The sequence below is a fragment of the Lissotriton helveticus genome, chromosome 5_1 (assembly GCF_964261635.1).
Source record: "Lissotriton helveticus chromosome 5_1, aLisHel1.1, whole genome shotgun sequence".
NCBI lineage: Eukaryota > Metazoa > Chordata > Amphibia > Caudata > Salamandridae > Lissotriton > Lissotriton helveticus.
Genome location: NC_136065.1, coordinates 1,786,431,424 through 1,787,008,139, shown reverse-complemented (window position 1 = coordinate 1,787,008,139; position 576,716 = coordinate 1,786,431,424). Strand labels below are relative to the sequence as shown.

Sequence of the window (576,716 nt, the reverse complement as noted above, 5' to 3'; positions counted from 1 at the left end):
CCGGTCCAGGAAAGACATGACTTGGCAGTTCGGGCTGGACTGTTCCCATGAGGCTCAGGGTCAAGGCTGATTTGCATATGGCCATGTCTGACCTGGGGTGGTGTGGAGTGCAAAAATCGATGGATTTAGGCCCAGATCTCTGTACTGGGGTGAATGTATGACATTGTCTGCATTCTGTTCATCAATTGTTGTTTTTGCAATGTAACTTTTTGAGCGCACGAATATCTTGGCTCTGAAACTAAAGTAAGCCCAAAAATATCCTAAACTAGTTCTGGAATAACCAGGTTTTAACACTCTTTCTGAATGAGGCTAGTGAACTTGCTGACCTATTATGCACTGGAAGCATATTCCATAGTTTGGCCGTGCCATAACCAATGCTTCGGCTCCCCCAACTGGAGGTGCAAATCCTAGGAACCATCATAAGCCTAGTACCCCTAGAATGTAACCGTCTACCAGGATGATACCAATAGAAAATATTTTTTAGGAACACAGGTCCCATATTATTCAAGGCTTTATAGGCTAAGCATAGTGTCTTAAAGTTGACGCTACTTGCTGCAGGGAGGCAGTGGACTCTCCGAATTTCCTTAGAGACTGACTCGTATTTCAACAGATTTAATAAGTCTTGCGGCTGCATTTTGTACCATCTGCAGTTTTTTTAGATGTGGTTTCTGCATATTCTGATACAGTCCATTGCAGTAATCTAGTTTTGATAGCACAAGTGCAGTTACAACCATCCTCCTAGAATCGATAGGAATGTACAGAAGAACCTTCTTCAGTTTCTTAATCAAAATAATAGGTGGTGGAAAAAATTGTGTTGGTTTGCTGTGAGCATGCTAGTTTGTTATCAATCAGTACCCCAAGATTGTTTGCTTTTTCTACTGGTTTTGGCAGTTCTCCCATCTCATCAGGCCCTCAAAATCCATCCCATCTAGGTTGGAGATTACCAAAGATCACTATCTCAGTTTTCTCCTAATTAAGTTTAATACAGTGCTTGCCCATCCAACTATTCATTTCCAACATACAATTTTGGAACTGAGATACAGGGGAGGCTTGATCTTTATAAGCAGCGTCCACAATCTCGGTGTCGTCGGCATAGGAGGTTAAGCTGAAGCCAAATTGCTGGATCAAAGGAGCCAGTTCCGACACATAGATATAAAAAGGGAAGAGCTAAGCGACAAACTCTGCGGAACCCCACAAGGCAAGACATAAGGGGTCGATTTAATATGATCCAGGGGTCACTGTTTGTCTTCTTTGCATCAAAAAAGACGATAGCAAGGAAAGTGCTAACCTTTTAACCCCTAGTTTTTCCAGGGGTTGTAGCAGATTATGGTCAACAGTATTGAAAGCTGCTAACAGATCTAGGAGAATTAGGGAAGCAGCACCACCTCTATCCATCACTATCCTAATCTCCTCAGTGGCCTTGATCAAGGCAGTCTCCGTACTGTGTTCTGGACAAAAGCCTAAATGGGAGGAATCATTCTCTTGGACAAATTGAACTAACTGTTGATTCATGATTTTCTCCACTATTTTAGCTGGAAAAGGCAGCCTGGAGATGGGGCGATATTTGCTTGGATTAGATGCGTCCCAATTTGGGCTTTTTTTATCAATGGAAGGATCGATGCATCCTTCCATAAGGCAGGGAAAATTCCCGAAGTGAACATGGCGTTAAAGATTTCCTTGAAAATAGGACTCAGCTTAGTTAGCTATACCTCTTAGTACTACGGGAAGACAAGGGTCCAAAGGGGACCCAGATTTAATTTCTTTGATACGATTTTACACTAACTCACAAGATACCTGGGAAGCACATTTTCGCCAGGGTCAATCTTAGGGGTTTCCTCAGTTAGCTCTTGAGAGAGGACGGCCTCAAAGGAATCATAGATATTATTGATTTTATTCCTAAAGGTATTAGCAATATCATTGCAGAAGCGTTGATTGCTCCATGTGGCCTTTTTACCGGACAGGGGGGTGAGCTTCTTAACTACCCCATACAGTTCTTTAGTTGAGTTATTGACTCTTTCAATCTGCTTGGTGAAAAAGGCTCCTTTTTCAGTGTTCAGCATGATTTTATAGTTAACCAGTGCAGACTTATAGTTGCTTTTTTCCAATCCATTGTATTGTACTCTCCAGCGTCTTTCTAGTCTGCGGCACTTTTGTTTTTCTTGTCGCAGTGCCTCTGTGAACCAAGGAGCAGAGGGTAATTTGCGATTACCTGAAGTGGTACCGTAACATTAAAAGGGTCACTGGGCCAGTCTGTATATTCGCTAGCCGCCAACTCTGGATTTGCACTTAACGTAGGCAGAGATAAACCCAGCTGAGTCTGAAGCGTACCCTCATCAATTTTGTTCCAGGCTTTAGAAACAGTTTAGTGTGCTCTAGCAGATGCTACCACTGGTGCTTTTGGGATGGTATGATTAGATAGAATTATAGAATGATCTGTCCAAGTGAGGAGGTACAGTCAGGGTCGATGCTGAAGTCAATATATCAGCCAATGTGTGTCCTGCCTCATGTGTTGGTTTATGCACCTTCTGTGGGAGTCCTAGAGTCTCTAAGGTATCTAAAAGAGTGACTGTGTCTTTATCCAACATTATCTTCTAGGTAGACATTAAAATCGCCCAAAATTGTAAGCTCATTTGTTCTGAAAATAGATTCAAGAAGGGAATCAAAGTTGCTAATAAAATTGTCTCTTGAGCATAGGGGTGAGGGGGTGATATAAAAGAATGCCTCTGAAGGTCTTGTTCGGATTTAATTCTAGGGCAAAATGAAGTGCTTTACATTGGGGTTGGGAGCTGAGGAAAAGGTGACTCCAAATTTCTCACAATATATTATAGCTAGCCCACCTCCCCTCTTAATGGGTCTGTCCACCCTAAAGGATAAAAATCCATGGGGTGCTGCTATCACGAAGTCTGGGTCCGACGCTGCGTCAGCCCAAATATCAGTGAGGAATAGCACATCCAGATTATAATGAGAGATGAGGTCTGCTGTTTCATATTTATGTTTGGCTAGAGATCTAACATTAATAATACCGCAAAACTGAGGTCTCTAGGCAGTTCACATTAGACTTCGTGCCTGTTGTCTGATATGCCCTGACCATCTGTTCTGGCGGAAGACAAAATCCACACGCACAGCTCCGACTCTCTTGTGGGAGATCATTGCCCAGAGTGAAGCGGCAGCAACCAAAGGTCGGAATCTTATGAGCAAGGTCTAGTAGTTTCTTACCTGAATACCTTTCGGGTCCTGACTCAGTCGAGCCAGGTTTTCTGGCCCTGGGCTTGGTCTGAGCGCAGATGGACGCAGACGGGCTTGCCTTTAGCGCGTCTGCTGTGCATCCACTTCAGCATGAGTTAAATAGTGTGGTGGCGATAAAGACTAGACCGCGCACCAACATAAGTACCAAGTGCAAGGCCAGAAGTAATTGAGGGAGCCTGAAGGACGTTGCAACACCTGCCGCGCAAACGGCACACAGCTGCAGTGGAACGGGAGGGAGCCTCTCAGGGCAGAAAAAACACCAGAAGGAGCAGAAGCGCTGGCGGTAGTAAGCAATAGAATAAACACACTACTATCACAATAATGGCTAATAAAAAGCACAGGCTAACAAATTGCACAATAATCTATAAGTTAAAAACAGAGTGTAGGAGCAGATAAAAAAGTGTCACCTAACAACCGTTTGAAAGCGATTAAAACGTTTCAAAGGTCACATTTAAGTGGACAGGCAGGAGGGTTTACTTATGTCCCCTGAGCGTCTGCTTCAGCATGAGTTTTTTAGGAGGAGTTTTAGTGACGTGTAATCTGTCAAACATAAAAGACAACATTATAGTTTTAGATAACTTCATTATTTAGACTTTATTTTTATTTTGCTATATAAAAAATATACCTACTATTTTTAGTTGATGTAGTTTCTTTATTTGATGTTGTTTTGTTGACTTCTGTAGAAACTGTTAAGTATTTGTTAGCTATGTTTTGCTTTTCTATTACATTTATTAGTCCTTTATTTTATTTGTTGTTTAAGTCATATACTTACTTTTATATACATTTTAGGTAATGTTGATTTTATTGTTGTTGTGGACGTAAATCTTTGGATTGAATATTCTAAGGGGATTTTTTGTGAAGTTTAATCTGTGACATATAAAGGAAAACATGTTATAGTTTTAGTGACATTTTTTAAAGCTAATTTTAATTATTTAGTTACAACGTTTTGTTCTTACCTTTAATGAGAGATTTTCAGAATAGCTGTTGGTGTAGTTAGTTTTTGTTCTGTTTTCTGTCTCATAAAGGTTCGTTCTTCTTCTGTGTTTGTCCGTTATACAATAAATGTTGTCTTAATTGTTTTTATAGTGTTTATTTAATTAGTTAGAGTTTTCTATTGGTTTGTGTTGGTGTAGTTTAAATGTATTGGTCGAGATAGCTTTTTTGAATTTTTAGCAGTTACCTTTTAATTTTTTTAATATTTATTGTTTATTTATGGTTTGTTTTTATTTTGTTTATTATTATCATCTAAATGTATGTGTAGATAAATGTGATATATTTTTTATATATGATATATATTTATGTTTGTTTATTTTTGGTAGTTGATTTTTTTTATGTTGTATTGTTTGTTTATTTGTTTTTGGATTTTTAGTGTGTTTGTCCTACTCATTTATTTATTTGCAGAGTTTTATATAGTGCTGGCTAGACCCAGAGATATCGGAGCGCTTTACATGAGGTTTAACGAGTTACAGGTTACAAAAAGACATCAGTTACAGGAGCCAGGTATAAACCAGGAGAAAAAACAGTGATTACACAAAAACATGAGTTATTAGTGCTTAGCATAGCCAAGAAACACTTCTAATGGGGAATGGAAGGTAGAGGGGGAAAGGTAAAAAAGGGGTTAGGAATGCAGATAGTGTCAGACAGAGCGGCAAGCGGAAAAGTACTTAAAGGGGACAAAGAAGTCAAAGTGAAAGACTGACAAACCGGCTGGGGACCAACAATCCAAAACATCCTGTGTATCGGTGGGACTAGATGATGGGAGGGTTGAGGGAGACCTAAGGGGGGGTAGACTAGAGGAAAAGGTCAATTAGGCAAACAAGGAGCAGTCCAGCAGCGAAGAGGATCGGCCAAAACTGCAAGATATAGGACCCAAGGGAGCCGACAGCATTATCCCAAAATGGCGGGATATACAAAAATCAATCCAAAAACCATAAAGGTAGCTGACTCCACGGTTCCATGCAGGGCTGGAAACGGGGAGGCAGCCACAGGATCACCGAGGGAGGAGAAGGAGGAGGGAAAAGAGACATAATGGAGAGACAAGGAAAAACTATGTCCAATGTCCTGCTGGGTAGGTGAGGCCGAGGGGGTGAACCAGAGCCAAACTCCTCTATAGCTGCCTAAACAGCTCCACTGGGCTTCGGTCATGTTAATGTTATTCATTTTGTAATTTTTTTGTGTATGTTTAAAATGTTTGGAATATGCTATGTTATTATATTATTGAAAATAGTTTATTTTTATGTTTAAATGTGATTTTCAGTATAGTTTATATGTATTTTATCGATGTTTGTGTTGTTGATATTATTTATATCGATGTTTTTGTTGTGTTTCATTTTATTTTAATGTTATCACTATTTTTGTGTTCTTTATTTTTGCTGTCGATATTTTTGTAATCGATATTTTTTTAATTATTTAGTTTATTGATGTTTGTTATTTCTGTTTTCTGTATTGATTGTCAATTTTTTTATACGATATTGTTGACTCGATATTTTTGTAGTTCGATGTTATAGGAGTCAATGTTGCATCAGTGATCTAGCTCTCCTGTGTGCAGCTTAGTAAACTAAATTAGAAGCTTTTGCTTGGTTGAATGAATATATGTATACCAAAATTTAAAACCTTGCTTTTGAGACGAAAATGTGTTTGTTTTCAAAACTCATAAGCTGTAGTGTTCAGAAAAATGGTTGAATTTCCAAAATATATTTGAAGCTGATATTCAAGTGAGAAATATCAAATGGTGTTGGGGGTATTGTTTACTAATATTATTAACTTGGGGGCAGGGCATTGCACATATGGCTGTTAAGTATTACCAATGTAGAGGCATTCCATATTGACAAAGCATTTTCACATTACTGCTAGCAACCGTGCCTAATGCACTGAGGTGATTGCTACTGGTAAACTTGCATAACATGTCCACTAATGTAATCTTGTCTGATGTGGTCCATTACATCTCAAATAATATTGGTAGCTTAGGAGAATTTTCATTGATCATAAATAGCTCTTATTACAAAAAGGGTTGGAGACCCCTGATCTACAGCAACATGGGCTATGAAGACAAAGGGCCAGATGTAGGTAAATCCGATTTACCGACTCTTAAATACCGACTCATACCGAATCTGTATTTAAGAGTCGGTTAATTGGAAGGAGGCAGATGTAGGTAAAAAATTACCGAATCTATAAGAGTCGGTATTTACTGATTCGGTAAATACCAATTCTGTATTTCCCATTGATTCCTATGGGCCTTGAAGCCCATAGGATTCAATGGGAAATACAGAATCTGTATTTACAGAATCGGTAAATACCGAATCCTGCAAGGGTGCAGGGGGTGTCACTTTGACACCCCCTAGCACCCCAAGTACAGGCTAGTGTGACATGTGGCACACATACATGCCCTAAGGGCATGTCTGTGTGTCACATTGCACAGGTGTGCATGCACAGATGTGCATGCATACCTGAATTCGGTATTTTACCACCCAATAGGATTGGGTGGTAAAATACTGACTCTTAAGGGCCTGTGGCACTCTTAGGAGTGTCACCTACATATGGATTTACAGAATCGGTATGTTTACCGATTCGGTAAAATACCGAAGTGGTAAATTTACCGAATCGGTAAATATACCGATTCTGTAAATAACTACCCACCTACATCTCAAAAGCCAAATACCGGTCGGTAACGGCCGAATTCGGCCGTTACCGACCGGTATTTGGCTACCTACATCTGGCCCAATATGTTACTTATGTTGTAAACATCTGTTTGTAGTGTTGTAGAGTCACATGTTCCCACCCTCCTCTCTGGAAGCATGTGGCTCTGATACAGATCTCGTCTCTTTTCTACTTACCTCCTTTTGCAATTCTCCCCTCCATGTTTCTCTCACCTGCTGTGCGGAAAACACACAATCTAACATGGAGGCGGTTCCCATGCACATTGCCAGCTAAGGGACTGACTGAAAAATGTCTGTGAAGAAATACAGCTTGCAAACATCTGAGCCCAACAATAGATGGCAGGTGTATGGAGAGCATGTGAATCTACAACATTACACTCTATGAATAGATACAAGGTAAATAAAAAAATTATTCTTGGAAAAACAACTTGTAAAATGTGCGCCCAACACTAAGTGCCAGGTCTGTGTTAAATAACTGATTAGACAGGACTACAAGCTGCAAACCAATTGTTACAGATAATTAACATTTTCATTATGACAAGTGTCCCAGGACTACAATACTGAAGCTCTTTAAACTGGATGTCATGGAGAATCCATTGAGCACTTGACTCTTAGATAGCAAGGATGTGATTTCAGGACTTGCTTCAGAAGATGGAAGGAACACAAATGTCCATCCATTACCTAACTTTGGAAACGAAATGGACTTTTATTAATAGATAGGTAAATAGTATGCTTAAATTAAGATAAACAACAAAATTCAGAAGGTGCTTACACTTACGGGACTGCGATAAAACCCCAAACCTTTCTATGTCTTGCACGTTAAGCACTAGCTTTTATTTAACTTTATGTGCCTACAGCCAGTGTTATCCCAAGGGGGATGGGTTTTAGTCAACTTGAAGGAATGGTAGGTGGTGCACAGCTGTGGTTGAATAGATTCAAAGTTCAGTTAAACGATGTGGTGGGTGCACAGGTGGGTGGTGTCTCCGACTGAAACACTACAGAAAATGACGAAGTTGTGTATGCATAAGGATATGCAGATACATCCCCACTATGGCACACCAGTTGGACAAAAGATGCCTTTCAATGGTTGATCATTCAAAGTGTAGAAATGTATTGAAACAACTTATTTTTTCATCGGAAGGTCGATATTTCATTCATATCAATCCAATGTTATTGGGTAATTTCCAGAATGAGGAACATTCAAAGTGCATTACTCCGATGCATTTCGGGCGGTGCCCTTTCTCAAGGAGTACTAGGAAGAAGACAAAGAAGTGTAAGGATTGGAGGGTGAGGGGCGCGGTAATGAACTAAATAATTTAAGGTGTCTATCAATGAGTGGGGACATTTTGGCTTGTACAAAAACGGGGGGGCGAGTGAAAGGTGGTGCCAGCTATTGACTACAACGGAGTGTGAATTTAACGATATCAGGACGTGAATGACGGGTATTAAAACGTGGCGGACTAAGAATCGGCAAATGACTTACTTGAAATTCGATGTAACGCGGAGCGTTACTGACAGGTTCTACAAAGGGTGAAAACGCTGGACGCGAGCAGGGTGGCGGTAGGGGGTCTGGATTATTCAAGGATTGTGTAAGGAAGTCTAAACAAAATTTAAATAAACAGGCAAACATTTATTTGCAGGTTAAGTTAAGTTAAGTGGTTTAGGAAAACACTATAGTTACTTCACAACTTCATTTAACCTGCAAATAAATGCTTGCCCGTAAATTGAATTTTTTTTCTGAGTATTAGTGCTCAGCAAGTAAACAGCAGCTGTGCTGCTGTTCACCAGAGGGCCCCCATGTAAAGGTCAAGAGGGCTGCAAGCGATCCCAGGCCATACTTAAGTATCACTGATCTAGAACATACAATGTATGCGCACACGTGAGAGATATGCGTGATAGAGATAGTTAAATTGAGTATACTTCAACCAAAGGTTTCTGGATACTTTTTGTACCAGTTCAAGTGCTGTGGACCATTCTTTAACTGTGAGTTCTCAGCCCATTGCATTGACCCATTTGTCTTTAAGATTGGCAAAGGTAGTGGTGTGGGTGTCCAATAGAGCTCCATAGAGTACTGTAACAGCTCGTTGGGCATTTCCCCGAGTGAGCAGGTCCTGCAATGACTGAGAGGAGTCAGGTTCTGGCTGCTCAGGACCCCACAGAAGTCCTACTGCGTTTGAAAGCACATTTTGGGACAGCAATTGTCCTGTGTCTTAATTGCATTGTTCTTGAAGTTCTTGGAAGGTCAGGAAAGTTTTATATGCACAGAGATCGCCCAACTCAGTGAGGCCATGGTCTGACGGTATGGTGTACCGCCACTCTGCGAAGGGTTGGCAGCACCCAGAGCGGTAAATACTGCAAGTAGGGCATTAGGTGGCATCTCAGTTGGACAATCATGTGCCAGCAATGCTTGGCAGTCGTGGTCAAAACAGCAATGAAGTATGGAGGTCTGCTGAGGATCCCTCAGCCATTTCATTATCAGGTCTCTCTTCACAATTGCTTGCTTTGTGCCAGGATTGTCTGAAAGCAAGCGCATCAGACACTGCATCCGGGCTGATGCATAATCAGTGGCGGCTCCTCCGCTAAGGTGGAGAAGCGTCGCCGCACAGCTCACTGAGTGAGCAATTAAAAACAGAAAAATAAAATTATAATAACTTAACGGTATTATAATTTTATTTAAATGTATTGGGTCCATGGCGCTCAGACCAATCACAACGCTGCGTTGCAGCATTGTGATTTGCTATGGGGAGCCTGGATACTTACTAGTCACAATGCTGCATTGCAGCATTGTGATTGTCTCAGGGGAGTCTGAGTACCCCTTGCATCCACAGAAGCCAGGAAGAGGACAGAAGAAAGGCGGCAGCTGGCCGGATCCAGGTAAGTGTGGTTTTTTAAATGTATTTTTAAATCCCTCCCCTCATCCACACCACGCCCGTTCGATAGTCACCGCTACTACGCATAATAGAACACATAACTCAGAGCATTAAACCCGCTACACTCCAGGAGGCATACAACTTACTAAGCGCCACACTCTGGTGACCAGACCCACAAATCAGGTATGAAATTATAGAGTCCAACACTTTAAAGAAGTGCCTGGGGAGGCTGACTAGAAGGGCAGAGAAGTTATATATTAGTGATATACTAGGCAAGGCAAGAAGTTTGGCAATTGCCACCGTGCCCATCGGTGACAATGGAGGGGAACACCAGAATGCCAAGGAGCACCGTATGCCAGCCACAGCTGCACCCAGGTTCCCCTGCAATAGATCATCGTCAGCGTGATAGATGTTCACACCCAGGTATCGGAAGGTGTCAGGCCACCATTCCATCGCCATGTTAGTTAATGCCTCACACTCCAACAGAGTGAGCTTCCGCAGGGGAAATAGGCCAGGTTTTGCCCAATTCAGTCGCTGGCCTGATATCCTTCCAAAGTCATCTAGCACCTCCATTAAGTGTAGGCGGTCCCTACACACAATTTTGAGATACACCGGTGCATCATCTGAATAAAGCAAGGTGGCTTCCCAGGGATTACCACTCATGATCCCCCACTACACGCCACATGGGTGGAAAAGACCCGCAAGGGGCTCCATAGCCAGAGCAAAAATGATCAGTGACAGTGGGCATTCTTGCCTGGTGGCCCTGTGTATCTTGACCGTGGCAGAGATCTCGCTACCCATTCGCACCCATGCCACTGGAAAGGTGTAGAGCAGCACATCCTGCGCAATAACTCCTGGGCCGATGCCATGCTCAGCAGCACCTCCATCAGGTAGGGCCACCCCAAAGTGTCAAAGGCCTTCTGGATGTCAAGAGAAAGGGCTGTGCACGGTGGCATCGCCTATAGGTTTTTTTCAATTACTTAGAATTAGCGCCTTGCATTTAGGAATGTATTTCAACCTAGAATTAAACCATTCTGGTCCAGGTATAGATATAAATCAGGAGTGTAAGGATATGATGGGCTATCTGACCAAAGCCATTGATCAGATCGCACCCGAGAAGCTCCAAAGAGCGAATAGTGGCAGAAAGGGAGCCCCCTGGTTCACATCTGCCCTGAGGGAGCATAGAAAGACCCTACGAAACATGGAGAGAAACTGGAGGAAGCAAAAAGATGTCAAGACTTGTGAACAATACAAGAAATCGTTCCGTACCTATAAAAAATGCATTCAGGACACCAAAGCCACATTCTATGAAAACTGCATAAATAAGGCGGGCAATGTCCAGAAAGAAACATTTAAAATTCTCACAGAATTAACCAAAAGAACTCAAGATACGGAAACCAATATTAGCTGCGACACCTTCCAGAAATATTTTCTGGAAAAGGTCGACATCATCCTACAAGAAATAAAAAGTACGGTGGTCGATCCCATTGAGCAACAAGCTGTCATAAAGCCGACAGGAATTCTCATGTCAAATTTCCCCCCGATTGACCCATTAATTCTTGAATCCCTGATGAGAAAGACAAAGTCTGGCTCCCCAGCAGATCCATGCCCCCCAAGTGTGTTTCGCTTAGCCCGCCCCAGTCTAGAGGATCACATACTGACAATATTAAATAAATCATTAGATACCGGACGGCTTCCCACGAGCTTCAAAGAAGCACGAGTGAAACCACTACTAAAAAAAGCCGGGGCAGACACCAAAGTTCTGAAAAACTACAGACCCATTTCCCAGCTCCCGTTCCTGTCAAAAGTGCTTGAGCAACATGTGCTGAAATCCCTGGCATCATTCTTGGAATCTAATCATCTTCCCCATGAGATGCAGGCAGGTTTCCGTGCACATCATAGCACCGAGTTAGTCATGCTCTCGGTGCTAGATGAGCTCCGAGGGATGGCTGACAGGAAAAAACCGAGCGCCCTGATATTATTAGATCTTTCAGCGGCGTTCGATACTGTCAGCCATACCCTACTTCTGGACAGGTTGTCCGGTTTTGGGGTTCGAGACTCAGCTTACCGATGGTTGGAATCTTTTCTAACCGGGAGAACACAGAGGATTCAGTTGGGAGATAGGATTTCAGGAGTGGGAGACCAGACATGGGGAGTCCCCCAGGGCTCAGCATTGTCCCCACTCCTGTTCAACCTATATCTCCAACCTCTGATAAACACACTAGCTGAGATGGGCTGCCGTGTGTTTAACTATGCCGACGACACACAGCTGTTGTTGAGCATAGACAACACTATACAGGCCCAGCTACACGCACAGGAGGTGCTTAGATACACAGTCCACTGGATGTCTACGAACCTCCTAAAAATAAACCCCGAAAAAACTGAGGTGCTGATAGTTTCTTCAAATTGCTCGCCTTGGAGTGACCTGTACTGGCCTCAGGAATTGGGCCCGACCCCTAAGCCAGCTGACGCGGTCAAAAGTCTAGGCATTAAGATAGACAGCGCCCTTTCAATGGTCAGCCAGATCTCCACTGTGGTTGGAACCTGCACCGGTCTCATAAGACTGCTGCGCAGATTAGTTCCACTCCTCTCCCAGTCAATGCTTCGTTCGGTAGTCTCTGCCACCATACTATCGAGGCTTGATTACGGAAATGCGCTCTACCTGGGCCTACCTAAAACTTTAATCAACAGACTGCAGGTGGTCTTAAATGACGCGGCTAGACTCGTCTTCAAACTCCCAAGAAGAGCACATGCCTCCCCGTTATTACGTAACCTTCATTGGCTGCCAGTTGGGCAAAGGTCTGTCTTCAAAAGCCTCTGTATAGCTCACAAATCCATTTATGGACAAGCCCCGGCGTATATTAAGGAACGACTAGAGATGTACAGACCGGAAAGAAGTCTCAGATCCTCCGACGCCCAATTACTGGTATGTCCCCGATTCAGACTGGCCACAAAGGGCGGGAGATCTTTCTCCGTCCTACTACCCAAGCTCTGGAACGATTTGCCTGAGGCCCTCCGCAAGGATGGCAATTTACTCCGTTTCAGGAAAGCCCTAAAAACAATTCTATTCAGAGCAACGCTTAGCCCAGCTTAGCCTTACCCAGTTCCTTCGCTCCTTTTCGGCTGACTCGGTTGTTGTGCTTTGCGGTCAAAGCGCCCTGAGACCTGCAGGTGAATTGGCGCTATACAAAACAACAATAACAATAACAATAACAACAATAACAATAACAATAACAGGTGGACCAGTGTGAGAAGGCATGATTGCAGTTGGTTTTCAATTACCTTCCTCAAAATCTTGTTGTCCGTATTCAGAGGTTATAGTGGTCTATACGACAGCACCTCCAATGGGTCTTTGCTCAGTTTGGATAGGACTACAATCATCATTTCCCGCAGGAATGCAGGGAGAATGCCCTCATCTCTTGCTCATTGGTACATCTGATGCAATTTTGGATCGAGGGTCGCGCTATGTGTGAAGTAGAATTCCACTGGGTCCATCCCAGGGGTTTTATTACGATCTATTAGGCTGATCTACAGATGGATTTCTGAGGGGGCATATTTTGTCTTTGGAAGCTGCATCAGTTCACGCCTGTACCTCCGCTGCATGTATGGCTAGTTTGAGGGCCTACGTCCATAGTGTGTGTTTCACCTCGTATGATTTGATACACAGGCCCAGTGTGACAACCTTAAAGGCATCCCATTTGATCCCCATTCCACTGGCGGTCCCTTAGTTGTCAATGAAGTAATTAGAAATGTGTGCACTTAGGGTATTGCTAAAAGCCCTGTCTTGTAGTGCAGTTACATATAGTCTCCGGATGGGCACCAAAGCCTGCATTCTACCCCACTGCAACATCATCTTAGGGGGGCTGTGGGTGCAGCCGAGACATTCAGTGGCCACCACCTGGGATGCCATGTGAGAGTTGCAAAAAATCGGTCTATTCTGATGTGTAGATGGTGAACTGGGGGAAAAAACGAGTACTCTCTTGACCTGATGCATGGAGCACTATATATCCTACATGTGTCTGGATATAATCCAAGCTCTAAGGGCATGTGCTGTCCTAGACTCTAATGTACCTGCCTGGGGGGATGACGTGTCCAGGGTTATATAGGGCACAACATTGAAATCCCCACCCCATATGCTAGGTGACATCAGGTCTTGTATCCGCACAGGGTGAGACTTGCTAGGAACTGTTGTTGATTGTTGTTGGGTGCATAGAGCACCGTAAGGCAATCAGAACCACTTCCAGCGTCCCCTCCAGCGACTCGTCAGCGGTACCCGAGGAGCCAACCAGATAAGAACCCCCCTGGCATTGTCGTATGGTTTATGGGCCTCTTTTGCGTGTATGTTAAGTTAGCATGGCTTATTCGAAGTTTAAACACCATTTTTCCCCTTTGCTGCTTTTGCACACAACACTGCTTAGCTGTTTTTGCTGACTTAGCTCGGATGAAGGTCTATACATGGGAAACTGGTTGTTTTTCGACATCTTTAGACATACATCGTATCCCAAGTCTGTACAGTAAGTACTAAGCCTCCAAGGTTATCATAACGTGAGCCTGTTTATTGGCTTGTCCGTGTAACACATTCTAGACACAACAATTTGGCAGCTGCAAGCCGAGTAGGATTCTGGCACCTTTATCATAGCACACTTGCCAGAATTGCACACACTTGGAAGATTCCAGGCATGCCGAGAGACTAACCGATCCTGATGTAATTTACACTTTCTGAGCGGACAGGTAAATGGGGTCCCCCTAAGATAACTCCAGAGACCTTCTATAGTTTTATAATACATAGTTCCTAGATAGGGAGGGTGTTTTTATCACCTGTTTTCACTATCATTATAACATGATTCCTCCTTTTGTATTTTATGGAATTGTAACCATGCTGTCCGTATTATTATTATCCATATGTATGCTGATGTTGATTAAAATACTGCGCTTGAGATCACGTTGTTAAAATAAACATTTTAACCTTACTGTGTCTCCATTTTACTCCTGTTGTGGACTGGTATGAGCGTATAACAAAAGAGTGTTCTCACTTCCCACTATTCCTGAGATGGTTCTAGGTCGCATGTTCTAGGTTGTCTAATCATTGGTTTCTTTGCTATAGGAGCTAATGTGACACTGATTGCTAGTCTGGTAGGGGATTTTGGGTACATAAGTGAGTTTTGGCACAACCTAATTCACTGAGGTTCTAAGTCTCTGTGCACAGTTCTTTCTTTGCGCAGAATCCCTGTTACATGGCGCCGCCAACGAGTGTGGTCTTATTGTGAGACACTTGAGTCTACAGCCCCCTCACTATCGTTTCCGGTTAACGGTAGTGACGGATTAAAAACCTACCTATATTTTCATAGGTTGATACAAGCTTGTTCATTTTCAAAGTTTACTTTTTTGAATTACAACCCAGTTGTGCGTTCTAGTATTGTCTAGTATTTCTTATTGCTGTTTTGATATGGCTGCGGTTGATATCCCAGCTCACAGTCGTGTAGCTGTGCGTAATCACTTGCAAGAATACCTCATTGCTCTTGAGGGACAGGCAGTGATTTTAGTAGTCTCTGCTGACGTGGCGTACCCGTTTGAGTTGTATTACTCTAGGGTCACATTTCCCGCAGTGAATGCTGTTTCTGGTGTTTATCACTCGTATACTCCCGCTGATGCTCCTGCAGTGTACGCTCCATATCGGACAGTAGAAATTCCGATTTCTGTTTGGCAGCATTCTGTTTGGTTCAATGGCGCCCTCCCACACATTCTTACAGGGGTCAGACAAGGACAAGTGTCCATTCCAGGCACTACTTGGCCTGTGTTGGCTGCTTACACTCCGCATCCCCAGGCTGGTGCTTTGACAGCCCAACAGCTCCCACCCCTGTATGTCTCTTCGGTAGCAGTTATTAGGGGTCTGGTTCGCTACATTTCTCGCAACCTCCCAGGTGGGGCCCCGGCTGGTGCAGCGCATCCAGTTGGCGGTGGCGGACTCAAACTTAGTCCAGTCATGGTTAATGCAATCATGGGCAAGGTCCCCAAGATAAGGAAGACATGCCTTTTTGGCTTGCTGAGAAATTTGACCAACTGGAAGCAGAGTTCCCAAATATGAGTCCTGTTGAGAAGCACAGGATTCTTTCCATGAACTTGCAAAAAGACTTAGTGCCTGACGTAACTGAGTGTACAACTTGGGGGGTGATTTTTGCAGCAGTCTACACTCTGTGCTTTGGCACCCCGTCAATTACTGTTTTGCCCACTGTGATCAAGCATGTTCAAGAAGAGCACGGACCAGAGGCTGCAGTGGGGTTGGGAATGCGCCTCATGGGAACGTTTGATATGGTACGTGATCTCGTCCTTGGTAATGTCAAGGGAGGTGCTGTAAGTTTCCAAGTCTCTAATGCTCTGCGCGAGTTACCCGACGCCGACAAACCCCGACAGTTGATGAAAGTGATTACGGAGGCTTAATAGTTTAGGTGTTAAGCCTTTGGCAAAGAAAGAAAAGCAGCAAGCTCAGCAAGGATAAGGATGACTGCCCAAAAGTTCAGAAACAAAATTGGAGTAAGAACAAAAAACAGGGGAAGCAGCAGCAGCAGAAACAGGGTTCCTCTTCAAGCTTCACCTACGCCTGCCCCTGTTGAGCGTAAATATGATTTGCGCGACCGCAGTACTATTAAGTCGCCTGATAGGTTTCAAGTTCCTGAGCAACATTCTCCTCGCTCTTTGCAGGACACATCTGTTGCAACCACCGGTGGAGGAGGCGGAGGCAGAGGTCAAGGTGCCCAACAAAGCGGTGAGCAGCCTCGTAAGGCTGACGGAAAAGGCAAGCAGGATGAGACACCGCGTCAGAGACCCCAGTTTCAGAAGAAGAAAGCTGCTGCTGTAACAGCGAGATATGCCACAGATAGTGAGAACGCAGCTTCGGAATCTCACATGGGCTCTGACCCTGCTGGACAGCGTGGCGGAGATTACCATCATTCGAGAGGCTCTGCGTCCACTACTGAAGGTGACAGCGACTGACACCTTTGTCATTGTTGAGACAGCAGACACCAGAGTGGCTCCCCCTGACAGGCATTATGAAATAGTCCTTGTGATTGAAGGTGACATAGAACGTACCATTGATAGAGCGTGCAGGTCACCCGACTATAAATTTACCATATACGTATTGGGCCCATAAAAATTCAATTTACCATATTTATTAATCGGGTAACCTTACACTCTACTACCAGTAACCCTGTTCCTTCCTGTTGTATTTTCTAATGTACCTGACTTACCATTCCACTGCTACGGGTACCTAATGACCACAATGGATCAGGGAGCTAGCTGTAAAAGAAAGGCAAACACAAAAAATACAACCACTTGCTCAATTTGTACTCATGTAATAACCACAAACTCGGGAAGTTTTGAAAACCTTTATCTAAAATTCGTCAGTTTCATTAAGCATTAGGTTTACAACCAATAAACTGTCAATAACTACAATTATAAAGAGCACATATCCATATAGGAAATAAATCAGGCCAACCATTTAGAATTCTAAAGGAAGGTAAAAACAGGGAACATGCTAGTAAGAATTTTCAGGAATTTTAGACTAGACGTGGAGTGACTAAAGGACGGGAAAGATAAGGAACATGCTAGAATATACACCCTCCAAAAGTGGGCACAGTACGAGAATTTAGTCAGTTTATGGAAACTCGAAAAGTAACATGTAACTATAGGGAAGGTAAGAGTGGAACACGCTAATATTTCAAAGCAAACACTTCATTTAGCTAAAGGAGGTTAAAGAAAAGGAACATCTATATATTTCATGAACTGTGTTTAGAAACGTACTTAAAGGATAGGGAAAAATTGGAACATGCTAGAATAACAACGATAATATATGACCTTTTCATTTAGCAGTGCAAAGAAAACATGGAAAATCAATATGCAAGAATACGTCTTTATTAAAGCAAGGAAGGGAATGAAAGATGCAGAATAGATTTCCCAGCACTATATTTACCTAGAACAGTGTGAAGACCAACCCTGGCCACGGGTCAGTTATGGACAGGAGAAACCCCAAGGAAAGGCAGTCGCCAGTAGGCCAGCAGGTGCAGAATGGACACCCCAGGACAGGACAGGTAAACCAGATCAGGATCAGGACAGGACCACCAAGGAAAGACCAGCACCCGCAGTTCGGTAGCAACGCCTGCGCTACACCCTCTCTGCAGCTATCAGTCAGAACCCCGATTGGGTTATCGAATTCTCCAGCAAAGTGCTCCGCCAGCACTTAAGGTTCTCAAAACCCCCGCTTGGGTCTGTGAAAATTACGGACAGAGTGCTCCGCAGCTCTCTGTATCAGTCACCTATTGAGTGCGTTGGGTCAGTGACAGGTCAGCTATTCGGACAAGTCGGACAATTTCTCTAGCTAAACCTAGGCTAGTTATACTGTTTTCGGGTCAGTGTACCACCCCCCAAATGTTGCAAGTGTATGAATCCCCAATTTCGATTGGTCCTCAAGTAGGACAGGTCAACACACCAACCAGGGCAAACTTTCACAAGTCCCAATTTGTATCTTTTGGGACCACCTATTGAATTTGGGGTTCCCAGGGTATGTGCTCTTCTCCTGACAATGAACAGTACAATTTAGTATACAAATGTTTCCATTGCGGTACAGTTCAGATTCGTCCTGCTAGGTCGCAGGTCACTTCTCATGAGCATCTTGACTGTGGCTGCCAGCTGGCTGAGTTCCACTGGTACAAGGTTTTCTTCCCTCTGCCAGGATGACATGCGCAGTAGGGACTTCTAAGATGGGGTTTCGAATCCCTCCCAGGCCCAAGGGTTACGATACATGAAAAGTAAAGGAAAACAATTTAGAACATAGAAATAAATGAATACACTGTATACCAGGAATCCCTATATGACTCCCCTTACTTCTTACTAATTCATGGCATTAAAATTAGTGCAAACGAACGGAAATGCAGAAAGCAATAGTGCAAGCTTCGGCATGTGAGAACACACAGCAGCCATCTTAAGTCCAGTGCGCAAGCGCAAAGATTCCCACCAGAACTGCGAGTACGTCACGTCATGTGATTGTGACCAACGCATGTTTTTTTAGAAAAGGGACATTAAAGCAAACAAATGTGTATATATCCAGCCCTAAGTTTTGGTTATAGATATTCGACACTCAAAACAGCGACATCTTGTTAACTACAGAAAAAATAATTTATGTATAACCACACTTGACACAAAATTGATTTTGGGCAATATATACCTCGTTATCTTTATTTTGTTATATTCGTTTTCCTTTTTTCCTTATTTGAAATATTTTTTGGGTTATTTTTCCAATTCATTCGTATTTATACAAAACTTTTGATATATTATTCACAGATCAATACATATAAAACAATATACAAACATGTGCAAAAATATGTACATCACAAACAAAAAAGAGAGAGAAAAAATAGTGTACTACGAATTATTCAGTCGATGTATAATTGAGATAGGCAAAAGCGGAAGAATGGAACTACGCGCGTTTCAGCCTGTGGCCTTCGTCAGGTGACCGTCATTCGCATTTGACAAGACAAACCATTGTGACACATAAATCTAAAGGAGAAAAAACATAAAAGTATATATATAAGTCGCTTACATATTTATACATTTAATTATAAATAGTACCTAAACCAAACCAGGTCTGTGTTCTAGGTCATAGAATTTAGTTTCTTTGAAAGGCAGTTCGGTATTTGTAGTATACAAGACTTGGTCTAAAAAGATTTTGTATGTTCCATATCTGTTTTATACATTTCAGCATCTTCATTTTAATTCATTATTTATATGTAAGTTGATCATTGTGTACATTGCTACTCAGCCCTGACATGTTTTCCTATATGTCCCATATGCGCTAATCTCTCAATTTTGGGGATGTGGTAGAATTATACACTGCATCCTCCAAATTTTTGGACACATATATTTTTTATTGATAAAGGCTAAACATAATTCAATATGTGATACGTTTCTTCAATCCAAAAAGAAGCATAGGATCATAATTAAGTGAAAAAAGAAGGGGAGAGAGAAGACAAATTAAAAAAGCAATATAAGAATGATAGGAATTATAGAATACTGGTTAGGTAAATGGTGATGGGCGATTTTAACTAAACAGAGAGAGCTTAAACTAAAAGAAGAAGGGATATTCTGTATTCTTATACCCTAAGTAAGTATCTCATGTTGTTTAGTTTTACGTTGAAAAAGATTTTTACTTCAGAAAAGAGCTAGGAGGGATATGTGGGCGAATCATCTAGGTCAATGTACACAAGACTAACAGAACACAAGTCTGCAATTCGGACCAACAAAATGCATGCTCCTATTGTGGCTCACTGTGTTGAATTTAATCATCAACCAGGAGATATCCGGTGGATAATTCTGGAAAAAACTGCCCCTAAAACAGGAATATGCATCGACAAAATCCGTCGAAAACGTGAAGTTTTCTGGATTTTTTCCCTTGACACAGTGAAATTTGGACTAAATTCAGAAATACCCTGGGAACAAGCAATCATATAGGCACAAACCACATATATCATTTATTCATACATAACTGGTTTGTTTGTATTACCACTTATTAAGTGAGATAATGTGGTTACCTAGTCTAAATGATTATATGGAGTGCTCGGGAGTCATTAATATTACTGTAAACATAGAGAGACTGCAATATTCTGCCCAAGTAATATGTCCGTTTTCTATCTCTATGCCCCATTAATGCTCTAAATTTGATCCAAAGATAGTCAAGAACTCGGTGACGTGTACACGTCGGTGAAATAGTGAACTGTTTGCCTTTCTAATATAAACACCATAAACATAATAGTTCGTCTCTTCATTATATGTTTGAATTAATATAACTTAAATCTTTTTCCCACCTTTAATATGCCTTTGGAAACTACTCTTATATTTACATTGTCCGTTTTCTACCTCCATGCTCGCTAGAGTGCATCGTTACTATTTCCGTCATCACAGTGCGCCTCCCAGAAGCAAAACACCTATTCCCCATTAAATGATTTCGGCGGGCGAGACAGCCTCTATGTATAAAAATGGAGGACACATAGCACGACCACTCTGCATTTAAACTACTGGCGTTTAGGCAGGCGTTACACCAGACCCCCAACATTTGAGAGACTTCGCTGCATAAACAAGGTATGTTATGGTCAGCTTCCGAGCAACACAAAAAATGCGTATGCTCGGCTCCTCTCAGCATTATTATCCCATTTTTAATAGCTAAGGGCTAAATATATTCCTTTACCGTTTCAGAATAATTTGAAGCTCATGTTTAAGTAACTAGATGCCCACTATTCTGGATGAGTCGATATTTTCAGGTAAAGCGTAGTTTTTTCATACCTCGGTTTGGTCTCTACTATTAGCTCAACATGACTGCATATTTATCATGCAAGGCTCAAAAATACTTCCGTTTGTGCCCTTTTCAGACAAATAATATATACCTCCCAGAAGATATCGGTCCAATCCTTGCATTAATCCATCTCAAATCACAGGTAACTGGTTAATAATAGATTCACTCGTGCCTTTTTCTAGACTGCAAAATAACTGGATCTCTAACAGACTTTTTTTATTGTCGTCAGAGAATAGATGGGCCAACCATAACGCCACGCAGTGTCAATTATAAAGCAACCATTATTTATCGCCATCAACTGGATAAACTGTAATACACAAACAGCCATAAATAAGGTAATATCCTGTACCCCCTTTTGTTCTTGAAAACTAAATAACATGTTTTGCTTCTGCATTATTGTGTAAATGAACATAAATTTTCATTCTTTTACCCCTAGACCAATTTTAATAAACCAGAATCATGATTTCTTACCACCCTCTAAATGAATGAAAATTCCACAAGAATCCATACTGTGATAAATTTCACACATGGTAAGAATACATTTAAAGATACATAATAATTACCAATTTAAATCAAATTTCTCTCTGCTTAGTGAGGAAGTTGATATTATTTAGAGCTGAACTTCCATCAAATACAACCTTCATTAATATTCCTGCACTTCCTATCTACCTGCCCCTCACCTTAGGTATTGCAGAGTGCAGTTAAAGCATCCACGTTTTAATATTTGATGAGAACACTGTCCGGTAACAGTGCTTTGAGAGCATTTCCACCCACGTAGGATATTATCTTTGAAGGTACAAGATACACAGTGTTTTTGAGTAATTATAACTGTAATATCGGTAGAATTGGTCGAGTTTAGTCCCCTAGCTCTATAAACTCCTAGCTCTATTCTGAAGTAAAAATCTTTTTCAACGTAAAACTAAACAACATGAGATACCTACTTAAGGTATAAGAATACAGAATATCCCTTCTTCTTTTAGTTTAAGCTCTCTCTGTTTAGTTAAAATCGCCCATCACCATTTACCTAACCAGTATTCTATAATTCCTATCACTCTTACATTGCTTTTTTAATTTTTCCTCTCTCTTCTCTCTCCCCTTCTTTTTTCACTTGATTATGATCCTATGCTTCTTTTTGAATTGAACAAACGTATCACATATTGAATTATGTTTAGCCTTTATCAATAAAAAATATATGTGTCCAAAAATTTGGAGGATGCAGTGTATAATTCTACCACATCCCCAAAATTGAGAGATTAGCGCATATGGGACATATAGGAAAACATGTCATGGCTGAGTAGCAATGTACACAATGATCAACTTACATATAAATAATGAATTAAAATGAAGATGCTGAAATGTATAAAACAGATATGGAACATACAAAATCTTTTTAGACCAAGTCTTGTATACTACAAATACCGAACTGCCTTTCAAAGAAACTAAATTCTATGACCTAGAACACAGACCTGGTTTGGTTTAGGCACTATTTATAATTAAATGTATGAATATGTAAGCAACTTATATATATACTTTTATGTTTTTTCTCCTTTAGATTTATGTGTCACAATGGTTTGTCTTGTCAAATGCGAATGACGGTCACCTGACGAAGGCAACAGGCCGAAACGCGCGTAGTTCCATTCTTCCGCTTTTGCCTATCTCAATTATACATCGACTGAATAATTCATAGTACACTATTTTTTCTGTCTCTCTTTTTTGTTTGTGATGTACATATTTTTGCACATGTTTGTATATTGTTTTATATGTATTGATTTGTTGTGAATAATATATCAAATGTTTTGTATAAATACAAATGAATTGAAAAAATAACCAAAAAAATATTTCAAATAAGGAAAAAAGGAAAACGAATATAACAAAATAAAGATAACGAGGTATATATTGCCCAAAACCAATTTTGTGTCAAGTGTGGTTATACATAAAAAAAAAATTCTGTAGTTAACAAGATGTCGCTGTTTTGAGTGTCGAATATCTATAACCAAAACTTAGGGCTGGATATATACACATTTGTTTGCTTTAATGTCCCTTTTCTAAAAAACCATAGCTTTTCCCTATGATTAGCAAACGCATTAATTTATAGGGGTCCCCTGTTTTACAAAATTTGTGACCAATGCATGCGCAGAAGAAAACCCCGCCAAGCAGCGGCCATTTTAGTGGCAAGTGTATTAAGGTTAATAAACACATAGGCAAGCATCACTAGGATACCCAAAATGTCAGAATAAATGGGAAATTAGTAAGACAAACATGTTGGTTATATTTTATTAATGTTATTCGAGGTTCTTGAATACAAGCAAGACGCTTTACTTGCGAATTCTTGCTCCATCAATCCCCTCTTTGATGATATTTTATATCATCACAAACCATTAGAACCAGATGCCAACTTTTTTCACTGTTTGCCCAATTCAATTTCTTCAAACATTCGGTTCAATTTATCTTTTGTTTCTTTATTAGGGTGAGAACTTTTCACCCTTTTATAAATCTGATTGTTCATTTCTTCTAATTCAAGTTCATCCACATTTCTCTTTACCCCTCTCTGGTTCACAGTATACTTCTTCTGATGCTTTCGACATTTACAACAGGCGAATATGATGAACACTACTAAACCTATTCCTGCTATTGGCATTAGTACTTTAATCAGAAAACTTTTACCTAAATTAGCAAACCAATGACCTATGGCGGAAAGACCATCAGTAAGTCTCTTCCAGGCACTGTCAACCTCCAGTCGTTTAAGTTCTTTTGCCAAATTAGTAATGTTCCTTACATACCTTTGGATTTCTACACTTTTGTCAGGTATGTAAGTGCAACAATGTTGCGCTTTCAACATTCTGCAGACTCCGCCCTCTTTTGCTAATAGAGTATCAAGGGCAAGTCTGTTCTGTAAAACCATTGATCTGACTGCAACCATTTCGGTATTGACCATCAGGAAACCTCCAGCAGTGTCAATAGATAACCGATCTACTACTGTTGACAATTTGTGAGTTCAGAATCACTCCCACTGCAGGTATCAGTGCACTAAAAATATCTCCTACAATTTCACCAGCACTTTCTCTTTTAGTGCGTACTAATTAGTTAGTTTCTTCATTGCTTCCAGTTATTTTCCCCACATGGTATATCTTTGGGAAGACAATACCAAAATAACAACTCCCGTACCAATGGTCGGGCAATTTGAAGTAAGCCTTGTTCCCACAAATAAAGTAAATTCCAGGAAACACAGGCTCTGTCCCATCTTTGAACCCCCAACCTCCAATTACCTTGTAATTATGTTCGCATTCACTGGAACCAATGAAAATATTGTTATAATAACTAGTCATTTCTCTTTTAAGACAGAGTTTCCCCTTCTTTTCAAAATCCAGAAGCATCGCAGCATTAGCTCCACCATTAGAGGTGCTCCCTATACTCTCTGCCCATTTAGGAACTTTATGGTTCTTGTCTTTGGCTTTCTTTTGGAAACTCTCTCTTCTCTTCTCTACCATGTCCAGAAATTCTTTTTCCTTTTCATGTAAGGAACAGGTCAGGTTATTTTTATGTGCATCATGTATATTAATTTTTCCTACAGTTAGAAAATAATCACTCATGGACTTAGCTACATCTCTAGTCGTATGTACAGGATTCAGGTTTCTTCGAACAGGAAGTTCCGAAAATGTCATGTCAGAGTTTGAATAGTAATACTGTAAAGGTCCTCTTTTGTAAAACAAACTAGTTAGTATACTACAGGAAATTCCATAGGTTAAGGGCAGGTGATGATAAGTCACGCCTTCTGCCACAGAAGTAGGTAGCTTCATACAGACATAACAGTGGTCTATTTCCATAGTTTCTACATGATGCAATAACAGGTTTGCAAAAACATTTAAATTAGTTTTGTTCTTAATCTTGTTAAAGTGTAATCCTTCCTCATCTGGTGCTTCTAAGTCTAATTGTCTCCGTTCAGGCTAAGTGGTTCGTCCAATGAGTCTACTCTTCGTGGTGTCTTTCTAGTTTGTGATCCTACAGTGTCGTCAGGTAAATTATTATTTGGGTACAAACTTGGGTTTTTGCTCATCATAGAAGGGAGGGTTATTGTTAGTCCTATCCAGAGGATCAGTACTATTGCTACACTACATAAACATACTTGGCAGCATGTTTTACAACAACTTCGTCTCGGTCTCCCATTCTCAGAAGAATCAGACATTTCGGCTGAAAAGAAGCTTCAACCCCTCTTTGTAACTCTGCACAATTTGCTTACTCGAGTAACTTTTTTCAGGGTGGTTCTGCTTCGTCTTCGCTCTGTTCAGCAATCAATTCTCCGTCACTTTCAGTACTTGCGGGACTTATTTTCAGATTCTCAAATTCCTCCAGTACATAATAAGTCCATTCAGGGCTCGAATACTTGTCATTCAGCTTTTTAATGCGAGCACTTCTTCTCCTTTGCTTTGTCACCACTGGGTCAGTTTGACTCGAAACCTCATTTATTTGGATAGGTTCTTTGTTTAGGGTCTTCAAACGCAATCTCAGCCTTTTTACAAATCGAGGAACTGAGTCACCTTTTCTGAGTCTTTTAACTGGCACTGTGTCTTGGCATTTTCCAAACACTCTTTTGTTTTCGTTCAGTTGTGGCACACTTGGATCAAGTTCATCTCCTGTATTGTTCCCTAACTGACTAGGTCCAGGTCTTTCATCTGTTTCTTCTGCCTGGTCCCTAAACTGGCCTTGTTCAGGTGTTTGCTGAGCTTGGCTTTGATCTGTTTCGGTCTCTTCTTCCTGAACACAATTGCCTAACCCTACCTGTTCCTGTTCAAGCTCTTCGAACTCTTGATTTTCTTCCGCATGAACTTCCGCCCTAATTTCTATCTGTCCCTCTTCTGGTGCGGGTGTTTTTGGAGGAGTGTCTATTACCTGCTCTTTCCCTACCTGCCCTTCTCAGTATCAGATTTTACATGTATTTTGATGATCTGAGTAGCTTCTTCTTCACCTGTCTCGTCCTCACTATCCCAATGTCTATCTAACTGAGCTTGACTCCTAGTTCGTATAGGGTCGATGGTCAGATCGATAATTGGAACCAAATCTTCTTGACTGGAGCTCGGTTGTTCTTCAGCTACTACAGGACCGATGTCATGGGATCCTTCAGCTGCGCAACCTTCAGCTTCAGTTAGGTCTGGTTCAGTCACTTTCTTCGTGTGGCTGGCATGGATCCAGCGAGGTACTCCTGCACACTTTACAGCTGTGGTGGTTACCAGGATCACCTGTCGTGGCTTTCCCCACCTGGGTTCAAGGCAACTTTTCCGAGTGTGCTTCTTTATTGCGACCCAGTCAACTGGATTCAGGTTATGTGCTGGAGTCGTTGGTCTGGCGACGTCTTCTCCCCCAACCTGGCGAGAAATAGAACGCACTTGGTCAGCCAGTTCTTTACAGTATTCCAGTACCAAATCATCAGATATGCTTATTAATTTGTACCGAGGCACCCACTCTTGCCGCATTGCTCTTCCCATCAGGATTTCATGGGGACTCAAGCCCGTGTTCCGATCTGGAATACTTCTGAGTCCCATCAAAACAAGAGGCAGAGCATCTGGCCATTCCAGTTGAGTATATTCACATATCTTTCCCAATCTCGATTTGATTGTGCCATTTATCTGTTCTACCACTCCAGAAGCCTCTGGACGATATGCACAGTGCAGATGTTGCGTGATTTTGAATGCTTCACAGATTTGTTTTATTATTTCATTCTGAAAATGTCTTCCTCTGTCCGATTCAATTAAGGCTGGGAAACCGTAACGAGGTATTAGTTCCCTAAGTAACAATTTTGCCACTGTGATACTGTCATTTCTTCGTGCAGGGAAAGCTTCCACCCATTTTGAAAACAGGCAGACAATGACAAGTAGGTATTTCATTCCTCGACAAGGGGGCAACTGAATAAAGTCAAGTTGTAATCTAATAAAAGGGCCTTCTGCCTTTCCAATTTTTCCTGGTAATACTATGGTTTTCTTTCCAGGGTTAAATTGTTGGCAGGTCAAACACCTCTGGCAGAGTGCTTCTGCTACGCTTCTGAATTTCGAGTTGAACCATGTTTGGCGGAACATGCGAATCATCGCATCTCTGCCTACATAGGTGTCTCCATGGATCAGCCTAGCCATAGGAGCAAGCATACAGTCTGGCAACACAGGCATATCATCAAGGTACACAATGACACCATCTTCATGCCTCCTACGACAACCAACGTTTCTCCATCTTTGCCTCTCCTGTGGGTCTGCTGCTTCCTGTAAGTCTCTCAATTCCTCCCATGTATTCACTCCCTCTAGCATCAAAAGTTGGCAGCTGCTTCCATTTCCCCCAACCTTTATGTTGATTGCCATTTTGTATTTTGCACAATGTTTGGCTTACTGGTCTGCATAACAATTACCTGCTGTCACATCGTCATTGCCAGATTTGTGAGCAGCACACTTGACCACAGCTAATTCTTTTGGTAACTGGATTGCTTCCAGTAAATCCTGCACGTATTTTCCATTTTGGATAGGGGGATAGGGGGAAGAAGTCAGGAACTCCCTCTGTAGCCACAATTGGCCAAAGTAATGCGCAACCCCATAACCGTACTGGCTATCAGTATATACGGTTATTCTCAAATTTCTCCCAAATATACAAGCTTTTGTCAATGCAATCAATTCGGCTATTTGTGCAGACTTTACTCCATGTAAATAGGATGTTTCCACTGGTCGCTCTAGAGTGCATACTGAGTAGGCGGCGCTCAGGCCCCCATCCTCATGTCTCATGCATGAGCCGTCTACAAACAGTTCACAATCTTCACTATACAGAGGGTTTTCTTTGATATCTGGGCGTGGTTTGGTACTGAACTCAGTCAAATCAATGCAATTATGTGCAAATTCCTCCCTCACTTCCTCTGCAAATGAGCTGGGCAGTAAGGTAGCTGGATTCAAAATGTTAAATCGTTCGATGGTTACATTTCCTGCACCTACAAGGATCCTCTCGTACTTAGTCAGCCGACTAGGTGTGAGGTACTGGGTTTTTGTCCTTGTCAGTAAAATTACGACAGAATGTGGAACATACACAGTTACTGGATGTCCCATAACAATGGACTCACTCTGTTCAAGACTCATGCAAGTTGAAGCTACAGCTTTCAGACATCCAGGTAATCCAGCTGCTACTGGGTCCAATGTGGAAGAAAAGTATGCCACTGGACGTCGAGTCAAACCATGAATTTGGGTCAGGACTGAAAGTGCACAATTATCTCGTGTGTCACAGAACAGTGCAAAGTCTTTTGAGTAATCGGGTATTCCTAAGGCAGGAGCAGTACAGAGACAGTCTCGTAATTTTGTGAAAGCTGTTATGCTTTCGTCATCCCAATCCACAGGGTCACTTGCTCCTTTCTTTGTCATTTTTATTAATGGTTTTGCTAGGACTGCAAATCCCACCATCCACTGCCTGCAGTACCCTACAACTCCAAGGAACATTCTTATTTCCTTCTGGGTATTTGGTAATTCCATGTTTCGTATTATCCTGATTCTTTCTGGGGTGACTTTTCTGATACCTCTCTCTATCTGGTGCCCCAGATATTTCACTGATGTGGTACAGAATTGCAATTTTTCAGGCGATACTTTATGTCCACCTTCACCTAAGTGGTTCAGCAAGGCAATTGTGTCAGTTACACAGTCTCTTCGACTTTTAGACGCCACCAAGAGGTCGTCTATGTATCGCACCAAAACTGACTTTCCGGGCAAAATTAGGGTCTCAAGGCACTTTTTCAAAATCTGATTAAAGATTGAGGGGTTCTCTGTATACCCCTGAGGGACGCGATTCCAGGCGTACACGTGACTGTCGAATTCAAATGAGAAAATAAATTTGCTGTCTGGATGCAATGGAATTGAAAAGAATGCATGACATAGGTCAATGACGGTAAACCATCCAGCATTCCATGGAATTTGGTATAGAATCACTGCAGGGTTTGGCACGACAGGACAAGAAGGGACCACAATTTTGTTAACCTTGCGCAGGTCCTGTACTACCCTGTACTTTCCACTAGGTTTCTTGATTCCAATTATCGGCAAATTACATGGGCTGCTCATTACTTCTTGTATGAGTTTGCTTCTAACAATCTTTTTATTTCAATGGCAACTCCTGCTTTTACTTCTGCACTCATTTTGTACTGTTTAATATTTGGGTATGTTGCATTTTCCTTTATGGCTATTTTAATTGGGTCAACATTTTCCATTAATCCTACATCCTTTCCAGTAAAATCCCATACTTCCGGTTTCACTGTTCCCTGGAGCTCTTCAGGCAAGTCTTGCATTGTCAGTCTTTTAATTTCAGAGTCGGGTCTTGCTAACATTAATTTGTAAATTCCATCTTCGTCAGGGGTTTGAATTTCGACGCCATTTGGTGTGCAAAAGATAGTACAGTTCATTTTGCACAGCAAATCTTGTCCCAATAGGTTTACAGGACTGGAGTCACAGACAACAAATCTATGCATCTCTTTAAAATTTCCAATTTTAATCTCCATGGGTTTTGTAACTGGGGTACTAATTAACTGATTAGAAACGCCCACTACTTGGATCGCTTCTCCTGAGAGGGGTAGGTTTGGAACGTCTGCTGTCTCACAGTAGAACGGGTAGCACCAGTGTCCAACAGGAAGGTGATGTCATTTCCTTCAGCCTTTCCTTCAATGTATGGCCCTGACTGGTCCACCGGCAAGGAGGTGCCAAGCACGCACTCCTCGTCCTCCCCCCTCAGGCACCGTCAGTAGGTGTCATCACAGAGAAACGTGTCATTTAACAGAAATTGTGAGGTTGCTGCATTCTTATTTTCCCTTACTTCCCACAATTCGGTGTCTTCACCCTGCTGTGCTTTGCTCCTAAAATTCTGTCTAGGTGCACAAGGCAACTGATTTTGTTTTACCTGTTGCTGGGTCTTTCTTGGTTTCTCATTCTGCGTCTGTGGATTTAAATCAGTGATTTGGACATTACCATTCTGTACATGTGGACACTCGTCTCTCCAGTGCCCTATCTGTCCGCACCCGTGACAGGGGAACTTCTTTTTGGCCTCTTCTCTGCTCATTTTTACTCTGGGCTTCCCTCCACCCCCGGGGCCTTGATTCTGATTACTGGTCAACTTATTTAGCTGTTGTTCCTGCTGTTCTGCCAACTTTACCTGTGCCCACATGACCTTTTCTTTCAGTGCCTTTCGTTTGTCTGCCATCTCATCCTCACAATATTTGGCATACTTCAGGACTTCATCAATTGGTTTAGACTGCCAACAGATTTTATTGTCTTTAATCCATTGTGAAATCTCGGGTCTCAACCCTAGCACAAATCTATAAATAAAGTGGGTCATGTCCTTCATCTCAATGTTGTCTAAACCACTGTACGTTTTGGATACCTGTAACAGTCGTTCATAATAGGAATGCACAGTTTCATCTCTATTCTGGGTAGTTCTATCTATTCGGGTCCAATCAGTTTCCTTTGCAGGCACTTTTCCCTTCAGATGCAACATTACCTGGTTGTACTTTTTCATTACCTCGGGTGAAGGAGCCCCTGTGTTGGTGTCTCTCGGGAATTCCTCACTAGGCCAATCAATAGCAATTTTGCATTCTGTCCACAAATCTACAGGAACTACAATGTCAAAGAAACCATCCAAGTCTTTCCAAAGGCACTTCTGAACCTTCACAAACCATTCTACCTGTCGGTACCAATCTACAGGTTTTTCTCGTAATTTCGGGAAGTCATTGGTAAAGGACACAATATCCTGTCGGGACCATGGAACATGCACATATTTTCCACCTGGCACTTCTCGCATAGGATATAATTTTTCTGCCTTGCCTGCTTCTTTTAAGACATACTCTGCAGCCATCTGTTTTGATCTAATCTCCTCCTTTTTCTTTGCCCACCTGGCTTTCCATTTTTCTAATTCTCCCCATTTTTGCAACAGGTTCAACAATTCTCTGATCTGTACCTTTTTCCCTGACACATTCATGTTTTCTAAATCTTTGTCTGAGAACTCTGCTCTGTAGGGTTTTTGCAACACTTTAGATTTCCCAATATCTATTCCCATACTAGCCGCGGTGTCCATTAATTTCTCATGGAACACCCTGGTATTACGGGTGATACTCTTGCAGATAAACAGCATTTCTTTCTCGGAAAAAGTATTTAGTCTGTCTAACCCCACATTTCCAGCCATCAGTTCTTCCAATTCTATTCTCAATTTGTAAATATCTAATGGTTTCGACTGAGGATTCGGTTTCTCTAATTCTCGACTCCATCTCTCGATTTCTTCGGGAGTCACTACGGTGGCACTTCTAGTACCAGAAGCTGACTCAATCTGCACTTCTCCTGAATTGAAAGGAGTGTTCTTCCTCCTTGAACCCCTTTCTGGTTCTCTTATTTGTAAATCCATCAAGGAAATTACAGACTCGCATTCACTTGCCTGGTCATCTACAATTATGGGTTCTTTTCTCGGCTGCACTACAGCTGGGGTAATAATCGGAGTCTTTGGACACCCCTGTTAATCCCCGTACAAAGGAACAACTGGTCCAATAGTCACTGGTATTGTCAAGGCTTCAGGACTTGTATTAAGTTGGGAGATATTGTGAATTTATTCTGTTCTCTGTTTAGCTATAGCCTCTCGCTCTTTCTCCTGCAGTACTCTTTCCAGGCTTGGTTCATGTAGTATTTGCGGAGTCAGGGTTGGGGCATAAGTCGGGGCAGTTGGATGCGTCATACTTGGTCCCTCACCATAATTAGGTTTCAGGAATGGATTCCCTGTGCTTAAGGTTCTCGGCACCTCCTGATAAGGAGGTATTTGACAGCCGTCTCTTACACTTACAGGTCTAGATCCCTCCTGGTAAGGAGGTCTTAGGCAAGCATCCCCTACGCTTGAGGATATGGGTCCTTCATTATAAGGAGGTGGATTCTTCATTAACAATTCCTCCAAATAATCATCATCTGAATCCCCACTGGTCATCAAATGTTTTGTTTTTTCTGTCCTTTTCTCTCCCATTGGGGCTTCTAGGGCAATTACAGGGTACAATCCTTCTGTTATCATGGTCTGTCTCCACTGCTTCATTTTTTTCTCTTTGGCTTCTCCATGCATTTTCGGGTACCATTTACTTATTCCCTTGTCAATTCTAGGTCTATCTCGTTCAAAAGCCTCTATCTCCCATTCATCTAAGGCCTCATATTGCGTTAGTCTGGGTCTGGGATGTAAATCATTCATGCGGGTTCTTAAATTGAACAAAATCCGGCTATTAAATGTACCATCTAATGGAAATGCCAAAATTCCATCATTTTTAGTATATTCCACCCAATTTTCCAACCATACACATGTGTGATACCCTTTGTCAAATAACATGAATGACGCGGGAGTATTAGGTGGTGGAATAACTATTCCTTCTCTAGTTTTGATGGGTTTATCCTTCTTGAAATAATTTTTAACTTTGTCTACTAAAGTCATTTTTCTCTTGCTTCCGTGCATATTATAAAGTCTGCCTTTTAGCATCTGTTCTTTAGCGAACCCTAAGTATTTCGGATCAGGTAAAAATTCTGGATACCACATATACTTTGCAACCCTAGATCGTGCGCAAATGCGTTCTTCTGTTTACTATTTTCTTCCAATGCTAACACGTCTTTCAATTTTTTCTCAAACCAATCAATTGCGCGATTTCAAAATAATTCAACCAATGGGTGCGCCGCGTTTCTCGCATACGAGTTCTCACGCTCCTGTGCTCACCCCTCCTTTACAATTCCGCCTCAGCTACACACCCGCTGTTTCAACCAATACCAGCGCGGCACTGAGTGACGTCAGCGCAGCTCCGCAACTGACTCCCTCCTTCACAAGGTAAGAAACACTTCGAATTCTACCTTTTAAAGTGCAAGTGCTTAGTTAAATTTACAACGAAAACACTTTCGCCACTGTACTCGAGTGTCTAGAAAGGAAAGATTTGTTTCACTGCAAGTAAACTTCCTTTGTTTACTTTTCAAATACTATGAGTAGATCTCTTCTGCCTACCCTTCACACAGGCATTAGTGAACCTGCTACTCCTTCGACTCATCCACCTTGGGATATATACTAAGCCAAAAGTTTCACTAGTGAACTCCTTTGCTACCAATCAAGCTTAGCGAACCTGCTACTCCTTCCGTGTGACCCTTACTAGGTTATATCACAATAGAAGTTTTGCCAGCAAACTCTTTGCTATCATTTATTCAAACATTTATTCAGAAAACCCTAATTAGTGCTTCCAGTTCTGCCTAACCTGCACCAATTTTCCTCTAGTAAGTGACCTCACTTGCGACGTGGATTCTCCTCACCACCCGCTATTCTGCCCCCGGGGATTCCAAACAAACATATAACAATCACTAACGCGGTTTGTTAGAACATATATCAATATAGCAGCAATAAAAACAATTTAAAACATTTCATAATTTCTTAAAGCAATAAAACATCAATTATACATTCGATCAATTAGCAGAAAAATGTTCACATTCCGCAGCAAATAACCTACCTACCTAACTAGTCCTACCTATCTTTAACTAGTCCCTAACCATACCTCTGCTACCAGAAAAATTACTGATAGAGCGCGCAGGTCACCCGACTATAAATTTACCATATACGTATTGGGCCCTTAAAAATTCTATTTACCATATTTATTAATCGGGTAACCTTACACTCTACCACCAGTAACCCTGTTCCTTCCTATTGTATTTTCTAATGTACCCGACTTACCATTCCACTGCTACGGGTACCTAATGACCACAATGGATCAGGGAGCTAGCTGTAAAAGAAAGGCAAACACAAAAAATACAACCACTTGCCCAATTTGTACTCATGTAATAACCACAAACTCGGGAAGTTTTGAAAACCTTTATCTAAAATTTGTCAGTTTCATTAAGCATTAGGTTTACAACCAATAAACTGTCAATAACTAAAATTATAAAGAGCACATATCTATATAGGAAATAAATCAGGCCAACCATTTAGAATTTTAAAGGAAGGTAAAAACAGGGAACATGCTAGTAAGAATTTTCAGGAATTTTAGACTAGACGTGGTGTGACTAAAGGACGGGAAAGATCAGGAACATGCTAGAGTGTACACCCTCCAAAAGTGGGCACAGTACGAGAATTTAGTCAGTTTATGGAAACTCGAAAAGTAACATGTAACTATAGGGAAGGTAAGAGTGGAACACGCTAATAATTCAAAGCAAAGGTAAAGAAAAGGAACATCTATATTTCATGAACTGTGTGCAGGAACGTACTTAAAGGATAGGGAAAAATTGGAACATGCTAGAATAACAACGATAATATATGACCTTTTCATTTAGCAGTGCAAAGAAAACATGGAAAATCAATATGCAAGAATATGTCTTTATTAAAGCAAGGAAGGGAATGAAAGATGCAGAATAGATTTCCCAGCACTATATTTACCTAGAACGGTGAGAAGACCAACCCTGGCCACAAGTCAGTTAAGGACAGGAGACACCCCAAGGAAAGGACAGTCGCCAGTAGGCCAGCAGGTGCAGAATGGACACCCCAGGACAGGACAGGTAAACCAGATTAGGATCAGGACAGGACCACCAAGGAAAGACCAGCACCCGCAGTTCGGTAGCAACACCTGCGCTACACCCTCTCTGCAGCTATCAGCCAGAACCCCGATTGGGTTATCGAATTCTCCAGCAAAGTGCTCCGCCAGCATTTAAGGTTCTCAAAATCCCCGCTTTGGTCTGTGAAAATTACGGACAGAGTGCTCCGCAGCTCTCTGTATCAGTCACCTATTGAGTGCGTTGGGTCAGTGACAGGTCAGATATTCGGACAAGTCGGACAATTTCTCTAGCTAAACCTAGGCTAGTTATACTGTTTTCGGGTCAGTGTACCACCCCCCAAATGTTGCAAGTGTAAGAATCCCCAATTTCAATTGGTCCTCAAGTAGGACAGGTCAACACACCAACCAGGGCAAACTTCTACAAGTCCCAATTTGCATCTTTTCGGACCGCCTATTGAATTTGGGGTTCCCAGGGTATGTGCTCTTCTCCTGACAATGAACAGTACAATTTAGTATACAAATGTTTCCATTGCGGTACAGTTCAGATTCGTCCTGCTAGGTCGCAGGTCACTTCTCATGAGCATCTTGACAGTGGCTGCCAGCTGGCTGAGTTCCACTGGTACAAGGTTTTCTTCCCTCTGCCAGGATGACATGCGCAGTAGGGACTTCTAAGATGGGGTTTCGAATCCCTCCCAGGCCCAAGGGTTATGATACATGAAAAGTAAAGGAAAACAATTTAGAACATAGAAATAAATGAATACACTGTATACCAGGAATCCCTATATGACTCCCCTTACTTCTTACTAATTCATGGCATTAAAATTAGTGCAAACGAACGGAAATGCAGAAAGCGATAGTGCAAGCTTCGGCATGTGAGAACACACAGCAGCCATCTTAAGTCCAGTGCGCAAGCGCAAAGATTCCCACCAGAACTGCGAGTACGTCACGTCACGTGATTGTGACCAACGCATGCGCAGACGAAAACCCCGCCAAGCAGCGGCCATTTTAGTGGCAAGTGTATTAAGGTTAATAAACACATAGGCAAGCATCACTAGGATACCCAAAATGTCGGAATAAATGGGAAATTAGTAAGACAAACATGTTGGTTATATTTTATTAATGTTATTCGAGGTTCTTGAATACAAGCAAGACGCTTTACGTGCGAATTCTTGCTCCATCGCCACAAAAGGGGCCTTTTGGGAAAATCTTACGACTGCTTATGACATTTTGTTGGCGGAGGTCGACTGGCCCCCACCGTATGTTTTGGGCGCTCCGCAACGGGAGGAGGTGATCCTCCCCGCTTTCGCGCACACTGTGCCGAAGGAGCAGGCGTTGCAGTTTGCAGAAGATTGGGCTAAGGTGCTTGCGCCGTATTCATTGTGGATGGGACAAATTAGCCCCTCGACATGAGATCCCTTTACGGTCCATGCCACAGCCACAACCCCAATACCCCATACGGCGTAAGGCGAAAGCCTCTGTGGCCGAAATCCTTGAACAATTGGTGTCATTGAAACGTCTGTGTCTCCGATGAATAACACACTTTTTACTGTGATCAAGCCCGATGGCTCGTACCGTTTGGTATTGGATTACCGCCACTTAAACTCACATTGTCGTACGTGTGCGGAGCAGAATACTCACAGCTCTGCTTTAGTGGATAGTCTTGTGCGGAAAAGGTTCAAATCCACACTTAACATTTCCAATGGCTTTTTTCCCCATAACTTGTACCCTTTTAGTAGTGAGTGGACGAGTTTTAACTGTGGCGGAAAACAACGCCAATTTCTTCGTTTGCCCATGGGCTACAGGAACAGTCCAGGCGTTTTTGCTGCCCGTGTAGTCTCTCTTCTTGAGAGGCTCGACGCAGATGCATGTTCGTATGTGGATGACGTTTATCTCACAGACGACAAATTATGGCCGCATCTGTGCCGTGTTGACCGCATAATTTGCCGTTTTGCGGACTTTGGCTATAAATGCAAAATCGCACATTGCAGAATACACAGTGTTGTTCCTGGGTTACGAGCTCAACAACAAAGGTAGATGCTTGGCTCCTCACTTCTTGGAAAAATGCGCTCTTTCGCGTGCTCCGTCAATGCTGAAAAAATTGCAATCCTTACTGGGCTTTTTGAATTTCGGTTGTACATACATTCCCGGAATATGCCCAGCGTATCAAGCCACTCTATGCGTTGATACAACCTACTTTCTCCAAATCGTGCTGGTTGCCAGAACATTCAGCCGTCTTGCAATTTTTGCAGGCTGACTTACTTGAATCTAAATTCTTGTTGACTCATGATAACCACACGAACCTGGTGATAAGAATCGTGCCAGGGGCGGTGGGTTTCACGTACCTCACTTTTAATGAGGGAGACATATAGCCTGATTCATCAAGCCGAAATCGGCTCGCAAAGGGCCAGATTCTGAGAATCTGGCCCTTTGCGAGCGCTATTTTTGCATTTGGGATTCATCATCCCAAATGCAAAAATCGGTAATAGTGATTTCGCTATTTTGCGAGGAATTACATTTAAGGAATCTCTATTTGAGATTCCTTAAATGCAATTCATCATCCATTTAAAAATTGCGAATTTGCAATTTCGGTCCGCTATTTACCGCGAGGTCAAACCTCGTGGTAAATAGCGAAAACATAGAAAAATGCTTTTAAAAGCATTTTTCTAAGTTGCATGTTGCACACACACATGTCCTTTGGACATGTGTGTGCGCAACACCTGTTTCAATTTGCATTTAAGGGGTGCTACAGGGTGTCCTTTGGACACCCCTGGCACCCTTTAAATCGCTATCTTATTTGCGATTAGCTAATTGCTAATCGCAAATAAGGAATACTCCCCATTCATTCCTATGGGCCTTTTGGCCCATAGGAATGAATGGGGAGTTATTCCTTATTTGCGATTAGCAATTTGCTAATCGCAAATAAGGAATGTGTAGGAATCGCAATTCTTTTTGCAATTCCTACATGAATCCCGTTTTGCGAGTCTGTAATAGCGATTCCTTATGAATCGCTATTATAGACTCGCAAAACGGGTCTTTGATGAATCAGGCTGATAGTTCCTATTGCTTACAAGTCACACCTGTGCACTTCGTCCGAGTTGCGGTTTTCCACTGTGGAAAAAGTTTTGACAGCAGTGCAAATGGCGATTCTTAAGGAATGTGTACTGTCGCAGGGAAAGCGCATTGTGGTTGTTACTCTGTATCCTGCCTTGGAGGCAGTGACGAAGGTCAGTGTACCATATTCCAAGGGTTTGCACCCTCGGTGGATACAATGGGCTACATCCTTGACATCTCCGGATGTAACGTTCGTGTTTGATTCCTTTTTGCAGACTCATGAGTTTTTGCAGTATGAGTTTGTTCATCCTGCTCCTCTGACTATGCGCCCACTGGAGGATTTTCGTTGTATCATTTACACTGATGGAAGTGCTCAAGCGGCTACGGGTTCTAGACACGCATATTCCGCGGCCTGTGCAATTGTGGTTGGTACAATGGTGGATGGTGAATTCAAGTCCGATGTTGTGCACACACAGACATTAGGGGACTGTACCGCCCAATTAGCAGAACTATGTGTTCTGATGCTTGCATTGGAGTACGTGGACCCCAGTGTGACTACTCTTGTTGTAAGTGATTCCTACTACTGTGTACAGTCTTTCAATGACAATCTACCCTTTTGGACTCAAAATAATTATCGTGACTCCAAAGGTCGCACAATAAAAAATAAAATGATCTGGGTTCGTGTGGCGGAACTTAAAGAACATCTCCCACTCGTTTTTGTAATTCATACTCTGGGTCATCAGCGCGTGGGGGTTTATGCTGTTGGCAACTGTCTCGCAGACAAAGCTGCGAAGACAGCAGTAGCAATATTTGCAGTGGCAGCGGTTACACGTTCCAAAAGTAAGATTGATGATGATATCTTGGCAGCTATTGCCGCGACTTAGAAGGGAGGTAATTATCCTAAGGGTTTCCCTTCAAAGTACCCTCATCACTTAAGTCCCGATAAAGTTCTTTATGTGAACATTAACGTTGTTGGTGACAGACTGATTCCCAACGCGGACCACAGACAGGCTTTGATTACAGCAGCCCATGCGGGTTTAGCTCCGGCGCATGCCGGCGTGTCAGCTACTGTATCTCTCCTTCAACAACGATATTGGTGGTGGGGTTTGTATAAACAGACACGTGATTTTGTCCTTAAATGTGGCATTTACTCAGCAAATTAAGCCTTCTTCTTTCTAGGAGGAGTTACGATAGCAACCAAGATGGCCGCGTGAGTTCCCAGCTCCACCGACCTCCGTCTCCTGCCAGTAGATCCTGTCATATATCCTGAATTTGCGCCCTGCCTTCTTGTGTCTGAACTGGTCTGGATCGAAATGGTGCAATCCTGAGATTTCTGCCATTCCGGTGCAAAAAGATACATCGTGTGGCACTTTGCGGCCTACACCAGCCTGAAAGCCGGGGTCTCGACTACTGGCCCGGCCGGGCTGAAGTTGAACAACATCGGCCGTGGTTGTGTGACAGGGTCTGGTCAGCTGAGGTGGCAAGTTTTCTTTTGACCCGCTTTTTGACGGCGATTGGTGTGCTTGGTATACATTGAAAGAGTAGTGACGACACATAATTGCAGCAGCGGACCGGGGTTCCTGGCCCGGTGGCCCCGTTTTGGGAGCGGCCGGTGCTCGCCGGGTGGGGTTCTCCGCCTGCGGTAGCTGCGTCCGGACTATCATTGTCGCCAACGGAGTGTCCCCCTCTGCACTCTTCCGTTCCGCATCCACTTGTTTTCCCCTCCGGGGGACCGGGCTCTCCGAAGCCGACACTATGATTGAGACCGAATGCAGTGTCGTGGAAGGAACCGGTAGTGTCCCGTCACTCCTAACTGTGTTGGCGGCCATAGGGTCATTCCATGAGTGTATTGATGCACACCTACGCACAATGATAACTTGCTTGACCTGGAATTGAGCGGACCGGACCCTGTTCCACTGCGGGAAGCGGAACTACTCGAGATGCCCTTGATGGCCACTTCGACGGGGGATCCAGACCCTGTGCTGTGTGAGGTGTTGGAGCCTTTGAACGGTGCTGTGTGTGAACGGAGAGAACACAAAGTGGTGACTGGATCCTGTGGCCTAAGACTACTGCTGATTATGGATGGACTACCTGCTGCTCCCCTTCCGGAACCCAACGCTGGGAACTGTTGTCGGCCTGGGCCTGCGTTACTCCTCTGTGTGTCTAGGCCGCTAAGATGGCGGCCGCAACAACGCTGTGCATCCGTGAGGGTTAGGGGAGTCTCGGACCCTGGTGGAGTTATCGGCACTCTCCACCCGGTGCTACATCCTGGTTTTGACTCTGTTCCGATCTTTTTATGTTTTGACTATCCTGCTGAAGCGGCTATTCGTCCGGAAGGGGTTCGGGTGTCTGCTTGAAAGGGAAAAGGTTGAGATTGAGAGACTGAGTTTCACATCGAGTCTCGCTGGACACGGGGTTTGTGATGGTTCTATCTATGGAAGGCAGGGCGGTGTTTGAAGTTTCCCCTGTTACGCCACAAATTTACAGCTTACTATGTTTTTGATTTACTTCAGGGGATTCTTGGTTCGGGTGGGGGGAGGGGGGCCGGGGATATGATAGACAATGCCCTCCTCCGTTTCTTCCTTCTTTTAGGGCTTAGTTAGCAGGGGCGACAGGCACGCTGCTAGTGGGTTGGGCTGTAGCCATCTGCAGGGGTGCAGGGTGGGGGGATGTTTTTTTTAAATTTTGTTTCTATGGCCTTTTCTTCTTTTCTTTCTTTCTTCTACGAGATGTGGGTGGATTATCCTGAGCTGCTCTGTTTCTCATATTCGGGTGTCATGTGTTCTGGCTATAATCATCCTGTTTTTGCGGGTGGACGGGCCCTGAAGGTTTCAGCCTAGCCGGGTTGTGGATTGTTATGTCCTTATTCCTGCTACGTATTTGCTAGTGTTGACGTCTCAATCATCGTTTAATTGATATGTTCCCCTTTAGTCTATTTGCCTGTTCACCTCCGCAATGTGCTCTGTTGTACGGTACCCGATGTACGTACTCACTCTCTTGTTTTTCTTCAAATAATAAAAATATATATAAAAAAAAATTAAGCCTTCTTCTGCTGCACGCCCGCCCCAAACTCAGTTGTACATATCTAATAAGCCACTTGTGTGTGTTTATTTAGATCACTGCGGCCCTTTTTCCTCTGATACTGCATATAAGTACATCTTAGTAGCAGTTGACTCTTGCACACGCTTTGTGTGGCTGTGGCCTCAAAGGAGCACTGATGCCAGAACTGTCATAAGAGATTTGCGTGTCTTTGTGGGAATTTTTGCATGTGGCACCTTCCATTCGGACCAGGGTCCGGCGATCGCCTCTAAGGCGTACAAGGATGCCATGGATTAATTGGGGGTCCAAGTCAAATTTTCGTCTCCATACAGGCCTGAGGGCAATAGTGTTGCGGAGCGGATGAACCGTGACTTAAAGCAATCATTGACAGCGAAGGTGTTAGGTGCTGGCAGAGAATGGCTCACCCACTTGTATAGCGTACAAAGTGCAATCTCCCTAGAAGGTCTATGGGTGGGCGGACCCCATACAAAATGCTCCTTGGCATCAAGATGTTTGTTCCGGACCTGGACGGTCTACACATGGCGGCGGGACCCGCATCCTTTGACGTAGACAAACATTTTAATGTTTTGCAGAATCTACAAAAGACAAGAGACAGTCTTGCAAAGGAACACTTACCGTCTACGTCTAAAGCTGCATTGCAGATTCCCGTAGTCAGCTGACTACCCCAGGTTGGAAGAACAGATCCGAGAGAAGATCGACAACAAAAAAGAGTTTGGTCCTTCCTATCGAGCTCCAGTTGCCATGCTTGGTGGGCAGGGTACAAGAACAGTCATTTTACCTCCTCTTCCTGGACGAAAGGGGAACAGGTAAATTTCAATTGACCATGTCAAACCACACAGGGTGGCCGATACTGTATAGTATGACGCCTGCGGTTCCGTGCCCAGCAATGGTGCGACACTCTGTTTTGGCCCCGGATCCTGCCATCGGGCCTGATGTTGCCATTGAAATGAGTCCACTTACGAATCCTTTAGTGAATCTACCTGCTGGTGATCTTCTTAATGACACTGAATATACTTATCCAACTGGCTTGTCTATGCCTGATTTGGAGACCTGTGTGGCTAATCAATCCCGTTTTTCATTTGACACTGGCTCATCCACATCGAAGACCCCTTCGAAAGTTTAAATTTTTGTTACCTGGTTTAAAAAATATTTTTTAGTCCCACCTTGGATTTACATTTGGCTGGTGCTGATTGCATTTTTTTTGTTCATGTCCATAGGATTTGTGATATATTTTTTTCGTTTTATCAATGGACACTATGTTGAAGAAAGAACGTCAATTCGAGTGATTGATGGAACTTTGGCTCCCCACTCCTCTTCGCACATCATGAAGAGGGACCAGACTTATGTTAATATAACTGCTTGGTCCGTTTTAGATGGGATTGTATGGGATGCTGTAAAGTTCCAGATTCATGGTCCCACAGAGGTTATTAATGTTCCCAATGTACTCTGTGTTTCTATGGGGGATGTGGTTAAACAGAATATTCGCTCTGATGATTGGGATATTAAAGCGGTTGAAGCTTTATTTACTGATTGGAAAAATGATGCTGCCTTTGATGCTGAATATTTATATTTAGAATCTGCAAATTATGGTGATTTGTACTGTTACCAACATTTTGGGAATCACTTTCTGTATAAGACTGGTTCCTTCAGAAGCATGGTTAATTTCACACAGTGGGAACATTGTCCCGCACCAGTGGAAGGCAGCTTCAAAACGTTTTTGAAAATGTTTTCCTATTTTACTGATTTTGATCAATCCAACCCTAATGCATTTTATTTTAAATTGACTGGAGAGTCATTTTCCAAGGTTAGACTTACCCACACCAAATTACTTTATTCAAAGTCCTTTATAGACCAGTTGGCTGTTGGGGGCTATGAAATGTGGAGAGATACTACTGATCTTAAATCTGTTCGGGGTTCTAAAAGTTGGCAAGTGCAAGGCACTGAAGCTTTGCATTGTGCTTGTCTCATCCCGAACCATATGTTGTTTCTGAATTACACTATTTCACAAAATGCTTTCGATTGGCTACTTCTAAAAAATTAAATACTCCTTCCTTTCCTGATTTCTGATTTCCTGATTTGGGTGCATACCCCCATTGGAATACTTTTACCAGTACACCCCTAAGTGAAATACAGGCACTGCTTAGTAATTCTTCTTTTAATGTTTCCAGCATTGATCCTGAAGGCTGGTTGCTATGGCAAAAAAGTGCGGATTCCTGCCAGCACCGCTTTCTGGGTCTGACCCCTGACTATACGGCGGTTAGAGTTGATCTCCGTTTCCCAACTCACCATTCAGTCACCACCTATTCTGTTGGTAAGTTGTGCCAGAGTTGGCTCAGACATTCATCCTTAGCGTCTGTCAAGTCGCATTTGTCGAAACTCACTGAATCTGTTGATTCAAATGATTTTGTTAAGGGCCCTGCAGGTGGCAGATCGAAAAGATGGATATATGCTGCTTACAATGAAGTTTGGAAACTGTCTCAGATTGAAGCTGCTTCTAGGCTTAGAGCTATAGATCAAGCTAATTTAGAAAAAGTGCTAGCTGTGGTAGACAATAGCATTAACACCCTTTCTTCCCTAATTTACACTTTAGATAATATTGTGTCGTCTGTGGTCGATATTGGACAAGAAGATGTTACAATGCTGTATCATGGGCAAAATCGTTTGCGTTCTGTCATGCAGTTTGCTTGGACTTTGCAAACCCTTAAGAATGGTCGCGTTCCATGGGATTACATGAACACGAGCTTGTTATTTCTGCCTTTTAATTTGACTTTTAAACAGCAATTTATGTCAATGAAAGATTCCATATTTTCGGGGGGCGGAGCTAGCCGGCGTCAATGGTGGACGCTTAAGAGCGGAGCTCCGAGCCAGCGCCGACAACTATCCGGCATAGATCCTCGCACAGTGGTGCAAACTACGCAACAACAGCGGATATCGCCGCCCCTGCCCTTAACGAATCTCCGGCTGCAGTTTGGGCGGAAAACGGGCTGCGGAAACCTCACTTTGCCCGACTACCCTGCGGACGCCGGACCAGGCCCCAATCACCGGTCTTTCCTAGCTGGCGACGCCGGGCGACGTCACCCGACGTGCGGCAGCGACGAGCGGTCGCCTGGGGGTCTGACGGAGACCGGCGGAGGCTGACCCCCCAGCTGTCCCACGCGGTGGAATCACGCACTGGGGGTGCTACACGACTCATGAGAGCTGCGGAGGGCTGCGGGGGAGACACCGGCACAACAACGGAGCCGATTGCGATCCACGTGGCTATGGCGGAGCACCCCCGAAGGTAGGATCGGCCTGGGCGCCTGATAGACGGGCACGTCTGAGGCGAGAGGGGCTTTGACGTGGTGGCGAGTAAACACCGGAGGGCGGAGGATACTCCCCACGTGCACGGACATCCGTTACCGTCCTAGGCCGATCCGGGGGGTCTGGAGGGTGAATTACCGGGCATACCCAAAGGAGCCTGTGGACCCAAGTGGTGTCGACGGACCCTAGCAGGACACACGCACTACGTTGCCCCGTCTACAGCACCCCTGAAGTCACTTGCAGCCAGAGCGAGTGCACGCGCGGTGCTTCGGTCTCCTGTGGGGCCTCCGCCGGGGCAGGACACAGCCTCCCCCGAGAAGATTGTTCAAAATGGGCAAGGGGGACCGCACACAGCCGAAGCTGACGTTCGAGCAGCGAAGGAATAAGGACTCGGAGCAACAGGCTGCCCAGTCTTCCAGCACGGCTACTGACCCGGGTCCCTCCCTGTGTGCCGAAATCAAGGAAATGCTTAACACCATGGAGAAAGGCCTTCAGGAGGGCATGTCGGCCATTGGAACCAAGATTGATGCGTTGTCCTATCGGATGGATCGTATGTCAGAAAGGGTGGACAAGCACTCGGAAAGGCTGGATATGGCGGAACGCAGACTGACAGAGGCGGAGGAGGCGCAGACTGAATGGGACACTGACCGTAAACAATTTGGTAGACTGCTTCAGGTAATCCAGGAGAAGTCGGAGGACTTGGAGGCGCGGTCCCGGCGATCCAACATCCGCGTCACGGGTGTGGCCGAGTCAACCCAAACAGGCAAGATGGAACTGTTTATTGAGAAGCTCCTGAAGACGATGCTGGGGGATGACACCTTCTCGCCAATGTTTATAGTGGAACGCGCTCACCGCACCCTCGGACCAAGACCTCCCCCGGGCGCTAACCCTAGACCGATTATAGCGAAATTGTTAAATTACAGGGATAGGGACGCAGCCCTCAGAGTAGCCCGTGAGAAGGGCAAACTGCAGTACGAGGGAATGGACATATCGCTATACCCTGATTTCACGTCGAAAGTCCAGGAGGAGAGACGAAGATTTGTCCCGTACAAACAGCAACTTAGAACCCTGGGCCTGGACTATGCCATGTTATACCCAGCGAGGCTACGCGTCAACAGGCAGGGACACTCGCATTTCTTCACTGATCCCAAAGAACTGCAAAAATCCCTAAAGGTCTGGATGAAAGATTCCCGGGGAAGTCCAGCACCAAACACGGAGGAGCGGACCAGTAACGGGGACCTAGAGGAACAAGACTGAGGAGTAGAGGGCGGAATGCAGGACTCTAGGGACCTTTGTTCGCTTCAGCGCCACCGAATCCCCTCATTGGACTGAAGGGGAATGGCCTCTCGGAGTATCCTGCCACAGGCCCTGGGCTATTATAAGCGGAACTGTGGGTGAGATCTGTATGTTTTTGAATTAGGGCCGCTGGGGAGTTGCGCTTTCACTCCTGGAAATCCCCTAGGCGAGTCTTGGCTCTCAACTGCACGTTATGGGAGAGGACTACAGAAATTGAGGGCGGGGGAGTGGAGGGGTGAGACCTCACACACAAAGGTGAACTATTGCGTTTAGCGGACACTGCTGCATTCTATAAACGGGGCGCTGGCGTAGGGGCAAGCTAAAGGACACTGTTTGGTAGTCCCAGAAGGGAAGTGGTCGGCTAAAGGATTACACAGGCTACCTCTGCCCCAGCGCTCACTGCGGCTTTGGCTCGGATAGAGCTGGTATGGGGAATTGTTGCATGGGTTTAAATGTGGGTGGGAGGGAGGGCCACGGGGACTTCGGTCATACCAGGTTGGGGTTGGTTGACTGTGGGAGGCGGGGGGAAGTGGGAGTTTGGGGTTCCGATATGTTTGAGGGGGGGTTCTTAGCGTGCTCCACAATGTTACTACCCACTGTGATGTTTGGCAGTTGCTGTTTGCGACGAGAGGCAGGGAATACATTTGCTACGCATATGCAATGTTGCTGCACTACATATGGCAGACTCACCACATGATGATTCACTGACTGACACAGAGACACTGAGGGCCCTGACATGGAATGTGAGGGGCTTAAACGACTATCGGAAACTCCGCAAGGTGTTACACTATCTCCAAAGGCATCATATAGACCTAGCGCTGCTGCAAGAAACTCACTTACCCAACAACAGCAGGATGCTCACGCATAGGGGCCTTCAGGGCAATTCTACTTATGCTGGCTTCACCACACACGCAAGGGGGGTGCTCACTTGGGTCAACCCAAAGTCTAAATTGTCCCTCACACTGTTGAGAGCTGACCCGGAAGGGAGGTTCGTACTCAGCAAGTGTGCGGGTAAGGGGCATACTCTGCTGGTCATGAACGTGTACGGCCCGAATTACGACTCCCCGGACTTCTACGCAGCACTCGCGGGACACTGCACTGAGTGGCCCTCAGATAGACTGCTGTGGGGGGGAGACTTTAACTTTGTTTTTAGCCCGGAGCTGGATAGGTCGGCGGGGCCGCCTCGTCGTCCGGCCGCAGCTGCGCAGCAAATGCAAGCTGAAATGATGAGACTGGGGCTGGTGGATGTCTGGAGGGATAGACACCGAGATAGAGGGGGATACACACATTACTCTGCATACCATGACATACACACCAGAATAGATTATTGGTTGTCCACTCCCCCGTTGCTGGCGCAGGTGAAGGGCTGTAAGGTGCTCCCCCGTACGCTATCGGACCACTCCCCTATATTGTTGGAGTTTAGCACTCCCAGGCGGAGGATACCCCCGTTCACGTGGCGCTTCCCACCTTATTCCTTGCTGGATGACACGTTCAGGGCCGAGCTCGGGGAGGAAATAGATGTGTTCTTCGATACTAACCTAGGCACGGTAGACGTCTTCGGGACGATATGGGAGACTTTTAAGGTGTATGTCAGGGGGATAGTCATGGCTAAGCACTCTAGTGTCCTGAAGGACATCAGGCGCAGGCTGACACATCTGGAGGGGCAATTGGCAGAGTGCGAGCGACAACAGCTGACGGGTCAGACCCCCACAGGGGACGGGACACTGCAGGAACTCCTGAAAGAGTACCACGAGGAAGCAGACAGAGAAGTTAAGCACCTAGGAAAGTATGCGGCGGCGCGCGCTTATGGTGAGGGAGATCGACCGGGCTCGCTGTTAGCTAGAATAATGAAGGGCGCCAGGCGTAAGCAGGTGATTACAGAGTTGCAATCAGCGGAGGGAACGCTGCTGACGGCGGAGGAGGACATTCTAGCGGAATTCAGGGGCTTTTACGAGGAGCTGTACACTAACAAGGTTTCCGGGGTAGAGGATCGAATTGACGACTATTTAAGCTATATTAAAATGCCGTTTCTCGAGAACTGGCAGCGGGACTTCTTGATGTCTCCCATCCTCCGGGAGGAGATATCGGACGCCCTGGATGACATGAGGTCTGAGAGCGCCCCCGGGACAGATGGGTTGACTGTGACCTTTTACAAGGCATACAAAGAGAAGTTATTGCCCTACCTCTCCACCCTATTTGATGAAATTGGTGAGACTGGCGCAATGCCGCCTTCTCTGAGAGAGGCCCTCATCGTTACGATATTGAAGCCGGGCAAACCACATGATCTTCCAGGCTCGTACCGCCCTCTGTCCCTTCTCAATGTGGACGCCAAGCTCTATGCTAAGGTGCTGGCGACCAGGTTGGCACTCGTGGCCCCTGAATTGGTGGCCCCAGAGCAAGCGGGATTTATTCCTGCTCGGAACCTCACGTACAACATTCGCACAGTGATGGGAGCCATCCAGCACACCAAACATGACACCAAGGCTATAGCAGTCTTTCTAGACATGGAGAAGGCGTTCGACTCTGTGGAGTGGGCATTCATGCGTAGGGTGCTTGTGAAGATGGGACTAGGAGACCCCTTTCTCCAGCTCCTGAGTGCGCTTTACCACAAACCCACTGCACGAGTTAGGCTGGGCGATGCAGTTTCGGAGCCGTTTTTCATCAGCAGAGGCACGAGACAGGGATGCCCCCTCTCGCCGCTACTCTACGCTCTTGTTGCGGAGCCTCTGGCGTGCGCGATCCGGGAGTATCACTCTTATGAGGCCATCAATTACCCCACGTACAAGATCGGCATCTCCACATATGCAGACGACACTCTGCTGTATGTCAGGGATCCCGGTAACAACCTTGCGTCGGTGCTGAGGGAGGTGGTCCGTTTTGGAGCGCTCTCGGGGTTGAAAGTCAACTGGTCCAAGTCGGTGGCCTTTCCCCTGACCCCTGTTACCGGACCCTTCGAGATGGAGTATCCGCTTCAATGGTCCACGGAGCCGATACGGTATCTGGGCATTTGGATCCATACGGATCCCGAAACTCTGCTGAGGGAGAATTACGGTACTGCCTATAGCAAACTCGCAGATGATGTGGAACTCTGGATTAAGCTCCCGCTGTCATTGATGGGACGAATTGCTTTGATAAAAATGGTGGTTCTGCCGAGGTTTTTGTTCCTCTTTAATAATATCCCGATTGTCCTCTCCAGAACCTTCTTTAAAACCTTAGACAAGCTTCTAGTGCGTCTGGCCTGGGCCGGGAAGCAACCTAGAGTGCAGTGGAAGGTCCTCCAGCTGCCGTACGAGCAAGGGGGGCTGGCGGCGCCAGATATGGAGCGCTATTACAGGATAGCGCAGGCCTCGCATCTCCACACTTGGATTCATGGAAAACAGGATATACCGCATGTGATACTGGAGAGGTTATTTGCTGACCCCACCCCGCTCCCAGCGACGATCTGCGGCCCTAGGGACCGTAGGGTGGGAACACTGGACTCCCTACTGTCTACTAACCATGCCTGGCACTCCATAATGCAGAGGCAAGATAAAGAGCTGATGTACGCACCTAATATGCCGATACATTGGGCGCTGTGGCTCCCCACGCTGGCGGAACCAGGCGTTCACAGGGCCCTTAGTGAACTGGGCGCACATACTCTGGGGGACCTCTTCCAGGATGGCGCGGTTAAGACATGGGATCAACTGTCACAAGGGAGAGAGAATCTCTCGTTACTACAGCGCTTTCAGTATCATAGGGTGCGTAGCGCCTTTCTAGACCTTCTGGGCCCCGATATGGCAGAACCCCCTGAGATCCCAGAACTGGTATATGTAATCGCCACCGAGGCGCCGCAGAAAATGGTATCTAAACTTCATAAGATAGGGCACGGACACACGGCGCTACAATACACGAGGGCACGCTTGGCCTGGCAAACCGACCTGGATACCCACATAGATGACGATATGTGGGCATACTGCTGTGCGGCCTCACGGCGGATATCGCTGAACGGGCGACACCGCCTGGTCCACTTTAAATTTTTACAGCGAGTGTATTATACGCCGGAAAGGCTACACAGGTACGGTCTTCGAGATACGCCGGGCTGCGAAAGGTGCCGCGCCCCAGTGGCTGACTTCTTACATTTAGCATGGTTGTGCCCGGGCATTCAAAGATTTTGGTCCGGGATCTTTGCGGAAATGAGCACTATTGTGGAAATGGACCTAACCATGGACCCGGCACTCGCCCTGCTAGGATACACAAAGAAGGTGCCGGTGTCAGTGAGAAAAATGGTCAGCATGGGCATGTTACTTGCCAAACGTGTAATAGCATGTTGCTGGATGAGGGGCCCCCTCCCGACATTGCAGCGTTGGGTGCATAGCATGACATTTTGCAACACACAAGCAGAGATTTATAGTGAGCTGCTACCGCCCCGGAGTCGACCCAAGAACTTCTGGGGACTGTACCAAATTTACTTGACTTCTAGGACGGTCAATGATGACCCGACAGAGGAGGGTGGGGAGGAGCAGGGGCGCGACCCGCACTTAGACCCGGGGTGAGGCAGTCAGGGTAGTCACTTACACAGCAGCGCGTCTTAGCCAGGTGGGAGGAGCGGTATCCCTGGGTGAGTGGGGACCTGGGAGGGATCACTTGAAGCCATGAAAGGTAGCACGCAACGAACGCCACAACACCCCCTTAGCCTATACACTGCCACACTTGAGGAGCACTGATTGGGGAACTGTTGGGGAGGAGTGGGGAGTTTCGGGAAGGGGGGTAGGTTGGGAGAAAAAGTTAAAATTGTTTAAAAATTGTCCATGTATCAGTAACGCACGACACACTGTCGAAAGTATTGGCTAGCCGGAAAGGGCCTGACCCTGGTTGGACACCTGGTTGATATGCCGTCGGATTTATTCTGTTGTTCTTGGCCAGGATTCGCTGATGAGATACTTTGTACTACTGCCGGCCCGAGAAGGGATGTAGGCGAATGGCTGTTTACGATATGTACTTTGCTGTTTTGTGGTAAATAAAATAAAAAAAAAAAAAAAAACAAGTCCTTCCAAGGGAACAACCCATCAAAGAAGAACATGTCTACTAAAGACCTCGCCACAGAGAAACAACATTCAAGTTGCCTACATAGCACAATTCGTAGCATTACATTTTTAAATGTAATTTATTCTTCGCTTCCTCTATAGTCCTCACTTTCTGTAGAATAAAAACCTTCGTGCCGAAAAAAAAAAAAAAAAAAAAAAAAAAAAAAGAAAGATTCCATATTTTCCCTGATACTGAAAAATTATAACCATTGCCTTTTTCGGTAGCAGAAGCAAATTCGGCTGTTTGGCTTATTCACAGGTTAATAACCTTACTGTTCTCTCTTTTTAAATTCGAGAATTGCATGAAACACTCTGCTACAGGCAGATTTGAGCCCCTGGGTGGAGCATTCCTTCATGAAGTTTGGAACCTCCCGTTCACTTACAGATGTTTAAGGGTTGGTAAGGAAGTGTTTTTAAATGGTGAAGATTGTGTCTCTACGCCCGATCATTCATTGACATGCAGAAATCTTCAATTGCACGGCTCTTGTAATGTACTTGCACCAAATTTAGCATGTGTTTTAAAAGGCACCCCAGTCCCAGCCATTACACCAACATTCATACTGCTTGCTAATGGTAGTTATTTGTTACTAAATAATGAAGAGTGTTGTGGGTTAGCCGCCGGTATTGCTTATATTGTTACCGTTTCCCAACGTGTTACTTGTTGCAAGAATGTGCTGTTCCCTCCTCCGCATGGCAGGCTTGATGCTTCCATCTGGCCCTCGATTCCGACCTGAAAGCAGAGTTCAACAAGATGAGCAGAATAAGAGCTCTATTGTCCCAAAAGGAAGTTCCCCTTACATCTGCGCGTGAGACATTCGTCCTTCACGTTGCTAATACTCGTACAGAAGTAAATGCTTTATTAAACACGGACCTGCCCTTGCACTTCGGTGCTTTGATCCACACAATCCTGAATGCCTCGTGGACTACTGGCTTGGCTCATTTTTTTAAAGTAGTGTGCTCTGGCCTTGTTACCTCGTTTCAGACTATATTTGGTGTGATCCCTGCATTTTTTCATTCGATTTTTTTGAGCGTCTTTGGAGGTTTCCCCTTGCTCTTGGCTCTGGGCACCAGCATTCTGCTTTTGTTTTGTTTATTGCAAAATGGATGCACTGTTTTTCCACCTAGACATTCAGTCCCGGCTGCTCCACATGCTTGACCGGATGCTAGAATACTATGGAGCCCTGCCTTTGGCGACTCTAAGTGTAGAATATGGTTTATCCTTCCGGTTCTCTTTCTTCACTTGCGTGCAGCCTGTTTTTCATTGCCTAGATTGTGAATTCGAATGGGCCTTGGATTTGTGTCTCTGCAACACGGTGTCTCCTGATCTGGATTTTGATCTACTAATGAGTCCCTTAATTGCTCATGAAATAGACTGTCTGGTACCGGGATTATGGCCTGCGCAGCGGCACATCGGGTTCTAGGCAATTGGAACATTTGGACTGTGGCCAATGACTTTTTGGATCGCAGTTTTCTTGATGTAAGCCCGAGTTGTCCTCTGATGATGCTAGAGGCTCCGGCATTCGAGGAACATTTATGTTCTTTCCCTTTCCTTGATTAGATGGCTGAAATGTTCACGGATGAGAACAACAACTTCTTGTTGAACAGTTGCAACATTTGGTGCTTACACGTTGTCGGACTGAAGTATTGATTATTTTTTTACTTCATAGACACGTGCTGGACTCGTGAATATTTTACATTTTTATTTTGCTTTTTCCTTATAAGGCTGAGGTGTTTTCCCACTGATTTGAATATATTTTGGATTTTCACTCCTAAATTTCAAATTTGGAAAGCTTTCTCAACTTGGTTCTGTCCTCCTTGAACTTGAACTCTGCGTTCTAGCTTGTTTGCCCTGAGTGCTGTGTGTTCCCCGAACATGGGGGGTGTCATATGGTTTATGGGACTCTTTTGCGTGTATGATAAGTTAGCATGGCTTATTCGAAGTTTAAACGCCATTTTCCCCTTTAGTGCTTTTGCACACGACACTGCTTAGCTGTTTTTGCTGACTTAGCTTGGATGAAGGTCTATACATGGGAAACTGGTTGTTTTTCGACATCTCTAGACATACATCGTATCCCCAGTCTGTACAGTGAGTGCTAAGCCTCCAAGGTTATCATAACGTGAGCCTGTTTATTGGCTTGTCTGTGTAACACATTCTAGACACAACAATTTGGCAGCTGCAAGCCGAGTAGGATTCTGGCACCTTTATCATAGCACACTTGCCAGAATTACACACACTTGGAAGATTCCAGGCATGCCGAGAGACTAACCGATCCTGATGTAATTTACACTTACTGAGCGGACAGGTAAATGGGGTCCCCCTAAGATAACTTCAGAGACCTATAGTTTTATAATACATAGTTCTAAGATAGGGAGGGTGATTTTAAATAGGCGCTTTTATCACCTGTTTGCACTATCATTATAACATGATTCCTCCTTTTGTATTTTATGGAATTGTAACCATGCTGTCCGTATTATTATTAACCATGTGTATGCTGATGTTGATTAAAATACTGCGCTTGAGATCACGTTGTTAAAATAAACATTTTAACCTTACCGTGTCTCCATTTTTACTCCTGTTGTGGACTGGTATGAGCGTATAACAAAAGAGGGTTCTCACTTCCCACTATTCCTGAGATGGTCTAGGTCGCATGTTCTAGGTTGTCTAATCATTGGTTTCTTTGCTATAGGAGCTAATGTGACACTGATTACTAGTCTGGTAGGGGATTTTGGGTACTTAGGTGAGTTTTGGCACACCCTAATTCACGGAGGTCCTAAGTCTCTGTGCACAGTTCTGTGTTTGCGCAGAATCCCTGTTACAGCATATTCAGAGTAGGAAATGCCATTAATTTGGCCTCTCCATTGTCTCTGTAATTTATGGAGTTGTTGCGGTCAAGTGTGCTTCCAAATTCCTGCAAGTAAGAGAGGTGGGCCTGTCTGCTCCTCAGGTAGGAGTAGCGCAAGTGACATCACCAGAGTGTAGCTATTCCCTGGACATTCCTAGTGACAACATTATATGTAGGCTAGGTTGCAAGCAGACGCTCTACCTCAGCACGTCTCCCCTCCAACCGACATCCCACCCACTTACATGCTCCCTCCATTCGAGTTGCACAACATAATGTTCCGGTGACCCAGAAATTAAACATAACACTAATTCCCCAGCTTTCTCTCCCTGGTCAGGGCAGCAACCAGCCCCAGACCAAGCGTTAACCACATCTATAACTTAAGTAACAAGTTCTGTCTGGATTCGGGGATGGGGGTCCCTCCACAGATTAGTAAATTATTAATGCATAAAGACCAAACCCAGTTACACTCGTGATGTGTGCCTTCCCTCTTGCTAGGTAAGGAGGGCCCCGACCCTCTGCTCGTCAAGAGACATGGACCCTAAAAATCCTTGTACTGTACAAAAGTTTAGATCACTTGATCCGCCGCCATCCGGGTGAGATCGGACTGAACACAGCTCCTCCGGGTTGCTGCTGAGGTCAAGGGCACGTTCTGAGGAATCAACTCCGAGTTAATAGACAAGGGCCGTGGTTCCCAAACTGTGCGCCGTAGCACCCCGGTGCGCCGTAATGAGGTGCCAGGGGCGCCGCGCACAGTCTAGGGTGACCAAAACCGTCCGTAAATTTCATGGACCGTACGCCTTTTGTCTGTAATTTTGGCCATTACAGGGAGCAGCGCTGCTCCCTGTGAGAGGCCTCACCCCCCCTGATGGGGCGCCTCGCACTCCTACTGGGGCACAAGAACAGCTCCTCCCGCCCATTGTCATTCTGTATGGGGCTGATTGCCACAGACAGAATGACAATGGGGCAGTCTGGAGTGTGGCAGCATGTGGAGGCCTCCTCCTTGCTCAGGATACAGCAGGGCATTATGTTAGAAAAAAAGTAAAACGCCCAAGCTGCAACGTTAGAGAACATTTCATTTAAAGAAGCCTGTGAAACAAGTTAATAAAAAGAACGGGTTATCGTTCTTTCTCTGTCTCATCATTTTAGAACTGAAGTATTTTTAATATTATATTCAACAAAGCCATGGTTGCTGCTTTTTTATTTTAAGGAACTAGCAACCATTGACAAAGCCAATAGTCCTGGCTTATTGTTGGTGTAATGATACTTGCTGTATTATATATCTGGATGCAATCACAGAAATAACATAATACGAGTCAGGCACAACACTATGCTAAGAGCAGATTTTTAGCCTAGGTGTTTTAAACTACGCTCTTAATTACATCCAACACCCCCTTTGAAGAGACCCCCTAGTTTTTTTACACCACTTAAAGCCCTGGAAACAACACCATGTTACAGTCACCTCACATCCTGGCACTGTGCATCATGTGTGACTCATGACTTCTACGTTTTCAGTCTGCCTATGAGCAGGAGTATAGTGAACCCTCCCCCTCCCCCCCCGATCCCCCCCACCCCTTGCTGTAGTTCGTTCATGATAGGCCTCTTCTGTTAGCAACTCTGCAGACAAAGGCTCAGCTCATGTGAAAAGGTGGGTGAGTAAATAAGTGAACGAATGTCTGAATGGCTGGATGGATTACTGAAAGGATGAATGGATGAATGAAAGGGGGAATGGATTGATAATGAAAGAAAGGATGGATGAGCGAATGAGTGGAAGTATGGATGAGAGATAAGGTAAATAGATGTATGGATCGAAGGGTGGATGATGGGTAAAAGGGTGGATGGGTGTGTGAAAGGATGGATGGATGAGTGAAAGGGCAGCTGATGGGCGAGTAAATTGGTGGATGGGTGTGTGAAAGGATGGATGGATGGATGAATGAAAGGGTAGATGATGGGCAAGTGAATTGATAAGTGAAATGGTGAATGGATTAATGAGTGAAAGGGCGGATGTAAGGATTGATGAGTGAGTGAAAGGGGGTTTTATGGACAAAAGGATGGATAGATGCGTGAAGTGAAAGATGAGATTAATAATTCAAGCATTCCAACCATTATAATACCTTAATTGTGTCCCAATTACTTTAAAGAAGACAACAGGAAGTATATACCCCCCACCCACCCACCGGTAAAAAAATGGTGGGGAGCCACGGCCAACTGCCGGTTAGGTCAAGGGAGCCACAGGTCAAAAAAGTTTGGGAACCACTGGACTAGGGTGTGGGGTGCAATAACCACCGACCTGGTGTGCAGAGTTCGGGAGAATTGCCCGCCTCGATCTGTGCATTCTGCAAGCAGCTGAGGCCCAAGTGTACTACTGCTGGCAGGGATTTGGACAGCACCCCAACCCACCACACCCCCCTGCTGTGCAGCTCCAGTCCACTAGGGCCCTGCTGAGCCTATCACAGCTGGGCTCCAATGTGCAGTAATCTTCCAGTGGATGGCTGCCTGCCCCCGCCATCCGGGCGTCCTCCGTGTGGGCCTTGGCCATGCATCATCGCAGATAAAGCAGCCCCTGCAGTGCCTCGCCAGTCTGAGCCAGGCCAGTGTAATCCACTGCTACCGCCTTCACCCCTTGAGCATAGGGAGGGCTAACAGGATTAGTTTGGATTCGTTTGTTTGAAGGGCCGTGTCTAGTTCCCTGTAATAAAGGTGTTGTGAGGGCCATTTCTGAAGAAACAAGTTGAGGACAGTGAAGCAATAGCTGGCGTGTTCTGGCTAAATTTGGCGCAATGTTGGTGCTTGTGCTTTTTTACAGGTCAGTTCCCTTAAAGTGTGTGTTTGAAGGGAGACGGCTGTGTCCCTCTGCTCCTCTGTAACGGGGCCTTCCTGGCTGGTGCTTCCGGTTCTGCCGTTTCTCAGAAATCAGTGGTTATTTTCCACCATCTGCTGTGTTCTTCTGACCTTGGGTCCCCTTTTGTGTTTGGCCTGCAATGAATGCTAAAGGTAGGCTGACGTACAATGTGAACATTGGGGGGCTGAAGACCTGAAGTTATCACGGTACACGTTCTGCTAAAAGGGACATCTGTTTGATCAAAGGATATCCCATAAGTCTCAGTGAATTATAGGGTTTTCATTTTAAAGCATGTGCCTTTTCCAACCTTGTTTCTTTCGTGTCATGCCATTAGGGCCATATATGTGTGTGGCTCCTGCATTTGGTCCTGTGCACGCTTAAATATCTACTCCTGCACAAGGGCTTCCAACACTGCTTCAACCTGCTGCCCTGCCTGATCACACAGGCCATCCTGCTCTGTGGCTCCGATCCGTTGTTTTTGTTTCCGTTCTGTGACGTGCTTGTTTTGCTCTGCGTTGCCGACTTTGGGGTCAGCCTTAGGTGGGACACTTGCTGTTTAAAATACACGTGGCTGGGTCCTCCTTTGTTGGCGGAGGGGTGCGGGGAGTTCCTCTGCTGCTGGTGGGGTGCGTGGTTGGGTGGGGGCCCCTGCTGGTAGTCCTGTTGGCCCTCGATTTTTGATTCGTTTGCTGCAGATAATTCAAAGTTGCTCCTCAGGTCCTTCTTAGATTTAATCTATAGTAGTTTTGGTGTGTCCTGTGGTCTACTTTTGGTTTCTTGTTGGAGTTGTTTCAGCTTTCCATTTCTGTGCTTTTCTTGCTTGGTGCGATCTTCGTTAATTCCTAATTGCTTTTTGGTTTTCTACAGGTCGTTGCCTTAGCTTGTTGGCTTACTTGTGGGGGGCGGGGCGGGTTAGTGGCCTCGGTCACATTGCTCATTTTTACTCACTGCTGGGTTCGGATTTATTGCTTGGTTTTCTCGACCTCTGCTTTGATAGGGACAGTGTAGGTCATTTCATTGGTTGGTTTGGTACCTAACCATACAGAGAGTTTTTTGTTGTTTGGTTGCTTTCCCTTCTTCTCTGGGTGGGTATGGCCTCTGCCTTTCCAGGAACAGCTTTGCTCAGCTCAGCTTTGCTTTGTTTCAGATGTTTATTCAGAAATTCGTCTCAGCTCTTGATCAGGTGCTGTGGTTGCTCTCTGGTTCTGATATTGTTCTGATTTTGTGGGTCGGCTTCACGTGGTATGCTTTCAGTCGTTCTGGTTATGCGGTCCAGATGTGGTTGCCTATTGTGTTCCACTCCTGAGGGCTCTCCTTCTCCATGTGGGGCCCTTTTGTGTTAACTTTCTCATGGCCTGTACAATTTTATGCTAGTGCATCAGAGGACCAGCATAGTCATTATTTCTACAGTGAATCAGGATTGGGACCGGTACGACAGACATGGAGGTAATGGCCCAATCACTAACTGGTAATCTTCATTTCTCCCAGTCCAGGTATTCCTCGTCCAAGTCTTAACCCCTTCCATTTGCTGCCCTGCTTTCATGTCTTATCTCTACTGCTATTGTGAGGACTTAGAAGGGGCAGGTAGCTTATGTACCCATATGGGACAGAGCACCTTATGTACCCATAGGTGGGCAGAGACATTTGTTCCTGGGATATGAACGTAGTTAGTGCCCATCTCCAGTGAAGACTCACCCTCATAGAGTAAGGACCAGGATACGGAAGACATGGATCAGTCCAGCTACGGGACTGAATGCTAAGGGTCTTTGTATATAGGCAAACAAGTTACTTACCTTGGAAGCGCTTTTTCTGGTAGAGATTCTATCTAGCCGCAGATGTCTCATCTCTTGAATATTCTCCAGGTCTCAGACTGGATCTGGAAACTTTCCCATAGTGTCTCTGCATGCCAGAAGGTGATGCTATGCGGTTACTCACTGACGCCATTCGCTCCGCAACTGTCATGCAGGGCTTATATAGGGGCCACTCCAGTGTACTGATATCAATTGCTTTAGTGACTGTCCCCACACCAAAACACTGAACTGCAAAAGCATATTGATAGACCACGGTACATATTCCTAGACTTGGGATCTTATTAATGGGTAGAGTCCAATCAGAGAACAGAGAGGATGGTAGGGTTGGTGAGGAATACGCGGCTAGTGTCTACCAGAAAGAACGTTGCCGAAGGTAAGCAACTTATTCTTCTGATGGAGACTTCTAGCCACAGATTCCTTACCTTTTGAATAGATACCAAAGCAGTACCTATATGTAGGTTGACCTGGGAATGGATTCAAACCAGAACGTCCTGCAGGACCAAGTGGGAAAATGCTTCTCTCTGCAAACTTGACTATCCAGACAATAGTGCTTTGTAACTGTATGGAGGGAAGCCCATGTAGCGACCTGGCAGATGTCTAGAACTGGGACTCCGAATGCTAATGCTGTGGTTCTGATGTAATGGGCATGCAGTCTTTTCCTAGGGTGTTTCTGTGCCAATGTATAGCAGATCTTAATGCAGAGTATGATCCAGACTAAAATGGTATGTTTCTGCACATCCTTGCCTTTCTTCGATCCTGTGAGCCCAACAAAGAGCTGATCATCCACCCAGTGGTCTTTAGGGCGATCGATGTAGAAGCTGAGCGCTCTTTCGGAGTCCAAGAGATGGAGTCTCTCCACCTCCTTAGAGAGGAAAGACAGAGCATAGAATGCTGGTAGGGTGATGTTTTGAACGACGTTCAACGGTGTAACAACTTTTGGTAGAAAGGATGCCTTAGTTCACATAACCAGCTTATCAGGGAAGAAGGTGGTGAATATAGGATGATCACACAGACCCTGAAGCTCACTCACACGCCATGCTGATATGAGGGCAACTAGAAACACAGTTTTAATGGTGACAAGCTGCAAAGCAAAGAACAACTGTGGAGCAACTTGAATGGAGTACACATTTAGTAGGGAAAGACTAGATTGAGGTACCATTGGGGCATCACAAACAGAGACGGGGAGTATATGTGTTGCAGCCCTTTCAAAGAGTGGAATACAACTGGTGAATTGCCAATCATCGAGGTAGGGGAAGATTGGTAGCCCTAATCTCTGAAGGTGAGCTGCTGTCACCGCCATCACTATCATGAACACCAGAGGCGCGCCAGTGAGACAAAAAGGGAGCACAACAGACTGAAAATGCTCCTCTCCCACCACAAATTACCGGTAGTGCCTATGGGCCGGCAGCATGGGAATATGGAAATAGGCATCCTGCAGGTCCAATTCCACTATCCAGTAACTAGGGTTGAGGGCAGACAAGACCCAGGCCAGGAGGAGCATTTAGAATTTCTCCTTCCAGAACAAGAGATTGAGAGGGTGCAGATCTACAATAGACCGAAGTCCTCCGTCCTTCTTGGGAACCAGAAAGTATTGGGAATAACAACCACATCCTGCTTCTGGCTCTGGCACCCTCTCACTAGCCCTTTGGCCAAAAGAGCTTACACTTTCTGCTGCAAAACGGAGAAATGGTCTTCCATCAGTCATTGGGTGGATGGTGGAAGGCGCTGTGGGGAAGAAAGGAAGGGTAAGGCATAGCGTTTGTGAACAGTTTGGGGCACCCACCTGTTCAATGTGATCCCTTGCCAACCCAGATAGAATCAGTTGATTCTGCCTTCAATTGGGTGGCTGCGACCCTGTAGGGGAACACTAAAGAGGTTTGGCAAGTAGGCCTGGGAGGTGGGTAGGGGTGGTGGACTGAAAAGCATGCTGAGGCCACAGGGGCAGTTGGCGCCATGGCTTCTCCTGCGAAACTGCTGGGTGGGGCAGGCTGGCAGTAAGGAATGCCTCATCCATATCCACAAAAGGAATGCTGGAATTGTTGCTGGTGAGTCTGAGTAGAAAGGCCCAGAGAGCGAGCTGTAGCTCTTCTCTCCTTGAAATGCTTAAGGGAAGAGTCAGCCATGTCCCTAAACAAGCGAGTACCAGCAAACAGCTTATCAATCAGGGAGAATTGGATGTCGCTCAAGGACCCAGTTGATCGCAGCCACACGTAGAAATGAATGGCACCACTGATGCCTCTAGCCCACCAAACGGAGTCAGTGGTGTCCAGGCCACAATGAATTGTGAACTGGGCCACATCATGACTAACCTGAATAGCTAGTGAAAGAACAAGGTGAAGGTGTTCTGCAACACCAGGAAGGACGTGTGTCACAGAGTCCCAAAGGGCACGAGTATAGCAGCCCAGCAAACAGGAGGCATTGATCTGCAGAGCCATACTGGCTGAGGAGAATAACCATTTCCCAACAGTCTCCATTCTCTTTGATTCCCTGTCAGGGGGAGAGGTAGGAAAAGTGTTGTGGTTGTTCTGGCTAGTGGAAGCTTCCACCACAAGGGTCTCTGCAGTGGGGTGCTGTGACAAAAAAGACCTTATAACAAAAGAAGATGCCAGTACTGATAATTATTCAATTTTGAATTGTCTCAAAAAATGTATACCTCATACACATTTGAAAGCTCATTAGTAGCTTTTATTCAAAATAAATTATTTAAAATGGACAGTCATCTCGAAAGTTGAAAGAGACCCGAGAGGTGCCAACTTAGACTTCAAATTGGCAAAAAGAGAGGCTCTACTAATTGTAAAATTTCACACGGCCGTGTCAGGTTTAAATGAGATTTCAGAGATCTATAAACTATAATTCCATGGCTGCAGGGCGATATATCCCCCTTACATCACATGAGGAGAATTCTACCAGAGACAATTATGTATATCATTTTCCAGCAAGTAGTGTCCCATTGTGGATCTACCCTCCATACCACCGTACGACCTTCTTTGCCCAGAACCTCTCCGCCTCATTGACCATTTTTTTTGGGCAACTGAATATGAGAACTGTGGAGTTCCAACTAAGAGACTGCACCCCATCACGCTATTTTACTAGGTATAATAGCTATACTATAATATACATCTCAATGGAGAAATGTACTGACCGAATTATAGCATGCAAACCTACAATTACCGATTAAATAGCAGGTCCACCGAACTCCATTTCCCAGAAGGTATCTGAACGGGCATTTTGTCAACAACTGCCGGTGTTCATGATTATTTACAACTCATCCTTTTATTTTACATTATCATTCATGGATGTGAGGCCCCCCAAGTCGTTTAGGCCACCCGTGGGTGTGGAAATTAAACAAGTACATAAGAAAAACTTGCCCGCGGTTGTATCATCATGCGCATGCGCGGACCAGCCGTACAGACGAGGGGGCAGATTTACAATTACTGGCGCATCCCTGCATATCGGCAGGGATGCGCCAGTAATTGTGCGCCGCAGCTCCGCCACCCATGATGCGCCGCATTTACAATGCGGTGCACCATGGGGCAAAAACAGCACAGATGTGTCACGCATCTGTGCCGTAAAAGCGGCGCATTGCTGGAGTAGCATCGTAAGCACGACGCAGCTCCCGCAATGATCAGGGGGGCCCTATATGCACAATGCTGCGTCAATCCTTACGCCTGCTTCAAGCAGGTGCAGGGTTTTGACGCAGCATGGGCCCAAAAGTGACTCGGTGAAATCTTGTAGATTTCACTCAGCCACTTTTGTGAGGCGTTCCTGCGCCGGAACGCCTCCCCCTGCGATGGTACGCCTCTTCTGGCGCAGGGCTTTACAACATGATGCATCTGGGAGATGCGTCATGTTGTAAATACCCCGCACCATGGCGCATCTTTTGTGCCGCCGCTGCATCACAAAAGTGACGCAACGGCGGCGTAAAAGCGGCGCAAGGGGCTTGTAAATCTGCCCCTACATTTCCCAGCAGTGGACCGGGGAGTCTAAACAATGTCATTTTTTGGCGCCTGAGATTGCAACGGAGAACGCCGCAAAGCCAAGTGAGCTCCGCTCCGAGATCAGATTTGATTCATACCCGGTAAGGACCCCTGTTTGGAACTCGCTTCATTTTGTGCGACGTGGACCACCGCCATCTAGCTATCTACGATGCTCATTAAAGGGGGTGAAGGCGCTGATACACTGCGCTTTATTTTCCAGGGCGGTGACACACTAACAACCGCTCCAAGTAGGAGGATCCCCGCTTTAAAGACTCCTCGCCAACAGGCGCTAGGATGTAAGAGGCTTATTGCCTTCCCTACTGGTGATTAAACGCAGAGTTTGTTTGTATTGCATATATATGATTAGGGTTGATACAAATTACCCACTCGTTTGGTTAATAGGTGTGGAGCCTGCAGTTGGAAAATTCTGAACATATCTTCAAGCTCCGACTTGTGCAATATAGTGGGCAAGTTCGTTGTAAGTAAGATTTTTCAATGATAAAAGCAGACTGAGGAGGATACAGTCAGCATTTTGTTGATGCCATAATTGTAAGGATTTTCACTAGTCCTGTTACTATATATTTTTCTTCTTCTTTATTCTTCCTCTTGTTCACAGACCTTTCGGGGACAGATGACAGGAATAAATACGCCCCATGGTTTTTATGATACTGGTAAGCGAAAGCTGGAGAACAGTGGTAGTGCTTGGTTTTTGAGAAAATAGGATACCATTTGTGTTCTTTTTATTTTTACAGATATCTATGGTCTTGAAGAGAATCCCAGCGACTACAGGGATTCAAACGCGTATACTGTCGGTGCTGCCAAAATATTTTGTGTTATAAAGAATTGGTCTTTGCTACATTGAATTTTCATATAAAGGAGAAAGATGTATTCAAAATTGCGTATTTAGAGATATTTAACATCTGTGATCTCTCTAACAGAAAGTATCGCATTGACTTTTTGGTTGGCAGACCGTGTACTACCCCATAGGTTCATTCCTATTTCTTGTGGTGTGTGTGTGGAATTTGCTGATTGAGTGTGTGAAGTATGTGAAACGGTGATTGGATGTGAGAGTGATTGTGTGATTATTTATCAATCCCCTTGTCCCCCAAATCTTTTTTTGTCTTTTTATTGTGTCGTTTCTTAGAAATCTAATTGTGTATGAAATTTTGTTATAAGATATTTCAAAAAATCATGAATAAAAGCTACTAATGAACTTTCAAATGTGTATGAGGTATACATTTTTGAGACAATTCAAAATTGAATAATTATCAGTACTGGCATCTTCTTTTGTTATAAGGTTGTATTGGGCTCAGCCTTACTGGGCCACTCCCATTTTTGGTATTAGTGACAAAAAAACAGCATCTCCCAGAGCAGGACAGTGATGACTGGTAATTTGCTGGTTACCTGGAGAGCTAGTACAAGAATTAGCAAAAGCCCCTAGGAGGGTATCCATCAAGGCCTCATTGAAAGGGAGGAGAAGCTCAGAGGCAGGCTGGCCACGTTGCAGGACTTGTCACAACCTTTGTTTTCACCTCCATGCTGCAGAGGTGGAGGTAAAGACTATGGCCGACCTATACATAACTATGGCATAGGTTGCAGATTCTTCCGTGGCTGAGCCAATAGGAGAGAAAAGAGCTATCTCCAGGACATGGAGTGGTCAAGGGCACCAGGGGTGCTGTTGGTACTTGAGCCAAGGGTAGAAGTGACTCAGAGCGTCCAGCTGGTGCCAGTGGTAAAATTGGTTCTGCGTTTGGCCAACTAAGGGAGTGGGAACAAGGCTGCTGGTGCCGCCCAAGCGCTTCAGCAGGAAGGTGGGAATGGTGCAAAGAAATGGGACTCCACTTTGACTCTTTGTGCTTGGCTGAGGATTCGGAGCGCGAATAAGACCGGCCTATAGAGAAGATCCATTGACTCCAGGAATGGGACTGTAATCGAGCTTTTTAGTTTGAGAGGGACTTGGAGTGGTCCCGGCTCTGATTCTTGTTGTGCTTGGCGACAAAGATTTGCCTTTGCATTTCCTAATTTGGATATTTGGAGTAAATATCAATTAAGCAGTCTCTGAGAGACTAGAGAAGAGTCGGATCCGCGCCTAGAGTCGCAGAAAGAATGGAACTGACATCAGCATGCAGAAGTTGTAGTCGCGGCTCGCAGTTCTCGTGGGTGGGGGGGTTGGGGGTCGCGGGTAAAATAAAAATAAAATGTACCTGGCCCGTCCCGTGCCACCTCAGCTCCTGGGCTAGGTCAAATGTTTTCCTGCTCCTGAACAGGAACATGCATGCTCCCTCCCCTCCTGTGAGCCAATCACAATGCTGCGATGTCAGTGTTGTTATTGGTGCGGGGTCCCGGACAGTGCCCAGCCGGGAACCTGTAGGGAGGCCATTTTCTCTATGTAGGCTGCATGCAGTCTACTACATAAAGAAAATGTAGAGTGCCCAGAAGGACGACCAAACAGTCAGGGTACTCAGAGTGGTGCAAGCCACTTATCCCCGACTTGCCCATCCCCAACCAGGCATATCCTCCCGCCCGCTCCCAACCACGCATACCCCTGCCTTCTGCTTTCTCGCAGTGCGAGAAGCAGAAAATAAAATGGTATTTAAAATACCGTTTTATTTTCTGCTTCTCGCACAGCGAGAAAGCAGTGGGGCGGCGCTCCTCCGCCCTAATGGAGGAGCTGCCCCTGAGAAGTTATGCATATACTAGCCCTGCACGTCAGTTCCGGACGGTGTCCTAGGGTAGCTGCACAGCACCAACTTCTGGGTCACAGAAATACAAAGTAAAAGTTTCCAGATCCAGTCGGACACCTGGAGAATATTAAAAAATAATCTTCTGTTAGAAGTCCCTATCAGAAAGAGCATTTGTGTAATTTCCTATCTGGCCTTTGAGAGTTGCTGCCCATAGGCAGCAAACCTCAGACAAGCGCCAATATCAAGTCAAGGCACTAAACGAGATATTACTAGGCGACATTTACACAAGTCTTTAAAAGCATTCTTTTTTATGACACCTGTGTAAACTTCTTTAGTATGCTTTACAGCTTCTATTTGCATTTATTATTAGTTCGTACGCTCCAGTGCAGGAGATGGCCGTGGAATCAGGTGTTGGCCTGCTTTCATGCTGTTGTCGGATAAAGCGGAAGATAAAACAGGCGGCCCATTGTTCTCTGTTCTTCACTTTTTAAGGCGGTTCTTTGTGTTCAGGCCACATGAAAGTGCTCAGCTCGGCTCTTACTGAAAGGGATGCGTCTGTGCCGGAGGCAGGTGTCCTGCACATCTGCATACAGCTGTTGTGTAGGAAGGCAGAGGAATGTGTAAGGAGGGATGATGGGGGTCAGATGAGGGGCAACTCGGTTTGTGAACCTCGCGGCTGCGAACCGCAGTGTCTTCCCAGTGTGTTCTTGTGGTCTGAGAGTTTGCCATTTATTGCAGTATTATCCTTCTACCTGTGTTTGGGACTCATGTGTATTATGCACCCGTCACTTTCTCTTGCAACACACTGTTTTCTACCTCTTAAATTTGTTGGTTTTCGATACCTGCACAAGTGCCACCAGTGCCTACGTAACGTTTGTTCTTGTGCTTGAGTGTCCTCCATGTATTGCAGTATTATACCTCTATGTTTACTTTGTACGCTTTTGTAACCTGGACACGTCACTTTTTCCTCCTGTAATGCACCGTTTGCTACCTCTTGTATTTTGTTGGCTCACGATTGTCGTTTTTGCGTCATTTAATGTAACGTTTGCTTTTGTATTTTGCTCACTTGTAATGTTCTCATGTATCAGTTCTGTTCCTATTGTGAAGCGCTCTGACACCTTCGGGTAAAGTCCGCGCTATATAAAAACGCATAAATAAATAAATACATAAATAAAGGGCGGCAGGGTCAGAAACAAACAGTTTGGGACTCATTCGGAGGGCCCCCCAGATCACGATTTGGGGGGGCAACGCCTGTTTGCGTATGATTCATTTGGCAGCAAGTGCGCAATTGTACAAATTCGAGTTGCCACCTCGCAGTAGAGGAAATTGCTCTCTACTGGCACGTTATCCCCAACTCCGAGTAATTGCACACCAGACCAGTAAATACCACACCTGCTGCACCAGTACTTACCGGATGAGCGTTTTTTACCTAGGTTTATGGGGCACTGGCAACGTGGCCCTTAGTGAGACAAAAGGAAGGTTACAAGCTGAAACTGACCTGACACAAGGCGAACTCCATCTCACTGCTGCTGCCGGAACACTAGTTGACAAGTAATTGTCACGCGTGACAACTTTTGTCTGTCTTGGCTTTGTAGTCAACATTGCTTTGCATGCTGGGATATTTGTGTTCACATTTACAACAATCAAAACAACAGTGCCCAAAGGAAAGTGATTTTGGTTAAAAAAGGTAGGACTGGCCACTCCCCTTTATGGAGCTGACACTTGGCTCCTATTTTGTCAGAACAAAATGGCCTAGATTCACTACACTTTCACGCAGTGCAACACACGAAGCAACCTTGGTGCTCTGCGTTGCGTGAAAGTGAGAGCGGAAATCTGCCAGAATTACTAAAATGTAAACTTACTTCTGCTCTCTCCTTGCGCTGACGCACTTGTGGCAGTCTAGTACCAACGCAGTGCAGCATTGCAGCATGATACATGGTGTCTGCATTGTGATCAAGATAGTTTTTATGCAGGAGGGAATAACTTCTTGCACTAAATCTATCCTTAGAAGTTGTGCTTTAAATGGGCAGGTGCTGTCCAGGACTGAGTCCTGAACTTCTTTCATTTGAAAGGGAGAGTACCTGCACTTCTCAGAACAGCTGCAATGCATTTAATGGGAGAGTACCTGCACTTCTGAGGAGCAAACCGGTACTGAAAGGAGTGAGTACCCACACTTCTACATTTCCATTTAAAGCACTGCATTGAGGTGTATTGCTCATAGCATGTGTGCTGCATTCTGCAGCACACATTCAAAGAGGAACTAACAAGGAAAAATATGAATATTTCTCCTAGTTACGCCTTTTGGGTAGGCACACCATTTGAGCGCAACCGCATGTTTACTTAATTTAGTAAATCTGGATTCAAAATACATTGGTGAATACAACCTGTTACGCCTCTCCGACGCAGGATAATGAAAGGCAGCTCAAGGCGCTGTGTTGCTTTGCAGGTGAAAAGTGACACAAGTCCACACAAATAAAGATTTGTGTTTGTTTGTAAATGTCACTTAAGCATTTGCGTGACACAAGGACAATTCAAGTGCTTAGTAAATCTGTCCCGATTTTTCCACACCTCTGCTCATTTGTTCCAAATCATTGGTATCAGGTATGTATGTCCAACTGGTAGCAGAGACAAGTTTTTGTAGGAGAAAATGTACTACCCACATATTCCCTGTCGCATTTCCTCCTACCCAAGGCTATACATGGATGCGAACACCCCTCTCCTATTAACTACGAACAATAATAAATTAGGTAAAGTCCATGCAGACTTCCTAGCTCGTTACATGCAAACATATCTCAGCAGTGCCACTCCACATGCCCAAAGAATGAAGTTTGCTTAGAGCACATATGCACTGTTATGTTTTTACCACTTATATTTCAATCTCAGGAAGCTGATGTCAGGGGTACATTTAAAAAGTGGCATCATATGAGGTTTGTGATCATGCTATATTGTTATTGGCACTCTTAAAAAGCCTCCTAAGTGCTGTATAAAAGCTATAAAAGCAATGAATCCAATCCATACTATCACACACAAATGTGAATAGCTATAATTTGTTAACCTACCGTAAATCACGTAATAGGACACCCAAGCCTGGAAATCACTTAAAGTGAAAGCATTTTAAAATAAATAGATTACATTTGTTAGCACATGCAAAATGTGAGTTTTCACTAACATTAGGTAAGTGGAATATGCTTCTTCTATTTTTAGGTCTCGCCTGAGTCAGCGCATGCACTGATCTGGTGAGACTTTTAGTAAGGGGTCTTCAGAAAATGCTACCATAGCCTAGAGCTTGCAGTTAAGCGCACGCGGGCCTCGTGCCTTACAGCGCCATCGACTTTCCACCCTTACACGCGCAGCGGCTTTTAATTTTGCCACCACGCGTGCGCTTGCACCACTTATGGTTTTTATATTTCACAGCGTTCACTCTTTAACTTTTCTTTCAGTGCCTGTTTTAATTAGCAGCTTGCCGCGCGTGCGCGCGCACCACTCACGTTTTTTTTTATTTCACAGCGCGTACTCTTTAACTTTTCTTTCAGCGCCTGTTTTAATTAGCAGCTTGTTCTCCCCTGCACCCAAACTCTCAGTTTCCTGGGGCCTGGTATCTGTCTCATATTGCCCTTCTGCCATTTGCTCTTTCCCTCTTCCTTTGTCTCTCTACTATCGCTGTTTCCTTCTAGCCGTCACCTTTTGCCTTTCCTGGTTTCTCTCTCCTTGCCAGGGTTGTTGTGCTGATTCTTTTCTCATGACTCCCAGGTCATATGATCATGAGAGAGCCCGGAGTCCCCTGGGTCTGCCGGCGTTAGTCATGCTGCAGGTGAAGGGCTAAGTCACTGCAGCTCGGCGTGCTTGGTGATAATATTTACCAACACAGCTCAGCGAGGCTCTATTTCTAGTCATAAATGCATTGAGGAGCCTCCCTTATAAAAAAGATAACCAGGTGCATTGGCATTGTTTTATTAAACAATGTCTCCAGCCGGGCACATTAATGCGCATTCATGTTATCCCCCTGCTCACATTTGGTGGCGTCTCCTAGGGTAATAAATACTCTATAATTACCATTCCTAAGCTCCTCTCAGGTACGAGCTGTCAGAGAGTGTTCCAAGTAAAGCGCTGTCTCTCTCCCTCACACCCGCTTTCTCTCCGGGTACCCAGTGCAAATGTTCATTATTAAACGAGGGAAGCCATGCCTTTGCTGTAACCTTTAACTAGTTTCCAAGTCATGCGCCATGCTCCCTGTTTACTTAGTATATTTGCAGAAATTATGTAGATGCAAGATTTGAAGCTGAAGCGTAGTTCCCTGTTGCAGAGGTGTCAAGAGTCTTAATTAGTTATGGAACAAACCAAACGACTGTCTTTTGGGGGCGCTTTGCACAACCGTGTACATAGCGGGTGGGGGGTCCGAACAGTAAATATTCAAACATTAAATCTTGACGTAACAGGTCTATATTTCTGACAAGGCATTCACGACTGGAGGAACTCACTCTGCCGCGCCCACACAATTGGGAAAAACATTTAACAATTCAGCTACTATGTCAGCTGTTACACACTGGCTTGAGTTTTCCAAATCCTGGCATACAAAGTAGGAGGCATTTTATCATCTGGTTAACGGTGAAAGAATTACAGTATTTCGTATTAATACTTTAAATGAGTTTTAAGTCAAACAAAGTTTCCAATGAAAACCATGGAAGAAAATGCTCCCGCTTTCATTTTCATTAATATTGGATATTAAAAAAATGAGGCGAGGATGTCAACACCATCCCCAAGAGAAAAGAAGTGGCTCAAATACAATATTCAGGACTGGACTATATTTAGCTTCAGCTGTGTATTGTTCTTATTGAAAGATGTATAGTGTACAACAGCATGCATAGCATAAGCCCACTGCTTATGTCTATGTTGCTCGCCACCTATTCATTGCCTTTCCTTCCTCAGCTTGTTTTTGTCCCTACCCTGGAGTGGAGATGTTTTACAATGTTTTGGACTAGATGAGTTCAATAGTTTAATGCTACATCAGGAACTACTTTCTTCTTTTCCTTTCATCATTTGACGAAGTTACATGGGGTTTCTTTCTCTTCCTCTCCCACATGCCTCGTTCCCATACCGTCAACCCATGCACTCTATGCTGCCCCATACTCCTCCCTGTTCTGCCATGTTGCTTAGCGCCCCCACTGTTCCGATGACTCCCACGCTTCCCCATCCCTTTGTATTTTGGGGGCACAGCAGCCGCAATTTACTACTGTGCTGCTCCCTTCTCTAGATTATGCTTCCATGCACATTTTTTTTTCATTTTAAAAATCCAATGTGGCAAGTTTACCATAAACCTTTAGTCTTCTGTGTTTCTTATTTACTCCCCCCTTCATTCACACTCCCCGTTCTAACTTCCAGTCCTCATTATAGAGTATCGCCTCTTTTTAACACTTCCCCTCTTGAGAAAGTAAACTGCAGCTTCAGCAGAAATGTTGATCTACTTTCTTTTGTGCCTACTTGGGGCCATATTATCAAGAAAGGGCGATACATTATCGCCGCTTTTATCGGCAGGAAACTGCTGCTAAAGCGGCGATAATGGGCTTGATATTATGCCCTTGTGAATTCATTCCCATAGAAGCCCAGGTTAACACCAGAACCAGGGCTTCTATGGGAATTCACAAGGGCATATTATCAAGCCCATTATCGCCGCTTTAGCGGCAGTTTCCTGCCGATAAAAGCGGCGATAATGTATCGCCCTTTCTTGATAATATGGCCATTAGTTTTTTTTAATTCATTGTGTTCACACGCCTTTTATGAATCCACTGTAAGCAGAATATGTTTGCTAGGACGGACTGTGCATGCATTTAAAGCCTCTACCTCTTTACATCCTCGGGTTCTTGTGAATTCAGTCCCACGAAGTGCATCTGATCTAACTGCAATGCCCTGCTCTCATTTATGTTTTTATTTTTTATCGATCGCAATTCCCCTTTCTAATAAATTCAAGAACAATTCCCATCTGTGGAAAACTACTGATAGAGCAAAAATGTACATAAAACATATCTCCACGATGAAATCTTTTAGTTCCGAAATGAGCAGGGGGAGTGGGGGGCAAACTTGAGGCAAAGAACGCACCGTTCATTTGGAGAATCGCACCAAGCTCGCAACAGCACAGCCTCTGTCCATTTGTCTTAAACAATATTCGAATGTGAAACATATATCTACCCAAAATCCTTCACAACTAAACCCCTCTTCATTTACCTCCCCGTTTCACCCACTTATACTTTATGTGGTCAACACCCCTCAAACCCCACTGATGCTATGTATTCTTGGGTCTCAAAGCCTTTATTCCAACCTCACCCCAACTTTCACATGTTTGACTGCATGATCATGTCCTACTCACACCAGTCACCACGGGCAGCAAAGAGCAAGAGGTTCAGGTTCCATGTTATTTTACATTCAGTCATTTGTCATTTATGTACTACATATAAAACCAGGATAATAAAACGTAAAACTAGATAATGAAATGAAACTCGTTTTCTGTTCCAGTTGTCCATACCCTCTGATTCCACAGCTATGCCTTAGTGTGATGATGTTTATACCACCAGAAAGAACCCTCACCAAATGATGCTAAATTCTGTGCCCACTCTCAGGAATGCACCCTCTTTCAGCAAGCATTGGCATAGCCAATAGGTCTCGCCTTTGGGACCTTATAAGTGGTTGGCCATGCAACAGTTGATGTTGTTGCACCAAGGATATTGTGCTGCATAACTAAATAAATAAGGTCCAAAAAGCGAGACCTATCGGCTATGACAATGCTTGTTTTTTGTTTAAAAGGATAGGGATTTAGTGTTGGGAGTGTGCAATGGCTATGAATCACAGCTATATACGTATGGTAACAGTAGCCTTTAGCTGTAATAAACAAGTTACTTACCTTCGGTAACGCCTTTTCTGTTACAGTCTCTACCTAACCCCAGATTCCTCACCTTTTGAATACCTCCAGGCAACAGACTGGCTCCGAAAACCTTTGAAACAGCAATATCCGCCAGCATCGACAGGTGGCGTCGTAAGAAATCGAGGTAAGTCACACTGCTATCTTTTGTTCAGACATGACATCCGGTCCCATATATATGTATCACCTACGTACGCTGGAACCAGTTCCTTTTTTCAAAGCCAGTTTAAGTAGATCCTGAGCTTTAACTGTTGTTCGACAGTTTTTCCTAAATTTGTACTAGAAATTGTGCTTGTGTTCAGAATATCACACAAACCATTGGGTTTATATATGTCCGACGCCTGGAAGCATTTAAAAGATGAGGAATCTTCGGTTAGAAGTCTCTATCAGAAAATCACCCTATTTAACATCTTCATCATGTCTATATGGATACCCTACTGAGGCATGTGGACATGCATCACATTTTCTCCAGTGAGCAACAGATAGTGAATGCAGAGAAGGCAAATCTCTATGCTACTGTAACGGGAAGAGACAAATATTTTACCCAACTTCCTCCAGTCTACCGAAGTCTAAGGGACTAAATTAACTGGATCTGTAAAATGAAGCACACTGTACAGACAAATGGACTTGGTACACTAATACTGCTGTTACTACCCTCTTAATACAGCAGGATGCTGCTGCACAGCAACACCACTGGCCTTTCAATGGGTTATCTGCGAAGTCCACCGTCATCATACTGCATTTCAAGAACAACATATTTCTATGTAAGATGGATTATTGTGACACCTAAATGTAGAGCCCATGTATCTGAATTGCATTTCAAGGCATCCAACTGTTCCTCAGAAGTAAACTTACCCAAGCACCACTGGAGCAGCTTCAAACACATGTGAAGAAATGTCATGTACCACAACAGGGCACAATTGGTGTGACAAAACTCATCTAGGTGGAAATACTATCCCCTGCTCTGAGGCAGATGGCTACACAGGCTGAATGTTCTAGTACTAAATTGCATGTTACACTCAGCAGTCGGAGACTCTCACAACTTCTGTAAGGACAGATGTCATGCTTTATGAGGTTAGTGTACACATGTACACCTTTCAATAGAAGACTGTGGTCGACCTGAATGCAATCTGGCAACTACCTAATTTAATTGGATACAGGTTCTTCATACAGTACTAGTGAATCTGGATATCCACTCCTGCCTTGGTTATTGGCTCCCTATAGGCTACCAACCACACCCTAAGAGCAAATTTACAACTAGGGACACTTTTCTGCAAGCACCATAATGGAACTTGACTTTGGGCTGCCTAATCGTTCCACTCCTTACATTAGATGGGCGGCAACCATTATATGAACTAGAACTAGATATAATGTGCCATATGGTTATCATATGCTTCATGCTAACCATCATGCAAGTAGGTTGGCAGTACCTATGCTGGGTGTACATTAGATTGGAGCTTCCAGTGATGTCGAGGACAACACGGAAAAAGTTTCAAAGCAGGAGACATTATCCATGAGGACATTATCAGCAAGTACTTCGGATGTCTGTGGCTGGAACTGATCATGTTAATTGATACAACCAACATGCAAGAAGGTTGACAGTATCCATAGTGGGTGAAGATGTTGTTGGTGCCCTTAGTGAAGTAGAGGACCACATGGAACATGTTTCATAGCAGTAGGGTGCAGATGTGAATGTTATTGATGTCGACATCAGGAATTACTTCTGATGCTGGATGGCTGGAGCAGATCATGTTCATTAATACAACCAGGTGACAATGTCTTTCCTAAGATTAGTATTTAGGGGCATGTTTATTAAATATTCATCCAACACAGCGAGCCACCTTGCTGCGCTTTGTGAAAGCAAGAGGTCAGGAATGCACTATTTGGCGAATTCCTACTCTCTGCCTGTATTGGCACACAATGTGCTGCCCAGCGCCAATGAAGACACCCTTGCGCCATGGTGCAAGAGTGCTCCCGCTGTAGGCAGAATTGTTTTTGTGCACGGAGGTACACCTTCATGCACAAAAACAATCCTCAGAGGCATTTCCCTTCTTTTTTTGCTCAAAACCTATTTATTAACTTTTTTGAAAAACACCACAACACTGTGCAGTTAAAAAAACAATCAATATGAATTGGCATAGCATTAGCAATTCACAGAAGAAAATATGCTAGTAATGCATTGAAGCTGTCCCAAGCCCCTGGGAAGGGGGGTATCCCATGGTTTACTGAATGTATTCCCAGTGAAGAGACCAGGAGAGTCAGTGGAGAGAACAGGGCGTGCTGTTTTTATATCAGTGCATGCCTGGTAGAAGAATGAAATTAACAAGCAAACTGGGACAAGGAAGGTCTTAGGGGCAGATTTATGATAACTGGCGCATCCCCAGGGATGCGCCAGTTATTTTGCGCCGCTGCTCCGCCACCCATGGTGCGCCGCATTTACAATGCGGCGCACCATGGGGCAAAAACGGCACAGATGCGTGACGCATCTGTGCCGTAAAGGTGGCGCATTGCTGGAGTTGCGTCGCAAGCGCGGCGCAGCTCCAGCAAGTCTCGGGGGTGCCCCATCTTTACAATGCTGCGTCAACACCTATGCCTGCTTCAAGCAGGCGCAGGGTTTTGACGCAGCATTGGCCTGAAAGTGACTGAGTGAAATCTTATAGATTTCACTCAGCCACTTTTGCGAGGCGCACCTGCCCCGGAACGCCCACCCTGCGCCGGAACGCCCAGAAGTGGCGCAGGGCTTTACAACGTGACGCATCTGCCTAGATGCGTCACGTTGTAAATGGGTCGTAGGGATGCGCCACGTTTACGCCGCAGTTGCGTGACGCAAACGTGGCGCATTCCCAACATAAATCTGCCCCAAAGTGTCTAGCTTATCTCCATTGGATGCAGAAGAAGGGAGGGAGCGCCAATTGCTGTATAATTTTACGCTACTAGGTCCCAAACGAGAGGTAGGAGGGAACCCCACTTTACACTGGTGTGTCAAATATGTGAAGAGCACGCAGTCTGGGGGGTCGGAATAATAAGTATTCTAAGCGGGACGTAGTCAATAAGAGGCGTCCAGAGGCGCAGGAAACTTTTATCTGTGTGAGGCAGTTTGTGTGCAATCTGCTCCATAGAAATGGTGTGCCAAAGTTGTGTAAACCATGACGCTGTTGCGGGGTCAGGGGAGACATCCAGGCGTGAGCTATAAACTGCCTAGCCACGCCCGTAATATGACTTATGAGATACCGGTCTGCTTGAGTCATTGCGGTCAGTGATGTGGGGCGGGTACCCAAAATGATTGTGTGCTAACCTGCTGGTATAGGATAGCCCAAGGTGCCCTTGATGTGACTCAAGATCTTCCAAAAGATAGAAAGAGAAGAGGATGCCCACCATATGTGGCGACAAACTATCCCCCTTTTTTTTCTACATCGCCAACACGCGGTAGAGGTCGCAGGAAACGGAGCGGAGACTGGCTGTGGTCTAGTGCCAATGGAGCATTACCTTATAGGCTATCTCTTGCTGAGAGTTGCTTCTATGTGTATGCGTGATCTATTTCTAGAGCAGCTCCCACTGTAATATTTTAGTTAGGGTGAGGAGGGAGCGTTCCGCCTTGTTGACCTGATGTGCCCGAAGCTTGGCATAGCCAGTTGTTGCTTAGTCTTCAGAGTTGGTTGCTGCTTATTTGTGTGTCGTCTGTGGGCTTTGCTTCGAATCGGCGTGCCTCTCAAGCCCTAGCTAAGGAGATAGCGCATGCGCAGTGTTACCCCGGGAGTTGCCCGGTCTACGCCCTAAACTCCATTTACCCACTAAAGGAGGGCCCTTACTCTGCGCCGGTGGCGTCATGAGTCCACGCGCGCGGGGTGGCTACCAGCCTAAGGAAAGCGTGAACTACTCCTACCCGCGCTCCTTTGCATATTACCTTGCCCCTGGAGTACTGGGAGTGGCCCGCAGGCCCCTCCCCCCGGGCGGGAACCTCCATAGGATGATGCCCGCCCCCTCAGACCTCAAATATGTGCTCACCGATAATGACCTTACCGCATGCCCCATACCTAATAAATACGACGACCTATGGAAAAATTCTAAAGGACAACTACACTGGCTAATAAATAACAGTATCCACGCATAGCTAAAAAGGGAAAAAGGCCTAACGACACATGGCATAAAATTACAATTCGGTTCACTCATGTTACTCAAAATCACAATATCAACGTATAGCTACAAAGGGAAAAAAGGCCTAAAGACACATATCTTCAAATACAGTTCACTTCACACATCACTTTTCTACAAAGGGGAAAAAGTCCTAACAACAGATCACAAAATACAACAACAGCCTACTCTCTCCCGCGGTCCATACCTTTGAAACTTACCATTAAACCGGACATAACGCTGCTTAAACTTTGTACCAAGGGATGGTGGGTGGGAAACAAAGAAGCCCCGAACGCGGGGCACAACGTTCAGCGAGGGAGCGTCCAGGGACAAGGGGGTCTCCTGGGCGCTCCCTACCTCTTATTCCCGAGGGGCCGGGTGGCCCCTCCTATCGCCCGCCCCCCCCGACCCGGAACCACTCCATTGCATCCGGGTCAGGAGGGGCGCCGGCCAATCGGCGGTGGGCCGCGCCCCCAGGGCACGCCCCCACCGTCGAAGGACACGAGGGGAAAGTGGGTGAGACGGTCGCCGCGCCGCCATGCGTGCGGGGGGGCCGAGGGCCCCCCCTTTTCACATGGTCAGCGACTAGCTGCCGCCTCCCCCCCAATCCGGCACCCAACACCCAGGAACGTGGACACGAGACGTGTTTTACTTTTTGGAAGGCGGGCGCTAGTCGCCCGGCCGTATTTATTAAAGTATGAAATTAAAAAGGTTTTAATTGCATAATCAACAATGAATACAAAAATCAGCAGGACATTCAGTTATACAATTGTTATCAACAAGTTTGAGAGCCTGACCTTAACAAAACTCTAATACAAGTTGTTCCTAGCTTAAACTAAACATCCTACACTTGATTTTTGTACATTTCTGGCCATATGGCAGGGTCACTACCGGTGTCAGGTCCTACAAGCTGCGCCTTCCCCCTAGAAGTGCGCATGCGCAGTGTTACCCCGGGAGTTGCCCGGTCTACGCCCTAAACTCCATTTACCCACTAAAGGAGGGCCCTTACTCTGCGCCGGTGGCGTCATGAGTCCACGCGCGCGGGGTGGCTACCAGCCTAAGGAAAGCGTGAACTACTCCTACCCGCGCTCCTTTGCATATTACCTTGCCCCTGGAGTACTGGGAGTGGCCCGCAGGCCCCTCCCCCCGGGCGGGAACCTCCATAGGATGATGCCCGCCCCCTCAGACCTCAAATATGTGCTCACCGATAATGACCTTACCGCCACAGGCCAGTATTGTTAACCGACGATCTGGCCTCCCCCTCTAGCCCCTGCCTAAGGACACACCCCTCCTTTCCCAGCCCTCTAGCCAAGCCCAGATATTGTCAGACCATAGGACATTACCCTCTTCTGTCAAATGAACCCCATCCTTCAAGTAATACTTGTGACCCCAGATGCACCCATGAGGTATTGACTGTAACACGGGGGTTCGAAACAACCTATCCAACCGTGTGTTGATCCTCTTTACCGAGTGATTCAACGCCCTGACCGAATGACCCCCCCGCCACTGAAGTCGAGGTATGAGTTGTGACCATACTAGTGTGCACCCGGGGCAGGTCCTAGCTATCCAACCCGCTGTTGAGATAATCTCCTCAATCAAGATGCGCCTGCCCAGTGTTGCCAAGTCGTTCTCCCCAAGGTGAAGTATCACCACTGACGGTGGAGACTGCTGGCGTGCTAACAGCCCTTGGAAGAATCCCCTAAACTCGTGAAGACACAACCCTCCTCTGCCAAAGAACGTGATATTCAACCCTAGTTGTGCCGCCCTTTCCTTCTTGTCACCTGACAGGAAGACACATTCCGCTCGCTTCACATATGAATGACCGACAATCCAGACATTGTTCTTTGTTGCTTCCTGTTCGCCGCTCCGTGCCGATGAATGTTGGCGGTGCCCGACGACAAATTCCTCCCCTGCGTGACAGGTCTGAGAAACTGTAAGAGAGCGGAAAGAGACCAAGCGTGAGTGACAAGTAATCATAGCATGTCAATCCGAACATAACGTTTATAGCAGTCTGACGACCACCTCCCAATTGTCTTCACTCTTTCCACCGGGAGGCCCCCCGCCACCGCCTCAGTTGCTGCCCCAATCCTGAAGGAATGAGATCCAAAATCTCTAGGATCAAGACCCGCTTTTGTAACCCCTATTTCGAACACTCTCCTGAACTGATACCTGGTCAAGGGGCTCCCGTCGGCGTGACAGAGCAACGCCCTGCCTGCTGAACCGACCAATAGTCCCATGAGTGATTCTACGTGCCTCACCGGGCAGCACGGGTTGGCGGGGGCCCGTTGCAGAACTATGGTGTGACCCCTAGCTTCCTGATCGGTCTTTGATTTCTGGATAATCACCCACATGGTGTCACCCCTTATCGTCACCCCAGCCTTCTGCAAGCCACCTAGTAGGTCAGACTTGGATCCCGCCACAAGTTCACTGATTCTCAGTGCCCCATAAAATGCCAGGGAGAATGCCGCCTTAAAAAGAAGCACTTCCCACTCCGAGTTACAAACAATCTCCAGCATGCCCAGTAAGGCTGTTAGCCGGGCCAACCCCATGGGCTTCCTCTTATCCTTCTGGTGTCCCTGAATACGGCGCCATCCCCTTAAAGCCTTGCGTATCATAAAGGTATTAGTGGGATCCCGGAAGCCCCTAGCTTGAGCGAAGAATGACACTGCTGCCCTATGTCTGGTCGCCGCTGCCACTGAGCGCCCCTCTTTGTGCATCCATTCTAAATAGGCTGCAAACCCATCCTCCTTCGCCCAAAGCACTTCCCACTGTGGCCCCAAGAAAGAACAATAAGACAGAAACGCCCCTTCGTAAGCCGTCTTGGTCCTGGGGGCTAGGCTAGCGACCACGAGGTCCTGTAATCTGGGGCACCAATCTGCCAAAGTACTGCTGGGAAGTGTGCTGGCGAGGGGTCTGCTGTGGGGAGATGTTCCCTGAAAACCTGCATTTTGAAGCGAGAAAGGGAGTCAGCCGCATTGTTTAAAACACCAGGGACATGTTTGGCTCTAAAATTAGCATTCAGTTGAAGGCACCGCAGAACAATTTCTTTGATCAGACGAAGTATGAAAGGACACCGCGCCCCCTGCTGATTGATACATTCCACCACTGTCATGTTATCTGACCAAAACACCACTGATTGGTTACATAGGTGTTCGGGCCAAACCATCAGTGCCACCCATATTGGAAAAAGTTCCAGGAAGCCAATGTTGCTGAGCAAACCCCATGTGTTCCATTCTTCTGGCCATTGTTGAGCGACCCACCTATTCCCTAGGATGGCACCAAAGCCCACACTACCGGCCGCATCAGTCCATAGTCCCAACTCCGCCGATGTCGTGAGCGGGCCGGGCCAGACCACCCTACCGTTAAAATCCTCCAGGAATGCCATCCAAATAAGCATATCCTGGCGAATTTCAGACGATAGGCGCGTGCGGTGGTGCTTTTCCCTCAGCCCCCTCATCGCGTGCGCGATGGAGCGAGAGAAGGGGCGAGCCATTGGGATGATTCTTAGTGCGAAATTCAATTGCCCTACCACCTCCTGTAATTGCTGCAAAGTGACCTTCTCCTTCCGGAGGCATAACTGTAGCGATGCCTTGAATTTGCACACCTTGTCCTTAGGTAGTCTAAAACATCTCTCCATTGAGTCAATCTCGATGCCCAGAAATTCCAAGCAGGTGGTCGGCCCCACCGTCTTCCCAGGCGCAAGCGGGACCCCAAAAGCCCGCATGAGCACGCAAAATTCCTGCAATGCCAGTGCGCACTCCTGAGAACGCGCTGTACCGAGGAAGAGGAAATCATCTAAGTAATGCATGACCCTTTGATGGCCCGTCACTTGTCTCATGGCCCATTCAAGAAATGAACTAAACATCTCAAAGTAGGCGCAAGAAATAGAACAACCCATAGGCATGCATTTGTCCATGTAGAACCTATCCCTAAAGGTGAAACCTAAAAGGTGCTGGTCCGCCGGGTGGACTGGGAGGAGGCGGAAGGCGGATTCTATGTCTGATTTCGCCATCAGCGCCCCGGGTCCAGCGGCCTGCAATAAGGTAACAGCCTGATCAAAAGAGGCGTACTTAACACTACAGATACCTTCGTCAATGGCATCATTCAGTGATGCCCCCTTTGGCGCTGACAGGTTATGAATTAATCTGAATTGCCCCTTCTCTTTCTTGGGGACAACTCCCAGTGGGGAACACACAAAATTGGGTACTGGCACTGCAGGAAAAGGGCCAGTTATCCTGCCTAATGAAAGCTCCTTGTCAATTTTGGCGGCCACAACAGCCGGATTGTGTTTGACTGATAATTGATTTCTACAGTGCGCACTGCCTGTGTATCCCCCGGCCGGGATCCTAAAACCTTTAGAAAAACCTTCCTGGAGTAGGGTGGCCGCTTTGTGGTCAGGGTATCTGTTCAACAATGGAATCATTGCCACAACATCCACTGGAGTGGGGGGGCGTAACCTGTCTGACTTATAATGGCTTTCCCCTACCCCTCTGTCCTGTGTTACCTTGCTTGGACCTACAGGTAGTTTCTGGGTGAGAGGGGTGCCCACAGGAGGAACATGCATGCCTGAACTTACACGCGGCCCTTGTGCAGGTGCGCCTATTAAAATCCCAGCACACCCCTTTTTTCTCTGGCCCACCTGCCCTAAATTTCCCAGGTACCTCACTCGTTTGGGGGGGCCGAAAGGGCTGCTGCGGTCTAGTGAACACCTTGACCGCACCGAACTGAGGGGGGAGGTGCAGTGTCAGAGAACTGTTTGTGCCAAGCCATGGAATCTACCGAGTCCCATGGCAACGATCTATTGAATTCCAATGCCTTCCTAAAATTGACATCATAACCCTTCCAGGCTTCCCCAGAATACTGTTGACTCCACCCCACAATCCTGCTCGAGTAGCAAGCCAATGCAGCCTGTAGATCTGGAGGACGCTCAGCCTTAATTGCAGTGAAAACAGCCCATGCTTGCATCCAATTATTGAGATTTTCCTCAACCCTGAATCTAGTACACTGCGCCCTCCATTCACTTGGGAGCATCCACTCTTTTAGTGCTTTTGCCTGCTCCATTTCCCTATTATCCAACAATAACGAATAAATGTACACGTATTTATCAGCCCAAATCATTTCTTTCACAGCTAATGACACATGCTGAGCTAGATTTTCGCTCCTGGAAGGTATCACACCGTCCCCCAAGAGCGGCAATGCCACTTCCTTACCAGTCGTGGGCACCGAGGGCGGCTGCCCATTAACTCCGTCCAGCTGGGGAACACTTGTACCTGCAAGGGGAGAAGATATTGGCAATACAACACTGTCGGTGACCGGTGCCGATCTGATTTTTTCTACAAACCTTGCCGCCTCTGCCGCATGGTCTGCAGAATTCGGGAAGGCTCCCCCTTTTTGGAGCCATGGCATCATGGCCGTTAACTGAGATACCAATTCGGGTGGCATCGAATCTACATTACCCCCCGGGACAACAGGTACCACTGGGGTTAAGCCCGGTGGCCCTGGCACAGGTGGCAAGGCGGGCGCCGGGTGAGGCCAGCCTGTCCCCGGGATTGTGGGCACCGGTGCGGGAGCAGACCCAGCGTCTACTGGTTGACCTGCCGGCACCGGCACCACAGGGGCAATGGGTGTAGGCACATGCGGGGGTGGGACCACCGCGGGCGGTGCGGCTGGTAACGGATCCACTGGGCCTAGGGTGGGGACCGCCTCCTTGGGTCTTTTGGACCTAGGTTTCCCTTGCGGGGTGACAAATTCCCCTCTTGGCACTGGTGCCACCCTCTTGCGGATCGGTCTCCCGGACGGGCCCGGTACCTCGCCCTCTCTGTCCTCTAACCGAGCTTCCCGCTCCTTAATTTGTCCTAGCTGTTGCTTAATGTCGCTCATCTCCCGCATCATAGCCCGCATCATAGCCTCCATGTTGGACCCCCTTTTTCCACCCCTTGGACCTGGCATGATGCTTACCCCAAAAAACACCCGCTGCCTACTTAGTTCCCAACAGGTCAACTGTGTGTACCTTTCAGATGGAGGGTCACCAGGGGGCTTTCAGCACCATGCAACGGCGACCGCAACACTAGCGGCTTGTCCGCTTATGTAAGGGGGTGAGTAAACCTAATGTAGACCCACCCGGCGGCCACCAGGAGCGATGAATGCTAGCCCCCCGTACCCCTCTTACCGACCAGTCACTTGTCCTCGCCTGCGATAATGGTCTGCGGCCCCTGCTCACACCACGTTGCGTGCTGGATGCTCTTACGTCCTGTCCGCTAGTGAATGGCCCCAATAATGTCGTTAAATTGCCTGGAATTAAAAACTTGTGTTATCACCGTGTATAAGCGACATTCAAAATAACACTCCTTCCAAGGCCAGGACAATTCTGGACCCGTATCTGCACTTATTCCCCAGAACTGTAAGGATATGACAATAAATCACTTAATAATCAAAATTACAACAATACATTAGTGAAAACCTTTCAAAAATGTCACCTCGTTTTCAAAAAAATTGCACACTTTGTGTTAAATCCAGTAACATGAATTATAAATAAACACTGCAGTGTAGCGTGAAAAACAATTACATAGATACACTTTGTGCAATGACATTAATAATAAATCACTTAATAACTAAAGTAATAACCTTGTAAGAAATGGCCCCTTGTTTCACCATACAATTGTACACTTTGTGTCACTTCATGAACAACAAATTACCTAATCATTAATGTAATGCAGCCGTGAAAAACAGTTTCTTTCCTACAATTGTAAACTTTCACCAGGGGTCTCCCATCCAGGTGCTGCCCTGGTCGACCCTGCTTAGCTTCAAGCGTGACGCTTGTGTTCCGCTGGAACAACCTCTCCGCTCTGTCTCACCGAGGCGGGAAAACCCTTCTTTGTACCGCGTTACCTATGCGGTTTAAATGACGCCGCTAACGTATCAAAGACCGTCGCTCAACCTGCCCGCGGCTTTACTTATTCTGTACCGCGTTATCTGGCCTCCCCGGTTTGTTCTATTGCCGGTATGGTACTCTAAACACAAAGCCGCTCAATACCAAGGCTCCCCCCCGCCGCCTTACCCCGGCCCTCGTGGAGTCCCGGAGCACACCTCCGACGTGCGCTGGCCCGCTGCTCGTCCCTGCCCTACCCGCGCCAACAAATACCGCCTTTTCCTCGTCCCTCGGAGCGAGTTCCACGTCCTGGGACCTCTGCTGCCGCCTCGCGTCCTCCGCCGACGACCCTGGACAGAAAAGGGGAAAAATCCACAACTGCCGCCTCACGTCCCAGGCCGATGCCGATCCAGGCAATCCCACGACGGCTCGGCTGGCTCCACGAACCGCTTCGTTATACCTGCAAAATAAAGCGGGAAAATTACCAAACAAAGAAGCCCCGAACGCGGGGCACAACGTTCAGCGAGGGAGCGTCCAGGGACAAGGGGGTCTCCTGGGCGCTCCCTACCTCTTATTCCCGAGGGGCCGGGTGGCCCCTCCTATCGCCCGCCCCCCCCGACCCGGAACCACTCCATTGCATCCGGGTCAGGAGGGGCGCCGGCCAATCGGCGGTGGGCCGCGCCCCCAGGGCACGCCCCCACCGTCGAAGGACACGAGGGGAAAGTGGGTGAGACGGTCGCCGCGCCGCCATGCGTGCGGGGGGGCCGAGGGCCCCCCCTTTTCAGGAGATAGAGGACATCACTCCAAGAACAGTGGCTGTAAACCCATTCCGACAGACGTGGAGGGAGGTGTCGGGCAAGATGTTGAGCACAAAATATTCAGTGATAGCATATTTTATAGCTGACCTGCCAATAGGGTCTCAAGAGCTGAGGGGGACGTTCCATTGCGGGGGAGCGCTAGGAGATCCAAAATGCGTGTCCATGTAAGCTCAACATGCGTGTGGTCTGAAATGGAAATATCAGATATCTGTGCAGATTTGAGGGCATTCAGTAGGAAAGAGGTGACAAACACGTATTTGATACAGAAGTACGATAAGTGTACACATGAGTAAAAGGCGAAGTCCTTTGTTGCCGGGTGTAAGTATGGCCAGGCATCAATGAAACTTGCATCCCGAAGGTCCTACCTGAATATCCCAGACTTCGCTCCTGAGCCTTGTACATGTGCTATGTTTTTATTGAGCTCAGGTTCTCAGATTAGGTTGATGTCACGCCTAACAAAATATTGCCTCCAACAGTCCATAGTTGTTGAGAGAGGGTCTGTTGTATGAATGGTATGTAACCTTTACCACGCATTTTTTACAACAAAATACCATTACCACGCATTTTTTACAACGCAAAAACTTTTACAACGCATACTTTTACAACGGATACTATTACAACGCAAGTACTTTTACAACGCATGTACTTTACAACGCATTTTTTGGGTACAGGGGTATTTTAAGGGTTAAGGGCTAGGTTTGGGTTTTTGGGTAAAGGGATATTTTTAGGGTTCAGGGCTAGGTTTGGGTTTTTGGGTAAAGGGGTATTTTTAGGGTTCAGGGCTAGGTTTGGGTTTTTGGGTAAAGGGGTATTTTTAGGGTTCAGGGCTAGGTTTGGGTTTTTGGGTAAAGGGGTATTTTTAGGGTTCAGGGCTAGGTTTGGGTTTTTGGGTAAAGGGGTATTTTTAGGGTTCAGGGCTAGGTTTGGGTTTTTGGGTAAAGGGGTATTTTTAGGGTTCAGGGCTAGGTTTGGGTTTTTGAGTAAAGGGGTATTTTTAGGGTTCAGGGCTAGGTTTGGGTTTTTGGGTAAAGGGGTATTTTTAGGGTTCAGGGCTAGGTTTGGGTTTTTAGGTGAAGGGGTATTTTTAGGGTTCATGGCTAGGTTTGGGTTTTTAGGTAAAGGTGTATTTTTAGGGTTCAGGGCTAGGTTTGGGTTTTTGGGTAAAGTGGTATTTTTAGGGTTCAGGGCTAGGTTTAGGTTTTTAGGTAAAGGGGTATTTTTAGGGTTCAGGGCTAGGTTTGGGTTTTTGGGTAAAGGGGTATTTTTAGGGTTCAGGGCTAGGTTTGGGTTTTTGGGTAAAGGGGTATTTTTAGGGTTCAGGGCTAGGTTTGGGTTTTTGGGTACAGGGGTATTTTTAGGGTTCAGGGCTAGGTTTGGGTTTTTGGGTAAAGGGGTATTTTTAGGGTTCAGGGTTAGGTTTGGGTTTTTGGGTAAAGGGGTATTTTTAGGGTTCAGGGTTAAGTTTGGGTTTTGGGGTACAGGGGTACAAGGTAAAAATAAATTAAAATTAAAAATAAATTAAAATAAATTTTATTAATTTTAATTAAGAGGTACAGGGTAAAAATAAATTAAAATTAAAATTAAAATAAAATACATTATATTAATTTTAATTAATTACATTTTTAAAAATATATTATATACTTACCAATACTTACGTTGTAATGGGATGCGTTGTAAAGGTATATGCGATGTAAAAAATGCATTGTAATAGTTCTTCGTTGTAATGGATCCTGCGTTGTAAAAATTACGTGGTAAAGGTAGGCGTTGTAAAAGGATGCGTGGTAACGTCATACATCCGTATGAATGCATCCTCCACTTGGTCCGGGGCATCAAGATTAAGGACGGTAGTGTGTCCCTGCTCCATTCCACAAGTAAATTTAACAGCTTTGGTGTAAAAGTCCCTTTTACAAAGAATAGATGCACCTAGGATCTTTGAATCAGTGTACTCCCAGTGTTGGAGCGGGTATTTGGGGTGAGCCATGCGGTGGCAGTCAGTTCGAAGCAGGTGTGTCTCTTGCAAGAGAATAACATCGGGGTTGTGTTGTACGAGATAGCACCAAACCTTGATCCTGTTGCTAGGGGATTTGAGCCTGCGGACATTAAGGGAGAGCAGTTTCAGATCATGTGTGGTACACATGCAAAGGGTGGGGCTATCACCGCAGTTCTTGGGAGGTTGGCAATCATCTTGTGCATGTTGTGTGATGGAGGGCCACCCTTCCCCCTGCACATCCAAAACACAGTAAAGGCTGCAAAAGTAATGTAGAGACCAAACAGAGAGGGCATAGATGGAGGAGTGTGCAGGGGGTAACTAAAGGGTCCAACAGGGCCCAATCTTGCAAACTCTCCCTTAAGGGTCAGGAGAAGATGTCCAGACCCTATCGAAGTGTCACCCTCAAAGGAGGAAATGTTAGTGTAGGGGGCAGTAGGCCAGGAGCAACTCAAGAGAGCAAACTGCATGACTAGACAAACCTGTCATGAAAAGGAAGGAAAGTGGAAAATACAACAGGTAGGTATTCGGAGTCCGAGTAAGTGGGCTGATGTCCGGTGGGCCAGTGAGTGTCAAAAGCAGTTCAGGCAAGAGACATAGACATACTTTGCTTATATCAATGTTCCTCAGCAGAAGAGAGGGCGGACTACGTTTTCACCTTTTGGAAATGCACAATAATGTCTGCCTTCGCCGAGTGTGTGTCTTGCACAGATTTGTTGCTGCAGTAGCACCCGCATAGCTGGACTGTATGACATTTGGGTCGCCAGGAATCTGGACATGTAGAACGTAAGGGGGAGGTGACTCTGCTAGGAGAAGCCCCAGGGAGGCTGAGAAGCGCCTTAGCCTCCGTGAGGGAGCAGACCATACGTTGCTATCCAGTCCAGGAGACAAGCAAAACAAAGCGATGGGTCCATTGGTGTTTGATCCATGGTGTGCAAGTACTCTGTCACTGGCTTAAAGTCCAGTCGCTTCTTCAGAGTCAGAGGGGAGATATTGTGGTAGATCTGCACAATGTAGCCATGAAACACATTATCCACCTTACCCCTTGCTGCTCGGATTATGACTTCTTTGTCTTGGAAAAAGTGAACCCTGGTGAGAATGTCCAGGGGTGTATCTGGTTTATTAGGAGCAGCTGCGACCTGATGTTTTATGTTAAGAACCAGGTGAGGTCCCTCCAATTCACCCAGATGGCTGCCAGCAGGTCTCTCGTAAGGGACATGATGTCGTCACCCTCTGCTTCGTGGGGAATGTCTCTGATTCGCAGGTTGTTGCGTCGCCCGGGTTCTTCAGGTTTTCCTGTTTAGCCTGCAATTCGATATGTTGTGCTGTCAAGGCATTGGCCCTTGTCCAGCGGTCTTCCTGATCCTCCGCCCGGGAGTCGACGTGTGTTTCAGGTCATCAACCCATTCCCCTAATGTTGCTATGTCCATGCGCAAATCGTTGAGGCACCTTTTAAACTCCGTCTTTAAAGAGACAATCTTCTGACGGATGTCTGCTAGGTATTTCTCCAAGTAGTAATGCGTGATGGCGAGGGTGGGGGCAGGTGTCTGTGTGGACGGGTCCTTCTTGCCGCTCATTTCGGAGGTAGTCATTTTAATCCTAAGGGATGCCACAGAGCTAACCCTGGTGGACTTGTGTGTGGGTATGGCAGGCTGGACTGCCTCTGACTTCTAGGGTGCTAAACAAAAGGCCACAAGGTGCGATTCACCATTGAGTGCAAGTAGTGGCTAATGGAGCCGGGGAGCCTCACAATTAGTGGTGTGGGAAGTAGATGGTCTCAGCAAAGATCCATAATCATGGAAATCAGATAGTGCAGTCCGTGTCCCCAGCATCTGAGCTCAGGAAGGCAGTAAAGTTGCGTGGGCTGTCGGGCCCTCTGTAGCACTCAGCTCTCCCAAGGCATGCAGTGTCAAGGGAGCTGTGTCAGGGGGCCTGTGTCAGGGGCCCCGCATGACCCCCCCCAAAGAGCGACAAACACCCACAGGGCATTCACTTCCACTGCAATGCTTAAGGGGGGCTCACAATGCCCCCAGGAGAGAAGGAAGGACCAGGAAGGGGACTACACGGAGGTCCCCACAACAGAGGCAACAACCCCCAAAGACAAGGTCCAGCTAGGAAGGAAAGATCAAGGGCCAGGCAGGGTGCAACTGGCCGGCCAGTCCAAAGGCAATTGGTGTGTCCCCCCACTCCCACTCAGCGATAGAAGTTCCGGGCCATATCGACCCTCAAGCTCCGTAGTCCCCCGCCTCTCTCCAGTGACCTCCCAGGCCTGGTGAGTTCAGCGGAGGTCGCGTTGAATCAAAGCTGTGGACCCTCAAGGCGCCAGGGCAGGGTAGACCTCCTCAGGAGAAGGGGGGCAAGGACATCCACAGTGGGGTTGGCGCTGACAGGACAAGTAGGGGCCCCTAAGGCCGGGCCAGGCAGTGTCTGCTTCTCACTCGCAGGGAAAGGGACGCTCCCTAGGAATCCACAACGGCCAGGCAGCTGCAATATGTACCCCCACTGTGCCGGCAGGCAGTGAGGCTCCAGAGGGCTAGCAAGCGGCCAGGTGCTGCAGTCAGTGCTGTGGTGTTGTTCTCAAGTGCAGAGGCTGCGCTCAGAGCAACTGAAAACAGCATGCAGGCCTCCAGCGGGATACCACCCCCAGAAAAACAGGGACCCGGCAAGGCCTCCAGCAGCGGCAGAAAGGGAGGCAAGCAAACTCCACGTGAGAGACGAAGACGGGCACGTCCCAGGGCGGCAGGAACAAGCTAAGAGTGGTAACACCCCAAGGTGAGAACCTACCGCCAAAGAAAGGGAAAAGAAAGGCATAGGGACAGAACGACTCACCAGTGTGACATTACCCAGCTAGACGCATCCTACAGGACAAGCTAGGGCCCTGGCGGAGCAGGCGCTGCACAGCGAATTGGACACCTTGGACCCTGAACAAGACCAAACGCACCACAGAGGCGCAAGTGCGCCAGGCAGTCCCAGAGGCGCAGAAGCAATAGAGGAAAGGCGCGCAGAAATGTGTGCTCAGACGTCGTCGCTCACGACACCAATTCCATTCCTGCCCAAATCGAGTGAGCTTTTGATGAAATGGGAGGATTGGAGAGAATATTTCATGAATTATTTGGAAGCTCTGGAAGATGAAAGCGGGGAAGCATTCCCCAACAAGAGGAGGAAGAGAATATTACTGCACAACTTAGGCCCGGAAGGAATTAGGGTCTTCCAGAACTTAGTTCCCGGGCAGCGCCAAGCCGCAGATGATGATGTGTTCCGACACGCGATAGAGGACTTAACCACTATAGACCGGCGGTGTGCACGTCCATAGACAGATACAATATCCAACAAAGGAAGCAAGCAGCGGGCGAGTCCATAGACGACTATGTCGCGGCATTTAAGAAATTGGCGATCACATGTAAATTTGGCGCCTTGCATGATGAATTTATTAAAGATCAAATAGTCATGCACACTACAAACACAGCGATCCGGGACAAACTATGGGTAAATGGGAGGCTACCTTGAAAGAAGTCATAGCCATGGTAAAAAAGGCAGAATTATCCAAAAGATGTGCACACGTGGCGAAGAGAGAAGCCACCGCAAAACCCATGGTTAACAGAGTCTCTGAAGCGGAACCGCCAGAGAGAGGCAAAACAACGGCAACGGAAGGGAAGGCGCAAACCAAATGGGTTCCACGACCAGCACAAGCGAAGAAATCGAACAAGGTGGGCACAAACACGTGCTACAGGTGTGTCAGCGCGTCTCAAGCAGCGTATGACAAACATTGCCCAGCCTTCCGAGCCAAATGTATGTACTGCGGGATCGTGGAACACTTCGAAAAAGTGTGCCGCCGCAAGCTGAAAAGACCGACAGTCAAGTACATAGCACAAGAGATGGGAGCGGAAGAAGGCGGCGGCGAGGAAGAGGAAGACAATGTTCTGTTATCGAAGAACAGGTGCTAGGCATTGACTGCAAACGCTCCAAGAAACCACAATGCGATATGATAGTAGGAGGAGTACCGATCAAGATGTTTGCAGACTCTGGATCCCCGTATACCATCATACAACATACGGTGTGGCATGGAAGCTTCAGACCTAGCCTGGGATCACACCTTGAACCTCCAGACATACGCCAGGTCACATTCATGGGAGACCCATCCCAATGTTCGGATACCGCATCCTGAAATTCAAATTCAAAGATTGCAGTGCAGAGTGCAAACTATATGTAGCAGAAAGGGGACCCTCTGTCCTAGGATGGATGGACTTAGGAGACTTGGGCATACAACTGAACCCAGGAGGAGATACGCAAGTCCTGATGACCAGCACAGACCGTCAGCCAGACTTTCCTAGAATGAAAGAAGAATTCCCCACAGTGTTTGGGGGGAGAGTGGGGAAGTCAACAAAATTCACACACAGGATTGACTTTAAGGGGGATGCCATGCCGGTGTCCCACAAAGTGAGAAACGTACCACTGGCGATCAGAGAAGCAGTACAGCAAGAGCTGCAGAGATTAGAAGACAATGGGATAATAGAACCGATAAATAGCTCTGAGTGGCTGGCCCCATTGGTGGTGGCGAAGAAACCCAACGGTAAGGTTTGTTTGTGTATGGACCTGAGAGAACTGAACAAGTGCATAATAGTGGAGAAATTCCCATTGCCGAGGATTGATGAGATGCTAGCAAAGACCAAAGGGATAAAATGGTTTTCCACCATTGATCTCGCCTCGGCCTACCATCAGATAGCCCTGCATCACACGAGCCACAAGCTGACATCCTTCATAACACCATTTGGGTGCTACCAGTTCCGCCGGATGCCGTTTGGACTAGCATCAGCAGCAGCTGATTTCCAAAAACTGATGCACAAACTGGTCAAGGATGTAGAGGGAGTACAATACTTCCAAGATGACATCTTAGTGATGGGCAAGGACCGAGCTGAGCACGACAGAAGGCTAGCCACCGTCTTACATGTGCTAGAAAGAAATGGTCTGACAGCGGAGTGGGAGAAATGCTGATTCGGAATGACATCAGTCACCTACTTAGGCCATGAGCTTAGTGATCAAGGCATCACGCCCAAACATGCCAATGTTAAAGCGATATGTGAGGCACCTGCACCGAAGAGCAAGGAGGAAGTAAGATCATTCTTGGGGATGGCTGAGTATTACAGCAAGTTTGTGCAGCATTTCGCCACTAAGACCCATCATCTGCGATTACTCGTACGGGACATGTCAATCTTCGAGTGGACAGAAGAAGCCCAAAAAGAGTTTCAAGGAATCAAAGAGTACATAAGTGAAGCAGTTCCTCTGCAGGGTTATGATCCACAGGGAAAATCCATAATGACAACAGATGCGAGCGAGAAGGGACTAAGAGCAGTCCTTATGCAAGAAAAGAGGAATGGAGAGACGGCAACAATCAGCTTTGCGTCCAGGTCATTATCACCAACAGAACAGAAATTCAGTGTGATAGAAAAAGAGATGCTGGCTGTAGTATGGGCCATGGGGAAATTCCGCCAATTCTTATGGGGCACAAGGTTCCAACTAAAGACAGACCACAAACCACTAGTCAAAGTACTCACGTCCTGTGGCCACAAGAGTGCTACTCCACGCATTGCAAAAATGACTCTTAAATTGCTAGAATACAGGTATGATGTTGAGTATATCCCGGGAGCGAAGAATGAGATAGCAGATTATCTCAGCTGAGCTTCAGCTATGGAGGAGTGCCCGACACATGCTGATGAGGATGAAGTCCAGGTGGCATTCACTGAAGATCATGAGAGAGTAATAAGTGGGCATCAGTGGAAAAAGGCATATGACGATGACCCAGTGATTAAAGAAGTCAAGTGCTGCCTGCTGCAAGGGTGGCCGGAGAAAAGACTCCTGAAAGCGGCGCTCAGAAGATTCTTCGAAGTGCGCGAAGAATTATCCATAGGAAACCAGGGAATATTTTTATTCAGAGGGGATAAAGTTGTCCCTCCAGCATCATTAATACCTCACTTGCTAGCCGTGCTGCATGAAGGGCACTTGGGTATAGTCAAGACAAAAATGAGAGCCAAGCAGATGTACTGGTGGCAGGTGATGGATAACGTAATTGAGAGACATGTGCAGGAATGTGACCAGTGCCAAAGAGTGGATAAATCACTAACCTTACTACGTCCGTCATTAGGGAAGTTCGACAACCGTGCCAACCCGTGGGAGGAAGTTTCGATAGACATTCTTGGTCCGGTGCTAGATTCACATGAAACCCAGAAATACGTGGTAGTTCTCATAGATCGATATTCGAAATGGCCAGAAATTAATATACAGGAGGAGATGGACACGGACACAGTTCTCAAATTCCTCACGCCCACATACCTTAGAGAAGGAATTCCTCACTCCATTCTGAGCGATAACGGACCTCAATTCACCTCGGAAAAATCGAACAACTACATGGAGCGAAATGGCATCAAAGTCAAACCCACTTCTGTATACCACCCGGCCGGCAATGGGCTAGCCGAGAGGTTTAACAGAGTTATTATGGGCTCCATACAATCCGCCATCGGAGTGGGGGAAAGACTGTGAAAAAGAAGTGAGGAGTACGCTGTGGGCCTACCGAATCACACCCACGGGCACAGGATACAGCCCATTCCAAATCTTGAGAGGTCGTGACCCATTTACCAAGGACAATTTGGCATGGAAGGAGAGGACGGTCACGAGTAAGTGGTCTCCAGCCGTTGTACACCACAACTTAGAGAAAGCACAGAGAATATATACTGAGCACTACAACAAGAGACGCAACGTCAAGGAGACATTGTTGGAAAGAGGGGAATGGGTCAGAGTCAAACTTGCTCAATTAAGAAGGAAAGGGGACAGTAAGTACAGTGCACCCCTGCAAGTGAAAGAAGTGTATGACAGAGCAGCCTTACTTAGCGTTGGAAACATCTGGTCGCAAGATCTCATGTCAAAGTGCAGTAAGATACTGCAGTGGACCAGAGAGGAAGAATCGAGGACACAAGAGGATCAGAGTTCAAACACAAGTAGCGGCGTACCACGTGAAGGAGAAATGGACTCAGAAGCAGATGGAAGAGGAGCAGAGATTGAAGGGGAAGACCATCTGAGTGCAGTGGAATATTGGGGAAGTAATGATGAGACTCCTGACAGGGAGAGCCCCAAGAGAAGCGAAAGGAGAGGGGCTGGCGTGACCGAGGACAGTGCGGAGGCTCACACCTCTACTCCGGTAAGGCATACGTGTACTGGGAGAACAGTGGTAAGGCTTGCCAAATACATAGACTATGAACTGGGAGAGGTGAAGTAACCTGCTTTCACAAGGACTCTGAGACTTTCTATATTTGTTGATGTATATAAAGAAGGGAGATATGTAGTGTCGCGCTCTAGTCGTCACGCACCCGCATGATGACTTAGAGCGCGGCCGCCATTTTGGGCGCAATTCGAGCGCCGCATTCCGAGAGCTACAGACATTCCCGGCGCTCTCCTGCAGATATATATAATAAAGTAATTTGCTCAAATACGCATCGTTCTCCTTTACTGAGGGAAACCAGTATCATTACAGCCTCCAGCTGGCCCAAGCCTCACCCCCACAGGAGTGCCGGCCCAGAGTGTCCAGTGGCACGATGGAGCTGCCACTCTGCATGGCTCAAGGGACGGCTGCAGCTCAGCTGGTCAGCGAGAGCAGGGGGCACCGAGCATGCTCCAGCAGCAGCAATGGATCTCTGCTTTTCTAGGGGGCCCCCAGTCAGTCCACTCTGCCCCCCAGCTAGCACGCAAGCCCGAAGCAGCTGGGGCAAGATGGCGCTGCCTCTCCATGCAACATCAGCTGTGAATGCTGGTTCGACAGGTATGGGGTGTGGCGACAGCGGGCTAGTGGTTACTGCAGGCGCGTGCCGGATGGTCCCACCCCTGAGCGAGTCTAAATAAATAACGAGTATACTGTGTGCACGTGTGTTTATTTGCTCGCCATCAAGGCTCGCCTGGGTGCATCCCGGGACGGTGGGTCCGCCCCCCCACCCTGTGGATGCAACATGGGGGATACCGACCATGTCCCAGTTGCAGTCATTCGACTTGGGAGGTCTTCTGCACCATCGAGTTTAGTTTCAAGTGAGTAGTTAAGCTTTAGGAGGCTTTAGGTCCCAAGGGCCTTAGGAGCTCTAACAATGCCCATCCTATGCCATTCCTGGCCACGCCACCCCCAATTTTCCTCTTTCTAAGCGAGCACACATAGAAAGAGCAAACAAAGAGAAGAAATAAAAATATTTCTCGTCATTGCTCCTCTGGTGGGAAGGCGTACAATTCTGATGCATTCCCAGGCCTACCAGTGTTGGTAAATCCGGGAATGCATCAGAATAGATGGATGGATGTGGGGAACACCCACGTGCCACCCATTAAACACCTCCCTGGGGCAAAGTAACACAAGGCAGCGACTAGCACTGCCTTGCGTTACTCCATATTTACAAGCACTGCAGAGCCACGCAATGTGGCCTTGCATGGCTAGGTCAATCTCATATAAGTTTTGCGTTGCCCTTGCATTAGGGTGCAAGGGTGACGGAAAACTTTTATAAATATGGCCCCTAATTTTCCAACCCCATCTACAGCCCAACACCTCTCGGAAACAAACCTTAACCCTAACGGCACAATTCAACCCCTCCCTTAACCTAACTTACCTATAAAGCAAATTAGTGCAGCATAAACCAACCCACTCCCTTAACACAATAGTCCCTGAAGTATATGCCCCTATTACATAACCCAACCCCAAACCCTTGAGTAGTTCTTACATGGGCATCTTTTTTTTCAAAGAACAGTATAAACTGAAAGCCTTGGGTAAAGAGATGTTAGCAATGTGCACTCAGTGCCTCCTGGGCTGGGGAGATGGGAGATAGAAAGTTAGGAGGCAATGCGATCCTCAGGACAAAAATGTCATCTATAGAATGTTCTCTCTGACATTGTAGGAGATATGTAAGTGGGTCCTGTGACCTGCCTAAAAGTTGCTAGACTCTGAAAGTGGTCAGCTGAGAGTGAACAGCGTTCATTCTGACTGAGGGCTATATTCTGGTACCTTGAATCCTCATTACACCTTTCTAATTCAGCCTTTAACACTGGTTTTGTCTAAATCATGTAGGACGAGTGCCCCCTCCTGATCTCTTTAGTATTCCAACAGAGCCTGCTGGTTAGCCTCAACGTTATCTATGTAGTGGGTCATTATTACCAATGGTGTCGTACCAGGTAAGGTGAGCGGCCTCCTGATGTGTATCAATGTGTCCAAAGTGTGCAGATGGACCAGAGAGCATCAGACGTCACTGCCTCATGCCATTCAGCGCCAGCATAATCAGTTACTCAACACACTATTTCAACTTGTGCTGTCTTTCATCTGCTGGGCCTGGCAGGATGTCCAGATGCTACACATGGCCTAGGTTCTAAATTACCAATTTCTCTGTAATGTACTAACTTACATCATATATATATGTGTGCAGGTATTACAATTACATGTAGTGAGATGTTTATCACCTGAAGCCTGCCAAAATTTACAGATGGAAAAGACAGAGTTAATACCGGAACATGCAAATTTTTTTACTTTCCGCACCAAATTTGACTGTTACGCCCCATTTTGCAGTTCTTTACCTGTAGCAGGCGATCTTTATTTCTCCTGGTAAATTCCGATTCCCAAGAACAGCGTCTTGCTTTGGTGACACAATTTGTTGCAAAATGCACATGGGGCAACCACCAGCTTCTGTTGACAGGAAATTACCCCCTAAAACATTCAGTGTATTTTACTCATAGTGCCGCCTTCTCATGCACGGGCCATTGCGAAACATGATTTAAACAGTGTATTTCAGTCGAGCGCTAAAACCAGGCAGTTTTTATTTCACGTACTAAATCCACTAGCGTTTATCACATGCTGACAATGAGAACCATGTTAAATTACCTAGGAAGGTCCCACAAAATGTCAGCTCTAACACATTAGCCCAAGCTGCAAAAATTGACCAGTTCTTCGGTGCATTGAAGGCGGGTGAACATTTATTGAGTTGAGGTAGGTGGGGGAAGGGTAGGGGAGAAATGTTGAAGCCTAGTGTTACCTCTGGGGCAGTACCGGCCACTCGTAATGTGAAGTGGTGGGGCAGGGGCGGAGATGTGGGGGAACACACAAATAAAAAAGTATAAATAAAATAAAACTTACCTGCAGCCACCTTGCTCCCGATCCTCACATCCTTGTCAAGAGCCTGCTGCACACTGCGCAGGCTCCCAGCTGCCAATCCCAGCACTGCTCACATGCTGCGAATAGCATTCTCAGCATGTGAGCAGTGCTGGGATTGGTCTGAGCGCCTCGGTTCGGTGCTCAGACATACACCGGGAGCCTGTGTTGGTTTCTCCACCTAGTTGTACAACACAGCTTGGTGGAGAAAGGCTAAGTGCGCATGAAGGTTTGGCCGCCCTCACCCCTCCTCCCTGGTGCTGCAGCTGCAGTGTCAGTATGGGAGTCTACGCCCCCCCTCAGATCGCAGCATGCATGGCTAAAAATAAAATAAGAAAAATGTTTTATCATCATTTTATTTTTATCCTTTGCCTCTGCTGGCTTTCAGCAGGGGGGAGAAGCTCCTCCACCATATTGGAGGAGCCGCCCCCGCTCTGGGGCTTATTTACAAGCCCATTGCTCAGCAATGCGGTACTTTTAAAAAAAACGAATTTCATGATTGTTTTTGTGCAGAAAGGTTTGCATTCCTGCACAAAAACAATCATCACCGCAGCGCAGGCACCCTTGCAAAATGACCCAAGTGTTCCTGCGCTGGCTCATGGCAGCCAATTGTGCGCCAGCGCAGGGGAAAGCACAGGGATGCGTTGTATTGTTGTTAATACAACGCATCCCTGTGCTTTGAATATGACGAAGCTCGGCGCAGCAAAATGACTTGCAGCGCTGCACTGCGTCATTTTCTTGTAGATGACGCCCTCTGTGTTTAGGTTGAATGGCGAACACAGCAACAGCAGAGGTATTAAAGCTTCCAGGAACAACTGCTTGAAGGGGCACCCGAGGAGCTTAAGTCTCGTCGGAAGATGCTGTGAGAGTGGGCAGGACTGTGCATTGTGGGTAACGGTGGTAGCATCTAAAACAACAAACGTAAAGCACAAAGATGGAACTTTTTAACTGCCCACCACGGTAATGCAGATGAATACACTTAGGTCAAAAGACACTTTTCAATTGCTGACAACATGAAGAGCTAAGCAGAATGTGTCGCCTCGAGGCTGCAGCCAGAAATTGATTACATTCTAGCGCAATTACAGGGAAGTGAGTTATGACTATAGGGTTTGCAAGAAACTAATAATTTTATTACTTGGAAGAAAAATAGTCACTTTGTCATTAGCACAAATAAACTGCTAGAAATCTCTGTGGATGACAGCAGAAACCTGATTTTGTTGATCAATAGATGCCTATTTCCGCTGATTCGTAAGCTGGTTTTACATTTTTATAGTGTTAGTTTAGTTTTGTTACAACAGAAACACTGAAGAAACCCACAAACTGTAAGCAAGATAATATATGATCTTTTCGATTTCTATTGACAACCTCATAAAATATCAAGAAATCAATTAAATGGATTTAATAAATCGCAAGAGCCCCCCCCCCCCCCGCAGTCTTTGGCCCCACACTGCATGCACTGCTGGTTTGTCCACCAATTTTGATCAGCTCTATGATATGCATATTTATTTAACTGCCTTATTCTACATGGCCCTCAACAGGAGAGCCACGCCCACTGGAGGTATACATGGCAAAAGCATTAGCCTTCAGGCTCACACAGAATGTTTTGAATTAACACGATCAAAAGGAATCTTGTCCTCCTGTCTTGAATGAGGGTGTCTACTGGATGAATCTCTTCTCAGGCAGTGCTGCTGGGGCTGGTTTGTTCGCTCTCCTCTCCGCTGTCTCCTGATTCTGCATCTGTAAATTGGAACAGAACTGTTAGACCTTAGCTTCCAGCATCTTACACAACCTATTACTGCCTCAGTCTATTCGGCTATTGCTTGCTCCTTAGGGTATATCCACTCAAAATATGACTCCTTCCTAAAAATCTATTCAACGTTTGCTCTGTTTACTAAACTCAGTCTGCGTTTATCCACTAAAAGATGTTATTAGGATTATCCAGGATGGCACAAATGATTTGGTTACAATCTTTTACATCGGAATTAGTAAATGTTACAAACGCACAGCATAACCAGCAATTTTACATATGAGGCAAGCACAATATTAACACTGTACCTTAAAATCGGAATAAACTGAACAAAGCTCTTGAGTAAGAAAAACACAGCTGGAGGGGAAATATGACCAGGACATTCAGATCATAGACATATTTGAACAACACACTGTAACCCTCATGCCCCTTCAGAGAACTGAAGGGTTGTGTGATAGACCCTAGACTATGAACACTGCCATACTCATGTAAATGTAAATGTAGGTGTACTTATATAGCGCAAACCTGTCACCCAAAGGGCATCCTGGCGCTTGCTTGGGGAACCCGTCCTGGTATTCCCCTGTGAGAAACCCCGGCAGGGTGTCCACAAGGTGAAAGCCAGGCATCCCGCCGCGAGGGGCCTAGTGGAGATTAAGCAAGCTATTGCCCAGAGTTGCAGAGTGTGACCCCGTGATTCGAGTAGGCGCCGGAGCGAGAATTGTCGAGTCCGTGGAATTTTTGAGCCCGAGACCCGCCGAGGCGGGGAATCGAACCCTGGTCCACGGACGATCTCAGCTTCCGGGTCTGCCGCCTCTAACCACTGAGCCACGCTTCTCCACGTGACATCATGTATAGTCTATGGTGAAAGTGTGACATCAATCAGTTACCTCTGAATAAGGTTCCTTGTGAACAGTCCACCAGCAACATTTAGGTCTTCCAACTCAACCCATCTCTTTCCACCAAAATGTGTCTTTTGAATAATCCAGGAGAATACAATGGCCAAATAGAGGGGCCTATTCATAAGGGTACATTTACACATAACTAAACTGCATGTACAAGTTTACTCACATGCTTTTCAGTAACTTTACTACTTTAAGATATTCACCATTTACAACTGTAAATTACCAAAAAGGGTAGACTTATATGTCCTTACCCTATGAATCGTAACTTTGCAGAGGTAGGAGGAGATCTCTTCCACCAGGGCTGGGATCTCCATATTGCATAGGTATTGGGAAAAGTTAAAAAAGTTTATTCAAGTTTATAAAAAAAACAGAAAAATATTTTGGGGTTAAATATTAATGTTATTTGATTTTACATGTCTGTTTTAAATGTAGACTATTATAAATTATTTCCAGCATTTTATTTAATTTTAAATAATTTTTTTTAAAATAAATTAAACATAAAATAAAATTATTGTTCTGAAGCTGATTAAAAAACTTCCCACCTATGAGAATGCTTTCATTGTGTATTCATACATATTAAAAGTTGTGTAGAATTTACAGTTATTTAATTATTTTTAATACATATTAATGTCCCATTAATTCTTATATTTAAAACATATCTATACAATATGTTAAAATACATTGATAATAATTTTTTTAATTCTAAATAATTAAATAAAATATTATTGTATTTTTAAACAGTTTAAATAATGTAATTAATTTTAACATTAATTCCTTTGGGGTTTTATTGTAGGCCCCTACCGTCATTACTTTCTATGGGAGTATGTTGCAGTACCTGTGAGAGACCATGGGTGGTGCTGAACTTAGTCCACCTCTGAGCTGGAGTGCACTTATGGCTGTTTTGGGTCCTTTTTCGAAGTAGTAACTATAGATGGGTATTTTGTGTATAGGAAGTGGCTTATCCTTTTGTGGGTGAGTTCGTGTCCCTCTCTAAACCTCTACTTAATCCACCCTTAACCCCTTCTTTACTCTTCATTTACACCCTACTCTTTAGTAGTAAGTACTCCCCATTTTGCAGCCCCCTCCCTCCAACATTCACTATTAAAATGTGTATTTACATGTGTGGAGATCTCTGCAGTTGAGGAGGAGATCTCTGCACATAAAAGATAGGAAATTTAGAAACGGAGGTTTTTTAATAGTATTTTGTAGTACGTTTATAGTACCATTAAAGTACTTATAAACGTACTACAAAACGCTGTGTGTGAATAGTACCCACGTAGTGTTTGAATTAATAGTCTATGATCCCTCTGCTAGTTAAATAGCTATTGATAATTAAAATATTCACAGAGGATTTGGGACGGTATATGCCTGTGTCAAATGCCCAGTAGTAGAACCTAATGCCTTTGCATAGTTTTCTTGATCATGCCCTACTAGCTGCCCACAGTGCGCCAATAATTTCTGCCGACATGGGAGCGAGAAGTGGGGGATATGGATGAAGTGGACTGGGGGATGGTGTTGATGCATCCCAGGGAGGTAGCGGTTAAATCTCGACTGCGGTTGATTCAATTTAATGTCCTCCATAGGACCTATTTTGATAGGGCACGACTATACAAGATAGGGAGGATACCAAACCTGAGTTGTTTGAGATGTAACACGGGGATAGGGGACTTCTATCATACCATATATACAACTCTTTTGGGGGGCGGTCCTGGCAGAGTTGGCGGAAGTGTTAGGGACCATCATACCCTTAGATCCCAAAATGGTGCTACTAGGAATGACGAACGATGTGGATCTGGCTAGACCATTGCTGATCTTTCTGGTATTGGCCTTAGTGGTGGCTAAGAGGGATGTGGCCAGGAAGTGGGGGGCACCAGACACGCCTCAACTAGATGAATGGAGGAGGGGGATGGACCTCTATATGGCTGCTGTGAGAACTACGTATAAGGCGAGTGGATGTCCCAAGAAATTTGGCAGGGTATGGGGTAAATGGAGGACCTATCATGGGCTGGATGGAGGGTTGTGAGTCGCATGCAGGGGGTGGCCTTTTTACCGCCATGGACCTAACTGAAACAGAGGGGTCGGGGTCGTTCGATGGAGGGCACAGAATGGGATGCTACATTGAATTATTGGACATTATGACCTTCAGACTACAGCAGGAGACAAGGAAAGCGGATTGGGGGCGGGGGGATGGGTGTGTTGCTCGACAATGACATGCTTCATGTTTGATTTGTTGTTGAAAAATGCCAATAAAAATGTTTTTTAAAACAAATAATCATTTCTGCCGACATGTCCAGATGAGCTTCTAAATAACCAGTCACTCAAGTTCTGCAATAACAAGAGGAGGTGAAAAATCAGCACCTTACCGAATTACACGATTGAGAACCTGAAGAAGCATTAGGGAGTTATTGTGAAAGGAGCAAGAATTTGCAGAACCATGTCTGGCTGAGCCAAATTGGGTCAATCAGTATTAAATTAAAGTTCAGGAATTTCCCAAAAGTTTGATAAATTAGTCAAAGTAAAGGCATAACCAAACTTTCCTGATCCCTCTATCTGGAGAACATCTCTGCTCCCAGACATGTTACAAGCTTCAGACATGTAAAACTGATCTGATTATAAGATCTGTCTGTGGATAGCCATGGAGCTGAAAATGGTCAGAAGCACCTAACAACTGACCTCTCACGTGTGAAAAGTGTGATGGAGTCTGCAAAAAGATGTGGGTATATAGTTTAGTTGCATTTTCGAGGCTAGTCCCAAATCTGAACAGTCAAATAGTTCTAGACCGAGTTCCTCCATTCTGTTTTAACTAAAAAAGAAGCCATCATTGTTGTCTGTCAAGACCTGTATAACTTTTTCACAGAGGATTGGAAATAAGGAATCCAGGCCTAGCAAAATGGGTTTGAACTACAAATGTCTGATGTGAATATTTCTATCCTGCAGAGTCCAGATTATCATGACAATGAGTGCCACTAGCTGTAGTGGGATGACTCTGTGCTCATCCTATGTGAGATGTTAAAGACTGCAATGAAGCACCTGCACCGCGCAAATTGGAATCATATTCTTTTTAGACTAAAAGGCGATTTTACTAACAATCTGTGCCAGGTTTTGGTTTGCATCACAAATGTGCGCTAACTGTCGGTTTAGTTTCCAGCTTAACACTTTATTTGCGCTGGAAAGTAGCCCTAAGAAACAGAAAGGAGCACTAACACAGCTCTGTGTTTTGTTTCACAGGGCCATTCCCATGCACCACTCACTTTGATGCAAAGCCTAACTAGTATAAGTTATAGATGGGGCTTTGTGCCAAAAGATAATGCCTCTTTGAGACTGGTGATAACTTGGACAAATGCTTTGATTTACCCACACGTTTCCAACTTTGCATGTGTGTTATTGCTTACATAAAAACTGGCAAATGTGTTAAACTATGTCTAAACACATTGTTGTGTACAGGTAGGGTACTCTTCCAGTATTAAAAATTTTCTTGACATCAAACACATACGCTTGAACTAAGGTACAAGGGTTTGTAAGTTGGCGAATGGCAGTCTTAAGTATGCCAGCGCAAGGATAGACAAAAGCAGTACCATATTATAGTAGATATGGTGCTCTTTTGCTCTCCCTTTCACACAATGCAGCACTTCAAATCTGGTTGCTGCAATGCGTGAAAACAGAAATGTAACTTATCTGTAACTCTGGCTCTGCAGCATTGGTATCTTACTTAGATTCACATGCTTGAACCCTTTCCTGTCATCAGACTGGGAACTTTCGGGAACTTTACAAACAGCAGTACACATATATACGCTCATTAACATTGTACATCAATGAAACCTTTTCTTTCCCATCTACCTCATTATATATGGTCCAAACTAAAGCCAATCGGAACCCACCACATCCAGCAGTTCACTTGACTGAAGCGTCCAACTGTCAGATTGTCTAAACCGTAAGATCTCAAATGTGAAAGCTTCATTACAAGGGGAGGTGGGTGGGCCACATATGAATCTATGAAAGATACCAATGCTGGAGAACTGACGTTAGTTGTAAGAATCTTATTTCCTTCACCAATACTGGATCTTTCATAGATTAACATGCTTGAATCCAGACTAACATAGCAGTACTATCTTTCAATATGTGGAAGACGGGAATGAGGCTTACATTATGCAAACAGATTCCTGAGAACCGCTTGACCTATCACAGCTATTTGCGTACATACATGTAGATACAATAATGCTTTGCAAAATCATGTGCTGTTCTCCATGTCGCAGCCATACAATTACAATCCAATGATATTCCTGCAAAGAAAAGCTGCTGTCATTGCCATTGCTCCTGTCGAATTCACTTTCACTTTTCCTGCCCATGGCCTTTTCCTCACACCATAAGCTGTATTAATACGTGCTACAATCCATCTTGCAATAGTGTGCCTAAACACTGCATTTCCTTTACTTCCCAAAACTACAAAGAGTAGATGTGTTTTACGTATCTCCTTTGTTGTATATAGATAAAATTCAGACATCTCTTTATGTCTAATGAATGCAATGTCCATTCAGCTGAAGTTCCTGTATTTGCAAAACAACATTGGGTACATAAACCTGGGCTTTAAATGATATATGGTTGGCATCTTTGGATTAAATTTGGATTTGTCATCATCGTCACTTTATCCTTTGAAAGAAATCAGATACAGCTCTTTAGAACATAAAGGCTGCAGTTCAGTAACTGTCCTTGCTGACGTGATTGTCACTACAAAAGCAGTTTTCCCGGTAAAATGCTCCAGTGTTGCTTTAAGGATCAGTTCAAACAGCGCCTTCGTCAAACTGCCAAGATAGTGGGGGCGTGGCTTGGCCAGCAACAATGGCGGTCGTGCTTTAGGCTAGCTCCGACCAGCCTGCATTTATCCTGTTAAATATCCTGCCCTGGGCGCCTGGACGTGTGATCTGTTTAACGGAGGTGTCGCTGCACAGCCGTGTGACCCTCTGGTAACGCTTGTGGCCCGTGAAGTGCGGTAGAACAGCCTGAGGTGAAGGGGCGGCCTGCTGGGTGACGACGGCGCCGGGACCTCGCGTGGAGAGCTCTGCAGGCGGTGTGGTTCCTGAGGCCGGCGCGCCAAGGGTGCTGTGGCGGTGGAGCGTGGTGCTCCCTGTATTCGAGCGCCGGGGGTAGCCCGCATCCCTACGGCGCCCTATGCCAAGAATTGTGCTGCACGACGCTGCTGGCGAGCCCTGAGACGGGCGGATTTGGCACGGCTAGTCGGACGGCCCTTTGGAGAGCGGCGGGCATATTGGTGCCCTGGGCCTGCGTTGGTGCGACCTTCTTACCTGACATCAGAGGTGGCCTGCTCCTCCCCTGTGAGAGTGGCACAGGGGGAGTCGAGTGACGCCGCTGGAGGGCAAAGAGTGAGGCGGCCGGCCGACTGGGTCAGCCTGTGTGGGCCCGGAGGCCTTGAGTGACCCGGCGGCCGTTGGGCTCCAGCTTGCGCCAGATCGCGGTGGGTCCCTGTCACTGGCACCGGGGCCGACCTACTCCTTCCCTGCCGCCGCGGCGCGGGGGGCTGCAGAGCGCCGCCGCCTGGAGGCACACTGATGAGTGGATTGGAGGCGGCTACCAGCGGAGACGATTTTCCTGGACTGGGTGCCCTGGGTGACGCAGAGGCGGTCTTCCTGGCCTGGGCCCGCAGTGGTGAGTCCACTTAATCCTGGTGTGGGGCTGTGGGCGGGGGGAGCCGCGGTGGTGAAGGCTCCCTCCCCCTTTACCCCCCCGCCCCCACTCCCTGGACAAGAACTCTTGGGCGGCGGCGTCTTCGGATATGGTGTGCTCGGCGGTCCTGTCGGGCCGCAGCGGAGGCGGGGGTCGCAAGCATACAATCCTGGTGTCCCTACGTCTGGCCCTGGTGGTGTCCCCTGGATGGAGGTGATTTTACAGCTACAATAAGAAGGGCCACCTGTGCGAGTCGGTGGTCGGTGCGGGCCACGGAGTGGACGGGAGGGGTGTTGCCCCCCGGCTGTGAGGTGGGATTGCCCTTCCAGCAGTCTGCGATCCTAGAGATAATTGCAGCCATCTCGTCGGATTGTCACGTATAGCTGAGTGGATGCAGAGGCATCTCTTCAAGCTAAACGGTGACAAGACCAAGATCGTCATTCTGGGGAAGAATAAAGATCTTTGGGGCCCGCAACACTGGCCCAGCGACATGGGACCCCTCAGCCGGCCTCTGTAGTTTGCAACCTCGGATTTCTTATAGACGATAAACTCTCTATGAGGCAGCAGGCCACTAAGGTGGCCGCCATCTGTTTTACTATCTTGAGATGGCTCCAGAAAATCCTATGGATGCTGCCCCATGATACCAGGAGAACCGTTGTCCAGGCGTTAGTAACTTCTCGTCTGGACTATGGAAATGTCCTTTATCTCGGTGCCGACGCCTCTACCATCAACAAACTCCAGGTAGTACAAAATTCGTCGGCCCGACTTCTATGTAACATTCCGAGGAGATCTTCGGCCTCACAGGCGCTTCGTGATCTACACTGGCTTAGGGTCCCAAGCCGTATTAAATTTAAAGCCCTGTGTTATCTTTTTAAAATTAAGCAGGGCTCGGCCCCAAAATATCTACAGAGTCTTGTTCAACCCTACATACCTAGTCGCTCATTAAGATCTTCTGCTAATGGCGATTTTGTTGTCCCAAGATACAAACTTGTAAAGATGGGGGGTGGGTCTTTTTCCCATCTAGGCCCCAAAGCTTGGAACGCGTTACCTACCGCCCTGAAATCTGAGACAGACTTATTCTGTTTTCGGAAAAAAGTTAAGACCCTACTTTTCCAATAGATTTATCCTGTCGCTCTAGCTGGTTCACGGTATTGTTGCTGTATCTTCTTTTTCTACCTTTGTCTATCCCTGGCGCCGAGAAACCCACTGCGGGTAGCTGTTGCGCACTACAAGTTCAAATAAATAAATAAATCTCGGGGTCCACGAGGGGGAAACAGTAGTTTTGGTAGACACCCTGCTTCATCCTTGTCGTACTGTGTACGAGTGACCCGCTGGACTGGTGACCCCTGCACTAGTTGGAACGCGACTATTCGAGATGACTCGCGATAAGAGAGGTGGTGGTGGCGCCAAACAGGGCATCCTTGACAAGTATACCGGTGCGGGAGCCGCTTCTGGGACTGCGAGATCACAGGGTCAGGTGCCTGACAACGCTGCGCTCATGGCGGCCCTTACTCAATCCCGTGACATGCTGGATGCCAAGATTGGGGCTGTTGGGTCCGATGTTACCCTGCTGCGACAAGACCTGGGGAACGCCGTGGAGCGCATTACTGAAACAGAGACTCGGGTATCGGAGATGGAGGACGACGTCTCAGCCTTGAAGAAGAAAGTTGCAGCTATGGAAAAGGTCCAAAAGGGTCTGGCCCTGCGGGTTGAGGATGCTGAAGGGCGCGCCAGGCGGAACAATCTATGTTTTGTAGGATTTCCGGAGGGATGCGAGGGTGATAGCGTGGACCGCTTTTTGACCCGGTGGCTGGAGGGCTGGCTCCCATCTGATGTGCTCTCCCGTTGCTTTGTTGTAGAGCGGGCCCACCCCGCCCTCATGCAGAAGCCTCCGGTGGGTGCTCGCCCAAGGCCAATAACAGCTAAGTTCCTTAATTATATGGATCGGGACACTATCCTACAACAGGCCAGAGCTAAGTCCTCCCTCACCCATGACAATGCCTCTGTACTAATTTTTCCGGACTACACTCGCATGGTGCAACAGCAGCGACAGTCTTTTCTGGCGGCCAAAGCGCGACTTCGAGACCTTAAGCTCCAATATGCGTTGCTGTACCCCGCCAGGCTGAGGGTCATTTATCGGTCCCGCACATGTTCTTCGACTCCCCGGAGGAGGTTTTCAAATGGACCGACGAGACTGTGCGGATAGGTCCCCATATGCCACTGGGCGTTGACTCGGAATCCTCATCCAGTGATGCAGCCCGTGGGGGGTCCCGGGGCCAGAGGGGCGGCAAAAGAAGGTCCTGCTCCAGGTGTCGTTCCAGGTCCGGTTCTGTCCTCCGTCAGAAGGGTGCATCGCCGGAGAAGCCGCAACTGGTGGAATGACTCTAGGACAATATTATCTAGGCATTCAGATGGACCTGTTTAGTTCGGGCTGGATACCGCTCACGTAGTCGTGGACGGGACGGGGTGGGGTGTTCTCCCCTGAAAGTTGTGGGTGTTTCTTTGGGGATCCATTGGAGGGGATGGTGCTTGTACCCCTGTTGGGGACTAGACCTTGCTCCGACCGCGACAAGTACTTCTGTCGCAGGGTTTCTGTTCTCACACAGAACTGTGCACAGAGGAGTGGAACCTCGGCGAATTAGCGTGACCCAAAACACACCTTAGTACCCAACTCACCCCTTACCGAGCTAGCTACAGTGTCTCATTGGACATATCAAACTCCCAATGTTTAGACAAACCAGAACATGAACTTACAGTACCTCAGGGTACGTGGAACTTATTGAACACTCTTTCGTTATATTATCATTACAAACCAGAACATGGAGTAAAGAAGACACATGTGCATTTGAAATGTTTATTTACTAATGCCGTCTTCTCAGGCGCAGTATCTTAGATAATACAAGTATACTTATTATCAGTAGCAAAATTACCAGCATAGTTACTAAGACATAAAAGGCGAATGGTGACAGCATGTCAACATACTGTAATGAATAAGAGTTAACAACACTTATATCTCACCCTCCCTAACACATATATTATATTATTAGCTAAGAAGGTCTCTTTGGGTTGTTTTAGGGCGGGCCCATACCTTAGTGTCCTAGCATGAAGGAATCACATCAGCATACACCAGCTCTCTCTGCATGTGCACGGCATCAAGTGTGTTCTATGTGCCTCGTGCAAAGCAATATCAATCCCGCCTGAAGCCAGAGTTGGCAAAGGCTGCACTTGTGTTATGACTATGAAGGCGTGGAGATCAGACCTCATAACAATTCCATATCGTGTTGTTCCTGAAACTTCAGCACTCTTCGTGCAGACATAGTTTATTAAGCAAAGCTGATATCAGAGCAATAACATATTATTCTCACATACACCACGGCAAACTACTAGGTTGAAAGCTAAGTCAACAATTAAGTGTCGTGTGCAGAAGTTGCAAGAAAGAAAAATGGCGTTTAAACCTCAAATGTACCTATGCTAACTTAACACGATATAAGGATATACAGGAGCTATATGACACCCCCCCATGATCCGAGAACGGACTAAATATGATAACAGAAGTGCCATCACATGAGAGCAGAACTCAACAGTAAACGAGCATGAATCGAAACTTAAACTTTAAAAAGTAATGCTAAAAAATAGCCCAAAAATATAACGTGGCTCAAGCCAATAGGCAAGTAAAAAATAAAAAAATTCTCGACAAATAAGTCAATAAATTCAATGAAATGCTAGTGATCAGCATATCAATCCGAGACAGTGTCTATGACAAAACTGTATATGCAAAGTAAGTAGCAACAGCCTCCAATAGGAAATCACTGTCCTCATCCGAAAACAGTTCAGCCATCCAATTTAAAAGGTGAAAAGAACATACATGTTCTCCCAGCACCGGATCCTCTATAACCATCAGAGGACAGCTCGGTGGGTTTTCAAGAAAACTTAGTTCCAAGAAATTCCGTGCTGCAGCCAATACATCCCAGGGACCAATTAGTCCATGTGCCACTGCTAAGGCCATAATCCTCTCGTCAGAACAAACCAACTCGTGAGCAATGATAGGACTCATCAGCTGATTAAAATCGACGTCAGGAGAAACCGGTCCGCAGAGACACAAATCAATGGCCCAATGGAAATCACAGGTCAGGCAGTGAAATACAGGCTGGACACAGGTGAAATAGGAGAATCGAAAAGATAATCCATATGCCGTGCTCAATGTCGCCAACGGCAGTGTGCCATAGTATTCAAGCATGCGGTTGCGAAACTGCGTCAGTAGCTGCTGCGCTGGGTCTCGCACAGGAAGGACATCCATATTTAAAAAGACAGAAAACCACTAGAGCGCCAGCCGCTAATGCAAGTAAAAATGGGAACCCTCCAAACAAGGATGAAAAAATAGAATGGAAGAAAGCAGGGATGACTCCAAAAATCTTTTCAAATGAAGTCACGAGACCACTGCTAACAACTTTAAAAAAATGTGCCAGGCCTTTTGTGGAGGATGCGTTAAAGATAGTTCGAACCATCGCTCCGAAATGTAAAGGCAAATCAGTGTTCAAAAGAGCCTGAACCTCTGTACGGGTGTTTGCAATGTGAAGCACGAAAGTTTCACGGGCCGAGCTCAAGGCCACCTCTTTCTGGGACAAAAGAGCCCTTATTCTTGCCATGCCGCTGAATTCTGCTCCCAAGGTTGGTATCTGTGGCCAGATGGAAGACTCCCTATGTTCACGTGTGGGAGGATAAAGCACATTTCTGCAGCAAATAACCCGCTCACTTACTGTGACTATGAAAGCTATACCTTTAATTAATCAACAACAGTTTTCATTATTGAGCATTAAATAACTACCATTCTCCAATAATTTAAACGTGGGGATGATAGCAGGAACTGGCGTTCCATGCAAAACGCAAGCCATATTCGGTCGGTCCTTGTTGCATGAACCGTGTAACTGTATGTGTCTACACATTAAAGAATGATCTGGCGTCTCAGTGCACTCCTCCCCTGTCAGATAAACTTCCTGGTCATCCTTAAAACATCTGTATGTGTATGGGAGTGACCAGACTTCATGAAGGAAACCGCTACCTAAAGGTTCATAACGACCTATGGGCACATATTTCATACAATTTGAAAACTTATACAAAGCAAAAGGCAGCGTTATTAAACCGTGGATAAGCCACGTTGCAGCAGTGGCTTCAGCCACGGAAAAAGGTAAAGATTCTAACCTTTCAATATGTAACATAGAAAAGGAAGCATCACGCATTGAAAGTAAGCGTTGTTTGTCAGTCAAATTAAACGGTGCAAATAAAGAAGAAACGTTCATGTACCCCCAGGGAACTTTACCCATTTTTAGAGTTTGAAGGGTCCATGCAAACTGCATGATTGATCGTAATTGATTTTGACCATGGTATAATACTGACACTTCATCATGTACAATATCGACGACTGACGACACAATGTTATCCAACGTGTAAATTCTAGAGGAAAGCACATTAATGCTATTGTCGACAACTGCAAGCACTTTCTCAAGATTTGCTTGATCAATAGCCCTAAGGCGTGTAGCAGCCTCAATCTGTGATAACTTCCAAATTTCATTGTAAACCCCATATAACCACCTTTTCGACCTGCCACTAGCCGGGCCTTTAATGAAATCATTCAAGTCCACGTCTGCATTTAGTTTAGAAAGGTGATTCTTAACCGCAGGTAAAGTTGAATGTTTCAGCCAGTTTTGACACAATTTGCCTACAGAATACGAGGTGACAGTATGACCTAAGTCAAAACGGGGATCAGATCTAACAGTTTTAAAACCGTCAGTTAAATTCAAAAATCTATGTTGGCAAGAATCAGCACTACGGTGCCAAAGCAGCCAACCCTTAGGATTCACACTGGAAATGTTAAAGGAGGAATTAAGAAGTAGAGTCTGTAATTCTCTAATGGACAACTGAGTAAAATTACTCCAACCATCATATTCCTCCAACTCCGGGAAAGAAGGAGCGTTTAATTTTTTAGAAGTAGCCAATCCAAAGCATGTGGTCTGGGAAATTGTTTCATTCAGAAACAGCATATGATTCGGGATGAGACATGCACGGTGCAAGGCCTCAGTGCCTTGTACCTGCCAGGCATTTGAACCCCAAACTGATTTAAGGTCTATTGTATCCTTCCATAACTCATAGCCTCCAGTAACTAATTGATCAAGGAAGGACTTCGAATACAACAATTTAGTATCAGTAAGTCTAACCTTGGACATTGGCATTTTTCGAAACTTAAAATAAAAGGACTCGGGATTGGACTGATTAAAGTCAGTGAAGTAAGTATACTTTCTCAGAAATGTTTCAGAACTCCCCTGATGAGGCGCTGGGCAATGTTCCCACTGAGTAAAGTTAACAGTATCCCTTCTGGATGATGTTTTGTGTAAGAAGTGATTGCCATAATGTTGGTAACAGAATAATTCACCATAATTAGCAGATTCTAAATATAAATCCTCAGCATCAAATGCAGCATAGTACTGCAAATCAGAAAATAAACTTTCTACAGCATTGACATCCCAGTCATCAGAACGAATGTTTTGTTCCACCACATCCCCCATATTCACTCTAAGTACATTAGGGACATTAACGACTTCCGTTGGGCCATGAATCTGAAACCGAACTGCATCCCACACGATTCCATCAAGGACAGGCCATGCTGTGATGTTAACTAAAGTCAAGTCTCTTTTAAACCGGTGTGTAGAATGGGACGAGGACAGCGGGGCCAAAGTTCCATTCAGATGAGTAATGCAAGTTCTCTCCTCGACATAGTGTCCATTCATGATTCGAAAAAAATAAAACACAAAACCAATTGACATAAAAAGGTAAACTGAAAAAAGGACCAGCCAAATGTATGTCCAAGGGGGTATCAAAAAATGTTTTTTAAACAGGCTAGCATAAACTGCAATTCGAGAGGGTTTCTTCGAGGCAAGGGAAGCAGAGTCAAATGAAAATCTGGATTCAGTGGCTAAACGTGCTTGCAGGTCAGGCATGGACAAATCAGTGGGGTAGGTATAGTCCATCTCATCAATGTTAGTTCCGGGTAAATAATGTAATAATGGACTGGAAACAGCAGGTAACTCGATGGCCACTTCAGGTTCAATATTAGAAGCAGTGGGCATAACTGAATTTCTCACAATTGAAGGACAGGAAACAGCCGGTGTCATGCTAAGAAGAATCGGCCACTCTGTGTATCTTGACATTGTCAATTGAAATAAACCTGTTTTCCTTACGACCAGGAAGTGGTGGTAAAATGACTGTTCTCGTGCCCTTCACTCCAAGGACAGGAACCGGAGCTCGATAGGAAGGACCAAATTCTTTCTTGTTATCGATCTCCTCTCGAACTAGTTCGCCAACTTGGGGTAGCCAGCCAACTACCGGGATCTGCAACGCATCATCCGACGTGGAAGGCAAATGTTCCTTTGCAAGACTGTCTCTGGTCTTTTGTAGATTCTGTAAAACATTGCAATGTTCATCTGCGTCAAAGCTAGTGGCGCGAACCACACAGTCTAGACCGTCAAGGTCAGGGACGTACATCTTGATGCCAAAGAGCATTTCGTATGGGGTCTGCCCACCCAGAGACCTTCTAGGGAGATTATTAAGAGCACGCTGCACGCCATAGAGGTGAGCCAGCCAGTTTCTGCCAGTGCCTATAACTCGGGCTGTCAAAGATTGCTTTAAATCACGGTTCATTCGCTCAACTACACTGTTACCCTCAGGTCTGTAGGGAGACGAAAACTTGACTTGGACCCCCAACGAAGACATGGCATCCTTATACGCCTTAGAGGCGAAAGCCGGACCCTGATCCGAATGGAAGGTACCACAGGCAAAAATCCCTATAAAGATACGCAAATCTCTAATGACAGTCCGTGAATCAGCGCTGCGATGTGGCCATACCCACACAAAGCGTGTGCATGAGTCAACTGCTACTAAGATGTACTTATACGCAGTATCAGATGAAAAAGGACCGCAGTGATTTAAATAAACACAACCTCGTGGTTTATTAGAAATGTACAACTGAGTCTGTGGTGGACGCGTAGCAGTTGAAGGTTTAATCTGCTGGCATATGTCACAAAGAAGGACATAATCACGCGTCTGTTTGTACAGTCCCCGCCACCAGAAACGTTGTTGTAATTGAGCTACAGTGGCCGAGACGCCCGCATGCGCAGACGCCACACCTTCATGTGCCGCTGTAATCAAGTCTGCTCTGCGATCCGAGTTGGGAATCAGCCGTTCCCCAACGTCAGGAATTGTCACAAAAGGAAACTTTTCGGGACTTAAGTGGTATTTGTACTTCGAAGGGAATCCCGCAGGATGTTTACTTCCCTTCTCAGAGGCAGCAACTGCCGCCAAGATGTCGCTATCAATCTTGGTTTTTGATCTAGTAACCGCTGCAACTAAGTATGTAGATACTGCTGATTTCGCTGCTTCATCAGCAAGCGAATTGCCAACAGCGTGTACTCCCACGCGCTGATGACCGAGAGTATGAATCACATAAACGAGTGGCAACATAGCCTTAAGCTCTGCCACTCGAACCCAGATCATTTTATGTTTTATTGTGCTACCCTTGGAATCATGAAAATCATTTTGAATCCAAAAGAACAAGTTCTCATTGAAGACTGGACACAGTAGTAAGAATCACTTACAATCAGAGTAGTAACACTTGGATCTGCGTACTCCAACGCTAGTAAAAGAGCACGAAGCTCAGCCAATTGTGCAGTGCAATCGCCAAGGGGCAACGTGTGTACTTCCCTGGAAGTGAACTCATCGTTCAACATAGCACCAACCACAATAGCGCATGCGGAAACGTAGGCATGTTTAGAGCCATGCGCAACCTGCGCCGACCCATCAGTGTAAATGATGCAATGGAAGTCCTCCAAAGGTCGCATAGCCAGAGGAGCAGGATGAACGAACTCATACTGCAAGTACTCTTGCGACCGTAAGGAAGCGTAAAAAATAAACGTGACATCCGTGGATGTCAATGACGCAGCCCACTGAATCCACCGAGGGTGCAAAGCTTTTGAATTCGGTACACTCGCTTTTGTGACTGCCTCCAAATGAGGACAGGGTGTTACCACTAATATGCGCTTCCCCTGTGACAGAGCTCGTTCTTTAAGAATCGCCATCTGTACAGCAGTTAAAACTTTCTCCACAGTGGGAAACCGCAATTCAGCCGAAGTGTACAAGTGTGACTTGTAAGCAATAGGTACTGTGTCACCTTCATTAAAAGTCAGGTACGTGAAACCCACTGCCCCTGGAATTATTCTTATCACCAGGTTGGTGTGGTTATCACGAGTCAGTAAGTATTTAGAAGCGAGCAGATCGGCCTGCAAAGATTGCAAAATGGCCGAATGCTCAGGCAGCCAGCATGATATTGAAAAAGTTGGTTGTATCAAAGCATACAAAGGCTTGATACGCTGGGCATATTCCGGAACATAAGTTCTGCCGAAATTCAAGAAGCCCAGCAAAGACTGTAATTGTTTCAGTGTTGTAGGAGCGCGCAACTGTGCGCATTTCTCCAGGAAGTGAGGAGCCAATTCTCGACCTTCATTGTTCAGCTCATAGCCGAGGAACAACACTGTGTGTTCTGCAATGTGCGATTTTGCAAAATTAAACTTGTAACCCATATCTGCAAAGTTACAAATTATTGAATTCACTCGACACAGATGCATCCAAATTTCGTCGTCTGTGAGATATATGTCATCCACATAAGAACATGCATCTGGATCGATACTCTCCAATAGAGTGACTATTCTTGAGGTGAAGACTCCAGGACTATTTTTGTAGCCCATCGGGAGTCGCCGGAAGCGTTTTTGCACACCAGCGGACGTAAAACTTGTCCATTGGGAGCTGAAGCTATCCAGTCTGTGGGCATAAAAACCGTTGGATATGTCAAGCGTTGTCTTGAAACGCTTACGCACTAGACTATCCACTAGCGCAGAGCCGTGAGTATTCTGTACTGCACAGTTACGGCAATGCGAGTTCAAATGCCGGTAATCCAATACCAAACGATATGACCCGTCAGGCTTGGTCACAGTAAAAAGGGGATTATTCATCGGTGACACACACGTTTCAATAACTCCCTGATATTCCAATTGTTCAAGGATTTCTGCGACGGCAGTTTTAGCTTCACGCCGTATGGGATATTGAGGCTGAGGCTGCGGCTCAGACCGCAAAGGAATTTCGTGGCAAGGAGACAATTTATCCCAACCACATTGGTTGCGGTACAGAGCCGGCGCAAGAGCCCGAGCCCACTCTTCTGCAAAATGCTGCGCATGCTCAGTTGAGACAGTGTGCGCGAAACCGGGAAGGATTACTTCCTCCCCTCGCGGCGCTGCGAGCACAAAAGGTGGGGGCCAGTCAGCCTCAGAAAGCAAAATGTCGTACGTAGACGAAAGGTTCTCCCAAAATACCCCTCTGACAGTACGCTGTATTTCACCTTCAATTAACAGGACAATTTCAAAAAGTCTTTCAGGGGGAGCTAGTCTTGTATCGGCTGTTTCTATCACAACGAACACTTCAGTCGCTGTCACCCTCAGTAGTGGACGGAGCGCCTCTCTGACTATGGTTATCTCCGCCGCGCTGTCCAGCAAGGTCAGAGCCCACGTCAGATTCCGAAGCCGCGTTCTCACTATCTGTGGCATATCGATGCGCCGTTAAGGCTGCGACTTTCTTTTTCGCAAACTGCGGTTTCTTTGGCGTAGAATCCCCCTGCTTCCATGCGCCTTCTGTCTGGCGGGGCTGGCCACGTCCCTGTTGGCCACCACGTCCCCGTCCGCCTCCTCCTCCACCGGTCTGCCGGGCCGATGAGTCCTGAAAGGAACGAGGAGAGCGTTGATCAGAAACCTGAAATCGATCAGGTGATTTAATCATCGCGCGATCGCGCAAATCATAAACTTTCTCAGCTGGCGCAGGGACTTGTGTTGTAGGATAAGATTCCTGCGTTTGCTGCTGTTGCTTCCCCTGTTTCTGTTTCTGAGGCCAATTTTGTTTTTTGGACTTTGGTTGTACATCTGCCGTAGCAGATTGCACTTGTGGTTGTTTCTTCTCCTTAACCGCGAAGTACTTCAAACCCTTACTTGTGCGACCGATAGTTTTATAAGCGGCCACCACAATCTTCGCCAACTGGCGGGGCTTTTCGGCATCGGGTAACGCTGCCAGTGCATTAAAAACCTGGAAGTTCACAGCATCTCCCTTGATGTTGGAGAGTATGAGATCACTTACAATCTCAAAAGAACCACACAGGCGCATACCCAATTCAACCGCTGCCTCAGGACCGTGATCATCCTGAACACGTTTTATGATCGTAGGCAGTACAGCCATAGATGGGGTGCCGAAACACCTCGCATAAACAGCCGCAAAAGTCTTACCCCAGCTTTCACAGTCAACGAGCTCGGGAGTGATATCCTTAGGTAAAGTAATCGTCAACATTCTATGTTTGTCAGCAGGAGAAGAATTGGGAAACACGGCTTCCAGTTGGTCAAATTTCTCGGCCAGCCAAAAAGGAAAATCATCTTTATTATCAGGGCGTTGACCAAAAACCGAATTTACCATAACTGGATTGAGCCGTAAACCACCACGTTCCGTCTGAGCGGCCGTACCCCCCGGGGGACCACCCGGGAGATGACGACCTATGTATTGCACTAGTGCTCGAATCACGGAAATAGATACAACATGTAACCTGCGAATTTCCTGAAGGGTACAAGCGCCGTGATTCGGGTGCGGGGTAAAACCACCCAACGCAGGCCAGTTAGTACCTGGAATCGAGAGTGGACCTAACCTCGCAGCGGACAAAGAGTGGGGGAGGGCGCCATCAAACCCTTGTTTGGGAGGTATGGGGTGGTGGTGGTGGGGTGGTGTGGGGGGGGGGGTTGGGGAGGTTGGGTGCTGGGGGGGTTTGTTTGATTGCGTATTTGTGCTGTCTGTTCGTAAATTTCAGGTGCGCTGGGGCCGGGGAGGCACTGGCGGGAGGGACCGGTACTTCTTATTATGTCTGACACTGGGGGTGGAGGGCGGGTAGTTCCGGGTTCCCTGCGCGTAGTAAGTTGGAATGTGCGAGGCGCGCTGGACAAAGTGAAGAGAGGGGCCATTCTGTGATTTGCTAAAAGAGCTGGGGCTGATATCCTGTTGCTTCAGGAAACACACCTACTGGGCACGAAGGCTCTTTGTCTACAGTGGCTTGGATTTAATCAGGTCTACCACTCCGGGTTCACAAGGGGCTCACGGGGTGCTGCAATTTTGATTAATCGCAGGGTTTCCTACGCACATGAGAAGACATGGACAGATACCCAAGGCAGATATGTGTTATCCAGGGCAAGTTTGGGGATGCCCCTTTGATGATTAGCAGTGTGTATGCTCCGCCGCCACTACAGTGGTCTTTGGTGGAGCGGGTATTGTCGCTGTGGGGAACTATGCCGGATACCCTGTCCATAGTAGGTGGGGATTGGAATGATGTGAGGGAGCCTGGGCTTGATAGGTGGAGGAGTGGGGGGATTCCCATAGAGGGAGGTTCTTCTACTAAACTTCAATCCATGGTGCTGGGGCTCGATTGGGTGGATGTGTGGCGTCATATGCACGGACCTGGTAGGGAGTACACTTAATTTTCCGCAGAGCACGAGTCCTTCTCTAGGCTGGACTATATCTTTGTTCCCAGGGGACTTGCGTATAGGGTAGTGTTGGCTACTATATTGCCCTGGGCCCTGTCCGATCACTCGCCTGGGCCCGGGGCGGCAGCCGCTTCGGTGGCGTATGTCGGGGTGGCGCCTCCAGGGAGAGGAATACAGGGAGCACCTGACTAAGGCCATAGCAGACTATTTCATAGCTAATACTGGGTCTGTGGACTCTCCTGCAATTGTTTGGGAGGCTTTGAAGCCGATGTTGCGGGGGTTGATATCTCTTGGTGAGTGGCGGCGAGGTGGGAGCGGCAGAGAGATTTGGTGCGGCGGGAGGCCGACATTGAGGCGTTAGATCGTAGGGGTCGGGAGGCCGATGGAGGCTTGGCAAGGAGGCAGTTAATATTGGCCCAACAGCAGTACTCTGCGATTTTGGTGGACGAGGCGCGTCAGGCCTGGCTGGCCTGGCTGGCTACACGTAGTCGAGTGTATCAATGGGGGAACAAATCCAGTAAGATGCTCCATCGCCTATGTCAGGGCTTCCTACATGCCCAGCCGCTGCCTCGGATTCATGACCCAGAGGGGACGCCTGTTTTTGAGACCTCCGCTATCGCTGCGAGCTTCGCGGCATATTATGAGAGTCTTTATGCACCCCGGGAGTATCTTCCGACAGAGACTATTCAAAGGTTCATAGACGATATTCCCCGTCGTGTGGAATCGGACGAGGTGCGGGAGAGGTTGGATCAGCCCCTGTCTGACGACGAATCAAATACGGCCTTGGGGGAGCTGCGCCCGGGGAAGGCGCCGGGTCCCAGCGGCTTCCCGAGTGAATTCTTTAAACGCTTCTCAGTGCAGTTGAGCCCATATTTTCGACCGGTAATTGAGGAGGCACAGGAGAGTGGCTTGCTCCCTTCAGATTGGAGGCATGCGGAGGTGGTGGTCTTTCTCAAGCCGGGGAGGCCTCCAGAGCGACATGAGTCCTATCGCCCTATCTCCCTCCTAAATATTGAGGCTAAGGTGCTGGCTACGGCTTTGGCCAATAGGCTCAAGCCATATATTACAGACCTGGTGCATCCGGACCAGGCTGGATTCATGCCCGGTATAATATGAGACGAGCACATGTTGCAATCTCGGCGTGTAGGCAGCTCGGAGGCCAGCGGATTTACTTTTAGGGGATATGGATAGGGCGTTTGATTCCCTGAGTTGGGTATACTTGTTTGCACTGTTGCGCCGTCTTAATTTGGACCCACGCTTCTTGGCCTACCTGCGGTTGCTCTATACGGATCTTACAGCATCGGTGCGGGCGATATCTCACTCCTTTAAGATCCAACGGGGCACGTGTCAGGAGTGCCCCCTCTCCCCCTATCTATTCGCGCTTGCCATGGAACCGCTGGTGGCGTGGGTACGTATCGATGCTCAGCTTAAGGGTTTCAGATGGACCCCTGGTGTTGTTGATAAAATAGCGCTATATGCCGACTACGTCCTCTTCTTCCTCACTGATATCGATAGGTCGGGACCACGCTTACTGCAAATCCTACAGATCTTTGGCGAGACCTCGGAACTCTATATGAACCTGGGCAAATCTACGCTATGGGTTCTAGACGATCACTATATGGTGGGGGATTGGGCCTCCGACTTGCAGCCTGCATGTGGGGGACTGAAGTATCTAGGAGTATATCTTTCGGCTTCGCCAATTGTCTCTAGAGAATGGAACTTGGCCTTGCTGTGGGAGCGTACGCGAGACGATCTTAAGGTGTGGTCTCGCATGCCCCTCACAATTTACGGTAGATCGGCTATTTTTAAAATGGTTGCGCTCCCTCGTCTACTATACCAACTTCAGAATCACCCCTATTTGATTACGCCGCGTTGGTTCCAGCATGTAAACTCGGCCTTGGGCGGGTTTCTGTGGGAGGTGGGGGCAGTTCGCGTGGCTCTACCCACGTGCTTCCTGTCTACATACACTGGGGGGCTGGCGACATCTGAGGTCCTCTCCTACTATCAGGCGGCACACCTGTTGTGCTTAACGAATGGTGGTACGGAGATAGGGGAGATTCGGCGTATGTGGTGGAGCGATATTTGATGGGCTCTAGGTCATTACACACGCTGCTCTACTCAGCGCCTTTGAGACGGGGCCTCCCCTCGGCCACGAAGGTGGTATTTCATATCTGGCGGAGGACGTTGCACAGGATGGGGTGGTGGAATGTATTGACCCGCGAGACGCCTTTGTGGAGTAATGGGCGGCTGCCTCAGCTGGGGGCGCTGCGAGGTTTTCGGGTCTGGGACTCCATAGGGATCTCGTCCCGGGCGACGTGATGACTGATCTGACACTCAAGTACTTTCAGGAGCTCCGCAAAGAGCATGGCATACCGTGGTCTCAATTATTTCAGTATTTACAGTTCAGGCACGCACTGTCACCCCATTTAGTGGGGTTAGAGTCCCTTCCTGAATTTAGCCCCATAGAGGCAAAGGTGTTTATGGGTGAGTTGCCGGACAGGAAGATCTCACGCATATACCAGACTTTGGTGCATCACTGCTCTACTGATCTTCAGCGCCTCCGAATGGCATGGGTGGGGAATGTGGGTGACCTCAAAGAAGAAGACTGGACGGAGGCCCCGGGGAGTCAGCGTGGGGCCGCAATTTCCACATGCCTGCGTTTCGTACAATTTAAGTATCTACATCGTGTATATTTCACCAGAGTGCGACTGTGGAGGGCGGGGATGATAGGCTCCCCTGAGTGTCTACGATGTGGGACGCATGAGGGCACACTTCTACACACGGTTTGGGACTGTCTAGTACTACACAGATTATGGAGGGGGGTATTCTCCTGTTTGTCGGAGGTGTTGGACTGGGAGCTTCCATACTCGCCGAGACTGGCGTTGTTGCATGTGCTGGAGGGTATACGGGGCAATAGATACAAGCATCACCTACTACTACTGGGCCTTACACTAGCAAAGAGGGATATAGCCAGGGCTTGGAAGGCGACTCGGGCTCCGCCGCTGGCTGCCAGGCGATCTGGGATGGACTTCTGCATGGGGCTTGAGCAGCCAATCTTTCTGGCTGGAGGGTACCCCCGTAAACATTTTAAAATTTGGAAAAGGTGGGCAGACTATAGGGGTCTGGAGCTTGACCCGCCGCCAGATGAGGCATCTATTGTACCGGTTTGATTGGGATGATGGCAGTAATTGGTAGGGTGCTAGACGGACTCAGTGTACTATATTGGTCAGGTAATAAATTAGCTGGGATGGCCTATACGCAATCGGGGGGTGGAGGGGTTAGGGGTTGTTTGTTGATATAAAAGTCTACGGCATTATTGTAAATTCATTGATGTGTGCTGCAGTTTCCGGGTTACGGAGCTATGCAATATATGTGACCTGTGACAAATAAAATTTGTTTAAAAAAACAAACCTGCCAAGAAAGTATTTAGCTCCAATTCTGGTGCCATCCTCTGAGCTGGTAAACATTTTCTGAATAATCCTTTCATAAATCCCTTCATCACTATCTGTGAATATAATGTCAGCTGGTTTGGTGAACTGGGAAATATTGATATTTCTGCTAGGTGCACCTTTATTGACACATAGGACAGACATGACTGCTAAATACAGTATATATGGTAAACACTAATGTGGCTCCATAGTAATTGGGGCCAATCCTGTTCTATGTGTCCAGAGGACAAATCACCTCCATTTCAGATTGTATTTTTTTATTGTTCACAATGCTCTTTCTTGCTTTTCATAGAACTTCTCAACATTCCTCTGAAATGTCCAAACTCAAAGTCCTGACGAGCCATGCTGTCAGGTGAAATTACTGTGGGCTATGGTATAGCATTTTTCCCTTGTTCATTGATAATAGCTGAACATCCGTCTTGAGCTTTACTGGCATTTCTATGCACAATCCCACAGGTATGCATAACAATGCAGATGCTACTAAAATTACGTTGTTCCTCTCTCTCTCTCCCCATCCTGCATATTACCTTGGCAATTAATGGTACTGGAGGGAATGCACAAACAAACTTCTCTGTCCAGTCTATTGCAAATCATTGCCTTGTATTCCTGGGCAAAACCATCGGCCTGCAAACTCCTTGCATTTGAAAGTTTGACCTGTTACAAACATGTCTCAATCTGTCTATTTCAACGTTCAAAAATGAATGTCAATTTTCTGGAGTCTATCTCCCACTCATGTGTATCTACATTTCACCTGCTCAACTGATCTGCCTCCTCATTGTCCAATCCTAAAATGTGCTTTGCCATCAATGAAACATTGTTGGTGATTGGGCATCTCCAAATTATCAGGGCTTCCTTTGAAAGTAGAATTAATATTGTTCCTCATTGCTTCTGAATATAATACATTGTTTTGGTATTGTCTGTCTGATCATTGCATGACAGTCCCTCACTGAAGGCAGAAAGGCTTTCAGCGCTAGCCCGACTGCTCTCAGCTCAAATACATTTATGAGTTACCGCTGCTCCTCCTTTGTCCACACACCATGTACATTAATATTGCATTGACGAGCTCCCCATCCTTCCATAGAAGCATCTGTAGTCAGGTAAACTTGCGTCTTTTCCAGCTGCAGCACCTGACCTTTGAACACATTTTCGAGATGCATCCACCAATGAAGAGCCTGCCTCATGATCGATGTTAGTTGGGCTATATATTAAGCACCTTGAGACCCTCACAGGTGAGTAGCGCGCTTACAATTCCCTGATTGATTGATATATCGTTCGATCCACCACTTATTTGCTGTAATCGCCCTCTTAACTTCTCCTAAATAAATCTCATCCGAAGTCGACAATGAGGAATCAACAGAATGCATGAAGACATAGTCCCTAGAATCTCCTTGAGCATCTTCACTAATACTCATTCTTTTCCTTTTAAAATAGACACTTGTTCATGAACTTTTTGCCTCTTTCCTGTGATGGAACAAACACCTGGGAACGAACGAACCCCCATGAGATGGTCATATGGGTGACCCCCATTTCACCATCGACCACCTGTGTTTGGCACAGCATAACCGAGCAACAACTTGTCTCTATCTCCACCTCTTTTTTCCTTTCACCCTCTTCTCTTCATCTCTTTATTTTTGTACAAGGGTGCAACAAGACTCAACAGCATGCATATACAATCGATCGAGTGATATACGCCCACCATGTGATGTTATTATTCTCCCACCTTAAAAATACCAAATCCCTGTTTGGTTCTAGATGTGATTTTTTGATTGCAAGACCCAACTTCAAAAGCACTTCCTTTGTAAAACTGGTCATATTCTTAACCTTCTGCAGTTTGCTTGATTTTATAAGCCAGTTGTCCAGGTAAGGATATACCATACCTCCCGTTCTCCTTATACACGCTATCGAAGCCATGCACTTTGTAAAGACACAAGGTGCTGATCTTAGACAAAATGTATGGTTTAGAATTGGTAGTGCTGATAGTCTATGATTTTTTGTGAATGGGTATATTGAAATATGCATCCTCCGACTCTATTGAACTCGGAAGATTCATTTTCCTTATAAATAGAAGAATCTCCTGTATTATGACCTTGCGAAAACTCTGTATCTTTGTGAACGTGTTCAACTCCGCAAATAATTATTGGATGCTACTTTCCTGATTTTTTCAAAATGAGAAAGAACCTCGAGTAGAAGCCCTTGAAATCCTCCACCAATGGCACCCTCTCAATAACTTTCTTTCTCATTACCTTTATCTCCTTCTTCAGCTTCCTCAAATGTCTGTGCCTCTCCATTTCTGGTGGAAATGATAGTGGCTTCTCCAGAAGTTGTAAACATAACCTTGTCTCACAATGTCAACATACATTTGTCTGATGTTATTTGCTGCCAACTTCTCACACAAAACTGCATTATTCCTCCGACTGGCAGCTGAACATGACAGGAAATACTGACCAGAAAGTCATGAATGTCATCCTTTTCCCTCAGATTTTGAAGGTTGACTCCCTCTGTATACTCTTCCTTGTCCCTGCCTATATCCCTGTCCTCTCTATGGCATTTGGTGTCCGTATGTACTGAACTGCCCATATAAACCATACTGCCTGTAGGGATGAAAAAACATTCCTTGTTGCCCCTGACGTTGCAGTAAGAATTTCCTTCTAAATCCTCGGTGAGTCTGTTAATTTTGCAGCATCCCCTGAGAGGGAGCTGTCTCCGTATCTGCCTTTAGAACCTGTACAACCTCATACACCTTTTCATGGAAAATATTATTTCCCTCAAATGGCATGCTCATCACACGTGACTGGAATTCTGGTGGAAACAATGTGGTTTTCAACCAGCCTTATCTCCTCGTAACATTAACATTTCCAATCTGCCTAAATGCGCATGTTGAGGCATCCATTGCCACATCTATCAATGAAGGGGATGCTTGTTCCCCAACTCCTAAAACTGCCTTTGCCATTTCTATATCTTCTACCGGCAACTCTTCTAGGAAAGGTACCAAATTGCTCCACAACTGCCTATCACATCTTGCCACAATCGCTGATATATTAGCATTTTTAACTCCATTAGATGCCAACTCAATAAGTCTCTTCTTCGTAGAGTTTCATTTACTGCCTTCTTTATCTATTGGTGCTGGCGACGGGGATGAAGGATTCCTTGCCCTCCATTGTGCCTCTGCTGATATCCCTGAATCAGTACGTGCCTGGTTCAAAGAACAACCTGCTGCATCGTCTGTTGCTTTGTATTTTATTTCTATTCATTGAGGCAAAAGCGGGATTCTGGATCATCGCTAGATCCTCTTCCCACAGATCTAGAACAGTTATAGAGAGTGTGCTTTTGTGAGCTTTTTCCTTGAAATCAAAAAGATATAGATTTAGATGTCCACTACGACCTGCAAATGTCAGTGTCCAGCAGAGTACAAGGTAAGATAGGTGATATTATCAGTCTCTATATTGTCTCTTATCAAATTCTCTTTTTCCTGTTTCACCTATTGGCCAGCATACCTTGCAGGGAGGGGGCCAAAGTACAAGGTTAGTGCTTTCTGACACTTAAGTCCCCTTCCTTTGTGTGGGGTCTCCTTCGGTACAGATTCCTTCATGGACATCGAATAAAGATAACCTCGGGTGAATTCCACTGTAAAATGGACAGGCATTTTAGCCAATAAGAAATGAAAAAGCAAAAATAAACCTGCACCTCCCTGGGATGAATAGTTTGACAGCTCTCCTCTGTACAAGAACTAAAAGCATCCCAGGCAGCTGGATCTCCAGCAACCTGATCACCTCTCAATCTCTTCATGGAAGAAACTATCTTGTCCACTAAACCACCCACCCTTGACCCTAAACCACCTAACTTGATCGCCCCTCATCACGCCCTTCATGGAAGAAACTATCTTCTCCACTAAACCACTTATCCCTAAACCGCATAACTTAGTGATAGCTGGCAGTTGCTTTCCCCTCTTACTCCGGAAAAGTACCAAACATGCCCCTCGACCTGGGCGCAGTTCACCCATCCTTAAACAAAGACATATTAAAACTCACCTTGGAAAAAATCAAAGCAGAAAAGTAAAAGAAAAGATTGTTGAAAGAAGCAGAATGTGTAAGGGGTGAATGGTGATGAAAGGATGTGCAGGCTTGATTGAGTAGTCAACCCGCTCACATGGAGCTCTTTGTGCGTGCAATTCCCATGCTGAGGAGGTAGAGCAGAATGATAAAGTTCTTACAAAGTTAATCAGAAGAAAGTCCTCCCCTAGGGGCACCCATACTGGTGGGCATCCTTGATTTTTCCAAACTAGTGACCACACGTCATACCCCATGGTGACTACCGCCTACTGATGAGTCCTGTACCTATGCCATAAGCCTGAACTCTCTATTTCACCATAATGGTGAGCTGACTACTTACCACTATACAGAGAAGCCAATTATCAGCTTCATACTAGGCAGAACATTACTCACCAGCAATTCTGAGGTTTGTAACAAACCCCATAACTGCGCCCCTTCAAACTGCCTCAAAATAGTAAGATCTCCAACTACTGTCATTACCCTGCGTGTCCCAGAGCGAACCTTCTACTTGTACCAAATTACTTACTACTCAACTTGCCCTGCAACTTTGAGAGCTGTATCTGCTTCAAAACCGCTGAGTCCTGTACCTACGCCAAACTGGCAACATCTTTAGTTCTTGCATTCAGGTTAACTTTGCACCATGCCCACTAATTATGCATCTGTCCCCATACTGAAGCGCGCTCTACCTGCATCGAGTTGCTGCATTCAACCAAAAGTTATCAAGGTTTTCAAAAAAATGGAATCCACCAAAACATAATTTAATAACAAACATTAGCACATTCCTTGTAAATGACAGTTGTCTGCATGTGTTAAAGCCAACCTACTTTCATTCGCCTCTGCTCTAAGTTGGCGGTAGTTTCTGAAGAGCTAGAGAAAAGGAGACATCGGTTAATGAATACAGCAAAAACAATCCTTAAGAGAGTTGTTTGAGGCACATCAAAAAGGTTGTGGATTGCTGACAGGTCTGGTGAGGATTATCGTGGGCATTATTTAGTTACTCCCCAACATCAGATAGCTATTCCCCTAACAGCAGAAATTACACCTATGAGGTTAATCATTCAAATGCTTGCTTTGGTAATTCAATGCATGGGCGTCAACTGTTTATATTTATGACATATTCATGTGTGGGTTTTGTTGTGCTTGTAGAGTGTCCAGTGCAAGACATAGCTGACATCTCCTGTCATAGCATCATTTGGAATGTCAAAGCTGGTGTTGAGTGGTAAGAGAACAATGCTGGCCAGTTAGGAGCCAGGACCTGAAGAGATAAAGGGTAGAGACCAGAAGCTGTATCTGTTTCAGTGACCCTGAAGATGCTCCTGTGGTAGTTATTAATATAGAGCACTGCCTGAGGCCTCACCCAGGCCCCCACCCTGGTGGAGGTATCTGGATCCCGTAACCTCACTCTGAGGGCTGCGGTTTGACAGGTGGATCCTGTGATAACTAGTACTCAGCCGAACCATCAGGTTTTCAAATTAGCAGCACTGAGGTAAAACTCCTTAACCTGATCAGTACACAAGTTAGACTAAGAGAAAGTGAAGAAGAGAGCGGTGTGGGATTATGTTTGTGTGTAGTCAGAGACGTGCTCATCCTATTAAACAGAGAAGGTAGGAAGGTACTGATTATTTAAAGAGACAACTTACTGCCCTAAAGGTGCTTAGTTCAGCCACAGGGATGTATTCACTGGAGTTCTAAGGGGAACAAATATAAAACATGGAGTGAGGCTTTCTAACAGTGATCTCCTGAATATTTTTATTATATTAGACAGCTGAGCATTTACAGTGCTTTACAAGGCTAACCTTTCACAAGAAGGTGTGTGCTATTTTGAACGTACCCAATCCAGGTTTCCAAGAGGTGATATGACCTCAAACATGAAAGAAAAGCTTGTCAGAGACGTATCTTCCATTCTTATAAGCAAATAAATTAATATACCAGCCCAAACAAGTATTTGACCTATGTGGCATATATTTTTACCTGTTGGAAGTTAAAAATGTTTTATTTACACCAATATCTGACGTGGAGAGGAGGATAAAGATCATTGCGCTTAGGTCTCTGTCATTCACAACAAGACTTATTTTGAAGTTATAGGCCAGCGTGTGGTACTTGAATGTAAACTGATGTTTGACCCCGGGAATTAATATTCAAAGTTCCCTATCTCCCCTAAATGGATACACAGAAATTCAAAATGCAGGTCAGCTTAAAGACACGTAGGCTTGATCCTCCGTTTACCTTACAGCGCCACAGGGTAAATGGGAATGCTTTTCATGTTGTATTGTTCACTGAATAGATTGGGGATAGTCCCATATTGCATACATATCATAAAGTAGCAAACATAACAATCAAAACATGGCACTCATCAATACACAATGCATGTATTAGGGCGGCTTCAAGAAATCTTGACACAATTTATTAAGAAGAAGTAGCGCTCTTATGGAGGAGGGCAGTATCCATCATAAAAAAGAAGGGTAGGTGCTAAGTTACTATGATTTACGGACACAACATCTCTTTAAAACAGTGGTCTCCAAACTTTTCTGTAATAAGAGCTACTTATGTTCAATGAAAATCATCCAGAGCTAGTGATGTTAGTGATGTTAGTGAGCACCTCATCCAAAACTGTCAGCAGTTATCACATCAGTGCATTAGGCAGGGTTGCCTGCCATAAAGTAGAACAGAATTATCCATTTTGAGCATCAAAAAAATATGAATAATAAATCTCTCCAACTCAAAAAATATCTTTAAATTGATTTTGAGAATTAACCATTTTTCGCCAATAGTCATCTTATGAGGTCTGAAAATATACACGTCTTACTGCTCCCCAACAAACTGTGTCCATGCTAAGTGAGATAGATTGATGGTTTCCTCCGCCCTTCCAGCATAGTATGCTGGCTGCCCCAACAGATGGCACCAGCACATATTCCACCCCACTCTAACAGTGAATCCTCTAACTGAGATAGGATCCCCTGACAGCACCCAGGCCCGGTCAAACCAATAATTCAATCCTTCAGCCCCAAATGCTACTATGAATATCAACATACTCCAAACATTGCGCACCATTTCTTTATTATCTTGGAACATCGCTGGGTTGAGGAATAGGGGTGACATTCCTGACTGGAGTAATTTCATAGGAAAATTTGATATATATGCTTTCCAGGAAACCTGGTCAATAGAGACACTCTACCATCCGTGATACCCAATTTATTATATTCCAGCCACCCAAGGTGTTGGGCACGGCCTTACAATCTGGGTTAGACAAGATATAGGTCTCCAGATCCAGGTGCTACCCCCAAATTGCAGTGACATCCTTGCAATCAAGGTGGCCCCTGGGCCACATGGAGCTTCCACCGTTATAAATGTATATGCTAGAGGCATGAGTGGGGGACGGGGATCTGAAACCATCAGCGCTTTAGGCGGGCTCTTAGATACCCTCTCAGGGGAAGGAGCTTTAGTTGCTGGGAATCTAAATACCACATTTGAACCGCTTGATAGCGAGGACAACGATCTAGCGAGGGAGGAGGGTGAACATTGGGGTGTCCCACTCTTGCAATTCCCCACGATTAAACGGTGGACTGTGGCCGCTATCCAATTAAAAGCTTTCTGTCTGGAACATGGTTAAGAGCTGCCAACGGTAGTTCCACCTCCGGCAGACTAGGCTCAAATACATTTAACAACGGTTACCCTTCTAGCCGCATTGACTATTTGCTAATCAGTTTGTCGCTATCGCACACTCTTGAAGACATGGCCGTTCAGGCATGCTTAGAGAGCGATCATGACCCACTCTGCTCACAGTTCACATTTAAGGACCGTAGTGAATCAGTACAACCGGCTAGCTTACCCATTACTAGTGACCTTCTAGTCTCAAATAATATGTGCCGAGTTAAATGGCCTAGGATCCTAGCATGTCCAGAAACACTATCCATCATAAGTAGTGAGCTTGAGTGTACAGTAAGTCTGATGGAGACATGCCTAACCTCCCTTGAATCGGCCTACGAACTCAAACAGCTGCACAATTCACTGTTCTCAAAAATCCGAGGGCATTTCCTAAAACAGTGTAAGCCCAGGGAGAAATTTATCCCGCTCAACCATCATTGGTACAACTACGAATGCAGGCGTGCCCGTAAAGCACTTGGGGAAGCAATTAAGGAGGGTGCTGTGGCTAGAGTGCATACTGCCAGGGCCACCTACAAAAATGTTATCCACTGCTCCAAAAAATCTTGGGATGAGAGCAGATGGCAGGGATAAAAATGTGCTTGCGATAGCAATAACTTCAAGTGGTTTTAGAATGTGGTCAAATGGGGTAGGGGTGGAATAGCACAGCCACCAGAAAATTACGTTGACCCTGATGTATGGGTTAGCCATTTTTCCACTCAATACGCTGAAGATGAAGCAGATGAGAAATTACCATTCCCGATCCATCCCATTCCCGCTGGTGGGGTATTTGATGAGGCAGATGTCAGTGGAGCACTCAGTGCCCTGACAGGTGGTAGAGCCCCAGGGCTATATTGTATCCCTGCAGAGATTTTCCTGTATGATAGACAAAAACGGTCCAACTACATATTATTACTTGCTAACGCCATAGCCCAAGGTACACCTATTCCGGTAACCAGGCGGGGGCGGAGATAATTCCCATATACAAACAAGCATTGAAAATGCAATAGGTCTCGCCTTTGATTAAGTTAAAGCCATGTGCTTTGCTAATGGTATTGTACAGCAAGGAAAATGGCTTTAACTTACTAAAAGGCGAGACGCATTGTGTTTTCAATGCTTGATCTATCTGTCTCGGGAAGGTGAAAGGCTGAGATGGCTGACAGCGTTTCGAAGCGCAACCTGCTAGTTTTACAGATTCAAATGTGTGACCTGCAGGACCCCCACCCCCTTCCCCACGTACCTCTCTGTGGCCCCTCTGCCTCCCCTCTCACTCACCACAATTCAAACTACTCTTTCTATTTGCCTCGGAAAGATGAAAGGCTGAGTTGGCTGTACAGCGATTCGAAGCGCAACCTGCTAGTTATACACAGACCTCTATAGCAGGCTTGCAAATCCCGGAGCTGCCATGCTGTGTCACACTGGCATCTGGCCCTTACAAAACAAAATACTTTTTTTTTTTAAACGTACAAGCGTACCTACAGGATCGATCTCTGTAGGACTGGATGCAGACCAGTCACAAACGGATTTAAATGTGTGAACTGCACGACTCCCCTCCCCCATCCATCCACCACGTACTTCTCCGTGGTCCCTTTGACTCCCCTTTGCGCTCACTCACTCACCACGATGCTGCTCCCACCTGTCGTTAGGTATTATTGAGCACTATACGGCGTTGTGTAGGGTCTGAGGAGAGAACATCATACACAAACTTGTAGGCTGTGATCCATTATTCTCAGAGATGTCGTCACCTAGGTGGGGGTCAGCTGTAGGCACACTCGCCTGTGAACAGAGATTACAAGCCACAACGGAAGTAGAGCGGTAACGGTAGCTCCTTCTCAAGTAGTGGAACCATACCAGAGAGTGTAAGAAACATTTAATGATTGATTTCCTGTTAAATGAACACACGATTACAAATAACAGCCACATGTGCACACAAACACTCATCCAAACACTGACACATTTTTAAGCACAAATGCACGCACGCACACACTCACCCTTCCTGCCTCTCGGACACTCACAAGCATAAACATACCACACAAATACAAAAACAGAAAGGAACAGACAGGTTCAGTATTTATGTATACACAAGGATGCATACAAGCATTCACACATGTCAATGGTTTTATAAACACACAATAAACCAGTTTTACACAAATGCGCGATCACATGGATACACGCATACATACTATAGTTAAACACGTCACCACACACACTGAATGGTAAGGAATTGCTCCGGAAGGAAAAATACTTTCCTACGTTGAGAAAAAAACTAAGAAGTTCACTTGCTAAATATGAAGGGATTTTTGCAAGCATGATTATAACCTATCTACAATTATTACTCAAAACTTTTGCAGGTTTCCAAGAGTACTCTGGAAATCTGAATTCCCAAAATTTGTAGATTTGTACCTATGTGAGAAGTTAAACAGATGGTAGAACCGTCTGTAAGTTCGCAGTCGTCTTAGAAGGAGTATAGGAAATGCCAGAACCTTCACATAACTCCGTGCCATCCGCTAAATTGAAGTTGCGTTTGAAAAAGCATTGATTTGCGGTTTGAGGATGGATACAATCTCCCCCCCACTCCCTTCATGCTCAGCTACTTTCTCCTGGCGGTACGAGCAGTGGTTTAGATGGACACTGTCAACAGGTAGCGCACCAACCTTTATGAAGAGAGAAAAAAATCACCAACACACATTTGTGCGCTTCAAAATATTCACTGCAACTTCACCTTTAGAAATGACGAGCTAAAACGTTTGACAGTAATGTCACGCATAGGTTTTTCTACCTCTCGTACCGCATGACTGGAATGTCTGAACGTTCTGTCTAGGGTCAGACTGCTTCGTTTCAAAGGAGGGTTCGGTCGCGATGCTTGCTTTTTCTCTGAGGTGGTCATAGCCTGGCCTGCCGGTTGTGACTAACAGTGACAGCGCATTCGTGAAACTGGAGACAGCCAAGAGAGCTTTACTTTCACAGCACTTTGCCACAGGCCAGTTTCTTCCAGGCAGACATGCAGATTTCTGAGAACACCTCTCCTCGGTGTCTCCACATTATCTTAAAGGGATATTAACAGCACAACAAAACAGGCTGCACAAAGATACGATCCACACGGTTTCAGAAGACCAAAATGAACAAGCACAGTCCGCTTTCATTTTCGTCCATAGCAAAACGTTTTCTTGTCTTTATGGGGCCATGTGTTTGAAACACATGGCCCCATAAAGATAAGAAACCTTTCACGGCAGAAGGAAGGCAGATGAGCCCGTCCAAGTGGGACGTCTGTAAAAGAGAAAAGTCCACGTCACAAAAAGTTCTTTCCCAAATGGCTGGCCAGCATTTAGAATAAACAGTGAAGCCGGCCAATGGGAAAGAGGGGCAGGGCTTAAAGCCCTTTACAGAAAGCCCTCTAAATCATTAAGTCTCGCCACGAGACTGCGCATGTGCGCAGCCATGCCAGCCGAGACCTAAAAAGATGACAGATCTATTCCTGGTAACTATAGGCCGATAAGCCTTATAGACTCCATACAGAAAGTGATGGCTAGGCTTGTTATGGCCAAGGTCCAGGACTGGATCGAGGCCAATTCCATCCTCACCCCTCTCCAGGCAGGATTCAGGGTCCATTTTAGCACAATCGACCAGGTCTTCCACATTGTTCTTTTATACTGACGGACAATTATTCTCTGCAAGGGCACCATGTATGCTGCCTTTGTCGACCTTAAATCCGCCTTCGACTTGGTCTCATGGAATAAACTGTGGGTGGTCTTGAAGGAGATGGGGATGCCATTTGATTTACTCTCCCTGATTGTCCGTCTCCACAAGGATAATTACACACAAATATGTTGTGGGCGGCTGGAAACAAGCCAGATCCTTTTCCAGATCCTTTTCAGTGCCACCAAGGATGCATGCTGGCTCCTACATTGTTCTCTCTTTTTATAAATGGAGTCGCAAACTTCCTTGATGCCACCCACACTAATACTCCTGTCTTAGCTGGAAGAAAAATCCCCATTCTAATGTTCACGGACGACACGCTGATAATCTCCAGGTGGATTGCAGCGTGCCCTCCAGTGCTTTGAAGAGTTCTGCCTCCTGCGAGGCCTCTAAATCAATACCGCTAAGGCAAAGTTCATGGCATTCAATCAGCACAGATCGTTTAGAGGGAAAATGATGATGGTTGGGTTACCCCTGGAGCAGGTCGAAGCTTTCGTCTATCTGGGCATCAAACTGCAGAAGGACATGAGGTGGAAGCCACATATTAAAGTCATGGCACTAAAGCATCGGCAGTTACCTGGAAATGTTAGAAAATCATTTAAAACCTCTCTGACAAAAACCCTAAGCCCGGCAGTCCAATTTTACACCAAAGTAGTGAGCTCAGTCCTTTAGTGGGCTGAGCTGTGGGGCATAGAAAACTTGGCCCAGTTAACAACAGCTGAGAATGCGTTTTTGCGCGCAATCACTAGCATGCCTCAGAGTACACCCTCCCTCCCTCTAAGAAATGATCTAGGCAGGAAAGCCCTGGGGGACCTAGACAAATTATGGCCAATTCTATTCTGGCGCAGAATATGGTGCACGCAGGAACTGGTAGTGTATACAGAGGGCTTAAAGAACATCATAAACCCAGATCGCTTTCATAAAATTAGTTGGTTGTACGATCTGAGAAGTCAGATCAACAAAATGGGGCAATCACACCTATGGGACTCCCCTTCCATTGAAGATTTCCCAACAAAAAACAGCCTCAAAGAAACTTACTGGAAATGATTGCACAGGATGAGTTTAGGCGCATTGACCCGACTTCCCTTTCGGGGCACTTCCTCCAGATTAAACCATGCCCGAGTCTCGAGCCATACTGGGATATTATTAAAAAAAAACTTGAATCAAAAACTTTAGTTTCTTTAGATGAGGCGGTTTGCCCCTGAAGTGTTTTTCATCCAAATGGCCTCCCACTGGGGACAACAAATGTCATGCATGCGCCAAATACATAGAATCATATGCGCATGTGCTTTTTGCCTGTCCTGCTTACGCTGGCCGGCGAAAAGCTTGGCTAACTCTGCTCTGTAAGAACTTGGGTACAAGATCACACAATATAGCCCTGCGGATCTTTCGCGCTGATCCATCTCCTAGGTACGCAATCCCGGTGGCTAAATTCTAGAGGTGGATGTGGCACATACGCTCCAAACAAATCAGGGCTGGAAAATGATCACGATGAAATCCCTCTCTATTGTGCACAACAAGTCCTGCGGTGTCCATAACGCCTGCCAAGGTGCTTGAGATTGTCTGGCACTTGTTGCTTTTAATATTGTTTTTCTTAACTCTGTCTTACAACCATGTGTAATATAATTATGGCTCTGATTGCTTCTTTGCACAAATGTTTTAACTTAGATTTTATCCTTTTGTAATTCTGATTTTTAATCATTTTATCTGTAATGCTTTTATGACTTGCTCAGTGGAATAAAGCTTCTTTGAACTGAAAAAAAGAACTGTTAAGCACACTCAATACATTCCTATCAATGTTGAGGGTGCCATTTTCAGTTTACATGCAAATAAATGGAGTGCTCATTAGAAAAGTGTTCTTTTTACTATTTAGAACTAGTAAAACATGTAGTGGATTTAGTAATATGTCATCCATTCATTGCTATCTCACTAAAGCCAAATACAGACTATTACTCTTCCTTTCTTGAAACAGCTGACTGAAAATGCTTCTGATCTCTTCTGGCCTCAGAAATTAACGGCCAATATCACTGTTGTTCCTTTTTAACTGACACTTGTCCCTCAGGTTAAAAAGTTCTCTTATACATGTTTTCCTCTTCTCATGGACATTCTCTCCTTCATAGATTTTACTGGAAAAAAGCTGGTGGAAGAGGCAGTTTTTCATCGTAATTGGAATACTGATACTCCTTACATTTAGGCTTTGTTACACAATTATTGAACTGACTGCTGTTGGTTCAAAACTCTATAGTGCTCCTAAGAACCATCTGTCTGGGGGGGTTCCAAGGGTTGAGAAAAGTCATAATATATATGTATAACTATAACTGGAGTCCCCACCATGAACATTCTCATCAATGATATTATTTCAAATGTTGCAGTCATATTATCAATGATGTTATAGAACATGTCATGAGAAATTAAATAAGTATGGTAATTAACTGTGTATGGTAATGGCGCGATGTATAGTTACTCTAGGGAACAAGTTAGTTACTACAGATGACTAGAACTGGTGGCTTTAAGTGGTTTTTAGAGTTTAAAATTATACATTGTCACTAAAATGTTCACCTAACTACATCACGTTGACCTTTGTTTTTATCAGTAAATTTCACATTTTTAACTGAAAGTAATATTTTATTACCATACGTAAAGCCAGTGCCCTGCTGTGCACTGCCTCAGAGACAACCCGCGACCCTGCGTCCAATCCTGTGGGAAGCCAACCCCCTCACAAGCACTGCAAAAGGCTTGTGTGGGGGTGTGTTGGCATAGGGCCTCGCCAGTGTCCAGGCCGTGCCGCCAACCCCTCCCCTGACCCCTACGGGTAGCCAACCCTCCTGAGTGCAGTCAGCGACCCACGGACAGCAAACTCCCGGTAAACGGTGTGAGGTTGGCCGCACGACATGGTCTGCGAGCAGCCAACCCTACACTGGGCACAGCCTTCTGGCATGCGCTTCGTCCCACAGGACCTCACTCCACTCATTCAGACTTACTGACTTTGTCACAGATTCACCAAAATATGAAAAAAGTGAGCATACTGGCTTTATCAAGGAGTGAGCATATCAATATATGTAACGCTGATATATCATCTTCTCTCTAAATCACCAATATTTTTAATCAAGTGTATACTTCAGTAATTCAAATAATGCAATGTTAATTAATATTGATTATTATAAAAATGTTTAATAACGTTTTAATTTAAAAAAACATGTCTGAGACTCATTCTTTTACTTAGCTTTTATTATTTCATTTTGTGGGTAACAAATGTGAAAATGAGTAGTCAGAGACATTTTGATTTTTCTTTTATTTTTTTACAGTAAAACATATTTCTGAGTCTTTCTTTTAACATTAATCAGCCCAAAAAAATGCAGCCATAGACAGAGAGCCTAAATTCTTCTCAGTGGAGAAAGCACATCAGATACCTGGCAGCCCGCCCCCTCTGGGAGCCCCACCCTGGCCCATCATTCCCCAACTTCTCTATTATCGGGACCGCGACTTGGTGCTGCAACAGTTTTAGGTGAATGGCCCCTGGCAATATGAGAACGCTGTGATCACAGCGTATCCTGATTTTACAGCAGAAGTGCAGCGTCTTCGTGGATCCTAAGTGAGAGTCAAACCACGCCTCCGGAAGTTGAAACTTAAATGAGCACTTTTATTTTCAGCGAACTGAGGGTGGTCGACTGTGACACAACCCATGTTTCTCCACTTCAGAGGATGTGTGGACCTGGCTACACGCCAGGGGACTGGCTTGGACTCTTCCTGAAGACTTGCCACTGGGGACTTGTTGGTGCCCCGTCCTTGGCAATTTAATCGGAGATCCATAACAATAATATTAAGGATATTTATCAAGCGCCTGTTTACGTCTAATGGCATGTCCCAGCGCTGCGAGAGAGGGACCAGAGAGGATTATCAAGTAATATGTCTATCTACTTGATGAAGCTGACACACAGCGGAATAGCCATGTTTTTAGTCTCCCTTGGAACAATAGCTCCGATGGTTCCATCTTCAGATGGAGAGGCAGGGAATTCCATGCCTGAGCTACTAGAAAGGTGAAGGAACGGCCACCCCATCTAGGTTTCCTTACCTGAGGGATAACTACCTGGTTAATTCCTGAGGATCTGAGATTATGGTTTGGTTTGTGACAACTCACCAAAGAGGTGAGGTAACCTTGACCTCTATCCTTTAAAATTTGGCGGCAGAAGCACATGGCTTTAAATAAAATTCTCTTTTTGAGTGGCAGCCAGTGCAGACTAGTTAGTGCAGGCCTGATAGCAGCACGCATTGGAAGATTCAGTACAAGGTGGGCCGCAGCATTTTGCACTCAGTAGTTTCTGCAATCTCGTTTTAGTAGTTCCTAGGTATACTACATTACAGTAGTCAAACTGGGAGGTGACTGATGCCTGTACGATGATAATTCTAGCCGAGAGAGGAATGACATCAAGGATCTTATCTTTCAAGTCCATCAAAAGATCCATCAAAACTCCAACCACTCAGGACTAGGCGGCGACAGAACAGACAAGAGCTGTGAAAGAGGCCTCGCAGCACAGCACGAATCCCTTTGGCCTTTTACAAACAGGACAGCCATCAGAGTCTGGCTCGGACACAGGTGGCCCTGGTTCCTCGACGGCTGGTGTCCACCAAGACCCGAAAATTACTCCACGATCAGCAGATGACTTGTAGTACATACCCGTCTGGGTCCCATGGAGGCAACCCCACAGGCTTGGACTACTAGAGCAACAGGGCACTACCAAGTAAGCTACCGAGATTTTGGCAGGCTGAATGATGACTCCTCCGAATTGGGCTCACGCCATGGAGACATTGGGCACTAGCATTTCCACACCCCACAGAAATTCCAAAGAGGACATGTTTCGCCCATTGAACAGTTTACTTAGTTCTTGGTTACTTGTTGAGGGCGTGAGGCCAGGATTTTGTATATCACCTGATTTGTGGGGGGTGGGGATCAAGAGGGGAAGCATTTGTTATGTTGTTTTAGGTTTGTTTTATGCAGTTGGGCTTATTTGGTGTGCATGTCAGTGGTGGGAGGGTTACGATGCACAATTGTGAGCAGTGTTGGACATGGGGTACATGACGACTTGTGGCATAAGTTTGTTGCCTGGAACACACATTACCATTAGACGTCATGGGAACACGTACAGACAGTCTTACCCCACAATACAATGTGATAACATGGAATGTGCGTGGTATGGCAACTCCTGCAAAACAATACCGAATGTATGCCTACCTCAAGTGCTGTCGTACGCATATTACCATGCTGCAGAAAACGCACCTCACAACCACAGTATTCCAAAAGGTCCGCATGAAGCGGCATGGACAGGTCAATGGCACATCCTCATTGGCATATGCCTGAGGAGTGCTTATAGGATTGCTCCAGGGGTCCCTACCGGGTGCAGATATGTGATAACAGAGGGACATTTAGACAGGGCTCAGCTGACATTAATGGTGGTCTATGCATCTAACTCCAATCAGTCGTACTTCTTTTACACACTTACCCCTGCGCTTTTCCAGGATCCACTTGCGCCAGCCCTTTGGGGTGGGGACTTCAATCGTGTGAAGCTGTGGACTGGGACCATTCTCTCCCTTTTTTAACAAAGAAGAGGGACAAGGCGGGCTATTCAAGAGGGTCCAGCGTACGTGCCCGAAGTAGTGAGAACAAAGAAGGGTACGAATTTTCCATGGGGGAAAAGGACGGGAGAGGAAGGTATGTACTGAGAGACCAAGCTAGATCGAGGGTACCCAGAGAGCAACCAAGGAGTTACCTAGGGAGAACAGGAGGAGTACTCCCTTTCGGGACCTAAAACCCTCACACACCCAGCAAGCTAGGTGTCATGCTTCATCATATGGGTTTTTGCTCCTCGTCAAGCTGGCGGTGCAATGCCTTACGGGCACCCAGATGGGGCTCTTTATCGGAGATCTTTTGTCCCTGCCAGTTGGTGAATGCGGGTATGGGGGCCTCGTGTGAAAGGGTGTAGATGTGTGCAAGTGATGGTGGTGCAGAGTTAAAAAAGGTTAATTAATCCACAGGGATTTTAATTAGCGTGGTTATCTACCTTAATAAAAATAATCTGGCGAGATAGACTTCCTGGTGCAATGATCCAGGACAGTGTACTCTACCATGTGATTAATTGGTGTTTGGTCAACATGTTTCTTGCGGTCGTCCTTAGGGATACAGCGCAATTCGTCAGGACCTATAAAATTACACTATCTACACAATGTGGACGGCGAACCATTTACCTACTCCACATGGGGTCAACTGGTAGGCTGGTGGTCCTACCACGTCTTAGTGCAATCCTAGTGTAAGGTATATATTGCTTCAGCGATCTCCTCCAGTCGTGTCTTGACGATACAATGATTGTTTGCCTTCTCTCGCCGCGTGTTGCGTCTGTCAACCTACCCGGGTGAGAGGCAGACAAGAGGAGCCTGATAGAGATGGGTTGCCTATTGAGTACTAAGCCACATTTTCTTCCCTGATAACCCAGCACCTCCTAGATGTGTTTAATGAAGCCAAGTCGAATGGCCAGCTTCCAGACTCGCTGTGCGAAGCGTTGATCATGGTCTTCCGCAAACCGGGACACAAACCCTTAGACGTACATTCACACTGCCCGTTATCTCTCCTTAACATTGAATGTAAAGTCCTGGGGAAGGTGCTCGCAAACAGATTGCTTCCTACAGTCAGCAGTTTGATGCATGCTGATCAGTCGGGATTCATACCTGGGCATAGAACCTTCCCCAATATCTGGCATTTCCTGAGGCTTATCCATGGCACCCCGTCAGGAGCACATGGCAGAGTGTCGGTGTCCCTCAACATTGAAAAAGCTTTTGATACCCTGAGCTGGGAATTTTTGTTGATGACCCTGGAGAACATGGGGAGTTTATGGCTGGATTTGCACACTGTATTTGAACCCACTTAATTTGGACTGGTTAGTTGATTTCGTACAGCTTCCCCATCCAATGGAGCACTAGGCAGGGGTGCCCATTATAACCATTGCTTTTCGTGATAGCCATGGAACCACTGGCTTACTGGGGATCCCAAAGTTGTCACTTTATGCTGAGGATGGCCTGGTCTTTTTACATGAGGTCAGGAACAACCTTCCGCGCTTGATGCACTCATTTAGAGGACTTCGGAGTTGTGTCTGAGCCAGTGGCGACTCCTCCGCGAAGGAGCATCACCCCACTAAACAAAAGGAAAAATAAAATGATAATAACTATTGTTATTATCATTTTAGTTTTCCTATAGATGTCAGTGGCTCTTGGGCAGGGTGGGGCTGGCCAGAGCAGGGGGAGGAGTGATTTGCACTCCCTAAGTGAGCACGACTGCTTGGCCGCCCACTTGGGCCGGCCAAACAGTCATGTGCACTTTGCATCTTTCCCACCAGGCTGCATTACACAGCCTGGTGAGGAACATGCAAAGCCTCCGTGTCCCCATCTGAGCGTTGATCCACGGCGATCAGACCAATCACAACGCTGCATTGCAGCGTTGTGATTAGCTGAGGGGATCCTGGGAGCCCAGGTGCTTTGCGCTGCTGGCCAGGACTGCAGGAAGAAGGAAGACAACAGAGAGGCGGCGGCCGGCCCTTCCAGTTACATCCCCCCTCATTTTTTAGCCACCCCCCCCACCACCCAGGTCCGGTAGCAGCTGCTGCTGCTCTGGGCTCTAGGTCAGTTTACCTAAATCCTGCTTGTTCCCTCTTGCTCCATTCCATCTCCAGTGCCCCACAGAGGTATTTCGCCGGAACACTGGCTCAAATGGTGTCATGATACGTTTAAATACACTAAGATCTGTTTGGGCTCCCTCTCCTTTCGGCACTCATTACCCCTCTCACCGTTGGGGTGAGTGTCAATAGGTGAGATGCTTGTGCTGCCCAGACTTTTTTTGCAGCACTTCCGCTAGTGCTCTCCAAGTGTTTTTTCCGGGAGTTGAGTGGTCTCCTTCCAGAACTAATAACGGGAAGTGGTACACTGTTGAGTGGTTCTTGCCATTGTAGAACGACCCATGCTTGAGGTAGGGCTTGGTACGCCAATCTTTGAAATGTATTACACGGCAGCACAGCTACAATGGCCGCTGCGCTGACTAAGCGTGACTCCTAGTCCTGAGCGTGCTGTCGTTTGAAAGGTACTGGGTGAGACGAGCATTTATACCTGGTTGACAGCTTGTGATTGTCAAACGCAATGGGGATCAAGCCAGAGATGGCGATGGCGTGGGTGTGCTGGCGTCGGTTTTTCTATTGTAAGACCCCCACATTCTTTATTTGCCGTCAATAGTACTAGGGGAATTGCTGGGCATTCGGGAATTGGTTGGGAGATATGACTTGGCACCATGGAGTGCGGAAGGGATCAACAGATTAGGGGATTACATTCATGAGGGAGTCATTATAGCCTTCCAGGACATAATGGACATGTATAATGTGGGTGCAGACCACTTTTTGGGGTTCCACGCCATCCAGCCAATGGGGCAGGCTATATGGGAGGCGGAACCGTCCCCTTTACCCATTTTACATACTCTCCTCATGTATGGTTGCACACGATAAGCTATCTTCACGTTGTATTTAGCACTGACGTCTGGCGTACTAGAGGACATGGGGAAGGCGCCTGTTAGACTGAATAGAGTCCTATCACAATGCCTGACTGACAAGGCTTGGGCATGTGCGCCTCCGCATGTGAAAGAGGTGTCCAGGACTTTCAGATTCCATTTTATACAGTTTAATTACATACACCACACATATCTTCATTTTCATTTCATTTTATAAATTTGTAAAGCGCACAATTGCCAGAGGCATTTTAGCGCTAAGCGTTCCTGTTGGAAAAGCTAAAAGGATCAGCTAATAATGAACTGAAAAAAGCCAAGTCTTTAACATTTTTCTAAAAGTAAAAATATTGGATTGAGACCTTAAAGCAATGGGTAAAGAGTTCCACAAAGTGGACGCTAAAAGCATCTACCTCCCCATTTGGACCTCTTAATTTTGGGGACTACTGATAGCTTAGCAGTGCTAAATCATAGGTTACAATTCGGTACATGCCATGAGATGTGCTGCTGAAAATACGCAGAACCAGTAGATTACAGGGCTTTGTGAACAATACAGAGGGCTCTGAATTTAACCCTTTCAATGACTGGTAAAAAATGAAGGTCACAAATGCCCTTAGAGAATGAACTAAACTTAGGGATTTTTAGAATCAGGTGAGCAGCCTGGTACTTCTTTTGGATGCTTAAATAGAGAGTGTTGCAATAGTCTGTCCTAGACAGAACCAATGCCACAAATCTAATGGGATAAAAGGGAACACCTTCCTCAGAACCATGAGGAGATGAAAGCAAGAAGATGTTATCTTATTTATGTGATCTGAGAAACAAAGTTGGTTGCCAAACCATACTCCAGGGTTCTTTACTTTCTGAACTGGACAAGGAAGGTTGCCAAAAGATGGAGGCCACCAGGAAGAATTCCAAAAGGACAGATCAGAACAAAAAAAATAACCTCTGTTTTATCAGAGTTAAGCTTTAGATAGTTTTCATGCACCCAAGTGTCTGTGTTAATCATGTATTCTCTAAAGTTTGGCATCAGAGGAGATGGACCCTATAATTTCAGTGTCATCTGCATATGACACAGTTGCAAAGCCAAAGGATCTGATGAGTATGGCCAGTGGTGCCACATAAATGTTGAAAAGGGTAGGATATAAAGATGATGCCTGGGGGACTCCGCAAGGCAGACAGAACGAATCTGGATGGAGAGGGCTAGGCCTTTAACCCCGATCCTCTCAAGCCTGTTAATTAACACAGAATGGTTTACCGTATCGAAAGAGCAAGAGAGGTCGAGGAGAATCGGCGCAGCCCGTCCACCAAAGTCTACTTTTCTATGAATCTCCTCTGTCGCAACCAACAAGGCTGATTCAGTACTGTGGGAAGGCCTGAAACCATGCTGTGTAGTATCCAAGATTTTCTGAGAATCAACAAACTTAATTAATTCCAAATTTAGCGCCTATTCCAGGATTTTTACAGGTAGTGGTAATCTGGATATTGGTCGATAACTTTTCATATGATTGGGGTCCAGAGTGTTTTTTTTAACAGTGGGCATATTAGAAGCTTGCTACCACTTTGTAGTGAAAGTGCCCAATATCAGCACTTGATGAAGAAGAACAGTAAGCTGCTCAGCTACTGATACTAAATGCAAAATATTTGGAGGAAATGGATCAAATGGGGACCCTGATTTAATAGATTCGATGATACCCTGAGTCCTTTCTTGAGAAAATGGTGTAAAATGCTCCAATTGTAGGAGCTAGATTAAATATCTTCAGTGGAGGAATATGGGTCAGTTACCTTCTTTACACACGGCCTATTGGAAGTATGAGAAACTTCATCATAAATCCCAGAGACCTTGGATTGAAAATATTCGGCCAGTTTATGGCAAAGCTCCTGAGAGGGAATGATGGACTGAGCATTATTGTAATTTGCAAGTGATGTGATGGTTCGAAACAATTATTTAGTACAATCTTTAGCCAAGCATATTTTCTCTGTAAAATATTTAGATTTTTCAACCATAATCAATTTTTTATAGTTGGCTAATTCTAATGTATATTGTGCTTTATTTTCCTCTTTAAATCCAGATCTCCATTTTCTTTTAGTGCCCTACATTTTTGTTTGAGTCTTTTTAGTTCTTCGGAATACCATGGAGCAGTGGGGGTTTTCCGAAAAGATCTAATGATTTTTGGTGGAGCCAGCTCGGTGGCTGACGAGTCTAGCCAGTTGTTAATATTTTCTGCAGCATCCTCAACATTACCAAAAAGGTCATGTTTAGTTGGGTCAGTTTCTGGTCTAACACTGTGCCATCCAGTTTACACCAGAGACGTTTGTGAATAGTCTTAGGAGCATTAACGAGGTAAATGTCTTTATTAGAGATATTCATATTAAAACAGACCACAAGGTGATCGGTCCAGATCAGGGGAATTACTTTTTCAAACTATAACTCAGGACTATTCGTGAAAATACCATCAAGAGTGTGGTTAGCTATATGTGTGTGTTGATTAACCAATTGATTGAAATAAACAAACTTGATACAATCAAGCAACTGAGCTTTATCTAAACATTTAGGATGTTCTAAGTGAAAGTTAAAATCTACTAATATGGTAAAAGTGGTGAACTCAATGCAAAACTCCATAAAATTCCACAGATCTGAGATAAACTTTCGCGAGGGCATGGTGGATGATCGAGTAATGCCCCATTAAAAGTGGAGGCTTGTTAAGACTAAGCATACATAGCAAGGCTTCCTTGCACAGTAGAAGGGCCGGACTAAAGGAGATACAAAAATAGTTATGCTACACTAATGCAATTCCTATCTCTCCCCCCCACTGCATTATAGTGCATGTTTCCTGCTTCCACATCTGAGTGTCTAGGGTGGAAGTTGGCGGAGGCCAATTTTTACCACATGTTATGGGAGTGCCCGCTACAACAAATGACATGGGTGGAGGTAACTGCTACCACGGCGGCACAGGCGGAACATACTTTAGTGCCCACTCCGGAGACCTGCCTCTTTGGCCTTCTCCTTAAAGACAAGGGGAATAAGCACTTAAATAAGTTTATAGACCTTGCCTTTATGCTCTTCAAACGACAAATTGCAGCGACGCTGAACGCGTCCTCTGTCTCGGATAGACAGAGGTGGCTACTCATGCTGCTGCAATGGGAACGCACGAAGGCGAATGCACTACACTCACTGCACGCTAGAGGAGCTGGCAGGGTCAGGGGAGGGAACTGGGACATTTGCATTGCAAATATTGAAGCCAAGAATGACACCCACTCACCATGAAGGGAACACCCCAGAGTTCCTATGGTCTAACCATATGTTGGTGACATGATTACATGCTTATTGCATTCCTCTACTGTATGGTGGTCCCCATGCTCTCTTGTGACAGCGAGTGGCTGCATGGCGTTGACACCAGTGCCAATTACCGATGAACTATTGTTAGGGCAGAGGTGCTCACAGGTATTAATGTTCAGATCACTACCTGTTCATTGCTCCTAGATTGCACATTGCGGACTCCACACTACCCCCACCGCTCCGTAGCTGTCCTTTTCTTGTCCACCTTTTGTTCCTAACTGGATGCTATTGCTTATGATATAATGACGAGATGTAATATAATGTAGTACCGAAAGTACAGGATTGTTTGTTAGTTAGAGAACAAGAAGATTTTGTGCTGTTTTCTGAAAGGACCGTGAGGGGAGATCAATTTTAGGAGAGGAGGCAATTATTCCTTGGGCAAGGAGCAAAGGTGGAAAAGTATATGTCAACTAAGGAAAATTTCTTGAAGCCAACAGTAGGATTAAAGAGGCATTTCAAAGATTGCGTTATGAAGTGTATTTACTCAGTTTGGATTTCAGGGAATCAGGAGCAGATCCATAGAAGCATTTACCAACAAGGTACAAGACTTTAAATGTAATTCTTTTGTGAATGGGCCAAAATAGGAGAGGCAAAAAAAAGATGTACCTGGATTTATATATCTGGCAGCATGATTTTGAATAGTCTGTAGTCTATGCATTTGATTAATGGAGCTGCCTTGGTAAAGGGCATTACAGCAATCCAGCCTGGAGTAAATGACAGGAAAAGAAACACCAACAATTTGGTGAGCAGAAGAGGTGATGTAGGGGATGTTTTTATATAAAATTTTAGTAGGCACAGGGCTTAAGATTGACCCAGATTTACATTCCCTAATTATTTTTAAAAGGGGATAGAACTGTGGTATTTTTAGATATTCTAGCCTGCCTGCGGAAATATTTACCTCTGCTTTATCAAAGTCAGAATTTGTCAAATACTTCCCATCTGTGGAATAATGAAAAAGGGTAATCTTGTAAATGAAAAATATTGATATTTGGTTGGAAGCAAAGGGGATAGGGTTGGTGTAACTGGAAAGTTTGTTTATAATGTTAAAGATTTTTTTCTTTCTATTACAAGATGATTGCTGTAATACTCTTTGCGGGTCAATAATATGGCTTTTTTGATAACCATTAGTTTTGTTTTGATACAGAAGCTTGTCATCTGGTGAGGAGTGTAATTGACATTTTTGTTCTGCATTTTTTGCTTTTAGCTTTGCGATATGGAGAGATTCGGTAAATCAAGGAGATCATTTTGATTATCATTCCCTTGGAAAAGGAAATAAAGAGCTATAGTATCTGCAATAAATGTGTACGTATCAAAGTCTATCAAAGTGCAGATGGGCATGGGGGGGAAGAGAAATAAATCCAAATGTTTTCAGTCTCAATCTGATGGAATAGTCTAGATGTAGTGGGGAGTAAGGCAAGAAGTCTCCCTTGGTAAGATTGTTTTTAATTAAGGGTAATATGGAAATTATCCGTCAAAATTAAACGTGTAATCGGAAAGAATTGAATACTATTGAATGTGGTCCAGATTGCATCATGAGAGTGTCCCGCAATGTGTGTCGGTGAATAGATTAGTCATTACAGTGTGCTTGTAGAGGGTAGTGATGGAATTGTCCTGTTTCTCTAGATAAACATTGAGATCCCCCATAGTAAAGCATTGTTCAGAATCAGTGGTGAAAGCCGATGGGGAGACCTCCACTGGCTCCCTATAAAAAAGAGAGTGACTTTCAAGCTGCTCACTCACGCCTAAAAATCCCTCCCCAACACTGGACCCCAATACCTTAACTACAGAATCTCTTTCTACGCACCCAAGAGAAACCTCCGCTCCGCCGACCTCGCCCTCGCGGAAATCCCTGGCATCCGCAGAGCCAGAATGGGAGGAAGAGCCTTCTCCTACATCGTGTCCAAGACCGGGAAGGAACTCCCCCTCTGCATCAGACAAACCCACAGACTGCCCGCATTCAGGAAGGGCCTCAAGACCTTGCTCTTCAAATGAGATGGAGCGGCTTGAAACACCTCTGCCCCTCAGCGCCTTGAGACCCTGACGGGTGACTGTGCACTTCACAAATCCCTGAGTGATTGATTGATTGAAAGCTGTGAACTGAACGTCTCCAAAAAGTCTTAGAGGAAAGCAGAGGTTGAAGAAGGAGGATGGATGGTTAACAAAAGGACACTGTTCAGGCTGATGGAAATTCGGGAAGGCATACAATAGAGACTCTATGATGTCTGTTTTAGCACTTTTCCTGTCGAAAGAAGAACATTTTACAAAAACAGAAAGCATTCTTTAAAGAAAAAAAAATCTGTCAGAAAAAGAACACCTGAGCCTCAAAAGATGTTGAGCGAAGCTGTTTTGGTAAGGGTTTAGAAAGATTTTCTAAGCAAAAAAGGACAATCTTAGTGTTCCAGGGTCTTGTCACCAAGAGCTAGAAAAAAAGAAGGGGTTCATCTGGCAATGATACATGATGGGATACTGGTGGTATGCTATTCCGTAAAGGAACAGCAGCAGTTTTTCCATCCTTTCAGACATTAGTCTATTAGGCTACACTGTCTCTATTCCCATACACTCTTGCGTTAAAAAACGTTTTGTGAATCTGGATATGTTGCATTTTACTAAAATGAAACTAATGCATTTGGGTTGAACTGTTGTAGGTGCATTGTTATACTCTGTGATGTAACATTGTTCATGTATACCCATAAGTAAAGATGTAGTCCGTCGGACGACAAGATCACAGATTTAAAACAAAATTTGTTTTGGGGGAAAAAAATTGTGAAATTTTTCCAGTCATAATTTTATTTTTAAGAACTCTTTTTCTGCAATCAAAATGTATTCCTTTTTTAGAGAAACTAAGCTAAAATTGGACAATAAATACTTTTCATAGGCTGTTAACAAGACTTTTTTGAATTGCCTTTTCAAAAGAAAAGTGCAATAAATATACATTTTTGTAAAAAGTGCCCCAGGATTCCACATGTGTCATACAAACTCAGTGCCTACGACTAATAATGAAAATCCCCTAGAAGAGACAAGGATCTATTTCATATAGGAAGCTTGGATCCCTGCTTACAGAGAGAGCATAACCTATCTTACTGAGGAAGGGCAGAACTGTCTTAAAATAGGATTGGACATAGATGTAATTTAGAAGTCACAGCTCCGACCCCTGGCTTACCCCTTGCGACCACTGGCCCCAAATGGTGGCAAAATCAGAGGCAAGAACATGGGGTAGCTGGTCCTAATGAGCGTCTCCTTGTTTTCTGCCAATTGTTATGACATTATTAGTGAATAATCAGCTAAAGTAAGTAAAAAAAATGCTTTTAAATGCATATTGTATACGTGCTTCGGGTGAAAGTGTATTTATGTGAGAGAGCGTGTGTATGTGAGAATGTGTATGTGAAGCATGTTTGTGTAAGTGAAAGTGAGTGAGAGCAAAAGGCAGGTAGTGAGTGATAATGTGTGAAATTGAGTGTCCGTAAGTATGTGTGTTACACCGAGTGAGAGTATGAGTAACTGCAAGTGAGTGATTGATAATGAATGAGTGTGAAGGAGCGTTAGAGAGGCCGAGAATCAAAATGAGTTTGAATGAGTGAGAGTGACAGTGAGTAAATGGGAAAAAATTATTTGTGAGTATAAGAGTGAGTGTAACTGAGAAAGTAGGATTGAGTCAGATTAAGAGCAAATTTGAGTTGAGTGAGTGTAAATGGGTGAATCAGAGTGAGTGATAACAAGTGAGAGTTAGTGAGAATTAGGGAGTGAGAGTGAGAGAATGAGTGACAATGAAATGAGTGAGTGCAAGTTAGTGAAAACGAATAAGCAATAGTGAGAAAAAGTGTGAGTGAGAGAGTGTAAGTGAGCGTGAGTAGGAATGTGCAACAATACTAGTGAGTCTGCCATTGGCCCTAGCAAAGTGAAGGTAAATCTTGTGTTATAGACCTGGCAATCTTTAGCATGACAGGCACCTGTGACAAAATACTGGCAGACTGGAGGTAATGGTCAAACACTGGTACTGGCACACTGGAGGTAAATCTTGGCACATAGGACACCCATGGAAAAATGCTGCAGCGATCATACTCGAGGAAACTCTGACCATTGAGGCACCAGTGGTAAAATGGCACTAGCACACTGGATGTAATTATTGTCATGAGGGAGGACAACCGTAGCATACGAGAGCGAGGCAACCATGACAAAATGCTTACCTTGACATGCTGAGGCAACTTTTGACATTAGGGTTACACATTCTATGTGGAAGGTATACATGACAAAATTATGGCTCTGGCACATGTTATTTTGTTTTTGTTCGACAGCCCTAACAAAATGCTGGCCCTGGCTCAATGAAGGTCATTTTTGACATGTGAGCACCCATACAATATTTTGAAAAAATGCGGTCAACTTCTAGGGAGTGTCCGTTTTCATTGGCTTGGCACACCGTGAAAGGACTTGAATACTTAAGGAGATTCCCTTCAGAGCCTATGTGTTTTTAACAAATTCATATACAAGTTGTGCTTCAAAATGAACTATTTGATCCCATTTGTTTCAAATTTTTCTCTGGGGCAGGAACCCTCTGAACCCTCTTGGAAGAGGTCTGGCTCACTTGCTTCATTCACTTCCTTACTACAAAGCAGGGCTACAATTATGCCCAGAACTTCCAAAGATCGTGTCATCATCATAATACAGATGGTATCTAAAATAGACGTGTATGTGAGGTGGTGTTGTATTAATCATGCAGTTATTATGGAACGTCAGGTCTGTCAGTAACTGTGATGTCATCAGGGTTAAGGTCATGTGCAATAACCTCCTGGGAAACCTACGGTCAAAAGTCATATGATGTAACTACCTGTGACGTCATTAAGGTCAAAGGGTGTGTGATGTCACTAGCGCTACCCGAGGCATTTTCATTAATCAAGCAGGACATGTGCATGAGTCGTGAACAGACTTCTATCTCCCCAGAGCCTACTGTCTACTATCACATTGCGTTACAGCTCCACTTCTACCCAGTCGACGATGTAAGCGCTACAGAAAGGAGACCTCCTCTTCACTCAACCTATTGGGTCATATAACAGATTCCAACCTCTCCGTTCTCACCTCGCCATTGAGTAATACAGTCAGATACCGCTCTTACTCTCCCCCACCTCTTTCAGTCTTACAGGGGACGCCCCAGTTACCCACCCGTCCACGGTGTGAATATTGTAGCAAAAACACACACACATTTACTTTTCCACCCATAGACTTAGACCATGGAGCAGTAGCGTTGCAAGGGTGCAATGAGCATAATGCTAGTAAATAATGGAGACCCCCTTTCCCCTCATTTACAGGCATTACTGGAATGTAGTGGTCTGTTCGCACTCCTGGGCCTCACTCTTAGTCTGAATGATGACGTTTTCTCCTCCACACCTGTGAGTACACACTTTCCTCATGCCGCAGATTGCGCCTAAAGGGATACATACATCCAAATAAAATTTCATTTTAGGAGTATAATGGTTGTAAACAGCTCCCTGTAAGCTCAAAGGCCGCTGGATCAATGCGCGTGACCTTTCAGAATTGACACCACTATATTTGTCACTCACAAGAGAGCTGGAGGCGGAGCACGGTGCCTCGTGAAAACCATAGCTCAAGGTGATCTATCAGAATCTGAGGAGAGCTGGGACCCTGCTCCGTCCCTGAGGCAACGCCGCTCCAGCCTGTGAGTGTACTGGAAGCAGCTCCAGGGGTTACTGCGGAATTAAAGAGAGGCAGAGCAGAGCGGCTCTGAGGAATGAGAGGGGAAAGGAAAGGGGGGGCCGCTCGGCCCCCACGCACGTATGGCAGGACCCGGCCCCCCCTTCCCTGTACCCTCGGCGATGGGGGCGTGCCCACACCCCAGGGCGGGTCGCGGCTCAATGACGCCCATCGCCGATTGGTGCTGGCCCCCGCCGTTGGCCCGGAAGCGGTTAGTGCTTCCGGGTTTGGGGGGGAGCTGGATGAGTTTAAAGGGCCTGGGGAGCCCAACACACTACCCGGGTGCTGCACGGCACAATCCCGACATCCTGGACATAGTTGCCATGGAGAACCTATCACAATCTATGGAGCTTGAAACTTTGACAGCGCTGACATCTGATCACAACCCAGTATTGATCACAGTTGGAGATGTGATTGAAAACCAACAACAGGGCACCAGGCACAACTACAAGAAGGCGGACTGGAATCTCTACAAGAGAAGCCTGGAGGAGACACTGACCCCTGGCGGTCCACCACTTCACAGCTACAGTCCATACTGCTATCGAACGCAGCATCCCCCAGCAAAAGCCCAAACGCTGCTCCATCTACGACCTTCCGAATGGCATCAAGAAGTCAATAGCTGTCAAAAACAAAACCCGGAGTGGCAAAAGTACCGCACCCCTGACCTGCTGAAAAAATACAACGAACTGACAAGACAGCTGAAGATGCAAATAAGCCAGCACACAGGTGAGAAATGGGAAGCAGCAACAGCCAACCTGAAGGACTCGGACAACTCTCTATGGAGAATGACCCGACGCTTGACTGGAAAGAAAGAACAAAACCCACCCATACAAGGAAAGACACACCTGGCATGCAGCAACAGGGACAAGGCTGAGGTCCTTGCCGAGACACTGGAGGCATCCTTCAGGCCCAACCAGGCAAGCAAAATAGCAGCAGAAGTCGAACAAGAGGTCACAAAGCACCACCTGGAGCACCCGCCAGAAACCGAAGCTTCAACCATGGAGGAATGCTCAACAGGTGAAGTCCTAGCCCTAATAAAGAAACTAAAAAATGGCAAGGCTCCAGGAAAGGATGGAATAACAAACCAAGCCATCAAGATGCTCCCAGATGCTGCAGTGGATCAACTTACAGAGATATTCAATGCGTGTATTCAGCAGCAGTACTTCCCCAAAGCCTGGAAAGAGGCAAGAGTCATTGTTTTCCCTAAAGCTGGAAAACCACTACGAGACCCTGCAAACTACCGACCCATAAGTCTGCTATCGGGCCTATCAAAGCTCTTTGAAAAAGTTATTCTCGCTCGTCTAACGGACTTTGCCTCAAGTGAAAATCTCCTCTCCAAAGAACAGTTTGGGTTCCGGAAAGACCACTCAAAAAATCACCAACTTCTACGAGTTGTGGACATCATCAGCCATGGATTCAACATCCACAAGTCTACAGGAGTAGTCTTCTTGGATGTAGCCAAAGCATTCGACCGAGTATGGCACAAGGGACTGCTTTACAAACTCATCAAACTCAAGTTCCCAAGCTACCTGGTTAAACTGCTCTCTAACTACTTGTCAGGACGGACCTTCCACGTGACGGTACGGGAGGAATGCTCATCAACACGCCCTATCCTCGCTGAAGTGCCTCAGGGATCAATTCTCTGACCTTTTCCCTTTAATATATTTACCAACGATATCCCCACAGACTTAAAGAAGACTGATCTGGCTCTTTACGTTGATGATGTTGCAGTCATCTCCCAATCCTTCAGCGAAATAGAAGTGGCTAAGAACCTTGAGGCATCACTCAACAGTCTCTCTGAATGGTACAACGACTGGCAGATCACCCTGAACACAAGCAAAACCACAGCAACATTATTCACCAGGAAGCTGAACAGGAAACATCCACAGATCCTCCTCAATGGGGATGAGATCAAATGGGAAACCAGCAGCTCCTACCTGGGGGTGACTCTGGACTCTAAACTCAGCTGGAGAAACCACATACAGAAGACCTGCCAGAAAGCAGCAGCCAAACTGGCTGCATTATACCCACTCCTGAAGACCAAGTCGATGCCCATGCAGAGCAAGGTGCGAGCATTCACCGCAATAATTCGACCAACTATGACATAGGCTTCACCAGTTTGGAGTGGCTGCCGCCCGCAGCTTCGGGAAGACCTACAGAGACTACAGAGCAAGGCCTTACGGATTGCAGCAGGTGCACCTATGTTCACACGAACAGCAGACCTCCACAGAGACCTGGGCATTGAGATGTTGGACGACCATCTCCTCAAACCCAACAGGAAATTCTACAAAAGGATTAGATCAAAAGGAAAACCCACTGATCAGGAAACTCTCAGACATCTCTACAAACCCATTTGACCGATACCCGCGTCCCATTGAAGCGCTAAACTTGCGAAACTGAAACAGCAACTCAACATCCAAAATCTCATCACTGCCTGAAGGCAAACGCCGGCAGATACGCAAAACTCACCGCTGCCAGATGGCATAATCGCCTCGGCAAGCAACCAAAACCCTTTCACTGTCTGATGGCATAATCGCCGCGGCAGGCACCCAAAACTCAACACTATCAGGAGGTACTTGATAGACAAAGACGAGACTCTCTGAGGAAACATGCTGACAATTCTGCAAACTCAATTGACCGCTACCCGCAGCCCATCACTGAGCTGACCATGTGATACAACTTCAACTGTGACAAAGCGTCACACATCAATAAGACAACCTAAACAGCGACTAAAAAATTCGAAATGAATGTGGAGTAATGAGGCTGCTGCCTCAGTATCCAAAAACTCACCACTGTCAGAAGGAATCTGACAGACGAAAACAAGACAGAGCTTGGGAGGCGCCCTCTTTTTATTTATTTAGTCATTTGTAAAGCGCATACAGCTACCCCCAACGGGGGTGTCCCGGCGCTGACAGCATGTGAAGTCCCAAAGGGTATAGCAGAAAGTTCCTGCAGGCTAAATCTGAGAGAAAAACCAGGTTTTGAGTTTCCTGCGAAAAATAACCTCAGAAGAGAGGAGTCTGAGTTCTACTGGAAGAGCATTCCATAATCTAGAAGTGGTCACAACGAATGCTCTACCGCCTGTTCGGGTCAGACGAAAGCGAGGGCAAAACATGAGTCCAAGATGGTTGGCTCTTAGATCCCTCGTAGCAAGAGATCGTCTGATTCTATGCCTTAAAAATGCTGGGCCACGGTCATTAAGAGCTCTAAAGGCAAGGACTAGGGCCTTGAACTGAATGCGATATCTCACAGGTAGCCAGTGTAGTTTGGCTAAGTAGGGTGAAATCGAATGGCGATAAGGGATGTTACATATCAGCCGAGCTGCTGAATTCTGCACAAGTTGCAGCTGATTAATGAGATATGCAGGGGCACCAACATATAGGCTATTGGAGTAATCCAGGTGGGATGTAATTAGATCATGTACAACTGCTCTACGGGACTCGAGAGGTATGAAAGGAATGATTTTTTTAATCATTCGGAGTTTACCAAAACAGGCTGATGAAACCTTAGTGATTTGGGTTTTACAGGACAATGCTGTGTCAAATTGGAAACCCAAGTTACGAGCAGCTTGCACAGGTACAGGGGGGGGATTGAGTTGAGAGGGCCACCAAATGTTAGAGGGGATAGGAGATTTTTGATTAAAAAATAGCACCTCAGTTTTATCGGTGTTCAATTTTAAATTGTTGATGGACATCCATGAGGCGATGTTAACCAGGCAGTGGCGGAAGTGAGACATGGTGCTGTCAGAGCGATCCCTAAAAGAGAACACAAGCTGAGTATCATCAGCATAGGAGATCACTCTGACGCCCCATGCCTCAACTAACTCCGCCAATGGCCTCAGGTATACATTAAATAAAAGGGGACTGAGGGCAGATCCCTGCGGTACCCCCCATCTCAATGGTTTCTTGGAGGAGACAAAAGGTCCCAAGGAGACCTGTTGAAATCTGTCAGACAAGAAAGATTTCACCCATGCCAGGGGAGTTCCTCCTATGCCCACCTCCTGTAGACGAATCAGTAGAGTGTCATGTGAGATGGTGTCGAATGCTGCGGATAGGTCGAGGAGGACCAACATGGCCTCCTCGCCCCTATCCACACACTCGCGGATAGATTCAGACACTTCCAGCAATGCTGATTCTGTGCTGAAATCGGGCCTAAATCCTGACTGTGTATCATGGAGGAGATGGTTAACTTCCAGATATTCAGACAGCTGCTCCTGTACCGCTTTCTCCAGCACTTTTGCGGGCTTGGGGAGCAGTGAAATGGGGCGGTAGTTGTTGAAGCAAAGTGGGTCGGCGCCTGTTTTTTTTAGAATAGGTATCAACAGCGCCTGTTTCCATAGAGAGGGAAAAAGGCCCAACTGCAGAGAGGAGTTCCAAATATCTAACAAGGGCTTGATCAGTATTGGTGCTAAGTCACTCAAGACAAGGGCAGGGGCAGGGTCCAAGGGAGAGCCAGATTTACATTTCAGATACAGAGACAGAGCATGGTCTTCCATGAGTGGCTGAAATGAAGTAAACACTGCCGCACGGTTACTGACCTGAGCTGGCAATATAGCGTGGGAAATATGCTGGAAGTTTACGGTGATGTTATTAATCTTTTCATTAAAAAAATCAGATAGTCCTTCACTGAGTGAAGGAGTTGGAGTAATTGGGGATTCTAGTGCCGAGGGATTAGCGAATTCCTTAACAATATTAAAGAGGGCCTTGGTAGAATTTTCCGCACTTTTAATTTTGTCTGCAAAGTACTCTTTGCACCCGCGCCCCCCAGGCTTGCTCCTCGCCCCTCTGCCGGGGGCTGAATAATTTTTCTTTTGTTTCCTCTACAGGTTTGCCGCCGTGAGGTGTGGAGCCGGCAAGGGAAACGGCCACTACAACGAAGCCGTTTCCACGAAATCCTTAACCACTCATGCAGTACCACGCATGCGTGGTTACCACGAAAGCCTTTACCACGCATACCTTTACTACGAGGTTTGTAGTAAAGATATATGTGGTAAAGGTAAAAAGTAAAAAAAGGGGGGATTGGGGGGGTCTCCCCCCCCAAAAAAATCTCACCTGAAGTCACGTCGGGTTATGTATTTAATCAGCGTCGTTTAAGAGAAATCGGAAAATAAACTTCCGTTTTCTCTTAACGACGTGTGACGTCACCACGCAAGCATTCGAGGTAAAGTTTATGCGTGGATAACGAATTCCGTTGTAACGCATGCGTGGTAAAGGCAAGCGTTGCAACGGAATTCGTTGTAACGTCATACATTCAGCAGGCAACTGGTCTCGGCAGCGTGGATTGGCGGAGGAGCCTTGGGGACGTGAGCGGACAACAGAGATTTCCAGCTGGAAGCACCGGGCATGGTGGGCAGCCTTGTCCACGGGGGAGCACCGTTCATCGCTACGTTCGTGGCACACCAATTTTCCCTGCTGAAGGTGCTGTGGGCGCAGGGCCAAGGGGCAGTTCGTAGGTTTTTTCCCCCCCGGCATGTGATGTTCGCTGCCTATTATGATGCACCCCGAAAAATGATGATACTCCGATCGTTCCGATGTTTCAGCTGTCAACGCTAGGGAACGTAGCTCTATGGTAGAGCGTGCCCAGCGCATGTGTTAGGCCTGGGTTCAATTCCCGACCTCTCCACATATTTAAAATGGAGCATACTGTTCTCAGTGCGCAATACTAAACTTTGTGGAGGCTTGTGTCTTTTTTGAGAGTGTTAGCAATGTAAATAACTGCTGGCCCCTTATCTACTTTTGGGTGCTTGTCTATTAATCAATCATTAAAAGAGTTCTTGTAAAGCGAGACTTGTCGCGCTTGGGATCTCCAAGCGCTACGTCCTGACGTCCGTAGTCTAAGAGCCATGTCTTGAGCTTCTTCCTGAATTCTTCAAGTGAAGGACAGGGGCGTAGGTGAAGGCGTAGGCGTCTATCTGTGCCATGACTTATCTAGCATTCCATACACTGCCATTGTCCCTATATAAGGCATCTCAGTCAAATGCAGTCATGCTGCACATGCTAAATGGATACATGAATTCCCTTAGCTTGGTTAAGCACGCCAGATTCGAAGCTTTTTCTCCGAATGAAGCTTCAATGCCAATTTAGAATGCAGTTCAAGCATGGATGCACCTTACACAGGATTGCACTTTCGTTTTGAATTCGCCCCAGAAACATACACTCCGGTTTCTTCTTTGCTTCATGGTGCAATTTTCTGTTGCCTTTTAAGACGTCTGGAGCAAAACTGCAAGCATTCTATTTTTTCCTCTGTAGCTAGAACCAGGTGTACGTTCCAGGCACTCCCTCATAATTAATATTTGCATTTTATTTGTGTCTGATTTGGGGCATAAGCTGTGTTGCCTAATGTCCTTAAAACAGTTGTAACTTTAGTGAGTCTGTTGGCTCGATGTGCAGATGCTTCATAACATGAATCTTGCGACAGCGGGTTCGAGTCCCGGTAGGCCAACACTGCCTTTCCATTTAGGCACTTGTTGATTTTAAGGTGACAGAAATGTGCCGGAAGAAAAAAAAAAAGAAAATGGGTTGTTACGTCCCTCCTAACACATTCAGTGTTTGGCAAAAGCCTGCTCTCCAACAATAGGGTGGGAAGGTAGCCTTACGGCTAGAGCGGTCGCCCTCGAAGCTGCGGATCCGGATTCGAGTCTTAGCAACGACGCTCAACGTCCTGTGATTCTGGGCAAATCACGTAATCTCCCGTGCCTAACCAAAAACAGGTATTTAACAAAGCCATGTCTCATTGTGCTTGTGAGCAGAGTCAGCCCTGCCGGTCGATTTTATATACAAGAAAGAGTCTGCGCTGATAAATGAAAAGGGGGGGCCCTCGGCCCCCCCGCACGCATGGCGGCGCGGCGACCGCCTCACCTCCTCTCTCCCTCGGGTCCTTCGACGGTGGGGGCGTGCCCTGGGGCGCGGCCCACCGCCGATTGGCCGGCGCCCCTCCTGACCCGGATTCAATGGACTGGTTCCGGGTCGGGGGGGGCGGGCGATAGGAGGGGCCACCCGGCCCCTCGGGAATAAGAAGTGGGGAGCGCCCAGGAGACCCCCTTGTCCCTGGACGCTCCCTCGCTGAACGCTGTGCCCCGCGTTCGGGGCTTCTTTGTTTAATAATCCTTTTGGGTTTTATTTTTCAGGTTTTTGTCTGTGAGCAGGCGCAGGAACCATCGGAGCCCCGCGAAGGATCAGCAGCGTCGGAAGGCAGGGAGCGGCCTCGTGAAGGCGGAGAGCGTCTGTGGCCGTTTTCTTGATCGACTTCGTCAATCGGCCTCGTGGGAGTCAGGCGCGGAGCATTTCTTCGCCGGTTTACAGTTACCGGGTTACCAAGGAGTTTTGGTGCGGCGGTCCGTATCACAGGGCCCGCGAGGTATTGTGTGGGGGCGGGAATATCCGGCACCAAAACAAAGGCGGAGGTTGCCCGGGAGAAAACGCGGGAAGCACCGGCAGTGATAGACTGTTGTCCCCTAGATGCCAGAGGAGCATCGGTTTGTGGCTTCGTGAGGGGGTGAATTTTGGCGCGAAGGTTAAAGCGGCAAGACAGGGACGTTAGGCGGATCTAGCTCGGGCAAAGCAAAGCAGGGTCGACCAGGGCAGCACCTGGATGGGAGACCCTTAGTGAGAGGTTGTAATTGTAGGAAAGGAATTGTTTTCACGGCTGTTACAACGTTAGTGATCGTGTAATTATTGTGCATGAAGTGACACAAAGTATATAATAGTATGCTAAAACAAAGGGACATTTCCTACATAGATCTTTGAATACTGCTTGATCTGCATTATTGACACTGTTTTTTAATTGCAAGCCTCCATTGTTTTGGAGAAACGAGGGTTCTGTTTTCCCTACAACCAACCCACCTCTTTATTACATGCTGATGATACGTAGCTATATTGCAGACATTTAACGACATTAATGGTGCAATAGGTCTTTTTTAGGTGGGATATTGTGGTGATTTGGGCTGATTGTGCTGATATTATTCAAAGGAGTGTGATTTTCAATATCGCATCTACACGGTGATAACATACTTTTTAATTCCAGGCAATTTAACGATTTGGGCCACTCACTAGCGGACAGGACGTAAGAGCATCCAGCACGCAAAGGGGGTGTGGACCAGAGCCGTGGACTGCTATCGCAGGCGAGGACAAGGGACTGGTCGGTAAGAGGGGTACGGGGGGCTAGCACTCATCGCTCCTGGTGGCCGCCGGGTGGGTCTACATTAGGTTTACTCACCCCTTACATAAGCGGACAAGCCGCTAGTGTTGCGGTCGCCGTTGCATGGTGCTGAAAGCCCCCTGGTGACCCTCCATCTGAAAGGTACACACGGTTGACCTATTGGGAACTAAGTAGGCAGCGGGTGTTTTTGGGGTAAGCATCATGCCAGGTCCAAGGGGTGGAAAGAGGGGGTCCAACATGGAGGCTATGATGCGGGCTATGATGCGGGAGATGAGCGACATTAAGCAACAGCTAGGACAAATTAAGGAGCGGGAAGCTCGGTTGGAGGATAGAGAGGGCGAGGCACCGGGCCCGTCCGGGAGACCGATCCGCAAGAGGGTGGCACCAGTGCCAAGAGGGGAATTTGTCACCCCGCAAGGGAAACCTAGGTCCAAACGGCCCAAGGAGGCGGTCCCCACCCCAGGCCCAGTGGATCCGTTGCCAGCCGCACCGCCCGCGGTAGTCCCACCCCCGCATGTGCCTACACCCATTGCCCCTGTGGTGCCGGTGCCGGCAGGTCAACCAGTAGACGCTGGGTCTGCTCCCGCACCGGTGCCCACAATCCCGGGTACAGGCGGGCCACACCCGGCGCCCGCCCTGCCAGCTGTGCCAGGACCACTGGGCATAACCCCAGTGGTACCTGTTGTCCCGGGGGGTAATGTAGATTCAATGCCACCCGAATTGTTGACTCAGTTAACGGCCATGATGCCATGGCTCCAAAAAGGGGGAGCCTTCCCGAATTCTGCAGACCATGCGGCAGAGGCGGCAAGGTTTGTAGAAAAAATCAGATCGGCACCGGTCGCCGACAGTGTTGCATTGCCAATTTCTTCTCCCCTTGCAGGCCCAGGTGTTCCCCAGCTGGACGGAGTAAAAGGGCAGCCGCCCCCGGTGCCCGCACTTGGTAAGGAAGTGGCATTGCCGCTCTTGGGGGATGGTGTGATACCTTCCAGGAGCGAAAATCTAGCTCAACATGTGTCTTTAGCTGTGAAAGAAATGATTTGGGCTGATAAATACGTGTACATTTACTCTTTATTGTTGGATAATAGGGAAATGGAGCAGGCAAAAGCACTGAAAGAGTGGATGCTCCCAAGTGAATGGAGGGCGCAGTGTACTAGATTCAGGGTTGAGGAAAATCTCAATAATTGGATGCAAGCATGGGCTGTTTTCACTGCAGTTAAGGCAGAGCGTCCTCCAGATCTGCAGGCTGCATTGGCTTGCTACTCGAGCAGGATTGTGGGGTGGAGTCAACAGTATTCTGGGGAAGCATGGAAGGGTTATGATGTCAACTTTAGGAAGGCATTGGAATTCAATAGATCATTGCCATGGGACTCGGTAGATTCCATGGCTTGGCACAAGCAGTTCTCTGACACTGCACCGCCCCCTTAGTTCGGTGCGGTCAAGGCGTTCACTAGACCGCAGCAGCCCTTTCGGCCCCCCCAAACGAGTGAAATACCTGGGAAATTTAGGGCAGGTGGGCCAGAGAAAAAAGGGGTGTGCTGGGATTTTAATAGGCGTACCTGCGCAAGGGCCGCGTGTAAGTTTAGGCATGCATGTTCCTCCTGTGGGCACCCCTCTCATCCAGAAACTACCTGTAGGTCCAAGCAAGGTAACACAGGACAGAGGGGTAGGGGAAAGCCACTATAAGTCAGACAGGTTACGCCCCCCCACTCCAGTGGATGTGGTGGCAATGATTCCATTGTTGAACAGATACCCTGACCACAAAGCGGCCACCCTACTCCAGGAAGGTTTTTCTAAAGGTTTTAGGATCCCGGCCGGGGGATACGCAGGCAGTGCGCACTGTAGAAATCAATTATCAGTCAAACACAATCCGGCTGTTGTGGCCGCCAAAATTGACAAAGAGCTTTCCTTAGGCAGGATAGCTGGCCCTTTTCCCGCAGTGCCAGTACCCAATTTTGTGTGTTCCCCACTGGGAGTTGTCCCCAAGAAAGAGAAGGGGCAATTCAGATTGATTCATAACCTGTCAGCGCCAAAGGGGGCGTCACTGAATGATGCCATTGACGAAGGTATCTGTAGTGTTAAGTACGCCTCTTTTGATCAGGCTGTTACCTTATTGCAGGCCACTGGACCCGGGGCGCTGCTGGCGAAATCAGACATAGAATCCGCCTTCCGCCTCCTCCCAGTCCACCCAGCGGACCAGCAGCTTTTAGGTTTCACCTTTAGGGATAGGTTCTACATGGACAAATGCATGCCTATGGGTTGTTCTATTTCTTGCGCCTACTTTGAGATGTTTAGTTCATTTCTTGAATGGGCCATGAGACAAGTGACGGGCCATCAAAGGGTCATGCATTACTTAGATGATTTCCTCTTCCTCGGTACAGCGGGTTCTCAGGAGTGCGCACTGGCATTGCAGGAATTTTGCGTGCTCATGCGGGCTTTTGGGGTCCCGCTTGCGCCTGGGAAGACGGTGGGCCCGACCACCTGCTTGGAATTTCTGGGCATCGAGATTGACTCAATGGAGAGATGTTTTAGACTACCCAGGGACAAGGTGTGCAAATTCAAGGCATCGCTACAGTTATGCCTCCGGAAGGAGAAGGTCACTTTGCAGCAATTACAGGAGGTGGTAGGGCAATTGAATTTCGCACTAAGAATCATCCCAATGGCTCGCCCCTTCTCTCGCTCCATCGCGCATGCGATGAGGGGGCTGAAGGAAAAGCACCACCGCACGCGCCTATCGTCTGAAATTCGCCAGGATATGCTCATTTGGATGGCATTCCTGGAGGATTTTAACGGTAGGGTGGTCTGGCCCGGCCCGCTCACGACATCGGCGGAGTTGGGATTATGGACTGATGCGGCCGGTAGTGTGGGCTTTGGTGCCATCCTAGGGAATAGGTGGGTCGCTCAACAATGGCCAGAAGAATGGAACACATGGGGCTTGCTCAGCAACATTGGCTTCCTGGAACTTTTTCCAATATGGGTGGCACTGATGGTTTGGCCCGAACACCTATGTAACCAGTCAGTGGTGTTTTGGTCAGATAACATGACAGTGGTGGAATGTATCAATCAGCAGGGGGCGCGGTGTCCTTTCATACTTCGTCTGATCAAAGAAATTGTTCTGCGGTGCCTTAAACTGAATGCTAATTTTAGAGCCAAACATGTCCCTGGTGTCTTAAACAATGCTGCTGACTCCCTTTCTCGCTTCAAAATGCAGGTTTTCAGGGAACATCTCCCCACAGCAGACCCCTCGCCAGCACACTTCCCAGCAGTACTTTGGCAGATTGGTGCCCCAGATTACAGGACCTCGTGGTCGCTAGCCTAGCCCCCAGGACCAAGACGGCTTACGAAGGGGCGTTTCTGTCTTATTGTTCTTTCTTGGGGCCACAGTGGGAAGTGCTTTGGGCGAAGGAGGATGGGTTTGCAGCCTATTTAGAATGGATGCACAAAGAGGGGCGCTCAGTGGCAGCGGCGACCAGACATAGGGCAGCAGTGTCATTCTTCGCTCAAGCTAGGGGCTTCAGGGATCCCACTAATACCTTTATGATACGCAAGGCTTTAAGGGGATGGCGCCGTATTCAGGGACACCAGAAGGATAAGAGGAAGCCCATGGGGTTGGCCCGGCTAACAGCCTTACTGGGCACGCTGGAGATTGTTTGTAACTCGGAGTGGGAAGTGCTTCTTTTTAAGGCGGCATTCTCCTTAGCATTTTATGGGGCGCTGAGAATTAGTGAACTTGTGGCAGGATCCAAGTCTGACATATTAGGTGGCTTGCAGAAGGCTGGGGTGACGATAAGGGGTGACACCATGTGGGTGATTATCCAGAAATCAAAGACCGATCAAGAAGCTAGGGGTCACACCATAGTTCTGCAACGGGCACCCGCCAACCCGTGCTGCCCGGTGAGGCACGTAGAAGCACTCATGGGACGGATGGTCGGTTCAGCAGGCAGGGCGTTGCTCTGTCACGCCGACGGGAGCCCCTTGACCAGGTATCAATTCAGGAGAGTGTTCGAAATAGGGGTTACAAAAGCAGGTCTTGATCCTAGAGATTTTGGATCTCATTCCTTCAGGATTGGGGCAGCAACTGAGGCGGTGGCGGGGGGCCTCCCGGTGGAAAGAGTGAAGACAATTGGAAGGTGGTCATCAGACTGCTATAAACGTTATGTTCGGATTGACATGCTATGATTACTTGTCACTCACGCTTGGTCTCTTTCCGCTCTCTTACAGTTTCTCAGACCTGTTACGCAGGGGAGGAATTTGTCGTCGGGCACCGCCAAGATTCATCGGCACGGAGCGGCGAACAGGAAACAACAAAGAACAATGTCTGGATTGTCGGTCATTCATATGTGAAGCGAGCGGAATGTGTATTCCTGTCAGGTGATAAGAAAGAAAGGGCGGCACAACTAGGGTTGAATATCACGTTCTTTGGCAGAGGTGGGTTGTGTCTTCACGAGTTTAGGGGTTTCTTCCAAGGGCTGTTAGCACGCCAGCGGTCTCCACCGTCAGTGGTGATACTTCACCTTGGGGAGAACGACTTGGCAACACTGGGCAGGCGCATCTTGATTGAAGAGATTATCTCAACAGCGGGTTGGATAGCTAGGACCTGCCCCGGGTGCACGCTAGTGTGGTCACAACTCATACCTCGACTTCAGTGGCGGGGGGGTCATTCGGTCAGGGCGTTGAATCACTCGGTAAAGAGGATCAACACACGGTTGGATAGGTTGTTTCGAACCCCCGTGTTACAGTCAATACCTCATGGGTGCATCTGGGGTCACAAGTATTACTTGAAGGACGGGGTGCATTTGACAGAAGAGGGTAATGTCCTATGGTCCGACAATATCTGGGCTTGGCTAGAGGGCTGGGATAGGAGGAGTGTGTCCTTAGGCAGGGGATAGAGGGGGAGGCCAGATCGTCGGTTAACAATACTGGCCTGTGGCGGTAAGGTCATTATCGGTGAGCACATATTTGAGGTCTGAGGGGGCGGGCATCATCCTATGGAGGTTCCCGCCCGGGGGGAGGGGCCTGCGGGCCACTCCCAGTACTCCAGGGGCAAGGTAATATGCAAAGGAGCGCGGGTAGGAGTAGTTCACGCTTTCCTTAGGCTGGTAGCCACCCCGCGCGCGTGGACTCATGACGCCACCGGCGCAGAGTAAGGGCCCTCCTTTAGTGGGTAAATGGAGTTTGGGGCGTAGACCGGGCAATTCCCGGGGTAACACTGCGCATGCGCACTTCTAGGGGGAAGGCGCAGCTTGTAGGACCTGACACCGGTAGTGACCCTGCCATATGGCCAGAAATGTACAAAAATCAAGGTAGGATGTTTAGTTTAAGCTAGGAACAACTTGTATTAGAGTTTTGTTAAGGTCAGGCTCTCAAACTTGTTGATAACAATTGTATAACTGAATGTCCTGCTGATTTTTGTATTCATTGTTGATTATGCAATTAAATCCTTTTTTAATTTCATACTTTAATAAATACGGCCGGGCGACTAGCGCCCGCCTTCCAAAAAGTAAAACACGTCTCGTGTCCACGTTCCTGGGTGTTGGGTGCCGGATTGGGGGGGAGGCGGCAGCTAGTCGCTGACCATGTGAAAAGGGGGGGCCCTCGGCCCCCCCGCACGCATGGCGGCGCGGCGACCGCCTCACCTCCTCTCTCCCTCGGGTCCTTCGACGGTGGGGGCGTGCCCTGGGGCGCGGCCCACCGCCGATTGGCCGGCGCCCCTCCTGACCCGGATTCAATGGACTGGTTCCGGGTCGGGGGGGGCGGGCGATAGGAGGGGCCACCCGGCCCCTCGGGAATAAGAAGTGGGGAGCGCCCAGGAGACCCCCTTGTCCCTGGACGCTCCCTCGCTGAACGCTGTGCCCCGCGTTCGGGGCTTCTTTGTTTCCCACCCACCATCCCTTGGTACAAAGTTTAGGCAGCGTTATGTCCGGTTTAATGGTAAGTTTCAAAGGTATGGACCGCAGGAGAGAGTAGGCTGTTGTTGTATTTTGTGATCTGTTGTTAGGACTTTTTCCCCCTTCGTAGAAAAATGATGTGTGAAGTGAACTGTATTTGATGATATGTGTCTTTAGGCCTTTTTTCCCTTGGTAGCTATACGTTGATATTGTAATTTTGAGTAACATGAGTGAATCAAACTGTAATGTTATGCCATGTGTCGTTAGGCCTTTTTTCCCCTTTTAGCTATGCGTGGATACTGTTATTTATTAGCCAGTGTAGTTGTCCTTTAGAATTTTTCCATAGGTCGTCGTATTTATTAGGTATGGGACATGCGGTAAGGTCATTATCGGTGAGCACATATTTGAGGTCTGAGGGGGCGGGCATCATCCTATGGAGGTTCCCGCCCGGGGGGAGGGGCCTGCGGGCCACTCCCAGTACTCCAGGGGCAAGGTAATATGCAAAGGAGCGCGGGTAGGAGTAGTTCACGCTTTCCTTAGGCTGGTAGCCACCCCGCGCGCGTGGACTCATGACGCCACCGGCGCAGAGTAAGGGCCCTCCTTTAGTGGGTAAATGGAGTTTGGGGCGTAGACCGGGCAATTCCCGGGGTAACACTGCGCATGCGCACTTCTAGGGGGAAGGCGCAGCTTGTAGGACCTGACACCGGTAGTGACCCTGCCATATGGCCAGAAATGTACAAAAATCAAGGTAGGATGTTTAGTTTAAGCTAGGAACAACTTGTATTAGAGTTTTGTTAAGGTCAGGCTCTCAAACTTGTTGATAACAATTGTATAACTGAATGTCCTGCTGATTTTTGTATTCATTGTTGATTATGCAATTAAATCCTTTTTTAATTTCATACTTTAATAAATACGGCCGGGCGACTAGCGCCCGCCTTCCAAAAAGTAAAACACGTCTCGTGTCCACGTTCCTGGGTGTTGGGTGCCGGATTGGGGGGGAGGCGGCAGCTAGTCGCTGACCATGTTACCTCGTGTCACTGCAATTTATTCCATGATGCTCCACTACGGAGGCCGGTTGGATTGCAAACACAAACAGGCCTGTATTTACGACACTAACACATTCGAATTACACTATTTCAGATAAGTACGGGTGGAGCCCCTTCACATTGCTGCCGTTGGGTGCCCAAGCAGACGCGATATGCCACGCCATGGCGAGCTTCTGATGCATTGCCATAGCACAACACACTTGCAGATGTTAAACAGTGACACCATGCAGTATTGCTTGTAGCATGGTATGTTTCACCGTTGGGTCATTTCATGAATTAGCACGATGTGTGCTGCTTACTAGTCTCATGCTGCTGTGGTATAATATTGCTTTCAGGCCACTTGTAAGGTTAGCGCTAGGCATCCATACAACAACTACGGGCGTAACCCAGGGCGGCGGGGTGTATAGTAGGATCGATCGGGATATCCAGAACTAACACACGCAGGCAATGTCGAGATTAAATCACATGCTTCTGAAATACCAGGAGTACCTTGGGAGGGAAAATTAAATATGGTTCCCGGCATAATCCAAATATAGATTATGTCTTTGGGAACTTTAGCACTTGGTTCATGGAGGCTCTCGGGTGCACGATATAATTAACGCAAATATGTTCATTAGGGTCACCACCATCCCGTTAACGTCTTTCTTCAGGGAGGGTGCGTTGGTATTTAAGTGGGTCATGTGTTGCAGCACGAGCTGATCTGTACAACAGTTTTATCACAATATGACGTGCTGCGAATGACATCTGTGATAAGAGCCTCATGCTTTTCTCACTGACAGATGTTTAAGGGACCTGCTGCAGGAGCGGTCAGCCAGAATATCAGGTGGGCACATAGCAGACACCGGTGGTCCCATCCGTGCTAGGGGCCCAACATTATTCTGATGGCCCTAAGTTTTGGTATATTATTGTTTGGCTGCACAGAGTTGTGAGCTCTAGCAGTTAATACCGTTTGCAGTTGTTATCTGACCTCACCTGGGGTGCTGACCCAAGCAATGGTGATGTCAGGGTCTTCGGTTCAAGCGATCAACAGGGCTCCTAATATTCCAGGGATCTCTGATTTTGGGGGAGCCCAGTATTCACTTACTGCAGAACAAATGCGTGCGGGCAGCGTTTATAACAGTTTAATTTGGATAAGACTCAGGACAAATATGCCTAACAAATGAGAATGTGTCCTCGTATAAGGGGATAAGGCTATCCCAGGTGCTCCCAACGCCATGTCTAATTTTGAGGGGTGCTATGGGTCAAATACGTCCCGAGTCCCTCAGCTGTGGGTCAGCCAGCCCTGAAAGGAGCTGACATACTCTTATACTATTATTAACACAGAGGGTAATTACTAACGAAAACATGGAAGTTAGAACCCGCCCGGCCAGATGGCTGTTGTAAACCATTGGTGATACTGCTAACAAACTAGGGGTCCCTTAGCTTCCGGTCCACCAGTCCTAAAAAGGAGCCGTTGCATTATTACATTCATGGCGAGCGCTCTCGTGGGGAAGTTACTCAAGTAAAGGAAATAGCACTTGACTCGGTGGAGGGCCGTGGGGGGGGGGGGCGGAGGGGGGGAATCTTTCAAAAGGGACAGAAAGAGCTCCAATGTATACTCTATACCTTCCTTAAGTATCCAGGAAGGCGCTAGTGATTCATTATAAATACGCCATGTGCCTTGGTGGGCAGTATAACAATAAATAGGTTTACAGTGTTGTTTTCTGGAGGTATAAGTGGGGTGCCATGGCCTGTAAGCCAGGTGCTGGTAGTGCGCTTTCACCATCGGGTAGGGCCACCCGGGGGGGTACCGGTGAGATGTCGTCAGCTCACGTAGCTGGTGAATTACAAAATCTGGCCCACATTTTGTTTTCTTTACATGTAGGTTACGGCTGGACCGGGCTACAGGTTTCAACAGGGGATCTGTACATACTAAGGGAGGTGTGCTCAGCATATTACAACAAGTTTCTTAACATGGGGGGAGGCCAGGCCTACGTGGAATGGCCTCAGTGAAGGTTCACCCAGGTACACTCTCAGCATGGTTTTCAAAACACGCAGTCGTGGAGGTACATTGGAATACGGGGCCTGTGTCTAAAACCATAGGCACCAAAGGGTGACGCACGTAAGCGTTGTGGGGATGCCGTGTCACACCATGATACGTGCATACACGTATGTGTGGTCAGACTTTGGAAATGCCACTAGCATTGGCCTGGCAGGAAATGTGCTGGGCTGCAGCATACCTTTTTAGCGACTATGAAAGCGCTATTTCACGGCATTTCACCCTAAGTACTGTCCTTAACTAATCATGGATGGGCTATTTGCATTCACTGTTGACTACAGATCTATTCTTTCATGAAGGTCATATACCAGGCACCCTCATTGTAGCACTAATTTCAAAGCTCTGCATGTGACGCCAACGGATGCTATGTTAGACACTTGCAGTTGCAGGTTTGATGGAGATGTATCTGGTGCTGATCTTAGTTAAAGCTTAGCATACGACAGCAACAAATACGGGCATGTGTACTGGATCTGTTGTCAGGAAACAAGAAACACTAATCGTTGGTGTTTGTTTTTCATTTATGTATGACCGGACCCATGGTTGATAGCTGGGAAGTGCTCCACAACACAACAACTGCAAGAAGTGGACAGCCAAGGGGACTGGGACACCTGGAGCGGGAGTGTCAAGCAAAGGCCTCAATTCTGAAAGGCTGTCAATTCAACGGCTCAAGCGGCGCCAGCAGGAGAAGGGGGTACCCATGCATTACAGGTGAAGTGTGTAATTGTCACCCATTTGTGTTGCCAGTGGGAGAAACGGGCAGGGCAATGCGTTCCAAGTTTTACCGTCACAGTTTGACAAGGAGCACAAATATTATGGAGGAGGCGTCACAGCAACACCCTTGTTGTGGAACGGTTAATGCTATGGCGGCGCCTGTGCTCACAGGCGCCTTTCATAAGAACACTGCGTGGTGTTAGGAGGCTCCATGGTAGGAAGGTAGGCCGGCACAGGGCTTAGCCTTACAAGGTTATGGTTGCACACCGTGTGGCCGGTGGAGGAAAAAGGGCACGGCACTGCTTTTCATGTGTATAACGTCACATTAGCATTGACGTGGGAGGTGTGAAGATCCGACGCACCGTGGTACTGATGACAGGGGCCAGGTAGGGGCGCCAAGAGGGGGTGTCAGGTGCCTATGAGTAGGCCAGCCCCACCTTTAGACCCTGCAACTTGAACAGGATACGGAAGTAGGTTGGGTTTATACGTCTAGGGCCGAGATACGCCCGGTCACAGCAACCACAGGGATTCCAAAATGGTGTCTGGCCATCCAGAGCAGGAAGTGAGGATTACTTGATAGGCACACCACACCGCCCTCATTCATTATCCTACGTGTGGCTGGCAACACTTCGGTTAAACTGGGCAGGAGGGTCCTGATGGCAGAGATAATACCAGCAGTGAACTAGTTAGCAAAAGTACGCCCAGGCTGCACCATAGTGTGGTCTCAGTGGATACCTAGGCTGCAGTGGAGGGGGGGGGAATTCTATTAGGGCGTGGAATCACGCGGTAAAGACGATCAATAACAAGATTGAGAAATTATTTCGAACACCTCAATTCCAGAATATTGCACATGGGTGCACCTGGGGGACCATTTCTACTTGCAGGATGGGGTCCACCGGACTGAGGCAGGCAATAAGCTACTGACAAGGAACATTTGGGCATGGTTAGAGGGTTTCGCGAGGTAGGGATGACCTTTCGGAGTAGGAGGTTGGGGGGGGGGGGGGCAGATAGTCGGTCAACTATGCTGGCCTGTGGCGGTAAGGTCATGATCGGTGAGCAGCAATTTAAGGTCCTTAGGGGGCGGCACCATTCTCGAATTTGGTCGCCCAGGGGGAGGGGCCAATGGTCTCTCCTAGAACTTCAGGGGCAGGATATCCGCTTGGTCGGAAGGGTGCGGGGGAGGGAGTAACGCTTTCCTTGGGCTGATAGCCACCCCACACATTCACTATGACATCTTAAAGTGGCGCAAGTGAAAGGGCCCTCCTTGTTGGTTTAATGGAGTTCACGGAGCGTACGGGGTAACCAGGAGAGGGACGTACTCTCCCGGTAACCGGGCCCTGTTGCGCATGCGCACTCATACGTGAAGGCGTAGCTGGTAATAAGGATCTGACACCGGTCAACGACCTTGCCGTAGGCCCAAAATTTGTTAGGATGCAAAATTCATACGTAAGATGTTAGATTCGGTTAGGAACAAACTGTATTAGACATTTGTTAAGGTTAGCCCTTCATACCTGTCTACGTTGATGTAAATCTAATGTCAGAATTTTGCATATTAATGATTGTGTAAATAATGTTTTATTTTAACAATTTTAATTTGTTTTCATATTTTAATAAATACGGCTGGGGGGTCCCGAGACCCCCCGCCTTCCAAAGAAACTCTTCGCCTGCCTGAGTTACTTAGCGTACTGTTGTGGTGGTTGCTTGGCGGGAGGGGGGTGGTCGGTAGTCCCAGACCATAATCTGAGAGGGTTCAAGGCTGATGCTGCTGTCGAATACACACGCCCATTATATCAAGACAGGGCAACGTCAATTACCCCGTGTATAGCTCGCAATGCCGCAGCTATTCTGCATGCAAGCAGGCTCCCGCGTGAAGTCATTGTACAGCATCGCTCTGGCACCGCCCATCACTAAGCGAAGAACAATGCCCAACCCTTGTCATCGACCCTGGAGTACTCCACTGGCATCTCTACCATCCCTTAAATGTGTTCACTACGCAGGATCCCTCCCAGCCCCATGCCCACCAGCCCCCACCCCCCACTTAGATGCCATGCTGAAGTCAAACGGTCCTGTTTTGCTGCATCTCAAACTTGCTTCTGTTTAGCGAATGATACCTTAATTCCAGTTACGGTCAATACAATCGCTATATTCCCCACCCTACTAACATTACGGCCCACATTCAAGACAGTGACAGGAAGGGGACAGGCCCTTTATTTCCAAACAGCTCATCTGTGGCTCGCTGGCTTTACCTTCAACATCAAAAACATATGCCAAAAACCCAACCGTCATCCTGAACCCACAGAACCACTGGCCTTTTATCTCATCACAGCCTGGAGCCTCTGTAAGACCGTGTCTTTTAAGACCCAGAGCCGCTGCGGGAGCCTCTGTCACTTAAACGCAGCAGGCGCAATGGGAAGCGGAAGCAAAGGGAAAGTTAAGGGGGAAAGACAGAACGGCAAAGTGTTTTAGCCATGTTTTACACCAGCGTGGCTGCTGTTCTGCATAGAGGAGAGTGGCGTGGAGTGGCGTAGAGTGGAATGGCAAAGAGTGGATTACAGTGTGGTAAAGTATAGTGACATATAGTGTTCTGTAATGGAGTGGCATACAGTTGAGTCGCGTAGATTGGGGAACAGCGGAGTGGCGTTGAGTAGCGTGGACTGGTGTAGAGTGCATTATTGCATAGAGTCTTACAAAGTGCAGCGGCGTAGAGTGCAGCGGCATAGAGTTCAGCAGTGTACAATACTGCATCGTAGAATGCAGTGTTGTAGATTAAAGTGTTGCATAGTAGAGTGGAGTGGTGCAGAGTAGATCAGAGTGGAGTAGAGTACAGTGCTGTACAGGCAGTGGCGTAAAGTAGTACACAGTAGAGTGGCACAGAGCAGTGTATTGCCATAGATTGCAGTGGCGTGGAGTGCAGTGTTGCAGAGTGGAGCTGTGCAGAATAGAGTTGAGTGGCCTAGACTGGAGTGCTGTAGAGTGCAGTGTTGTAAAGTAGAATTGCACAGAGTGCAATGACATAGAGTACAGTAGAGTGGCGTAGAGTGAGTGGAGTAGAGTACAATGGTGCTGAGTGCAGTGATGTGGTTTGGAGTGGTTTGGAGTGGAGTGCATCTGCGAGGAGTGGTGCAGTGTGGAGTGCATCTGTGAGGAGTGGTGCAGAGTGGAGTGGTGTAGAATGCAGTATGCATCGTTTGGTGGCACACTGCCATTTCAGAAATTACCAATACATTTGCACATACATACAGTATTACTAATAAAACTTACAGCGCACAAACAATAATGAGTGGAAATGGCATAACCAAATGTATTGATTTGTTTTGATCATGTTAAAGTATATTTTCTCACACACTTCCGAATTAACAGAAATGTGCTTCATTTGTGCTTTACTAATTCTGATATTTTCTGAACTACTTGCACAGTTAATTTAAATGTTGTTGTGTGCCAGAAAAAAACCCTTTCCTCCTACACCGCCCTGGTATCCAGCAAGATTGTCACATATAAGCACCAAGCTCCCTCCAAAGACAGATGCTGACATTTGAAATCTGTCTTTGAATGCAAAGTAAATGTGACAAGATAAGAACGAGATTTACAGGCCTGTTTACTGAAAGGAGAACTCATGGGAGAATACAAGGAGAGGTAGTGTGAAAAGGCTTTGCTCCTTGAGAGGGACAAAATCAAGCTGTGTGATCTGCCTGTTACATGATGTACTCTGCAGCAGGCACAATAAACCTCTATGCTACTTTATGTGATCGGACAAAACACAGAACTCTCTCAGAACAGCATAAACCACCAGAATTCTTTTACTGGTATTAAAATCCCCTCAAAGTTGCTGGGAACACAACGCTCTCTTCAGCAGGTAGCTTAATCCTGTATTTTTAAAAAGAAATGCTGCCTCTTCATGACCAATTAGGTAAGCTAGAATAGTTTTCCTATTAAGTCAAGATAAACTTTATTCGGCCAGAGGCCATAAAAGTGCAAAAAATATTTATAGAAATAAGGTATATAAAAATACAGAGCACTGAGCCAGATAAAATCTAAGATATTCAGTACAATTCATAACATTGTATGAAAGTAAAGCTTTGCTGGTACCAGATTCATACAGGAACGGCATCATTTATGGTTCATAACCAAGTTTCATGACCCCCTCCTAATATGAAATGCTGATTTTATACAGCAAACGTCAAGGGAACCCAGTGCCTGCATTAATAGTAGCCCTTCCTTGTACTGTCTCACATTGGCCTTCCGTAAAAGGGGGGCCCAGAAAGGAAGTCTTGGCTCCAGGTGCAAGTGGCAAAACAAAAATAAGTGGCTGATACTTTGAGTTGAACTACTGTCGCACCTGTAGGAGGGTAGGTCTTGGGGCCTCGCACCCATTGCAGGAGAGACATATTTCTAGTCACATTTGTCCTTGTGGCAAATTTCTTTGCAGTAGATTAAAAGAAATGTATAGGTTGACTGTCAGACTCTGCTTTTCAAGCTCTGCCCCTCATGGCTCACCCCTTTCCTTTGTAACACGTTGACACCTAATTTATGTTTTCCTAGGGTACATGTTTTCATTCCAGCACTGGTGGGGAGAGATCACAGACAGGAGAGGAGGGACACAGAATATGGATGGATGAAAGGAAGAGAGAGAAAGAGTGGAGAAGAAGGGAACAGGGTATGTTTGAACACTTTTGCCAGGGACTTTTTTGTATTTCATATCTGGCCCTCACAACTCTACATTGTCATTTCAAGAACTTAGTCAAACATTTTTACAATTGTGTACATATTTTTAAACATATTCAATACGTTTCTGAAAGACTTTTCATTTTAAGATTTCTCGGGTATTAACAGGGGGTTACGGTTTACGTAGTAGGATAGGGTTGGGGCATGAGGTGAAGGAAGCACCCTAATGAACGTAATGAATTTTCAGGTTTTGTGGCACGATGCACTGTTAACATGTTAGTCAAATTCAACTCCACATCAACTTTATTTTTTTAGTAAGTTTCATTGGTTTGCTAGTGCTTTTTTGATACTGGGTGTTAGCCAAATGTTTTTATACAAGTGGATCCCGACCGAAACAAGAAGAACGGCGACACAGGCCCTCGTCAGCAGCAGACAGGACTACGGCAACGCACTCTACGCAGGAATCTCAGCCAAACACGTACGATGACTACAACGCATCCAAAACGCCTCCGTCCGACTGATCGTCAATGTCCCCCGCCGCATCCACATCACCCCCAACCTGAGAGACCCACATTGGCTCCCCGTCGACAAGAGGATCACCTTCAAGCTCCTCATCCACGCACACAAATCACTCCACAACGCCGGACCAGCCTACCTGAACAGCAGACTCAGCTTCCACCGCCCACCCGCCAGCTCCGCTGCGCCAGCCTCGCCCTCGCCGCTGTCCCCCGCTTCCAACAAACGATCTCCGACGGCAGATCCTTCTCGTACCTCGCCGCCAAGACCTGGAACACCCTCCCTACCCACATACGGCAGACCCAAGACCTACTCGCCTTCAGAAGACTCCTCGAGACCAGGCTCTTCGAGCAGTAGCAGCACCCCCCCCCCTCCCTTCAGCGCTTTGAGACCCTCACGGGTAAGTAGCGCGCTTTACAAGTACTCTGATTGATTGGTTGCATGGATGTACGATATAAGGTATGTTGTCATACGATAGATGGTGTGGTGGCATATGATGTTGACTGGGGATGTATGATGGAGTGTGTGTGTGTATTGGTCTATTGTACTGGGTGTAGTGGTGATAATGTTGCTTTTAATTGGGGTGGTATGGTGTGGCCGATGGTATGAATAGGGTAGTGGTACTGGAGTTGATGGTAATGATGGTGGTGTAATGGTGTTTGTGGTGGTAATGATGCTGGTAATGGAGGTTGTATTGTTATTTAGGATAATGCTAAAGGTGGTAGTAATGGTTGTGTTGTTGGTAATGATAATAATATTAATGGTGGTGTTGGGTAATGTGAATGGCGTCAGCATTGGGGGCAATAGTGGTAGTGAGAATGGTGGAGGGTGCCAGCTGATCCACTTTGGCTGCCATGGAGTATTGTGGAGCCACAGAAGAGTGGATAAGCAGGCAAACGCTCCTGCGTCCTGTTCACAATTGATAGTATGGTACTTTCGGGACTTAGCTTGACAGCAGCAAAGTATATTTAAGTATTACATTCTGAGATAAGAAAGGTCTTTATTTGCTGAAGAACCAGCAAAAAAACAGTAACCCAAAGCCCCCACCAGGGCCGGCCTAAGGCATGTGCAAGCTGTGCACCAGCACAGGGCCGCCAAACCCCAGGGGCCGCCACCAGTATATATATCTTTAGATACATATTTGCATGGCGGCCCCTGGCAGGGAGTTGGCGGCCTCGGGCCCCCTACCTACACTCCCTGCTCAGGGCCTCCGTGAGCCTAAAACCGGCCCTGCCCCCACCCCACTTTCCGGCCCGCCTCTCACTCCCCATTCAGCATGTTATCACTCACAATGAGGTGTGAGGCGTCTCGGGGAAACGGATGCTGTTAAATATCTGTCTGATCTGAGCAACAGGCACTGCAGAGATTAATGAATTATTGGTTGCTCACCGGGCTGGCTCGGAACTTTCAGTTTTGGGATCTAAAGTCTTGTGCAGTCCGCCCGCATACCCGACTTCAGTGCTTTTGTAATAGCCTGTTACACATCTAAGGGACAGAAACCCTCTTCATTGAATTTCATGTTTTTTTTTTTTTAACGTGCTTCTTTTTTAGGTTTCGGCTACCGTCCCACTGCTTAAGCAGTGGGCGGAGCCGAAATCTTTTGTTAGTAGTATGGGGGCCTGAACACGCCCCTCTTCTCCATTGGCTGGCCTCGTAAATGCTGGCCAGCCATTGGAGAAGAGGAGCGTCACTCAGTTCAGGGCCCACCTTGACGTGATTCGGGGGCGTTTCTGGGTCTTTTTTTAAGTCCCGCCCTCTCCTCTTCCCATTGGCTGGAATTTTACCTTCCAGCCAATGGGAAGGGGAGAGCACGCCCCCGAATCCCTACAGGACGCTGTGCTTTCCGAGCAGCGTCTACCGAGGCCATGAGGTAAGCCTCTGCCCCCCTGTTTGTGCCGTTGTTTTTTGTTTACATTGCTGTTAAAGACATAATGATAATAGTCCGTTTTTAATTACTACGGGTTCGAGACCCGGGGCGACCAGGTCCACTCAGAGCCCTGGATAGCATTGTGCATCGCGCAGCCCCCCGTAAGCATTGGGTCCGAGTTGGAGACCCTCTCGCCATAGCTTCAAGAGCGACTCCTCTGTAGTTTTGAAAGCTGCACCGCTCATGTAAGAGGGTAGATTTCCTTTTTCAGTGGGGGATGCTTTTTTGGCGGACACGTTACAGTCAAACAGCTTCCGTCAATAGTGCATTTATTCTTTTTAACATTTCTTTTCTGACCCGGTGAATTATTGTTGTCGTTGATAAACTCGAATGAAACCTCCTGTAGTTTTGCTCGCCTCGTCCGAGCCGATGGCCGTGCAGGCGGGATGGCCGTGCAGGCGCGCTCCATGTATGGCGGTGTCTCGTGGCTCGCTGGCGCTGACCTGTTTTGTGTTAGTGTACACAATAGATGCCTTCATAAAGCCTACTGTGTGCCTCGGTATCAGCTTCGGCCGCTGTGCAAACAAGTGTTTGGGCTTCCCAGACGTCTGGGCCCAGTGAGTCAGCGTGCAGGTGCAGCCACAGCTGTGAGCAGTGACAGCAGCGCGTGTGAATCACCGCCTCCCTTTCCCGCCTTTCCTTCGTTTCTTCGTAACCTCTTGACCCAATATCCCAGATGTGTTTGGTTTAGGATTTACGTTCGGTTTGTATTTTCCAGACGCGTTAGAGTTGACAGGGTTGTATGGAATGGGATGGGAAAGCAGGTCTCGTGGGCTCGTGTTTATCTGAAAATGCTGCAGCAAATAGGGGGCGGATGGGGGCGCAGGGGCGAGGGGAAAGCGCAAGCCGTTTTTTTGTTGGTTTTTTTGGTTTCAGTTTTAGCGCTAACTCGTCCCGAATGTTTTGGAGCGCTTTATTTACATGAGCACCAGTTACGTTACGCAAAGACATCTTCATTTTTGGAAGGCAGGAGTAGTTCCGGTTGCACCGGTTGCACAAGGGGTTTGTAAATAGGGCCGTAAGTGTTTTGCTCAGAATCACAGGATGTTGAACCGACGCTCGAACCTGATTACCAAGCTTCAAAGTCGGTAGCTTTTGCTGTAATGCCACAACCCCCCGCCCCCCTTTTGAATTTAGAAGGATAGTGGTCTTGTAACAACAGCCCGAATAACTACACGTCACTGACAAATACATTTTGCACTACTTCCAGTGCAGACTCACCGCACCGGAAGTAGTCCTGCCTTGTACATGCAGAATTATCAGCGAATACATTTAGCAATGCTTACCCTGAAGGCTCACCATACCTGCCTTGTACTTGCAGAAGTACCAGCGTGGATGTCAATTCGGGCACCACTATAGTACCTAGCTCCCTGGCGCTGCTCCTGCTTAGGCTATTCTTGGGGGTCTTGAAGGTGAATATCAGCCAATACACAGTGGTAGCCGCCACCATAGTTATAGTTAGGGCAGAGTTTCCATAGGGAGAGTGTTTTTGTTTTGCCAATAACTTTGGTGAATCTGCACAAAACTGTCCAAACAAAGTTCATTCATATTAGCTCCTTCCTGGAAAGGTTTGTGCCGATCCACCATTCGGGGGCCAAGAAAAAGTGTTTTTCTATCTTAACTCCCAAGGGAAAATGTTCTCTCAAGTACAGAAAAAAAAGCTGAACGGAACAACACTAAATTTGTCAGAAAGTTAGAACTTTAGTCAGAAAGCGTTCTTTTCGTACTTTGGTGTATATCCATTCAGCTATTTTCGAGTGAGCTAAAATTTCAAAAGGTGCTTGGGGTGGTCTTAAATAGGTTAAACAATAGGTATATCTGGACTGTTGTTCCAGCGGTACTCTGGTGGTACCATAAATGTTTTTTAAATGGATCCTCAGATTGTTCAACAGAGCTTTTTCTTCCATCTGTCTTTTTGGTATCTCGATAGAGGTACCTGTCCAACAGTATGGAGAAAGCTCATTGGCTGGTTGCAACTTGGAGGAAACATATTTTAGCCGTAATTAAAAGACTCCGGTATTTAGTCCCTGTGTTCTGAAGTTATATACATATATTTTATATATAAGGGGGTAGGGTATGAACACCATTTCCCCCTGGTACTGGTGGTAGGTACCCAAGGCTCAAGAATAATTAAAACAATTGTCACCGGTACCAGACCTTGAGAGGCCTCACATGAAGAACCATGGTATTCTTGCTAAAGATTTCACGATATGGTACAGTGAAACCATGCAAGCTTCAGCGGGTGAAGCTTACTCAGTCCATTGGTACCATGGAGGTGAAGCTTGAGCAGTGGGACTAGTGAGGTACAACACAAAATGTAAATGAAGAAAGTGTGAAGTGGAGAATACAAGGGGGTATGGATGACTGTAGAGTGTTGGGGCACGGCCTGGCTGGTGGTCAGCCCTGTGGCCAACTGCCCCTGCCACAGCCGATAGTTCCCCGCAGGGTGGTAGGCCACATACAGCAGGGTGTGACTGCCCATGGGGGGTTGCCCAGTGGCGGTCTGGCAACATGCAGCAGGAGTTGGGTCTAGGACCTGTGGCCAACCCCACGCTACACACGTCCTATGGCTGTACACAGTTGGAGGGTACTTCCCAAGGAGGATTTGATGAGTCAATCCCCTGCTGCTCACATCTCTTGACTGCACACAGTGTAGGGTTGACCACTAAGGGTGGTTGGATGCAGAGCTGCCAGAGATGAAAGGCTCTGCGGTCAACCCCACTGTTCACAGCCAAAGGCTATGTGGAGCAGGGGTTGGCTGCCTGTGAGGGGGGGTGGCCACATGCAGCAGGGGCTTTTGGTGCAGACCTGGCCAAAAGATGGGCCCCACAGAAAATGTGCACGGCTAAAGGATGTCCACAGCTGGGGATTGGCTGCATGCAGGGTTGATTGCAGGGCCAAGCCTGATGGCCCAGCGCTGTGAACAACACCGTGCTATGCATGACTGAATACAATGCAAAGTGGGGATCAGCCACCTGTAAATTTGAGTGTGAGGCACATCTGCTGTGCACCTCAAAGGGGATTTGCATACAGGGTAGTGAAGTGCTGGCTGGCTGTGGGGGCTTCCCATAGTAAGCACACATCTTTCCTTTTTAGGTTTCGACCTGGCGAGAGCACGCAGTGCTCCGCCCAGGGCGAAATCTTATGTCTTACACTGTGTGGCTGGGAATCCGCCCCTCTGTTCCATTGGCTAGCTCCATAAATGGAGGCTAGCCATTGGAACAGAGATCTGTCCGTCAATTGCGGAGCAGATTCGGGGCGTTCCGGCCATTTTTACTCATCCTGCCCCTTCTGACAACGTCATGCGGCGGTGGGCGTGTTTATTTTTTTTTTTCGTGTCGGCCTGTTTTGTTCTTTTTAGAAGTGTCTGTTGCTGGAGTTGGCTGCAAGATTTAAGTTCCCACGAAGCGATCAGGTAAGGAGCATTTTCTTTCCCGCCCCCCTCCCGCTGTCCGTGAGCCCGTTCCCGCCCCCCCCTTCCCCCGCACCTCCCGCTGTCCGTGTGCCCGTCCCCGCCGCCCCTCCCGCACTATGTAAAACTCCGGATAATGTAGGAAATGTGTTTCTTTCAAACTGCATCTAAACTCATGTTGTGCCAGCCGCACAAACGCAGCGGAACACCAGAGTCTCCACAGCATCAAAATCGGCCGTCGGGACATTGCTGGTTTTGCATTTTTGGGTGTGTGTGACACGGGAAGGTGGAGCGAATCCTCGCCCTGCTCTGCACGGGGCCCTCCGGCACTATGGGGAATGCAGGGAGCATGGACTCCACCCAGACGGACTTCAGAGCCCACAGCATGCCCCTGAAGCTGCCCATGCCTGTCCCCGCCGAGCTGGAGGAACACTTCGCCGTAGTGCTGGTGAGTCTCTCGGAGCCGGGCCGCATCCGACGCCCCTGCTTGCTCTGGACACAAAGTGCCACACAGACTACGGGCACTCACTCAGCGCTGGGCATGGCCTGCGGCCTTTTTGCAGAAATAACAATAGTGGCGCCGCCCCCTTGCGTCTCTTTTAGCATGGGAAAAGCCCAGCACTGCCAGCTCCTCTGCAGGATTCGTGGAAAGTATAGACGGGTGGTGGTGTTTCCTGAGGCACCCCAGAGCAAGAACGCCCACGGCTCCTCTGTGAAGCATCAGGAGACACTGACGAGCACTTTACAAATCAAAGTCCGACAAAATCTGTCAAAAACTACAGACCGAAGGTGTGTTTACAAATCGCTGAAGGCATGCTGTTTTTTTTTTTGCAAATGGTGGTTTCTGCCAACCAGGAAGTAGAAACTGCCACATACGGACCCCGTGAGCAGCGGGGACCATCCCGGTGGACGTCGAGAAATGTCATTTTCTCACGTTGGGCTCTGCGTTCAGCAAGATGCCGCTGGTGCTTCTAGGCACCTGCACTGAACACATCTGTCTTTTGAGTACGAGTTGTCTGGTTTAAACTTAGTGTACCAAGGATCTGAGGTCTCCTTTAAGGGTGTGGTGGGTCGCATTTGTTGAGGTACACCTGTGTGGCACCTACAGGATCACATTGGTACCACCAGCCATTTGCTACTGGTGAATTGTCAGAGTATTTCTGTGATTTACAAATCAGACATACCGCATCGCTCAAAATCTGTTAACAAAATATATGGCAGCAGGGTGCCACGCATTTGCACCATTACCGCACAACTATAAAATGTGTCTGAATGTGAGAAAGCACACCCTTCGGCCCTGTTGGAAACAGAAGCCCTATGGCAGTGCCCGCTATGTCCAGCTAGTATCACTGCCTCAGCAGAGATCTGCGCAATCACCTACACTCTGCTCATTCAGTGCTTGGCCTCTCTGCTGAAACTATCATCGACAATGGCGATTTCGGTGGTGGTTTTGTGAGAAGAGACGAGCGGCCCAGTATAGCAGTAAGACCTCTAGACTTTCTGTCTATTCTGTGTATCCATCCGTCTTTATCCGCGTAAACTATCTACCGTTGCTTTTATTATAGCGCCTGCACTCACAGAGGTTTTATGGCGCTGGATGCTGATATTAGGTTGATGGGAGGGTGCCAATGGAAACCCTCAGTGTAATATTTCGTTTTCGTTTGTTCCTGGGTTTCGTGGCTCAGATGCCCCTGTGTGCCTCACAAGTTAGATCACCACCTGTTTTTTTTTTGTCTTCATGGCTCACAGGCATCTCTCGAGGGATGGGCGGTGCGGTGTTCAGACATTGCCCACGCGGTGTTTGCCATCACTGGCTCAGTATAAGGAGCATTTTTGTGACAGAGCAGAGCGGGTCACACAGTGAATTTTGCCAATGGCTGTATCGGCTGAGCCGATGCTCCTGTCTGTGTGCTGCAGTGGGTGTGAACAAGTGGATGACACAACAGCAGGTCAATGCATGTAGGGGGCTGGCTGCATACCCCTAACAGTAAACATGTTTGACAAATCATTTTAGTAATATAAAAAGGTCTTGGTTACACAACTCAGGGGTGGCCCTGACAAATGCCATAGTTGCTAAATACCAACGCTGTGTGATCCTGAGCGCACCTCGTGCCTAGTTCTACCATTACCCAAAATTCCTGTCTTTTTATCCCATTCTTACAGGTGCTTCTTCATCCCTGCTTTCTCTCTTGGTCCCAATGTCTCTATCCTTCTCTACCTCCTTTTTCTACCTTTATTTTTTTTTCATTTGCTCCCCCTTCCTTCTTCCTTCCTGTCCTTCTCTTTCTCGTTGTTGTTATCTTTCTCACTGTTGTTTTATCTTTCTCTACCCCCTTGTCATTATATTCCTAGCCTTCTATTCATCCCTGCTTCTCAATGTTACCTGTTTTACTTTCCTTTTCTTCATCCTTCTTTCTTCCCTGGATACTGCTTTCTATCCTTCTCTTTTCCCTTTGTCACTGTCTTCCTATGCGCCGGTGTCCTCCTCGGAAGGATGAACAGCGGATTCCGCTGAGCCAGGATCACATCTTTGCCTCTTTTGGCCAGAGGCAGATGTCGTTAAAACCATGAACCATCCTAAAGTGATGCAAATCCCGCATGCAAACACACCTACACATACACATGGTGGGAGCCAGAGTATTATACAGTATTAACCCCCTCAGGGCGGGCTGATACTTACAGGTGAGTGCAGCGCGCATGGCAGCGGGCGAGGGTCCGAGGCACAGCTCCTGTGCTCGGAGTGGGCTCGGCAGGTCATAGAGGCACCAGGGAGGGGGCCCCTCTCCTCATTGGCTGGCACTCAGAGCTGTCTGTAAGGGCGGAGCACCATTACCTTTGCCCAGGGAGGGAGGGAACCAGCTCCAGGCGGGGAGTCCGTCCAGCTGGTGTGAGGAGGGGCACACGGTGTGTCTGCGCTTTCGCAGCGCCTGCCCCTCCACTGATTCACACGGGGAGGGAGGGGGGACGCTGGGTCTCAACCCCGTGATTAAAAGTCTATTTACAAGTCGGGCTTATAGTCATGTCGTAAACTTTATTGCGGAAAGGTAATCTTGTCTGATGCAATCCCTGCTGCATTTCACGTTTTATCTTATCTTGCATTTCCTAGGAATATTTACTTTTTTCAAGCTGTGTTTTTCTGCATTTCTTTCACGCAGCATGAGCCTCGTACATGCTCTGAACTCAGTCACAGGGTGAGTTCCCGTTGAGGGTGGTTGTGAGGGGCACGAATGAGATATCTGGGGTTGAGGAAGGCAGTGTGAGTTTCTCGTAGTACCTTGTCATCCGGACCTAATTTGAGCCTGTGTTTAACAGTGAGGTTCCCCTGGCGCTCAGATTTGGGGACCTGTTCTCTTATTTTTCCCTTATCAGACTTTGACGTAGAACAAGAGACAGAAAACGCAAAAGGGCGAAAGAAGGGGGGCGCGAAAGACTAAAAACAGTGACAGAAAATTCCAGGGATAAGAAAGAAGCAGAGCGAGTGAAATAAAAGGGAAGGAAGTGATAATGTTTCAAGTCCGAAAATGTGATGCTGCGAATTAAACATTCCTACGGCTTTTTGGCGCCTTGATTGTCCTCATTCTACCATTCACCATTTTCCTCTGAAGCCTCTCTGTTAGGCAGGGGCCAACACCCATTGGGCTGAACAGGCTTCAGATACCCTCCCACCCCACACTCCTCAGCTGCCACTTCCCCAGACTCTTTGTTCAGTTTTATTTCCATAATCTGTAATGGTGATGTGTTTCAGAATATTTCCTATAGAGGGACAGCTGACCGTGCCTGGAGCACCGCCGGTTGGCATAGACACTGCTCGTTGGTACCAGGTGTATAGGGCAGAGACACAGAGGTAACCTAGGCATAGACAGTTGGAAATACACTAAGCTCTGCCCCCCCTTCTATCACTCGTCGATTATAGGTATGCACACAAAACAACCATAATATATTATTAATTCCTATTTGTAGAGCACAGACATAGCATCTCTTAGTGTTTCAAGGTACCAGGGCCAGCAAGGAGATTGGGTGGGTTGATGCCTGGAGTCACATGGTGCAGGGGAGCTAACTTAACTCCCACCTTATCGACCGCTGAGGATGGTTGCCGGTTGGGAATCCACCAATGGCTTGTTCAGAATAGCCAAGCACTGGAAACATGGCTGTGCTTGCTTCCTTCCCCCCTGGCTGTGCTTGCTTCCCTGCCCCTGCCCGTGCTCGCTTCCCTGCCCCCTGGCTGTGCTTGCTTCCCCGCCCCTGGCTGTGCTTGCTCCCCCGCACCCTGGTTCCCCTTCCCCTGGCTGTGCTTGCTCCCCTGCAACCTGGCTGTGCTTGCTCCCCTGCAACCTGGCTGTGCTTGCTTCCCTGCCACCTGGCTGTGCTTGCTTCCCTGCCACCTGGCTGTGCTTGCTTCCCTGCCCCCTCGCTGTGCTTGCTTCCCTGCCCCCTCGCTGTGCTTGCTTCCCTGCCCCCTTGCTGTGCTTGCTTCCCTGCCCCCTGAGTGTGTGTGTGGCTCTGGGTGGATGTGTGTGGCTCTGGGTGGGTGTGTGTGGCTCTGGGTGGGTATGTGTGGCTCTGGGTGGGTGGGTGTGGCTCTGGGTATGTGTGTGTGGCTCTGGGTATGTGTGTGTGGCTCTGGGTGTGTGTGTGCGTGTGTGTGGCTCTGGGTGTGTGTGTGTGTGGCTCTGGGTGTGTGTGTGTGTGGCTCTGGGTATGTGTGTGTGTGTGTGTGTGTGGCTCTGGGTGTGTGTGGCTCTGGGTGGGTGTGTGTGGCTCTGGGTGTGTGTGTGGCTCTGGGTGTGTGTGTGGCTCTGGGTGTGTGTGTGGCTCTGGGTGGGTGTGTGTGTGGCTCTGGGTGGGTGTGTGTGGCTCTGGGTGTGTGTGTGGCTCTGGGTGTGTGTGTGTGTGTGGCTCTGGGTGTGTGTGTGTGTGTGGCTCTGGGTGTGTGTGGCTCTGGGTGTGTGTGTGGCTCTGGGTGTGTGTGTGTGCGTCTGGGTGTGTGTGTGTGTGTGGTTCTGGGTGTGTGTGCGTGTGGCTCTGGGTGTGTGTGCGTGTGGCTCTGGGTGTGTGTGCGTGTGGCTCTGGGTGTGTGTGTGTGGCTCTGGGTGTGTGTGTGTGTGTGGCTCTGGGTGTGTGTGTGTGTGGCTCTGGGTGTGTGTGTGTGTGGCTCTGGGTGTGTGGCTCTGGGTGTGTGTGTGTGGCTGGCTCTGGGTGTGTGTGGCTCTGGGTGTGTGTGTGGTAGTAATTGCTGTCTGCTGAGCTCGTCCGTAGGGTACAATAGGTCTCACATTTGCGAGAGATAAAACTAATGGCAATGTAAATGACAATGCCATTTATTTATCTGTTTTCAAACCAACACATAAATACAAATGTTGTCATTTACAATACAAATAGCTCTAACCTTTGCAAAGGCGAAACCGTTGCATTGTAAATGCTTGTTTAACCATAGCTGTTACTTTAATGCTTTTATTTGGTTTGTTTTTTATGCATCTTTGTCCGTTTCTATATTTGTTTAATTTCGTCTATAATGTACATTCTGCTTTCATTGGATTGTGTAGTCTCTACTTTGTGTTTGTTTAGGTGTCTGCTTATTTTTGTCGGTGGGGCAAAGTGGTAGGTGGAGGGCCGGGCCGTTGGGGGGGTGGGGGGGGGGGGGGTTGATTGTGCTTTGCAGGGGGGCCCCCTCAAGTTTCGTTACGCCACTGGAGGGGTGGAACAGCTGCACAATAATTCCAGAAACCAAATCTTCATCATTGGAATGCATTATTCTTGCCCTCTGCACAATTGACCCAAACATCTGTCTTATCGTTGTTGTTACCTATGTTCCTTGTTCAAGGAGGAGATTCCCCACAGTTACCCCATCCCTGTAATCTTCGGACAAGAACACAGTGATTATAGGTGATTTCAACTTGTGGGTTGACAGAGCAGAGACCAACCATGCCACTGTCTTCCTCAGTTTTCAAGCCTAATGAATCACCCAGGTTGTGCATGGCCCAACTCGCACTGCTTCCCTCACGCCGGGGCTCGTGCGTACGCAAATCACAACCCTTGACAAATCAGGACTGTGTTTACGATCTGTGGCAGCCCGATGTTGGAATGAGCTCCCTCTCCCTCTACGCAAAGCTACGAACCTCCTGGCGTTTAGGAAAGAGTTGAAGACTCTCCTCTTTTCTGCGTAATTCTTTTGACAACTGTGCTGCTCCTCTATGTGTCTGTAGATCTCAGGCCTCTTTGCAAAAGCGCCGGGACGCCCCCTTGGGCAGCCGTGCGCTCAAAAAATAGGCCCTTAACATAACATAACATAACATCTCTCTCAACCTCTTTAACCTATTTTACCAACCTCGGCTCATAAAAACGAGACTTTCAAAGTCTTGCTGCAAGGCAACAAGTCACCAATATAATAAAGGAATGCAGGCAGTGGTAGTTTTACAAAAAGTAAAAATACTACAAATGTGTTCTTTGATACAACACAGCTCTGCAGAGGGTTGTGTTCACCTCAACCTCCCGCTCAGCAAAATGTGACAGTGAACAGTCAACAGCATGCTTCGGGAAATACAAAGAGAAATATCACAGGCTACACCTAGCACTCAGCATCTTCTTTTAGGATATGGGGAACAGATTTTTCTCTACAGTCCCACCAAAGCCATGTAAGCTATATCTATGTGTAGGGCCGAAAATATATCCATTCACGTCTGACCTTTATGCGTCTTATGTGAGGGGTGAGATTTGAGGCATGGTTTGCTTTGTGAATTTGTGAACATCCACAAACCTGAGCATTTGTGGATAGTTACAAGCTCTTCTCCAATCCGTATATTATTCTCTGTAAAAAGCCAGAGATTTACTTCAGCAAAGCGATGCGGTAATCCCTCTTTCAGGGTGCGTAGGGGAACCGAACACCCCCCCAAATTGTTGAGGGTGTAGGGTTCCCTTTGGGAAAAAACGAAAAAAAATCGATTCCCTTTGTTTCCCTCCATTTTCTACCCTGAATATCCATTTCCTTGTCAGATGTACAATTAGACACAAGATTGTGGATCTACTTGGAAGGGGTACGATGTGAACTTGAAATTAACCAGAATGTAAAAAAATGTTTTGAAATATGGTAGGCTATGTAAAATGACATAATTCGATTTTTTGATCCAACTGTAATACTTGTGGGTTTTTTGCCAATTTTCAGAGTCACTGCGCTGTCAAGTTGTTTTGTTAAAATATTTGTAAAGTATTTCTTGGTGTAAAGCCCAACTATTCCTAGGGACCACCAGACTTTGTCACGCCATGAAAGCAGTGGATTATTTCATGAGAGCCCCCTCAAACATAAAGTTTGGTATCCAATATACCAGAAGACTGAGGTCTAAAATTAATTTTTTTAAATCTCTTGTAGAGAAAATTTTCTTTGGGAGAACAAAATCCCTACCTACCCCAAACTGCCTCTGGGTGACGTGGATCCATTCACTTTACAAAGTTTGTGCATAGCATTTACACACCCCCCCCCCCCCCCCAAGTTCAAAGTTCACCAGCTAACACTGTACAGACAGCCCTTTATGACCCAACAGCTTCAAAGTCACTACTCATCACAGAGATTCTTGTGGACCCTTTCAACCCTACCCTCCCGCACCTTTTCCGGAACAAAAACCTGCCAAAACCCACTGCGCACAAAAAAAACACCCACCTAATAATTTACCTTCCTGCACAACAACAGATGGAGAAGCACATTGTCAATGAACCCTACAACATAACGGCATTAGCAATATATTTCCAAGTCAACTCCTATCTCTCAAGCAAAGCCACATCCACTGAACTCCAGAAAGCGTGGATCTCCACAATCCTAACAAGTTAGTGACATAACCAAATAACCAATCATGTGGAACTCCAAGCCATCACGCCACTGGTTTAAATATAAGGCTGGTACTTTCCTAGACTAGTGCTAGGACTATACTAGTGATACCGGATCCTTCCTCTGCATATACAGCACTGAACTCTGCTGAAGTGAATCAATGAAATCATTAGAACTGCAGAACAATAGAGAGATGATGGCTAATAATGTTTCTCAAACACGCCACATCCTCCTCTCCACAAAATACTGACGGCAGATGCTGAGGCCAATCTCTAACTCCACATTCTCATTTAAGTTACCAAAGGATTTTGCCATCCGCCAGCTCCCGGAGTATTTGGAAGCCAGGAGCAGATGACAAGCAGACATTAGAGTCCTGAGGACACGGTCGGACTGGGACAGCAACCAGTCCTGGGAGATTGCTGCTCGACCAGCCTCAGGAGCACGGGCTGGGGTGTGTGTTAGGGAGTAGCACCTCTCCCACTTTTGTTGCAGGGGGCCGATATTGCAGTACTGCTACAAAACGGCCCCAGTACCAAAATCAGCCCCCACAGGTACAAAACCGGCCCCCATTCCTCTGGCCCACTGGGAAAAGGCCCTGTGCCCGCAAGGGCCAGTCCGGCCTTGACTAAGGAACAAAATCAACTTTGGAAGGCAATATAACATCTGTATCTATCCTCTTGGGTCTCAGCCGAGTACAACTTAGTAGATCACTGAATACTACACAACCATCTCAGAAAATAAATCGGTTCTCCGGAATGCCAATCAAACGGATCAAACCATTATTTATGGTCCAAATACACTCAATAAAACTCAGCATAAAAAACAATGAAAACAGGGCTCCTCTATTCCTCCTCTGCTATTTAAAGTGGACAGCCACTGATCAAGGTAATCTTGCAATTTCCATGAATGTGTGTTTACATGATGTAAAACAAACTTATCATAACAGACTAATATGTATTTATGTATGTAGTCATATTTAAATACATTAATATTTTAAAAGACCATTACCAACTTGGTTTAGTATCCTGACAAATTGCAATACTAATAAGCAATATGGCCATTGTTAGTTCATTGCTTGGGACCTCACATGTCCCGCTCACATCTGCCTCTTACCATGTCTCTTCTGGCTCGGCTGTGTGTGAGCCGCAGCAGCTCCGCGTACCTCTGTTCATACAGGTGAAGGAGCAGCATGAGGTAGAGTCCCGAATTCATGAGCTCGCTCTGGCCCTGTGGAGTGCAGAAAGCTTTATGAGTTGCCTGATCCTCAAGATAGAATACTTCCAGCATTTGTGTATGATAAGCAAACATTATAATGATGGTTATGAAGGATAGCATTTGGAAACTGACACATTCTGGAATTTAAAAAATGTGGTGCAAATTACTGAATGTCTCATTGCATATATATGCTTTCCCATTGAAACACCACCTTTCTGGGATCTTTGGAGGAGATCTCAAATAGTACCATGTAACACCCAACATCTAACTGTATTTTAGCCATCCACACTTTCATGTTGCAGCTTGTAGGCCCATACAGTTAATGGCACACATGACCTGAGACCACTTCACAATTCTGATTACAAGGTACACACAATAATTAATTGCAAAGCAATTAATACGTTACTCACCAGAAGTAGTCTTAGGGGCCGAATACAAAGTGCTCGGAATTGAAGGCGGGGATAGTAACAGCATTACTGGCCTATTTGGGAAATCCAATGTCCAGGATAAATGCGATATTTGTCCCATCATATTAAGATTGTTGTACTGCCATTTTAAATACGTCCTACACTTAGATATTTCTAGTAGTCAGATTGCCTATTCTATGGCTGTATCATGTGCAGATGGTATAAGCATCCTTCCAGATTAGACACATGTTTTGAATTACCACAAATGTAATTTTTATAAAATACGATTTATTGTATACACGTGTAACAAAGTTGTCTAAATCTGCCCAGTCTGTAGCAATATTTAAAATACATGAATCATCGAGGGCAGAAGGTGTGATGATACAAAACAGAGGGCATCTTATTAGCGGGGTACCAGCCTGAGGGGCCTGTATCCTGCTCTTAATGCTTCTCTTAGGCCTCGATGTCAGACTGATGTGATCCTTTGATTGGGGTTCCCGCCGCTGCTGCTCGCATGCACCCCGGTCACATGAGCCTGGCCAGACAGCATGGACATTCTTTGAAGGACCGGCGACGGCCAGATGGTGGTTCGGAGCCCTGAATGCGCAGCACCCACTGCGTTGGACGAGGGCAGTTGAATTCTTGCCAAGGGACCTTGCTGCTGAACAACAGAGACCCTGGGGATTTTCATCCGGCCTCGCACTCAGGCGGTGTGTGGATGTTATACTGGATAGAAGGGTCGTGCCCCGCCTGATGGACTGTCCATGTGGCGGACAGCCTCATCTTGCCTCATGCTGAAGCTGCATGCCTTTCTCCCCACTAATGTGCTGCTCCTCCTCGTAATCCACGGACTACATTGATGAGAAATTTACTCTACCAACCTCAAAAACCGTAATACAGACTGAAAGGCCTGCGCACATGCGGCAACACATTCCTTGGCGATAAAGTTCCTGACAGTGCTGTTTGGACCCACGCGATGCTGCTGCGAGTCACATTATCCACTGAGCAGCCAAAGAGCACCAGAGACCGCCCGAGCGATCTGAACCCTGAGTCCCCTGGAGTGCATATGGCGGTTGTGGAGGTCAAACTCCTGCTCCTTGTTTTAAAGGCAAGCCTTAAAGCAATTAATGGTAAACTCGATGTGGTGACAAGCTGATGACTACATGACTGAAAGCTTAGAGAGACAAAATGCTTGCTCTGATGGTGTGGAACGCTAGGTGTCAGAGCCTGAAGAAGACCTTAACATTCATGTGGACAACCTCCTAGTGACAGAAAAGACACCTGTGCCAGTGACGGACAAAAAAGAAGATATGGAGGTAAAGTTCTGTCACAACAACATGCAAATTATGGGAATGGCTTAGCCAACCCACTTGGTGAGACCTGAGCTGTTCGTCGAAAACCATGCTGACAGATGATCGGGAAAGACAGCTTCACAGCCATGTTTATTGTTGAGCATGCTCACTGGTGCCAAAACCTGTACCTGGTGAGTGTCTAATTATTCAATTTATCCTAAAATACTGCCACAGGGATGCAGTGCTATGCCTTAAAAAAGAGTCGACCCCCGACCCGCCGCAATATCAGAGCTGCAATATCGCCCTATACCCTAATTTCACCACCACGATACAGGACACTAGGCAAACTTTCATGGAAACCAAAAAGGATCTTCATGGACCAGAAAATAAAGCTGACATTTGTTAAACAGTGTCTACAGATAGAAGCCGAGATTACCCAACAGAACTCATTCCCCAACACTAGAGATGAATTGAGGGACCAAAGTGAGGCAAGTGACATGGCATGCAGCAGAAGGTGTGGACACTGGATAATATGCTACACTTAACTTGGCCTGGTAAAATGGAAGTTCGACTGTGTTATTGACTTTACATGCTGCGGAGGACATTTTGAACACACCTAGGTATAACATCCCTCGGTGATCGAGCATCATTCTGAGCCCACATGTCTGTATCTCAAAAATAACTGGTATTACTTTTGACTGATTACCTGGAATATGTTCCTTCATAGTTGGGGTTATCAGTGTGGGTGGGCCACTGAAAGATGTAGCTTACAGTGTGTGGCGGTGTGGGTGGGGATGGATGTCATTAAAGGTTTGCAGTATGGTACGGCCTCGATGTTCGCAATGTTAAACTTTTAGTAGCACCTTAACATGCGGTTCCTCTCAGCACATAGCCAAGACTATTAAAACATGCATCAGAACCATTGATATAGTGACATCGAAAAATGTAACAAGACCACGTGCAGACATGCCCGTAATCCTTATATCATGAAACATTAGAGGTTTAAGTAACCCAAAAAAATGAGATTGGTACAAGCTTATTTTGACACACAATGTCTCAGTGGCATTGTTCCAGGGAACACACCTGCTGTTACGACTTTGGCATAATTTTACAAGATGTGCTTTCCCACCCATTGGTGAACTTGGTTCAATGCACTAGCGATGATGTGAAAGACAAGTTATTGTAGCCCTGCAAGAAGACACTATTCAATGTGTGATTGACATAGAAGTATTGCCTTTGGGTTACTAACAATCCCATAAAGAGATCAGGGGTACCATGGAAACAGCAAGAAACCTTAGTTCGTTATTCACAGTATCACACATAGTACTAAGAAGAATGTACACTTTCAAGTTAAAAGTATTTATGACTACGGGGGCAATTTGTTACTCAGTACATCTGAAACAACTACACAGAATATTATAAAAACAGCAACAAGACAAGTTATAAATAACGAGAATAAAATTAACATTTCTAGTATTGTTAAAAAGTCACTTAGACCCTAATGTCTACTTCTATGCGCTACGCTGTGAGAGCATGGAAGGCAGACCAGCTTGCAGTCTAGAGTTTCATAGGGAGAAGAGACACACTACATACCTCGTTGACAGCGAAGGCTGTCTTTACCAGAGGCGGCGCAAGACCGTGTTCCCCGCAAATGGCAAGCACCCACTGTGGTAGCAGTCAGTCAGTCTTCCTCTGGGACTTGTCTTTATCAGCTCGCTTCAGTCTTCAGGCGAAAAGTATAATCTGAACAGTGTGCTGGCAGCAGGTGAGACCATCTCTGGCAGAATCTCAGGTGATAATATGGGTGAAGGACCTCTCCTGACTAGTGGTCAAGTTGTAGTCCTTCTATACTAAATCTTATCAGAACTTGGAATTTCTAAAATAAGTTAAGGAATATCGGGCATAGATTGTGTGCATCAAGGTACGCATCCCAGACGTTTCCCTATGCTCCTTGGTTTTCCTCTGCTTTACGAGAGGAAAAGAGCCGATGTAAACAGCTGGAACGTAAATGGCGGCAGACTTATGACCCCGAGTCAAAAGCAATATATAAGTCGGCCTTGAATAAATTCCAAAAATTAAAACGTTCCACAATGAGAGGCTACTTTTCACAGCTAATTAAGAATGCTGAGAATTCTACCAAAATCCTTTTTAAAATAGTGAAGGACTTTGTCAACCCTCCTGCCTTGATGACTCAGAGTTCCCCTAGCCAGGCTCTTTGCAACGGGCTTTCTGACTTCTTTCAGGACAAAATTACTAAGCTAATCTCCCCATTTGAACCAGTCTTACCTCCGTCTTTGATCGGCGACACTGATTCTCAGAAAGGTCTGTTTAATTCCTTTAAAGAGCTTACTCCCGAGACTGCCACCAAATTACTTACCCAAGGTAAATCAGGGTCACCATTGGATCCAGCTCCCGCTAAGGTGATGGGCAATCTTGCCCCGGTTCTGACCAGCCCTCTTCTTTCCATCTGGAATTCCTCGCTAAGCTCGGGTCAATTTCCCTTGGCTTGGAAACAGGCCCTGCTGGTCCCAATCCTTAAAAAACCGGACGCAGATCCTTTACAATTCTGCAACTACCGCCCGATCTCCCTTCTGCCTAAACCAGCTAAAATCCTGGAAAAGGCGGTTCAGCGGCAACTGGCTCTCTATTTGGAAGCCGACCAGCTGCTTCATGACTCGCAGTCGGGATTCAGAACCGGCTATAGTACTGAGACCGCGCTTTTAGAGGTCTCAGAGACTATTCGTGAGTATGTGGACAGGGGCGAGGAGGCCATGTTGGTCCTCCTCGACCTGTCCGCCGCTTTCGACACAGTGTCCCACGAAATACTTCTGGACCGCCTACGGCAGTTGGGAATTGGAGGTACTGTTCTGACTTGGAGCAGATCGTTCCTTACTGGTCGGACGCAGAAGGTATTTCTTCGGCCCTTTGAATCAGAGGGTAAACCTCTTGTGTGTGGAGTGCCTCAGGGCTCTGCCCTGAGCCCTCTATTTTTCAACGTCTATTTAGGCCCTCTGGCTAGGGTGGTGGAATCTTGGGGGGTCAGAGTGATCTCTTATGCTGATGATACTCAGCTTGTGTTTTCATTTAGAGATCACTCTGACACCAATTTTTCCAATTTTCGTAACTGCCTTAGTAACATCTGCTCCTGGATGGCCTCTAACCATCTAGTTTTAAATACTGACAAAACTGAGGTTTTATTTTTTAACCAAAAAAACGGCACTTCCCAGTACTCTGTGGTGGCCAACAGTATTGAATCCCCCCCCCGGTCCCAGTCCAGACAGCTCGTAACCTGGGCTTCCAATTTGACAATGCCCTGTCTTGCAAATCCCAGATCAATAAGGTCTCATCAGCCTGCTTTGGCAAGCTACGCATGATCCGGAAGATCTTTCCTTACCTCCCTTTGGATTCCCGTAAGACCATCGTTCATGCCCTAATCACGTCGCATTTAGATTATGCCAACAGTCTTTATGCGGGCGCACCCCTTTACCTTATTGAACGTCTACAAATTGTACAAAACGCTGCTGCGAGACTGATCGGTAATATTCCTTTCCGCCACTCGGTATCATCTTACCGGAAAAAACTGCACTGGCTTCCCATCTCCCGCCGTATTCAGTTCAAAGCTCTGATCCTGGCCTTCCGTGCTCTTAACGGGTCAGGCCCGGTTTATTTGAAAAAGAGACTCAAACTTTCTCAATCTGTCAGATCGTTGAGATCAAACAGCCTTCGCCTCCTGGTGGTACCTAGATTTCGCCGTGTCAGGAGTGGGGGCAGAGCGTTCGGAGTAGTTACAGCTAAACTCTGGAACAGCCTTCCACTGGACCTAAGGTTCATTGAGACGGAACCTTTGTTCCGACGCAAACTCAAAACTTGGCTGTTTACCTCCTTTTAAGCAGCTTTCCTTTTTTAGCATGTGATCTGTAGCGCCGGGACACCCCCTCTTGGGGGTAGCTGTGCGCTTTATAAGCTTCTTAAATAATAATAAAAAATAAATAATCATATAAGGCAAAAGAACGTCAATTCAGACTACATTATTTTTGGTATAAATCTGTATGTGTTGTTATTTAACCATGACATGGTAAGGAGTAGACATTTGACATTTGACCCACATGAATGTTGCATTAGATGTGTTATTTATTCCATTAATTGTAGAACTTGACAATATCACAGTAGAAAGAGAAGGTCTGGCCACATCTTCGTCTAAAGGCAGAGATGACAATGATTCTGCATAAATCAGGGAATATGGTGACTTTCATTGTCTAAGTTAAGGAAGATGGCAGCCTCAATGAACTAAACTGGAGTCTAAATAAGAGGGAGTTGTACCTTGACTTTATGCCACTGTAGGATACCAATCTCAATCGGTTCTCCAATAAATGGGGTGATGAGTGCTTTTTTCCATCACATAGCTCCTATTCACAGTGTGGCCATCCTAAACAGAGAACCCATTGATTGCAATACCAATGAGTACTCAAAGATCCTGGGGGTAGATACGTTATGATAATTGCCACTTTAAATGACTTCCCAATGATCATCATTAATGTATTCAGCCTGACCATGTTGGCTCTTGATATGCTTAATGAAATCACTGATCTATGCCGGCAACGCATGGTCAGAACTTTATATGGTGTGAGGACTTCAGTCTAGTATTCGAACCTCAGAAATATAAATAACAACCAATCTCATCCTCCAAAGAAATCTCAGAGTCATTGTGATGCGAGTACAAAATGTGAGATCTGTGCAACATGTGGAGAGAGAAATATGGAGAGGGTAATTAGTATTCATATTAATCCTCAGTTATTGACTTATTGTCCAGGATAGATTTCTGGTTGTATAAATCAATTATACTGCACAAGATAAATGCATAGATTTACATTTGTTGCATTCTACCTCATCACTCACCCGTAATGTTGAAGCTCATATCCCAATGTGGTGTGGAGAGTGAGGGCTTATGGAGATTCCCCTCCCATGCACTGGAGTAAGCTGTTTTTAGGGCAAAAACAGCCAACTTCATTAGTGAATATTTCGATTTAAATGTAGATTCGGTAGACATGCTCCATGTTATGGGAGGCTTTAAACCCGTTATAAGGAGGCGTATAGTCAAACAGGTCGGCATACTGAACAATGCATACGCACCTACATTTTAAAAGCACTGGTAGCCAAGCTTACTAATACTGGGGTCCCCAGACTAAAAGGCTTTCTGGGAAAAGAAGCCCAGGCCAGAGAACATTGTGAAGGAGAGAGCACAAATAGAACCCTGACACAGCTGCTTAAAGACCACACTAAAAACAACATAATCATGCGTGTGAGAGATGCAAAAGGAGGAACTTTGGTTGAACAGAGTCGAAATTTCAGCAGTATTTATAGAATACTACTGGTACCTCTACATTTTAACACAATTTTAGTAACCACATATATCTGACTACTTAGACAACATAGCCATGGCCTGGCTATAGCATAATGGTACACTATTATTAAATTAAACTTTTACCACTGTTGAGATCCTTGATGGACTTCTACAAGTGGAATTCTACAAGGCATTCAAAGACTTGGGGCCATATGCATCAAAGAATGGAATTGCTATCCCTAAATAGCGATTTTTAGGGAATCGCTATTTAGGAATCGCAATTTCTTATGCACGTAGAAATCGCAAAAAAATAGTGATTTCTACAAATTCTTTAATAGCGACTCGCATGTTTGCGACTCGCTATTAAGGAATGCCTTTCCATTCATACCTAAGGAATGGCTTGGTCCCGCTGAATAGTATACCTACAAAAACTACCAACCATAACATACGCACATTATGCGCTATAATGCACCAGATAGATACTAAAATATCAGAGATATGGGCTTTTCTAGACGCAGAGAAGGCCTTTGACTCACTGAAATAGCCTTTTATAAGCATAGTCTTAAACAGAATGAAAATGGGGGCACACTTATGCCCCCATCGTAATGCGATGCTCGGGCTGCTATCCTGAATGTCGTTGGGACCTGCCACCAATGGCCTGTTGGTTGTGGTCCCACCAACATCCTAATGAGGGACAGAGTTCTTTATAAGGTGATGGAACTCTGAGGTGACTTGCAATATCCGTATCATATATGGCAGGGGATACATTATTCCACATAATACATGGTCACACCATCACCTTTCCCACAAACCACTTAAATCTTTAGTGCATACCTCTGTCATATGAAAAAGAGAACATGTTTGCAAAAATGAAGGATAAAAAAATATCCCTAGTGAAAAATTAAACACCATAAAAAAGCTGTTAGATATGTGTTGCAAAAATATATTAGAATCCAATTAAATAAGTCAGTTTAAAAACAAAGAATTAATAAGGACATGAACGTTTTCATTATAAACAAGAAATATTGGTTTTGCTGTCTCACATATTTGAGATGTATGAAACATGCTTGAACATTACATAACTCTTGAAAATTTGATTTTTATATTTCAAGGCATTGTGCTCCTCAACTTGTGTAGTTAAATTTATTGTTAAAATCAGGTGTTTTACGGTTGACCTGAAGAGTGAGCACAGCTCAGACGCTTAGGAGAAACAGTGTGCAGGCGAATCTAAAGCCACAACCGTTTTTCTGTCTTTGTATTGCCTTAAAAAACACATGTTGCCATAAATCTCTCTTTTATGCTTGTCAAGAAAAGCAATGTTTTGTTTTCCTTTAAATAGCTGCTTTAATTATGCTCTGTGACTTAACCAGCTTTTTCCCTGGCTGCTGGCTCTAGCAGCAGGCATTGTGATGTCAGAACTCAACTGTAATAAGTTATTAAAGTTGAGCGGCTACGTCATTTCTTCATAATATGTGACTGGGTGTTTCACAAGTCGCCTAACACAAAGAAATTAGAGATGGGGTTTTATACAGGGATTGCAGAATCCCATTTATTATAAGGAAATTACAGTTAGGCACACCTTCTAAAACAGATTTGCCACAATAATTTCACGACAAACAGATGCAGAAGGCACTTACAATTAATGATTAATGTATTTTATTTTATGTATTTATTTTTTGGTCTTTTTTATTGTTACTTCAAACATATTATATGGAACCAACATTAAGCATACTGACTAATCTTCCAGGTTCTTATGATACATTCACCTACAAGCGCGAGGCTGAGTACCCCACACATTCAACGCCAATGATGTGCAGGCTACAAAGCTGACATTGCAGAGCATCTTTGTTGTGCTCGCCTCCAATGTAATATCATTTGACGCACGTGTCCTTGGGTCTTGGTGCCGCTGGCTGTATGGCAGAGAATGCCCCCACATTTATGTTACAGTTGGCAGCACTTATGAACCACCTGGCCAGCGAAGGCTGTGGATTCTTCATCCACTGAATGCCTATTTCGCTATTTGCAAGCTGTAGTAGTAGTAGTAGTTGTAGCTGTGGTAGTTGCATATCAACAATAAGGTACATTCTTTAGGTACATACACCAATATGGCTACATCTTGAGATCTGTATATGTCTGATCCACTAATATTGCCACCCACAATTTAGGAAAATATTGACAAATTTAAGCCAGTGAAGAAATCAGTCTGAGGTTGGATTCAACAGTGGAACTTTTGTGACCTTCTGCTATCAAATTTATACAATTAGTAAGATATTTAAAATGTGAACATTTAAACTGGTATAACTTGTGTCTGTAGTTCATTGACATGGTTTCCAGCCTGCTTTGCGCACCCCCGGGGCACTTTGGTATTACAGAAGGGGCCGCAGACGCTTGTGCAGCCTCTTCTGTAACACTGATAGCGCTGGCGCACATAAAGAGCTATCTTCACGGGGCGTTTCCTCATTTGCATCGGGGCATGCCCCATGCCAATGAGGGAATCCCTTTGCCTCTGCGCCTTTGCCGTATTACAGACACATGCAAAAACAACAGTTGATGGACAGAATGCCAAACAATGTCATACATTCACCCCAGTACAGAGATCTGGGCCTAAATCCATAGTTTTTTTGCTCACCACACCATTCCAGTTTGAACACAGCCATACGCAAATCAGTCTTGACCCTGTGCCCCATGGGAACAGTCCAGCCCGAACTGCCAAGCCAGGTCCTCCCTGGACTGGAAACAAGCTTCCTAGGACCGGTTTCAGGCTTTTAGCCCTCATCAGCCAGGATAGCTTGATTCCAGTGGCATGGAGAGCAGCTCAGGGTGACAAATGCAAAAATAACAGTTGATGGACAGAATGCAGAACAATGTCACACATTCACCCCAGTACAGAGATCTGGGCCTAAATGCATCGTGTTTTTGCTCACCATGCCATTCCAGTTTGAACACAGCCATTCACAAATCAGTCTTGACCCTGTGCCCCATGGGAACAGCCCAGCCTGTACTGCCAAGCCAGGTCCTCCCTGGACTGGAAACAAGCATCCTAGGACCAGTGTTGGGCTTTCAGCCCTCATCAGCCAGGATAGCTTGATTCCAGTGGCATGGAGAGCCCACTAGATCATCAGGTAATATGTGGCCGGACAATTTTCAAATTACAATTTATTATTTTCAAACATCTCACCTGGGACTGTTGGTGTGCGCTGTAGAAATCGTCCAAGTTGAATTCACCCAGGTCGCAATGCAGGTTCTGCCTACACAGTTCACATCTTTTCACTGCTTCTAACTGTGCACCTGCCATATGAAGGAAAGAGAAGGAAAACAAACAGAAGGTGAGCACACTTTCAGCGAACCATCTGTGTATACCATCAGGCAGGCGCAGTCCGTGCACGTAACAGCAGTGGGGCCAGTTAAGGGGGGTTTTCGAGACACAATGATGAGGGGAAATTAAATAAATTAATTTACCGCCTGCATGGTCCCTCAAAATCCCCCCTTACCCGGCCACTCCGCCCCACCGCTGTTACCTGCATGGACCGTGGCTGCCAAAAGACACAATTCCCACAAAATTAAATACTTACATAAAAGTGCAGGCCTCCTTTGTTTCACAGATGGGACTTCAGAAAAAGGGCATCATGCTCTATAGACCACAGAGCAAAGCAGACATAGTGCTAAGAAATTGCAGCTGTGCTACAGGGAATACTTAGTCCTTCTGCCCTTGCTCATTATCAACCTGTTGCATTGGCTAGTCAGTCACCGAAGAATACAGACAACATTTTAGCGATTTAGGTCAGTGGCAGTGTCTTTCATTTTTATAAAACATTGCCATATGTTCGCATTTCTCAATTGTGCTAATAGGTTACCTATTTTTAAAATATTTATTTTAATCTTTTATAGTCTGGGTTAATGACAAAGACTTGAAAAATCAAAAATGTGGTTGCCTTTCACTTCTCAAAAAAATGGGGGATTTGATGTCTACAAAAGCAGAGTCTCTGGCAAGTCTGAGGTAGTCTCCATACAAGTCTATGCTTGTGAACCACGCCCACTGCAGGGTTTGTAAGACCCAATTAATTTTCTTAGCTTTCCAGATCCACAGGCTAGCTACAAGGTTCCAAGGGTCAAGGGAAATCTAACCAGGTAGGTGTGGAGGAGCCATTAACCCTTTGACTCGAGTCAATGATACCCAACGTGGGCAGTGCAACACTATTTTCCATGGAGATGTGACAAGCTGGAGATTGCAGTGACATCTGATGTTGACATTTTTAGAAAGAAGTCAACATTTTCAGTAGTTTGATGGTATATCTGGCAGGTATCGTGTGTTCTGATGACATCTGATTATGTTTGTGAGGAGTTAGTCCATTTCACATGAAGTGGGCAAAAAGGTTTGAATCCCTTACACTTGCACACGTGGGTAAGTTCCACTCCTTCAGGGCAACACTGTCATTATCACATAAACCTGGGCCAACAGATGGCCTGGTCCATAGGCAAAGATGCCACCTGGAGAAGAGATGAACACTGAGCGAACAAAAGTTGGGTCATTCTGCCAGCAATCTAGCAAGAGCCAGCAGATGAGGATGTTATAAACTGATTTGTCTAACAGGTGACAAATATTTAACAGGACAAAACCCAAAGATGGGGCAAACAGCCAAATCTTGGCGGATTTCCCCCTTGGAAAAGGAACGAGGCAGGGCTGCCCACTTTCCCCACTTGTATTTGAGATAGTCCTAGAACCGTTGGTGGCTTGGATGCATCAGGACCCAGTTGTCCGGGGGTTGAGGTGGACAATGGGGTTGAAAGATCGCATATCACTATATGCTGACGATGTGCTGCTTTATTTGATGTCCCCATCGCAGCCCATCAACTGCCTACTAGACATTTGTGCAGCAAATGGCTGGGCCTCAGGTAATACTATCAACTGGTCCAAATCACTTTTGTATGTGCTACACGGCCCCCCGCCTAGACTGCCTCATAATTGTGAAATTCAAATCACGGAATAGGGATTCAGGTATCTTGGTACATAGGTTACACTTCAGACCACACTCTTCACAGAAGAAAATCTAATGAAGCACCTGATGCGATTCCGCCAAAATGTCAAACATTGGCGTTCACTACCACTTACTTTACTGGGCAGAGCAGCCCGCTTCAAAATAATGGCACTGCCGAGATTCTTATATATCCTACAGAATACCCCCTTTCGGGTCCCCCCCTTCTACTTCACGATGATAAGCACGGAGGTAACCAAATTTTTATGGGTCGGGAAATCAGCCCGTATCGCCATGAAGAAACTAGTGAGAGGCTGGTATGACGGAGGTATAGCCCTCTCACATATACAAATGTACTACTGGGCATCCCAGCCCATTGTGATAAACCAATGGCTTCATGCACCGCAGGAGGACCCAGCATTCCGCATGGATAGGCATCTCTCTTGGGAAAAAAAAAGGGATCATGGGGGTGTTATATAATAGATCTAGAAAGACGACCCACACAGGCCCCATGGCCCACACAATTCAAGTCTCGCATGTGCAATAGTGAGCATTGGGATGGGAAGGAACTATTACGCAGGCGACGCCTCTATGGGACACCCGAGAGCTAGGGAAATTGCACAACACTAAGGGATTCCAGAAATGGGACCTAATAGGCCTCTCCAGGGTGGGAGACCTGTGGAAAAAAGGCAAAGTCATCCCATTTGTACAATTGCAAGCCACCTACAACTGGCACAGACAGAAACCTGCAGGTAAGCGCAGGTTAGACACGCACTCATGGCAGCGATTCCAACAGCCACGCAACTCCCGGAGGCTTTACCACTAGAAGACAGACTACTTACAGACCACCTAAGCAAGAAAGCCATCTCCCTGACATACAGCAAAATAATTAATAATCAACCTGACCCTATGACAGCCCTTAAGGAACGGTGGGAAACAGATATGGAAGACCTAGATGAGGAGGACTGACAGGCAGCCCTGGCATCCCCGAAGGAAGTTGCAATACCTTCCACATTAAAACTAATACAGCTAAAAATCCTACATCGCATCTACTACACGCGCATCCTTCTACATAAACTAGGTAGGGCGGGCACTACACTCTGCCTCAGACAATGCGGTGCCATTGGCACCTTTTGGCACACGATCTGGGATTGCCTGGTAATCACTCGCTTTTGGGAAGCAGTACTATACACGATATCACAGGTCACCAGAGTAAAGGTCACACCTGAACCAAAAAGATGTTTGCTCAACATTTGGGAACCCACTGACCTGAACCACGCAGCTCAAGAATGGGTAACACCGGGACTAGCGTTAGCAAAACATAATATAGCACGACATTGGGGTTCAGGACTGCCCCCGACACACCGACAATGGTGCCGTGATATGGACGACTTGATGATAATAGAGAAGTCAGTCTTCATCCACCAGGGTTGCTCTAAAAAATGGGCTCGGGTGTTGGGAAACTGGAATAGGTTCCGTGGTGATATCTGCAAACCCCCACGAGAAAGGCAGATGTCAGAAGACAGCGAATTACCTTGAGGGGAAGAAGGCGTAGCGAATACGTCGTAATATATAGCACAACAAGAAATGTCTAGGGGTTCGGGAACCTAGTAACTAATGTAAAAGATGCACCACTGCATAATGTCTTTATCGCCTATTGTATGCACTAAAGAATATTCCACTTAAGTAATGATTGTTAACATGTATAATAAAATGCCAATAAAATGTTTAAAAAAAAAAAACAAAGCAAAGATAGGTCCACAGAATGCAGCAGTGTTGCAATGAGCTGAATTCCTAAGTATTCACTTTGATGGCAGTCAGAAGTTTAACAATCGGATTAAGAAACATCAGAAAAGTGTCTGCCAGGGAATTACAGAAGCGACCTGATGAGAGAGTAAATGAGCAGTTCAGCTCCAGAACAAATTAAAGGAAACCTTGTATAACCTTTGTAACCCCAGAGGAGAATGCTCATTAAGCAGGAAAGGAACAATCCTGCAGGTGTACTTCTAATTATAAACGTGAAATTGAGTTTGAACCCTAAATGTCTTGCTGCTACCCTCGATTTGCCAAATTTGAAATAGAAGAAATATTGTGGGGCCTGGAGCAGCATAATGAGAGGACCACAAAGAAATACAACTCCAGAAGGATGAGGGTAGGTCTGCTGCCTCTGCGCTCCTGTTAACTGCGCCTGCGAAAGTAGAGGTTAACTCCTTAAGGGGGTCTGATAGGGTGATCTGGGCTCACTAGATGGCACTGTAAAAAAAGAAAATGACGGTGGAGAGAAAGGAGAGCCAACTTTGGGGGCGGCGGAGACTGGAGGGTTCAGGGTGCAGGGGTAAGAGTCAACCATTCTTTCACTACCAGATGGGGGATTAGGTGGGGGTGAACACTCCGGGAGGGATAAGAGAGAACCTCTAGAGACAGTCCAAGGGCAAAATGCGGCAATGCACATAGGAGGATTTCTGGAGGTACCAGAGAAAGTATTTTCTTTAACAGATGAGTCGGACCTCTCTGGCTTCAGTGAGCAACTGACGAATGACGATTCTACCCCAGATTCATTGGGTGATAGCCCAATTGGGGGGTGAGGGGGGGGGGGGAAGTCAAAACCATCAACGCAAAAGCAATTACCCCTCTCAAAAAGGCATAGTGAGAGATCAAGGCGGGATAATAAAGAGCCGGGAGCAGAACTAAGTATCACTAGACAACTAAAGTGGGACTACCCGGTGACTCGCCAGGTGTATAGCGAGAATGAGGGAGAGAGATCGGGCACTCCGCAAGGGGGACTTCCGCGGACATGAATTCCCCAGTTGCTCCCACAATGGATACAATCTACTCCATCCCGAAGCAGATGCAATCTGAGGCTAGAGTGGAGCATAAAAGGGCCCATCTGGCTACAAAGTAGATTCAGGGCGCAGTATGAAACGTCGATAAAATGTGCTCTGAGATGGCGGAGCGGATCAGCGCAGTTGATGAACGGGCAGAGGCAACAGTAGCCGCCATGGCGACAGTGGAGAATCGACAGAACCTACAGTAGACCCAACTAGTGGATGTAATGTGGAAGCTACAGGATTTTGAGAACCATCAATGCAGAAAAAACTTGTGGTTTCAGGGCCTCGCAGAGAATGTGGAGGGAAGCGACATCAGATCCTTCATGTTGAAGCTGCGGAAAGGAGCGTTCCCCGACCTTGTCCAATGGAACTGAGAATCTGAAGTTTAAATGGTGCACCGCTTTCATCTAACACTCAAGAAAAATAATCCTCAACAGGTGTAGAGACCAAGAGCTATCCAGGTCTATTTCGGCAACCTTCTCCTACGCCAGGCTATCTTTGATAAGGCAAGACTAGAAGCAAGGAAGTCATATGATGGGCATGCCGTTTTCGTCCGTCCAGATTTTTGCCATGTGACGGTGGAGAGGAGGTGGCGGCTCTGGCAGCCACTTTCCCTTTTTCAGCGATTTGGCTGTAAAGTGTATCTGTTAAGCCCGGCTTTCCTCAAGGTCATCTTCAAGGTAAAGACACAAACATTTGTCCCAGAGATTAAAGTTCAAGAATACCCGAAGGAGATCCCCAATGAGACTGGGCTGATAAACCCCTGGAAGCTACCCTTTCTGTGTGAATGGGGGCTCTTCTATGCTTGTTTATTCTTTTTCCTATGTGTATATCTTAGGATTTCTCGGAAGGGCCACTTGGGCTGCTGGAGAGGGTTTTTTCTTTTTTTTGGGAGGTCCCTGCCTCTTCTTGCCTTTTGCTTTTCTTTGGGCTTGGTAGGTCTTTGGTGGGGTTGGAGGGACTGGGTCAGGGGTAGGTGCGGCTCATTGGTAAGCACCATCACCAGGGTCAGGGTAAACCCTTTTGCTCTAGGAAGGGGGTGGATGGAGGGGGGCATTCGTCAGAGATTGTGGGGCTGGGGGGGGGGACTCTTGGGGTGCTGGGAGGGATCCAAGCATTTTGTTGGATGTGTTTGTGTGGGCAGGTGGTCGTTAGGTTATATTGCATTATAATAAAGGATGACTAGCTTAAGAAAAGCCTCAATCAATATTTGTGGGTTGAATAATTTTCTAAAGTGGCAAAGCGTGAATTTAGACCTCCAGTGTTTAAAAGCTAACATTATCTGTCTGCAGAATAAGCATGTTGAGGAATCCTAAAAACATATATTGGAATTTTCAGGATATCAAAGTATCTCTAGGACTCTGCAAGGAACCTGCACCTACGGGGTAGCGATACTTGCACGCATGGGCAAGATCCAATATACTAGAGCCAGTGTAGATAAATATGGAAGATGGGCTATTGCACAATGTATTTATACAGGAGGGTCTTTCACACTTTGCTCTATTTATGGGCCCATCATTGACGATTAAGCCTTATTGGACTCGCTTTGTCCTGAACTAGCCGGCTGGGCCTTCCCCTGGTTGTCTGTGGGGATTTTAACATCAATATTAAAGGGAATGTTCTGAGGGCAGACGTAAAAACTTATCAAGGACGTAAGACCAAGGTTTTCCGGTCATTGATGCAGCTTGTGACTACCCATGGGCTTTATGATGTCTGGGCCAATAAAGAACCTATGGATCCCGGCTATAAAAAAAAATCTGCTCCTCATCAGGTGCATGCTCACCTAGGTAATTCTTTTATATCTAGTGGGCTGGTGCATGCTTCTCGAACATTCAAATATCCTTGGTGATGTCTGACCACAACCCCTGAGTGCTAGAACGAAATATTCAAGCTATCCCACAAACTAATAGGGGCTGGTTGTTTGAGAGAGCTTTTCTGATAGATGATGACTATGTCATGCATATGAGGAAGTGGATTCCAATATTTATGGCTGAAAACTTAGGGACCACCCCTATTGGTATACTATGGGATACATTCAAAGCAGGGGTTTGTTTATTCGGAAACCACGAGATTTAGCTGGATTGGACAGAAGGAGGAGAAGCAGCACTTGCAGGAAGTCTATCAGGCGTTATCGCGGGCTGAGGTAGGTCTGATGGATGCTGTTTCTGCCAGACTAGATATTAAAGATGCCCAGCTCTGGGTTATACTTGCTAAACCAGCAATAGGGGATAGCTCTGCTATGAAAGCAGACAAAAAATATACTGCTTGGAAGAACAAAACACACAATTTTAATGAGAAGGTGGGGCATACACTAGAATTCAGTGCCAGACAACAGGCAACTTATGGGGATATTAAGCAAATTCAAGACCCTGAACTCTGACCTATCTCTGATGTAGGGGGGATACACTCTGCCTTCCAAAGATATTATCAACAACTATATGCTGAGGAGATTGTAGACCCTGGTGAGATAGAGTCATATTTAGATCACGAGGCCCTGCAAACATTAGACAGCGAGGATTGTGAGCTCTTAGATCAACCTATTTCGGCAGGAGAAATTACACTTGCAGCCTCGGACTAGAGTCTGGAAAAGCTGCAGGAACGGACCTTTTCCCGGGGGGAATTTTATAACACTTTTAGTCTTCATAAATATATGCTCGATGTATTTTTAGCTATTCAGAGGGGCACTCCTCCTCCAGATTCATGAGCCTCCGCTAAGATTGTGGTGTTCCCCAAAAAGGGAAAACCGGTGCCGGAGTTAGGGGCATATCGACCAATTACATTAATCCATTGTGACACTAAAATCTATGCGAAACTCTTAGCCTTTAGGTTAACTGAGATCAGAAAGAACCCAGTTTTATCCCTAGAATGGGAACAGTAGACGACATTCGTTGGGTGATTACGTTATTTGACGTGGCTAAAATCCAAGGAGACCCTATGGCCTTGCTATTACTAGATGCTGAGAAGGCTTTTTTTTAAACTGTTTTTATTGTGTTATGCAGCACAAAGGCAATAATGACAGTGTACAAAGAATCACATAATGTAGTTAGACGGTATACAGTTGAGTATCATAGCGTAATGAAGTAAATAGTGTTCAATTTTTCTTGCAGTATCTCCCATGTCAGTACAATTCCCGCCCTACCTACCCACCTTCCCTCATTCTTCATCCGTGCTCTCATCTTCCGATTCCGGTAAAGGGTCACATATATCCCCCCATATGCATTCCAGGCTGCCCATATTTTTGTCCATTTTCTGGGGCTCTTTCGACTAGCATATACTGTTCGCTCCGTGACCATAATCACATCCATGTCCCTGCACCAAGTCGCTAAAGACGGTGTATCAACCGCCCCCCATTTCTGTGCAACATTTCGTTTCGCCACCATGAGTCCCAGCGTGACCCATATTTGACCGTAGCGTGTAAGGTCATTTGGCTCCCATATGTTGAGCAAGCATCTACGTGGGTCAGGGAGGAGCGACACCCCTATCGCCTGTGATAATGTACGTAGCACCTGTCGCCAGTAGTCCATTATTGCTGCGCATTCCCATATTGTGTGAATGAATGACCCTTCCTCTCCACACCCTCTAAGGCAATATGGATGTTGCGCTCTGTGTATTTTATGTAACATGGTCCTAGTGTAATACACTCGGTGCAGAATCTTAAGTTGTACTAACAGAATCTTAAGTTGTACTAACTGAATCGTCCATATCGCCCACCTCTATCGCCCATTTACCCCGTAGATCGATCGTTGGTTCTGGCATGTTATTGATTAGCTTTCTTTATGTGAAGGACGTGGCCCGTTTTAGCATGTGATCAGTGAGCAGTCGGTCCTCTAACGGGGCTGATTCTGGGACTACCGTGTCTGGCGGTATCACTGCCAGCAGTGCGTGCCGTATTTGAGTGTACCTGTATGATTCGGTTGAGCCCAGGTCATATTGTAACTGAAGTTGGGTGAAGGGTATCACCGTCCCCCCCTCCCACAGGTCACCTACCGTGGAGATGCCTATGTTGTCCCACCGGTCAAATCCCTTGCTGTGTCTCAACTGTCCCAATTTTCTGGTGTCCCAGAGTGGAGTAAGTTTAGTAATAACCCCTCCCCATCCTAGCTTGGCTTGTGCTGCGTGCCAGAGTGTAACCGCGTGTTTAGTAGGGCCTTCCAGTTTCAGTGCCAGCCCTTTGTTGTAAAGGGCTGCAAGCATGCTGTTTGTACCCAGTTGATCTCTGTCCGCCCTGTACGCCGGATCGTCCTGCGGAGCGTGGATCCACTGGTTGATGACTTTCACGTGTGCAGCCCAATAGTATAACTGTATGTCAGGGAGTGCTATCCCGACCTCATACCAACTCTTGTGCAGTTTTGCTTGTGCGATACGTCCAGGGCTGTGGCCCCAGAGTAATGTGGACACTTGTGCATTCACTTGTTTAAAATATCGGGGTGGGACAGGAAACGGTGTGTTTTCAAGGGCATAGAGAAATCGCGGCAGGGCCATCATTTTGTACAATGCCGCTTTACCCAGTAAGGTAAGGGGCAGGGATGCCCAGTGAAGCACGTCTCTTTTCAATCTTTCCAGGGGGGGCACCAGGTTTTTGGAAAGAAAGTCTATTGGGTCTTTCATAATGTGTATGCCCAGGTATTTAAAGGAGTCACTCGTTATTACGAGCAGACAATTGGATGGCAGGCACGGTAACCCTCCCTGTAGTACACATAGGACCGATTTAGACCAGTTTATCAGGTACCCTGACATCTTCCCGAAGTTATCGCATATGTGGAGGAGCTCATGTATCGAGCGTTCTGGGTCCACTAAGTACACCAATATGTCGTCCGCATAGAGGGAGATGTGCTTCTCCCAGCCATCCCTCCACTGTATTCCTTTCAGTAAGGGGGTCCCTCTGATCAGTGTTGCCAAGGGTTCTAAGACCAGCGCGAATAGGAGCGGTGACAAGGGGCAACCTTGATGTGTCCCTCTTGCCAACGGTATCTCATCCAACGTGTGACCATTAGCTAATACCCGAGCCAAGGGCTTCGTGTATAGGAGCCGTATCCACGCGCAAAATTTGGGACCAAACCCCAGACGTGGAAGGATCACAAAGAGATATGTCCATTCCACCATATCGAAGGCCACCTTCGCATCTAGTGATAGTATCACCGCTGGATCTGTCAGTGATGGGGCCTTCGCCAGCACTCCATGGAGGCGCCGAAGATTTAGTGCTGTGTTCCTATTAGGCATGAAGCAAGATTGGTCTGGGTGTATTAAAAGAGGTAGGTAAGTTATCAACCTGTTGGCCAACAGTTTAGCTACAATCTTTGCTTCTGCATTCAGTAGTGATATAGGGCGGTAGGAGGTACATTCAGACAGGGGCTTGCCCGGCTTAGGGATTGCTACAATTGTTGCTAGTCGCTGGTCTGGCAGCAGTCCGCCCTTCTCCAGGCTTTCGGTATACATAGCCAGTAGAGGCGGGCTCACAGTTTCCGCCATCCGTTTGTACCATTCAATCGGGATTCCGTTGGGTCCCAGCGCTTTTCCCGCCTGAATCGATCCGATTGCTAAATGCAATTCCTCGACCGTAAGGCTCGCTTCCAATTCTTGGGAAGCCTCCTGTGTAAGTGTTGGCATCTCTATATTCCTTACGAACTCTGTTACTTCTTCCTCCGTTATCCCCGAAGTCGGTGTGTAAACTTCTTGAAAGTGCTGTGCCAGTGTGCGTACTATTCCCTCCGGGTCTGTCATAAGTTGTCCCCCTGTTTGCCCTATCTCTCGTATTCCTCTGCTGCCCTTCTCTCGCTTGACTAGCCACGCCAGCAGTTTGCCCGCTTTGTCTCCTACATCATAAATTTTGTGTCTAGTTGCTGTTATGTGAGCTTCTGTCTTTTCCTGCAGGTACAGTCTGTGTAGCTGCTGTCTAAGATGCAAGGTATGCGCCGTGTCTGGTGTGGGGTTTGTTGCGTGATCTGTGTCTGCTGCCTGTAGCGCTATTTCCAATTCTAAGAGTTCTTTCTCCCTATCTCGCCTATGTCCCGTGATAGACGCTATTGCTTGCCCCCTTATTCCCACACAATTGAGGGTGAGGTGACCGATGTAGCGTTTTCTACAAAATAATGCTTTGTGGTTGCCCGCAAGTCTCCCTTTATCTGGGGAACATGGAGGTACCTTGGGTGTATAGGGTATATTCGCCTGCGAGATTTCCTTTGGTAGGAGAAAATCAGGATTATCAGGGAGTGATCAGATATTCCCCTGGGCTTGATATCTACTTCTACAACATTCTGCAGGCCCGTATTTAACATCATAAAATAGTCGATCCTGGACAGACTATTATGCGCCGCTGAGTGATACGTGTATTGGTGTGCCGTGGGGTGTGAGTGCCTCCAGACGTCTGTCAGGCCCATAGCTTCTGTGAATCCCTGGAAGCGAGAAGCGCTAAGCAGTGGTGTTTGGGGCGGATATCTATCCCTGGAGGCGTCCATTGTGGCATTAAAGTCCCCTCCCATAATAAGATCGCCCTCATGCAGTGCAAGGAGGAAATCGCTCAGAGCCGGGAGCGCCACTGCGTGTAGTGCCGGGGGGGATGTACACTGATACTACATTGAGGAGTTTCACTTCCCACTGGCCCTGCAGTGCTGCGAACCGCCCCTGTCCATCTATTTTTGTCTGGAGCACTATGAAGGGAGAGTTTTTCTTCACTAGGATTCCCGTCCCGCTGGATCCAGAGGAGAACTCTGAGTGTACCACCATCCTATAACCCCAGCTATCCAGTGCTTTGCATGTCGTCCCCGTGAGGTGTGTCTCTTGCAGTAATGCTAGAGTGGGGCCTTGGCGCTTCAGGGCCTGCAGTACTAGTCCCCTCTTTATTCTATCACCCAGTCCGTGGACGTTCCACGTGACTAGCTTCAGAGATGTTACCTGGGTTTCCTGGGCTGGGTTGTGGGCTCCATCAGGTTGTGAACCCCGTGCCATGAGTGCTGTGTGTGGACGTCTGGGTTTGCCGTCTATGCAACATCTTTGAGGGTCTTCTCACCTTTCGATTCTCTGCCTTACTACCAATGCCTTTGTAAACTAGAACCAAACGAGACCAAGTCTCAACATCCCTTCCCCTAGTCCCTCCCCCCCTCCCTGCCTCCCTGCTTAACGGACTTAGAACCGCCTGCCACACCAACTCAGTAGAGTGCTTATTCCCCACCCCAACCATAGTACTTGCTTGACCGGGGTAAAGAGTCCAAGGAAGCGCCAGTCCTTTTTCTGCCTCCATGGCCTGTCTCAGTCCGGTGTCCGAAGCGACACGACCATGGTTTTACTTTCAGGGAGCGTTGTCTTGGAATTCATCCGATTGGCAGGGTCATTCTTGATCGGCCACCTCTGCTTCTGATTGTGGTGAGTGGTTCGAGTCCAGACATCGTGTGTTCTGGTTGCTCGGGTCCTCTTCGTCTTCGTGACGGTGATGGTTTCTGCGCCCATTACGTTGCTTTCCCACTGTACGCCATCCTTCGAGCCAGTCATAAGCCGCCTCAGGTGTCTCGAAGAACCATGTCTTGTCCTCTGCCACCACTCTGAGTCTCGCAGGGAATAGCATGGAGTAAGGCAATTCCTGCGCTCGTAGAGCTTTTTTCACTTCCATAAAACTTCGTCGGCGCCGGGAGACTGCTACCGTATAGTCCGGTAAGAAGGCCACTGTCGAGTTATGGATTTGGATTGGTGGGGAAACTCTCGCTATTTGTAAGATGGCGTCTCTATCACGAAGATTAAAGAGTCTGGCGAGTACTGGCCTAGGAGGAGCTCCTGTTTAAGGCTTACCTCCCGGAACCCTGTGGGCTCTTTCCACTGAGAAAAAACTGGATAAGCCCTTTGGTTGCAGTCTTGTCTTCACCAGCTCCTCTACGTACAGATCCATCGCCCGTGTTCCTTCAGTTTCTGGAATACTCAGGATACGTACGTTGTTCTGGCGTGAGCGTCCTTCCTGGTCGTCAAGCTTCTCCGCTAGCTGCTTGTTATCCGCCTCCAAACGGGACAGGGCTGTTTGTAGTTCTGTCGTGTCCGCCACCAGCGATTTAGTGACGATTTCCACCTCTTTGACTCTGTCCGTCATTTTCTGGAAGTCCGCCCGGAGAAGATTGACATCCGTCGATAATGAGCCCACTGTGGTTTGTACGACGGAGAGGGCCGCCATAATATCCTTCAGTGTAACCTTCTTACCCCCATTTCCTTCCGATCCCTTGTCCGATGAGGTGCGTCCCTCGGGGAGTGGTGGGAATCCTTTGTCGTAGGCAAATTTATCAAGCTTGGCCTGCGTACTCTGAGTCCGTGGGCCCCGGCCCAGCATGTTCCCTTCGGGGTGTGACTACTCGTTGCGTTTGTTCTGCGCCTCTCTGGCTTCTATATCCAGCCAATCGTCACTCTAGAGGCCTTGCACCGGACTTTGTACAGTAAATGACGTGTGGAGGCACGTGTGTGCGTTTCGCAGGGGTCCGACACCGTGTGTGGTCTCTTTCGCTATGTCGTACGTTGCGTATGTCCCTCGCCCTCTAATTCGCCTTGTTATCTTTCGCCGAAGCGCCTAGGCTCTGTAAGTGAGGTTTGGGTCCCTGTCCAGTTATGTTTTAATACTATCTGCCTCCAGCGTGGGGTGGGAGTGGAATACTGCAGCTCTTCAGGGGCATACAGGGTCTCTCCAGCCTTCCAGTTCCGGCCCTCCACAGTCCTGTGCCTGTAATGTGTGTGTGCCACCACGTCCCTCCGGCACTACACGACCTCCTGGTTATTGCTCACCCCGCTGACTTCCTCACGCACTTGTTGCCCCTTGCACCGCGGCCTGCGCCGCTACGACCAACCGGCCGCCGAGTTGAGAACCATAGATGGGATTCAGTCCGACAAGAACAGCCTGGTAGGAGGATACGTCACTGCGGCCTGGCGATTGTGTGCGGCCACTCTCACAAATCCGGCATTTGTCTGCGTCACTTGCGTGTGCCCCTCGCTCTTCAGAGCTCCTTCTGGTGCGTGCCGGTGATATATGGGTTCTCGGCCTGCTGCGCCTTAATGGTGTCCGCGTTTAGCGTGGATCGATGGGGGGGAGGGGTATCTGGCCGCGCCCCAGGAGTGCTCGATGTTTATACCTCTATGGATGTCTATACCCCCAAAGTCCGGTGTCTGCACGGTGTTGTGCCCCCACAGCCTTCTGTCTGGTTTCCAGCTTTGTTCGCTGCCACTCGAGCTCCCGTTCTGTGAGGGTCCCGTAGGCCTCCCCGCGTGCGTGCTGTTACCTCCATCGTACCATGTGCGTCTCCGTTCGCTCTGTGATCTCTGGGGTATCTCCGCTACAGCGCTCAATGTTTGGGTCTATTGGCGGCGCCCCTCCTCCGCTCCTCGCCTTCTGTTCTCTGCCAACTGCTCGTCTTGTTCCCGGTCACCAGTAAATCGAGGCCCCAGTCTCTGCTACTTTTTAGGCCGTCGTCAGACGTACTCGATCTCTATTGCCCCCCGATGTCGGAATTTCACCGGCGGTGTACCGATCGATGCCGCTCGGTCCCGGACTTCGACTCAGGCCCCTGGAGTTTCTTAGTTTGACGGATTATTGGGCAGATTGGTGAAAAGAACTACGCCGTCCCCGGAGCTCTTAAGCTAAGCAGCCATCTTGCTCGGTTGTTAGCCAAGCCCCCCGCTGAGAAGGCTTTTGATAGGGTCTCCTGGCCTTATCTATGGGCAATAATGGTGAGGAAGGGTCTGGGGTGGGAGTTTATTGGGTGGATTAAAACATTATATATGAATCGCACGGCTACAATTTCGCTAATGGGGGAGAATCAGAGATAGTAAAGATCCAGAGGGGACAAGGCAGGGAAGTCCATCTTCCCCCCCTGCTATTTGCCCTTTATATTAATCCTTTAATTCACTGAATCAAATGCTTCAATTTTGCTGATGTCCACCAGTGGTTAGGACACTAAAATTCTGGTATACGCAGAAGATCTAGCTATTGTTACTCCAAATCCCACCCTGGCAGTAAAGGAAATTGAAGCAGAGGCCGACCGATTGGGCTGTATCTCGGGTTACAGACTCAATTGGGACAAAACACAGACACTTATAAATGAGAATACCCGGTTTGAGGATACACAAGTAGTATTGAATGCTGTATATCTGGACGTTAATATTAATGCAGATATGGATAAAGTGGTAGAGGGTACCTTAGGCCCACTAATTAATAAAAACTAAGACCGAGTTGCTTAGGTGGAATAATCTTAGACTCACCTTGGTTGGCAGGAGCAATCTAATTAAAATGATGTTTCTCCCCAGAATTTTATATTTTTTCAGAGCCATGGTTTAAGGCTCTGGATAGTCTGATCAGGAGGTTTTTATGGTCTTATGCCAGACCCAAGAGGGCTCTGAAGTTCCTCTCCCTTTCAAGAGAGCGAGGTGGCTGGGCAGCACCAAGCGTCCGGCTGTACTATTGGGCCTTGGCGCTGCAACAAATAATCCCTCTACTGTTTGGCCCAACTCAAGAAACGGCAACCCTCAATACTACCCCGCCATGTTTTGATTTGACCCTCGGTGATAAGGTCTTTGGATGTCTGTGTTGACAATTAGAATATGGCTATTTTCAGAAAATTAGGTTCAAGACCCTATTATATGCATTTTGAGTTTGGACTAGTGTTTGAAAAAAACGTAGGATTGGCCGGTTTATTTTTATACTGCCCTCCAAGATAACCCTCTATTACCGGATATATTTCATGATCCCCACATTAAGCGTTGGGGGGGAAATTATGATCCTGATGATACAGGCTTTAGAATCTTTGAGTCTCTTAAGTCTAAATTCACGAATCCAATGATGAAGCATGACACCCTAATAGGTGTGTAAGGGCATTAGGATCTGACCTTTTGGTAACCCCACAACAGTAATACTATCCTTGTGGTTTCACCACTTTGTGACCACTTGGTCTATGAGGAACTACTCCTGCCTTGATGATCAATTAGTTTACTTTTGGGAGGAGCATAGGCATAGGACCTTTGAAAATATTGAGCTGTTCATCCCACACTGATATTATAAGTGCATTCTATAGCTCGGGAATGTCAGCAATACACTTCAACTAACTGGGGAAAGGGCTGTAATACAGACTCCATTTTGTGCAATAAAGGGTATCCAAAATGGATCTCGCAGGTCTCTGCAGCCAAACACTTACAGACAATATTGAATCCTGCTACCAGATGTCAGTGCATGGTCTGGAAATTACATTCAAGTGGAACTGTACACGCATGGGGCCTGTTCAGCAGCACCAGTCTGAAAAATGGTACACTGCCACCACCACTTAATGTAAAGGCCCAAGGACAAGGACAGTAGCCTCATGTTGACAAGAGAGCACGTGAGGTGCATCTCTCCAGACCACAGAGCTCCCAGGCTCTGGGTTCCAGAGCCATAATGAAAGCCTAGGCCTCATGACTGCATTCTGTGCTAGTCCACAAAAATATCAGGATATCAGAAAACCCACAGTTGCAAGCTTGTAATACTATGCAAATGTGTTTGTATTTTTATGTGTTTGTATTTTATATAGCGCACTTCTACCCAGAGGTCTCGTAGCGCTGTATTCATACCGCTGTGGAACCCATCCTGGCTTTCCTGTGAAATGTCCACTCCTGGGCACCCACAAGGTGAAGCCAGGCATCCAAGCGCTGCTGGGGCCGTTGTGGAGATTAAGCAAGCTATTGCCCAGAGTCACAGAGTGGGACCCATGATTAGACTAGGCACTGAGGCGAGAATTATCAGGTCCAGGGAAATTGAGTCCAAGAACCGCCGAGGCGGGAATTGAACCCTGGTCCCGGGCCAGACTTCTGCATCAGGGTCTGCCGCTCTAACCATTGAGCCACACTTCTCCAGCAGGATGCAAGAGACATTCTAACAACTTCTCAACCAGTAATGGCTCCAGATGGGGGTGCTGCGGGGCAGTGAGGCGGGGCAGGGGAGCGGCAGGTTGGGGGGGCTAGTAAACCACGGAATACGGCTGAATGGAGGTAAGTACATAAATAAATAAATAAAACAAATTACATTGCACACGCTGGATTGCCATTTTGCGTTGCAACGCGCGCAATGTAATTTGTTTTGTTTATTTATTTATGTACTTACCTCCGTTCGGCCGTATTCCGTGGTTTACTACCCCCTACCCTCCTCCTCCCACACCCAGCCTCACCGGCCAGCAGCACTTCCTCCAGGAGCCGCTATTGTTCTCAACCCATCATGATATAGAGGCATGGTGGGCCTGTCAAATTTTCTTATTGTTGTTTTTCAAAGACAAATGCCAAAAGATTGGATTTGCTTTTCAAAACAAAACGTAATGGCCCTAATCAGCTGGGAACCTTCCAGTGCATCAGAGACAGGAACCAGCATGTCATACATCATGGACACGGGCAGTCAAAAACAGTGTTAAAGGTATCGTTCTAAATACAGAGTCTGACTCCATGGGACAGTGGTTCTACAGCAGATATAGAGCTGGAAATGGATCCTCATTTACAGATAGGCAGGCAGGGGAGCCACAAGATGAATGGAAGATCCACATTTACCATCCACAACAAGTGGATGTTAGCTGAGTAGTAAGCCCAACCCACTTTGACTTTTCGTTTGCTCTTCATTTCATTTTAACTTAGGGAGACACATTCATCCAATTGTTTTTTGGTTACTTTTGTGATTATTTCATGGCTGCACACAGCAAGGTAGAGTGAGATAATTGGTTTGGCTCTGACACAGCCTGTCTTGAAGAAACTACTGGAAAGCACTCAGGCATCTTAGACTTCTGTGCAAGAATAGGAAAAGATGCAAAATTGTGTACTTAGTTCTTGCTTCGCCACTCTTTCTGCAGGATTTAGAATCCCTGGGGGCAAGAGGTCAGATGTCATACATGGAGGTATGGGTGGGAAGCTATATTATCATTATACACATACATTGTACATAAATGCAGACCATAGCCAAACCATTTCTTCAACTTTAAAGAGTGAGTGCAGTGTCTGCTTTACCTATTAATGGATATGCTGTTGGGAACCAGGGGGAGCTGTACTTTACAACTATTTCTAGCCCGTGTAACTGTAGAGCAAACATGCAGCACCATCTGCTATCCTTATCATGATGTGATTCTTTAGGGAATTTCATTGCAGTCAATTCTTCAGAAGTAACAGCTACTGGGATGTCAAGACGTATCTCATGTCAGTGTCAAGTCCATATCTTTTTTTTGTGACGGGATTCTTAGCGCGCAAACTGGTACTCAGAGGAGAGTCCTGGTGCTACTACAGAAGAAGGGCTATCGAGAGGGAAACGAGAAATGCAGTCAGCATTTGAAGAAAAGCCAAGTTTTTAGGTTTTTCCGGAATAAAAGGGAGGTTTAATGCATCTGAGTTCCAGGGGAAGTTTATTCCATAGAGAGGGGTGGAGGAAAGAAAAGGATAGCTCACTTAACATCAACATTTCATCTAATACACTTTATGCCATCTATGTTTTATTAAGAATGTATCGGAGGATAAATGCAAGACTTTTTCTCTGGATCTTGGGGTAGTCAGTGGCTACTAGGCCTTATGCATTTGTGCCTCAACAACAGAGAAAACATTGCACTCAAACTGTAATACCTCTTTATGCACTTGACTCAAAAGAGGTCGGATGTCCAATTTTTTCTATAATGTGATATAAGCCCATTTGACTTATCTGATTTTTCAAAGACTGCTTTGTCTTGAATAATTATCAGAAGGGGGTAATGCATCAATCTTTTGTATCATTGCCGTTGTGCTAATACAATGTGCATTGTGAATTTATGGTGATGCCTGCCCCCAGCCTAATACACTATATTAAATGACATCAACACCTTCCCTTTGTCTTAGGGCTGGGGCGGGGACAAATTACCTGCATCATTATCAATGCTCAAAGTTTTGATCCAATTGCACTGTTTGCAAACCTTAATAAATAAATGTTCTAGAAAAATCATTTTCTTTCTGCTGTTAGCCCTATTTCCTCTTTTAACATTATAGGATCATCCAAATTCTCTGATACATGATCATCTGCATGCATATAGTATGAAATGACAATGCTGAATTTATTCTCACACTTGTCAGTAGATTAACAGTTATATGACACAACCCATAGGAAGCTCCTCAATGCTGCCGGGCCACTGAGTGACTGCATTGGATTTCCTTAATTATTTTTTAAGTTACCTTTAACTACAGAGACCAGTAAAACAGACAATACCTAACTACCTACACACAGGTAGATTCATGCTACATTCAATAACAACAGTTTATCCTAAAAATAGCTGAGTTTTGTCACAGGTTGGCAATCTACTTGACCATGTATCTTTTAACAGGTGTCCTACAATCCTACAATCCGTCTTTAAGCTTTGGACCAAATGCCATCTTGTATGATTTCGCTGACTACAAAGGGGTGTCAAAATCATTGAGAGCAAATGGTGTCGTGTTTGGTGCCTTGGCTTCCTCACCTGAGGTTATCTTTGCCTTCAGCCATTTTGTCAGACACTCCTTGTGCACAAACTGTAGACTGCCTCCACATCGGCATGGCTCTAGCAGAGGGTTGTCTGCTGTCCCCCCAGAAATGAGACAAATCCGGCACAGATCCCCTTCCTCTTCAGAGTCTTCTTCCAGCAGGCTAAATGAATTACATAATGCATTAAATGTGATTTTTCAGAGCTCCTAGGATCCATGTAAACAAGTCTGCCACAGTTGTTAAAAAATAAAGACCCAACAGGAGGCCATTGACACTTTGAATGGGATAAACCATTCGCTCTACATCAATTACAGGTCAATAGAACAGATGGTAAGCCTGTCTAGGCAGTGGCCCTGGTAGAATCGTTACATTAGCCATCCATAAATTTGACAAGTTTCCACTGTTAGAGTGTGGACGTTTTCACCATGTATTGCACAGTTATTGGGAAAAAATCAAATATACTATGAGGAAACTGAAATAAAAATTCATACCATTTACAGATACTTTCAAGGAGAAATAGAATGGCATTGATACTAAACAGAACTTAAAAAAGCTTTATAAAACTCTGTATCTGAATTTAAGTATACTTAGGCTTTCCTGTTTTCAGTTTCTATTTTTGGTCCATTCTGGTGGGGGGTTTCAGTGTTTTCAAGTGATTTCAATACCTTAAAACAGTGGTTATCAGTAGTTACACATTTTCACACCATTAAAAACAACAGAAACAGTGTTTTTCCTGTGTTTATGGAATATTTAGCTTTTATTATTGCTTGCTTACTGCACTGATAGTGCATGGTATATAGACAGTGTACATACAGTGTATATGAGGTCCAACTATATTTTGTGAATCAAACTTATTGTAGTACACCATACAATACTTCTTCAGTGCGCTCGCTCTTTCCTTCCCATGTAAACTTTATTTCTGTTGCAAGGCCCTCTCAACATTTACACTTGAGACGGGCAATGCCAAAACATCCAGTGCACAATTTGCCAACACTGGTCACAGACATAGCTTTCCATATCAATACTGGTGCACTTAAAGATTGTGATTCTCTGGGCAGCTTCTGCAACATTTGCTTTGAACTGGGCACTTATGCCCTCAGAGTTATTGAAGCGGTCAAAAAAGAAGCAGCACTTGTGAAACTACGGAAACAATTCCCCTTTACGGAAGGGATCTAGAACTTGTACAGAGCACCCCAGTGAGGTTACATTTACTTCAAATGCCATGGTTGGTGAAGGGACATTTCTATGCATCAAGCCATTTCTCATACATTGTAAAATAAAAGTTCCTGAATTTCTCTCCAACATTGCTTTGCTTACTAAGTGGCAAGCACTTTAACATAGAAAATGTTGCAGTGCCAAAGACACCAAAGGTGTCGCACAGCCTACTCTCAAGGAGATGTTTCACATTGTAGTGTAGTTCCTATTATCCCAATAGGCTCTGCGCATTGGAATAATATCTTCAATAGTATAGACCTAGGGCAGAGGTTAACTAGGTCTTCTACTGACGATATTAGACTTAAAGTTTTTGGTTTTGCCAGCTAGCTCAGAGTTCACTAGAAACTTTTTCGAATAGACAAGGAGGAGTTTAACTTCCCTGGATAGACAAGAAGGGATTTAGTTTCTGACAACCATAGAACATGACAACTTTGTTCTCCCCCAATCAAGAGTGTATCTCTAGAGTCGTGTGAAAACAAAAGACAACTTATTTTACTCAGTCAGTACGTGCATTCTTAGTTTCACCAGTTTGTAGAGAAAAGGAAGAGACGGGCGTGTTCAATAAAAGATGTTATTTATTGATCAGTCTCTTTTCTCGTACAAGAGAAATGAATCGATAATATTGCGATACTTATGGTTAAGTAAAGTGCATACAATAAAAGCAGAAGTATAAAATAATACTGCAGAAGCATTGATATGGTTTCTAAGCCATATGATAGTTAAAATTGATAAAATAGATACATACATATATACATTTGACTAACCGTACTCAACTGGTGCTTCTAACCACGCCTACCCCAGTGTACCTGACCTAAGCCTAATACGTGGGCGGGAGTAGATAAGTAGCAGTTTAAGTTAAGTTTGTTTTGCCAAGTGACTGACTCAAGAATTCTCTGCAAGGGGTTGTTCAGTTCTGTACCTGAGATCTAGAATGGTTGAGGGCTGGTATCTCTCGTCTCTGGTCTTGATATTCCAGCTGCATGCGAGGGCTGCTTGGAAGCGCCGGAGCTGGATTTCTCGTCAGGAGAAAAGCAGCTTCTCGTTCTCAGCGCGTCAGGAAGGCGGGGCAGCGCGTGTGGGCTTCGCTCTCTGCTGGGCTCCTCAGCGCGTCTCGCTGCTCCGATCTCGTCACCACCACGTGTGTTTGCTTAAGGCAATGTCGGTAATATTTATACCTGTAAGGTGTCGAGATTGACGTAAGGATGGACATGGATGCGTGAATAAGGATGTCATACGAACGGGCTTGTTCGCACATTCTTTTGCTCAAGTTCTCGGTGAAATCAAAACAATGGCCGCAGGGATTTTCCCAGGTTGTCATAGGTTTGATTTGTTTTGAGAACTCCGTATGCCTTATCAGGGGCTGGAGGAATAGTGCTTGTCTAATTAGATGGCATGCGTTATTACCTAATCAGATAACACGTTTCTGTGCCGTGGTGTGGCTTAATCAGATAACGTTTTTTTGCACCGAGGGTCGGCTGCTAGTTAAGTATTAACCAGAACAGGGCCGGGAATAGGGGAATCGATACAGAACCTATAGGAATACATCACACCCACTCCACGCTGACTATGTCCATATTTACAAGATCTAGGCATAGCAAATACACTAGTAGAGCATGTGTATACCGTACCACCCCAAAATACATCCATATGCATTTTTAACATGAAATATACGAAAAGATATATATATATACATTATATGCACTCAAGCAGTATATTAATGCTAAATATCACGCATATTCATACATCATTATTAATAAAATATGAAAATTAAACATGAAATGGCTCTTAATACAGAAGAAAAAAAAATGCGAGACCATTTCATCACAAAATAAAATATTTATGAACAGGCTAGAGGGCAGCTAATGATTCTAAAGTTCCTAAAATAGAAATATAGTTCTCTAAGAATAGTTTCTACTTTAAGCAGAAGATAAGTGTCCCGAAAAATTGTAAAGTATTTTTGGGGCCGCTGAAAAATAATGTTCCGCTGTCCGTAAACTGGAGAAACTTGTTCATGATACTTTATTATCAAAGTTGAAGGCCAAATTCTTGGTGTTGGGAACGCCTTGTGCTAGCTTGTTCAAAAGTCATTATTTCTGCTCTGGTGAGAACATCATATCATTTAGACTCTCGAAAAAGCTGTCAACAGCTTCCTGTGAAAGTTCCATTAACTCGGAAAAAGATGTTACCATGCATTCGTGAGCATGATTGCCTTCATTGATGTTTGGATCAGCATAGCTGACAGAAGGTCGTACCTGATCGATGCTGCTTTCATCTTGAACCTCACTACCCCTTAATCGTAGTGGTGAAGTCTCCACGAATGCCGTCATCAGGATTGGTAGCCGCTGGGGACAGCACAATGCATGAGCCGTGACCGGACCCAACAAAGTTTCTGCATCCATTGGCGCATCCGATTGTAGCGTCAGACAGGTGTCTAACACGCATTCTTCTCCGCATAGCAAGCACCTTAATACAGGTAAAACACAGCTTTGCCACATAGGTCTAAACGAAAGAAACCAAGTCATGTTCAGGTCTCTAAGCCGGGACAGTCCAAGGATTCTAGATATCTGGTCCCGGTATCCAATGGCTAGGATTGTTTCTTCCCTTGTCGCAGGTGTCTTGTCTGTGACACGGTTTGCCATAGCGAAATAACAGGATCAAAAATAGGATTCCTGCCACTAGTCCCAAAAGGAGAGGAAGTCCACCAAAGACGGAATGGACAAAGTCTGGAAAAATACCCAGAATGGCTTTAAATGGTGTTAGAGCCCCTGAAAACACTGTCTTAAATACATTTGAGACCCCACTGGTATCAGAAATATTTAAGATTTCGTTCAGGATTTCTGCAAAATGTATGGGGGAATTAGTTGATAACAATGAATGAATCTCTGCCGTTGTCCTTGCAACTTGGAGATCATACGTTTCTTTTGATGACGTGAGCCTGGTCGGCGTCTGAAGAAGCACTGTTTTCATTCTGCTTAAAGTATCAACTCTAATGGAAGAAATTTTCAAATTAGGCCATAACCTTGCCTCCCTGTCTGGCATTGCGCTGGGGAACAATACTCGTTCACAGCACATGACCTTCGCAGTCGTACTTATGAGATAAGCTACTCCGGGCACCAAGCTACAACATCTGCGGTCTACGATTATAATGTAACTCCCGTTCGATAGTCTCCTAAAGAATGGTTCTATTTGTGTCGCAGGTGTGCCTAGCTGGTGACATGAAAGGTTATTTGAGGACCCTTCACAGGCTCCGTGTAAACTAATACCATTACACAGAAGTGTACCGCTTAGTGACATGGCACAATTATTGCCACTAAGAAACACTTTCCGGCCTTTATTACTGACACAAGCATGTGAATAGGGCAAGTTCCATGTTGACTTAATGTACCCTTTACCCAATTTTTCGTACATGCCAGCCTGTATATATTTTTGGCAGTATTGAAACCTGAAAGTAGATATTGGAATATTAATTATTCCATGTATTATCCACTCACTGACAGGTCGTTCTGACATTGTCAATGGTAATCTCTCGAGTTTCTCAATGCTCAGGATTGTATAATCAGCACCCTTCTGTGCCATACTGATTTGTTTATCAGTAAGGTTAAAGATATTGAACAGTGACGTTGTGTTGATTAAACGCCAAGGCACATAGCCTGAACGCAGATTTTGTAACGTCCAGCCAAGTTGTACAATAGAACGCAATTGGGACTGACCGTGTTGTAACAACAGTAAGTCTTGCGATATTATGTCGATTGCTGAAGACGCAATGCTGTCCAAAGAGTATATTCTGGAGGACAGAGTCATTAACCCATTGTCCACTACAGAAAGTGATTTTTCCAAATTAATACGGTCAATTTCCCGTATTCTCTCTGATGTTTCAATTTGAGTTATTTTCCAGGCTTCGTTATAAGCTGCATATACAGAGGCTGCTATGAAGCGTTTTTGACGCTGTTTGCGTGGTCCCATAATGAAATCACGCAAGTCAGCACCATCAGTAAGTAAAGTTAGGTGTTGCTTAATTTCTGCCAGTGTGGATGTTTGTAGCCATTGAAGGCAGAGCTTGACCACACTGTACGTGGTAATTATCCCTGGGTGTTGTCTTTGGGAATATCTAGGGTCTGGCCTGGTCAATTTGAACCCCTGGATTTTGTTCAGGAATCTGTCTTGACAGTTATTAGTATCTGTGGGCCAGATTAACCATTTTTTCCAATCTGGATGTGTTCTGTTCTGGCTTAATATATGGTTTACGTCTATCTCCTCATCTGTCGAGCTATTACTGTTTATCGTTGGCTTTGGAATAGACGGTTTGTTTAAATCTTTGATTTTGGCTAGGCCAAGACAGGTAGTTTGTTGAATAGTGTCATTCAAAAATATCATTTGTTCTGGGATCATGCAGGCTCTAAACAATGATTCTATACCTTGTACTTGCCATTCCTTTGTACCCCAAACACTTTTTACTTCAATATTTTTGTCCCAGTATTCAAAACCAAACGTACTCATTTGTTCAAAAAATGAGTCTGAATATATCAATTTAGTGTTTGTAAGCATGGTCTTTGTACCTGTCTTGTTTGATAATTTGAAATAAAATGTTTCTGCATTACTTGTGTTGAACCCTGAAAAATATGAATATTTGTCATAAAAAGTTCTTGAGCTACCTTTTGGAGGGGTTGCACAGTGTTCCCATTGATTATAATTTAAGACATTTCTAGGTTGTGCAGATTTATGCAGATAATGATTACTATAGTGATTATAGCAGAACATTTTTATCATAATTAGACGAACCCTGCAAATAATCATGTTTTGTAAATTTAGCAGCCATCATGAGGTCAGACATCATATTATTAATACTTTCCACATCCCAATCATCAGCAACTGAGCTTGGTTTTACAAAGTCACTCAATGAGATCTTGATTTGGTGTGGATATTTCAGGATTTCAACCGGACCATAGATTTCATAATCAGTATTGTCCCATGCTACCCCACCGGGTATAGGATTGGCTGTGAAGTTGACTGAAGAAAGTTCCCTTTTCTCGATGTGTGAAGACGTGTGTGGTTTGAGGACCAAGTTGATTTTCTGGCTTGCTGTGTCCATTTTAGCATATTTTCCCTCAATGAAGTGTCCCAAACATAGTACCATGATGAGCCAAAGTATGAGGATAAGTGCACCTAAGGCCACCCAGAATTCAATCCATGGAGAAATCAGATAGGTTTCTTTCAGTTGTTGAAAAAGTTCCTTAGCTTTGTCTTTAAAGGTTTTTGTTGATGTTTGTTCCTTTGATTCACTCAGGTTTTCAGATGAATCGCTGAAGTTGATGAAGTAACCGGATGCCGTTCTGTCTATTGTTCCAATAGCTTCAGGATTGATATTTGCTTTATCCGTGTGTTTTGTTACAGCAGCATAGTCATTCATTACTTCATTGTAGATTGGTTTGTCTCTGCTAAATGTTTTTATTTGGGTTTTTAGAGGTTTAAGTTCCATAGCATTGTTGCATAGACCTTGTTGTTGTTCTTTTGGCATTTCAAACGTGAGTAGCCTCTTAGATTGAACCTCTGTGTTTGTAGCAAACCTTGGTGTTCTACTACTTATCGGGAGTCCACTTGGCCTACTGTTTGTTATCGGCCACATGATTGTGGTTTAACCAGGTCGATGGATACAACTCGGTTCTCCTTTTTACCAGCAAGGGGCGGTAGTACTACTGATCTTGTCCCGTTGATAGACAAGACAGGAACTGCTTTTCTGTAAGAAGGCCCAAATTCCTTCTTTACCGCGATCTTTTCTCTGACTAGATCCCCGACTTTTGGAATCCAGACAGGTCTTGCTGGGACAGGTGGTATTTCTTCAGTGGTCGTTGGCTGTTGTTTCAACTTTATGTTGCTCAGGTCTTTTCTTGTTTCATTTAAGTCCTGTAAAATAGCCAAACGATCTTTGATATCAAAGCTTTTTTCTTTAACCACTGAAGTCTGACTGTCAAGATCTAAGACCATCATTCTAGTTCCAAACAATAGTTCGTACGGACTGAATCCCCTCAGAGAATTTCTTGGCAGGTTATTTAGACTACGTTGGACACTTATTAGATGTTTGACCCACCCAGCTCCCGAACCTAATACCTTCGCTGTTATAGATTGCTTTATGTCACGGTTTTTTCTTTCTACGATTCTGTTTCCCTCGGGATGAAATGGACAAGAATACCGCAATGCAATGCCCATGCTGGTCATGGCCTCCTTATAAGCTCGAGAGCTAAAAGCAGGACCCTGGTCAGAATGCAGCATGCCAATTGCGTATGTGCCGATAAAGACTCGCAAATCTCTTATAACAGTTCTGGCGTCAGCCGATCGCTGGGGCCACATCCAAATGAATCTCGTGCAGGAATCCACTGCGACCATGATATATTTATAGTTACCATCCCTTTGTAAGGGACCAGAGTGGTCCAGGTAAACACAAGCTAATGGTTTATCCGAGATTAGAAGGGGCTTCTGAGCTGGTCGTCTCACTGTTGATACTTTCATTTTTTGACAAATTTCACATTCTAGAACATAGTTCCGTGTTTGTCTTCTCATTTGCAGCCACCAGTATCTCTGTTTTAATAATGATACTGTGGCTGAGACGCCAGCATGTACAGAAGCAAGTCCTTCGTGTGCCGCTATGATAAGTTCTAACCTATGTTCCATGTTTGGAATCACTCTATCCCCCACTCCAGGGATTCGAGCAAACGGAACATTGTTTGTATCAGTCATATATGAGTATTTCACTGGAAAGCCTTTTGGGAGTGTTTCTATCGAATCTTTTCCTGTAGCGCTGACAGCTTGTAATATATCGCTGTCTATTTTTGTTTTTGACCGTGTGATGGCGGCTACGGAAGCCGTTTGCACAGCTGCCTTCGCTGCCTCATCAGCCAATGAATTCCCTGCAACGTGAACGCCATCACGTTGATGACTCAGTGTATGTATCACGTGAGTCTTTGGTAGTTCTTTTTGCAAATGAACTACTTGTTCCCAAAGCATTTTATGCTTGATTGTGCCTCCTTTTGCATCCTTAAAACCATTCTGAAGCCAGATCTGCAAGTATTCATTGTAAGACTGAACGCAATAATACGAATCGCACACTATGAGTGTGGGGAATTCTCGATCGGTATTTTCAAGCGCCATCTTGAATGCTAGTAGTTCTGCTCTTTGAGCTGTACAATCTCCTAGAGATTGTGTTTTAGTGACCGCTGGTTTAAATTTTCCTTCGTGCCAGCGACCTTTAACGATCGCGCACGCAGCACTGTATGCTTGTTTACCCCCTACTGCGGGTTGTGCTGACCCGTCTGTATATATTATACAGCCGTAGTGTTCTAGAGGCAGTATTTCGATTGGCGGAGGACATTCAAATTCGTATTGGAGAAATTCTTGTGTTTTTAAGTTGGGATCAAATTCGTATACAACGTCTGTTGCAGCAAGAGAATTAGCCCACTGTATCCACCTTGGATGGAGTGCTTTAGCATTCGGAATGCTTGCTTTTGTTACCGCCTCCAGGGCTGGTATCGGTGTCACGATGATTATTCGTTTACCTTGTGCGAGGGCCCTTTCCTTTGCTACAGCAGTCTGTACCGCTGTCAGAATTTTTTCCGTTGGACTAAATTTCATTTCAGCCTTTGTGTACAAGTGTGATTTGTATGCAATTGGTACCTTTTCTCCCTCATTAGAGGTCAGGTATGTGAATCCGCATCTTCCTGGGATGACTCGAATCACAAGATTGCGTGAGTTATCACGTGTTTCTAATTTTGTTTTAATTAGCATGTCTGTTTGTAAAGATCTCAAAATTTCTGTGTGTTTTTGAGTCCAATTGATTCTTTTAAAATCTGGTTTTATTAGATCATAAAGGGGTTTGATCTTTTCTGCGTAATTTGCAATGTATGTTCTTCCGAAATTTAGGAAGCCTAGAATTGATTGTAAGTTTTTTAGTGTTCTAGGAGCTTGGAGTACAGCACATTTCTCTAGGAAATTGTCAGCCAGGCTTTTGCCTTCACTTGATAATTCATATCCTAAAAACAGGACCGTTAGATGGGCAATTCTTGATTTTTTAAAGTTGAATTTGTAACCCTCTGCTGCGAACCCAAGTATTATGGTGTTCACTCTCTTCAAGTGAGTATCCAAGTCATCATCTGTTAGGTAAATGTCGTCGACATATGATAATGCCTCGTCATCGTATGTTTGTAGTAATTCTGTTACTCTCTTTGAGAATAATCCTGGGCTATTCTTGTGCCCCTGGGGTAAACGGCAGAAACTTTTTTGCGAGCCATTTACCGAGAACGCAGTCAAATATCTGCTCTCTGTTGCTATATTTTGACAAAAGAATCCATTAGAGATGTCTAATGTTGTTTTGTATTTTTTGCGTACTATGTTATTCATTAGTGCAGCACTATGTGAGTTTTGCACTGCAAAAGTTTTGCAACATGAGTTAAGGTGTCTGTAATCCAAAACTAGACGATATGAGTTGTCTGGTTTGGAGACAGGAAACAAAGGATTGTTCATTTGTGAGGTGCAAGTTTCAATCACCCCCTGGTATTCAAGTTGATCTAGGATCTCTTTTACCTGTTTTTTAGCTTCTTGCTTAATTGGGTACTGCCTCTGTGCAGTAGGTTGTGATTTTAACTGGATTTTGTGAGGAGGAGAGTCCTCATCCCATCCTACATGATTTTTATATAAAGCAGGAGCTTGAGCTACTGCCCACTTTCTAGCAAGTGTATATTTTTTATGAATTGGAATGTGATTTGAGAAGGCAGGCATAATTATTTCTTCGCCATGAGGGCACTCTCTGACGAACTCGGGTGGCCAGTCTTTTTCAGCTAGAAGGATGTCATAGCCCTGGGAGAGATTATCCCAAAATAGTCCCCTTATTTTTCTAGTCTTATCCCCCTCTATACGCAATGTAATTTCATATATTTTGTGAGGTTTGCTAACTCTGGTGTCGGCAGTTTCCACTTGAATATATTCATTCGTGTCCACTGTCTCCAGATGATTCATAAGGACTTTGCGAGCTATGCTCACTTCTGCTGCGCTGTCTAGCATTGTCTGAGCCCATTCTCCGTTTTTCAGCTGTGTCCTCAGTATTCTCGGCATCTTTGATTACTTTAATACTGGCTACCTTCTTTTTTGGAAATTGTAACTTTTTATTCGGATGAGCAGGTTCCTTGTCTTTGGACTCGACGTGCTCTTCCCTGTGTTCTGATCGTCCTCTTCTTTCCGATTTCTGCGAGGAAGTCTGAAAAGATTGAGAGGGACGTGTATCATTATCTTGATATCTATCAGGTTTCTTTATATTATCCCTATTTCTAAGGTTGTATTTTTTCCCAGAGGGCTCACTTCGGGGAGACCTGCGTCCTTGGTTCGGAGATCTTTCTCTCCGCCGAGGAGACCTTCCTCTGGACTGGAATCTTTTTTCTTTAGGATTGGATTGTTTGTTTCCATCCCAGCTCTTTTTTTGAGTGTTTAAATTATTTTTAATAAATATCTTTTCAGGACTTTCAATCAGTTGAGGTTTTACCGGTATTCCACCCAGACTATCTCTTCCTAGTTCTTCATAGGATTTCTCTATGATTCTGGCAATTTCAGTTGGTTGGTCTGCTATATCTGTCTCTTTTAACCTTTGGCGGATCGCCACGTTTGCTGCTTCTCCCTTTATGTTGGCTAATAATATAGCCAAGACCTGCTTGAAGTCCTTCAGTAATTTCATACCGAGAGTTAAAGCGGGTTCTGGACCATATTCATCTTGAATTTGTTTTAGCACATCTGGTATTACTGACATGGATGGTACACCATGTGTTTTTGTGTATATGGAAGCAAAGACTGTACCCCAAGTGTCACAGTCCTCCACATGTGGTGCGATTCCCATTGGAAGACAGATAGTCAGAATCCTGTGTTTATCTACAGGGGTGGTGTCTGGAAACACCGCCTCTATTTGAGTGATTTTTTGTGCTAGCCAGAAAGGAATTTGTTCCCGTTTTGTGGGTACTTTACCTAGACAGGACTGTATGTTCTGTGGTGTAATTTTATTTGTGTTACCCTGATGAGGGGTCAGCTGTGGAATTTTATTTGCTGGTTGGATTGTTGAAGTCCGCATTACATATTGGACTAATTGTCTATGTATTTTGATTAGTTGTTTTAGCTGTGCTAAAAGATCTGGTGCAGACATTTCTTCAATGTCTGGATGTGGTGTATATCCGGCTAGGACCGGCCACGTTGCTCCTGGTCTACCTAGTGGACCGAGCCTGGTGATGTGATTATTATGTTTTAGGGCGCCATTAAACAAGAGCAGGTGCTCTTGGAATTTGAGTGGTACTTCCACCTCCTCGAAAGGAGTGTAGGTATCCGGTGGTTCCTCTATTTTATAATAGTGGAACTCTTTTGTTACAGCGTTTGCTGCTGGAAAGTTTATCCATGAATAGAATACCTCTGTCTGCCGATATTCGTGTGCCTCAATTACGAATATGACTGTACCACCTCTCGATGTCAGTCCATTTTCTATACGTTTTAAAGTTATAGATTTTCTTATGTTGACCGGGATGAGTTTTGCATCCGGGTCATTTTCCAGCAGAGTATTGTCTGCTACTAGGAGTTCAGCTGCTATTCTAGCTGTCTCCCTTTCTTCATCACTGTCTATCATTTTACCGACAGGAAGGTTATTCTGTTTGTTTGCAGATCAGGTTTCTATGGAAACAAAGATTAGATGCACAATATTTTGGAACAGTGTATCCTTCAACGTTGACTAAACCAAGAACCATACATAGGAGTCTCCTCCTGCGAGGTTTGGCAGATATGACCTTTCACCCACTCCAGACGTCTTTGGAGTATTATGGGAAAAAAGGGGTTCTGTGTGAAAAAAGCACGACTGAGTTACTCTAATGTCTTGCGTTAGTTTTATCGCCTATCCAAACGTTTGGCGCCATGTAGTGTAGTTCCTATTATCCCAATAGGCTCTGCGCATTGGAATAATATCTTCAATAGTATAGACCTAGGGCAGAGGTTAACTAGGTCTTCTACTGACGATATTAGACTTAAAGTTTTTGGTTTTGCCAGCTAGCTCAGAGTTCACTAGAAACTTTCTCGAATAGACAAGGAGGAGTTTAACTTCCCTGGATAGACAAGAAGGGATTTAGTTTCTGACAACCATAGAACATGACAACTTTGCTCTCCCCTCATCAAGAGTGTATCTCTAGAGTCGTGTGAAAACAAAAGACAACTTATTTTACTCAGTCAGTACGTGCATTCTTAGTTTCACCAGTTTGTAGAGAAAAGGAAGAGACGGGCGTGTTCAATAAAAGATGTTATTTATTGATCAGTCTCTTTTCTCGTACAAGAGAAATGAATCGATATTATTGCGATACTTATGGTTAAGTAGAGTGCATACAATAAAAGCAGAAGTATAAAATAATACTGCAGAAGCATTGATATGGTTTCTAAGCCATATGATAGTTAAAATTGATAAAATAGATGCATACATATATACATTTGACTAACCGTACTCAACTGGTGCTTCTAACCACGCCTACCCCAGTGTACCTGACCTAAGCCTAATACGTGGGCGGGAGTAGATAAGTAGCAGTTTAAGTTAAGTTTGTTTTGCCAAGTGACTGACTCAAGAATTCTCTGCAAGGGGTTGTTCAGTTCTGTACCTGAGATCTAGAATGGTTGAGGGCTGGTATCTCTCGTCTCTGGTCTTGATATTCCAGCTGCCTGCGAGGGCTGCTTGGAAGCGCCGGAGCTGGATTTCTCGGCAGGAGAAAAGCAGCTTCTCGTTCTCAGCGCGTCAGGAAGGCGGGGCAGCGCGTGTGGGCTTCGCTCTCTGCTGGGCTCCTCAGCGCGTCTCGCTGCTCCGATCTCGTCACCACCGCGTGTGTTTGCTTAAGGCAATGTCGGTAATATTTATACCTGTAAGGTGTCGAGATTGACGTAAGGATGGACATGGATGCGTCAATAAGGATGTCATACGAACGGGCTTGTTCGCACATTCTTTTGCTGAAGTTCTCGGTGAAATCAAAACAATGGCCGCAGGGATTTTCCCAGGTTGTCATAGGTTTGATTTGTTTTGAGAACTCCGTATGCCTTATCAGGGGCTGGAGGAATAGTGCTTGTCTAATTAGATGGCATGCGTTATTACCTAATCAGATAACACGTTTCTGTGCCGTGGTGTGGCTTAATCAGATAACGTTTTTTTGCACCGTGGGTCGGCTGCTAGTTAAGTATTAACCAGAACAGGGCCGGGAATAGGGGAATCGATACAGAACCTATAGGAATACATCACAACATCTACACAAATTATGCTCAACACTTGGCAGACAAGTGTGTTTTCAGACTCTAGTTTTGTAATATGTCTACTACAGCAGTTATGTTTTCCTCTAAAAATCTAAGAATGCAGTAGAGGGTACTTTTTTCACATCACTATCAATATGCGACCAAAGATTCTCCCATTTCTTGCCTATGGCATCATCACTCAGGAAAGATTCTGTAATCAGTTGCCACATGGATAATATAGCATTCACAGCCCCTTGGACTGAGAACCTTCAGCTAAGAGACACAGTTGGGATGACTCTTTTTTTGATGCCTAACAAAGCACAAAATGATAGTTAACACGCATAACAAAACAGTGCACCAGAATGGACTAAAAAAGCAATAGCATTCTTCATTAACTCGAGATTGTAAAACCTTTCAGCATACCATCTAACAAGTGACAAGGATCTCTTACAGGGAATATCTTCAGCTCAGGTATTGATTTTGACAGGTCATCACACAACATTTTCATATACGTAGCTGAATCACTGCAAATACAAACAATATCACTCCAATCTTTGTTGAACTTGGAAAGAACCTTTTTGCAGCAGCCTTCCAAGTGACACTGCATTCCATGTTTTCTAAAAGTCTGGTGTCATGTTTTCACCCCTATTCCAGATGCTTGGTGATAGCACTCTTTTCACATATACTTGTCACTATACCTTGCGTTGAATGTTTAAAGCCTGAGGTGTTGGCAATTCACCTACTATCAATACGGACTCACTAGATACTGGGGCTGATGCATCAAGCGTTTTTACCCATTCTCTGTGGGTAAATATGATGACAAATATTGGGAAAGATTCTTATGAAACCAGCCATTTTACCTATCAGTCAAAGAATCAAACGCAGCCAAAATATCAAATATGATTTTGATATTTCCTGATTCTCTACATTTTATAAAATAATTAAACGAGACCTAAACATGCTTCTAAACCCTGCATCTTTAGATCAAAGACCACAAAACGGAAAAAATCTAAAGGAGGAGGAAACAATATTTTAGTGGCATCCCTAAACAACAAAACTCAAGCAGAATAATGTTAGCCCAGTCTTTCTTCCTGCTATCTTGTATAACAAAGTTACACTGTATTGGCCTCTACAGGAAGAAAAAAAATGACTCCTTCACTTGTCTTTTCCTTTCTTTGAATGGCATTTAGTTTGTGGTTGGAAAGGTGTTTTTCAGTGTTTATATGTTTACACTAGTGAGCGCTATTTCCCCTTCAGTGGGGTTTTATCAGTTATTATAGGTTTAAACCTAAAAGTATACTATACAAGTACAAGGACATGAAGCATATTTATTTTGATATTCTTATGTAATAGCACTGAAGTGGTACAGCATCTAAAAATAGGCACACCCATTTGGGTTTTGAAATCAATATTTCCCACAAAACACTGAACAAAACGGAATTGCAGATACTCAATAGAGGAGCATCGTTTGTACCTACCTACACCACCAATGAGCTAGAGACCGAAGTGTCTCTATTTAAATTCATGAGGAAATTAAGATTACGTTGGTTCTTTTCCACAGAAACCACCAGTGAAACAGTGTCGTCTACAGAACGTCAATTCAAACCTAAAAGTAAATTTCTCTCTCCCATTTCGCATAAAACATTGGATAACTTTGAGGTTTTGGTCGAAAAAGATTTGGAACAAGTAAGATACACACCATCGGTCCACAATAACTTCACCCTGCATGAAAGAAGAACTCTCAACAAATTGAAACAAGATCCATCTATAATTGTTCAACCTGCTGATAAGGGAGGAGCTCTTGTAATACTGGACACTGAATTTTACCATCAAGGAGTCAATGCTCATGTTCAGAATGACGACACTTATATTCAGCTTACATACGATCCAACACAGGAATTTCAACAGATCTTAACAAAAATTTTGGATAAAGCTCTAGAGATGGGAGTGATCAACGAGAAAGAACGGCAATTTTTGTATAATCAACATCCACAGATTCCATCAATATACATGTTGCCTAAAGTGCACAAGAACAGGGAGAATCCACCATTTCGTCCAATTGTGGCAGGATGCGGATCAATACACGAAGCCCTGGGATATTTCCTTGACTACCACTTACAACCACTTGTACAAATGTGGACAACCTATGTAAAAGATACCACAGACTGTCTGAAGAAACTGGAAGCAGTGCAGGAGCACTTTCATGATGACATACTTCTATGCACCATAGATGTAGTGACGTTGTACACGTCCATTGCTCATGGGGAAGGATTAGAGGCAATGGAATGGAGATTGTTAAACTCTAATCTCTCAAGTGAAAAAAGTGTCTTTTTACTTGAACTTTTACCTTTTGCTCTTTACCATAGCTACTTCAGGTGGCAGGACAAATTCTACGTGCAGAGGACGGGTACCTCGATGGGCTTTCCGGGGGCACCCGTGTATGCGAATACGTTTATGGCATACTTTGAGCATCAGTTCATACTGAACCATCCCGAATGGAGAGAACACATGATTTTGTTTATGCGATACATCGATGACATCCTTGTACTTTGGAAAGGATCCAGACAACTATTGGAAAGATGTTTGGTTGATCTCAATACACACAATACCAGAATCCAATTCACTTCAGAGATCGACACAAATAGGATACATTTCCTGGATATTGAAATTTTGAAAACAGCTAAGGGACTTGAAACTAGAGTTTATCGCAAACCCACTGATGTGAACAGTGCGTTGCACTTTTCAAGTGCTCATCCTTTAACCCTGAGAAAACATCTACCTGTTTCACAACTGATGAGGATCAAGAGAATAACCTCAGATGATATAACATGTAGACAAGAGATCGAGATACAAATAGAACAATACAAAAAGAGAGGTTACCCTGAATCTACACTTGATGAAGCTAAAAGGACGGTGTCCACTAAGAAAAGGGATGATCTTTTAAAAAAACAGACAAAACCTTCAGGGAAAAGAGAGGTATATGTTCTCAAACATTCAACTCAGACTCCTAAGATCAAGTCCATAATACGGAAAAGATGGGAACTTATAGAAAACGAGTCAGACTTTCAGAACATCTTCATGCAACCACCATTGTTTGCGCACACTCGTGCTCAAAATTTACGAGAAATTTTGAAGGGACCTGAAATACAACAAGGCACCAAATCTTTTAAAGGCATGAGAAAATGTCACAACTGCGGTCAGTGTGGAAATGTTATCACTGGCCATGAGTTTCAACACCCCAAGACAGGAAAATCTATATCCTTAAAACATACATCTGACTGCACAACAGAGAATGTAATTTACGCAATAAAATGCCCTTGTGGCCTAGTTTACATTGGCAGGACCAGCAGAAAAATTAAAACAAGGATTATAGAGCATAAAAGTCGGATCAGGAATAAAAACATGAATTCTTCATTATCTGCACATTGGGTTAATGCCACACACACCATTCCTCAGCTACGGTTTACCATCTTAGAACATATTACACCACACTCAGGCATGGACATGAATACCACACTAGCGCGCAAAGAGACAGAATGGATCAAAAAATTGGGGACCACAACCCCGGGGGGTCTTAATGACCATTATGAATTACTATGCTTTCTATAAATTTCCATTAGATTGTACAGGGTTATATTGCATTTCCTTATCTAATTGAGTTGAAGTGTTATCTCTTCACGCATTAGTTATTACTGCATGCGCATTTCACTCACCTATCTTATTCTGTTTCTTCCTAATTTAATCTCTTAATTTATTTCATTTCAGTCTGTGTCTATTATTTATTTACTTTCACCTATTTACATCGCTTTTTGTGGCACTTACAGCCGGCGAGGGTAGTCTAGAACCCTGTACTGAGGAGATTAGCAGAACCGCCATTTTGGAGCAGGTTGCGGTTTTACGGGTAGTCCTTTTTCTATGTTGATACATGATTTACTTCACGTTAAGTATCGGGAAAGACTCGCGGAATTTGACAGAGTCTTTCAACTTGTGGATTAATGGTGAAGTCAGCGACAGCACTGCTGGAAGTAGGATTTGTTTGAAGTTAAGGTATTGTCCCAAACGCTATGGGTTTTATAATTACGAACAGAGGCTCAAAACGCACTCATTTCTAATAGTGTTCTCGTTCTGTTTAGGGATTTCTCCCGTGTGGGAGCTTTTTGAATCAGGAACAGTCTACGTGGATAGTTTACCTGTCGAATTATAACTGGTAAGAAGGGAATGGGTTTCCCGATGATGAGAGGTTGTGATTCTTTTGTAATGATAGTTGTTACACCGGAGACTTTGGCTATTTCTTTTAGAGAGACGGACTACAGGATATCTAGACTTGGAGTACCACACAATTTAGCAGACTCCTTCTGAATATATCAGACATGGTAGGCATAATATTTCATATACATTAGATAATGGGGTTCACCACAGTGCAGTTTTACAATTAGGTGTGTTTGTTTTTTACAGCATTTTTACAGCATTTTTCCATGGCAAAACTGTGGAGGTACTTGTTATGATACAGCTTTCAGAGCACATTTACAACTTTTAAGCACAACATTTATATATAATATTCACTATGGTTTGGAATTCTTTTACTTCACATTTATACTAGATGTGTGAATCACGGCATGGCTGATATTCAGCTTTCAACTTCTTCTTGGTTCTTGGACCCTTTGGCTTTTCTAGATTTTACACTGATATCTTGATATTATGAGAAAATGCAAACCCTAGGAAGTCATTAACGTGCGAAACTTATCAATACTTTTGTTGTAGATTCATGACCTGAACCAGCCCAGAGAACTTGAACATAGAAGCCTAACTATAACCCCTGAAGAAGGGTTCTGTTGAACCCGAAATGCATTGGGTTGTTTTGATTTGATCAATATCTTTCACTTGCAATGTATTGATTTGATTTTTTGATTTCACATGTAACGTATGTTTCATGCAGATACATTGAGTTATTATGGCTTAAGAATTTATGTGAAGAATAGCAAATAAATATGTAAAATACCTTATGTTTGAAAATTTGAAAACGTTGGTGAAAACGATTTATTTATAACTTTTGAGGCAGGATTGCCAGTAAGCTGTGCGTTGTATAGTTCTTGGTCTCAAGGACTCCATTTAAACTTTGTATCTAGGGATTGTGGTACCCCTTTCCCCATACTTCGCACGCATATATTTTGATAATTTCCATTAGAAATTTCGAGTACATTGGTTACTTTTGGTGTGCAGAAACACCCACTTTTGAATCCCATACTATGAGAATGGCCCATTAACACGTCATACAGTATATAAAGTATCTAATTTATAGACCCGTAATGATGACCCATATGTTTGGGAGCTCCCAAAACACATAAAAAGCTAGAGAAAGGAAATCATCATACAGACACCCATAACTGTATGCTATTTATTGCCTCAGATTACTTATTTTTAGAGTACTGATAGAGAGTTGCCCATATCCACTTCTCAGTAAAATAGCATTGTACATAATAGTTAAATACACAATGAAGCTCTGTTGTATATAGATCTGCATAGTTCTTTACGCAGAGTTTGTCGTGCTATATTTTGTATTCGAGTGAGGGTGCCATCCTTGCGTTGTGCCTTTTATAAGTGACATTCCATGTTCCTTGTGCTCTGTTACTGATCGGTTGGGTGGAGATCATAGATGTGGAAGTTGTCCGAGGATGGGCTCTAATGTGTTGAACTGGGAATGAAAAAAAGCACCTACCCTGAATTGGATATTCTCAGTGGAATTTATTCTTATAACCAAGCCTTCATCACAACAAATTTATAACAAGGATGGTTTTCAGGAGTCCACCTCCTTCATCGGTGGCGTTTTAGTTCTTGAAATGCTGGAAGCGATGGATCTTCACTGCTGGCTTCATTTGACTATCGGTAGATTTACACAAATCTGAGGGGCGGAGCCACACACGCTGCATATTTACAGGATTTCATTTGGCAGACACGGAAGAATTCCGGAAGCAGTTTAGGCGGAGCTTACGCAGGTCGTGTGGGCGTGGTATTTTTTCACATTTATGCCGAAAGGTCTTTGAGGCCACCAACGGCACTGCCTCACATGCATCTCACACGCTCACCTTACAGCGCACCTGCTCTGTTCAGAAGTGAAACACGTAGCGCACCGAATAAGGTGTACAACGATCGCCTTCCAGACCAACTGTTTCTTTGGAGGCTCATTACATCTCGGTTGGTTATCTGTGTGACATTCAGTATCGCATCATCCGATATTGTGCACTTGCAGTTCTCTTAATCATGTCATTAATTTATTTTTTAACTCTTTCTTTGTAGTGCTCTGTGCCAGTTTATTGTGACAATTTGAAACTTTGTGTGTATTGGGCTCCTTCCATTTTATTTCTGTGCTTCTTTTTGCATTTGAAATTAAAATGTCTGGAGGAACCAATGCACATAAACAACTTCCATGTCCTTTTAGCTAGTCCTGTAATCCTAATTTAGAATGGAAGCACTGGTTGAGGGTGTTTAAAAATAATTTAGCGGTGTTGTGTATATCCTAGCTAGGAAACAAGCTATTCTGTATGGCTGCCTAGGTACAGAGGCAAAAAGTGTTTGACAATTTACTAGAAATTCCTGATCGTGGGGAGAGATGCATGGAATCTGTACGTTGAAGCTGAAAAAAGACTAGAAAAGCAGTTTACTACAGGCCAAGTGTTGTTTGGGAACATTTAAATTTTATTCAAGAAAATAAAACTGTGAAGATAGCATTGACAATATGTGGCTGCTCTCCGTATTTTAGCTAGTTCATGTTGTTTCGAGATTGCGAAAGATCAATATTTAAGGGATCAAGTTGTACTCAATTGTTATTAAAAAAAAGTACAATAACATTTATTGTGCTGTACTAATCCTACCTTAGAGGAAACTGTTACAATTGTCGTGGGTATACAGCGTTCTGCTCTTCTTGTAAAAGCTTTAGCTTCTGCGTCTACTAGCATTGTAAGTAATACAAATAGTGCCATTAAGAACATTAAGGGCAGTAAGTTTGACAGATGCAATGCATGTTATAGATGTGGGTCATACAGTCATTTGGGCAATAATCCCAACTGCCCTGTCTTAGGTAAGGAGTGCAGCAAATGTAGGAAACTTGGTCATTTTATGAAGGTGTGCAAGTGTTCCGAAACTGGTGCGGTTAGAGTAAATTGTGAGCCCAAAATTACTCTGCAATATTTACCAGAAGAGGAAGACTGTGTTGGCACTGTAACCATTATGACTTTAGAAGTAAATTGCTCAGATATTAAATCTTGCCTGTTGATAGTAATGCTGGTAATATTACAAATGGAAATAGCCCATTTGTATGGTTCAAATTGGTATGTTGTATTTAGATTATGGTGGATTTGGGTTCACCTATAACTATGCTGTCTGAAGAAACATTCGAGCGATGATGGGGTTCTAAATTACTTGAAACTCCTTATAATAAATCTGTTGCCTACGGGGAGTCTGAGATCGTCACCAGAGAATGCTTTGAAGATACTTTAGGGTTTTCTAGGTCTAATTTTACCAAAATATATGTTGCAGTCAATGCTCGTGAAATAATGGGTTGGGTTGATCAAGGGTGGGCAGGTATTGTTCTAAGACCAGGCACCATTGTTCCTGTTATGCTTGTAGAGAGTGATGTGGGCAAAGTTGATGACTTTCTGCAAATATTCTGATGTTTTTTCAGATTCCATTGGAACTGTTAAAGATTTTGTGCATGAAATAATTTTGAAATCTGGTGTTGTGCCTGTCAAGCACCATGTTAGGGATATTCCTCTGTTAGCAAAGATTTGAGGTTACATTTAGATCAATTATGTGCTGTTAAGATTATTGATCAATGCTGCAGAATGGGTCAGTACTGTTGTGATCGCCAAAAAAAGGTTGGAAAAATCAGTTTATGTGCGGATCATAGTGGATTGCATCCTCTTTCAAAAATCAATGAACTAATTTCTACCTTGGAGGGGGCAAAACATATTGGCAACAATGACTTAAAGGCATGCTTAAAAAATAATCTCAATCTCTTTGTACCTTTATTACTCCTTTTTGAGCCTTCAAGTACCTACGAATGCCGTTTGGTTTGCATTGGGGCGAGTGTATTTCAAAAAGTAATGTTCACTTTATTCAGACATGTAACCGGGGTCCTACCTTTCCAGGATGATATCCTTATTTTTGCTAAAGATGTTTTAGAACACAATCGCATTTTAGACAAAGTTTTATATAGTTTGTCTAAACATGGTATGTCTGTGTCAAGAGACTAGTGCAAATGTTTTACAGATAGTGTTGAATATTCAGGTCATTGTATTACTGCACAAGCTATTAAGCGTAAAGAAGATCTTATTAGATCACTTAAAGAGGTGCCTGCACCCTTTAACAAATATGAACTGAGATATTTCCTAGGATTAAGTGACTATTATTCCAGATTTGTTTGCAGTAATGCTACGCTAATGGAACCTCTAAAAAAATGCAGCCGAAAAAGAGAAATTTTGTTTGGGTTTCAAAGAAGAACAGGGTGTTTTCCAGGACATAAAACCATTATTGCTAATGTACCAGCGTTAAAGATGTTTGTGAGTGGTCACACGTGCATTATAACAGTGGATGCCAGTGCTGTAGGTATGGGTGCAGTTCTATGCAAGAAAGTAGGGTTATCTGAGATAACTGTTGATTTTGCTTTCAGGGTTCTATCCTCCACCGAGAGGACGTATAGTGCTATTGAGAGGGAGGCACTTGCCTGTGCCTTGGCTGTAGAAAACTGTAGAACTTATCTGTGTTGCACTTTGTTCACCTTGTGCACGGATCACAAACCTTTAATGTATTTATATGTAGATAAAGGAATGTCAAGTGCGTCTTCAAGGCTTATCAGATTTTTATCAAAATTACAAGAGTATAATTTTCATGTAAATTACATACCTGGAAGTACCAACTCTAAGGCTGATTGTTTATCTAGACTGCCTGTGTCTGAACAAGGAGAAGGAACTGAAGTTGGAACCTTTAGTAATGAGTGTGTGGTAGTCAACACTGATATGGTACATTTGAGTAAGGGCACTGTTAATGAAGTTGAGTGGGAGGCTGCGTGTGATGGTGATGTCACGTTAAAGGAATTCAAATATTTTGTTCAGCAGGTTTGGCCTCCCGTAAAAAATTTCCAAGGAGATTTATTTGTGTTTTGCCAATTCGCTGATCTTCTCACTGTTGAGAATGATATTCTTATGAGAGTGGGAAAAATTGTTGTCCCTACTTGCTTAAAATCTAAGTTCTTGGAATTAGCACATAACGGATATTTAGGGACTACATCTACCAAGAAAAGATGAAGGTGTTACCTCTGGTGGCCTTATATGGACTCAGAAGTTGACAAGTTTGTAAGTAACAGTCAGGAATGCATTTTATCCAATAAACATTGAAAATCACTGGATACCTCTCTAATTACAACACCATTCCCTCAAGGTCTGTGGCGTTAAGTGGCACTGGATTTAGCAGGTCCTATTATGGCATTACCTTTTGATGCAAAGTATTTGATTGTCATGATTTGATTATTTTTCAAAGTGGATTTACTATAATTATGTATCTGAGACATCCACCCATTATATTTTTAGAGAGGGTGTTTGAGTTGGAAGGCTATCCTGAAGAGTTAGTCACGGATAATGGGGTCCAAGACCATGGAGACTTTTCTAAAAAAACAGGGGTATCAAGCACTATAATGTATCATTATATTCACCCCAATCCAATGGTGCTGTTGAGAGGGCCAACAGGCCCAAACTGCTATACAAACTGCTTTCACATGCAGGAAGGATGTTGTCAAGTTTTTCGAAGACAACATTTGGGCATATCATAATACTCCCTATAGTTCCACAGGAGGTTCGCCATTTTCTCTGTTGAGGAGTAGACAATCTCATACGAGATGGAATCCCACTTGGTTAAAAGATGAGTCACCTGGAAAACTTGGTGAAGTTGTAAATTTAAAGGATGTTCCACTACTGCTGAAAGGGGTATTGATTGTTCTCCCAATCACTCATTTCAATCTGCGGAATGTAGTGACCAGTTGTAGGAAAGTAGGATCTGCTTTTATTGTTACCCCCACTTTTTGCCTGGTACTAAGCTGTTTTTTACTTGCCTGACTGGATGTCTGCTAATCTCTCTCAAATGGTTATGGTTAGCACTTAGGTACATCCCAGATTGTATACTGGGGAACCCTAATCAGTCTCTAGCATATCGTACTAAGGTACCCAGGGCATAGGTACCCCAGAGGTCCCCCATGGGCTGAAGCATGATTTATGCCACTGTCTCCCAGAGCATCACAAAGGCCCCCTTAATTCCACTTCCAGTGGTTGGGGTTCCCTTTGACAGGGTAGGGGTTGACATTATTGGTCCCATGAACCCTCCAACAGCATCTGGGCATAGTTATATCCTACTGGTTGTGGACAATGCCTCTAGATACCCAGAGGCTATTCCCCTTAGAACCACTACTGTCATGTCTTTTAGGATAGTTCCATCATGTATACCCCGTTTTACATTCATTATCCCATCCATACGACTATAACGATTCTAAGCAGGTGACCTCTTACCTAATAGCTTGCTCCTGTCTCTTATACACCAGGCTCTTAGTCTTCTATCAGAATCCCTGTACCTGACGTACATAAACATGTCCCCAAGCGCAGCAGATTTATTCTGTATAAGGGTCACCACTTTTTTTTATCCTTGGCCAACAGCCAGCTGTGCATGATCGCACTTGTTTAGAAAAGCATTGGTGATTGTTTTCAAAACATTTATGATTGTTTTTAAAACATCCATGATTGTTTTGAAAACATACTGATTCTAGAAACACCCTGGAGAGACAACTTTAGTATAAAAGACCCTCACTTACCCCAAGAAATTAGAGGAAAATTCCTTCCAAGCTGAGATGGGGATCCGCATGCTGAATCTTCCAAAAGCAGCGGTCTGACATCCCTTGCGGGTTGTCACCCTCCAAGCAGAGACGGGGTCCTTCATTTTTCATTTTAAAACATTAGGTGAGGGGGCTGGTTCTTCCCTAGGGGTTTCTTGGCTACAGGTACACATAGCTACATATAAGCATATACACCTACACATCCAGGTTAGGCTAAGTACACTGAGGAAAATTACTTGGAGCGTTCACTTTAGGAATATGCAAGTGCTACTCTTTTTATCTGAACTGCTTATGTTTGTCTTATTAACACTATGGTAGAAATGTATCTACTGTTTACTATACTGGTACTAGCAATCTCTTTTGTATGCTTCTGTCTCCTGATTGTCCCAGCTTATATGTTTTACACAAGACTGTTGCTGGACCAATAAATACTTATCGAAAGTCCTAATTGCCATCCTGTGTATTTTCTGGGAGAAAGCCAGCATGAGTGTCTGAGTGAAACGTACTGTACTGTTTTCCACAATCCCTGAGGAATCAGGGTTGTCATGTTAAGTGGTTGCAAGAGACTACCTACACTAGTGTAGAATACAGGGAGGTGGTAGTGGCACTTTAGACCTAGCTGGTCTAACTGCTGACATATCCTGTTGGGGGTGTCCGGATTGGGGCACCAAACCCTACAAAACACACAGGTCCTGGGGGACCTCTAGGAGCCACATGACATAACAGCTCCTGTAGAGGCAAGGGTCCTTTGGGAATTTTTTCCAGAGTGGGCTTCCCTAAGGAGGTCTTGACTGACAGAGGAACAAACTTCATGTCAAGTTACATAAAAGCAATGTGGAAAGAGTGTGGAGTAAATTACAAATTCAACACACCCTACCATCCTCAATACAATGGGCTTGTTGAAAGCTTCAACAAGACCATAAAGGGTATGATCATGGGTCTCCCAGAGAAGCTTAGGCGAAAATGGGATGACCTACTATCCTGCCTTCTCTTTGCCTACAGAGAGGTTCCTCAGAAGAGGGTTGGCTACAGCCCTTTTCAACATCTGTTTGGACATCCAGTTAGGGGTCCTTTGTGTCTAGTGAAGGAGGGATGGGAGTAAATTACGCGATGACCATCTCAAAACCGGCTGCAACTAATCCTATCATGTTTGGTATCAAACATGCTGGAATCATACCTCCCTCCATTAGGCTCTCAGTGCTCCCGGTACCAGTCTTCTAGACCCGGACAGCACAACATGCCTGCTGCCGACCAGAGACGCGATTCTGTCCTCCTGCTGCTGAGCCAAGCTCGAGCAGGGGAAGGCAGAACAATAGGTATCCTGTCACAGTGATGTGTGACTACCTCCCAGATAGGATTTAGTGCATTGGGGCTGGTGGTTGCGCTTGCTAGCACCACTCAGTCTGCATGAGGGGTACATTTGGTGCCTCCTTGCATAGTCCAGTTCAAACCAGCTCTGGGAGCCGTTGGCTCCCGCTCTGGCGTGAAACTGGACAAAGGACATGAAGTATCCTACCCACTGTCAAAAACCTCACCTGGGAGGGTCCCCTGAATCATCATAACCCTTTTCCTTAGGGTACTTAAGGGCTTACCTGGGTGTAGGTCCCAAGATTCGTCATGGAACATGATTAAATTCAGACACCACCTCAACCACCTCCGTCTGGGCCCTCTGGACTTCGTCTGGGCTCGACTACGTCCCCCTTTAAGTCTACTGCATTATCTGTGCACCATACATAAATCTTCCAAGGCCTGTGGGCATCCAAGACACCTGAATGAATCCCCCTTGAAGTGAAGGAGTCACTTCCCAGCATATGCAGGCACCGCAACTAAGCTGACCGGTGTGCTGATATTGAGCTCCTACAGACTGCGAAAGGCTCAGCCACACAGATGGTGGTTCTCCACAGCTCTCGAGGCTGCCCTGCCCTCTCACCAAATTTGAGGCCAGTATCCCTCGTGGGAGCTGCAGGAACTGAACCCCTGTGCACTGCGTCGACTTGCCGTTGTAAAGGCTTGCTGGCTTCCTTCCACCATGATCTTCGGGCTCCAAGTAGCCCCAACCTCAAGCATCTCCACTGAGCAGAATCTTCGTCCACAGCACATCGATTGCACCGTAGCCTGCATTTTTTGCTGAGCTGCTCAAGGTCCTCTTGCGACTCCAGTAACTCATGTGGGTCCTGTGGAAGGTCACCTTTGTTTCTTTTGGGCTCTCCTGTTTGCTCGGGCCTGCCCTGACTCCACTGCTTGGGGTGAGTCCCCTGGATCTTGCTGGTCCCGACATTGCACCTTCTTCAACTTCTATGTTGTTTGTAGTTGTCAAGGCTTGTTGGTGCTCCCGACGGACACCGACCCCTCAACTCTTGCTCTCCGACGTAGGACAGCTGGTGCACGTCTCCTGGTCTTTTTCAGCTTTGCCTGGTCCTCATAGCTGTAGGGTCGAGGTCACTGTCAACTCTCCTGCAACTCCTGACATCGATGGGCATTCGTCTACCAGGTCTCCGGGTCATTCTTGAGTGACAAAGACTCTGTCCCCTCTCCTTGCAGAGATTTCTCATCCTGAACCCACCTTCGGATTCCACCGGACACTTTCTCCTTCTCCAGCAGCGGCACTTTCCTGAAGTCCTCCACTGTTGTGGATCGTTTGGCTGTTTTACAGGACTTGAATGAACTAAGAACGAAACAAAGCAATGTGTTCCTGAAGCCAACCACCACTGGGGAAAAACCAACTGTCCCAGCAAGGCCTGTCTGGATTCCAAAGCTTGGTGATCTAGTCAGAGAAAAGATCGCGGTTGGGTAAAGAATACATCAAGACATGCTGGAATTTACCATACACACACAGATGTTGGAGTGGGGGGCGTGAAGTGTTTCTTAGCGGTTCAAACTGTGAAAACGCACTAAGCGGTTCTCTCCTTTGCCAGGTTATTAATTTACACGGGCCTGCGATATTTCTTCTAACAACTTATCCTGTCACCTGCAAGGTTCTCCGCTTGTGGTGATCTATCCACTTTTTGGACAATTTTCAAATGGAAGTTACATTATGTTGAACGATCACAGCTGCTGTGGCATGTTGCCAGGAATACCATATCTAGTAATTGTGTCAGACAGGGTCACTTGCTGTATGCAAGTATTGTTTCCTAAAACGAAGACAGGCTGGGAGTCGCCTTTATGGCCTTCACTGAACATCTCTTCTATACAAATCGAGACTTTAAGCAGAATGAAAGCCATTCTTTTGAAAAAACTGTGCCACTGACCTCGGCCAAATAAACCTATGATCTACAAGTTGCAAGGACTTCTGCCGAGATACATGCCCTTTTGAATACAAACTGCCCTATACATTTCTCAGAAATGTTCAGTCGTATCTTAAAACATGTCTGATACGAGCGGTATTGTACGTGTATTTAAGACCGTGTTTTCCGGACTGTTAGCACCCTTTCAAGAAGTCCTCGGAATAATTCCAAACTTTGTGCACTCTGTGTTTGGCGGATTGCCCCTCCTTTTGGGACTCGTTGCAGGAATACTATTTTTGCTCCCACTGCTACGATATGGCAAGCCAAATCACCAGCGACACCCAGTTTTCCATGGAGATAACTCTGCTGGCCATGAAGTGTCGTGAGTGCATCGGTCAAATTCTGGGATTACCACGTCTACGAGAATTAAATACCACATGGTTTCTGTCATTCAGACCAATCTGGCAATATTGCATCTTACCTGTTCTACGCTGCCTGCTATGCGGAGAAGAATGCGTGCTAGAAACCTGTCTAACACTCCCATCAGTCATGCCAACGGATGTTGATACTTTGCTGGACCCCGTAACGGCCCATGCTCTGTGTTGCCCCCAGCGGCTACCAATTCTGATGACGGCATTCATTGCGAGCTTACAGATACATATTGCACCTGCTGAGGTACAAGAGGAAATATCAGGCGCGCAGGTACCATCCAATACGAACATTGTTGATGGGACCAATGCTGAGAGCGATGCTTCACATCTATGTGCGGTTAATCTTCTAAACGAGGTAATCCAACTTTTGCCTACAATGATAGAGGACTTTTTGTCTACCGACATAGAAGATTTCATGTTTTCTCCAAGCCCTAACACTGACTTTTGATTTTGCCACACAGTCTTCTGAGAGACTTTAAATTTGACCTTCATTTTTCAAAGCAAGGAAATAACTTTGGAACTTTTTTCCTATGATTAATTTTTTTCCTTCCAAATTTGTATTTTTCATTTTTGGCACAAGTAATCTGCTTATAGTAGAACTATTCATAGAGAACAAGAATTCTTTGAACACTTCCAAAGACAATATTTAACCTTGTTCACAAGCAAATGATTATGTAATCTGACATGAAATGGTTTCAGCACTTTTCCTTGTGTATTTACGAGCCATTTCATAAATAGTATATTTTCGTGATTCATTAATTTGGCATTCAAATGTAAATATATGCTTAGAATGAAACATTGCTTTAATGTGTACAGCACCAATGCATTTTTTTATGCTTACAACCAGTTCTAATGCATTTTTGATGTATTTTGGACATGTGTTTAGCACTTCATGTATAGATACATTTTAGATATGTTATGTTTAAAATTTAGTAACGTCATACATACAAAAGTGGAGTGGGTGTTGTGTATCGATTTAGATTCCGTATGACTATTCCCGATTCATGTCCTTATATAGGTACAATTCACATTGCCATTATATAGCCATCTAAATCCAGTCCTTATTTAGGCATAGTCCATGCTACCCAAATACAGGCATGGCTACTTACATCCGTTCATCTACGTCACAATGAGTTCTTGGAAAACCAGACTCTTACACTTTAGGGACTTCCCCTTGCCTGGATATTGATTTCTCCAAGAACTCATTTATTATGCATTAACATCTATTCCTTAGGGGTTCATCCATGACGTTCATATACCCCACTTCTACGTCAATACTGGCATTCCTAAACACCTTCAAGGTATAAATATACCTTCACTTGCTATGGCAAGGCACGGTGCGGTTCGGCTACCTACTTGCACGACGCGGCTCGCCACAGCAACTCCCAAAGGAAGTCATCTCCTCAACTGACGCACTGACCAGACGCTGTCATCCTCCTGCCGAGAATCCAGCTCCAGTGTTTCTGACTCCCCTTGCGGGGTGTTAGAGAATTAAGTCCTGGGAAAGAGGTACCAACTCTCATTCTATGGAGCGGATTAGAACCTAGAGAAACCTATGGTAATTCTTGGTAAAACTAAACTAAACTATAGCTAAAACAGCACCTACTTCTTCCCTACTTCTTCCCTCGTACTAGACTTCGGTTAGGTACACTGGGGTAGGATTATTTTAGAAGCACCAGTTGAGTATTTTAGCCTGTGTTATTTATGTATGTATTTTTATGTATGTCATAGCTACAGACCATGCTATTACAGTATTATTTTATATTACTGTGTACGCTGTACGCATTATACTTTGCATTTTGTCTTACGATTGTAGCAGTTCATATCTCTTGCATGAGAAATAAGACTGTTCAATAAACCCCTTTTTATTGAAACGCCCCGTCTATCTATTTCTATGCACCTCTGTAGAAACGAAGCATGCACGATTGACTGAAATAGTTATACATTGTTTTCATGACTCTGAAGATATTATTCAGACTCTAAGGGAAACAAAGTTGTCATGTTTATGTGGTTGTCAGAGACAAATGTCTTCTTGTTCATTCGAGAAAGTTTCTAGTGACCTCTGAGTTAGCTGGCACACAAACAATTAAGTTTAGTATACTCGATAGAGACATACTGACCTCAGTTCTACGTCAAAACTATAGTGAATATTATTCCATTGCGCAGAGCCTATTAAGGATATAGGAACTACACTACAATATGAATCTGATGGTCATTCGTGGGTAAAGTGACCTTTCACTTTAGGAATGACTAACAAAGGCTTCAATGGGCTGGCAAGCAGATATCATCCTGGGAAAATGTGATCAACTGAGGATCTAGATTCAGAGACAAAGATGGTGGATCACAACCCAGAGATCACAGCCAGCGACACTTTTTACATGAAAAGGAAGATCAAGGAAGAAAGATGGCTAATTACAGTAGTTCTGATTCCTGTCATAAGTGAACTTGGATGACGGCTACTCACTCATCACTCAACCACAAAAACATAACCATCCCCTGCGAATAACTTACTTAGCAGTTATACCAGTCATGCTGACATTACCAGGAATACACAACACCACCAGTGGAAGTTGAGCCACATTAGGTCTGAAGTCTGAGTTTGTGTTTCAGAATTGCAATCAGAATACTTCCTACTGCTGTCTATTGCTGGGGAAAGGCTTTAAGAAAATGGGAGGTTGGGAAGGAGCATTAGCAGGGGAAGGTGGGTAATGGAATTATGCACAGATCACACCTTCCTGGAGGGAGATTTTCAGTACAAGTTGAAATATTCTGCATCGTTTCAATTAATGTCAATGGACAAAACTGCCTTACTAGAAGGAAGATCTATAACTATCTGGCATCTCAAATGAAGATATCATGGCACTATAAGAAACCAACTTGCGTAGGGGCATTTTGGTTAGAGTTCTCAATAATCTGTTCAGCTTTCAGATTCACTCAATTGCCTCTTCAAAAACGTCTGGGGTGGCAGTTTTACTCTCAAGATTCCTTTAAGTTTGTTACGATAGAGATATGAGGAAAAGTATAAGCTATCAGGCTCCTGACAGATTCAGTGGTACATTTTATAAAAACCTTCTCTTTTAAACTGTTGCTGAATTTCTGAGGTGTTTAATTCTTTTTCGGTGACCAGACTGATAACTTCATCTATGAAACCGGGAAAAGACCTTTTAAACTGTCCTTCTCCGAGATCGATAACTCTATTAACTATGGGTGCAAAAATGTATACGTAGGATATGGCACTCTGACTCACAACTTTTTTATGCTCTCTTATACATAAGGACCAGTCTGGGTTTGTAAGGGGTAAACAGCCTTTCAACCGTGTTTGTAGATGAGTCCATCTTGTTGAAAAGGCGGAATGTAAAAAGCTTAAGATGGGCTTGTTGACATAAGATGACAAAAAAAGCCTTAGACAGGATGGACTAGTTCTTTAGGACATTTCTGATGTAGACGTCCTGACTGATGATGCAGGCAGATTTCAGATACTGAAATGCTGATTAGTATAAGGAAGTTAGATATCAAAGCTGTGAACAATGATGCCTCCTGCCCAATTGTGAATTCCTAAGCTTAGGGAAGGGGTCGGGGGAATGGAGGGAGCCGGGGATCCGTGGATAAAAAAAGACAGGAGTGAGTTAAGGATTTTACACTGTTTCCTCTATAATGAGGTAGTACAAAACAGGTACTGCTGAATGGGTCATGCTGGGATACATATGCTGGCCCACAGGCTACACAAGATGGGCCAGAGCGACGATAGAAAGATAGGAAACGTATGGGTGGAGATCTCGGCCTCCTCCTGAACTTATTTTTCCTACTGCTTTGCATTTCACAAACCAGTCCAAAGAGCATACAGAGAAAGCTGCACCAGGTGCAGATTTCTGGGGATACTGCCTGGAAGGCCATGTGACTTTCCATGCAGGCTTGTTGTATTCCTGCTGTATGAAGTTCTCCATAGCGGAGAACTTCGCACAGGGGGAATAAGATCCCCTTGTGCTAACGCAAAATGTTTCCCTGTTTAGACAGCCCTTCCCTTACATCCCCAGCAAAACTTGGGGGGGGGGGCTGGGGGAGGAGGGGTTGAAGGGGGGGGGGGGGGCGGATCAGTTCTCTTTTCCACAATGGAAGGGGAGTTACATCAGACCCACATTTCTGACCTTTCCATGGTGGAAAGGGGATGTATCTAAGTATGGGAATGCTCCCAGATTTATATATTTGTGGGAATTTTCAAACTTCCCAGGTAAACCCCGTCTTGGAACGCCCACTGCATACCCCTTGAGCGTGATTTACAGTTGTCCCGATCTTCTAAATCATGGCAGAGATCTTCACTTCTGTAAATGAGTTTACACCTGCCAGGAATCACTCTGCATATTCCTGGCAAGCCAAAACGGTAATGTATTCCAATTTATCTTTGCGAGTAAGGCCCATTCCTTGTCAGCATGGTTGCTTAACTCATTAGGTTACCATACTGGCTATTTTAACTATTGAAAACCACGTATTCATTTGATGTATGATGCATTACATTTCAGAAGTTGTGAAACACAAGAAAAAATAATATTTGTCATCTTTACATGGTCAGACATATGGCACTGCTGGTTTTGGCCAGTGGGAAAAGCAGTATGGGTCTCTCCTCTGAGATCATATGGATTGGCAATTGTTGCAGTAGTGACCACATCAGAGGCAGTCACAATAGTGCCCACATCTTGCAAGATTACTAGTAGTCACGAGCCAGAAACATTCAGAATATTGATTAATGCAATAATATGAAGATGCATATAATTATAGATGAGGCATTAAGAATGAAATTACATTGTCAAAAAAAGATGTATCAGTATAAAAGCCTCCACATGACTACAGAGATAACAAGAACAGCACTAAGTGCCCTCTGGAACAAAGAAAACACTAAAACCTATAAATCTCATCTACCCAGTATGAACTATCATTCAAACAGCAGCTTAAGTGTCCTACGGTTTCCAGCCATTTTGTTTTCAAACATCGGTATATCCGTTTCACAAAAAATATATATTTTTTTCTATCTACTTTCTAATTTGGGTTAACACACTCAAAGCAAATCTTGTCCTTTCTGAAACAAAATAACGACATTTTTTGCCTCCTAAATCAGATTTCATGCATACACTCTAAATATCAGGTTGTGATTTCCCGGGCATTGCATAAACACATTCTGCCCCACCTGCCAAGGTTTTACCATCACATGCCAGAGATGCACACTATAATGCCAAATATGCCTAAATTATGTGAAGGATACTCACGATTATGCACGGGCAACAATTGTGTCATTGCTGCCCTTCATAATGCTGAGAATCCCCATATCACGTCAGGCATGGAGATTATTATTCCAAGGATAGGCATCAATTATGTGATATATGGCCACAATTAGGCCAAGCTTAGTCGCAGTACGGCAAGGATAGCTGCCATTCAGCCCAAAATGACATTTTTTTGTACAACTAAACTGCATGGTACATATGAACAATACTAATAATAGGGTACCAAATTAATCTGGCAGAGAATTTAACAGAAGGATTTGGATGGTATAAACACATGGCAACCGCAGCTGGTATAACATGGTTAAGAAGTAAGTTCTTCTGCATGCATATATTAGAAATATGTAAAATCATTCGTATATAAGCGGGATGTTTTTTCAAATTAAATTGCATACTAAAAACACATTTCTTCACTAAAAAAGCAAATGTATGCACTTTAAGCAACAACTAAACTCAAGACTTGGTAACCTGCTCACATCAGGGTTATCTGGTTCCACCTCACAAGCTTAGATTCTTCGCAAACCCAATTTATGATCCCCGAAATCAGTGTCTCCAGTCACAGGCCTGAACTCTCCCTACAGCTCCTGTTCTTCGTTGCTGCCTGCTGAGACCCCTGCCCTGGGTGTTCGAGGCTGCTGCCTTCCAGGTTTTTGCTAAATTGGTTAATTGTGATTACTTGCTAAATTGTGTTACGTTTTTTGTCACCAGCCTCTGTCTTTGTTTTTACTGTTCATTTTACCGATCTCCCTCGTCATCTGTGCCTGCCCTCTCGCGCTTCCCCCGTTCCAGCCACTGCTGTCTCGGCCCCTCCCCACTACCAGCGCCCGTTTTCCCACCTCCCACCTGAGACTCCCTCCCCTCCACTATTTAATGCAGACTGCTCCGCGGTCGCGCCTAAGGCAAGCCCGTCTGCGCCCATCTGCGACATGACCGCGACCAGCGCCAGGAACACTGCCTCTCCCAGGTCACTGCCCAACAACTTTACCACCCTCAACGCTCTCAATCACAGAAGACACACCTGCTGCTTGAGAACCACTCCAAACACCACCCAGGGAGAGTTCTCGTGCAGGTCCTGCCATAGATCCTTCACCATCAACGATGCCCGCTCCACCACCGAAGGCCCACTCGACGCACACACCACCAACACCCTGACCTGCGTGCTCCCTGCACTGACACACCGTAGAGATCTGGGACCTGATCGGCACCTTCTCGCCCGAAGTCGCCTTCTTCACGGAAACCTGGACCAACGCCACCTCCGGCCCCAACATCGCCACGGCCATCCCTGACAAGGCCCAGAGAAAGGACTGGCCCCATCGCTCAGGAGAAGGACTCGCCATCGTCCACAAGACCCCCCTCCGACTCTCCACATCCAGCACGAGAGACCCCCACTCCGACACGAAAACCTCCATTTCCAGATCCAGACCAACCCCAGGACCACGCTACGCGGCACCCTCATCTACAGACCACCGGGCCCTCGCACCCAGTCAGCAACCGCCATCGCCGAGCTCGCCGCATCCCACGCAATCACCTCCACGGACTATATTCTCCTCGGAGACCTGAACTTCCACCTCGCCAACCGCAACAACCCGCACTCCATCACCCTCCTCGACAGCCTCGCCAACCTCGGACTGAAGCAGCTGGTCAACAATCCCACGCTCAGAGCTGGACACAGTCTGGACCCCATTTTCACGGGATGAACAAACATCCGGTCAGCCTAATCACCCAGCCGCCCTGGACAGACCACCACTGCGCCCATTTCACCTTCAACACCGCCAACACACCCAAACCCACCCTGCGACCGCCACAAAGAAAATGGAGCATGGTCACAGAGGAACTCCTCAAAGCCACGACTGACACCAACGTCAAAGCCACAGAACTCTACCGCTGGATCGCCCGCTGCGCAGACATACTCGCACCCCTTCGGCACCCCGCCAAGCAACGCCCGCTTAAGGCCCCATGGTTCACCAAGGAACTACAGGAAGCCAGACGCTCATGCAGACGCCTAGAGAATTCCTGGCACAGCCAGAAAACCACAGAAGCATGGAACAACCACAGAAGTGCCCTGAAGGAATACCACCAGTGCAAAGGGACACCAAACAAACCTTCATAAAGGACAAAATCCAGGTCAACGCGACCAATGCCAAGGAACTGTTCAGCGTCATACAGCAGCTCACAAGGCCACCCAGCGAGGCCACGAACGTCACACCCTCCCAGCAACTCTGCGACAAACTCAGCACTTACTTCCACCGTAAGATCAAGGACCTCTACGACAATTTCAGCGATCCAACGCGGGACATCCACTCCCCTGCCGCAGCCGACCAGCCAATGATCTCGACCTGGAAGACCGCTACAGTCGAACACCCCACCACGCATAAAACCCACTCAGCAGCCCCCACGGACCTCTGCCCACCGCGCATATTCCACAGGGCTGCCGCCGCAATCACACCCAAACTTGGACGGACCATCAACGCCTCCTTCACGTCTGGCATCTTTTCAGACAACTGAAAACAGCAGGAGGTTAAACCCCTCCTCAAGAAGCCCACAGCTGACCAACAGACCTGAAAAACTACCGGCACATCTCCCATCTCCCTTTCACAGCCAAAGTAACCGAGAGACTCGTGAACACTCAGCTGACCACCTTCATCGAAGAGAACGCCATCCTAGAGGCCTCCCAGTCCGGATTCCATAGCAACTACAGCATGGGACTGCGCTCCTCGCTGCCACTGACGAAATCCGCCTGCTACTCAACCAAGGACACACCGCGGCCCTCATCCTTCTAGACCTCTCCGCAGCCTTCGACACTGTCTCCCATCGCACCCTTGCAGCCAGACTTCACGACGCCAGGATACAAGGAGCCGCCCTAAACTGGATCCAATCCTTTCTCTCTGGCGGAACCCAGAGGATCAGACTCCCTCCCTTCCTCTTCGAAACCACCAACATCAACTGCGGAGTGCCCCGAGGCTCATCACTAAGCCCCACGCTCTTCAACATCTACATGGCTCCCCTCGCCACCATAGTCAGACAGCATGGGCTCGGCATCGTATCCTACGCAGACGACACCCAGGTATTCCTCTCACTCACGAAGAATCCCGAAGACACGAGACTCCGCTTCCAGGAGGGAATGAAGAATGTGGCAACCTGGATGGACGACATCTGCCTTAAGCTCAACTCAGAGAAAACCGAGGTCCTCATCCTTGGACCCTGCGACTCCACCTGGGACAACTCCTGGAAGCCCTCCACCCTCGGGAACCCATTCACTCCTACAGACCACGCACGCAACCTCAGCATCATCCTCTACTCTTACCTCTCCATGAACCGCCAGGTAAACGCCGTCGCTTCCACCAGTTTCAACTGCCTGCGCATCCTCCGCAAGATCTTCAAATGGATCCCCCCCGACTGCAGAAAGACGATCACCCAGGCGCTCATAACCAGCAGACTGGACTACGGCAACACCCTATAAGCCGGAATCAACAGATCTCTCCTACACAGACTCCAGACCATCCAAAATGCTGCCGCTAGTCTCGTCCTCGGGACTCCACGCCAGGAACACATGACCACACCACGAACACATGACCCAACACCTACGAGACCTCCACTGGCTCCCTATCGAGAAGAGGGTCACCTTCAAACTCTTCAACCACGCCTACAAATCCCTCAACAACACCTGACCCAAAAACGAGAGATTATCCTTCCACGTACCCGAGAGGAACCTCCGCCCCGCCGCCCTGCCCTGGCGGATGTATGATGGTACAACGCGGTATATAACACTGCAGTACCATCACAACGCAGCTTTTACAACGCAAGTCGTTACCGCGACTTGCGCTGTAGGGTGCTGGACTTAGGAATAGTATGATTTACTATTCCAACTCCAGCCTACGTACAGTAGGGAAGGTGTTGGAATAGTAAATCACACTATTCCTTAGTCTAGAGCGCCCTCCAGCGCAAGTCGTGGTAACGACTTGCGTTCTAAAATCCGCGTTGTAATGGTACTGCGATGTTATGACTGCGTCATAATGGTTGTTTCCCGCCCTGGCAGAGGTCCCACACATCCGCAGAAGTAGAACAGGTGGGAGAGCCTTCTCCTACATTGCTGTCAAGACCTGGAAGGAGCTTCCCGTGAACATAAGGCACGCTCCAACCCTGCACACCTTCAGGAAGAACTTCAGGACCTGGCTCTTCAACTGACCCGGAGCTCCCCAACCCCCCAGCGCCTTGAGACCCTCACAGATGAGTAGTGCGCTTTATAAACCCATGATTGATTAATTGATTGAGTGTGCATTTTGTGTGCGTATATATAAAGGTTGCGGTGCCTGCCATGGATTAAATACGGTACAGTGTAGTGAAAAAGTCGCAAAACGCATTTTGTTACCTTTTTGCACACTTTGCTGCAGAGACAAAAGCTAACCTTTGGCCTGTGTCTGCTAATGTTTGACCCCCTTGGCCGCTGCACGAATGTCGCTGCGGCGCGGGGGTGTGCGCGGCGCCGCCATGCTCGTGACCGAACCACGCCGTCATGAGTCCCGGGCGGCCTGTGCTCATATGGCGTGGTTCCGTCACGGCCCCGCCCGCTTTTTAATTCGCCCGCACAGGTAGGGAATTAATGCCACGTGGGCGGAGTGGCAGCCGCATGACAGAATCACGCCGTCATGAGCACACACCACCCGTGGCACATGACGGCGTGGTTCTGTCATAAGCAGGGAAGGGGTTAAATACCACCACAAACAACAACTTTTTAAAAGCAGCGTAGGTCAGAATTTCGGTCTTTTTTTAAGTCCACGAACAGGAAACACGTGTACTGAAGAAATCTGTGTGCACGCAGCAGACACAGTTACAAATAAAAGCAGGGCTGACTCTGACTTTCATCCTTCCCACTGTTCAAAAAGCATTAGCGCATTACCATTACGTTAGATAATAATAACAGCACGTAATGTTACAGTACAAAAAAAATAACAGATTGTAAAAAGTTGTGTGTAAATAGAACATTTTATTATTGAGTGGGATTCCCAAACAGAGGCTGTGGGCCACGCCTCTGCTTGGCGCCAACTTTACCTTAGCATAGGCGTACACAAGAACACTTAGCAACATTTATTTCATCTTGCACCTATAAATGAACCTCACTTGCAGAAAACAGGGTTCCATTCCAAACTATTGCAATAAAATAACTATATATAAAACAAAAGAGCGATTTTCATGCGTATTCGGAGGGTTGTTTATGCTCTCAACGTTATACATTTAGCATGCCCTGAAAAGTGCACACAGAAAGAAATGGAAAGGGAGAAACGTACGAACAAGCAAATACAAATGAGCAACATAAATAGTTGTGTATACAAACAGAGAGAGCAAGACACGGACAGTTAGAGAGGGACAGGTATAGATAAATACGCAAGCATACACAGGGATAGACAGAGGTAAAGCATAACAAGGGCAATGAGAAAGGCAATACAAATAACTAAACAGAGACACTAAAAGAGGGACATATAGACAGAAACAAAGAAACAGAGGCATTATCGTCACAGGATTACCACGGTCTTTATAACGTAGCCAAAAAGACTCTTGGGGGCACCCGCTGTGCAAGACAACAGTTCCATACACAAGAGTTCAATAGTATATATAACAACGCATTCAAACATGAAAAAAATTCACTGTGAGCCAATGCAGTGCGACATTTTTTAATGTAAGGATTTTTAAGCTCACAACAACACAATTTTAAGTCACTCGAAACAGAGTACGTCAAAGTTCCCAAAAAATAACTTTACCGCTCTGTTACATATACTGATGCCTCTGCTCTGTTAGCGGGAAGAAATGGGAAAAAACTTGAACGCGCGGCAGCGAAACTGAAAGACACTGCGCTAATTAAAAACTGATGGCGCCCTGCGCGCCGCTGCTCGCTCCCGCAAGGTGAATGCTGTGGGAGGAAACATTTGCTTAAAAAGGTGGGACATGTACCCGCCTTTAACCAATTGCGTCCTTTCTTTTTAGGAAGATGCACGCAAAGGCCAATGCAAATAATGCAACAAAAAAAACACACACACGAGTTTCAGAAAAGTTCTGATTGATTCCAAGAGGTCATCTCCTAGAGCAGCGAATGCGCTAGGCTTGACCTAAAAAGAGGGACACATCAGACACATATATAACACATACATAAATGCACACGTGTACACATAAACACAGAAACATTTAAAAAAGTACACATAAATCATACATACATTTACACACCAAAGCCACTGTCTGAAACTAACAAGGCCATTACCCTTCTCCACTCAATCAATCATTCAAAATATCTTTATTCAATTTTAAAGATAAAATCATAAAAGAGCATAAAACAATAAATAAGTACAGTGCACTGCTTCTTAAGTCAATTTCGACCTATCTAGGAATAGCTGTGAGAAAAAAATGAAATATCTCCCAACTATTACCACAGCCATGAAAGAAAGCAAAAGAAAGCAGTTAAAATACTTAAGCTCAATTCAAGTGCATTAGCTGCTAAAAAACATCCCCTCCACAAACATCAAACCCTGATTTCCGCTGCAACCCAAATAATACTTCTTAACCTTCCATAGACTGTCTGTCTCCTAGGAGATTCTGAACAGGAGAAGCAGCTGCCCAGCCCCCTCCCCCAGGCCAGCAGACCATTGGCTACTCAGCTACCAGGCAAGTCTGAGCCCTCCTCTCACACCTGCCCAGGTCCCTTAAGGCCTTGCTGGGTGCACCCCAAATCATTCTCCTCCATCTTGTGAGTTGCAGCCTACCTGTGCCCAAGATTGCAGTAAGCAGAGTCCAGGAAGTGGTAAGGAGACTGACTAGTGCTGTCTCTTCCCAAGACAAAAAGTTGTTTAAAAAACGATTTTCACTTTCTGTTTACTGTGTATGCCTGTGGTTGTTACAATTAAAAATTGTAGTTTTAGCCTGCCTGTAAGTGCATATTTTATCACCTGTGTTGTGTTTTAAATTTGTGGTTTTCCCTGCCCATGATTGCCTCCATTTAGTGTGTTGAATTGTGGGATTTGCAGTCCAACCTCTGTAGTTTGTCCCTCTCATTCCTTGGTGACAATTCTGTTTTTCCACCAAATTTCTCCTTTGCTCTGTCCTAAGACCTGTATGTTAAAACAGTGCACTCCCAGCCACCATTCTGTGTTCAAAAGCCAGTGAAACCAGCCACCCTGCATCCCACCCCCCGCCCCTCCACCCCCCCCCCCCCCCAGCAACAGGGATTTTTCTACATCGGAGGGTGCTTCTGTGAGCTGTTTAAACAGTGTTTAACTAGGGCCTGTGCACTTCGTTTTTTGGCCAGCAGGGGTAGTAAAGTTTTATTTAAACAGTATTGTTAGATTTCAAATTAGTGAGGCCCTTACCTCCAGAAGTCCAAAGTGTGGATTGAGCCTGTCTGTTTCCTAGGAGATTCTGAACAGGAGAAGCAGCTGCCCAGCCCCCACCCCCAGGCCAGCAGACCAATGGGGCTATTCAGCTACCAGGCAAGTCTGAGCCCTCCTCTCACACCTGCCCAGGACCCTTAAGGCTTTGCTGGGTGCACCCCAAATCATTCTCTTCCATCTTGTGAGTTGCAGCCTACCTGTGCCGCAGATTTCAGTGAGCAGAGTCCAGGAAGTGGTAAGGAGACAGACTAGTGCTGTCTCTTCCCAAGACAAAAAGTTGTTTAAAAAACGATTTTCACTTTCTCTGTTTACTGTCTATGTCTGTGGTTGTTACAGTTAAAAATTGTAGTTTTAGCCTGCCTGTAATTGCATATTTTATCACCTGTGTTGTGTTTTAAATTTGTGGTTTTCCCTGCCCATGATTGCCTCCATTTAGTGTGTTGAATTGTGTGATTTGCAGTCCAACCTCTGTAGTTTGTCCCTCTCATTCCTTGGTGACAATTCTGTTTTCCCTCCAAATTTCTCCTTTGCTCTGTGCTAAGACCTGTATGTTAAAACAGTGCACTCCTAGCCACCATTTTGTGTTCACAAGCCAGTGAAACCAGCCCCCCTACCTCCCTCCCCCTCACCCCCCCAAGCAACAGGGATTTTTCTTCATCAGAGGGTGCTTCTGTGAGCTGTTTAAACTGTGTTTTACTAGGGCCTGTGCACTTCGTTTTTGGCCAGCAGGGGGAGTAAAATTGTATTCAAACAGTATTGTTAGATTTCAAGTTAGTGTGGCCCTTACCTGCTGAAGTCCAAAGTGTGGATTGAGCTTGTCTGTCTCCTGGGAGATTCTGAACAGGAGAAGCAGCTTCCAACTAACTCCCTGGCCAGCAAACCTTGTCTGAGGTCGCTGGGACCTTATATGGTCTGCTAGTGGTTGGTACATGTCTACACTGATTGGTGGTTGTATCTGGTGTTTCTATTGGATTAGGGTTAACGTCCTCATTGCTTGGGTATTTGATTGTTCTGATTGGTTTCTGGGTCTGTGATTCAATCATTGTAGGGTTGGGACTAGGGCTAGGGTTAGGATTTCTATTGGAAGTAGGGCTTCCTATGTTATTGGTTGTTGGGAGTAGGGCGGGACTAGGGCTAGGGTTAGACCTTTCATTGGAAGTAGCGATTAGGGCTTCTGGTGTGATTGGTTGCTGGACTAGGTGTGGGACTTAGAGTAGGGTTAGGCTTTCTATTGGAAGTAGGGACTAGGGCTACCAATGCCATTGGTTGCATGGACTTGTTTTGGGACTACTGGTAGGGCTAGGGCCTTTATTGGACGTAGAGATCAGGGTTTTTGAACTGATTGGGTGCTTGTACTAGGGCTAAGATTGGCTGTAAGGTCCTGGTCTCCTATTGGTTCCAGATTTTAGGACTAGTGTTGTGATTGGATAGTGTTAGAGCTAGGGTTCCCATTGGCTGAAGGGGTCACCAGATTACTAGGGCTATAAAAAAGGCCAGGCTTAGGGCGTCAGCCCGGGTGTCGAGGCTAAGGGCAGAGAGGACAAGGGTAGTTGCCTGTTTGAGCCTGTTAAGGGCAGAGAGAACAAGGGCAGTTTCCTATTTGAGCCTGTTCGAGACTGGTCGGGACTAGGGCCAGAAATGCTGCCCTTTTTTTCTCATTTAGCAATACCCAGCCCACACCATCCATATCCACAGAGCAACACACTCACACCAAATGTACACCACGCACAACACTATGCAGAGATTAATGTACCAGCCTGCACTACAAACCCAACCAAACCATATCTACACACCCTACTATCCCAACTACCACACATATCCACCATCACCTACAAACAGTACACAACTCTATCCTATACCATTAACCAATACACTCATCACTAACACAATGCCAATCAACACCATACATAACTACATCCCATTCAGACGCACTCCCTGCTGTAGTTACACCTAACAGACCACCTTTTGTCACTAACAAACGTATAATCATACTTCCATCATTTGTCCAACAAACACCCTCCTCTCCCTTCTACAATAATAACACTAACGCACAACACAAACACTGCACACCATCACACTTTGTAACTCTTGCAACAAACCAGTCTAAGATAAACACTCTCACCTCTACTTCATTCCCTCCTACACACAACATACACTCTACTCATAAACACATCACCACCCCCTCTACGTCACATCCTCCTCTCACAAACAATACTACACAACCAAATCCATTGCATGAAACATATACATCTGCACCCTTTTTCACTACTCCTCAAAAGCAAAACATATCACACACACCAGCACAACAAGATCTTCAAAGCGCAACACCTCATAATACTTACCATCACAAAATACAAACATATACCCACCTTTCAAACCACACAAAGGAACAAACTCCAATGCCAAGCTTTCACTCTTCTACCACACCTAACACAGATACAGCAATGCAGCACCTCTCTTCTAACCGCCTCTCATCCATTGGACAATTTAGAACATTACTACATGACCCACATGCTGCACCACCTCCCCTGACTCATACACCTTCTGCCTTAAACACACGCAAAAAATATAAGCAACATGCCACACGTCACAACTTTGCTTCCCCATGTCTACTTCACAACAATGTTACACCACAAAAGCAACACAGCACTCCAACTCACTCTCAAACACCATCTCCAACACATACACATGCACAGCCATCAAAATGCCTTCTTAGCATGCTGGATGAGGAACACGATACAGACCAGCTACACGATTGCTATCCTAATACAGCTAATACCAGCACTAAAAACACACCTGCTACAAACCCACACAATACTGATCACTCTTCTACCAAACAAAGTCCCACTATCACCAAAGGCCACTCACTAAACTGTCTACTAATACATGCTGAATCCCTCTCTAAAAACAAGCATCACATCTACGACCTTCTCACCGATGCAAAACCAGACAAACTATTCATAACCGAATCATGGTTGGGAGAAGATATGGCTCCAGTCCTGCATGAAGCCATTCCTCTAGGCTATCAAATAATCACCCAAAATCGTATAGCCAAAAAAGGAGGTGGTCTAGCTGTTGTATTCAGGCAAACAATACATAAGACTAAAATTGACAACATCTCCATAAAGAATTGTGAGGCTCTTCTAGCAAGATGCAATCCTACACCGTCTTCCTCCTGTAACTTCCTGCTCCTTTACAGACCTCCACCTAGCAAGGCAACATTCCCAGACGCACTTCTAGACACAGTTTCAAACCTGATAACAATACACTCCAACCTATGCATTCTGGGTGACCTTAACATTTGGTTTGATAAACCCAATATGACCCATCCAAAAACTATAATCACCAACCTAGACCCATTGAACCTGCATCAGATTGTCCACAATCCGACACACACCACTGGACATATCCTAGATGTCATTTTTGCTAATACTGAACTAGTTACCTTTCAAACTATAACTCCAGTCACATGGTCAGACCACCACTTGCTTGCCTTCCAACATAACACAACGCTTAGCGACTCACCTAAAACTACCTTACATGAAATCCACCTATCGGCCCTGGAACAAACTCAATTTGGAACACTTGGAAACACAACTAACATCCAGTACAAATATGGAAAGCATAAATTCTGTTCAAAATCTATATGAGTGGCTACAGGAAGCTTTTGACATCCTGATACCACTCAAAACCACACAACAGAACAAAAGAAAAAAAGCAGCTTGGAGAAACATAGAAATAAAAGACATAAAACAACAAATTAGAAATCTGCAACGTACCTGGCTCAAAACAAATGCCAAACAAGACAAACTTCACCTACAGAAAATTAACAGATTATACAAGTCTGCTATCAAAAAACCTAAGAAAAGGTACTATTCAGACAGAATTCAAAACGCTAAATGTGCAAATAAAGAATTCTGTAAAATACTCAATGAATTTCGCAAACCAAATTGCCTAGAAGGAACTCATCCTGTTACTCAAGATTTCAAAGACAAACTGGCAAATCATTACCCGGACAAAGCAGACACATTGGAATCGTACTTAAAACAGAAACAAAGCACCAGCACTAACCCTTGTTCAAAACAACAAACCAAGAATGCTCTAATCAAGACTCTCTGTTCTTTCCGACACATCTCACACAATGAATTTATGGACCTGGTCAAACCAAGCAGGCCTGCCGGCAGCCCTTCTGACCCCTGTCCGCCACAAACTTTCAAGACAATTCTTTTAACAACCTCTGCTGCCACTCTAGTAAGAAGAATCATCAACGATTCTTTAACTACTGGAATATTTCCAGAAGAACTCAAAAAGTCATACATACACCCTTTACTGAAGAAAACAAACTTGGACCCGCTGAACCCTGACAACTACAGACCCATTGCAAATGGACCGTTCCTGGGCAAATTGATAGAAAGAGCAGCATTTGCCCAGATTACTGCAATTCATTGAAGATAATTACATACTTTCAGACTTCCAAACAGGATTCCTTCCGGGAAGAGGCACTGAATCTGCCTTCCTTGCCATCTGGGATGACCTAAAGAATACAGTTGACCGCAACGGGGTTGCTGGGCTATTCCTCTTGGACCTCTCAGCTGTCTTTGACACGGTTGACCACGATACTCTGAAACAAAGACTCTATGAAGCCGGCATAGAGGGAACTGCTTTAGACTGGATAGCGTCCTACCTTCGAAACAGAACTAATGTCATCCATACCCCACCTTTCTCGTCCACACCATACTCCACAAAAGCAGGAGTCCCTCAAGGTTCTATCATCTTGCCCATGCTTTTCAACATCTACATGAAGTCATTACCAGTACTGATCAATAAATTTCACCTCACGTGCTAAAACTATGCAGATGACACGCAAATACTCCTTCAACTGGAAGGCCCCAAAGACATTGGAAAATCACCAATTTTCAGCTGTCTCAGAACCGTGGATCAGTGGATGACCTGGAGCCATCTCAAATTGAATGCTTCAAAAACTGAAATACTCACGTGTGGCGATTGGAAACATTACAACCCGCTTGTCGCATGGCCTGATGAACTGGGATCACTGCCTAAAGTATCAAAGGAAGTAAGAAACCGCGGAATGACCATGGACTCCAAGCTTTCGATGAATGCCCAAGTGGATAAACTAGCATGATCAAGCTTTGCTACTATAAAAACGCTGCAACAAATTTTCCCTCATTTGGGATTTCCACACAAGGTCCAAGCTACCATCTCCCTTGTTCTGTCCAAACTCGATTACGCCAATAGCCTCTACCACGGATCACCTTTAACGACCATGAAAAGACTACAACAAATTCAGAACTCGGCTGCCAGACTACTCTTGCATATTTCAACCTGAAGACCACATCTCCCCTGCCTTCAAAGCCCTGCATTGGTTACCGGTTGACAGAAGATTCACGTTCAAGCTGCTTTGTATCACCCACAAAGCAGTACATGGAATGGGGCCACTCTTCATCAGGAATAAAATCACTAAACACATTCAACAAAGGAACCTCCGCTTTAAAGGAGCATCTCGCCTCAAAATCCCACCATACAAGAAGAAAACCATGGGTGGCACATCCTTCTCTGTTCAAGCAGCCAAACTATGGAACTCCTTACCCCCCAACATAAGGTCCACCAACAACCACCTTATCTTCAGAAAACTACTCAAGATTTGGCTCTTCCCCACATAAGCATCATACGCAAACAGACATTTACAGCATCTCCCTCTTGTATACAAGCATTTTTTTCACTATAGATATGTACCTATCTTTGTGTATTACTTTGTATAAACATGTAAAATAATTATGTTGTTGAGAGAAAAAATAATAATAATAAATGAATAAATAAATAAATCATCTTTGGTCTACATGTACATAATTCCATTGTGCATCTATGTACCTTCCATGTACTTGGATCTGTGTATCTGTTACTTTTCACCTGAAAAAGCATATCCAATGCACTACCCAATTTCTCATCCTGTGCCTCTATCACTATCTTTAATCTACATATACTTACCTCCCTGATGTATCTATATACTTTCAATGTAATTATGGATCTATACATTTATCACTTTCTTCTAATTTAGCATTTCCAATGCACTACCCTATTTCTCAGCCTATACTTTGCTCAATATATCAACTAGCCCAACCATCTGACTCATCTCAAACTTCTTCTACTACTACTTCCAATGCACTACCCTATCTCTCATCCTATACATCTATCAATATATCCGCTACATCCACTCTCTCATTTATCCCAAACCACTACTATGATTTTCAAAATAACCCTTTCTAGACTCTCTCCTACTCTACCCCTCCTTGCATCATCTAACACCTTTTTTACTATACAGATCCCCTAAAACTAACCTTTCTAAACTCTTTCCTCTGAGTCCTCCCCTCCAAAACTCCTTTTTACTCATCCAAAAGTCTCCTCCTATTGCTAAGACATTACAAAAATATTAAAAAAAATCTGTCACACTTTTATACCTCCACTATCCTTTTCAATCGAAATTAAGACTAACATGTTCACTTCTCAAATTCCATATTAAACTATACTAATATACTACCCAAATAACTGAAAAACATATGTACTACTCAAATTTCTTCATTTTTTTTATTTTTACTATACTAATTTTCAACAGTAATCCTTTATGGGTTCCGGAGTGGCGTGCTACTGGCCAGAAAAGCGATTCAACACCCATCGGGGGTAACAAGTGCTATATGAATGCAAATCTTTCTTCCCCTTTTATTCCTCCGCTATCCTCCTCACTCCAAGTAACTGACTAATATACACCACTGAAATTAATTTATATTTCCCTTGCTCACTTTGCCACTGGAGTCAAGCAAGCCCGGCTGAAGACGGCTGTAATGCCAGAAACCGGTCCGGGGAAGCTTGATTCCGGTCCAGGGAAGACATGGCTAGGCAGTTCGGGTTGGACTGTTCCCATGAGGCACAGGGTCAGACTGATTTGCATAAGGCCATGTCTCAACTAGGGTGGCGGAGTGAGCTAAAGAACGGTGATGGATTAAACCCAGATCAGTTGACTGGAGGTGAGTGTTTGTATTGTCAACGCTCCGTCCATCATCACCTTTGGTTTTTCATTACTTTATATTTCACCATATTAATTCACCACTAATCCTTTGTAGGCTTCCTGAATAGCGTGCGTCAACAAGCGCTATATAAATACAAACCTTTGTCCTCCTCTATCTTTCTGCTATCATTCCAAATCCAAATAACTGACTGACCTATCCACCACTTAAAATGTACTTGCATGTTTCACTATACTAATTCAACACTAATCCTCTATGGGTCCCGGAGTAGCGTGCTACTTGCCGAAAAAGCGCTTTGACGCCTCGTCAGAGGTAGTAAGCGCTATATAAATGCAATTACAATACAATACAATACAACAGGGAATGTAATAATGTTAACGTGTTAGGAGAGCCATACAGTGAGAATGATCGACATTCCTGGTTTTCCGCCAAAACCATCTTTAAAAGAAGAAGCCAGACAAGCAGACCACATTCCACAGCACATATCTCTACAGGAAATAAAATCATTGCACTTCTCAACATCCAACTCTACAGAAAGTGACAGCAACGCTTTCCCACCAAAACCATCTTCACGAAAAAAAGTCAGGGAAGCAAACTTCATCCCAGATCATTACAGTGCAAATCTTCTATTGGAGAGTTTGTGAAAAAGCGGAAACACCACTAAAGCAATTACCTGCTACAGTAATCTGTAAGATTGCATGTAACAAAATACTGGTACACAGGTTTAAACACAGTTTCATAATAATCAACTCTTAAAGACCTATATTTGCTTTAAAGGCGGATTCATATAGTAAATACATTTGACCTACTGCCTTTTTCATAATACAGAGACCAGATATATGGCATCTGCCATAACTTTGAAGTATGTACAAAAATACAGTTGGCAAAACAAAATACATCCCTCCTAGGAGGGGCTAACAAGAGTTATAATAGTGCAACTTTTCCACCATCATGTTTTGTATGAATAGGGTAACCAACACTAAACTCCTTGCCTAATATGGTTATTTCCGACATTCTATGTAACAAAATATCTATCTACCGACTTTAACACACTGTGATACAAATCCACCCTTAAAGGCTATTGGCATTAGCATATCAGTCAGTCAGTCAGTTCATCTTTATTCGGATACACCAGTACCCATAAAAGCACAAAAACAAGTACATATTAAAAAATTGACCATTAAAATAATTTAAAAATTCATCATACAAATCCAAAGCGACTTTGTGCAAAGCTATACATCATCACAGTGCAAATAGATTATTATTAAGGTAAGGGAACAATTAAGTCACAATACATAACTATTTACAATAATGTCAGGCGTCGATCATTAATCTGAGAGCCCTTACTGCCGATTTTAAGAAAGTGCAAGTGCGAAAAATAAGGTCCACATCCTCTAAAGCTAACATAGAACTAAATGCTGCCTCTAAGCTAATCGGTCTTCTCTGGTTAAAATAAGAACATAAAAACTGTTTAAAATATTTGGTATAGTGTTTACAGAAAAATATAAAGTGCTTGATAGTTTGCTCACGCCTCCCATCACAGGGGCACAGGTTTGAATTTGGATCAGGACTATGGTCAAGTGGGAAAGAAAGTGCGAAGCGAATTGTGCCAGCTCTCAAGCGAAACAATAGGCTTGTCTCCCATCGGCTCATTGGTAAAGACAAATACATATGGAGTGGATGACTATACCGTTCGATGTCCATGTAGTTGCACACAGTAATTTTTCTAGCCTCTGCTGCCTCCCGCTCGGTCTTATATAGGGAGTATAGAGCGTTCTGCATTTTCTTTTTTGCGACCAAGTAGCGAGTGTAGGGTCCCAAAAAATACTTTCCATGTTTATGCTGCGCAAACTACTCAACAAACTACTCAACACACCACTCAGCCATGGGATTTCTAGCCATTTATCACAACCTAGACAGTCCTTGATAATTGTCTGGGTCATGGAGGCTGCTTCATTCTTCCACACTGCAATCCACATAAGTGCCGAGCGGGCCCTAATAAAATCAGTAATAAAATTAATATTGAGCTCTTTGTGGGATATGTAATGGGAGGTTGAGATTGAGACATTCAATAATTTCCTGCAAAACCTAATCTCCTCCTGCTGTATGCCAGAGCAGTTGACCGTCCCCCATATCTCAGCGCCATATGTGGCTACCGGGATACACTGGAGTTTATAAATCTTTTGTATGGCTAATACTGCTCCCATGGTCTTGGGGCGAGGAATACTTAGGATCGAATTGTTGGCCTTTGAGAACTTGCTTCTGGCGTGAGCTAAGTGCTGGAGCTGTTCGCAGCAAAGGCCAAACCCAAATATACAAAAGATTTTACCGCGGACATCTTATGCCCGTCAATAACAATCGGGCGTATAGCATGTTTACCCGGGCCGCTGCTCATTAGCAACGATTTTTTTAAATTAACTTGCAGGTCTAAATTTTTCATAAAATTATTAAAATCTTGGACAAGGAGGCGTAGTGAATTTGATGTGCGACCTATTAAAACCGCGTCGTCGGCATAGAGCAGCGCAGGGATGGGTACTTTATTAATATATGGAACATCTTGGGTTGCCAATTTCAGGGAAGCATTCAGGTCATTAATTTACATAATAAAAAGCAGGGGGGCCAACACGGAACCTTGTCTGACCCCCCTGCCGATATTAATGGATCCTGAAACCTCACCTCCCACCCCAATTCTTACTTGGGCCTTAAGATCTCTGTGCAAGTAAGCCAGAAAATTAACCAGGTTTTCGTCCATACCCGTATGACAGAAGGATTGCCCACAGCTTTGACCTATTTACTAGGTCGAAAGCTGTGGACAAATCCATAAAAGCCATGTAAACCGGGGATTTCTTGGCAATGGCATATTTACTAATGATTAGGTTCAGATTGAGGCATTGTTCCCTTGTTCCTACCTTGCTTCTGAAACCCAACTGACAAGGGTCTAAGATATTGGTTGCTTCTGTCCAATCTATGATTTTATTATATAGAACTCTACCTACAATTTTTATCTATTAGGGAGATGGGGGCGATAGTTACACAGAAGTGACCTATCGCCTTTTTTGAAGATCGGTACTATTATACTTCTGGCCCATGTATCCAGTATCTTTGCCAGAGTCAGATTATTAAAAATATTCAAAAGCAAGGGGACCCAGAAAGCCGGGTTCCATTTAATTAGATCTATTGGCAGCCCATCAGGGCCAGGCGCTTTATTGCCTAGGCTTTGCTTGATTGCTTCAGTTACTTCTGAAATGCCGATGTCTATGGGTGTTGGGTTACCAATGATAGGGGTTGAATCAGATGAGAAAGGGGCAGAATAAATAGTTGAGAAGTGGTCCACCCAGGCCTCGCTAGTTATATTGCAGCCAATTGGCGTCATTGACTGCCCCATGGAACACACTTCCCTCACTGCCGCCCAATAGATGTTGCCGTTTTTTAGGTTAGCAGCATCGAACAGCTTGTCCCAACGTTCTTTCAAAACTTCATTTTTCCTATTTTTGGTTACCACCTTATAATCATTTCTTGCCTGTTTAACCGTCATGGGGCATCTTGGAATAGTAGTTAAAGCCCTGCGGAGGTTCCTATTTGCTTCGGAGCAATCATGATTGAACCAACTAGGGACAGATGCCACCTTTTTAGCAGGTTTAGATATGATAGTTTTGACAGTCCGGCATATCTTCTCAAAATCCTCAGTTATCTGCGCAGGTGCTGGTTCATGGGAAAGGCAAGTCTCAATCAGAGGCATGTTATTTTTTGCCAGTGTCCTAAAGATTTCTGCATTGTCAGCCCCCTTCCAACATAATCTTAGGTTATCTGTTGAAACCTTTAGGTTTGCCGCCCCGCATTCAATTTGAGAGATGGTCCTTCCGATTATATTTAGTGTTACCTGATTGGGGTTATGATCCCCAAAGTCTGAAGTTATAACCCCGGCAGAGGCCACCAGTTTTTCTATTAGAGGGCATACAAAAACATAATCTATTATAGAACCACTCCCTCTTCCTCTATATGTCGGGTGATTATTCCTATGAGAACCTACGACTAAATCCATAACATTGGATAGGTTGTGCGATTTAATCAGCCTTTTGAGTTCTCGGCCTCTGATATACGAGGGTTGTGCACAGAGAGCTGTGTCCATATCAGCGCCTTGACCTTGAAATTTGGCATTAAAGTCACCACCTACTAAAATACCCATAGGGTCTCCCTTGGCAGATTGATTATCCACGTCTGAAACAAAATCAAATAACTTTAAGAAGCTTTTGTTAGGAACTGACTGAAAGTCATTATTATAAAAATTCATTAAGTAAAATTGGATACCCTTTTTAAACAATACTACTTGGAGGTCTAAACAATTTGTTGAGATTACTTTGAAGGTTCCCCCTGCTGCCACCTTAAGTCCCAGAAACAAACCCCCCGATGGCCTCCCCATCCTGGGTGTTTGTGCAGGGACACTATAACAATGAAATCCCTCGATATATAGGTTTTCAGTAGCCCAAGTTTTCTGGAACATAAGGATATCGTGTTCCCTTACTGAGTTTAAACATTCAGTATTATCAAGTTTCGATCGGAGACCTGCCACATTCCAGCTAAGTATGCTCAAACTTGCACCATTATCCCTTTTTGCTAGGTCTTTCTTCCCCTGCGCACAGAGTGGTGCCATTGGTGTAACTCCAGTTGACGAGATACTATCAGCCGTAAAGTCTAAGGGTGTTGGTGGTCAATCTTGTTGGTCCAGACTTTGGAAAACTTGAAAATTAGTAGACAGGGGTATGGTTGTTCCAGGACCACTATTAGGGGTGGTTGGACGTTTATAAAAGTAACCCAAAGGAAGAGCACTAATATCGGTAGGAGGATTAAAGGTTGCATCATTAATAGACAAAATATGGCGAACCTGCTGGGGCCTTCTAAAATGTAGAACAACACAATCCCCCTGTATGCATTTATGGGAGGGGCCTACCCACCCGATTCTTCTTGCCATAATTATGTCCTCCCTTTTGTGTGGTTCAAAACGTTTGTGCTTGCAAAGCCAGTCCACTGAATTTCTTTACAAGTCGAACCAAGACTCCCTCTGTCCCTTTTTTAATGGGGGAACTCCGCTTAAAACCAAGACATATGGTACAGAGGCTGGCGGGAGATGCAAAACGTCCGGGTTGTTGATAGGATTTGGCTCCCTGGGCGGTCGGGTTAGATCCTTGCTGCCATTATTTGGCCTTAAGGACTGCTTAGGGGATCTGCAATTGTCTGCATTTCCTTTGCGTGTGCCCACCCTATCCCCGCAACTATCACCCTGAGTTGTTGAAGGTGGTGTCGTGGTATCAGCTACTCTGTGAAGATTAGGGGCCTTGTCACAATTTAATAAACCAGACAACGTGGGTCATAGAGCAAATATACCCTCTCCCACCCTTTTTATGTTCACTGCTACATCATTTATTTTATGCATTTCTTTCCATAGGCCATCCAGTTTCATAGCAAAAACCCCCATTAAGTCATCCAATCTAGATTCAAAGCCTTCCATCAGGGTGTCCAAAATTTCGATGCCCAAATCATGGGTGTTAGAGCCACTGGCAAAAGGTAATTAAGTCTGGGTGGAGATAGAATTAGTTGGCCTAGCCTCAGGTATTCCAATATCAGCCCCACCTTTGTTGTTCCTCGCTTTGGCTGTATTGGAGTCTATTCAATCAATCAATCAATAGAGACTTTATTTCGGTTTTGATTCCAACCATAAAAGCACATATGCAACAAAGCAGTTTAAAAATTCAATAAATATATCAATATACAGTAAAGTGCAGGAAATTCAAGGGTCAGTTATTTATATACAAAAAGTAAATTCAAGAAAGAAGTAAATCAACAAAGAGGACCATCACTGATCCAAGCAGTTTCTCAACCTTATACATAGCTTTAAAAATTCCGTAACTTGAAGAATGCTGTCCTTATGCAGAAGTTGTAGGTACATAAGGGCTGGTCTGATCTGATTAAAATTAAGTTTTTTTAAAAGAACAACCAGATAGCGTTTGCGTGGGTAATCGTAAAATCTACATAAAAAGATAAAATGCAGCATATCCTGTGGAGACATTCCGTCGCAGCCACAGGGTGCAGCAGATTTATTAAAAATGTCACTTTTTGGTCTAATCAGCAGATGGTGGTACAGATTAAGCCTAAACCTTGTTAGCAAGAACTTCTCATGTGAATTCAGTGAGCCAGTCTTGTAGTGGAGTCTATTGATTTTCTTCTAGGTTCCACCTGATTGGGTTTTGATACATTAGTCTTACTACCCAATACAGGAGCAGTCAATATCTGCCGTTTAGTTACCTTACCTCGCGTGTTGCTAGCTGGGGCATGTGGGTCCTGGGTAATGTGGGCCATGATCGGTGGGGCCTTTATTATCTCTATGTCCGGACTCAATGGCACAGGTTTAGGTCTTGGTTTCGCAGCAGGGAGTGACTCATTTGGGCCCCCAATAGACAGGCGTAAATGAGGTGCTGCAAGGTCTAAGGATAGCCGTCTCTCTGTAGCTTGGATTTGGTGGATGAGCACCGACTCGGCCCTTACGATGAAATCACCCAAAGTGCCTACAGCCCCCTTTCGCTTGCTCAGTTGTGGCATCCCTTGTGACATGATTACAGGCTCCGGTACTTAACTCAGAATTTACCTTGATTATCGTGTATCGTCGCTCCTCAATTAAAATGCCAAGTGGGGTGGCCCGGCCCGGCCTCTTCTGGCCCCTGACGGCCACAGACGGCCCGCCCTTTGCCTGGACTTAGCCCGGCGCCGCCCGCGCGTGTGCCGGGAGTTGCTCAGCTGTTAAGTAGCGCCTCCGGGCGCAGGCTGTGGCATCACCGGTGTGCCGGTGGTCGCTGGGGCACCTGGGGGATGTGGTCTGCTGCCGTTGCCCTCACGGCGCTTGGAAAGCCGCTGTGCTGCCCCACCGCCGTTCCCCTCACGGCCAGAGCTTTTCAGGTAAAAGTTTGCCGCTTTTGGCCCCCCAGAGCGCTCGGCGCTCAGCTGTTAAGTAGCGCCTCCAGGCGCAGGCTGTGGCGTCACCGGTGCGCCGGTGGTTGCTGAGGCACCTGGGGGATGTGGTCTGCTGCCGTTGCCCTCACGACGCTTGGAAATCCGCTGTGCTGCCCCGCCGCCTTTCCCCTCACGGCCGGAGCTTTTCAGGTAAAAGTTCGCCGCTTTTGGCCCCCCAGAGCGCTCGGCGCTCAGCTGTTAAGTAGCGCCTCCAGGCGCAGGCTGTGGCGTCACCGGTGCGCCGGTGGTTGCTGGGTCACCTAGGGGATGTGGTCTGCTGCCGTTGCCCTCACGGCGCTTGGAAATCCGCTGTGCTGCCCCACCGCCGTTCCCCTCACGGCCGGAGCTTTTCAGGTAAAAGTTCGCCGCTTTATATGCTTTTCACAATTAATAAGCCAGGCCTACTGCCTCTGTCGTAGATTTTTCTTATAAACAGATGAGACCTTGTATAAGACATATCTTTTCGAGATTAACCAATCACATCCATAGCATGTACCACAGCATGGTCTTGTCACCATAATCGAATCATGTCTACTGTGTCGAGCTTAAGCTTTTTGACAAAGCAACCCTGAAGGATGCAGACATAAAATTACAAATATGTAACAACATTGCAATTTTCAAAACTTTATCCAACCCCTGTTAAGTGGGCCTGAAAAGAGTTGTCACAGAGCAACTCTTTTACTAGAGTTTGCCACATAGAGTAACCAACACAAAACCCCTTGTCTGTTACAGTAATCAGTGAGATTCCATGAACCAAAATACGTGCCTGCTTGCTTGAGAACAGTGTAATGATGATAGTAATCCCTAAATACCTACTGGAATTAACAAAATGCCGTTCACAATGCATAAGGAAGGCTGTCTCTGTAGTAACATTTTATAATTAACAGATCAGACCTATGGCATCTGATATAAGTTTCCCCAATGAGCCGATCAGTTATTTAGCCTTTATCACTGGCTTGTCACTGTAACCAATGCAGGCTTACTGCATTGCCCATAAACTTTCCCACAAGGCAACCGTCAGGCATATATTTATACAGTTACAAATACGTACAATAATGCAGTAACTAAAACAATACACACCCCTACTATAATAGATTAACAAGCACTATCCTACTGTAAAGCCTTTATCCCACAGGGGATGGCCAACATAAACCCTTGCCTATTACAGTATTTTTGAGATCCAATGTAAAATAATACCTCTCTACAGGCTTTAACATAGTGTAATAACAGTTCAGCTAAAAGGCCAATTAGCTTTAGCATATGCATTTCAGAGCAGACATATCTATTTCATTGCACAGAGCATAATGAAAATGTAAGAAGGAATTACAAACATCACAAAGTGTGAAATGTTCTAAGCAACATCTTCAATGTTTGTATATTTCTAAGAGTATAGCTCTGCGCAGCTCATCCAAACTGAACCCATGCACTAATAAGATAATTTAAGGGAGACGAGAGGCTTTAAATACCTGGGCATATATGTATCCGTGACCACTTCTTCCAGGAAAACCTGTGGGGAAACTGCAGGCATACAGGAGAGATGTAGAGCACTGAAGGAAGTTGCCTCTCTCCATGCAGGGCAGGGCCGCACTGTATAAAATTATATATTTGCCCAAGTTCCTCTACCTTCTCCAGAACACCCTGTATGAGGTTCTGGGCCACTTCTTCTGCGATTTAGATGCAGCAACGAAACTGCTGCTCTGGCACACGGGGGCACCCAGACTATCTTTAGGTTCCATGACTAGGAAAACACATCTCTAACCTGGGTATACTAATGGGTGACCAAACTGCTGGTAGTGACTGCTTGGGCATTCGCAACGTAGCAGGAGCCCTCACTTTTAGTGGACAGGAGAGCAATGGAGCTGAGAGGCTACCTGGGCTACCTCTTTGAGACAGGTAGGATAAGTTGTTTGCCAGCCCCGATAGCAGCAGAGGTTGAGATCTGGGAAAGGGTGACCAACCTAGTGGGCTGGAAGGGAAAGGTGACGTTTGAAATACCCCTTTAGGACTCGTTACAGTGGAGGGGCATGGGAAATGGGATCTCATTTGCATCTCAAAACCGGGGGAAGTCTGGCATGAGGGGGAAATGAGCCATTTGCTGAGCACTTGCAATAATTTGCGCTAACTTGGGGCCAATTTCTCTGGTACCTGCAGGTCCAACACATAATCCGGGGCCATGGCACCCTAATAACCCAGGTGGCGGAGGAGACGCCACTGGAATTTAAAATACTGGCTTCCCCACTACACAAGCATGCGATTTCCCAAATCTACACCACTCCGCTTGCTAACAGTTTATGTCAGGAGTAAATGGGAACGTGATATGGGGGTCCTCAAGGATGACGTGTGGAGGGGCCTACAGATACACCAGGGAGGTGGCCATACGTACACGATTCAGGCTGATGCATCTAAAAATACCCCACGGGCCTACTACATGCAGACACGCTGGTTCGCGATGGGGAGGACTGGGGATGACCTATGCCTAAGGGGGCTTCGGCAGAAGGGTTCCGCTCTTTCACCATGGCTGGCACCCCCTCCTGCCCTGAAAGATTAAATATTAATCATTAATCCAGAGGGACACGAATCACCTGAGCTGCAGTTCTTGAAACTTTACACACAGACGCCTCTTCCCAAAGTCAAAGTCAAAGTCAAAAAGATTTTATTTGTGTTGGTACTCAACAGAGGACCACAAATATAACACAAAACAAATGAAAAACAAAAGAAAATTTACATCATTGATTAGTATAAAAACAACAAAGATTTGAAAAATTTATAAAAATTATAACATACAAGTTCATTCGGGGGCTGTTTGCACACTGTTAATAGTTCTTTTACCTTTGTAATCCTGCAAGTGCGATATATTGGATCAAGATACCTAGCACGAGCTAATATTACGTTAGAACTAGGGCATACGAGTAATAAATGCTCGGTGGTCTGGTCACCCCCTTGACATAAAGGACATAGTGAGGATTCTCCAGATGACCATCTTGATTTAAAAGATTGCACGGGCAAGATGCCCAGTCGTAACATTGAGATCGCCCTCCTCGCACTATGCGTAAGGGAAAACCCGATGTACGGCTGGATATGTTTGTACTCCATTAGGTCTATAAATGATTTATAGCCTCTTCCCAAAAAGGACAATGATCTCTAGAGCAGGCACGCCAGTCATCCCACCATCTTAAGCCAGGGTGCACACACAACGACTGCGCAAGACCACCTAAGCGGGTTGTCACGCACATACCTCTCCCAGTAGTTAGGCCCTCCGGTAGAGTTTGCCACTGCCCGGTCCCAGACATAGGCTACGGGGAGCCCTGGTGGACTCGTCAATGCCTGCCAGCTGGGGGTCCCACAGGAAGGCCCTGTGTACAGACACAGCAAGGCAGGCGCCTCCGACTCAAAACCGGCTGAAGACTGAATAGGCCGTGGTTAGATCCAGCATTTGCAGAGCAAATACTCGCAGCCCCGAAAACACGACATAAAGGAAATCCAAAGGCAGCACCTGGGATGGAATTTGTTTCCGACCATCCACCTCCAAACTCCATTTCTATCCACCTCAAGCCATCTCTAACTCATCCCCACCCCTCTGTAACGGGATACAGTCCTCAGTAAAAATATCGTAATTGCATCTATTTGTTTAACAAGCCACAGCATAGTGTTTGGACGAAACAGGTATTAAAGCAGACCGTCAGCAATGATAACAGATTCTAAGTGGGCATCCAATGTTGCCTTCCATCAACATCATAAGGATAAAAGGCTGCGCACCGCCGTGCGCGACTGGAATCTAGTGCGCACCTTACTGCGCCATTAGGCCGATGTGAACGCAAAGTCACGTGTGTCTTTTATTCTAATACGAGGGCCCTTTACAAGTAAGACCCCCCCAACCCATTAGGGAAATGCTATAGCAGGTGTGTCCTAATAACGTTTAAATAAAACTGTTAAATGTCACTGCACTTCCAAAGAGCCTAGAAACAACCTCATTTAGGTGTTTCGCTGCAAAGCATGCGATCAGGCGCGCTGGGCTTCCAAAATATCTTGAAATATTTCACCACAAACAAATTGAGGAAAGTGAATATGTAAAGTTTAGTTGGATTATTAAAATAAAAATAAAAATACTTTTGTTTAGTAACATTCATAATTGTTAATGGTTAATTTTGTGCAATAGAATTGGTTTATTAAAATTGTTGGTTTGCAAAATTAGCAAACGTATTACGAGATAAATTGCAGGGAGGGTCCCGAAATTTCTACTGCCTAGGGGCCTTCACAGGGTTTATCCGGCACTATCTACATCTCATCAGTGGGGGCTGGTGACATTTGAAAGTGGTGGGGGTAAAATGATAATCATACTGCACCGTAGCGAGCGAGCGTAGCGTGGGTTCGGGGGGATTTCCCCCCGAGAACATTTTGAAAAAAGAGTGGACACATGGTGCATTTTCAAGCAAATTTGAGAAAGCAGGAAGGTTAATAAAGCAATTGTGAAAGCTTGTCCAGCATCAAAAAGTACACTTGAGTAGGTGGCATTAAACCTTGGTTTCCAATTTTTGCAGGTAGTGGCAACTGCAGGGACTAGCACTAATTTTGGAGGAGTGGGACCAATTTTCATTATCAGACTTTCACCCAGAGCAAGAGAGAGAGAGGCAGAAAAGATAGGAAGAGAAAGATAGGTGAATAAAAAAGCTTTAATGATGAAGAACCTACAAGTGAGATAGCGAAAGATTAAGGGTAGGGTGGTCAGAGGAAGAGGCATTAGGTGGAATCACTATGGGCAGCCTTGGTATTTAACTGTGGCAATAAACACTTTGAAACCCTGCACAATATATATAAATAGTATACACTTTAAATGTATTTTTTTTTAATTAAGTACTGATGACGTTGTACCAATTGCAAACAGTTTCCATCGATTTCTTTCTGGTACAAAGCATTGCTTGCATTGGCGACTACACATCCTGCAGTTCTGGCACCTGGTCTTTTATGCATTCAGCAACATCAACAATAATGCAGATAAATTACTAAAGGTATGCTCAGGTTTTAACCATGGCATTGTATGACTATATTAACTACAGATGTTAACAGTAGGGTCAAAGGAATAAGTAACTTGGAAGGGGGGGAGGGTCTTAAATGTTTGTCCGTTCTTTTGTTTCAACTTTCCAGAACTTTCTCTTCTGACCCAACAATCTTTGAGGCTGCGAAGAGGCAAATGCAAGGAATCACGCCTTTTTCAGAATTAGTGAGTTAGGAAGGTTACATTGAAATATTCCTTTGTGCTCCCTCTTATTAGTACCCCCAACTACTACTGTTCTCCCTAAGACACCTCAGTCCACAAAACTATACACCTGTTGCTTATTCATTCACTTGTTTAAGCTTTAAAATACTTCTATTTGCCTCCATGTGGTATCACTAAAGAATTCTTCTTCCCCACACAGACTGAACTCATTAATTCACTCACTCAACCTCCCACTCCTCGAAGTAGAACCCTAGTGCAAAATGAGGTAGGGATCTATGGGCGGGCATCCTTCCACAGGTCCTAAATTCACCCACATGCAAGTCTCAGCCCTCATCAGGGCAAAAGTATACAGGCTTTATTTCAAAAGTTATGTTGGGAGCATAGCGTGAGGTCTTAAACCCAGACAACCTAGCTGGAGTTTAATCTGTGCAAATGTTGCAGGCAAATGGCACCTGCAGCCATTTCTGGAAGTTGGGACTTAGGTTTTACCATCAGACTTTGACCCGGAACAAGAGAAAGAGAGAGATAAGCAGAAAAAGCGGAAAGGAGTAGAACGTGAAAGATAAACAGTGAATCGGGAGAAAGCAGGAACCAAAAAATCTGCAAGAGTGAAACAAAGAGTCAGGAAGCAGGAAGGGTAGATTTGTGGACATGTGGCTTTATGCTGCAAGGTGTTGGAGCAGCCCCAGCTGGAATGTGCCCTTGCTAGCATTTTGCATCCTGTAGCACCCTTAAGGTTTGTAACAAAGACAGTGAAAGGCAGCATGGTGGGTAATCTGTGGAACTCTTGAAGTAAATAAAGGGAAGCTACTTCTTTACCCTAAAACGTCCAACTCATTGGTGGTGGGATCAGCAAGTGCTCCGTGCAAGGTATTGGAAAATTAGGCCTGTCTGGATGATTTATAGCCCTCCAAGTAAAATTAAATGTTACCAGTTGTAACACTTCCCATACACCAAAGAAAAGCTATTTTAGTTTTTTCCCCAGCATCTAGCTCGCTCACTACAGGTGGCACTGTAAGGACGACAAGTAAATGTTCCTTCTAGAAGTGCTGATTTTGGTTGTGCCTACATACACACTTGTGATTACCACGTTTGTCAGGGACACACACCGCCATTCGAGCTTAGTTTGGTGTCCCGGAAGGGCCAAGAGCCAGCACTTGAATACCAGTCACTGGTGGGTTTAAAATGAGTGGTGTTCGGTTTCTTTTAACACTGAAATTCTGTCTCGTTTTGCTTTAAAACGTTTAAGAGTCTGTACAGCGTTCGCATTCTTTCCGACATATTTCTATCTTGCATTTGCTGTTTTACTTTTATTATGAGCTCACACTGCCCACACTGACACGCACGGTACCACACAGTCACTCACTGGATGTCGGATGATCTTCTCCAAGTTCCAAAGATCTCCACCACGAGTCGACTGCAGTGCTGTACGTGCTCTTGTGCTGTAGTAGAGAGGAGGAGGAAGGGTGACTGGCCGTGGGCCGGCCCGATTTTCCCAGCAACTGCAGAATGTTGTCCAATCACTGAATGGCTTAACACTAAGCCATTACAGTGTTTGGGCATTACCATTGCCCCACGTTGGATGCTCCCACCCCCGCGGTGCGAAACTAGACTGCAACAACGACAACCCAGTAGCCAATCCTGACGCTGCTCTCTTCAGAGGAGAGCTGCTCTCTAAAGAGAGCAGCATCAGGATTGGAGTGAGCATCAAAAAAACGCCGCTCAATTTGGGACCACTGGGGTCTGTGGCATTAGGCAAACCCTGTACTCAGCGGTGCTTGCTTTTCAAAGCCCACTGGGTACTTTGCTGAAGAAAGGCAGCCGGGCAAACGCCACATGTGCAGTGCGCACCTGCAGCAGCAGCGACAGACTCAGTCAATGGGCCAGCCATGTCACGTACGTCACGTGATTTATTTGAAGACATGACGCCGCAGTTTTAATAATTATCTGGCAATTTATTCAAGTGGCGCGTTAATTAATAAAAGTTTTTATTAACGCGCCGCTCGAATAAATTGCCCGATAATTATTACTGGGGCAACGCCCCACCGCCCAAATGGTAAAACCGCCACTGCATCTCATCCTCAGGACGGTCAAATACCTTCGGATTTTAGTAGATTCAAAGTTAGTTATGGATGTACCGGTCTCCGAACAAAGCGAAAGAACCGTTAATCCGTATTTTTAAAGCAAAGAAATGCCTAAGAACAGAGGAAATATTAGCACCACTCATGGACTCACAATCTAACCGCCCAGCCAGCGCCGAATGTTCAATAGCCACAAACAAGTGTGTCCCAGAAAGACTGGGCGGGGTCCCCAGAGGGAGCACAATTTAGGCACAGTTACTGCAACAATGTATGCGGCTGCGCCAGGTCTCCATAGCATCGTTATGCAGGCCTGCCAGCAGGGTGAATTGCTTAGCAGCCACACAATGCCCAGACTAATTGCCATGTGTGAAGCTGTGTTTTTTAAGCACCACATTATCCTCACAATATAACAGGGAGCACCGTATGCATATCTAATGCATTTTAGCACGGTGATGGGACACCAGCACTAAAATGAGTTAGTCAAACTCCTAAGGTGTGGTCCTTGGCAGGACAGCATATACAATTCTATTTCAAGAAATTCTCCTATGCATGACATCCACATCCTCTGCCCCACTCTCGTCAAATTGCTGTTAGACAACTTTCTCCAGCGAAACCCTTCCAAAACGTAATTCCTTCTCGTTTCGCACAAACGCAAAAAGAAAATCCAGCCTAACTCCCCCATGAGCTCAAGGGGACTTTGACCTATTGATGGCCCTACAGTAAGATCCCTGAGATTCACACTGGATGTCACTCTGTTGAGCATGCCACACAAAAAGCATTGGCGGGGACTTTGACCCATTAAAGGCCACTAAGGTAAGATCCCTGAGATTCACACTGGATGTCACTCTGTTGAGCATGCCACACAAAAAGCATTGGCGGAGACTTTGACCCATTAAAGGCCACTAAGGTAAGATCCCTGAGATTCACACTGGATGTCACTCTGTTGAGCATGCCACACAAAAAGCATTGGCGGGGACTTTGACCCATTAAAGGCCACTAAGGTAAGATCCCTGAGATTCACACTCGATGTCGCTCTGTTGATCATGCCACACAAAAAGCATTAGTCATAAATGGGGATACCCAGAAAAAGTGCAGAACCTGGGGACTATTGTGTTAGACGTACAGTGGATCTGCCACAACACACTAAACAAAGTTTTAAAAAATTCACATTTCTTATACGTTAATTGTATAAGAAATGTGATTTTCTTTTTACTTTGTTTATTGTGTTTTGCCAGAAACACTGCACGTCTAACACAAAAAGCATTGGCAACTCAACCATTGCAAACTTTCACCTCCACAAAAAGATCAACAAACCTCCTCTTTCGAGCTCTTGTAAATATAGCCGCTAGTGCTTTCTCGTCGGGACTCACTGAATGCCATCTTGGATGCCTATTTCATAGTCTACTTTAGAATAGTTAATTGGAAATATTTTCTGCTACCGTAGCCTTTCATTAAAGAACCATAATGGCATTTTCAAAGTAAATAGGTGAAATTCGAAAAACATGAAATGTGTTAAAACAAAGAATCAGTAAAAAGTATGGAGTGAGGCGAGGTATATAATAGTGCCCACAGGTACTTCAGAAATAGCCCACTCTCAAAACATCTATTTCAGTAGAGAGGGTGTAAAGTTACAAAACTTTTTGTACAGGGGTGAACAGAAGGCGTAGTAACAATTTTACAAAGAGAAGGTTTTCAGGCCTTCGCCTCACTCTTACAAAGAGTCTCCAGAAGATTACCATTTTCACAACCGATGAGACCACAATCACTATTGCCTTCTTATTCACGACTACGAATTTATTATATTCTTCTTTCACAAATCATCAGGACACGTCTGGGTTCAATAAGCTAAATCTCCAATGGGAGAAAAAGCCTAGGCCAACTGTCAGTGGTTGAAATGTCAGACTCCCGTTAGTCTACAATCCAAACTAAGGGGGTCATTAGGATGGGGGGCTGACTTAGTCCGCCCGCCACCCTATCGGTGTTTGGCACCGCCCGCCATAAGGGCGGGGGTCCCGTGGGGGAGATTAGGATGCCACTGTGGCGGGCGCATCCTGCATATTTAGCATTGTGGCGGGCGGTGCTCTCAGCCCGCCACAATGCTAAAATTGCACATATGCATTTGCATTAACAAAGCGGCAGGCACCGCGTGGTGCCTGCCGCTTTGTTAATGCAAATGCAGGGGGGTACCACAGGTACCCCCCGTGTGCACCTCCCACCTGTTCTTCACTCCGGGGGCCCACAGGGGGCCCCCGAAGTGAAGACCACATGCGATGCCGCCACGGAAAGGCATCTGTTTTGGGCAATGCTAATATGGCTGGCGGCCAGTATGGCTGGCGGCTAATATGGCTAATATGGCCGCCACCATATTAAACCTTTTACGCCCCGGCCGCAAGGCCACCCGGGCGGAAAAGCGGCGGACGGTCTTTCTGTCCGCCGCGGTCCCCACCGCCAACCTAATATGACGGGAGGGAATTTAGGTGCGGATGGCGGGCAGATTGCCCATGCCAAGCTGGCGGTGGCTACCGCCAGCCAGGCGGGGGCAATCCGCCCGCCATCCTAAGGGGCCCCTAAGATTCCAGCCACCAAGTTTCTAACCTAGATGTCAAACACCCCCCTTCGTCAATTAACCTATTTATCTAAAAAGCAAATCAAAGGAAACATACTAGAATACACACTAAATGAACAATTGAACATTAAAACCTTACATCCTTAACACTTGAATATTAACCTATATATTATTAACAAGCATCATGTTACACATTGAATTTAGAAATACAATTATATTTGACTGAGATTATTCATGATTCACATTTGTTAATCCGTGCACCAGTTTGACAGTTTTTATTGTTGACTGTTCAATTATTTAAAATCATTACAGTAACAATAAAGTAAAATGCTAAAAAATAAAATAAAATAAATTTAAAAAAAATAAATAAAAAAAAGTTGGCTCCCACCCCCCCACCCAATATTTTGCCCTCCCCTGTCGCCTCCCACCCCCACCGAACTGCGTGCCTTTCAAACCCTGTTTCTGGCAGTCCGGTCCTGTATTGCCAGGTCCCTTTTTGCCTTAAGCTCTTGGAGCTTGATTTTGCTTCGGCCAAAGATCATCGGGCTGGCTCCTCAGTGACTTTGCATTATTGCTGAAGCACATCATTTGCCTGTTTCTGGCTCTATATTGTTCGTACTTATGGTGAGGCACTCGCACCTAGGGCCAGTCTGATGTGATGAATGAATTTTGCTGCTCTGGCGAGGGAGTGGGTTGTTGTTTCTGAGAAGCATCAGTCTGATGCCTCCCTGCATGTCCTAATGCCAAGGTTTCTGAAGATAGGGCGAAGCATCCTTTGTCGCTCGTTGATTAATTTGGGGCAGCAACATAGTAAGTGGAACCAGGATTCCATTTGGTAATTGCAGAGGCGACAAGAGGAAGCACCAGCTATGCGTGCCCATTCAGGATTGAGGTCCGCTGTTCTTAAGGCCACTAGTCTCATGAAAAGAATTTTCCGACGGGCCTGGGTCCCTAGTGCTTCATTTAGATATGGTTGGGCTTTCCCCATGATATAAGATTTGTTCAGTGCCTTAGTAAGGGTGTTCTGGCGAAGAGCGTTTAGGGTGCTTTCAGGACTCTAATGTAGTACTTAATTAGGTCCCCCTGTAGTGCCAGCTCTGGTCTGCTGAGCCCTAGTTCCAGCCGTAATCTAATGTTCCTTGCATACCTTGGTGTTTGCAGCACGATTTTGTGTGCTTTGACCTGCGCTGCTGATATGAGTTTGTCAAGGTCTCCTGGGAATGCCAGATGCCCGTAATTGATGGCCGGGATTAGTTTAGCCTTAAGGACCTTCAGCATGGGTTCCGCTGTAGGGCTAGTTAGACGTTGGCTGAGGCGTCTCATTGATCAGAGTACGCTCTTGGTTTTGACATTTAGATGTTTAGCTTGAGTTGACGATGTTGCCCTCTCATGCAGCCAAACCCCAAGATAGTTATAGGCTGTGGTAGTGCCAATTTGAAGATCACCCAAGGTCCAGCGCGCCTGCTTTTTGTGAGGGTATCTGCCGAATACCATTATCTTTGTTTTGCTTTGGTTGACTGTTAAATGATTTTCCTTATTGAACTTCCCCAGCTCTTTTAGTGCTCTTTGGCGGCCCACCCTTGTGTGATCCATCACTACGGTGTCGTCTGCATACTGAAGGATTGCCAGTCTTACCGTTCCCACTTTAGGTGGAACTAGGCTTGCCTCTTTCAGGGGTCCCCCCATGTCGGCAGTGTAAAGATTGAATAGTAGAGGGGCTAAAACACAGCCCTGCTTCAGACCGCTGTTGGTTTGCACTCTTGCAGATAACGCTGTGGGGCTTAGCTTAACTTGTACCCAGGGGGGACTTACCAGAGGTCCTGAGTCAGCATTCAGCCGTGAGGGCAACGGCTTTAGCGGACGGAGCATTTTCTTCACCCTTGCTGTAAGGGGACAGCGGGGCCACTTTCGCGCCGTGAGGGAAACGGCAGCGGGGAGACTACAATCCCCAGGTGCCCCGGGACCCGCGGCGCACTACACACGCCACCACCAGCGACCGGAGGTGCTACAAAGCACCGGACCGCCTCCTGCACCGTGGGGGGACTTACCAGAGGTCCTGAGTCAGCATTCAGCCGTGAGGGCAACGGCTTTAGCGGACGGAGCATTTTCTTCACCCTTGCTGTAAGGGGACAGCGGGGCCACTTTCGCGCCGTGAGGGAAACGGCAGCGGGGAGACTACAATCCCCAGGTGCCCCGGGACCCGCGGCGCACTACACACGCCACCACCAGCGACCGGAGGTGCTACAAAGCACCGGACCGCCTCCCGCCCCGCGGGACGCGCGCGGACAGCGCCGGGCTAAGCCCGGGCAAAGGGCGGGCCCTCTACGGCCCTCATCGGCAGGAGGAGGCAGGGGCAGGGCCAGAATCCCTGTCAGAAGCACAAGAGGCAATCAACGGACCAAGTAAGACTGTATTGTTTCTAACAGCCCCACGTACTTTTTATTTAGTTGCCTAGGCTCTGCGCTACATTAGCTATAATGTCGAAAAAGAACCAAGGTCCTCAAGCTAATAATATGAAGAACTATTTGGTCCAGACTGTGGAAAAAATCAACTCCCAAAGGAGAGATTCATTGGGTCTTAGTCAGTCACCTGACCTACGTTGTTTATCCCCCTCCCTAATCCCATTACCGGATGATATAGTCTCCTTACAGACCTTCCCTGATGCCAGTTATATGTGTCCGAAACCACTGGAATCCGGCCCCATGACCAGTAACGTACCATCTGGATCTGGCTCCGAGGTTCTCTTAGTGGACCTTGGGAATCAAGTGGTCAGTGATGAGGACCAGGAAATTCTTGCATCCCCCACCGATGATGATACCTCTATTACTGAATTTCCCTCCTGTTCGGATTCCGGGAAAAATAAAAATCCACCTAGGCGAGGTGGTCTGAGATCTGGGACTAGGAGGAAGAGGGTTAATACCCCAAAAGTTCCTCCTAAGGAGACTCGAGGGGGGCGTGCAAAGTCTACCAATACCATTGATGAGGACTTATTCGATAGACTCACTGAGTTAATTGATGTGAAAATCAAAACCATCGTCAAGCCTTTGCTTTCTAAAATCGATAAACTTCAATCCGAGATTAAAAAATTGGGAGGGCAGATGAACAAACTAACTGAGGGGGTTGACTGTGTTAAGACAGCTGTGGTAAATATGGGTAAGAGTAGAAGTCAGGATGATGATCAAGAGAGGGTGATTCCAGTTGTAGCCCCTAGTAATTCACCATCCCAGCTTCCTGACCAACCTTTTGGCAGTCTAGGTACCAGTAGAGGGGAGGGCTCCTTAACGGTTGAGATACCCCCTGCTCAAGACCAGCCAACTGACCCACTTCAATTTATAGTTGAAGCCTCCCCGGTCGTCCTAGTTCTGGCGAACGTCCCACCACTAGAAGCTGGTACTGAGGAATTTCCATCGTCCCTGTCTAATAAAGCCCTACAGTGGCTAACAACAAATATGAGATTAGCTCCAGGGGGTGGGCGGCAGCTGGCCCAGGAAATTAAAACAGCCAAAAGGGTCTCATGGCTGGGCAATCGCCCTAAAAAATTTAAGGGGGATTGCGTAGCAGTAAGTTTTACTCACACAGGGGTGTTACCCAACATCCTAATTAACTTACTCCCACCACAACGCAGGCAGGGTTCTGTTGTACCATTGACACTTAAATTCTTTTATGGTGAACAACAGAATGTCACATACCCTAAAACACCAGCTTTTGCCTGGGATTCTAACCCTGATACACACCAGAGATGGGGTTTTGAACAAACTCGCAATACAGTGAATCATTCTGTACCCCAAGGGTTTCAGAATCCTTTTGCTCAACCCCTCTCACTGTCCAACCGCTTTGCACCCCTTTCATTTTTAGACCACAATGATTGACTTCAGCCAGAACAACCCGTAAAGCCTAGGATCAATGTGCCTGTTTTTAGTATCCTTACCTGGAATATTGCTGGCATTAAGACAAAGGCAGATAATGCAACCTGGTTAGATTTTATATCCACGTATGACGTTATCGCCTTTCAGGAAACCTGGGACACTAACAACACCTTTTCTCTTGATGGCTTCAGCTACTTTAGTATTCCTGCCGTGGCTAGCTCAGCAGGAAGGGCTAAGGGGGGCTTGATTAGCCTGTTTAAACTTGATATTAAGGGATGCCTTAAGGTACTAGCCTCAGGTTCAGAACACTGCCTTATCGTTGAATTGTCTCATGCTGAGTCTCCTAATATTTTGTTTATTAATTTTTATAACCCCAATGCTGCCGATTGTACGTCATATAGTCTCGGTAGATTGGATGATTTCCTGTCAGTCTACAGTGAGGATGTTAATGTATTCGAAATTATTTTTTTAGGGGATTTTAATATTCATCCGTGCTTATTATCATGTGTTTGTGATGACGTTGAATCCCCCCCGAACAGTGCAATGGTTCATCTGGCGCACAACAAGCAGGGGGAATGTCTAGAAAACTTTCTTGCTAGATGGAACCTTTATGAATCTAGTTGTGGGGAGGAGGATAGGGCCCCTACTTTTAAGGGCTCAGACAATGGCTCTATCATTGATTATATTTTTATCTCTGCATGTTTTTTATCTAATGTTTTTATGTATAGAACTGTGATATCTGTTTTTAGTGACCACAACCCAGTTTCTCTGGATATAGGAGAGGGTGGATTATTAGGACGCATCCATGGTTCAACCTTTATGGATGGACCAATTAAAGTTAAGGACCAAAGACGCAGACTCAAATGGGACAGCTTAACCCCAGAACCATTCATTCAGGAACTTTTGTTAGACGCTGAGGAAGAGGTTGGGGTCTGCTTATCGAATGATGCTAATGATGGGGATGTCATTCTCGCATTTACCAATATATGCTGTAAGATAAGTGGTAGGCACTCTGTGATCAGTAAGACCAAGACAAAACCTCCTAAAAGATGGTTTGATCACAGTTGTTCCCTAGCACATTCTGTGCTGCTTAACGCCCTCAAATCCGATCCAAAGGATCGTGACCTTATTAGGACTAGTAGGGCCTTATATAAAAAAGCTATTGCAGCCAGAAAGAAAGAGCTTAAAGATGAAGCTTGGGCGCAACTTACAGATTCAGCCATATTAAAAAATAGTGGGGAGTTCTGGAGAATTGTTAATCAACCCCTTCTCACAGGCGAGGATAACTCCCCTCTGGAAGCAAATATTCCAGATCAGGACTGGATTCAACACTTCAGAGAGATATACTCAGGCCAGTCTCTAGCTAAGAATAGTGCTTATGAAGAGTCTACTATCATACTGGGTAACCACTTGCACTTTGAAGTTGAGGACATTTTAGACGCCATTAGTCGAACTCTGACAAAAAAGGCACCGGGACCGGATGGTGTTCCGGCCGATGCCTTTAAATGTTTTCCCAACTTCTGGTCAAGATTGCTTTGCAGGGTTTTTAACGCCTTAAACCGTGACAACATCCCGAAGTCCTGGAAAACTTCAACTATTATTCCGGTTTTTAAAAAAGGCAATAGGCAGGACCCTGTATGCTATAGGCCCATTTCACTGATAGACTCCTCAGTCAAAATCTTGGGGAGAGTTCTATTAGCAAAACTGAATACATGGGCCACCGAGAACAACATCTTGAGCAATGTGCAATACGGGTTTAGACCCAAGAGAAGCACCCTGGACCAGTGCCTCAATCTCCATCTACTGATTGAGAAATACACCAGAGCTAAGGATGGGTCCATGTACCTAGGGTTCATGGACCTCTCCTCTGCATTCGATATGGTCAATAGATCTAAGCTTTGGGGTAAACTGGTTGAGATGGGTCTGGACAGATCTATAGTCAGCTTACTGTCCGACCTGCATTCTGGCCTGTCTGCTAAAGTTAGAGTCTCTACTGATGGAAGATGTACTGAAGTGTTTGCTTCGGAAAGAGGTGTCCGTCAGGGATGCATCTTGGCACCTCTACTGTTCACGCTGTATGTGAATGCCTTAGAGCCCGCCCTAAGAGGGGTCACCTGCGATATTCCACGTGCGGGGGAACAGGGTATTCCAGTTCTCCTGTACGCGGATGACGCGGTGCTTCTGGCGCGAACAGGAGTGGGGCTACAACGGCTGCTGGATGCTTTCGAATCCTTCATGGGTTCCTTAGACCTGAAAATTAACGCAAAAAAATCCCAGATTATGCTTATGGGTCTGGCCTCAAGGAAATCCGCCCATAAAACCTTTCTCTGCGGAAGGGAAAAACTTGTTCGGGTTACTACTTTCCCCTATCTAGGGATCACTTTTGACGAAAAAGGTAGTTGGGGCCCTCACGTAAAAAGTAGAGTAGCTACACTGGCTAGAACTTCCGCGGCCCTTCATGGCTTTTCAAAAAGATTAGGGGGCAGGCCTTTTGAAGCTATTAGTAAAATATACAAAGCCAAATGTATCTCTGTAGCTTCATATGGGAGCTCCCTTTGGGGGCATAAAAGAGTTGACCCCATACAGACCGCGGAAAACAGATTTTTCAGATTAGTTTTGGCCGTCCCGCAGTCAACCCCATCCTATACTGTCCACCAGGAGATAGGAGAAGGCTTCATTAGCGATATGGTTAGAATAGCCCCATTAATCGCATGGCTCAAGCTGTGGCTTAATCCTGAAATTTCCCTAAACCATTCCATAATAAGGGACTGTTTGACCCTGGATAATGTACACAAGATTGGATGGTTAAAGTACATTAAGGACAGTTTTTGTAGGTTGGGGAGGCCTGAACTTTATACAGCCATTGACTCTATAACATCCAATGACGTTGTATTCATCAAGGCTGCCATGAAAGACCTTCTTTCCTTGGAGAGGGAGGAAGTCGAGCTACAGAAACCCTGTGTTAGGGCCAGCCTCCTGCTGGCTATACCTAGTGGTCCTGACAACTACCTTAATGTGGTGACTAACCCTTATCATAGGTTCATTTTAACCCGTTTTAGACTTAACCTAATTCATTTTAACTTGGGTTTTTACTCTGAGTGGAGTACCCCGGAAAAGGCCCCGCCATGTTCATGTGATCTTTTTTCAGATCAGAGCACAATGCACTTTATAATGTTTTGTAGCCATTATAACGATGCCCGGAGGCAGTTTCTCGTTCCTATACTTAAGGAAGCGGGATTCATTCTGGTCCGACCTGCTCTTATTTACCTACAAATGTTGCAAACTCCCAGGATCATGTTTTTCGTGGCAAATTTCCTGGTAAGAGCAATAAGAAGCAGGAATACCAGACTCAAGAGTGCAGACTTGCTTATTAACTAGTCGGGCTGATGGCAACTTCAGGTTAACGAATTTTAGATTAAAGTGTGTATCTTAGTAGAACAATTATTCGGGGATTATTCCTTGGGATATTGCACTTTATCATGTACTTTACTATTAATGTACTTTAATACCACGCAATTACAAAGTCTTAATGATTTGCACATGGTACATTGCTTTTTATCTGAAATGCTCTTTTTTAAAGTTTTAACTGTTTTTTAATTGTTTTTAATCTGCTTTTTTTTAATTCATGTTATTTGTTGTTTTTTTTATGCCATTGTCTTTGTATGATATTAAGTTATCGCAATAAAGAACTTTGACTGACTGATTGTACCCAGGTCCCCTCGTAGAGGGATATGATGGCTTTCAGTAGCTTTGATGGAACTCCCCAACCTGACAGTTTTCCCCAGAGTTTGCCCCTGTCCACTCTATCAAAAGCTGTGCTGTAGTCGATGAAACAGCAAAACAGTGGCATATGCCTGTCTTTCACTGCACGTTTCGAAAGGTAGGACAGGGTCATGATGTTGTCAATGGTTGCACTGTTAGCCCTGAAGCCGGTCTGATAGAATGGTAGTATTTCGTTGTTGTTGGCCCAGTCTTCTAATTCCCTCAATAATAGTTTAGCATAGGCTTTGGCTTCTACATCCAGCAGGGCCACTAACCTGTAATTGGCGGGATTGCAGTGGTCGCCTTTCTTGTGGATTGGAAAAAGGATTGAACCTTTCCATGTTTGTGGGATTAATGCTGTTGAGTATGTGTAATTATAAAGAGGGGTGAGAATTGAGGAGAAGAATGATTGAGCTGTTTTAAATACCAGGGCTGGTATGCCGTTTGGGCCTGGCGCCCCGTCATTCCTCATGTTCTTTATTTCCCTTGTTATTTCAGTCTCTGTGAAGCCTTTGCTCCCAGGTATCATTGATCCTGCTTCGTCTATATTCCCGGGGAGAGTGTCTGTGTCGATCTTTGTTTCCCAGGTGTTCTTAGGCGGGGTTTGCTCTGAGGTTGGTGTTTCTTTATTATATAAGCCCCTTACATACTCTTCCCATTCGTAGCTTCCAATGTTGTTCGCCTTGACTATGGGCTGAGAGCTCAGATGGTTTATGTACCTCCATAATTTGGCGTTGTTCTTTTCCTTTAACAGGGCAAATACTGTCAGCCATTTTTGTTCCATTTCTGTCCTCTTGTGTGCGCCTACTTCCCTCCTGTAGGCAGCTCTCAGTTTGCTGATGTTGTCCCCCTCTTCCGGTGAGCCTTTATTTTTCCTTTTCCTTAGTGCCTTCATTAGGGTGCCTTTGCGTTGTCTTATGCTTTTTGGTATCTGTTTTGCCTTGCAGGAAGGTCTTTTTCTGACTTGCTCTTTACCCAGTTTCTGCCACAGGTCTTCCGTAAGTGCTTCCCAGTGCCCAAGAGTGTTGTGGTTAATCTCCCTCGGTCCTCTGACTTCCTGCGTTGCTGCCCACTCCTGCATTTTCCCCTCAATTTTGATTGTCCATTTTACTCTTTTGATGGCTCTATATTGTTCCTCCCCTGTGGTTTCTCCCATCAATTTCTGGAGCTCTGCTGTTTCCATTCCTATATCGAATGTGGCACGTAAAGGCCTATGATCGCTTTCTCCTCTTTCATCGACCTGAAAATCTTTCAATTTGTCAGCCAATTTCTCGTTGGTTAAGATGTAGTCGATGGTAGATATGTTTCGAAATGATGGTTTTGGGCACCAAGAGGGTGAGCGTGATTTCATCGTGAAGTGGGTTGATTTGAATTTGACATTTTTGAGAAGGCAGCGCAGTGGACACGCCTTGTGCCCTTTCTTTGGTGTGCTGGAAGCTCCTTCCAGACTTCTCAGGTTGAAATCACCTGCGACGATTACATGGAAATGTTCATATTTTAGGATTATATCTTCCAGCATGTTGGTGAAAGATTCTATGCTGGCGGCTGTCATTGCTGGATTGATATAACAGTTTATGAGCAGCAGGTTGAGCGGTCGGTGACCTTCCTTTAAACCGGTGATCGTCATTGCTTGCATGTCTGAGGAATTTACGCTTATTTCCGTCGTTCTAAGTTTGTGCGCATGACTTATGTAGATGGAAAGACCCCCAGATGGGCGTCCAAAGATGTTTTTTTTTGTTGCATTTTTCCGATGTTCGTGGAAGCCCCCTAGGGGGGTTGATGTCATTGACCAGGTTTCTTGGCAACATATTATATCCCCTTTAGCGAGGTAGTCCTGTACTTCCTTGTTCCCTACTTTTTTGTTTAACCCTGCTATATTCCATGATATGAGGGTTAATTCCTGAGGAGAGTTAGGTTTTTGCCCTTTGTATTGGTCTGCCTGCACCAGCTTTGCCCTTCCTTCATTGTTGAGTACTAGAGTTTGGCTAGGGTTGCTGAAGCCAATTGGCTCCACTTACAGCATGTTTTGGTTGGCCAATTAGTACTCGACGCAGATTGTTGCTTTGAAGGACAGAAATGATTATGGGAGTGATAAGGCGTTCATTGATGTGTTCCCCATGTTTTCTATTATTGCTGGTGCCTTTCAGAATTGATGTGGCTCCCTGGCCCCTATTTTGGGGTTTAAGCACAAAGGGATAGTTGGGTTGTTTAGGTTCTGATGTATCAATGCCCCAGCTTGCGAGTTGTTGCGCTTCTCCCAGAACAGCCCGTTGGAGTGCTTGATCCTTGAAGCCCAGTAACGTTGAGTCCCCGTGACTGTCACCTGGTAATCTTTTGAACTTTACCCACTCTATGTTTTCCGATGTTATCTGACACAAGGAATTGATGTGGGCAAAAAGCCGGAGAGTGTTATTTCTGTTTAAGATGTCATGGGTGCCTTCCATGTGGTACCTGGGAGTTAGCAAGACCTCATAAAATGTGGGTGTTTCCTCGAGGTTTTTCATTTGTGTGGACCCCTCGTTACACTGGTTGCATACTCTCAAGCTGTGGGGGGGGTTATTCGGTGATCGCCAATGTTGTTCGATTTCTGCCATGTTGTTGGTTCCCAGCCTACTCGCTGAGCGTTTTTGCTCCAATGGCCATGATGTAATTTGTTCCGTGTTGCCCTTATGGTCCTCTTGTTCCAAAGGGTCATCGGGCCTTATTTGTGTGGATGCGTCCTCCTTGCCCCTTCCAGCCCTGTTGGGTGTCACCTGTGCGGCGGTTGATGGTAACCCTGCTGGGTATGGTGGTGACTCCTGAACCGCCTGGTTCTCCTGATCCTCTTGAACAGAGTCTTGTTGCGGGATGCCGTCTCTTGCCCTTTCTTTGTCCATTTCTTTTTCTATCAGTGAGCATTTATTCTTAGGCTTCCGTTTGAAATTAAAAATCGGATAGGATGGCAATAAGTTTCTTGTCTCATTAGCTCTATGACTATTCTGCGCTATTGGCAAAATGGATCTGCGTTTCTGCTTTGCTCTCTTCTGCTGTTTCTTAAGTTTTTTCTTCTCCCTTCGTGTTAAAGGGGCTTCTGTTTTAGCTCCTGTTTCCCCTTCCGTGGGCGTTTTCGGCCCTTCGATTCCCTTCATGGTTGGACTTGCTGAGAGTTCTTTTGCCTCCATGTTTCCTGGGGCGGCCGGAAACTCCGGGTTATTGGATTCATTTTCTCTGGATTTGATTTCCGATTCCCGCTTTTGGCTGCGTGCTCCATTGGTCACCTCTTCATGATTGCCCTCTGCTGTTGGTTCATTCATTTTTTTGGATCTTTGGTGATGTACCTCTACTTTTGGTTAGGGCCACTATGTCCCCCAGTATTACAGGCAGTTCTGCCCACTTCTCTATTATCTCGGCACATGTGCTTGTGCGAGCTATAATGGCCTGATTATGCTTGATGGTTGCCTCCAGTTCTTCCAGCTTGCGGCCCTGATTCCCCAAGCATTGGGCTATTGTTTGAAGTAGATCAACTTGGACCTCCATTTTGGTTGCCTGCCATATCAGGGCCTTGGCGATTGACTTTTGCGCTTCTCTGATGGTTATCAATTGGGGGTGTCTTCTTGTTCAACTGGGTCCTTCTGGCCTGATGGTGAGAGTATTCCTGATCGATCTGTGGCATGGTTGTCTGTCGCAACCCCTCTGCCGATGAGATTGGGGGTGAGGTCCAAGGTTCTTTCAATTGTTCACTCTAGTTTTTCTAGGAACGAGTCGGTGAGATCTCCTGTCTCTGGCGACTCAAATTTCTGAAGCTCCTTTGCAGTGACCGTTGTACTTGTTCCTAGAAAGGATTTCTGGCTGGTGCAGTGCGCATATTTATCCTCGATGACTTTTGGCTTGACAGGTGTTTCCTCCTCCTGGTGCCAGTGGATCAGGGCTTTCGTTGAAAGTGGGCTTTGTGTCTCTTCAGCAGGCCTCCTTGAGATCCCTGCCGCTGCTATGTGCTGCTCTAGTTTGTCTGCAGTATCCCTCATTGAGTCGATGTCGCTGTTCCATTCATTTTGTGTTTTGCTGTGCCCCTCATTGCGCCCGCTTGGGGGGCCTCCCTGAGCCCCTGGTTCCTGCGCTTGCACCCGATCCTGATCTCCTTCTTCGGGCCTCAGATGACTACAATCCCCAGGTGCCCCGGGACCCGCGGCGCACTACACACGCCACCACCAGCGACCGGAGGTGCTACAAAGCACCGGACCGCCTCCTGCACCGTGGGGGGACTTACCAGAGGTCCTGAGTCAGCATTCAGCCGTGAGGGCAACGGCTTTAGCGGACGGAGCATTTTCTTCACCCTTGCTGTAAGGGGACAGCGGGGCCACTTTCGCGCCGTGAGGGAAACGGCAGCGGGGAGACTACAATCCCCAGGTGCCCCGGGACCCGCGGCGCACTACACACGCCACCACCAGCGACCGGAGGTGCTACAAAGCACCGGACCGCCTCCCGCCCCGCGGGACGCGCGCGGACAGCGCCGGGCTAAGCCCGGGCAAAGGGCGGGCCCTCTACGGCCCTCATCGGCAGGAGGAGGCAGGGGCAGGGCCAGAATCCCTGTCAGAAGCACAAGAGGCAATCAACGGACCAAGTAAGACTGTATTGTTTCTAACAGCCCCACGTACTTTTTATTTAGTTGCCTAGGCTCTGCGCTACATTAGCTATAATGTCGAAAAAGAACCAAGGTCCTCAAGCTAATAATATGAAGAACTATTTGGTCCAGACTGTGGAAAAAATCAACTCCCAAAGGAGAGATTCATTGGGTCTTAGTCAGTCACCTGACCTACGTTGTTTATCCCCCTCCCTAATCCCATTACCGGATGATATAGTCTCCTTACAGACCTTCCCTGATGCCAGTTATATGTGTCCGAAACCACTGGAATCCGGCCCCATGACCAGTAACGTACCATCTGGATCTGGCTCCGAGGTTCTCTTAGTGGACCTTGGGAATCAAGTGGTCAGTGATGAGGACCAGGAAATTCTTGCATCCCCCACCGATGATGATACCTCTATTACTGAATTTCCCTCCTGTTCGGATTCCGGGAAAAATAAAAATCCACCTAGGCGAGGTGGTCTGAGATCTGGGACTAGGAGGAAGAGGGTTAATACCCCAAAAGTTCCTCCTAAGGAGACTCGAGGGGGGCGTGCAAAGTCTACCAATACCATTGATGAGGACTTATTCGATAGACTCACTGAGTTAATTGATGTGAAAATCAAAACCATCGTCAAGCCTTTGCTTTCTAAAATCGATAAACTTCAATCCGAGATTAAAAAATTGGGAGGGCAGATGAACAAACTAACTGAGGGGGTTGACTGTGTTAAGACAGCTGTGGTAAATATGGGTAAGAGTAGAAGTCAGGATGATGATCAAGAGAGGGTGATTCCAGTTGTAGCCCCTAGTAATTCACCATCCCAGCTTCCTGACCAACCTTTTGGCAGTCTAGGTACCAGTAGAGGGGAGGGCTCCTTAACGGTTGAGATACCCCCTGCTCAAGACCAGCCAACTGACCCACTTCAATTTATAGTTGAAGCCTCCCCGGTCGTCCTAGTTCTGGCGAACGTCCCACCACTAGAAGCTGGTACTGAGGAATTTCCATCGTCCCTGTCTAATAAAGCCCTACAGTGGCTAACAACAAATATGAGATTAGCTCCAGGGGGTGGGCGGCAGCTGGCCCAGGAAATTAAAACAGCCAAAAGGGTCTCATGGCTGGGCAATCGCCCTAAAAAATTTAAGGGGGATTGCGTAGCAGTAAGTTTTACTCACACAGGGGTGTTACCCAACATCCTAATTAACTTACTCCCACCACAACGCAGGCAGGGTTCTGTTGTACCATTGACACTTAAATTCTTTTATGGTGAACAACAGAATGTCACATACCCTAAAACACCAGCTTTTGCCTGGGATTCTAACCCTGATACACACCAGAGATGGGGTTTTGAACAAACTCGCAATACAGTGAATCATTCTGTACCCCAAGGGTTTCAGAATCCTTTTGCTCAACCCCTCTCACTGTCCAACCGCTTTGCACCCCTTTCATTTTTAGACCACAATGATTGACTTCAGCCAGAACAACCCGTAAAGCCTAGGATCAATGTGCCTGTTTTTAGTATCCTTACCTGGAATATTGCTGGCATTAAGACAAAGGCAGATAATGCAACCTGGTTAGATTTTATATCCACGTATGACGTTATCGCCTTTCAGGAAACCTGGGACACTAACAACACCTTTTCTCTTGATGGCTTCAGCTACTTTAGTATTCCTGCCGTGGCTAGCTCAGCAGGAAGGGCTAAGGGGGGCTTGATTAGCCTGTTTAAACTTGATATTAAGGGATGCCTTAAGGTACTAGCCTCAGGTTCAGAACACTGCCTTATCGTTGAATTGTCTCATGCTGAGTCTCCTAATATTTTGTTTATTAATTTTTATAACCCCAATGCTGCCGATTGTACGTCATATAGTCTCGGTAGATTGGATGATTTCCTGTCAGTCTACAGTGAGGATGTTAATGTATTCGAAATTATTTTTTTAGGGGATTTTAATATTCATCCGTGCTTATTATCATGTGTTTGTGATGACGTTGAATCCCCCCCGAACAGTGCAATGGTTCATCTGGCGCACAACAAGCAGGGGGAATGTCTAGAAAACTTTCTTGCTAGATGGAACCTTTATGAATCTAGTTGTGGGGAGGAGGATAGGGCCCCTACTTTTAAGGGCTCAGACAATGGCTCTATCATTGATTATATTTTTATCTCTGCATGTTTTTTATCTAATGTTTTTATGTATAGAACTGTGATATCTGTTTTTAGTGACCACAACCCAGTTTCTCTGGATATAGGAGAGGGTGGATTATTAGGACGCATCCATGGTTCAACCTTTATGGATGGACCAATTAAAGTTAAGGACCAAAGACGCAGACTCAAATGGGACAGCTTAACCCCAGAACCATTCATTCAGGAACTTTTGTTAGACGCTGAGGAAGAGGTTGGGGTCTGCTTATCGAATGATGCTAATGATGGGGATGTCATTCTCGCATTTACCAATATATGCTGTAAGATAAGTGGTAGGCTCTCTGTGATCAGTAAGACCAAGACAAAACCTCCTAAAAGATGGTTTGATCACAGTTGTTCCCTAGCACATTCTGTGCTGCTTAACGCCCTCAAATCCGATCCAAAGGATCGTGACCTTATTAGGACTAGTAGGGCCTTATATAAAAAAGCTATTGCAGCCAGAAAGAAAGAGCTTAAAGATGAAGCTTGGGCGCAACTTACAGATTCAGCCATATTAAAAAATAGTGGGGAGTTCTGGAGAATTGTTAATCAACCCCTTCTCACAGGCGAGGATAACTCCCCTCTGGAAGCAAATATTCCAGATCAGGACTGGATTCAACACTTCAGAGAGATATACTCAGGCCAGTCTCTAGCTAAGAATAGTGCTTATGAAGAGTCTACTATCATACTGGGTAACCACTTGCACTTTGAAGTTGAGGACATTTTAGACGCCATTAGTCGAACTCTGACAAAAAAGGCACCGGGACCGGATGGTGTTCCGGCCGATGCCTTTAAATGTTTTCCCAACTTCTGGTCAAGATTGCTTTGCAGGGTTTTTAACGCCTTAAACCGTGACAACATCCCGAAGTCCTGGAAAACTTCAACTATTATTCCGGTTTTTAAAAAAGGCAATAGGCAGGACCCTGTATGCTATAGGCCCATTTCACTGATAGACTCCTCAGTCAAAATCTTGGGGAGAGTTCTATTAGCAAAACTGAATACATGGGCCACCGAGAACAACATCTTGAGCAATGTGCAATACGGGTTTAGACCCAAGAGAAGCACCCTGGACCAGTGCCTCAATCTCCATCTACTGATTGAGAAATACACCAGAGCTAAGGATGGGTCCATGTACCTAGGGTTCATGGACCTCTCCTCTGCATTCGATATGGTCAATAGATCTAAGCTTTGGGGTAAACTGGTTGAGATGGGTCTGGACAGATCTATAGTCAGCTTACTGTCCGACCTGCATTCTGGCCTGTCTGCTAAAGTTAGAGTCTCTACTGATGGAAGATGTACTGAAGTGTTTGCTTCGGAAAGAGGTGTCCGTCAGGGATGCATCTTGGCACCTCTACTGTTCACGCTGTATGTGAATGCCTTAGAGCCCGCCCTAAGAGGGGTCACCTGCGATATTCCACGTGCGGGGGAACAGGGTATTCCAGTTCTCCTGTACGCGGATGACGCGGTGCTTCTGGCGCGAACAGGAGTGGGGCTACAACGGCTGCTGGATGCTTTCGAATCCTTCATGGGTTCCTTAGACCTGAAAATTAACGCAAAAAAATCCCAGATTATGCTTATGGGTCTGGCCTCAAGGAAATCCGCCCATAAAACCTTTCTCTGCGGAAGGGAAAAACTTGTTCGGGTTACTACTTTCCCCTATCTAGGGATCACTTTTGACGAAAAAGGTAGTTGGGGCCCTCACGTAAAAAGTAGAGTAGCTACACTGGCTAGAACTTCCGCGGCCCTTCATGGCTTTTCAAAAAGATTAGGGGGCAGGCCTTTTGAAGCTATTAGTAAAATATACAAAGCCAAATGTATCTCTGTAGCTTCATATGGGAGCTCCCTTTGGGGGCATAAAAGAGTTGACCCCATACAGACCGCGGAAAACAGATTTTTCAGATTAGTTTTGGGCGTCCCGCAGTCAACCCCATCCTATACTGTCCACCAGGAGATAGGAGAAGGCTTCATTAGCGATATGGTTAGAATAGCCCCATTAATCGCATGGCTCAAGCTGTGGCTTAATCCTGAAATTTCCCTAAACCATTCCATAATAAGGGACTGTTTGACCCTGGATAATGTACACAAGATTGGATGGTTAAAGTACATTAAGGACAGTTTTTGTAGGTTGGGGAGGCCTGAACTTTATACAGCCATTGACTCTATAACATCCAATGACGTTGTATTCATCAAGGCTGCCATGAAAGACCTTCTTTCCTTGGAGAGGGAGGAAGTCGAGCTACAGAAACCCTGTGTTAGGGCCAGCCTCCTGCTGGCTATACCTAGTGGTCCTGACAACTACCTTAATGTGGTGACTAACCCTTATCATAGGTTCATTTTAACCCGTTTTAGACTTAACCTAATTCATTTTAACTTGGGTTTTTACTCTGAGTGGAGTACCCCGGAAAAGGCCCCGCCATGTTCATGTGATCTTTTTTCAGATCAGAGCACAATGCACTTTATAATGTTTTGTAGCCATTATAACGATGCCCGGAGGCAGTTTCTCGTTCCTATACTTAAGGAAGCGGGATTCATTCTGGTCCGACCTGCTCTTATTTACCTACAAATGTTGCAAACTCCCAGGATCATGTTTTTCGTGGCAAATTTCCTGGTAAGAGCAATAAGAAGCAGGAATACCAGACTCAAGAGTGCAGACTTGCTTATTAACTAGTCGGGCTGATGGCAACTTCAGGTTAACGAATTTTAGATTAAAGTGTGTATCTTAGTAGAACAATTATTCGGGGATTATTCCTTGGGATATTGCACTTTATCATGTACTTTACTATTAATGTACTTTAATACCACGCAATTACAAAGTCTTAATGATTTGCACATGGTACATTGCTTTTTATCTGAAATGCTCTTTTTTAAAGTTTTAACTGTTTTTTAATTGTTTTTAATCTGCTTTTTTTTTATTCATGTTATTTGTTGTTTTTTTTATGCCATTGTCTTTGTATGATATTAAGTTATCGCAATAAAGAACTTTGACTGACTGATTGTACCCAGGTCCCCTCGTAGAGGGATATGATGGCTTTCAGTAGCTTTGATGGAACTCCCCAACCTGACAGTTTTCCCCAGAGTTTGCCCCTGTCCACTCTATCAAAAGCTGTGCTGTAGTCGATGAAACAGCAAAACAGTGGCATATGCCTGTCTTTCACTGCACGTTTCGAAAGGTAGGACAGGGTCATGATGTTGTCAATGGTTGCACTGTTAGCCCTGAAGCCGGTCTGATAGAATGGTAGTATTTCGTTGTTGTTGGCCCAGTCTTCTAATTCCCTCAATAATAGTTTAGCATAGGCTTTGGCTTCTACATCCAGCAGGGCCACTAACCTGTAATTGGCGGGATTGCAGTGGTCGCCTTTCTTGTGGATTGGAAAAAGGATTGAACCTTTCCATGTTTGTGGGATTAATGCTGTTGAGTATGTGTAATTATAAAGAGGGGTGAGAATTGAGGAGAAGAATGATTGAGCTGTTTTAAATACCAGGGCTGGTATGCCGTTTGGGCCTGGCGCCCCGTCATTCCTCATGTTCTTTATTTCCCTTGTTATTTCAGTCTCTGTGAAGCCTTTGCTCCCAGGTATCATTGATCCTGCTTCGTCTATATTCCCGGGGAGAGTGTCTGTGTCGATCTTTGTTTCCCAGGTGTTCTTAGGCGGGGTTTGCTCTGAGGTTGGTGTTTCTTTATTATATAAGCCCCTTACATACTCTTCCCTTTCGTAGCTTCCAATGTTGTTCGCCTTGACTATGGGCTGAGAGCTCAGATGGTTTATGTACCTCCATAATTTGGCGTTGTTCTTTTCCTTTAACAGGGCAAATACTGTCAGCCATTTTTGTTCCATTTCTGTCCTCTTGTGTGCGCCTACTTCCCTCCTGTAGGCAGCTCTCAGTTTGCTGATGTTGTCCCCCTCTTCCGGTGAGCCTTTATTTTTCCTTTTCCTTAGTGCCTTCATTAGGGTGCCTTTGCGTTGTCTTATGCTTTTTGGTATCTGTTTTGCCTTGCAGGAAGGTCTTTTTCTGACTTGCTCTTTACCCAGTTTCTGCCACAGGTCTTCCGTAAGTGCTTCCCAGTGCCCAAGAGTGTTGTGGTTAATCTCCCTCGGTCCTCTGACTTCCTGCGTTGCTGCCCACTCCTGCATTTTCCCCTCAATTTTGATTGTCCATTTTACTCTTTTGATGGCTCTATATTGTTCCTCCCCTGTGGTTTCTCCCATCAATTTCTGGAGCTCTGCTGTTTCCATTCCTATATCGAATGTGGCACGTAAAGGCCTATGATCGCTTTCTCCTCTTTCATCGACCTGAAAATCTTTCAATTTGTCAGCCAATTTCTCGTTGGTTAAGATGTAGTCGATGGTAGATATGTTTCGAAATGATGGTTTTGGGCACCAAGAGGGTGAGCGTGATTTCATCGTGAAGTGGGTTGATTTGAATTTGACATTTTTGAGAAGGCAGCGCAGTGGACACGCCTTGTGCCCTTTCTTTGGTGTGCTGGAAGCTCCTTCCAGACTTCTCAGGTTGAAATCACCTGCGACGATTACATGGAAATGTTCATATTTTAGGATTATATCTTCCAGCATGTTGGTGAAAGATTCTATGCTGGCGGCTGTCATTGCTGGATTGATATAACAGTTTATGAGCAGCAGGTTGAGCGGTCGGTGACCTTCCTTTAAACCGGTGATCGTCATTGCTTGCATGTCTGAGGAATTTACGCTTATTTCCGTCGTTCTAAGTTTGTGCGCATGACTTATGTAGATGGAAAGACCCCCAGATGGGCGTCCAAAGATGTTTTTTTTTGTTGCATTTTTCCGATGTTCGTGGAAGCCCCCTAGGGGGGTTGATGTCATTGACCAGGTTTCTTGGCAACATATTATATCCCCTTTAGCGAGGTAGTCCTGTACTTCCTTGTTCCCTACTTTTTTGTTTAACCCTGCTATATTCCATGATATGAGGGTTAATTCCTGAGGAGAGTTAGGTTTTTGCCCTTTGTATTGGTCTGCCTGCACCAGCTTTGCCCTTCCTTCATTGTTGAGTACTAGAGTTTGGCTAGGGTTGCTGAAGCCAATTGGCTCCACTTACAGCATGTTTTGGTTGGCCAATTAGTACTCGACGCAGATTGTTGCTTTGAAGGACAGAAATGATTATGGGAGTGATAAGGCGTTCATTGATGTGTTCCCCATGTTTTCTATTATTGCTGGTGCCTTTCAGAATTGATGTGGCTCCCTGGCCCCTATTTTGGGGTTTAAGCACAAAGGGATAGTTGGGTTGTTTAGGTTCTGATGTATCAATGCCCCAGCTTGCGAGTTGTTGCGCTTCTCCCAGAACAGCCCGTTGGAGTGCTTGATCCTTGAAGCCCAGTAACGTTGAGTCCCCGTGACTGTCACCTGGTAATCTTTTGAACTTTACCCACTCTATGTTTTCCGATGTTATCTGACACAAGGAATTGATGTGGGCAAAAAGCCGGAGAGTGTTATTTCTGTTTAAGATGTCATGGGTGCCTTCCATGTGGTACCTGGGAGTTAGCAAGACCTCATAAAATGTGGGTGTTTCCTCGAGGTTTTTCATTTGTGTGGACCCCTCGTTACACTGGTTGCATACTCTCAAGCTGTGGGGGGGGTTATTCGGTGATCGCCAATGTTGTTCGATTTCTGCCATGTTGTTGGTTCCCAGCCTACTCGCTGAGCGTTTTTGCTCCAATGGCCATGATGTAATTTGTTCCAAAGGGTCATCGGGCCTTATTTGTGTGGATGCGTCCTCCTTGCCCCTTCCAGCCCTGTTGGGTGTCACCTGTGCGGCGGTTGATGGTAACCCTGCTGGGTATGGTGGTGACTCCTGAACCGCCTGGTTCTCCTGATCCTCTTGAACAGAGTCTTGTTGCGGGATGCCGTCTCTTGCCCTTTCTTTGTCCATTTCTTTTTCTATCAGTGAGCATTTATTCTTAGGCTTCCGTTTGAAATTAAAAATCGGATAGGATGGCAATAAGTTTCTTGTCTCATTAGCTCTATGACTATTCTGCGCTATTGGCAAAATGGATCTGCGTTTCTGCTTTGCTCTCTTCTGCTGTTTCTTAAGTTTTTTCTTCTCCCTTCGTGTTAAAGGGGCTTCTGTTTTAGCTCCTGTTTCCCCTTCCGTGGGCGTTTTCGGCCCTTCGATTCCCTTCATGGTTGGACTTGCTGAGAGTTCTTTTGCCTCCATGTTTCCTGGGGCGGCCGGAAACTCCGGGTTATTGGATTCATTTTCTCTGGATTTGATTTCCGATTCCCGCTTTTGGCTGCGTGCTCCATTGGTCACCTCTTCATGATTGCCCTCTGCTGTTGGTTCATTCATTTTTTTGGATCTTTGGTGATGTACCTCTACTTTTGGTTAGGGCCACTATGTCCCCCAGTATTACAGGCAGTTCTGCCCACTTCTCTATTATCTCGGCACATGTGCTTGTGCGAGCTATAATGGCCTGATTATGCTTGATGGTTGCCTCCAGTTCTTCCAGCTTGCGGCCCTGATTCCCCAAGCATTGGGCTATTGTTTGAAGTAGATCAACTTGGACCTCCATTTTGGTTGCCTGCCATATCAGGGCCTTGGCGATTGACTTTTGCGCTTCTCTGATGGTTATCAATTGGGGGTGTCTTCTTGTTCAACTGGGTCCTTCTGGCCTGATGGTGAGAGTATTCCTGATCGATCTGTGGCATGGTTGTCTGTCGCAACCCCTCTGCCGATGAGATTGGGGGTGAGGTCCAAGGTTCTTTCAATTGTTCACTCTAGTTTTTCTAGGAACGAGTCGGTGAGATCTCCTGTCTCTGGCGACTCAAATTTCTGAAGCTCCTTTGCAGTGACCGTTGTACTTGTTCCTAGAAAGGATTTCTGGCTGGTGCAGTGCGCATATTTATCCTCGATGACTTTTGGCTTGACAGGTGTTTCCTCCTCCTGGTGCCAGTGGATCAGGGCTTTCGTTGAAAGTGGGCTTTGTGTCTCTTCAGCAGGCCTCCTTGAGATCCCTGCCGCTGCTATGTGCTGCTCTAGTTTGTCTGCAGTATCCCTCATTGAGTCGATGTCGCTGTTCCATTCATTTTGTGTTTTGCTGTGCCCCTCATTGCGCCCGCTTGGGGGGCCTCCCTGAGCCCCTGGTTCCTGCGCTTGCACCCGATCCTGATCTCCTTCTTCGGGCCTCAGATGACTACAATCCCCAGGTGCCCCGGGACCCGCGGCGCACTACACACGCCACCACCAGCGACCGGAGGTGCTACAAAGCACCGGACCGCCTCCTGCACCGTGGGGGGACTTACCAGAGGTCCTGAGTCAGCATTCAGCCGTGAGGGCAACGGCTTTAGCGGACGGAGCATTTTCTTCACCCTTGCTGTAAGGGGACAGCGGGGCCACTTTCGCGCCGTGAGGGAAACGGCAGCGGGGAGACTACAATCCCCAGGTGCCCCGGGACCCGCGGCGCACTACACACGCCACCACCAGCGACCGGAGGTGCTACAAAGCACCGGACCGCCTCCCGCCCCGCGGGACGCGCGCGGACAGCGCCGGGCTAAGCCCGGGCAAAGGGCGGGCCCTCTACGGCCCTCATCGGCAGGAGGAGGCAGGGGCAGGGCCAGAATCCCTGTCAGAAGCACAAGAGGCAATCAACGGACCAAGTAAGACTGTATTGTTTCTAACAGCCCCACGTACTTTTTATTTAGTTGCCTAGGCTCTGCGCTACATTAGCTATAATGTCGAAAAAGAACCAAGGTCCTCAAGCTAATAATATGAAGAACTATTTGGTCCAGACTGTGGAAAAAATCAACTCCCAAAGGAGAGATTCATTGGGTCTTAGTCAGTCACCTGACCTACGTTGTTTATCCCCCTCCCTAATCCCATTACCGGATGATATAGTCTCCTTACAGACCTTCCCTGATGCCAGTTATATGTGTCCGAAACCACTGGAATCCGGCCCCATGACCAGTAACGTACCATCTGGATCTGGCTCCGAGGTTCTCTTAGTGGACCTTGGGAATCAAGTGGTCAGTGATGAGGACCAGGAAATTCTTGCATCCCCCACCGATGATGATACCTCTATTACTGAATTTCCCTCCTGTTCGGATTCCGGGAAAAATAAAAATCCACCTAGGCGAGGTGGTCTGAGATCTGGGACTAGGAGGAAGAGGGTTAATACCCCAAAAGTTCCTCCTAAGGAGACTCGAGGGGGGCGTGCAAAGTCTACCAATACCATTGATGAGGACTTATTCGATAGACTCACTGAGTTAATTGATGTGAAAATCAAAACCATCGTCAAGCCTTTGCTTTCTAAAATCGATAAACTTCAATCCGAGATTAAAAAATTGGGAGGGCAGATGAACAAACTAACTGAGGGGGTTGACTGTGTTAAGACAGCTGTGGTAAATATGGGTAAGAGTAGAAGTCAGGATGATGATCAAGAGAGGGTGATTCCAGTTGTAGCCCCTAGTAATTCACCATCCCAGCTTCCTGACCAACCTTTTGGCAGTCTAGGTACCAGTAGAGGGGAGGGCTCCTTAACGGTTGAGATACCCCCTGCTCAAGACCAGCCAACTGACCCACTTCAATTTATAGTTGAAGCCTCCCCGGTCGTCCTAGTTCTGGCGAACGTCCCACCACTAGAAGCTGGTACTGAGGAATTTCCATCGTCCCTGTCTAATAAAGCCCTACAGTGGCTAACAACAAATATGAGATTAGCTCCAGGGGGTGGGCGGCAGCTGGCCCAGGAAATTAAAACAGCCAAAAGGGTCTCATGGCTGGGCAATCGCCCTAAAAAATTTAAGGGGGATTGCGTAGCAGTAAGTTTTACTCACACAGGGGTGTTACCCAACATCCTAATTAACTTACTCCCACCACAACGCAGGCAGGGTTCTGTTGTACCATTGACACTTAAATTCTTTTATGGTGAACAACAGAATGTCACATACCCTAAAACACCAGCTTTTGCCTGGGATTCTAACCCTGATACACACCAGAGATGGGGTTTTGAACAAACTCGCAATACAGTGAATCATTCTGTACCCCAAGGGTTTCAGAATCCTTTTGCTCAACCCCTCTCACTGTCCAACCGCTTTGCACCCCTTTCATTTTTAGACCACAATGATTGACTTCAGCCAGAACAACCCGTAAAGCCTAGGATCAATGTGCCTGTTTTTAGTATCCTTACCTGGAATATTGCTGGCATTAAGACAAAGGCAGATAATGCAACCTGGTTAGATTTTATATCCACGTATGACGTTATCGCCTTTCAGGAAACCTGGGACACTAACAACACCTTTTCTCTTGATGGCTTCAGCTACTTTAGTATTCCTGCCGTGGCTAGCTCAGCAGGAAGGGCTAAGGGGGGCTTGATTAGCCTGTTTAAACTTGATATTAAGGGATGCCTTAAGGTACTAGCCTCAGGTTCAGAACACTGCCTTATCGTTGAATTGTCTCATGCTGAGTCTCCTAATATTTTGTTTATTAATTTTTATAACCCCAATGCTGCCGATTGTACGTCATATAGTCTCGGTAGATTGGATGATTTCCTGTCAGTCTACAGTGAGGATGTTAATGTATTCGAAATTATTTTTTTAGGGGATTTTAATATTCATCCGTGCTTATTATCATGTGTTTGTGATGACGTTGAATCCCCCCCGAACAGTGCAATGGTTCATCTGGCGCACAACAAGCAGGGGGAATGTCTAGAAAACTTTCTTGCTAGATGGAACCTTTATGAATCTAGTTGTGGGGAGGAGGATAGGGCCCCTACTTTTAAGGGCTCAGACAATGGCTCTATCATTGATTATATTTTTATCTCTGCATGTTTTTTATCTAATGTTTTTATGTATAGAACTGTGATATCTGTTTTTAGTGACCACAACCCAGTTTCTCTGGATATAGGAGAGGGTGGATTATTAGGACGCATCCATGGTTCAACCTTTATGGATGGACCAATTAAAGTTAAGGACCAAAGACGCAGACTCAAATGGGACAGCTTAACCCCAGAACCATTCATTCAGGAACTTTTGTTAGACGCTGAGGAAGAGGTTGGGGTCTGCTTATCGAATGATGCTAATGATGGGGATGTCATTCTCGCATTTACCAATATATGCTGTAAGATAAGTGGTAGGCTCTCTGTGATCAGTAAGACCAAGACAAAACCTCCTAAAAGATGGTTTGATCACAGTTGTTCCCTAGCACATTCTGTGCTGCTTAACGCCCTCAAATCCGATCCAAAGGATCGTGACCTTATTAGGACTAGTAGGGCCTTATATAAAAAAGCTATTGCAGCCAGAAAGAAAGAGCTTAAAGATGAAGCTTGGGCGCAACTTACAGATTCAGCCATATTAAAAAATAGTGGGGAGTTCTGGAGAATTGTTAATCAACCCCTTCTCACAGGCGAGGATAACTCCCCTCTGGAAGCAAATATTCCAGATCAGGACTGGATTCAACACTTCAGAGAGATATACTCAGGCCAGTCTCTAGCTAAGAATAGTGCTTATGAAGAGTCTACTATCATACTGGGTAACCACTTGCACTTTGAAGTTGAGGACATTTTAGACGCCATTAGTCGAACTCTGACAAAAAAGGCACCGGGACCGGATGGTGTTCCGGCCGATGCCTTTAAATGTTTTCCCAACTTCTGGTCAAGATTGCTTTGCAGGGTTTTTAACGCCTTAAACCGTGACAACATCCCGAAGTCCTGGAAAACTTCAACTATTATTCCGGTTTTTAAAAAAGGCAATAGGCAGGACCCTGTATGCTATAGGCCCATTTCACTGATAGACTCCTCAGTCAAAATCTTGGGGAGAGTTCTATTAGCAAAACTGAATACATGGGCCACCGAGAACAACATCTTGAGCAATGTGCAATACGGGTTTAGACCCAAGAGAAGCACCCTGGACCAGTGCCTCAATCTCCATCTACTGATTGAGAAATACACCAGAGCTAAGGATGGGTCCATGTACCTAGGGTTCATGGACCTCTCCTCTGCATTCGATATGGTCAATAGATCTAAGCTTTGGGGTAAACTGGATGGGTCTGGACAGATCTATAGTCAGCTTACTGTCCGACCTGCATTCTGGCCTGTCTGCTAAAGTTAGAGTCTCTACTGATGGAAGATGTACTGAAGTGTTTGCTTCGGAAAGAGGTGTCCGTCAGGGATGCATCTTGGCACCTCTACTGTTCACGCTGTATGTGAATGCCTTAGAGCCCGCCCTAAGAGGGGTCACCTGCGATATTCCACGTGCGGGGGAACAGGGTATTCCAGTTCTCCTGTACGCGGATGACGCGGTGCTTCTGGCGCGAACAGGAGTGGGGCTACAACGGCTGCTGGATGCTTTCGAATCCTTCATGGGTTCCTTAGACCTGAAAATTAACGCAAAAAAATCCCAGATTATGCTTATGGGTCTGGCCTCAAGGAAATCCGCCCATAAAACCTTTCTCTGCGGAAGGGAAAAACTTGTTCGGGTTACTACTTTCCCCTATCTAGGGATCACTTTTGACGAAAAAGGTAGTTGGGGCCCTCACGTAAAAAGTAGAGTAGCTACACTGGCTAGAACTTCCGCGGCCCTTCATGGCTTTTCAAAAAGATTAGGGGGCAGGCCTTTTGAAGCTATTAGTAAAATATACAAAGCCAAATGTATCTCTGTAGCTTCATATGGGAGCTCCCTTTGGGGGCATAAAAGAGTTGACCCCATACAGACCGCGGAAAACAGATTTTTCAGATTAGTTTTGGGCGTCCCGCAGTCAACCCCATCCTATACTGTCCACCAGGAGATAGGAGAAGGCTTCATTAGCGATATGGTTAGAATAGCCCCATTAATCGCATGGCTCAAGCTGTGGCTTAATCCTGAAATTTCCCTAAACCATTCCATAATAAGGGACTGTTTGACCCTGGATAATGTACACAAGATTGGATGGTTAAAGTACATTAAGGACAGTTTTTGTAGGTTGGGGAGGCCTGAACTTTATACAGCCATTGACTCTATAACATCCAATGACGTTGTATTCATCAAGGCTGCCATGAAAGACCTTCTTTCCTTGGAGAGGGAGGAAGTCGAGCTACAGAAACCCTGTGTTAGGGCCAGCCTCCTGCTGGCTATACCTAGTGGTCCTGACAACTACCTTAATGTGGTGACTAACCCTTATCATAGGTTCATTTTAACCCGTTTTAGACTTAACCTAATTCATTTTAACTTGGGTTTTTACTCTGAGTGGAGTACCCCGGAAAAGGCCCCGCCATGTTCATGTGATCTTTTTTCAGATCAGAGCACAATGCACTTTATAATGTTTTGTAGCCATTATAACGATGCCCGGAGGCAGTTTCTCGTTCCTATACTTAAGGAAGCGGGATTCATTCTGGTCCGACCTGCTCTTATTTACCTACAAATGTTGCAAACTCCCAGGATCATGTTTTTCGTGGCAAATTTCCTGGTAAGAGCAATAAGAAGCAGGAATACCAGACTCAAGAGTGCAGACTTGCTTATTAACTAGTCGGGCTGATGGCAACTTCAGGTTAACGAATTTTAGATTAAAGTGTGTATCTTAGTAGAACAATTATTCGGGGATTATTCCTTGGGATATTGCACTTTATCATGTACTTTACTATTAATGTACTTTAATACCACGCAATTACAAAGTCTTAATGATTTGCACATGGTACATTGCTTTTTATCTGAAATGCTCTTTTTTAAAGTTTTAACTGTTTTTTAATTGTTTTTAATCTGCTTTTTTTTTATTCATGTTATTTGTTGTTTTTTTTATGCCATTGTCTTTGTATGATATTAAGTTATCGCAATAAAGAACTTTGACTGACTGATTGTACCCAGGTCCCCTCGTAGAGGGATATGATGGCTTTCAGTAGCTTTGATGGAACTCCCCAACCTGACAGTTTTCCCCAGAGTTTGCCCCTGTCCACTCTATCAAAAGCTGTGCTGTAGTCGATGAAACAGCAAAACAGTGGCATATGCCTGTCTTTCACTGCACGTTTCGAAAGGTAGGACAGGGTCATGATGTTGTCAATGGTTGCACTGTTAGCCCTGAAGCCGGTCTGATAGAATGGTAGTATTTCGTTGTTGTTGGCCCAGTCTTCTAATTCCCTCAATAATAGTTTAGCATAGGCTTTGGCTTCTACATCCAGCAGGGCCACTAACCTGTAATTGGCGGGATTGCAGTGGTCGCCTTTCTTGTGGATTGGAAAAAGGATTGAACCTTTCCATGTTTGTGGGATTAATGCTGTTGAGTATGTGTAATTATAAAGAGGGGTGAGAATTGAGGAGAAGAATGATTGAGCTGTTTTAAATACCAGGGCTGGTATGCCGTTTGGGCCTGGCGCCCCGTCATTCCTCATGTTCTTTATTTCCCTTGTTATTTCAGTCTCTGTGAAGCCTTTGCTCCCAGGTATCATTGATCCTGCTTCGTCTATATTCCCGGGGAGAGTGTCTGTGTCGATCTTTGTTTCCCAGGTGTTCTTAGGCGGGGTTTGCTCTGAGGTTGGTGTTTCTTTATTATATAAGCCCCTTACATACTCTTCCCATTCGTAGCTTCCAATGTTGTTCGCCTTGACTATGGGCTGAGAGCTCAGATGGTTTATGTACCTCCATAATTTGGCGTTGTTCTTTTCCTTTAACAGGGCAAATACTGTCAGCCATTTTTGTTCCATTTCTGTCCTCTTGTGTGCGCCTACTTCCCTCCTGTAGGCAGCTCTCAGTTTGCTGATGTTGTCCCCCTCTTCCGGTGAGCCTTTATTTTTCCTTTTCCTTAGTGCCTTCATTAGGGTGCCTTTGCGTTGTCTTATGCTTTTTGGTATCTGTTTTGCCTTGCAGGAAGGTCTTTTTCTGACTTGCTCTTTACCCAGTTTCTGCCACAGGTCTTCCGTAAGTGCTTCCCAGTGCCCAAGAGTGTTGTGGTTAATCTCCCTCGGTCCTCTGACTTCCTGCGTTGCTGCCCACTCCTGCATTTTCCCCTCAATTTTGATTGTCCATTTTACTCTTTTGATGGCTCTATATTGTTCCTCCCCTGTGGTTTCTCCCATCAATTTCTGGAGCTCTGCTGTTTCCATTCCTATATCGAATGTGGCACGTAAAGGCCTATGATCGCTTTCTCCTCTTTCATCGACCTGAAAATCTTTCAATTTGTCAGCCAATTTCTCGTTGGTTAAGATGTAGTCGATGGTAGATATGTTTCGAAATGATGGTTTTGGGCACCAAGAGGGTGAGCGTGATTTCATCGTGAAGTGGGTTGATTTGAATTTGACATTTTTGAGAAGGCAGCGCAGTGGACACGCCTTGTGCCCTTTCTTTGGTGTGCTGGAAGCTCCTTCCAGACTTCTCAGGTTGAAATCACCTGCGACGATTACATGGAAATGTTCATATTTTAGGATTATATCTTCCAGCATGTTGGTGAAAGATTCTATGCTGGCGGCTGTCATTGCTGGATTGATATAACAGTTTATGAGCAGCAGGTTGAGCGGTCGGTGACCTTCCTTTAAACCGGTGATCGTCATTGCTTGCATGTCTGAGGAATTTACGCTTATTTCCGTCGTTCTAAGTTTGTGCGCATGACTTATGTAGATGGAAAGACCCCCAGATGGGCGTCCAAAGATGTTTTTTTTTGTTGCATTTTTCCGATGTTCGTGGAAGCCCCCTAGGGGGGTTGATGTCATTGACCAGGTTTCTTGGCAACATATTATATCCCCTTTAGCGAGGTAGTCCTGTACTTCCTTGTTCCCTACTTTTTTGTTTAACCCTGCTATATTCCATGATATGAGGGTTAATTCCTGAGGAGAGTTAGGTTTTTGCCCTTTGTATTGGTCTGCCTGCACCAGCTTTGCCCTTCCTTCATTGTTGAGTACTAGAGTTTGGCTAGGGTTGCTGAAGCCAATTGGCTCCACTTACAGCATGTTTTGGTTGGCCAATTAGTACTCGACGCAGATTGTTGCTTTGAAGGACAGAAATGATTATGGGAGTGATAAGGCGTTCATTGATGTGTTCCCCATGTTTTCTATTATTGCTGGTGCCTTTCAGAATTGATGTGGCTCCCTGGCCCCTATTTTGGGGTTTAAGCACAAAGGGATAGTTGGGTTGTTTAGGTTCTGATGTATCAATGCCCCAGCTTGCGAGTTGTTGCGCTTCTCCCAGAACAGCCCGTTGGAGTGCTTGATCCTTGAAGCCCAGTAACGTTGAGTCCCCGTGACTGTCACCTGGTAATCTTTTGAACTTTACCCACTCTATGTTTTCCGATGTTATCTGACACAAGGAATTGATGTGGGCAAAAAGCCGGAGAGTGTTATTTCTGTTTAAGATGTCATGGGTGCCTTCCATGTGGTACCTGGGAGTTAGCAAGACCTCATAAAATGTGGGTGTTTCCTCGAGGTTTTTCATTTGTGTGGACCCCTCGTTACACTGGTTGCATACTCTCAAGCTGTGGGGGGGGTTATTCGGTGATCGCCAATGTTGTTCGATTTCTGCCATGTTGTTGGTTCCCAGCCTACTCGCTGAGCGTTTTTGCTCCAATGGCCATGATGTAATTTGTTCCGTGTTGCCCTTATGGTCCTCTTGTTCCAAAGGGTCATCGGGCCTTATTTGTGTGGATGCGTCCTCCTTGCCCCTTCCAGCCCTGTTGGGTGTCACCTGTGCGGCGGTTGATGGTAACCCTGCTGGGTATGGTGGTGACTCCTGAACCGCCTGGTTCTCCTGATCCTCTTGAACAGAGTCTTGTTGCGGGATGCCGTCTCTTGCCCTTTCTTTGTCCATTTCTTTTTCTATCAGTGAGCATTTATTCTTAGGCTTCCGTTTGAAATTAAAAATCGGATAGGATGGCAATAAGTTTCTTGTCTCATTAGCTCTATGACTATTCTGCGCTATTGGCAAAATGGATCTGCGTTTCTGCTTTGCTCTCTTCTGCTGTTTCTTAAGTTTTTTCTTCTCCCTTCGTGTTAAAGGGGCTTCTGTTTTAGCTCCTGTTTCCCCTTCCGTGGGCGTTTTCGGCCCTTCGATTCCCTTCATGGTTGGACTTGCTGAGAGTTCTTTTGCCTCCATGTTTCCTGGGGCGGCCGGAAACTCCGGGTTATTGGATTCATTTTCTCTGGATTTGATTTCCGATTCCCGCTTTTGGCTGCGTGCTCCATTGGTCACCTCTTCATGATTGCCCTCTGCTGTTGGTTCATTCATTTTTTTGGATCTTTGGTGATGTACCTCTACTTTTGGTTAGGGCCACTATGTCCCCCAGTATTACAGGCAGTTCTGCCCACTTCTCTATTATCTCGGCACATGTGCTTGTGCGAGCTATAATGGCCTGATTATGCTTGATGGTTGCCTCCAGTTCTTCCAGCTTGCGGCCCTGATTCCCCAAGCATTGGGCTATTGTTTGAAGTAGATCAACTTGGACCTCCATTTTGGTTGCCTGCCATATCAGGGCCTTGGCGATTGACTTTTGCGCTTCTCTGATGGTTATCAATTGGGGGTGTCTTCTTGTTCAACTGGGTCCTTCTGGCCTGATGGTGAGAGTATTCCTGATCGATCTGTGGCATGGTTGTCTGTCGCAACCCCTCTGCCGATGAGATTGGGGGTGAGGTCCAAGGTTCTTTCAATTGTTCACTCTAGTTTTTCTAGGAACGAGTCGGTGAGATCTCCTGTCTCTGGCGACTCAAATTTCTGAAGCTCCTTTGCAGTGACCGTTGTACTTGTTCCTAGAAAGGATTTCTGGCTGGTGCAGTGCGCATATTTATCCTCGATGACTTTTGGCTTGACAGGTGTTTCCTCCTCCTGGTGCCAGTGGATCAGGGCTTTCGTTGAAAGTGGGCTTTGTGTCTCTTCAGCAGGCCTCCTTGAGATCCCTGCCGCTGCTATGTGCTGCTCTAGTTTGTCTGCAGTATCCCTCATTGAGTCGATGTCGCTGTTCCATTCATTTTGTGTTTTGCTGTGCCCCTCATTGCGCCCGCTTGGGGGGCCTCCCTGAGCCCCTGGTTCCTGCGCTTGCACCCGATCCTGATCTTCTTCTTCGGGCCTCAGATGACTTCCTCCTCCAGATGAGGGATTTTTGCAGACGGGGGCTCGATTGTCCCTTGATCGTGCCGCGGTGACCGAGGATTGCGCTCCGTGGTCTCAGGGTACTCTACTGCCCCTCCCCCCACTGGCATTCCTGGCAGAGGCAGTGGCAGTGGTGAATTGCCCGGCGTCTGGAAGTAGTGAGTAATGAGCCCTTGGTGGGGGGGTTGCGGAGGGGGGCTCACTGAGTGAGATTCTTGTCTAGAGTGCTGGGCTGCGCTTCTTGTAACCCTTGTATAATTTTTGGCTGTGTCTTCATCATGGCCCGGCCTCCTTGATTTAATCAAAATTCTCTTAGTCATTTTCCCACTTCCCGCTTCCCAGGTTCTGGCAGGGGTCTGGCTCTATCCTCCTCTTCCACTTTCCGCTTTTATCACTAGATGGTTTTTGTGCCTAGAGCCACAGTCCTTGACAGAAGTACCAATGCACAGCTTGGGTTTCAATGCCTGAGGAGTGCCGCTGATGTTTGAGCTGTCCTTGGAACCTCGGCACACTACTTGCAGCTTGCTGTACGCTGTTCGCTGCTCTCTGATCTGCGCTCTGTTCTGGTGCCTAAATCCTGGTTTGTGTGACAATCTGTATGGCTGCCGGGGTGGTGCCCAGATTGGGCAGAGCATGCATCAGAGCGGAGCTGGGAAAGTGTGAGGCGGGAAGGGGGGGGGGCGCGAGTGGGGCACTCAAGGAACGGCAGCAAAACTGGCTAGTTTTAATCGCCCCCCCCCCCCAGCAGCCCCACCCGCTCTCTTCGCTTACCGCACACTTCTTTCTTCTCCGTGAGTCCTTATGGGCTCTCCGCTTTTCTCTCGGCTCCCCTCCGCTCTGCCTGCGGCTTCTGCGAACCTCCTGCAGATCACTAAATCCGGAGTTCAGCTCGTAGTTCTGCTAGTGGTTGCAGGTCTCCCCTTTTTTCCTCGCGGTCCGTGGCGTGAGCTCCGCCGACCGCTACCGTCCTGCTGCTGGTTCTTTTTCCTTTCGCGCGCTCAGGCGCTCCGCTCTCCGCAAAACCTGGGCTTGACTCAGACTGTCATACCATATTGGTACCCACGTCACATGTTCACTAAGTTGTTGACTATCAGTACCCCTGAAACTTGAGCATCCATAGTGTACAGAATCCCTCCACCACATGGAACCCAGTCCACGTTGGTATTGCATCTGTTCTTACCATCTTTAAGCCACAAACACCTTGGTAAGATGACTACCATCCTCATGTTCCAAACATTTCCATCAGATAACTCAACAACTTGATTTCATCCTCTAGTTAATGTAATAAGAACAGAACATATTGATTCTCCTGCTCTTACAAATGTTTCTTTTCTCACTCAAACCCATTCTCCCTCTCTTAAAGGTTGAAAACCTTGATTCAAATATTTCTTTATTTTTAACTCCGAATTACCTTTTTTCCAAGGTCCAGCTGCGATTTTCATACTTCACTACCACCTCATCCACGTTATCTTTTGTATGCATCAGCCACATCTAATTTAAATTACAAAATGCCTTTCAGCTCTAATTTTTTCAAATGCATACTCATCTCCCGTAGCACTAGGTGTAACACAATAACACAATAGTAACCCCTTGATGGTTCGATGACAATCCTTGGCATTAGCTATTGGAAGTTGCAATCCTTCTTTCAAGGCTCTGATCCACCTCTACAATTGCATTACTCTATGGATAATATAAGTGCGTATATATTAAATTCCATGCTCTTTTACAAACAATTTCGTTTAATTTTAATGTTAACTGCACTCTGTTATCCAGGGTTATCTATGACTAAACTTTTAGGAAACCCCTTCCAAACAAAAACTTCCTCAAGGTAATATGACGTACAATTTTAACCTCTGGCTATTGCGACAGTTGATCAATTCGGACTATACCAAAGTTTAGACTCTTCAATAAACACATCGAACGGTCTCTACCAAGCAAAACTATTTCCCAAACTCTCCTCCGTCTAGATATGGGTACACCCACTAGACACTTCACAAATTGACACCACTTAATCCATTCCATCGTCCATAACACTCACGCCACTGTTCTCTTCAACTGGCAACCTTGACAGACAATCTGCTAAACCGACATAGCTCCAGGAGTATATTCTACCCGCAATTTATTTTGCCATCTTGCCTCTAGGTGTCACTTATCTACAACCCTTTGTGGTGAACAATTCCACTAGTGGTCGAAAGTCTGTTCTTACTCTAAATGTTGTCCTTTATAAATACTTTCCAAAATACTCAGTTCACCACCAACATGCCAGGGTTTCTTTCTCCAAGTTGAGTACTTTAACCCTCTCAATTGTCTTGAGGCAAAAGCAATTATAACTAAATTGCCTTTACAGTCTTGTAACAAATCTTCATCAACAACTACATTACTAGCATCCACCATGATTTTGGAATCACATTTGGTATATGCTGACAGTACTGGGGCAGAAGCAACGTCTCTCTTCAAAGTATATAAATTGAGGCATACGTTCATTATTCCAAATAAAATGTTGATTTGTTTTCATTAAAGTTCTCATATGCTTTGTCTTGAGGTTCAGGTGCATCTTCAAGTGCTTTAAGTAGACTGTGAATTGGTGATATGCCATGTCAGCCAATAGTATGGCCCAGATAATCAACTGACTCCATTTCAAATTTATATTTGTCCTTTTAAAACAAATTAAATGTATTTATTGGATTTTTTGTGCATAAAGTGAAACAACCACTACAGACATATCATCAGACAGAATATTGCAGTAACATGCAGTATATGTGATAGCCACTTATCGAACAACACAACTAGCGGCACAACTGTGCCCATGTTGAGAATGGCAATAATACCCAAAAGTACACCAAACGAAACATAATAACAGAGCAAACAAGCTCAAGAGTCTGCATGGAAGGAATGGGAAGTCATGTGATATGTGGGGAGGGGGGAAACAGACCAGGGGATGCCCACCAGGAGTGAGGTCCCGTAAGGTGGCATGAACAAGTCATATGAGGGCGGAGTGTTGGGGAAGAGGTCCCAGCCCCTGTAAGGGTCAGGCAATGGAAGCCCAAAAGAGCTGGGGGATCATTTGTGTGTGCAGAGAGGTGTATGATGTACTTGTACATCTGCGGCAACCAGTGGTTCCAGTATATTGTATGGGAGCACTCACCCTTTCGCATGCTGTTATGCACCATCATAAGTGTTGTGCGTGTAAGTGCGGGCTCAAAAGGGATGTTTATTGTTTTTGGCTTCCACATTAAGCAGGAATGTCTCCCAACATTTGCCACTGTTGGGGGAGATCCCCCACATGCGGAGCCATTGAAGTGTTCGAGGCTATGCTCGATTCCATGTCAACAGGTCACGGAGCCAGAGCTGGAGACCAGGCGGGGCAGGCGCCCTCCACACCAGGGCCATGGTTTGAACAGAGCAAAGGCGAGATCAATACATTTATGCAAGTGCTTATCACCTTCTGCACAGGGGCAAAGCCCCAGCAGGCAGGAGGAAGGCGTGGCAGTGAGATCATGTGCTGCCAACTCTGCCACTGCTGCAGTCAAGCTATGCCAGGCCGGTTGCAACACCGGGCAGTCCCACACACCATGTGGTAAAACCGTGTAATGTGCAGGCATTTAGGACCTTCTTAAATAGCTACAAATGTTTTAGTGTGGATTTTAGATTCTTCTGAGTACCCATGGCCGGGGGAGATGAAGAAAGGTCCTCCACAACTTATTCAGTGGGTAACTTCTTATTGGATCTGTTTTTTCCCCATCAGGACAAGGGGCAGAGGAGAGGCATCATCTGTGACCTCCACAGTAGTAACAACAGAGTCCGCAAGGTGGCGGGGGAAAGATCGTCGTAGTCCCCACTCCTCAGGAGAATACAGGTGAGGGAGGAGGATGGCGTCCATGTCAGGAAGTCATGATCCCGGGGTCAACCAGCCGCGTACAAGAACCTGATACTCAGAGCGCCTTGTTGCCCCAAGCCCATACCACCAACAAACGAAAGGGAGAATGTTCGTGGCCCCGACACTCTGCTGATCTGAAGCTGATTTACGCTACAAGCGGCTTTTTGGTACAATTATAAAAAACTTCCTTGCCTTAAAATCGCTGCAGAAGATCAATGGAGAATATCTTTAATCTTCGCTCCGCCAGTACTCTGTTTTCTCACGCTCCATGCCAAATAAATATCTACCCACCATAGGGCTTCTTTCCTTGAGTTCGCATGTCGCCAGTATTCTATTTTTCTTTCACAAATCACCAGGACACGTCTGGGTTCAATAAGGTAGGTTTATTTGCATAAACCAAATGGAAAGCATGGGTAAACCTCCAACAGGAGAAAAGGGTTGGGCCAATTGTTAGTACCTGGAATCTCTTCTTCCAGCATTCTACAATACAGACTTAAGAGTTCAACCTACGTGTCACAGAATTCTTTTAACATCTTGTAGTCTTGTCTCTAGCCCAAGATTGGTCTGACCACAGCTCTCAGTCATGCTGCAAGCGTGTTCCATAAACCTTCCTAAGGATCACAGCCTGCAGCCGTGGCAACACTTTGGATTATAATATTTCATTTGTCTTTAATAAGGATAGTCAACTCACGGTGCTGCAGAACTGGTATGAGATATTCGCTGCCCTAAATAGGATGGTGTGGATCAACGAGGTACCATCACCTGGGATGGCCATCTTGGGCGATATCGAGCAGATACATAATAAAATGTGTAAATCTGTTGATATTGCCAAAATATTGTATACAGACGTGGGTAGCTATGTGTTGGACTGGAATGGGGGCTTCCATCAGTCAATCTGATTCCGAGATATGACGTACGGAAATAAGCTAAAGGAAAATTATGCTTATAATGTAACCCTAAAGCTTGGCGCCTCAAAGAGTTTTGGCCACTGTTAGACCTGTCTGGCCCTTTGCGTAGTCCCTCCTATTTTTTATTTATTTTGTCCCCTTTTTGCCCCTCATGCCTTTATATTTTTTGTGTCCACTAGAGTTTTTATGGTGTTGGACTGGGGGATAGGTGCTCTTTTGCCCTCATAGTTTTTCACCTCAGGCCTAGAGGCCTTTCCTGACAGGAATTATTACAGATCCACAAAATGGTGGCTACCAACTGTCCTAACTGTCACACCTGGAGCCTGTCCCATAGGATAGCATAGGGCATTCCAGAACCTTCTGGTCCCTTCTGGACCTCTGAGGGTCAGCCTATAAAAGGCGGAATGCTGGGCAACCATTTTGTCTTGCCAGAGAGAGTCAGCTGGAGGACAGGCTGTAGCATAAGGTGGGGGTAGGATAGCCAAAGGGTTGACCTCCCAAGTAGGGACGCTTCCTTATTGATTCACCACCCTTCCTTCCTTGTGATTACTTGACCTGACCCCGCTGCGTGGGATTCCTGGAGACCCTGGGCACCTGTGTCACCTGGTCTCAGAAGAAAGAGTGGGAGAAGGAGCTTGTACGGAGTGAGGCTCCATCCTCTGGACAGTGAGAGAAAAGGGGAGGACCATCTAGCCCTCCCAATCGACCCCCCCTCTCATATTCCCCTCCTTCTGGCATATCTCCGCGAGTGGATCTGACCCACCTGGGGATCTTCAGAGAGGTAAACCTGTACCGGGACGTTAATAGGGATAGAGCCACAGAGCAACCCGACTCCTGAGACTCTCCTTACCCTCATTGTTGTCAAATCCTAGCGGGTGCGGAGGGAGATTTCCACAACCCAGCCGGGTGCCCCCCTGTTTCTGTCTGCAGCGGATCATTGGCTCTTGTGGAGGATAAGCTCAGGGAAGCTGCCGAGCTGTGGTGTCCTGGTTCCGCTTCTGCGTGGAGGAGAGAGAGAAGCGTCTCTTCTTAGTGCCGGCGCAGAGGAGGCGGGACCGGTAGGAGTGTCCTGAGGCCCCGAGGTGAGAGGCGGCGTCAACGCGCGACTCCTGCGCAGATGAGGAAGAGTAGCGCTTCCCTCGGCCTACGCGAAGGTGAGGTGAGGGAAAGCGCCGAAGGAGTCTGTGGTGTACTCCTCCCGCGGGAATTCAGCGGGAGGAGCGGCCGACCGGGGACGGGGGCGGAGTCCTTCCTGCCACCGGGAGAACCAGCTTTGAGAACCTTGGCACCTGAGGGAGAGGACTGAACCCTCCCATTAGCGGAGCCCTACCACCGGCGAGAAGCCGGGCAGCGAGTGAAGTAGGTGAGGAGAGGGAGGGGAAGCAACGGAAGGATTTTGCATACAATTCAGAACTGGCCAGAGCGGGAAATCCACCGCAAAGCTAGGAGCGGAGAGAAATTAAGAACAGCGACCAAGTTGCCTTCATTTAGCAAGACCTATAGGAATTGGCACTAGCAGACAGTCTGTGATTGAGGGCGGGTGGAGGACTTTTCTGTACAGTATATGAGAAACCAGTTATGTACCTTACTGGGGGTTCCTGAGACGATTAATGCCATCCGCCCGTGAGAGGGAAAGGTTTAAGAAATGATGGTGGCACACTCTCTGTGAAATACTGGGCTAACAGTTATAGGTTGATCTATGTTTACGTGAAAACACTGACAGAATTGTCTAAAGCTTTTTGATAGCCCTGTTTTTCAGGCAGGAGAGGGAAAGGTTAAAGCTGAGAAACTGTCTACGCTAATCTGCACTTGTGAAGGATTTAACCTAAGAAATCATTCCTTTAAATGTGATAACCTCAAACAGAGGAGCCAGGTCTAGCTAAATTTAAAGGAGCATAGATCCTGCTCCTTAGAGGCCAATGGGTTGTGTTGTTAAGCTGGGAAGTTGAAAAGTGTCATATCTTGGCAACTTTAAAGAAATTTATAAATCTACTGTTGGAATGAAATGTATTGAACTGTACCATCTGAAGACAAGAGAGCAAAGAATATTTTTATAAAACAGCTCGTATTTTTACACAAAGATTGGTGTAGCGTCCTTTTTTGAGTGGAATTGCTTGATGTTTCTGCTGAGTGGTTTGCAACCTTTACACATGTGCCTCTGTTGATATTGCCTTACCCTAGGCCAGGCTACCCTAGGTGACCTGACAACATTAGGTTCCAACATATTGGTGTCTAGCGGTGGGATATTGACTGTGGTTGCGACTACTCTGCAGTAACTGAGTGTAATCCACTAACCTACACCTGGAGTTTTCTCCTAGCGGCCCTCCTAATTTTTTACTTTTGCTTTATCCAAATTAATTCCTGGTGGTGGGGTGGAGGTAGCTTCAGGTCGCCCTTGTAATTCTATTCTTCTTGTGTGTGTAACCTTGAACTGCCTTTTGCAAAAATGGAATTTGCGCTGGAAGAACTGGACACTTACTCTGTGGCCCAGCTAAAAGATTTCTGCCAACAAATGGGGGTGTTTTTTAAGCGTGGTGCCAAGAAGGGGGAACTCCAGACCAGTTTAAGGGCTTGGGTGGAAGCACACAGAGAAGGGAAGGAGGAGGATGAAGGGACGGACCGGGACACGGTCATAGGGGTAGAGGGATTATTCCCCTCAGAGGTGGAAAACCTACTCCCTGGACCAATGACCAACTCTAGGAGGGGCAGTAGTGTCTCCGGGGGGAGCTTGACCGAAGCGGAACTCACAGACAGGAGGGAAAAGAGGCAACTGAAATGGGAGTTGGCCAAGTTAGAACAGGGGAGGGAGGAACAGAGGATGACTATGAGCTTAGACTAAAAGAGCTAGAACTCAAAGCTCTACAGTTAGGACTCGCCAACTCTCCAAATGGTGGCAGCGAAACCAGAGAACCAACCAGGGAGTCCAGACCCTACCTGCCTAAGGATATAGTTGCCAGCTATAGTCAGGGGGATGACATAGCTAAGTGGCTGGCTGCCTATGAGGTCTCCTTAAGAGCCCATGGGATCCAGGAAAAGCACTGGGGGGGTGGGTTGTATAAGTACATGCCTCCTACTGGTCGGGACACCTTGTTAGCCTTAGAACCGAAGGAGCAGACCAACTACCCCATCATGAAGTTAGCATTGATTAGAAAGTTTGGGCTAACCCCGGAAAAGTATCGCCAGAAGTTCAGGGGGAGCCACAAGTTAAGCACCCAGAACTGGGTGGATTTCCTGGATTATGCGAGGAAGGCATTGGAGGGCTGGGTACAGGGCAGTGAGGTGGAGGGCTTGTATGACCTTTTCCTTAAAGAGCATCTACTCGAGAAATGTTTTCCCGAGCTGCGACAGCACCTGGTGGACAGCAAGCTGACCAACCCCCGGAAGCTTGCAGAGGAGGCGGACATCTGGGCAAGTACCCGGGTGTCCTCAAAGGGGACTGGAGGGGATTCCCAAAAGGCTGGACAGGGCGCCCCTCAGAAGAAGGAGGGGGAGATAAAAAGCGGGAGTTCTCTAAAGGTCCCCAAAACAGTTTCCAGGGAAAGGGAACAGGTTTCACCCCTAAGGCTAACCCGCCCAGAAACCCTCATCCTGGCCAGAGCCAGCAGCCAAGGGTTGTCCACTGCTTTGAGTGTGGTGGTGTTGGACATTATAAGGGAGATGTCAGATGCCCAAAGAGACCACCCCCTCCCACCGGAGGAAAAACCCCGGGAGTAGCTAGTGTAGCGCTCGGGGAGGAGTTGCCCTTAGATAAGGGGGGTGAGTGGGCGGGTGTCACCTTAGTGTCCCTGGGAGAACGGGAGATGGTTCCTAAGATTCAGGTGCCCCCAAATACTACTAAGTATGGGCAATGGATCACCATCAATGGCCAGAGAGGGGAGGCTCTGAGAGATACAGGAGCCAGTATGACTATGGTGAGAAGTCATCTGGTGTCTCCAGAGCAGGTGATTCCCAATGTACTCCACCCCGCCGCGATGGCTGACGGCAGAATGGGCCACTACCCCGTGGCCGAGGTTCCCTTTGAGTGGGAAGGGGTTGCAGGTTCACTTCGAGTTGCCGTAAGCCCTGCCGTGCCAGTTGATTGTCTGCTGGGGAATGATATGGAGCACAATGCTTGGAGAGAGGTGGAATACCGGACGCATTCAGAGAGGCTAGGTACACCTGACTGGGCCTGTGTAAGCACAAGGTCTGCGACTGCCCGGAGAGGGAGTTCGCCTGGGTTGGAGCCTGGAACAATGGCCCAACCCGCTGCCAAAAAGGGACAGACCCGAAGACAGGAGAAGCCTGCTTCGGCTTCCACACCCCATGTGACAGATCGGCCACCTGCGGTGGTGGACCAGGAGTCCGTGGGGGGGGAAGTAGTTTCTCTGGAGGACCTGCCCATCCCTGCTGAGTGGCATGTGGAGGGAGGGCCTACCAGAGAAGAGTTCTGTAAGGGCCAGAAGGAGTGCCCTACCCTTGAGGGACTGAGGCGACAGGCTGAAGCCCAGGCAGCAGGGGACGTTGCGGGACACTACCAAATTTACTGGGAGGATGGACTCCTCTACAGTGAACCCAAGGTACCCTTACCTGGTTCATCAAGGGCCTTGGTAGTCCCGCAACGGTACCGAGCCTTTCTGCTGGAATTGGCTCATGAAATTCCCTTGGCAGGACACTTAGGTCAGGACAAGACCTTTGCTCGGCTTGTCCCCCACTTTTACTGGCCTCAGATGAAAGTGGCGTCTAACACCTACTGTCGGACGTGTGTAACCTGCCAAGCCAGTGGGAAAACAGGGGTGAAGCTGAAGGCTCCCCTGGAACCACTTCCTGTCGTTAGCACCCCCTTTGAAAGGGTGGGCATCGACATTGTAGGGCCATTGGATCCACCAACAACAGCTGGTCACAGGTTCATCCTGGTTCTGGTGGATCATGCCACACGGTACCCAGAGGCAATTCCTCTGAGGACTGTCACTGCACCTGTGGTGGCTAGGGCCCTGATGGGGATCTTTACCCGAGTGGGTTTCCCCAAGGAAGTTGTGTTCGACAGGGGGACCAACTTTATGTCAGCGTACATGCGGGCAATGTGGAAGGAGTGTGGAGTGACCTACCGGTTCACCACTCCTTATCACCCCCTGTCAAATGGACTGGTGGAGAGGTTCAAAAAGACCTTGAAGGGCATGATCAGAAGTCTGCCTGAAAGCCTGCGGAGGAAATGGGACGTCCTCCTACCCTGTTTGCTATTCTCCTACAGGGAAGTGCCACAGAAGGGAGTGGGCTTCAGCCCCTTTGAGCTTCTGTATGGGCACCCTGTACGCGGTCCTCTCAGCCTGGTGAAGGATGGATGGGAAAAGTCTCCCAGGAAACCCCCCCAGGATGTGGTGAGCTACATGCTGGCCTTCAGGAGCCAAATGGCGAAGTTGTGGAAGCAAGCTTCTGACAACTTGGAGGCCAGCCAGGCAGTAATGAAGGAGTGGTATGACCACAACGCTCACCCGGTGGAGTTGGAGCCTGGCCAGAAAGTGTGGCTGATGGAGCCTGGAGAGCTAAGTGCCCTCCAGGATCGCTGGACAGGCCCCTTTGAGGTGTTAGAAAAGAAGGGTAAGGCCACATACCTGGTGGACCTTAAGACCCCTCGACAGCCCCTACGGGTGCTACATGCTAACCGACTCAAACCCCACCATGAGAGGCCCGAGGTCATCTTAATGATGGTGACTGATGGAGGAGAGGAAGCGGAAAGCGAACCTCTCCCAGACTTGTTCTCGTCTCAGGAAAAGGATGGGTCGGTGGAGGGAGTGATTCTCTCCCCATCCCTAACTCCTGAACAGCAGGAGGACTGCCGTCAGATACTGGAGCAGTACTCTTCGTTGTTCTCCCTTGTCCCGGGAAGGACCCACCTGTGTACCCATGATGTGGACACAGGAGACAGCCCACCAGTGAAGTCAAAGACCTACCGGCTGTCAGACAAGGTGAAGGCTAGCATCCATGGAGAGGTTACCAAGATGCTGGAGCTAGGAGTTATAGAACCTTCCAGCAGCCCCTGATCCAGTCCGGTGGTTCTAGTGCCAAAAGCCGCTCCACCAGGCACCACTCCAGAACTGAGGTTCTGTGTGGATTACCGGGGACTGAACTCAGTTACAAAAACTGATGCTCATCCGATCCATAGGGCGGATGAATTAATTGACCGGCTAGGAGCTGCCCAATATCTCAGTACCTTTGACCTCACTTCAGGGTACTGGCAGATCTCCTTGACAGATGGAGCAAAGGAAAGGTCAGCCTTCTCCACGCCTGAGGGACACTTCCAATTTTGTGTGATGCCCTTTGGGCTCAAAAATGCCCCTGCCACTTTTCAGCGACTGGTGAATCAGGTCCTCTCTGGAATGGAGGGTTTCTCCGCTGCTTATCTGGTTGACATTGCTGTCTTTAGTAGCAGTTGGGAGGACCATTTGCAACATTTGCAAGCAGTTCTCCAGGCCCTGAAACAAGCTGGATTGACAATCAAGGCCAGCAAATGTCAGATTGGGCAGGGGTCAGTTGTGTACCTTGGACACTTGGTGGGTAGGGGGACAGTGCAGCCCCTGCAGGCAAAGATTGAGGCAATCATGGCCTGGGAACCCCCCAAGACACAGACTGAGGTCCGAGCTTTCCTGGGCCTCACAGGCTACTACCGTCGCTTTGTGAAGGGGTATGGCACTATTGTAGCGCCCCTCACAGAGCTCACCTCAAAGAAACAACCTCGACGGGTAGTTTGGAAGGAAGCTTGTCAGCAAGCTTTTGAAAAACTGAAGCAGGCAATGTGTGCAGCACCGGTCCTGAGAGCCCCAGACTTCTCCAAGGAGTTCATTGTCCAGACAGATGCATCAGAACATGGCATTGGGGCAGTGTTATCGCAACTGAATGAAGAGGGCCTGGATCAGCCTGTAGTCTTCCTATCCAGGAGACTGCTTCCCCGGGAACAGAAGTGGAGTGCAATTGAGAGGGAAGCTTTCGCGGTGGTGTGGGCTCTGAAGAAGCTGCGGCCATACCTGTTTGGCTCGCACTTCCTGGTTCAGACTGAATGAAGGGGGAGAATCCCAAGGTGCTGAGATGGTCCATCTCCCTACAGGGAATGTACTTCCGGGTGGAACATCGGCCTGGAGTGGACCACGCCAATGCAGACGGTCTCTCCAGGTATTTCCGCCTTAGTAATGAGGACTCCCAAGGGGTTGGGTAGCTCTCCCCACTTTCAGCTGGGGGGGACGCGTGTTAGACCTGTCTGGCCCTTTGCGTAGTCCCTCCTATTATTTATTTATTTTGTACCCTTTTTGCCCCTCATGCCTTTATATTTTTTGTGTCCACTAGAGTTTTTATGGTGTTGGACTGGGGGATAGGTGCTCTTTTGCCCTCATAGTTTTTCACCTCAGGCCTAGAGGCCTTTCCTGACAGGAATTATTACAGATCCACAAAATGGTGGCTACCAACTGTCCTAACTGTCACACCTGGAGCCTGTCCCATAGGATAGCATAGGGCATTCGAGAACCTTCTGGTCCCTTCTGGACCTCTGAGGGTCAGCCTATAAAAGGCGGAATGCTGGGCAACCATTTTGTCTTGCCAGAGAGAGTCAGCTGGAGGACAGGCTGTAGCATAAGGTGGGGGTAGGATAGCCAAAGGGTTGACCTCCCAAGTAGGGACGCTTCCTTATTGATTCACCACCCTTCCTTCCGTGTGATTACTTGACCTGACCCCGCTGCGTGGGATTCCTGGAGACCCTGGGCACCTGTGTCACCTGGTCTCAGAAGAAAGAGTGGGAGAAGGAGCTTGTACGGAGTGAGGCTCCATCCTCTGGACAGTGAGAGAAAAGGGGAGGACCATCTAGCACTCCCAACCGACCCCCCCTCTCATATTCCCCTCCTTCTGGCATATCTCCGCGAGTGGATCTGACCCACCTGGGGATCTTCAGAGAGGTAAACCTGTACCGGGACGTTAATAGGGATAGAGCCACAGAGCAACCCGACTCCCGAGACTCTCCTTACCCTCATTGTTGTCAAATCCTAGCGGGTGCGGAGGGAGATTTCCACAACCCAGCCGGGTGCCCCCCTGTTTCTGTCTGCAGCGGATCATTGGCTCTTGTGGAGGAAAAGCTCAGGGAAGCTGCCGAGCCGCGGTGTCCTGGTTCTGCGCGGAGGAGAGAGAGAAGCGTCTCTCCTTAGTGCCGGCGCAGAGGAGGCGGGACCGGTAGGAGTGTCCTGAGGCCCCGAGGTGAGAGGCGGCGTCAACGCGCGACTCCTGCGCAGGTCAGGAAGAGTAGCGCTTCCCTCGGCCTACGCGAAGGTGAGGTGAGGGAAAGCGCCGAAGGAGTCTGTGGTGTACTCCTCCCGCGGGAATTCAGCGGGAGGAGCGGCCGACCGGGGACGGGGGCGGAGTCCTTCCTGCCACCGGGAGAACCAGCTTTGAGAACCTTGGCACCTGAGGGAGAGGACTGAACCCTCCCGTTAGCAGAGCCCTCCCACCGGCGAGAAGCCGGGCAGCGAGTGAAGTAGGTGAGGAGAGGGAGGAGAAGCAACGGAAGGATTTTGCATACAATTCAGAACTGGCCAGAGCGGGAAATCCACCGCAAAGCTAGGAGCGGAGAGAAATTAAGAACAGCGACCAAGTTGCCTTCATTTAGCCAGACCTATAGGAATTGGCACTAGCAGACAGTCTGTGATTGAGGGCGGGTGGAGGACTTTTCTGTACAGTATATGAGAAACCAGTTATGTACCTTACTGGGGGTTCCTGAGACGATTAATGCCATCCGCCCGTGAGAGGGAAAGGTTTAAGAAATGATGGTGGCACCCTCTCTGTGAAATTCTGGGCTAACAGTTATAGGTTGATCTATGTTTACGTGAAAACACTGACAGAATTGTCTAAAGCTTTTTGATAGCCCTGTTTTTCAGGCAGGAGAGGGAAAGGTTAAAGCTGAGAAACTGTCTACGCTAATCTGCACTTGTGAAGGATTTAACCTAAGAAATCATTCCTTTAAATGTGATAACCTCAAACAGAGGAGCCAGGTCTAGCTAAATTTAAAGGAGCATAGATCCTGCTCCTTAGAGGCCAATGGGTTGTGTTGTTAAGCTGGGAAGTTGAAAAGTGTCATATCTTGGCAACTTTAAAGAAATTTATAAATCTACTGTTGGAATGAAATGTATTGAACTGTGAGTCCAAGAGCAGACAATGTACCCAAATATATAAGAACAGCAGGGAGTAGTTTTAATATAAACGAGTTCCCATCAGTCCACCATCGAGACCGCCCTTCATCATCTGGGATCTCTTGTGTTTGTAATTAACACTTTAAGGGGTAAAAAAACCTGTGCTGGCAGATGGATACGCCATGCGCAGGAAAAACCACAGTGTTATTACAGATGTGAAAAAGATGGCGTGTATACTAGGGGAACTGAATAGTAAAATAAACATAAACCATATCACCTGAAAGTGTATGTGTATTCATCTTCTCATCCCACGTGATGGGAAGGAACAGCCCCACCTCACCTGGCATGAGCTCAGGTAGTGGATGCACCGCACTCTCCGTCGGTGCACCGGTCGTCCCTCTAAGCTCTCTCGTAGTTATTTTAATCTAGCAGTAGCACTAATGGTCCTGAGGAAGCAGCAGGAGATCACTAGACTCCGTTTGTCTGCAGAAACATGTCGACCTTACATCTTTTTTAGTGGTCATTTGTTATACCACTAATCTTGCACTGTTTTTATTGATTTAGGAGTGTGAGGGTGTCTATTAAAATTGTTTTCCTGATCACTACCTAATTTTAGAGCCTTTCTCTCTTTCTTTTCACACACACCTTTTCTATGCACTGCTATTCAGTTCCCCTAGTATACACGCCATCTTTTTCACATCTGTAATAACACTGTGGTTTTTCCTGCGCATGGCGTATCCATCTGCCAGCACAGGTTTTTTTACCCCTTAAAGTGTTAATTACAAACACAAGAGATCCCAGATGATGAAGGGCGGTCTCGATGGTGGACTGATGGGAACTCGTTTATATTAAAACTACTCCCTGCTGTTCTTATATATTTGGGTACATTGTCTGCTCTTGGACTCACTGTTAATTTTGGTTGGTGTCAATTCAGTGTAGGGGGTTTAACAGTTGAGGTCGATAAACTTACCCCTAGGACCTTTCTTGTGTTTGGTATGTATTGAACTGTACCATCTGAAGACAAGAGAGCAAAGAATATTTTTATAAAACAGCTCGTATTTTTACACAAAGATTGGTGTAGCGTCATTTTTGAGTGGAATTGCTTGATGTTTCTGCTGAGTGGTTTGCAACCTTTACACATGTGCCTCTGTTGATATTGCCTTACCCTAGGCCAGGCTACCCTAGGTGACCTGACAACATTAGGTTCCAACAGCCACCATTCCGTTCTTTTCTATTACAGCAGGACTCGTACAAGTTTTCAGGTGAATTTTGCTCTATGTCCACTGTAATTGTCAAACCGGACTATGATTCTTATGTAATGTCCCGTTCTTATGCATTCTGCCATTGCAAAAATGCTGTGCCCTATTTTTTCCTATGTTTTTCCTACTGGTGATTTGATGCTCAAGATTGAGTCATGTCTTTCAGTGTCACAACTGTATATCTTCTTAATTTGGAAATCTTTAAATAAAAGGTTAAACAAATAATAGGCAAACAATTTAAAATTGCATTATATTTTTAATCATACATAAATTAAAATTAACCAACATATAATAAAAACACATCAATTTTAATTATAAAATAAAATTAATATAAAACCATAACATTTTAAATACAAATAAATTGCACATTATTTAATTTTCAAAATGTTTTAAATATAAAAAATATAATACATTAATAAATGTTAACCATCGAAACTAAGCAATAGTGGGCCATTTTTACTATTCCCACTCTAAAGTAAAAAAAAATGTAGAGAAAGTGTTGAACTGTTGAGTGATCAATACTACCCCCACTCCAATGTAGACAAATGCAGGGAAAGTGTTGCATTTTGGAGGGGTTTGATTTACTGTTCCGATTCTTTAGTCTTAGCAACAGTTGGAAAGTTTTGGACTACATGTCATTAGATATACTAGAAATACTATTGCCACTCAAATCTGCGAAACAGTAGGGAAAAGGTAGGCCTCTGAAGTGGTCTAATTTATTATTCCCACTCCAATGTAGGTACAAGTAGGGAAGTGTTCGACTTTAGAGGAGTTAGATTTACTATTACCAGTCCAATCTGAAAAGTGTTGGACTTCCGAAGGGTTACATTTACTATTCCAACTCCTAAACATATAGAACAAAAACAAAATATTTACACACATTTAAAATAAATGTATAATAATTAAATATAAATAAAATGTATTAAGTAAAAATAAAATAAAAAAATATGAACATTTTTGAGTATATTATGACAAATATACTTCTCCCCTTTCCCTTCCACCAAAAATTAAAATTAATTTCAATAAAGAAAATGAAAAATTAATTTGAAATTTTTAAATAAAAACGTAAAAAATTAATTGTAAGAATTCCAAATAAAAAACATTTTCAAAATGTTATAATTAAATTGATCAACAAATTAACAATTAATTTGAGAACAAATAAATAAAATAACAATTAATCAATCAAATATTGTACCTAGTTATCAATTAATAAAGTAATTATCATAAAAACCATTACATTTAAAAGCAATCTTATATTCCAAACTTCCCACCATAATCAACAGCCCACTAAACAAAACTCTACTAAAATTAAAATGACTAATTCCATTTTAATAAAATTAAATTTTCACTTCAATCTGAGAAAAAGTAGGGAAAGTGTTGGGGGGTTGCATTTAATATTCCAACTCCTAGATATTTGAAGAAACATTCAAATATAACATTAAAAAAATTAAACTAAATATATATTAAACATAAATAAAATTACATAAAAATGTACAAATGTTATATTACTAAATACAAAAAATAAATACGCTCTCCTCTTTTCACTTCCACCTACAATTACAATTAATTTAAAAAATAAAAATTAAATATTAAAATGAAATTCATTAATAAAAAAAACTATTTAAATAAAAAAATCCAAATATATAACATTTTAAATTGTTAAAGTTAAATAGACTAATCAATCACTTAACAATTCAAGAACATCAAATAATTAAAATAACAATTATTCAAATAAATAATTTACATAATTATCAATTAATTTAATTAACTTAAATATGATTTAAAAGTAAAAACAATTATATGTAATCTAAATAACTTCCTAACATAATCCCTACAAACCCAACAACACTGTACTACATTAGAAATTACTAATTAAAAATAAATATCACATTCAAATGACAAATTATACTAAAATAACATAAGAAACAAATATCGTAGTACTAATTCCTTAACTTAATACAATAATTAATATATATTAAAGTAATTAAAACAAGAGATTGTATACAGGTACGTAAAACAAAATTATATTCAATACTATATATATTTTTAAATTATATTATGTACCAAACAAAACAATGGGGGTCATTACGATGACGGACGTATTTCAGTCCGTCCACCCATCGTATCGCATTTGGGACCGCACGCCTACAAGGTAGCAGTCCCACAGGGCAAATTATGATGCAACCGCCACCACGGCGGTCGCATTGCCTATGTTTTGTATCGAGGTGGGTGCTGTGCTCTGTAGCAGCTGCCGCAAGACAAAACAGACAGCCCACACATATCCCTCCACTACGTGGCAGACACCATGCAGTGCCTACCGCATGGTGTAGGGATATGTAGGGGGGCAGTCCGCACACCATCGTAATCGGGCCCAGTATTCTTCCCTTCTATATTTTAAGCCAATGTATTTTTGAGTTGATTATGTTTTTGACACCATATCCTTGTATCGCAATATTTTTTGTTCAATATTTTGGTGCAACAACCCGTGTGCTCCTGTTCAGAGGGAACCTGGCCTCGCAGTTTTGGATGGACTATTTGTGGTGAAGCAGGATCAAAGCTGCTTTGCATATGGCTGGTTATTGTGAGAGGTGGCATGGTGCTGAAAAAAAGTGATGGACTGGATTGCGACACAGATCTGAGCCAAAAGCCGCCACATAGTCCTTCAATGGTAGCTAATACTGCTTAGCTAGAATGGAGTATTAGCACCATCAGTGTGATGAGACCATGACAGAATTATCTTAAAGTGATTCTTAGGACAATATCAAAAAATGATTTAAAGTAATAAGCAAAATCCTAATTACTGGCAAAGATAGGATGCAATTTACAAAGCTCATAAATACCCGAGGGTGTTAAGGCGCTAAACAGACAAACAGGACTCTAAGACGAGAAGTGAAACAGCAGCTACTTAGGACGTAAAGAGCCAGGTTTTCATATATTTTTTGAAAACCAGGTAAGAATGCGCGTCGGAAATGAAGGAGGGCAGGGAGCTCCAGAGCTCGGCGGCCGCTACCGAAGCAAGCATAAAATAAAATGAAAAAGTGCTGGTATCACACCAAATATAGTTTCGAATGAAGTCACAAGGCCAGAGCTTACCACTTTGAAAAAATGCGCAAAGCCATGTGTTGACGAGGCATTGAATATTGTATGAATCAAAGCGCCGAAATGCAGTGGGAGATCAGTATTTAAAAGCGCATGCACCTCGGTGCGAGTGTTAGCCACGTGAAGGACAAATGTTTCATGGGAAGAAGTAAGGGCAACTTCTTTCTGGGACAATAGAGCCCTATTCGACTCATCTTGTTGAACTCTGCTTTCAAGGTCAGAATGGAAGGCCAGATGCACACATCGAGCTTCCCATGCGGAGGCGGGAAAAGCACATTCTTACAGCAGACCACACGCTGGGAGACGGTCACAATGTACGGAATCCCTGCCAGCATTCCGCAGCAATCTTCATTATTTAAAAGTAAATAGCTACCGTTAGCTAACAACGGGAAAGTTGGCGTTATTGCTGGGACAGGATTACTCTTAAAAATATATGCTAAGTTCAGAGCTTGCGTGTTATACAAGCCGTGCAATTGCATGTTCTTGCAAACTAGTGAGTGATCAGGTGTAGAAGGGCACTCTTCACTCTTTAAATAAACTTCTTTACCCTCCCTCAGGGATCTATAGGTGAATGGTAGAGACCAAACTTTATTGCGATAGACGCTTCCCAATGTTTTATATCTGCCAATGGCATAGTGTTTCATACATTAACTGAATTTATACAAGGAAGAGGGCAGTGTTATGAACCCATGAATGAGCCCTACAGCTGAATTAAATTCGGCAACAGAAAAAGGTAAAGGTTACAACTTTTCAATATGCAAAAGTGAATATGCAGCATCCTTCATAGACATAAGCTGTTGTTTTTCAGGCAAATTAAATGGTAAAAATAGAGAAGAGGTATTCATGTAGTCCCAATGCACTTTTCCAGCCTTTAAAGTTTGTAAAGTCCAAGCAACCTGCATGATGGGACGTAATTGATTTTGACCATGGTACAAAACAGATATGTCATCCTGTACAATATCAGCAACAGATGAAACAATATTATCTAATGTGTATATTTGGGAAGAAAGAGTATTGATGCTATTATCAACGACTGCAAGCACTTTTTCTAAATTAGCTCGATCAATAGCCCTTAATCTAGAAGCAGCTTCAATTTGAGACAGTTTCCAAACCTCGTTGTAAACAGCATATATCCATCTTTTTGACTGTCAGTCATTTTGGACAAATGAAGTTTAACTGACGCTAAAGTGGAATGTTTGAGCCAGTTCTGACATAATTTTCCTACTGAATAGGTAGTAACAAAATGGGAATTTTCAAAACAGGGATCCACCCTAACCTGTGTATAGCCAGGGGCCAGACCCAGAAAACGATGTTGGCATGAATCTGCATTTTTCTGCCATAATAACCAACCTTGGGGATCCAAGCTGGAAATATCAAAGGAGGAATTTATTAATAGGGTCTGTAATTCATCAATGGACCTATCGGTGTGATTGTACCATGTAGGGTATTTCCCCAAAGCAGGAATGGAATGGGAATTTAATTATTTAGATGCAGCTAATCCAAAGCAAGTAGTTTGTGAAATAGTCGAGTTCAAAAACAACATATGGTTCGGGATGAGACATGCACGATGCAAAGCCTAAGTGCCTTGCACTTGCCAGCTTTTAGAACCCCAAACAGTATTAGATCAATAGTATCTTTCCACAGCTCATAGCCCCCTATAGCTAATTGATCGATAAAGGACTTCGAATACAGTAATTTAGTGTGGGTGAGTCTAACTTTGGAAGAGGACTTAGCCGTCATCTTAAAATAAAAGGTGTCAAGATTGGATTGATTAAAACCAGTAAAATAAGTAAACTTTTTCAAAAGAGTTTTCAAGCTGCCTTCAACGGGAGCTGGACAATGTTCCCATTGTGTATAACCATATTTCTAAATGTGTTTGCTTTATGCAGGCAATGATTGCCATGGTGTTGGTAGCAGAACAAGTCTGCATAATTATCTGAGTCTAAGTACAAATCTTCAGCATCAAAAGCAGCATAATATTTCAAATCAGAAAAAAGAGCCTCTACAGCTTGGACATCCCAATCATCAGAGCATATGTTTTTTTTTTTTACAACTTTCCCCATTGAAACACGAAGTACATTGGGGACATTTATAACCCCTGTATTTAATTTTGACAGCATCCCACACAATCCCATCTAATACAGGCCAAGCTGTGATGTTGACAAAAGTCTGGTCCCTCTTCATTACGTGGGACGAGGAGTGGACTGCCAAAGTTCCATCAATTAACCTAATTGTAGATCATTCTTTAACATAAAGTCGTTTACTAGACGCAAAAATACAACTACAAATCCAATTGACATGAATAAAAAAAATGTAAAAAGCACTAACCAAATGTAAGTCCAAGGGGGTATCAAAAAATGTCTTTTAAACCAAACAGCAAAAACAAAAACTTTCGATGGGGACCTCTATGTTGTAGAGTTAGTGTCAAATGAAAAGCATGACTGATCAACAGCACTTGTGTGCACACTAGGCAACAACACATCTGTGGGGTAAGTATACACAGTATCATCATTGGGATCACCAGCCAGTGGATTTAATAAAGGATTTGTAACTGTATGCATCTCGATGGCAACGTCAGGCCTGTTGGAATTCGCCGGAGCCAAAACAGAATTTCCTCAGTATATATTTGACATTGTCAATGGAGATGTACTGGTTATCCTGGCGACCAGGAAGTGGAGGTAAAATGACTGTACTTGTACCCTGCACTCCAAGCACAGTAACTGGTGCATGATATGAGGGGCCGAACTCCTTCTCACGGACCAGGTCATCGACTCGGGGTAGCCAGCCAACTACCGGAATCTGAAGCGTAGCATCAGTTGTGGAGGGCAAGTGTTCCTTTGCAAGACTGCCACAAGTCTTTTGTAGGTTCTGTAATACAGCAGAATGATCATCTATGTCAAAGGGTGCGGCAGACGCCGCCATGTCTAGACCCTCAAGGTTCGGAACAAACATCCTTATGCCAAAGAGCATTTCGTATGGGGTCCACCCACTCAGAGACCTTCTAGGGAGATTATTAAGTGCACGTTGAACGCTATACAGATGGGCCAGCCAGTTCCTGCCAGTACCTAAAACCCTAGCTGTCAAGGATTACTTTAAGTCAAGGTTCATTCGCTCCACAACTGAATTGCCCTCAGGCCGGTAAGGATACGAAAATTTGACCTGGACACCTAGTGACCGCATGGCATCCTTGTACGCCTTAGAGGCGAACGCTGGACCCTGGTCCGAATGAAGGGTGCCACATGCAAAAATTCCCACAAAGACACACAAATCCCTTATGAAAGTTCGAGCATCAGCACTACGTTGTGGCCAGAGCCAAATAAAGCGTGTGCACAAATCCACTGCAACTAAGATGTACTTATACGCAGTATCTGAAGAGAAAGGACCACAGTGATCTAAATAAACACACCCAAGTGGTTTATTAGATATGTACAGCTGTGTTTGTGGTGGACACGCAGCGGTTGAAGGTTTGATCTGCTGGCAAATGTCACAAGTAAGGACATATTCACGCGTCTGCTTGCACAATCCGCGCCACCAGTAATGCTGCTGTAAGATAGAGACAGTCGCTGGAACGCCGGCATGCGCCGAGGCCATGCCCTTGTGAACGGCTGTTATCAGGGTTTGTCTGCGGTCCGAGTTGGGAATCAATCTGTCACCAATGTCGTTAATTCTCACATAGGGAACTTTATCAGGACTTAAATGATAAGAGTATTTAGAAGGGAAACCTCTAGGGTAATTGCCTCCCTTCTCTGTTGCAGCAATGGCTGCCAAGATGTCATCATCAATCTTACTTTTGGAACGTGTAACTGCTGCTACTACATATGTTGCTACTGCTGTCTTTGCGTGTATTTCTACGCGCTGGTGACCAAGAGTATGAATTACATTCACGAGAGGCAGACGTTCTTTAAGTTCTGCGATTCGAACCTAAAGCATTTTGTGTTTAATTGTGCCACCTTTGGAATCCCGATATTCATTTTGAGTCCAAAAGAATAAATTGTCATTGAAAGACTGAACACAGTAGTAAGAGTCACTTACAATTAGAGTAGTCACATGAGAATAAGCAAACTCCAGCACAAGCACCATGGCACGTTGCTCTGCAACTGGGCGGTACAGACCCCTAATGTCTGTGTGTGCACGACATCGGACTTGAACTCTCCATTCACCATGGTATTCACCACTATTGCACAGGCTGCAGAATAAGCATGCTTTGACCCTGTCGCCGGTTGCGCCGAGCCGTCAGTGTAAATGATACAATGGTAATCCTCAAGCGGGCGCAAGGACAAAGGAACTGAATGAACAAATTCATACTCCAAGTACTCCTGAGTTTGCAAAGAGGAATCAAAAATAAAGGTGACATCCAGAGACGTCAAGGTTGTGGCCCATTGTATCCAACGAGGATGCAAAGCTTTCGAATTTGGTACACTGGCTTTCGTTACTGTCTCCAGGGCAGGTTACGGTGTAACAACCAATATGCATTTCCCTTGCGACAGTGCTCTCTCTTTCAGAATCGCCATCTGCACTGTAGTCAAAACTTTTTCGACAGTTGAAAAGCGCATTTCAGCAGAATTGTACAAGTGTGACTTGTAAGCAATAAGGACTGTGTCTCCTTCATTAAACGTCAAGTACGTGAGACCCACTGCGCCTGGCACAATTCTTATCACCAGGTTTGTATGATTGTCACGTGTCAGTAAGTATTTAGATTCAAGAAGATCCGCCTGCAAAGATTGCAAGATAGCTGAATGTTCAGGCAGCCAAAAATTCAAAAAACCCAGCAAAGATTGTAGTTTTTTCAGAGATGTTGGAGCGCGCAACAGTCCGCACTTCTCCAGGAAGTGAGGTGCTAAACCTCAACCTTCATTGTTGAGCTCATAGCCCAGGAACAACACTGTGTACCCTGCATGAGAGATTTTGCAAAGTTAAATTTGTAACCGAAGTCCCCAAACAAAACAATGATGCGGTCAACGCGACACAGATGCGGCCATAATTCGTCGTCTGTGAGATAAATATTATCAACATACAAGCATGCATCAGGGTCGAGTCTTTATGAGAGAGAGACAATACGAGCGGCAAAGACGCCTGGACTGTTTTTATAGCCCACGGCTAATCTTTTGAACTGTTTTTGTTTGCCGCCAGAAGTAAAAGCTGTCCATGGACTACTAATAGAGGACAGGTTGTGGCTAAAAAAGCCAATGGATATGTCAAGTGTGGTCTTAAACCGCTTTCTCACGAGACTATCCACAAGGGCAGAACTGTGGGTATTCTGTAGCGCGCAGGTCCGACAATGAGAGTTCAAATGCCAGTAATCCAATACTAGGCAGTACGATCCATCAGGGTTGGTCACAGTAAAAAGAGGATTATTCATGGGTGACACACATGTTTCAATCACACCATGATATTCCAATTGCTCAAGGATTTGCACAATGGGAGCCTTCACTTCACGCTGCATGGGATATTGGGGTTGAGGTCGGTGGCATAGACCGCAATGGAATCTCAAGTCTGGGCGAAAGTTTGTCCCATCCACATTGAGTATGGTACAAAGCCGGTGCAAGCACCAGAGCCCACTTTTCTGCAAAATTCTGCACCTGCTCCTTCGTCACAGTGTGTGTAAAACTAGGAAGGATTACCTCCTCCCCTCTCGGAGCGGCCAAAATGAAAGTTAAGGGCCATTCTGACTCCGCTAACAAAATGTCATACGTAGAGGTCAGATTTTCCAAAAAAATCCCTTTTATTTTACGCTGTATGTTACCTTCAATTAAAAGAACTATCTCATATAGTCTGTCAGAGCAAGCCACTCTAGTGTCAGCTGTCTCTACAGTGATAAACGTGTCAGTTGCTGTCTCCTTCAGATACGGATGCAGTGCTTACCGCCCTACTGTAACCTGCGCTGCGCTGTCTAGCAGCGTTAGCGCCCATGTCAGGTTCCGAAGCTGTGTTCTCACTATCCGTGGCATACCTTGCGGTTAAAGCAGCAACCTTCTTTTTCTGAAACGGAGGGCGTTGAAAGTCGTCCTGCTTGCCTTTACCATCAGTCTGGTGATGTTGCTCACGTCCTTGTAGGGCACCCCGGCCTTTGCCGTGTTCTCCTCCACCGGTTTGTGAGACCGATGTTTCCTGTAAAGAACGAGGAGAACGTTGATCAGGAACCTGATATAGATCAGGTGACTTAATACTCTCGCGGTCGCGCAAATCATATGTGCGCTCTGTTGATACAGGTATCGGTGAGGCGTACGCGACCTTTGCTTCTTTTGCTGCTTCCCCTGTCTTTTAGATTTCCAACTTTGCTTAGGAAAAACTGAACGGTTGTCTTTGTTAGACTTAGACTTCTGAGTTTGCGGTTGAGCTGCTACCTTAGCAAAAGGCAATAGTTTGGGTGTTAAGCCTTTTACTACCTTACCAAAAGGCCAAACTATTGCGGCCAATGGTCTTATAAGCATCCGCAATGATTTTCGGTAACTGCCGGGGTTTATCGGCATCGAGGACATTGCACAAAGCATTAGACACCTGAAAGTTCACCGCATACCCCTTGACATTAGCAAGGATGAGATCGGAAACTACGTCAAATACTCCGACAAGTCTCATTCCCAATTCAACAGCTGCCTCCGGACCGTGTTGATCCTGAACACGCTTGATCACGGAGGGCAGGACAGTCAAAGACGGCGTGCCGAAGCACTCCGCATAGACCGCCACAAAAACTTTACAATCTGTTACCTCTGGTACTAAGTCTTTCTGCAAACTAATGGTCAGGATCCTGTGTTTCTCAACAGGAGTCGTATTAGGAAATATTGCTTCCATTTGGTCAAATTTCTCGGCAAGCCAAAAAGGCATATCGTCCTTAATTTGGGGGCGCTTGCTCATAACCGAATTAACCATGTCGGGACTAATTTTAACCCCGCCGGTCCAACTGATTGCGCTGCAGCTCCAGGTGCCCCCACCTGGATGTTGCGGGAAACGTATTGTACTAAAGCCCTATGTACTCCAACGATGGAGGCATAGAGTATTCATAACTCAACTATAGTGACTGTCATATAACGTGGATGCGGTGTGAACTCGGCCAAGACTGGCCAAGTGGCCCCAGGAATAGACAAGGGACCTAACTGAACCGGCCTTACGGAGTGGGGAAGGGCGCCATTAAACCAAACTCGATGCTGCCAAGCAGAGAGTGGAACCTCCTGTGTCCTATAGGGTGCATAGTCCGCAGGCACCACGGTGGGCGTGTATTTATGGTATGTATCATCATCCGCATTCACAGCAGAAAACGTAACCCAAGAGTAGAAAAGCTCAAACAGGTAAGCCGCTTCTGCACTAACCACAAAGACGACCACCATACCTTCAGCGGACACCCCATACTGATTTAAGTGATTGCGGAGTGGTACTCGACTATGCTGAGCTATGTCAACGTCAGCCATAAGGACACAGTATAGAAAAAACAATCTAATGAAATGTAGCACAAATGGGCAGTAATTCAAAGTATGAAACTTTTTAAAATATCAAGCTTAAAGGAACCTATAATCTATCTATATAGGTAGGTTAATCCATCACTACGGTCAACTGGAAACAGGCGTGAGGGTGTCGTGGACTGTTATAAGCACTAATCGAGTGTCTCGAATATAAGACCAAACGTTAGGTGCGCCATGTTGAGGGGATTCTGCTCATGAACAGAACTGTACCAGGAACCCAGGACCTCAGTGAATTGTGGTGTACCAAAAACTCACCTCAGTACCCAGAACCTCTAACCGATTAGCATCAGTGTCTCATTAGCTCTCCATCCTACAGAGAAGCTACCAATGATTAGACAACCCAGAACATGCGACGTAGGGTACTTTCAGGAATGGTGGGAATCAAGAACACTCTTTCGTTTTTATTTTCATATCAGTCCACAACATGAGTAATTAGAGACACAAAAAAGTTTACAATTTTTATTTTAACGGCGTGCTCTGAGATGCATTATTTTTGCTAGCATAAGCAGGCATATGATTAAAAATAATACAATCAGCATGGTTACAATTCCATAAAACGCAAAGGGAGAAATGTTATAATGATAGTGGAAACAGGTCCTATAGTGCCTTGTGAACCACCTTCCCCTACTAGGAACTAGGTTTATAATAATAGTAGGTCTCGTAGGCTTGAATGGGGAACCCCATACCTCCAAGATCAGCAAGAGTGATTCACATAACAGGATCAGCAACGCTCTCTCTCACTGGAAAAGGTTTTCTTCAAGTATGTCTAAATCATGCACGCAGTGCTATATTAAAGGCACTAGAATTTTAGTTAGCTGCTGCTGTGCTTGTGTTGTGTCTAGAGCATGGGTCGATCAACCTGAATAACAGCATACATTGTTATAGTGACCTTGAAGGCTTCTGCACGCAGTGTACAGACTAAGGTCGCGATGTAAGTTTAGGGATGTTAAAAATAAGCTGTTCTCATGCAAGGAAAATCAAGCAGTTTAACTTACAACAACAGTTACATGTAGTGTTCTGTGCAAAAGCTGCAAAGTGGCAAAATGGCGTTTAAACTTCTAATAAGCTTATGCTAACATAGCAATGTGTGCAAGCAGGGCCCTGTCTTCACTACAAAAGATTTTAAAAAGCAGTGTTGGTGCAAGGAAGAATTAGCCAATGGGAAATTTGTACACTATCGAATCCACCAAAAATTATTTCAGCCTATTTTTATGTACACAGCAGGAAATTAGGGGGTTCTTTTAGGAAGTCATAAAAGTTAGGGAAAGGGGAGTAAGACAACAGATGGATATTCAAAAGAAGAGAACATTTGACATCATCTCTACATCTCATCATCTGAGCCTGAGAATATATTGAGCTCATGACACTCAGGCTCTCATTCTGAGTAGAGCATTAACATCCAAAGCATTAACTTGGGGTAGAATTTCATTACCCACAATTACAATTGTCTCTGGGCCCAGAATTATCAGGTCCACAGACTCCACACCCAGGTATTTTGGCCCTAGAGACACTGGACATGCCTTTCATTTTTTTTCTTTTTTTCTTTTCCCCTTTTTTTCCCTATTTTTTTTGTCCTCATCTTCACCAAGACTTTCACAGATTTAACAAGCCAAATTACACTCTTGTATTCCTAATGGCCCCTTGGCTCACTGTTTCCGTCTAGGCCCCTTGGCTTTCCTCACGTATTTGAGGGTTGGTGTAATCATTGGATCAGAAAAAAAGAAAAAAAAAAAAAAAAGAAAAAAGGGAACTCCTGGAGCTTGGTTGGAACTACTGGGACTTTAATTAAGTAATCAGGTTTCTGTAGTAGGGGATCTCTGTGTATAGTCATAATCTAGTGAATAGTCCCGCCCATGTGCGTGGACCCCGGAGCAATCAAAAATAATCTCTTACAGTGTCAAAAAATGCAGAAAATGCATAGACACTTAAGAGAGAATTTAAAGACAGATAATGCAGCCAAAAGGCTACACTGTCCAGTACTTCAACTAGAAATTTCCACCATAAAATCCACAAAACAGCAAAGCCTGTACAGATTTCCCTTGCTTAACAGCAAAATCCCTCAGGAATGATAGAGAGAAGAACCTGGACAGACAAGCCCCATAGGCTGCCATTATGTGGCTTAATTAGGATACTGTGCCTTTAAGAGAACCTTCCAGAACCTTCTCTCAGTATCCCAGAATGCATAGCAGGTCCAACTAGCCTCAGTTCTTTTTTCCGGCTCCTGCAAGCAGGACCCTGGAGCATTGAGCTCTCCCTTTCAAGGGTTTTTGTTGGTGTTTTACACTGATTTCGATTTTTGGTACTTTTAAAGTACTCTGGTGACTTTCTTTCTGTGTTTCTGCACTCTTTTTTGTCCAATAATGCCTGCATTATTCGACAAGTGCCCTGAGTGCTCAAGAAAGAAGGCCAAGACAGACTCCCATGAGGTCTGTATTCTCTGCCTTCCCTCTTCCCACATCCCTGAGGAGTGTAGGATCTGCAGAAGCTTCTCTGGAAGGACCCTGAAGGAGAGGAAGAAGATCAGGCTTCAGGGGCTTGAGGAGAGGAAGCTGAAGGCACGAGGTGGGTCAGGAGGGGCTCCTTCTACCCATGCTGAGGCCTCTGGGGGGCTCCCCAGGGGCAGGAAGACCAGCCCGCGCCCAAGGTCTCCGTCTGGGTCAGTTGCGCTGACCACGACGTCGAGGGGACGGTCAACGGCCAGTTCCAGGTCTCCCCAGGGCTCTGGGTCGAGAAAACGTCGCCCGTCGACGTCGAGGAACGTGTTCCGGCCGCCGTCGAAGCCGGTGTCGATATCCTCGTCGTCGCTGTCGGCGTCGAGTGATCGACATCGGAGGGCCCGGCGTCGGCGCTCGCCGTCGAGGCGACACCGCCGTTCGCCGTCGAGGACATCGTCGTCGAGGGGATCCTCGTCGTCAAGGTCGCCGTCGAGACAAAAGGCATCTCCGGCGCCGAAGAGGTCGACGTCGAAGCATTCCAAAAGGCCGACGTCGAGACGGTCGAGAAGATCGACGTCGAGAAGGTCGGAGAGGTCGACGTCGAGGAGATCCAAAGGGTCGCCGTCGAAGCGATCCAGGAAGTCGACGTCGAGACCGGCGAAGAGGTCGAGGTCGCCGTCGAGGCACCATCGCCCGTCGTCGAGGTTTCGTGGCTCGTCGATCTGGTCGGGGTCGACGTCGAGACGAAGACACGGTTCGACGTCGAGGAGTGTGATTCGGTCGACGCCGAAGGACCGTTCGACGTCGAGGGGACATCGGTCGTCGTCTGGACACCGGTCTTCAGCGTCTGTAGGTCCTAAGGACAGGCCCAGGACTGTGGGGGGCTCCCCACTCTCTGGTAGAGGTGATGGCTCGCCGGGACCGGCGCATTCCGGGGTGGATACTCCGATGAAGCCGTCTACGCCTCCTCCGCGGCCTGCTGTGCCGAAGGGTCCTCCTCCGAAGGCCCCTACCCCGCCTCCGAAGCCGGCTCCGCGGGACCCGCGTCCGGTTGCCCCTCCACCCCCGATCCCACCGAGGGAGGTGTCGATGCCTAAGTTCCCGACGCCTCCGAAGAAGACTCCTAAGAAGCCTGGAGCTCCTGACCCTGGGAGGCCGAAGGAGCGTCCGAGGCCCAAGAGGTCGAGGTCTCGCTCGGGGAGACGGGACAGATCGAGGAGTGGCCGCGGATCTTCATCACGGTCCAGGCATCACAAGAGACGTCGGTCCAGGTCACGTTCTCCTTCTGGGACCCGTTCCTACTCGCCCACGCTGTCCGATTCGCCGGAGACTAGGGTGTCTCCGATAGACGATATTAGCACATTTCAGGAGGTTCTCCTGCGTGGTGCGGCGAAGTTGGGCATTGAGGTTGAAGCGCCTACGGCTTCTACCTCGGTAATCTTTGAGACTTTACACAAGAGGCACTTGTCTCGCCCCCTGTTACCTCTGGTGCCGGGGCTCCTTGAGCCCGCCGAACAGCTATTCCTGACGCCGGCGACGGTGAGATCTGTCCCTTCCAGGATACTGAAAAAGTACAGGGCTCCGGACTCAGACCCAGCCTTCTTGAGGAAAGACCCGGTACCGGATTCAGTCATCGTGACTGCTGCTCGGAAGCTTCATTCCACCTCCCCTGCGTCCACGGTGCCTCCGGACAAGGAGAGCCGGTGGATCGATTCTGCTGGTCGCAAGGCGTGTGGGACATCCGCCTCGTCCATGAAGGCAGCCAGTGACTCGGCTTTGCTGGGACGTTACGACCGGTCCCTTTGGGACTCGATGGAGCAGTTCGCAGACCTCGTCCCTCGAGACCGCAAGGAGGACTTTGTGGAGATCGTCAAGGAGGGGATGTTGGTCTCTAATCAGGCCATCGGCGCTGCAGCAGACATATCGTTGCTGTCCGCGCACGGATATTGCCACGGGATTCACCAGAGACGCCATGCTTGGCTCAGGTTGACATCGTTGAAACCGGAGGCACAGCAACGCGTGGCGAATCTCCCGTTTTCCGGAGATACCCTCTTCGGGAAGCACGCGGATGATGAGATGGCCAGGATGAAGGCCGAAGCGGAGACCCTGACGGCAGTGGGCCTGGAAAAGCCCAAGGAAAAGAAACCCTTCCGACAGTACCAGCGTCGGTTTGGGGCGCAGGGTCGTGGAAGGGGGCAGTCTGCTGGTCAACATCAACAGCGGCAGCAGCAGCAGCAGTACAGGCAGCCCTTCCAGAAGCGACAGGGTGGTAGAGGTCGTCAACAGTCCTCTACCGCGACCAAGGGCCCGGCCGGGTCCCGTCCCTGAGCTGTTACTTCCCCCTCGTCCGTTACCCGCTCCGGTGGGGGGAAGCGTTCAATTTTTTCTGGCAGAGTGGAGAAAAATTACTCAGGACAAGTGGGTGCTGAATATTGTTTGCAATGGATACAGTCTACGTTTCACCAGCCCTCCTCCATCGATTCCTCCCGTCAGCTCGCAGTATCAACTGCGCGAGCTTCAGACGGAGGCGGACGTTCTGCTAAGGAAAAGGGCGATCGAAGACGTACCTCTGTCTCAAAGAGGAAGAGGTCTGTACTCTCGGTTCTTTCTTGTCCGCAAGAAGGACAAAAACGAGTTCAGGCCCATTCTGGATTTGCGGCAGGCAAACAAGTGGATTCGCAGAGAAAGGTTTCGCATGCTGTCGTTGCATCAGATCTACCCTCAGCTGCAACGGGGAGACTGGATGTGTGCCATAGATCTACAGGACGCATACTTCCACGTGCCCATTGCATGCAAACACAGAAAATTTCTGCGCTTTCAAGTCGGCACCAATCACTATCAGTACACGGTGCTACCCTTCGGACTGAAGTCTGCACCCAGGACATTCTCAAAATGTATGGCAGTGGTAGCGGCACACCTGAGGAAGAACAAGGTGTTTGTCTACCCGTACCTGGACGATTGGTTGATCAAAGCCTCCTCCTTCTCGGAAGCTCGAGCACACTTCCAGAAGACGTGCGTTCTCTTGAACAGGCTGGGGTTGCACATCAACATGTCCAAGTCGGTCCCGATTCCGGTGCAGTGCATCCAGTACTTGGGGGCCTCCATCAATACGCTGTCAGCAAGCGTGTCTCCTTCGGAAGAGCGACGTTTATCACTCGTTCGGAAGGCTCAGGCTCTCATGAAAACTCCGTCTACGACGGTGAGGACCGTGTCTTCTCTACTGGGATCGATGGCCTCTTGCATTTTTCTCACTCCTCACGCACGGCTACAGATGCGTCCTCTGCAGGAGTGCTTGGAGGATCAGTGGGACCAGAGGAGAGGTTCTTGGGACGACAGGATACGACTGTCTCTACATGCTCTTCAGTCTCTGAAGTGGTGGTGCTCGAAGGAGAATCTCCTCAGAGGCGTTCCCTTCCACAAGGACATTCCCACACAGACCATCGTGACGGATGCGTCTCTCCTAGGTTGGGGGGCGCATTCCGGAGATCTGCAAATTCAAGGGACGTGGTCCCCGACGGAGTCCACGTACCACATCAATTTCCTGGAACTGAGAGCTGTTCACTTGGCACTGAAGGCCTTTCATCCGTCCTTTCAGACCAACTCTCTGCTTGTTCAGACGGACAACACGACTACGATGTATTACCTCAACAAGCAGGGGGGCTCGAGATCGCGCACTCTGTCGCAGGAGGCGCAGGCGATCTGGCACTGGCTTCTGGCTCGAGGACTGTCGATAACGGCCACCCATCTGCCAGGTGTGCAGAATGTTCAGGCAGACGAGCTGAGCAGAATCGTGCAGGAAAACCACGAATGGGTCATAAACGACGAAGTACTAGGAGAAGTCTTCGCAAGGTGGGGAACTCCAGACGTAGATCTGTTTGCCACCGCCGAAAACAGCAAATGCCGAGGCTTCGCCTCCAGGTACTACCAGCCAGGGACGCTGGGGAACGCGTTATGGATCAACTGGTCGAACAGCTTTCTGTACGCTTTTCCACCAATTCCCCTGATTCCGGCGGTTCTCATCAAGCTGTCTCAATCCAGGGCGAGAATGATTCTGATTGCCCCGGAATGGCCCAGACAGTGGTGGTTCACGGACCTGCTTCACCGATCTCTCCTTCCTCACATGAAGCTGCCGTGCAGGCCGGACCTTCTCACGAAGTTCGGGGGGCGGATGGTGCACCCCAACCTCTCGTCTTTGAGTTTGGCGGCATGGCTCCTGAAATAGTGCAATATGGCCATCTGAATCTCCCAGAGGATTGTATGGGCATACTGAAGGAGGCTAAGCGACCTTCCACTAGGACTTCCTATGCTTACAAGTGGAAGAGGTTTTGCATCTGGTGCAAGTCTAAGAACTATGACCCTGCGTCATGCAAGGAAGATGTCATCCTTCCATTTCTGCTTCATCTGGCGCAGTCGGGCCTTAATGTCCATTCCATTAAGGTTCATCTGGCTGCTTTGACTGCCTACAGGAAAGGCCCTTCACAGACTTCCTTTTTCCAGATCCCTGTGATCAAAGATTTTTTGGAAGGCTTGAAGAAAGTGTTCCCTCCTGTCAGGCTTCCTTCGCCTTCATGGGACTTGAATGTGGTGCTGTCCGGATTGATGAAGGAGCCTTTTGAACCCATTCATAAGGCTTCGTTGCAGCACCTGTCCTGGAAGGCGGCGTTCCTCGTGGCCATTACATCGGCCCGCAGGGTGAGTGAGATTCAGGCATTGTGTTGCCAAGAACCTTATACTGTATTTCATAATGCTAAAGTTGTTATGCGTACTCACCCTAAGTTTCTTCCCAAGGTTGTTTCTGATTTTCATATCAATCAGACTATCACTTTGCCTACGTTCTTTCAGAATCCTTCATCTCCGGCGGAAAGGTCTTTACATTCCCTGGATGTGCGGAGGGTGCTGAAGTTTTATCTTGATAAGACTAAAGATATTCGTAGGTCAGACCAATTGTTCGTCAATTATGGCTCAGTCAGGACAGGTCTTGCTACCTCTAAACAGTCCATCTCGAGGTGGATTGTGTCCTGCATACAGTTGTGTTACTACAAAGCTAATAAGACCTTAGGAGGTAAGCCTAAGGCTCATTCCACCAGGGGCAAAGCTGCTACGACAGCTATGCTCCGTAATGTTCCCATTGCAGAGATCTGCAAGGCGGCCACTTGGAAGTCGGTCCATACCTTTGCTAAGCATTACTGCCTGGACACTGATGCCAGGGCAGACGCTCAGGTTGGGCAGGCTTCGCTGCGGAATCTGTTCGCACAGTAGTGGCGTTATTTTATTCTCCACCGCCGCTTGGTGTGGGGATGGGCTTGCCATTCTATTCACTAGATTATGACTATACACAGAGATCCCCTACTACAGAAGGAGTAGTTTCTGTCCTGTAACTCCAGTTCTGTAGTAGGGGTATCTCTGTTATAGTCATAAGCGCCCTCCCGCCTCCCCGGTGGAGTGTTGTTCATGATCATAATGCTACAGGTCTGGCGTTTCCTACGCCCTCGAAAAGAACTGAGGCTAGTTGGACCTGCTATGCATTCTGGGATACTGAGAGAAGGTTCTGGAAGGTTCTCTTAAAGGCACAGTATCCTAATTAAGCCACATAATGGCAGCCTATGGGGCTTGTCTGTCCAGGTTCTTCTCTCTATCATTCCTGAGGGATTTTGCTGTTAAGCAAGGGAAATCTGTACAGGCTTTGCTGTTTTGTGGATTTTATGGTGGAAATTTCTAGTTGAAGTACTGGACAGTGTAGCCTTTTGGCTGCATTATCTGTCTTTAAATTCTCTCTTAAGTGTCTATGCATTTTCTGCATTTTTTGACACTGTAAGAGATTATTTTTGATTGCTCCGGGGTCCACGCACATGGGCGGGACTATTCACTAGATTATGACTATAACAGAGATACCCCTACTACAGAACTGGAGTTACAGGACAGAAACTACTCCATCTATGCCGTGCCCATCTTGCCTTGCATGCTAAAGGGGAAGGGGCTGCAGACCGTTGAACTGCAGCTGCCCGCAGCAACATGGGACGATCAGAAAATGCTACCTCTCCCAGACAGGATGACGACCCTGAACCTTAACCCCCTTTAATCCTCACTGGCCCTTTTCGACAAACCTTTGACCTGCACAAAGCAGGTGGAAAATGTCTGCTGTTTTCTCTCAGGAATCGTGGAAAACCATATGGTAATGGACCCGGCACCTCTGTGTATGTGTGGTTACTCACCAGTCTAGGGAGAAAATGTGTAATAAGGGATATTGGTGCCGGAATGCCAGCCAATATCTCGGATTCTGGCCCTGCGGTACCCCAGCACCAAAATCTGCCAAACTCGTAATGAGGGCCTCAGTTAGTTTCAACCAATTTTCAAACAGACTGCATCCAGGAAATCCTGATTCCTGACGGAGATCCGTCTTGAAATACTAAACGAGTAGACTTAGGTGAAAGAAAACAAGCATATGGAACTACTGTGACCAGGCTGAGAATTGAAGGGATCATTTGTATTGTTCCTTTGATGCTATTCCATAGACCAGTAAACTCCCAAATCCTGGGACTGGAGATAGATCACTGAAGGTCTAGGCTAGCGTGCTAAATATTTACAGCCAAACAAACTGAGCGGCGTAACTCCTGTGGTCCTATAGGATGATATTATTCAATGGTCATTATACATATCCCATCACCTTGTGTAAATAAGTTCCCTTCAGTTATTTTGCTGTCAGAAGGATTATTAGATGAATAAGTAAAAGTGTTTTATATATGGCTTTCACAGCATAATTGCCAAAACAGAAGGCCAAAGATATCGCCTCTTTATCTCAGTCCTGTATTGGATTTATGGAGTATACTGCATTACTGAGCAGAATTAGCACAAAACCCACATTTTATGAGCCAGACTTCCATCAAAAGGGTTTTCTCACTGCCCTTCATGTTTAAAGCCTTATCAAATAAGCTCTTCACTTTGGCACAAGATTCCAACTTGCGTTTTCTGGTACAATGACTGTAATCTCTGGAAGGGCCTCAAAGGGCACGATTCACAAAGCCATTTGCATGTGTAGGCCCACAAATGGCTGAACTTTCGAGGGCAAGGTATTCACAAAAGTGCATGCAGGCATGTACAAATCTTGTATTTACATATGTGCAATGTTACTCCGTGGTGATGTAATATTGCGAGTGAGTAAATCCGCCTCAAGGGATGGGAGGCTGTTGTTTAAGGTCAGTGTTTCCCTGGAAAGTTTGGGAACATACACAAACCCGAGGCATCCTTAAAGTTTTCTTCAACCCATTCCATGCTGTAAATAGACGCAGATTTACTTCTGCCAAAAGCAGGAGGAAAGGGAAGGAAACACTCAATGAATTGATGGGGGTGTAAGGGATAGGATCTCTCCAAGGGGAAACATTTTATCCCTGAATGAAAAAAAAAATTGTGATTGCACATATATGATGGTATTTTCCCATATGCAACTGTGAACCCCATAAAAATATGCATGCCGAAATTTCTCGTAGGTTTACAAATCCATTTTGTATGTGTGAATATATGTAGTGGTATCTGTGAACTGTGTGAACTGGAAACCCACCTTGAAAGCAAAAGAGCAATAAATATTTACAAGTTTTCAAGGAGTGAGCAGGAAAGTTTGCCACTTTGTGAATTTCTAACATCAGAAAATCTAAACCCGTCCTTCACCGAAACGGATTAATTCACCGTAGAAATGGGGGCAGGCGAGGCTCCCCGAATATAGCCCCACTGAAGCTCAGACGATGATGGGAGACTTGGGTAAGGGGGGGTCTCCCGCATTTACCGCACCCTAGTTAACAACACCCCTACATCCCTAGATAAGGTGAGGGATCAATGGGTGGATTGGGTGGGCCCCCTTGACGAGGTGGACTGGCGCGATGCCCTTATTGCCCCCAGAACAGTCACCGTCTCCGCCAAACTCAAGCTGATTCAGCATTACTACTTACACGCTGCGTACCTCACTCCCCTGCGCCTGTATCGAGTGGGCTCGCGCCCAGATGCGTAATGTGTGAGATGTTACCATGCCTCGGCCAACTTCCTCCACATGGTTTGGTTGTGCCCCTGCTTAGGGAAGTTCTGGGGATCTATTGAAGTGGAGCTAACGGAGATACTGGGCTGGGAGGTTCCTCATGATCCACGTCACTCTTTGCTGGGGATCACTGATGGGCTGGACGGGTCCAGGAATGACAAGTTATTTTTTAATGCAGCTATGATAGTGGCCAAGAGGGACATAGCGGCGGCCTGGAAAAGCACCAAATCACCTGAACTGGATAAGTGACGCAGAGAGGTGGACTGGTGCGCGACCCAGGAGAAAGCCCTTTACAAAGCCAAGGGGTGCATTAAGAAATACCGTAGAGTGTGGGGGAAGTGGTTGGGGAATGTGGAGTGTCCTGATTAACCTGGTTCCAAATACCGTTTGTGTAATTTTTATGGGGGTCATGATTAGGGGTTACATTGCTTTTGCGAATGGATGCAAACTTGTGATTTCTGTGTACTGGCTGAATTGTTTTGTGTTTTAAAATCAATAAAATTTGCTTATCAAAAAAGAAATGGGGGCAGGGCTCATAGACCGTAGAATGACCAACCTAAGCTTAAGCCCAGTAGTTTTCTGACCCACCCGTGCAAGGTCATACATCACCAGGTGACGGTTTACTCATTGCCGACAAACACTCACCTGACGCCAGGGCGTTGGCTCTGATTAAACACTATGTTCTAACACTATGCTAGGATCAAGCGTGATTAAGTTTCACTGTGTGGAGAAGAATCTTATTGGGCTATCGCAATAGATTGTGAGTGAAGACTTGGGGTTGGCATCAGGTAACATCAGAAGGGCCGTAACCACACATCTGCATAGATATTGAACCCTCATGACGAGTGCAATGGGTGGCTTTCTTTGAACCTGGTTTATTGTAGATGAGGTGCAGTTTTTTATAATTATGTTAATTAGGGGGGAAATTAACAAGAAATGTTTTTCAAGTCATTAGTGCATGCCTCATTTTATACACAGAGGGCCAGATGTATCAAAGGGTTTTGCCCATTCTGTGTCTATGGGGAAATGTGTTGATACATATGGCCCAGAGTTGCTAGACCTTTCGTAGGTTAGGTTTGTGTGAAATGAATTGGCAAAGAGTAATAAAAAAAATCTGGGGGTTTAGTACACCCGCAAGACATTTTCCCACCACTCTGATCTATTTCAGAGTCAGGGATTTCCGAATGAAAATTAAGAAAAGGGTTACATATGGCCGTAGGAAAATCCAAACAGGTGCAGGCTGTTATGTTAGGCTTGCAAAGTTCTCCAGAGATATAACATGTGCAGCATTATTTGCACTATGAAAGCAGGCAGCAGAGGTAAAACAATGGCAGTGACAGACTTAAATTCACAAAAAAGTAAAACAGATTGTGAACATAGAACAGCATGAATGGAAAATAATGCAGCGGGAGTTAGAATAGGGTGGGCACTCAAACTGTCTTTTCTCGTTTATTTGAATTTCCAGAATTCCATAAAAGAATGGGAGTAAAACTGTGTGCAATCAGACTATAATTGTCCCTTTTTTACAACAAACGTTCTTTGCTTTGCTTTGCTGGCTGATCATCAATTATTCCAAAACCCGACCTCCTCGTCCCAGTCCTTATTGTATGAAGAGAGATGCCTCCTCCATCAAGTCAGTTAGAAAGTGTTTCTACAATGTTTATTGTAGAACATGCCCGCCCTGTTACGCCACCTCTAGCACGCCGCGTTTCCCCGTCAACTAATGCGTTGGTCGTGTCTCAGGCAGGTTGGTTTCCCTCTTTAATGTTAGACTGTGAATACTTGTTTTAAAATGTTTATTACAATGTGCAATGAGTATGAGATACAGTTGGAACAGACGCGCTCGAACGAGTTCACTGCCTGGGGCATGCTGATTTTAGAAACACTGCTCGAGGAGCACGGGGCACAGGAATGCCTGTGGCTTGTTTATTGGATTACTAGAGAGTTCGGAGTGATTAATGTTGAAAACTCTCAGTCTAATTGTTCAAGGCCTTCCTGTAAAGCTTGCTTTCTAACGCATTTATTAAGCCTGAAGGCCAATCTGTGTGGACAGACTGCTCTAGTCCCCGCATCCATGTGCTGGGCTGGGATGCAGGGTTTCTCATGCAAGGTAGATGCACACAAGGCAATGCCGCCGAAGAAAAAGCAATTGTGTTTCCGATGTGGATTTCCATTACCCATGAAACCAAATGTCCAGCCATTGAGCAGATGAGCAGAGGTTGCGGGAAAGGAAACCACTTTATAATGATTTGCAAAGCGAAAGAGAAACCAAATACATCACAGCAAGAAGAGAAAATGGACACCAAAAGGTTCCAGAAGCATAATTGCTACGCTCACAAGGCCAAAAAGCAACATCAGTTATGACAAGTAGAAACCAGACAAAGTTGATCGTCGTCAAGTTCATCCTACAAGAACTCTTCAATGTCATTATCAAGCTCCATTGAAGAAGATGGATGTGCGACGGTGGTATTGCCTGAGTAACGACAGGTATATGTAGGTTTGGCTGCTTGCAAGGAAGAAGAACAGACAAAGGCAAACCACCAAACAAAACAATCAAATTCATTAGGGCACTGCGTCAAGACTACAATGAAGGCCAATGGTTGCCCCATAATCTTTATGATAGACAGTGGTGTGTCGATTAAGATCATGCCATTCGAAAGTGCAATACCCTATAGCCTGTCTTCTGTGAAATGTCTCCACCCGTCAAACACGAAGGTATACACGTGGGCTGCTTCTAAACTGTTACAGAGTCAAGGGTCATTCTCAGCGAAAATGAGACATAAAGCAGTATCAGTGCAAGCACCAATTCACGATTTTAAGGAACTTCATCCAGTGCATGCCTACTTAATCTTACCTGCTGACATGGGACTGATATCTTTCAAATACAACTCCCACACTCAATCTGAAATTGTGAGTCAGTTCCTGTTGCTGTTTCATGGCCTAGGAATGCTCAAGACAATGAAAGTGCAACTTCTTTTAATGAGAACATTCGCCCTGTTGCCCAGCTGCACCGCAGAGTCATTTTTCACTTTCAAGAAGCCGTTGTTAAAGAAATAGAATCGCTGTTGAAACATGACATCATTGAACGCTCCACCAGTCCTACACCATGGCTTTTGCCCATATTGGTGGCGCCAAAAAAAGACAGTGGAGGTGCAGCGTGCATCTGTGTAATTAATCGCCAAGTCAACAAAGCAATCAAGTGAGAAAGACATCCTGGTCCACATGTAGCTCACATGATCATGCAACTGAATGGTGCCAAAATCTTCTCCCGTCTTGACCTGAACAAAGTATACCATCAACTAGAGTTGGAAGTGAACTGTAGGCCCGTCACTATTTTTTCGACTCATGTTGATTTGTTCAGATACAAAAGGTTGGGTTTTAGAGTGTCGTCAGGTGCAGAAATATTTCAGGGTGTTATAGGGCGAATAATTCAACCTGTCAGGCATGCTTTTAATTACAGTGATGACATACTGGTATTTGGAGAAAAGCAAAAGGAGCATGACAAGGCTCTTACACAAGTATGCCAGTTACTTGTTGATGCAGATCACACGCTGAACGCAGCTAAGTGGCTTGCCCCCCACAAGATGTCACCATGCTGCGATCCTTCTTAGGCTCGGTCTATTGAGGGACTTGACAAAATGAAATGTCCATTTCCAGTGGTCTGCTGAATGTGATCAAAGGTTCAAAAGAATAAAACTTGCGATAGAGAATACAACCGAGATGGCTTATTTCAACCCCAAGTTACATACTGAGGTTACAGTAGATGCATGCCCGGTGGGGCTGGGGGCAATTCTTGCTCAACATAATGGTCATCCGAATGCTCATAGACCCATTGTAGCTATGTCAGTCAAAGTTTGTCTGACACAGAATGTGCCTATTCTCAGCTAGATAAGGAGAGTCTGGTTATAGTGTGGGCCTGCGAACCTTGTCATGTGCTTCTATAAATAAAACATTTCACTATCATTACAGACCACCAAGCGCTGCTCACTATTTTTGGAAACCCAAAAGCCAAGATGCCCCCTCGCATTGAGAGGTGGAGGTTATGACTTCAAAAGTACAACTATGCAATTGTAAACCAGACGGGTAAAGGTCAGAATCCTGCTGATTACTTACTTTTCACAAGTAGAGTAGTGCTACATTGAAACAGTTCGACATCCAAAACGGCTGAGGAATACATTAACTTCATTGCGTGGTCCATCACATTAGCAGCCCTATCAATTGAACAGATTATTGTTGCTACTAATGCAGATAAGAACATGCTTATCCTCAAAGAAATCATTTCAAGTCAATCGTGGAAGAAGAATGCTTGACCTTTAGCCGATGATGTTGAATCTCCAAAAGTCAGAAACATACAGAATAAACTGTCCTTGACCAGGGAAGGTGTTGTATTGAGAGGCTCGAGAATCATCATACCTGATAGCCTAAGACAGCAAGTCATTGAACTAGTCCATGAAGGACATTGCGGCATTGTAGCCACCAAAAGAACCCTAGGAGACCAATTGAACTAGCCTACGAAGGACATTGTGGCACTGTAGCCACCATAAGGGCCCTAAGAGACCAAGTGTGGTTCCCATGTCTAGACGAGCGAGTTGAGAGGGATCTGAAAGAATGTGATCTTTGCAGCTGCCTTTCCCCCAAAGTAACGCATCATCCATTGGCAATGTCTGCTCTTCCCGCTCAGGCTTGGGGAAGAGTTGCAGTTAATTTCTTTGGGCCTTTAAGAAACGGACATCTTCTCATGGTAGTCATTGATGAGTATTCATACTTTCTTTTAGTAGAGGAGTTATTATCAACAACACATGACAAGGTCATCGAGCGGCTGGCTGATATTTTTGCAGGGTGGGGTATCCACGCCATTCTCAAATCTGACAATTGGCCACCTTTCAAAAGCAAAGAATTGGAAAAGTTTCTAGTCAGACTAGATGTCAAGCATCAAAAGAGTACACCTCTGTGGCCCCAAGCCAATGGTGTTGTGGAATGATTCATAGGTACCCTCAAATGTGTAATTCAATGAGCAATGAGCAACCTGTCTCCAGCCCTCCTTGCTTATCATTCAACTCCTCACTCCACAACTGGCGAGAGTCCTGTCACGTTGCTATTTGAGAGAACCATTTGGAACCAAACTGCCACAGTGGACAGTAGAGTTATCCTTGAAAGCTGATATGGTTCGTTTTACAGACAATTCTCGAAAATGCAAATTGAAACCTATGCCAATCGGCATCGACAAGGTCAGAAAATAATCTTCGGTGAAGGTGACTAGGTCCTGGTCAAGTAGAAACGAAAGCGGAAAACAGACACTCCGTTTTCCTGTCGATGCTCTGAGGGTTGTGACGTGCAAAGGACACATGGTGATGTCACATTGTTCCGTAAAATCCATCACACAGGACTCATCACACTTTTGGCACCTACAGCGATGCTGTTCGGTTCCTGAAATTATCAATGAGGCGATCCCGTCTAACAATACAGATCAAGCATCAGATCCTGTGCCATCGAAACAAAATTCCAACCATCCATACCACTCGATCTGGCCAGCAAGCGCAAGCGCCTTGATGACTTATTGAGGAAATGTGATGTGACTGCTGCTTATACTTTTTGTTTAACAAAGGGGGAGATATAGTGCTGTGAGACTATGTGCGCTAGGACCCTTGTGATTCTGAACGGATTCAACAGAAGAATTACGTAACTTGCTGGGAGGTGTTAAGTGGTGTTTATTACCAGTTATAGTGTACTCTGCACACCTTCAGGAAGTGCCTCAAGACCTGGCCCTTCCACTGATCCGGAGCTGCACCCCCCCCCCCTTCCTACCCCACCCCAGCGCCTTGAGACCCTCACGGGTGAGTAGCGCGCTCTATAAATACCTGATTGATTGGGAGTGTAGTGTGTTATCCTATGCTGAGGAATAAAGACGTCTGTTACAGAGCTCCGTGTGCGGCATATTCATTTGCATGCTCTCAGGCTGAGGAGGACGCTACACTGGGCATTATTTCCAGTACATAAGTTGGATCTGCTATCCCGCGGTGTAGCCAGGTGTGGGCCGCCTGGAGGGCAGACACCACAGTCGATGACAGAAATGTGCAGGTATAAAGAGAAGTGATGCACTTTGTTCACTGAATGCAGTATGGTCGGGAACAGCAGGCCGGGAGGTCGACATCACTGCTGATGACAGGAGCTGAGGAAAAGAGGAATAGGTGTAGTCGGAAGGGGCTCTGGGAGCTTTACACTGGGACCTCTATCAGGAGGAAACTAAAGGCCAAGTAGGCTCAGCCAGGATGAGTGCAGTATCTAATGACCACGCCCTATCCAAGATGGCCATCTCGCGAGACCTCGCACAGTATCAGTAAGAGTGGGACAGGAAGGAGGCCATCCAACACCAAGGATCAATAAAGGGACATCTTTGGGTTTAATATAACCCAGGGAGCATAAGAGCCGGTAAGGAGATGGAAGGAATGATGTCAACCGAGACTGGGGAGAAGAATATCATTAACAGGAAATTATGCAGAAGAGAATAGAATGTGCCTGAGGGGCTTCAGTAGTGTTCGACAAACAGCACAGGTAGAGAAGGGCGTGACAATGTGTGCAAGGTGTTAATTTTCAGCACATGCTAGTACACATTAGGTAAGGTAGTTAGGTAAGGTTTATTGTATTTATAAAATCACTCTATAATAAATATGACAGCTTCTAAATAAAATATAAGAAAGAAGCATGCATAGCTACCATTCTTTTGGTACACATTATAGCAGTTGATCAATAATCATAAATAAAGTATTTTGTTAAAGGAATACATCAGGTAAGTTAAGATAGATTATGAACCCAGGCTGCTATAAGCAAGGTCTAAAAATGTAATTCAGGCACTAATAAAAATGGAGATTGATTATTAAAACAAATAGTTAATGGCTTCCCTATTGAATCGCATATTTGCCTCATTAAAATCTTTTCAAATAACTTGTTTGCGTAGACCTTATAGGTTAGGGCAGATATTTACAAATGTTATGTGTTATAGTCTCTGACCTAAAACCACATAAACAACATGAATCATCGCCCGCTATGATGGTATATCGAAAGAGAACGTAGGTCTTCCTCACGATGATACACATTAGAGAAGTATCGGAGGTCCGAAGGGTTTTTGCGCAATATGAGGACCATTTGGCATCCACACCTACCTTTTCACAAGCTTCTAAAGAACATGGTCCAGAATGGAACAATGTTGATAAGTCAGCAGTACCTCGCTTCCTGAATAAGAGCTATTCATTGCAGAAATTGTATACAACATTTCCTAACGTTCCCCAAAATAAACTCCATCCTCTCCAGTAGGACTTTATCATTCCTAGACTATGAAAAAGCATTGTCGCCAGATGGAGGAGATAAAAAGATAGAGAGTGTCTGAAAAGGAGTCTTAGCATCCGCAAATTTTGCAGTCAAAGCCAGTTCTTATGCTGCATTTTACAGCTCAGACACTGCTGGAGCATTTCCAAACCCTTTTTTAATTCCTTATGGTCAGCACTAACAGCAACAGGAGCCACAGAGATGGTGAGAAAGTCACTCTGGTTAAAACTGTGGAGTAGCCTCTTCTCAGAGGGTTCTGATTCAAATGTTGCCATTTTTGAGACAAACTGTTTGGAGACAAGTTCAATGACTTGGCGAAAAAAAAATGAAAAAGAAAAGAAGATCTTGTAACCATTTAGACCTTTTGTTACGAAGAAATATTCTTCACAAAAGACGGCCCCAGTAGTACAAACTTCTTTTTTCCTTTCGTGGCTGAGCTTGGGGATGTGGGGGAGGGATGGGGGATGGGCTGTGTTACGTGGTAAAATCCGACCACAAGCACTCCATGGTCAAAGCCAAAAATCCTGACTATCAAGGGGAAAAAGTTGGAGCGGTACTCAAACTTTTACAACAAATAGAAAGCCCAAACCAGTGACGAATGGGTGTGGTCAATCATATGAAATGACTATTTTATAGAACTATGTGACATTTTCGTCAGACCCCAATTCCCAGGGATGACAAAAAGCACTATCTGCTGAAAGAAATTGACTCTTTTTTTGTTGCTTTGCTGTTGAAAGGTGCAATTTTAGAAGTCACAGTACCACTGAAAAACCAAGGTTTCTATTTAATATTGTTCCTGGTTCTAAACCAGATGGCTCTTATCATCCAGTGATCGATTTAAAAGGGTTGAACTGCCATGAAAGAAGATTTCCTTCAAGATGATTTTCCTTCAATAAGTGATTGTATTGGTAACAAAAGGAGATCTGATGATAATGCTGCCTACCGATACAACCTGCGGGCCAAACCCCTTTGTTTTGCTATTGCCGGAAATTACTACTTGTTCAAAGCTTTAACATACAGCCTGATAGGTCTGACCTCTCCTCGGGTGTTCCACGTTGCATTTGGAGGGTATCCAACTTTTATTGTACCTGCATGTCTGGCTAATTGTTTCCTCTTTGTCTAAGACGGAATCCAAATCAGAAAGGGTGGGCACCTGCTTCACCAAATTAGATTGCCTTCTCAACCTGAAGAAGTCCCAACTTGTCCCATTCCAACAGAGGTTGTTCATCGGGTCCAGGGGCGGCATCTCCTCCGCTATGGCGGAGGAGCCTCGCTCCACTGCTTTTAAGCAGTGAGAAACATTGTCATTTTATGTTTCGTGTCCTGCTTCTTTGTGGTGGGCGGGTGTTCAGGGCTGCTCTGCTCTCTGAGCAGGGCAGGGGAGGAGTGGTTTGCCCACTGCGAAAGTGCGCGAAAGACTGTTTGGTTGGCCCTCTCAGGCCGCCCAAAACAGTCATGTGTACTTCCTAGTTCTCCATGCAGGCTGAATTACAGCCTGCACGGAGAACGTGCCCACCCCTCCAGCCCACGGCCAGACCAATCACAATGCCAGACCAATCAAAACGTTGTGATTGGCTTAGGGGAGGGAGACTGGCTGCCTGCTTCCTGCTGCTGTCGGAGGCAGGAGAGCAGGAGCTGAGAAGACGCAGGACCCGGCCACGAGGTAAGTTTTAATTTTTTTTATTTCTGAGCCCCCCCCCCCTCGCGCTACACTCGCCCTTGCGTGACACCCGCCCGATCACGTGACACCTTGCTCCCCCAGGCTCCCCTGACACCCAACTCCACCTGCGAGCCATGCCAGCCACGACTGATCGGGCCGTGCTAAACAACCAGTTAGCCAAGAACCACATCAACCATTGTTGCCATGAAGGACTTGGTGCCCTCTGCTTTCCCTACTTGTCTTCTCAATACACCCTCCTCTGATTATATACCCATTCCTTCTTTTCCGATCTCTTCCAAGTCCTAAATCTCTATGATTGGAAACTGAGAGGTGGCATCTACAGGCCTTTACCTGCTCTAGAGAGGTGGCAGTTGCAATTCAGCAAACTCGAAAAAAAAACATGCTAGTAGTTTATTCAAAACACTGGGATAATTTTGAAAAAAGGTGTTCCCTTGACGATGGTAGTGCAACTTCTGGTCATCCATTTAGGATATTACAATTTCTATAAGAAGGGTTTGATAAAGGCTTCGGAGGAGAAAATTCTGTTGGGCTTGGACATTACAAAAGCTCTACTGGTGTACCTAGACAGAACAAACAATATACAGAAGTCTAACTTTCTTTTAGAAGCCTTTGGACAAGCTGACAGAGGAAAAAAAGTCATCTCCTCCAACTATTAGTAGATGGGTTAAGCATGCAATTTCTAAGGCTTATGATGTCATGCACTTACAACTCTTGGGTCAGATTGGGGAAGATCTAACAAACAGATTGCAGCCTCATGTGCGGAGATAATTGAAGTCTCCTTAATGGAAATTTGCAGAGCAGTAACCTAGTGGTTAGAAAGCATCTTTGTAAAACATTACAAGTTGGGGCTTGGTAAGTACATGAATTTTGGTTTGGGAGTGCTGCAGTCTTTTATGAAGGAATAGTGCTCTTTCTCTTCTATTTGACTTTGTGAAATATTAACTTTAATGTTTTTACTTGTATAGTCAATTTGGTTGTTTTCTGAGCACTGAGGAATGGATATGCTTTTGTATTTCCTCATAGATGAAAGCCTAGGACAGGGAGGACGGACTTTGGGCTAATGAAAAATATTACTTACCTATAATCTTCATTATCCGAAACCATAGCCCTCCACGTCCCTGTCTAGATCTCATTCTCCCTCCCTTGCTTCTCATGCCCAGTGCGACTTGTTATGAAGCATTAGTGGAAGGGCAGCAGAGTCATTATGGAGGTGGTAGGGGGTGTGTTCTACAATAAACATTATAGAAACGCTTTCTAAGTGACATGTCGGATTAGGCACACCTTCTCCTAGAATAAAGACTGGGACGAGGAGGACTATCGTTTTGGATAATGAAGATTACTGGTAAGTATTTTTTATATGACGTCCCTCTAAGAGAGAATTTTCTACTATTTATTTTGGGTTTTTAAAGGATCTACTCTGGGTCCCAGACAAGGTAAGAATCCACAATGCACGGCCCACTGATATATATCAGTGTATATACATTGGGCCGTGCACAGTAGCTTCTTATTCTTTGCAGGACCCAGTGAAGATACTATCACAAGCCAGAGCCATTTATTCTCAATGTCTTCTTTTCTGATGTTCTTCAAATACCCTTACCACATTTAAGTTTTTAATCAACATAAACAATATTAGGTACTTGGGGTGGACCAGTGCACTGTGCCAGAATTGTACTACAGGTCTGGTGTAAGATGGAAAAGAGGGGTGCCATGAGCAACTACCTCCCAGTCTCCACACTTCCACTTTTAGGCAAAGTCATTGAAAGTTGTGTTGCTTCCCAGATCACATCACACATTTGAACAAACAACCTCCTAGACTCTCTCCAATCAGGTTTCCGCCAGGGCCACAGTACAGAAACTGCGATCCTACAAATGGTCGATGACTCCCTTAGAATCCTTGACTCAGGGAATTCCTGCCTTCTGGTCCTCCCGGACTCGTAGATACGTTTGACACTGTCAACCAACTGGACCTTCTTCACACTCTTGAACAATGCATGGGCTGTGGATGCACTATCCTCAATTGGTTCTCCTCTTACATAACCTACTGCTCCTAAATTGTGAAAATGGGCAGCTCGTTCTCGAGACCAGTCAATGTTCATTAAGGGCTCTATCAAGGTTCGATCCTCTCCCCAAACTTCTTTACCATGCACCTAGAAATACTATGTGTGATTCTCAGAAACACTGGGATTCTCTTCCTCCTATAAGCTAACGACACTCAAATATACATGAAATCTCTTTCCCTGAAGACCTTGCCCTCCTTTCAATCAAGCTCCTAAAGATTAAAAACTGGATGTGTAACCATCATCTAAAACTCAACCCAACTAAAACAGAATTTCTTTTGATCTCACCTCCAAAACCAAAACCCCAGTACAGGAAAGAGGCGTTTACACTAGTGGGGTGCTCCGTCAAGAGGGAGAGCACAGGGAACGCTGCATCCGCGCTGCCCAGCGGCTGCTCTGCGCAGACATGGAGCACTAGAAGGTGGTGTACTCTCGCTCGCAGCTGCTCTACGCCCATGCCGCAGTCCAAGGACTTCATGAGCTTGGACACGGAGCTCTGGAACTTTCTCTGCAGCCTGCGGCACGAGTTCTCACTGGTTATCTTGCGCAGCAAGGACGTCTACGGCTACTCTTTGTGACGCGCACGGGTGCTCCAGCCCAGACAAGCCGCAGCCGGCCCTCGCACCTCAAAACTTGCTCCGCCGGTCCGACCAAGCCCCCCGCCAAGAGGAAGCATGGCTATTGTAAGTGGGTGCCCAGAGAGCGGCAGTGAGCCGGCCGCGGGGTGGTCAGCACCAGCGGTGGCGATGAGCATGAAACGAGTAGCACCAGTAGCGGCGGTAGCTGCAGCAGTGACCGTAGCAGCCCCCTACCAAACCCGCTGACCCCCGCTACCCACCTGCACCTGGGCCGCTCCCTGGAGGAGATCTGGGAGGCGGCCACTCGACGCCTGCTGGCCAGCTTCCCCCGCCACCGCGTGCGGGACGTGTCGTGCGAGACCAGCCTAGTGGCTGCACAGCGCCAGGCACAGTACATCCTGCGGGTCAACTTGGAGCCCGTGATGCGCATCCGCCGTTTCCCCGTGGCCTGCCTCTAGTGCCGCAAAAGGGCTGTTTACACACCTGAACCGCACTTTACCGACAGTCCTCCGAGCGCTACCTCATGGCCCCGGGATCCAAAGATGCATTCTAGAGTCAGACGAATAGCACAGCACCCCTGGGGGATTGGATGGGGTCCCCGGGCCACGTGCGGCCTGTATCCACAATAGAACATCCCGTACCTAGCCCCACCATCTTAGGGGGAGATCTCTAGTGGAGGATCCCAAAGGAGTGCGGGCTTTCCTTTATGGCCTTGTGTGAAACGGCCTGCCTGAACTGACTGCCCTTGGAGGATTTTTGTATGAAACGCCCTGCCTAAACTGCCTTACCGCCGAGGATTTATAGATACTGATTGCCTCCTTGGAGTTTGTTCTTCTGCATCTAGCCCACACATGTGACTACTTAACTTGCCCTATCACTGCAGAGCTGGAGAAGCTTCAGAGTGACGATCAAGTGATGTGTCTGGGAACTGACGGCGCAAAATGGCGGAGCGCGAATGGAGCCACTATTTTGTTGTTTCTTGTCCTCTCCCTCGGTCCGTCGGACTTCATCCTGCCGACCCTCAGTCATTGCTCCTCCGATGGAGGGCTTCATCTCTTTCTCCCCCCCAGGTCCCGGTCTCTCCTATAACCTATCTCATCTCACTCCCCTCCCTCTCTCTACCCCCTTGGATGTCTTATTTCTCCGTTCACTCTGTTGATAAGTAACATACAATCCTTTTGATCCTAGTCGTTGTGATAATAGAACCCTGAGTGAATTTACTATTTTGCATAGTTACAACTCTAACCACTAGTATATGTAGTTGCTCTTTGTACTTGATATCACCATTTTGTGATTCTGAGCTTTTTGCGTTTGCATTTCTCTCCTGAGTGGCTCTACAACTTACTCATTTCCTTTTTCTGCTATTCTGCTATCAGTATCTCTTCCTTGTGGGACTCTTCAACTCGCTGACTCCCTCCCTTTGTCCTCCCTCACTCTTGCCTTTTGTGGATCCTGTCTTTTTCTGGATCGTTAATTTACCCGGGTATTATATGTGTTATCTTTCAGTAATTAATGCGATTTTCATTTGCTGTTTATTCCCCCTCTGTTGGCCTGTCAGTTCCAACTCTCTTCCTGTCCCTTGTTGCCCTTTGACTACGCACTCCTTCTCCCCTTGTTGGGGAAAGATCTAATAATCTTACTCTGGAGTCTCAGTGAACCCTCTGAGAGAGTTCACAGCGTCAAGGGAACCACACACAGCTGAGGCATAGTATGGCGCCCATTACCAAAGCACTCCCTTTACCCTTGTTGGGGAAGGATCTAGTAGGTAGATCTTGGAGTCTTAGACACCCCTCTGAGAGAGTCAACTGCGTAAAGCAACCTCCCCCCTCTTTTCATGCTCTCTCTCACCCTCCCCTACCGCTTTCCCCTCTTTCATTCTTTGTCTACTTCCCCTGCTCCTTTCCCCTCCCCCTTTATCTCTCCCCTTGCCTGCTACGCCCCCTAGCCCCCTGTCCCTTGTGCCCTTTAACTAAGCACTCCTTCTTCCCTTGTTAGGGAAAGATCCAACTACTTTTACTCTGGAGTCTCAGTGATCCCTCTGAGAGAGTCCACAGTGCTAAGGGAGCCACTCACAGTTGAGGCATGGTATGGCGCCCCTTGCAAAAGCACTCCCTCTCCCCTTTTTGGGGAAAGATCCAGTAGGTAGGCCTTGGAGTCTCAGAGACCCCTCTGAGAGAGTCCACTGTGTAAAGGGAGTCTCTCGCATCGGAGTTGGGAGAATGATATCACTTTCCCTGGGATCACAGCTTACTTGGACTTTGGGCGCAGCTTTTACTCGTCTACTGGTTTGTGCCCAGTCACCCTCCCCCTCTTCTTTCATTTTGCGTCTCTCACCCTCCCCCTCCTCTTTCCCTCCTTCATTCGCTGTCTACTTCCCCAGCTCCTACCCCCATTCCCCCTGAATCGCTCCCCTTGCCTACTTTTTCCCTTATGCATATGGCCTTATTGTTTGTCTCGACCAAACATGTAACTATGTAACTATGCTCTAATAACTGTATAACCTTTGTCACTATGTAACCTGCAACTATGGTCTGATACGCATGTAAAGCGCTCTGATACCTCCGGGTCTAGCCAGCGCTTTATAAAACCTTTCAAATAAAGAAAGGAATGGATAACCAACTTTACCGCCCTGGGTAGCTGCCCTGCTGTTGTCCAGAGTGCCAGATCTGTTGGTATCACCCATGACAATCATCTAAACCTCCACAGCCATATCAAAGCCATGGCCAAAAGTGCATGACACCAACTCAGGCATCAGATACTTGATCCCGGAACAGACCTCAAAACAGTGGTGCAGTCTCTCGTCCTCTCCAGACTACATTATAGATTTGCCCTTCTCTCAGGGCCACTTAGAGCAACACTACATGCACCAGCTCGCATTGTGTTAGGTCTCAAGAAATGTGACCATATTTCCCCAGCCTTGCTAACCCTCCAATGGCTTTCCATTGAAGCTCGGGCCCAATTGAAAACCGTCTGGTTTACCCACAGAGCGCTGCACTCCTCTTCACCCTCCTATAAAAGTGATAAACTGAAAATCTCTAGAGCTATAGGGGTTCCAGAAATGCCCTAATCCCTGTTCCCTGCTCCTGGATTGCCCCCCCCCCCACCACACTCCCCTTCATTCAAAAACGGTACATGAGCCAGTCATTCTCAGGTAGTACCACAAGAATCTGGAACTCCTTACCTCCTTCCCTTAGCCTTACAACCTGCATAGCCACCTTCAACAAGCATTTGCAATACAATAGGTCATGCATTTACGCGAGTTTTAGCTATTGGCATTGTAAATGACAATGCCTTTTACTTAGGTTTTCAAAACGAAAACAAAAATAAAAGGCATTTTTATTTGCAATGTCAATAGCTCAAACTCGCGTAATACGAGACCTATTGCATTGCAAATGCTAGTTAGATTAGTGAGTAGAAAAAATCCCTTTCAGCCCACATGGCAAATGAATTATATAAACAAACGCGGCCGCTAAAATGAAAGCGGACCGGGCTGCAAAAATAAAAACAAAATAGTGCTTACCGACTTATGAAGGAGACCGTGTAACACCACAAGTAAAAGATCCCCTCCTCATGGGAGGTAATAAATGGCGACAACAACGGTAACAAGGAAGGACCAACAAGCCTCATTATCAATCGTAAGCTAGCATTTACCAAGGACAATGACACCAGCCCATCAAAAATATGGGCGGAGAGAAGGCAACGCTTCCACAGCATACTCGACTACTGCGTGCCTCGCTGAGCGAGTAGCGTATGCGCGCTGCCGCTAGGCCTGACCTAAAAAGGACCTCAAGCTCCTCCTATTTGTCAGAGACCTGGGTTAATCACCCTCGACCATACCTAAGTACTCTATCCATGAGACAAACTACCTTTGTTGTGTATATACTGTATCCCCACCATCTTAATCGATGCGTGAACCCTGTAAGTCCCCTTCTCCAACGGCTGCATGTGTCCTGGCCGCAGCTACCAATGCAAGTGTCTAAACGTAATTATTGTAACTTGCGGTTCCCATGTATCATGCTACTGTTGTAAAGCGCTCTGATGGCTTCGTGCCGTGTTCGCGCTATATAAAATTGCAACGAAAAAAATTAAAATAATACTACTAACTATACTACAATTTCGCCTAAAGCTCAGAATAAGCAGCCGGGAAACGTGTTCAATCACCCACCGGTCACAAGGTGTCGCTACAGCGCTGAAAACGGATAAACACGGTCATGTACTAAACAAGCATTGGAAATGCAATAGGTCTCGCAGCATTAGAGTTAGTGCATTTAGAATTGTTTATGGGTTTTTTGTTGTAAATCTTTTGCATTTTTATTTTTTGTAGCCAATGCTAAAGAATTACAAATCAAAAAAGCAATAAACATTTGTAAAAGCTTTAACTAAAAATCACTAGTAGATACAAATGCTGTAAATTGTACATAACTTGGCATGTAGACTTTTCTTTGAACTTTCACGTGTTTGTTCACACATACATGCCGGTACAGTAGCATGCATGCAGTTCTCCAATACATTATATGATATTGAATATCATATGTCTGTGACGGCAATATATTATTCTTATGGACGTAATGTGTATTTACACGTGTTTACATTTTGTGTGTGTGTGTATACATGTATAAATACACACGCAATCACAAAAACCCGCAAACAATTATTTGATGTCAGCAGTCATTCGTGCAGTCTTGTCATGCGAGATCAAATCAGGCGCTATGCTGATGAAAACGCTTGCATATGGTGGGTGGATTAAGGGCCAGAGACTCCTTTTTGTCATGGAAATGTTTTTGGTTACTTGGCGTTGCGTGGGTGAGTGGCGTTGCGTGGGTGAGTGGCGTTGCGTGGGTGAGTGGCGTTGCGTGGGTGAGTGGCGTTGCGTGGGTGAGTGGCGTTGCGTGGATGAGTGGCGTTGCGTGGATGAGTGGCGTTGCGTGGATGAGTGGCGTTGCGTGGATGAGTGGCGTTGCGTGGATGAGTGGCGTTGCGTGGATGAGTGGCGTTGCGTGGATGAGTGGCGTTGCGTGGATGAGTGGCGTTGCGTGGATGAGTGGCGTTGCGTGGATGAGTGGCGTTGCGTGGGTGAGTGGCGTTGCGTGGGTGAGTGGCGTTGCGTGGATGAGTGGCGTTGCGTGGATGAGTGGCGTTGCGTGGATGAGTGGCGTTGCGTGGATGAGTGGCGTTGCGTGGATGAGTGGCGTTGCGTGGATGAGTGGCGTTGCGTGGATGAGTGGCGTTGCGTGGGTGAGTGGCATTGAGTGAGTGGCGGTGGGTGAGTGGCGTTGCGTGGGTGAGTGGCGTTGCGTGGGTGAGTGGCGTTGCGTGGGTGAGTGGCGTTGCGTGGGTGAGTGGCGTTGCGTGGGTGAGTGGCGTTGCGTGGGTGAGTGGCGTTGCGTGGGTGAGTGGCGTTGCGTGGGTGAGTGGCGTTGCGTGGATGAGTGGCGTTGCGTGGATGAGTGGCGTTGCGTGGCGTGGTGTCTGCAGTGCGCTCCCTGCCACATGAGATAAAAGTCAAGCCAGGAATGCAAACCTGTTAATCACAGAGAAATATTTGATCAGCACATCTATTCCACTGGACGTGGTCAGAACTAAGTGTTAAAAAGATTAGAAGAAATGAAAAGAAAAGATAATGGAGTCCAACACAAACTTACCTGCAACACGGTTCTGTTGGGCGGCAGGTTTGTCTCGAAAAAAACCTAATAAGGGACATTTATTTGTTTTGGCTCTAGAAGCAGCTGTTTAAAGGACAGATTCATTTATGTGTTTCAATGCAGAGTCAACATGCCATCTTTTAAACGCTGCCTCAAGATGCGTTGATGCAATGTGAAGCATGCTGGTTCCATTAATGTAGGAAGGGAGAGGAAATCTTGCTGAGAAGCTCGATTTAAACCGTTCAGTATACAGCAGAGGCGCTTTCAGTGACAAACACCACAGTGAATAATGATCACCCGAGGTAGACTTCACTGATCAAGACTTGTGGGAATTAGACATACAGTTTGAAGATTATTTCACAATACTCATTGATCACGTGAAAACCACAGCGTGACTTCCATATAGACGGAGATCAGCAGTCAAGATCATGCACGCTATGAACTGGTTTTGGATAAACGCTTGGTGGGAAATGCTGCTGCGTCCCAGCCAGTTCACAAGTGTGTCGTAATGGTTTCATGACATGCCCGCAATGTTTATGCGCAATGGTGCCCTTTGAAATAAATGGCGACAGATAGGGTAATGAGAGCGGGGTATCGAAGTTGCCAGCCCGCTTTTCGTAAGATAAGGAACTGCGGGGCCTGCCGCTTTTTATCCCCGCTCCCAGTCCAGACTGGTGGAACAGTAAAAGAGGCGCCTGGGCATAACAAGCCTTTCACCGTAACACGGCGGGCAGGGGAGGGGGCGGAGAGGGGAGAGGTGCGACACGACAGGCAGGCAGGCAGGGGAGGAGAGTAGGAGGAGGAGGGGGGAGGAGAGTAGGGGAGGCACGGCCTAGCGGCCGATGCAGAGTCAACATGCCATCTTTTAAACGCTGCCTCAAGATGCGTTGATGCAATGTGAAGCATGCTGGTTCCATTAATGTAGGAAGGGAGAGGAAATCTTGCTGAGAAGCTCGATTTAAACCGTTCAGTATACAGCAGAGGCGCTTTCAGTGACAAACACCACAGTGAATAATGATCACACGTCCAGACTGGTGGAACAGTAAAAGAGGCGCCTGGGCATAACAAGCCTTTCACCGTAACACGGCGGGCAGGGGAGGGGGCGGAGAGGGGAGAGGTGCGACACGACAGGCAGGCAGGCAGGGGAGGAGAGTAGGAGGAGGAGGGGGGAGGAGAGTAGGGGAGGCACGGCCTAGCGGCCGTGCAATCAAGTAGTGAGGGGGCGGAGCTGGTGGAGGCTGTGAGAGAGAGTAGGCAAGGCAGGCGGCTGGGGGCATGTGCACGCGCATTTAAGCTCAATGCGCATGCGCATTGAGCTTAAATTTCTCGTGCACTGCAAGGAATCGCCACGATTCCTTGCAGTGTGGATAAAGAGTGGATGAGCCCCTATAGTCTCGCTTGCTCGATGCGCATGCGCATCGACAGGCGAGACCTAAAAAAAGACATAATGGAAACAGATTGTGCTCACACTGATCTCCAAAGCCAGTCCCATAAAAATAAGCAATGCCGAGTTGCCAAGAGACACCGCTAGGTGTGTAATTTGAAATTGCATCTCTCTCTGTACTTAAGATTTGCTTATGTCAGCATTGCAGAAGTTTGCAGTTAAAGCACAGAAAACCAAAATGAATGGCACAGAAAGCTCTCCTCACCTTTCCTTCAGCCGCCTGAGCTTCTCGGGGTCTGCCTTGGGTTTGCTGGCCTCCTTCTCGGCTGCTGGGGGCAGGAGTGAGATGCGGTTCAGCACCCCTGCGGCCTGCGGGTGCAGGTCCGACATGGCCAGCAGGGCAAGAGGTAGGTTTTCCGGCAACGAGCTTCTCGCGGGAGATTCTTGCGGTCGATTCAGGTGAAGACTGTGGGGGTAGGAAGTCGAGTGGGATGCTTCGGAGTTTGGGGGGACATCCTCATAGTTTCGATGACTCGGGGCCATGGGAAATGAACTCTCAAATCGGCTGCCCCCGCTACGTCCCAGTCGCGGACTGCCAAACTCAGAGGCCACGTTTGTTTCAAGCAGGGGGGCAGGGTTCCAGGTTGAGGTGAATGAAAACCTGCTTCTGATAGGAGACAAGGGCCTCCTTGAAGCACTGGGCCTTGAGTTTGCATCTGTGTCCGCAGCCTCCAAATAACTGTTGTCAACGCACCTGGTCAGTGGCGCCACCTCTGTCGGCGGAGAGGGCGTCGGGAGCCTGGGGTTTCTGAAAGCGGAATGACGTCCTTGGGCACTGTTTGTCGAGCTTGCAGGAGAGACGCCATTAGAAATTGGACTTGCATTGCGTCCATTTTCATGCCTTCTTCCGATGTCACCAACACCAATTGCTGCTCCTTCGCCACAGTTAAACCTACTAACAGATGTAACAGAAGGACCAAAATGGTGGCTTTCCTCGTCATCAGTTCTTGGGCTACGCCGTGATCTTTCCCCTTCATGGCCTGCAGCAGCATGGGGTTCAGTGATAGGCGCCATGTTAAACTGTCTTGACGCCCCATTGGACAGCTCAGTTCTCCTCATATTAACGTTAAAAGAATTGTGGCGACTCCTCCCTGCGTCAGAAGAGGTGACCTGTGAGGAAGGTGTCTGGAATGGCCTGCTATTCCCATCTGAAGTGCTGGGAGGGGTTGGACTGCCAACAGAAAGGTTATCCTCATCAGCCAACAGATACGTGTCAGTGGTGTCTTCAGTTGCAATAGCAGTGTTCAGCGAGCGATAAAAGTCTTCCTCCTGGAATCTGAAAAGTGAGATTCTTGATTCCATGGACTGCGGCGGTGTATAAGGGAGGCCTCTCAGCTGAATCGATGAGGAAAGATAAGCTTCCGTTGCACTTGGTGGTGCATGAGACTGCCCACTCGATAGACTCAATGGGAAACTGCTGACTTCTGAAGAGCTTCGAGGCGTACGAGTCGGCTCATTGAGCTGACTTACTGAAGCCCTGCTTGTTTCTGGCGATCTTGGAGGTGCATGTGAGGATCCGCTCCCAGGACTCCACGGAGAGCGATTGGCTTCGAAAGTGGATGGAGATGCCTGCGTTGTACCACTGGTCCGAGTTTGAAAGGAACTGTTGAAGGCTGATGTTCTAGGAGATTCCTGAGTAGGCCCACTCAATGGACTGGATGAAGACCCATTGGCCGCCGAAGAGTTTGGAGGTGCTCGAGATGGCCTGCTGCTCTGGACCAGCGAGGAGTCATTGGCTGCCTGAGAGCCTGTTGATGATGATGGAGCTGTGGAGTTCAGCAACTGCAGGGCACCACCTCTGCTTCTGGTGGTTTCCTCTGAGGCTTTCACATCTCTGTTCGGCTGGGAGGAGTGAGAGGTAGTTTTTTTGCCGTAGAGGTTCCTACTAACAGAGTCACTGTTCCCGAACTGTACCTTACTGCCCCCTAGACCTGGTGTCTCTATACCTGAAACGAAAGGAAAGCCAGAATTAATTCATTAACAAGTCACAAAACTGGACTGTTCTTCTACACATACATATAGACACATGCCTGTGGGAACAGCAGGGGAATGGCAGTCCCTTTAGCCCTATTTGTGGTCTCACTCAACAGTTACCCCTCTACGTCTGACCTGGATGCTTTACATTATGCTTTCTGGTTGTGGCAACACTGCTCCTGTTAGAAGACCATGTCAACAAATTTACCACCCTTCCTGTGGAAAAAAAAGGCTTTCTTGTGGTACTGTAGGGTTGGTGACACACTTGCATGAGACTGCTAAGTCTAAAATCAACCTCCTATGGCCAGGATTGCCTTCTATACCTCTTTTAAAGCTTCCACTCGATCATCCCTTCTACCACTTTTATTAAGATTTTCCCTCTGGACCATCCTCTGAAGGTTGTCTAACCTATCCAGGACTAGACCCAATACACTGGCTCTGATCTTCCAGTGTTATGTACAGTGATAATATAGCTTCAATGTGTGCTGGTCGAGCCCCTTACCTTTCTTTTCTCTGGCTCGAACTTTTATCTAGCTTGATGTACTCAGTCTTTACATGTGAAGCTATCAGTTGACCATGTGTTTGGATCCACACTTTATAAACAGTGTATTAACTAAATAAATGAATGAATAAGCACAGAATGTTCCAACTGCTTTTTATGTTGCCTTTACACATTAGCTGAAAATGCGTTGGCATCAGAAAAACATCTTTAAAACTCTGCCAAAACAAGCATTGGCATAGCCAATAGGTCTCGCTTTTCACTTATAAGGTCCCAAAGGCGAGACCTATTGGCTATGCCAATGCTTGTTTACCCTGTCGCAGGCTGAATGTTCGTCTTTCATGGTTTCAGAGTACCACAGGTCTGGCACTGCTGCGCCGTTCCGATATTGGAAACATTGAGTCAAACCCATGTGGCATGTTTTCTGTAAGCCGGTGTGGCTTTAAACGCGGTAAACCTTCCATCTGTAATTATCCGTGGGCGATGGCGCATTTAGCCGTGGCAGTGAGACAGGGGTGCCGTGGGCGGAGTTCGCCCGGGCGCTGAAGCGTTGCCAGGCATCGACATTCTTGGAAATTGGAAAACTTCGGGTTCTAATTGCACAGTCAGCAGCTATGGAATTTGGCTTTTCTATGTTGCTTTTGTTAATCTGGGTACCGAAAAACCTGACAGGACTGCATACCATCATAATTAAATCATGGAATACACAGCTGTGGAGCGAGTTTGGAAAAGGGGCGGGGGGGGTGAGCGAAGGGCACGCGAGAGAAAGTCTTGTAAGAAAGCAAGCTGGGTCAAGGAAGGGGGAGAAAAGGAGCGCTGGGACGTGGAAAGACACGGAGTGGGGTATGGCAGAGATGGGGGTTAGAAGATGCGCGGCCGCCATTATTTAATGTTAAAAAAAAGACAAAGATGTGTCGAAAACGTGCTCGAGGGAGAGGTGGGGGGAGGAAGCGACAGGAGCCGGGGGAGAGGGTACACCGAGCAGGAGGAAGGGAAGGCTAAGAAAGCAAGCTGGGTCAAGGAAGGGGGAGAAAAGGAGCGCTGGGACGTGGAAAGACAAGGAGTGGGGTATGGCAGAGATGGGGGTTAGAAGGCAGATAAAGAGCAGACAAGACACGGCATGAGCCTTGCGAAAGCAAAAGAAAAACAAGCGATGCGCGCTCTGTGCTGGGGGAGGGGGAGGGCCATTAGCCTGTAAGAACTCGCGGCAAGATCAAAGGAAGGGTGGGAGGGACATTGGGGAACAGATGGCCATGAAAGTTTATGGGCCAAAAGCGCGTGCCTGTGGCCACGTGAACTCGATGAAAACCGCACGAAAAAAGCGGTGGTTTCACGAGGATTTTGAGCACTTGAATTCTCGCCATTTCCCATTCCTTCGGAATGGAAAAGACGAGACCTAAAAAACAGCCCTCTGTGATGGGCTTCAATACAATCTTCTATATACGGCACTGCTCCGAAGGATTGGCTTTGGATGTAACCCGATTGAGTCTTAGCTGCCAACACCGACACTATTCGTTTTCATTATCCCTCCTCAACGTGTCCAGATTTCATCAGCAAAATGGCCTGCCTTCCCTACTGGCCTGTCTTCAATGTCTCCTATGAAAAGCTAGTTCACAAAGGACATCTAATATTGGACTGATCCCTTCCAAACGGTGGCAACCATTAGCACCTGGGCATAAAGGGAGAGTTGGGTGCCCTGGCTTGCAAAGGGCCTTGCTTCAAACTTTACATGTGGTGTATAGAAACTCCCTCATTAGCCTCAGTCTCTGCTACTCTAACTTTGGAGTGATTGCATTGTGGCGATGTTGACTGTCCCACTAATGCAACACTGCTGCATGTGACCTCGGCAGCAGACTCAATCCTAGCAGGGACACCTGACAAGAGGTTCTTGCCCACTAAAGAATGGAACTCGCCCAGTGGTTGGTCAGTCAGGCTGGGGCGGAGCCACTCCCATACCACACAGTGCTTAATTTGAGTATGTGGTTTCAGGTGCTCGGCACCGGCACTTATGACAGCTTGCCACATGGTGGCATTGGTTGTCTACTTTAGAGATGAGCACACAACAACTGTTTATTAATTCAACATGCATTGAAAATGACTTGTACCTGTGCCAAACCATTCTTATAACTTCAGGGGCCTGGAATATCCTGAATTGTCAGATGTATAGTGTGATGGTTTGTTGTTGTGTTGATACTGGCATTGACTGCGCTAGAGGAGCGATGGGTGGAGCATGCTGCGGCGTCCTCTTGAGGACGGCCCTGGCACTATTTTTCTTCTTTTCATTATTATTTTTACAAATTAAGCATTGCCCGTGATTGTACAGGCTTCTTATAGTCGCGGCCTAGATAGAAAACTTCAAAATTAACCTACAGCCAGGTGTTTCCAAGGAATCCGAACCCAAGCCTTAAGCTACAGGCTTGATGCATCTTGCCTGTGCTTCTGTATTCGCTCAAGACTGAGGGGGACAGGAGGATTCCGGTGTAAGTCACCCATGGGCAGCCTTCAAGGCACCCCTTCCCCTGTCGAAACTTCCTGCTGCGCCTTCTCTTCCTGGCTGTGAGAGAGGAGCGGCCTGAGCTGGGAGATGCCATGGTCTAATTAAAAAGGGACCAGGGGAGGAATCTACCAACTGCAAGGTCACGCGCCGCGTATCTACTCCAGTCCCCCGGTACCTGGTGTCTTCTCCGGCAGCGAGGGGGCGGGTCCCTGGGCCCGGGGCAGCGGGGCTCTCTCTGGAAGCTTCCTCTGGTGCAGCCGGGTCCTCTTGGATAAGATCTGAGGCTGGATAGCTGTGAAAAACAAAGCAACAGTTTTTTTTCTGCCTGCCCTAATATTGACCCTGCTTGCACTGGCACGCAGACACCTTTCCTTGCAATCAGAGGGACTGGAGCATGGACGCCTTGTCCCGAGCTCACCCATCCTGGTAAACAAAAGAAGCCATGAATCACGCTGCAGACGCCAGCAGGTAAACACCCGCTCCCGCGCTCTCCTGGGCAACGCCGAGCCAGCCTGCCTGCTTCCTTTCCGCATTTTATATTCTCTTTGTGTTCACATTCTCAGTAGCCGGTGAGTTTTAGACACTAGATGTACAAACAAGCACGCCAATATGTTTGGCTGATGTTCAGTGTAACCACACAGACATAACATGTATGTTCATTTAGATCACACATGCATGAACACAGGCAGACATCCTTACACAGGCAACCGATGTACACGGTCAGCAGGCGTGTGTGCTCATAAGATAAGAGGCATGCAGGTGCCCAGGCACACAACATATACACAGAGATGAAAATCTGCAAAAACAGCCCTACAGATAGAGCTGCATACAGGTGTACATGGCATGGATCTATGCACATAGACCAGAAGGCTAAGAGGCACCAAAGGACACAGAACAACACAACACACATACAGGCAACCAGACAGAGGAGCAACAATACATGAATGCATCCATGCACTCACTCCCCGTGATCGTCCACTTACAAAGACCATCATTCTACCCAGGACCTGAAAGTGCCTCCACTATCCCTGCAGAGACAGAGGTCCTTGCACTGTGAGACCAGCTGTGTCCCCTGGTCCTTTCCTTTTTGGCGTTTCTTGTTGGCTTCCCACAGCGGTTTCTCCATCTATGTTGCTACCATTATGCGCAAGGCTACGGTGGTGTGGCTGCTTCTAGAGTGTATCCTGACACATTGGTCAGAGCGACTACAGCTCTCTCATCAGGCAACGGGGAGATTGATGGTTGGTGGCGGGGAGATTGATGGTTGGTGGCAGCGGATTGATGTGCAGGACACAGCCCTTCTTACCTACCCCATAAGAGAGGGGTCTACTGGCTGTCTTGGAAAAACTTGTGCAGAACCCATTGTCCCCCCAAGTGCTTGCATTGCTGCTGCTTACCGTGAGGTTTGTGTGGATATTGTGTGTTGTGAGCCTGATCTCCTTTTTGAGAACACTTCCTACACAATGTACCACTGGAAGGAGGTTTCTTGGATTAAACAGGCTCTCCAAGCTGCCCTGTTCTTGGAGCTGCTCTTTGGAGATCTGTACTTGTTTGTCGGTGTGAGAGACCGGCGACAGTCTATCCGGTTCATCAGTGTTCCCTCAGTTTAAAAAATGGAGTCTGTGAAGAACTCGGCTACTTCAGAGCATTGAAGAGTAAGGTCACAGAAGCGGATATGTGAAGAGGTCATGGCAGATTGTTTGACTATCTGCAATAGTTGTTTGGGGTGATGTTTAGCAATGACAAGCTGCACTCCTTATTCTATTGATCATGTTATTTTATTTCCTAGGGCTGTTCTTTGGAGATACTGTAATAGTTTTGGACAGAGTATGGTTTCTGGACTGCAACTTGCATTGAGCTAAGAGACCTGCCATTCCACAGCTGAACACAACACATTTTGCAGTTTGTGCAGACCTGCAACGTCCCTAGAAAATGGCCTCATCTTGGTTCGACCACACTATCTGTCCCTGGAGCAGCATATGTGTTCTGAAGCACCATCTTCTATAACTGAGGCTTGCCTATGTCTCTCCCAACGGCCAGTCCTGGTGCTCTGAAGAACAGGGCACCAGGACAGCTGCTGGTCAGAGCCTGCGGTGTAACACAGCATCTACCGCTGAACTCTCAACAGGGCTAGGACAATGCGCATCACTTCAGTCATTCGGTGGTGACCCCTGAAATCCTGAAGCTAACGTTTTTACAACTAAGGTATGCTCATGACTCTCACAATAAGCACCCACCCTCACTGATCTGTAGAACCCTCTGCTGCTCAGAAACTAGGACAGAACTCACCATGTACCACTGAACACTGCACAAGGCTGTGACAATGAGCACTCCTGCCCTACTTTAACCCCTGCAACACGCTCTGTATACATGGACCCTGCACAAGGTCTTGCCCTGCTATCCCAGGACTGAGGCAGAACACGTCACATACCACTGGGACCTCTACATCTGCTAATGTATCTCAAAGGGGAAAGGGACCTCCTATCCCTCTCTAGCTGCTGGAAGTCTGTTGTGACCATCAGCACCCAAGATGTCACAAGTGAGACATGCTGAAGGATGCTAATACCTCATCATTCACACCTGTGCTGCCATGTCATGCTCAGGCATGAGTCCTTCATACACCTCGTGGTCCAAACCCACACACTAGCCCTTCCCTGTCGGGCCCGACCCTCAGAATCCACCCAGCGTTCAGTTCTCACCTGCACTACCATTAAGGTCATAGCAGGGTGAGCAGTGCAGAGCTCGGCAGTCATGCCATCAATGTTCTGCACAGGTTTATTCACAGGTGAGCCACACTGCAGCCTGTACCTGAGCACAGGGGTGTGACTTGTTTGTTTTGACCCTGCATATGAACCACCTGTAGCGACATGTGGTATGTGTAGGGAGCCGAGGACCAACATCATTTCACTTGGCGTCCCTGCCACTAAGATCACCAAAGGGTGGTGCTAAAAAACATCATCATTTTCAGAGCAGCTTTATTTTGTGCCCACTTGATCTCTTTCATCGTGCATACCAAGTTTGGAATAAAACTTTCCAATCCATAAATATCCTCTCCCAATTCTTGCCTTTTCTTGTCCCTCTTTAGGCTGTTGGGCCACACCTAGTGTTCATGTGACATCAGCTCTGCCCCTGAAGCCGACAACGGTGTATCTGTTCGGAGATAGTAGTGGTGAACTAGCGGTGCGCATGCGTGAGCTTGGGAAGAAAGCAGATTGAATGGAATAGAATTTGTAGTGCAAACCAAGCCTGAAGGCGCTAAAGCGCTAAGACCAGTAAGGAAAGCATCCGCAGAGATGAGAAGGCATCAGTGTGAGTGAACCCAAGCGAGCATCGGTGAGCTGGGGGCAGCGCAGGTGAGTGTTGTTGAGGCGGGGGTGAACTAAGGGTGGGCATGGATGAGTCCTGATGAGCTGCACCAGGTACAGCCAGTTAGCTAGGGGCTAAGCCCAGATTACAAAACACGTCTGGCCTAGAAGCACTTGAACTGTAAATCTAGCTCAATCTTCACTGCATTGCTACTTGGAAGGGAACAGACAGACCCAATCTATAACAGCAAGACCGCTGTGCTACTTCAGTGATGTCTTGCACCCCTAAACTCACCTGGGTTTACAGAGTCAAGGACAGGCCCTCTATTCTTCAAAAGGGATATTGGTTTAAGTTTATTCCTATCCACTATGGAGGCAAGAGCCGGAAGCTTTGCTGCAGGTTTCCTGCTGTTGGAGTGCAACCTAGCTTCTGAAAGTCCAGCCACCGAGACCTAAAACAGTTAAAAGGAATGATCAGAACAGGAAATACAGAACAAGTAACATGTGCAGTAACAATTGAATCAGAACAAGAGCCAACTGGGCCACAGGGGGCCAGGCTGCGGCTCTGTAAAATTAATCGAGCTCAGGAAACTTCATCTTGGTCAACCACACTTGATCTCAGTTGAAGTCATAGGCTGTATCTCAGCCACTGGGCGTCTAGACGCTCCTGTACCTGTGTGTTGGTCCCCATGCCTGAAGCCCACGGCCTCTCGTAACTGCGAGTGGAATAAATGGAGGACAGAGTGAGCCATCGTCTTTTCTGCTTGCTGATCTGCTGCTCTCGTTTCTTCTCGATCAATTCCCGCTCATGCTCCTTCCTGCGCAGAGAAGCCTAAGGAGCAAAGGGAGGTTCACTCTTAGTGTTTGTTGTGCATTGATGACAGGTATTGAATGTTCTTGAGGTGTTAGAGTCTCTGCTATTGGACTGCTACTGGTCTGGTGCTGCACGGCACAAGCTAAAGCTGCATCCAAGTTACTCACAGTAATAACTATTAGTACTCTTTGCCCTTCTGCACCTTGAGCCCACAACCTATGTTAAAACCTCACAGATTAGACTAGAGCAACTACACATCCTCTCTGGGAGTTAAAAATAGGCCTGACCGAAGAATACTAAGGGTCTCAATACGATTCCAGCAGAGCAGAATTACCTCAAGGAATTCCGGTCCGCCTAATTCCAAGTTGGTCGGTTTTTCGAGAGACAGTTTTTCAGGGTGTGGCAGAACGAGGCCCGATTTTACTAATCAAATCAGCATTGTGTTTGACCAACAATGGGGTGATGATGTGGCCTATTTTTGAAGTGTTGGTACCTTGCCTTAGGTGAGGGAGCCATTTATCATAGCAAGTCTTAGAGACTGAATATGTTCACTTACTTTATTGGGCCAGCACTGCAGGGATAGGATTGTCGGCTTGGTTGGGTGGGTTTCTGGAGTAAATCGCTTTGTTTAGCGAGGATGGCATACATTCTTTTAATGTGTTTTTAGGAGTTTGTAGGGTGTGATAGATGGATGACAGTCTATCAGGTTGGTAGCTTAAAAAAAATATTCAAATGGAGTCAGTAAAGAATTCTGCTACCTCCAAGTATTGAAAAGTAATGTCAAAGAATCAAATATGTGATGAGGTTAAGACAGATTATTCGATGAGTTGCAACAGTAGTTTTGGGCAGTTTCTAGCAATGACAAGTTGTAGCACTTTTTGTTAAGGGCATGTTATTTTTTTATTAGTCTTACTTTTGGCTCATAAGGAGTCTAGAGTGCTGGGAGAGGAGATTTAGCGCCATTATCTTTCCACCTCACTTAAAGTTTCCCTTTCTGAGTCTGCTGGTTCAATTAGTTGAGTAGTGATACATTTGATGGATACATTTTGTATAATGGAGGTGGTAAATGTAGTTAAGTCAATTGCTCTTAGATGCTGATATTTCTGTCTTTCACTGGAAGGAGAGTTAGGTTTATAGTCTGATCTGTTAGCATGATACATATTCCTTAGTTATGAAGGCAAACATACTTAAATTTGAGCAAAGAAACAAAGATCTGTGGATTCATGTACATTTGCCTCATTTTCCTGGACCATGCTTTTGCCACTATTACTTACTAAGAGCTGCATTTAAGAGTGAGTTGTTTGAGTCAGAGAAGGTCGGTTTCTGTCCTTACAGAATCTTGTTATTACATGGTAGTTTGATTGATTCATCTAGGATAGTAGTGCAATGGGTGAAAAAGAACAGATTCCTTTTTATTGATCCATTTTGTTTATGCTTTGGTAACGACTGACCACTACTAATGCAACATTAAGTTTTAATATTGCATCTAAAATCTTTTCTTCAGTAGATTAGAAGAGAAGCATATTTCATGGCCGAGTATAAAAGGCTTAAGACTAAATCAATCCAGTGGTTGTATTTTAAGTTGTTGGGTTATTGGGAGGCAAAGAAGGTTGGCATCTTCAAAGAGTATCTAGATATATAGGCATTTACTATGTCAAAATAGGTTTAGTTAGTTACAATGCAAGTGTACATCAAATTTTCTATTGGTAATCAAAATATTGATTTTAACATAACATAACCACTAAAGGGCATAAAATAAGCAGGGGATGAAGCCTTTCAAAGTAGAGGGAGGGAACACAACAAAAAATGACCCGAGGATCGAGGTTCGAGTCTCGGTAACGACGCCAAACATCCTGTGATTCTGGGCAAATCACTTAATCTCCGCGTGCCTAACAAAAATGAATATGTGTCCTCATGTAACGTAATTGGTGCTATGTAAAGCGCTCTGATACCCGATTCGGTTTGGGTCAAGTTTGCGCTATATAAAACTCTGCAAAAAAAAAAGAAATATACAGGGAATACTAATTCAGATATGCAGCTTGAGAGCTTCTGCTACAAGGAGAAGCCCACACACCATACTCTGGTAACTGTCAATGGTTGGGGTTTAACTTAAGCCCGGTGACAGACATTAGGGTGACACACATTAGAGAGCCTCCAGTAGGCGTCCTCTCCTAGCCTACTTATAGTTTGCACACTGAGTCTCACAGTTCTTTGGTCAACTAATAGTAAAATTGTTGATTCATTAGCCCACCTATGGTTACTGTAGGAAGGTGGATATCTGACTATGGTTGCCCCTAACTTTTTGCCTGGTGTTTTGCTGGTTTTTGACTTAGTTGGCCTGGGATCATGCAATTCAGGACCCCAGGCTTCCTGCTCTCTCTGTTAAAATGGATTCCATGTACCTTAGGTGCATTTACCAATTGGTACTGGGCCACCTTATCAGTCCCTGTACTCAGGGCATAGGTGTACCCAGGGCCTACCAGGGGCTGAAGCCTGGCTGGCCATCTGAATCTGACACAACTGGCTGCACGACAGCTGGGGCAAGGTGGTGTAAACATCCTTTGCTGTAGATATAGTATACCTATATCTAACCCTAAAATGGACACATATATTCCTATCAGTCACTCCTATGGAAGGCCTTATCAATCCTGAAGGCAGAGTGCTTGGAATTATGTGAGATGGTGCTCTGGCATGAGCTGAGCCCGTTTGCAGCTTGCGGAACCAAGTCCTAATAGCTGTTCCATGATAACGCTATACCATATACTCTTAAGTGCATTATCAACCTCGCGGTTAAATGCTAACTCTGGTATAACATTATCAAAACATGTCGAGTAAGGTGACATACGATTTGGAATACTACCCCCTCGCCAATTCTGGCGACGGGGGTAGCATTCCACCCTTCTAGAGGGACACGACATGTATGTAACTGTGAACCCCGGTTAAAGTTAACTCGAGCCTCAGCATCACAAAATGGATGCTGCCACCACAGACACAAATCTGACCTCCTGCTGCTGGGAGTCCTTCCAGCGAGGATGGCCTGGACAAAGGGTTTCCTGCCTTGGGAGGTGCTAGCACCACCCCAGACAGGATTTTGTGTATTGAGGTAGGGAGGCCTGAAAGGAATGAGACATGCCTGGGGCACACAAGGTGCCCTGTGCATACACCGGTTCAAACCAGTTGCTGGGGCATCCCTGCCCCAGCTCTGGCGGGAAACCGGACATAGGATAGGGGGTGTAACCACCCCCCTTCCTGGTCCCACCCAGGGGAGGGACCTAGTCAGTAGTGTAGCCCCCTTTAGGAGAATAAAGGTAGGAGCTGGTCCCATTCCAGATTAGATTATCCTGAACTATTCAACAAGAAGAAACTCTGGCCTTCGACGTTCTGCTCCACAGAAGACTGAAGAATCTCCCTTGTGGACAAGGAGTGTCCACCCTGCAACTGCAGGCACCATCAAGCGTCCAGCGTCTTTCCCTTTGTCGTCTTCCCTCGAGTATCCAGACTTCAGAGCCCGACGAGACCCGGATTCCCAGACCTCTCCGACCTCAACTCACATCTGCAGCACAGCTGAGATCCGTGGGTGCGACGAGACACGTGGGACCAGCCATCTTGGAAGAAACTGCACTTCGCTTCCAGCACGACTCCCGAGGTAAACTCGACCAAGTGCTTTGGGGACTGAGAAGCCCCAGCCCCGAGCAGCCCCTGCACCGAAGATCAGCCCTCCAGCATCCACGAGATCTGCGTGGGGCCCTTCTGCTTGTTTGCTGCTCGACGCGTTGTCTGGTCACTTGCCGGCTGGCTAGTGGCCTCCGAGACGACGAACCTTTGAATCTTTGCTGCTGGTCTGGTTGCTCCAGACTGGCCCTTGCTCCCTTCCAAAAGAGGGGCACCCCGGACTCTCCTAGTCCGTACCAGACGCTTTCTTCACTCACCGCGTGGGTTGCCTTTGCCAAGGCCTGTTGAGTCCAATCCCGGATCCGACACCGCCGGCAGAGAGAGCCTGCGTGGGACAGCTCGTGCCTCCATCCTGGTCATCGAAGACACCTCCTGTGCCACGTGGCTGCAGAGTCAAGCGTCCACTCTTCACCTGATCGTGACGACGACGTCTGGTTCCTTCCTGGTTCCACTCCAGTCACTGGCTAGTGACTGTGAACATTGTCCCCTCTGCTTTCAGATCTTCTTCTTCAACCATCCACCCTTGGATTGCACCGGACATCTTCCTCCTAGTCGCCTGCAGCACCTTTTCTTTCAGGCTCCATTGACTTCAACGCGAGAACCCAACACACTTTGACACCTATGCACCCGCGGCCCGTGGGTGAGGTAACAAGAGCATTTTGGTGCTCAAGGGTAGTTTAACTGTCCTAGTGTCCAGTTCCACAGTCGTTTTAGTCCTACCTAGTCAGGATTGTCCGTACTCACCTTTAACTTGAACTGTACTGTCCATAGACTTTGTTACGCATCTCGCGTGTGAGTTCACACTCTGCACACGCGTTCCGTGGGCCTCCTATTACTTACCTGAAGTTAGTGTAGCGTGGTCCCATCGATCCTACAGCCTCTGGACAGCTCCATTCCTTTTATCGACTCTCACATTCCACTTACTTAGTATATGGTTTGTCGTGCCCCTAGGGCACCATTGTAATTTTGTGCAACTTGTAGTATTTTTCGTAAGAGATTGTCATGTGCTTAGCCCTCTGACCTCATAAAGAGTTCAGAGATGTTGTTATTAATAAATATACTGTTTATTTTCATAACAACCTGTGTGGTGTCCTTTCATCTGGTATTCAAGGGGTTATATTTGGTAAAACAGCTGGCTTCACATGCCAAAAGAGTTTAGCCTAAGACTGCTTTGTCCATGCTACCATTAGGATAGCTGGTCTATAAGGTTGACTTACAACCAATCACCATAAGGGTTGTTTGGACTGATACAAGGTGATCACTAGAACTAGTGAGCATCATATATCAGGCCAACTTCTCACAGTTACCCTTTCATTTCTCACCACACAAGTGTTTACAGTCTCGGTGAGGGCACCTGAATTTCGATACCCATAGATGGTTGCTTTTTGTCAAAGAGTGATGGCCTGTACAATCCTCATGCAGGCTAAGCCCAGAGGTGGTTGCCCTGTGTCTCCTTCTCCATGTTCTCCCTGGAGCAGCACGTCTCCTTCCTTATTGTTCTGATTTCCCCTCAGGTGCCTCATAAGCTCATTGGTCATGCTTAAACTTTCTTTTTGAAGTGGCCTCGCAGCCTTTCTATTCCTATGTAAATCAGCTCAGATATCCATTGTAACTTTGTAGAATTGCAGCCATATATTCCTTCTGTAAGTGCTTGAGCAGTCATTACTTTTTAATAGTGTCTTGGGCCATCTAATTTAATAGCTAATTTAATAGCTCTTATACAAGCCTTCAATACTAGCCTTAAAAACATCCCACATGCTTCCTAAATTAGTAGACATCGAATACTCTATCTCTGAATGAATGAAAATGCAGTATTCCTCATCCCACAGCAATTAGGGATTAGATATCTATGGCGGGGGTTAAAGTAAGAACCAATAAGAAGATTTTCCTATCTGCAGTGTAGATGTGATAGGAGAAACCAGAAGAGTAGATGATGTCACGCAAATACATGGTATATTTGAAGAATAAAAGTGGGCAAGGCCGACGGATAGGAAGGTGAGTGGGAAGAGTGATGAGCTCTGAGAAACAGAAGATCAATTGGTAGCCGTGCCAGATGATCTTAGAACGGCAACGGACAGTGGTCGTTTTGATGCTTTAGTGCTACTAGACTGGTCTGCTGCCTTTGATACAGTAAAGCATAACATCTTGATCTCGAAGGGAAGCTGGTATTTTTGGCGTGGCCCTTAAATTGTTTGTGTTCTATTTGTATGGCAGAGCACAAGCAGTACAGCTCCCTCCTTTTTTATCCAAGTACAGAGAAGTAGGGCAGAGAGTTCGTCAGGGCTCTCACCCTAGTTCTACTCTGTTTAACATCTATTTAAAACTCCTGGCAAAACGAATCCGTAGCCATGGAATTAATTTCATGAACTATACTGATGACACACAAATCATCTTGTCAATAGATCAATCCATCCCTTTTCCGCTTGACTCCTCTCATAACTGTTTTAGGGGTAATTCCTGTTGACTGGGAATGAATTCACTTAAATTCAATGGGGATAAAATGGAAATTCTTCACTGCTCCATTGGCAAACAGCCTCTTCTTTTACTGGCGGACTTTTTGCGTTTACCATCCAATTCTACTCTGGTTGCCTCCCCAGTGGTTCTTACCCTAGGGGTTTACATGGGTGCACATCTGTCCCTTTCTACTCAAGAGAACAACCTTTCTTCCACACATTTTTCCTTGTTAAGGAAACTGCGCAAAATCCAACCTTTTTTTCCCTCTTAGCATTGACCGCAGGTGGTCAAGTCACTTATCCTGAGCTATCTCGATAACTGTATTGCTCTGATTATAGGGGCTCGTGACCATCAAACAGTTGAGTTGGATGCATACAGCTACTGCCAAGCAGTCCCTGTCTTGTCTTTGCTCTTCTTCCTGGATCATTGGATAAGAAACTAACTTATTTACCTGTAACTGTGGTTCTCCAGTATTGGTATCTTTTATATTTTATAAAGATTCACATGCTTAAATCATTCCCCGTCATCGAAGTGGAAGTCTCACGGTACATAATAAAGCAGTGCAATAAGGCACACATAGCCTATAATGGCTAAAAGACATTGATTTGCTTAGTTTACCCACATCATTTATAAGGAACCCAACTTCAGCCTTTCAGGCAACAGCATCCTCTAGAACACTCCCCACAGAGGCATCTTCCCTCAGATTTTAAGGCACTAGTGGGAAGTAAATCCCTATATAATAAGGGAAGCCTCTATGGAGAGAAGGGTAGGTTGCATTTGAAGCTATGAACGATACCAATACTGAAGAACCAAAGTTACAGGTAAGTAACTTATTTTCTTCATAGATTCACATGCTTGAATCAGAATAGTCTGCAGTCAAAGTATTTATAAAACCATCATAAACATAACACAATAGCGAAAGGTGGGTATTAACCCCTTCCCTGCTGCCGACGGTCGTCGCGCAAGCTACCTCCCTGGCGCTGCGCACGTCCATCGGCCGACGCGGCCCCGCCCACCCTTTAGAACGCCCGCATCGCGGCGGTAAAACCACCGTGGTTAAGGCGTTAAATGAACAAAAGCCTCACCTTATTGAAATAAATGATGTAACACCGCTTGTCCCTCTACCGCATAATTGCGATCTGATGATTCCAGGCTGTAATGTTGGATGAAAGTATGCCTGTTCTTCCATGTTGTCGCTCCACATATACTTTCAAGAGGCACCCTAGCAAACAAAGCAGTTGTAGTAGAGACAGCTTTAGTAGAGTGCGCTTTAATCTTACTTGTCTAAGGTCTTCCTGCCTTGGAATGGCAAAACTGGATAGCAGCTTAAGTTCATTGAGCTATGTTCGACCTTGGAAACTGGACCACCTTTGCAATGATTTCCATATGCTAATAACCGTTGGTCAGTTTTCCTGATTTGTTTAGTGCGATGTAAATAACATTTCAGGCATCTTCTAATATCCAGTGTATGCAGTGATTTTTCAGCTGCCGTTTGTGGATTCGGAAAGAAGGTTTTTAGAACAATAAGGTTGTTTAGATGAAAATCCGCAGGGACTTTAGGAATGAATCTGGGATTGGTTCTGAAAATCACGGTATTATGTTTGAACTGCAGAAAAGGTTTTTTAATCGTGAAGGCTTGTATTTCACGAATCCTTCTGGCTGATGTTAGAGCCAATAACAGTGCTATTTTCCACGTTAGAAATTTGACCTCCACTTTGTGGACAGGTTCAAATGGACTATTCATGAGTTGCACAAGTACTGTGTTAAGCAGCCAAGTCGGAAGAGGAGACTTAATTGGAGAGAAGACTCTGAAAAGATCATTAAGGAACTGCTTAATGACCCTGCTAGACCACAACGATGGTGAGCCAGTTGGCCGTCTATACCTTGAAATTGCTGCCATATGCACTTTATTAGAAACATGGACCAAACCGGATTTTGTGAATGATAAGAGATAAGGTAAAAGTTGCTCTGGTGGTTCTAAGATAGGATGAATATTCGATTTCTGGCACCATAAACAGAAAGCTTCAATTTTAATTGATGTGTTAGTGGTGTGAGGTCTGACTTTCACAAGAACATCTTTTGAAGTCTTTAGGGATGTTCATATTTACAAACTCATGGTATTCAGAAGCCAGGCCAATAAGTGTAGGGAGGTCAGGTCCGGATGTAGGACCTGGTTTTGGTTCCTTGTCAATAGTGTACTTAGAGGTTTTAGCAGAATGTGTTTTCTTTCCAATAGGGAGTAAAAACTCTGTGAACCAGTGCTGTCTGGGTCATCTTGGAGCAATCAGAATTATTCAACATGATTCCCTCTTCATTTTGCTGAGAAGTCTGGGAATTAGATGGAGGCAAAGACCCCTGACTATCTTATAGAAAACGCATTCCTCCACAAGCCTTGTTGTGGGTGCCAACTTGTGTAAAATTGGAATTTTCAAATATCTTGTGTTGCAAAAAGATCCAGTGTCGGTTTGCCCCACTGATGGAAGATCTTGTACAAAGCTGCCTGATTGAGCTCCCTTTCGTGGCAGCTATTCTTCGTTCTGCTTAATGTGTCTTCAGAATGTTCTTCTACCTGGAACATGTTCTGCGCGTAATGGTATTTGGTATCTCACTACCCATTTCCAATTCTTTGCACTTCTTTGGATAGGGCTAGAGATTTTGGGCCCCCTTGTTTGTTCACATAATACATACTGGTGGTATCGGCTGTGCAAATTAACATTGACAAGCCTTTTATCCTAGGCAGGAATATTTGGAGACTAAATGAAATTGCTTTCAGTTCTAATACATTTATATGCATTTCCATCTGCCGAGGAGACCATTTTCCACTTATCTTTAGATCTTGCGGGTGGGCGTCTCAACCCTCTAAGGAAGCATCCATGGTAATAATTTTTTGGGGAATCTGTGGTAAGAATGTTAGCCCCAATTACATATTGCTGGCTTTTGTAAACAAGGATAGAGCTGTTATCATGTTTGGACAGCGGAGGCTACAACTTTTAAAATATGGTGGGATGCGACAGTGCCAACCTCAACATAGCTGTTTCATAGCCGTGGTATTGCTGGGTGCACACTGCGCATGTCAGGCTGGCTGTTGCAAACCAGCCGGTCAGCCCGACTTGCGCACTGAAGTTGCAGCTGTAATCCTGCAATCACAGGATTCAGCCCCACCCCCTGCACTCACACCGTGCTTGTACGAAAAATGGCATTGATTTGCCATTTTACTAATTTGTGTGTGCCGCCCCTGTGTTTAGAGTGATCTGGATTAGGTAGTCAAATGATCCTTGTGTTTGAATCCATTGTTTGTCCAATTCTTCCTGTAAAGGTCACATTCTTAGACGGGAATAAGGTACCAGTGAAATGGCATAGGACAGCATCCCTAGAAGTGATTTGAAAAGGCATATCAAAACTGAATTTCTTTTCATTAGCCTGTGCGCTAGTAGTACGAGTCTTTTTGCCTTTCCTGTGATAAGAATGCTTTGTCTTGGCTTGTATCTAAAACTGCTTCCAAGAACGTTATTCTCGTTGATGGATGTATTGATTCTTTTTTAAGATTGAAGGTAAAACCTAAGTCTTTGAACAATGCCAGACAAGCTGCTGTAGTATTTAACGCTTGATGAGCACTTGATGCCTTTCTCATCCAAATGTCAAGGTATGGGAATACCTGGAAGCCCTTCTGTCTTAGGTGAGATGCTACTGGGGCTAAACATTTTGTGAAAATGCAGGGGGCTGATTTGAGCCCAAAAGGGAGGACATTGAATTGATAGTGAGCGCCAGTTACCCAGAATCTCAGGAATCTGCAATGGTTGAAATGAATGAAAGTAAGTATCCTGTAGATCCAAGTTTGACACGTAATCTCCGTGATTGAGGATATCTAGGGTGTCCTGAAGGGTAACCATGCAAAAGGATTGTTTCCTCAGATATTTTTTTAGTTTCAGCAGTTCCAAAATTGGTCGCCATTCCCCTGTTTTCTTTTTTATTAAGATGAAACTGGAATAGAAACCATTCCTTTCTGTGAGTAAGGTACTTTTTTCTATTGCTCCTTTTGTAGCATGGTCAAAACTTCTCATTGGAGCAGATGGAGATACAGTGAGTGTTCTCCCTTCGGAGAAGTGTTTGGTGGCTTTTGGATGAATTCTAAATTATGCCTGTAGGTGATCAGATCTAACACCCATCTGTCCAATGTTATCTGTTGTCATTGGTAGGAACAGTCTGAAATATTTGCTCTGACAGGCTAGAGAGGGTATAACTGACACTTCTAGAATGTCACTGCTTTCTTCTGGTGTCTCTTGCTTGTAAGATCTGTTTCTTTCTAGGTGATTGCTTCATGTAAGCTGCTGGCGGTGGTGATCTATACGGCTGTTGTTGGTAGGATGGCTGACATTGCTGTTGAAAAAGCTGATACTGTTGGTACTTGTATGGCTGGTATGCCCCTCTACACGAGAACAAACCTCTTCCTCGTGAAACTTGAAAAGGGGTTTTCCTTATTAGCAGGGTACTCAAGGATCATGCATTATCCTTCTGCTATCATTCCAAATCCAAATAACTGACTAACCTATCCACCACTTAAAATGTGCTTGCATGTTTCACTAACTAATTCAACACTAATCCTCTGTGGGTCCCGGAGTAGCGTGCTACCTGCCGAAAAAGCGCTTCGACGCCTCGTCAGGGGTAGTAAGCGCTATATAAATGCAATTACAATACAATACAATATGGCATGTCTTGGATTTTGTTCTGGACTTCAGGCCTGAAAGACATGGCCTTTAAACATCCCAGCCGCCTCAGAACAGCAGTTTCTGCCAACTGCCTGAACCCTGGCAATGCTATATCCATAGCGCAGTCTATTATTTCTGAATAGGTTCTTTCGACCTCTTGAAGATTTTTCTTTGCCTCCCCTTTAACATCGTCCGGTAAAAGATCCATGTAGGTGGTGATGTCCAACGACATCTGCCTGTCATACTGGCCTATTATGGCTAGTGAATTGACAGCTCGAAGAGTAGTTGCTGACATCGTAGAGAATTGTTTATCAAAATCATCTAGGCACTTGCCTTCCCTGTCTGGTGGTGTTGATATGGGCAGCCAAGGATTCTTGGACTGGCGCAGAGCCTCTTGTGTTACCACAGAATCTGGTCTTGGGTGCCCAACCAGACATGTAGGCAAGTTTTCTGATGCTGTGTAGTTTTTGTCTATCCTTGGCAGAATAGCGGAGACTGTTGCAGGTCTCTTTATGATTTTTGTTCCCTCTTCCCAAATATAGTCTACTATTGGGATAGCTCTAATTGATCGGACTGTTTCTTATGACTTCAAGGGTAACTGAAATCTTTTTGCGCTCTTTCCATGAGATCATGGAAAGCTCTCATGTCATCTGGTGGAGAGTTCATCGGTTGTGGTGCAGGTGAAGATGGCGTTGAAATCAAATAATCATCCCATTCATTGGGAGTAGATTGATTGTCTTGGAATTCCCCTTCCTCTCCGTCGTCATCTGAGAAGGCTGGTATGTCTTCCGGAGCCAGTGCTATACTGGAAGCTGAAGTTCTCCTAGGTGATAGAGGTGGAGGTATAGGATGAGGAGTTCTCAGAGTTGGGATCTGAGGGGGACACATGGCTGAGATGGGGGTGCTGCCATGTTAGGTTCTGTACATTTTTTATAGTAGTCCAGCAACATGTCCTGGTGGTATTAAACCAAAGCTATGTGAGCTTGAACCATGCCTTCTTGGGATGGAGGGTGACTATTATGTTGGAAGTGTTCTATATATTGTGCAGGTTTTTCATTGTATTGCTGTGGTCTTGAAGAATAGTAGTCTTCATAATACTGTTCCTCCTCCTCCTTTTGGTACCTAATGTTCAGCTATGAAGAGCTAATAGCAGCCCCAAATTGGCCCTCATCCCCGTAATCATCTTTGTCAAGTAGGTGACACGGTGGGAGAGGAGAGACCTTACTTGGGGATGTATGTTCTGGTCGTAAAAATTCTGAAGATATTATGCCCCTCATCGATGGTACCGATGACGATGTCATTGTCGACTCCATTGTTATCCTTACCGAAGGTGGAGACCTCTTTTCCACCATTGAGTGTGTTGTTAATTGTTTTATCAGCTGTGGTTTTACCGTCACCTTCGGTGTCTTCGTTGACGGCCACTTTGTCGACGATGTGTGTGTCTACAATACTGAAATAACAATGAAGGGAGGTAGAGTAAAAAGATAGGATTCCTACTCCACAGGCACTGATAAATAAACAAGAAGAATCCTACTTCCAGTGTGCACCACAAGGATGGGGAACACTCAGTGTTGTGTAAAATACCCCTCACACACCAACAGGCCCCTTGGTGTCATGCTTCATCATCGGGGTCTTCGCACCCCGCTAAAGGGATGCGGCACGCTACGACCTGCGACTACGCGGGAGCGTTGACAAGAATTGACTATGTGTGGTGTGTGTTTGAGTGCATGTGAGGGGATTAATGTGAGTGAAGGGTGTAGTGAAAAATTAAAAAGTACCTGGCTAGTGGGTGGTGCGAAAAAAACTTTATTCCGTACCCCTAGCTGGTGCTATTAAAAAGATGTGCAAAAAAGCGAGGTTAGTTGTCTTAATTAGGGACAAAACCTCTGGTGTGCGTCGACATGTTTCGGAACTGGTGTTCCTTCTTCAGGACGGGGCACAACTTCCCAACCCTACTCACGTATTCCTATAAAAAAGTGTTATCTTAATTATCTTTTTACTAAAAAGTGATAACAATCTCACGAAGGCTGACAATGTGCCTACAGCGGTATCTTTGGTTCATGCAATTGCATGCCCTGAAAAAAAGAAAAACTCAATTTAGTTTGGTTACCATATAGGACTGGCTCAGACAGGTGCAGTCACCTGGAGCCCCAAACAGTTAAATTAACCTGTAAAAAAGGGGGACATACATGACACACAACATACAAGACACACTTAAGGTTTTTTATATTAGTTCTTTTTGGACATACTCATGGTCACTGTTGTATATTGCGTCATGAGCATATCCAGAACATCAAGGTAGGTAGGTGGATCCACAATCTGTGAGGGTAAAGAAGTGGTTTCAGTGTTGTTACTCCTTTTACTCACTGTTTGACTCCACGCTAGATCTGGATATCTGAGAGTTGCTTTTGTGTGTAATATACTCACGAAATCCGCCTAAATTGGCCTCCTTCTACCACCCTGTGCTGCTCCGCTGGAAATGCGTTAGCGAGCGACATTGCGGTATATATTGGGGATTTAGGTGTTGTCTCATTCGTTAATTGGCGGAAGTCGGAAGATGGCCATATAAGGGACAACCGTATCCCCGCCTATCGTATACATGTTCACGGTCTCAATGTAACATATATCCTTTTCTCATTCGTTAATTACCGGGTTTTTTTGGCAGACCAAATAAGGAGTATCCGCTTCCCTGCCTATCGCGAGCCCGGACATGGGTTCCTGTTGACACGGGTCCTTCTGGGCATGCCTGGTTATTGAGCTTTTCGAAGAGCACGCGCATGCGCATATCGTATTCGCTGCGCCTTGGTTTACTAGTTACCGGCGCATGCGCGGACGTATGAATCGTCTCTCTGTGTGGCACTGATCTCGTGCGATGTATACCATCTTGGGCCATCGGAAGTACTGTTGCTTTTCCCGAATTTTGAATATTGCTTATTTCATTTCTGCGGCATCCCATAGGGCGATCCATAATTCTGTTTGTCAGCATGGGCAAAGGCATGAACAGAAAACGTTATTAACACTCTCCTAGTCCATTTATGTGCATGCTTTTTAAGGGCGTTCCGTAATTTCTTATATCATTCTCTGTGGGAAAGACACATCAGGTTGATTTTGGTCTTATAGGCCCTTCTTTTTCTGAAACCAAAAAAATGAAAAAATGAATTTAATGACGTTGTAGTGTTTCAATTATAGTCCAGTAATTTGGCTCCATGGAATGTCGTCATTAAGACCTGTAATGTGGGTTCCCAAGCGAAATACCCATCGTTGTTCTTTCTGGAACAGGCCTGTTTCAGATGTTAGACGTTCGATAACCGTCCAACGTAAATCATTAATGCAATGCTGACGTTCCAAAAAATGTGATGCCATCTTGGTGGTCATTTTTTTACAACGTATGTTGCTTTTGTGTTCCCCTATCCTCACTTTGACAGGTCGGGTGGTCATGCCTATATATTCTAGACCACATGGGCACGTTATCATGTAGACCACGTTCTTCGTGTTACAATTGGAGAACTGGCGTTGTTCCCATGATGTGCCATTTCTAAAGGTTAGGCTTTTGCTTTTTTGGGTTTGATGACAGCAGCTGCAATCGCCACAGGGGAAGTGTCCTTGGACCCCAGTCACATTCTGTCTTCCAGTGGGGTTTTGTCGTGGTCTAGTATGTACCAGCATGTCTTTAATGTTTCTGCCCCTCCGGTGTGCATGCATTGGTTTCTAAAAAACCAGGTCTCCACAGTTCAGTATTCCCCAATGTTTGTTTATGACTTTCGATACCTGGTTCGATATGGATGTATATGTCGTAACACAAATTGGTCTTTTGTTTGCTCCTTTGTCTTGTGGATTGTTTTCTAGAAGTGCCTCCCTGTGGTTGTTCCTTGCGCGTTTCATCGCCTTATCAAGGTTTTGACAGGGTATTGTCTCTGTATTAGTTTGGTTTTTAAATCTTTGGCCTGTTTGTTAAATTGGTTCAATTCTGTGCAGTTTCTTCTGAGTCGTAAGAATTGACCATACGGTAGATTCTCCCTTAGATGTCTGGGATGGAAACTATCGTATCGCAACAAACAGTTCCTGGAGGTGGGTTTAAAATGGGTGGTACTTTTCAGCCTTCCCTCCTCGGTGTATATATTCAAATCCAGGAAAACCATTGATGTGTTGGAGATAGTACTGGTAAATTTCAGGTACTCATTCTGGTTGTTGAGCCAAGCTACAAAATTCGTGGCACTGTTTATATCCCCATTACATGTGATGAAGATATCATCTATGTACCGTTTCCAGGTGTTAATCTGGGAACGGTATGGATTGTCTTCATGTAGGATCTTATGCTGTTCCAGATGGTGGACGTATAGTCCCGCTAGACTTGGGGCAAAAGTACTACCCATGCTTGTTCCATGGGTCTGTAGGTATAGGGTCTCTTTATATTTGAAAAAATTGTCTTTCAAGGCCATGGTGATGCATTCTAGTGTGGAAAAGTAAATTTTGCCATGTTATATGTCCCTACGTGTTCCCCATCCTATGTTATATGTACATGATCGATATGCATATGTATCCCCCTATGATCGATTAAAGACGCAATTACAGTTGTGTCCAACTCTAGTATGCCAGTATCCAGTTCTCGTGAAAGCAACGAGTATTAGGCCTATGTTACCACGATTTACAGTGTACACGTTAATTCATTGAATTGTCCCCGTTTCTAGGCCTCAAAAGGGCCCGGACGCCAGATTCAAGCTCCAGTCTTCTGAACCCGCTCCGAGGAGCGATACAGCCCCCACCTGCATCCCTGACCCTTCACTTACTTCCGCGCAGCGCGGTGCCCGGCCCGGCCTGGCTCTGCCTGCCTGTCTGCCAAGAGTATGTTATGCTTCTAGTTATCAGTCCAGCTTTCCTCCTTTGCATTCCTAAGCTACTGAACCGTATAAACAGTTTCAGCTATGGTCTAGTCTTTCTGTCTCCATGCAGGAGAAATACTGTATTAATATTCATAGCACACGCATTACACAAAGAATAAATGCATGCACCAGTCTTAGTGTCAAGTAGCCTCTGCCCTGATAGCTTTTAGATTCTATCAACATGTACTCCAAACACCAGATACCAGATATGCTATAGGTACATGTCGTCCTGACACCGCAGACTTTAGTCTCCTCTTCTAGTGTAGAAGTCATAGCCCCCAGTTCTCCCTGGTAACACGTCATTGCCCGTTTGCGCGCACCACTAGGTTAAAGGTCCCAGCTGCTCAGGTAGCCCCCTCCATGTTTCCACTCCAGTTATGACACTTCTGTGACGTCTACATCACATGTCTATGTATACGCCCTGTACACGCCTTCTTGTTACACCCATTTATGCTTATCTTTCGCGACTGCTACGAGTTACGCCTACTGCTACGCCTATTGTATGCAATGTAATGTAATGTATTATACTATAGATATGCTGCACTGTCGATGAGGCATTGCAGCTGCCATCCATTCCATTTCCGTGCAGGCTATCCCGTTCCTGTCCCTTCCCTTATGCCTGATTAAAGCCTGTTAGACTCAGATACCTCGAATCCTGTCTCTTATTTATTGAGCTATCTGTTTTATTCAATGTATTCAAAAATAGTACCGGTAATTAATTATTTATTTACCACATAATGGCGCCAGAATAGGGACTTGCCCTTTCCCCACGCGCCGGCGAAGCCACGCAGGCCCCCTGACCCTCTGCAGCCGTGACGGAACCATACCGTGCACGTGCAGATATTTCTGCTTCAAGTATCCCTCAGGCCCACGGAGGAGACGGAGACTGCGGTCCAGGATCCAGACGAGGCGGTGAGGAATGCGGCGAGTCCCGACCAGAGCCCAAGCCGAGAGTACAAGGTCCGAGGTATCCGGAGGCCCACCTGTAACTGAAGTCCGAAGTTCGTAGTCCGACGTCGTAGCAGTCCAGTCCAGTCCGAGGCCTTCCAGTTTCTTGCTGCCCGGTGAGTACCGTTGCTGGGGTAGTATCTAGACAGGGTCAATTAATTTGTCTCTGGTCCGATGGGTTTGGGTACACAGATCCAGTCCGAAGTATTCACCTAGGTGGATACGGGTCCGACGTGTCTCTTTATGGGACCGGTATGTTCTGTACTGTTTTAGCAGTGCATCCAGTAATTCTAGTAAGTCTGTTCTCGAGAAATTCATGTGTTCTGTTTTCAGTGTATCAGGTAGTATTCTGTTCGAACTGTTATTAATGTTATTTAATGTGTTTTCAATGTCGTGGTATGAGTGATTTGTTTTGCTATTCATTACTGTGTTTATCGTGTATTGTATTATGTTTGGATTCAAGTCTAGAATGCCTCTGTTTTCCAAGTTACGTCAGATAGGAACCCGGAAAGGGTTACTCGAAAAATCAGTTCCTGTCCCGCCTAGGGACAGTCCAGGACATTTTATGTATCATAAGCATGGCTTAAGTGCCATATTGTATTTAGATTTATGGGTCGACTATACCAAGGATCTAGAAGAGAAATATAGATGGCCTGTATCAGGTACATGGGATGCCGAGTGTATCATGCGAGTAGAAGAGGCATTATGGAAAAAGAAAGCCCGACAGTCCCAGAAAGATGCCATCGAGTTATGGCGCAAAGAATCTCATAGAAGAACCGAAAAAGAAATCAGAAAAACAGAGTTAAGTAGGGAATCCTCAGAGAGAACCCAAGAAAGGGAACTTCTAGAAGAAGGTGAACGAGTTAGAGCAGAACAGTCAGACAGACAGAGAAATGCTCTTATAAGGGGCATGTATCCTCTTCTTGCCGAGGGCTTGCCGAAGGCAACCCCGGAAGCATCCAGTAATTTTCCGCCATCATTAGTCCCGACTAAGCTACGTCATAAACCGACCGCAGCTGAAATTTTTCTTTCGTCCTATTTTGACGATACAGTCCCAGAATATGCAAATCATATTCCGCCTGTTCAACCTCAGCACCCTGTTAATAATGTAATCCCTGTTCCTCCAGCCACTGGTCCCGGGGACCAAGTTAATGTACCCCCGGCCCAGCCTACAGTAAATGCACCCGTTTTACCAGTCACGTTACCAGCACCCGCACGTCCGGTATTACCTGACGACTCTAGCCCAGGAGGGGCGGCGGGAGGCGCTCCTACCACCCCGCCTCAAACAAAACGAATGATGCTGAGAGAAGCAGCGTTACAACGTACACCGAAAGTCTCTACGTACGCAGCCCTCAAGAAATACCTTACTGATTGCGTATATGATTCAGTACCAGGTGAAGATTACATGATACTGTATTCAGTACGTTTACGACGAGTTACCACCTTTTTGGTTACTCTGCCAGACATGAAGGACCATCTAGATAGAATATATCGTTTTATCCGTACAGGGGAGGATCCAGAAAGTATTCACGAAGCTATGGCACACAGAAAAGTCGAGACTCAACATCTGATTTTACAGTTTTTGATTAACTGTTTAATAAGAGAACAAGACTATCCTGAGAAAGATAAAGATAAGATGAAAGTCCTGACAAAGTGGAGTGATAATATAGCCGAGGGAAAACACAAGACACAGAATTGTATAGACGCTATGTACAGGAAAATCCGTATGGAAATTCTAGACATACACGAAAAAGAGAAAGCAAGGAAAATAGCCGAGAAAGAGAATGACTCTTCAAGTGAAGAGGTAGACAGCGAGAATCCCGACAGAATAGCGTATGTAGGTAGAACTAGACTTTCCGACAGACATTCACGTCCAGATTACAAGAAAAGTTTTCCTCCTCCAGTGCCAGAACAATGTTCTCTTGAGCAAGTATTCCAAGCTACCGATAAAATTCTGAAATCACGAATAGGTTATAGTGAACTTAATACCATGCATGAACAAGAACTAGCCCGATCAGCAGTCCGATGGACTAGTGATTTTACCACGTTTCCAGATGAAATCGTGGCACAAATGTTCCTGAAACTGCCCCCAGCCGAGCAGCGTCTGGTGGGTATGTATATGATCCAGCACCTCATCACACTGTATGAGGTTCAGCATTCTGATCCAGGTCATTTACATGATGTATTGAACGAGTTACTCCAGTACAGATGGAAAGGTCTAGGTACCGATTTAATTAGTGTCATTCTAGAACAGCGCCACAAATACAGTACGTTCCTGACTCCGCATTTTGTTCCCGTTCCACCCCCAGTAAGGAAGTCATTCTACATAGATAGACAGAATCCGTTACGAGAAGTACATCCAGTTAGGACAACGGGGGGTGCTCTAGAACGAGTATTTGTTTACACCCCCATCACGAAAATAGAACTTTTGGAGATGAAAAAGTTAATTCCCTGTCATGATAAAGATCCGACGGGTTTCACCGTGAACTAAAAGACATGCTCCGTATGGGAGAATACACGTATCCTGATATCATTAAAATGTTAAAAGTCTTGTTGCCTGCGGGCATATATGAAAAACTTAAAGAAAAAGAATGGGAGGTGGGAGAGAATAAGATAGATTGGTCCGCATTAGAAGCCGAAGATAACACACGAGTACCAGGTACCGGTCTTGGGGATAAAGCTAAGGCTTTGCCCGAACTGTTAATACAAGTCTTGCCCAGATTACTAGCCACGAAAAAGGAAGACTGGGATGCCATCTCAGCCTGTAAACAGAAACAAGATGAAGATACTAGTGACTTTTATTCTAGATTCGAGAAATATTTCATTATTAATAGTGGTCTGAAAACAAGTAGTGAATCGTACCCTCATCTTTTTGTTACCAAACTAGTCGAGAATTCAAGTCCACAAGTTAAAAATCGAGTACTGAAAGTCGAGAGTTCTTGGCAAGCTAATACTCCGTCACAGATGCTCCAGATGCTCCAGTATCACCAGAACAGAATCAGGGAAGAGCAGGAACATGAAAGAAGACGTATGAAAGACACGAAAATGAAAGTACTAGTTGCACAATCTGTTCCGCAAGACAGTCAGAAGAGGGGTCCGAATCAAGCCAGTCATCCTACAGCTCCCGTTAAAGGGACATGCAATTATTGTAAACAGCCAGGTCATTTTATAAACGAATGTGCAGTTCTGAAACATAACATAGCTACTGGTAAGACTAAAGAGAGACCGCGTCCGTCTAGACAAGAACAAGTTTTACAGACTTCCCAGCCACCGCAGAACGCACAACAGACAGTTACAGTACCGCAGCCTATCGCTGCAACACAGCATGTTACACAGCAGATGTACCAGTATGCACAGACAGAGTATCCAGATTATCAGCCGTATTCATGAAACAGCCTAGAGAGGGAGGTTGGCTTGCCTCTCATCGAGATTCCTGTAGATCAAGAGGGTCCCTATGTACACAGTCAAGTATTAGGGAAAGACAGAAAGTTTCTGATCGATACAGGGGCAAGTAGGACTACCATCAGTCATGACGAGGTTCCAGGGGCTCCGCTCTCAGGCTCAAGAAATGTTTCCCTTGGATTTTCAGGAAAGCCTATTGTTAATGAAATATCGAAACCAGTTACTCTAGAAGTCGGTCCACTGTCCCGAACTACTGATTTGTTACTCACGAAGTCATGTCCAGAAAATTTGTTAGGCATTAAGACACTGAAAGAATTAGGTGCCATAATTTGTTGCTCCCCAGAGGGAGTAAGACTGTTCCTGCGAGATTTTAAAGGTCATTATGTATTACGTGATTTTGATCCAAGATTATTGAATGTACCACAGCATTTATGGGCGCAAGGTCCAACTGATGTAGGTTGTATGCACATTACACCCTATCGTGTCACTCTGAAACAAGGTGTTGTATTACCACGAATCAGACAGTACAAATTGCCACCTGAGGCTGTAGCAGCCTTATCCAAAATTATTGACGAACTTATTGTTCAAGGAGTGGTTGTAGAAACTGACTCCAATATATGTAATTCTCCTATCATTCCAGTCTTGAAACGTACTGATCCAAATGCACCTCCAGTGTATCGATTAGTGATTGACCTTCGAGAACTTAATAAATGTATCATACCACAGTACCCAGTAGTCCCAGATATTTCTTCCCTATTGACTGCCATTGATTCTGAAGCCACGTTCTTTACTGTAATTGATCTCAAGAACGCATTCTTTAGTGTCCCCATTCATCCAGACAGCCAGTACCTTTTCGGATTCTGTTTAAATGGAAGAAGCTATAAATTCACACGAGCTCCTCAAGGTTTCACAGAAAGTCCTAGTATTTACAGTCAAGCACTTAAAAGACAACTAGACAATATTCACATGCCAACTGACACTGCCCTGCTCCAGTATGTCGATGATCTACTGATCACAGCCCGTTCTGAACGTGACTGCGAGCGTGCGTCACTGACAGTCTTGTATTTTCTGGCCGAGATGGGGCACAAGGTGTCCCCTTCCAAATTGCAATTCTGTGTCCAGCAAGTGGTATACTTGGGACACTTACTGTCCAAGAGGGGTAGGCAGTTGACACCTGACCGTATCCAGTTAATAGCGCATCTTCCACAGCCCAAGACTCAGAAGGAGGTACGAGCTTTTATCGGCCTCACTTCTTACTGCAGACAATGGATTCCTCAGTACGCATATCTAGCCAAACCACTGATACAGTTAACGACACAGGAGGCAGCCGTATCGACTGTCCTCCCTTGGACCCAGGAACATACACTTGTTTTTAATGAGTTAAAGAAAGCTTTATGTAATGCACCTGTTCTAGCAACACCAAACTACAGTAAGCCTTTTACACTTTTTGTTACTGAACGTGATGGTACTGCATTATCTGTTCTCACACAAGATCAAGCAGGACAATACAAGCCCTGTGCTTATTTTTCTAGCACATTAGATCCAGTAGCCCAGGCTCTGCCTGCGTGCCTCAAGTCAGTTGCAGCCACAGCTCTAGCTATCAGACAGAGTGATTCCATAGTGTTAGGACATTCCCTGACAGTACAAGTTCCACACTCCGTGGAAGTTCTTTTGAACCGAACACAGACCCAGCACTTGACAATTGCACGTTTAACAGGTTATGAACTGACACTGTTCCAGCCACACATAGAAATCAGACGCTGCAACGTTTTAAATCCAGCTACACTGTTACCGTCAGTTACTTCAAATACTGCCACACATGACTGTGTGGAAGTTGTTAACACCATGACAAAGCCAAGACAAGACTTACAGATATTGCATTACCAGATCCCGACCTGACACTTTATGTGGATGGTTCATGTATGAGAACAAGTACAGGAGAACTAGTAGCCGCGTATGCAGTGACTACTGACACCGAAGTTATAGAAACACATCGTATTGACACCCTGTCTGCTCAAGCAGCAGAGCTCATCGCTCTGACCCAAGCCTGTATACGTGCCAAGAACCTGAAAGTTAACATATACACAGATTCACGGTATGCATTCGGAGTCGTACACGACTTTGGAGTGCTCTGGCAAGAGAGAGGTTTCATGACTTCTCATGGAACCAAGATTCAGCATGGTCTCCTCATTCAAGCTCTGTTAAATGCAATACATTTACCGACAGCTATCGCCATTATGAAGTGCAAAGCACATACGAAAGTTACTGATATCATTTCCCAGGGTAACGATCTAGCAGATCGTACAGCCAAGCTTACAACTCAGACTCCAGACATTCCAGTTAACAAGACACCGACACACATTCCAGAACAGACTACTTGTATGACAGTTAAGGACCCTACACAAGATGTACTAGATATCCAGTCACATGCCACTCCAGATGAAATCAAGAAATGGTCCGAACAAGGAGGGGTCCAGACAGAACAGGGATGGTTGACGAAGGGAAAAGCCACATGGTTTCTCCCCGACTCAATGGTTCAAGTCATTATTAATACCGCACATAGTCCAGTACACTTAGGAGAAAAGGCCATGTTAGACAGTATCCAGAACATTTGGTTCAACAAGCATTTACGAGCAGCCGCCAAACAGAAAGTACGTACCTGCATGATCTGTTGTCAGTTCAATCCAGGTAAAAGTGTCCCGGTGGAACAAGGTGGATTCCATCCTCCCGACCACCCTTTTGAAGTCCTCCAGATGGATTATATTCAGATGGAGCGATGTCGAGGTTTCAAGTATGTCCTCGTAGTCGTATGCGCTTTGTCCAGATGGACAGAAGCATATCCAGTTCCAGATTACACAGCTGCGACCACTGCCAGGCAGTTGGTTCGTGAGTTTTTCCCCCGCTATGGTTTACCAAGGGTCGTGTATTCAGAAAATGGCCAGCCATTCTCATCTGAACTCATGAAACAAGTATCCCTTCTGTTAGGGTACCAGTGGAAGTTCCACTGTGTACGGCACCCCGAAGCAGCTGGTCTAGTTGAGAGACATAATCAGACACTGAAAATCCGCATTGCAAAAGTATGCGCAGAGAAAGGCGTAGATTGGTTGGTAGCACTGCCAGTTGCCCTTTTTTATATGAGAATGGTTGCACACTCCAGATCAGGTCTGTCCCCGTACGAGGTCGTATTCGGCCGTCCTCCAAATATGTGGGGTACACCTATGCCCCGAAAGATTACAGACGTTTCCAGTAATATGCTGACAGATTACCTTGCCTCCTTGATGTCTGCACTACAATCTTGTCGTTCACAGGTCGCCGCTGTTTTTCCAGACAACACAGAAGTGAAACCGCACGAAGTCATACCAGGCGACTTCGTCCTCGTGAGAAACTTCGATCGTTCAAGTCCGCTGGAGCCCCGCTGGAAGGAGCCCAAGTTGGTGTTATTAACAACAAGGACCGCCGTCAAGCTCGAAGGACGCAAGGGCTGGGTACATACCAGCCACATCAAGAAATTCCATGGATTACGACCAAAGACATTTATCAAAGACTGCCCCGTTCTCAAAGACTGCCCAGACACAGACTCTAAACTTCCCCTGTTAGAGAAAACTCCGCAGCAGGAGTATAAAGCCAAGTTGAGGTCTAGCAAGTCAGACAGTTTAATTGTTTAAGTCCCTCTCGGGTGAAGCGGTTAGACAGGTTCCTGACATGTATGAGATAGACCCACATAGTGAGAGAGTTAGTCAAAACTCTAAGAGAATACGCTATCAAAAGAATATTTGCAGTAGATGCATCGTTACTCTGTTATTTTGTCATGTATTCCTATCGGTTCTGAATCGATCCCCCTATTCCTGACCCTATTCTAGTTAAACAAACCAACAAGTTAACTAGCAGTCAGCCCATGAGGCAGAAAACCCCCATGATGCAGATACCGTTATCTGACGCAGTCACACTACGGCACAGGAACGTGTTATCTGATTAGGTCATAACGCTTGCGATCTAATTAGACAAGCGATATTCCTCCAGCCCCTGATAAGGCATACGGAGTTCTCATAACAAATCAAACCTATGACAACCTGGGCAAAACCCTGCGGCCATTGTTTTGATTTCACCGAGAACTTTAGTAAAAGAATGTGCTAACGAGCAAATCGTATGACATCTTTATTGACGTATCTATGTCCATCCTTACGTCAATCTCGGCACCTTAAAGGTATAAATATTACCGATCTTGCCATATGCAAACACACGCGTGGTGACGAGACGGAGCAGCCATACTTGCCGAAGCCAAGAGCAGAGCAGACCCCGCTGGCAGCAGCCCCGCCTTCCTGACGCGCTGAGACGCGCTGCTTTCTCCTGCCGAGAATCCAGCACCGGTGTTTCTGGGTAGCCCTCGCAGGCAGCCTGGAATATCGAGACCAGAGAGAGAGATACCATTCCTCATTCATCCTAACTTCCAGGTACAGAACTGAATAACCCCTCACAGAGAATTCTTTAGTTATTCACTTGGCAAAACAAACTTAACTTAAACTGTAACTTTCTATTCCCGCCCACGTATTAGGCTTAGGTCAGGTACACGGGGTAGGCGTATCTAGAAACACCAGTTGAGTACGTTTAGTCAAATGTATATGTGTATGTAAATATATTTTATTCATTTTAAACATCATATGGCTTAGAAACCATATCAATGTTTTTACAGTATTACTTTATACTATTGCTTTTAATGTATGCACTTTACTTAGCTATAAGTATTGCAATAATATCGATCCATTTCTCTTGTATGAGAAAAGAGACTGATCAATAAATAACACCTTTTTATTGAACACGCCCGTCTCTTCCTTTTCTCTACATTCTGATGAGACTAAGAATGCACGTACTGACTGAGTAAAATAAATTGCCTTTTGTTCACACGACTCTCGAGATTGACTCTTGATTAGGGGAGAGCAAAGTTGTCATGTTCTATGGTTGTCAGAAACTAAATCCCTTCTTGTCTAATCAGGGAAGTTAATTCCTCCTTGAACATTCGAGAAAGTTTCTAGCGAACTCTGAGCTACGCTGGCAAACCCAAAACTTTAAGTCTAGTATCGACAGTAGTAGACCTAGTTAACGTCTGGCCTAGGCCTTTACTGCTGTAGGTATTATTCCAATGCGCAAAGCCTATTGGGAAGATAGGAACTACACTACATGGCGCCCAACGCGTTTGGAAAGGGCGATAAAACTAACGTAAGACATTTAGAGTAACTCAGTCGTGCTTTCTCACTCAGACCCCTTTTCCCACATACTCCAAAGACGTCTGGAGTGGGTGAAAGGTTATATCCGCCAGACCTCGCAGGAGGGAACTCCTATGTATGGTTCTTGGTATAGTCAACGTTGAAGGATAAACAGTTCCAAAATATTGTGCATCTAACCTTTGTTCCATAAGAAACCTGATCTGCAAACAAAATAACCTTCAGGACAGTAAAATGTCAGAAAATGAAGAAGAAAGAGAGGCAGTTAGATTAGCAGCTGACATAGCAGAAGCTGATACTGCACTACAAAATGCAGACCCGGATATAATACTCATCCCGGTCATTAAAAGAAAATCTATAACCTTAAAACTTATAGAAAATGGACTGACACCTAGAGGTGGCACAGTCATATTCGTAATTGAGGCACACGAATATCGGCAGACAGAGGTATATTATTCATGGATACATTTTCCAGCAGCTAATGCTGTAACAAAGTACTTCCACTATTACAAAATAGAGGAACCTCCTAATGAGTACACTCCTTTCGAGGAGGTGGAAGTACCACTCAAATTCCAAGAGCATTTGCTCTTATTTGATGGCGCCCTAAAACATAATAATCACATCACCAGGCTCAGTCCTTTAGGTAGACCAGGAGCAACGTGGCCGGTCCTAGCCGGATACACACCACATCCAGACATCAATGGGATGTCTGCAGCAGATCTGTTAACACAGCTAAAACAATTAATAAAAATTCATAGACAATTAGTTCAGTATGTGATGCGGACATCAACAATTCAGCCAGCGATTAAACTTCCACAGCTGACCCCTCAACAAGGGAACACAAATAAAATTACACCACAGAATATCCAGTCCTGCCTAGGTAAAGTACCGGCTAAACGGGAACAAATACCATTCTGGTTGGCACAGAAAATTACCCAAATAGAGGCGGTGTTTCCTGACACCACCCCATTAGAAAAACACAGGATTCTGACTATCTGTCTTCCAATGGGAATCGCACCACACATTGAGGACTGTGACACTTGGGGTACAGTCTTTGCTTCCATCTACACAAAAACGCACGGTGTTCCATCCATTTCGGTAATACCAGATGTGCTAAAACAAATTCAAGACGAATACGGTCCAGAGCCCGCTTTAACTCATGGTATGAAATTACTGAAAGACTTCAAACAGGTCTCGGCTATATTATTAGCCAACATAAAAGGTGAAGCAGCAAACGTGGCAATCCGCCAGAGGTTAAAAGAGACAGATATAGCAGACCAACCAGCTGAAATTGCCAGAATCATAGAAAAATCCTATGAAGAACTAGGTAGAGATAGTTTAGGTGGAATACCAGTAAAACCGCAACTGACTGAAAGTCCAGAAAAAATATTTTTTAATAATAATTCACCAAAAAAGAACTGGGATGGAAACAAACAATCCAATCCTAAAGAAAAGAAATTCCAGTCCAGAGGAAGGTCTCCTAGGCGAAGGGAGAAATCTCCGAACCAGAGACACAGGTCACCCCAGAGTGACTCCTCTGGGAAAAGATATAACCTTAGAAATAGGGATAATATAAAAAAGCCTGATAGATATCAAGACATTGATATACGTCCCTCTCAATCTTTTCAGAATTCCTCGCAGAAATCGGAAAGAGGACGATCAGAACAAAGAGAAGAGCACGCCAAGTCCAAAGACAAGGAACCTGCTCAACTAAAAAAAGAAATTACAATTTCCAAAAAAGAAGGTAGCCAGTATCAAGGTAGTTAACAATGCCGAGAATACTGAGGACACAACTGAAAAACGGAGAGTGGGCTCAGACAATGTTAGACAGTGCAGCAGAAGTGAGCATAGCTCGCAAAGTCCTTATGAATCATCTGGAGACAGTGGACACGAATGAATATCTTCAAGTGGAAACTGCAGACACCAGGGTTAGCAAACCCCACAAGATATACGAGATAACATTACGTATAGAGGGAGATAAGACTAGGAAAATAAGGGGACTATTTTGGGATAATCTCTCCAAGGGCTATGATATCCTTCTAGCTGAAAAAGACTGGCCACCAGAGTTTGTCAGGGAGTGCCCTCATGGCGAAGAAGTAATTATGCCTGCCTTCTCAAATCAAATTCCAATTCATAAAAAATACACACTTGCCAGAAAATGGGCAGTGGCTCTAGCTCCTGCTCTATATAAAAATCACGTAGGATGGGATGAGGACTCCCCTCCTCACAAAATCCAGTTAAAATCACAACCTACTGCACAAAGGCAGTACCCAATTAAGCAAGAAGCTAAAAAACAGGTAAATGAAATACTAGATCAGCTAGAATACCAGGGGGTGATTGAAACTTGCACCTCACAAATGAACAACCCTTTGTTTCCGGTCTCCAAACCAGACAATTCATATCGTCTAGTTTTGGATTACCGACACCTTAACACATGTTGCAAAACTTTTGCAGTGCAAAACTCACACAGTGCTGCACTAATGAATAACATAGTGCGCAAAAAATACAAAACAACCTTGGACATCTCCAATGGATTCTTTTGTCAAAACATAGCACCAGAGAGCAGATATTTAACTGCATTCTCAGTAAATGGCACTCAAAAGCAATTCTGTCGGTTAGCCCAGGGGTACAAGAACAGCCCGGGGGTATTCTCAGCGAGAGTAACAGAATTACTTCAACTATATGATGATGAAGCATTATCTTATGTCGATGACATTTACTTAACAGATGATGACTTGGATACTCACTTGAAAAGAGTGAACACCATAATACTTGGGTTCGCTGCAGAGGGTTACAAATTCAACTTTAAAAAGTCCAGAATTGCCCATCTGACAGTCCTGTTCTTAGGATATGAATTATCAAGTGAAGGCAAAAGCCTGGCTGACAATTTCCTAGAGAAATGTGCCGTACTCCAAGCACCTAGAACACTAAAAAACCTACAGTCGATTCTAGGCTTCCTAAATTTCGGAAGAACATACATTGCAAATTACGCAGAAAGGGTCAAACCCCTTTATGATCTAATTAAACCAGATTTTAAAAGATCCAATTGGACTCAAATACACACAGAAATTTTGAGATCCTTACAAACAGACATGCTAATTAAAACAAAATTAGAAACACGTGATAACACACGCAATCTTGTGATTCGAGTCATCCCAGGGAGATGCGGATTCACATACCTGACCTCTAATGAGGGAGAAAAGGTACCAATTGCATTCAAATCACACTTGTACACAGAAGCTGAACAGAAATTCGGCAACAAAGAAAAAATTGTTCATGCAGTTCAAACCGCAATAGCTAGAGAAAAAGATCAAGCAGACGGTAGACATATCACAGTCAGAACAGCAAAATCGGCCTTTGAGGCACTAACAACACCGTGTAATTTACCAACAACAACATTGGATCCAGAATGGTTACAATGGGTAAATTCAATCACAACGGACAAAGTATACTACTACTTTGATCCAGAACTAGAAGAATTGAAAAATCTAGCATATGAAGAAACATATCCTCTGCCAATCGACATTCTGCCTCTACGACATTACGCCTGTGTAATCTATACAGACGGACATGCTCAACCCTCCGTTTGGGGAGAACAGGCATATAACCCCACATGTGAGATTACAAAAGAAGTGTGGCGCGGAGGTAAACTAAAACCTCTATTAACAAAATCACACTCAGTAGAAACTAATTCAGAACAACAAACTGAAATAATAGCATTAAAAATGGCGCTAGATAATGCGGATCGCGAATTCCCGACACTTATAGTGTCCGATTCATATTACTGCGTCAAATCATACAATAAGGATTTGCAGACATGGATTCAAAACGGTTAAAAAGATGACACAGACGCACCAATAAAGCAGAAACTGCTCTGGGAACAAATAGCTCTTTTACAAAAAGAACTACCAAACACTCACGTGACTCACTCACTGAGTCATCAGCGTGATGGCGTTCACGTTGTAGGGAATTCATTGGCTGAGACAGCCACAGCTGCAGCCACTAAATCGGCTCCCGTAGATCGAAAAAAGCGTACATTAAAATACATTGACGGTGAAACAGTGCTGGCAGTGAAAACGTCATCAAAAGGCGACTGCTCAGCGTTACCGATCAACTATCCACTCAATTATACATACATAATCGATGCAAACTCCGTCCCTTTTGCTCGAATCCCTGGAGTGGGGGATAGAGTGATTCCAAACATGGACAGGAGAAACTTGTTAATCGCAGACGCACACATGGGCGAGGGTCTCAGACACCTTAAACTAAAAGATTCTTTGGAAGAATTACAATCACGGTACTGGTGGCCAGGCATGAGCCTGCGTCATACCATGTTTGTAAAAAAATGCCCAAACTGCAACAGAGATCGCAGTGGGGAAAGAAACAGTTTGATACCTCGTCGTATTACGGCAGATAATATTACCAGTAAAAAGAATGGCTTGCGATTAACATATACAGGCTAGTTTCCACTTATAATGTAAATCACCAGCACTCGGCTGATGTCCGGACTGTTATACAAAGATTTGCGAGTCTAAATGGCATATACGCTAAGCGCATGCTACGTTTGACTATTATTTTCACTCAAGCCCTCCAGCCTGGGGGGAAACATGGTCAAATGAGCACAGTCCAGCGGGAATCTTCTCACTTCCTTCCTGAGGGTACGGGACGGTGTAAAGAAAAAACCAAGGCATAAAGCAATCTATAGCGGAAAGGATATTAGGTTCGGGAGCTGGGTGGGTCAAACATCTAATAAGTGTCCAACGTAGTCTCAATAACTTGCCAAGAAATTCTCTGAGGGGATTCAGTGCGTACGAATTATTATTTGGAACTAGGATGATGATCTCTGACATTGATAGTCAGACTTCAGTGGTGAAAGAAAAAACCTTTGATATCAAAGACCGTTTGGCTATTTTGCAGGACTTAAACAAAACAAGAAAAGACCTGAGCAACATTAAGTTGAAACAACAGCCAACAACCACTGAAGAACCACCACCTGTCCCAGCAAGACCTGTCTGGATTCCAAAAGTCGGGGATCTAGTCAGGGAAAAGATCGCGGTAAAGAAGGAATTTGGGCCTTCTTACAGAAAAGCAGTTCCTGTCTTGTCTGTCAACGGGACAAGATCAGTTGTACTACCGCCACTTGCTGGTAAAAAGGAGAACCGAGTTGTATCCATCGACCTGGTAAAACCACAACATGTGGCCGATAACAAACAGTAGGCCAAGTGGACTCCCAATAAGTAGCAGAACACCAAGGTTTGCTACCAGTACAGAGGTCCTAACGAAGAGGCTCATCACATTCGAAACGCCTACAGAAGAACAACAAGGACTATGCAACAATGCAATAGAACTCAGACCTCTGAAAACCCAAATAAAAACATTTAGCAGAGACACACCAATCTATAATGAAGTACCAAGTGACAATGCAAGAAACAAAAATCCTGAACCAATTGGAACAATTGACAGAACTGCATCCGGCTACTTCATAAACTTCGATGATTCCTCTGAGGGCTTCAGCGAATCAAAGACACAGCCATCATCAAAAACCTTTAAAGACAAAGCTAAGGAACTTTTGAAACAACTGAAAGAAACATATCTGATTTCTCCATGGATTGAATTTTGGGTGGGTTTTGGTGCATTTATCCTCATACTTTGGCTCATCATGGTACTTACTTTGGGACGCTTCATTGAGGGAAAATATGCTAAAATGGACACAGCAAGTCAGAAAATCAACTTGATCCTCAAACCACACACATCTTCACACGTCGAGAAAAGAGAACTTTCTTCAGCCAACTTCACAGCCAATCCAATACCTGGTGGGGTAGCCTGGGACAACACTGACTATGAAATTTATGGTCCGGTGGAGATCCTGAAATATCCACACCAAATTAAGATCTCATTGAGTGACTTTGCAAAACCAAACTCATTTGCTGATGATTGGGACTTCGAAAGCATTAATAACATGATGTCTGACTTAATAATGTCTGCTAAATTTACCAAACATGATTATTTGCAGGGTTCTACAAATTATGACAGTATGTATTGCTATAACCACTATGGTAACCACTTTCTACATAGATCTGCACAACCTAGAAATGTTTTAAATTATAATCAATGGGAACATTGTGCAACACCTCCAAAAGGGAGCTCAAGAACCGTTTATGACAAATATTCATACTTTTCAGGTTTTAACACAAGTAATGCTGAAGCATTTTATTTTAAATTGTCAAACAAGACAGGAACAAAAACCATGATAACCAACACAAAATTGTTATATTCAGACTCATTTTTCGAACAAATGAATACTTTTGGTTTTGATTATTGGGACAAAGATGTTGAATTGAAAAGTGTTTGGGGTACAAAAGAATGGCAAGTACAGGGTATAGAAGCTTTGTTTAGAGCCTGCATGATCCCAGAACAAATGATATTTTTAAATGACACTGTTCAACAAACCACCTGTCTTGGCTTAGCCAAAATCAAAGATTTAAATAAACCGTCTATTCCAAAACCAATAATGTTTAGCAATAACTCTGATACAGATGAAGAGATAGACGTAAACCATATATTAAACCAAAACAGAACACATCCTGATTGGAAACAGTGGTTGATCTGGCCCACAGATACTAATAACTGTCAAGACAGATTCCTGAACAAAACACAAGGTTTCAAAATGACCAGGCCAGACCCTAGATATCCCCAAAGACATCACCCAGGGATAATTACCACCTACAGTGTGGGCAAATTATGCCTTCAATGGCTACAAACTTCCACACTGCCTGAAATTAAGCAACACCTAACTTTACTTACTGATGGTGCTGACTTGCGTGATTTCACTTTGGGACCACGCAAACAGCGTCAAAAGCGTTTCATAGCAGCCTCTGTATATGCAGCATACAATGAGGCCTGGAAGGTTACTCAAATTGAAACAGCAGAGAGAATACGGGAAATTGACCGTATCAATTTGGAAAAATCACTTTCTGTAGTGGACAATGGGTTAATGACTCTGTCCTCCAGAATTTTTTCATTGGACAGCATTGTGTCTTCAGCAATCGATATATTATCGCAAGACTTACTGTTATTACAACATGGTCAGTCACAATTGCGTTCTATTGTACAGCTTGGCTGGACGTTACAAAATCTGCGTTCAGGCTATGTGCCTTGGCGTCTAATCAACACAACGTCACTATTCCAAATCTTTAACCTTACTGATAGACAAATCGGTATGGCGCAAAAGGGTGCTGATTATACAATCTTGAGCATTGAAAAACTAGAAAGATTACCAATGACAATGTCAGAACGACCTGTCAGTGAATGGATAATACACGGAATCATAAATATTCCAATCTCAACCTTCAGGTTTCAATACTGCCAAAAATATATACAGGCTGGCATGTACGAGAAATTGGGAAAGGGATACCTTAAAACAACATGGAACCTGCCCTATTCACATGCATGTGTCAGTAATAAAGGCCAGAAAGTGTTTCTTAGTGGCAACAATTGTGCGATGTCACTAAGCGGCACGCTTCTGTGTAACGGAATTAGTTTGCATGGAGCCTGTGAAGGGAATTCATACAACCTTTCATGTCACCAGCAAGGCGCACCTGCAACAGAAATAGAACCATTCTTTCAAAGACTCTATAATGGGAGTTACATTCTTATTGTAGACCGCAGATGTTGTAGTCTTATGCCCGGGACTCCTTATCTAGTAACTACTACTGCGAAGGTCAAGTGCTGTGGACGCACATTGTTCCCCAGCTCCTTCCCAGACAGGGAGGCAAGGGCATGGCCCGATTTGAAAATTACTTCTATTCGAATAGATACTTTAAGCAGAATGAAAACAGTCCTTCTTCAGACGCCTACCAGGCTCTCGTCATCAAAAGAAACGTATGATCTACAAGTCGCAAGGACGACTGCAGAGATACATACATTATTATCAACTAATTCCCCCGTACATTTCGCGGAAATCCTAAGTGAAATCTTAAATATTTCGGATACCAATGGGATCTCAGGGGTATTTAAGACAGTATTTTCGATGGCATTAACACCATTCAAAGCCATACTGGGTATTTTTCCAGATTTCGTCCATTCGATTTTTGGCAGACTTCCCCTGATCCTGGGACTAATTGCAGGAATCCTATTCTTAGTCCTAATTTTTCGTTATGGCAACCCATGTCACAGACAAAACTCTTGCGACAAGGGAAGAAACAATCCTAGCCATTGGATACCGGGACCGGATATCAAAAATCCTGGGACTCTCCCGGCTTAGAGACCTGAACATGACTTGGTTTCTATCATTTCGACCAATGTGGCAAAGATGTGTTTTACCTGTATTGAGGTGTCTGCTATGCGGAGAAGAATGCGTGTTAGACACCTGTCTGACGCTACAATCGGATGCGCCGATGGATGCAGAAACATTGTTGAGCCCGATTAAGGTTCATGCTTTGTGCTGCCCTCAAAGGCTACCAATCCTGATGACGGCATTCGTGGAAGCTTCACCACTACGATTGATGGGTAGTGAAGTTCAAGATGAAAGCAGCATCGAACAGGTACGACCTTCTGTCAGTAATGCAAATCAGAATGTCAATGGAGACAATCATGCGCAAGAATGCATGATCACACCTATTTCCGAGTTAGTGGAACTTTCCCAGGAAGCTGTTGACAGTTTTTTCGAAAGCCTAAATGATATGATGTTCTCACCCGAACAGAAATAGAGATTTTTGAGCAAGCTCGCACACGGCGTTCCCTGAATTCGGCCTTCAACTTTAAAAATAAAGTCACATGAACATTTTTCGCTCCAGTTCACGGACAGCAGTTTTTCCAGCAGCCCCAAATATTTTTGCATATTTTTCGGGACACTATCTTCTGCTTAAAGTAAGAACTATTCTTAGAGAACTAAGGTTTCTAAATTTTAGATAGCTTATAGACATTAGCTGCCCGCTGGCATGTTCATAAAGATATTTTATTCTGTGATGGAATGGTCTCGAAACTTTTTTCTGTCAGAAACCATTTCATGTGTTCATGTGTACCATATATATATGTCTGCAAAAAAATTTTCAGTATATTTGAAAATTTCGAAATGCATTTATGTATTTTGGGGTGGTAAGGTATACACACTACTCTATAGTATGTTGTACTATGTTATACTATGCCTAGATTAGTAAATATGTCCATAGTTAGAGTGGAGTGGGTGTCATGTATTCCTATCGGTTCTGAATCGATCCCCCTATTCCTGACCCTATTCTAGTTAAACAAACCAACAAGTTAACTAGCAGTCAGCCCATGAGGCAGAAAACCCCCATGATGCAGATACCGTTATCTGACGCAGTCACACTACGGCACAGGAACGTGTTATCTGATTAGGTCATAACGCTTGCGATCTAATTAGACAAGCGATATTCCTCCAGCCCCTGATAAGGCATACGGAGTTCTCATAACAAATCAAACCTATGACAACCTGGGCAAAACCCTGCGGCCATTGTTTTGATTTCACCGAGAACTTTAGTAAAAGAATGTGCTAACGAGCAAATCGTATGACATCTTTATTGACGTATCTATGTCCATCCTTACGTCAATCTCGGCACCTTAAAGGTATAAATATTACCGATCTTGCCATATGCAAACACACGCGTGGTGACGAGACGGAGCAGCCATACTTGCCGAAGCCAAGAGCAGAGCAGACCCCGCTGGCAGCAGCCCCGCCTTCCTGACGCGCTGAGACGCGCTGCTTTCTCCTGCCGAGAATCCAGCACCGGCTTTTCTGGGTAGCCCTCGCAGGCAGCCTGGAATATCGAGACCAGAGAGAGAGATACCATTCCTCATTCATCCTAACTTCCAGGTACAGAACTGAATAACCCCTCACAGAGAATTCTTTAGTTATTCACTTGGCAAAACAAACTTAACTTAAACTGTAACTTTCTATTCCCGCCCACGTATTAGGCTTAGGTCAGGTACACGGGGTAGGCGTATCTAGAAACACCAGTTGAGTACGTTTAGTCAAATGTATATGTGTATGTAAATATATTTTATTCATTTTAAACATCATATGGCTTAGAAACCATATCAATGTTTTTACAGTATTACTTTATACTATTGCTTTTAATGTATGCACTTTACTTAGCTATAAGTATTGCAATAATATCGATCCATTTCTCTTGTATGAGAAAAGAGACTGATCAATAAATAACACCTTTTTATTGAACACGCCCGTCTCTTCCTTTTCTCTACATTCTGATGAGACTAAGAATGCACGTACTGACTGAGTAAAATAAATTGCCTTTTGTTCACACGACTCTCGAGATTGACTCTTGATTAGGGGAGAGCAAAGTTGTCATGTTCTATGGTTGTCAGAAACTAAATCCCTTCTTGTCTAATCAGGGAAGTTAATTCCTCCTTGAACATTCGAGAAAGTTTCTAGCGAACTCTGAGCTACGCTGGCAAACCCAAAACTTTAAGTCTAGTATCGACAGTAGTAGACCTAGTTAACGTCTGGCCTAGGCCTTTACTGCTGTAGGTATTATTCCAATGCGCAGAGCCTATTGGGAAGATAGGAACTACACTACAATTTTTTATGTTTCTGAGTCTTATGGTTACCTGCATAAGTTATGCTTTTCATTTATGTTTTCCTATTTCACATGCAATGTGAGGGTAACCACCCAGGCTATTTGTATAGCAAACACAGGCTATATATTCAACTGCAACATTCCCAAGATCAGAGAACTTAAACCATAACACAAACAATAAAAATGATATCAAAAATAGTGTATTTTAATAAAAACAGGGATAAATTTCTTTTACAATGTAAATATACAATTATAATGAATTGATGATAAAAAGTGATATATTTTATATTTAAGAAAACACAAATTAAAAAACATTAGACGGGCAATGATACATGTCCTGTCTATTGTTGCTGTGGCTGTTGTATATGAGTCAACGCGTTTCGACACGTCGTGGTGTCTTCCTCAGGACATTTATAATTTCAGCCAATATATCTGAAATAGACCTCTATTTAAATGGTCCATCTATGAATTTCTTCAATTAAAAACAGAGTAAGTGAGGCACCGTTATTTTTCTTTCCCTGAAATCGGCATGTGTCACCTCAGTTTTGGGGATCCACTGCTCCCATCTCACTTAGTCTGCATTTACAGTTTCTGTGGGTTTCTTCCAGTACAGAGATGCCTCTTGGCTATAAAAAACGGGGAATTTTTTCAAATGTGAAGCGCAACAAACCATAGGGCAGTAACTGGTTAAGTTTAAAGACAGCTCGTGTGGTGTCTTCAAAGAAAAGCTGCTCCCCGCATATAATTACAGCGTCAGCATGGGACTTAGTTAGTCTCTTTAAATAAACAGACCGCCGTTCAGATTTTCTCAAAAGGCTGCAGGCAGCGCTGCCGTCAGACGGGTTTCTCCGTTTTTTCCTTTCCGACCGCGGAGATCAGCAAACTGTTTTGCTGAGCGCTCGCTTCTGGCAGGTCTCTAGTCTTTTTGACAGAGTACCTGGGAAGTGCCTTTCTGGCGCTTTTTCTCCCTCATGCAATGGTCCAATCACCCGGCGGCTTGTAACGGCAGAAAACAAATGTACATATGTTTCCTAATGTTACAGTAGAGCACACATTTAGTGACCTGCCTCCTCACGAGTTATCCTATCGTCTTGCTATGCGTAATAACACATTTATCAGAATGTTACACTATTCACACCAGACCAGCAATGCCACAAATTGTTGGGTGTGTGGTCGACTTCCCCCTTTCCAGACACCGAAGGGAGTTCTGCCACTCTTTCCTTATCCGTTTTCACACAATGGTTCGTGTGGAGCATGGTCCACGTTAACGTCATTCTCAACTGATATGTCCCTTCTGAATCGAACATGTTTCCCAGACAAGGAAGGTTTTTCCCATAGAACAGGGTTAGAGCTAGAAAATGAAGTATATGATCTAGGTAATTATTCCTCGAATTTCATGGTTCTGAATGTTCAGTCCGATACTACTCCAGATTTGCCTGCTATTTCAGTACTACCAGTTAAAGGCGAATTATGTGTCAGAAAGAATGGTTCCGCACATGTAGGACATAGTGATTGTACTACTATTGTCGAGTATAGTGACAGTGGGAAATCTATTTTCAAAGCCTCACGTCATTCTTATTTTGTTTGTGGTCAGACCGCATATGTTCGTCTGCCCCTCGATTGGGATGGAACATGTTACATTGCCTTCCTACTGCCACCAGTTTTTCTAGCCCCATCCGATTATCACAGAAACACACATCTAGTACACGTTAGACATAGAAGGGAGATTGAGTCCCCAATTGTCGATCAAACTGAAACTACTCTAGAACAATATCAAGACTTCAATAAAGGTTTCTTTTTCTTCATAGGTCCGGTCCAGAATAGTAAGTTAATACGTAGGTTAACCAGAACCCTTGAAGCAGTAGTGAATGAGACTACTTCCGCTCTAGGTAATTTAACTGAAGAGCAATCTGCTATGAGATTTGTCGTGCTCCAAAATCGTCTCGTCCTTGACGTCATACTGGCCGATAGGGGAGGAGCTTGTAGAGTCATCGGATCTAGTTGCTGCATTTTCATTCCTAATAACGCACCGTCTGTATATTCAGCTATAACCAGACTTCATAAAATTGCCCATCAGTTACACCAAGATCCAGGCACCTGGACATGGTCCGGTTGGCTCTGGAGTATAATATCTGCCTGGGGATGGAAGGTATTGTCATTTATAGGTATAGCAGTAATGATCATATTCAGTTGCTGCCTCTGTTTACAATGTGGCCCTGCGATTTGCGGCTTGTGTGCTACATCCTGTATTCCTAGTCCTAAGTCCCGTTCCAAGACAATTCGAGACGAGCAAATGATGCTATATGAACAGATAGATGGTATTATGAATATTGATGTTTCCTGATGGAAACGTAGGGCACAAGGAGGGAATGTGGAAAAGTAAATTTTGCCATGTTATATGTCCCTACGTGTTCCCCATCCTATGTTATATGTACATGATCGATATGCATATGTATCCCCCTATGATCGATTAAAGACGCAATTATAGTTGTGTCCAACTCTAGTATGCCAGTATCCAGTTCTCGTGAAAGCAACGAGTATTAGGCCTATGTTACCACGATTTACAGTGTACACGTTAATTCATTGAATTGTCCCCGTTTCTAGGCCTCAAAAGGGCCCGGACGCCAGATTCAAGCTCCAGTCTTCTGAACCCGCTCCGAGGAGCGATACAGCCCCCACCTGCATCCCTGACCCTTCACTTACTTCCGCGCAGCGCGGTGCCCGGCCCGGCCTGGCTCTGCCTGCCTGTCTGCCAAGAGTATGTTATGCTTCTAGTTATCAGTCCAGCTTTCCTCCTTTGCATTCCTAAGCTACTGAACCGTATAAACAGTTTCAGCTATGGTCTAGTCTTTCTGTCTCCATGCAGGAGAAATACTGTATTAATATTCATAGCACACGCATTACACAAAGAATAAATGCATGCACCAGTCTTAGTGTCAAGTAGCCTCTGCCCTGATAGCTTTTAGATTCTATCAACATGTACTCCAAACACCAGATACCAGATATGCTATAGGTACATGTCGTCCTGACACCGCAGACTTTAGTCTCCTCTTCTAGTGTAGAAGTCATAGCCCCCAGTTCTCCCTGGTAACACGTCATTGCCCGTTTGCGCGCACCACTAGGTTAAAGGTCCCAGCTGCTCAGGTAGCCCCCTCCATGTTTCCACTCCAGTTATGACACTTCTGTGACGTCTACATCACATGTCTATGTATACGCCCTGTACACGCCTTCTTGTTACACCCATTTATGCTTATCTTTCGCGACTGCTACGAGTTACGCCTACTGCTACGCCTATTGTATGCAATGTAATGTAATGTATTATACTATATATATGCTGCACTGTCGATGAGGCATTGCAGCTGCCATCCATTCCATTTCCGTGCAGGCTATCCCGTTCCTGTCCCTTCCCTTATGCCTGATTAAAGCCTGTTAGACTCAGATACCTCGAATCCTGTTTTATTCAATGTATTCAAAAATAGTACCGGTAATTAATTATTTATTTACCACACTAGGACCAGGTTTCTTGGTGTCTGGTACTTCCATGTATTACTGAAGAGCACTTCCTCTATGATCTGTAGTGTCTCCTCATGAGGCAGGCTCGTATATAAGCTCTCCACATCGAGGCTTAGTAGGAGCTGTGTGGATGGATCAAATTCCTTCTCTTCCAGTAGTTGTAAGACCGCTTTTGTGTCTTTCAAATATGTGTTTGTAGATTGTACCATTGGTCTGAGGAAAGCATCCGAGAATTTCGACAATGGCTCCAGAATGTGTCTACAATACCCCTGTTGATAATGTCTTTGCTGACGGTGCCGTCATTGTGGTTGTCGTTGACGAAGAAATCATTGTCTAAGTGGTTGTCAACGTTCCCGTCTCTGTCCTTATTGTTGACGTCGTCATCGGTATGTTCACCAGTGACGTTATCATCATTGACATTTTAAGGGCCAAACTAGAAGTTATCCTCACCAGTTCTGAGGAGGATTTTTTTTACTTTAAAGCCAAGTTGGTGGAAGGAGTAGTTGGCTCTGATTTTGCAGTTTCTGTGGAGATTTTCTCTTTTTTCTCCATGTGAGAGTGCTCCTCTGATGTCCTCTCTCTTGGAGACTCATGATGAGTCTTTTTTAAGGTCTTTCTATGTGCCTCTGATGACTGGTCACCTGACCTTTTCCTTTTTTTTGTGACCTAACTTGAGTGAGATGAATCCTCACCATCCTCCTCCTCAGAAACAATAGCCTGTTTAGTTTTTAATTTCTACAGCCATATAAGAAGCCTCCCCTCTCTATCTTTAAGCGTCTTAGAGGAAAAAGTGCAGCAAATTTTACAATCCTTTACCTTGTGGGTGTGGTGTAAGCAGTAAATACATTCCTTGTGTGGGTCTTCTCAATTAAGTCTCTTTTTCCCCACAAAGTTCCACAGAGTCTGAAAAGTCCTTTAGTTAGGTGCTGGTAGATGTAGGTTAAAGGTGCCCTTCTAGAAGACAAAATGGTTGAGATGAGTAATGCTGCTGAAAAGCTGAGCCGAGGTCAGGGAGACTCCCTTCACACGATGTGCGGTGGAAAATATGATGGAAGATGCCACTGAGGGGAGTGTACTAGAGGGTGCGGTCGACTGATTGGCTGACGTTTGGTTCCTTATAAATGATGTGGATAAGTAAGCAAATGAATGTATTTTAGCTATTATAAGCTATGTGTGCTTTGTTGTACTTCTTTATTATGTACCGTGGGACTCCCACTTTGACGACGGGGAATTATTCAAGTATATGAATCTATGACAGATCCAATGAGGGAGAAGTTGCATTAGCTGCCTGTCTAAAAGAGGATCAAGTTCAAGGGTTTGTGTATAGTACACAGAGCTCTACATTTGTCTGGTCCTCATTTTCTACAATTGAGGTTTTGTTGTTACTGACCTTCCTGCCTGCTAAGGCCAATCTACGCATTGTGCCCCAAGTGAAGAGACGACTAGTTGGTGGTCACTCTTTCTCTGTGCAGGCCACACAGTTGTGGAATTCCCTGCCTATCCAATTATGCCAAAGTGATGATCTCCTGATGTTTGGGAAATCATTTAAAACCTGTCTTCAGACACTTTAATAAATTCTGCCCTGCATTCTTTCTAGTCCTGAGTTTCCCCAAAGAGATCATTTTTTTTATTTCCTTGCTTAAGCAGTAACACACCCTCAGGAAACAGTTGAGCTGTATATGTGGAAATAATAATAATCTACAGGAAACACGTGAGACATGTGCCAACCCTATGTAAGAAAACAGCTAATATATTCAAAACAAATCCTAGTTCTAATGACTAAAGATAGCCAAACTTGTGATATTTGGTGTATTAAAAATGAAACAAGGGTAGAGGAGGCTCTTATATAAGTAACTGAGTTGGAATCTTTTAATTATATATGATTCTTTATCATGAAGATCTATTGTCAAATTAATTTTATGAAATGATTAAGGCATAGTATTTTCAGGAAGACACTTTGTGAAGGAATTGCTTTAGTTGAACTTAGCAATGTCATTGAGCAAGATCCACTGATAAAGCCACAGAAAATATGAACTCCCAGAGGATTGTCATGGTTACAGGAAACATTCCCTATAACTGGTTAAGGGCTAATGTAGCATTTTTCATAAAAAGAATAAAGACCCCAAACGTTTGTCGTCATATCTACCGGTTTCTTTATAGAATGTGGAGCGGAGAGCTTATTTAAAAAATATCGGCTAATAGGCTTAACTGTATTTCACCCTCCCACGTCTTATCTGAGTGTGGATTCGCCTGATGGCGCTGCACTACAGATCATATTAACCTCATGATTACATTGCTAGATGTTGCTTTGACTTAACAAGATACCTTCCCTTTCTTGATGCAGAAAAGGCTTTCAATTGGGTATGATGGTATTTTATTTATAAAAGAATCGGAGATATCTAATTTTCTCACACATTTATTTGAGCTGTCAGACCGCTCTATCGGAACACGTGCATGAATCGAAAGCTATCATTCACATTCAACAGAGATGGCCTTAAGCAAACCAAACACATTGATATCAACCATATATCTAGGGGTAAAAATGCACCAAGATAGAGATCACATTTGGTCTGTTAAACTCAAAACTCTACAAGATAAAGGTTACAATTTGCTTAAAATAACTTAATCTGCAGATTGCTCTCCTTGGACAAGTTAATCTAGAACAGATTTCTATTCTGCATCACTGTCCATCAATCAAACAATCAGGTGCAGCTAATAACTCATAGGGTATTTAGGCGCTTGCAGGTCCCAAAGGCTTATTTGAACAGGCAGGTCTTAAGGGCCATTCGGTATTCTGAAAGTGAGGTGATGGTCCAGAGTTGCATCGGGACGCTGTTCCAGGTCTTTGCTGCAATGTGGGAGAAGGAGCGTCCTCCACTTCTGCTTCAGTAGATGCGGGGCGTATGGGCAAGTGAAAGGGAGGCAGAGCGCAGTCTTCTTGAAGGGTGGTGGAAGTTCAGGAGCTGGGTTGTGTAGGCAGGTCCTTGGTTGTGTAGAGTCTTGTGTGTGTGGATCAGCAGCTTGAATTGGCATCTCTTCTGTATGAGGCGCCAAGAAAAGTTGCTTGACGTGGGGTGTGATGTGGGTCCTCTGGAAAGGTCGAGGATGAGTTTGGCTGCAGCTTTCTGTATGGTCTGAAGTCTCTGTCAGGAGGTGTGTGACTATTCCTACGTAGAGGGCATTGCCGTGGTCCAGTCGGCTGATGATGAGGGCCTGTGTCATGTTCCGTCTCATGTGTAGGGGTAGCCATATGAAGATCTTATGTTACATGTGCAGGGTGAGGAAGCAGACGGAAAAGACGGAGTTGATCTATGATTTCATGGTGATCTTGTTGTCAATGATGATTTCAAGGTTTCTGGCGTGTTCGAAGGGAGTGGGTACGGGTCCTAGGTCTGATGACCACCAGGAGTAGTTCTATGTGTTGCTGCTGTTGCCGGAGATCAGTACTGGCGATGCTTATCATACATCTGTGGAAGTTGGTTCTGGTGGGGGTGGGGTCGTCTGTGAGTGAGAGGATGAGTGGGATGTTGTCTGTGTAGAAAATTATGTTGAGACTGTGGGATCTAACGATATTGGACAGTGAGGTCATATATGTGTTGAAGAGTGTGGGGCTGAGGGTTGAGCACTGGGGCACACTGAAGGTGATCTTCTTGGGTTCGGAAGTGAAAGGTGGGAGGTTGATCCTCTGGGTTCTTCCGGTGAGAAAGTGGGTGATCCATCCAAGCGTGTCCCCTTGAATGCCGATGTGGTGGAGTCTTTCGATCAGCATGTGGTGGGATACAGTGTCGAAGGCTGGTTAGAGGCCGAGGAAGATCAGTCCTGCTGTTGCTCCTCCTGCTGTTGCTCCTTGGAAGAGGAGGGTTCGGATGTTGTCGGTAGCTACTGTCAGGGTGGTTTCAGTGCTGTGATTGCTGTGGAAGCCAGATTGGGAGGCATTGAGTAGCTCATTCTGCTCCAGGTGAGTCGTGAGTTGCTTGTTAATGATCTTTTCGAGTACCTTTGCTGGGGATGGGCGCCGAGAGATTGGCCAGAGTTTTGAGCTCACTGAGATCAGTGGAGGGTTTCACAAAGTGTCTAACCAGACTCTTCAGGAAAAAAAAGATGAATCTCCATTGTTTAGGATCTGAGGGTCAATAAGTTTTCAGAACATTGCCCCCTGTAGCATCTCAAAGGGTGGGGGGAGGGGGGGGGCAAACTGCTTTTGAGGAAGCACTTCTAAGGATGGAACTGAGGTGTAAACCTTCATATAGTCTAGCAATAAATAGATTCAAATTCTAAACAAGAGTTCAAAGAGATGGAGAGAATGTTGATAATTTTTTCACAGTTTACATGGTTTGGCTGTACATTGTGATTTTGGTGCGTTAAGAGAAGAAATGATAAGAGATCAATTTATAGTTAATGTTAAGAATAAAAAGGTGCAAGAATGTCTGTGGGTGATGGGTGATCCAAATTTGCAGAACACTATTTCCACAGCAAAGGCTATAGAGCAATCTGAAATTTGGATGAGGACTGTAGAAGATTTTACTTCTAAGAAGGCAAAATCTACTGATGAAGTGTGTACCATTAGTAATAACCAGGGCCGTAGAGTACCTGTAGGAAAGTAGTACGACATTATAGGTTATAGGTGTAGCGGTCCTAACCACATTGCTTTGTCACCCCATTGTCCCACTCTTGGAAAAGAATGTAGCAATTTTCACAAATATGCAATGGGGAGAAGAAGGGAATTACTACTTCCGGTAGTAAAATGGAAACTACCAAATAATCTGCTTGTGTGAAGTGTTTGTGTGGATCAGATACTGACATGGAGAAATACATAGTGTTATTCCTTAATAACCAGACGTGGGAAAAGGAAGAGGTTAAACCACCCAAGTGCAAGGTTCACGTACTGAATAGAGAACTAGAACTTATGGCTGACTCAGGTTCGCCATGGACGATAATCACTGTGGAGCATTTTATGGAGAGGTTTAGTAGTATTTTATGGAGAGGTTTGGTAGCATCAAGGGTTTGGGGGTTTGGAAGAATCTGACATTCTGGCTCAAAGCTTTGATGGAGCCATTATTCATATGGAAGGTTTTATGGAAGAAGATGTGGAGTTTAAGAGTAAGGAAGCTCACATTAACTTTACATAGCAAAGAGAGGAGTGAATGTTCTAGGGTGGAAGGACCAGTGTAAACTGGGTATAATTCTAAATCCACACAGCAGAGAGCCTGTTTTAGCTGTTGGTGTTTCAGAAGAATTTGAAGGATTCAAGCCACAGTTTCCTTTAATATTTTTGGAGAAGTTAGGAAATTTGCAAGGATACTTCCACCACATCAAACTCACGATCGGAGCAAGTCCAGTTAAACAAACGCTTAATTAATGTACGAGAACAGCTCAATAATGTACTCAAGAAGATGTTGATGAGGGAATTATTGAGGAGATAGAGTCTTCAGAGTGGGTTTCTCCCATAGTTTTGGCGTGCAAAGCCGATAATTCCTTGGGGTTGTGCATTGACCTCAGAGCATTGAACGCCAATATAGTGGTTGACCGCCATCCTCTACCCAACATCAATGAGCGGGTTAGCATGCTAGAAGGGGCAAATGTGTTTTCTACACTAGATTTACGTTCGGCATACCATCAGATTGAATTCAGCATTGTTTTATTCAAGAGGATGCCGCTTTGCCTAGCTTCGGCTGCATCCGTTTTTCAGCAGGCAATGTTTCACATATTTAAGGGCATGGAAGATTTTGTCAAGTGTTTCCAAGATGAAATTCTGATTTTCTCAAAAAATAAGCAAGAGCATCTGGAACATTTGAAGAAGGTGTGTGAAGAGTTGGGTATCCAGAGCTTGAATTTGAAGGAAGATACATGCAAATTCTTTAAGTAATCTTTGGAGTATTGGGGTCACACCTTGTCCAAGGAAGGATCTTACATGTTTTGGTCCATTTTATTTATGCGCCACATGTGCAAATTATGTATCGTTTTGTCTCATTTGTACCTATGCGTTATTTCAATCTAAATCTTTAATTTAATATTGTAAAGCGCTCTGATATTCCTTTGTTCCAGCCAGCGCTATATAAAACCTTTAAAATAAATAAATAAATTAAGCAATCCTTGATGGATGCCATTTCTAATGCCCCTGTGCCAAATAATAAGGAACAACTACTCTCATTTTCTGGACTATGTGAGTACTACAGTAAGTTTATTAAGGATTTTACAACTAAAATGGAACCCCTTAGACAACTCAATTCAGAAGAACATGGATTTCAAGTGGACTGATAGACACCAACAACCTTTTGAGCTGGTGAAATCTGAAATTGTGAAAGCTCCCACGCTTAAGCCATTTTGTGTTAACAAAGAGTGTATCATTACCGTAGATGCTAGTCTTTATGGAGTGGGAAGTGTGTTGTCACAGAAGTGTGGGAGCGAAGAGTATAACGTAGCGTTTGCATCAAGAACCCTTAGTGAAACAGAACAAAGATATGCAGTAATTGAAAGGGAGCTTTTAGTGCGTGTGTGGGCTGTAGAACACTTCAGGATTTATGTTTGGGGTGTTCATTTCACCCTTAAGTCAGACCATAAGCCATTAGTTGGAGTACTAACTCCCAGTGGGGGTGAGGGAGTTGTGCCACTGCATGTATTGCCAGGCTTATGTCTAGACTTCAAGAGTACAATTACAACATTTAATATGTACCAGGAAAAAGAAATGCAATTGCTGATTGTCTTTCTAGGCTTCTTAGAGACTGTGGGCAGGAAAGTAAGAGAGACGATGAGACAAAAATAGTTGCCAGCATTTTTGATGTTATGCCCAAGGAGTTTGAAGGGGTAGATGAGGAGATATGGAAAGCTGCAGTGAAGGAGGAGTTGTTACTTTTGAAAGTAAGGGAATTTGTGAAAAAGGTTGGCCTAGAAGATGGGAAGTTCCTGCTGAACTACATCCTTTCTGGAGGATTTTGGAAGAGCTAGAAATTGAAGGAGATATGTTATTTAAAAGTGGGAAATGTATTCCACCCGTGGGTTTACGAGATCGCATTTTCAAATTGGCCCATGAAAGCCATTTAGGCATGTCGTCCATGAAGAGAAGAGACTTATCAGAGCTACTTTTTGGTGGCCAGGATTGGACTGTGGATAGGGTTGTATGAGAGTGTGATGTGTGCATTGACAGTGACAGAATGCTCAAAGTGGCGCCGGCTGCTTTATGTCCCGTCGAGTGGCCCAAGTTTCCTTGTTAGAAAGTGGGATTCGATATTTCAGGTCCTTTTTATTTTCTACCCCATGAGTGTAAATTTGCCATGGTTATGATGAATTACCCTTCCAAATGGCCAGAAGATAAGTTTGTATCCCACGTTACCACTGGGACTTTCATTGAATTTTCCAAAGAACGTTTCGCTAGAGAAGGTGTGCTGGAAGTCCTTATAACTGATAATGGGATGCAACTTAAGTCACAGGAAATGGGTGAATTTCATGGCTTTTGTAATGTACACCATGTGACTACTGCTATTTATGAACCTAGTGGGAATGGTCAAGTGGAGCATTTCAACTGTGTCTTAAAGCAGAGCATCTTGTGGGCACGTGATTTTGGTGGTGAGTGGAACGATAAACTCAGAGAGAAATTGTGGTTGTATCACACCATGCCACATACCACAACTGAAGTTAGTCCTTTCAAAATTACATCAAGATAGAGATCCTGTAACTAAACTGTGTCCTTGGTGGTTCAAAAGGAGGCATTTAGATAAGGGTGAGGGAGTAGCCAAAGAGAAGGAAAAGGTAGGAAATAACCAAGATAAGGCCAAACTGGTGTATTGTTCCAAATGGAAAAATAAGGTACCTTACTTTGTGGTTGCTAACTGGGTCTGGGCACGCGGGCCAGGTGTGTTGTCTAAGAGTGAGACTAAATTTGGGCACGCTATGAGAGTAATCAAGACAGAAAGGTATGTAATATCAGGAGGGTGGCTAAATGTAAAAATGGAGGAGAGGTGCGGTCATGTGAAAATCATTGTGGAAATGGCACACTTAGAAGTATGGCCTCAAGGATTAAATCTGAAAATTGTGTCAGGAAGTCTCCTGAAAGGTTTAAAGATTTTGTATTGGAGACATTAGGCATAAAAAGTACAGCCCTGGAACTACTTAAATACTTTCTAATGGACAGAGAAAACACTGTGATGCTAGACAGTTTCAGCTCTAACTGCTTCTCTCTTCCTTTTGGGGTCCCACAGGGGTCCTCACTCAGCTCCACTCTTTTTAACTTATATGTTACAGACCTCACTTCTCTGATTCGATCCTTTGGCTTCTCACTCACCTCATACGCAGATGACACAGAACTTGTGTTATCTGCCTAAAATGATATTAACTACACTAGCTCTCAGCGACAAAATTGATGGATGGGCAAGCATTGCCTGACATTGAACTCAGATAAAACAGAGATCATCCTCTTTGGAAACAATCCTCAATTCTGGACTCTATCAAGTTGGCAAATCGGAAGTGGGCCCACTCCCAATGCCTACCTCAAAAGTCAGGAGTCTTGGGGTGGTACTTGATTTGTTTTTTTAACAGACTTTATGAAACAATTACTCTTGGCATCTTACAATCAGCAATGCAATTACATCGGTAAACAGGTGTCATGGAGGTTCGCTTGCATCCCAGGGTCCCTACTTCCGACAGATCTCTGATCGTGGGGCCACAAGTTGTGAAGTAGTTCATCCTTATTAATACCAACCACTGCACAGCAGTCCGCCCGTTATTATTAGTCTTAGCTGGGATACGAGCTGTAGATTACTGCATTGTCTTACCATTTTCCTGCAAGAGGTCAGCAACTCCTCCCCCCCTACCCTCCCCCCTTCACCAGGCGTTTCTTACGTAGCAGGTGCCGAATACCACTTAGGTGGCATTACATTCAGATGAACTGAAGTGTATTGGGGTGGTACATGATAACAAGTTAAACTTCAGTAAGCAAGTTAACGCTGTTATATCCTCTTATTTCAACACTCTCAGAATCATAAAAAAGATTCTCCACTATCTCCCTATAAACTCCAGGAAATCAAGATGGATTATTGTAATGGTCTATACATCAATCTACAGGAACAATATGTTAAGAAATTAAAAGTCTTACAAAATTCTGCCGCCAGATTACTCCTTGGCATCCCGAAACATCATTCAGTCTCTGAAGCCAACAAAGATCTGCACTGGCTGACGGTTAAGAACCGTATTAAATTTAAAGCCTTCAGGAGGAGCCACGCTAGCGAACAAGATGGCTGCTTAGGCTCCCGGCTCCGCTGACCTCCGTCTCCTGCCAGATGATCCTGTCATTAATCCTTTGTTTACGCCCTGCCTCCGTGTGGATGAACCGAAGTGCTGACTGACGGTGCAATCCCGAAAACTTTACAAGCTTGGCAGACGGAGGTACGTCGAGTTTAAGTTTGTGGCCTACACCAGCTTGGGAGCCGGGGCCTCGAGTATTCGTCCAGCCGGGTTCCAGTTGAACAACATCGGCCGTGGGAGTTTGGCAGGGTCCGGTCAATCGCAGTGGAGGTTGTTTTTGCCCGATCTGGACGGCGGTCTTCTGAGTTGTTTAACATCGAAGGAGGGGTGACGAGGAACGACTGGGGCTGTGGGCAGAGGCACCTGGCCCGGGGACCCGGTTTGCCCCTCTCCCGGGTTCGTTGGGTCGGGGTCTTCGCTTGCGGTAGCGGAGTGCAGATTGCTGCCACGGTGAATGATAAGTCGCCCTCCGCCGGTGTCCGTTCCGCTCTTGCCTGTTCCCCCGGAGAGACCGGGCTCTCTGGGGGAAGCGAACATGGTCGATATCGAGCGAGGAGAGATGGGACGGGCAGAGTGTGAGCCATCGCTGGGGACTGTACTGGCGGCCATCGGGGCACTTCATTCGTATGTAGAAGCCCTTGTGAACAAAATGATTGCCGGTACGTTTGAGATAGGGCGTGTGAGACCGGACTCTGCTCCATTGAACGAACTACTGCGAGCTAAGACACCCGCAATGGCCATTTTATCGGAGGATGGGGGCCCCGTGCAGAGAGAGGTACCGAAGCCTCTTGACAGTGTGATGGCTGATAATCGCGAGCTTGGTGCTTCGAATGGACCATTGTGCCCAACATCGTCTCTTACTGTGGGACCGGTCGGTGCTACCTTTCCGGAGACTCCTGTTGGGAACTGTTCTAGGCTCGAAACCGCGTCTTTCCCCTCCTCGGCAGTCTTATTACGACTGCAATGGAAACCACGTTGGGGGGTTAATGTCGGTGAGGGGGCCCTTAGAGATGGTGGGGTTCTCAGTGACTTAACATCTTTGGTTCGTCTTCGGATGTACATTGCTGAACCTTTTACGCATTTCGACTCTCCTGCGGAGGCGGCAGTTCGACCGGAAGGGGTTCGCACGACCGATCGGAAGGGCCAAGGCTGAGATTGATTGACTGGGTTTTACATCGTGGCCCCAATGGATGTGGTATTTGCTACCATTGTGCTTACGGGAGGGTGGGCGGTGTTTAAAGCTTCCCCTGTGTTGTTATGTACGAGATTCCTTATAGTTTGGTGGGTCCGTTATAGGGGATGCTTGGTTCTGGCGGGGGGCAAGGGGGACCGGGGGCCTACACGATGGCGACCCTCCTCCATTTTCTACTTTAGTTATTTAGTTAGATGGGGCGACAGGCACACTGCTAGTTGGGGTTAGGCGGAAGCCGCATGCAGGGGTGCAGGGTGGGGGGTAAGGGTTTTTGTATTGTGTGTGTTTTTGTTTATATTCTTAAGTTCCTACTCAAATCCTGATATTGGGTGCCTTATTGACGAACAATCCTGTTTTGTGGGTGGACGGGTTCTGAGGGCGGTACTGTTTGAGCTGACCTTAGCAATGTGTTGCGTTTCTTGTTGCTGCGTGCTGGTTAAGGTCGTTGTCTCGGTCCATTGATTTGTTGCGCTCCATTTCTCCTGCCATTCGACATTGCTTTTCTTACTGACAATCCAGTTTCCTTTGGTTGGTGGGGTTCGTGGGCTGAGTTGGTTGGACGGGGCTCCGAATATTTATTACATATTATGCGGCTGCATGCTTGCTATAGTCCATGGCTCAGTTCTCGCCTTAGTGATCATCCGTCTATTCTGCACCATATGTTTGTTTATCTTTCTTTTTGTCTCGTAATGTACGGCACCTGCTGTTGGTTTTCTTTGTTTTCTATTAATAAAAAGATTTTTTTTTTTAAATGTAAAGCCTTGTGCCTAACCTTTAAGGCCTTGCATGATACAGTACCGGAATTTCTGAAACAAGCTATCTCCTGGTATGAACCCAGCAGGAACCTCAGATCAAACGGAACTTATAAAGTCACCACTTTCAGGTTCAAGACAACTAAATGGGGAGGAAGCAGCTTCATCTCCGGAGCAACTAAACAGTGGAATCTCTTACCTATACACATTGGTCTGCTCCAACTGTACAGGTTTTCAGAAAATTCCTTGAAACCTGGCTTTTCGTCAACTAATCTCTTACAGTTCCTGCTGTGCTCTCTGCTAAGCTAGAGCCAAGACACCCTAGGGTATACATTGCGCTTTAGAAATGTTCTAACATACCATACATAACATAACACACTTCTGGTCCCAGTAGTGTTGCCACATCAGAATAGAATGGCACATTGTAACAAGCACACGTGGTCTATGGCAGATATACGGGCATTAGTCTTGGATGGTCAAAATCACAGTGGATAAAAAAGCAAAACATTTGCCTCGTCCTCAGGAGTTCTAGGTGAACTTCTACAATGGCTAGGTGGTTGTCATGCAGCCATGACCAATGAGTCACACTTGGGCGGTGGCCTAGAGATGCAATCTATAGGCTTTTGGGAGTTTCGGCAATCCCCCCATCTCCCAGTCTACTAGGCTCCTGAAGAAGATAAACCATGATAATAAATAATAGATACAGATGGGGGCGTTTTTTTGATACTTTTATGAATATTTTGAAATGTAAACCTTTATGGCATTCATATACACAGTTGTTCATGTAAATGGTTGTCTCTCAGCTCACACCACCATGTAGCTCTGAATGGTTTACTGGCAATGCATAGTCATCGCCATTACCTTGTGCTTGTTTCCTACTATTTGAGGCTCTCAGTCAAGATAAGTACTGTTGGCAGCAGACATAAGTCCTTATATAAAGGTGGCCTCTGATTGGTGAAACACAAGGGAATGAACTCTACCTGGTTCAGTACCTGATACTCAGAATCAATCCTGTGCTGCACATCCAGCATGTGGCGACTGTTGATAATGGCTTTCGGTCTCTCCCATGTTTCATACATGATGACTGCTAGTCTTTAACCTAGAATAAAATAACAAAAGCAAAGCTTTAATCTACTGACGAGGACAGGCCAGCAGATGTACAGCAAAACTCTAAATGTAGCCTGGAAGGCTCATACGCTCACCTATGAGTTCCCATATCATATTACAAAGTTCACCGAGAGAAGCCGACTCGTGAGCTTGAAAACAGCACTTAGCACGGGGAGAGGATGTAGCCTTACGGCTAGAGCGGTCGACCTCGAAGCTGAAGAACCGGGTTCGAGTCTCGGCAATGACACTCAACATCCTGTGATTCTGGGCAAATCGCTTCATCTCACCATGCCTAACAAAAAATAATGTGTCCTTCTGTAACAAAACTGGTGCTTGCTCTGATACCCGATGTCTTGGGTCTAGTTCGCGCTATAAAAATAAAATTAAGGTATCTCATTTCCTCTTCATACAACAACGATGATGAAACACGCTCGCCCTTAAATTTGAGGATTCAATGAATTGAAGTATATTATACATATTGGAATATCATACTGATAACATATATATTGAAGGTCAAAATTCAAGCCCTGATGAAGTTCACATGTAGTTAACAAAATGCGTTGACTGTTCTGTTCCATTTCTAAGAAAAATAAAGATTACTTTGGACGACATATGACGAGATTGGACTAACATTTGTGAATACGGATTGTGTGGTGCACTTCACGTATGTTGAAATCTTTCTTATGGCTTCAGCTCTGCCACCGCCACCATCAGGGACATCATCAAGCAGTGACAGCACCACTTGAAATGGCATCAGACTGAATGCCTGTTTAAGGAATGCTAAATAATTATCAGTTTCAGTGGCATCACCTGTGTGTAACAACCTATGGCTCCATACATGGACAGCCTTGCAAATGTCCCTTACGTGCTGAAAGGAATCCTAGGTAATCGGGGACATCTGTAAGTGGGTTATGCACCCACATATGTGATGGCAACTGATGCATTCCCCCATTGTTCTAAATGTTTATTATGATTTTTTCATGCTGTGATGATTCTATCTTCTTCCTTTCCATCCCTTTTTATCACTACATCTAACCACATTTCTCCTAAACCACCGTGTCACTATCAGGCCCTGGTGAGCTGCTGTCCTCTGTGGACAGCACATGCAGTTTGCTTGTAGTATAGGTGTGATAATACCAGATATGGCGGGGGAGGTCAGCCCTAACTGTATGGTCTTCCTAGTGTTTTTAAGGCGGCAGATAACCATAGAGCTCATAGGATCATAAGAGAAGTCAATAGTCAACACAATTCATCCCCAGCAGCAAGCGTGATCACTATTTACATTTTGAGGTAGACTTATGCTGTGCAGAACTCTGAAGTATAGAAACAAGTGCTTTAGGGCCAGTTGTATCAAAGGGTTTTGCCCATTCTGTGTCTATGGGGAAATGTGTTGATACATATGGCCCTTGGTCTGGAGTGAGCAGTACTAAACCCACTGAATCTGAGAGGAAAACAACTCTTCCTCCTCATACACTGCAAAAGATGTAGACCAGAATAGTCAGACTCTAACGATTGGACTGTTATGGTTGTTTTAGGATCTTGCTATTAAAGATACAATCAATAGTGCAAATGATGTGACTTCAATGTCCTAAACAATGGAGTTCTTTAATCCTTAGCACTTTCATCAGGTACATTTTACACTCATAACTGGAAATATATCCCCTAATGTGACATGGCCAAGAATGACTAGCTATAAGATCAGAGAAGAACCATTAATAAATAGGGTAAAGCCGCCAGGATTAAGCAAATCTGTAAAGGAGAATGGTTAGCTTCCAACACACAAAGTTTTAGAATCGTGGTTGAAACATCAGTTAGTCACAAACTTCAGTGGCAAGGACCACACTCAAAAAACATTCCTTATCAGACTTTTTTCCCAGGCCATTGGTTACTAGGCAGCAATCCTAATTGAGTACTGCTCCGGGCAGTGATAGAAGTGGGCGGGATCGGAAGGGCACGGCGTGCCCCAACTTTGAAAAAACTATTACAGTCTGTTCCCCTACTTCTTTATTTTTTAAAAGCGTCCCAGGACAGCAGGAATGTTCCTAATTGAAAATTATAGCTTTAGCATTCAGCCGTGTCCCCTGAGCAAGGCCTCGGCAGTGCCCACTGCCTCCTCCCCCTTCCCCTCTGTAACTAGGTGCAGGGGCCTGCAAAGCAGCACTGAAAGGGCCATCAGTCTTCGGTAAGCAGTCAAAAACAGCTACCTCTGATGGCCCTGCTGCTGCAGCGATTTACAGCTCATTACTGCCGAGGCTACCTGCCTGCCCCCACTGTGATCAATACAATGGTCACTTCAGGATGCTTTGGTGGCCCCCCTTGAACTCCTCTTCCCTTTATTTTCAGGCTCACGCAGACTGAGGGACGCCACCTGGAAAAGAAAACAAGCATTGGCATAGCCAATAGGTCTCGCCTTTGGGACCTGCTGCATAACTAAATACTTATAAGGTCCCAAAGGCGAGACCTATTGGCTATGCCAATGCTTGTTACGAATCTGATTGCGGTCAGTGGCTTGTTTTCTGATGTGAATATTTTTCAGCTCACCACCTTGTTAAACGAATGTGTGGGAACCGTCACTGTTGGTGACCAGTATGTGGTACGATTCTCCTGGGAGAGCCTGTGTTTCCGGATAGTTTTATTTTCAATACTGAGCTGCACCATGGCAGTTTAAGACCCAATGTAAAACTTCACTGATTTATCAAAATAAACTGCTCTTCTAACAGTGCATCCCCAGTTTTTGTCTGACACTGTTAGTGCAACGTAGGATTATATCTTCGATAGCAAGGGAACATTCACAGTAGTGTTGTGGGGCATTACTGATTGACAGAGGGCACAACGTAGAGCTTTTTCGGGTTGCTTCGGTTGCGGTGTTGCGCCATACATGGAGCACAGTAGAGGGGTCTTGAGTCTCTGGGACCACTCCTTCACCAATCACTACTCTCTTATCCAGATACAGAGTCTTACCAGGCAGTTGTAGACCTAATGTAAGCCCTGAAACCTGGCGGCTGTGGCTCTGAATTCCTTTTTAAAGGTTTAATAAGGCAGATAGCAGAAGGAGCCTGTTTTTACTTGTACACATCCTGGCTGAAGTGTGCATGACGTGCTGCCCAAATCCAGGTGCATGTGGAGTGTAGCATTACTTTCCCTTTAGGAGACTTTATCTGCTGGTGGTCATGTTTGACACCCCCCCCCCCCCCGGCCAGCCTCTTGTGTCTTAACTTGGTGTTTATAATGGTTTCCAATCATCTAAAAACTATATAGGAACATTAGTTTTCTTTTTTTTTTCTCTCTTTCTCTTAAACTATCCCTACCATGCACCTGCACCCTCCTGATGCCCTAGAGAAGAAAGTGTTCATTTCCTTTGTGCTGGAACTTCATGCTGTCTAGGTGTCACTCTCGGGCTCACTCCGTGCCAACATTTTGCATACCCCCAAATTATTGTAAAAGCGCTTTGTGGAAGATCGCTTATTTCATAAGTTGTCTTACTGCCTTTCCTTCTTTTCTGCCCCCTTTAAAGTGGCTTTATGGTGGAATAAAGTGCTAGCAAGCACTAACATTCTGACCACAGCCAGGTTGCTTGTTCACCATAATGTAGCCCCTGGCATGTTTTTATTTACTTGGTGCACTCTTTGTACATCAGTGTCTCTGAATTTTCCAAATTGGAAAATGTAGCCCCATGAGCATGGGACTGCCTTGGAAACGGAGATTGTCATTTTGGATTCCTTGGAAAGTAGTGAGTGGCACTTGTATTGGCAACCATTCTGTCCCCTGCTGTAGATGTTTTGGGCATGTGTATACCTGTGCATGACATCCCCTGCTTTTAAACCGGAAGCAGTTGGTCTCCTCTGCTTGATGCTAAAGATCACCACATAGGCTGTTTAGTGCCTGTTTGACTCTGCAATAATTTTGCCGCCACTGCTGTTGTTCATTTATGTCTCATGAGCACAATGCCCAAGTGTAAATCTCAGCTCTAGGTGCCATTGGAAGCCAGTATGACCAGTACACAGAAAGTCATGGGATTTAATAGATAGCTGGAGAGACAGGACATCACTGTGTTGGTAAGACATTTAGGGCGGTCATTCTTCAGCCGCCAAAGTTGCTTTCAAGTTCTGGAGTAAGAAAGTAGGATCTAGAGCCACTGAAGCTCAGGTGGACAATGCTGAGAGTGTGTATGTAACCTTAGGGAGCTTACAATCATGGCTCAGGTTTGTTTTCACTGCACTGGATATTACTTTTACCATTTTTAGGTATCGCTGAGCCAGCGCATGTGCTGTTCTGTGAGACATTTAGTGTGTGGCTCCAGAAAATGCTACCACACGCTTTTGCTTGTGGCAGCCTAGAGCTTGCGATTACACGCACAAGCGTGCGTGCCTCGCTCCGCCTCTCCAATGCTCGCTATGCCTCCCCTTCTTCCTCTTTTCTTAAGGCGGTAATGCAATGAGGCTTAAGAATGCATCTGAGGGGGGCAGGGGGCAACATGTGTGAGCGTGGTTGCTTTTGTGGACGATCGGGGACGGACATAGAAGGAAAAGGATTTTCTGTGCTGGCAGCTGACCCCCCCTCTTCCTATTATTCCCTCTCTTTCTGTCTTGTTTCTCACTTACTGAAAACCATGGCTTGAAGAAACAGTTCACAACCTCTCTTTCCTTCTTTCATTTACTTGCTTCCCTGTGAAATGGATCCAAAAAAGAAAAACACTCTTGCGGGAAATGCCCTTTTTCTGACATTTTTCTATTCCAAAGTGCAGCCTCGGGATGGAGAGAAATAAAAGGTTTTAAATATGAAAAATAAATACATAACTAAATAAAGCAAGACAGAGTGGTTGCAAAGTGGCTAGATTGGTTTTATGTACATCCAAACACATCAGCCTCACTTTACAGACTTTGCAGTGAAGCGCTACTTTTCTTTTCTCGTCTTTCTTTGAACAGCATTGTTGTCCCCTGGTGGGGGAGAGCACCATTCCTGGATGTATTGCAATACCTGGTTGATGGGTGGATTGGAAAACAAAATGTGTACCTCTGTGTTTATGGATGTGGTCTTTTTAAACCATACTGTTTACATTTATTAAGGATATAAGCAATGGACATTGAAACGGTTCCCTTCAGCGCCCTGTAGTCATGTCCTTAACTTTTTAGGTAATACCACTCACTGATTTCTGAATAGTGAGTGAGAGATCGTTAAGGTAACCATGTTGTTTCTGCTTACATTTCACATGCTTTACTTAATCTTGCACTCCCTATGAGTGTTTGCTTTTACTTTTTTGTTTTTCAAGCAGCATATTACTCTTATCAAATGCATAATTTGAATTAAGTCGCATCCTGGTGTTTATAGCGGGGCCCAATTGGGTTGCAGCTGAAGGTAGTGTGAATTTTTTTTTCTCAGTGGGGCAGTATGGTGTTCAGTGGGGGAGAGGATGTTGCACTATGGCCAGAGCTGTCGAATTTGGAACCAGGGACCCGGGTTCAGCCTTCATGACCAGACCACTCTCCTGAGGGAGCACATTCCCATGCTAGACCTTAGAAAGCGCCACTAGTCCTTAGAAGCCCAGGTGTCTTAGCACCAGCAGGTGGACCTTTGAAGTGGCAAGTGTGGGTTAACCTTGAAGACCTGTCCACCACAATCCATACTGAAGTTGACCTCCAGCCTTGCCGGCAAGCCTACGAAGCAGCACACCCTAGAGCAACAGTGATCCAGTCACTGTGACTCTGTCACTGAGGTCACATGAACCTTGAGCAGGTTAGGGCGGTGCAAACAGTGTGACCGCACTGGGTACCTATTTCGGGTGGGTGCGTAGTGTTTGCAAGTATATTATGTTTTTTTAAAAACTTGCTGCCTCCTTCCTGGCCTCGAGCAACTTTCACCAACAATAAAGATTTCATGATAACTTCGGTGATTAATATCCTTCCTAGAGAGAGATCAGAGTTTTGACTAGTGGAAGGGTTGACTCCTGGAAAGGTAGCACAGAGGGTTAATGTGCCTGCTGCAAAGAACATGTACCATGCAGGTCACAAAGTGCAAATAATGCGAACTAGGTTAGTAGGTTACTGCTTGTGTCAGAGATCCTTTTGTTACTTGCAGTTTATAAGTTAAAATCCTAACATAGAACAGTGAGCTCTTAAACTATACTTCCTACTAGTATGGTTGTCATGTGGCTTCTACACCTAGTAGTCCTTTGTCTTATGTAACATTTCCTATACAGGGATTTACACATGTATAAATGATTGTCTCTGTGTAGTGTCCAAGGCGTAGGTGATCTTTGGGGGCACCAACAAACATTGTTGCACAGAGCGCCACCAGCACTAAAGCCGGCCCTGCCATCTAGGTCAGTCTGCCTCACCCATTGGTACCTCAATTGGCCTTGTTTCAGCAGTAGTAGCTGCAACTCACCAAGGATCGGCAATGCAGGATTTGCACACACACCAAACTAAGTTTGCAAACGTCACACTCTCTGCTTCATGCACAAGCACTTTTAACATGTGCTACCTGCTCTGGAGCCACTGGAATTATGCAGCAATGGGGGGCAATATGATGCTGCAGTGTTGACTAAATTATGCAACAAAAAAAGGCTGCAGCGTAATGCAATATATTTTCTTATACTTTATTATTTAGACATTTTTACACATGTTAAGTCTCTGCAAAGAATCTGCCCCATTAGTATCAGTATAACATACAAATGCAGCAGTGAGAAAGATGATCAGTCATCCTTTGCAAAGGGCCGTCCACTTTGCAGCAACTCAAGTAACGTTTTTTTGGTAAACTTTTATCCGTTTGAGCTACAAAAATGATTAGTTAAAACTGCAAGATTATGCAGTGGATGATGTATTATGTGACAAATATGGCAGAGCCATGATTATATAGAGAACATTTGCAAACTAGGATATTTTGCCATTCATGTTTGAACTGCTCTTGTGGAAGAAGGGAGGAGAAGTGCTAATGAGAGAAACTGCATGGCTTGGAGACAAATGGCTTGTGATTCCACTTTTAAGCATATTTGGGACATTGTGTGATTGGAAATATATTCCACTTTTTAAATGTATTTAAATGCCAATAACTCCTATTAAACCTTAAATAATCAAGTGTATCCATTGGATGAATTAAATAACACAATAAGCTGTAACTGGTCGAAATGCCAAACAAATACTAAAAATTGGGATGTTTTGCACATTCTGGCCACACCTCTGACTCCGCCCACTGATCCAATCCTTGGATTATCCCCGCCCTCTGAAGTCTCCACCCACAGTTCCCCTACTTTTTTTCCTCCACTTCGACCACTGGTTCCGGGGCATTTTATACGATTACACTCCAAAGTGGATAGCCAAATTATTCTTTTTGCACACTTGACTATTTCAAGGGCAATAATCCAACATGATTGCTATCCTGACCACCATATTACGAGTGCATATTACAAGTGCATTATGTGCTTGCAATATGATGGTCAATATATACATCACATTTGTTATGGAGTACCCATTCGCCAAACTCTAAATTAAGCCTTTTGTCAAGGTAAGCATACATAGCGAAGTACAGATTCCCCAGTTTTAGGTCCACATCTACTTAATTTGATGATGTATTGCAGTCGATATTGTGGAGTAAATATTAGTGCATGGTGATATTATGTGGTAGAACCTCTCTAAATATCCACTACCCATAATATCCAAGGGTCCCACTGAAGTCAATAGTCCAGGGAGTTGGCTACCTGGCACTGTTAAAAAGAGGCCAGCTCTACTTACCTGATTTACAGTGGTCAAGCTATGTGTGGGACTTCATAATGGAATGGCAGCAGTTGCTGCAAGACAGGGGGAGAAGCACTGGCATAGCTGTCTATCATGGTAATGACCCTTATAGCGCAGTCTGTCTTGGCACATCATGAATGTGAGGTCTTATTAGGAGAGGTGTGCGTGTGTCTGTGTGTATATATATATATATATATATATATATATATATATATATATATATATATATATATATATATATATATATATATACACGCTGATGGAATAGTCAGGCTACTAAATATCTGGATAATGGAGTATTGGCAGGGCTGTGCGGATGTCTCCATGCTGGAAGGGCAATGGCTCCTGCGGCAGAAATTGAGGCTCAATAATGTCCTGAAAATTTGTATTCTGGTGACCTTTCACGAGCAATTTGTAGGGCAATCACAATCATAGCAGGAGTCTTGGGTGATGCAGGTCACAACTTAAGTATTTTGACAAAGCTGTGCAATTCTGTTACATCAGGCGGTGTAGTGTGTTGACACGAAATAGGAGTACTTAATTACAAGGAGCTACTGCAGGTTAGGATTATAGTAGTTTGGCCATAACTGTATGGTTATTTACTGGAACAGCAATTTGTACTCTACATCAGAACTGAGATACAGTAGCAGAGATCCAGGGAGCAGATATGTAATAAACTAAACAGATAAAGCTCTTCATATGACCTCTAAAGGACATTTCCCCAACTAAAGTTTCTGAAATCCTTAAAACTGTAACATAAAGATCACATGCTCTTCAAGCCACGGAGGATCTATCGAACTACAACAAGGGGGTGACAGTAACCTCTATTAACCAACTAGCACTAATGTCAGACCTTGTCCGAGGCAGGGGCACAGGGCAGGCAGGAGATACCAAGTACAACCATTTCCACACTTGACTCTCTGAGTAGTGGTAGTGTCCCTGGATGTGATTCTTCTTTGTGGCTCTAAACACCCCAAATTCCCCTTACTATTCCCTTCTTGGTATCACTCCATCATCTGGATTTCCACTCCTCCCCATTTTGAAGCAGTTAAGGCATGAATCAAGTGTGCTCTCAGTTCAGGTTGTACCCCCTTCGGTGAACTGGATAAAGAAGAATTGAGTCTTTGTTCATTTCTTGTATATTGGATGGTCCCTCTGCACATCTTGCTTTGGGGAAAGCGGTGAGTATGAAGGTAACAAGACTGCCAGGGAAGCCAGATGTGGGCTGCCTCCCACTACATGGCCACTCAACTTGGTCTCTCAAAACCAAGCACCAGAGCAGGGAAAGCCTCGGCCACGCCAGTCTCTGGCAGTTGGGGTGATGCGGGGCTAATGACAGTCACAGCCCTGCTCAGGCCAACAGTGGTCACAGCAGTTGCAGCCCCAGTTTGGCTAGAGGTAGGTGTAGCCTGAATCAGGCCTATGATAATCTTGGCAGTTGCAGTCCGAGCCTGGGCCTATGATGATCACAGCAGTTGTAGCCCCTATCCGGGCATACAAGCATTTAACAGCTGCAGCAGTTATCACCAGGTCATTCTCAGGCAGTCAGCTCATTCCGGATGTCGCTCAGCCACGAAGACATGTTGGACCTATCCCCATCTGAGAATCTCTCATCCCGCAGGGCTAGTGTAGTGCTAGAGTCACTCTTGATGACCTTTGACTACCATTATTTTAATTGACTTTGGTGTGTTATTTTATCCTGGCCTGAATGTACGACGTCCTGCATATGCCATGTTTCTCTTAAACGTTTCTTTCTTGTAATCTTGCAGTCTTTTAGTGGGAGCTGTCACGGAGTAGAACAGCCCTGCCAATAAAAGAATGTGTGGAATGTGCTTCTGAAAGCATGAGAGATAGAGAGAGAGGTGTGGAGTGTACTTTGTGGTCTCAAAGTGCAGTGTTATGAGCAGTGGTGCACATATGTGCACTGTGTTGTACACTGGGAAGAATTATTAATTTCTTACTATTGGTTTTGACATGGCCTCATGTCATGCTGAATTCGAACTCTGCCTGGCTTGAGCTTTTTTTGCGCGCACAGACACGCTTGCAAGTTGTTTAGGCTAATCATGTTCAAGGAATGTTTTTGTGAGAGATTGTTTAATGTACCCTGAAAGGCTTTTGTGAGCTTCATTAAGATAGAGGCTGGAACATGTGGGAATGTAGAGGGAACATGGGAACTCCTTTCTGGCCATGGAATGCTCGTCTGGAAAGTGGCCAGTTCCAGTAAGATTCATTGTGCAGAGAGGAAGACTCTTGAACCTTCTAGTGTGTGTTTTGAGATTATAAAGCTCAGGTTGTCGTCTTAGAAACCGGGATTTTGAAATCCGAATAGGAACGGACACGTCTACTTCGGTACAGCGTAACCCTGGTTGCTGAGGCTTTCATCCCCTGCTGTTTAATCCCCTGGTCAGGAGTGGGCTAAAATGTAGTGTTTGCCCCAGGTGAAGTGTTCAGTTTTTATTACTATACAAAAAGGAATAAGCAGGGGAGAACCTGCTTGTAGAGTATTTTCAGTTTTTATTACTGCCATTGTGATGTGTGGCCAGTGGCTTTGGTCATTTGGGGTGTTTTCTTTGTGATTCAGTGTATATATCTTTCTGATCTCTTGCAGAACTTCCAGTATATTTTCTTGAGTATTATCTCGTATTATTTGCTGCTTGTTTATTCATTATTATTATTAATGCTTTTAACTGTTGCATGTACCAAGTGTGTTATTATTGCTTGCATATATATATATATATATATATATATATATATATATATATATATATATATATATAAGTATTTGAATGTTGTTCTTTTGGCATCTGGGAAAGCCTTTCTGTTAGAGAGCAGTGCATAAATAAAAACCCCAAGCCTAATTCTGAAAAGAGATTATTTGCATTTTGTAAAATAAAACCCTTTTCTAGGTGTTGTTGTATTTTACGTTTTGCTTCGCCGTGTTTGAGCCACTGTGTGGGAGATTCTGTATTATCTGAAAGGCGGAACAAGAGAGCTAGGCAGACTCCTTCCCTCTCTCACCAGACAAGTAGGCTTCTATGTGCTCCAGGCAGTTTCTCCAGCAAAAAGTGCATACTTCCAGTGATGTCCCCTCACATTTGGGAGATAGGCTGTCAGGCACAGGGGCTGTCTCAAACATGGAGTACCCACAACACAGGCACAAAGTGATTTGAGGTTTCTGCACGTGGCGGTGATCAGTTAAAATGAAGGAGTATTGAGACACAGAAAAGGGCGGGCCTCATCTAGAGATTTCCTCACCTCACATAACAGAAACTGCAGTACCACCCCTCAACTCCACCACCCACCAAATGGTAGTGTTTAGGAAGACTAATCAGTAGCTCTTTGCTAATGAAAGGCCTCAGGTAATTTCTAAACTAAACCATGACCCCATCCTCCTTACTCCATTGCCTTGTAGCACAAAGGGCATAACCACTGCAATAAGTATCCCCATCGCTGCATGAATTAGCATGCAACTATCAACTTTAAATAGGTTTTGGATTTGCAACCTTTTGTCTTCATCAGCATAACAGTTTCTGAAAATACACATATTTGTCTATCAAATACCGCTTTCCATATTAGGAAAACAAACTCAGTTATCCTGAGAAACCCTTGTTGCCTTTAAATATCAGTGTTCATTTTTAGGAAATACACAATCCCCAAACATCAGCATGTCATTTACATTGAGTACTCACCTGTATAAATGCCTCACAGACTGCTTCGAATACCCAGGTACTACAGTCATAGGCCATGAATTGTGCCAATAATGTCAGTCATTATACCAGAGATATAATTGTGCCAAGGATGGACACCATAAGGACCAGGGTGGCCACCATAAATCAGTCATGCCGAATATTATGCAAGCAGCAGCCATCATTATGTCAGGGATAGCTAAAGGTATGTCAGTCAGTCATGCTCCTAATATGTTAATGATAACTGCCTGTTAATCCCTGGGACTCGGTGGTAAAAGGTTCTGATTGTCACATTTTAAGCCCAGTAACCGTCTGATTGCCTCGCCACTCCTGACAAATTATAGGCAATGCCTTTTTATTGTATGTGCACTGGTGATATGAATTCTTGGATAAAAGTTCCCAATATTGGAAAAAATGGTAATAAGCAATGGGAACATTTGTAAGGAAGTGGGTTTCTGTTGCAGTAACCCCCACACTTTTTGCCTGATAACTGATGCACTTTTCCTTGGTGTGCCCTGGGTCCCTGCCAATCAGGTGCCCAGAGCCTGTATTCCTGCCCTAAAAACTGTACTAAAGCCTAAACTCTATTGGCATCTCTGGCCACATGTCAGCCCCTGGTAAATGGTACCCTAGGTACCCAGGGCATTGGGACCAGAAAATACCCCTAAGGGCTGCATCACTTATTGTGCCACCCTTAGGGGTCCTGTACCCTGACACCCACACACTGCCTTTACAGGCTGAGTGTCCTGGTGCAGAACTAAACAAAGAGTCGCCATGGCACACATCCCTGTGTGCCATGCCCACATACACACTGCCCTGGCAAACATCAGTCACCCCTCTAGCTGGGTGCACTATGCCAGTGGTGTGGGCACAGGTGCATGAGCCCTGTGCCCCTACAGTACCCAGGGCCATTCCTGGGCACTATAAGTGCAGTGATGCCATTAAGAGTATATGGTGCTGGGAGGTTGTCATTACGAACTCCACAGCACCATGATGGCTACACTGAAGACTGAGAAGTTTGATATCAAACTTCTCAGCACTTTAAACCCACACTGATGCCAGTGTGGGATTTAATGTCAAATGCACTACAGAGGCAACTTAGAGTTGCCCACTGAACCTAACCTACAATCCACGTCTTGTCTGAGAGGCTGCCTAGGCTGCCAAACAGCAGACATGTTGCTGGACCCCTGGGTAGAGAGCCATCTGTCTCCTGGGCCTGCAACAATGCACGCCCTTGGCGAGGTGCTAGGTCTCCTCCCCCAGGATGGGCAGGGGAAGCTTCAAAGGCATGCCACCTTTTGTGAGCTTCTCCAGGCCACTTGCTGTACTCAGCAACTGGCCCCCACCAGTTCTGACCCCCACTCTGGCGGGAAGACTGGCGGTCAACCCAAAGGAAGGAAAGGGGGTGTGCCAGCCTCTGCCAGCCCCACCCCTCAGTTGGGGGAGGCGGGTGAAGCACATATCCGGGCTCTCACCATCTTGAGGATGGGGAGCCCTGCCCAATCAGAGATAGGCTCATGCTCCCTTCCCACAGGAGAGGAGCAGGATAGGGGGTGTATTCACCCCAGGACAGGGACCCATTGGTCCCTGCCCTTGCCCTACCTGTAACGCCCCTAAATTTAGTATTTAGGGGCACCCTGAACCTTCCTTCCTCAGAACCCGGTTTGAAACAAGCAAGAAGATCAAGAAACCTGAAGACCTGTCCTGCAGCTGCTAACAAGAGGATGACACCAACTGACTTGGCCCCAGCCCTACCGGCCTGTTGATCCTTGAACCTGCTCCTGAGAAACTCCGGCGCCTTCTGTGGTCAGCAACCTCAAAAATGCGGGAGGACCGGACTGCCTTGAGACTCTACCAAGACTGGGACTCCCACGAGCAGTGGTTCTGCTTAAAAAGCAACGCCCCTGGTGCCAGCCAGGAACCTCAAATCCAGCACACTCTGCACCCGCCGAGCCCGGCCTGTGCCTGAGTGGACAAAGACCCTGAGGACGTCTCCCCGGCGATTGTGACCTGAAATCCAGTGCCCAAGGGCCCTCCTCGACGAACCAGATGACGCCTGCAGCCTCACAACAAGGGACCCCTCCAAACGCGACCTGCAGGGGGTAAGATTTCCCGACATCAAAAGATACCCCTGCACCCCCACGGCCCCTGTGCCCAACTCCTGAGTGCCTACCTACCCTCCAAGATCCCAACTTACCCCTCGAAGTGTTGGTCGCGCCTGAAGAATCTCCGTCCCCGAGCCTGCAGCATTTGTTCATCTTCCAAGTTTTCCATTGAATAACATTGAGCGCCCGACGGCTCAAAAGCACCCTGCACCCAGCCACCCGAGTGCCCCTGGCAGTGCAACCTTTGTCCTAATCTACTTCCCCATTTGCCCTGAGCAAGTGACCGGGAGCCCAGCTCCCACAGCCGAGTGGTCTGCTTGCCAGCAGCCACCAACCGAAGGCTCCCTGCCTCTCATTGGATAACACTGGGCCTAACTACCTCTGCACCCATCTGACCATGTGCCGCTGAAGGTGTACCAACAGTACCTACCTGACCCTGGGAGACCCCTGAGTCTATGCCCAGAACCTTAACTCTGCCAGTCGAGAACTTACCCAAAAGCCGATAACACTCTTTTCTTCCATAGGGTACCATTGACTGGTTTCACTCAGAATTTCTTCTAAGTTTGGAGTTTTGAAACTTTACAATATTCATCTAAAATCAGCCGAACAACGAATTCGGAATTACTCACCTGTTATCAGGAGAGAACCCAGTGTTGAATCTTTTAGCCTAGCACTGAACCTGAACAGTAATTTTAACCGTACTTACCAGTAACTTGAATTTCCTTCCATAGGAATCCACTGTCTTGTTTTCACCAGAAAAGACTCTAACAGCCAGATTCATGAAGCAAAAATCGTCTCGCAAAGGGCAAGAATCTGCGAATCTGGCCCTTTCCGAGCGCTTTTTTTGCATTTGGGATTCATCATCCCAAATGCAAAAATCGCAAATTTTGAAATCGCTAAATTGCGAGGAATTGCATTTAAGGAATCTCTATTTGAGATTTCTAAATGCAATTCATGAACCATTTTAGAATTGCGAATTCGCAATTTTGGGCCGCTATTTACCGTGAAATCTGACTTCGTGGTAAATAGCGAAAACTTAGAAAAATGCACTTTAGTGCATTTTTCTAAGTTGAATGTTACACACACACATGTCCTTTGGACATGTGTGTGTGTGCAACACCAGTGTAAATCACCATTTCAGGGGTGCTACAGGGTGTCCTTTGGACACCCTGGCACCCTTGAAATCGCTTCCTTATTTGCAATTCGCTAATTGCTAATCGCAAATAAGGAATGACTCCCCATTCATTCCTATGGGCCAATCGCAAATAAGGAAGCTGTAGAAATCGCTATAAATTTTGCGATTGCTACATGCATCCCGTTTTGCGAGTCTTTAATAGCGATTCCTTAATAATCGCTATTAAGGACTCTCAAAAGAGGAGCATGATGAATCTGGGGGTAGGTGTCGATTTTCAAAGACTACAAATATTCCTTACAAATCGCCTGTATGACTTAAACACATTCTTTCTATTGTTTATAGGAGATACAGCAGTGCTGGATCCAGGATCAAACACTGAGTAAGAAAAAGTAACGATAACAGTACTTACCTGCTAAGTGAATTTCCTCCCATAGGATAACATTGGTGATTCTATGTGAAAAAGTTTCTGTCAACATTTAAAATACAATAATTTTCCTTAAAAATCACTACTGTAACCAAAACGCTTTTACTCATCTGTTTACAGGAGATGTCCCAGGACTGAATCTAGAATCCAGTCTTGTGGTTAGAAAAATAACTAATAAAGTAACTAATTGCATTTAACTATAAATTCCCATTGAGCTCAATGTTGCATTGTGTTTGAAATTGTGTTGCCCATTGCAACAACTGCAACTACTGGACTTAAAAGTCTATTGCCTATTTGAAAAGTATTTAAACTAAAGTAACTCATTCTGAGAAAGTATATTTTGATACCTTGTTGGTTCTAAAATAAAACAACTATATATTTTGATACAAAACAATTGGCCTAGAGTTCAGTTGTTGAGTGTGTGAGACCATTTGCTGACTGTGTGTGTACAACAAATGCTTTACATTGTCCTCTGATACTGCCTTACTGCTCGACCAAGCTACCACTTTCGTTAGCTTACCGGCATGGAGAAACCTGACTAAAGCTGAATCTCATTTCAAGTTTCTGAAATTTAAAACGGTTTGTAATACTCGCGCCTTGATTCATTTTTATTTTATCGGGCTATCGCCAAGCAGCACAACTTCATTTCACCTCTCTCTCTTTAGATCGGCGGAACGGGAGTTTAGTTATCGTAACGATTCGTATTGAACAGATCTGACCACGGGATAGAGCATTTTAAGGTTAGTGACCAGGAAGTTTTTTTCTAATCATTACTATCGTAATTTCCACACGTTCAGCATTAATACTGGGTATTAAATTGTTTCAACAGACTTCGTGATCGCTGCTCATATTCAACTTTGGAAGCAGTAGTTTTGATCCGTGCACGGTTTTTGAGCTATATTCAAGGGTATTTTGTCTGGTTGGTTTTTGATCATCATCATTTTGAGACATTCTGTAGTGGCATTATTTATTTGCAGCGTCAACAAAGTGTTTTTTTGTGCTCTCAGTGTTCACTTTTCCTCACTAACCCCTGAGAATCCTCCTCTGCACTATACTAAACATATAAGGTATTACCTTTACACTTCACTTCGATGATGTAACTAGCATGTTTACATTGACTGCTTCTTTACGACATGAGTTCTATGTAAATGAGTATATGCATTATTTATTTTGCTTACAGATCAAGCCCCCGAAGAAGGGGCAATAATGCCTGAAATGCATTGGGCAGCTCCACCTAGAATATTGTAATTGTATTGCGTATGTTTTTGAAAAATTGAAATCATCATTGTTTTGTTATTAAAAAGCAAGTGTGCTTGGATTTAAAGAAAGTAGAATTGTGGAAATTTCATCTATTTTTTGTGATTATTAAGATTACTGTATAAACTTTGAAATTTATATTTGAACCAACTGGAATTGGCAACAGTGCGTAGAGGCCAAGTGGGCACACTTGGTATTTAAGTCTGGATGTGTGTCTGCCTATCGTTGTTTAACATATCAAATCAATTTGTTACCTTGAATTAGTGCCTTATATAGATTTCGGATTAATTACCGTAGCCCAGCCACGTCCAGAATCCTTTGCATTATACCAGTATTAGCAGAGGCTTTAAGAAAGGTGGTGCAAAACTCTCTGGCTACCACTGCTAATTTAGCCTGTAGCAAAAATTACCTATCTTTCTAAAATTTCATAAATGTATTATTGTTAAAGAGGTCATCCAGTTTAACAACCAACTTGTCGCCATTCATGTACTGTACTGTACTCTCACTTATGATGTTTTTGAAGGGTTGTAGGGTTTAATAATCCCGAGGGCAGTTTCAAAACAAAAGGAGACCACCTGATTGTTTTCTGGACTACCTTCTTCCACACCATACAATCACTGCCTGACAAATAATTTAAGGATATTCAGCTGCATTACTCATCATCAGTGCTTCTTGTAGCGTACCTTGGGGGTACGTCCCAGCTAACTGTGCCTTCTACCAAGTAGACTAGTTGTCAGACCAACATAATATATGTTGCAGCTGGACAGAGGCATACTAGAGGTACATATCTGGCAGGCCAAGTGTACTCCATGCCCAATGTAGCTTTAGTATCTCAAGTTTGACTCTGCATCCTGAAGGCCTTCTTGGTCTTGTTCAGTCTGCTCTTGATGTCACTGCCTGCCTCTCCATCATGTCCATTAGCACTGCCTAAATAGGTGAACTCTTCAGTCATGAAGATTGATGAAGGGTTTGGGATGTTAAGTGGCAGGTCTTCTGATTTCTTTGTGTTGATCTTCAGGCTCACTTGCTGTGCATTGATGTTGAGGCAAGATGTATTTTTCTGCATATGCTGTATGTGGACTGAGCAAGGTTAGGTCATCCGCATAGTCAAGGTCCTCCAGTGAAGAGAATAAGGTAAATCTAATAATACCTCTGGCTTGGCCTTCAGTTGTGTGTTGCATCACAGAGTTGATGACTATGTTGAAAAACAGCACTGACATCACACATTCCTGCCTCACCGCATTCCTGTCATCAGTGTTGACTTTGGCGCTATACTTACTATTTCCCATCTTGGAGGTAAAATGATCATAGAAGCTGTTGATGAGAACTATCTGCTGTGGTACAATCTAGGTTCTCAGTATACGCCAGAGGCTGTCACAATGGAAACCGTTGACGCATTTCTCAAAATTATTTAATTTGATGTATAGTTGTCTCTGCCACTCCATGCACTGCTCTATTATGCTGCGTAGAGTCAATATCTAATCAACACACTTTGTGCAATGGGAGACTTGATTGCTGAAGTGGGAAATGACAATACAAAAACCATGACAGAGTCATGGGAAAGTAGGTTGTGGACTAATGAACAATAATGGAGAAAGACTGTTAGAAATTGTGCCACAAATGATCAGATCATAGGAGGGACTCTCTTCCCCCACTGTGATATTCACAAAGTAACTTGGTGCTCACTCAATGGCAACAGAAAGCAGACTGGCAGTCCGATTATAAACAGTACCTGATTTTGCTCACTGGAAGATGTCAGAGTGAGGAAGGGAGCAGACATCAGCAGTGATCATTTGACTGCTCTTGTGAAGCTGAAGAGCTTAGAATGGTAGAATGCACGGAGCTTCAGAGAGTAGCCTTTATTCTCCCCATATTAGTCTGCAATTGTCTGTTTCTGTTATTAGAAACATGGATACCAAGATAGCTGAAGCTACTTAGCTTCCTCTGAATGGCTAGGGTTGGCAAAATTCCAATGTCATTTCAACTACATGATCACATAAGGAAAAAAAACGATTTCCCCAATTAACACATAAACCAGATATGTCCCCATATTCTAATATTTCAATCAATATGGGGATTGCCCCTCACAGTCCTGTAGATAAAATAGTATATTATCTGATGCATGGTTTGTCCCACTTCAATTCTCAATGCCAATATATTTTGTGGTCAGTGGACAAGTTGGGGCTCCTGAGCAAATGAAAAAGTGACAAGGCAACTTGGCCGAGTTCCTCTTTCCAATTCCCAGTTGTCAGAAACCAAACCCGCAGTATGCACCCTTGCAGAGGAGCACATGTATAGAATTTTAACCCAATATATACACAGGGCCAAAGCTCACTTGTTCAAGCACTTGCCATGCATAATACCTGTCTACTGTGTTGAATGCTCACTCAACATCTAATATCACCTTAGTGACTGAGGCATCACTATTATCCAACAAGTGCATCACATGATTGAATCTTCTAAAATTATGCATAGTGCTCTTGCCAGGCACAAAGCCAGATTGGTCAGGATATATCTGGTCCTTTATTACTACAGTGACTCTGCTTGCCAACGCCTTACTCAGTATCTTTATATCAGTGTTTAGCATTGATAACGGCCGGTAAGGCGATTTTCCTTCAGGGTCCCTATCTGGTTTGGCAATCATAGTGACTATCGCTTCTCCCAGCATAGAGGGCAGGCATCCAAGTTCATACGCCTTCTCATATACCTCCAAAACAGTCTCCAATAACTTCCCTGACATTGTTTTGTAATGATCACAACGTATGCTATCCCCTCTTGGCATCATCCCTTATGTCTAAGAGCACATTCTTCCAATCCTGTCTACCCAGAGCCTTATCTGAACCTGCTTTCCGTTCAGGGGTTATTTTAGGTATGCATTGAATGTTCATGTAAGCGGAGACTCTCTGTCAAACCAATCGCTGTGTCTGTTTGGAACCCTGCTTTAACCAGCTTTTAAAAGAAGCATTAATCCTTTCCTGTGTAGTGTCCATTGACCCTATAGGGATTCATGATACTACTCTACGTGTGTGAGGTTGTTATCTCTTAAGGAGACCTAGTAACAAACACAGGGTTTAGGACCGTTTGCAGTTTTTGTGACAGAACATCATTTTCTTTCTATGTACGCACTTGCTGCATCTGGACTCCATACATGTGTGATAGTGATAGACACTCTCCCCAAAGCATAACCTTCATGGTCTCCCATTAAGTGCCTTTGTTACCAGCAGTCTGTCAATTCTGTTCACAAAAGATATGTATGAACAAACATACCCTCGGGTCTGCAGGCTCAGATTTTGGGTCTCAGTTTCATTAACGAAAGCTCCACTCTCAATGGGGAAGGGTTCGATAGGGGTCTATCAAGATAATTGCACCCCACATTTCCCCAGATCTTTCCTTTTCATCAAAAGTAATCAAGTCTTATATGTCTTTGATAAACTTGGGAGCAATACGAAAACAGTTTAGCCATTCTATGTGCTCTCACAGGATCAGTTTCTTGCAGCATGTCTTGTTGGGCATTAGTCGTGTTAGGTTTGGTACCTCCTTTTAGCAGACTTCTATAAATATTCTCATCGAGAACGCACTTAAAGTCTATTCCCCAGGCAATCATACCCTCTATATATGGGGAGGGCTTTATCATATGTCCCTTAAAATAAATATAAAATGTCCTCGCTTTCATAACGGAAAGTTTCAATTCTTTAAAGACAAAGAGGTGAGGATTATTCTCTTCTTCCTCCACTTTTATTAATACAGCTGCCCTATACTAAGACAAATTACCTTTCCCATGAAAGTTTGAGAAAAGTAAAAACGACATAAACAAAGTCTTCGTTATACGCAGTCCATCAACACTGCCGCTGACCGCGTGACCCGCAGGGGAGCATGGGCGGGGCAGCGCCTTAGTCCCACCCGGCGAGCTCCAGCCATCACCAATGGGGCGCCCCCCCCTTGTCCACATTCACCGGCAGGGGAGGGCTTACCTGTGGGAGGGGCGAACCCCCTATTTATACCGCGGTGGACAAGGCTCGGCCTTTCGCCATCCCTGTCCACCCGCGGCTCAAGTGCTGTTCGCGCCACGGCTTGCCCCTTCCAGCCTCTACGAGGCTGTAATTAATTTTCTTTCTCTCTTTCTTTTAATGCAGGAATCAGGTTGTGTTGGCTTCGGGGGCATTGCTGAAGAGGTCGAGCAGGCTCGCCGGGAGGAATCAGTCTTCATCTTCCTCTTCACCGAATTTTTGTTGTTTTTTCCCTGCAGATGTTCCCCGGAGACCGCAGCCGCACTGTGACTGCGACGCACCAGGGAGGCAGGCGACGTTTGTCTTGGCCGAGGACAGCTTGGGGAGGAATAGGACGCCCGGGCCCGCTTCGCAGAAGGCTCGTTTGGAGGAGTGCACACGGCGCGTTGGCAAGGTATCTGTTTAAGCTGCGGTGAGCGCGGCTCATCCCCCGTCTTTGCTGTTTCAGGGCCGGTGGGAGTGGCTAGAAAGAGCACATTGGTTAGGCTCGTTGCGGTCCCAGGACCCATTTTAAGCGCCGATTACTGCTGTGGGTCAAGGAGCTGTAGGAGTGGGGTGGGAAGCACGCACGGCGCTCCGCACAGGCCGAGGGTCCGAGCAGCAATGGGCCCCGCTCTGAATAAGTGAATCGATCTCGAGGGTGTGTTGGATTAGGAGCAAGCGAGGTTTTTAAAAAACACTGCTAGGCCGCCATACTGGGCTGTTGCAGATGTGTACAATTACTTTAGGACCACAGGGTTCGAAGAAGCGTCCACCAGTTAGCTCAGCTGGTTCGAGCTACCTGCTAGTATCGTCAGGGTCATAGGTTCGATCCCAGAAGTGACCGAAATCACTCATCATTGCAATAAAAAGTCAGAAGGTTGATTACGGTAATGAAGTGCGCTTTCAAATTTGTGCCCTTTGCCATGTGTGTAATGCATGACTAGTGTGCTTGTTAGTGACCTTTGTACAGTGCCATTTGTAGGGTCTGATGTAAGGCGCCATGCAAGTACGAGGCGCTATGCATGGTTTGAATGCGTTCATTCATTGGTGGCTCGAGCAATGGGCGCTCAACATTGGTTCTAGTAGCACACATTAAGGGATTCAGTGAATGCATGCAAGGACTCGATCCGTCTTCCCTCTGTAGCTCTGATTGATTACCAAGTACAACCGAGCATTGTGCTAAGACTTGCACGCAATTGATGGGAGGTAGTCCGTAGCCGGGACCCTTGGATTGTTTGGTGCTTTGTAACTGATCTAACTGGAAATGAATGTTCTGGTTTCATGGCCGGTTCTCGCTTCCCTCGCACATCCGTACGTGCCAGGCATTGAACAAACAGTGCTCCAGTGGCACAATCGGTTAGTGCGCTGTACTTACACAGCAGTAATTGCAATGACCAAGGCCGAGGTTGGGTGTTCGCACCTCACCGGGAGCAGTACAATTTTGTATTTAAAACACACAAAGAAACTGCGACTCTTTATTACATTTAGACAGTTTCAGCCGTTTGTCGGCTTGTGAACGCAGGCCTCTGGGGTCAGTAATTAGCTGTGGAGATTGGGGGGCGAAGATTCGGCATGTAGTACATCCACGTCAATCGGTGAAAGGCTAGTTACGCAATTTAGAAACCAAATATCAACAAACTGCAAGAGCTGCCGATTGGGGAACAGGAGATACATAAATGGGAAGTGAGTCTCGTTTCCCGGCGCCTATTTGGACATCAGCGCGTGGCTCAATACCTCCGCTTTTAGAGCACTGGGCTTGTAAAGCAGGGGTTGTGAGTTCAAATCTCGCTGGGGGCCACTCCCTCCACCGTTCCTAGACTCTGCTGCACGTGATTAAATGAAGATCGCAAATGCGTTTCGTTTTCAGGTAATTTGCTCTAAGTTCCATCAATCATGTCACGGAATCCACATGATGAACATGTATCGTCATCCCGTGCTCCTGTAACAGCAGCATTTATTTTATTTATGTATGCGTTTTTATATAGCGCAGACTTTACCCGAAGGCGTCAGACCGCATCACAACAGGAACGGTAATGTTATGCGAGGGAACATTACAATAGAACAAGTGGGCAAATGACAGAAGCAAACGTTCAGTACATGAGGCAAAAGTGACAATTGTGAGCAAAGAAAAGACATGAGGTAGCAAACCGTGCATTACAGGGGAAAAAGTGACAGGTGTGCAGGTTACAAGAGAAAACAAAGTACAAATAGTGGTGAAATACGCCAAATATATGGCAGACACTCAAGCACATTAACGAACGTTACGTAGGCTATGGCATCAGGGCTACGGGGTCTGCGCCTCATCTATGCTGCATTTTCGCTATTCCCCCAAATCTCCCTGTGTCCAGCAGGTATTACCAGGGATATTGAATGTATTCTTGTCCTTTCGGGGGGAGGAACACAGAAGAGACAAACACCTATTGGTGCAAACTGCTTGCTGGTGGGGGACCATGGGCATAACGGAAGCAGATGGTCCACCTCTGCATGGACCTCATTGCACACGTGACACCCCTTTAAAGGAATTCGGGGGCATCGCCCAGACATAGTTGCGGTGTATATGGGGGATAATTTAGTCAACCCACTCAGCGTTGTAATATAAATGGCTGTTCTGTCCAGAATCAGTGACATTGATTCGACGACCACGTCATCAAGTTGGGAACAGTTTACCCATATCGCCGACATTCCTGTTTGACGGGGACATAGCATAGCATGGTGTATAGAAGCCACAAATACAAACTGATACCAAGGATATTCATAATAATGGGGCCCAACTCAAACAGACAATTTTGTGTACCGTACATACATCTCGCTTAGACAGGTGTATAAAAAAGTCGGTCTTGCGCTTTCTAACATATAATTTTAGTATATTAGGAATCTTGCGGTTTTCGCTTCTCCAGAAATTGTATTACGCCGGCATCCCCCAGATTCGAGGAATGCATTAGGCCTCAATGGTTGTGCTGGCTGGTCCTTATTATGTGTTTACTAGATCCGTGACGGCTCTTTGTGGTAGCTTGCATTGCCCTCCCACAACGGCATCAGGCTGGCATACTGCAGCTTGTTTCTTTCTGCCTGTTCCACAGTAAGGCAGTCTGGTAGCAGCGGGACTAGTAGCTACAGATTCTGCAGCGTTGTCAGGGATTAGGTGTTTATGGCTGCCTGAGTGGGTGAGCATATTGGAGCTGGACCGCATGGGGGTGAATACCTCCCCTTTCCATCGTTATTAGGTGCTTGTAGTTACATCACAGTTAATGTCGCAGGAGCATGCAGTGAGTGTCGTCTGGGGCTCCAGGTCCTCTCAGGCAGGTTTATGTCTCCCCCCCCCCCCCTGTCATGCCGACAGTGCGGACTTCACTCAATGGGTCGGAGCGCTTCACGATACGAACATAACTGATGCATGACAATACGATGAGGGATATTGGGACAACACGATGAGGGATACTGGACAGAAAGTGAAAACGACGGATGTGTGCAAACAATGCAACAGGTTGCAGACAGGGCATTGCAGGAGGATGAAGTGACAGGTGGGCATGTTACAAAAGGATACAAAGTACAATTAGAGGTACATCCTGCAATACATGGCAGGCAGTCAAACACACGAACATACGTTACGTAGGCAAGGGTGGCAGGGGTGCAAGTACCAGAAGCAGAGACTTGTAGAGATAGCAAACAGTGCGTTACAAGAGAAAGGTGGCATGTGCGTGTTACAGTAGAGCGCCAAACACAGGTAGAAGGATAATACTGCAATGTATGGCGGACACTAACTACAAGAGGGACAAGTGAGGAATAATATTGTAATACATAGCGCACAATCAAACATAAAAGACGAGCATCATGTAAGACAATAGGGCCCCCCGCGCAAGGAACGAAACAAACACAATGTAAGAGGAAACAGACAGTGTATTGACAGGAGAAAGGGACGGGTGCACGGGTGCACGTCACAATTGAGTATCAACTTCAGGGTGAGGGATATCACTGCAAAATGGAAGCTCCTAAACCACAGGTACACGCTAGAAAGGCACGTCCAGAGTCAAGGGGAATATAATATCTATTTGAAAGGTCTTTTTCCAGAAGATAGATAGGACTTGTGTTAAATTCGGGAGTGTGAAGAGGATGGGGACAATCGAGTTATCGTAACTCCAACCAGGCTTAGCCTGGGTAGCGTGTGAGGCATTGTTGATCCCTGTTGCATTGCAGAGAATCGGATTGGCAGACAAGGGGGGGGCAGGGCTTCTAATCAATGTTTTCTGTCTCCAATGCAGGAACCACGCTGGGGAACCACCCTACTCACATGGCTTCAGGTATATTATGCAAGTAATAGGCATTGGCAGGCCATTGGTACGGGCGTGTCGTATGTGTACTGTGGTCTGGTATTATTACTTGGAAGCAATGTCAGAAGCTGTAAAATACCAGCCAGCGGCACCCTAAGCTTAGCACCAACCCAAAGCTCGGGCCTTTAGGAGGAACTTCATCGGGCAACATATAGAAACAAGCCCAGATAGACACTGGAGGGCATTCCTCTGCAAACAAGGGCAGGCACGGTTTGCGTCAGGGAAGACATAGTCACCCGCGTTTAGCCAGGGCAGCAGTGGGTGGTGTTGTTGTCTTCTAGTAACTAGGATGCAGCGGTGCACTAAAAATTGGGTAAGCGCATAGCTATAACTATAATAGAGATTTTAGATAGCGATTCTCAATTAGTAGAGAGCTGATGAACAGATAGCTTGCGATGCCAAAACGCAGTTATGACGCTAACTCGAGTAAATACGATAAAGTACCGTAGACAGGTAGAAGATGGACTGCTGTAACTGGCAGACCATCCAACCACGACCACCGCACGGGGACGACACTTCCTGAGGCAAGGGGAGATATGAAAGGGCACCAAGTAACTTTGGAGGTGCTCCGATTAATGAGAACGTTGAGGTCAGTTTGAAGGCCTGGAGAGGAGAATAGGGGGATGAGTTCACGAAGTGACCCTAAACCACTCACCCCCTAGAGCTATGGTCGTTAGCAGAAGGAGCAGGTGGAGACACCACTTCTGCAACATACCCCTGCGAGAGGATATGGTGGGCGAAATGGTTCTTGCAAGTCGCTAAAGTACAGAGTACAAGTAGAGGTACGACAATGCGATACTGTAGCATGATCTAGTGCAAGCAGTTGTCAGAAGGGGCATTACTATGCGTTAATCTTGTATACATTATGTAATGAACCACTTTTGGACACCTTTACGGATTGAAGAATGTATTGGCTAAGCCAGTAGGTTGGCTTTATTGTGCTCACTCTGGCAGGGTAGGCTCATTGTGGCCTAACGTAGAAACACAAGTGGTCTGGATTGCAGGCTCCCTTGATTGTTATGTGTATATATCTGGAAGAAAGACTATTAGAGTCGTAGAGTATGGAATGATCCTAATTCGGGGGTAGATTCCCCAAAGATAAGACATGTACCTAGGAATCATTCCATGAACGTTTTCTGTCCCCCCCCCTTCCCGTATTGGGATCCTGTTGAAACTGACAGACAATATGTAAGATCCTGAACACCTGGTGAGCCTGGTTGGGCCACCCGGGAATGAGTTGGGCAATTCGAGGCGCAAGCTAGACCAACACCTTGCTTACAGCTGGGGGGGAACAACCATTGGAAGAAGGGCACTGATGCAGGGCATGCAGAAGGCCTTGGTAGCGATGGGCAACAGGTTAGGAGCGGGCGATCTCCCGTGGTTCAAGGGTGTCCCTCGCAGGGCTAGGTCACCGGTAGCAGTAGAACATTCCCGCAGGCTGGTCAACGAATCCATGCAGGAGTTCATGGGAAGAGAGGCGTGGGTTTCATTAGGATGTACCAATGCAAGAGGAAACTGAAGGGTACTACGATAATGACAGGGTACACTTGTCTAGATTGGGAGTCGACCTATTCCTCCTGGACGTGCAAGAGGCAATATACAGCGTCAGGATGTAGGTAGCTAAGGAGGTGGGGGGGCTCTGTCATCGACGAGGGCCTCCTCCAGAGCTGTGGCGGAGGACAGGGCGATCTGGAAGCAGACGGGTACAGTAAGGGTACCTCTGCGGCAGAAGGGTACAGTAAGGGTACCTCTGCCTGGCACAGTAAGGGTGCCTAAGCCAAGGACCAGGAGCCGAAGGAGGTTACTGGAAACCGCAACGGCGCCCGTTAGTCCTTCGGGCGGTCGGGGGGCCTGAACCGACCGGGGGTGTGCCACACCGCTCCGCCCTGACAGGGGGGGCGGCGGGAGTATAACGAAGTTAGTAATGTGCTGCACCGTCAGAGCATCGACTCGCCGTGCAAGATGGCTCCTAAGGCATGCAGGACAGCGAGGGGCTGCCTGCTTTGGATCGCCCGTAAGATGACCCACCATAAAACGTCATACGTGTGTTGTATGAAATAAACCTGCAGCAGTTCTTTCCCATAAATATGTCTCCCGAGTTTCATTTGGGAGGAATCTTGTATATGTACAAGCGGGCGGGAGTGAATGGCGGTGTGGGCACTATGCCTCTGACCGCGTGACCCACAGGGGAGCATGGGCAGCGCAGCGCCTTAGTCCCACCCGGCGAGCTCCAGCCATCACCAATGGGGCGCCCCTCCCCGTGTCCACCATTCACCGGCAGGGGAGGGCTTACCTGTGGGAGGGGCGAACCCCCTATTTATACCGCGGTGGACAAGGCTCGGCCTTTCGCCATCCCTGTCCACCCGCGGCTCAAGTGCTGTTCCCACCCTGAACCCTGACCCAGCAGCTTGAGTGGCGGCGCAAAATAATAGTGTCGTAATGTTCTTCTTTGTGTTGCAGGCGGAGTTACAGGGCGATCTGGAAGCAGACGGGTACAGTAAGGGTACCTCTGCGGCAGAAGGGTACAGTAAGGGTACCTCTGCCTGGCACAGTAAGGGTGCCTGAGCCAAGGACCAGGAGCCGAAGGAGGTTCCTGGAAACCGCGACGGCGCCCCGTTAGTCCTTCGGGCGGTCGGGGGGCCTGAACCGACCGGGGGTGTGCCACACCGCTCCGCCCTGACAGGGGGGGCGGCGGGAGTATAACGAAGTTGGTAATGTGCTGCACCGTCAGAGCATCGACTCGCCGTGCAAGATGGCTCCTAAGGCATGCAGGACAGCGAGGGGCTGCCTGCTTTGGATCGCCCGTAAGATGACCCACCATAAAACGTCATACGTGTGTTGTATGAAATAAACCTGCAGCAGTTCTTTCCCATAAATATGTCTCCAGAGTTTCATTTGGGAGGAATCGTGTATATGTACAAGCGGGCGGGAGTGAATGGCGGTGTGGGCACTATGTTTATGCCCCCTCTTGTTTTGTGCAACAGTTGCCTCGGATTTTGCGGTTCTCATTTTTGCTTGGAGACCAGAGTGGTGGGTGGAGGGTGATTGCTTAATGCTGTCTGACTTCTACCCCGAGAATCGATTTATTTCCATTCAAGAGGCTATAGAATCATTTAACCTGGGTACAGGCCAATTCCTACAGTATACAAAGACTGCGGCAACAGTGAGACAAATTTGGCCGGCCTTCCCAGAGGCACCAGAATGCACACACTCTCTGGTTACATTGTTAGAGATGGCAGGGGGTCGTAAATTAACCCCTTCCGTGCTCCCATTGGCCGTTGGCCGATGGGAGCACTACCTCGCTGTTGCTGCCCCGCCCACCCTTTAGAACGCCCGCACCGCGGCGGAAAAACTGCCGCGGTTAATGCGTTAATAACTATTCTTTATCGGGCATTAGGAGCTGATAAACAGCTGAACCCCTCCCAATAGAAGAGGCCTGGCAATACCATGTTGATGATCCAATTTATCAACGGGATTGGCTCAAAATACATATGGGGTTAAAAGAGTATCGGTGAGTGCCCGCTTTTAATTGATAAAATATAATTACATACACATGACCTATCTATCCCTGAAACGTCTACATGACATATGCCGCGCCAGAGACTCAAAGTGCCCTATGTCTCATCTGGAATCGGCTGACTTTTTGCACACGACCTGGCACCGCCCAGTAGTGCATCGTTTTGGGCAGAAATTTAGGATCAGCAGCGAGAAAACACAGGCTGAAGATCCCACAGACGGTGAGGGTGTGCCTACTAGGACTTCTCCCCCGAGAATCCTAAGAAAAAGCTGAGTAGGCGATACGCTCATTTACGACTCCTCATTGCAAAAAGAAGAATCGCAATTCACTGGATAAGTCCCTGAGCACGGGCTAGGGTCGCTTGGAGAAGGATCTCATAGAATGGGCAGGGGCGGAGGATATACATATGAGGCGGACAAGAAGAGACCCGAAGGCACAAGAGACCTTAACAGCATGGGTGGAGATGACTCGATGCCTACTCATCTTTACACATTCCCAGAGGGGAACCTCACCTGAGGGATCCGGGACGAATACATATGAACCAGGATAGCAAAGGGGGAACCCCCCCCCCCCTACAGTAGGTTGGGTGGGAACCCATAGAAGCTATGAGGAATATAGCAATTCTATGAGGGATACAACCTGTTATGTAAGCCTTCTATAGGTTACCTATCATGGAAGCTCTGGGGTGGGGGGGAGGGTATTTTCTTGTTGGGGGTTGAAATGTTCACTATACTGTCTGTCCCAATGGACCTTGATGGATTGGGGGGGTCACCAGCAGGTCACAGACCGTTTGCACATGTGATACTAACTCTCCTAATGTATGATCCTAAATTACCTGTATACGGAATGTCTATTTTATTTAATTGAAAATAAAGATTTTTTAAAAAGAGAGATGAGAATGGATAAAGCTCTGCATTTAATATGGGCAGCTGCCATGGTGGCAACCTTGAAAGTTGGTGGTGGGTGGAAGGGGCACATTGTTACCTATTCACCTAATGTGATTCCCATGATTGCTAAGAGGCCTATATGTACAGAGGACTACATTTCGAATTTTAATTTCTCCAAATGTAAGCATATGCCTTCAATTTCTAATATGCAAAGAATTGTTGGCTAAATGACCAAGCTTGCTTAAGGTTCCAAATGTGGCCACTTCACAACTACAGTCAGGGCTTTAAGTGGGCCGGGGCTGTCCGGGTCTGAGCACCGGCAGTTATTTTCAGGGGGCCTCGAAACGGGTCTCTATCGGGCTCTATTTTCGGGCTTCGCAGAGGTAGTCCGTTTTCTTTTTTTTTTTTTTGGGACTGCAGTGAGAGCATGCACATTGATGTGTGCATGCTAAGATGTCGTGTGAAGATGACAAGTGGAATGTATTCTTTAACGGCACAAAGACCCCCATGCAGTGGCGCAACTAGTGCCAAATTTCGGGGGGGGGACGACTACTAACTAAAGATTTCGGTGGGGAGGCTGACTCTTCCAGCAATATGTAGAGTGGAGCTGCAGGGGCTCTAAGAAGGGGTGAAAAACAACACAGCCTTGTTAACCACATTGCTGCGGCGGCTATTCCGACGCAGCGCTAAGGGGGCGGGGCGGCCACGCGGCGGGCGCATGCTGGTGACGGAACCGCTTTGTCACCAGCCGCGGGTGCGCTGTGCTCATGACGGAGCGGTTCCGTCATGGCCCCGCCCGCTCAATAGAACGCCCAGCGCAGGCGCGGAATCCGCCCCGCGCAGGCGCGGCGGCCGGGCCATGACGGAACCGCTCCGTCATCAGCACAGCGCCCCCGCAGCTGATGACGGAGCAGTTTCGTCATCAGCATCGAAAGAGTTAACAAGTAAATGGTCTTTTTAAAGACATGTGAAGTACTCGGGTGCCGCTGTGAGTGTGCCCGGGAAGCTGTCTCAGCCGGGCTGACACACGGGGGGGGGATTGGGAGGGTGATTTCCCTTCAGCTGCTGCACTCACAATTCACGGCTTTCAACCGATGAGAGCATGAAATTCACTGACATTATTCTCGGCCATAACCCCTGAGGTGCTGATTGCGTCCTACACTTACATTATAAAGCAGTATGAAAGGGTTTACAACTTTTACCATCTAATGCACTTTCCTATTTAATAAGTGAATGAATAAATATCTGTTTCTTCCAGTCACCCGCCCAATCCTCTCCGGATGTCTACAGTCTGTCTAGTAAGGAGGGGCCGGCTTCTTGGGGTGCTTCTCGTTTGTTCTGGAGGACCTGGAATCTATTTGGCTGGTCCAGGCACCAGGGGTGTGGGAGGGGGGATATACTGCATCAATGTGTAAGCTGGGGTGGTGACACCTAATATAGAGGCTGAAATAGACCCCATTTCTCAGTGTACTGTGCACGCTGCAGGTGGACTAATGGGAAACTGAGTACGATTAGAACTGATCGGCTTCCAGCTGCTTATTGAGTCTGGAATGACTGTCAGCCAAGGTCGGATTGATAAGACAGGCACTCAGGCAGGTAGGAATGGGCTGGTGACTGAGGGCCAGTTGTGACACGGTCTTTTAGATGCCATGTTTGCCCTTTTGGTGTCTTTCCGTATCATTCAGCTGTCGTACGTGGCCTGAAGGGGTCCTGAACGGCCTCACTGGGGACAGTGGTCTCTGCTCCTCTTTCCCACCCAGATGGAGGCCCGCACTGTTCTTCCATGTCCCCTGCCGGGCCAGCTTGTTCCTGTGCGGGACACTGGTTCCTACAGCCATGACGTCATGCCAGGTGAGCCGCGTTTTAGGAGGACTCTGTGGTATGTTTTGACGGGGTGGTGGCTTCATTAAAACTCACCCCTGTGAAGCTGGATTGCCTTCTGGGAGGTGTGCTTCTAGTACACTCAGCCTCACGTGAAGCCACCCTATACTGGAGGTGTCTGCCTGGGCATGTCCCAGGATTACAACACCGGTCTTGGGGTACTGGGGAGGGTGTATGGCGTTATCCATACATAAATACAAATCAGGGCGGTGCATAGTCAGAGGAACAATGTGTGTGGTTGTGGAGGTAATACAAGGATCGGAAATACCACTGGGCTAAAGTATTCCCATCAGCCCACCAGACGTGGCGGAGACATCGTCATGTGGGAAGTAGATAGTGTATTCCAAATCTCACTCACCCTGTCAACAGGTGGTGTAGAGATCGGACAACAGTAATGACCTTCAAGCCACAGTGGATTTCAACAATGGTGCTGATGGATGTGCAGTGCTCGAAAATAAAGTGGATTAATGAAAATGTTAAAAACAACTACAAGAGCAGAAAGTATGTTTATTAGATACTGCTCTGGTGTCGTGGTTAAAAACAAGCGTTATTGTAGTTTGAAATTATAACTACTGTAAAACGCTCAGCAGCGAGGTCAACATGTTTCAGCTGTTACCCAGCTTTCGTCAGGACCAGAAGTAGAAAAGATGCAACTGCGATAAAGAACGACAATACTCAATGGAAAAAGGTAGTCCTACCAGTATTTTGGAGCCCCAATATTAACTGAAGGAAACTCAGAGTGAATTGTCTGCATACCTAAGGAAAAATGAAGCAAACAACAAAATACCCTTAGTGACCCAGATTTAACAGCCACAACACAAAACACAATACAATAGGGCCAATTTGCCTTATTAGAACAGAGAGTCATGAGTACTCCTGTATAATGCCAACATTAATGACTTGTTAAATTGAGTTTTAGACTTACCCAGCGTTGTGTGGGAAGACACCTCACCTCACCCGGCACCCGCTCGGGAGAATGAGGCCCCGCTCTGTCAAGATAGAAATTATAGCCATGAAGTCAATCCTCTACAATGTGAGCAGTTTGTACATGTAGAAGGTGGCTAATGTAATGCAATCTCTATCAAAAACTAGTTACTATGAAAAAAACTCAGTTGTCTCAGGACGAAGAAACGCCATACACCAGGACACGGGGTAGACTAATACTAGGGAAATATTTACAATAGCAATGTGAGCCAATGAAGGGGGCCCAAGCCTGAAATAGAGAGTAGAAGAAGCGAGGGGAGCGCACACCTACCTGTCCGTCGGTACCTCGAGCCTGGATCCGAGTGGGAGTGGAGGTAGAGGACAGGCGGGGCGCTTGTCTTTTATACCCATCTTAATTAACCCAATTAAGGTTAACGAGCGCGTCACCAGGTCGTTAGGACGAGCCCATCACCGATATTTAGATCCTGCGCATGCTCGAGATCGAAACACTAACTTTCGAGCATGCGCGAACTTACAGCGCCGGAAAACAGGGTTTGTTTACACCTGCGCGGCTAGTTCGCCGGCGGTGTCTGTGTCATGAGTAAGCGCAGTCCAAAGGAACACCAAGGAGTGTTCAGGCAATGGAGCATGCGCGGAGACCTCAGCGGCAAAAAACGGCTAAGAAACCTAACAACGTGTAAGCCGTATACTGTGTAGTCTGCAGGACCCGCGCGATGTGTGCACTGCACACACGCATGTAGAATCGCTGGGGCCGAACACAGTGAAACTGATTACTAATTATTTAGGAAGTGCACAGAAACTGCGTTGCAAGTGTGGATTCAGCAGCATGATTATGACGAACCCCGATGCAGGGGCTAATGGGGGCAGTTACGAAAGATAGAAAGTACGGCCGCAGTGGGCTGACAAATAATGGGATGGAAATGCAGTAGTGCAATACCAAGGGGGCATGTTTAAGATACATCAGTTTGCCGGTTAATACCGCTAGTGGCGTGAAAACGCCAAATGGTGTATTATTTAAATTGATGGGCAAGTGCATGGCTATAATATGCTCATGGGTCATAGTCTCGTCATAGGTGCAACGGAAGATGATATCATGGAAACAGTATATTAATGAGAAGAAAGGTGAATCTCATGCCAATACAGTGGATGGAACAGTAACTAACTCCATGACCATGGGAATAAAGGCATGTAGTGGGGACTTACAATGCCGTCCAGGCGATGTCATCGTTCAGACCCTTTTTGTCACTGTTAAGTGAAAAAATCCATTTTTGTTCTTTCACAAAAAGGAATCTGGTTATGTCACTAATATGAGGTGGAATAAAGGGTTGTTCTAAGACAACCCACCTGAGGTCTTCTGCAGAATGTCCCAGGGTGAGAAAGTGGTCAGTGAGCCTGGTAGCTTGTTTATGGCATCGGATGGTGCTCTTATGTTCCCCAATCCTCAATTTTATTTTCCTGGTTGTGAAACCTATGTAACGCAATGTACAAGGACAAGTGATCATGTATATGACCCTATCAGTATTGCAATTCGTGTGTTTCTTCAAGAACCATGTTTTTCAGACCCCAGGTCAATTTGTTCAGTTCTACATGTTTGGGGGCAGGCACTGCACTAGCCGCATGGAAAGTGGCCCTGTACAGGTGGTAGATCCCAGAGTGTGTTGGATCGGGCTGGTTCTAGAGAACGTGGTCTCGTGTGGACTAGGCTGTCACGAAGGGAGGGTGCCCTTTTAAAGGAAAACAGAGGTGGAGGAATCTTTTCATTTGGAATATTGAGAATATTCCAATGTTTCCTTATTGTCTTCTGAATGCTATTTGAAAGCACACTAAAGGTACTGACAAACGTAAGACACTCCAACGTGGGTTTTTCGTGACGTTTGTCAAGTAAGGAGTCTCGATGATTATTTGAGGCACGTTTCCAAGCTCTTTTTACTAGGTCTTTAGGATAGTGCCTGGCTTGTAGTTGCTGTGACAGGTGGTGAGCATGCTTATTAAACAGACCCAGGGTGGAACAATTCCTTCTCAATGAAAAAGTTCTCAATCATGGCCAACTTGGCACAAACTTTTTCAAGTTCGAAGACGAGTTCTTTCTTCAAATCTCAGGGACCTCAATGGGGAGCATTTTTGCCCCGAGCCTCGCCAATCTCTATGTCCACCAATTCGAGCAAGATCATGTCCTCAACCATAGCAACCCTTTTCTCCATCACTTGTTGCTATGGAAGAGGTACATAGACGACATCTTGGTGGTTTGGCGAGGCTCAATAGATGAAGTACACATGTTCCACCAATGGTTGAACAACTGTAATCCCTACCTGAAATTTACAATGGAGGTTAGCCACGAGAGACTCCCGTTCCTTGACCTCTCCATTTTTCCAGGGGATGGCAAATTAGGTAGTGAGCTCTACACCAAACCCATGGCGAGGAACTCCCTCTTACTTTTTAATAGCCACCATCCGCGTTCTTTACGTACAAATTTGCCAGTCGGACAGTTTCTCCGGCTGAGAAGGAATTGTTCCACCCTGGGTCTGTTTAATAAGCATGCTCACCACCTGTCACAGCAACTACAAGCCAGGCACTATCCTAAAGACCTAGTAAAAAGAGCTTGGAAACGTGCCTCAAATAATCATCGAGACTCCTTACTTGACAAACGTCACGAAAAACCCACGTTGGAGTGTCTTACGTTTGTCAGTACCTTTAGTGTGCTTTCAAATAGCATTCAGAAGACAATAAGGAAAGATTGGAATATTCTCAATATTCCAAATGAAAAGATTCCTCCACCTCTGTTTTCCTTTAAAAGGGCACCCTCCCTTCGTGACAGCCTAGTCCACACGAGACCACGTTCTCTAGAACCAGCCCGATCCAACACACTCTGGGATCTACCACCTGTACAGGGCCACTTTCCATGCGGCTCGTGCAGTGCCTGCCCCCAAACATGTAGAACTGAACAAATTGACCTGGGGTCTGGAAAAACATGGTTCTTGAAGAAACACACGAATTGCAATACTGATAGGGTCATATACATGATCACTTGTCCTTGTACATTGCGTTACATAGGTTTCATAACCAGGAAAATAAAATTGAGGATTGGGGAACATAAGAGCACCATCCGATGCCATAAACAAGCTACCAGGCTCACTGACCACTTTCTCACCCTGGGACATTCTGCAGAAGACCTCAGGTGGGTTGTCTTAGAACAACCCTTTATTCCACCTCATATTAGTGACATAATTTCCATTTCCATCCCATTATTTGTCAGCCCACTGCGGCCGTACTTTCTATCTTTCGTAACTGCCCCCATTAGCCCCTGCATCGGGGTTCGTCATAATCATGCTGCTGAATCCACACTTGCAACGCAGTTTCTGTGCACTTCCTAAATAATTAGTAATCAGTTTCACTGTGTTCGGCCCCAGCGATTCTACATGCGTGTGTGCAGTGCACACATCGCGCGGGTCCTGCAGACTACACAGTATACGGCTTACACGTTGTTAGGTTTCTTAGCCGTTTTTTGCCGCTGAGGTCTCCGCGCATGCTCCATTGCCTGAACACTCCTTGGTGTTCCTTTGGACTGCGCTTACTCATGACACAGACACCGCCGGCGAACTAGCCACGCAGGTGTAAACAAACCCTGTTTTCCGGCGCTGTAAGTTCGCGCATGCTCGAAAGTTAGTGTTTCGATCTCGAGCATGCGCAGGATCTAAATATCGGTGATGGGCTCGTCCTAACGACCTGGTGACGCGCTCGTTAACCTTAATTGGGTTAATTAAGATGGGTATAAAAGACAAGCGCCCCGCCTGTCCTCTACCTCCACTCCCACTCGGATCCAGGCTCGAGGTACCGACGGACAGGTAGGTGTGCGCTCCCCTCGCTTCTTCTACTCTCTATTTCAGGCTTGGGCCCCCTTCATTGGCTCACATTGCTATTGTAAATATTTCCCTAGTATTAGTCTACCCCGTGTCCTGGTGTATGGCGTTTCTTCGTCCTGAGACAACTGAGTTTTTTTCATAGTAACTAGTTTTTGATAGAGATTGCATTACATTAGCCACCTTCTACATGTACAAACTGCTCACATTGTAGAGGATTGACTTCATGGCTATAATTTCTATCTTGACAGAGCGGGGCCTCATTCTCCCGAGCGGGTGCCGGGTGAGGTGAGGTGTCTTCCCACACAACGCTGGGTAAGTCTAAAACTCAATTTAACAAGTCATTAATGTTGGCATTATACAGGAGTACTCATGACTCTCTGTTCTAATAAGGCAAATTGGCCCTATTGTATTGTGTTTTGTGTTGTGGCTGTTAATTCTGGGTCACTAAGGGTATTTTGTTGTTTACTTCATTTTTCCTTAGGTATGCAGACAATTCACTCTGAGTTTCCTTCAGTTAATATTGGGGCTCCAAAATACTGGTAGGACTACCTTTTTCCATTGAGTATTGTCGTTCTTTATCGCAGTTGCATCTTTTCTACTTCTGTTCCTGACGAAAGCTGGGTAACAGCTGAAACATGTTGACCTCGCTGCTGAGCGTTTTACAGTAGTTATAATTTCAAACTACAATAACGCTTGTTTTTAACCACGACACCAGAGCAGTATCTAATAAACATACTTTCTGCTCTTGTAGTTGTTTTTAACATTTTCATTAATCCACTTTATTTTCGAGCACTGCACATCCATCAGCACCATTGTTGAAATCCACTGTGGCTTGAAGGTCATTACTGTTGTCCGATCTCTACACCACCTGTTGACAGGGTGAGTGAGATTTGGAATACACTATCTACTTCCCACATGACGATGTCTCCGCCACGTCTGGTGGGCTGATGGGAATACTTCAGCCCAGTGGTATTTCCGATCCTTGTATTACCTCCACAACCACACACATTGTTCCTCTGACTATGCACCTCCCTGATTTGTATTAATGGTTTCTAGGGTTGTGAGGTGCTATGGTCATTAAACCAACCCATATTGACCCCCTTTCAAGTAATTATATTTTGTTATCCATACATGGCCTTGCTGGAATAAGGAAGGGAGAGATCGAGCCTGAGCGGGGAATTCCAAATCTGATGACACTCCAAGGTGTCCTAGAGCTGACTGCTTATCAGAACAGGGGGTACTGCCACACTAGTTATCTTTATTTAGACCATGCCCCTACTTAGATAGGCCATTCCCCTTTGAGGTTTACCCCGCCCCTTTTAGAGCACCCCCAGTTGTTTTCTTCCCCACTTAAACCCCTGACTACAGTGAATCTCAGGGATGGAAATAGGCATGGCGGGAGCACTGTTACAGAGTTATTTGCTCCTAGGCTAAGACAGGGCATTAGTAATTGTTACGCAGTTACTTGCTGTGAGCTTAGGCTAGGACAAAATAGGCACAGCTTTAAACTTATCATATGCAGTCACACTGACTTTCAGCCAGACCTATTTATGAGGTAAACCACGTATGAGACCTGTGGCTTCAATTTTCTCCAATATAAACAGAAAAAAAAACAGGATTGGCTGAAAGTCATCCTTGGTGCATGGGGACAGGTCACAGCTGTGGACTGGTAAGGGGGCAGCCTCGTTTTTACCCGCTATAAATTCCAAGGTGCTTATGGCAGTCAGAGAGCGAGGGCACTACTATGGAGGCATGACAGGTGAAGTGAGAGGATAGTGGGTAGTACTGCTCTTCACCTTTAATGAGCACTCCAGCAGCTATTATTGAGCCAGAGATGACTGTTTTTGTTTTTGCAGTTTTATATAGTGCGAACTCGGCCCGAGGGCATGCAAGTGCTTTACCTGAACACCAGTTTACATTACACAAGGTCAGATGTTTTAAGGCACGGGCTGATTAAGCGATTTGCCTAGAAACACTGGATATTCAGCAGACGTCGGGACTAGGCCCTGGTTCCCTAGATGCAAAGTCGGCAGCTCTGGGCGTTGGGCCAGATGGGATTGGACCAGCCTCAGTGAAAGGCGCAGTTCACCACCACTCGGACAGGACCAACAGAGCCCGTGCATTGCCTACTTTGTATTCAGAGCAGAAACCTGCCGGAGGTGAGGGAGTCTCTTTCAGAGCAGAAACGTGCAAGCGGTGAGGGAGTCTATTTCATTTCCAGCTGGCCCAACACAAATTCCTCATTTAAAGGGCTTCCAGCACTCCATTTGTTCACGTCTTATTCTGGCATGGTGCTAGCTAAAACGTAACACTTTGAAGCCAATGATATCAAGGAAGCAAAGACATTCATGTTTCCACTTCAGAAATCCTTGAACTAAACTACGACTTGGATGCAGTTTAAGCGTTTTACCAGCTCTGTAAATCAGAGATAGTCATTCATGGAAAAAAGACAGGTCATATCTATTTGAATAATTACACTAATAAACGCTGATATGGCGTTTACTTACAAGTATGTTCCATACCACCTAACGGAAAACGCGTTAGCAACCTGAGAATAATGAATGTTAGAGAAAAAAACCTGAGATGTTTTCAGTGCTTTATTCGTAAATGAATGACTGTCAGTAGCCGGGGCTCTGCTCAGAAGCCCGTGGCAGGTGCAATTAAATGTTGGTGTGCTGAAAACCTAGGCCATATATTCTTCAGTTTACCTTAGTCCTCTTCAATCCACTACCAGACACTCCCCCTCCCCCCCTTTATCTCACTCTTGCAGGTTGCTGCTTTCTGTCTTTGTTGCGGTTTTTCCTTCTCCAGTCTTTCCGCGTGGTGTTTTTTCTCTCTTTTGCTGTCGGTAAATGTCTGAGGTGGAAAAATACGTCCCGGTTCCCATAAATAAGTACCGGTGGCCCCCACAAGAAACCATGGCTCAAATTAAGCACTGGACACTTATGCCTCGCAGTCTGAAAGCAACTCCTTGATGCCAACTCATTGAGCTATAATACATTCATTATAAGTTGTGACCTGCAGGTAACAGAAGGATCTATGCAGCAAACGCAGTAACCTACTCAACAGTTTTCATAAATAAAAAACTTACTTGCATTAACCGCCAGAGTGATCTTACTGTTAGCATGCCCTGGGAATTGATCTCTGCAGCAGGTGCAATAACCAGTGAGATAGGTTTAAATGCAATCTGTGATAAATGTAACAGATTTACTATCACATTTGTCTCAGGCAACAGTCGCAACAAACAGCCTGTGGGTGTCATATGCCCCGTCTTCTAGCAATCAATCCACCATTGATCACGTTTTCCTGTCCCTAGGGCCTAACTATAGCATGACTAATCAAGAGGTGATCCTACGAAATGGGAGTGATCATGCCACCATTTGTGTCAGCCTAGATGCATCAGCCAGAATTGTCCCAGCCCTCTAGGAACTACTAACGGCGAAGAAGACTACAAGCTCACACTTAGGATCCAATTGTCAGCAGCGTCTAAGGCGAAGTTTGAAATCTGGAAACCAACTAACCTGCCATTACTGCATGCTGGTTTGTGCACACTCCAATATGGGAAACTCCCGATGGTAGTGTGATACAACAACACCCATAAATTAGGCAGAGCAAGGAAAATAAAGAAAAGCGCACAGCAACAAAAGGCCACACAAAGGGCGCATAGGGAAATGAACACCATCGCCTCAAAGAAGTACCTACCCTCTGCTGCCCAAAAACATAAACATCTAGTATGGGAGCTTAGTAGGAATGTGCAGGCGGCCAAGTGGCTCAAGATGTTCGATTTGATGGTGGCAAATAAACAACAGCAATTCTGGCAATTTGTTTATGTAATATGTCATGTAGATGAAACAAGACTAAATTCCGTCCAAACTGAAGAATAGACTACTCATGTTAAATCCCTCTATTATGAGCCTCAGTACAAACTCTCCTGACCACACCTGCTCACAAGAAGGTGACAGATCCAACCAACACAGCAATGAAGCCATCTTTAAAGAAACATCCACCATGAGGCGAATCCGACATCGGTAAAGTTCTAAAGAAGATTAGAAAGGACAATGTCCCGGCCCCAACGGGATTCCTGAGTCTCTGTTTAGGTAGGACTCTCAGTATTGGGCCTCGATCTTTGCGCCTCTGTATGCTGAATGCTGGCTCCTCAAAGAGATCCTGCAGTCTAGGAAAGGATCCCTTCTCCAGCCTATCTTCAAGAATGGTTCTAACACTGACCCAAGAAATTATCGGCTAATATCGCTGTTAGACATCGAGGGCAAAGCATAAAGAACGTACTGCTCTGTGAGTTAATGCAATGGGCCTGCACGGAAGGCCTACTACCCTTCTATCAAACAGGTTTTCGTGCAGGAGGTCAATGGTGGATAATATTGTTGCCTTCTCATACCTTGCACATCAAGCTGTAACCACCCACTGCCATTGATTGCATGTTTCATTGACTACTCAGCCACCTTTGACAGAGTTGCCCAGAGCATCGTACGGCAGAAGTTAGCAAGATGGAACATTTGCCCCAGACTGCTACAAGCAATCATGTCCTTATACACCAGGACCTGGGGACGAGTTAAACTTGCATGGGAGACAGCCACCCCAAGATTGACACAGATCGAGGACTAAGACAGGGCTGTATGCTGACGCCCATGTTATTCAACCTACACTGCGGATTTTGGCCCAGCTATAGCAAGAGCCACTCTAGTCACCTCAAGAATCTGACAGGACAATTCCACTAATGCAGTACGTAGACGACCTAGTGCTGTTCAACCATACAAAAACTGGTCGGCAAAAAGCCCCTAAAGCCCTGAATATGTATAATCTCAGAAATGGGCTTCTGGCAAATGGAAACAAAACAAAAGTAGATATATAGGACCCCCCTGAATCTAGTAAGTGTTCCTAGGACAGGGCAACAATACTTAAATAGTAACAATTCCTAGGCAACTGAGTACCTGTCTGAAATCAGGTGTAACACATGAAACTTTGATAACCAACAACTCAGTGTACTAACAACCAAGAAAAATGTATATTTAGAAAAAGACTTGATTTTTATTATCACATATAAAAATTGTATAAAACAATGTCAATATTAAATACATATCGTAAAGTGACAATACATAAAAATGATTACATTAAGTCAAGAATAACCACATTAATTAATAAAATAATACAAGGGTTTCAAGGAATGAAGCCGATGAGATGGCGTTCTCTACGCGTGTTTCGGCATGTCATGTGCCTTCTTCAGGAGTCCCACTTGAATTCCTAAAAATGTAGGTAGTATGAAACAACTGGGGGACCTGGGCATCAAATGTAACAGAATAAAAACAGCTATTTATTGCGTGGAGTATGCGGTATCGAGGATAAATGACAACGCAAAAAACTACTCTCAGTCCTGCAGGCTTACCCTTCCCAAGGTCCCGATGCCCGCGGGAATTTCAGACCTCAACCCCAACCCCCCTCCGAGTGGCTCGCCAGTCTACCCCCTCCAGCCCTCAACGTACGGGAGCCCTCCAAACAGATCAGTGTGCTTATTGTAAGGGGTACAGCCATTGGATAGATGAGTGTCCTGTGTTAGCTGAAAACATCCGATCAGGGAAGACTCGGCCACGCGCTCCCAGGGAGGGGAGGCCGACTAGGGACCATGGCCCGCCCCATCCACAGGATAAAGAACGCAGGCCCAGGGATGACGCTCCCATCCGGCAGCGCCCAGCCAATAGGTTTATTGGGTACGAAGCAACACGCACTTATTACAATGACAATTATGATGAAGTTGATGAGACAGGGTCCTACCAAGCATAGGACAGCCAGGAAAGGGGTATTACCAGAGTGCAAATTCCAGTGGATCAAAGGGGCCCGTATGTTCAAATATCAGTTGTGGGGAATTATCAGAATTTTCTTTTGGATACTGGGGCCACCAGGTCTTCTACTGCACGTCTGTCAGTCCCGGAGGCACCCCTTTCTGGCAATATGAATGTCTCCGTGGGTTTTGCAGGAACACCTGTGACCACCCCTGTCTCTGAACCCCTTCCTCTTGATATTGGCCCTGCACATGTTGATGCTCCCTTGGTCCTTACTACACGTTGCAGTGAAAACTTGTTAGGCATGGATTTACTGAAAGCTCTGTATGCGACCATATCATGTAGTCCCCAAGGTGTATACCTAACAATTTCCCCCACCGCAGCTTCCTATATGTATCTATCAGGTCCCCTCCCACCAGAGTTGCAGTCTTTACCTTCCTCCCTCTGGGCATCATCAGACATTGATGTAGGGTGTCTCAAGATATCCCCTCATGTGGTACGCATCCAGCCAGATGCACTTCTCCCCCGCCTACGGCAGTATCGACTGCCCGCGGAAGGAGAAATGGCCCTTTTAACAATAATATCTGAATTAATTTACAAGGGCGTAGTGGAGGAGACACGTGGCAATATCTGTAACAGTCCCATTATTCCCGTTCTTAAAAAGACAAATGGAGATGCTCTCTCCCCTGAAATATACCGATTCGTGATTGACCTGAGAGCCCTTAACAAAATAACAATATCCCAATATCCTTGTTGTCCCCGACATTACAGCCCTCTTAACGATGGTCCCTTCTGACGCAACGCACTTCTCTGTCATAGACCTGAAGAATGCTTTTTTCAGCATTCCTATACATCCTGACAGCAGACATCTTTTTGGTTTCTCCCTTGGTGGGCGGAGCTTTAGATTCTGCCGTGCCTCTCAAGGTTTCACCGAGAGCCCCAGTATCTATAGTCAAGCCCTAAAGAGTCAACTAGATTCCTTGGAACTCCCTGATAATTCCACACTATTACAATATGTAGATGACCTCCTAATTGCTGCAAATTCTGCCCCAGCATGTAAAGAAGCTACTCTCGGTTTGTTATGCCACCTTACCCTCCATAATCACGAAGTCTCTTTGAAAAAGCTTCAGTTTTGTCAAGAGAAGGCAACCTATTTAGGTCATCTCCTCTCGAAGGAGGGAAGGCAGCTCACCGCTAGTCGTGTAGCCATTATCAATGCTATGACGGCCCCACGAACACAAAAGCAGGTGCGAGCCTTCATAGGCCTAACCTCATACTGTAGACAGTGGATTTCCAATTTTTCGGCCATGGTCAAACCTCTTCTTGCCCTCACCACTAAAGACATATCAGACAGTTCCTTTCCATGGACTAGAGAGCATGCACAGGCCTTCCAAGCTTTAAAAAAGGCTCTGTGTACTGCTCCAGTCCTCGGTACTCCTGATTATAACAAAACAAAAAAAATTCTTTTTGTACATGAGACAGACGGCTGTGCTGCGCTGTCTTGACCCAGATGTTCGGAGGCCTATTTTTCAGCCACTTTAGATCCTGTTGCAAGGGCTCTCCCAGGATGCCTACGGGCGACCGCTGCGGCCGCCCTCATGGTCCGTCAGAGTGTGGGGATCGTCATGAACTCCCCCCTGACTCTGATGTTCCCCCATTCTGTAGATACCCTCCTTAATAACAGCAAGACACAGTACCTCACTAGCGCACGACTCACAGGATATGAACTGACACTCTTTGCCAGCCACATTAACATCAAAAGATGCACTGTACTAAACCCCGCCACATTACTCCCACTGGATACTCAGGATGCCCGCTTAGACCCACATGACTGCATATTAAGGACAGAGGAGGAGACGAAGGGACGGGTTGACTTACAGGACACCCCGATAGCAGAACCAGAGGTACACTGTATGTGGACGGATTATGTCTCAGAGGGCCAGATGGTAACACCTCAGCCGCCTATGCCCTCACGACATTAGGGCGAGTAGTAGAAACAGGTCAGATTACGCAGTGCACTGCTCAAGCAGCAGAATTAGTGGCCCTCACTAGAGCTTGTGAGTTAAGCAAAGGAATGACGGTAAATATTTATACTGACAGCCAATATTCCTTCAGGGTAGCCCACAACTTCGGGAGGTTGTGGAAAGAAAGGAATTTCCTTACTTCCCATGGGACCAAAATTCAACATGGTCCCCTAATTCACCGACTGTTAGACTCCCTGACACTCCCCAGAAAGGTGGCCATTATAAAATGTTAGGCCCACAAGAAAGTGACAGATGATGTTGGGAAAGGCAATGCCCTGGCTGACCAGACGGCCAGACAAATAGCTCTTAGAAAAAGGGAAGGAATGTATGTAGGAGGTCCCGCTAGGTGGGTGGCAGACGAGGGCATGGTTGAAAACACAGTACAGAGTGTGATTGATATTCCATACTACTCCTGAGGAACTAAGGGTGTGGAAGGAGCTATTAGCAAAGGAAGGAATTGATGGTTGTTGGGTCCGTACGACTATGGAAAGACAATGGATGTTACCTGACAGTCACGTGCTACCAGTAGTTACGATGGCCCATGGTCCTGCTCACATCAGTGCAAAAGGGGTATGTAAACTGTTGGAACCTACATGGTACAACTCTAAGATACCAGCATATGCTGACAAACTGGTTAAAACACGCATGATTTGCTAATGTATAACCCAGGAAAAGGCACAGTTACTCCTAAGGGAGGATTCTCTCCTCCTACCTTCCCTTTTGAAGTCCTCCAAATGGATTACATCCAGATGGACAGATGTAACAATTTGAAATATGTCCTGGTAGTGGTCTGTACCTTCAGCCGATGGGTGGAGGCCTACCCCGTCAAAGACTGCACCGCTATCACCACCGCCAAAGTGCTATTATAGGAGTACCTCCCACGATTCAGTTTGCCCCGCTTGGTCTGGAGTGACAACGGGACACACTTTACAGCCCAAATTATGGAATATGTCTGTACAGCATTGGGTATAAAACAAAACTTTCATGCAGCTGACCACCCCCAGTCAGCAGGTCTAGTGGAGGTGTACAATGGCATCCTAAAAACTAAAATGGCCAAAATAGTAGCCGAGACAGGTGTCACTTGGGTTGATGCTCTGCCCTGAGCCCTACTGTCCACAAGAACAACGGCCCACACAAGGATAGGGCTATCTCCCCCTGAAATTGTGTTTGGGAGACCTGCCAATGTATGGGGTGTCCCGCAGCCTAAGAAACTGTCTGATGTCGAATACCCTGTATTAACTGATTATCTGTACAGTCTGACTAATAGCTTTCATAATCTTTATCACCAGGTGCATGAGGCCATACCTGACAAAAGCGAGGGCCCAGGACATGTTATCCACCCTGGTGACTGGGTCCCGATCTGGAATTTTCAACGGACTAAGAGCCTCGAGCCCCGCTGGACACAACCCCGTCAGGTGTTACTAGCCACCCGCACCGCCGTGAAAGTAGAAAGTCGGAAGAATTGGGTGCATTCATCTCACTGCAGGCGTGTGCCTCTGCCCCTCCCCTATGATCAGTGGGTGAGGGAAGGACTAGGAGACTCAGAAACAGTCCCAACGTTTGTCCCATTCAGCGATGCCAGACTGCATTCTACATCTACGGAAGCAGAGAGAGAGTGCCAGCATACTGAAAGTAAGGGTGGAACCCTCCCTTAACTCTGCCCAACACCAAGAACAATTGTTTCCCGACCATACTGTCCCTACTTCCGACCGATACAACTTGCGCCCCCGAGGGAAGGCTTGCCCTTGACTTCGCCAAGGACCTATAGGCTGTAAGGCTGTGATCTTCCCCGGCTAGGAGTAGTGCTGGTCACCGTTCCCTTTAGGGCACGCGTGCACACCGCTCCTGACTCAGAACGCACCACCTCGCATGGAGCGCGCACACAGTGAGGACGGCGCGCCGCTGGCCGCTATGAAAGCAGCGAGCGGCGCGAATGCAACAGAGCCGTCGTGAGGAGTGCAGGTAAGGAGGCGGGGGGGCTGGTGGAGCTTGTGTGCTGTGAGGACGCGGGCAGACTCTGGCCTTTTGTTTAAGTATTGATGTTAATCAGAGCCCCTTCACGGGCTCTGATTAACAGCAATACTTAAACAAAAGGCCAGAGTCTGCCCCGCGCTTTACTAACAAAAGCGTAGACAGTTTCCAAACACAGCGTGTGCTAAAGTACGCGCTGTGTTTGGAAACTGTCTATGCATTTGTTAGTAAAGCGCGGGGAAGACTCTGTCCTTTTGTTTAAGTATTGCTGTTAATCAGAGCCTGTGAAGGGGCTCGGATTAACAGCAATACTTAAACAAAAGGCCAGAGTCTGCCCCGCGTCCTCACAGCACACAAGAGCTGTGACACAGAAGGCAGAAGGGCACAAAAATGAAGGGGAAAACAAGTGAAACAGAGGGCAGAAGGGCACCAAAAAAAAGGGGGAAACGAGTGAAACAGAGGGCAGAAGGGCACAAAAAAGGGGAAAACGAGCGAAACAGAGGTCATAAAAAGGGCACACATAAAATGGGAAAAAAAGTGAAACAGAGGGCAGAAGGGCACAAAAAAGGGGGAAACGAGTGAAACAGAGGGCTGAAGGGCACAAAAAAAAGGGGAAAACGAGTGAAACAGAAGGCAGAAGGGCACAAAAAAAGGGGGCAACGAGTGAAACATAGGGCAGAAGGGCACAAAAAAAGGGGAAAATGAGTGAAACAGAGGGCAGAAGGGCACAAAAAAATGAGTGGAACAGAGGGCAGAAGGGCACAAAAAACAAGGGGAAAACGAGTGAAACAGAGGGCAGAAGGGCACAAAAAAAGGGGAAAACGAGTGAAACAGAGGGCAGAAGGGCACAAAAAAGGGGAAAACAAGTGAAACAGGGCAGAAGGGCACAAAAAAAGAAGGGGAAAACAAGTGAAACAGAGGGCAGCAGGGCACCAAAAAGAAGGGGAAAACAAATGAAACAGAGGGCAAAAGGGCACAAAAAAAGGGGGAAAACGAGTGAAACAGATGGTGAGATGGTAGTATTCAACTCAACTAATCGGCGAACAAGAAGGATACTGCCTGATGAACGAGACACTGTGAATGTCATAAATGTGCAAGGCCGTGTCTGCATTCATGGCCTAGGGACTAATAAAGTTGGTATCAGTACGTGTGATATCACAAAAACTTTACACTACATCTCCTCCAAAGCTGGTGGCATCCCCAAACACCTATTTCATCTGTGGCACTGCCGCCTACACTTGGCTCCCCCGTAACTGGTCTGGTACCTGCTATCTGGCCTTCCTCCTTCCACCAACGTATTCCACCCATGGAGGTTACCACCTATCAATGAAGGGCGCTCTGTGCCGCTCACGTAGGGGCGTCATATCAGCCGAGGATACAGCAGGCCAGGAAAACGGGGACTTCTTTAAAGGTTTCCTTCCTTTCTGGGGCCCCATGGCCAACAGTCGGGCTGTAAGAGGACTGACCAGGGACCTTGAAGCCACCATCACAGTAACAGCTGGTGCCCTCTCCAACATCACTGCAGATCTACAGGTGGACCGCCTCATAACGCTTGAGAACAGAATGGTCCTAGACGTCACCCTTGCTGATCGTGGGGGTGTGTGTATATTGATCGGCTCCAGCTGCTGCGTGTACATCCCAGACAACGCACCTACAGTGTACGATGCCATCAAACGTCTGCATCGCCTTTCTTCCGAAATTCATCTGGGTGAAGGCAACTGGTCCCTCACAGGCTGGATCTGGGGTCTCTTTTCCCAGTGGGGGTGGAAGATCCTCATCTTCCTTGCCTTGGGAGTAACTGTCCTGGTCTCCTGCGGTTTGTGCTTTCAGTGTCTGCCAGTGCTCTGTACAATATGTGTCCAGACTATCAAGCCTCCACCCCCTAACATTCACAACACCAATATGATGATGATGCTCCAACAAGAAACCAATGGCCTTATGAACATTGACATTTCTTTAAGTATTTGCCACTTAATGGCAAAAGGAGGGTCTGAGGAAAAGTGTTCTTCTGATCGGCATCATTTGTACCAGGACTCCATCGTTTTTTTCATTGCCATCTCATGTCAAACACTTCCACACGACCCACCTGGTCGTTTCTGCTGATGCCTGGGGAAAATCTAACTAACACGACAACAGCCATCTTGCAGCCTGCATTTCTGCCCAGGACCTGTCGCACACCCAACCCCCTGTTCTTTGCAGTTCAACTGAAAGCTACGAGACACTCACACCCTGAGTAAATGATTTGTTTTCCATTCCCTGCTCCCAGCCTGGTAAACATCCTTGACACAGTGATCAGGTTATCTGGACAATGGTCTGACTGCTGGGCCTTGATCAGGGTGAATAAACAGTGACTTGAAAGACCGGGCTTTGATCAAGGCGATTGAACAATGACCTGATAGACTGAGCCTTGATCAAGCCGATTGAACAATGATTTGTGTACCAAGCCTTGACCAGGTCACCATCTACAAACGTCGTCTGGATCTGGTTATCAACTGCAAACACTGATTGAACAATGAACTAACAGCCAAAAGACTGGAATGAAAAAGTATAAAAGGCTTGTAAGCTGCGGAGTAAAGCAGCAGCCTCCTCTGTCTTGTCTCTGACTAGCTTGGGACTCTGTTCCATAGCCCGGGCTATTGAATAAATCTAGGTTCCTCCTGCAGACGAAGGCTCCAGTGTCTCCTTTTACTAAGTATGGAAGGTATGGAAGACTTGGGCGGGGACCCTGCCGCCGAGACCCAGTAAGTGGGTTTAACCGGTTCTTCACCACTTCAGCTCATTATTCCATAACCTACCACCTACTCTGTCCGCTAACCTTTCACCCCACAAACGCAAGAGACCTCCTTGTCCCCTCGCTTCCTGACCCCAACCCAGCTGTTCCCGGACTCACTAATTGATATTGAAACTCCTGACTCACAGATATATCTTCCCACGACCGCATCAACATCCTCCCCCCCTCCTGTTCTTCCTACAACCCCATCGGCCTCCTAAAAACCCCCTCGGCCTGCACCCTGACCCCCCCGACAGCTGCACAAATTATCCCCTTCTCTCCTAGCAGCCTTACTACTTCTCCCACTGTCACCTTAATACACCACCTTCGCCACCTAACTCACCCCCTTGACGCCCCCCCCAACAGCTCCATTAATAACTCCAATCTTTTCTCCCATCTCCCATCCCACCCATTATCTAGCTAACAGCCCTCTGCACCCCCCTCATGCCCCCCTCTCCTCTCATTACTCTCAATTGAATCCTGGGATTACCATCTCACACCCTCCAACACCACTGTCTCCTTGCAACCTTAACACCCTCTCTCCCCTCCACCTGGTTTCCCACAGATCACACACCCCAATCCACCACTTGTGACCAACTGGGACCATTCCCTCCCACCCCATGAACTCCTATCCTCCCTTCCCATCACTCTTCTTACTCAGTCTCTCCTAAATATAGAACTCCACCTCTCAACCCTCATGTTAGAACACCTCCTCCCTCAAAAATGATTTAAACTCCCTCTCCACAAAGAATCCTTCCAGTCACACCTATCCCCAGGACATCATACCTACGGACCCTGCACCCCACATCCAAGGGACTACTCCCCCTATCGATAACTCCTCACCGAGTCGCCATGCAGTAAATGCTCACCCATACCACCCTACTTCCCGAACCATTCCCCCCTCCTGTTCTTCCTGGCCTCAATATAAACGACCTCGCCTCCACGCCGACCACAAATTCTGTCCCACCACATTCATCTATCCCTGTGATCCTTGTAAGAAGAAGGACCCCGTCCTCCCCTGCATCGCCCAGACCTCCGCAACAACTCACCACTATCCACTCCTGTTCCCCCACAAAAATGACTGACCCGAAACCCCTCAACTGCATGCTGGTCAACTGCCGTTCAGCTTCCTGCCATGCAACTGAAATTGCTGAGACCATCCTCAGTGAAAGCATTGACATTGCCTTTTTGACGGAAACATGGCTCAATGACCACTGCGCATCAATCCTGGACCTGCTCTCACCCCCTGATTACTCCGTCCTTAGAAAAGTTAGCCTGGTATATGATGTCCACTAGTTCTAGTGGGCACCTTGCACCAGTCTAATCGACCCTTATTGATGGTAGGTTATAAAGTCAACCTTATAGAAAGCTTTCCTTAGTTGTAGCTGTAAAGAGCAGCCTTCAGGCTAAGATTTGGAGACAAGTTAAGCAAGTTGTTTTACCTTTTATAATCTCTTGAAACCCAAATGAAAGCACACCACACACGGTATATATCAAATATATATGTATTTATTCTAAACACAACCCCTCTGGACTCTTTATGAGGTCAGAGGTAAAAGTACAATACAAGGAACTTAATTAGCATACGATAAGTTGCACAGTATACATTTTGCCCTAGGGGCCTCACAAACCATATACTAAAATAGTGGTATAAGAACCATCTGAGGAATAGAAAGCAGGCCTGGGACCAGTGGAATCGCTGGAGCTACTCGGCACAACCAAAGGTTAGGATGTAGGAGGCCCACAGGAGACGCGTGCAGTGTCTAAACACAGCCGCAGGTTACCATTGACTTTCTATGGGGAAGTTACAATTTTACAGAAAAAGGGTACAAGGAGGTGAACAGCAATGACTAGGACACTTGGCGATTCAATACCCACGGGAGCACCGGAGTACTCGATAGAAAGATGCCACAAGATGTCGGGTGATTTCAGGTGAAAAGGTGAAGTTTGTCTCTTCAGGCCCTAGGTCCAGGAGGTGTCGACAATGACCAGGAGCTGAATTCAAGCTGTCCCACGAAGGATCTAGTTGACTGCAGTGTTGGTATCCGGATTGGACCCAACAAGCCTTGGCAAAAGCAACCCATGCAGGATGTCGAGCTTGGCTTTGGTGCAGACAAGCAAGGTCTGTGGAACTTCTCCTTTGCAGGGAAGTTTGAGCAAGCCTGGAGCAACCAGGAAAGCAAGTTGAAACAAAGGTTGGTCTTCTTGGGAGGCTCACTAGCCAACGGACTAGGAACCGCGAAGACGCGTCGAGCTGAAATGCACAAAGTGGGCTTACGGGACACTCGTGGAGTGTGGGCCTCTGAGCGTCGGTGCAAAAGGTGCTCGGTGCTGGGGCTTCAAGCACCCCAATGCACAACTTCGGGATACCTCAGGAAGTCGGTGCAGGTAGCAAAATGCAGGATGTCCAGGAGTTCCAGTCCCACGTCTCTCGTGTCCGCCACGGGTCTCAGCTTTGCTGTGAGCGAAGGTCGGGGTCAGAGATGTCTGGAAGTCCATGTCCTGTGTCGCAGATTCTTCGGGATCCGGTGGAAGCCTCAAAAATGCAGACCGGCAAAGATGCTGTTGGTGGCTGTTTGAACAGGGTGGTCATTCCTTGACCACAAAGGAGATTTCTTCCGTCTTCCAGTCGAAATGGAATGTCGAAGGTCCAGGATATATGTTGCAGAGTTTCGTCCAGGGTAATCTAAAGTCCTAGGGACTGGGGTTCTATACTTCTAGTAAGTTTAGGGGTTGGACTAACTCTAAGGTCCCTACTGTGGGTGGATCTGGGGTGGAGGTGGTTACACCCCTTCCCCTTTGTCCAGTTCCACAGCAGAGCTGGGGAAGAGTGCCCCAGCAACCGGTTTGAACTGGGAAATGCATGGAGCACCTTGTGTGCCAGCACCTCCCTGGACAGGAAACCTATTGTCCAAGCCTCCCCTGCCGGAGTTTCGTCCAGCAGCAGGAGGCAAGACTCGTGTCTGTAACAGCAGCATCCATTTTGTGATGCTGAGGCTCTGTTTAACTTTACCCGGGTAAACCAGTAACTTACATGTCTTCTCTCTCTAGAAGGGTGGTAGTAATCCAAAGTGTTTGACACCTTACACAGCATGTTTTGATAAAACCAAACCAAAGTTAGCATTAACCGCGAGGATTATAATGCACTTAAGAGTAAATGGTATGGCTATATCATAGAACAGCTATAAGGAGATGGTTCCGGAAGCTTCAATGGGGCTCAGCTCATGCTAGGGCACGCTCTCACATAAAACCAAGCACTCTACCTCCAGGATTGTCAAGATCTGCCTTAGGAGGGGCTTATAGGTGTATATGTATATATATACATCCCAATCCGGTTTCAGACGAAACCACAGCACCGAGACAGCCCACAGACGACATCAGGCGCCAATTAGACAACGGCGAAACATCTGCCCTCATCCTCCTGGACCTCTCGGCCGCCTTCAACACGGTCTGCCATGGCACTCTAAAAACACGCCTCCAAGAAGCCGGTATCCAAGAGAAGGCCCTCGACTGGACCATATCCTTCCTCTCCGACAGATCCCAGAGCGTCCGCCTCCCACCTTTCCGATCCGAAGCCATCGACATCATCTGCGGCGTCCCCCAGGGCTCCTCCCTCAGCCCGACGCTGTTCAACATCTACATGGCCCCCCTCGCACAAGTGGCCCGCCACCACAACCTCAACATCATCTCCTACGCTGACGACACTCGGCTCATCCTCTCCCTCACCAAGGACCCACGCACCGCCAAAACCAACATCCATGACGGAATGAAGGCCATCGCCAACTGGATGAGGAGCAGCCGTCTGAAACTGAACTTGGACAAGACAGAGGTTCTCATCCTCGGACCCAACCCCTCAGCCTGGGACAATTCCTGCTGGCCAACCACTCTGGGGACAGCACCGACACCCACCGACCACGCACGCAATCTTGGATTCATCCTCGACTCCTCCCTCTCCATGTCCAAACAGATCAACGCTGTCTCCTCCTCCTGCTACAACACCCTCCGCATGCTCCGCAGGATCTACAAGTGGATCCCGAGCGAAACAAGAAGAACGGTGACACAGGCCCTCGTCAGCAGCAGGCTGGACTATGGCAACGCACTCTACGCCGGAATCCCAGCCAAACACCTACGACGACTACAGCGCATCCAAAATGCCTCCGCCTGACTGATCATCAACTTCCCCCGCCGCAGCCACATCACCCCCCACCTGAGAAACCTACACTGGCTCTCCGTTGACAAGAGGATCACCTTCAAACTCCTCACCCACGCACACAAAGCACTCCACAACGCCGGACCAGCCTACCTGAACAGCAGACGCAGCTTCTACACCCCTCTCCGCCAGCTCCGCTCCGCCAGCCTCGCCCTCGACGCCGTCCCCCGCATCCAACGAACAACCTCAGGCGGCAGATCCTTCTTTTACCTCGCCGCCAAGGCCTGGAACACCCTTCCTACCCACCTACGGCAGACCGAAGACCTACTCGCCTTCAGAAGACACCTCAAGACCTGGCTCTTCGAACAGTAGCGAAGCTTCCACCCCCTCCTTCAGCGCCTTGAGACCCTCACGGGTAAATAGCGCGCTCTACAAATAGATTGATTGATTGATTGATATATATATATATATATATATATATATATATATATATATATATCAATATATATATATATATATATATATATCAATATATATATATATATATATATATATATATATATATATATATATATATATATATATATGCAGAACAGCTCCACAGCTACCTCCGATTCCGTGGAACGGCGAAGCCGTAAGACAGACCACAGGATCAGGTAAGTGAAGATTTTTTATTACATACATACATTTATATATAAGGTTCCCCAGATCCGACATATCTCATGGTGAGATCTGATTGGCTGCCACCACTTCAATTAGAGAGTGTTGGCAGCCATCTTGGGACTAGGGACTAGGGACTCGGCCCAAGTCCCAAGAAAAACTTTAAAACAAACACAAGGGGACAGGGTAGGAATACCCTGACCCCCTAACAGTGGGATCCCACAGGGACCTCACCAGGGTCAAACATTTTTTTTTCCCTCAAATGTGTGGCAATTTTTTTTTAAAACAAGGGTGGTCTCACGCACTTCTTTTTCTCTTTTGCATGGGTCAGGCCCCATGGGAATTCATAATATTAATATAGGGGAGGGTGGCACAGCCACCATCCTCTCTGGGCAACATTCGTCCCTGGAGACCCAGTCCCACAGGGCCCGGCCAATGTTAAACAGGGGGTCGGGGCAGGATGCATCCCTCCCCGGGCTGATTTTGGTGCCGGAGATCCCATCTACCAGGGCCCGGCCATACTTAAAAAGTGGGAGGGAGCCACGTGGCCCCCTCTCTGGGCCAATTGCGGCCTCAGGGACCCATCCCCGGAGGTCTGGCCGTAATTAGAAAAGAGAAGGGGGCTGGGGGGTTCCATCCCAGAGGCATTAATGGCCCTGGGGACTCAATCCTCCAGAGCTGGCTTCCGCTATGCCCAGGGTGCCCACCCTCGGGACATAGCATTTCCCTGCACGCACTGTCAAGGGCAGGACAACCTGTGTTTGCTCTCACTTGATGGGAACAATTTCAATGCTACCACCAAACGACAGCAAACACAAAGTCTGCTCCAGCTGGCGGAAGCTCTATAAATGCTCTTGCCAGCTGGAAGCGGACTTCAGATCTGTTTTCCTGCTCACAATGATGCAGTCAGGGAAACAAATGAAGCAAATTAAAATTTAATGGAGGGGTTGTTGGCCCCCCGCCCCAAGCTTTAGAAGGCCCTGGGTAACCCTTCTACTGGGGGCATATAGAAAAAAAGAGGAGGGGACGTGCTGCCCATGTCCCTGTGCCTGAAAAGGCCCCGGGGACCCCATCCTTTGGGGCCAATATTAACGAAAGAATATTTATATATATATATATATATATATATATATATATATATATATATATATATTCTAACCAAACACCCTTGCGCTCAGGCTTGCACTCGGCGCTGTTCAATCAATTGTTTCCTCGAGGCTGCACACATTACCTCTGTCTTTGAAGTGAAACCATGCCCGACACGTTTCGAGGACAACACCTCTTAATCATGGGCTGCACAGAGAGGCATAGAAAAGTTCACCTATATATATATATATATATATATATATATATATATATACACACACACACACACATATATATTACCTACTGGCGGTCGCCAGTAGGTATATATAGTTAGGATTTTTTCTCTATGGGTTTTTTGAAAATTCTATGTCTAATAACTTTGGCGTTTGTGGACGGAATTGGCTGAAATTTTCAGGAAAATGGCACATTTTGTTTCTGAGCAGCCCTTGAAAATTTGGGGGGGGTTCGTCAAGGGGGGGCCGAGAAAAAAGGGGGGTCCCAAAACGTGTTTTTAACATTGAGTTTTCCATAGGGCGGTTGGCCTCACTTTTAGCCCGAACGGCTGAATGGATTTGCACGAAACTTGGCAAAATTGTAGGGACTGGTAGCCCGATGTGCCTTTTGTAGGTCTCAATATATGTGCTCCAGTGGATTTTGAGAAATTAACGTTTAAAAAAAGATATATATCTGTAACAGCGGACCGGGCAGCGCACTGGTTCGCGGACTTTACGCGCAACGGAGCTTTGTGAAGCGAAGCTGATTGGTTCTCTGGCGTCTGTCAACATTCCAAACAGTCCGTAGCGGCCGCCATCTTGTCTCTCGGTAGGATCGAGAGACAAGAGGAGGTCAAAACAAAGGGGGAAATAACTATAAGGGGGCATAGTAGATCCTCGCTGACCCCCTAGTTTTGATGTGGAGGTTTTAAAAGGGCCCCGCGGGGCAAAAAAAAAAAATAATAATAATAATCGAACGGCTGAATGGATTTGCACGAAACTTGGCAAAATATTAGGGACTGGTAGCCCGATGTGCCTTTGCTAGGTCTCAATATATGTGCTCCAGTGGATTTTGAGAAATTAACGTTCAAAAAAAGATATATATCTGTAACAGCGCTCCGCTTCGCGTACTTTTCGCGTTACGGAGCTTTGCGAAGCTGATTGGTTCTCCGGCGTCTGTCAACATTCCAAACAGTCCGTAGCGGCCGCCATCTTGTCGCTCGGTAGGATTGAGAGACAAGAGGAGGCCAAAGCGAAGGGGGAAATGACCATAAGGGGGCATAGTAGATCCTTCCTGACCTCTTAGGTTTGATGTACCATTTTGCCAAGTTTGGTGTAATTCCGTTCAGCCATTCAGGCTGTAGACGTATGTAAATGTCCTATGGAAAATTGCATGGGGAAAACACATTTGAAAGTGTTGAAATTTAGAACCAATTAAAATGTTACTTTGGTTTTGTATTTGTGTGTGATGAAAGTTAATTGGTTATGTATATATGTCAAATGAGAGGAAACCACAGCCATTTTGTGATACTACTGTCTGAGGTACATTTGTGAGGAATTTTTGGTGGTGAATTTCTGGTGTTTGATTTACACAGTACTAACACTTCTGCTACTTTTAAAAAGGTGAGTTGTTAATTTGTAAGGGGAACTATGTTGTACACTTGAAGATAATTTGAAAAATGTTTTCTGTTATTTATTTGCAGTCCTTCTGTTATACTAAATACTTGATAAAGTTAGTTTTATATTATGTATTACTAAAAACGATAAATGAAAGTGATTATTTTTTTCTGCAATTTACAGCAAGCAATTTCAAAATAAAATGGCTCACAATGAAGAGACCGTGGCAATTTCTTTTGAATTGTCCAACACATTGATTGAAATTGAGAGCACCAATAATGAAATATTGTCACAAGGAGGACATGACTTGTATGATTCCATTAGATTGATTGAAATGGACAGCACCAAGAATGAAATATTGTCACAAGGAGATGACTTGAATGATTCCACTACATTGATTGAAATTGAGAGCACCAATAATGAAATATTGTCACAAGGAGGAGATGGCTTGTATGATTCCATTAGATTGATTGAAATGGACAGCACCAATAATGAAATATTGTCACAAGGAGGAGATGACTTGAATGATTCCACTACATTGATTGAAATTGAGAGCACCAATAATGAAATATTGTCACGAGGAGATGACTTGAATGATTCCACTACATTGATTGAAATTGACAGCACCAATAATGAAATATTGTCACAAGGAGGAGATGACTTGAATGATTTTTTTGATCAATCTCTTGATGGCGAATTTATCGAGTGTTTGGAGACCATAGAGTTACAAGAATCATCATTGGAGACTTTTAATGAGGACATTGCTGATGAGGACATGTTACTAGTTCTTTCAAATTTAGAAAATTCTGAAGAATAAATTTATATTTAGAAATCAAAAATTGTTTGAGACATTATTCATTTTTATTTTTAATTTATGAGGTTGTAGCGAAGTGATTGTAGTATAAAATGAGACTTATAGTATAGAGTGCAACATTTTTATGTTACATGGTAAGTTTACTCATATTTACTTCCCTTCTGCCACTATATTATCTCCAATGTGTATTTGACATGTCTTCTTCATCTCCGGCCTCCTTTCTCTCACTGTGTGTCTCCGATGCATCTTATCGCTGGTATTTTGTGTAATTACAGAAGAGAGTAAAATAAAATAGTTCGGAACGTGAAAAGGGGGCAAAGTAGAGTACTCCTCATCCCCTAGGCCTTTTTAGGCGGTCCCAAAAGGATCAGTTTCTGCTTTCCTGAGAGATTATGGTATGAGTTCCATATACCACAATAACTTGCATTACAACATGCAAGATATCTATCTCCTATTACCAACTTTTGGAGATATTCGCGCTAAGCGCGAATATCTCCAAAAAGTAACACCTGCCCTGAGCAGTTCTTAGCCATGTTATCCAATGGGAGGTGGATAACATGGCTAAGAGCATTAGCTCGGTAATGCATGAATATCGCTGAGTTTTTAGCGATATTCATGCATTGCGGCCGTTTATTATCGCATTTGCGATAAACCTTGATAATAGTAAGGTTTATCTTCGATAATTTCTGACGATGCTTAGTGGTAAAAAATTGGTTGGTAAGCATCGTTAGCGATAAATATCGCTTAACTTTGGTAATATGCCCCAACGTCTGTTAACGTTCGATTCGAAGGAAATGAGGAAGTGTTGAAAAACATTGTCTGCGCCATCTTGCCTTTTTTGAAATGCCACACTTTTGTCGTGCACGGCAGCCATTTTAGGTGTCTTGACCAGACCCACTCTCTGCAAGCTGTCGATTCGTAGCATGGCTCCTCACCCACGCAAGCATCTTCCCTAGGCACTGGTCACCACCGCTCTCTGTCTTATGCATGGGCAATAAACCTCCCCCCATCTGCGCTGCTCTTCCCTGAGAATCACACTCTGTGCCCGCCCGACACCTCCCTTTCGCCCTATTCACTACCGCACCCTCTGACACTCCTCTTTCTCTGTGTCCGATTGTCCAGGCTATCAGCTAGCCCTGCAGATGTAGTTTATGGCCCCAGCTGTAAAGAATCACCCCTCTTCAAAGGAGTTATAGTAGATCAAGGCCCACACTCGATGAGATCCGTCACACCACACGTGTTCCTACTATCTGAAAACCATCCTGTATTGTGATTGGGGAGGGGACCGAGCCTGAAGCGGAAGATTCCAGGAATGACTCTTTGTACATCAAAGTTTTTACAATTATGTGTCACATTAAAAATATATAGCACTCCAACAAAGTAGTAGGAATATAAAACTTTAATAACATATAAATATATACAACAAAACAAAAACAGTAAAAACATTTAAACAACGAAGAGACCGTGGCAATTTCTTTTTAATTATCCAATAGATTTATTGAAATTGACAGCACCAATAATGAAATATTCTTGTCAGTAGCGGTCTGTTGTGCGAATAGTTCCAAGGCAGCAGAACGCGCTGAAATCTAGATGGCACGAAAGTGATGTCTAGTAAGTTGCCGCCCAGCAAAAAACGGCGTGGGGCGCCGCGGGGGTGAGTGAGTCCAGTAGGCACCACAGCTATTCTTACCGGCATTGCAGAATTACTGCTGGGGACAATGCCTGTGCTGTAGCAGGGTCACAGCAGAAACAAAAAGGATTCTGTTGAAGATGTTGTTGGTTTTCAATTTGAAAACAGTTCTGGTGTCAACTGCTATGCTAATGTAGTGGTTAATGTTTTGTTTTCTCTAGAAAATGTAAAAGAGGGGGAGGCAGTCCAAAGTTCCGTTAAAAGGGCAAAGGAAAGGATCGGTGGTTTGAACTATCAGTCAAAAAGGGGAGGGGGTGCAATAATTTTTCCTACCGGGTCACACTGTGCTTTCACCGGAAGTGAGGTCTGCAGGATTCTAGTAATTCAAAGTGAGGCTGGCGCCAGCATGGGAGCGCCGACGTCCCGCGGATACAGTTTCGTCACTCCACGGGCGATCATGGCAGTCATTCCCCATCGGGGGTCGGAGACTCCCGCGGCTCCTCTAGAATCTTCAAGGTCGTGGAGGACTACGGTGGTGGAGTCAACCAGTGACCGGGCCATTTCTTTATGCTGGGCCCGCTCTTGCCAGGTCGACCGCCATTTTGAGAGTTCGGCAGCTACGGGCGATCGCGGGGTCACATGAGCGGACGGGCTCCACCCTGCCGGGCGAGACGTTGCAGCATGGCCACAGTGGAAGAACCGTTTTCCGGGCGCCTGGAGCGCTGAGGGTGCAGCTGGGAAGTCTCCACCTGGGGAGGCGGGAGAGGCCTGTTCGCACCGTCTCTCCCTCCCAGTGCACCCCACGGCGTCTCGCTTGAGATTTGTTATGGCCGGACCAGGCGATGAGGACGAGGGGGGGGTCGGAGGCATGTGCAAGACATCCCCCCCCAGTGTTGTCGCAGCCATTATAAAAGAAAGAAGTGTCCCGTCCGTCTTCGGGCCGGGCTTCCGGTGGATGTCGGCCGGACGCCCCTGGCTCTGGCCCCATGAACGGGTTTCTTGGTTTATCGGCTGCAGCCGGATCCCGTCGGCCTCGGCCCCCCGACCGTTGGTGGTCGGACCGGAAGAGCATGTGGCGGGACTACCTGCAACTCTCAAGGGCCACCGCGGCCGGACTGGGAGAGAGAGGGGAGGGTCGAGGAGACATTCCCCCCCCCCCTGCAACTGTTCAGCGTTGTAAAGGCAATCCCCTGGCCGGGTCCCGCTGGCCTCGGCCTCTCCTTCGGCTACACCCTACGTTAGGATCTCCTGGCCGAGGCGTGGCAGCAGGACCTGCCTTATATGGGCTGCTCCCGGCTGGGCGTAGCCGGAACCCTGCCCCACCTTGGAAGTTTCCAGAGTGGGGGTGGATGTTCTACTGACTTGCATTTTCCCTAGTCTATCGATTTTTTTGGCGTGGCAGGCGGTGGGACAGCGAGGGGTGATTTGGTTTCTCTTACTGTTTTTCTGGTCTCTCACCACTGGCATATTTTAACGTTTTCTTGTTTCTAGGACATTAATAGGTTTTATCATTACGTTATGTTATCGTTTCTTTGTTCGTTGTTTAATAAAAGTTCATGTTCATCAGTGGCCTACTGATTTTCGTTTTCCTATTTTTTTCTTTCCAGGTTGTTTCATGGTAAAGTTTCTGTTAACAGGATACAGTGATCCCTTCGTTATTATTGCATATGTCCTTTTCACTAGGGGTGCTCTCTGGTTGGGCCAGATGACGTATCTCTAGTAAATGGTCCGGGTGAAAAAGGTGCATCAATCAGTGGGGAGTAGATAGGCATGACAGATTACAACGGGGGAGAAAGGTCCGCATTACCTACCCTTTCACTACTTGCAAAGATTTTCCTACGTTTATTTGCAAACAGGGAATACCTCCAAAAAGAACTAATTCCAAACAGTCAATGTTCGGACAATCAATCAATCAATGAGGAATGAAATAGGTACGACGTGTTAAAGGCTTGCGTTACCTACCCTTCACTATCTGCAAAGGGAGATAGAATATTCCTATTCTTCCTCGTTTGCAGGTAGAGAAGATCCTTAAGAGAATTAACTTCGAACAATTCAATGCTCGATTGAAACAATCAACAAGGGGTACTGTGAACACAAATGAACGCCGCTTATATACATACGCATTGCTATTTTCAACAGGTTGTTCCTAATGTTTCTATTTTAGCGAGGTCAAAAGAGATCCCATTAGTGGCCTACTGATTTTGCTCGATTCCTTTTGTTTTTTACACGATTTTTCGCTATCTGCAAAGACTAAACAGAGTATTGCGACTCTGTGCTTGTTTGTAAATAGAGAATGAACCAAAGAGAACAATCAATCAAATGGAGAGAGAAGCAGGCACGACGGATTACAAAGGGGGCAAAGGGCTGCGTTAACTACCCTTCACTATCTGCAAAGAGAGAGTACTCCTAATAGAAATGAGGGGTGGGGGGCAGCAATCAAAGCAGATCAGTGTGCATAAACACGAAAATGTTTTTACTTACCACGTACTTGACATTCGACAGCTTATGATATTTGCTATTAAAAAACCATTGAAATTCACTGAAAAAACCATAGGTTATAGACCATATATAGTTAGGAATTAGCATTTACAAAACCTTGAAAATTCACTGAAAAAACCATAGGTTATAGACCATATATAGTTAGGAATTAGCATTTACAAAACCTTGAAAATTCACTGAAAAAACCATAGGTTATAGACCATATATAGTTAGGAATTAGCATTTAAAAAACCTTATTTTACTCACACAAAACCATTGAAATTCCATATATAGTTAGTTGCACTAACTATATATCGCGCACCCGCAATCCACTGCTGATGATGTCACATATTACATCATTCATGACATGGTCAGTGACATCACTGATGACATCACTGATGACATCTCAAATGACATCACTGATGACATCACTGATGACATCTCATTTGACATCAATGACCACATCACTGATGATATCATTCATGTGACAATACAATGCATCTCCTCACACTTTAATATAACCTCTGTTACACCCAGTGTTAAATACAGAGTATAATTTTTGAAACCATTGACACACCAATACTAGTTACTACATACGCACTCAGTGATTCCTATGTTTACACACACATTCACTCATTTACCCATACAATCATTCATACATACAATCACTCATCTTTACAACACTAGCATATGCACTCATACACCTATACAGACTCTCACACTCTGTCACTCATCCATGGAGTTACTCACACACCTAGTCAGTCCTGTAAAGAATCAATCACACTTCCATTTTCTAATCTATACAGTTAAACATAGAGCACCTTACATTTAGAAACATATACTAACACATAATTACTCTCTTATACAATCATTGATACAAGTACACATTGATCTGCACAGAGTCACACACCTCCCAGCCAGCCACACACACACTCAGTCTCCCATACAAATACTTGGGCAATCAATCAATAACCCATATAGTTACTCATATAGCTACTGATCAACACATGCAGCAGTTTACAGAACAACAGACATAATGATGCACAAATTAAGACAGTTTAGTCACTAACCCATGCACTCAGTGAGACACATTTAATCACTCACTCATACAGTCAGTCACGCACCTACTAAATCCTTCATCCAGACACTTCTACATCTACTCATTCTTCAATATGTAAAACATATTTAAACTTTACAGAAACACACAGTCACTGGATGATGTCATCAGTGATGTCATTTGAGATGTCATCAGTGATGTCATCAGTGATGTCACTGACCATGTCATGAATGATGTAATATGTGACATCATCAGCAGTGGATTGCGGGTGCGCGATATATAGTTAGTGCAACTAACTATATATGGAATTTCAATGGTTTTGTGTGAGTAAAATAAGGTTTTTTAAATGCTAATTCCTAACTATATATGGTCTATAACCTATGGTTTTTTCAGTGAATTTTCAAGGTTTTGTAAATGCTAATTCCTAACTATATATGGTCTATAACCTATGGTTTTTTCAGTGAATTTTCAAGGTTTTGTAAATGCTAATTCCTAACTATATATGGTCTATAACCTATGGTTTTTTCAGTGAATATATATATATATATATATATATATATATATATATATATATATATACATATACACACACACACACATATAATATATATATATATATATATACATACATACATACATATATATATATATATATATATATATATACACACACACACACATATTATATATATATAGATATACTATATCCAAGTAAAGGGTGATTACACCACCTTACCCAGGCTGTAAGAACAGACCTGTGATGTCAGTTTGGAAGGCAAGCCAGGGGTGGCACAATACATGCTGCAGCCCCTGGTAGGCCTAGGGTACACCTATGCCCTGGGTACCTATGGTACACTATACAGGGGCTCACAAGGGTGTCCCAGTAACCAATCTGGTATGTACGTAAAGTACATGGTATCAATTTAGAGGGAGAACATCTGAGCTGTGGGCCTGATTAGCAGGTCCACAGCCACACTAAAGTCGAAAACCCAGAGAATCACAACAAAAAGTGGGGGTAACCATAGGAAGCAGACCCTACTCTTCTGCACTCGCCATTATTTATAAAGATGAACTCCTACTCGCACCTGTCCTGCACCCTGACCTGGCTACTTTTGAATATCTTGGTGCTGAACTCACTGTTCAGGGCAGCCCCCCGATTCGTCTACATAATATTTACCATCCCCAGGTGACCCTCTCTCCTTTGTCGAAGAATTGTCTGATCTTCTTATCCAATCAGCGGTTACCAACTCTAGTAATCTTTTCCTTGGGGACTTCAACCTCCACTGGAACAAAACTGACGACCCCTCGATCAACCTTATTAATGACGTACTTGATATCAGCAACTTGAAGCAACTTTGCAAATCTCCAACACACGACAAACGTGCCACCCTTGATGCTGTTATCACCAACAAGGACCTGGCTGTGCTCTCGAACATTATCCCCATTGACTGGTCCGATCACCACCTCACCCTCATCACGATTAAAAGCTCCATGCACCCCCCTCCTCTAATACAACTAAACAAATGAAGCTAACCAGAAATCTTCACTTTATCCCCCCGGGCAAGTTGGAGACTAAAATAAAAGCCTGCCCACCTACGACATACTCCTCTCTCCCACAGCACTAATGACCTTACTGAACATTACAACAGATCCATTGCTGTGGTCCTTGACCAAATCGCCCCAGCCAAACTCAAACTACAACAAGCATTTGCAATGCAATAGGTCTCGCAGCATTAAAGTTTGAGTTATTGGCATTGTATATGACAATGTGTTGCATTAAATTTTTAGCAACGTCTGTATTGGTGTATAAAGATGATTTGCAAGATGATAGCGATGGAGTGGGGGATAGACTGCTAGTTTTGCAGTTATAAGCATATATTGTAAGTATGTGTTTTTATGATAAAATGTGTGTGGTTGTGTGTGTAGTTGTGTGTGGTAGTTTGTGTGCTTGTATGTGTGGTTGTGTGTGTGGTTGTGGTTGTGTGTGTGTGGTTGCGTGTGTGTGTGTGAACGTTCTAAGATACCAACCCTAGTTCCCCATTAGAGATGGTTACAGTCATTAACATGCATGCGACAGGTTGTTTGTTTATAAAAACGCACCCTTCTGAAGGTCTCTTTCCAAGGAGGAGGTGTAGCCTTGTACAAGGAACGATGTTTTAGAGCAGCCGCCATAGCACAACAATGATGTTAACTGTACCGAGGCCAATTTCCGAGCCCGGGAATTTATGAGCTCTTTGACACTGGAGGCGGAGTGTCTCTGCAGGAGGGATTCTGGGAATCGTGGTCCACCGGGCTCTAGAAGACGAATGTTCACATTTCGGACATTCTGAGAAACGTAGTCCACTTAGAGCTGCTTTTAAAACCAAATAGAGAAATGCCGTTCAACAAAAACTAGGCAAATGCGGTCCGAATTTTGAAATGTCGTAATTTAAAGGTAACGGTCCCTTTATAACAAAAGATAAAACGTATTCAAATCCATGCAAGTGAAAATTGTATACTGTCATGCAAACCGCATACTTACATAATTTTAATTAAATTAGATTATTTAGAATATAACTATTAGACAAAGTTTTGATCACAACGTTTCAAATTAAAATGAGTTTGTTTTTCCTTAAATGTAGTTTCCCAGTGCTATACAGAAAAGACCACCATTCAAATATGGCTGTCATGTTCCCATACACGGAATACAGTAGCCTTGCCCTCTTCCTGGTTTCGGTATTCCACAGTTGAGTCAGTATGCCATAGTACTCCATGACGTCTCTTTGTGACGTTAGACGCATGTTTGCGACGCACCTGCCTAGTGTCATTGGTTCTAGTTTTGCCCCGGCTGCTTCAGTGGTGTTTACAGTCCCCTCGTAGGTGCCTGGAGTATGATGGCGGCAGGCGGTGGACAGCAGTGGCGGGAATCCCTGGCAGACCATGTGTTGTTCGCGCGGCTGCGGGACGAGGCCGGGAACCGGCAGCCCAGCAGACACCTGATTAGAAACTTGCTGCTCACTTTGGGCGGCGATCTGTGCGTGTGTGACGGAGAGCGCGGCGGGCTGCATTGCGTGGGCTTGAAGGGGCTCACTGGGGAAGAGCCCGAGCTCTGTCGCTACCAGGTGAGGGCCCGCTAACGCATGTGAATGTTTCCACTGTCCCTACTGACATCTGGCCCAGAAGGTCTCAAACTATCCTAGTTTCAGTCTTCATTTTGGTAACGGTCACTTTAATCTGCATTTTGCTTAAGGTAAGATCTGCACTTTCTGTGTGCTCGTGTGTGTGTGTGTGTGTGCGCGCGCGCGGGGGGCGGCGGCGGCTTGTGTGTGCTCGTGTGTCTGTGTGCCCGCGTGTGTGTCTGTCTACGTGCGCGCTCCATTGTGACGGGGATCAGCCTGCCGGAATCGGAGCGCGTGTTCATGCGCGCGACCTGATCAGATTCCAGCAGGTTGCGCGTGACAGTCTCTTTTCTCCCCTTGAACTCCTTGAAAGCTAAACTGATTACAATAGGGCTCCACAGCGACAATCGCTTCGCGATTGCGTCGCAGTGCGAGCCCTAAAAAAGCAAACCATCCAAATCCTGGTTCAATGCCGACCTTAACAATGAGTGGCGAGCCCTCAGACAGACTGAACGCACTTGGAGGCAATAGGCCTCCCCGTCAAATCTTCCCCTCCTCAGAGCCGCAAGGGCAAACTACAAAAAACATATCTTTAATGAAAAAGCATCCTTCTTCCGTTCACAACTTGACCGGGCAAAAAATTGACCTTGGGAACTATTTAACATTGTTAAAAACCAAACTACCTCAGCCCCCCCTAAACTTCCGGCTAGGGTTGAAAGGTGTGAGGAAATCGCTAGCTTCTTCTTAGACAAAATCACCAAGATTGACCTATCCTTCGCCGCACCTCCCCTCCCCACATAACCTACCTCCCCTCCCAAACATTCTCACCATATCTCCTGCCATTCCTATCCCTCCCTCGAACTCTGCTTAACTCGCCATCGCTGTCACCCCCTCTGTACCTCACCACACTGTCCCCCAGCGAAAGAACAATGCTTCCTGGAATAACTTTTGTCCTGTCTCAGAAAGTGATATCCTTAGCATCATCTCCAAGTTGAAACCATCCTCACATACCAGAGATCCTATCCCGGCCCATCTAGTTCAAGAACTAAAACACATCATCGCCCCATATTGGACCTCCATCATGAACTCCTCCCTTGCCACCAGTATGGTTCCTGCATCCCTCCAACTAGGCCAAATTACCCCCATCATCAAAAACACTACAGCTGACCCAATGACTTAAATAATCTACGCCCTATCTCTAACCTTCCTTTCTTACCTAAGGCCCTGGAAAAATGCACCCTGTGCCAGCTGGACAATCACATCAACTCATTCAACCTCTTAGATGCCTCCCAATCAGGTTTTCGAAAGGGCTGTAGCACTGAAACAGCCATGCTCAACATCACTGACGGCATCCATAGCTCCCTAGACAAAGGTGAATCCTCCCTTCTCATTCTTCTTGACCTATCTGCTGCCTTTGATACTGTTAACCATGCTGCCCTACTCAACATACTCAAAGACCATTTTGGCTTTGACGGAGCTGTTCTTAAGTGGTTCACTTCCTTTTTCCAACAAAGAACACAACAAATTAAAATCAGCAATTACCTTTCCAAACCTCTACCTGTCACCTTGGGCATCCCCCAGGGCTCCATTCTCTCTCCCACCCTATTCAACCTCTTCATGGAACCCCTCACCCTCATTCTCAAACAAGCGAAAATCAGTTACCACCTCTATGCCGACAACACCCAACTTTACTATAGGATCAAATCCCATGCTGATGTCCTACATCTCAACGATACCTTGACTAAGATCCAACTATGGTTCCATCACAGCCACCGCAAACTCAACCCTAACAAAACGGAAATCATTCTATTCCCTCCCAAAAACAACCCGCTCCCCATTTATCACTGGATCTCTGACATCAAAGCCCTCAACTGCTCTCTCTCCATCTCTAACTCTGTCAAATCCCTCGGCATCAGCATTGATCAGGACCTCAGTCTTACCTCCACATAAAAATATCGCCAAAGGTGCTCTCTTCATACTCCAGCATCTCAAAAAAATCAAACCCTTCATTCCAACCGGTGACTTTAAATTGGTTGTGCAATTGTTGGTCCTATCAAGAATTGACTACGGTAATGCCACTCTTGCAGGAACTCCTAAAGTCCACCTTGCCCCTATCAAATCCGTTCTCAACCGAGCTGCCAGGGTTATCACTGGCTGCAAATGATGACTGCATCTCCCCCGTTCTCAAAGACCTCAAATGGCTCCCGATTGAAGGCAGAACCACCTAAAAAACTGCATGCATTACCCACAAAGCCCTCCATCAAAATATCCCATCTTACCTCACAGAAAAACTCCACAAAGCGGGCTCCACCAGAACAATCAGGAGCACTAATGCTCTTATCCTAGTCCCTCCTCTACTAAAAAAGAAATCTACACAATCTCGCTCTTTCTCTAGAAATGCACACTCTGTCTGGAATGCTCTCCCTAAAGAGCTACGATGTAACCCCTCCTACCCCGCTTCAAAAAAGACCTCAAGCTGCTCCTTCTCAACAAATACTGGGGCTCTTAATACATAACCACTGGCCATCAACTCCTACTCTGCCTTATCAGTATTATCCCATCCATTCACTCCTACTCTATGATCTTCAATCTGTTGTTTGACCTTGATCTTCCCTTTTCTGCACCATTTAAATTCTGCGCCAGATGAGCTAATTGTTTATCTTATTATTTCAAATGTACCAATGCTATACTTCAACTTAGTTTAATCTATAACTTGTAAAGCGCTCTGATACTCTTGGGTCCCGCCAGCGCTATATAAAACCTTTTAAATAAATAAACAAACATGCAACTGATTAAAGAACTTGAACAGCCAACAGCCTCCGTAGTTCAATCATTTCATCCCCCACTATGGCCAGTGTTAAAGGGCCCTGCATTGACGCAACAAAATCTGATTAACTTTATCATCGGGACTTCATAAACTGTAGAACTCTGTATTTGAATGACAAGGATGATAATTTGACACATATCATGTGCACTTATTTTTCTGTAGTTCCCCAGTTGCTACTATGACCGACCTGACCTCGAGGTGCCCCTCTATACGAATCATTACATGCTGTCTGCACTTTACAAGCCAAACTCTCTTGTGACACCTTAGCACCTTAACAATAAGGCCTGTTTTTCCGCCACACGTCTTGATCAACTTTGCCGTCTGTGCCTAATAATGCAGGCCTCGGGCAGCTTCGATGTACGACCTTTCATTATGATATCTGCATTTTCCAAGACGAACACCTTCAGGCACTGTCATTTGCACTTTAGCCTTATCACTTGTGTCAACACGCCTAATATGATCAGGAGCTGCTTTTGAGCACGCAGCGCTTATTTTCACAAACCGTCTATATTTTAAACCGACTGTGCCCGTTGCACAATAATGTCAGGATCTGGTGGCATTTCAGAAGTTACTATCCCCTGCACGACCATGAGTAAATATACACACGTTATTAGCACGCATTACTACTATCTTTTAAGGACTTTTTTTTAAAAAAGACAAGCCGTTTTGTTTTGGATAGCAAGATTTCTTGCACTTTTATAAGTGTTGTATTCATTTTATCGTCCTTGTAAAGTATGTTCCCATACAGGAAGTGTTATTTTTAAGGGTTTAAAACTGTGTTCTCCTACACTGCGATATGTGTGTTTTATGTAACGTGTAATGATTTTAAGTAATCATACAATAAACTGTACATTGACTATCACATTTGTCCTTGTAGCCAATTTCTGAAGGGCATTTAAAAAAATGCGTAAGTAGACTCCAGTCCTTACGCCCCTGCTCATGTGACTGCCCCTTGTAGCTCCATCCCCTTTCTCCTGGGATTTACTCTAGGATCACCCAAATTATGGGATCCTAGAGTAAATTCTTCCAGTTGTTCAGGCACTGATTTAAAGTAAAGCTCAGGGTGGCAGGGGGCGGGCGTAATTGGTTTACCTGCTTGCAATCCTAAATGTGAAATGATGAGAGGGCAGGCTCTGCCTCGCGGTGGGAGTATGACGGCTTCTTTAGTTGGTCTTACGGTGAGGCATCACATCTTCAGCATTTCTCTATAATTACATGCTGGGAACCACGTGACGGGGGGCATGTATAACTGCTCGGATGCACGACAATAAACTGGAATGAATGGGACCACTGCAGTGTATGTTATCTACTGTGAATCCCAGAAAGGGACATGTGAGTTTCCCGGGGTCGGGATGCACTGTTTGTATTAATCTGTTAGGAAACCGAGGACGGACTCCATGGCAGATTGGGAGGGGAGTAAGGGGAGGCGGGAGGGCGTTGTTTTTCCCGCAGTCAAGGAAGCTGAGCGATAACGGCGGGAGGGGAGGTTGTCATTTATCTGTATTTCCCGCATGCGAATCCCAAGCTTGAGGAATTCCAGCCTTGGGGCTTTACTCTATTCACCTGCTGTTAATCACAGAACAGGAGCATCGCGGGTTTAGTGTAGCATCTGTTATTGCTCTTTTTTTTTTACCTGGCGTAGGACCCAGGATGGGAGTGCATACCGTCTGCAGCAGACGTCTTGATGGGCTGGGGGACGTAGGCCCTCTCTTTTGTTCGTCGTCCTCTGCAGCCTTTTCATGGAGAAGCGTCTAAGCGTCTCCCATGGCAACTGGAATTCTCGGCCGCGCGGCTGTGTCCTTGTGTTGATGAGGAAGCAGGCCGCATGCGCATACGGCGGGCGCGAGCACGCAGGAATATGATCAATGGAGTCCTCCAATGTAACGTTCGACGGGAGCGCATGCACGTGTAGAGTTCAGAGGTGTGCGTTCATTATGCGCGTGCGCCAAGCATAGCCATCGAACTCATTCAGTTCGAAGATGGTGCGTTCCCAGGAGGATTTACGCTCGCTAAATTGCCTGATTCACTTGTTTACAGGACTGTAACCCGGCGAACCTGCGGGAGAAGGGGTAGTGGTGAGTTTGAGATCTCACCCTAGATTGACCGTGGTTAACTATACAACTCATACCAGCCAACAATGTAAAATAGGAAGGTAGGAGATTTTGAAACAAAGGGAGGGATGCATTTTCCCTCCTTACTTTTAGTGAAGCCGAACTGCAGAAGCAAATGTATGTGGTGACAGCTAAAATCATGAGTCTGCTGCCAAAAACCTGTAATAAATTGTGACATCACAGGAAGTGACATCTCAACCCACAGAAAGTGACATCACAAGAAGTGACGTCAGCTCTTAACACACGTTTCGCAGGTTTATCCGTGAGTACATTATGTGACTTAACAAATATGATTTTGGGTCTGTGTTGTGCCAAAAAAGTGATGCAAACCCTACGCATAGTGTGGCGACTAGGATAGGATGACCACAGTGTACCAAGTGTAGAACATAATATTGGGAGCATTACTGTGGCAGACTGGGAAAACTGGTTACAGAAAGGACAGTACGTTGAGCAAGGTTAAAGATTACAAATTGCACGGTTGGCCAGACAAGAAGATGATTGAGAAAAAATTGTAGCTTTTAGGAGCTCAAAGATGAAATATCTATCTCAGGTTCCGAATTCCTTCTAAGGAATAACAGAATCAATCCACCTCAGTGCCTCCAGGAGAAAATATTAGAGTTAACACACGAGGGACATCAAGGCATTGTTAAGTCTAAGTATAGACTTAAGAATTCGTTTTGGTTGCCCGGGATGGACATGCCCATGGAAACATTTTTCAGAACATGCAAACATTACAGCAATGCGGATAAGTCCCTGGTTGTGTTGAGACCACCCTTGGGCACTAGAGCTATACCTTCTGGTCCGTGGGACGATTTGCCTATTGACATCCTGGGTCCTGTGTTGGATAGTATGGGGGTACCCAAATACATCTTGGTGTTGTTTGACATGTATTCTAAATGTCCTGAGTTGAGGATCTATGAATCTTCTGATGCTGCTACTGTAGTTGCATTTTTAGAAACTGTATTTTTGAGAGAAGGCATCCCCAAAACACTCTTAAGCGATAACGGTCCACAATTTGTAGTGGAACAATTTACATGTTTCTTAAAAAGGAATGGCATTAAGGAAAAAAAGACCCCTGTGTAGCAACCCTGCTTGTTATGGTGCCGTTGAGAGGTTCAACAGAGTCATCATGGGCAGTATTCAAGCGGCCATAAGTGCTGGTAAGAATTGGGAGATGGAACTTAATAAGTTGGTGTGGGCGTATTGCATCACCCCTACTGTAAAAGGGCATAGCGCTTTTAAAATTCTGAGGGGTAGAGATCCCTTCACCAGAGATAATTTGGCATGGATGTCTCAAGAATTGCAGTGCAAATGGTCGCCGGAAGTTGTCCAAACAAATCTTGAGAAAGCCTGTAGCATGTACAAGGAATATTTTGACAAAAAGAGGAGTTCCAAAATTGTAACCTTGTGTAAAGGGGAGTGGGTGCAAGTCAAGTCTTGTAGGTTGGTTTGGAAAGTGAGCAGCCATTTTTCAGAACCATTGAGAGTGAGGAAAGTCTTTGCATGTTCTGCCGAATTGGAAGATGGCAAGGTTTGGCATTTCAGCAAACTGGCCAAATGCAACAAAATCTTGTCATGGAAGAGGGACTGAGACCGTTCTTCGGGTTCATGGATTTGGGATGAGAACATCCGGGAAGATGTGAATATGGGGACCAATTCCAGTATGGAGTGTAGTGAGGGGAGTCCCTCCGTGCCAACAGATCATACCCAAACGGATGGTACTCGTGGGGAATGCTTTGTGTCCAGCGGTGACAGTGAGTCACTGTTGCCGCTGGGAGTTTCAGAAATGGAAGGTGGTGCAAAAGTAACGCGTCTGGGAAGACAGATCAAATTGCCTGTCAAGTATAATGATTACATTGTTGATTAATCTTTGGATGCACTATTTTCTATGCATTCTTTTTTCAGTTTTTTCCACTTATAATGCTATGATGTAGTTTCACTGTCTATTATCTTCATTACATTCACTTACCTTAAGATGTGAAGTAGTTACTCATGCCATTGTATTTTTTATATTTCCTTCATTTGTTTGCATTTTCTTGTATAGTTGGTATGGCCTCGGCATTTACTCTGTTTTGCCTTTTGTTCTATTTCAATGTATAAAAAGGGACGATGTGTCATGTTGGCATTCTCCCCGTCGCATGAGGTTACTACTGAGCGCGTGGGGAGAATGTCCAGGCTTGAACATTGGGTGAGGAACCATTAGAGCATTGACAGTTGCTCCGCAGCTTAACCAGCTGTGCCTCTGCCACTCCCCATCATGAAGAAATAAACCTATTTTAATCACACCTGGATTGTCAGAGTCATACTTACCACATCAGTCTGTCACGATTGTTGAAAGAGGACTGAGGATGGGTAGGGTTTTGGGCCAAATTCCACAGGTCGGCTGCAGTTCTCGGCAGTCAGGGACTCTACTTCATCCTTCTTCTCTTGATCCGTTTAATCTGAGTTCTTGGGTTCAGAGCAGTGGCAGCTCCTCCACTAAGGCAGAAGAGCGTTGCCCCTCTGCACTCGGAGCAGTGTAAAACAAGCATTTGCAAAGCAATAGGTCTTGCATTTGCGATAGTATAAGCTATTGGCATTGTAAATGACAATACTTTTTATTTATCTGTTTTGATAATTAACACATAAATAAAAGGCATTGTCATTTACAATGCCAATAGCTCAAACTCATGTAAATGCAAGACCTATTTCACTTCAAAGAAGCGTCCGCCAATGTCCCAGGCTGCTTGGAAAGCGAAATTGTGCATGGTGCACTGAATGTTACAGGAAAGCATGTTGTGCCTGCAGTAGGAGAAACTCATTAAATAAAATAGTGCTTACAGACTAAATAAGAGATACAGTGTAACAACAGAAGTAAAAGGGCCAGTCCTCATGGAAGGTTACCCATGAAGACAAGGCAATACTAAGGAGGGACTAAAAAGCCTATGAACGAATCAAAAGCCAGCATTTACAAAGGACAATGACACAAGCCAATGAAAAATATAGGCGGAGAGTGGGTGAAGCTTCAACTCCATACTCGAATACAGCATGCCTCGCCGAGCAGAGCATATGCTGCCCGGGCTCGATCTAAAAAATAAAATGATAATAACAGAAGTTATTTCTATTTTTATCATTTAATTTTTTGTATCTGCCAGGTTGGGCGGGGCTGGGACTCCTGTGGCATCCGAGAGGAGAAGTGGTTGCTGCACTCCAAAATGCGTATGACTCCTTGGATGGCCCTCTCTGGCTGTCCAAACAGTCATGTGCACTTTGCATGTTCCCCACCAGGCTACATTACACAGCCTGGTGGGGAAAATGCCGAGCCTCCCATTCACTGTCTGAGCGCCGAGCCATAGCACTCAGACCAATCACAATGCTGCATTGTGATTGGCTTAGGGGAGGGAGCCTGTATGCTTCCTGGTTCCTGCAGAGAGACGACGAGGCGAGATGGCTGAAGGCTCGAGACGCGGCCGCGACCCCCACCCCACCTCTCCTCTCTCGTTTGCTGCCAGCCGCTGCTGGTTTAGAGTCACCACCTAAATATTCAATTTAGGGGATTTACAGGGAGCAAAAGGTAGTAGCCAATGAGCTACCTATCTTTAAGGGGTCTACACCATCTATATGATCACTTTCCTAGAATGCTAATTCCATCTAAAACAAGATGGAGGCAACTGAATACTGGGATCCACGTCAGCTGGCCCGCCATAGGGGTGGTGCTGGCAGAATGTGGGCGCACCTCCTAATCTTCCTAATTTTCCTGCCTGTCTTACCACCAAAAGTGGGGGCAGGACAGGGCGTGGGCATCTTCCCTATCTGGAGAGGCCCAGGTCGCATAACAAAGGTGGTAGGGCGTTTGAAGCTTCCCGCCCTGTAATGCACATCGTGCGTGGAGGAGATGTGAACACTTCCGCCCAGAGCAGGCTTTCTTCCTGGCCTCCAAGAGCGAAGTTTCTCACCTCAGGCGGTCAGAAACCTGACTACGGTGGCTGGCTGGTCGAGACCAGTTTGTCATAGTAGGTAGGTTTTCAGGAGGCACCTCTGAGGTGCCCTCTGAGTGCATTGTTTAATAAATCCATCACTGGCATAAGTGAGGATTTATTAAGACGAGATGTTTGGTACCAAACATCTTGGGGTACAGTGAAGCCATCATGTAGCTGGGGATCTCTTAATGACGAATGGCCAGCCCATGTACTCGTTATGGCTTCCTTATGGACTTGTGATATCTAAAGTTCTGCTTAGATACCGCAGGGGCACATCTACTCATACAGATATGTCCACATATGGGGTAGAGTGCACCCTTCCTTAGGGCTGTGAGCCCTGCTGTAGGGGTGACTTACCTATACCACATGCAGTGTTTTGCTGGCTTGACACATAGGCGTGTGTGCCATGTTGACTCTTCAGTTTCCTCTGCTTTAAGACATGCCGGCTGAGATGGCAGTTTACATGAGCTTGGTGAGGGGCCCCTGCTGAAGCTCTTGGGGGCCCTCTTTGGTCCACGGCCCTAGGTATCTGGTATATTACGTACTAGTGATTTACAGGGATTCTAAAGGTGTGCCAATTGTGGAATAATGGTACAGTTTAGGGAAAGAACACTGGTACAGAGGACCTGGTTAGCAGGAACCCAGTACACATTCAGTCAAAGTTGCACCAGATACCAAGCAAAAAGTGGGGGGTAACAATGTAAAAAGGGGCACTTTCCTACAGGGAGTCACAAATAGGGCAGAGGTAAGAGGCAGTCCTGTCTAGAGCTTAGACTAAGGCTAAATTCAGAAGAAACTCTAAAAAGTAATAACCACTGCTGCTGGGTAACTACTCAATACGCAGATCCAACCGATCATTTCCTGACTTAATGAGGCAAATGCTTTATCTGAGTTACTACAGACTTATCTGATCTTCCTTGCTCTTGACCATGTCGTTGTACTTCTGTCCGCAGCAAAAGCTCTCTTATCGATTACTTTGCACAGAATTTTAGTGCCACTTTTTAGTAGGAAAAGAAGCCAGTACATATTGCATCTGATGTGGTCTTTGCCTATTTGCGTAGGATGTAATAAGCTCCTTGTGCATAAGATCTGGGAGGCATCCTTTCTATTTTGAATCATTATGCAAATGTACTTATGTTAGAATCTATATTATAGGAAATAGTGGAACAATTCCTCTCTGATCCTATTTCTCCACAGGCCTTACTCCAAGACATACCACTGATAACCAGTCAAACATCTTGTTCAATCATAGCTGCGCTAGCACCCAAGTATTCCTGGACTCAGCCTTAGGTCCGTCCATTACAGTGTGACTCTAGTAAAACGTTATTCATATTTTTCATAATTCTTTTCATAAACATACTCATAATACTGCTGAAACCCCTTACAAATGTCCAAATGTCCCCCTGGGACTCCAGAGTATAACGTAATCCATTTCCAATCTCAGAACACAGCTTTCCATCCAATCACTCTTGATTATATATTTGCATTGGCCCTGTACGGCGCTCCGCTGCTGCTCGGATAAGTTTGCTCTATTCGTATTCTAGATATGTGCATAGAAACACAACCCCTGCAGTGATCAGTGTAATAAATGGTAGTAGGCCCTCTGTCCTGTTGCCAGGCAGGCAAGCATATGGACACATTGGTCTCTCCATTTATATTTTCGATGTATTTCGAGAGTAAGCATTAAGGCTTTTGTTAAGGCTTTGTCATGTTTCGAGACACATGCTATGATTGGATTCCTCAGTACATCGAACACGACCTGGTGAACCACACAAATATGCGATTTAAAAATCATGTGTATGGTGGCTGTTTACGGTGCATGTTGCACTCACTAGTAGACCACTACGACACCGGTGAGAAGAGCCCCAATGAGAACAGGCCTTGGAACCATAGGTTTCACTGAACAGCACACTGACAAAATCCTCAACCTTTGGTCCTCATGAGACACAGGTTGGTCCAATCCAATATAAATCACAAAGGAGGACAAGGAAATTGAGGGTCCAGTATACATTCATGCTTCTCAGGGTACCTGCATTCAGTTAGGGATAATATCTCTGGGGATGAATCTTTTCGGAATAGTATGCTATGAATTGATTTCGGTCCATTCCAATATACAGCACAAAAGGATGGCAAAGACTGATCAGTTGGTATATCTCTTGCATTGGTGTTGCCTGGATACAAAGTACCTGACTGTTCCAAGAGTGGGCTATTGGTCAGCTGTGCGGGCGAGTTCGAGATGAGCCACCTTGGCCTGTGGGAGTTCTTTTACAGGTGGGACCAAGTTATTGAGTCAGGGTGCGAAACTGAAAAGGGGTGCAGACTTGCAATGTCACTGAAGGTCAGGGGAATAAACAACCCTGCCACCATAAAATTGTTCCATTCTATTCCTGAAATAAGATGGTGCAGGAGATGGACATGCCCAGTTGGGGAGAAGGCGGCTGGGCCCGTGCATCTCAACTCTTATTTATTTGTTAGTTGCCTAGAGATATGCATATTCAATTCAATTCAAAAAAATGTTTTCGGTCTAATTAAAAATAGACCATAAAAATACATGAAATATAATACATATCCATAATATCTCATAAGTTTAAACACACATTTACAATAAATTAAAAACAGTTAAAAATACTATTGTATAAGTGTATTGTGAGTCTCCAAATTTCATCATATGACCAACATAAAAAGGAGCAAGAAACACGGAAGAAGTGTTCATCTGTAACGAAACGGGTGCTCATGTAAAGGACTCTTATTCCTGAAATCTCAGGTCTAGTTCGTGCTAATTAAAACTCTAAAATATATATATATTAAAGCATCGCAACTCTCATATCACAGTTGGCCAGGGTTAAACAAAGGTAAGGGAAAGAAAAGGAGAACAAAAACTTCAGATCATCAGATGGGGTCCCACGTGTACTCCTGCTAACACAAAAGTAAAAAAAAAAACCTCAGCCAAACTCCACCTTTAGAAGGCAAGTGCAATGTAAGTCGTGCCTTTTTAAGCGTGAGCACATAAGCATAGAAAGAAAGAAGCTCACACAGCAATCGCTTTCTAACCGGATAGAAAAACATACTGACATCTAGCTAGTATCCCATAGCGTGGGTATAATTCAGAAAGTTCGCCTTCTATAGTTTTTCTTGCCCGGATGGCTACTTTCAAGAAAGCACAATACAGGTGTGCTCAAAAATTGTAAGTGGAGCAAAGCTACTTGCTATACGCATATTTAAAATATTTATTTGTCACAAAAATACTAAAAATACTACCGCTGATGGCTGACCACCATTCCTTTCACATCTATGTAAACTGAGGGGCAGATAACGTTTAAAAATAGTTAATTGAACTTTTTCAGCAATTTTGGTTGTTTTTTGCATTTTTAGCTAAGTCTCTGCTTTGAGTGACGTTTGCCAGGCGTGAGAGTGCTTAATTGATTGTGTAACACCGACGCAAGTACCACTCTGGCATGGCAATGAGTTGTAGTGTCACTCACAATGAGTGACAGCTACATGCAGAAAGGCACCTCAGTGAGGCAGATAAACCGAGTTAAACCAGGGAAGGATCCACCCTCCCCTCCCACGAAAGGCGTGCATCTGGACTCTTTTATGCGGCTGAAAGGAGACCATACAGAAGAAAGCGCGCGGCACATAAAGGCAGATTCCTGGAAGGAGCTGAAATGGGAGATGGCGAGGCCTTTTTCAAAGCTATTTTTTTCTGCTGTCTGTGGTACAATAGCAACGCGGATTGGAATACAGTGAATCATTGTAATTGTTGCTTACGCCATATTCAGCGGCTGCTGATCTTTTTTCAAAGCAAAAGGTAAGGTGGGTACAGCACCGACTCAATTAAAGGACTGAATATAAGATCATTGGCTGTCTCCAAATTTATTAATCTGGTTGTCCAATGGTCATTGAGAAATATTCTCAAATAGAGGAGGAAGCAAAGGCCCAGGATTAAAGGTGCTACCGTATTGGAATTGGACGATGCCCAAGGCTTGCTGTGTTCGTGTGTGTGTGTGTGTGTGCGCGCGTGCGCTCGTGGGTGTGCAATTTACCTGACGCGCCTAAGGTTAAAATGCAAAATAAGCCTTGACAAATTCAATAGGTATGATTTTGCATGGCGTGCAGGTCAGGCGTGCACGCACCATACAAACGTCAAACTCGGGCTTTTCTATTGCTTGTTTGGTCGACAGCACCGGGGAATTAGCGCAGACAAAAGCAGATCAAAAATGGATTCTACAGAAATATGGGTTCTTTTCTTCTCTGTTACTCTGTAGCATCCATTTTTCAGATGTTTTTAATGTCACCGCTTCCTTCACAGTGCTGGGAGCCTGCTCGCCAACTGAATATTAACATGTTGTATCTTGGAATAGTACATCCCAGAAACATGTAACCATCTACATACATATGAAGGTGGTGTGAATTGATGTCATAATGTGTAGAATGTTCTTTTTTTGACTCACTGATAGGACGAAGCATTTTTTTGTTCACTTTTCCACAAATTAATTTTTGATATAATGCTGCAAGTTTGGAATAGCTTCACTGCAGCAAGAAAAAAAACCATTTACAATGCAATGGTCTCATCTTTGTTAAAGTTGGAGCTATTGGCATTGCTCATGACATTATTTTTGTTTTTAAAACATATAAATAAATGGCATTGTCATTTACAATGCCAATAGCTTAATCTCTCGCAAATGCGAGACCTATTGCATTTGCACCCACACACACATACAGAGCCACACGCACCGAGCCACACGCACCCACACACACACACACACAGACCCACACACAGAGCCACACACACAGAGCCACACACACAGAGCGAGCAACACACACACAGAGCGAGCAACACACACACACAGAGCAAGCAACATACACACAGAGCGCACGCACATCGGGGGCAGCTACTGCCTTGGACTTTGCCTCAGTTTTAACAGGGATAGCTAAGTAGAAGACAGTCTCAGTTAAGCAAACAAAAATGAAATTACAAACAGAACAGATGAAACAAGTTGAACAGATTTCGTAAAGACGAACGGACTAAGCAGCCAAGTTCACAAAACCCGCTTGAGATAATTAGTTTAACGTTACTTCAACAGTATTCCCTTTACCAACTGTCGTTTTGGAAGTGCAAGCAAGGCTCTATGTACCTTTTTCCAGGTCATCTGCTGAGCTACTAAACCAGGCTAAATATACAAATTTTAGTTCTAGGGTAGTTCACCTAAACGCGTGTTTGCAGTATCATACATGATCACCAAACTGCTGCTAAGATGTTCACACCTGTTACTGCACGAGATCCTCTGAGGAGGTAGCCCTTTGGTCCAGGAGTGGCTGCCTTGGTATCGAACTGAGCCCAGGCAGGGGTCAGCCACACAAGAGCCATCCTCCTTGACCATGTGCTCCATCACCAGAGCGAAATGAAATATCCACACACACATGCAAGAACAGGCAGTAAAGCAGTTTACACTTAAGCACCTCAGGAATGTAGCAGCTGCTTTTAAGGCAATAACTAGGCCACTACATTTCAGAAAAGGGATTATTTCCGATTCTCGAATGAACATAAATCATAACGGCTTTATTCTACTCGCTATAAAGGGTCACTCAAAGTGTCACACATTAGGCATTGAAATGTCACATATAAGTAAGTTCCCTGAAAACACTAAAAGTCATACAAAGTAAATTTAGCTGACTTGGCATGAGGTCAAACGAGAACTGAGTTGCTATGTAGGGATTTCGAGTACAGACAGTTTTTATCATAAATGGTCGAGAGCAGAAATTCCGAACTTAGGTTTCGGGGAAACTTTCTCTTTCGAGTGATTCCTTTTTTTATTTTATTTTTTATTTTATTTTTAGAATTTTTTGGATCCAAGTTACAACCAGTACAACAAGTCATCGAACCCCCTCCTCCCTCCCGCCTCCCCCCTACAGACCAGAAGTACAGCACCATATAGAACACTCTTCCACAGTTTTCGCATGAAGGTACACAGCCGTTCAGCCAACAACCCTGTGATAAGGGCAGGCGGCGTCTTTCTTCCGAGTGATTCCTATGTGGAGGATACACATATTTAGGCGCTAGCTGTTTGGAGGGGCTTTGGGTCCTGGTGACTCTGGTTCTTTTCAGTCGCTTTGTTTCCAGATGGCCGGGTCATTGTTTCCTCTGGAAGCCCTCTCTCTCTTACGAGGAACATGTGTGTGCAGGATAAGTGCTTTTTATCTGCTTTTACGCAGGGGTGCAATATTGGGGCATCGTTGTTCGTGGAAAAACACTTCACCCCAGAGGAAGTTGGTCTCGCAACAAAAACAGCAGTTTACTAAGGTTTAACTTTTAAAGAGGGACGAGCTAATATTTATTACACATGCGCGCGCCACACACCTCTTTTCTTCATACGGTTTTCTTGCCCCACACTCCCGCTTCTGTACTGCGCCTCGCTTACAATTAGGAATTTACGAACAGAGGATCTAACCTGGACCACACCGGAAGCGCAATGCTACACAACACAAGCTTTTCCGGTGTCCCGGCTACTGCGCAGTTCACTGTACTCAATTCACGTCGTCCCTTGTATTCGGGAAGCTTGTTATGTCGCGCCTGCGCAGTTACAATAAAAAATTCTGCGTTTGTATGAAGTGGAGAGCCATAGTGCACGCCGGGAAAAAGGATTAATGCTCCTGTGCGTTGCTCACTGTAACAGGTAAAACAAGAGGTCTGCTTATACCCGGTGTGAAATCCTGCTGAGTCACTGCCACTGGGGTGATTAGAGCCGCGCCGGCATCCGCAGTGTGACCGCACTGCTGTCACCGAGGCGTGCCGACTCTTCTGGTTTTCGGATATGCTCCAGGCTGGACAGCAGTGGCTGAGAGGCGGGCGGGAAACCAAGCTGCGCCACCATGTTTCTCCGAGGTCATGCAGAAATGCTTCGGAGAAACGCCCGTCATTTTCGGACTGGGGGCGTGTTTTTCTTTCTCTCCTCTTCCCATTGGCTGGAATGTAAAATTCCAGCCAATGGGAAGAGGAGAGAAAGAAACGAAAAAACACACCCCTCAATCCCAAAAAGACGGGGCTTAAATGGACAGACGCCCCTCTTCTCCAATGGCTGGCCTCCGTTTAGGAAACCAGCCAATGGAGTAGAGGGGCGGGTTCAAGTCCCACACTAAGAAACATAAGACCTCGCCGGCAAGACTGCGCAAGCGCAGCCTACGCAGGCCGAGACCTAAAAACTGCTCATACCTAAACTAAAATCTATATATCTAGTTGTATGCACATTTCCACTTTTGTAAAAAAAAAAAAGGCAAGATCCTTTGCAGAGCGTTTCTGTCATATCACTGTTTTGTGATGGGAGACTCCGGACTCATCTGTCTAAGTGAGTGGAAGTGTTCAGGATATCTGTGCTGTTCATTTGTGCTTGATAGCAGCTACAATACCTGCCGACATTACACTTGTCCCCAGGCCTGAAAGTAGCCTACATCCAGAGTTGAATTGCAACACAAATTGGCCCAGGCACCTAAAAAAACACAAGCATGTGCAATGCAATAGGTCTCGCATTCATGACAATGGCTTTTATTTGTTTTGGGATTTAAAACTTAAATAAAAGGCATTGTCATTTACAATACTAATAGCTTAAACTCTTACAAATGTGAGACCTATTGCATTGCAATAATGGGCCTTCTCGACCACTTGTTAGATTGTAAATATCAGAGCAAGAGACCGGCCTGCGACGTCTTCGAAGTAGTGATAAATAGTGCAGTGAAGAAGATGTGTAAGTGTTGTAAATTACACGGACACAAAGTGTGAAGTGAGAGTTATATATGATCCGAGCTATAAACACTAACAAAGCCCTCCAACACCTTTTGCTCTGTGATTACACTGTCGCGGCTCAGGAGGAAGAGTGAGGGGGCGCTGTTTCCTGCCCTCTCCATGATTTCAGTGTGCAGTGTGGCATTGTGTAATGTCATTGCTATCTTTGACCTAATAAAAAACACTCCAGCTGTAGTAGGGCCCTGGGTTCACCTCCTGGTGCAGGACGGGCTGTGCTTTATGACAGGCATGGAGGGAGGGAGGGAGGGATGGTCTCGGCTGCAGCTCAGACCTCATACAGTGGCCCTGTTATTACCAGTGATCGAGAGGCGCTGAGGTGGTGGTATTGGTATTGGTGGTGGTGTCATTGGTGTTATTGGTGGTGGTGGTATTGGTGGTGGCAGTATCGGTGGTGGTGGTATCGATATTTGTGGTGGTATTGGTGTTGGTGGTATTGGCGGTGGCGGTATTGGTATTGGTGGTGGTGTTATTGGTGGCTGTGGTATTGGTGGTGGTGGTATTGGTGGTGGTATTGATATTGGCGGTGGTGGCATTGGATTGGCGGTGGTGGTGGTATTGGATTGGTGATGGTGGTATTAGTGATGGTGTTTTGGTGGTGGTGGTATTGGCAATGGTGTTTTGGTGGTGGTGGCATTGATGTTGGTGCTGTTGGTGGTAGTATTGATAGTGATGGAGGTGGTGGTATTGGTATTGGTGGTGGTGGTATTGGTGGTGGTGTTGGTGGTATTGGTGGTAATGTAATTGGTGGTACTATTGGTGGTGTTAGTATTGGTGGTGGTGGTGATAGTGGTGGTATTGGTGGTGGTATTAATGGTGGTATTGGTGGTGGTGATATTGGTAGTGGTGGTGGTATTGGTGGTGGTATTAGTGATGTTACTGGTGGTGGTGGTGGTATTGGTGGTGGTATTCGTGGTGGTGGTGGTATTGGTGATATTGGTATTGGTGGTAGTGGTAGTGGTGGTATTGGTGGTAGTATTTGTGGTGGTGGTATTGGTGGTCATGGTAGTGGTATTGGTATTGGTGGTGGTATTAGCGTGGTGGTGGAATTGGTGTAGGTGGTGGTATTAGTGGTGGTAGTGTTGTTAATAAAACAGGCTTTTGTAAACAACTCGTCAGGTGACATGTAATATAGAAGTGCTGTTGTCAGCTTCAGCCCATTAGCACAGAATTATTTGCTACCTGGAATTCACATGATTTTATTTGCGAATCATTTCTAAATTCATTTTACTTGGGGGGTTGAAACAGACATGTAATAATGCTGGGTTAAAGTGATTGAAAGCGGGTGCCCGTGGTACGGGAGCGGCCGTGCTGCTTAAAAAAACACACGCGGTTTTCAGCTGAAGCACGCATGTCAGGCCTGCAGGAAGAGAAACTTAATAAAGTAAATAGTGCTTACAGACTAAATAACTGGTCCTGTGTAACAACCGAAGTAAAAGGGCCAGTCGCCATGTGAAGGTACAAATGAAGACAAGGCTGTACTAAAGAGGGACTAACAAGCTTATGAACAAATCCGAAGGCAGCATTTATGAAAGACAATGACACAAGCCAATGAAAAATATGGGAGGAGAGTCGGCACGGCTTCTCTCCCATACTCTACTACAGCAGTCTCGCAGAGCGAGCAGTGCATGCGCGCTGCCGCTAGGCTCGACCTAAATATCCCCCATTTGCAGATGCCAACATTTCATGAAGATTGCTTGTTTAGTATCAGGGAGCTAATTTGGGGAGATATTTGTGACAAATGTAATTTTCTAAGTGTTCTAGGGCTGTTAGTATTAATCAGTGCTGGAAAAAATATCACTGCACTTCACCCACATGTCTTTTCACAAATGTGTCCCTGAATGAGCTGCTCACACTTAGATCCCCCAAGTCCTTACTCAACCTCAAATATATGAATCCTCGCTCAGCAATCAGGTCCTAAAAGGCCTGGTCAATTGTATGGGTCCTCACTTGCCCCTGACCAACATGACCCCCAGAAGCTCACAGGTATCCTCTTATCTATAGACTTCTGTTCACCCTTACGAATCCATGGGGGCAGCTCATCTTAGCGCCTTGAGACTCTTGCTCACCATCAATTGGTCTCTAAACGAACCACTTATTAAAAGGACAGTGAAGCTAGTTCCACTCTTCAGTCCTCTGAATCTCTTGCTCGGGCTCAGATCCCAAGGTTCCAGGTCACTCTCAGGTGCCTTTGGATTCTAGCTCATCTTCTGGTCACCTGCTTTCCATGTTCACGGTCAGACCCTTTAGCTTTAGCTCACTCTTACCTGGAAGCTCCAGGACAGCCTCATTTTTCTTAGGACCATGTTCATTATGAGATTCTGCAAAACGTATCCTTCCGTATAGCTCCCTTGATGTTCTGCTCACCTTTAGAGTGTGAGGTTTACTGTTACCACCAGAGTTCTAAAGCTCCTCCTCACTCTCATCAGTGAAGCTCCTGTTCAGCTTAGGCCCATGGGGCACCTGCATATCCGCATGTTGCTGAATCTCCTTCTCAATTTCACATCCCAGTAGTTTTTGCTTACCTTCAGATCACTGACTTTCCTGGTGACTCTGAGGTTTCCGCCCACCCTTAAGTGGTCAGAAAGCTCCCTGCTAAATCTCGAGCATCAGTGGGTGTACACATCCTAGTCTTTAATTGACCCATTTGGTTGCCACACAAACGTTTCCCTGCATGTGATGTCTTGGGGGTCTGACACAGTTTGGCACTTGAGAGGCGTTTCTTGTGTGTGCAGGGTGCAGCAAATTAACTCCAGACAGCTGGTCATCAGTAACTTTCTCCCTGAACGGCTGCTTATTGTTCACTTTCCTTTACTATGCCTTCAGGCATTTTATTAAACTTTCCGCTACGCACAACAAACTGGTGTTTATTTATGGTGAGATACAAGAAAGGAACAATGCAACAGGTGTTCCAGTTGTGCGACTTTCTCAGCGCTTCCAGCCCCTAGGCTAGAGCAGTCCATCCTAGCTTCTGCCAGGCAAAGACATAAACAGGCATGACTAATCTATTCCCTATGCTGTACCATTAGTTCAATACTTCTTCGATGATATATGACTTGTTTGTGCTTCATTAGAAAACTTTGTATTCAGAAAAGAAGCCAAGAAATAGAGAAATATGTAGGGATATTATAACATATTCATACAACTTTAGATACTGTCAGAGCAGGGAACATTAATCAAATAATTTTTTTTTAAAGAGTGTTTTTATTATATATTTATTATAGAGCTTCGCACAGCGCAAAATGTTGCTTCTGGCCACTCCAGAGCACACAGGTGTGCAAATATATTGTTGAAGGCAAAGAAGCCGATTTTAGAGTTTGATTGTACCTGACAATCCTTCGATTTCGCGAGGGAACTCCAAATACAGAGTATAATCGACCAGCTTTATTTCATCCATATGTTGTTATAGTGAAGGAAACTCAGTCTGTGCCTTCTGCTCTGTATATAGAGTTCGCTGCAGAAATGAGAGGATTTTCAGTTACAGCCAAGCTCTAAATCAGGCCCAAAGTACAGTTGCAAATTTAGAATTCAGTCGGATTTGAGGAGTGAATCACTTCCGAGTGACTTACGTTTGCTGTTTTTTATAGGACTGTGAAGGGTATATACCGGGTTGCTGGATGACTGGATTCGTGTTATCTACATTGTTCTTGTTCTCTCTCCCTTTCTTATTCCAGACCTAACTGCATAAGGAGTGTCTACTTCACCCAACTGTTAGCAAATTTTAAAGGCCAAAAGCCCTAAAACATGTAAAAAATAAAAATAAAGCAATCCTGCCCCTTAATGGATCTCTCATGCATGTGAGTATTAACATGATGGTGTATTTGTAAAGTGCAAGCTCCCCTCTCCCCACCCCGCTAGTTACTTGGCACCATTGACAAATTACAGATGCTCATTGAAACCCGATGCAATGGTACAAATTTGATAAACCTCAGAAAGCGGTCAGGCTCAATGTACTGATGAGAATCCAATCTGTGCTTATGCAGATAGAGATAGCAAGCAAATAGGCTATGCACTTGATTCTGACCCATAAGTCAAGCACTGCGCTGGGAAGACAGAAGGCCAGCTAAACTCTTGTTCCTGGAGGAAAAAAGGACATAGAACACCCGGCCTATACTGAAAACTCATCTGTACAGAAAACCTCAAGAGGGATGCCTTTCGTACAGTCAGTTCCTCAAAAGAGGAAGGCAAGGCAGCCAACCCAGGAAGACATGGAACGTAAACTCTTGATCCTGAAAAACGAGACCCCCAGGGGTTGTACTGAGGTCTCATGTAATAAAAACAACATCAGGAAAAACCCATACTTTAAGCAGGGGCCTACTTAGATCTCCCTAGAGCAAGTGTGAGAGAACTCCACATCCCTCAATACCAGTCTCAAACAAAGGCGCCTAACCTAGTACTGCAATGAAAGCAAGCAGCAAGTCCCTTGACAGGCTGAAAGCTGTATGCTATGCTACATCCAAAAAGGCTTAAACATCGCTGGCAAAGGTAAGAACCTGACTGGTTACACAGCAGAACCCAACCCATGGGACATTAGCCAGTGAGCATAGCAGTGGTACCTTTTACTTACGCAGAAAGCATCAGTCCAACATCTGTTGACACATTTAGCTAGATCCAAGATCCCCAAGTGGGGATCATGGGAAGTGTGAAAATACTCATAGAAACACCATCGCCTATAGGGCAGACAAAAAGCACCTACAGAGGCCTGAAACTGATCTACACCCAACTACTTCTCCATATAAGATCTGGGCCCCTGATGGTAGCAGCTCACATTTCAGTGCCTACTGCACTATAAACAGTACCCCACAGTCTAGCCCTCACAGTCCTGCAGTAACTAGTGACACTGAACCACCCTCAGGTCTAATGTTGTCTTCAGCACAGTCCCAGAAGGGTAAAGAGGACGGTGTATCTGAAAATGCCTAAAGCCATCCATAAAGCTGGCCTTAAAAGTGTGTCTTCTTGTTTTTGAAACAGCAGCAACCTAGTAATTCTTTGCCCACAGTAACCCCGGTTCCTAGATGATCTCCAAAGGCTAAGGATAGCATGATGCCAAAAGGTTAACAGGAGAAAGCTTCCAGTGGTTCAAAAACTAAGCCCCTTTATAAAAGGGTACTAGTGTGAGGGAGATCAAAGCATGGTGTTGCATTAACTAAGACTCTGGCTTAGGTCTACAAGGTTTGCTTTCACACCCACGGGTGTCACGAGTGAACTTAGTTCAATGTACCAAAGGTTGAATGTGAAAGAACAGGTTATTGTAGCCCACACAACACCACTCAATTCATAGTTGATGTGGTGTTTGTGCTGTCTAGGTTTCTAACAGGGATTCAGGGATGCAGAGCTAATTTGAAAACCCAATTTAATTCTTTAAATTATCATATAAATCCTGCACTAAGAAAATACACTTTACATTTCAAACGTGTTTATTTCAACAAAGTCGTCCTGTTGCTTAGCGCATCTAAAATAACCACACAGAATATTATTAAAACTGTGCATGTTGCAAATAATGAAAATAATATGAACATTTCTACCATACTGAAAATTTAATCTAGCAACCTAACCAACATCTTTGCACTATACTACAAGAGTATGGAGTAACATGACTTGCATTTAGAGTATTTTTTCGAGAGAATCAACGCACTGCATACCTGTTTAAAGCAAGAGGCTGCAATTGTCATTAGCCAGAAGAGAGTGTTCCCTCGAAAGGAAAACATGCATCAACTCCTCTCCTATAGGACTTGGCTCCTTATTAGCTTTCGGTGCAGAGTAGAATGCTGCTATAGTACAGCAGTTTCGCTGTCTCTATCAGGATTTTCTGCCAGTATGTTGTGCAATAATCTGGGCCTAAGTAGTCAATACACAGTCCTTTTATTCTGTGGCTTATCTGATATTGGGAATTTCTGACATAACCTTTAAAATGTCTGATATAACCTATGTGCATCAATATGCTAGTGTTAGACCCATTGTTATAAACAAATAAGGTAAAAACACGTCAATTCAGACACCATTGTTTACATTATTATTATTATCTGACTTTGAAAGAGAGATAGCACAGCATTTGTCATAGACTGATGTCGTATCGGGTGTCTTACCAATGTAATTGTCTGAATGACTTGAAACTTTCACAGGTACTTGGAAAGATAAGGACAGACGGACTCTACGGCAAAGGCAGAAGTGCCGATGATGAGGGAAAAATAGAGAAAATTAAGTCTCGGCCTGTTCAAGATTGAACCTGGCCATAGGGACTTTACGTCAATAGCCCACACCATATTGTGTCCAAATAAATCATGCTATTCTTCTGGGTCAGACCTTCCATCCTGATCAGACCACTGTGCCTGTGCTAGAAGATGAGACTGATGGGTATGTTGCTCTTGAAGGGTCCCAGGTATTCCTAGCACAGTAAAGGCTGGCGGACCACTCATCCACACTGATCAGTCAAAATAACTGAGGAACATTCAGTAGACCCCAGGGCCGGACTGGCCATAGCGGGCACCGGGCAATCCCCCGGTGCGCCGCACGGGTGGGGGCCGTTTTTGTTACAGGGCCGTTTTTGCAGCATAGCTGCAAAATCGGCCCTGTACCAAAATCGGCCGAAAACCGGCCCCGGCAAAGAGCTCGGCGGCACCTCCAACCCCCCGAGTGGGGAGGGGGGGGGGGGGGGAGGGCGGCCGAGCACTTTGCCAGGGCCGGTTGTGGTTCCCAGTCCGGCCCTGCTAGACCCGGTGGTACAGAACTGTTAGGGTCTATTTCAGCCTGTTCTAGTCTCTAGAAGGCAATAACCTTGATGGCAAAAGGCAGGATCCATAATATAAGTGCTAGACTGTCAATCTGAAGAGCCCTTCAAATGTAAATGAAGATTAGCCAGGGTTTAACACACGGCTACTTGGCGGAAGCTCTACATGTGCTCTGCAGATGAAATCTCCCATGTGAACTATGCCAGGTACAGAGATAACTAACCTGGTTCTAGCTTGCTGAAGGTCATATGATGGATTCAACCCAGATCTGTGACTGGGGGTGAGTGTCTGAAAAGTTTCAGTGCATCATCTCTTTGTGTTTGCTTTGTTCGCCCTGAGTGGGCAGGGTATGCCCAGACGTGGGTCCCTTGCTCACTTTGCCACTGGATTCAAGCTAGCCTGGCTGATATGAGGTGTTACCCTGAAACTGGTCCCAGGATGCGTGTTTCCGGTCCAGGGAGGACCTGGCTTGGCAGTTCGGGCTGGACTGTTCCCATGAGGCACAGGGTCAATACTGATTTGCATACAGCTGGGTCTGAACTGGAGTGGCGAAGTGAGCTAATGAACAATGATGGATTTAACCCAGATCTGTGACTGGGGATGAGTGTCTGAAAAGTTTCAGAGCTCCGTCCATCATCTCTTTGTGTTTGCTTTGTTAGCCCTAAGTGGGCCGGGTATGCCCAGACGTGGGTCCCTTGCTCACTTTGCCACTAGATTCAAGCTACCCTGGCTTAAGAGGGGTGCAACCCAGAAACCGGTCCAAGGATGCTTGTTTCCGGTTCAGGGAGGACCTGGCTTGGCAGTTCAGGCTGGACTGTTCCCATGAAGCAGGTTTCAGGAACCTCTTCCAATCTCGAGTCCCCTCTCCTGGTCCCAACACCTAAAGGGATGCCCTCCCCTCCCAAAGAAGCTGAGATTGACCCACTCCAAGTTAAATACTCGAGAGAGCGCTGCCCTCAATTGCTCAGCTACAGCCCAGGAAAAAGAAGCAAGTATTACTATAACTCTGGAAATAAGGATAGCAAAAGCTCAGGAAACAAGGCGTCAGCCAAACAGGAACACTGCTACAATGACCAACACTGGGCTGAAGGGTACTAGGGTTTAAAAGAGCTCACTGTGATCACATGCCTCTGTTGTGAGCAGGGTAGCAGCTGACAGCCACAAGTGTGCTGAATGTCTCCACCCATCCTTGGCCTGCAGAGGTCTTGACAAAGCAGTGAGCAGGGAATTCTAGTTTTTAGCAAGAGCAGACTAGCTTCCACAAAACCCATCATGGATGGGAATTTCTGAATAGTGTCCAAGAGCCAGGAAATAGCAATATGCATGCAGTGGATGGTTCAGTAGCTTATTAGAACACTGGAAAGTCTCATAGGATGGCCCTCTGGTGATGGGTACGAGTGTGCAGGAAGTGAATCTTGACAGAATGTGGTGTACACCTTTAAGCTCCAGGGGTGCACTCTTTATGGCTTTGGCGGCTTACTACCCTACTTACTCCTCCCCAAAATATATCAATAGGGTATTCAGTATATAGATTGAAACCATCAAGAATCACTAATTGATTAGTGTTGACTGCTACAGAAGTAATTATACCAAGACATGTATCAACGAAAACACCATATCGCGAAGATGAATGGTACATTAATAGAAAGGGGAGGCCCTTTTAACTGGAGCAGGCCTTTCCCTGCTAGTGTGGACTCATTTATTTGTGGATACGTACTTGTACTGTAGCAGCATTTATATAGCACTTTATTTTCTGAGCCATGTTTGACTTGTATGCATGGAGGTGCGGGGGCGATCCACTACATGCCCCATCCTGGTATCCAATCCCATCTACAACTCCTGCCCCTGAGCAGTCCAATGGCTCCCGCCAACCTTTCTGTCAAGCGTCAAACCACTCCTAGATCCGGCCACCACTGCATCATGTTAGCAGACATAACCATACCCAGCTGCGGCCGCTGCTTTAAGAGCGATGGGGCAGGTGAGGGGGGATTTCGAGAGACAACTACGAGGAAAAATGAAATAAATCATTAATTTTCCCTCATGGTCGTCTCTCGAAAAACCCCATTACCTGGCCCCACTTCTCTTACCTGCAGCGGCTGCCGCTGACTATACCATTGGCTTCTCTTCAGGTTCTAGTGCACCTGACTGGAAAAAATACTCTGTACTCTAACTCTACTACCTCTTGAGTGAACAACCCCGGATATTTTCCTTAAGAGACTATTATGCTCTCTACCTTTCTCAAGAGGTTCAACTATTGATGCCCCCTGCAAGTGCCAGCAAACCATAATTGCAGCCAGTGCTTAATTTGTAATAAAATATGTACCTGGGCCCTCGTCAGGAGGCCACTGCAGCTTTAAGCACCCATTGACCCTGCCTGCCACAATACCTACACAACTACTAACGATAAAACTCCTACAAGTGTGATAATTCAGACTATACCAAGCCTCCAAAGCTATAAGAATGGCTGGGGCGGCAGGAATTAATAATTTTAGTGTATATTGTATTAATAAACAGCTGCTGTTCTGCTCATCTCTGATTTACACAGCCAGCACCACCATAAGTGCTGGTGTTCAAAATTAAGTGCCGGTGGCGATCAACAGAAACCACTTGCTCAAATTAAGCACTGATTGCAGCCCTCTGAGAGGGTCAGGCAAGTCTGAGGAAGTGAGGGCAACACTCTCTCAAGTATTAAACTTAGGGTGGGTAAGTCCCAGCTTCTTGGGGAGGAGGAGGGCATCTGTTTGTTCCTGAACTAGCACTGCCTTCAGTGCAACCTTAATTCCTGAGCTGTAGCTGTAGCAATTCCTTGTATCTTGAACTAGAAGTTCTACCTTGATTCATTGATTCCTGAGCCAACACCAATCTAGTGCACCCTTGAAGTCTCCTTCTTTCTGTATTAACTTTTCCCAGTCCCTGCCTTTTTTCCCCGTTTACCTTTGTTCCAGTGAGTAGTTTGCTGTCTTCCTGTTCCTGCTTCCTTAGCTTCCGGTGTCCTTGTGTGTTTTTTTTCTTACTTTCTGCCAAGTGTGTGTGCCATTTGTTCGTGGAGGGCCAATCTGCTAGTGCCTCTGCAACAATCGTTCGGGCTTCTTTAACATTCCCTCAGAGTGTCTGCATCTGGTTTCCTGTCGTTTCCTGGCATCTCCTCGATTCCATCTTCAACAGAGCAAATCAAGCCCCCAGAATGTCTTGCTTCCCTCCACATTCCTCCTCTCCGGTATTCTCCGTTGGTTTTGCGCACTCCTCTTTTCGGGTCGTCAAATTGTAGCATGACCCTCTATTCTTTATTTCCATTCCCCACCCACTCCTGCGACTATCTTACATTTGTTTCCAAATCTGTCGGCCTGCTTTCTGATTCTGATCCTTTTCCTCCTTTCTGATTTCGATGGACACATGGAACTTCCCAATGTAAGTATTTTTCCCTTGGTCTTCCCCTTACACACCTCCTCCCCTGAATCCTTCCAATCGGGAAGACAATTAGAAAACTGTGATAACAAATCTAAATTAACTTGCTCTGTACCTTCCCTATGTTTAATTTGAAAACTTTAAAGGGAAGCAGATCAGTGTATAGAATTAACTCTGTACCTTCTAGACAGTAGTTTATCTGTTGCCCCCTTCACTGCCAAGCTTCCTTTTTTGATTTGTGGAGTACCTTTGCTCTCTTGGAAATAGTTTTTGGTTAATGAAAACCAGAGGTTTTCCACCTTCGATGTGTCTATCATGGAAATCACAATCCCAATTCCTACGTCAGAAGCGTCCATTTAGAGAGTAAAGCCGGGGGACTCAAGGATTGGTTTGGAAGAAATAATCCTTTAAAATTTCTCAATATCCTGCATGGCCAACCTAGGAGGAGTTCTCAGGAGTTTTTTGGACTTTCTCTTCTCAACAATTTGGTTAGGGGCCCAGCTATTTGGGAGAACCTAGGCTTGAACCAGCTTTAGTATCCAACTAACCCTATAAAATGCCTTGAAGTACCGTCTTGTTTTAGGAAATTATACCTTTTGAATGGCCATATATTTTCCACCTGTGGTTTTCTCTCTTCATGCCCTAATAAGTAGCCATGATATTTGACTTGTTTGTGTTTAGCTCTTGCTTGAATTGATGTGTAAGCCACCTTTTTGGTAAGGTCCCAAATTACTTTCTTCAAATGGGGAAATGTGCTTTTCCCTAGTTCTTTCTATAGATTACAGTATCATCGAGGTATGTTGATGGATACAGATGATATTCCCTAAATAACCTATTCATCAATCTTTAAAGGGTTGCTGGTGCCCCTGCAACCCAAAAGGCAAGACAATGAACTGGTATATAAACACGAGTCTCCTAGCACACGCAATGTTGTATGTAAACAAATATGAGTTATTCCAGTTTTCTTATATTCTTCAATCTTTTCTTTATTGTATTCAACATCTTCTGCCAGCCAACACGTGTTTTATCAGTGTGTGTGTCATCCTTTGACTTCCTCAGGGCTGTATTCCGGATATTGTAATATAGATGCATGAGAATTCCCTGCATTTTTAACTCCTCCAAAACTGAAGTCTTAGATTTTTTGATGACGAATTTGTCTGTCATGTACATTGGTGCCCTCCTTCTCTTGGCACAGCCAATAGAATAAGAAACCTTGGTGTCATTTTCGACAGACGTCTATCTTTTCAAGAGTAAATCTCTTAACAAGTTTCATATGAAATGTTCCAGGTTCGAGTATTAAAGCAAGCTCCCCATTTCTTCTAAGGGGCTATTTTCTAGCAATAATTCAAATTATAATTTTATCAAGACTAAAGTATTGTAATTCTGTTTTCCTAGGCTTACGTTAAAAACAATTTAATAGACTTAAGTGCACTCAAAATTCTTGCCGCAGTGGTTGTTAGTAATTTTAGAAGGTAATGGGACATAAAAACTACCCCGATACTTAGCAAACAAGAACACCTGATCACCTTAAAAAAGTTTCCAGGAATTCTGAATACATTTAAAGTGTGTGGCCCAAAAGTGCCGTTTATTGCACAGCTTTCACCTAACTGCTAAAAATCTATTTGCCATAAAAGGACCGTTTCCCAGTGCTTTCTTGGGGAGCAAAGCAACCCCTACTCTTCACAGGAGTGTTGCAGGTTATCCAGTCCCAAGATAATTTTGAGAGCATCATGTTAAAATAGTGCCTCAACGGTACAATTCCAAAAATGCTAAAAGCGTGTTGTTCTTAAAGTGCATTGTCATATGGTCACTGATTCATAGAATCCATTAACACTTCTTCATTTCGTTTCCTTTCATTTTTTTTGCCTTTCCTCTTCAAATGGATTCTGAGTCATATGTTTTGACTGTGAACATTCTAAGAAGAGGCAGGTGGAACAGATATAAAATGGATACATCTTGCGTCTTTGGCTGTGCGGTAGGCCTGGGGCGGTTTTACAGGCCCCTACAGCAGTGCTGTTGCCGGGGTTACAGAAATCTTCCGGGTTCAGACAGCAGTCGGGTTACACTAATCTCACAGATTAGGGTTTCAGACAGCGCTAGTGATTATCACTCGAGCGTCTGCTTTAAATATATCTTTCGAAGTGCATTTATTTTGTCTCCTGGCATCAACTTGTCACTTCATGAAAATGCACGTTTTATATCAAATAAAAAAAAATTCTTTTGTAAAAATAAACGAATTTTCCTAGAACAAAAGCTTATCATTTTTGTGAAAAAATAAAAACAAAGTGGCCTCGAAATACCAACCACTCAACACCATTTTCATAAAATGCTCCCATGCCCTACTACCACAAAGGATAGACTCTGCCTTGCATGCCAGTGGGTCCCCATCTCATGTTAGGAATGTCCACAATATGCCAAGATTTACCACTATTATGGCAGGGCTTGCATTACATCATGGGAGGGCCTTATCACGCCCCAAAGAAGCCAGGAATGTCTATCCTTATGCCAGAGCCAACATGATACCAGGGACGGGCACCACTATGCCATGAATGCCCCCACTATGTCAAGATTTACCACTGTTGGGGGCGTGGCCAGCAGCATGGCTGACTAGACGTGCCACACCGGAGCTCCGGCCGAGCTGCCCCGTAATCCGCCTGAAATCCGTCAAAACCGACCTTGCAACGCTGCCAGAGTATAACTCCCATACTCCGAGATCGGGAGCGAGTAGCCTGGGAAGTCTCAGCCCTCCGGAGCCTGTGGATCGCGTCCGAGGAAGTAGACGGCGAGGGGACGGCGGCCATGATGGCGGCCGTGAGGGAAAAGGGACCGCGGGTTGCCTAGAGCCGCGACCGGCGGGTACACAGCCGGCGCCCTCCGCCAGGTGAATCCGGAGACCTCCACACAGTCAGAGGGGACCGAGAGCCTGCGGTGGGAAGCTGGAGGTATACGCGAGGTGATCGGTAACCTGCACCAAGATGGCCGCCGGCGGGAGGTAGAGCGACGGGAGAAGACACCCGGCTCCTGCTGCGGCGCACCACTGAGGGCGGCGGACCAGACACCTACGGTGAGCGGAGGGAGTGAGGGTGACGACCCTCGTCGGAGCACCAACCCATTTCCACGGGCGCCGCGGCCTGCGGCGGCCCCTCCCCCCCCCCTGAGACACCGGCTGGAGCCACCTTGATGGTGGAGTGGTCCGGGGGCGCTGGGATCAGCAGCGATGTGGCGGAGACGGCTCACAGAGTGCGGCGAGACTATGGCCCACAGGAGAGGGGGCTGATCTTGTAACGGGCACCCTGCAGGTGAAACGAGCGGAGAGACCCAGGGCCTGGGGGACTATTGGGCGAGGGGAGACGCGGAGGCAGTGACCCACGCTCTCGTCATCCGGCGGCTCACACACTGACCGGCGCTCCCATACAGAAGCAGGGATCCCGGCATATTCTCTTGGGCGGCTGTGCGGTGAGGAGATGGGGAAGAAAGACCCGGTACCCAAACCCCCGCGCCAGGGACCTATGGACAATTTCGCGGCGCCACGGTCCATGGCAGACCATCCAGGCCCCCACACCGACACGGCCATGCTACTGGAGGCCATCCAAGCGTCCAGAACGGACATCCAGGCATCGCGATCTGCCCTAGAGACCAAGATTGGCGAGGTTGGGGCCGAGGTGACGCTGCTGCGCCAGGACTTCCGGAACCTGACCGAAAGAGTAACGGCAGTGGAAGACAAAGTGAAGGAGGACGGGGAGGCGATCACTACGCTCAAGAAAGACATGGCAGAGCTACAGGTTGCGCACCGTCACCTCCAATGGAAGGTGGACGATGCTGAGAACAGGTCCAGGCGCAACAACCTCCGCTTTGTAGGTTTTAGGGAGGGGATTGAGGAAAAGGACATGGCCGCCTTCCTCCTGACCTGGCTGAAAGCTACTTTCCCCGAGGCGCCATTTTCTACATGCTTTATTATTGAAAGAGCACATAGGGCGCTTCTGGCCAAGCCACCTGAGGGCGCGAGACCCAGGCCAGTTATAGCGCGCTTCTTGAACTTTGCCGACCGGGACCTGATTCTGAGGGAGGCCAGGGCCCTGGGAGAGATCCGCCTTGAGAACACTACAATAATGATCTTCCCGGATTACAGCCAGGAGGTCTCGAAACAACGCCGCTCCTTTGACGCTGTGAAGGCGAAACTGAGGTCCCTGAATCTTAAATACATGCTCCTCTTCCCCGCCAAGCTGAAGGTGATATATAAGGACAAGTCTATCTTTTTTGCCCACCCGGAAGACGCGTGGCAGTGGTTGGAGGAGCGCCCTATCTTGAACAGTAGGGAGGCGGCCAGTCGGGACGCAATGGACAGAAAGGTGAGGGAAAGATCGAGCTGGGAGCGGCCGAAGCCGCAGCGACGGAGGTTACGGAGGACCCAACACACGAACGCGGCGACGCCATATAGGACCCGAGGATCGGCCAACAACAGGGGAGGCAGATCGGAATCCCCAGGCAAAGACCCAGTGGCGGGCTCGAGGTTCAGCAATCTGAGGCAAGGGGTACGCTCCGAGGGGGATGACGTGGAGGGATCGGAAGGCCCCTCATCCGGCGAGGAAGATATGGACCTCTTGGGCAAATCGCTACACCCCTTGGCTAAGGAGATCCGTCAGTTGGAGCAAGGCTCCTCGGGTCAAGACCCGATCGTAGACACTCAGGACTCACATTCTTGAAGGCAGGAACATGCAGCTCGGATGAGATAGCAGCTCGGCATCAAGGAGCACGCAAGTTGGCACACCCCCTACAGTTTCTTTCTTGGGTGTCTGAACTGAACACAGTTTAATCTGGGGAGGGATGTGCGGGAGGGCGACTGACCTACTCCCATGGATGGTTTGGTCCCATGTTGGGGCGCAGCTAGAAGGGGAGGGTGGTGGGGTGGGGGAGGGAGGGGAATGTTGGTACTGTTGTTTCCTCACGTTGGGGAGTTGGGGAGTTGGGGGGCGGAGGGGGGTGGTATCAGTGAAGCAGCAGAGTTTACCCTTGCTACTACCCTGGACCCAGGGTCGGGCATTCGGTGGTCAGTGTGAAGTGCAATGGCAGGTACACTAGCTGAACCTAGCCGGGATGGCGCTGGGGTAAAGGCGCTAACCTGGAATGTAAACGGCCTGGGTTCCAAAATTAAGAGGGGCTTGGTCAATGCCTATATTAAACGCATAGCACCAGACATCATATTCCTCCAGGAAACACATTTGAGGGGGAACCATTGTGCTTTTCTAGCACGTGGGCAGTACACAGTCTTAGAACACGCGGGATACACGACGGGCTCACGGGGCACAGCAATACTCATAAGGAAAACGACGCCATTTACAGTGACACGCACATGGTTGGACCCGCAGGGCACGTTTGCAGGGGTACAGGGGACATGGAGGAGGCGCAGGTACACGCTGCTGTCAGTATATGCTCCACCCAAATTACAAAACCGGACGATGCAGGAGATCACGAACATACTGCTAGCCACGGCTGACACGACACAGATTATGGGTGGGGACTTCAACGATGTGATGTGCACGACTAGTGATAGATCGGGGGACTCTCACGCAGTGGCGGCAGTGACTGCTTTGGCCCGTAGAATGGACACGATTGGCCTCACTGATGTGTGGCGGTGGCTCCATCCTGTACAGGCAGCCTACTCCTTTTACTCAGGGGCCCACAAGGTTTTTTCTAGATTGGACTATATATTCACTACGAGACAGGAACTCTCGACGGGGGACTTGGCAGAATATAGGGCGAGGGGTGTCTCGGACCATTCCCCGCTGTTTGTACATATAGGACGTGGTAGGGGGAGTGGAAAGGCACAGTGGCGTATGTCGCCGTGGGATCTCCAGACTCCTGAGATTCTAGGGGGAATTAGAGCGGATATCAAAGTCTTTGTGGCGGAAAACGAGGGGTCGGTGCAATCGGGAGTTACGCTATGGGAAGCCATGAAAACCGTGTTGAGAGACCGCTTCAGCTCCAGGGTGGGGGAGGCCAGAAGGAAACGCACTGAGGAAATAGCGCAGGAGGAGGCCAACATCTTGACTCAAGAAGCTGAATACCACAGAACGAAGGGGGAGGGACATCTAAGGATTCTGCTAGACACTCAACGGCTATACAGGGAACTGCTCACGGACGAAGCGCGCACGCAGGCGCTGGCCACCCTTCATCGCCTGTATGATGTAGGCGACAAATCCGGGAAACTCATGGCATGGCTGAGCAGGCGGGAGCAAGCGGCCAGATGGGTTGATTGGATTGGGCTCCCGGGTTCGGCACGAGCATCAACAGATGTCGCGATAGCAGAGGCCTTTGCAAACTATTTTGAAGAATTCTACAAGGCTAGGGACCTCGGGGATTGCGAGGTGGTAAAGTCGTTCCTGGGTAGTATGGAAGTGCCGCAGTTGACCCCCGAAAATAGCGAGGCTCTGGACGCCGACCTATCCCTGGAAGAAATCACGGAGGCAGTGGCAGTCCTGAAACCTGGGAAAACCCCGGGACCTAATGGCTTCCCGGCGGAGTTTTTCAAACGGACGGGGGACCTCCTGGCACGTCATTTGAAATCACTTTATGTGGGGGCGTTTGACTCCGGAGGTCTCCCGCCGGACCTGGCCCTAGCCACCATAATCCCGATCCATAAGGAGGGCAAGCCCAGGGAGGACTGTTCTTCATATCGCCCTATTTCCCTTCTGAACAGTGAGAATAAAATCCTCGCCACCATCTTGGCACGGCGACTCCGACAGGTCATAACGGACCTAGTGCACCCGGACCAGTCCGGGTTCCTGCCGGACAGGGCCACTAAACTTAACCTGCGGCACACACACAACTGGCTCCAGGAAGTCTGTGACAAAAGGGAGCCACACTGGTTCCTCTCATTGGATGCGGAGAAGGCATTCGATGCGGTCCACTGGCCCTTCCTGATGGGAACTCTTGAGCGTTTTGGGTTTGGACCCAAGTTCCGACAGTGGGTGAGTCTTCTTTACTCGAACCCGAGGGCGAGAGTGCGAATTAATGGGCGAATGTCGAGAGAGTTCGCGATAGAGCGGGGGACACGTCAGGGGTGCCCGCTGTCCCCACTCCTCTTTACCCTCACGATTGAGATCCTGGCGATCCGTATCCGGCTCAATCAGGAGGTGACTGGCTTTCACTGGGGGGCCTCGGCAACTGACCAGGAGAAGATCTCCCTGTACGCCGATGACGTGCTGCTATATGTGACGGACCCGGCTAGGACGATCCCGGCTCTCTTCAAGGAACTGGGCGACTTTGGGGCAGTGGCCGGACACACTATAAATTGGCATAAGTCGATTCTCTACGACCCGCAAGGCGAGCCGCGGGGGGAGTGCCTGCCTGAGTTGCTCATTCACACTACGGAAGGCTTCCGGTATTTGGGGGTGTTTATCACCAGGGATAGGCGGCGCTCATACGCAGACAACGTAAATAGGGTAGTGGTGGCAGCGAAGGCGGAGATGGATAGATGGAGACCGCTACCGCTCACCATGTTAGGCAGAGCCGCCCTGTATAAAATGATCCTGTTACCAAAGTTTTTATACGCCCTGCAAAATGAGTACTATCCCTTACCAGAAGCGACACTGCGGACAATCCATGCTGATCTTCGCTCTTTCTTGTGGCTGGGGAAGCAGTCCCGGGTGGCACTCACGACCCTGCAGCGCCACCAATACAGTGGGGGTATCTCGCTGCCTAATCTGGAGGCCTATTACTGGGCAGAACACCTTGCCCCGATCAATGCTTGGCTACACGCCCCGGCTGACCATCCCACTTATGCTTTAGAGAGATCCAAATGGGGCAACAAGACGGTATTACACTTCTTGTATGGTGGGAAAGGGGGCCGCCAGCTCCTACCAGCGACGAAGATCACCCTGACGGCGTGGCGCAGAGCGACAATTAGAATGGGCTGGCATGAAAGGCTCACCCGACAGACACCCCTATGGTCGTGTAGGTGGCTGACAGAGCTACATAAACTGAAGGGATTCCACAGGTGGGACGACATTGGCATCTCCACGGTGGGAGATGTCATAGCAAAGGGGGAACTTAAAACCTTCCAGGCGCTACAGCAGGACTTTGGCCTCCAGAACAGCCAATACTATAAATACTTGCAGTTGAGACATGCATGGGGAGCTCAGCACATATCGCTTACCGACATACCCCAGTTTGCACCACTTGAGGGCCGATTACTACAGGAGCAGATACAGAGGGGGGCAATATCTATGACATACAAAACACTGACAAATAATATGTTGGGAGACTTGCGGACACTCAGGGAGAGGTGGGAGGCGGATGTGGGCACGATGGAGGACCTGGATTGGAAACTAGCACTCATGCACCCGAGGGAAGTGGCCATAAAATCGAGGCTTCGCCTCATACAGTTTAAGATCCTTCACCGGGTCTACTTCGATAGAGTGAGGCTTGCCCGGATGGGGAGGGTGACCGACACCTCTTGCATACGATGCCAGCGTCAGACAGGCGATTTCTTCCACATCATTTGGGGCTGCACAGTGATACAGGAATATTGGGGTGAGGTATTCAGGGAACTGAGTATGATATTGGAGGTGGAGATTCCTAGGGATCCCAAACTGGCGCTTTTGGGCATGCCGACGGAAGTAGACATCACACGATACCTACTCATTTTCCTGCTGCTGGCTTTGGTAGTAGCAAAAAGAGACATAGCACGAATGTGGGGGGCGCCTGGGAAACCCAACCTGGAGGAATGGAGGAGGGGTTTAGATATGTATATGGCAGCGGAAAGAGTGACCTACAAAGCTAGAGGGTGCCCTCGGAAATTTCGAAAAATATGGACTAAGTGGAGGAGCTACCATGGACTGGAGTAGGACTGTCCGGGGAGAATGGGCGGGTGGCAGGGGAGATAGCCGGGGAGGCACGTTTGTCGCTGAATCCAACATGGTTGTTTCTGGAGGGTTTGGGTCACTGGATTACCTATATACTATGTCAAGACTTAGAGGATGAGAGAGGCTCGGGGGTCGAGGGAGGTGGCGGAAAAGGGGGGTATGCTGCAGAAGGGGGAGAGGGAGTGGGAGGGCGGGAAGAGGGGCTTTCGATAGAGGCTTCTCAGTTGCTGACTTTATCAGGAGTTAAGGGGGGGGAGGGAGTTTGGGGTGAAAATAAAAAACAAGTTCGTCATGATGAAAGCTATGTACCTGACATTGAAAAGTTGCAGAATATCGGGAAGAGCGGAATGTTGACGCTCCCCCGAGTTGTTTTTGTCTCCTGCACCCATGATCCGCCTGATGCAACAATAAAAATAAATTAAAAAAAAAAAAAAAGATTTACCACTGTTATGCATCACCAGCTTTTTACCAAGAATGGGACCCATCTTGAATGAATGCCATATAATGACAGGAACTATCAATATTATTCTGGGGAATCACACTGACTTACAGGCACACACATGCACCCTGTTGCATGTGCTTGCACATATGAATTATAGGTGGTATTTTGATAGTGTCTATATAACCACACGCAGGGCTTTAAGTGGGATGAAAAAACTGGGGAGTCTCTCAAGGGGGCGTGGCCAATGTAATTAAGAGAGTGGCTTAAAACAGTACTTAAAATCTGTGTTTAACATAGTGTGCTGCCCGACTTGTATTTTGCTGTTTCTGTCATTGCATCCAGATATGATACAACAAGTAACATCATACTACAAGTCAGGACTATTGGCTTTGTCAATGGTTGTTAGTTGCATAAGATAAATAAGCAGCAACTATGGCTTGTATAGAATATTGAAAAAGCTTACGCTTAAAACCCCGGTGACACCCCGGTTGCTGCTCCTTAGTTTCAAAAAGAGAAGGGAAATCCGGAGAGAAAATTACTCTTTAAAGGATTTGCCTTCCCCCCTACAATGCTCACCTGGCATGACGTCATGCCGTAACTTCTTCACTTGTGAGTACTGTGAGCAGGGTACATCGATGCGCCTGCTCTCTCGAAACGGGTCTCTTTCGTGCTCCATTTTGTGCCCTGGCACTTTTTTCCGGACTGCAGTGACAGCAGACTGCTCTCACTGCAGTCCGGAAAAAAACGGACCGTCTGAGCCAGCGCACAAAACAGAGCCCAATAGAGACCCGTTTCGAGGCCCCCTTAAAAAACTGACGGTTCTCAGACCTGGTGAGACCCGCCCTCTTAAAGCCCTGCCCACACGTAATAACATAATTCAAGACTTTTTTTGCTTACTTTAGCAACTCCATTTTGTTGGTGAGGGCCAAACAGCAGCCCCTCCACCTTTCCCAACCGGGGCCGGACTGGGAACCACAACCGGCCCTGGCAAAGTGCTCTGCCGGCCCCCCCCCCACTCGGGGGAGTTGGAGGTGCCGCCAATCTCTTTTCCGGGGCCGGTTTTCGGCCGATTTTTGGTACAGGGACGATTTTTCAGCTATGCTGCAAAAACGGCCCTGTAACAAAAACGGCCCCCAGGGGCCCAAAACCGGCCCCCACCTGAGCGGCGCACCGGGGGATTGCACGGTACTCGCTATGGCCAGTCCGGCCCTGTCCCCAACCACCAGGTTGGGCCCACGTCCCGCTGACGGAACCACGGAGCTGCTACAGGGTCACAAAAACACGGGAGCTTGGATTCGCCCCCGAATGTTGCCTGCTCTCAAGGCTTCAGGGAGAACAGAGCAGGGTGCCCCAGCAGTGAATTCTGAGACCCGACTCAGCTGAGGCAAATTGCCACCCCCATTCCCCCTCCCCCTCCCCCACCAATACTCCAAAATCAGGTTATGCCGCTTGAACCACAGGTAAAAGTCGTCTTTGGTGTGGGTGCGATGGGAGCTGAAGCGGCCGGGCTGTCTGTTAATCCCATTGGACCTTCCCGCAGGGGGCTGTAGCAACTTGAGCCTTGTTATTGGGGACCTGGGCTACAACTCCCGGGGATTAATTACAACAGGCACAGAGGGGGATTTATTGGTAGATGGAGCCAGAGAGAGTGAATGAGATCAGATATGGAGGGGACATGGATAGATGAATGGAGGGATGGATGAGTGAGTGGATGGGTGGGTGGGTGGATGGATGGGGGGTGGGTGGGTGCGTGGGTGGGTGGATGGATGGATGGATGGATGGAAAGAGAAATTGAATGAGATAGCATAAAAAGGATCATGGTTGGCTTGAGCATTTTTGCCAGAGCTGCTTTTGACTCCTAGTTCGGCCCGGGAACAGTAGACCCGATTTGTGCTCAGACGGCTCCGTATGAAACTCAGATTGGGGCTGTTAGTATTGAGTTGTGTGTCAGGTCACTGGGGCTGATAGACAGCCAGTGCCAATTTCAAATCACACGCTGTCCTGCCTTGGGCTGCTGGCCTGCAAACACTGTCACCCTGCACACACAGAACTCAAAGCCTGGCAAGCATATCCTGTCTGTCAGTCAGAGGTGGCGTTTCACCCAACTCACCAAGGGGGTGTTCCACCGAGTGCTTAATTTGAGCAGCTAGTTGCAGGTGGTAGGCACCAGCACTCATTTTTGGGGACCGGGACTTATTTTTCATCATCAGACTTTGACCCACAGCAAGCAAGAAAAAGGCAGAAATGTGAAAAGTAGGGGAAGATAGCAAAACTGTGGCAAAGGGAGAAAGCAAGGTTGAAAAAAATCCTGCAAGAGTGAGATGTAGATAGAAGATTTGCATCTAGTCAAAACTAGACAGCCTTGGTATTTGAGAACCCTGGCATTTGGAAGCACCGGTGGCAGGCTCCTTATGAGCCCCTGCACTTATACTGTTCACAAATTAAGCACTGGGTCTACCCCACACATGCCCCTGAAGATTTACCCCTGACTGTGGTTCATGGCAGGGGCAACAGTGGTCATTACTTCTTTTCTTTAATCTTTTGGACTTTGGATATGGGGTGCCAGTTGGGCTTTGGAGGTATGTAGGCATGTCAGGAAGTAAGGACTGGGACGAGGAAGCGATGAGAAACTGATGAAAGCTGCTATTGTAGGTAATTACATTTTGTTAGCACATCTTCTCCAGAGCCAGTTGAACTGGTTGAGTTCACTGCGCCGTGTAAGCTCCCGTTGATATGCTGGTTGTGGAATGCGGTTAGTCTGTTTGTATGTTTAGGCTTTGATGGATGTCACATAATGAGGTAGGGGCACATTCATGTTGTGTCAGCTGCTTGTCGCCGACTGCCATGGGTGTTTACAAAATATCTCCCACACTTTCTCTCACCTTGTGTTCCGTGTTTTTAGGTGCACTACAGGTCTTAACGAAGCACTGCAAAGAACGAATTATTTCTTATGAGGCTTTTTTTTGTGATAAAAGCTTCTAGCCGTTGCTTCAGAACCGTTTCCGCACTGACCTGTTAGCCATGCTGGGAGCAGCACTGTGGCAAGAAACGCCTAGACTAGAGGCTAAAATACTTCAACTTGCTCACACCACATATTTGTAACGAAATCTGAATCTCTGCAGAGGCAAGCCAAGGGTACTGCCTTTTTAGCGTTTACTCCTCTGACCATTTAGTAGCGTGGAACAATACATTTTGTTGTTCCGTGGTGCTGCCCAGACAAAAGCTGTCGCCATAATGAAACAAGCATTGGTCTCACCTTTGGGACCCCATAAAGGTTTAGCCAGTGCCAGTGGTTTTTCCAATATCTTTGAGCTATGTTTTAGAGCAGTGTGGCTGTTGTGCAGAATGTTGAAAAGTTATAATAAAAAAGTGTTATAAGTATTTTTGTTACCTTATATACAACCAAGATTTCATTATGTACAACGGAACAACGCTTTAAAAAAAATAATTAAGATACAAATGTCTTCTAGTTTCTTTGTCCTTGCAAAGCTGGCAAGTTCTTCCTCCTGTTCTAATGCTTGTTTGTTATACTTTATTTTTCATATTTGGGGTGGGGGGGCATGAACAACAGGAGGGTGGAGGTTGGGAAATAGTACCTGAATTACAACATGAGCAGCAGACGGACACTAGGGAAGAATCAACATATGCCAGATTCCGAATGCAGACTGAGGTGGTGTTGAGTGATGCTGAAGTGGTGCTGAGTTTGTGGTGTGCTGTTGCCAAGGTGATGCTCAGGCGAAGCTAAGTGATACTGAGGCAGTGCTGAGTCATGCTGTGGTGTTTAGTCATCCTGAGGTGTTGGTGCTGCTCTGGTGCTCAGGTGATGCTGAGGTATGCTGAGCTGGTGCTGTGCTGAAGTGATGCGCCAATGCTGAGGTGGTGCTGTGCTGATGCTGAAGTGGTGTTGTGTTGGTGCTGTGTGGCTGAGGTGGGGCTGTGCTGGTGTTGGGGTGGGACTGCACTGGTGCTCAGGTGGGACTGCTCTGGTGTTAGTGCAGTGATGTGGAGGTGTTGCTGGGCTGATGTATTGTGTTGTATTGTAATAGAGGTGGTCCTGAGCTGGTGTTGAGATGGAGCTGTGCTAATGCTGTGTTGTTGCTAACGTGGTGCTGCATTGGTGCTGCGGTGGTGCTGAGCGATACTGAGGTGGTGGTGTGCTTGTGCGGAGGTGGTGCTCAGGTGATGCTGAGTGATGCTGAGGTGTTGCTGAGTGATGCTTTGGTGGTGCTCAGGTGATACTATGCTGGTGCTCTGGTGGTACTGAGGTGGTGCTGCGCTAATGCTGAAGTGGTGCTTCATTGGTGCTGAGTTGCTGCTGAGGTGGTACCATGCTGATGCTGTGGTGGGGCCGTGCTGGTGCTGAGTTGGTGCTGCGCTGGTAGTGGTGCACTTGAAGGAAGTGACCCAATTAGGGCCACCCGGGTCACTCGCAACCACCTCTCAGCCTTCCATACAAATGAAGAGTCGGTCAGACAGTAGAGAATGCAAACCAAGTATATGTGTATTCAGATATACTTGAGCGGAGTCCTGTCTGCTCAGTCGCTTAGGGGTGCTGCAGAGAGGACTGACATCAGAAAACATGGTGATACATTATGTACGATTCAGAAGCAATGAAGATACACCCAAACTGGAAATTTCCAGACGGAGGCAGCTACACAAAGGAGGTACAGAAGGGAAAGTTTCAATCCTGAGACCGTTCGCACACTATCTCTATGCCAAGGTCGTTCTGCCTGTACCCATCGCTGGACTAATGGGAGCAGGCCTCTATCTAGTGGTAAAGGTATGCGCTAATAAGAACAGTGTTTTCATTAGTACAGCAAGGCCCAACCTTGAAGAAAATGAAAATCACCAAAGCTGCTTCTCGCAGAGGCAGAGAGAGGGATTAGTTTCGCTCATGGATCAAAATGACGGCTAAACAAAAAAAGGTGCTGTGAATGCTAACTTATGCAGAACAATATGTAAACAACACAGCAAAGACATTTTTATCCTAACACACTGATGCAGAGGTGATGTTGTGCTAATGCTGAGGTGGTGCTGTGGTGTTGTTGATTGATGCTGAGCAGATGTTGCGCTGGTGCTGAGTGATGCTATGGTGGCGCTAGTGATACTGTGCTGATGCTGAGGTGGTGGTGCTGCACTGATGCTGAGGTAGTGCTGTGATGATCCTGAGCTGGTGCTGCGCTGGTGCTGTGCTGGTACTGAGGTGGTGTTTTGTTGATGCTGAGGTGGTGCTGTGCTGTGGCTGAGTGATGCTGAGGTGGTGCTGTGCTCGTGTTGTGGTGGTGCTCAGATGCTGCTTAGTGATGCTCAGGGGGTGCTGAGTAACGCTGGCTTGTGCTGAAGTGGTGCTGGTCTGATGCTGAGGTGGTGGTGCTGAGGTGGTGCTGCACTGTCTACTTGCAGGATATATTTGTTAACTAACCTCACATTACCTCGCATTACATGCTGCGTTTTGGAGAGCACAAGGAGGCATCCCTTGATATTGGTTTTATTTCAGCAACAAATGAAACCTAAAAGAAAGCATCAAAAGTTGAAGGGGCGCAACTTCCATTTTCATAAAATGGAGCAATAACAGCATGTTTACCTCTTTAACCCCTTGCATGCTGATGACGAACCCCAGCCGTCATGCACTACAGTGCTCGTGAGCTGATGACGGCTGGGGTTCGTCATGACCGCACCCGCGCTGAAATCTTCAGCACGGGAGCGGAATCGGCCCAGCATGGAAGGGGTTAATCAAATCTAAATAATCACAGTGTCAAAAGCACAATGCAAACAGGTTGATTTTACTGCCGGCCGTCTTCTTAAACTACACTTCAATTAAGTAAGTATATTATTTAGGTGTGGATCTTTGAGCTAATGAAACAAAAAATGTTATAGGATGAAAACATAGCCTCTGCCTGAAAAAGCACCCATGAAACCAAAGACAGTGGAAAAGAAGATAAGGACATGATTTGCAGCCCTAGGCTGAGTGCATTTGGAAAACCAAACAAATAGGCAAAAGAAAATGTAGGGTGCCGGAACTAACATTTGGTAATAGCGAAATGATCCATGCAACAGGGCCAGTCTCCAGGGTGTGACTATAACAGTAAAAGGAGGGACAAATGTCGACGAATCACTAATAAAAATAACGAAATTCCGAAAGGCACAAGAAGAAACTAATGAAAACGGATGGGCGTGCTGAAGGCCCATAGAGTAAATTCAGCATGTCTTGAGAGATGGCGCATGCGCTGCCTAGGCAAGACATATAAAATACATTGACCACTTGGTAGCAGATAGAGAGGAAAAACGCAGCCTAGTATGTCCGAGTGAAGTGTGCTGCTACTTAGGACGGACGTTGGTAATAATGACTATTCCCTCTCCAGCATATGCAACAGTAGGGAAAGTGTTGGATCGCTGGTGGGTAACATTTACTATTCCCACTCCAGTGAGTGCAACAGTAGAGAAAGTGTTGAATAGCGGGCGGGTAAAAATTACTATTCCCACTCCAGCAAATGCAACAGTAGGGAAAGTGTTGGATAGCAGAGGGGAATAATTTAGTATTCCTACTCCTGCAAAATAATTAATATTCATTAAGAAATAATTAATTAGTCAAAAATAATTTACCTCCCACCATAGTCCCCTATAAACAAAACCACCAATATTGTAACATAATACACAATTAACAAAATGAATTAACAATTAATTAATTAATTATAATTAAATTACTTCCTACCCTACTCCCCTTAAAACCACAACCCGCTCCTAAAACAATTACACAATTAACATATTTACCAATGAATAATTATTAATTAATTACCAATTAACAACTGATTATTAACAAATTAACACAATTAACAATATAAATGATTAAATACATAAATATTAATAAAATTATTAAATAATTAAGTATAATTAAATTACGTCCCACCCTACTCCCCTATAAACCCACAACCCGCTTCTAAAATGACACAATTAACACATTTACCAATTAATATTAAATAATTAATAACAATGAATAACTAATTGATAACAAATTAATTAACACAATTAACAATATAAATGATTAAATACAAAAATAGTAATTACTTAAAATTATGAATTATTTAATTTATTAATTATTATTAAATTACTTCCGAAACCTATTCCCCTATAAACCCACAACCCGCTAAGGAACTAAAACGCAATATTTATAAAATTAATAACTTCTAAAAATTATGAATAAATATATAATAGTTAAATAGTTATAGTTAAATGACTTCCCACCCTATTCCCCTATAAACCCACAACCCTCTACAGAACTAAAATATGCAAAAATTACTTTACATGAAATGAATTGCTTCTAAAAAGTTTCAAACATGCATTGGAAAAATAAACTATACTTTTATCACATATACTAAAATACAGAACACTAAAATAAATTTTGATATTATTGACAACGATATTTTGACTAACGATATTACTAACCTCGATATTAACAAAAACAATATTTCTTACCTGCATGTCGATATTCTGGTTGACGATATTCTTGCAGGTCGATATTGTGTCACATTGATATTTAAACATTGATATTATGGCATATCGATATTTAAACATCGATATTATGACTCTATACCACTATATTTATGTGTCATCAGCAAAATGGGTGGATAGGCTGTGGAAACCCCACCAACGCTGTCTACAATGAAGAAAAGTAAGAGCCTATTATTTTGGTTGCTGACATCTCAAAAATAGGAAATATCCAGGAAACCCTAGACTTCAGAAATGCAGTAAAGACCTGGCTCTTCCGCAGCCGATGGAAAAGGGTCGCTCTTTGCAATACAGCACATACTCAGGTGTAGCAGCATATAACCGGTTAGCAGCACAACTCTGGCCATCATGCAAATTTTCCATGTAAGCCACAGCACAAACTCGTGCTATTCCAACCAAGCACAACCAACAGATTAGTGCCCTTCCCATCCGCAAAAGCACTTCAACACCTTCTCAGGGATATGAAGTGCTACATTAATGAATCTGCACTAAAATACAGCCACCAGTCAGAACAGAGGGCACAGCATGTAAATGTAGGAGATCTGGGAGAAAAGCAGAACATACGAGCAGACTGCAAAAGGCCATGTGGCGAGTCCTGATTTGTACCTTTCCGGAGAGCGGTGCATCTACAAATCGTGTATGGGATGTAAGTGTTTACAGTAAGGGAGTCTGCGCCGCATGGGGCAGCTGGTTGTAACTTCATTGAAGATCGTCCAGTTCACGTCTATTTAGCATGCTTTTTCTGCACGTGGAGAAATAGATGCAAAGGAGCAAGTCTATTTTTTCATTGACTATAGTGAATATTGCCCTTGTAATATCAGTGTTGTTTTCTAAACTCTCATTTGGTATATTAATTTTGTTATCGAATAGCCGAATTGTCATGTGACTAAGCCTGCCCTTATCTCTTGTATTGTGCCCTCCTACTGGAAAACTGGGATTGTGACCCCTTTGCTTAAGAACTATAGGGGCCCATTAGGATAGCAGACGGATCGCCCCCGCCGGGACGGCGGTAGTCACCGCTGGCCCGGTGGGGGCGATCCGCCCGCCATCCACACATCAAAGACCCCCTGCCATATTATGATGGCTGGGGGTCAGCGGCAGACGGAAAGACCATCCGACGCTTTTCTGCCCGGTCGACAAGTCGACTGGGCGGAAAAGGGTTTAATATGGTGGCAGTGTCTACTAGACACCGCCAGCCATATTAGAATGTGGGCGGAAACATGCCTTTCCGTGGCGGCATTGCCGTCACGGAAAGGCATGCAGAATTTTCCTACGGGGGCCCATGGCGGGCCCCCAGGGACTCTGGGTGGCGGGGGGTGCACATGGGGGTACCTATGGTACCCCCCTGCAGTTCCATGCACAACATGGCAGGCATCGCGCGGTGCCTGCCACGTTGTGCATGGAAATGCACGACATGCATTCATGGCATTTCGGCTGGTGGTGCTGAGAGCACCGCCTGCCGCAATGTCAAGAATGCAGGATGCGCCCGCCAGTGTGGCGGGCGCATCCTAATATCACCAACGGGAGCCCCTCACCAATGGAGGGCGGTCCCATTCCACGACAGGATGGCGGGTGGACTAAGTCCGCCCGCCATACTAATGATCCCCATAGTGTTGATCCTGCAGATTTGAAAAGTGGTCACCCTATTATTTACTGTATAATGAAAAAAAATGATAGAAACATATCGGGCAAGTTCGCTGTTGAGGTACCTTGAGAGCCAGGGACATCTACATGTAACACAGGCACACTCCCAGGTACAGTCCCTGGTACAGTACTGATGGTTCTTGATGAATAATAACAGGTGGGTCTGCTGTTGGTGGATCTCCCAGCTGTTTTTTCTACGTTCCACCATGAATGCCTCCTTCGGTCATCTGCTGTCAAACTTAACTGCGCAGGGCCTCAGGACTCAGCCCTTTAACCATCCATTTAAACCTAAATGTTCATGTGTTAGGAAAACTATTGCAGTTGTTTGATCTTCAGACCTATTGTTATCTTCCAGTTTGGTCTGTCGCCTGTGTGATAGTCTGGTGTTCGTACAGTTGTACATGTCCACCAGTTGCTTAAAACTGAAAAGAGACCTGGTAACGGGTACTGACCTCTCCTGATGGAAAGCTACCTTTTGGACCAATCAGCTAGGCCCCTCCGCAGGCCTAGCTGCCTCTGTTAAAAACCTAGCCAGTGCCAAGTTAAACCCTGCGGAGGCCCCAAAGGCTGTCGAAATTCCCCCGTCCCATCGCAAATTATCTCCTAATACCCAATGCACCGGATTTTTTTAAACCGGCAGCTGCCAGAAGATGAGTTTTTAAGAGACTACCTGTTATGTGAATCTGATGTCTCTGGTTTATAGACTTTAAGTTGTATTTTGATCTGTTGTTGCAGGGCCTTCAAAAGGAGTGGGGCCCATAGGCCGGTGCCTACTTTGCCTATTTGGTAATCCGAAACCGTACTCAGACCTTGCGTGTGACACCCAGTTCCAGATTTAGGCAGCAGGGTTTGGTGTAACCCAGACATTTGCAGAATACATTCCTTTCCTTGCCCCTGAATGTCTCAATGTTGAGAGGATACGTCCTGTCCCACACTGATTACTGTAACTCTGCCTGCTAAGAATGTCAACAATTTGCAGAGACTCCAAAATCTGGTCATGGGCACAGGGATCATGTCTCTGCAGCGTATAAAGCAATTCATCGAGTGCTAGTTAAGGAATGGTTACTACATAAGGCTCTATGTCTGATTCACCATGCATTCTATCCGACTGGCCGGACCTTCATTCTAAAGCTGGTATCACCCTATATTTCAACCAGGGAACTGAGATCTGAGGGCTAACTTCTATTGACGTTAGCCCGTGTAAGTGGGCTCGGTCTTGAGGTAATTCCTTCCTTACATCCTGAGTTTTGGGGCGCTCTTCTGCTGTCTCTATGGCTTCTCTCCAACTTTGACCAGTTCAAAATGTGTTTGCAAACACGCCTTTTTTAGACCCTTGAATGTTATCCCACCCATTGATGCTGTGGGTGAACAAGCATTCTTACTTAGAACGTCAAGCATTTTCTGTTTTTAATGTTCATCCCCTTACTACAGCTCATACCGCGTAGACAATCTTTCATGGTCGTTTACCCCCCAATTTACTACACAAAATGGGCACAAGTAGCATTTGCTCCTGTTTTTAACTCTAATAACTCTTGAAGATGAGCATTAATTGCGTTCACATCTTTATTTGCCTGGGCTTCAATGGGTGCGATATAAAGGCTCTCTTCTCAGAAATGTGAAATGTGTGACTTACTCCTGCCTTTCATTGGACTTTCAAGCACAAAGCCACACATATTCATGGGAAAAAGCTTAATGAATCAGACGCATTATTCCCTAAACACCTGACTGTGTACATAGATATTGAAACGACTTTAATTAGACAGCCATTGTATTAATAATGGGTATACAAATGTTTCCATTCTCTTTACCTTTCTGATAAGCAGAATATAAAATAATGTGTGTATGCCTAAGGGTCCTTACTTAGGTTTGTGTGTGTGTTTGTATGTGTTGTACAAAATGATACTACGAACAGCTTGAAGCTTTGGTTTGAAGAGAGAGCATATTGGTTTATTGATTTCTTCTGCCATTTGCTCATGACATTAATTCCTGCTTAAGAGAGATTCTATGTGTCCGATCCATTGGGAATGGGTTAAAAGGAGGTTATGGTAAGAGCTTCACATGGACATTTTGTCATCTAGCTCAAGTGGAGGAAGACGGATTGCGCTGTTCCAGTATCGCGGGATCATCCGTGTGTATGCACATTATTTGTGCAAATGATTCTAGTTGTAGCTACACATACATATGTGGCATGTCACATGTTCCATTGCTCATATCAAAAGAATGTCAAGTCTGTGTTTTCATATTGTAGTTGTAGTGATGGTTGCCATACAAGTAGTAGCATGCCTAAAAGCCCACTTTAGTTATCAGGCCAATGTCTTATTTTGTAAACTTTCGCGCCCTAATAGGACTCCTTGCTCAGTTGCCTACAGAAGCTTTATTTAGATGAGAGATGTGAGAATGAGTGTGCTTGAGAGACCTCTGTATCGGCCTTTGTAGAAGTCTCTTTTTCGACATCCAGTTCGACCAGTGTTCCATTCCCAGAGGCTGGCCTCTGTTTTGGTCTGTGTACTAGCGACTCAACCTTTTTGTCAGCCTCTACACCAGGTTCTGCTTAAGGCTCCGCACTGACTTCTGTTTCAGACTCTGTAAACGCCTCTGGTTTGGCCTCAGTACGTGGTTAGATATTGGCCAATGGGGCGTTCTCTATTTTGACCTCAGTTTTGGGGTCTGCATCTCTGCCTGTGTGTCGATCTCGGGTGCAGCCTCCATAGCATTGGATCAGCCTGTAAATTGGACTCTGCTGAGGCCTCTCTGTAGCGGCCTATGTATTAACCCTCTGTTGAGGGAGTTTTATCCGCCTCTGTATTAACATTAGGTTTAGCCTGTTTTTCTTCTTTATCACACATTCTTTGACTGCTGTTGGTGGTAAGAGCCTGAGCTTATGAAACAGGACCTACCACTTAGTCAACTGCTGACCGCACTGAAAAATTAGAGGCACCGCTCTTTCACTTTGTACTTTAGCTTGCTGGGCCTTTACATCACTTATGATCTGTGAGACGCACTGACATATTATCTTCCATGTCTGGTGTCCAAATAAGACTCCTCCTGTTGGCACTGAATTTTTCTATCGTGCAACAGAATGGAAATTGTCCTGTCCAATTTTTATTCTTGTTTCAAATGTTAGCGTTCTGTTCGTTACATTGTGAAATTTCAATATTTTTGTTTAAATCTTTTTATCGACATTTATAACAGTACAGTACAACAATAGTCAAATTAACACAAATGCCAGGTATGGATACGTCAGTAAAACATATGGCGCGGTATTAGCAGCAATGACGGGAGGGTACTGTGTCGGATATGGTATAGTAAGGTTATCAACAACAACAGAACATTTGGGAGGAAGTGTAAGCAAATGTATAGCCAACGCACTGCACGTTGTGATGTTTTACTATGTCTGATGTAAAGTAGTATTGAACAGTGAGGGGAGGGTGGAGCGGGGGTGAGCAAGATGGCGGCCGCTTGAGCGGCCGGTGCAGAGAGCTTGCGGCGAGGACTCCAGATAACCAGCCAAGTATGCTGAATTCCCGAATGCCTAGCACATATACTAACCTGGGATCCCGAAACTAAACAGCGATGGAGTGAGGAGAAGAGTCATGCGACAGATCCTAGTTCGGTTCGGTTTCAGCGGGTCCCCGAGACGGCGTCTGTGGGCTGCACTACGGGCGCTTGAAGCCGTCATCCTCGACTGCCATGAGACGAGAGGTGGGCGGAGTCAGCGTTTTCAGCGGCGGCGAAGCACAGCTCGGCCCAGGCAGAGGTGGGGGAGAGAGCGAGATACCTGTTGCCTCGAGTGTGGATCCAGCGGGGCAGTTTCCATTCGGCTGAGGCAGCAAAGGCAACACGAAAGGATAATGGCTCCAAAGCAGAACTCCAGCCTAATATCCGGCAATATAAGAAAAAAAGCTCAGAAAGACGAGGAGGTGGCTGAGAGTACGGAACAGCAAAGCAAGAAACAGCAGTGTGCTCCTAAAACCCGTGCAGCCACAGCTACCGTTTTGGATCTACTAGTAAAGGCTGGTAAGGAGAAGGGACAGAGGGCTCCTGACGAAAGTATACAAAATACACTTGTGGCTGAAATTGTAACATCAGAGAGCCCAGCCATATCCCTTCCTATGCAAGATCCCGCTGAAGTTTGAGGCCTAAAAGAGCCATTGCCTAGTAGCATCGAAAATGCGCCAGTACTATGCGAACTGGGGGTTAAACTGGCCGGAATGGAAGAAATCCCCGGTAAGGTAGCAACGTTGTCAGAGCTTCCAGAGTCTGATTCTGAAGATAAGGCTGAAGGGGCTTGGGGCACCGGTGATAAGGAGAGCGAGTTTAGTGAGGCTTTCTTCTCGGTCTCAGGAGGAGAGTGGTCAGAAGAAGGTGAAGAGCAGAGCTCATGTGAAGAGACGGATACTGACCTCGAGAATGACTTGCCAGCGACGGCCTTGAAAGTTAAACAGACTGCTAGGGGGCATGAGTTAGAACAAAAAGAGTTAGTCTGGGATCACTCCTCCACTCAGCCTCTAGTAGGAAGTCCTTTACTGGAACAGACACAGTTGTCTCTGTTAGAAACTATTCATCAAGAAATACTGGCACATAGAGAGGAGACGCGGCAGGATAGCAGGAAATCACAAGCGGCGATGAGGAAGATGCAGGGAGTGGTACGTAAACTCTCTAAAGCCATTGCCACTACTGGAGATAGAGTGACTAACCTAGAGGAGCACGTAGTGGTAGCTGAAACCGAGGCTGCGGGGGCTGTTTCTAAAGTGGACGCTCAATGTGTTCAGTTATCGGATATACAATGGAAGCTGGAAGCGATGGAAAACAGACTAAGAAGAAACAATTTGAGGGTTCTGGGTGTTCCGGAGGGGGCAGAAGGTAATGACATAAGAGGCTACATGATTAAGTTATTTCAGCAAGCCTTCCCAGAGCTATCCAACTGGGATTGGTCAACAGAGCTACAGCTAGAGTTCATCGCTTCCCCTTTAACTTAAGAAGAAACGCAAAAGAGGGAGATAAGCCCAGGGCTGTATTGATTTTTTTGGGCAACTTTGTTCTTCGACAGGCAATTTCGGATAAGGCGAGACCTGATGCAAAGAGAAATGTAGACGGGGTGTCATTTTTTGTCCGCCCAGACTTCTGCCACCAGACTGTAGAAAGACATTGGCGTCTTAGAGAGATGATAAAACCTTTTCAGGATAAAAAACTTCAAGCCTATCTGATCAATCCCGCACAGTTAAAAGTGATTAATGATGGGAAGACGCTTTACTTCTCTTCAGAAGTTAAAGCTAAAGAGTATCTGGATAGTCTGATGAAATAGATCATATAATCTCTGAATATATCTAATCAATCAATCAATCAATCATGCCATTTGTATAGCGCACTACTCACCCGGGAGGGTCTCAAGGCGCTTGGGGGGAGGGGTATGCTACTGCTCGAACAGCCAGGTCTTGAGTTGTTTCCTGAAGGCGAGATGGTCCTGGGTCAGCCGACGGGTGGGCGTGTAGAAGGTCAGGCGGTCGTTGAGGTACTTGGGGCCCAGGTCGTGGAGAGACTTGTGTGCGTGGGTGAGGAGCCGGAACGTGATCCTCTTGTCGACGGGGAGCCAGTGCAGGTTCCTCAGGTGGCTGGAGATGTGGCTGCGTCGGGGGACATCCAAGATGAGTCGGGCGGAGGCATTCTGGATGCGCTGGAGTCTTTTCTGTAGCTTGGCTGTGGTTCCGGCGTAGAGGGCGTTTCCGTAGTCCAGTCGGCTGGTGACGAGTGCCTGGGTGACAGTCTTCCTGGTCTCGGTCGGGATCCAGCGGAAGATCTTGCGAAGCATACGCAGGGTGTTGAAGCACGATGAGGAGACGGCGTTGACTTGTCTGGTCATCGAGAGGGAGGGGTCCAGGATGAAGCCCAGGTTGCGTGCGTGGTCGGTTGGCTTGGGTGCGGTGCCCAGGGCTGGGGGCCACCAGGAGTCGTCCCAGGCGGAGGGCGAAGATCCCAGGATGAGGACTTCCGTCTTGTCCGAGTTCAGTTTCAGGCGGCTGTCCTTCATCCACTCGGCGACGTCTTTCATCCCTTCGTGTAGGCAGGTTCTGGCGGTGTCGGGGTCTCTGGTGAGGGAGAGGATCAGCTGGGTGTCGTCGGCGTAAGAGATGATGTTGAGGTTGTGCTGGCGTGCGATGGCTGCGAGAGGTTTCATGTAGATGTTGAAGAGGGTGGGGCTGAGTGAAGATCCTTGCGGGACGCCGCAGATGACTTCGGTGGCCTCGGAGCGAAACGGGGGGAGGCGGACTCTTTGTGTTCTTCCGGCGAGGAACGAGATGATCCACTCCAGTGCCTTCTCTTGGATACCGATGTTGCTGAGGCGCTGGACTAGGGTGCGGTGGCAGACCGTGTCGAACGCAGCGGAGAGGTCCAGGAGGATGAGGGCTACTGTTTCCCCCTTGTCGAGCAGGGTCCGGATGTCGTCGGTGGCTGCGATGAGGGCGGTCTCGGTGCTGTGGTTGGCTCTGAAGCCGGACTGCGAGGGGTCGAGGGATCCGTTCTAAAGGCTTAATGTGTTAATATTGCTAACTCAATGTACCCCTAGATCCCTAGATGCATCTCTTGATTGTTGGGAAGAAGCTTTAAAGTGCAATGCATTCAATGTATATTTCTTTTTGTTTTTGGTTTTCTTTGGCTCTGAAGTTAATAAGGTGGTACACTTCTAATGTCCTCGCCGGAAACTTTGCAACTCCATCACATGCACAGACTAGCTCTGTGCGTCTCACAGCGTGGGGGGCGGGGGGTAGAGGGTGTTGGGTTGGGGTACAGGGGGGAGGGATGGGTGGGCAGGGGTAGGTGGAGGGGTAGGTGTAGCAGGCTAAAAATCGAAAATGGGAATATAAAATGCACTACTGTTTTGTTGGGAGTGTCCGGACGAGAAAAGCAGATAACTACAAACTTTAAGCGCCTGGGCCTACAGGGTAGTCAATGTAAAATATATGATGGCAAACTGTAATATTTGTACATTAAATGTGGGAGGTCTAAACGACTGGAGAAAGAGGCAAAGATTGGCCCATTTTGTCCAATTTAATAAGATTGATGTACTTTGTCTCCAGGAGACCCATCTCCCTTGGGCGAAGAGGAATCTTCTGTTCTTAAACGGTTTCGAGTTGGTCGCTTGCTCTTCACAAACTACAACGATTAGGGGGGTTGCTGTATTGGTTAGGAAATCCTTGGGCAAAGCCAAAAAAATGAAGGTAGATAGTCATGGGAGGTGGGTTATCTTAGAGTTGGAGATGGGGCTAACATTATGTTCAATTTATGGTTCAAATGGAGACGACCCGGAGATTTTTGATTCTCTGGAGATAGAGTTAGCTGGCTGGCCAGGACCGGTAATAGTTTGTGGTGATCTAAATATTTCGGCCACTTGGGTTGATAACTCAAAATATGCAGGTCGGAAACCTAGAGTGTTCAGGGCGATTAAGGCACTTATGAGCTCATTGGCATTAGTTGATGTTTGGGGTACTAAAAACCCACTAAATTCTGGTTTTACGTACTTCTCGAACCCAGCCCAGAAACATTCTAAATTGGACTATATATTTATGTCCTCATCAGAAATCAACAGAGTCACCATTACTTGGTTGCCAATGGTGCTGTCTGACCATAATCCTTTGGTTATCCAGTATAAAATGAATGGGCTCAGAAGGGCAAAGTCCTCCTGGACATTTGAGAGAAGATTATTGACGGATTCTAGATTTGTAGCCCACATAAAGTATTGGTCCGAAGCATTTTTCGATGCCAATAGGTTTAGCGCCTCCCGAAATACAGTTTGGGAATCTTTTAAAGCAGCATTGAGAGGGGAGACCATTAGCTTCTCAGCTAAAATGAAAAAAGATGATAGAGTGGAAGAATCCAAATTACTTAAGAGACTATCGGATATTGAAGAAGAACACGTTAAGGTTATAGTATCTGGTGGTGATGGTAGTGATTGTTATAATACTCTTTCTGCTACTAAAGCAGAATTACAGAGATCGATCACACAAAAAGCATCAGGGGAGTATAAAGCAACCAGGGTCAACCGCTATGAGACAGGGGAACATGGAGGTAGAGCCCTTGCTCTCCGCCTAAGACAAGAGAGGTCTAAAAACGTTATCTCAAAGATTGTGGATAATGACAACGAATATACAGAAACCAGGGATATCTTACTTGTCTTCAGAGGTTTCTATCAAAAGCTCTATGATGAGGAGAATAGAGATAGAGAACAACATGATATTATTGAAGACCAAGGACCACTCCTAGATACGGTATTACAAGAAGAATTAGATAAAGACGTCACTCAATCAGAGGTTATAGCTGCTCTACATGAGCTGGCCTCAGGGAAGGCAGCAGGACCCGATGGCATTCCTTTAGAGGTCTGTAAGAGTATAGAATCTGAAATTATTATCCTACTTGTAGATCTCTTTAATGGGATAGTTTGCTCAGGTCACACCCCAGACTCATGGAAAGAGACGAATATTATCATTTTCCATAAAAAAGGGAAACCTACCGAGAATCCGGGGTCTTATAGACCTATCTCGCTGATTAACTCCGATACCAAGCTCTACTCGAAGATCTGGGCTAGGAGGTTGGGCAGGGTCATAGGCGGTCTTGTTTCCCCCTGGCAGCATGGGTTTGTCCCGGGACGTGGCACGACGGACCATACTAGCAGAGCTATAACCCTATTTGATGCCCATGCTGCTACGGGAGGGGAGATGGCCATGATCCTGCTCGACGCAGAAAAGGCATTTGACCGGGTGGTCTGGAGTTATTTGTGGGACATTTTAGCCGGTAGAGGGTTCGGACAGAAAATTATTAAGGCACTAAAGACGATGTATCAAGATCCAGTCGCCAGTGTGACTGTTATGGGGGAGAAATCGACCTTGTTTCCTATAAAGAGGGGAACCCATCAGGGATGCCCGTGCTCTCCGATCCTTTTTTCCCTATATATCGATCCGCTAATACAGGCTATACTAGGAAGCCCAAGGCTAAGACCGGTAATGTTTAATGGACACGAAAATAAAGTCCTAGCTTATGCGGACGACATTGCGGTGTTTTCTTCGGAGCCCCAGCAGGCAATAGTGGTTTTGTCCGACTTAACGAAAAAGTTTGGCGCTAGGTCAGGATATTTATTAAATGAATCCAAGACCCAGATTATTTGTACGAAAAAGATCGTGAGGGCTGATTCCAGATTTGTAGAAGCAGCAGTTTATCTGGGGGTGACAATTAATGCTTCGGTTGAGAAAATCGTGGAGGAAAATTATACCCCACTGATTAAATCAATTAAATCTGAGCTAAAAAGGTGGGATGGGCTACATTTGTCCCTGATCGGGAGGGTAAACGCAGTCAAAATGACAATGTTTCCGAAGATCCTGTATCTATTTCGAGCCATTCCTTTATTCCTGGAGGAGAAAATTATTACAAATCTGGAGTCAATCTTCATCAAGTTTATTTGGCAACTTGGGAAGATAAGAAGATCCACCAATCTGCTGTCTCTTACCAAAGATAGGGGAGGCTTGGCTCTTCCTAATTTAAGGATCTATCACTGGACTTGTCTGTTGACACAAATGTCAGTGCTCTTTCAGTCTGAGTCAAATGGCAACAACTCAAGGGTAGGAGTAGAACGCCCTCCTTCCATATTTGAATTATTGTTAGGCAGAAAGGCCCAGGGGTTAATGGTATGTGAAACAAACCGCAAATTCTTCAAGAAGGCAAGATTTAAGATTATAGATGGTGTGTGGAGAGTTTGGACGGTTTGCAGAAAGCACTGTAATAGTCCCAAAAATAACTCATACTTACATATTTATAAATCCAGCCTTCTTTCAATAATTGAAGCCGATAGAACTCTTAAAGTATGGAGAGAGCTGGGCATTAAAACCCTGGGGCAATTGATGGACGGAGAGGGAGTAGTAAGTTTCGAGGATATACAAAGTATCTATGGTATTCCAGATACTCATTGGTTTGTTTATACACAAATAATTCGTATAATGAAGGCTCAGAGACCTAAACTGTTACCCCCTGACGTCTGCCCCTTAATGGAGGTGCTTACCAGAGGGCGCAGCAAAATTAACATTATATATAATATTCTAATATCAGAGATCAAAGATGATGTTGATAAGACCGAGGTAGCCTGGGCAAGAAAATTGGGAAATCCTGATGTAGATGTTGATAAGGCCCTATTCCTGAATAAGAAGATCTTTAGAGCTACAAACTTAAAGGCCCAGCACTACAAGACAGTGTTTAATCTTTATTACACACCGGCGAAACTATTTTCTTGGGGGGTCAGGACGGATGATACATGTCCAAGATGTGCGAATAGGCAAGCAGACATACTTCATATGTTTTGTAATTGCAATCTTCTAACACCAGTTAAAAAGAGACTGAAAAATTTGGGGGGCGGAGCTGCTAGGGCATAAGATTGACCTATCCCCTACCCTAATGATTCTGGGCACGGACTCTGAACTTAAACTTGGGAAAGAGGAAGAAGCTTTGATCTTTATATCTGTGGCCGTGCTTAGGCTTTTGATCTCTGCCGGCTGGAAGGATAGTGTGGCCCCATCTTTCCAAATGTGGCTCACCAGACTGCTTGGAATTCATAACATTGAGTCTGCACTGTATGAACTTAAAGGAATAAGAACTCGGGACTTTGGAAGAAGACTTTGGGCCCCAGTCACAGACTGGAGGAAATCAAAACTGTAAAAAGTTAAAATGTGAAAATGCCTCTTAGTCTGTTATTAGCTTTGGATTAACCGTTGAAGATTGATTATTATGAAATAGCAACAGGATGTAATCATTATGAAATTGTTTTTAGCCGTGTTGGATAACTTGAGCTTATATTTATTGCCACATAATTTATTCGTTGTATTGTCTAGCCGCGATTTGCTTGTTAGTGTCCTTTTGTAAGAATTGCTGCTTTTGTCTCCGGATTTTATAAATAATGCTTTTTCTTTACCAACTGTAACTGCACTTATATTCCCAATAAAAAATAAAAAAAAAGAACAGTGAGGGGAGGGTACAACATAAAAAGGACAAAATAACTTGACTAAGGGAAAGTGGTAACTGCCCGTGACCCAAGACCCTGAAGTGTGGCAACGGCTAAGTTCCTGCTTGTGGCGTGCATGAAGGTACTGTGACTCGCCGGGGCGTATGAGGATTGTAAGAGACAGCCCTCATTATGGCGTCGCATTATCAGGAGTGGCGTGCCATCTTGGCGCTGATGGGACCTCCGCCACTTACTGTATGTCTGCTGTGGGTGTGGCTGACTTCTGCAATTCAATCACCATAGTCCCCCAATCTGTAGCAAGAGGGAAATTGCAAAGTCCCAGTAAGTCCTCCCTCTTTAGAGCCATGCCCTCTGCCTTAGCCCAAGTGAGTATTGAGCGGCACCAGGCCGCTTGAGCTTTCCATCTGTTAGTGATCAGGAGCTTCGCCATGATTAAGCCCAGGTCTAAGAATCGTGTGGTAGCCTTGTGTTTCTTGCTCCTCTTGAAGAGATGCAATATATACGCCTCCCAGTGGAAGTGATGGAGCAAGGTTTCATGCGTAAAAGAAACTTGCTTGGAATCAGCTCTCTTGAAATAACATATAACTTATTAACCAACATGTTTTGTAAGTACTAATAATTGCACCACACGACATTTCAGTATCTAGAGGTAGCTTTACTATGTGATTTACTAACAAATAACACGATTAGTCTTAATATGGCTGCTGAAAAACACGGGAACTCTTCTGCGTATGCGTCTACTGCATCTACGTAGTATGACGTACTTTGCTTTTGTGGGAATTCTTTGCAGCTGCGTAGTACTGCCTAACATGGCCATTTTTACCCTCACATGCTAATGCACATGCTTTGCGTAAACTAAAACTCGTTTGTCTTGCTAATTTGCTAATGCCATAGTTAAAATAAAGTAATGGTGTTAGAGTAGAAATAAGTGGTGTACAGTGCATTCATTTATTTTCGTATTCTAATTTCTCTCTCTTTGACTTTATTGATAGCTCATATAATAATGCTGGATGAAATAAAGTCATGGGAAAGTAAAATTATGGGCGGGAATCTAGCTTAATTAAAATAAAGGAAAAAATACTTCATACTGGTATGGTGTGATGACCTCTCCCCGTCTTTCTGACCAATCAAATAAAGGGAATACACAAATTTAAAACATTGGCCCAGGAAATGGTATAACTAAGGGTAGGTTTAGGCAGTTAGATTGTCCAACTTGTCATAGACCTGTCACTGACCCAACGTAGGCTGAAGAAGAATCGTGGATGCCGCAGACCTCAGAGGGCTGGTCGAGCACTCTGAAAGAAGAATCGGGAGACTGCTGAAGGAGAAGACTCTGTCATCTAGAAGGGAACGAGAGTAGCTGCAGAGAGGGGTGTGACTCTGGTGTTACACTTAGCGGAGGTTACCTGTCCTGTCCTGCGCCTGTCCTGACTTGTTGGCTCCTGTCTAGTCGGGAGCCCTTTCTTTCCAGCCCTTGGACAGGGGTTGGTCCTCGAACCATTCTAGGTAAACATAAATATGTGTGGTATGTCCTTGTACCATTTCCTTTTCTCACCCTTCCCAGGTACTAAAAGAATTTTCACAAAGTCTTTAATGATTTATTCTTTGATCATTATTTTCCTACTTGAAAAGTCTTTAACCGCTCTGTATTGGTATTTGACTCACAAAATATTGTATAGATAAAGTGTTTGAAACTGTTCCAGAGTCTGTGGTTATTTTATGATAAGGTGAATTATTACGTTACCTATTATTCTAACAGCCAGATCCAATTACCTAAGTGATTAAAATCAGTAAAGTGACAAGGAATTGGTAAGTTATGGTGTTCAGGTATAAGTTATAAAACTCCAGCTAGGCAGGGAAAATAGATAACCGGTTTAATGTGTGTATGATTATGGGCCCAGGTGAGTATGGTATTTAGAAAATATCCTGAACTGGTAATCTCGCGCCATCAGAAGGGAAATACATGCCTAGTGCAGCGGGACACAGTGGCCACAGCGTTTATCCAGTATTCCCCTAGGGCAGTGCAACGCCAGATCATATGTAGGAGGTCTGCATTGGGCAGGCTACACCTAGGGCATTGAGAGTCATCCCGATGAAAGAACTTATTTATCTGGGCAGGGGAGAGGTACGCGCGATGGAGAATTTCTAGCATAGTCATCCTTTCTTTCTCCGATAGGGCACAGCCTAGGTCTTCCTCCCAGTGTTGCCTCAGGGGGATTGTGAATTTCAATATTTGACGTAGTTTATCATCCATACTTCTAAATACTCTTATGCCTTTTATGCACCATAGAGCTTTCTATAAAAATATCAAACCTGTGTGTATTACCATAAGAGGTGTGCTCTCCTTTGCTAAATGAGTCACATAGATGAACACATGCGGGTTGAGCAATTGATACAATGGCTAAGCTCACCCGAGACTCTCCGGTCCTATGCTCTGTGTAGCAAATGACACGTCAGTGCCTCATTGCTGTACAGCACCATGTCAGATCTTTTCTTGGGCTCCAATGTGAGCCAAAATCCAAGCCTGCAGAATGGGGATTCAACGTCATGATACTACCAGTTTCAGATTAACCATCTAATGCTCACAAAGGAGCAGATTCTGATTCGGGAAAAACCGCTCCGAATAGCCATTCGGAGCGTTTTTCCCGTACGAATCGTACCCTGCAACGTCCCCCGTACGTACGACGAAGTACGATTCGTACCAGGAGCCGTACTCCCTACGAGTCGTACAAAGACCGTACGATTCTAATCTCCGTACAATTCTCCCTCGGAACCCGCTGTACACGACATCTGTACGGTTCGTGGCTGGTTTTTACGACCCAGCACGTACGATACGTGTCGGGTACGCACCGTACGACCCTTTTTCTACGGGAGCTGAAAACAGCCGTAAAAGCAGAGTTCGCCCCGAAACAGGTGTGAAACGGCCCCCGCGTACGGTGCGTACCCCCCATGATCACAGGGGTACGCACCGTACCCCTGCGATCATGGGGTGTATGAGCCGTACCCCATGTACAATGGGTGTACCCATCGTACATGGGGTACGGCTCGTACACCCATCGTACATGGGGTACGGCTCGTACACCCATCATACATGTGGTACGGCTCGTACACCCATCGTACATGGGGTACGGCTCGTACACCCATCGTACATGTGGTACGGCTCGTACACCCATCATACATGGGGTACGGCTCGTACACCCATTGTACATGGGGTATGGCTCGTACACCCATCGTACATGGGGTACAGCTCATACACCCCATGATCGCAGGGGTACAGTCCGTACCCCTGCGATCATGGGAGGTACGGACCGTACGGTGTGTATGTGTTTGTGTGCTTTTCCATACGACTCGCCCTTACCTGAGGTGGACCGTACGAATCGCGTCCTCATACCCCGGTCCGGATCGTACTCGTCGGGTCGTACGGCATGTGTACGAGTCGTACGGCATGTGTACGAGTCGTAGGGTTCACGGTTTCTGCCTTGCAATACGTACGGATCGCGACGATTCGGACAGATTCACTGAATACGGATCGTACTATGCGACTCGGACGGACGGGTACGATTCGTACCGATTGGGGCTCCGGATACAAATCGTATGGACGTTTTTTTCCCGAATCGGAATCGACCCCAAAATAAGTAAAGCTTACCTGGAGTCTCTTTTTAGCACACCAACACTCCCACCTTTCTCAGGCATTTGTTCTTCAAACATTTGACATCACTGGGTACTTCCTATCATGTGGCTGTATATCATAGTTGCTGGGTGTTGGTAAGTTAACTTTTGTAGTTTGACTCATACAGACTATACTAAATTCTTGGAATTGATAGGTGAAACCTACATTATTTTCTTTTCTTCAAGCCACCCACAGTGACACATGTAGGGTCTTTAGAGCAAGGGAAGTCAACTATCATCACGGTAAACACTCCTCACTCGCCCCCATTGAAGTAAAGAACCATGCTCAGTCTCCTTGACATTGTTCTCTATTTCCTAAAATAAACTTAATAGACCACAAAGAATATATCTATACTCCAGTGATCAAGTGAAACAAACTCGATGGCATGGATGCAACATCAGTCTGGTACAAGTGCCTTTTTGTCTCTATTTCAAGGTCAGATGATATTAATAACATAAACAGTGTCTGAGATGACTGGTTTTCACCTTATTTGTTTATAAGAATGCATCTAAGACTAGCATATTGATGCACAAAGGTTATGTCTGTCATTCCTAAAGTTATGTCAGAAATTCCCCTTTTCAAATAAGCCACAATGTAAAAAAAACAGTCAAGTGACCACTTGGTAGGAGAGGTCCTTTGCCTCAGATTATCGTGCAAGATACTTCCAGAAGATCCTGAGAGACACTGACAGAGTTTAGGGTATTGGGTTCCTAGACGATATTTCCACTACTTCAACCTATTTTTTAACATTCAGTTGCTTAAGCAATATACAAAGTTCAACCATGACATCTGTGGGTGTGAAAGCAAACCTTTTAGAGATAAGCCAGAGTCTCAGTTTATGCAACACAATAATCATAATCATTTCAAAGACTTTATTTGAGCGCCAAGGATCATAAAAGCACACACACAAAAAAACAGATCACCAATAAACCAATCCGATCCAAGTCCCTAAATTCCATACAAATTTGAAACCTCAAAAGTACACATTTTATTCTCATGGATCCGCTGTGATTCAAACAATACTCAATAGAGGTTCCCAGATTCTCCCTATCGTGAATTATAGAAGAATGGGTTGATAATTGTAATTAACACAATATAGCGTGTGTGAACCTTTTCCTATATGTACTCTGGCACCAGTTATAATTGTGTAAAGGTAGGAGGATTTCACAAATCTGGATTTTGGCTACATAGTACATTGGTGTTTGTCTTAGTTTGTGTGTGTGAATGTGTCAGCAGGCATGTACTGAGCCTATCAGCATTGTGTGTGGATTGGAGGATGTGACCGGTTTATGTTTGTGGCTTTATGGGGCGCACATTAGTTTGCAGTACTATTTTAAAAAAAAAACACGTTATTGTGCAGTTAGTTGAAACCATTACAATTTTAGCATAAAATGCACCAAATATGACAACGTACTTATTTACGCAGTAAGTTGCATGGCTTTAGTGTCTAAGTGCGGACACTGAGCCACACTGAGCCATTTGAGATACATCCAGACAGGGTTTGATATACAAATTGTCAAGTGCGTTTGTCCTGCGATTTTAAACATATTACGTCGGAAAACCAAGACAACGCATTAATGTACAAAATGTGCAGAGTGTTCTCTCGCCTCATTTACGTTGTTTATACAGGTACCTTGTTTAATTTGGGGCTGCCACTAGTTTGTAGTATGCAGGTATTTTATCACTTTGGAGTCTTAGGTTGTTGATCAGTTGTGGTGATGTGGACTCGTGTTGGCAGTGGGAGTGTTGACTGTGCTTTTGTTGGGATGTTTTGTTTTTGTGTCCATAGTTCCAGTGTGTACACACTGGGGGATGAAATCGTTGTTTACAGGAGATGTTCCATCAAGTGTGTGTGAAGGTTCCAGAGGGTGTGGTGCTGGGGGTGCCTTCCTCAATCAGGTACTTGGTTGTGATGCTTTAGCCATCTAGCATGTCTGGGTGTTGGGCCCTATGGAGTTCACAAGCTGCCCTTGCTTGTATCTGGTTATCTGAGGGTAGTGTTTTAGTGCTGGTGTGTTGTCCTCTGCTGGAAATCAAACTCTTTCTATTATCACTAGTCAGTTAGCATAACATCTAATATAAACAGTTATGTAGCATCAATGCTTGAAATGAAATGGAATGGTGTAGGAAATTGGTGTCACTCTGTGTCCCTTTGTGTAAGGAACAGGGATGAACTAGTAACTTGATGTGTCTATATATACATGGGTTGTTTGAATTTGCTAAGGAATGCTAAGTGTTTATGCTGTGACTTTGTCAGGATGCATCCAGTGTTGGAAATATGTGCTGGAGCTACCTAGCAGGTGGCAGGAGGAAGGAGCACTGGCAGGTGCTGTGATGTTGTGGCTGTAACTTACCTCCTTCAAGGTGATAAGTTACAGCCTCATATGTGGGAAGGTACTGCTCTTGGCGCAATGAGTAGTATAAAGTCATCCAATAGCAGTACTTGTTATGTATAGGGCTGTGAAACAACACAATATGTGGTAGCACTCACTGTATAAAGGAAGGGAAACATAACAATTGCCTTCAGTATGGTGAAGCCAACAAGGAAAAATCAACCCAAAAAAGGTTATTATTGGTTAGCTACAGGGGCATGGAACACCAGCCACACTAGAAACCATTGATCCTTCATGGCGTTGACTGCTAAACACAAGCATTTACAATACAATAGGTCTCGCAGCATTAAAGTTTGAGTTACTGGCATTGTAAATGACAATGCTTTGCATGAATTTTTTAATTTTTTTTGCAATTGGTATATAAGCATTGTTTGTGAATGGTTAGTTGTTGCGTATGCTAAGCAAAGTTGCCAGTAATATAGAGTGCTAGTCTTGCTTCTTATAATCATGCTGATTTAAAGCGCTCTGATACCTGAGGGTAAAGTTTGCGCTATATAAAAGTGAAAACTAATAAATAAATTTAAAAAAGCCTACCTGTACCACGTCCGTTCAGCTGAAATACTCATTCCTACAATGTATTGCATGGGACCTTGCACGTTCCAAATGAAATGCAAACATTCACTTTTGGGGATTGCTGAGAATGTGTTTGATCACGGACATTTGTCATTTGTATCAATGTGTGAATGCCTAGACTGCAGCTGATGCGTTTGAGAGGCATGCAGTTGACCGGAATTACATCATTATTGTGCTGTATTGTGGGCTGGATCCTGGGTATCAGGGGGCCAGAGATTTAAAACTATAACACAACATTTATGCCTGTATTCCCAGAATTTATAGGTTTGCTGTTGGACTCTCAAAACCCAGCTTCAGGCTGCCACTGGAGTAAAAACACATGCTAACTGAGGCCATAACTTGTGATAGACAGTTTATCAGCAGCGTTTCTGAACACCCTACCCTCAGGGATTCTGCATTACTGCTGTACTCTTTCCAAACGCTAGTACTAACACATGAACCAGTATCCAATGTGTGCACGCGTTGAGGCACCAGACTTACATCCTCTATGGGGACTCGGACTTCTTTCCCATCCCCAGGCTTCGACCCAAAGCAAAAGAGACCAGTATAAGTCGGATCTAGGGGACCTACATCAAAGATGCGTCGCACATTAGAGGTTCTGAAAAGCTGCAGAGCCCTGCAATGGGGATGTTACACACAGCAGTGGGTCCTTCTGTGCACTCTTAGCGTGTGCGTGCATAAAATCCATCTCCTGACAGACAGTGCGCGTGAACTGCTCAGCAAGGTGCTTTTCACTCCAATTTGCAGACCGAGTGCCACTACACTTTACAATGTGGGGCGTATGTAGATTGTAGGCCTCGCATGTCTAAAGAGGTCCACATGGCGGCCCTCTCCATGGGAAGTGCCCCTTCCTGTGTGAGACACTGAATAGTGAACTCCACGGTTAGAGGGGAACTAAGCGGGACGCGTCACAATTCACACAACCCCGGTCACTGGACACGGCTGGTGACGTCACGTGCTCGTCTTCGAGGGTTGCCGTGATTCCGCCACCTCAAGGGGAGGGCCTGGTATTTTAAGTGAGAATCTTCACCAGGCACGAATCATGTCTGTTTACTTGTAAATGCCGAGGCTGGCATTTAATAGGCACCTAACCTTCACTGCCATGGAAAGAGCACGAAGCAACGGGCACACTCACACGGAGGGCCCATGTTTCACACTGTGCACACACTGACACAGAACCGGCACTTTATACTTTGACAATAAACTAGCAAGGAACGTGCACACTTAGCACAAAGTGACAGAGTGTGCACACTCGCCATCAATTGGCGCAGAACATGCACATATCACACTGTGCACATGACTGGTGCAGAACATGCACATATCACACTGTCCACAGACTGCCACAGAACATGCTTATATCACACTGTCCATAGACTGCCACAGAACATGCATACATCACACTACCCACTGACTGCCACAGAACATGCGCATATCACACTGTCCATAGACTGTTATTGAACATGCACATCACACTGTCCATAGACTGCGCTGAAAATGACTGACACATACAGCGCATGTCTCCCTATCCTTAATGTGATTGTGAAGTTTCTGTGCACGCACAGGTGCATACACCGAGACGTGACATTTCACTTAACGTGTGTCTACAGTGAATGGAGCATGAACCCTTCAATAGGTACTCAGACCTTCCTAGACAATGTCAATGTCAGGAAGGCACCAGCGCACGTGACACTGAGCACGCAATCCATCTCCTGACAGACAGTGCGCGTGAACTGCTCAGCAAGGTACTTTTCACTCCAATTTGCGGACTGCTAAGGAGGGTAGAGGCGGGGGTAGGTAGCAAGAGGCGCTACACTCTGCATAATTTCTTGTTGCCATCAAAACGTAAAGAGGCCTGATTCCGTAACTGGGGTGATGCTGTGGGGACGGCAGGGGTCTGAGGTTAGATCGAAAGTGACTTTAATAGAGATCACGCGCTGCCTGGAGTTTTCATTCCATCAGGACTGTGACTGCTGACGGCTGTGAGGGGGAGGGGTCAGTCTTTGCTGGGGGTGGCCTTGACAAAACAGACTGTCTTACCGCCGCCTCGGCCCACAGGGGCTTGCGACGATCCGTGTCCGCCCCCCTCGGAGACTCTGCTAAGGCAGGCGGGGGGTCTGTCAGGGTCATGGTGGAGGGGTGGGAGTGAAGATAACTGGCTTTGGATATGTGATATTAATATTTTATCATGCTACCATACTATACGATATTATATTAGACATGATTATGTCGCTTTATTCTTCTGCTGCTGGTATGACCTCACAGCGCTTTATGGTATAGCTACTTCTTGATTGTGAGGATTCTGACACAGATTAGTCCAGGTTAGGGCTACGATCAGCACGTAGCGAAACATTCTGAGAAACGTGAAATCCGCCCATTAATAAAACAATTTCAATCAGGAAAAAACATCGTGGAATTTTCGCTCATGAACCTTTTCTAGGAGATAGTGAAACATCACGAAACGACACGAAGCACCGCGAATCAATGAAAACTTGTGGATTTTCAACGACGTAGAAATCACAACAAGACGTGCGCGTGCACTCCTAAAAACAAAACCTATCGTGGGGGCGGGACTTCTGTCTTGTGCGCGAAGCCCGCGCCCGCAGAGTGCCTGGCCCGAGGAGCAGTGGTGACGCGGGGCTCCCATGCCCGAGGGAGAGCCCCGCGGAGGCTGCAGATGTCTGGAGTGGCGGTAAGTGGCCCTTACTTGTAGGGGGCGGCAGGGGGGATGTCGGTGCGCTCGTGTGTGTATGTGTGCGCGCGTGTGTGTATGTGTGCGACGGCGGTGGGGTGTCTCTGTATGTGTGCGTGCGTGTATGGGTGCTCGTGTGTGTGTCTGTGTGTCTGCGCATGCGTGTGTGTTTGCACTTCCCAGGAGACAGGAGATGGCCACAGCGCACGCATTCGCGCGCGCGTGGCCCGCTCCGATTGCCTTCTTCAAGATGCGCGCAGCCAGCTCCTGTCTCCTGGAAAGCTGTGTCGCTGACAAAAGGTCTCTGGCGAGACCGCGCTTTCGCGCGGTTAACGCCACGAGACCTAAAAAATGTCTACCAAGAAGAAGAAAGAGTGAGATATAGCAAGGGGTGCAGTCCTAAATGCATTTGAAATGAGAGGTATTTCTTATACCATTATCAATGAACTAACTATTTTGCTGATGAAGGTATGCATTGGAAAACACATTCATAGACGATGATGTGAGAGTAAATTTAGGTTTTGGTTGTCTTTCAGTATGTTACAGTGTTTGTATGTTGGTTATAATCTGCTTTGTTGTGGGAGTTCTTGTTTGTCTGATCCACTCTCTGTTCATCCTTCTCGCTCTTAGAAATAAAACCCAGGGGTAAAACTTGTCATATATAGTCCACTCCTGGGGGGTACGTAAACGTGTGTTAAGGTACCTTTTGAACATCGAGTGCGACCTTCGTTCCCTAGAAATACAGGCGGCCAACCACACAGCCTCAGCAGAGCAGCTTCTCCAGCCGCAGGGAACCTAAGCAAACATGATTACAAGCGGTGTGCAGACCTGGAGTATGCAGAGGGGAACAGCTCAGGGAGATTGCTGGCTTGGCTTGTATGTGAGATTCAAAGCGTGTTCCCATAGGTGCAATTCGCTTGGCTGGTAACGGGCTGCTTACCTCGCAGCTGGACATCAATGGGGGCCTTCCGCCATTATGACCGGGAGCTTTATGCTGCCCCAGTCCCTCTTCCCCTGAACCGCATGTATGAATTCTTTGGCCCACTTTACAGCGGGCCAAGCTGGACGAACCATTGCAACTCGAGGAGGTACACATGGCAATATCTCAGATCGCTCGCAACAAGACCCCAGGCACCGATTGCTTACCGATTGAGTATTACATTACCTTTATCAAACAAACCACTTAATGCCTTCTTGATGTGTTTAACGAGGCCAGGAAGTGTAGTTACTTACCGGAATCACTTCATGAGGCTGTGATTGTGGTTCTGCCCAAACCCGGCAGAGACCCATTGGATGTTCGCTCATACTGCCCCCTCTCATGTTTAATGTGGATTGTAAAATCTTGGGCAGGATATTGGTGAACCCTCTCCTTCCCTTCATTCAGTTGCTAGTTCACACCAACCAATCCGGTTTCATACCAGGACACAGTACATTTTTGAATATTTACCGTCTTCTGCGCCTCCTGCATAACACACCAGCGGATGCTTTTGCCCACGTTGCTGTGCCATTAGACATAGAAAAAGCATTGGACACCCTGAGCTAGGACTTGCTATTCTCAGTCCTCACTAACATGGGGTACGGACCAGGATTCTTGGGCTGGGTGTGCACCCTCTATGCTGGCCCTACGGCGCGAGTGAAGACTGAGCAGGTGATTTCAGACAGGTTCAACATCTGTAGGGGTACAAGACAGGGTTGCCCGTTATCCCCTCTCATTTTTACGCTAGCCATGGAGCCCCTGGCCTGCCAACTTTGTCAGCGGGGAAAGACTGGGCCATCTATGAATAAGATGTGTACCACATAATATTGTTATATGCTGATAATGCCTTGGTCTTTCTGCTGGAGGTGAGGTCTTTGCTTCCAAGCCTAATGCAGATTTTGGACAGCTTCGGTGCGATCTCTGGCTTATGCGTGAACTAGTATAAATCAGAGTGTTCCCCTAGTGCGCCGACCGATCAAGGACTGGACGGAACCCCCAGGGACTTGTTTGCAGTTATGTCACAACACTTTCCAGTACTTAGGCATACAAGTTTATCACACCGAGAGGGACCTTCAGGAGGGAAACCTCGACAAAGCAATGAGCTCCATACGCTGATCTTTTCCCTTTTGGTTCTCACTCCCCTTGCCTCCATTAGGTCGAGCAGAAATTTCTAAAATGCTGTATTTCTTTGCAGCCCTTCCCTTTGTACTCCCTAGGAGCTTCTTTCGTGAACTGCATGGCCTAAAGCTGGAGCTGATATGGAGTTTGGGCTGCCACTGAGTTGCATTGTCTTCATTCCAATGCCCATTCATGAAGGGCAGACTTTGAGCACCTAATCTTGAGTTCTACTGTGTGGCGGCACAATTACAATGGCATGGTTGTGCAAACCATAACACCCTAAAACTTTACTTGTGCAAGCAGCTTTGCATGGTATGAGCATCCATACCTGGCTGTCCGAACCTACCGTGCGCCCGAGATATGAGTTCAGACAGATGGTGGTAGCCCGTACACAATGGCGCAGATATGTACACTCAAAAGGCCCTACACTCCCGCATGCCGCATCAATTGTTTTTTGGGATTTGCTGTTGCTGCGCCACGCAAAACAAATTGACCTGGCCGTGTGGAGCAACGTGGACCTTAAATAAGTAGGTAACCTTTATAATTATGACACGCTTATTTCGTTCCAAGGAATGGTGGAAACATATGGGTTGAGCGCCGGTCAGGTCTTAACACACCATGTTCTTCAATGTGTGATTCACGAGCAGTGGAACAATGGGGATGACGAGCCACCTACTTTTCAGATATTGAACAAATTGCTGTTTGCCACTAGCACTCAACACGCTATTACAACCTTACACACTGCACTCAATATTCTTCAGTCTGACCATGCAACAAAGGCGCGGACTAGATGGAACAAGGTGTTACAATAAACGCTCTCCAATGCAGCCTGGGCTTGCGCTGTCCAGATGACGAAGGGTCTGTCTCACGACCCCAGGTTAAGCTTCACACCGTTCAACTACATACATCACACTTACAACTCTCCATGGCGCAGCCAGGGTATGTTCCCGGCACTCTCCCCAAAATGCCCCAGATGCAAGTCACAGAATGCAGACTTTTTCCACTAGGTGTGGGCAGGCAAATCACTGCAACCGACATGGACGAAGGTCACCGCAATGGTGGCCAACATGTTGGCACATACCCTTACTCCCACTCCTGAATCTTGCTTGTTGGGAAGCGCCCCTGAGCGAAGAGTGATAAACACATACATTGCTTCATTGATTTGGACGCTGTCCTGCTTAAACGTAACACAGTCATGGAATGGAAATCTACCACCCCCCCAGACCTCCAACATTGGCTCAGTGTCTTATTGATGTGGGCTAGGTCTAAAGCACACTCCCTCAGGCTGCATGAATGGCAACTCATGTAGGGAGGTGAATGCTGGGAGACTTTTCAACTTAAAGAAGAAGCCAAATCTGACGAATGCCCTCCATGAGCCATTGACTTGTCACCACCACTCTCCACTATACATTGTTCCCCACTCATGCGGTATTTCCACACCCTGTTCCCGACACGACTGCCAAGTTGGCAGTAACCCACTCCCTTATCGCAACCAGTCATCCAGTTATTTTCAAACAACCCTGTCACTTCTCTTCCGCTCCACCTGTGGTGTGTAGGGCGAGCACCAGTCCCACAAACCACCTACCTTCTTGCTTTTTTACCTGTACATGTTTTTATGATAAACCGGATCCTATTACAAATAGAAAGGAAACATGATGTGTCTCTAAATATTACTGATAGCTTCTAATGGACCTCAGAGCTCTCGAATTATTGATTAATTTACAGTTTTTTTTCTTATTGTCTCTTTTTTCCTACACGTACTGGAAGGCTGCACAGTAAAAGTCGATACTACCGCCACAAACTGTTAAGTTCTGAATACAATTGTAATGCCCTACAATCAGCTTGTTATCATACTGGGCTCATGTAATCATGTGTTGGGAGCTCCACAAACAACTGTTGTATCACGATAACTGTGTTGTCAATAAAAACATTTATATGAAGTGCATTACCTCCAGTCCTAGCTTACTGTTATTATATTCGGGATCCGATGGGTACACAAAAGATCTCTACAGCAGGCGCCTGCAGTAAGTTATTCTATAATGCAGTTTGTCTGTGATCCATTACGTATGCCAGGACAGATTTACTGTCACATTTCGAGTTTCTATAGAGCAGAGGTTTTAAAAATAAATGTGCGAGTTGGCTGTCAGACTCCACCTTTCATAACAGTGACGCCTCATGACACCACCCCCTTCTGCTACCAACCACACCTTGACCCCCACACTATGGGATCCCACAGTCATTCGTTTCCATTTCCAGCACTGATCAAGACAAGTAACACTTTACATAGGTGCTAAATAATGAGTCCAATCGACTGCAGGGCTCCTATTTAGCCTTCGCCTTCCTCACAGTTTACTTCAGCAGAGTCTCAAAATTCTTAAAGATTCCAAGTTGTCTATGGAGTTTAAGGAATGTTGCCACTATTCACACATAGCTCAAGCAGTGTGCCAGTCAACCACAGAATAATTTAACCACTAGACTCAGTCTCCCTGGCATCATAAAGAAGTATACTTTCCCCTTTACCAGCCATAATCTCTTACAAATCCTTATAAAGCAAAGGTACAGTCACAGAGAGAAGAGAGAGAGAGAGAGAGGGCATCCTCGTAACCCTGACCGATGGGAAGGAATGAGCTTCTTACCTGATCAGAAGGAAGCTTCTCATTTGGAGAATGGGGGATCCCGTGGGACGCCATGAGTCTGAAGGACTTCGGCATCCTTGATGTCAGCATGGTGGATGGCTCACATGAGGATGTAGAAAATCCTTTGCCACACCTTCATGTCCTTAGGGTCAGATCCATGATGTCACAGTGGCTGCCTCAGAATAGTCTGGGCATCATGGAATGTGATCTGGGCATGTCATAGTGAGGACCACAAAGTCTTGGTGACAACAGGCAAGGTACTGTCCATCTGCAGCAAACACATCTGCACGTTGATGATTTTATCAACAATGGGCATGGATCCTACCTCATATCTCCACACAGACAAATGTATATATTTACTATGAAATAAAATGGCCCCTAATAAGGAAAAAAGTGTTGACTCTCTCCTGCCTGATAAAACGCCTACACAGGATCAAGGATGCTTTTAAACACCAAGCATCTATGAGGCAATGTGTCCCTAAGCAACACCCAAACACACAAATTCAATAAATAGCCTGTAAAGGAAATACTGCCACAAGGATGAGAGGTAAAATAAAAACCATGTAGGTTTATTAAAATAGTTCAGGGTGCAATACAGAAGGCAAAAGGTAGAGATTTTTCAGATTGCATCTAAATCAAAGGCTTAAGAACCGACAAGGGTTCTGCCTCTAAAGTCGGCGAGTCAGAAACTGGTTAATCCCCCAGATTTCATGCCTTATTTAAACAAATTCCCCGGAGAAGTCAATGGAAATCAAGTCATAATGCGAGCGAAACCAAACAAATCGCATTTCAGATGACACAAGTTACATGTCTGGATGTTAAAGACAATCGCTCTGTGACACTCTTCTGCACCCCCCTCCCCTTTTTCCGGGGTGTGCATGCACAGTATAGTTTAACCAGGTCTGGCCTGCCACAGATAATGTTGTAGCCTCTGGCTCCTGTGAGAACTTGGAAACGCCCTCTGCAGTTTGTTGACAAGAGCCCTAAACTGCGCCTGTATGCTTTGCACTGCTCTGGTTGACTGTCTCCTGTCCTAATTAGAGCTGCAGCAGACGATAAATGATGCTTCTCCCTCCCTTTCTATCTCCAGCTGGTAACTATAAAACATTTGGAGGAGAAATGAGCTCATGGTTAGGTAGGGCTTCTGTTATCGGGAACTGTGTGTGCAAACCATGGCAGTCAGCTGTTTCTTTCACATTGGTTTTAGTTACTGTAAGCAACTAAATTATACGAGCAGACATGAACTCCTAGCACAGCAAGTAGCACTGTGTAAAATAATGAAAAAAGTCGAAGTAAGGTCTTCCAGTTCCTATCTGGCCCATTCTAGTTACTATCACTGTTGCTGTGTGTTGCCGAGCCCCCCCCCCCCATGTGTGCTGTATTCAGTCTGGGCTCGCAGTACAGGTAGCTTCTTAATCATCGATCAGATACACTTTGGAACATCACTCGAAGGTCACAAGGATGTAGGTTAGGATACCCAGCCAGGAACATTGAACTTTCCTGCTCATCCTCTTGTCTCAAATGGGTCAATGCCAGACCAGCATTCCAAGTGAGATAGAAACATTGCATACAGCATCATACTCGTGGTGTAGGGTTGCAGAGAACACATGGATATCAAGGCACAACACACCTCCCTCTTTTGGAAGCACAACGAGTGACAATCTCATAACCACACAAGATGGCACAAGCAAGCTGACCTGACTCAAACATACATGACACACCCAAAGCAAGAAAATGTATACAGCAAACATGAACACACATAAACATATTAACTTGATATAGCATGTTTCCAGCAACCTCTATTCAGGAACTCAACACCACCAACATTCACCTAACCAGGCACAAAGCCAAACAGCCAATTGAAACACAAAAATGGGCATCTTTAAACCCTCGATCATCCCCGAACAGGGTATCCTGTGAATAATGTAACAGGTGACTTTCAACCCTCACTCTGACAACAGACAGGCTATTAGAAATGGTGCTTTCCAACCCTCATTCGAGCAATGTGTAATCCAATTGTCTCTCTTCCCTTAACAGAGCATCTTGTGACTAACACATTGGGTATCATTCAAACCTCACTCATTCCATAAAAGGGCATTTTGTGAATAACACATTAGTGTCTTTCTCCCCTCACTCATCCCATAACAGGGTATCTAGTGAATTTAGCAACCCCCACTTTAGCCATATGGAAAGGGTGTCTTTCAAACCCTCACACATCTCTTACGAGGGAGTAACATATTGGGCATTTTTCAACCCTCACTGTTGTGACATGCTCACTCGAGCAATAAGGAATGGGTGTCCTCCGGCATGATACTCCCGTTGGTGCACGGGACACAGAAAACATACGGAAGTAAGACACAATAGAGTGTCGTTCAGTGCGGTTGACACCAGTGCTTTAATTGGGCACGTACTGACAGGTACTGAGTACCTACACTTTTTTCATTTTAGAGGGAGAGTACATGCATTTCTCTGCATGGGTGCAATACTTTTAATTGGGCGTGGGGTGGCAGCACTTCTCAGTAGCAACATGTACTCAGAGATAGTGAGTACCTGCATTTTTTAAATTTCCTTTACTGGTGTATACCAATTGGAATGTAGTAGTGTGCCAAGGACTACAAGAACTGAAATGTATAGAAACCTCACAGTGAGCCTTTATGCTGTTTAACAATTATGTGTTTTAACGAATGCCCAGTCATTCAAAATAATTGCTTCCACCATGCCCTCCACAGACTTTATCTTCCCACCCTAGCTTTTTAGGTCTCGCTTATGCAGCGCTTGAGCTGTGTCTTCGAGACATGCTGTATCTAGGCTATCGGCTTGAAAAAATTGCCTTCTTTTTTATTGATTCCTATTGCTGTCTTTTAGAAATACTGGCTTTTCATTGGTGAATACACTTAGTAGTCCCTCCTTCTGGAATTTTGTATCCTTCAATGAGGAATGGACCTCTTACATGTGTTCTTACTGTTCAGGTTATTTTATTCTTTAAGAGAACTCTTTTTTTAGTTGGCTTGCCTCTCTGCTCCTTAAGTGTTCTGTTTAGTTGCGCAATCAGACATCCCTCGCGGTCTGCTTCATTTGCTTGCAGTGTATCCTTGAATCTCTCCGTGCCTCTAGCTCACCCCTCCTACAACACGGCTTCAGACCCCTCCGAGGCCATTGCTATTTTGCTGAAGACACTATTTACCGCCCCCCCCCCAAGAATTGAATTATTATCCTAATTTACATTTCACTCAGGGAAAATCACACAATCAGGCTGACACCAGAATCAAACGGGGTCCACAGCTCATCAGTAGGCAGCTCTCACCGCTGCGCCATACCCTTTCCATAGCCATGTTTCGAGGTGCAGCACCGTTTGTGGCCAAAAGAGGTCCCACTGGACACCTAGTGACAGCCTGTGGAACTGAACCCTCACAACATGCTTGTAGTACCTGTGTGCCCTATGTTGAAGGCTAAACTACAAGTCTCAGGAAGTAACACAATGCCAGTTCTGTCGCAAAATATAACACGATATGGCAGCTATGGCAATACATGAAGCATGACCCGTGCTGAGCAAGGCACAGAGCACATTTTTGAAGACTAACGGGACCAATTCCCTGAAGCTTTTGAACTGCCCTGCATAGTACATAATGTGGACAAATGCCCAAAGTATTTTTCGTTTGTGGCACTACTCAGCCAGGCAGAACCCCCACCTATAAGTGCAGCATTGCCACAAAGGAGTTCCCTGGCAGTCATATACTTTCTCCAGCACGCCAGTAATTGGCAAGTGGCCCCATGCCAAGTGTGACACCTTTTTGCACTTGTGGCTTTCTAGCTAAGCACCAATAGAATGCTGGGATAGTCAGATGGGGATTTCTAAAGAATCGGAATAGGGAACACCATTGGAGGGGTCAGACTTCTGTCAGTCACACTCTCTCTGTTATAGAGCCGAGTGAACTCCGAGGCGCTGCGGCCTCTTGTTGCCCGCTTATCTGCTTCCCTTTCCAGACCTGCCTTACTCAGGGTCTCACTTCTTCAAGCTCTTTCGCATGTACCACTTGATTGTTCGATTTTTTTTACGTTGTTGCGCCCTTTATTGCAGAAGTTGGCTTTTGTTGCCCAGACGTTGTTGGGTTAGACATGATCAACAATCTCTAGCTCTATCCTTTTGCAAGACATAAATATTGGCCTAAACCCTTCCAAATGGCTTTAGCATGTTACTTTGTTGGTGAGATACAGAGCAGATCCTCTTCTCAGCAGAGCCGAGCCCAAAATCAAGAGGACACCACTGCTTACTTTAATGGTTGTTTCAGGTGCACTGGATCCAATGTGAGTAATATAGCTTTACTTCCAGCACTGAGTAAAATGTTGTTCATTCTTATGGAAACAGTGTCCAGCCACTGAATAATTATATGGCAATATTTGAACTGTAAACACCATTTGAAAAGAGTCTCATAATTTGGAAACAGCAGAATAATTATTTTCGAAGGCAATGTCTCTTTACATTTGTGCAAGGGCAATCTTGAACTTGGACAGATATTAGTTTGTTCTTCACGTTCCCTCATTGTTGGAGTTCTGCCTGGCCACCTCTTCTTCGTTACCAGAATAGTTAGTGGCAAACACCTTTGTTTGCTTACTCAAATGCGCTTTTGTTTTCTGCAGGCACTGTCATCGGGAACGAAAACACAGAGGAGGACACAGAGAGCCACATGATTACGATTGATGAGGAGTGTACTGGCAGCGCATAAGATTGTGGTGTTTGGTGGGCACTGAGCGAGCCCTCTCACCGCGGTGCGTCCATGGGGGCGTAGGGGCGTAGCCCCACCAGCCACCATGGACCCGCATTGTGGCCGCCAGCCGCAATCCTAGTATCTTCTAAATAAAATACAGCCGCCAGCGGGAATTACGCAGGGGGGGTGGCCTGCTGTAGCTTGAGTGACAGTCCACACTCTGCAGCAGACTGTAGTGCGCAGTGACAGTCCCGCTGGGGAACTTACAGTGCGCATGCTTGGGAAAGTTGGCAACTTTCTCAAGCATGCGCACTGTAAGTTCCCCAGCGGGACCCAGGGGTGCTTGTTTGCTGCCACAGCCAGGGTTTCCAAAGGGCGACAGGGCGAGCAGCAAATGTGCCCCCCCTAGCCAATCGCGCCAGGATTGGCTAGTCCACCGCGCAGCATCCATCATTGGATGCCGCGCGTGGTGGAGGTGAGACATCCTGTCAAGGAAGAGCTCTGCCTCGTTCGGCGTCTCTTTTGTGTGCTCCAGACACGTGGTATAAACAGGTAAATTGTTCAGAGAGATTATATTAGCTGGCTGCGCTGTAATTTTACGGTGTTTTGTGTTTTGGATTAGAGCATTCGTGTAGGAGGGAGCTCGGGGGCAGGAAGGGAGCTGGTGCAGGCGGGCGGGCGGGCGGGCGTGGAGGGATGAAAGCTGCTCACGGCTGGGGCTTGAGGGTCAAACTTGTTATAGGACTGACGCCTCTGGTGACGATGTACCCCTCAGTACAAGGAACCCCGGGAAGGGAGTATGTCTGTCCTCTAACAGCTCAGGGTGTCTCTTTGAGCCTCTCTCTCACACAGGCCTGTGTGTATGCCTGTCTCTCTCGCAGAACGCTGGCCGCATCTCCTTCACCATATGTCTGTCCTCTAACAGCTCAGCTCAGGGTGTCTCTTTCTAGAACAGTCCTTGGCGTCAATTCTTCTTCTAACTTAGCACTAGGCGTGTCTGTCTCTTAGCCCCGCGTGACACTTTGACCCAAGCAGAGGTGTGTGTCTTAATCCCTCCTGCAGACCCCCTATGTGTCTCTATTGGCTCTCTGTCTCTTTTGTGAACCCTCCGGGAATGTATGTTTCTCTCGGATTGCCCTCCGTGCTGTCTCGCGACAGGGAGGGGAGTGGTGGGGGTGAAGGCCGGAATGGGGGGGGGTTGACAGTCCTCGCTCAGGGGGTCTGAGGAGTTCTCTCAATCTGTTTTGCTTGACTGACCTCTGGGGTGTCCCAATCCCTCTGCCAGACCTCTGGGGTGTCTCAATCGCTCTGCCAGAGCTGCGTTGTTCAGAGTCTGTGCCAGTTCTAGGTTAATTGTCTTTGTAGTGCGTATGTCAGATACTGGACGCTTCGAAGCGCTACAGGTGTTTATCGAAAATGATGTGTATTGTGATTGGTGTTCATGTAAAGCGCTGCAATACCTTCTGGTCGAGTTCGCGCTATATAAAAACTGCAACAACAAAAAAAACGGATGAAGGCTCGAAGATGGGGTTACAAGTACAAACCGAGTGGTATGCGCATGGGGGAGTGTGACGCAGTGGTAGACGGTGCACAGGGCATGGGTGCCATAGAGTGCAGGAGGGCAGAGAGTCCATCATAGCTCAGTGAAAGTGGGAAACGTCGCAGAGTGGGCGTTTTGTTTTGTTCTGCTTTAGAATATGCTGTAGAACCTTGCATGGTCATTCTGTGGTTATACTGAATAAGCAGCTACCTATGTTATGCCATCTATTAATGTAATAACTGCACTTTCACAATTGCTTTATTAACCTTCCTGCTTTCTCAAATTTGCTTAAAAATGCACGATTTTTCTTCAAAATTTTCTTGGGGGGGTAACGCCCCCCAAACCCCTCTTTTGAGGTTCGGACTCGCTGGCTGCGCTCGCTCGATACGGTGCTGTATACAAATCACTTTGCGCCCCACCACTTTGAAATGTCACCCACCGCCCCTGAGTTCAGGTACCTCATGTAGCACATAGAGAAGATGTTCCTCATACGTTAGAGGAGTGCAGTGCCATCTTCTTTGGTAACCTGCAGCAACAAAGCAAACACCCCTCCACTAATATTGGCTAGCCTGTGTATTTTTCTTCAGACTGGTCTGTATCGAACATTTCCAGTCACTGCAGTAGCATAAGGAATAAAAGAAATTCCACTAAGCAAGGCAAGGGTGCAATACCACAGGCTGTTACTAGGTGTCCCTGTCGAGATGTAAAATGACCTGTATTAGCCACATAAGGTACTGCGTTTACAATTGCATTAAGAATGCAGTACCTAATTACACGAGGTGTTGATGCTGTATTGGCCGATCATCACTAATTATACATTGCTACTGTTCACCCCTCACCCCAAGCCACAAACTAGTTGGAAGAGGCCAGCGTACTATGCAGCTATTGCACATGCGTACGCCTACTCAGCCTACGTAACACTTAGAAACACGTGGCGGAAACACACAACATTGATATTGAATAATGTGAATGGAAATGCGGAAACACAGAGAGCGATTGATATCCGAATGGAATCTATTACTAAATTGCTCAGAAGTTACTGTTGTTTATGTTAAAACCTGTTATTGGAACCGCCTGTTTATTGGCTGAAATATGTACAATTAAGCATCAAGACTTGAATCTGTGCAACGCATGATGGAATACCAAGCACCCAACATAATGAAACCAAAAATATGTATGCATATAACAAATTATTTGCAACAAGAAATAATATTAGACCTCTATAACTGTGATGGAGAATATGCACAATATCAATTGTAATCGTAACAAAAATCTCAATAAACAGATGTAAAAACAAGAGTACAGTACCGAATGTGACTAATGGAGGTGTCTCTAGTAACAGCCTGTGGTACTGCACCCTTTCCTTGTTTGTCAAATGTATTTTATAGTTATGCTACTGCTGGGAAATGTTTTGAAGAAAAAAAATACTAAACATTATCATTTGCAACACCAATAGCTAACACTTTCACTAATGTGAGACCTATTGCATTGCAAATGCTTGTTTATCTTTAAATTTAAACTCTAAGACCTAGAAATTTAAATATGTGCGTATGCATCCACGAATACATGAACAGTACCATCTACTTTTAATGAGCACCGTAAAGCCAATAGGTTTGCCTATCCCATTTGTAAGTGATTTCATAGAAAAACGATTACATGGAATATAATTACTGAAAAACCATTTCACATAAACTGTTTATTAGAACTTTGCAGGATGAGTGCTGTTACCACTTTATAGAAACCAATATGTTTTGTTTTCGAAGTTGGCTTTTGCATGTTTATTTGCTAAGGTGTAAATACTATGGTTGCAGGTCTTAATTTCAAGAAAGTTATTGTCAGAGATATCAATTTCAGTACTTTATTTCAGTTGACATGGTGCTTTTAATTTGCGGACCCCTAAACACTCTTCATTCCTCACTCTGTCACAACCCCTAAACACCGTCAATCCTTGCCCCCTAAAGAACCTTTTCCAACCCTCACCACAACTAAACTGCATCTATCCTGGAACCCTAACACTCTTTCCACCCCTCTGTTCAACCCATCTCTGAACCCTAAGAACCCATTACCATGCCTAAACTCCACCCATCCCTGTCCCCTAAACTCCACCCATCTCTGAACCCTAGAAACCTCTTTCTACAGCTACACCCACCTATCCCTGAACCCTTAAGTCCTCAACAGCCCTACCCATTCTTGAACACTAAACAAAAACCTTTCACAACCCCTAAACACCACCCATTTCTGATCCCTAAATTCCCTTTCTACGCCTAATCCCACCCATCCTTGTACACTTGAAAACCCTCACCACTTTCAACTCTCTCCAATCCTGTACCACAAAACATTGTCTGCCCATAAACTCCACCTATCCCTGGCCCCTTTAACCACTCACAACTCCTAATTTCCACACATTTTTGAGCCCTAAAATCCCTTTTCCACACCTACACTATATCCATCACTGAACCTATATATATATATATATATATATATATATATATATATATATATTACCTACTGGCGGTCGCCAGTAGGTAGTTATAGTTAGGACCTATTATCCATAGGAAATCCACAACATTCTATTTGGCATAACTTTGGCGCCGATTAACGAAGCTGCGCAAACTTTTCCAAACGTTTAACCAGCTCCGGTCTGCTCCTATCCTGAAAGTTTCACGATGATTCATCAAGCGGGGGCCGAGAAAAAAGGGGGTCTCAAAACGCATTTTCCCCATGCAATTTCCCATAGGTCCTTTAGCTGCAGCTACAGCCCGAACTGCTGAACGGAATTACACCAAATTTGGCAAAGAGGTAGTTCTTGGTTCAGACTCATGCCTTTTGCTTATTAGGTGTAAATCTGTTCAGTAGTTCCTGAGAAAATGACAGTTAAAGTCATTTATATATCTATGGGCGCTGTGGATCCGCGTACCTATCCACTTACCCTCAGCGCAGCCTACGTGCACCCTGCCATGCACGAGCTGTATTTTATTTGGCTGTCAACATTCCAAATCAGGAAGTGTTGGCAGCCATCTTGTGCCTCGGTAGAACTGAGGCACAAGAAACCCCACCAAAAACACAGCAAAACATGAAAAGGGGGCAGGGTAGACACGCCCTGACCCCCTAGGCCTTCTCAGGGGGTCCAACAAAGCCAAACATTTTTTTTGAAAGGTTATTAGCCCCCGGGGGTGCCAAATCCCGGGGGCATTTTCAAAAAATAGTGTGGGGGGGCCCTATCCCCCCCTTATTGCCCCGGGGACCGCCACCCCCTGGGGCTTGTTTGAAATGGTTGGGGGGCTCTCAGAGCCCCCCAGTCCCGGGGACCGCCACCCCCCAGGGCTTAAAAACATTTGGAGAGGGGGGCTCTGAGGCGCCCCGGGGCCGCCACCCCGGGGGTTGTTTGAAATCGGTGGAGGGCCCTCAGGCCCCCCCAGCCCCAGGGACCGCCACCTCGGGGCTCCGTCCATCATCACCCCCTTTTGTACCGCTTTGTTCATCATAAGTTGGCAGGGTATGCTCAGACGTGAGTCCCTTGCTCACTTTGCCACTGGATTCAAGCAAGCCTGGCTGAAGACGGCTGAAATGCCAGAAACCGGTCCTAGGAAGCTTGCTTCCGGTCCAGGGAAGGCATGGCTTGGCAGTTCGGGCTGGACTGTTACCATGAGGCACAGGGAGAAGTGTGGCTCACTGGTTAGAGGAGGTAGACCCTGAAGCAGAGGTCAGACCCGGGACCAGGGTTCAATTCCCGACGCGGCAGGGTCTTGAGCCCAAAATATCCACGGACTCGATAATTCTCGTTTCGGTGCCTACTCGATTCACAGGTTCACACTCTGCAGCTCTGGGCATCAGCATGCTTAATCTCCACTACGGCCCCCCCGCGGCGGGATGCCTGGCTTCCACCTTAGGGATGCCCAGTATGGGTATCTCACAGGGAAAAGCCAGGACGGGTTCCCAAGGCAAGCGCCGAGATGCCTATGGGTAATCGAGCGCTATATAAGAATGCATAATAATAATAATAAAGGGTCAGACTGATTTGGATATGGCCATGTCTGAACTGGGGTGGCAGAGTGGGCTAAAGAACGGTGATGGATTAAACCCAGATCTGTTGACTGGGTGTGAGTGTTTGATTGGTTCAGATGCTCCGTCCATCACCACCCCCTTTTGTACCGCTTTCTTCGCCATAAGTTGGCAGGGTATGCTCAGACATGAGTCCCTTGCTCACTTTGCCACTGGATTCAAGCAAGTCTGGCTGAAGACGGCTGAAATGCCAGAAACCGGTCCTAGGAAGTTTGCTTCCGGTCCAGGGAAGGCATGGCTTGGCAGTTTGGGCTGGACTGTTCCCATGAGGCACAGGGTCAGACTGATTTGCATATGGCCATGTCTGAACTGGGGTGGCAGAGTGGGCTAAAGAACGGTGATGGATTAAACCCAGATCTGTTGACTGGGTGTGAGTGTTTGATTGGTTCAGATGCTCCGTCCATCACCACCCCCTTTTGTACCGCTCGCTTCAATGAAGCAAAGCAGATTGCTTTTCCATATGGGGAGCAGAGTGTTAGCTGCTCCCCATATGGAAAAGCAATGCCAGCTCCCGCATGAGGCGGGGAGCCGGCGGGACCGTGGGGAGATTTGGGACCCCCCACGGTCCCCAACGGTGAGGACCAGCCGCAGGGCCAGTGGCCCGGGAGGGGGGCAACGCGGCCCCCCTCCCCTTTAACAAAAAAATTATTATTATTTGTTTTAAAAAAGGCCGGCCCCGGGGAATGGGGTCCCCGGGGCCTTGAAGTGGCCTGAGGAGGTGGGCTATGCAGCCCCTCTCCATAAAAAAATTAAATTAATTGGCCATGCCCCGGGGGATAGGGTCCCCGGGCCCGGAATTGACCACGGGAGGGGGCCATGGAGCCCCCTTCCCGTAAAAAAATTGTAAACATTTATATTTGGGGGTCAGGCCCTGGGGGATGGGGTCCCCAGGCCCCAAAAAAAGTAAAAGGAAGGGGGGCCACACAGCTCCCCTTTCAATTTAAAAAAAAAAAACACACTCTGCAAAGGCGCCCTGTGGCGCGTTTTAATTGGGGCCAACTAGCCCACCAGGTACCTCCAGTAAGCGCCACAGGGCTGCGTTGCAGAGAGGTGCTCCAGGCCACGCCCCTTTTTACACCTCTCTGCAATGCAGCCTTGTGTAGCTTACTGGAGGTACCTGGTGGGCTAGTTGGACCCTAGTGACCCCCAGGATTCAAAGGGACTTAATTCCCCAACTTAAAATGTGCTACGGGTCGCGTTTGCACAGTGGTGAAGGGAAGGGGCGGGGCCTGAGTTCACATGTGTGCAAACACGCCCTGTGGTGCGGATTAAGTTGGGGAAAGAATTCCTTGTCAATACTGAGGGTCCCTGGGGGCCAACTAGCCCACCAGGTACCTCTGTAAGCGCCACGGAGCTGCGTCACAGAGTGTTGTAAAAAAGGGGCGTGGCCTCTGAACACCTCTCTGCAATGCAGCCTCCTGGCGCATACTGGAGGGACATGGTGGGCTAGTTGCCCCCCAGGGACCCACAGGATTGAGGAGGAATTAATTCTCTAACATAAAACGTGCCACAGGGTGTGCTTGCAGACATATCACCTTAGGCGACGCCTCCTTCCTTCACCACTGTGCAAATGCGCCCTGTGGCACGTTTTAAGTTGGGGAATTAATTCTCTTTCAATACTAAGTGTGCCTGAGGGCCAAATAGCCCAACAGGTATCTCCAGTATGAGCCAGGGAGCTGCGTTGCAGACAGGTGTTCAGAGGCCATGTCCCTTTTTACACCTCATTGCAACTTAGCTCTGTGGCGCTTACTGGAGGTACCTGGTGGGCTAGCTTGACCCTAGGAACCCTTACGAATGAAGGAGACCTAATCTCTCAACTTAGAACGGCGACAGGGCGCGTTTACACAGTGGTGAAGGGAGGGAAGGGGCCTGACGTGATGTGTGCAAACACGCCCTGTGGCGCGTTTTAAGTCGGGGAAAAAAATTCCACTTCAAACCTGAGGGACCATGGGGGCCAAGTAGCCCACCAGGTGCTTCCAGGAAGTGCCACTGCGCTGCGTTGCAGAGAGGTGGTGCAGGCCGTACCCCTTTTTACATCTTTCTGCTACGCAGCTCTGTGGCGCTTACTGGATGTATTACGAATTCCGATTTACTCACCTGTTATTAGGAGAGACCTCAGTGCAGCATCTTTGAGCCCAGTACTGATCCTGAAAAGTACTTCTAACCATCCTTACCAGTAACTTGAATTTCCTTCCGTAGGCTAACATTGACTGGTTTCACTTGAAAATTCTTCTAAGTGTGGAGATTTGCAAATTTTAAATATTCACCTAAAATCATCCGAACTACGAATTCCGATTTACTCACTTGTTATCAGAAGAGAACACAGTGCTGCATCTTTTAGCCCAACACTGACCCTGAAAAGTAATTCTAACCATACTTACCAGTAACTTGTATTTCCTTCCATAGGAATCCATTGTCTGGTTTTCACCAGAAAAGTTTCTAAGTGTCTATTTTCACAAACTACAAATATTCCTAAAAAATCGCCTGTATGACTTAAATGCATTCTTTCAACTGTTTACAGGAGATGCACCAGTGCTGGATCCAAGATCCACCACGGAGTAAGAAAAAGTAAAGATAAAACTACTTACCTGCTAAGTGAATTTCCTTCCATAGGGTAACATTGACTGGTTTCACTTGGAAATTCTTTTAAGTGTGGAGTTTTGGAACTTTAAAACATTCACCTAAAATCAGCCGAACAACGAATTCAGATTTACTCACCTGTTATCAGGAGAGACCTCAGTGCTGCATCTTTGAGCCCAGTACTGATCCTGAAAAGTAGTTCTAACCATACTTACCAGTAACTTGAATTTCTTTCCATAGGCTAACATTGACTGGTTTCACTTGGAAATTATTCGAAGTGTGGAGTTTTGGAACTTGTAAATATTCACCTAAAATCATCCGAACAACGAATTCCGAATTACTCACCTGTTATCAGGAGAGAGCTCAGTGCTGCATCTTGTAGGCCAGCACTGACCCTAAAAAAGTAATTCTAACCATACTTACAAGTAACTCGTATTTCCCTCCATAGGAATCCATTGTCTGGTTTTCACCAGAAAAGTTTCTAAGTGTCTATTTTCACAAACTACAAATATTCCTTAAAAATCGCCTGTATGACTTAAACGCATTCTTTCAACTGTTTACAGGAGATGCACATGTGCTGGATCCAGGATCCACCACTGAGTAAGGAAAAGTAACGATAACACTATTTACTTGCTAAGTGAATTTCCTCCTATAGGATAACATTGGTACCTGGTTAAAAAGTTTCTGTCAACTTTTAAAATACAATAATATTCCTTAAAAATCACTACTGTAACCAAAACACTTTTACTCAACTGTTTACAGGAGATACCCCAGGACTGAATCTAGGATCCAGTCCTGTGGTTAGAAAAGTAATCCATAAAGTAACTAATTGCATTTAACTAGAAATTCCCATTCAGCTCAATGTTGCATTGTGTTTGAAATTGTGTTGCCCATTGCAACAACTGTAACTAATGTACTTAAAACTCTATTGTCTATTTGCAAAGTATTTAAACTAAAGTAATTCATTCTGAGAAAGTATATTTTGTAATGTAATGTATAATGTAATTATAATGTAATTTAAAAAATAAAATATCTAAAAATAAATAGTTTAAAAAAATGTAGTAAATCAGTATCAAAAAATAAATATAAGAATTAATACATTTAAAAATTGTCATTTACAAAACCTATGAAATTCACTGATAAAACCATAGGTTTCAGACATGTTATAGTTAGGAATTAGCATTTAAAAAACCTTTGAAATTCACTGAAAAAACCATAGGTTGTAGACATGTTATAGTTAGGAATTAGCATTTGAAAAACCTTAGAAATTCACTGAAAAAAACATAGGTTTTAGTGGTGTTATAGTTAGTTGGACATTTCACTCGTACAAACCATTGAAATTCCCCAGTTATAGTTAGTTGTACTAACTATAACTCGCGCTCCCGCAATCCACTGCTGATGATGTCACATATTACATTATTCATGACATGGTCAGTGACATCACTGATGCCATCACTGATGACATCTCAAATGACTTCACTGATGACATCACTGGTGACATCATCCACGTGACAATCTGATACATCTTATCATACACTAGTATAACCTTTCAACATTCATTATAA

At 45.7% G+C, this 576,716-nt stretch overlaps 1 protein-coding gene and 2 pseudogenes across 11 annotated transcripts; 1 reads left to right on the top strand and 2 right to left on the bottom strand.

Annotated features, from left to right (window-relative positions):
• Nucleotides 1-96,696: 96,696 nt before the first annotated feature.
• MARCHF10 (membrane associated ring-CH-type finger 10) lies at nucleotides 96,697-562,570 on the bottom strand. Of its 11 annotated transcripts, none has more exons than XM_078645087.1 (12): nucleotides 562,264-562,570; nucleotides 426,914-427,032; nucleotides 375,262-375,420; nucleotides 374,884-375,040; nucleotides 371,459-371,575; nucleotides 366,519-368,259; nucleotides 215,433-215,599; nucleotides 196,375-196,484; nucleotides 186,055-186,168; nucleotides 125,504-125,551; nucleotides 124,688-124,730; nucleotides 96,697-97,169 (listed from the first exon to the last, which is right to left on the bottom strand). In XM_078645087.1, the coding sequence occupies exons 2-12, from the start codon at nucleotides 427,010-427,012 to the stop codon at nucleotides 97,108-97,110; spliced, it is 2,817 nt and encodes a 938-aa protein (XP_078501213.1). In that variant the 5' UTR covers nucleotides 427,013-427,032; nucleotides 562,264-562,570; the 3' UTR covers nucleotides 96,697-97,107. The 11 variants fall into 11 exon arrangements, with proteins under 11 accessions (XP_078501213.1, XP_078501215.1, XP_078501211.1 ...); XM_078645089.1 differs by lacking the exon at nucleotides 562,264-562,570 and adding an exon at nucleotides 496,388-496,587 and having other exon boundaries at nucleotides 426,926-427,032; XM_078645085.1 differs by lacking the exon at nucleotides 562,264-562,570 and adding an exon at nucleotides 496,388-496,539.
• Nucleotides 332,242-359,685, top strand: LOC144756515 (coiled-coil domain-containing protein 71L-like; annotated as a pseudogene).
• Nucleotides 506,037-506,205, bottom strand: LOC144756966 (small Cajal body-specific RNA 16; annotated as a pseudogene).
• Nucleotides 562,571-576,716: the final 14,146 nt, after the last annotated feature.

Excerpts from the sequence above, each read along its gene's own strand:
- MARCHF10 (XM_078645087.1), bottom strand. The coding sequence starts at position 427,012 with ATGTATGAAACATGGGAGAGACCGAAAGCCATTATCAACAGTCGCCAC. Across the intron at positions 186,169-196,374 it reads GCGCACACCAACAGTCCCAG|GGCCAGAGCGAGCTCATGAA; the intron begins GTGAGATGTTTG and ends TGCACTCCACAG. Across the intron at positions 125,552-186,054 it reads GCCGAGCCAGAAGAGACATG|AACTCCAGTGAATACATCCC; the intron begins GTAAGAGGCAGA and ends TGTTCCCCTTAG.